Genomic DNA, 501,935 nt, shown 5'->3' on the forward strand with positions numbered 1-501,935 from the left:
ACGTGTTGCCGAAGGAGGACAACAAAGTGGTCGTGCGCCCGCGAGGCGGACTGTGCATTGCGAAGACGCCCATCGCGATCATCGAAGAGGCGATCGCAGCAGCGGCCGGCATCACCAAAGCAGAACTGGCGAAAGACACCTTTCTACCCAACAACGAGCAAAACATCGTAATTGTGAGTACCCCGGACTCTTCTAGAGAATGCAAGTACTCTACAATTAAAGAGATCATGATCGGAGGACAGAAACACGAGGTAGGGGCATACGCAACGGCCCCCGATAGCATGACGAAAGGAGTAATCCGAGGAGTACCAATACAACACACGCAAGAAGACATAATGGAAAGGATCATAACGTTAAAGAATCCAACAGTAACGGGCGCTAGACGAATTGGAACTACAACCACGGTCATCGTCACCTTCGAAGGCGACAAGGTACCGAACGTGGTGTTCTACGGATCGGGTGTAATGAAATGCAGTCTGTATCGCAAACACTTTGATTCCTGCACAATCTGTGGAGAAGTAGGCCACAGAAGAGACGTATGCCCAACTCCAAATGTACGAGTGTGTTTCGACTGCGGAATGAAGAATCCGAAAGAAGGACAAGCGGAGGTTTGCAAACCGAGGTGTAAGCTATGCAACGGCATGCACCCGACCGGAAGCAAGCCATGCAAGAACAAGTACAAGACGCCGTACGTGGTCACCAAAAGGAGATGGGCAAGAAAGGAGGGTGAGGAGGAAAGACGTAGGCAAGAACAGGAAAATCTCCCGCCAAGTAACTTTCCAGCGCTTGGGAACAACGGAAGAGCTAAAATCCAGGAACGAGCGCCCCGCTCGCTAAGCCGTAAATCGGAAAGGTTAGCAAGCGGCTAGCATTAGCCGGGACGTGAGCAGTGGACGATCCAAGTCGAAAGACAGAGTCAGCTGGAGCGAAATAGTCCAAGACAACGGGAAGAGGAAAGCAGAGCCACAGCCAAGCACGTCGAGAGGACCGCACACCCCGGCCAGCGGGAAGATCGGACAAGGCGTGGAAATCGAAGTATACAGGGCATTACAGGAAACAGTGGAGAGGCTAAGAAGGGAGAACGCGCAACAGCGCAAAACCATTGAAAATTTGGAAAGGAAGCTAACAGAGACCATAGAATTAATGAAGAGCATTAGCCAACAACGGCAAGTGCCACAGATACTGCAAGCGGCTCCAGCGACCACAGACAACAGCGAGGCAGCGGGGAAACCATCAGCAACCGCAGAGCCGGCGCCAAAGAGGAGAGCTCTCGAGCTCCTCAAGGAACGCAAGCTCGCCGACAGAATGGACAGAACGGAAGACAGTATAGAGAAGATAACAACACGCATGACACAGAACGATGCTCAACAAGCAGCACGGTTCGCAAGACTGGAACCACGGCCTCCGCGATCGGCTGCCGGCGGCGCGCCGTTGCTCCGGCCGTCCCATTCGGCGCGTCCCCCAGCAAAAATATGTAATGCGGCTCACTCCGCAACGTGCCGCGAGGTGGCGGTGTTAGCCGATGGTTCGGCCGCTCGCACCGGCTCCTCTGAATGGCTTGGCGGAGATTGCGCGGCGGGGTGTCTTCGTTGTCGTAATTCCTCTTGCCTAAACTTCGGGCGTTTTGTTTAGATGAAATAAGACTTGAAAATGATTTTATGAAGTCGGCTTGTCTCAGCAGCTTAGAGAAACTTATTTAAATGAAGCAAAGGCGTGCAAGCGATCAACGAAAGGTTGACCATGTTTCAAGCGTGGAGCGAGCGTACGGAGTGGTACGCAGTACTTTCTCGGAGGTCATAAATAGAGTTATTATAAATAGTTATTTGGGGTGATGAGAACAAGTTTGCAGTTGGCGTGCCATGTGTTGGAACGGTCACCTACCAGGCCCCATCGCGCTAGAAACTAACATCCACCTAGGGCACTGCAACGGGATTGAAATTATAAGCATATATATGAAATTTTTTACCGCACTGAAACATTTTCTGCTTGTGTCAGGCACACGCTTTGATATCCTACATTTGTGAATAAAAATACTGCGTATATATAAAAAAAAGTTTACTGCCGTTGTGTGTGAAAGCTGACCAGCGGCCAGACCAGCAGGGTGCAATCGAAGAAGTGCATGAAACAAACATTGTTTGTAATTTGTGATTGAACGTATACGGTATATTCCTTAGTTAATTTGTTTAATGAAACTGGACAACCATACAAAGCTGTTCGTTTCCTTTACGTAAATGTATTAACTGCAGACGGGAATTCCAACTTCAGCTGTGAACTACTTAGTGGTGAAAAGCAGATAAAACCTGGCGTAATGTTCGAGTCGTTTCCGCCAATAATTGTCATATTTGTTTCGCAATAGTTTTGATAAAACAAAAGTTACAGCCGTTTTTTGTATCCATACACTCTCCACAGGGCCATGTAAAGCAGACGGGATTTTTGTAACATTTATAACGTCTTTGTAATCTAATTATGACAATTAAATGAAGCACAGCGTAATGATGCAACCACCCTGGCGACCAATTTCTTTATAATTTTTTTAGGACCGAGATGAGATCGACATATACATAGCAAACGCCAGAAAGTTGGCTTTGCCGCAAGATACATGCTGTCAACGCGACTTTTTCTACGCACCCTGTCGACGTTCGCAGCTACTGATCGGAACCTAGCCTGTAACACTTCCCCTTAAAAACGTTCACAGAGACACTTTGCTTACTTGCAGGAATGCGAATGCATTTTATTTTAAGTGTAATTTTTTGTTTGTTCGCATCTTATTGCGAGCCCCCCCCCCCCCCCCCCCCCCCCCACCTCCTTCTTGTGGTCGCCGACGTTTCACAGCTCCCGCTGAGAACTGTGGACCTGAGTACCGGTCTATAAGGCCACAGCGCACTCACTGGCCATTTTGCAGGCGTATAGCTGGTTTGACAGCCGGCACTCCGTCGGCTCCGAATTTCATTTCCTGATCCAAATACACCGTGTTTTCTTCCATTTTATTTTCTTTGCGAGGCGTGCAATTTTTGGAACCATACCTCGCTCGCACTGACCCCAAACTCCATATTTTTGCGTAATTGAGTATTTAATGCTTCCGCAGTGATGATGTAAAAAAAGCCACGTGGACCCTGGACTCGCCTGTGCGCTGTGCACAGGTAACTGTTTAGGGTGAACAGAAATTACTAACATTCAAACCAAACATATAAAAGCTAAGTTACTTCTCAGATGGGACCTGAAATCAGTAACGAAAAGTTCATGTATTTTAGGTATTCATACCACTCACAGTGCTTATTGCGCTTTCCAGTAGGCACCGAGATACCTTTAAAAACGAAATAAAAACGGAGTACATCGAAGTTGAACTTATGTTCTGTTTGCTGCCGCTGAAAACGAAAACGTAATAGCATAACGCAGATGTGCCACGGAGATTACGATGTCGCTGAACATAATTCACTTCCAGCGTTTTTCAGTCTCAACCGGTATTACGACCTATAAAGATCGATTCGAATGCCAGAAAAAACAGCGGCCACCCGTTGTCTCAAGTTAATAGCCTTGGCTGTACAGAATTGAATTAAGACCGTACGCCAGCATAAGAAATAACAATATCTGTTTATTATTTGAACATCATTTAAACGCGGGAAGTTTCGCTACCGCGGTATTATCGGAAAGGCATAGTCGGGTCCGTGGAGCGTAGTGCGGGACAGCGCATGTGAAATAACCCCGTCTTGTCGCCACCGTAGCTGACATAAAGGCATCACCAGGTGCTTTAATATTACTTTCCATTCCTAAAAGCAGCTATGGCCGTTTATTTTTGCCATACGGAGCGCAAAAGCTGTCAAAAGCCATTTCGCGGACCGGCGCAGCACGGACGGCTGTTGCTTTCAACCATCGGCTCCGCGCGCCGCGGTGCGGCGGAAAGCGCCAAAACGGCCCCTTCAAAATTACGCTCTCTCCGGCCGAATGGGACGGCCGGAGCAACGGCGCGCCGCCGGCAGCCGATCGCGGAGGCCGTGCTGGAACAAGCGCTTCAAAGCCAAACGGAATCGATGCAAGAGAACATCGCAGCAGCTGTACAGCAGAGCGTGGCGGCAGCAGTACAACAGTGTGTAGCGGCGGCCGTGCAACAGAGCATGGCGGCAGCATTACAACAACTCAGAGAAGAGTTAAACATGAGCAACCCAACATGGACCGCAGCACAACCGGCACAGTAAACGCTAACAGTCTCGTGGTCTGGCAATGGAACTGCCACGGTTTCGCAAGTAAGAAGGCAGTCCTACAACAGCACATTCGACACTCAACCAGGAAGCCCGACATCATTCTGATTCAGGAGACCCTCGTAGAGGATCTCCCAGGGTACAAGACCTACGCCAGCCCGCCCAGCCGAGTTGCCAACGGCAAGGGACATGGCGTGTGCACCCTGGTGAGGAAGGGACTGAAGTACGAGGAAAGGGAAGGACTAAAGAAATCACTGATTGAACACACGATGATAGAAGTTATCACCGGACAGAAGCGGAAACAGAGCACCTTCATCATGAACATCTACAGCAGCCCGAGCCACCGCAGGCAGAAATTCAAGGCACTCCTCCATAAGGCTTGCAGAACTGCCGGCAGGGACGACAACCTCATCATATGCGGGGACTTCAACGCACACAACCAAGCATGGGGCTACATCACAAACAACGCCAAGGGAAACAGTCTTCTAACCGATGCTACGGAAGAGGGACTTACACTCATAACAGACCCAACGTACCCGACGCGGACCGGCAATTCAACGTGCCGAGACACGCCAGACCTTACCTTCGTTAGAATATCACAAGGCGGTCGAACCCCATCTTGGATCAACACGGGTCACAACCTAGGCAGCGACCACTTAATAATCGAGGTGACGATACCGCTTAAAGGAAAATCGGACGAGAAGCGCATCCACAAGCTCACAGACTGGGACCTCTACAGAACCCTATTACCGGGCGAAGAGGAAGAGATACAGGACGTGAACGAGTGGTCTAAGAAGATCATGGAAAACGTCACAGCAGCAACCAAGGAAATTGAAACGGATGTGGAAATCGTAAAGATGGACAGCCACCTAGCGCACATGCTGGAGGCAAAGACCTCCATCCACAAGAGATGGTAGAAACAACGCACCAACCGGAGACTACGAAAGAAGGTGGCCGAACTAAATCACGCCATCGAGAAACACTGCCGATCGCTCTGCCGACAGCAGTGGAACGAGATGTGCAGCGCAGCCGACGGCCCATTACACGTAGGAAAGACGTGGGCCATGCTCCGTCACCTACTGGACGAAACAAAGACGAAGTCTTACCAGAGAGACAGTCTGAACAAGACCCTAAACAAGGCGTTACGGGAACTGGGAAAGGAGGAGATGCACAAACGAATCAACGACCAGTATCTACCGGAACACCCAGAGGAAACGCATCCAGACTACTGGGACATAGTGAACGAGAACCTGGACAGAGACATCGAGATATGGGAGGTACGGACGGCGGTACACGAGTTGAACTGCCGATCCGCAGCCGGTCCAGACAATGTTACGAACAAGGCACTCAAGCATCTCAACGAGGCTGCGATCGCAAGCTTGACGGCTCTCTTCAACAAGTGTTGGAGGGAGGGCAAGCTACCCCAGGCCTGGAAGACAGCCAAGACTATCCTAATACCAAAGCCAGGGAAGCCTCCGGGTATCGAGAACCTCCGTCCCATATCTCTGACTTCGTGCGTCGGCAAAGTGCTGGAGCATGTTCTGATGAACAGATGGCAGGAATACCTCGAGGACAATGACCTGTATCCCGACTCCATGATCGGATTCAGGAACAAGCTGAGCACGCAGGACGCGATGCTCCAACTAAAGGCCGAGATCCTGGACGACGAGACCAGGACCAAGGACAACAAGGCAATACTAGGGCTGGACTTGCAAAGTGCCTTCGATAAATTGAAGCACTCGGCAATTCTAGCACAAGTCTGCGCCCTGAACATGGGAGCTCGGACGTACGACTACGTTAGGAATTTCCTAACGGGGCGCATGACAAAGATCCAAGCAGGTGACGAAACCCTCCAGGAGAAGAAGCTTGGCAGCGTCGGGACCCCACAGGGCTCGGTTATCTCGCCGTTGCTCTTCAACCTCGTCATGATTGGGGTTGCTCGCCGCCTTGAGTCGCTAGCGGGCGTACGGCACACCATATACGCCGACGATATAACGCTATGAGTTCCAGGCGGCAGCGACGGACATATCGTGTCAACACTACAGCAAGCAGTCGATACCATCGAAGACCAACTGAAAGGAACGGGACTTATCTGCTCGCCAAGCAAATCGGAGCTCCTGGTGGTTCCACCGAGATGGAAATTAAAGACGAGCGAGGACAACACGGTCAACAACCGAATCGTGGTACGGACCGGCAACGGACAAGAGATTCCTGAGGTCAGGAAGATCCGAGTGCTGGGCTTTCAAATCGAAAAGAATCGCATCAACGGGGAGACGGTCCACCGACTCCTAAATAAAGTCACAGCGGCCACTCGCCTCATAAAACGGGTGGACAACAAGAAAGCCGGCATGCGGGAGGACAGTCTGATACGGCTGATCCAATCGTTTTCCGTTAGCCATATAACGTATGTCGCTTCCTACCACAACTGGAAAGCGGCGGAAAGCAATCGTTTAAATGCAGCTATACGCAAAGCATACAGAGCAGCACTCGGTCTTCCCGACAGTGCAAGCACCGAGAAGCTCATGGACCTCGGCGTGCACAACACGCTCGAGGAAATCAGCGAAGCCCAGCGAGCCGCCCAGATGAAAAGGCTCAAGGGATCGAAGACCGGTCGAGCCATCTAAGCCAAGCTGGGACTCGAGCCCGGAACGAGCGGTAGACCACTCAACAGACAAGATGACATACCGGCTAACATCAGGAGCGGGACGCGGGTACAACCCATCCCCAAAAGCATGGACCCTGTCCACAACGGGGAGAGGAGAAAGGCGAGAGTTAAAGCCATGATCGAGCAACACGCCAACGCAACTGGCACCCGATACGTCGACGCAGCGGAGTACCGTAACCGGGAAGCCTTCACTGCAGTGGTGATCGACGCCGTAACCGGAGAGATAGTCTCTGGAACGAGCGTTAAAACATGTGAGGCGCAGAGCGCTGAAGAGGTGGCCATAGCCTTGGCCATCGCGGACCCAAACACCAAGACAGTCCTCTGTGACTCAAAGGGAGCCGTGAGGAACTTTGCCAAGGGCAGGCTGTGTCGTGGAGCAGTGCGGGTGCTCACCGCGTTGGATTTTACGGACAGAAAAGTAACAGTGAAGTGGTTCCCCGCCCACGTGGGGACAGATGTGTCTAAACTTGCGGACAACCACAACGAGACGGCGAACTCTGTTGCGCGAGAATTATCTGGCCGCGCAGCAGAAACGAGCCTGTCTGCAGAGCTGTGGGCGGAAACTAAAGATAGGATGGGCACGTCCCACGAAATGGCAAAGTATTATCGCATGAACATACGAGTAATGGCACCGCCGCACCCTGATCTTGCCAGGGAGCAGGCGGCGCTATTTATACAGCTGCAGACGGGCTCGTTATTGACTCCGGTCATAATGAAGCACATATGCCCAGAACAGTATCCGGACGACACGTGTAAGGTGTGCCGCAGGGCTCGGGCCACTATGATCCACATCCTGTGGGATTGTGCAGCAAGACCAGCAGAAGCGGAAACAGAGACTGCGATCCCGCTGTGGCTTCAAGACGCGGCGCGGAGCTATAACAAGGAAGACCAACTCCAGGCCGTCCAGCAGATCCTGGAAGCCCTCGAAAGACAGCGACCGAGTGAAAGCTGCGAGGCGTCATGCCACCCCTTGGGGTAACGGCGACTAGCCCGGGGGCGAGTAGCGAGGACGCTGACGAGTAGAGGGTCCAGACAGGACCGACGTTAGGCCGCGTCTAGGTATCCCGGGAACGGGGTGCCTACTGCAGGCGATTTAAAAGTCTTTGTCATGTCATGTCATGTACGCGCCATACGCCATGGAGGGAAGATCGGAAGGCCTGATTGGTTCATTTGGTTTCCCGCTCGCCGCCGCTCCGCCGCCGCTGACCCTGCTAGATCAGCGGCGGACGACGTTCTTTCCGCCGCCGGGCGTTGTTCATCGTCTTTTCGTCGCATATCCGCTCCATGTATTCTGGCCCTAACGCGGAACGTTTTGGTAGTACACGCTCATGAGGAACGTTAAAAAGATTAGTGCCCTTCCACTCTATGAAAACGGATGACCTGCGAAGCTTCACGCTCTTTACGGAGTGCATGAAACAAAACACGTTTGTTTGCAGTCTGCGATTGAGCATACTCCCTAGCCAATTACCTGAATGAAATTTATGAAGACGAGAGCTTTATACTGGCGACAAATGTAGAGCTGTCTCTTTCCCTCCCGCGTCATAGCCGCGTTTTCAAGCCGCGTCATAGGCCTCTTACTGTTTATGTAACACGCAAACCCAATACACTCTACCACTGAGGACACCGGACCGGTTGAATTAAGCTGTTTGATGGCCACGTCTAAACCTCACGCCAACACAACGCGTATGACATCAGTAAGGGTATGAAACCTATATCTGCGCCTGCCCGCCACCCCTTTGACACCCTCCTCTCCCAACCCGTGCACGCATAAACCGGCAACCGGTCATGAGCGGGTGCCCGGGTGCTTAGAAGCGAAAGATACTGTCGAACATGTCACTCTGAAAGCCCTTCAAGCTGAACGAGTAATATTGGCCCACGTTGGTTGCGCACAGCTGTGGGAGAGACGAACGGAGGAGAGTCGCGCATGCGCAGGTGGCGTGCAGACGGACGCCGACGACGCAGGAGGGACATGCCTCAGAGCAAGAGATGCACCGCATCTAAAAAAAAATATTCAGAAATGGATGCTTTTGGAGGGCTCAGGTGAGGTGCCAGAATAAGATGCGAATTAGGTTGTAAATCTTTTGGAATTTTCTATGAAGCACAGAAGAGCAGAACAAACATCCCGGCGGCAATATCCCGTTTCTGAAGCCCCACATGATAAAAGAGCCGGCACTGATAACGCCAACCCCAGGCGATGAAGCGGCACTTCAAGGAGCTGCAGTCTGAGGCTTGAAAATCGTCGACAGGACAAAAGGAAATGGTAGACAGACTTCTTCATTACAGTAACTGCACATGGCAGACTGCGCCAGACGAGACCTGCGGAGGTATCTATAGGCCTCCTGCGCTGGAGTTTTGGCGACATGCAGCGCCCCTAGCGGCCGACGCCTCTGGGTAGTACAAAAGCAGACGACCCTCGCGGCCCTCCATATGTTTTGAATTACAAGCCAGAGTGAAAGTTGGTTGTGGCGCTTTGTGGCGTGTTTAAATGACTGCATACTGTATGAAATAGCCCTTAAAGTAGTTGCAGAGGCTAAACAAAATAATATCCGCTAAAAGAAGCCGATTTGTCGGCTTTGTTTTGAGCGAGCTGTCGCGGTGGTCGCGGCGTGGGACAGTATCGCCAGGTCGGGTGGTTTAACTGTTTGACGACAGTTACAGTTTTTTCTTCTTGCGTGCGGTCGACAAAGGAAAGTTCACGAGTAGCATAAACACGGAACGCTGCTCATCTTATATCCTGAGGTAACTGCAAAAGGTTGCTTCATCGGGAGCATGCAAGCGAACGCAAGAATTGCGCAGCCGACTCAGCTGACACTGCTGGCCCGGCACCGCCTTTGAAACGAGTGGAAATTTTGTTTTGTACTCGCAAACTAAATGATTCTTGCGCAACGTTTTACGCCGCACGATTTACGAACGGCAGGGTACAGGTATACTAGCGAGTAGGTGGGGCAATAGCGCCAAATAAACAAATTAAGCGCTATTAAAGGACGCAAAACACGCACCAAATCACACGCCCGCTGCCTGCAGAGATGTGTACTTCTATAACATCACATAGCACAGCATAACATAACACAGCCGCATACACGGCGCGGGGCCCCGAATATTTTCATACGATCATCACTGACTGTGTTGGTTTTCTAGTGCAGGGGTAGTCGAATCTGAACGCCGACACGCCAGTTTTGACTTCGAATGGAGTTAGACAGCGAGACAAGAACAGAGAATTGGCATCCTCCAGTTGAGTTGCCCCCGCCTCCCCATCTTCACACTTCGCCAGATTATTGTCAAATATTATTAGAAATTCGCTAAATTTTTTCTCTTTGCATTCCTCCTCCCCCCCCTCGATTTGCCGTCCAGCCCTCCGCCGTGTCAGCTGCATGGAACTCGGCCGTGGCTGACCCTCATTCTAGGCTATAGGTGTGAAGTGGGAATGTATGCTGCAAGAGTGTAATTAAGTAAAGTGAGAGCAAACAAGGAAAGCGAGCGGCCTCTTCGCCCGACCACTTTGGTTTACGACCACTAGTTTTCGGAACCGCAAAACAGATTTCACGCTTCTGACGGCCGCGGCATTTTGTCACTGAGACACGCAACAAAACGGCTAGCTAACACTGCACTATGTATTCGTAATGGCGACGCAAACGAGTGTAATGAAAGTGCACGCATAGTGTGCAGGCACGCAAAAGAGCGGCGCACCGCAGCAGGCGAGCCTGCGGTCCGCCGAACTCGCTGGCTTTTTAAAGTGCGATTCGCCGATTGCGTCACTCTTCTTTTTTGATCGGCTGTTTTTGAGAAGTTTTTGTCACCTAGAGTATTAGTTTAAACTAGAAATGTTACCTAAAATTTCACTTCGTACGACCATCGATCGGTGAACCTGCGAGTAGCAGACGCCGTCACGGTCCCGGCACTTTCGTCGGCGCTGTAAACGTGTTTAGCGCTGCAAAGCTTTTTCCCCTAATGCCAAGTTGATCGCTGGAATAGATCGGACGCGTCGGGGATGAGCTGGTGACCACGTCGCAAAATAATCGGGAGCGTCGAGCTCATTTTGTTTCTGTCAACACGGAATTCTATGGGACCCGCGCAGCTTTGTACTACCCGGAAGTACTGCCCACTGATCTCCACTAGAGTTGCTGGATGGCGCTTCGAGCTCTCCGGCGCACGGCCGCCGGAAGTTCGCGCGCTCGTCCCGGAAGTCGGGCCGTTCCAGCATAGCGCATGCTACGCATGGGCTGGTTTCGCACGCATTCCGCCAAAAATGCCTGCTTGTTGCGCCGTCAACTGCACAATCAGACCAGAGTAGTCGTCTGGGAAGACGTTTCACTTGGAAGTATTGCAATATTCGGTACGACGTGCGTGATACGCAGCGAAACGCAAATGTCGTATCAGTTTCGTTTTTGAGCTGTAGCTCTTGTTACGCAGATTTCCTCGCTCTAAGCCGGATTTATACCGGCGTTGGGTGGCAAACTTATACCCTAGTTACACGGCGAAAGTAACCACAGATAAGTTTAACCGTGGTTACTAAACTTTAGCCGCGGTTATCGCTAACTGCGGTTTTGGATGTTACACGCGAAATCGCAAGTTTAGTGACCGGAGTCACTTGATTATGAGCGCAACAAATATAAATGCACACTTTTAACTTCACGATAAAAAACAAAAGAGAAGCAGTGCAGACAAAAAGAAATATCGTTAAAGCATTCGCTTCTGACACAAACGCAACGCACTCGTGCGCGGCGAGAAGAGGGGCTTCCCCAACAGCTCGCAACCCGCTTGGTTTGCTTAGGCCTGTTCGGTGTTGGGAACTTTCAGCTCAGCGCAATTTTTCACCGCACTGACATCCATTTTCGCGCATGCGGAAGTTCTTTTCCGCGATCAAATTGATTTCGAAGAGCGGCGATGCGATAAGCTGTTGCTGCCGTGGTCTGGGCCGGTTCGGGCCGCAAGCAGTGCCGTGCGGGCCGTAAGCAGTGCCGTGCGGGCAGGCGCGCCGGCCTGTTTACAGGCACGGCCGACGCGCGCGCCGATCGTTTCCGAGTGCTGAAAGCGCTTCAAGATTGCCTGCTATATCCATTTTTGGCGGACGACGCGCGGAATTTACAAATTTAGCACGGCTTTTGTCGTAGTTGATCGGGCGGATCGGGAAACGAGCCGCTGCTGACGGGCAGTCGCGCTGATTGCGAGAGCGATGCTAAGAACGCAAGCGCGTCTTGGGGACAGCTTTGGGGTGCCCGCTGTTTGAGAACCTTCGTCTCTTCCGAACGCCAGGTGATTTTTTTTTTTCGCCTCCGCTGATGCCCCGCCACTTGCGTCCGAACTGAATTGTGTGATTTTGAGCACTGCGGCTGCGGAAACTGTGGTTAGCGTGACCGAACTGGCCAAGCTCAGTTTGCGTTAACCATCGTTAGCGATGTAACCGCAGTTTCGTCTGTCGTGTAACGCAGCAAACTGCGGTTTTGTCTAACCGCGCTTTTCCTTAACCGTGGTTAACTGTGCCCGTGTAACTAGCTCTCCATTCCCAGGCTGCAGGCTCTGCAGTGACCACTTTACTGACAACTGTTTTGACAGAACGGGCGCCCGAACTCGGCTACAGCCTGACGCCGTGCCCACGTTGTTTTCTTTCTAGTATAAATCCCTAGCATAAGTCTCTAGCATAAATCCCGTTAGAGCTGCGTCGTCTCCTCTCAAACCAAGACCCAAGTGACATTTTCGTTCTCCTTTGCAATTAAATTCTGCTTCATATTAACGTCCCATATTTCGGTATAGCATAAGTTGCGATCTGAACGCGATGTGTACAGCCAAAATGCAATAAAGTGAGAACAAAATGCCAAAATGCACCGCTTATCAGCGGGTGAGAAGCGTAGCAGACGCCTGACTTCCGGGACGAGCCGTTGAACTTCCGGTGGCCGTGCGCGCGCCCGGCCGCGACTAGGGTGCCTCGATGCGCGCCCGCTCCGCTGAGGGTGAGGACAACCGCGTCGTCTGCTAGCGCGACCGCCATTTTCTTGCATCCGCTAGGCGCGGGGCGCGCGTTTGCTGCGTGACGCGCCTTGATAGTGCTGGTCTCGCTAACAGTGTGGGCTTGATTTGGCTCTACTTTTGATACACATTCTTTTTCTAGCGTAGATGAACAGAAGAGTAAGGTTTTGGTGAAGGATTCTCTATTTTGAGGTGATAAGCGAAGGTATGGTGAATGCCTTTCTTTTTTTACGATAGGTGACACGGCGGAAAACTTCACGCCGTCGTGTCATACCGGCGCCGTGAACTTGCTGTCGTTGCGTTTGTATATAAACATAGCAGAAAGTAAGCGGAGTACACGAAGGAAGGTAACTGCTGCATATTCAAGTGCGAATGTCCGGTACGCTTACAGTTACTGAAACTATTATTCGGTACTTACATATATAGGATTGCCTGGCCGCAAAGTGTGTCATGCATGCACTGTGCAATCTGAACGTGATTGATTGATTGGTGAGGTTTAAAGCGCCTACGCTACATAGGTGATGAGGCGCCGTAGTGGAGGGCTACGGATTAATTTTGACCATCTAAGAATCTTTAACATGCGCCGAAATCTCGAACAAACGGGCGTTTTGTATTTTCGTCTCTATCAGAAAAGCGGCCGCCGCGGTCGAGAAACGAACCAGCGTCCTTGGGCTGCAATCTAAACATAAAGGCTTACACGGATGTAGGAAAATCATTTAATACCTTGAAGCAAAAATACACTATGCACAAAGTGATGAACGACATCCTCCACTGCTGATACATAATACATTATGTACAAAATGATACAAACACACTTCACTGCAGTTATAATACAGGTAATGATGATTACGCTCGAATGTTTTCGAACTTGCTCTTTGAGGTTTTGAATTGCGTTCTCAGCATGTGTGTGATGTTCTTGAAGTGCGGTGTATCTTCTTTCCAGGTCTGCCAACTGCTTTTTCAACTCAGCTCAATCCCTTTGTGTCTCACTAGCTGTGAGAGTTTTATTTGTCGAGTTTGGAATTTCGACATTCAAAGCTTCGACACCTGGGCTGTTGAGTTGGAGGTTTTCCGATGACGTCTCTTGTGATACCGTCTCTTGTGATACCGATGGCGTCTCTTGTGAGTTGACTCGGGGATGATTTCCGCTGTCTGATGATGCGTGAAGTTTTTCAGCGGGGTTGTCCACCTCTTCATTGTTGGATGTGGGCTCAGGCTGCGTTCTGTCTCCGGGTGGCTTTCGCTGCTTTGGACCGATTTTAAAGTAATGTACGCACTTATATGAAAACACGCAGTGAATGAAATGGTAAATGCCGACCTCTGATTGGGAAACGCGTTAGCACAGCATTTGGCTTCAGCTCCTTCATCCATCTGCACAGATTTGTTCAAAACAGGATCCTTCAAAGTGAGCCTGCACGCTAAATTGTCAATATAGGTGCCTTTTGCTCCCGAGAAATAAGAATAAACGACGTGAAATCAAGCCAATCAAACAAACCGGCATCCACGCGTATCGGCTCACATCCCCACATGATTCACATAATAGAGGTGTAATTAACACATTTTTTTTCACCTCCATGCGCTACTTTTATGGCATGATAAGCGACAATAAATGTCTTAAATATTATAATTTTTGCGCACAACAAGATTTATAACAGACCTTAAGTTGAGACAACACGGAGAAACACGAGCATAACGCGTCGCATGCAGTTTTACGCTTTGGGATATATCATTCACACTGCCAAAAAATGGGCTTTTAGGGAAGTAAGCGTGATGCGCCGGGGTGACGCTTCGGGACTGAGAAAGGTCGCACACCTTTTTACAACGAGCGCCTTATTTCGTAATACAAAGTGAAATGACTAAAGATGCAAAGCGCCACACGTTTTATATCGGCCCCCCGCTTTAAGAGGCCACGTCCGTTTGCATGGATCAAAATATAAAAATACCGCAAAAGCATGATGAAACCTCCAACATAAACACGTAAACCCATGCGTCTGGTATCGAGAAACAGCCACACCGACAAGCTTACAATAGCCCCAAATAGATTTTGCACTGCTTGGAAGCCGGGTACTTGCACTGCATATGCAGGAATGCTTCGTCGGCTGCCACTTGTCCCGCTTGATCTTCGCCGTCCACAGAAGCCGCCTTCTTGGATCTCTAGGAAACGAAACATGCTCCAGAGATTTTTAGCGCTGCTAGAACACAAGAAAACGCAGCACCCAGACATTCTGCAAAGAGATTTTGTGAAGAGCGCCGCTTTTCGCGCGCCTAGCGCGGGAGTCGGCGGGGGCGGGATGCAAGAAAATGGCGGCGGCGCCTCCCGAGAACCGGTCTTGGCGGCGGCGACCCCTTCAAAGAGTGGCGCCACCCTCCGCAGAGCGGGCGCGCATCGAGGCACCCTAGCCGCGACAGCGGCGAAGCGCCATCCAGCAACTAAGTGGAGATCAGTGGTACTGCCCGGAAGCCGCTTGCGCAGCGCCCCCTGGGCAGCGCAGGAGGCCTATTCAACTGGGGCACACGACATCGAAGGCTCGTTCTTTACAATCACCTCCAGGTCGCGTGAGGGGCACCAATTCGGTTTCCAGGAGAATTTTAGATGACAAAAATCTCGCAACGAGAATAAGACAGATTCGTGCTGCCCTCAGCTTCAACTATCTACGGAATCTTACGGCGGCTAATAAAGGCATTGTCTCAATGACATCGACAACAGGCCCAGAGAGTGCTACTTGCTACCCTTGCCAGTGAATCTGCGGTTTCATTAAAGGTGATTCCCGCATGCCCAGGGACCCAAAGAAGGTCAACTTCAGTAATATGAGATGGCAGAAGTGATCGAAACGTCCGTAGAAGAGGCGAGTCTTTAGGAGAAGAAAGGGCTAAGCCTACGGATAGGTCTTCGTCTTCATCCTCGTCGGCCTCTGGCTCCGCTATGACACGTCATCTTTATTCCCGCGGGGGGATTGTCCCCTTCATGGAGGCCCCCTTAATCGTGACAGCAGGAAAGCCCGCTTTCAGTGCTGCGCACCGAACTCGTTTTCTAGTTGTGCGCAGGTCAGCGGCTGTGTCTTCCCTGCACAGCGACCGGCGCAACCGGCAGCACACGCACCTGCACGCACGCGCAGAATGCGCCCCACCCCTGCAGCCGGCACGGCGGCTTGGGTGGCTTTCCCGCACGACTTTGGAACTCAACCGGGCAGGTGGACGTACCCTTCCCGAGCCGGATCATTTGACTTACCGCAACCTATCCGCGAGTGTCTGAATAAAGAGGCATTGTTTGCAATGACACTTGGCAAAGTAAGCAGACAAATAAATTGTTAAAAATAGCTCCTGTAATGGCGCACACGGGGAATTAGTTCTTTGTCCTGTGGTAACACTGAGGTTGCTTGAGTTATGGTCATTCTTTGCAACCTTGGCTGATCAGGTATTGATCCGATCACAGTCAGACATAGCAATTGCGAGTGCCGCAGATGAACTTATGTCACTAAAAGCCGAGAAGCAACAGAAACTTTACTTTGGATTCACTTCGAAGGATCCACGGACTCCTGGTTGCCACCTTGTATCCCTCACATGTATCCAATATTAAGCATGAAACAAACTTCTGCTACATCTTTCCGAAGTAGTGCACCAACTTATTAAGTCATGCAACCGCATATATGAGCTCGAAAGCATACTAGTTGTGAAACCCAAAAGTTCATTTGGCCATGCCATTTCATGATAGGAAAGCCATCTGCGATCACTTCCCAGCAACTGTCACTGCCGAAATTGCTGGATTTGTGGTGCACGGCACTAGCTGCATTCGGGCATACAAACATTCGTAACCCATATACCCAGAGAGGAAGATTGGAAAATGCTGTAGATGGTCAATTAAACAATGCAATCAATCAGCCATTCACTTGTTCAAACAACCTCGTACGACACCGGAATCGGTGGTGCCTTCTGAGGAGCCGTTCATCATAATTTTTTGTATAATACATATGGCCAGGCCTTATGCTAGTGTTAGAAAAGATGAACTGAATATTCAACGGTTTGACATTAAAACATTACAAAGCTCGAAAACATTTTTCCACCAGGCAAAGCCCAAGAGTGTCATTTTGCTAACAGCCGAAAGTGCTTCGCTGGCACACAATTCATCACTGCTGACCATTGTTCGGGCACATTATGAATGTTGAAGAAATAATTGCTAGGAGCACTTACACCCACTTACGTACTTGCAATGTGAAAGCATTGCCACAATGAAAATCAGGTGAATCAGCTTACTGCAGCTGTCATCTTCTCTAACCAGTCCAGTCCCGCTGAGTGGTTGTGTGGGGATCGTAAGCGGGCACGTTGGCATAACAGCTAGCTGGTAAGGGGTGAATTGGTTGCAAGCAGCTGTTATCGTCATTGACCAATCCCCTTGAGTGGGCATGTGACCAGTCAGACGACCATTCGGAACTCCCACAAGTTAGACCTCTACCGTAGAAGCTTCATGGATCCAGCATGACACATGCAGCAGTGAAGTACTGCCAGGGGAGGCAATACTGGTATTATAACTGAAACACATACACAGAGTGAAGGATATATCTCAAAAGCCGTTTCGCATGGCCCAGGTGCCGAGTAAGGGTGAAGTCCCATGACTCTCACCCTGCATCCCTAGGTTCGATTTGGGTTCCTGCCAGTTTTTCTCCTTTTGTTGAAGGTGAAATTTTGGGTCCATCTGCTGCTCCCAACACCACGTTTCTTGCCTCATAGGGCATGTAATACTTCCTCATTAAAAAAATGACAACTTTGTTCAAGCCAGATAACCCCGCACATTGACACTACAGATGGTGCAGAGAAAACAGCAACGTGCGTGCCTGCTGGAACACAACTGGTACACAAATATGCATACAGGGCACAGTTAGGGAGACAAAAAACAAAAACAAAAAAATGTGTGATGGTCTGTTCATACCTCTGGAAGTGTATCAGCTTACTGCAGCTGTATCAGCTTTGAGACCTCCTCCTGTATTAAATGTCGCAGTACATTGTAATTGAAGCGTAATTTAAGCATTTTGCAGTCATCGAAAACATTTGAAAAGCAATTTAAAATCTGTGATCATGAACTGGCTAAAGCAACATTCTGTTACTAGATCCGACATTCAATTACAAGCTCAGCACTTCCTGTATGTGCCTAGCACCATCCACGGGTTTGTTTGGAACACTTCATTCTTATGAGTAGCTGCTAAAAAAATGCAATGTTCAGTCTCAGAAGCCTAGTAGCAGCACTGCGGGTTTAAGTGCAACCGGTGTGGGTTGCTGTCCCAGCAGTGCAAACTTTTTTCCAAGGACTGTAATTTTCACGATGCAAGACCTCAACGTGTGACTTTACGCTGAACATTTTCATAACACCAAGCCAAGCAACGTCACACTTGTAGTATTGAGCTGCGGGTTCCAGTTGACTGTTAGACCTCTAACCGCGACGGTGGGCCATCGCATGTCCAAGTTGCCCCTTTCCTCTGCTGCACATCACCCTTCACACAAGTGAGTTATACACTGGAAAATATGGGAGGCATCCCGAATATCCCACGAAACCAGCCACTATGTACTATTAGTGCTTTTGCACAAAAAAGGAATAACAGTCTAGCACGTAAGCATTCATCGGGCAACTGAAGTTGACAGCATCAGCTTACTGTGGGTAAAAGGTGGTGCAAGGACGACAGTAGTGCATTAAACCAGGTTCAAGAAAAAGGGTGTCCAACAGCAGCAGCAATTTTGTTAGCAGCAAAATTGTGGACTTTGTATTTTTGGTAGAAAAGCAAGTTTCCTCAGATGTGCTTATTTCCAATGTTTGAAATATGCTTTTCTGCAAAAAGATGCAGGGTCGTAGTAAGTTTTGTACATACCACAGTGTTGGTTGCTACACTGCTTCTATTTGTACAAAGACAGCAATGCCAAAACGGCCTGTGCCCACTATCCCCCAAATGCCACTAAGCCAGCTCTCCACTGCAATGTTTACAAGAAAAATGCACTGAGCTTTAAAAAATACTGAAGCTTGGGCCAGTCGCTCTTGCACTACCATGCACAGCAATTTCTCAATAAAGCACCGCTCATCACTGGCTGTTCAAGAAAAAGGTCAAACCCCTTTTTTTTCTCCCAAGCAGATACTTGAGCAGTGAGTTCAAAATGTGACTATCGCTGTGTTAGCCTAAAGGTATTTGAAACAAGCAAGAATCAAACCTTAAAGGCTCCCAAGCCATGGGCTAATGTCCAGGAACGTTTATTGTAAACAACACACGAAACAACAGTAGCATTCAGCTTCCAGACTTCCTAAGACAGTTCGTCATTCACCATACATCTTCAGGCAACCAACAAAGAAAACAGAATGAGGAATGTAGACTGCACACACTCCAAACAAGCATTCTTGGAAAGAAAATGTCAATGAGAATATGAGAATGCATCTTGCACTGGTAAAAAAAAATAAAAAAAACGTGCCAGTCACTCAACCAGGAATGAAGCAGACAGCACGGATCCCGTCGAAATGGTCTGCGCTGCGACGTCCACTCGCTTCGCCCGCTGCTCGTTCTGGCGCTGCTCGCTTTGGCGCTGCTCGCTTTGGCGCCGCAGTGGTCGCAGCCCAACCACCAGGAGATGGGTAGCGTCGTCAATGCTTCCGACGGCACGTGCCGCAACCATCTTTCCCACATGAAGCTCAGACCAGTCAAGACTAGAATTGGTTTCAGGATCGGCAATGAGCCTGACAGGAGTCCCTTGGATGCTAGACTTGAGCACCGCCACAGCGGGTGCCAAGAAAATCACAGTGGCAGGTACAGAGTACACTTTCTCGGGTGTTTCCCAAACATTGGCAAAGGGAAGGACTTTGTCGTGCTCCCAATAAGTACGCCCAAACGTGGCAGTTAGGTTCCCACACCGGCTGAATGGGTCCAAAGGCAGTGGGCCATCTCCGTTACCAGCAAGTCCGCCCAAGCCCTCGTATTCCTGGAGTCCCATCCAGCCCTCTGAGAGGTCGTCGTCGGTATCGAGGTCAACCTCTTCGTCGCTATAAATGTCTTGCTCGTAGTCGCACTCATCAGCCGGGCTCACGCTTCCGTCTTCACAGTCTCCTTCCATCCCTCCCTCTTCCACCTCATGGAGGAGCAGGTGGTGACCCGGCGGTGGCCCATACTCGTAGGACCTTTGGCTGTACACGAAGCTTGACGTTTTTGACGACGCAGATGGCGATCTCGATGCCGAGTACGACGGGCTCCCATCTGGCACAGGAGGAGGCAACATGGCCGCCTCGGCTGCTGGAGGTTCATCTCCGGGGCCCGGCACAAGAGGGACGACTGGCGACGTGAGCTGCTTGACGTGGTCTCCCCCCGCAGCCTCAGGAACTGGTTCGATGTCCCAAATGCCCGTCCCAGTCCAGGTGCTCAAATTTCCTTTGAGCCCTTCGTGACCTGCTGCCGTGCCCTGCACGAGCACCGGTTCAGCGTACGACTCGCGTGCTGCTGTAAGCTGCACCTCTGCAGCAGTCAGCGTGTTATGTGGCACCGAAAGGTTTTCAGCCATCACCGCGGGCTTACGTGAACTTTCTTGCTCACAGGGGGCTGTTTGTGGTGTTGGGTTAAGGGATTTGAATGCAGGTAAGGCGTAGAAGGGCACATCCATCATTCTTCGGTCATACGGTGTTTCCCACTCACCATCATCATTCAACAGGTCTTCTCCAGTCATGCCAAGGTCAGCAAAGCCTTCCTGAATGCCCCCTTCTGGCAGTGTGCCTTCTGTGTGTCCAATGACCTCGTGGGCCTCCCCTTGCACTTGGGCTGGCAGGTTCGTCGGACGCAGCAGGCCTTCCACGTAATGGCCATTCACACCGGGCCGGGCAGGAAGACCAAGCTCAGAGTCCGATGCACTCGAGTAGAATATGCAGTCATCCCCGTTGGTCGACGTGTTGTCACTTGGGACATCCGATCCGTCCAAAGGGTGGGCTGCGCATTCGCATGGGCCAAGCGGTTCCGCCAGCTCACAGCCGTCCTTGTCATTGTCAATGCACGGCGTACTTCCGGCACTCCGCAACTCCACAATGGCCCACTCAGACTCGCCGCTGTCTTTGACAGCAATGAACTCTACCTCTTGGCCCACGATGAGGTCGTTGTAGTTGGTCGAGGTGGCACTGAGGGCGTCTTTCCTGAAGGTGACCTCATTGTAATCCTCCGAGCTACCGAAGGTTGCCGCAAGCAGACCGCTCTCGCCATCAAGGCTGATGATCCAACCCATGCCACAGACTGAAGTGCACTTTGTTGGCTGCTCCACCTTGTCACCTGAAACTGGGACCTCTGGCTCGCTCGTGTCAAAGCATGGGCCAGGTGCCTGCCTTTTCCGCAGCAACAGCACGCCATCCACAATGTCAAACCTGTCCTTGCACGTGAGCACGGCCTGCACGACTGTGCTGCTTGTGAAATGGTTCTGGAATCCTTCATCCCTCACGGTAGCCAGGAGGGACACAAGGGGCAGCCTGCCCTGGGCACTCTTCAGCAGCTCCTTCTCCACCATCTGTGCAATCTCGTCCACGTCGTCCGGCATCAACAACTTGCCAAGGACGATGAAGCGGTCAGTATCCACCACAAAAAACTCATCTCTGCGATGCAAGAAGTCCACCATCGCCTTGACGTCAGGGACGAGGCACTGAAACAGCCTCTCAGTGTTGCGCCGCAGTGCCGCATGGAAGGTGGAAACTTCAGCAATGTCTTCGGTACTTAGCTTCACACAGACCTCAGCCAAGGCATCTTCAAGGACGGAAAGCAAGGAGCTCGCATACTTGAGGGGCCAGGAAAGAATGGCATTGTCCTTGACTATCTTGAACATGTCAAAGCAATTGCTGACCAGAGAGCAGAGCTTCTCGGTTTTGCTCTTGCCAGGTTGCTTGCTAAGCTCTTGGCTGTACTGGTCCTTCACAACGTTGAGATGGCCGAGAATGGTAGAAAACGGCTTGGGACTCTTGACCAGCAGGGCAGCTGCTACCACGCCCACCAGCAACCTGAAAGCACTAGGCATGTTGTCCAGAGGGCACGGTTCGGCATCAACTTCCTTCAGGTCCGCTCCGTCCAACTTTGTAAGCCACACGACATTGATCGGCTGCAGGACATAAAAGAAGTTGTCGTACTTCAGGAAAAACTTGATGAACTTGCCTTGCGGGTAGGTTTCTTCGAAGTAGTCCTTCACGTACGTGGAAGCCTTGAGGAGGTTTTCTTGCAGCATGTTAATGGGAACTGGGCATGCATTTACATGCAGAACCTTCATAAGGTCAACAAAGAACTCCAAGGCTGAAGCCTCATGGGTGTTTTCAGAGGCACTCTCGAAGTCATACTCGTCGGCATCGCTGGAGTCCCTTTTCGCGGATCCAGCACCAGCCGAGAGGTACACATTCTTGCTCTTGGACATTGCAAACTTGTTGGGTGACTTGAGGAAGAACGACTTGAAGGTGTCCTTCGTGTAGGTCTTGGACAGAGCGCCTTGCACCTTGGGCGGAGTGAGGGGTATGAAACTCCACAGAGATTCTGGTGAAATGGCCTTCACTTGGTGAGCTTCCAGAAGCTGCAATAACGCAATGTAGAAGTCTACGGCCACCACGCTTGACTGCTTTTTCGCCATTGTGTCCCCGCTGGAGTCCTTTTCCACAGCCAGGCATATGTTGCCATTCTTGCTCACCCTGAAGCGATTCTGGTAATGCTGAAAGAACTGCGCTACATTCTTGCCGTAATGTTCAGACAGGTACCCCGTGAGCCGCCGATTCAGGCACTGCGAGATCTCCAAGGCTGTCTCCGGTTTCACCACACGCACGCCATAGGTGCTGGCCAGGTGGAAGAGATCCAAGAAGAACCTCTCCAGCTGCTTTTCCAATTGAATGTTCCTAGGGTGCCACGTGCCAGCGTTTTCCTCGCCATTCCCTTCCGGCATGCTGGGCGAGCTGTGGACTTCACCATTGCTCACCACGGGCGCCTGGTTCCTCGCAGAAGCAGGCAACTCGATATTTCCCGCGCTGTCAATGCAGAACTGGTCGGCATGATCCAAGAAGAACTTCTCGAACTTGTCATACGGGTACTCGCTGCTGAAGTAGGAGAAAACAATGAGTGGTGCATCAGCCAGGCGTTCCCTCAGCTGGGAAACATGAACCGGACTACCCTGCTGATTTCGAGTTCCGATCACTTCCGAGAAAAACTTTAGCGCTGCTGCTACAGCGTTAGTAGAGCCACCTTGCACGTGCGAGGGGGGCTCCCAGGCAGCCTCCACTTGAGTATCTGTGTAGTCATTTTTGGGCAGCTGGAGTGTGGAGAAGTCCTCATTGTCCGACTGAGGCTGGTCGATTCCATCAGGCATCATCGGCGGGCTGTCTGACGAAATTGCAAAGGCCGACTTGTGCGCCCTGAAGAAGTCGAGGAAGTTCAACTCGGTGTAGTTGCTCCTCAGAAAACGCTGCACATTGTCGGGAGCTTCGCACACCTGGGCGAACAGAGAGTCCACACTGCAGCTCTGAAGCTCAATACCAGGGCTGTTGAGGACGCGGCGGAAGAAGTGGACTGCATCGGCTTCATCCTTGGACAGGTCAACGTCTATCGCGCCAGCATCGGCGCTCCAGTAATCCTGGAAACCACAGGTCTCCAAAGGCAGCTTCGGTGCCTCCCCTTGAAGGTAGACGTTCCCAGAGTTTGAAATGCCAAACACATCGGGGTGGGTCAACAAGAACCGTTTGAGATCTTTCCCGGGATAGTTCTTGTTGATGAACGACTGGACGCCAACGGGGGCGTCCCCAATGCTCTTCCTGAGGGCCATCAAGGAAACAGCCGAGTGGTGGAACGCGTTGAGAGACTTGAGCTTGTTCCGGAAGAACTCCACTGACATGTCTTCGAGGGCCTCGACGCCGTGGATCCTGATGATGTCCGACGTCAGGTGAACCTGGTTGTTCTTGTCCAGCTGGAAGGCCTCGGGGAAGCGCCTCAAGAATTCAGCGATGTCTCCATTGTAGATGCTCTTGATGTGCCTTCGTATGCTCACGTGCGCGCTGGCCAGGTAGCCGGTCAAGTCAGCAATGCACACCGGTGCCAGTTCATCTTGCTTCTCACTCTGGATGGCATTGTTGAAGTAGAGCAGGCACTGCTTCTCTATGCTGCTCATGATGGGTGGCCTGCGATTACAGCCTGAAAGACAAGAAAGGAACAAGCCAAATAAAGCACTGACGGTGAACCTTGTATAACTGCACTTGGAAGTGCCCTTGACTGCTCTTATATATTAGAACTCCGTTCGTTACCTGTTCTAGTCTGCTTTACCAGTTAGACGGGCAATAAACTGCAGCATACAAATATTATGACACAAAACATCGGTTAATTTGTTACTTCCCAGTATACACCTTCAAGTGTACACAGGGCATGCTGGCACTCAGAAAATAGAGGCCTGTGCAGATGCTGTAACAAGAAGACAAACAAAGCGACAAACAAAAAGAGGGGGCAGTGCAAATTTGATAATATTAACAGAGAGAATACAAATACACAATATGCTCAAAAAGAGAAAAAAGAAATGAGAGTACTGAAGGCAAGAGGAACATTACAACTCTCAAATGAGCCCAAAGACAGAGGTCCACATTAAAGGGGCAATAAAGGCTTAATATACTTTAGTTTCAAGGCGAATGTGTTAGACCTTCGTTTCAAGCACGTGTGTTGCAAGGTACAGAAAATCGTGAGATAAGAATAACAGAAGTGCGAGCTGGAGACCAGGAGCTGGGAAAGGGAAACAGCAGTACAGGAGGAGGGCAAGCCGCTGTAGTGCCGCACACACAAAATGAGCCACCCTGTGAAGTGAAGGTACAGATGGGGTTAGCAGGAGGCTCCTCGCAATGGCTAGCGAGCAGAACAAGCTTCGGGGGATGCTATACAAGGGTCGGTAAAGTGAAGACAGGTGCGGCCGCAAAGTTAAACAGAAAGTTTGACAGAAGATCAAGAGAATGTCCCACTAGGCTTTCACATTTACATTTTTAGAACGTTCTCAGCATTTCCCGGAATTTTTTAAAGGAGCCATGCAGACGAAACACAAGTTTGCTTCATTCGAAAGATTGCCTCGTTAGAATCATACTGACAGCAGTTTTAACCTAAACTTCGCTCAAATAAGCTACATAATTGGAAAATAGAAAGGAATGGCCGTGCGACTTACTAGCTCACTTCCTGCACTAGAACATATGATGTTATATGCAGAGCCGTGCGATTGGCTGAGGCTGGCAAAAGCAAATGCAAGTCAGAAAGGGCTTATTATAAGCTTGCAAAACGAGCTATTTTCGCTTAAGTGTAATGCATGTTCATTTTGTAGCAGTAAAAATGGCGGGGTGAAACAACGGAAGTTACGGAAGTACATGCAAACATAGTAGACCAGTGCGTACTGCTGTTGGTCCTGCACGCCCTATGCTTGTTATAGGTGCACAGCAGTCTGGCATTTTGGGGTTGTCTCAGACGACACTGGCTGAATGGCATAAGCAACATTGTCTTACATGACCCTATTTGCCAAGCATACCCCACGTTTCACGAAACGAATACTACCTACTATAGCAAAAAGAAGCCAGGTGAAAATACGGTCAAAAACAAAACAAGGATGAATAGCAGTGTCACGCAGTATAGTGGCACTATCCAGGAGGACTGACGGTAAATAAGGTTCTGCAATCCGTTGTAGATTGAAATGCGCACTTCAAGTTCGCTTGGAAGACCCGTCCACGTGATGTCATAGCAGATGTCACGAAACAAACGATTTGGCAGGAACATGAAAATTTTGAATTAAACTGATTAATTTCTGAGTACATAAAGCATTACTTGGTGCTGGAAAAGATCTGGGGGCACTATAAAACACCAAATCTTTCAAATAAAACAAGCTTGCATTTTGTCTGCATGACCCCTGTATGCAAAGCTTATAAGTTCAGGGTTCCATGTATTTTTTACCTCTGCAAACAAGAACTCCCAAAGATCTACGTTCCTCCACAGTGGAAAGTGTTTTATAATGCAAGGCGTTCGAAAATGAACAGCCCAGTGTGTGCTATTAAAACGCGATCACCCCCTAAGCCGCGTGCAGTTCGTAACATGATTTAGACCTCAAGCTTATATGCCTCAGTACTTGGATATGCATTTCGAGTAGATTAGTTAACAGGCCCCATATTCAAAATAAAAACATGACTCTAACTTTGAGCTTATACGCCAATGGTCATAGTTGTGTCCATTCTTAGAAATCGTTTTACTCCCCTGGTTTTACACCTAAATGCCAGTGGACAATCATGGCCTAAATTGAGAGGTCAATGTTAAGAGGAGGAACGCACCACAAGGTTGTTGCTTGCGTTGGAAAGCTTGGTGGTAGGCAAGTGTACGGGCAAGCTAAGACTGCAAGGGCGAGTAGCACAATTAGAAGAGGCAGGCTTTGCTAGCTGGCAAAAAAAGAAAAAAAAGACAGAAGGTGCAGATAAGCAAGCAGGCTTCAGCTATCTCCCCTCCACTAATTCACAAACTGGCAGAGATGGTACTCTATAGTACTCTATTTTGTGACACTGCATCAATGGAGGGCTTGGCACGATGGTACACTATGCAGGCAGCTAGAGCTCCAAAACAAAAAACAGCCTCAATGTTTGCACAGAGAGAGGATAGGTATAGTGCCTCTGCCAAGAGATGTATAGACATACAGGGTCTGTCCCAAAAGTACCCGCAATTTTTTTTTATAAACCATTTATTCAAAAACAATTTTCAAACTTTTAAAGTGTCCTCCCCCTGCTTTTATGGAACACTGCCAACGCTTCACCCAAACAATGAAGGTGCCCCGGAAGTTGCCAACGGCAACCTCCTTTAGCGAGGCCGTCACAGCTGCCTTTACAGCATCCAGCGTCCCATGCAGGGTTTCTTTCAGCATTCTTTTGGTTCTAGGGAACAAGAAGAAGTTCAATGACGCCAGATCAGGGCTGTACAGTGGCTGGGCGAGCACTGCCGCGCCCATTTTGGCCTACAACTCTGAGACAGTCAGCGCAGTTGGCGTTTTCATGGTGCAAGATCCAACTGTCCCGGATTTCTTCTTGGACATGTCGAACCCTGTTGCTCACCCATTTGAGCACTTCACAGTAAAACTCCTTGTTGACTGTTTGTCCCTGTGGTACAAATTCACCGTGAACCACACCTTTTCGGGGGTCCCGAGCGGTAATCGTTGTTGAAGGACTTCCCCAAACCTCTTCCTTGGGAAGTCCTTCAACAAGTCCTTCTCAAGTCCTGACCTTCCCAAAACGTCTTGTGCCACATGAAATTTTGACAGTTTCATTACGTCGTCACTGTAGGCTTCCCGAAGCATTTCAAGCATTTTCGCCCCAGGTTTACCCAGTTTCACACAACACATGACTGCATAATGCTGCTCCAAAAACTGATCATTTCTTGCTCGGCAAAAGTGCAGCAGATGCCTCTGTGCAGAGCCTGACCTGCTTCAACAACTGCCCGCAGGCAACTGAGACCAGTCTCGTTTCAAAGCTTAGATCCCCACTAACTTCTCCACCTGAAACCCCGCCCCGCCAGGCGACGTTGCCGACAAAAAATCATTCTGGCAAGTTTTGGGGCAAATTCTATAGTCCCAGTCACTCCCAAGGTTTCATACTTGGGCGTCTGTTCCCCAAACCAGAGTGATCCTGAAGAAACGAGTGTGATGCGAAGAGACAGCCAGCCAACAAAGAAAGAGCACCTTGAAAGGCTGAAATCAGGGAAGCTATAAAAGAACCACTGCTGTAGCAACTGCCATGTATAAGACTGGTGGTGAGTGTACAGGAGTGGTGTTTCTGTGGGTATGTAGGTTAGAGCGGGTAAAATCACAGGCATAGAGAAAAAGTGCCTGATGAAACAACACAGCCATCAGAGGAACTCCATCCTAAAGACAAGCAGTGCTCAGCCACATGCTTTCTGGACTGTTGTGCGCTGTCAAGGTTTTGCGTGCCAGGACGACGCAATTTACAGGGAGGGTGAGAGAGTAGAAGCAGCGATGGGAGACGGGGAGCGAGATAACTGAGGCGCTTTCGTACCGGACAAAGCCATAACTTCATGTGCTTGCCTTGGCTCGCGGGGGAAGGTCGAAGCACCCAAGTTCTTAGGAAATAGTTTCGCTTGCCCTCCGTGCCACTAACTGTCATTGTATTGAGTTGTGTTTTGTTCGTTGGTTCTTTTGGGGTGGTGAAGAGAGCTTGGGGGCTTTTGGAGGTTGCAGCGGGGAGCTGAGGGGCAGACGTCGACCAGAGAGGTCGGCTCGGCCTTCGGAGCCGAGAACCAACACGTGGCCAGAAGAGATGCGAGTGAAGTGTGCAACTTCCGCTGTGTGTTGTATGCAAACCAAGTGTGGTTTTAGAATAAACAGTGTTTTAGTCCCGTCCGCGCAGCCGCTGAAACAGCCTGCCATCCAATGAGTCCCAGTGTTCCCTCACGGATCATCACGAACACAAAGAAAAACCGTGACTTGGGTGTATGCAGAAAATTCCTAAGCCCTTCCTACATAACCTTTTTCTGCAGATGCATAAATGGTCTACATTAAAGTGTATGCCCTACAGTCGTAGCCTGAACAAAGGAGGGCGGTATATATGTGGTCTGAAGGCCTGTATGAACCCATTAAGACTAAACAGACTAATTAACAAAGTGTACACGAGCCAAGATTGGCAATTCACAATGTGCCATCGAAGCAGCTAGGGCCATGCCACCAGAGCTGATCAGCACATACATAGCCATGCTAAAATAAACATTCCTTACGACAAATAACTGTGTACAGCAAGCGAAAAATGTAACCATCAAGTGTTGTGAACATTTTAGTTGCAGGCACAAGGCAGAGAGAAGACAGCTCCTGCAAGTGAAATCGTACTGAGAGTAACGACTGCAGGGCCCCAACAGGTAGGCATACTTAAAGCATAGAACGAAGAAAAGACCACATTGTTGAGAAGGTTATCCTCTTTGAATCAATTGACAAAATGATGAAATGTGATATATGACAAAAAAGGAGCAGTTCGAAAAACAGCTTCAAGCTCCGTTTACTATTTCGTAATCAACTCGGGCATGGAGGCAGGCGTGCTCGCAAAATAAAAAGCGCAATTTACGTGCATACGATATGCATGCCAAAGCATAAACAAAAGGCCAGGTGAACTATCGCACGCTCTGGCTGCACCGGCATTTTTATTCAAAGGCGCATGAATACACTGCGTGTTTATTCTCACCATTGGTAATAGTAGTGTGGAAAAACACTTTTAGTGACTGACATCAACCAAATACGCACTTTCGTCTTCTTTTTTTAAACACCGGGCCCATGACTGCTACGCGCGAAAGTGTTCGAACACCGAACGTGCAGTTAAATGTAGGGGATCTAGAAAAGACGCACAAGATGTAACAAGTGTGCGTGGAATGCGTGTTTGACGCATTGTCGTTATGGCGAGATTTAAACGATATCTGCCAAGTATACTTGCGCAGAATCATAATAAGCACGTCATCACGAGGTAGCGTTCCTTCGAAGAACGCGACTGCACTACGTGCTAATTTTCATTGAAAACTCACTAAATTAGCAGCCCTTGAAGTTGCAACAGTGAATACGTTTCTGACCACTGACAAACCATTAGAAACGCCCAAAATGTGCAAATTTTCGCTGCATTTCTGGCATGCGTCGTCACTGCCACGGACGTCTAAATTGTCATGCGCGTGAGTGTCAAGCGTTCGAAAGCGTCTCACGCTGCGCCAAGCAGCTATACATCGACACACTTTGCCGCAAATTGCACCAGTATAAGAGAACGTTTTGCAACGTACCTTGCCATTCTTGCGTTTCATAAAAAATCCGAAACTTTGACAAAACTTTTCAAACGCGGTGACACGAATGTTCCCTCCTGATAAAGCCGTACACCACAACAACATAACCCATGCGGTGTGCCAGGTGTGCGGTGTACGAAGAACTGTTGCCTATCTTCGCCGCATAACCAGTAAGCAGCGCTAATGTCGGAAGTGACTTATTACTAGCTAGCCTAGATAATACAAAACACTATACATACCGTAATATATGGAATACGTAAAGTCGCTGTAAACTTTTTACGACTACGAATAGAAATTTTAATCCTTTTGAAACTTTATTCTCTCAGTTAGAGAGGCGTAATGATGCACAGTAGTCCAAAACTTTTAACGACGAAAGTGGCGCTAGCTTCGCTAGCGACTAAATCAAAATAATAAATACGCATGCGCCAGCCACGCTGGCCATAGAGGCAGCATGTAACGTAATCGAAACAAAGCTGTCGTTATACGATAGCAGACGACAGCTCGACTTGCGGAGACGTTGCGTCTCACTTGAGCACGCGGGTTGAGCATATATTGTTTGCTGCAACCACAGTTTCTAGGGCTGCCACGTTGCTCTGCAGATTCGATGGACCTAACAATGTAAAAGCAGGCCGTACAAATCGCGGTAAGTATATGCCGTTAAAAATACAGCTAAAAATGAAAACTAATATTTACAGTAAGGGCACCGAGTAGACCAGTTACGTCAATAGCGCAATGTTCTGCATGTTACCAAACAAAAATAAAACATCTTTTTTTTGTAATGTAGCTTGGTATATTTAATTTTCTAAACGGAATTTTACATGCCCGGCTGTAAAAAGAAAGCAATGTGTCAACAATAGCAAAACTAAGATAGCAAATTAAGTAGTTCTCTCCATTAGAAGATAGAAGACCAATGCCACAAAATTTTGATATACTTATCTTGCGTGAATATTTCACAAGACAACAGAATTTAAAACCTTGCCAGGTAAAAGACCATAGATTTTGGCAAGTAATACTTTCTGCAATTACAGGACAAGAAATATTTGCACTATGGCTGGCATTTTACAGCATAAAAAACTATTTAAAAACAATGTGCAAATTCAGAAGGACATTCTCTGCGGAAATACAACCATCAGACGCAATGGCCTTGCATATTATAACTAAATACAAAGTTTATTTAAAAAAAACAGCATTTACATCACGCAAAGGGTACTGAGCTCTTCATGGGTGGTTACCACGTGATAAAAGATATTGGCAGCCGGATCTACCTGATAAAAACCGAGTAATTCACAATATTGTCAAACACAAACTCCATTCAACAAAAAAAAATATAAAAAAATTCTTCATTTTTAAGGCACTGGAGCACTGTGCGTGTAGGCAGCGATTTATGATGGATTGACGAGCAGGTACACCACTTTTTTTGGAAGCCTTTTGTTTTGTTTCATAATAAATTTTCAAACCACAGAGAGGGCTTCAAACCATGAACCCAACAAAACACCCTACAAAACTATATTCTACGCTCGTTACAAATGCAAGGACTGTAAATGCTAAGTTGGGCCAATGTCAATTGTTCAATAAAAACATGCACACATAAAAGGCTCATTTAAACTATTTTTCAGAACAAGATGATAAATCTAACCATGCATTAAATTCCATAGCCTCATTTGACATGTCACTAACTGAGAATGTGGGTACTTGGTAGGACAGCGAAATCTGCGAAAGGGCACGTGATTGTCTAGACAATTGCACATGTGGCAGATGCTCGCAGGAGACGTGTTCGTTGCACTTGTTCATTCATCTCCTTTCAGCATTTTGTCTCAAACTTCCTTTGTACACTGAGATATTAGCTTAGTCCATGAGACCCTGGCGCCTTCAGCACTCTTTGCCCTAGTTCGCCTTGCGCCATTAAACACAAACCATCATCACCATCATCATCATCAGAGATCCTGGTGCCAAGTGCGCTCCATTTTATTGCTTTTCTCTTGACCCACACTACATGCTGTGTGAGTTTTGTGTGAAGGGCAGAAGCAATTAGGGCTATGAAAAAGTTTAAAACACGTGGGACTCTTCAACTGTGATACTGGTATCACTGAGCATACTCCCGCAAAATTACATCACATATATATGTACATGGGTGCTTCATGTCTTGCAGGCATGAATAATTGGCCAGCATTCGGCCGAACAGTACTATGTAAAGCAAGAAGAATGTGAGAAGCTACATGTGGGCAGCCTGTGTAAAATGGCACGGTTGCAATGACAGACAGACAGACACTGGAACGGCACTGGCCACAGGGTGATCGTGAAAGAAGAAAAGACTGGTATACGAGGAGATTGCTATGTAAAAGATGATGAATATGGGTCCTTGAAACCGTACAGCGAGCATAAAGAATAACGTAGATAATACATGGGGCGAGGAGCGGATGAGGAGAGTTGCTATACGGATTAAAAAAAAAAAAAAAAAGAAAGTGCCTAATGTGTTTTTTTGTGTGTGTGGGTTGATTTAATAGTGTGCTGGGATAACGAAAAAGAGCTTAGACAGATGAATTAGCCGTTACTGCCTCGTCACTTACTTACTGACCTTTGCAGCACAGCAAAAACAAAAAGAAAAGAGAGAGAGAGATAATTTAAGCCATGCAACTTCATTTGGTATAGTTTTCACACAAAGCATGTATTTGCAACAATGGCAGCCAGGCTCATAAGACCATTCTTTGCCTCGGACATAGCAAGTGGCCTACCAGTTTGAAAAATATTGCTACGCTTGCAGAAAATGCTCCGCATTTTGAATATGTAGTCGGGAGTTTGCAAACTAAAACTAGTGCAGTCGTAAATCTTTGAAGTGCGCCAGGAGCTTCCCATGCAGGCATTTATGCATTCTATATTGACTGCAATTCACCTGCCACCTACCTTTTAAATTAAGAAACAGAAATGCAAGAGATAACGGCAAGCCCTAACAGCAATGGTTACAACAGAAACAAACCAAGCTTTAGTGCTAGAAGAGGTCATACAATGTGCCTTTTATGAGTGAATTGTTGTGTTGCCAACAGCTTGAGCCCCTTATAAACGCAGTGACTATTTCACCTAACCAATGCATGTGAACTATACAATGCCCGCCATTAGGGCACCAGATTGAGCAACAGCCTGCAGCCAGGTTGGGCACCATCAGTACATCAAGGCAGCAAAGATAAGCGGAAAAAAAAACCTGCCATTTCGTGGTCACAAAAGGACTTTTTTCAACCCTGCAAAAATGGTACAAAATAACTCGGGGCAAACATGTAAGCATAAGGTTTTAAAGGCAACTGCATGACCCAGAGGACAGTGTTCAGCAAATGCAGAGGTTATTTCATAAAGTTGCTAGCTCAGCTTACTTTGTGAGGACCACAGCTTACAGAGTGTGTGCAAACACTCACACACTAAGGAACCAAGAGTTCAGCCACAAGTATTCTACAGACATATAATGCATAAAAATACAAGCACTGATCAAGGCACGTGACTTCGATTGTGACTAGCTGCTACGCAGGCTGAAGTTGGTCACACTGTGCTCAGGCGAGTGCAATACCTAGCTGACCCTAAAACGACTGTACATGAAAATACTGAGAAGCCTTTTACCACGGAATGGCACCTAAAGCTACTGGCAAGCCCCGACACAAACGACGTGAACCATTTGCAGAAACTGACACAGTGATCATAAATGCAACTTACTGAAGAACAGCAAATATAACTTGCAGCATCAGGTACATATTCAAGGCAACAAGTCAGCAATGAAGGAATCCATAGTGAAAGGCTTTCTCTAGGCATGTTGGGGCACTTTGATGTGCACCGAAGTTTTCGCACACAACAGGATTGACATGTCCTACAGCCCTGGAAAAGTCCGCCCAGTGGGCAATAACTAATTCTGGACATCAAGTAAGCTAACATTAGGGTGCTGCTGTCAAACATGGTGATATTAGGGTGCCTTTGAGTGTATCCTACCTCTCCTTATTTTTTCAGTCTTGAGATACATCTGAGTAAAATTTTCTTTTTCTCACTCACTTCCTTCTTAATGCACAGTAATGTGAGCGTAGTGTTGCCTAAATGCCATCATATTGTCAGCATAGTCTTTGATAAGCTGGCCCGCTATGGCAGTTTATAAACTACTGTTCTAAACTACAGCAGAGGGACAACTACTCTTTTGATAAAGCAACATGTCTGTCCTTGGAAGAATACAAAATTTTCAAGAAATGCCAAACATTTATAAACGATGCGTTGTAGTAAATACAAAAGCAGGCATGTTTTAAACTAAAAGCAGAATACTCTTATATATACTGCAACCATAGTACACATCAAAAATAAATTGACGGTCCTAAATGCAGAGCAATAGTAGTGTGGCTTCGTGCCACGCTTTGAGATTCATTTACTCCGTAAACGCTCGTTGAACCCACAGAAATCCCATCCCAGGACTTCAAATCTTGGGCCTACGCCTGGGCTATACGGAGTGCCCTAGTGCAAAGCACTTATTAATTTAGTTCAGACGGCGTTCTTTAACTCATAGGTTATGCACACTGATAGTTTTGTGCCTTGTTCCCACCAGAAGGGCAGCATCCACAGGCATCGAACCCAACAATGGCTTCACTCGGCTGTTATGACATCCCACAGAGTTTCTTGGAACTGAAAGGACTGAAAAGCCCAGCGCCAGTGCCCTTCATGGCATTTGAGGTCCTGAGAGCAACTAGGCTCGGAAAGGTTCAAGGACATCGCGCAGGCTTTTGAACAGGTCTTCACGGATATCCCTTTCCAGAACATCCTCCACGGTATCACAGCAAAGCCGTGTGCTTTCCTTGAACGGCAGAAACCCCACAAGACAAGCAGGGCAACCAGAGACACTGCCTCGAACCCAGCAATGCGAACTATGGCACTGGTGGCGATAGCAGCGACCGAGTTAGTAGCACTCTGACGGCGTCACCGCTAGCACTGCTGGGTCATTGCTGAGGACTTCATCGCCAGCAATAAGGTGCGCGGTCGAACCACCAAGAGGGGTGCTGGGCACGTGCGCCCAGGGCTGTACTTCAGCCGTGCCAAACACCAGAAACACCAGGGCTCCGAAGAAACAAATGCCCGCAGCAATGAAGAACACGATGTTCCAGCGCGCTATGCTTTGCTGAAAGGCAAAAGGGGAGGAGTGAGTGAGTGTGCTGACCCAGAGGTACGCAGCAGTGGTAACATGGGCAATAAAACGGGTGTCGTTGCCATGATAGGGCAGTGTTCCCTGAACCGCAAGGGGGCACACTGGTCCTAAAGGAGCCACGAAGACAAAATACAAGTTGGGTTTATTAGAAAGACTGCTTAGTCCTTATAACAATGATACCAATATCATCGCAATCTTCAAACAAATAACGGAGATATTAAAGAAAACGTGTGAAGCAGTAACGACCCCCTAGCCAATTTCCCCCAACTTTTCTATGAAGTCGCGGAACCTTGTTTGTGCGATTGGCGGCCACCTAACTGACCTGTCGCAACGACACATGACTGGACATCTGTAATGGGGCCTCTAGTTTCATTTTACCGCATCACTTGAATGCTAACGTGCAGTTAACGCACTGAAAATTATGTTTTATTGTTGGCCCGTACGACGTCATTTTTGCTCATAACACATCACTGTGGCGCAAAATTTGAAAGTTTTTAAATACTTCTTGCTTTTTTTTTTGTTAAAAAACATCTTTTGTGGCTGTAATGGAGCCGAGTGAGATACTGAATCCTAGTTCTTTTAAATTAAACGAAGTTGCATTTTCTCTTCGTCTCTCCTTTAAACCAGAAAAGTTTATTTTTACAGTTATGATGGTGAAAATTGGGGGACGTAAACAGTTACTCATTCTGACTGTAGATATAACATTTGTATTTGCATAACACAATTATATTAAATTTTATTTGTATTTTTATATTTGATTTTCTGACAGCCTTTGCAAAAAATCTGTCAGAAGGATGGAGCTGAAGAAGGTACCAGTGAACTGTGCACAAATCAAGGAGTGCAATAAACTGACATTATCATTCTATCTGGTCTGCAGCAGAAATTACGACCATTTGAGGTTTGGCCTCAAAAGGTGGGAACCCAAAAAACCAGTTTTGCCTTCCAGGTACAAACTTCAAATGGTCATAACGTCTGCTACAGACCAGATAAAATGATAATGTTTGTCTTATTGCACTTCTTGATTTGTGCACAGTTCACTGGTACCTTCTTCAGCTCCATCCCTCCGACAGATTTTTTGCAAAGGCTGTCAAAATCAGATATAAAATACAAATAATATTGAATATAATTGTTTTATGCAAAAACAAATGTTATATATCTACAGTCAGAATGAAAAACTGTTTACGTCCCCCCAATTTTCACCGTCATAACTGTAAAATAAACTTTTTGATCAAAGACCCTTGTGCCCCAGCATCGGCAAGTAAATTACGAATCGTTATGAGCATGCTTTTTTTGTTCATATTGTAACCACCATTTTAGTGCGTAATATTGTTTGGACCCACAGCCATGAATACAGTTCAAAGTCCAAAAAATAAAATAAACGTAAAAATACCAGCATACTTAGTGTACGTGAAAACTTAAATACATGTTACAGAACCAATAATACACGAAGAAAGATGTGAAATAAACAGAAGGTGCAGGTTACAAAAACAGGGGACATATAAGTACAAAAACATTGTCAGCATTCATGCAAGAAGCTTTTAAGCATGGTACAAAGTTGTGGCTAGTCGTTATGTTATTTGAGATTGCGTTTCATAGTGTAGCACCACCGAACTCCTCTATAAGCCTCAGTTCACAGTGGCACTGGCTTTGAGTAAGTGTTGTAGCTGCCTCGCATCTCTCCGCCTCTGGGCTGCCTCCAGCAAGTAAAAAATTTGACAGTGAACTCCTGTTTTCATTGTGTGGGGAGCTGATACCATTATAAGAGAGTTTTGTTGTTACCAAGGTGTTGAACATCTCCAATCCTTTTGCAGGGTAGAAACTCCGTTCTGTGAGACATTAGCCTGAGGCATTTGAATCTGGCTAGCATTTTTGGATTTTTTTTTTTTTAAGCTTTATGTGCATATTTTTCCAAGTTCATGGATGAAATGAAAATTTTGACTATGTGCCGGTTGTCCAACAGTTGTCCAATTTTGTGCAATCGCGCGTCAAATTTGCCTGCGTGCAGCCTTCAATCGAAATCTACAATCTTACAATCTAGGGGTCCTCCATGCTTTATTTTGTTTCTTGTGGCCCCTCCTACATCACCCACTAAAAAGCTCTCTAACTCTCACTTCCTCCCTCTCTCACTCGCTCACCCCATCACTCACACACCTACACCCACACTCGCTTATATACTAGGTCCATTTCTAAGTACAGTTAAACCTGGATGTAACGAAGTTGGCAAAAGTTCGCAATTTTTCGTTACATGCAAGTTTTCGTTACATGCAGGTTTCAAGTTAAGGTTCGCGGGAATGAACCAGAAACGAAGTCAAAATGCTAGACATCAGTGAGGGTGAACTCACACTTAACGAATTTATTTCAATATGAAAAACCGTCTCAGTTGCGCCTGCTGCTTTCGCACGAGCATAGGCGCTATACCGCGCTCCAAAGAGGCGAGGTCACTCAACCCTGTATTCACAAAAACGTAACACCACTATCAATTTTGCCTTTTGACACTTTTCGGTGACTTAACGCGTTTGAAGAAACAAACGGGTGCTGAAAGATGTTGATGTTGATGTTGTGTTGTTGTTGTTGTTGTTGTTTATATTGTTGTTGTTTACTTGATGTGGTTTACCATCCTCAAGATTGTTGAGAGTGTGCTAGCTGCGATACTGTACCAGTCGGAGACATTCTTCTTTCTCGCCGGTGGAGGTGTGGTTTGAAATTGTGAGGTTGTCTTGAAAAGAAAGAACTTTTCTTTTTCTAGCAGCAGAATTCATCACCGACGAAGCAATACCTCAGTTAGCAGTGGAGACGCGCGTGTCTCACGCCTTCCGCGTGCCTCGCGTGTCAACACGCCGATTGAACGGCCCAGCACCTCAAAACTTGTCTCGAACCGACAGTGCACTCACACGTGGATACGCACGGTAATTTGCTGTGTGGGCGAAAGAACGCGACATGTAGTTACTCTTGCTACGTGGTGTGGTGTGACGCTACACAAGCAAAACAAGAAGGGGGTCCTACGTTATCTACAGGATGGCGCTATCCACTCCGTTCATCATCATCTTCAGGGCGAATTTTGCTTTTAGGCCATTCTAGACGTTTTCCTTGCTGCTGGCTCCTTACAGTAATGCTAGCATCCGCTATTATTCGTGCATTTTCAGGTTTATTTTTCAGTAAAAGGGCAACAAAACAATGACTGATCAGCTGGCCGACTTCGTTACATCAAGGTTAACCGCCGTAACGTTTCGCTACATAGAGGTCGCAAACACATGGGCTTCAATGGGTCTGGCAACGGGGAATTGAAAAACTTCGCTAAATCCAGGAATTCGTTACACAGAGGTACGTTTCATCCAGGTTTAACTGTAATCTACGAATGGGTGTGACTGTTTGGACATCTTGTTAAACTTCCTATACAGACTGCTACCTCAGCTTAAAACCATTTTGTGTATGTTAAACTTTTGGTATTACTATTAGCCGACTTAAGCACTGCTGACAAATGGCCGCTATCAAATGTCAAAAGTCAGTGCTTAAGAAATGCAACAATGATCCATAAATGCTTACTCACATCTCCTTCTGTTAAATAGCCGACAACAAGTGGGGCGAAAATTCCAGCCGTGTTGGAAACACAATTTGCAAGCCCCATGACAGCACCTACAAAAAGAGATTCATGATTAAGGAGTAGTTCATTAACTTTTTGACTAAGTACACAATTTTTGCATCAATTATTTTTTGGCTGCATCTAATCTCACGGCAGCCGTGAGAATCCCCTCCGGGAAATTCTCACGGCAGTTTCCATAAAAGCTGGCTGGCCTCAAATTCGCTGAATAATATTACGCCCCAACGTGGCGTAATATAATAACTGCACCGAACCTAGCATAACCTAACTGAACGCGTCATAGCCTACCCAAATCCACCCCAACTGCAACAAACCTAATCTGACCCAGCCCAACGACCCAGAACACAATCTATATTAAATGTAATAGTAAAAATGATATAGCGAAAATCACAGTAAAAAAAGTATAAACAAAATCGCGATGACCGAAAAATTCTGAAAGCTAAAAAAAAAAAAAGAAGACATCACAATGGCGGACTCGAACGTGTGCCTTCTCATTTAAAACCAAGTACTATACCACAGCGCTACAGGGGCAGCTGCAAACATGGCTTTGTAGGGAATATTCATCCCATAGAATCTCGACGTAGCGTGCTTAGCCAATGAGAGGCGACTGCCGTGAGAAATTTCCGACGGTAATTCTCACGAATGCCGGGATAATAGACACTACCTTATTTTTCCCACTGTACCTGTGCAGCAAATGATACTGATGCCCTCCCAAAATAAATATCAGGGGTAGTGCAACTATTATCACTACTCCCGAACTAACGATTTCATTTTGTGCCCCAAGCGACTGGATGGGATCTAAACTTAGGAACAAAAAATAGTGCGGCTCGAAGTGTCTGCTGGGAACCTTGTTTAAGTAGCAGGCTAAACTCAGCCGAAACTTTAAAGAGTCCACGCACTAAACAAAAACTGGCAACAATGAAAGCCAATATTTTGTATACTGGGGTAACCGCAAGAGATTTTCGAATAAACACGCGGAAATAATTTTAATTTTGCACGGCAATTTCTGAGGTTTGAAAGGTGGCAACACGTGGCGTCTAAACGCGACAATGCCTTATGTGTCCAAACAACTCCATCGATCTCGACGCGCGATTCAAAAACCGCATGAAGAAATAGGAAAGGTTGCACATTATTGTTGTTTTAGCCGGGGACAAGTTTTTAGATACCTCTTTTAATTTCACGAGCAGTTAAAAGTGTGTTGCCGCACGGATCACTGTCATGGTCACCAACATTCCTTTTGGCGGGACACGTATGGCTGGTAGACCTAAAAATTCCGATTTCCAAAGTTCTAGGGCACCATAAGCAAAACTGTCTCGGCTTAAGGTGTTTTAAGTGATGCCCTTTCATTTGGGATAAAAAAAATGTACTCCATAAAAATCGGTTGTAGGCTCACTTCGGTGGTGCCAGTGGCAAGGAACCATTTTGAGTGCCCATTTCAAACATCAAGGCGTAAAATTAGTTAAAATTATTGGAAAGTATAAAGTTTTATGACCAACACTGTTTTGTCTATTTTTTGACCGAAAATGGCCAATTATCTCTAATTATCTTGGGAACTAATTGACCGACTGAAAAAATAATGGCCTATTTGAAATCAGTGGGAAAAAAGCAGCAAGACTGACAAGTTTCATAAATTTTACTTGAAAATTAAAAGAAGTTGTTCTAAGATCAGTGTTTCTTTCAAGCGGACTTGGTTTCTTACAAGCGGACATAGGCCAGCAAAAGGGAAAGAAGAAGATTGTGCTTGCCCGCAAAGTCTGGTGCCAGGTCAATGGGTAGAACGTTCTCCCCCCCATAGAGGATGCCAGCGCAGGTGTTGGAGAGCAGCAGCATTGTGTAGGCAATCACCCAGTTGCAGTGGGCAAAGGTCACTCCCACCAAACCCGCACCCACAGCAAGCAGACCTGCAAGGCAAGGCAAGCACGATGACAGACATCACCTGCAACAGCAACACTGCCGCTTTGGCCTTCCTACTTCACTAGCAAAAATAAAAAAATTAAAGGCGTTCCACTCAATGCGAAAGCTGTCAAAAGTGCACAGCAGTGATCGTCATAATGGGCTGTAGCGCCGTTATCCGCTCACTGCTACCACTCAATGCAGTTCAAATTTCCCACTTTCGCAGTGCTCAAAAGCCCCCTGCCTGAAACTGCGCCAGCGAGAATTCTGTTCTTTTTGTGCTTGCTTTTCCTCCCACACGTGCCGGCGTTGCACTGCCACTTTTTTTTCGCTTACTATTGTAAAAACCAACCCAACGAACATTCCCAACTAAATGAACGCAGGCGCTGCAAGCTAACTACATATATTTTGCCTCAAATGTACCTGCAGTTTTCTTTGCAATAAACAACAAGGAGATGTATGACAAGCACCAGCGGTTCACAAGTTTCAAACGCTTATGACTATATAAACCACTTGGCTTTCGAAGTCTCTGAGTTACGCTGCGACGACAGCGGCTACGATGGAACGCCAGCTCCACTTGGGTCCAACGAGCAAGTTCCAACCACAAGGCACAGCCTTAAAGAGCTTTGCACTTAAAAGAGGGCATGTTTGGTTCATAACAACTGACAAACATAAGTGCCTATGCTAGGTGCGAAAATTCGCGGAGATCCGTGGAAATCTTTTGTTTCGGCACGCCTCTCCCGAAACATTCCTATCCATTCAGTCACTTTGTCATTTTCTGCGCATGTTTGTCACACTATACAGCTTAGATTCTGCAATGAATTTTGTTTGAATGGTCAGCAGCCTTCAGCTGTTAATAAGCCGATCACCACTCGCTGATGATGATGATGGTTGGGTGTTAATGGTGCAAGGCCGACTGGGGCAAAGAGCACCAAAACAGTTGTTATATATGAGAGACAAAGAGGTGAACACTGCCACTACAATCAGTTAGCAGAACAAAAGTGAAATTCGTGAAAGACAATAAGGGTGGCTGGTGTAGAATGCCAGTTTGTGACTATGCGTGGTGCTAAATTAGGTCCAAAAATTTTACTTCCGCTAAATAGTTAAAAACATGCTTGGAAGAAAACATGGAATCGTCAGACAGAAAAAACTCTGGGTGTGGTGGGATGTGTTGTCTGTAGACTTGGGTGAAGTGTTTTTGTCGTGTTGTGTCGAGTGCTTTGCATTGAAGAAGTACATGGGTCCCGGATAGGCTGTCTCCACACCTGCTACACAGGGGTCTTGGGGATCCTGTGAGCAGGTAGGAGTGTGTTACATGGGTGTGGCCTATCCGTAACCTAGCTAAGCAAACTTCAGTGCATCTGTTGTGTCAGTGCTGTATGGTCCCAAGAGTGGCTTTATTATGTTTAGTTTGTTGTCTGTCGGTTCATTTCAGTTAGCTTGCCATGTATTTGTAAGTGCAGCAGCAGCAGCAGCAACCACTCACTGAACCACCTGGGATGGATTCCCCATCACACCAGCGTGTCATCAATGGTGGCCAACAGCAACCAGACGTACGATGACAATTATGTATTCTTACTGCAATAAGAGCAATATCCTGAAGCTTGCTTAAGTAACTGCGCTGAGAATAAACCCCCTCGCAAATTATACCTATTTACAAGTAGAGGTGGGGATTCCAGCACAAGCAAGCAAGTTCACTGCAAGCACTTCTGGAGGGGAAAGGTGCAGGCTGCCATAAACTTACCCACAGTCTCAAATGTTTTCCTGATGGTGGTTATACCAAGGACGTTCCTTTTTCGGAGCCTGTCAGCACCATAGCCGCAGGCAAGGGCAACCACTGCCTGGCCCAGGTATATGCTCGAATTTAAATATCCATTCTGGAACAGAAGGGAAAAATTTCTCACCAATTCTGCATGCGTTAGGGACTCTTTAAGCAAGTACACAAAACGTTCACCATGCACTGTTTTGTTTTACCGAGCACATATCGAAGAACAAAATGAGTACTCCCGCTGCCTAAAGAAATTGCCACGACACAGGCACAAGTACTTTGTGCAACAATGGCTCGTCACCCAGGGCTGCCAATGCATCCTCTCTTTTGTACGAAGATGACAGGGTGCAGAATGCCTGCACAAGCCCTAGTTTATCGAAGTGCCAATTTTAGTCCCCAAGCACTTTGAAGGCCGCTACTGTGGTTTGGTGGTGGTGGTGGCAACGGCAATGGTGTTGCAATCGAGATAGTGAATGAAGACAGAAAGAAAACAGTGGAGGAAAGTGTGGCGAAAGTGTGAGGGGAAGGAAGGGAAGTATGCTGAGCTCGCACAAGACAGTTGTTGGAGCGCTGGCAAAAGTGTGAGGGGGAGGGTTGCACACGCTGCTATGGCATCCTCTCTGCCAGAAAATGCTAGGCTTAGCATTGCGTCGAAAATTCGATGACCGCTTTCAATATAAAAATCCTGATGACGACTTTTATTGCGATTCCGGGATACAGGTGGTATTCATTGAAAAGTTTGGCCGTCAATTTCTTCGTTTGGCTACACTGAAATGGCCACGGTCATGGCCGAAGCACCACGGACATGGCGCAGCTTGTGCCACTGCGGCTGCACGCCGAAGAAAAATATAACACCGGCGTGCGCCGTCGGTTCCGTCTCAACCCAATTCTCAACAGTGGTGTCAACAGAGTTGTTATTAATCGCACTCACATTGGAGTCAAGGCATTACTTTGCGTTCGGCAAGCTAGAGCTTGGAATGTCCAACCCATATCATGCGCTTAGCACGGACAAGAACCGCCATCCCGCGGAGCCCGATGTAACCAGTGACGGCGCACTCACATGGTTGCCTGCATGCATGCCTTGCTACTGAATACAGGCTATATTAAAGCTTCCTTTCCCTTATGTGGAACTTTATTTTTGTCAACAGTGCCTTTCTGGGCAGCAGTTATTCCTGTACCTCTGGCTATGCGCACTCATTTGTGAATGCGACGGCACCCAGTCGCCACTCACGGGGCCGCACGCATGAAGTGACGTCACGAGTTTTTGACAAGCGCTGTCCGCGTCACTTCTTTTGGCTAGCACGGAATGATGTCACGCTGATGTCCATTTGCTGAGTGCCGCTACGTGTGCTTCGTTGGAGCGATAAATGAGATCCAATTAGAGTGTGTTCTTCGCGTCGCAGGCCGCTCATATTTCAGCCAGGGTATTCTGTTGAGTAAAAGAAGTGAACTGTGCAAAATATAAATGCCAAAAATTGGCGTCAGTACTCCTTAAGCACAAGGTTGATTTAAACTTCCACACAGAGTTCCTTTTGGCTTTCTGAGAAGAAATGTGCAATCAGTTTCTGTCCATGTGGCATAAGTTTGAAGTTATTTAGCTATTTAATACGTTATGTCATACCATTTTGACCAAATTTCCAATTAGCTATGCACTAGTCAATTTGATGTAAATTTAAGGGGTGCGTTTATTACGCTCGGTAAATTTATCGCGAAAACCTTTTGAGCACAGAAAATGCAAGCAAGTTGTGGGTCAAAATTTTTACAATAGGTCTCATTAACATAATAAAAATTATAAATAAAAACATAATAAAAACGCCGCACAGCGCTGCCAGCCACTTTGCAATGTGACGCAAAATGCAGAGTTTTCATGAATTACGAAACATGCCGGAACGAGTCTGCTGCGAGGTGATAACAGGTCGACTAATAAGTGACTCGACACTGTCACAGTGTGGGACATCAAAGCAGACATAGGGGCCGACGCAGCAAGCTGAGCACATTTTTTTCTTTGTCTTGTGGGTACATTACGTGCATTTAGTGAGAGTTTCTCCCCCATCAATATTGAACGCATGCTTGCCGATATCTCTAATATCGGCAAGTCTGCGGCAATAACATAGCCATGTCCACTTTGAAAGGGAAGGAAACAGAGGTAAGCACGATCATCATCAGCTAGACTTGGCACACAATACGACATACTGCTGCGGAAAGTTCAGGGTGCGTTCATTGTGCGGGAAATTTAAAAAATTGAATTTTGACGACGAACTTCAGGGGTGCGATCATTATGCAAGTAAATACGGTAAAGCGCAGAATATTCTGCACTTGTGCTCAGGTGTGTCATATTTCCTACGTTTTATTGCACTATCCAGTCGATAGGCTTCTAAGAGTGGCAAAGATGATCCGAATCTAAACAGTACACCCTAAGGTACTATATAGGCAACAGATGGTGGAATGACAAAAAACAATTACCCTTGAAAAAATTAAAAAAGAAAAGACTCAAAATGTAATAAAAAAATGGTCATTTAGAGGACTTTGGAGTGCGACAGCTTGGTGAATATACATCGTACAACTGTAATATATTAAAGTGTTAACATTAGAGCTTGTATGTTGTAAATACTAATATTACATAAAATCTATTTTCTGGCAATTTTTTTCTTTTTTTTAATTTGAAGACATGGTTGAGTACAGTAGCATCAAAGTATCCATATATATATCTGGCATTCCAGTCCTGGCCACAAATAAAACCCATTTTCGCAGCAAAGCACTTTGTATCGCTCTCCTATGGATCGTTTATGTCAGTCATCGTTGGCACACAAAAACAAATTTCAGCGCACTCCCTATAAATCCTGTCACTACTTTCCCGATTCGCGAAGAGTGGATGACCCTCCATTGGCCATCCTTATAGGTCGGAGGGTTGTGGTTCCTTTCCTCATTGAGGTGCTGTGAGGAATGGTGCTGGTGCGGAGTGGGATGACTTACTATCGATTTGCCGACTATGGGTCAAACAATAATCAGCTTTCCTGGACCATTATTTTAACAGAGATCAACATTCTCTCCCTCCCATTAATTTTTCCCCTCATTTGCGGCACTCTCATTTTCAGTTCACTGCATCTGGAGATACAACAGCACCTCAAACTGATGGCCTAGAAAGGTAAAGCGACAAAAGCATGCAAAATATGTTTGTTCCGGCACTATATTGGAACAAAATACAGTAAGAGCTTCTTAATTCGAACTTGGAGGGGATCATAAAATTGTTTTAGAATTAAGCGGGGTTTGAATTAGCGGGCGGGCACTAGAATGAATGGAAATCGCGCCACACTGTGCAGGCAGAACACACAAAGATGCCACCTATAGACTCGTTATTGTGAATTAGGCGCTACTACGTGTTTGTGGCAGGTAATTTCGTAAAATCATGTTTCGTAAATAATAATGGCAGCGCCGGGGCACTGGCGCCGGTGGCACGGCGCCCTCTGTAGACGTGAAATAAGCTGCTGCAGGAGTGTAGTGCGCCCGCAACGTTGTTGTTTTGCTGTTTCGTTGTTTTGCATCTCTAGTAAATTTGGTTTGGTTTGGATTTGCAACACATTGTAACCACTCTGGGCCGACTTTTTCGGCCAGGAGCGATGGAAACCAGGGGATCACAGTTAAAATTAACCGTTCTGAATACCGACGCGTTCGAATTATCGGGAGTTTTCCCCCATTGAAATATACGTGGCTGTGCCAGGACCAGAGCGTCAGTTCAAATTAACCGGGTTCGAATTAACGAGCTTTTACTGTACTAACTGTATCGGCACCGCTGATACTGCCTTTCTGCCAGCATTCCCCCAAAAAAGCAAGAAAAATGGTGGCGCCCACCTTTTGAATGTCAACGTGCAGCACATTTGACAAGTAGCTGGGGAGCTCCGTGAGCAGCGTGTAGAAACTCCAGCTACTGCAGAACTTGACTAGGGCGCAGAGCCACACAGCCGGTGACCCCAATATGCGCAGCCAGGGCACGGGCTGTAATGTAGGAAAGACATCATCACCACCTCAATTTCGAGAGCCCGTTGAAAAATTCACAGAAACTGCATCAGTATTTTCGTGCAAATGCAGGAGCACGTTTGACCGAAAGCAGCACTCCTGCACCTTTCCTTTTCTTTGCACTCGTGTGATTTCATTAAACGATAAAGTAGCAATTCACTATAAAACAGAAAAGTAGTGGAAATGTTTGCCAAACCCCACAAAAACTATCGCTCTATCCCAGCAAGCTCGATCCCACAAGCAAAAAAAAAAAAAAAAAAAAGAACATCTCTTGACAGTTAAAACTGCCCAAACTTCCCCATTCTCCAACCCGCGGGTTACTTGTCCAGAAAAACTTAAGTTGAGGCTTTTTTTTTTTCTTCCTTACGACATCCCACTCAAAGGTGAGCGCAACGTAAGCCCTTCCCTTACCCTGTGCACTCTGAACGTGGCATCTCTGGATTCAACGATAAACTTCTTTTCCTCATCGGAGATGAACCTATGCTGCTCCGGAGTTCCAGAGGCCAACAAGGCCCAGGCTATAAACCACAGAACTCCTAGAAGACCTATTGATAGAGAAGGAAGAGATACAATCACTTTCTGCATTGCAGAAACCCACAAAACAAAACAAAAAGTACAAAGCTATTATTGTTATAACGCTACGGCAGAATTACACTGATGTATTAATTATCCCCGAGTGACTGAAGATTGAAGATTCGGTAAAACTTAAAGCGTGATTGAACAAAGACAATAAATAGACGACAAAATTGTGTCTGTCGTCTTTGTTCAATCGCACTCTAAGTATTACCAAATATTCACCAACTTGCCCAACAATGTGTTCTACTGAAGATTGAAAACCTGTTGATCAAAAAACAAAGCATGTCGGCATTTGACAAGCATCAAAATCAGCAAAACACAAGAGCACTCAAGTAACACAACATGTTAAAGCATTATAATAAGCACAATACAGGTAAGCTTGAACAGCACAACCAAAGAGACTAGCAAAGAACTCTTTCAGGAAAGAAAAGGAAGTCATTTACTGCCATTTAGTTTGGGGGACCACAACTGCCAAAAATATGCAAAAACTTTTAGTATTACAGAAGCAGGCGGTACGAGCAATTGCTCGTGTTCCACCTTTATCATCTTCCAGTCCCTTGTTTTCTAAATACCGCATTATTAACGTCAATCACCTTTACGACTTCCGCCTTCTCCAACTATTCAAAACTCAGATGCAAAACAATGTTACTTTTCTGTCTGATAGCGCTAGCTTACACGAGAACTTAATTTGCCATTACACACGACACCATGAACACTGGCACATTAAACCTGCTCGCACAAATTACGGTCACCAGACTCTATCGTACACTTTGCCTTTAGCGCTAAACAAATATGATTTCGACGATTTATCCATTCGCTCTATGTCTTACACTACCGTCCGGAAAATGTTTTTATGTTTTTACAAATACAGCATGAATACCCCCATTTGACGTAATCGGTGTAAACAAATATTTTATTGCGCTGGCATTTTCTTTTTTTTGTTGTTGTTGTTTGCTTGCTTCTTGTTTGCTTGCATTTTGTATTTGCATTAGTGATTTTTTTTTCCCCTGCCTCGTCCCTGCTGATTGTGTTGTGGGGGGTGGGAGCTCCGTCAAGCCGCGAGTACAGCGGCTTTTTTTCCCGCCTCCTCAGCCATTTTACTTGACTGAAATAAAGAACTTCAACTTCAACTTCAACTTCAAGTAATGTGGGTTTTCGCAGCGACACTAAATGGCATGTAGTTACCGATAGGCTATTGTTACACAGTGTAGGTTGCCCTAGCCGCCTTGCAAGCCGCACAGCCCTTAGCTCGGCACTTCGCCTGCACCCAACTCTTACTCTGATCACCCTGCACTCCCATGGAGCACCCATTTTATGCGGTCGCAACTGGCCCAAACAGAGAAATGAAACAAACAAAAAAAGAGAAAAACTATTACCCTTATAGCACTACGGCAGAAGGTACATTGAGGTATAAATAATCCCCGAGCGACTCAAGATTGAAAACTTGCTGGTCGAAAAACAAAGCATTTCAGCATATGAAAAGCATCAAAATCAGCAGAACACAAGAGCGCTCAAGTAACACAACAGCCAACGCGTTAAAGCACGTACCCGTCAGATAAAAGACCGAGGGCCATCCCCCCGCAAAGCCGTACTTGCAGAGCACGGCAGCGACGGGCAGCGTCACCACGGTGCCCAGCAGGCTTCCCGCATTGCTGACGCCAGCCATCATGCTTCGCTCTGCCACGGGCGACCAACGGGCGAGAAGCGCATACATGGACGGGTATGTCACACCCTGCACACGCAGTGGCACACGTCAGTACACAACGAAAGGCTACGAGAGTGTATGCTCTCGAGGGTGGCATACACTCTGGTCTGAAAAAGAGGCGATTCCCCACACACGGCTCCGTCCCGGCCAAGCGGTAGTGCGAAAAGGTCAAAAACAAGCAATAGAGCAGCTGACCACACAGCTGACACTGTCTGGTGCAAATTCTGTGCTTCTTTCTTTACCTCGTTAATGTTGCCGCGAAGGGGTTAGCCCAAGAGTGAACAAGCTACCTAATAAGGAAAGAACAAGTCTGCTTTGTTGACAGGTCTGTCCCTTTGCAGACTCCCAAGTAGAGGACACGCCAAGTTTCAGCGACCCTGCACCTGTGTTTCTTGTACTCCACTCTGCTTTCTTGTCCTCACCTCAAGAGTTAATTTCTGCAATCCCAGACAGAGAAATGTAATTGCAAGTTGATTTTAAATATTAAACACGAACGGTGTAGAAAAGGATTACGGAAACACTGTGACCTTTTTTTTTTTTTTTTTCCACTGTGTGGTTCCATCTGTTTGTGCGCACAGCTTGTAAGCGTTCTTTGTCGAGATATCTCAAATGGTAGAAGCAAGCAAAAACATCTCCTTCTCTACGGTGGAGTTCCAAGCCTAGCAACATCTGTCTGCCCATTTTATGCCATTTTGCTGTACATTTGTTGAAATGCAAATGCAAAGCAGCAGACACAGGAGCCACAATCCACTATCCCTTCCCACCAAAAACATGTCTCTCCAACAGAAGTGGAGAAAAGGAAAGGAAATGGAAGGGAAGGAAAGGGATAAAAAAAAGGAAAGGCAAAGATAAAAAGGAAAGGGAGAAATAAGAAAGGAAAGGAAAAGGTGAAAGGAAATGAAAAAACAAAAATGAAACGAAATTAATCGAAATTGAGCTTGGAAAGCAAATGAAATGAAAATGAAAGAATTGAAACTTGGAAATGAAATTAAAGAAAATAAAATGAAGGAGAATGAAACGAAAGGAAATAGAATGAAGTTTGCAGTCACCTCGGAGATACCTTCCAGGACCCGGAGGACTAGAAAACCAGCGAGGCTGGCCCTCGCCATTGGTGCTGTGCAGAGTGTCAGCAAGGACGTGATGCCGATGCCCCCAGCAAAAACCCACGCTGGATCGAGGACCTCCGACAGCCACCCGCCGGGGATTTGCGTGACGATGTAGCCATAAAAGAAGGCGTTCAAAACGTAGCCTTGCGTCACTTCGTCCCAAAGAAATTCACCAGTCTAGAAGAGAGAGAAAATTAAAAGGGCATCACACTTTCGTCTTAAGGATGCATGGCTATGCACAGCAGGCACACTGGTCAAACTAACAATGCAATTATTAACTCCAAGCAATCAAATTTTGACAGAAATACAAAAGAGCAACAAATGGAAGAAAGAAAAGAAAAACAATGATATGGCGTCAAGTCTGTGATGGTTTCAATCTCAAATGAAAACTGTTGTCTAGATTAAAATGTTTCTGTGAACTCAACTATTCAGGTCCAACAACACTAAGACAGCTAGCATGTCGCTTAGTCCGTACAGCGACCCTAGAGTGAAGAAATATCTTTTTTAAAGGCAGCACTTTGCCACTAACTTCAGAAAGTATTACACAGACTGGTAAGCCATTGCGACAAATGGTGTCACAACCTGACCCATGTGCATTGCTGTTGTGTTAAGTCTCCATAACATAACCTTGTGATCAAACAAACAAAGTTTATGGGAGCCAGAAAGCTCAAATCCCAACATCTTACATATACAGTAATCCCTCATTAACTCAAAATTGTAAAATCCGCTGGAAATTTCGAGATAAGAGGCAGCATCATGTCAGTACAATCAAAAACGAATCAAAGCTGTTCAACAATGCACGCTCCTGTATCACTAGCATTGCACTGCCACCACCACCTTTTGGCAAACACACGCACAACTATGAAGAAAGCATCTTCGATATGCTGGTAAAAATACCAAGTACAACAGCACGTACAATTACAGGGGAAAAGGGAGCACACGATAAGAGTGGCTGAGATGCATAGCCTGACCACATGATGGTGAGGATAAGTGGATGGCGCCTAATTACTTTCCAATCAATGATGGGTGTTAGTATGACAGGAAGGGGAGGCAAGGCTCTACACATGATCCACAGCTAATTCTTATAGGCCAGCTGCTCTGACAATTTCCGAGCTCTTCAAAACCCTGTTTCCGTATAGTGCCCGTAAAAAGACTGCCAGATATGAAATATGACGGCTGAAATAAATGCATGTGCAGCGCAAGCAAGCAGCAAAAATCAGCGATTTTGAGAACAAACTTTTTTCCCTCTGCTCGAAACTAAAATTGAGAAGAGTGTGGCCATAACGTGCAGTCTGAAGTGGTGTTGCAGCCGGTGAGTAGGCGGTCAGTCTAAGCAAACCTGCGCACAACCACTTCATGCACACGGAAGTCATAGAAGAAGCACACCCAATGGAGATTGACCGGTTCACCTGGCTGGCTGGAATGTCACTTCTGCTTCATGGCTGTTTGCACGATATGCCAGCAGGTGCAGCGTTATCTGCTACTGAGCTATTTTATACCCGTGCCACTTGTACACGAAAAATGACATTGTCTAAGTGAGCCGTTTCTAATACCCGTACCCGTGCCACACGTACACAAAAAATGGCCTTAAGTGCTGAAGGCCTTAAGATGCCAAATGACATTAACTGGCCGGGCCGTGCTACACGTGAAACCGCAAAGGCATTAAATGTGTTAGGCATGATGGTGATCATGACCAAAACGAGGAATTCACTCATATTTTAGAAGTATTTAACGGAGAGAAAAACATCTTACAAGGGTTACAAATGTTTCTTTGTGAAAGAAAACGTTATGGGAAACAGTGTTGTCTTAAAAATGGTGTGAGCCATTTCTATAAGTGGCTTCATCAGCTGCCATCGCCTGCCGGGGGTAGCCAAATCCGAAAAATTTAGCACGACGAGTGACGCGATGTTTTGCCTTTTGCCGCTGTTTTTGTGACCTTCGTCTTCTTCAAAACTTCGGCACCAAGGGTGCACAAAAAATCGCCTTATTTCAAAGTTCAGCTACGTTTCCGCGTCAACACTCTGGTGCTGAGAGTTTCGTTGGTTTCATTTGGTGCTCATCGCGATCGAGGGTAGTCAGATTTAAGGTGTTCGTGAAGGTAAATGAGTTGTGCAGAACTCCTTAAACCAAAATGACATTAGAGCGAATGGCATTAGATTTTTGCGTGCAGCAGTGAATTAATGCCATTATGCACTTATTGTCATTTTCCGTGTACGAGTGGCACGGGTATAAAAGTGGCTTCAGCAGCTGCCGTCGCCTGCCAGCGGCAGCCAAATCCGAAAAATTTAACACGACGAGTAACAAGAAGTTCTGCCTTTTGCTGCTGTTTTAGTGAACTTCGTCTTCAAGAGTCCACAAAAAATCGTCTTATTTCGAAGTTCAGCTACGTTTCCGCATCAACACTACGGTGCTTTCATTGGTTTCATTTGGTGCTCATCACGTTTGAAAGTAGTCAGATTTAAGGCGTTCGTGAGGGTGATTGAGTTGTGCGGAACTCCTTAAACCAAAAATGACATTAGAGTGAATAGCATTAGATTTTTACGTGTAGCAGTGAATTAATGGCATTAAAACTTAAGGCATTAAGCACTTAATGTCATTTTTCGTGTACATGTGGCACGGGTATTGAACGGTTATATTTGATTAACAAGGCATTTCACAGGGCTATGGGCCATGCTGCACTTGCTTTGGTGTTACGTACTGCACGTTCAAAGTAAATTTGGCCAAGGTGAAATTTCAGTGCAGTTGGCCTTTAGACATCTTTTTCAGTTACTGCTCGCATACCAAGTGTACCGAAGAGATAAAAACTTGTGAACAAAAATTTCCTTCGCCATGCAGCTACTGGCCTTTTACACCTGTATGTAACAATAAACCATCACATACAAAATGTGCTCAATAAAAGTACAGTACAAAAAAAGCTCTTGATTTAAACATGCCATTGATCCTACAGTAGGTATGCACTACCCCAATGATGAGAGAGAGAGAGAGAGAGAGAGAGAGAGAGAGAGAGAGAGAGAGAGAGAGAGAGAGAGAGAGAGAGAGAGAGAACTTCTTTATCTCTCTCTCATCACAAACTGGCTAAGTTTAACGACCCCGGAAAGAGGATGTAATTACAACAGCAGTAGACCAAGCACGCACGCATGTATTGGGCAACCACTAGATGAAAAGGGATGACTAGCTAGATAAGAGAGGATCAAATGTGGTGCAAGCCGGTGCAGTGATGTCGGAAAGTACTAAAAAGGCCAAACAAGCAAAAACAAAATTGGCGCATGGATCACTGAGCATTGGCAGGTCACTACAAAGCCAGTCGTGCTAATGTGTTTTTGCACTACAGCATTTTTTTATTAGCAGCCAAACTCGTGCCGGAAGTCGTTCACTCTAAGCTGTGACAGTAGTGCAACAACAAAAAAAGAGATCTGGAGGATTTAAACCTGGGTCTTTTCGCTCATGAGGCAAGTGCTCTAGCACAGTACTATCGAACACAGTGCACACTGGCAGCGAGGTATCACGTGCCCTCGCCGCCCTCGCGGTATGACGGGCCAAAATCCCAGAATGCAACCATCAGACATTCTGAAGCATCTAGCCGTGGAGCCTTCCAAGAATAACCTCAAAATATGCAAGCTCATTCAGGTGCTGCGCTCATTCAGACATTGTACTGCGCAGTATTAGTCAGGGCGATCAAGTTTGCTTCAAACTTTGTCTGCACGTTAGCATTGTCATTTATTCATATTTCTTTACTTTACTCAGGTGGTTCGTAATGATGGTGCTGATGATGGCAGAGCTCGCGGGCACATGGATATGCACACACGTGCACATGACAACAAAGTGCGCACTAAAGGCCCGCACCACGAGAGTCGAGAAGTGTAATCGGTCAGGAAGAGGCTATTTACAGGAAGGTCGGTGTCGTTGCTGTGAGAGGAGCCGTTGCCTGGAGTCACTGGGCATTCGGCAACGATCACTTTGCTCTGGTTCCCATGCGTGGCCGCACTGTTGACCATGGCAATGATGGTCACGCTGAGATTCACTCGCATCGAGTAGACGAGGAAGACGCCAAGCGAGATCATGAAGAGCATCAGGTGGCGGACTTGGAACCTGCATGCTGTTACGCAACACGTAAATGAATGGGCAAAGCACGAAAGGGACGAGCTACGAAACGAAAAGCAAGCGAGACTGGCGCTCCATTCGTCCTTCCTTACGTCTGCACTTTGCAGTAATGAAGACAGCGGGAACGTCGTCGACAGGTTCCATGAACGATCGGGCAGCCCCAGTGCGCGGAGAAGGTGCTGTTGTGTATTTGCAGAAGCACAAATCACGCTTGTTCTCAGTACTGACAAACACAGTAACCACCAAAGCTGCTTGTGTTCACTTGGTTACTGCCACATCGTCTGCTCAGCGCAACGATTTATGCGCATGTAAATGAAACAAAAGTGGCGTTCAACGAAGTCGCAGTACAAGCAGCAGGCACTCCTTTTCACGTGAATACGTGTTGTCATTAGTCGTTACGTCACGGGTCCAGAATTACGTCATGCTCTGGTGGCGCTTGCATCTCGAGAGACCTAACGCGCTAATTTCGAACGTAAAAAACAGCATCTTCTTTTCGACTTGGTGCTGTCTTCGGGGAAAGGTGGGTTCGACGCCAGGTGATTGCTTCCTCCTTGGTTAGTTGAGGGTGAGGTTGAGGCAAGGTGAAATAATCATGGGGCAAGATGTCGTGGTAGCGTGATCCAAACGACAAAAAAGACAGAACAGGAAATTACAAAACATTATTTTATGTGCGCCTCCTTTTTTTAAAAATTTGAAGATAAGTGACATTTTTGTTCAAAAGTAAGTTAAGACCACGGAGCAAGATTGCTCCGTGGTTAAGACAATTGAATGGACCTGTAAATAAAGTTGCTATGTGTTTGTAGTCGAAGTCGGCACATATCCGGCAGCAAATGAAATTCTGACAGGAAAATGTGAACTTGGATGGGAAAGTTTAATTTTTTTAATGAATATCAGAAATTGGTGACTCATTTATGCAGACCGAAACGAGCCCGCTGTGTGAGCAGAGAATTATCGAAATTTGTGCGCGTTTCGATGTACATTTTTGTGTTGATGCAATGCCTCTTAATTAAATAAACTTGCACTGACGCTTACTATAATCCCTAATGCGAAATTTGTGCGCAGCGCGAACTGCGCGTGGCCAGCGGACGCACGGCAGCGCGTTGCCGTGCTGCTATCTCGCAGCGCATCGCCGCCCGCCGCCGACCAGCGTGTCGTTGCAAATCGTGTTTTAATCTCCCTCGCAAATGTCACGTGGTTCGGATGGGCCGCGTGCACGGAGTAGTAGCGTTGTTCAAGTTACATTTATTTCTCACACATGTGCATGCTGCTCCCGTACGTCCAACAGTAACAGCAGCTAAAAATTGACTAAAAAAGTATACCCATATGGAAAATAACTTTGGTTAGGCTCAACTTTCAGCTTCACTATATCAAACATCGGGTATATCATTGGGCATGCAGAGGCAAGGTTCTATACGTAGAGTGTTATGCATCAATTATTTTCCGGAGATACGTCATGCTCATTCGTGTATACGTGTAGAAAACCGGGACAAACCTTGAACCTTTCATCAAATTAAAAAAAAAAAACGTTTTGTACTTCTTTCACATAAACGTTCTCCTTTTTGCCAACTGTATATGTTGTCTGCAACCAAATGTTTTAAGATGCATGTTAATTGCATAATGCCCGCCGAACCTTGACTAGCTAGAGGGAAAAGAGTGCTGTGCTGCACCTTACACCTTGCAAATCATTGCTAATAAGTACTGCGTTGTGGAACACTAAAGTTCCACAACGCAGTACTTATTAGCAATGATTTGCAAGGTGTAAGGTGCAGCACAGCACTCTTTTCTAAAGTTCCACAACGCAGTACTTATTAGCAATGATTTGCAAGGTGTAAGGTGCAGCACAGCACTCTTTTCCCTCTAGCTCAAGCCGGCTATGAGGAAAAGAGAAAAGAATAGCTGGATGAACCTTAAAAGGTTTGTAGCTTTAGTGATCAAATCCACACAGTGGAGAGGATGTTGCCAGTGAAGGACTGTCCAGTCTCTCACACCCAAATCTGGGGTGGAATTACGAGTTGTGTTCATGCCAATTGTGCCATACTTACAGTTGCAGGGGCTTCTTGCACGCACAGTAACAAGGAACATGCACAAGAGCCCCGACTGTTTTGTGTTACACCCCGTCATTTGCTTTCAGGCAATCAGGTACTTGCTCTTAATGTACGTACATTTCGAAATGGTCCTCAAATGAAGAAAACTTTGGATTCCATATCCCAGGAGTTGTATTCCCGTAAGTACGTAGCAGTGTCCACACAATCTGCAGATAGCTGTCACGGGTTCGCCTTCCACGGTGGTCCATTTCATTTTTGTTTGTTTGAGCCGATACCGAACTGCCCGTAAATTGTGCATAGCCTCACAAATCTATATAAACACTGCTGCGCAAGTAGCGCAACACTTGACAAGAGAGTTATAGAAGAGTGGAGAGCTGGTCGCTTTGATACGGTACCCGGTAGCCGACCAGTGCCATTGCGGGTGTGCATAGGGGGCGAAACCGGTTGTGCGCAAGACCAGTTGTGGAAGGAAAACCAGGGGCCGTACCAGGACCAGTTCTCCACTCTGCTGTAACTCTCTATCTTACCTATAAATCTGCAATGCCTGCAGCTTAAGCCATAGCAAAAAATTATGGAAAATGCTGACAACTTTCCAAGAATGTGGAGGCGAAAGCCTAGCTGGATCTTCTACTGATCCGCGGTGAACTTCTGTTCGAGTTCTTACCCGTACCATCACCACTTAACTAGCCCCCTTCTGTAGCTCATTTTGCTCGCTCGCCATTGCCAGGCGCTTTCTGCTCACCCCTGTCAGTGCTTCCACCTTTAAAGGCGGCTTGTACTGCACGTGAACTTCCTCCCGTGCTACTGTTTCCCTTTATCGGTGCGCGGCTCGTGCTTGCTCCAACCAAACTTTTTTTGTGCCACCCATTTTCTGTACCTCACAACGCTTGAAAATTAGACATCTAAGGCTTTCACTTTAAAGGAGTACTGACACGAAATTTTCGTGTTACGCTTTTTTCGCTGCTATGGGTGCCTATTAGCCCACTAATCATAGAATGGCACATTAGACGGTCAATTGCAGTATAAACAATCATTTGCAGCGTCGTTTATTCGTGCCAGTTTCGGTTTTAACAAAAATTAATGCCCAGCAGCCGCCATAACAGGAGATCGCCCACGACGTCACCATTCTTGTCGCACCGCTGCCGATCTGGACGCGCGTGCGAGCGAGTGCACGCACGTGTGCCTAGACCGGCCGAGGTTTTCACCATCGCCATGCGCCCGGGCATCTTGACGTCACCCCCAAAACCATAACCATAACGTGTACACACGGCGTAGCGGCACGTGCCAACTGCAGCCAGCGTGTCGGCTACGTCACGGGAGCCCCGACGTCGGCAGTTTAGGGCAAGGTGCAGATGATTTCATGCCGGCCCGCTCTGGGTTTTCTCGTGCGGGCAAAGATTAAAATAGACTTAAAATAAGTTATACTAGACGGTTACTGTTGAAACTTGCTGGGAGATATCTCCTGATAAAAAGGAAGCATTTTACCTAGTTATCTCAGCTTTGAAATTTCATGTCACTACTCCTCTAATACAAATTGTGCATGTTAATTTTATGCAGACTCACTCAGTCAGATGATGACATGCCACTGTCAATTAATACTCTTGCGGTAATAACGAAAGCTAGAAAATCAATCAGAACACACGTAGATGATGAACCGGGCAGTTAAGTCCCACGAATACATACCACACTCAGTCGACACCAACCTAAAATTCGATTTCACCATTTATTGTAAATATGCACATCACAGTACGTCTACCCAAGCTCAATATTATATATAAAATAGCAGGCACACTTGTAGTTGAGGCAATACAAACAATTTATAATAGGTGTGCGCCTGTCCCAGAGTACTTCAAATGTATACTTTGACAAAAGAGTGGTCAATTAAAATTCTAGTTGAGCTTAAGACTGTAGAGAGTCATTCAGCGGTACTAAATCAGCAGTCACTGATCTCATTGGCAGGCTGCCGTTAGCATGAACGAAAACCACTACCTTGGAGCACAGAAGAGGAGTGATTTGGCAAGAGGCAGCATTTCAAACATGGCAAATATTTACACTGTCACTTTTATCACAGCCTATCGTCTCAAGATGTGTATTACAATCACAGAAATCTGCAAGAAACCTAGCAACACTAAAACAGCCAAATGAACATGGGCTAGACTTGTGTAAAAATACATTTTTGTTCTGCAGCTCAAGAATTTTCTTTCACCTACCGTAGCTGAATTGTGCGCTTTGGATAATACTACACCAGTCTCACGAACTTACTGTTTTGCATTACCACCTTCACCAATTGGCCGCAGCTGTTGTCAACCTTGACTGCATAAAATAGATACAAAACAAGAGAAGCACCAGTCTTTCTAAATATCAGCTGTATAACACTCGCTAATGATACAAAGTGCTGAAAGAATGTTGCACGAAAATCATAATGAGCGCAAAAGCAGAAGCATAACAGCAACTAAAAGGTGAGACTAGTAAAAAATATGCGTATTACACGTATCCAGCAATGTCATGGTCTTGCAATGCATAGCTTTCATATAGAGCATTCATGCAAGGTCTATAAGGACCACAAAAGCTGGCAAATGTGTGCTGGCCTGGAGGTTGAATTGGAATCCGACAAAATGCGTGAGAAGCGAACTCTGAAAGGCCATGACTGCCCAGGCGCAGCCTTTAGTACAATGTAAAAGAAAATTACAATAGCAGCTTTTATATAAAATAAATGTATACACTTATTAATATATCACATATAGTGTTATATATACACGAGAGATTATACAAATACAGGATTGCCAAATTAATGCAGGAAATACCTCAATCACATTATAACCAGACGAAGACAAAACACTCCACAGAATTTAATTTTCGCAGGCTGTCATGCGTGTACTTTACAAAGATATTGAAAATTGTCTCATATGAATGTCAAAGTTCCAGAATTCCAAAAAAAATTGCACAAAATTTGTATCAGCATGGATGTAGCTGCCATGGGCAGTTACCAATGCATTTAGCGTGACAATAGAAAAGCCTGTGCGAGTTGACTTCTCTAACTGTGCGAGTTGACTAATAAAGAAGTTTTTCCAGAAACCATACCTAAAATCCTAAAAACTGGGCGTGCAAAGGCAAAAATATGCATATAATCATGCATGCATATGCATATAATAATATACGCACAATATAATACTATAATAATGCATAATACAATGCATATAATATAAATATGCATACAATCATGCCAAGGCGAAAAAAGAAACAAGGAACAAAGCAATACTATTGAGTTACAGCAAACTTGGAGTTATGTCATGGCTGCTAAGGTGCCTTGACACAGTGACCTCGAGAGTTATGTAATGCAGCTAAGTGCAGAGCGAAACGCACGTTTGGGATTCGCAGTGGGGAGGAGCCAAATGGTGTAGCAGACAATAAGAAAATGTGAAAGCAGGTGAGTAAACAAATCCAACGTTTATTGGCAACGATGAACCGTGGGAATAGTGATTGGTATCAGCTGTTCTGCAAGTATTTGTGATCATCGTAAACTAGGGACGAAAAAGATTTTCTGATCATCTGCTGCCGCATTTGGTTCCTTCATACTGTGAACTGCCATTGCGCATTTCGCTCTGCATACCCCAGGTGGTGCCGTCGTTCCAAAATCAGCTTGCGCTGGCTCACACATCCAAATCGGCGGCCATTTTCCCATAGGCGAAAATCGTTTTTATTTATTTTCAGAAGAAACAGGTAAGTACTGTCGTTGTTCCTGGTGTCAAACAAAATAGACCACAAAATTCGACCTTCGTGTGAAGTTTGAGTGCGAATAGAGCGGTGGTTCGCTCAGGGCAAATTTTTAAAATGTTCCAATTATCATCGCACCACCCTGTACAAGAAAAAAAAAATAAAAATTACAACACAATCAGGCCCAGCATGCGTTGTATGACTTGGCAATGACTTTTAAGGAATGCTCGTAAGAAATTTATCACCAAACACACAGCCTATACAAAGTGCTTACACTGTGTTTTCACTCGGGAAGATTTGAGCCATACACAATTCCATAGCACATCTCAGAAAGTGGCTGACAATCCTGACACAGCCTTACAAGGGCTTATAGTCAACTGTGTTAGTCGAAAAAAGAGAAGGGGAGGGGCGAGCAGAAAACCAGGCCCAAAAGTAGCCCGGTTATAAAAATATGCATATGCAACCATATGGAACCAAACAAATTATTCATGGTCTAAACAAACTGTACAGTCATATGAAGCACCACTCTGATTGCACGTCATCTGCTGCCTTTTCTTAAAGAGACCCTGCAACACTCTTTGAGCAGTGCAATTAAACCTGCGTGACGTTTAGCTAACACTGTCAGGAATACCTGAGCCAAATATTACACATGCCCATGAAGCGGTGAGCGCACAAATCGCTGTGAAAGACGCAGAAAGACCAACCGCGCTCTCTTCAATTTTCTTCATTATGCACCCCTGGCATGGCCTAAAAGACGTCATTTGGGCCGAGGCTGTCCTATTGGCTGACGCTGGCCAACTTAACGGCTTATTTCTTGCATTTCCTGTGACGATCCGACGTTGCCGGCGCTGCGTACGAACCTCTTCCATGCCTGAACCAGTACGCACGGTTTTGCCGTTTTTTTGTGTGTTTTGAGTGTGTGCCAAGTTTGAGTGATAAGCTCAATACTTCCCTTTCAACCAGACCACTCGACAACAAACGTTTATTGCTTCAAAAACGCCCTACCAGCCCGAGCGCGCGCTTGCAAGCAGGCAGCCATGCCTCCTTTTTTGTGGCACCAGACCGGAAATAGACCCCTCCACGTTATGGAGAAAAGGAGAAAACTCCTCGGCCTGTGAAATATCAAAGGCCACCAAAGAGAACGCCGCGAGCCGCCTCCCCTCTCTGGGAGAAAGCGCGCAGCTTTCGTTGCATTGTCAGCGGTCGAGTTGAGAGAAACGCGATTTCTCATCTCACATAGTTTCGGTGATAGTGAACGGATTTTGGAGGAGATTCCTGGGACAATAGACTTTACCGCAAAATCCATTCTGAGTAGTCGTTGGTAAGTGGTGCAGGGTCCCTTTAATAAGTACAGGTGCAGTGCTGGGTTAGTGAAAACGAGGTCAGTGTGGAGTCAGCGACAGTTCATATTTTGCTCCGCACAGACTTTCCAAGACAGTCATTGTCATAAAAGAGCACTGGTCTCGGTGCTTGAAGCTGGCAGCGTGACCGATCTTGAAGAAAGCACTCGGGTGTACAAACAAAATACCCGTAGAACACATTGCGTTTAGAACCGAAAAAAAGTCCTTTTTTCACATGCAAGTAGGAAGAAAAAATGGCCTCAAGTGCAAGAAATGGCCTCAAGTGCAAGTGCACGGCATGGACAATCACTTCCTTACCCTGTGGGTTACTTCGTTCTGCCTTTTTCCAAAGGCGGTTTTTTTGTTCTCAAACTGGCGAGCCCTTATCTATATGGGCCCCTAGGACAAAAATCACAGCTACACCATAAAAAATCACTCTCTAAAACCTGGCTTTCTTTGTCACTTATTTTTTTTTCTTTGGTTCAAAGAGTAGGGCATGCCCGTGATCATGACATTCTTTGCAGCAAAGTCTGTCAGAAAGACGAGCTGGTTTGCAACTGCAATAAAGTAGGTGCTTGTCTTTTTCTTTTCTTTCTTTTTGTTTCCCGCGTGCAACGTAAGTGGGGAACGCGGAAATTTTATTGAGTACTTTTGTCTGGCGAGATGCTATTTCGTCTGCTATTATTTGCTTGGGGCAAAGAAATGTTTGCTATGACAATGACAAAGTAATCGTTGTAATGAACGAATCATGGCCTCCTTTGTTTTCATTATAACGAGATTTAACCATACAGGAAGAAAATTGTCATATCACAATCATTATAACTATTTCATTACAAATTATATCACGTCATGTCATGGGGCTTGCAGCTAGCTCTCCCCATATACCCGCATCATCACTCACTCAAAGCCAACTTCGATGTACATCTCATTCAGTTTCCAACAGAATGAGCTCCTTGGTGTTAACTGTGCAAAGGAGGGATGGCGGTAAAGGAGAGAAAGAGAGAGAGAAAACTTTTAATGAAAGCTGAAGAGGTCAGCCCCACTAATGGTAGGGCTTGCTACTCCAGATGGGGGTAAATACAGTGACATGACAGGGGAAAATAGAGAGAGAGAGAGAAAAAGAAAAGAAAAAATAAAGGGGGTGGGGAGAGGGGAGGGGAGATGTACACATATACAAAATGTATACGTTCAGAGGGTTTACAGGACGTCTTCTAGCCCTGTTTCCGCAAGAAAAGTAAGCAGAGTTTTTGTTCCCATGCCTCGTCATGATTTCACCAGGGTCCAAGGAGATGTGAAAGTTCTAGAGGACCTCCACGTTGGAGTCGCACAAGTGCCTTCGATGCCGTTGCCCGCCGACTAGCATATCGCGGGCAGTGGCTTAAGATGGGCCTAATGTTGTTGGTAGTAGAGCACAGTGTACACAATGGCGACTCTACCCAGCCCAGCTTAAAGGAGCCATGAAGACAAAATACAAGTTGGGTTTATTAGAAAGACTGCTTAGTCCCGATAACAATGATACCAATATCATCGCAATCTTCGAACAAATAATGGAGATATTAAAGAAAACGTGTGAAGCCGTGGCGACCCCCTAGGCAATTTCCCGCAACTTTTCTATGACGTCACGGAACCTTGTTTGTGCGATTGGCGGCCGCCTAACTGACCTGTCGCGACGACACATGACTGGACGTCTGTAATGGGGCCTCTAGTTCCATTTGACCGCATCACTTGAATGCTAACGTGTAGTTAACGCACTAAAAATTATATTTTATTGTTGGCCCGTATGACGTCATTCTTGCTCATAACACGTCACTGTGGCGCAAAATTTGAAAGTTTTTAAATACTTCTTGCTTTTTTTTCGTTAAAAAAACACCTTTTGTGGCTCTAATGGAGCTGAGTGAGATACTGAATCCTAGTGCTTTCAAATTAAACGAACTTGTATTTTCTCTTCATGGCTCCTTTAAACAAGAAGCTTCGAGTGTATGCAACGTCAAGTTGCAGCCGATGTAGCACGCCTTCAGTGCGCTTGGGCAGACCCCGCGGATGCCAGAAATCGCACTTAGGGTCTATCACATGGAGAAGGCACATCTTTAGGACTCCCCCAGGAACTATATACTGAAGGCCACCACACTAGTCTGTGGCCTGCAACCACTTCCCAGCCTCCTAGGGAAGCCAAATTTCGTCACGCCTTCTCCGCGATGCCCTTTGAGTCTTGTGGGCAGCTTGCTCCCGCTTCTTCATCAGCTGGGACTAGGAGGGAGCAGGAGTCGTTGATGGATCCAACAGGCGGCGGACACGCCCAGGGCTGGACTTCGGCCGTGCCCAGCAAGAGAAAGGCCACTGCCCCCAGGATACACAGGCCGGCAGCCGTGAAGAAGGCTTTGTTCCACTGCGCAATGCTCTCCTGCAGCACATTCAAACAACACCTACGCTTAGTATATGCTAGCACGGGGGTGCATGAACACAAGTATGATGCTGTATCATCACATGACCACACAAGCTGCGCTATTCAGGGGCGACCTCATTAAAGGAGCCACGAAGACAAAACACAAGTTGGTGTTATTCGAAAGATTTTGTGTTTTATAGTGCCCCCAGTGCTTGTCCGAATGCAAACGATGCTTTATTCACTGAGAAATTTTTTAATTCAGGTTAAAATTTTGATTTTCCGCTAAATCGTGCATTTTCGTCGTCTGCAATGACATCACAGGGCCTTGTTTACCGTTAGTGAACCTAGATGGCGCCCCCACACCGCGGCAAGCCGTTTTCTGCCTTCGGTGTGAGCGTATTTGTACCTGGCTTGTTTTGTTCATGGAGACAATCGTTTCTCGAAACATGGTGCTCGCTCGACAAATACAGTCACGTAAGACATCGTCGCTTGCGTCAATCGGCCAGTGTAGTCTGAAACAACCCCAAAGCCCTGCAGTCCTGTGCAGCTAAACCAAGCATAGTGCGCACAGTACCAACAGCAGCATACACATCGGTACTTCTATGCTTACATGTGATTTCGTAACTTCCACTGTTTGTCTCACCATTCTTATTGCTTTAAAAAGAATGTGCCCCAAATTTAAGCGCAAATAGCTCGTTCGGCAAGCTTATAAGCTCTGCCTAATTTGTGTTTGCTTTTGCCGCCCTCCACCAATCGCAGAGCTTTCTGGTATGACATCATAGGTTCTGTTGCAGGAAATGAGCTAGTAGTGGGTCGCATGGCCATTACCTTTTTTCCTAATTATGTAGCTTATCTGAGCGAAGTTTACGTTAAAAGTGGTGTCAGTATGATTCTAACAAGGCAATCTTTTGAATGAACCAAACTTGTGTTTTCTCTTCATGGCTGCTTTAAACTGTACCTGGCACGATTCCTATGCACAAAACAACGGCACTGTCTGGCCAGTTGCAGTAAGTTTGGTAATTGCTGATGTGGAAGCTCGACATAAGCTCCTCTTTAACCCTAACAACAGCTTGAAGAGGGTATGTACAATGTAAGAAAAACCAAAAGCTAAAGTTGTGTCGCTTCCACAGCACAACTACGTATTAGTTTGCTCGAAATTGAAATGCAAGGAAAGGAGACAATGGATGAGGGGAAAAAAAAGGCCTTGAGACACGTACGATGTCTTGTTTGTGCTACGTCTTTTACGTGAACCAGCAACAACTTAAAGTGTTTACTTAATTGGCAAGAAAGCTGCCCGCAAATAAAAAATTAGTTTTCCATTTGCTGCATCGCACATCATGCTTAAGAGTGAAATCCAAGCTTTTGCATGGTTTTCCGCCACTGTACCTTCATGAGCGAAAATGCTGCGCAGTTTTCGCAAAAGCAAACGTGAACCATAAACAATTGGAGAGTGAATTACTTAGGCCTTTCGCAGAAATAAATGTCAGGGAAACATTTTTTAACTGTTCAAGGATACTCAAGTGACACTTTCTCTCTCCCCTTACTTTTTATTTTGTGCTTACCAATGATATCTGCATGGCTTCCCAAAAAAAAAAAATGCTTATCAAAAAATGAAAAAAGAAAGAAGAAGAAAAGAGAAAGAAATCCTTACTTACATGTCACAGATCAAATGCTGTTAAACAAGCATAGCACTTATAGCAAGAAAAATCTCAGGATGAACAAAAACAAGAAGTGCAAAGGCCTACTGATGCTCACATGTAAGCTATGAAGCTAATAAAAGTACTATCTTAATGCTGACAAAAGCGAAATTGGTGAAAGAAAACACAATGAAGTGAACAACTTGACAGCAGGCCAACATTTAAATTTACTTACAAGTCAACCAAATCGTGCCAGACTGTCTCGCTATGGTGCACATGGTCAGAATGCAGCAGGACAACCCAATTCAAAACGTGAAGGAACCTCGAAAAATCCTTCAGCCACCACTTATGAAGCATGCAAAATGCCTACTTACATTGTTTTCTGTCAAATAGCCGACCACAAGGGGTGTAAAGATTCCCGCGCTGTTCGAAATGCAGTTCGTTAGGCCCATAACAGCACCTAAGGGCAAAATAAACAACACAACCAGAGCAAATTTCTCGTCATCTTCTTTTAAATGCAGAGCATTTCAGTAACTCACGATGTCACCCGCGTTGACGTCCGTAGTCCGCACCGCACCCCTCCCTACTATATAAAAAAGAAAATACTATCCGGCGCCAGGTTTCGATCCCTCCACCCTGCGGGCGGAACGCACTGTACATGATGCTCTACCCACTGCGCCACAAAGCCGACACAGAATGGGACTCTACGAACGCGCCTTATATCGTTGACTCATTCAAATTACTGCTGACGAGTGCTCTCTCGTCAGCAGTTGCCACAAGTGCAACAACATTAACGTAACGCAAACTACTTAACGTCGTGCGCCCCCGGAAATGCTCTGCATTTGATCATGCCCCTCGCGAGGGGGATGTTTCATTGCGTCTTTTCTCGGTCGCGGGACCCGTGGTGCCATCTGGCGGAGGCACGGCACAACTCGTAGCACTTTCTTTGAAAAAAAAAAGCGCCTCGAAAGCGCGGCAAATATGAAATAGGGATGACGCGCTTTCGAGGCAATCTGCCGACGCGGCTGCTTTGTGTACAGACTCGGCGGAGAGCGTCCTGGGATTCTGGTGCCGACCGAACCCCATTTCTTAGTTTTTTTTCAATCTTTTTGTGCAGTAAATATACTAGCATGCTTTTATTAAAACATGTAGGATGTACTTGAAATTGCTGTTGCCCACCAGGACAAAGCATGCCAGTCGCATTGCACTATGTTCCGTGACTGCAGTTGCCACTACACCACTTTTTCACAGCTGCAGGTCCATGCTCACATAGTTTATGATATTAGTCTATAGTGATACACAGCCACCCCTTGTTTTCCTCCAGTGCGATCGATGCATCTATCAGTGTACAAAGTGATTAAAAAAATTTTCCTTCTTTTTTTTAAGCGATTCAAAAAAGGCCAACTGCACTGAAAATTTCGACCTCTTTAAAATCCTATTTCTGTACAGCCTGCTCAAAAAGACACTGCAAGATACCATATACAGCAGCTGAAATATGTGTATGCATGGCGCAAAGATACAAAATATAGCTGCTGAAATATGTGTATGCATGGTGCAAATGACCATAAAAGATTGGCGATTTTGAAACCACTAACAAGAGCGCAGCCATTAGGCTCGGCTGAAGTGACGTTGCAGCCGGCATCCCCATGGCAGCCGGCAAGCGAGTGGCCAGACAGCCGGAGCAAACATGTGCGCAACAGCACTGTGCGTGCAACAGCTCTCGTAGAGCACACCCAGCAGTACTCGACCAGTTCTCCTGGCTATAGGCTCCGGAACGATCGCCGGGTGGCGCTGCACTCTCCCCGGAGGGGGAGTACGCCGGGGCGGCGGCCTATTCGGCACGTGCTTTTTTCGCTGCGCGCGTGCTGCATTTCTCGCGCTAGGAAGAGGGCTGGATAAAATTTTCTTTCGACTTATGAAAGCATACACATTAGCACGTGTCCAGCAAGTTCGGTTTACACGTAGAGTAGCTACTGGGTCCATTTCTGCCGGTGCATGTCTTGTCGTCTGCTAGAGACGCGTCGTCTGCTACGCGCCGCTCGAACGGCCGAGCGCCCCGGCGGTTTCACAGGATAAAGAGTGCTCTTGTGAAGGAGACGCCTCCCGGCCCGCTCCTCCGCGTCTGGCAAGTGCACGCGCAGCTCGCGCTGTCTCCCGCACCGCCTGAGGCATCCAGCCCCCTACTCACGAATGCGAAGAAAGCGACCGCCTGCTGCGGGAGCCACTTAAGCCAGCACGTACAAAGGGCGACGGGAACACTCCTCACTCGCCCGAAAGGAAAATATTAACTGAAAGTGAAGCAAACCCCCAATATTGTTGCATGGTCAGCTGCCACGACAGTAACAAGGCGAAAGAAGAGGATCCATTCGTTAAATTCTGCATATTCCCCGCGAAAGCACACCAAAAGGATAGACGGTAAGCATGGATCACTGCGGTTCGAAAGGTGAAATAAGTTGACACATTTTTGTTTGTATCTGTGTGCTTTCAGTCTACATTACCTGGCTTTGAAAATGCAAACTAGTGTTCTAACGAGTCCTCCCCTCTACACTTTTTTTAATGCATGCTGCCAATGATTGTTTTCCGCTATAATAAATGAACTTCGGATTTGTTTAGCTGGTGCCGTTAGATATCGTCCATGTCGTCCATATCTAGGTTGACATTTTGCATGGGTAAAAAAAAATAGTTTCTAGCGATTTACCTGGGTGTAGTAGCTCTGGTCCGTCTTGTCATTGTGACTTGTGTTCTGGACGGGATTGCTGCGTTGTTCGCTTTTTTGCCACATTTAGCAATACTGGTAATTAGAAGAGGTATACATCAAATTCTGTATATTATAGTAATTAAAAGTTATACGCCACAAGCTGTTCTGTTGTTTCCGCGAACTGTCACGCTAACCCATACTTGTACTCCAAGCGGGTGACAAACATTGCAAACAAAAATTTCTTCAAGGACAAGTAAAATGGAAATGCGGCGCTGTCAGCGCACCCCTTATTAGCGTGTGCCTTTCTAATGCGTTTTTATAAGATGCAGCTGATTGTTTCAAGAGTAAGAAATAACCTATTAACCATAATCAATCACGTTTATCTTACATTTCTTGCAAGCGTCAGTGTTTCTGCAGTCCAGAAAGTCCGGATGTCAGAAGCGCGAGCACGCGAAGGGAGTAACAAACAAGAGAAAAGTACGCTGTGACCAGCTGAACAGCTGTCGCCTTGCAGAAGAAAAGAGCAACCGACGACCGCCGAACAACGCGTTTCCCCCCTTAAAATCGTCGGGGCAGTCTGCCGTTCGAGCGGCGGGAAGCAGGCAGCGCGTCTGTAGCAGACAAGACAAACGTCGACAAAAATGAACTCAGTAACTACTCTACGTGTAAACTGAACTTGCTGGACACGTGCTAATGTGTATGCTTTCATAAGTCGAAAGAAAATTTTACCCAGCCCTCTTCCTAGCGCGAGAAATGCAGCACGCGCGCAGCGAAAAAAGCACGCGCCGAATAGGCCGCCGGCCCGCCGTACTCCCCCGGAGGGGAGAGGGCAGCGCTTCCCTCGCCCGGCAAACTTTAGCTTCGCCTCCCTATAGCCAAAGGACCAAGCCCCCGACTGGCCAACATGTCACTTCCGCTTCATGGATTTTTCGCGGTCCGCCGGCAGGTACAGCTTCATCTGGGATGGAGCTATTTTAAACATCTCTAACCGTTTAACAATGCATTCCATGGCACTACCAGTCACGTCCCAGTTGGTTTGGTGATATGTACTGTATGTTCAAAGTAAATTTCACCTCGACCAAATTTATTTTTAATGTACAGTAAGTGCCACCAAATCAACTGGGACACGAGTGGTAGCCCCGTGAAACGCCTCATTAATCAGTCTGAAGCGTTTAAAAAAGCTCCGCCGCAGACCACGCTGCACCTGCCGGCTGATCGCATAAACAGCCATGACACACCTGTGACGCTTTGGCCGTTCGGGGTTTTTTCCTCCGGTCAGCCACACAGCTGGAGATCTGGTCGAGCTCTGCTGCGAACGCTTCACCCATTTGTTTCCGACTGCAACGTCATTTTAATGGCTGCCTCCTCGATTTCGGTTTCAAAATCGCCGATTTTTGCTGACCACTTGTGGCATTCACACACGCATTTCAGCTGTTATATTTTGCATCTTGCTTTCTTTTTCGACAGACTATACGGAAATAGTGTTGTCAAGAGGTCAAAATTTTGAGTGCAGTTGGCCTTTAAATGTCTTGGTTTCGCAAGGCACAAGTGCTCCACCAGCTCAATCAGGGTTAGGGAACGCTTCCGGCAACGCAAGGGTCACAGCAATAGCATTGACGCCGAATAGGCAGTGGATTCCAAAGGCGTTACTTCAGTTAAGGATTCAGCTAGTCTGACTCACCAGCAAATTCTGGGGCAATGTCCAGTTGCAGCACATTGTCGCTGCCGTACAACGCACCCCCAAATGTTGAGGAAACCAGCAGCATTGCAAACGCGAAGGTCCAGTCACAGCCAGCAAAGGTGACACCCACTAAGCCGGCAGCCTGCCCGAACATGCCTGGAAGCGAGGAAGTAAAGTTGCCCACAACCCTGACTTTCACACATTTTCTTAAAACCAAAGGCAAACAGTGTCACTGAATTCCCCCATCATCATCCCGCTCACGTCCACTGCAGGACGAAGGCCGCTCCCATTGACCTCCAACTGGTCCTGTCCTGCGCTGCTTGAGTTCACAGTTTACCCCTGAAGTTTCGAATTTCATCCCTCCATCGTGTTATTGGCCTTCTCCTTCTTCGAGACCCATCTCTTGGTACCCACTACAGGAATTTTTTTTACCTGAACTGGTTACACCGGTGCAAGCAGTGCAGCATATGTTCATTTTTTTTACTAATTGAAAACCCCGGTAGCACTCGACACTGGTCTGCACGACACTGCACTAACCTGCACCAGTTCATGTAAAAAAAATGTCCCCACTGTTACCCTAATTGTCCACCGGTTGTCGGTTCGTCTCACTACATTTCTAGCCGAAGTCCATTTCTTTTTTTTTTATTTGAACTGCGATATCCTCTACACGAGTTTGTTCTCTGATCCAGGTAGCTCGTTTCCGGTCCCTGAGTTTTACTCCTCACATTATTCGTTTCATGGCCCGTTCAGCCAACCTAAGTTTGCTTTCTAGTTGTTTAGTAAAGCGCCAAGTTTCAGCTCCGTATGTCATTACCAGCAGAATGCTCTGGTTGTAGATTTTTCTTTCTAGTGACTGAGGTAGCTTACTTTTGATTATTTGGGAGTGATTGCCGAGTGATCCCCAACCCATACCTATTCTGCGCCGGATTTCTCTCTCGTGGTTGGGGTCAGCACTAACCATCTGTCCGGAGGGAGCTATATTCTGTTACTTCTTCTAGCGTTTCATTTCCTAAGCTGAAGAGGACATTTTTGGCATGCTTATTCCTCATTACTTTCGATTTATTCATATTTACTTTTAGCCCCACAGCCGTGCTATCTGATTCTTCAAGCATTGTTTGCAGGTGTTCTGCAGTCTCACTCAGCAAAACTATGTCGTCGGCAAACCTCAAATGGCTCAGAGATGGAGAGAATCAACTTTTTTAAAGGAATGTCTCGAGTATTCCTCATCTATCCTATATGTTTTCCCACTCAAGCTTTCTAAATAAAATACTAAAATACCCCCCCCCCCTCGTCCCCCATACATGCTTTAAATAGTTTTGGTGAGATGGTATCTCCCTGTCTGACTCCCTTTCAGATCGGGAATTTATCGCTTTGCTTGTGGAGGATTATCCTGGCCGCTCCTTATAAACGTATCGAGTGTTGCGATTGTCTATACCAAAGTTTCCCACTGACCTTTCTCCCATTTGCTTCTTACTGACCTTTGCGTCAAAGTCTACCATCACAATCGTGAACTGCGTTTTTGCTTTCTTCATTGCTGATTGGACGTCCTCAAAAAAGCTATTTATGGCTTCATCATCATAGCTGGTTGTTGTCACATAGGCCTGTACTATCTTCAACTCGCATCAGTTGCTTAGCTTGATCACAACAGCCGCGACTCTCTCGCTAATGCTGAAAAACTCCTCCATGTTTCCTGCTATTTTCTGTGGATTCAAAATCCCACCCCGTGTTCTCTCTTCTCTTGGGGTCCACTGTAGCTCAGAATATGCCTGCTAGTGAACTCCACGAAGCCTTCTCCTGTTCTTCTAACTTCGCTTAACCCTAGAATGTCCGAGAGTTCCTCCAGTAGTACAACTAAGCTTCCCTTGCTAGACAGAGTGTGCGCGTTGAACATTGCCAGTGTCAAGTTCCAACCAAATTCATGTTCCAATTCAAGTTACAACCAGGGTCAAGTTCCAACCAAACTCACCCAACCAAATGCACATAAAACATGCCGCAAATGGGTGATAAATTATTTTCCATGCTTCCAAGCCCCATAAAACTTCTCGACAGCAGAACAGAGTACGTCTTCCTTTGGCCATACTCAGCTGTACCCAGTTGTTTCTATGCAGATGATAAGTGTCAGGTTCCCGCTAAAGCTGATAACATAAGCACATCATAGAAGAAGACAGAGTAAAGAGATAGAAAAAAAAAATGTATTGCAGTTTAAAAGCTTTGGGGCATGTGTTTACAAGGTGCACATTGCCAGGGCTGTACACATAATCCCCAATGTGTACTGGCAGACATACCTATTGTTTCAAAGAGTTTTCGCACGTTAGTTACTCGAAGGATCTGTTTCGCACGAAGGTAATCAGCAATTCGGCTGGAACAAAGTCCAACAACTGCCTGGCTGATGTAAACTCCAGCGTTTAGAAAGCCGTTCTGAAATATAAGAAAAAAGAAAGGTCACCAAAAGTATCGTGCTCTACTTCAAGACATCAGAATGGTTGACAGTTGAGTTTGCCTGAATGGGCTAGGCTATAACATTACATCCAAGCAAGAAAAATTATGTGACTGGAACTGGGCCTCATTTCTTTGGCAACGCATACATTGATGTTATTGTATGTTATTGCCCCACCTGTGCAAATCAAGTCCTAAAATCACAAATTATAGTTCGCTATATAATTGGTGGTAACCTGTTCCTCGTAAACTTATATCGGTATAAATATTTGTTTGAATAACAGAGGTCTCCGACTTATACCAGCCTGATCGTTAGTGTACAGTAACTGAAATGTAGGAAAAATCATATGTATGCACTTAAAGACAAGCAAGGCAATGTCATCACAAACAGGGATAAAATAGTCATAGTAGCCGAGGAGTTCAATAGGGATCTGTACAGTAGCCGGGACATCCAGGATAATGCCAAACGAGAAAGTAGCTCAGAGAAGATAGACATCCCGCCAGTAACGACAGAAGAAGTAAGGAAGGCTTTGAAATAAATGCAAGGGACAAAGCACCTGGTGAAGATCAGGTAACAGCACACCTCTTGAAGGATGGCGGGTAAATTATACTAGCAAAACTGGCAAACCTGTATACGCAACCCCTAATGACCGCGAGTGTACCAGAATCTTGGAAGAACGCGAACATCATCCTAATCCATAAGAAAGGTGACATGAAGGACTTGAAAAATTATAGGCGGATCAGCTTACTGTCAGTTGTCTACAAGGTACTTACCAACATAATCACTAACAGAATCTCTGCCGCTTTAGATTCCAGTCAAACTGGTGAACAAGCAGGGTTTTGTAAAGGCTATTGAACAATGAACCATATTCACACTATCAGTCAGATGATAGAGAAGTGCGCAGAGTATACTCAACCCCTGTACATAGCCTTCATAGATTACGAGAAAGCATTTGACTCGATCGAAACCTCAGCAGTCATTCAGGCATTATGGAACCAGGGTGTAGACGAGCATTGTGTAAGAATACTAGAGGAGGATATCTACAATGGATCCACAGCTACCATCGTCCTCCATAAGGAGAGCAGTAAAATACGTATAAGGGAGGGAGTTGGACAAGGAGACACAATCTCTCCAATGTTATTCACAGCATTTTACAAGAGATATTCAGAACTATATATAACAACTATCATATGTGGCAAGAACATTAGGTCAGCAAAAGCATACCTTTTGAATGTTGAAATGCAGGATGTTAGACAGGTAGCTGGGTAGTTCGGTGAGCAACGTGTAGAAACTCCATGCAGAGCAGAACTTGATTAGGGCGCACATCCAGACGGCCCGCGAGGTCACTATGCTGGCCCATGGAACCCGCTAGACAACGGAAACATACGCTGTCACTGTTTGTCAACACACACACCTTCAAAAAATTATTTGATACAAAAGTTTACAAAAACGCAAATGTACAACTAACTGAATCATGAGTTACTGACGGTGCGCAACCACAAATTTCTGCCAGAACAGCTAGGTGAGAAAATAAAGAGATTTCGATTCCATCACATCCCTGCGAAAGCTGTTAGAGCTACTAATTTCAGAAAATTAGTAGCCAAAAGAAATCAACATTCCTTCGTGATAACAATCATACAGCATTGATTTTGTTTTCCCCAAACAAGAAGCACAATGAAAATAACACACGTACTGACCATAGGCGCAGCATTAGGTCATTTTTGTAAAGATGCAGTTTAGCAACTGACAAAAGAAGTTAAAGAATCGTGCTTTCTTTTAGTTAAGCAATTAAAGGCTGCAAGAAGCCAAGGCCTTCTGGTGAGCCGGGTCCAGGCTGGTCAGCTCAGCCTCCCAATGTTCTCGGGTCGGGAAGGCGGTGGGTTAGGGGAGTGGGGTCAGTACAGTGAAAGCTCGCTGATTCGAACTTGAATAATTCAAATTTATAGATAATTCAAACCGTGCGATTTGGTCTGGCCAAGTCTCCATAGAAACCTATGCATTTAAAAGCCCATTTAACATGGATGCGAGGGACCTCCACCATGGATAATTCGAACTACACGTCATCGTGCCAACAGCTTGTGGGCTCGCTCATAGCCAGGGAAACAGCCCCACTGCCTACACATGAGACAGTGTCGCCTCTGGAGAGAGAAGAACAACAGAGAGAGAAGTTATGGCGTAACATGGGTCTTAGATCAAAAAGTTTATTTTTACAGTAACGATGATGAAAATTGGGGGGGCTTGTGTAGTTTTTCATTCTACTTGTAGATATAAAATTTGTGTTTGTGTAAAATGACTAAATTTAAATTTATTTGGATTTTTATATTTGATTTATTTTTACAGCTTTTGTAAAAGTACTGCTGGCGTGTTGCAGCTGAACAAGGTACCAGTGAACTGTGCACAGATCAAGGAGTGCAGCAAGACTATCATCATCATTCTACCTGGTCTGTAGCAGAAGTTGCAACCATTTGAAGTTTGGGCTGGGAAGGTGGGAACCAGAAAAACCAGTTTTGCCTTTCAGGTCGTAACTTCTGCTACAGACCACGTAGAATGATGACGTCAGTCTTATTGCACTCCTTGATTCGTTCACAGTTCACTGGTACCTTGTTCAGCTGCAACACTCCAGCAGAACTTTTACAAAATCTGTTAAAAAAATCAAAAATAAAAATCGGTACAAAATTGAACGTAGTCGTTTGACATAAATACTACAACCAGAATTAAAACTACATACGGCCCCCTATTTTCATCATCATAACTCTAAAACAAACTTTTTTGGTTTAAGACCAGTGTGCACCCTTAAATCGGGTAAAAGCAATCTAAAACCCCCATAGTGCACGTTTTACAAGGAGTATGTTTGCAGACTACATAGATGTGGACACGAGTTCAGGGTGTGAGGCAAGCTGACAGACGGCATCATTTCTGAGGTCAGAAGCAGCCAGTGATCACGAGGCTGACGAAGGACCAGTCAGTGCGGCCACTGTACGGAATTAATGACCGCACGGAATGTTACCCATCTCTTCTTCAGTCTTGGAGTATGCGAAAAGGAGGCCCTTGGTTACATTCACTTGTTAGAGAAAAAGTTCTAGCTTTCACTTTCAAGTATAAGTAGCAGGTTTCAATTGTAGCCTTTTTTTTAAACATTAAATTGTTGACGTACTCTCCTGCTCCACAATCCAATTGCACGGCTTTTCTGCTTTACTTTCATTAGTTCAAACTTTCACTAATTGGAACTGAAGTGGCGTTTCCCAGAAGTTCGAATCAACAAGCATTTACTGTATCTGAACACCCCTGACTTAATGCTGTAACAGGGTTAGTCAGTTTTGTAGCGATAATTCTGGCATAAAATTTATCCCGTTAAGCTATCCAGTACATAATAACTATGACTTCGTAAAGCTCTGTGGCATGTTAGAATATTGCATGCCTCAAATTCTAGACATGCTTTTGAAACATTCAACAAGAGGCACGACAGAATAGTCAATTCTTCACCATCCAAATATAATATTTTATGCCTCTGAAACATTAGACGAAATATGACGAAGAGCAATATACACTAGCCCTCACAAAGATTAAACTCAAAAAGACTGAGAAAGTCTGGTCCATCTTATCACAAGTTCCTCTAATGTAACAAGTTTTTTGTCCTGCATCTGTCACAAGAAAGATGACATCTGTCACAAGAAAGATGACTGGCATGCATGAAATTTTTTTCTAATATAGGTCCTAAACAGTTATATACAGAGAGTGCCCCACCTTGCGAATAGCAAACTTGGCGTTACGTGACTCAACAATGTACTTCCTTTCCTCTTGCGAAATAAATTTGTGTTCTTCCGGCTTGTCAGAGGCAATGAAGATCCAAATCAGAAACCACACACAACCCAAGATACCTGCAAAAGCACATGCGTTCATTCAAAATTTAGAGGAGTTTCGAATGTGAGGCAAGAAAATAAAGCTTTCCCCAAAGTGCAGCTTCATATCAACTAAAGTATTGCACACAGTTTTTCAAAACTTTATATATTTGAAGCATATTCATCGTGGGCCACAGCTAGGGCCCAGGGCAACAACCAGTCTAGACAATTTACACCACGATACGGGTGCAAGTAAGGGCCACTTAAAGTTTAAGATGCAAGTCAACATGTACCATCCATGCACTCTTTACTTAAGAACTGTGGCAACATAAAATGGTGCATTTCACACGTACTTAAATTTTACTTCACAGCCCCTTCTGCCACAAATGCAGAAGCATTGTTCCTTGCATAGTCTGAGAACATAGGGTGGAGATGAGGCCCCGTTTTTAGCCATATCTAATGCACAGTTCACACTAGTAATTAAAAAAAACTTAAAAATGATTATATAGACAATCCGTAGGAAGTTTCTGAAAAGAGCCGCGACCTAGGTATACACCTGGAAACACAGCATGTACGCGACCAGCGACGTTAGTTGCACAAACTTATTACTGGACTCCTAGCTTCACCCAGCTCGCTCCAAAACTCTTTCAAGTCTTGTATTCCAATGCGGCACTGTGCAGCTACAAATATCACATATGGTGTAAAAACGCTACTGTATTTTTACAAAAAAAAAAAAAAAAGAGTAACGTATCTGCTTGCTTTGCTGCATGTTGTAATGTTGTTGTTGAAAGATGGTAGACTTGAATTCTGCCGCCCTTCCCCTATAACTCTCTCTCTCTCTCTCTCTCTCTCTCTCTCATCCTCCTCCCACTTTTCATACTTTTCTCTTCCCCTCTCTCTCCTACCATGACGAATGCAATAGAGGATTGCTCAATATGCAATTTCCTTTTTCCGCTTTGGTGCTCTTTGATGCTAGCTGTTGGGACAACATGCTTTCACCTATCCTCTTAGTTTTAAGGACTGGTACTCCTGGTTATGTATACTTATATTTTGTCTCAACCATGCCTAACATTTCCTTAACAATGAATAATATGGGCATGTGAGAGCTACAACACAACTAGTTTGCACTGATGTAAGCAGATACAAGACCAATCTTATGCTCGGGCAGCAACCAGTTCAATATGTGACAGACAGACAGACTGACAGACCAAAACTTTCGTGTTTAGGAAGCCCAAGCAAAGCTATCGTCTTAAAAAAAAAAGCATTAACTTTCTGTGGGTAGTAAGCCCCCTATTCAGACACTCTTGCGCAGCTGCTAAACGGCAATCGGAGATAACATTCTTCTAGATAAGAAACAAGCACTTGTCCCAAATGGTGTGAGCGTATTGTTCCCGCTGCCCCATTTCTAAGGCCAACCTTGCTCAGATAATGTGTGATGCGGGCCCAAAAGCAACATGAGCTACCCTAGCTCATAGCTGCACAATTTCTATACAGGAATTGCCACATATCAGAACCTACTTAAAACCAGGTAAAGGTTCTTGTACTTGCATGCAAAGACCTTCCTCCCCCCCCCCCCACGTTTTCTGAAAATTGTGTAAAGATATACAATTTACTTTGAGGCACCAAAAGCCCAACTCTGCCATGTAATTCCTACGATATAAAAATAAGGTGTATCAATAACACTGGAGGTACAAGATCGTTTTCTGGAAGAGTGGGGAAATGCAGGATATGACAAAATTTAAGCCTGGATTTTTAAAGGACAGCATGGAATAGCAGTTACCTGGCTTACGAGAGAGCACCGTCAAACAACGTTTGTCAAGCCAACAAGTTACAAACACGCTGCCGGTCAACTACAGTTGACACATTCGTTGTTATAATGTATGCTCGTGTCACTGACCCCTGGGGTGGCTAATCAGTTTATCTGGCCAGCAGCAGATCACTGGACTATTTCCAGCTTCACCATGCTGCCTTTAAACAATCATGCTTCAAACACTGAAGAGCAAATTTGTGATGGCACAAAAGAAGGGCTAGCTTTCTGTCCCACTTTGCGTACTAGGATACAGTATTGAGAAAATTCCACGGCAATGTTTGACAGTGTATTTTTCAAATACGGTAATATCATGGTGAAAAAAATGTGGGCTCTGATGTAAACCTATGCCCTAAGACCTGCTATCATAAAGTTGTGCAATTGAGAGTGATGCATTTTGCTGCCAATAATGACTCCCTGGCACCAAAGCCACAAGCAAAATCGCACCAGTGGTGCTCTAGGTGATTAATCTGTTTTCATGAAATTTGTTTGTCCCATAATATCGTACGTATAACCTATTATGACAACATTGATAAGTTAGTAATTTCAACTTTTAGGTTTTACACATGCTGGCTCTAGATTACAGCAAGGTTGCCTTCCCTAAAACCGTGACTACAAAAGAAAACTGTGCAAAAAGCATTCCAGCTAAACATGTAGATAAAAAATTTGCTTGGGCACTTAAGTATGCTCACATGCTTTGAAGGCGAAAGCATGGCCATACTTACCCATGACTAAAATACTAGATCAAGGTATCTTGATAGGCCATGTTCATAAACTTAAAAGGAACACTGAAGGCAACCAGCAAGTTGGTTTCAAACGAAAGTCTGACCTTCCTATAGTTATTTTAGCGTTGACTTGGTGCTGCAAGATGCCTTAATTGCTGAGATCTTGCCAATTGAACACTGATCAAATGTGATGCAAACAGTGACTGCAGCCGCTGTTTGCGTCACGATAAACCAGAAGCAAGCAAAGCAGCGGTAATGTATAGCAGTATAGAAGCAACCGAATACAACGCTACCACATACCGAGCAGTTTGGTCAGTTTCGGTCAAATCATGTCATGAACTCCATGCCCAAAACGTACTGTCTTTTTGAGATCCCACTAATGTTGGTGTCACATTAGCCACTTGTACGTAGCTTGCTTGCTTCCTCAAAAAGCGGTACGGCTGTGCGCACCAAGTATGGATGAGTAGTGCCTTCCAGTGGCAGCCAGGAAAGACGCTTTGCACGCCGTGGACGTTTTAACCACTTCCGGTGCAAGTTGTGCGTTATAGCCATGGAGTGGTGGCGGCGCCGGTCTTCCCGTTTTCGCTATTTTCTACCTTATTTTTAAAAAAAACTATGCGTAAGAGTGATATATTCGTGATCTCGATGAGCTAACCTATCTATCTAGAGAAACTTGTATTTTGACTTCAGTGCCCCTTTGACCCCATTACTCAGAAAATGTAACACAAAAAGGAATGCTTAAGGAACTTTAAACTCCTTGCACAAATAAAATGTGACTACATATGCTCCACTGCAGAATAGAGAACAATGACAATCTCCTCTTGGGTCTCCTCTTGGACTGCGGCGATGGTCTGATACAGAGGCTCGCCCATATTGCAAACTACACCTCTCACGAGACAACGCTGAGTGGCATGTAATTCTGTATTGCTTGTATTCACTGGTAAGGTGCGCACGCAGGCAACCATGTGAGTGTGCCATCACTGGTTATGTCAGACTCCGCGGGATGGCGGTACTTGTCCAAGCTAAGCACATGAATGTGTTGCAAGTTACAAACTCTACCTCACCGAACGCAAAGTATTGCCTCCAGTCCACTGTGAGTGCGATTAATAACATCTTTGTTGACAACACTGTTGAGAATCGGTTTGAAACAGAGCAGATGACGCACGCCGGTGTTTTTTTCTTCGGCGTGTGGGCACAGTGGCCCAAGCCGCGCCTGCCATGTCCGTGGCGCATCGGCCATGTCTGGCCGTTTCCAGTGTCGCCAAGCGAAGAAATTGACAGCTAAACTTTTCAACGAATACCCCCTATACCTAGCTTTGGAAATAACAGAAAGCGCTGTGAGCCTCAATACTGGCCACATGGAGCACCTAATGCTGCCTTTGGCAAGGGAAGAAATTTTTGTGCCGCATAACTGCAATAACCTAGCTAGGGCATCAAAGCTGTAGCTACACATTCATATAAAATTAAACCGAGCTCACAACGCTGCTGGCAGGCACCAGATACCCAAATGGGGCAAAGCCAGAGTAGTACGATAATCCTAAGAGTTCGTCCTGCTGCTCAGCCTACAACCTTCCAGGCCCATCAGCCACTACCATCATCATCATCGTGACACGCACCCGTGAGGTAGAAGACGGAGGGCCACCCGCCGGCAAAGCCATACTGGCAGAGCAGGGCGGACATGGGCAGCGTCACGATGGTGCCCAACAGGGTTCCCACCCCGCAGATGGTGAGCAGAAAGGTGCGCTCCTGGACCGGCGCCCAGCGCGCCATCAGGGCGTACATGGACGGGAAGGTCACCCCCTGCACACACACACACCACGTTACAGCTAGCTCTCCCGCGGTACTATATCACTGCTCCAAATAGCTAACACGGCGGCGTTATTCAAGACAGCCCGCTGTTATGCCTCTCACTTAGCAGCAACTGCCAAGAGCTGATTGTACATGCAATGTACATATGTAACTACATGGCAACGCTTGAAAATGGGCCATTATATAGTACCGCGAAAATAACGCGCATAACAGCCACTGCCTATAACAACTTGGCAAAGCTCTACTGTTTTTTGAGATGCTGTCAACATTTGTATTTACCTGTATTTTCACTATGCCATTCAGTAACTGCATATTGTTCTTCCTATCTTCGTACTGTACATGTGATGGGCACACACCACTCTCCATCACACAAACTTATTGTCGTTGCTTCAGACGGTTCATTCAGAGGCTAAGAACTCGGCAGTGCTGCGCTGTGTTCTTTCTCAGACGTGACCTGAGTGAAGTGGATGTGAGCATTTGCCCAAAGTGCCCAGTACTCTATACATAAGATAGCTTATTGGGAGCAAGAATGGCCTGCTTTGGAGAAATAAGGCATGCACTATGAACATCATTATTGTCTATCCTCACAGGCTTACTTTTCTCTAAATAATAAATCCTGGATCCACTCCTGTACAAGTAATACTGAGCAGCAATAGTGCACAAAGCTACAGTAGCTACAGCAAACGAAAGTGAAATATATATATATATATATATATATATATATATATATATTCTGATGAAGGCTTGTCTCAAGCTTAAACGTCAATAAAGTTTGCTACCCATTCGTCTTCTTGCTCTATGGTACATGTGTGTGTGTGTGTGTGTGTGCGTGTGTACATAAAATACTGTTAATAAAAATAAAAAATAATCACAAAGAAATGTAAGATTAAGAAAGTGAACGTGTACACTTTGATGAGGGTTGTGAAGGCATAAAGAATCTCCTTTAATCCCCAATATTAATAAGCTCACACCTCGTTATCATGTGTAATGAGCCTGAGTGCAGCCTTATCAGATAAGTACAGCCTTCACATTTCCCTAACCGATAACAATTCACAAGGGCCGCATATCATGTGACATTTGAGAGCCCCTGGAACAAAAGGGATGTATAAAGTCTACAGCACAGCAGAACAGGCACCCTCGTAGTTCTTTTATCTCTATGTGATCACAGCTAAACTTTATCAGACAGCCTGACACTATTCATTTCCAGGACCGTTATCAGGCTTTAGTCACACTGATACGAGGATATGGGAATACAAAGGAGCCGGAAGCATAAGGACGGGGGAGTGGTCTTCAACCACTGAAATTAAAAAAGCGGTTTAGTTGAATCCGCAAGAATGATGTAAAAATCAATAGACACCTCGCTTTTTCTTTTTTTGGAAGAGAACTAGAAATATATTTCATCTTTTTTTTTTAATTTATTGTTTTCAAATGGCATATGTCACTCCTTCCATTACTGGTTGCCCGACACTGATTTTTCCACAATGAACCTAGGGGCCCAGTATTGTCAATAAGCTCACCCTGGTAATAGCCCAAAGTTCCCATGTAGCACTTCCTTGTGAAGCAAATAAAGGATAACCAGTTCTCTCCCTGAAGCACCACAGACAGTCGCAGTGAAACACTGCACTTAATTTTGCACTCTCTTGACCCACCCATCCAGTACCCTGGCACGGTCAGTGTACTACGAAAGCTTCCACACACTTGTCACAATTCCATGCCTAAAAAATGTTCTAAATAATAGCTTCCACTGAGCACGGTTTCATTCGAATGAGCTTCTTTTGCCTTTTTAAAGGGGCCATGCAGACAAAATACGGGTTTGTTTTATTCAAAAGGTTTGGTGTTTTATAGTGCCCCCATTGCTTTCCCGGCAGTGAGTGAGGTGTTATTCACTGAGAAATTAACCTACGTAAGTTGAAATTTTGATTCCACCGCCAAATCGTGTGTTTCCTGACATCTACCATGACGTCACATGGACAGGTCTCCAAGCGAACTCCTATACTCTGGTGCAAGTTAAAAACGACCATAGCTCACGCAGTGTTGCACTCTGCCGAAGCGACGGCCCCGGAGGTCAGGGCGGGCGCGCATTTTGAAAGGAGATTGCGCTTACGCCTGCATTTTCTCACGTAGTTCGTTTGACGTCGCTGCAGTGATTTATAAGCAGATTAAGTCTGAAAAATCACTGAAACGACTCGCGTCACGTTCAAAATATTTGCAGTAAGGCGTGCTTTGCACAGCGCGGAGGAACAACCGGTTGCAGTGATACAGTGCAGTGGCAACTTCTGTTGTCGTTCTTAAGCTGCACCCGAGTAGAGTCCGCTGTTCAGTCTGCAGCGGAACCGACAGCAGTACGCACTGGTACTTACTTCGTAACTTCCATTGTTTCACCCCAGCATTCTTACTGTTATAAAATGAACATGCATTACACTTAAGCGAAAATAGCTCATTTTGCAAGCTTATAAGCCCTTCCCAACTTGCGTTTGCTTTTGCCAGTCTCAGCCAATTGCACAGCTGTGCATATGACGTCACATGTTCTAGTGCGGGAAATGAGCTAGAAAGTCACATGGCCAATCCCTTTTTTCCCAATTGCAGTAGACTCCCTTTAAGACGAACTCGAAGAGACTGTAAAAATATGTTTGTATTTTCAGAAATTCGTCTTAAGCAGAGCACTTTTGCATTGTGAACATTACAAGAGAGCAAAAATGTTGTTCGTCTTAGCCTTAGTGTTTGTCTTAACCGAGTTCGTTATAACAGGAGTCCACTGTATGTAGCTTATTTGAGCAAAGTTTGCTTTAAAAGTGGTGTCAGTATGATTCTAACGAGGCAATCTTTTGAATGAAACAAACTTGTGTTTTGTCTGCATGGCCCCTTTAAGTTTGTTCAATTCACAAACTTCAATCGAAAAACCTTATCGCGTTCTTATCAAGTAGAGCATCAACCGAACAAAGAAGTTCGTCTGACTGATGCCCTACTCTGTTTATTCACCTCGGCAATGCCCTCAAGAACCCGGAGCGCCAGGAATGCAGCGAAGTTGGCTTTGGCCACCACTGCAGTGGCAAGAGTGAGCAGCGAGGTGACGCCGATGCCTGCTGCAAAGATCCACGTTGGGCTGATCACCTCCGACAGCCAGCCAGCCGGGATTTGGGTCACAATATATCCGTAGAAGAAAGCATTCAGCACATATCCCTGCATGACCGGGTCCCACAGAAACTCGCCATCCTGCATTTCGAGATGAGTGGCTGTCTCAACGGGGTGCCAACTGCAGTACGATAAAGCGGTGCGTAGCCAACACATATGGGCAAAAAAGAGGGCCCGGGCTTGCTTAACTTTTCTACAAGCCTCCTCAGTAAGCAAAAACTCAGCCTATTCTAAGGTGACAGATTTTTCACCTAGAAATGGTAACATTCCTGTGTATTCGCAAGCAATTTTTAATGCTTAGCATCGACTGCAATGAAAACATTCTTGTTTTTTTTTGTTTTTCATGTTGTGAAACCATCAATCTATTAGAATAATTTGTGGTTTCCACAAACTTATACTTGTTTGGTTAGAGTGCTTTAACATAGTGACAGCAGCATAGCTGCAATGCCCTCCTTCTCGTTTTGAGGTAAAAACAAATTAGAAAGTGTGGTGATTCCACTATGCCCCCAGTATCAAAAAATTTTTGGCCCAGAATGACAGCAGGATTAGGTACACAGCTTACCATGAAAACGAACAGGACTCAAATTACAGCAATTGTTGGAATCGTTTTTGTATTGTAACATAGCGTGCATTCATTCTAGCCAGCATTAAGAAACAAGGTATGTGTTATAAGCATTACAGATGAGCGCTCGTCCCATTTGTTCATACACGTGCGTTTGTTTTTTTGCACTGCGCCAATAACAGGGTGCCATATTTTCCACAATACTGCATTAATGCTATGTACAGCACTGCAATGCAACTGTAATAGAATTGTAATGCAATTGTGCGCAGTGCTGGAGTGCAGTTGAAGTTCCCTCCAGTCTCAAGTAAATTTTTACGGGATGCACATGAGCTCTAAAAGAAGACTTACATATTATAGCACCTCATGATTGCTAGCTCGCCTGTGGACCATGCACACATACTTTTTGAATGAAAAATTCAGCCTCCATGTTTATTTTGTGTGCCTCATATACAAAAAGAATATTGCAGGCTGGATCACTCACAGTGAAAAAATGCACAGGTAGAATTATGAGGGCCTGTTTTTTCTAGGAAACAATGTAAAGGTTTGAGCGAACCACGGCTGCTTGAGCCTGAACTTCAGCAGCAATTACTCACAACCATAGGGAACATAAACAAACGGAACAAAATCAAAATACATAACAACGAGACAGAAAGGAAGAGGCTCAAACTGCACACGTACACCTGACTCATCGCTGCCACTCGGCGATGAGGTGTTCTGTAGAGGAGCCGGGCAGCTGGAGTTTGCCACGTGACTTGAGTTGCGGTTCATCATGGCCGTGCTGTTCACCATGGCAATAATGGTCACGCTCAGGTTCACCCTCATCGAGTACACCAGAAAAAGGCCCGTGGAAATCATGAAGCACAGGAGGTGGCGCACTTGAGGACGACATGCTGCAAAGGAGAGTGACAATGCACATGACGGAAAATGCTGACGCAGCCCCCGTTCCACCTGTACAGATTTTTTTCCACAAAGGAGAATATTTAAACAAAGTTGGTTTTGGGCTAGTTGGTAACGGTAACAACATCGTGTAGCAGAAAAAACGGACAAGGACGTAGGTGATGGCTACAAGTACTTGTGCCTGTCGCCTCCTTCTGTCTTTGTCCGTTTTTCGCGCTACACAAAGTCAAGAATATTTAACCTTACCAGGTTGTCTAGTTTGTAATGAAAGTTCAGTTCAGCCGTTATTGTTGAATTACCCAACACCACGCACCGGAATAAAAAAGGAATACAATTGGGCTCTTTACGTGTATAGCTACAGGCCCGTGAATATCAGAAACATACGTCTGATTGTTTTTAACTGTACTTGGAGGGAACACATACAACTAGAACAGAATTACTCAATATAAACGAAATCGCTTTACTTTAATGGTTGCTTTTTTTCTATTTAGGTCACGGCACTGAGTGTATCAAAATACCGCTTACAATAAATTTTTCCCACTGTTCTGGTCACGACCGGCTATATAGCCGGTCGTGGTTCTGGTGACTTTCGTTAACCTATAGATGTTAACCAGGACTATAGGGGCACATACAGGTGGTAAAACATTACCCTGACCGACAAATAAGCCAGTGTAAACAAAATTTGGTGTTTTGATTTGCGTTGCAAATTTATAAGTATGGCAGAAATATGTGGGACGAGGGTGCCCGTAAGAACACATATCGAAGTTGCAGTCCTTGTTAGGTAAGGTCAGGTTGTCTTATTTTTTTTTTTTTTTTTGGTAAAGGGAGAAAGAAATGAAAGCGGAGAAAAAATTCTCGGGTTCTGGAAGCGGGAACCGAACCCACAACGTCCCGTATGTGTATGTATAATTTATATACCGGCTGCGGCCTTTATATATATGAAAGAGCATGATCACCCGCATTTTACGGAGTATCGCCTACAGCGAATACATCTTCCTGTCCTGAGGACTTCGTTATAATGAGGATTTACTACACGCACGCGTGCACGCGACTCCAAGGAAACAAATAAAAATTATTCGCATTATCAGAACTTCGCTTTAAAGGAACGGAACGGAACAAACTTGCAAAGCAATGTTGCTCACTTAACTTATTTCACCGACTACTGGCACGCGCCAGATATTAAACGAAACATTACACGAACTATATGCACCAGTTTAAAATGTTTTTTTCTGTATAACCACTAAATCATTCACCTGATCGCCGTTCGGTCGTTGCGCCTTCGTTGGTCGCGCTCTTCTCCATAGTAAACAAACAACCAAGGCTCTGATCACAGTTTATCCTGTTGTATGCAGGGAGACCTGCTCAACGTACACCTTTCCGCGATTAATCCGGCAACTTCAGGTGGCCGAACTTCAGGTGGCCGAACGAAGCGCGACTGGCGTCGGGCGTACTTTCGGCAACGGCTGCACGCGCGTCATCACTCGCCCACAGACTCGCTCTCTTTTGCAACGACAGTCACGAGCAATGTTGCGCCGTTGCGCTAATCTACTATCAGCTGCTTTTCGCAAGCAAAGCAGCAGGTAGCGCAGGTACGCCAAGTACGCGCAGCCAATCGTTGGCGCGGGCAGCACATGTGAGCGCTCGGTTGGCTGTTCAAGCAGTTCAAGGCATCGCTGGCGACGACAGCGGCGCTCCTTGGACAGGAAGGTAACTAAAAGTTGTTTACTGTCCCAAGAGGGCCGACGAGCGGGCTCAAAGTTCAAAACCGAAGCGTACGCGGAGGAACGGTTGCCGTGGTAGTAAAATCAGTTCCGCTTCGTCAGCCCTGTGCTCGCGGCAATGACCTGGCGTTGACGGTTCTGCTGGCTGCCGACGATGAGGCGCGGCGGCGGGGAGGTCGGTGCCGCCGCGCGGTCCGTCGCGCTTTTCCTCCTGTCCACGGTGATCGGGACCTGCCACGGCCAGCAATGGCAGAACACGCCTGCCCGACGGTACCCCGATCCGGCAACGCCGGACTTCTCGCCGCGGAACAGAGCTCCGCCTGGACCCACCCTGTACCGCGCGGACCTCCGACCGTCCGGGATATACGAGCAGACGGACGAATTTCACAAGTATAACGACGCGCGCTGCTCGATCCGGTCGACGACGACTCCGACCATGTTCAAAACCGTGAAAACAGTGGCCGGAGTGTTTCAGGGAAGGATCGTGTATCTGTGCGACCTGCCCGAGTTCACGCGTAGCGACCAGCGGCCGGTGTCGCAGGGCGGCATCGATCACACCAACGACCGGCTGAGCTACCCGTCCAGCGTAGTGGCCTACCTGGGCATTCCGTACGCCCAGCCGCCGCTAGGACACAACAGGTTTAGGGTAAGAGGACGCATCACGGCGTGACCGCGGCCATCGGTCGCGCTGCTGTTGCTGGCGATCGAGCGGTCAAGCGGTGGGTTTGGCCGGTTTGGCGCCGATTCATGGCGATGACTAATCGGCGGACAGCGCCTCCGGGCTTCCGGTGAAACCGCGCCCAGACGTATCGGGTGCAGTTTTTGCGTGCTTTGCTGCAGCCGGTAGGCGTACGTATGTGAAGTTTCCGAAGCAATCTGATCTGGCCGTGGTTTCATCACGGCCGACGCCCTTGAACAAAATCAAAACTACGCGCGACAACATGACCACGTGCTTTCCGACGGGCACGAATTTTTAAATTTCGGCTCAATTTTCAGTTGCTGCGTGCAGAAAAAGAAGGCAGAACAAATGAGTCAAGTTGCGAGGTTTGGTGCACGCACTTTCGTTTATTCTTATTTTACGAATTTCTCGGTTTAACAAACGAACAGACATTGGCACTCCGGAGCTAATAGTTTTCATCGATTGCTGGAACTCTTTACAAACTTCCCAGGCTTAACAATTAGCAGCTTTTACCAATAAATCTGATAATGTCATGTTTCAACTGTTATTGCTGCACCGTACTTTACATTTAAAAATTGGGAATAGTGGAAATCACCATTGCACGCAATTAAACACAAAGTAAAAATTCGCCAAGTCAGCACAGAGCAAGAAAACTAAACCATATTCACTCTTTTCCGTATTGGTTGCAAGCGTCACCACTGGCGATGCCAGCACTTAATTGCGTCAAAAGAATAATAATGAGTACCTGTGCTGTTAAAGGGACGCTATACTGAGCTGTAAATGTTGTGTAACTAGTGCGTAAAACACGTTTTGAGCCTTCTACTGATTTGCATGTATTTTTTTAACAAGAAAAGTGCATAACTACCGTGACAGATTACAATTTATAGTGCATATAACAGGTTCAAAGCTATTGTTCACTGATTTACACATATTTTTAACGAGAAAAGGGAAAAGCTATCGTGACAGATTAAAATTTATAGTGCGTAGGATGTGTTTAGTTTTTTTTTACATTTGCACATATTTTGTAATGAGAAAAGTTCATTAGAAGACGCTTTTTCTCTCGCACAAACCTCTTTACCTATGTGCTGCCGGCTTTAGCGCCACACTGGCACATGCGCTGAGCATAAAAGCACATTGCAAGCTTGTGTGATGTCATTACGGTAGTTGGCACGGCAGCCAAGAATGGCGTACAGTGCTTTCTGTTATGCCACTCATTACGGAGAAATGAAGGCTCTAGACTTCTTCTAAGTAGTCAAGTAATCGATTACATGGGTTAGATTGCACAGTGCAGGCTCAAATAACATTTCGACAAGTTCACTTCAGTGTCCCTTTAATAAAAACTTGTGTCATGTTGGTTTTTTGTTGGCTATAGCTGGTACCGTAATAATTTACCGGTGCTTTATTACGGGAAAAGCACTCCAGTATTGAAAGTATGGTAGATGCCAAACATGACAACCAACATTTAGCGAAATGGCTTTCCGTCGAGGGTGCAAGACTCCAGGTCACAGCAAAAGTTTCTGTCCCAAAATTGACTGGTTCTTCCCCTAATAAAATTGTGCAGAGCAAAGTGAACAAAATGATGGAAGGCACTTTTTTTTTGCATGGGACACAGGTAGTTTACGGCATTATTTTTATCTCAAATTGCCATAATTTGCAAGCTATTGCTATCTTTACGTGGTTTTGGGTCGGTTAGTTGTTGGTTCCCATGCTTTTGAAATGGCCACCTTTTCCCAACCACTGATTCACCATCGAAGGTAAAGCACAAAATGTGTATGAGTAAAAAAATTGCCTGCGCTGTAGCATTTCTAACACTAGTGATTAAAATGCACAAATGGCAATCGCCTGCGATATGCATATCTCTCGTTATTCTGTAAATGAAAAGATCGCAAAATATTTTGAACTAGGCTGAAATAATGTGGCACTAAGAGGATGATAATTACAACAGTAACCTTAAAAAGACATAAGAATTAGTGGGCCAGCACAAATCAAAACGTTGAAATCTGTTCACTAAAGCCGGCGCATTTCAGGGCCTGTCCAAAGACCAGGGATTTATGCCTTCTTATTGTGTTGCATTCATAAATAAATTGCAAATATGCATGAAAATAAAACAAGGGTAGAAAACAATCATTCATGTTCCCTTTTTTTTCATCACTTTCCTTTCCCTCCTTCACAAGGGGCGTATGAAACTGCCACATCCGAAAATTGGGGAGGTCAAGATTTGGTCGACTTAGACACACGTGTAGCACAGCTTAAACTTATCTCACTTTAATTCATTCATTTTGTGAGGGCAAAAAAATCTACTGTGGGTTTCATGAGCAGATCTAAGTCGAAAGAAGGAACATGATATATAAAAAATAAATTGTTGGGGTTATGTCCACAGACTCCCGCAGCACAAGCAGGCATGGCAGCAGGTTATGAAAGCACAGTTATAGGTTAAAGTTGGACTTGTCCTCGGGCTCCTCCTCATTACTCTCCTCGAAGCATAGGTTGCTGCTCACCTTGACCTTGTCGTTCTCCTCGTTGCACTTCCCATTACCGACCTCATCGTTCCGACACTAGAAGTTTAGGATTACCTTGGAAGTTTTGAACAGTACCATGTTTTTGTTCCTTAGCATTTAAAAGTGCTGGCAGCTGTTCACTTCAGTGTCATTAATGTGGCAGAAAGGAATAAAAAAGAGGAAGCTCTCAGTGTAGTAACAGGAAAAAAAAAAAGACAATTGCCTGTTGTGCAGCCCAACTGTAGTAAAATGCAGAAGAATGGGTTTCATCGCACGAAAGCTGTGCTGGCAATTGAGGCAGCTGTTAATGCCTGTTTTTTCTGTTGTTGTTTTGGTGGTGCTGGTGGTTTTTTTATAAACGTTCAATTCCTTGTGTTGTCCTGTCTGTCCTGAAAAACATGCACGCTTTTTCACGACTTGTCTAATTGAGGCATCAGCAATTCTGTGTTAAGCATTCCTCAGGAACCAGAGCTCTTGAGAAAAAGGACGCTTTTTTTTTTTTTTTTTGAATGAATTCAGGATTCTGTGTCTTGATGACCAAAAAAAAAAGTGCACCTGACCAAAAAAAAAACGCTAATTGAAATTTCATACATTTTTGCTTTACTATGCATACTGCTTATTCTAAAACTTGCAAAAAACATTACAGTATGTGTTCTTGCCAGTCTCATAGTAAGCATTGTTATTAGCCCTCGCTTATTATGCTCCATTTCAGCCTGCTACATTACACTGTGCCACCTTGATCACATTACTAATTACTGTAATAATGCTGGATAAAATTTTTCAAAGATAATCACTCAACCAGAAATTATAGTGCAGTGGCTGAAACTATGTGTTGGCTGCTCTCTTGTTTTCTCAGCCATGACTTGTTTGCTCAGCCATCACTAACCATTTCTCAAGGGCATCTGCACCATGAACTGAAACCTTAGCTGCTTTGGTCTTGCTCTTTCTGGGGTTCTCTTTCTTTCTTTTTTCTTTTTTTTTGTAATCTGGGGATCATATTTATTGTAATGCCACCTTGTTGAGTGTCTGTGGTGCTTGGTGCTTTCATTTATATGGTGTCCTTGATGTTTTCACTGCTTTCTGTTTGATTATAGGCCTTATTTTGTTTTTACTGTTTTATTAAAGTCCTGGCTGTCTTCTTTGTTGTCAGTTTTTTTTATATATATATACACGTATTTCCCTTGTTCCTTGATGTGCCCAGTACTATGATTTGAAAGAACGGGAGAAATTTTGTTTTCCCAGGAACCCCAGGCCCACCCACCGCTGGGAAACGTGCAAGCCCTGAATTTCCGGGACTCTTGCATACAGCACATAAACTACAAGGGCCAGCACAAGGGAGTACCCTCCACGAGCGAGGACTGCCTCTACCTCAACATTTACACACCCAATGTGAGAGTTCAGTTTGTCTATGAATAGAGCGCATGGCAAAGTCGGAGTGGAGTGTGCCGTATTGCTTGTTCAAATGGTTATCAAACTGTGGTGTGGCAACAGCGTAGCATCCTATATTTGCTCCCAAAATTTGAGACTGAAGCTGTCCTGCCGCCTGACAGTAGGTCAGCCCCGACTCTGCCTTCACAAAAGGCCGTTTGAATCCACCTCTGCATCGCATGTGAGTTATCATTACCTACAAATAGCCTGCCATTTATAAAACCTTGTTTTTGTTTTTCTCCGTGTGAATTTTGCCTGGCGAGCGCCAACATTGATACTCAAGACCAGTGGTTCTCAAATGGGGTCCACGGACCCCAGGGGGTCTGCGAGAGCATTTCAGGAGTTCGCCAAGCCTCCCTCAAAACTTTTCCCCCGCCATTCTTTTCTCGGTTTTTCCAGCACTTTCTTGCAATGCAAAAAGGTGGCTTCACTGCATTACATGTATGGTTCGTTTCTCCGCGTAGCACATATTTTAACATCTACTCTTTGCACAACATGCCACCTATGAGAAGAAAAAAAAAAAAAAAACAGACCCTCAAAGGCAGCATATAGGTGTTTAGAAGACATAGATTCAAGTACAAATTGTTTCACATTATAACACCCATAACATATGCTTCATTGTGGGGTCCCCCATCACTTTTGCAAGCCCAAAAAAAATGCCCCCGGTGCAGTCATGGCAGAGAACCACTGCTCAAGACTATTGGCAGCTACTCCAGAAAAAAAAGAAGAAAAAAAATAATATCAATCATTTAGGTTGCCTCTGATGTATTCTACTGTACAAATTATCAGTAAAATTGCCTGATCAATATAAAATAGTTTGAAGCGACATACTTGCCACACACATTTCTTCAGCTCCTGTGTGTACAAGGCAGCGTATTCGCTAACCACGGCCTTGTTCTACCATTTGCAGCTGGATGACGTGAACCACCGCTTTGCGGTCATGGTGCACATCCATGGCGGAGAGTTTGACCACGGCTCCGGCAACCTGTTTCCGGGCCACATGCTGGCGGCATCGCAAGAAGTGATCGTGGTCACCTTTAATTACCGCCTGGGCGCCCTGGGTGAGTCAAGTGGCCCCCACCTTTCCTAGGGTCACCTTTATGTAACTCGGAGACATGGGCAATGCAAAACATCCAAAGGCACAAGAGCAGCGCAATGCAAACGAAACTCTTCTGTTTTTAACTGGTTGGTCAACAACTTGGCTGTTCTACGTTTTCGGACACATCGACAATTACGCTGTCATCGCGCTTACGCTATTGTTTGCACACACACTCAAACCTGATGCGCCTTCTCTGGGATTGAAATTTGTAATGAATCTCTTCGACACACAACAGAATGAGGTGGTCCCCTAACCTACGCTCCGCACGTGGTTTGATATCCCCGACCAGGGTTCCTGGCGACCGGTGACGGGGCTTCACCGGGCAACTACGGCCTGCTGGACCAAGCGGCTGCCATCCAGTGGGTGCGAGACTTCATTGAGGGCTTCTCTGGAGACCCCACTCGCATCACCCTGTTTGGCCCCGGTGCTGGGGCGGCCAGTGCGGGGCTCCATCTGGTCCACCAGATGAACAAGCGCAATCGTGAGTCCCCGTTGAGAGCTTTTGCTAGAAGGGCTGAAGAACAACAGGGATGGTTGGTTGCTTCGTTCCTGTGCGGTTAATTATAAAACCGCTGGCCTCTCTACTCATCCTCTGGTTTAAGGCAATCTAAAATAATGCTTAGGCTCGGGCGTGGTAGATGTGTATGCATGGGTGAGCCCACATGTACTTTTGTGGGGCGTGGGGCCACTTGCTTATTATGAATGGACGCATGATTTCGTCGTTGTTTTCTTTACCTTGTTTCATGAGAAGTTAAGGGAGACTTGACTTGGTGGCTGTATAACAAAAGCTTGTATGAGTATATAGCTTTGTATAAGTATATCGCTTTGTATAAGTATATAGCTACACACGCACTGTGGTGTAGAAGGAGCTTAGCATCACACTTTGTGCATACGAAATCTCGGGGGCAGTGTAATAATAAAACTGCATTTACACCTTCCTGCTCACGCCTATTCAAATCGATAGTATAGGTGGTATTCACTGAGAAGTTTAGCTGTCAATTTCTTCGCTTGGCAACGCTGGAAACAGCCATGGACATGGCCGAAGCATCACGGAAATGGTGAGGCTTGTGCCACTGCGCCCGCATGCCGAAGAAACAAAAACACCGGCGTGCGTCGTCTGCTCCGTTTCAACCCGATTCTCAACGGTGGTGTCAACAGAGATGTTATTAATGGCACTCTCATTGGAGTCGAGGCATTACTTTGGGTTCGGTTGGGTAGAGTTTGGAACGTCCAACACGCATCGTGTGCTTAGCACGGACAAGCACCGCCATCCCGCCGAGCCTGTCGTAACCAGTGACCGCGTACTCACATTGTTGTGTGCGTGCATGCCTCGCCAGTGAATACAACCTATACTATTGACGCTTTTAAGCTCAAAATTTTGATGTCTTCCTGTTCAAATTTGGCGCTTTCCGAGTGAGCTCCGAGAGCTGGCGCCATCCACTGGGCAATAAAGACACTTACATCCTCTCTGCTTCCCCCCCCCCCGGCGCGCCGCGATTTTTAAAGCCACACAGGTGTCATGTGATGGGTGCTCGGATGATACCGAGACACTGTTGACATCGCGAGCTACGGGCTGCACCGCAGTTTTAGTGATATGATGATTCTACACTCGACCTTTTGGATGCCATTAGCAGCACTGACTCTGACAACAACTTTTTGTCATCGGATTTCAGCACCAAAAGCGACAGGTCGCCAAATTGGCCCAGAACCTGATACCCCTGTTCAATGCAAGCCCCAGAAAATGCAAAAGTATTGAAACTAAATTCTGTTATGAGCAAAAGAGAGTGGAGCAGAAAGCTAATGTTTTCTGCAATGCATTGGCCAATTTATGTTGCGAGGAACAGCTTTGCACAGTGGCACGGAACCCACCAGAGCTAACATTTTTTTTTTTTTTTTTTTGTAGGTCAAGAAATTTTACAGTTAGGTATTTTATATCTGCAAGAGTTTTGCACTAACAGTATATGTACAAAATGTATATCTGAAATTATTTGCGTAGTTTTACTCTGTGGAGCAACACTGGCGTTTTTGCTGATTTTTGTGTGTTTTTCCCAAAACTTTTATGTGCATCTTTTTTCCTCTTTTTTGTCAAATGAAAATTTCTGTTTGAAAGTATATCACCACTGCAAAGGACATTTACTCTTCTACAATTTGATACCATACACCTATATGTTGCATATTCCTTGCAACCAGGAAAAAAATTGCTTGCTAGACTACCCAAAATCACTGCTTTTCCTGTGGACTGGAAGTTGTTAAAGAAATGTTGAGGTCACTTTAAGACGGGGAAAATATTAACCATAGGAAATGTTGGCACTGCCTGGCTGCAAGAAGGGGTTGTCTCCCTAGCGTACAGATGTAATGAGCCAGGTGCACAAGCATAAAGGGGATGTTTATCATTCAAGAGTTGAACAAACATATGAAGAGGAGCTAAATTTGACAGGTTTTTAACACTTTCGTAAAGTACCTATGTATAATTAAGGAAAAATAAAGTTGTTTTGATTTTGATTTTGGATTTTGAAAATGCAGAATGTACTTTCATGTTGGCCTTAAAATGGTAGATAAAGCTCATTTGCATTTCAGTTTTTGATCTAGGAATGGGACAGGTGCCGTCCCTCGTTACTCGTTACACTTGAGACCCGGATTAAACGAAGGTGGGCCGTGGGTGACCACCAACGTCCCTTCCCCGTGCCGCCCAGTGGCCTTCCAGCGGGTGATAGCCGCGGGCGGGTCGGCGGTGGCCGAGTGGGCCCTGGACCAGGACCCCGTGCGCATGCGCAACATGAGCTGGCTGTACGGGGAGAAGGTGGGCTGCTTCGGGGACAGCACCTGGCGCCTGCTCGACTGCCTGCGCAGCAAGGGCAACAGCAGCTCCGAGTTCACCCTGGCCGTCGTCGAGGTGGGTGCAGGACGCGCACATTGCTGCTGGCCTCATCCGCAGGCCAGGCAGGCTGGGATTGCTTTCCGAGTGCAGCTTGCCAAAGGAGGGCAGCGGTCTGAGGACTGCAGGTGGACAAATGCCTGGATGTGTGTTTCTTCTGCCTTATTTATCCTTCTGTGTGCTGTGCTCACACTGCAAAACCAACTTTCAGAACAGCACAGTACAAGATTACAAAGATGAATTGAATGAAGATGCAAAGATGCCTGTCCTGTGTCCTCTTTCACACCATGTTCGTCATTCTGAGTTGTGTATTCTAACCAGGAAACTGTGCCAACTCGCCGTACTGCACGGAGCAAGAATGTATAGGAGAGGAAACGCCCATTGCGGCTGGCGCGATCGAGCAACCAGATAATGTCACAATGATAACTACGGCGACCTACGGAGCTCCGCAGCTGTAGCGGTGAACAATTTGACAGCGGCACCTGGTTGAATGTATTAAGAGCAATACTGTTGTTTGCAGCATTCGCCACAAGGCGTGAATCGCTATGCGCTCGAGCTGCTGCACGACACGGGGACAGAATGTGCGTTTATCTCAAACGTAGTGCGTGCGTGCAACATTGTCCCGCAACGTCGGTGATGCTGGCACTTTTCCGTGCACTGTCGCATAACTAATAAATTGGTCGGTGCACTCAACTCGCTTCCAGCACATCGCATACGAGATAAGGCCGTGCGTTTACAGGTTTTACATTTTTTTACATTTACAGGTTTGTATTTTGGGCTTGCTGCTCGCGCAAGATTGCTTACGCATTAAAAGAAAATGCCCCTTTTATTCGCTCGTACCGGCCCGTTTAGACTAGACAGAAAATTAATTGGAAGGCGGGCCCTTCAGCCAACGGAAGCGGAGAAGAGCGCACACACTCTCGCTTCAGCCACGAAATGTTTTGGCGGCCCGGCAAAATACTGACGCGATGCCGCGGCCGGGTTGGACTGGGCAGGCGCGAACAGAGCGCGCGCCGGCCGTGGCGATGACCGCGCACTTCGTTCGCTTGCCACCAGATGCCAGAAACTTGGCGTTCGCCAAGTGCTTGGGACGTTATCGGGCTGCCCCAGGAAGCTCAGTTTCCCCTCCTATTTTATTCTTGCTCCGTGCCGTACTGTCTGTTCTATTGCAAAGACCTCCACCCCATACACAGAGACTGCTCTGGTTGCTCGCAAAATGGCTTTTGCCGGCAGCCCTCCGGCCATGTTGCAATTTAACAGACAGTCACACGCCACTTGGTGTCTTTTGGCGCAGCCAACGGTGGGGCGGCTCCCCTGGGGGCCTGTGCTGGACCTGCACACCCGTTCGGACAGCATCGTGTCCGTGGCCCCGGAAGAGTATCTCCGCAACCTTGACCCGAGAGAGGCCAGCCTGTTTCACAACCAAGTGGCCTACATGACGGGCGTTACACGAGACGAGGCATCGCACATTGTCAGTGAGTAGCGATGCCTGTCCCTTGGTGCAAGCACTGGGCTTGTATGGCACTTTTTTTTTTTTTTTTTTTTCAAAAGGCTTACTTCTCGTTCTCCTGGCTGAAGCATTGTTATCACTTTTCAGTTCGGTTTACTTTGAAAATCAAAGAATGGAAGTAATTATCCTCCTGGCTGAAAGAATATTATCGCTTTTCTATTCAATTTAGTTCAGAAATCAAGGAATGAAACTAATCCCGTTGTTTCACTCAGTTTTAACATTTAAGTGTTGTGGAACAACAGCAGGGAGGGCATCCACTTGGGATTTATGGTAGGTGTAAATGCAGCACAGCCACAAATAGCTGTTGGGGTGCAAATGCAACGCCTGTTTGTGGCTCTGCTACATTTACATCTACTGTAGGATCCTGAATGGATGCCCTTACCAAAAGGATCGTCGATACCCTCTTTTGTTTGAGCACTCGTTCCCAGGATATTCCCAAAAGATCACCCGCCCCCTTGAAAACAGTGGTGTACAGAGTCCGAATTTGGGTCCACCTGCAACTTCCGTAAATGAAGACCAACACCACGTGGGAAGCAAAGGGCAAGAAAGTAAGCGCGAAGGTAGTCCGTTAAAAGAGCAAGGCGATAAGCACTAATGAAGGTCGGGCTGGGACACACTGCTGACTTCTGATTGCTGTCAAACCTCAATATAACGAATCACGCGGGGCTGCTCAAAATCGTTCGTTATTTCGGAATATCGCTGTAATAAAAAACTTGCGGTTATAAGCCAGTGCTCATACCTAGGAGTGAAAATGACGTATATGCGTGCAGGCAAGCAAACTCAAACCAAAGCGTTGCTTTCGCTTCAAAGCCGCTTTATTTGAAGAAATCAGTTATTTTCTTCTGGAGAGGGCAGCAATTCGCGCGAACTTCCCAGCAAGATTATTCGCAACAAAGAAATACCTGCCCGCACACATGAATAGCCTGAAGAACAACCGAGTCACCGACCGGCCACCAGCTGACACCCAAAGCAATGAGAGGGAAAAGGTTCAAAGGCGGCTAGACTGGCTAGACTACTGCACATTAAACTACAGCTTTATGGCGGCGCTAGCAATTAGCACTGAACATGGTGATGATGGTAGCTACTCCACTTGGGGGGAACACAGTCAGAAACGGCAGTTTCTGTTTCACACAAGAGTTGCAGCGCTGTTACTTTACCCAAATGCGTAACACTGATGTTCCTAGACTTAAGGAAAGAATAAATTACGCGTGTTATTCTGGAATATGCGCTATACTGAAATTCATAGTTCTGAAATATTTTTACATCGATAATATGGCAACCTGGCGGGTATTTCGAAAATGTTTGTAAATGTGAGAAATTCGTTAATGGGGGGTTCGTAGTGACGAGATTTGACTGTACTACTTCTGTAGAAAGCTACACGTGCAGATACTGAGCTGCGAAGTTTGTGGCACACCTGACACAGGACACACGTGAATGCCTCAATGCTATATAAAACAGCTCATAAAGCAAACAATGCTAGTGATATCAAGCTGTGCGTCACATGGTCTGACAACACCAGAATATCAATGTCTTTCCGAGAAAGGCTCAGTGTGGTGGACGGTGAAATAATAAGTGCCCCAGCGTGTCGGCACGGCTCACCAAGAAGTGCTGTAAATTTGCAGAGCAGGACACGGGGCTGAAGGAGAGGAACTACGCCATGACGCCCGAGGACTTCCGCATCCGGCTGGTGCGCTATGCGCGCCAGTTCAACTACACGCTCAACGAGGAGGCCGTGGTCAGCGCCCTGTCCTTCATGTACATGCCCTGGGGACACCAGGACAACCGTACCCTCCTCATGCGCGGATACGTGGATGTGAGTGCTTTAATTGTGCGACACGATGGAGGCACTCTGGAATGAAGTGAACGTTGGGCATGACAGCGTAAATCAGAACCGTGACCCTGTTCCTCCAAGATAAAATGATGGTCTGAAAACATGTTACATCGTTGCTGCAAGGCATTTACTCTTTGCAAAGTGGCAGGGGTTTCCCGGGGCTGGGGGGGGTGGGGGTGGGGAGGCCAGATAAACTATACAAACTTTTTTTTTTTTAGTCCGCTAGTTAAATAATAGACGTCGATTAACCAAATGCTCATCCTTTTGACATATGTTTCCCTTTTTTCTCTATATAGGCCTGGCAGGTGGTGTTTTCTATTTAATCTGAACAAACATTTTTTTGGAAATTCAGTTTTATCGAAAATTGTCAGTATTCAGTTTTTAAATGTCTGACCAGGTTTCAATGTATAAGGACATTTTAAAACTTGTTGCCTGGGCCAATGACGAGATTTAAGTTTTTGAAACATTGTTTAGGAAGTACACGAATTATGCAGCACTTATAAAGCGGGCATCGGTTGTTTTTTGATGCTCACAATTTATTAAAATGCCAGGATTAATTTCCGTAGCCTCACCAAATTGCCAATTTTAACTGTAGACGTTGAAAGAGCTTCTTCGAAGGTCTGAGTTGTAAACAAAGAACGGCCCCAAATCTCCCAAAACGGCCCAAACGTGGTATTTCACCCCTTTTGTTGGGGCTTGACCAAACTGCCCAGGCATTTAACGAGCAAAATTTAGAGATTCAGGGGGGGGGGGGTCCAGAAAAACTAGGGGGGTCTACACACCCCTTAGGGAAATCACTGTAAAGAGGTATGGTGGGTCACGTTTCTTTCAGAGAGGCGTGTATGACATGACAAAGGCTTGCAACCTACTTGCAGCCTGACTGTTGCAATACAGGACATCATGTGCACGTTGTGCTGTGCTCTGTTGTGGCGAAAAAGGGTACTTTGCACAAAAGATACTTGTCTTTTCACCTTGCTTGACAACGCTGTAAACCTGCTGTTCTTTGAGAGCAGATGCGTTAATGATTCCACCTCATCGCAGAATAAGCGAGGAAACGTGCGTTGCACAGGACGCCACTTGCATTAAAATGCACCAATCTCTCGATGAGCAAAGCTAAGAGTTCGTTCAGTTCTCGAAGCGGCAACAGCAAAATGCACGGCAACCTTAGCAGCAGCTTGTAGGATTTCTAACTTGCCATCTTCTTGGGCAAGTGGGATGCACTTGTGGAATGGCTCAGGCGTGAAAGCCGGAGCTGCAACTTAAGTGCATTTCTGGCCATATGCTACTATTCTCCACTGTGAAAAATATCATTGAGGTAGTAATATCTGAAATTGGCCCCTAATAAATAACTCAATTCACATAGCTACATCAAAAATCAAGAACTTTTTTTTTTTTACACATTGTGCTAGTGTTAACACCGTTGAAAATTTTCTTTATGAAAACCGTTGTTGCCATCAAAGGGCTGAGTTTTGGAGGCCGTGGGTATGTGCAGATGCTGTCGGACTCTTACTTTGTGGCCCCCCACGACAAGATGATGAAGCTGCTGCTGGAGAAGGGCTTCCGCGTGTATGCCTACGTGGTGAACTACACCCTCGACAGCTACCCCAAGCAGCAGTACCTCAGGCGCACCTACCACTGGGATGGTGAGACTCCAGTGCTGTCCGCCTGTTTCTAAAATGGCCGAGGGGGAGGGGGGGATTACAATGCATCGCGATCATAGCTGTGCACCGCAACACAAACAAGGCTCGAACAGGAACAGGGTGGGTTTCAGAGCTCCCATCTTTGTGGGTTGTAGCATCAACTTGCCTGAGTGACTATAACTCTGTCGTCCCCATTTATGTAGCTCAATTTCATGCTGTTTTCACATAGAACCAGTCACACGTAATCACAGCATGCCAGGCCAGGTTGTATGTTGAATGGCTCTTTTAAAGGTCAGTAGTGCTCTGAGATTGCTATCGGAAATCGGCAACATTTATTAAAAAGACACAAAAATGAGTTTTAAACATTGCTTGCCTGCTTTATTGGATTAAAAATCTATGATGCCTGGGCCATGTTTCGAGTTTTTTCAGCCAGTTTACGTGCATATTCTTGCGAGAAAGGTACACTAAACAGTGTTGTTTCTTTTGCATCATACTTCAAACCGATTTGCTGACGTTGGTTGTGACAGTACCCTATCAAGTGTGATGGGTTAAATTTGGGTGGTTGCAAGCATGCTTGCAACCTGTGCATGAACAAACAAAATGTCAGCGTTAATGGAGAAATTGAAGAAAATCAAAATTTGGGAGGCTGAGCAGAAACCACATTGGAAAAGAAGTACGATGTCTTTACAGCTGTTGCTGGTTTGCCGGCCGCAAAAAACACATGGAGTTTTCTGTTCTGTCATGCATTGCAGATGAGCTAAAGTTTTAGACATCTGTGATGTAGTAAAACAATGAATTATATGGGCTAAACTATGCAATACAGCCACAGATAAGGCTTCAACAAATTGCTTCACTGTCCCTGAGTGAGTTACTTTTTAGTGAAAGCTGTGCAGGCATTCAGACAACTTTTATTTACACCTTTTCGAAGCTAATCTGTGGTTTCTAGGTAGGAATTTTACATGGCACCTTGGGAACAGCACTGCAAGACTTGAACCAAGACATAAACCAAAATCTTTGGTCCAAGTCTTGCCACACTCTTTCCCAAGGTGTCATGTGTACCCAACTAGCCCAACGTCAAGCTTCAGGAATTTCACAGTCTGTGAGAGCAAGAAACGCTTCACTTAGTTTTTTGTTGATACAATCACATGTTATTGTTACCTTACTCAGTTTGGTTTCCAGCAACAACAAAAAAAAGCGTATTTAGTTATTGCCTCTTTCCTACTGCTGCCTTAAACAATGTGCCTACATCTGCAACTTTAAAGAAGAATGAAAACTGAATGTTGCTGCTTACAATGCATTTCCCCCAAACCTTCTCAAATCATAAAGGAGCATGCATGCCTGGCCGCTTCTTTTTTCATTGCTGGAATGGAAGTGGCTATGAGAGATGGTAGTGATGATGTTTGCCTGGCTTGCAGCAATACCGCACAGCATGGTTGACCTGATGGTGTCTGGCGCTCCCTTTATGGACCCCAAGTTCTACCCTGAAAGCCTGGAGCTCGATGGAATACTTTGGAGCGAAGGAGATCGCAACATGAGCCAGCTCTTCATGCAGGCATGGGCAAACTTTGCAAAAAGCGGGTAAGTCCATGTTGATTGATTTATTGTAGGGTTTAACGCGCCGACGCAACGCAGGCGATGAAGCGCGCCGTAGGGGAGGGCTCCGGATTAATTTTGACCACCTGGGGATCTTTAACGTGCGCCAAAATCTCGTAGACACGGGCGTTTTTGCTTTTTGCCTCCATCAGAAAAGCGGCCGCGTAAGTCCATGTTGTAAGTCCATCTTGTTGCTCTTCAGGAGAAATTGCAGTACGAAACATGCTGATGCATCTGCCATAATTTTGGAAGTGGGAGTTGCAAACCTTCTCAAGAGTACAGGGTAGAAGTAGATGCAGGAGCACAAAACGATTGTACAAAACGTGGCAATGCCTTTGGTTGATAGTAACTGCAAAGGTCACATTAGCTGTCCTGTGTGGTTAGGTGTTAGGTAAATGCACCTGCTAGTTCAACCAATGGCTTAGACGTGAATTTTTCGGACAGGGTTAGGGCAAGTAGTTTTTGGAATTAAAACTTTGAATTATTCAGTCTGCCATTATTATATTCAAATTCAAATTTAAACGTTCATAAATCTATTAATTCCTACAAAAAAAAAAACAGGGCATAAAACCGCCCACGTACACAACATCCTACTGATGTTAAAGGAGTACTGACACGAAGTTTGAAAGCTCAGATAACTTCCTTTGTATATGGTGATACCCCTTCGGAAGTTTAAACCGTAACCATTCAGGAGAACATATTTTAGATCAATTTTAATCCTTGCGCGCACGAGAAAACTCATCTGTGCCATCAAGCAAGCTCATGATGTCATCTGCGCTTCTACTGAAGTCAGGGCTCTCGTGACGTATCGAGGCAGCCGCGTTGCTGTTGGCGCATGCTTTTCCACCTTGTGCATCACGTCACAGTTTTTGGGACTGACGTCACGTGTGACTACGCACGTGCAAGCCAAGGCATTGGCTCTGGTTTGACGAGAACAGTGACGTCAAATGTGCCTTCCTGTCATGGCGGCCGCCTTGGTGATTGCTTCTCTGAAACCGAAACTGGCACAAATAAATGGAACTGTAAGTAATTATTTATGCTGCGTTCGACAATCTAATGTTCCATTCTGTGATTACCTAATGGGCTTGTAAGGCACCTATAGCCGCAAAAAACCTCAACACAGAAATTGTGTGTCAGTACTCCTTTAAGACCTTGATGCTAAGGGGCAGTAAGACATTAAATTTGAGAATTTAGGAAACAGGTGATGGCCATCGTCGTCTTCTCCTTCCCTTCCCCCTCTTACACTACAGGGACCCCACGGCCGGTAGCTCGCTGTTTGGCAGCATCCGGTGGGAGCCCGCCACGCAGAACCTACTGCAGTACCTGTGCGTGAACGGCACGTACTACGAGGCGCTCAACGCGTCCAGCTTCCTGCTGCATGACTACCGGCAGAAGGAGAGCCAGTTCTGGAATGCCTACCTGCCTGAGCTGGCCTTGCGGCCCCCGCCCACATGGCCCCCCTGGGAGGAGCCCCTGCTCAGGGAGAACCGGCTCGTCACGGCCTCCCTGTGGGGCGTCACCGCGGCCGCCTGCCTCTTCCTCATCCTGGCCGTGGCCGCCTGCTGCTGCTACTGCAAGGCTGCCAGGTACGGCCAGGCCTGACCACCCTCCACGCAGCCCTCATCCTCCTCCTCCTCCTCCTCTTCGATGCACGAGTGATCGGCATGCCTCCTCCCTACTGCCACGATGCACTGCCGTTTATGTGTCTTGTCTTGTCTCGCCTGCCCTTGTGGTTGTCTTCTCCAGGGCCGTATCCAGGAAGTTTTTTTAGCAGGCGTTTTATAGCTTGTATTCACTGGCGAGGCACACATGCAGGCAACCATGTGAGTGCGCCGTCACTGGTTACGTCAGGCTACGCGGGATGGCGGTACTTGTCCGTGCTAAGCACATGATTTGTGTTGGACATTCCAAACTCTACCCCACCGAACACAAAGTGATGCCTCGAGTCCAATGTGAGTGCGATTAATAACATCTCTGTTGACACCATTGTTGAGAATCGGGTTGAAACGGAACATACGACCCATGCCGGTGTTCTTTTTTTCTTCGCCGCGCGGGCCAGTGGCACAAGCCGCACCATGTCTGTGGTGCAGCGGCCATATCCGTGGTCATTTCTAGTGTTGCCAACTGAAGAAATTGACAGCTAAACTTTTCAATTAATACCACCTCTTGTGATGCTCTTCAAAAAGGAAAAGGTTTGGGCATGTTGGTTCATCGTTGCACAGTACACATAGTGCAGTGACGAGAAGAAACAGGGCAAAAATGGGATCGTCTTTACCGGGTTCCTTGTCGTTACTGCACTACGTTTACTGTGTCGCTGTGACGGCTGTGATTAGGTTATAGGGGTAATTTCTATCAATGCACCGAAGAGTGGGGTTGCTGTCAGTATTGAGGCGAGTACTGTCCCCTTCTATTGACGCCTTCTAACAGTAAGCCTACGTTTGCTGCTGTTGCAGCTTCGATGCAGAGTCATGAAAACTGGCCGTACTCCTTATTTTATGTTTGGCATTTTGCATTATGTAAATCCTGCTTTGAGTGGTACTTCTGCAGTCCTCATAAACAGCTGCCTGCCGCCCTCAGTATAGGGATGAGTGAATGAAAGCACTCCAGCTACACACACATCACAAACGGGCCTTGCAGTGGTTTTCTACAGGGCAACGTAACAGGCCAACAACAGAATCTGCAACAGCTTCCCACGTAGTAATGCAATGCGTCACTACAAATGACTTGCACACGCTTCCAAACGGGTTTTCAGGGGCCAACACAAGCTGTGCAAGAGGTATCCACAAGGTAGTGTGACAGGTCCCCTCTAGGTCTCTAAGAGAGAGAGAGAGAAGGAACTTTATTTAAGCCCAAAATGGTAGAAAAAAGGGGGCGACAGGGAGGAAGTCACCTGGCCTTCCCCGTCAGATGGCGGCCATGAGCCCGTGGGCCCAAGTGGCATCCTCTGCCAGTTAGACGAGTAATTGCTGTGAGTCAGGGTGAGAGCTGATCAAGGTGGCCTCCCATTGCTCTTGAGTTCTTGCCTGTTTGGGAGGTTGTTAGAAAAGGATCTCCGACTTTGAGGGGAGCAGGCAAGGCCTCTCGGGGGGATGTAGACGTAGACTGCATCAGCAGCTTGCTGCAGCCTTTCCTCCAGGTCCCCGTCACTGCTACCAGTCGCCCAGATAGTAATATCATCTGCGTAGAGGCTATGTTGGATTGCCGGGATAGCCTCTAGGAGTGAAGGCAGCTTAATCATGGCGACGTTGAAGATGAAGAGCGACAGTACGGATCCCTGTGGTGTGCCCTGACTCCCCGTATGTATGAGCTCCGATTCCAATCGTCCCATGGTGAGATGCGCCGTGCGATGAGACAGAGTCTTTGAAGACTCAGGTACGTTGCCAGGGGCGGCCAGACAGCTGTTGCGGCTGTTGTAACAAATTTCTGCTGTCTCTGCTTACACAGGGATCGTCTTGAAACATAAAGATCTTAAAAACTTATCTGGTGCTGTATTTTAAGTGTGGAAGGGGGGTGGTGAACCTTGAAACAACTTCTCTGGATACGGCCCATCGTCCTCCTGCCTTGTGGTGTGGAAGCACCCTGCCTGTATTTTTGTATTGTTTGTATAAAGCCATCCGGGGTGATAAACCAGTTAGTCTTTGAGCACTGCAAGGCTGCACTCACCGACCGGCACAGGTGATTAGCAGGGATTGTGTTTGGAACAATCAGTAGCAAGGCCCATTGCATTTTGGCAGTCCGTAATGTGCGTTTATGATGGAGCATACAGCACCTTTTGTCAGTAGAGACTTCACTCAATGCAGTTCACATGCTATGCCGGTCTGGCTTGGCTTGGCTATCCAGCATATTCATGTGTATGGGCTACAAGCTCAGTCTACAGGCACAGTTTGCATTTAAACTTTTAAGGGCTGTAAGATCTCCTGCGTTGAAATGCATTCTCTCTATCATACATTTTGCTGTTTCTAAAAAGAACAGCAATGTTCCAAGCTTCACGCTAATCTCTGTCCTAGGCAGTGTTAAGTTTACTCTTACTTGTTGCTATTGACAGCATGTTGAAAAAACAACGCTATGGCAATTTAACAAGAATATCCCGAGGCTTACAGTATCTCTTGCTCATTCTTGTACTTGTTTTCTTTATATGTTTTGAGCTCCACTTGCTGCTTTCATTGCTGTATGTGTGTATGTGACTGTAATGGCATGTAGGCAAACATTTTGGGGGATGGTGCACCATTCTAGCCGCCTTTTTTTTTCCTGCAGTCTCTTGACCTTTTTTGCTGGTGGATGTCTCAAAAGATGGAGCTCATTTGAGCAGCTTGGCTCACAAGGTTCAGGTTGAACTAACAGTTCAAAAGAGCACAAGAATGGGGACAGGAGCACTTGCGCATGAATGGTGGGCTTGTGCCTGTCTCGTTTTCTTTTATTTTTGTGCCTGCTGCACTTGGTGTCTCTTAGAAACGTCGGCTAAAACCATAATTTGCCCGTTCATAGGTTTAGGATCTCGAACTGAACTGGTGTTGGGCCTAGAGTGTTAGTGAAGTGGCTTTTATTTTTTCTACCTCCCAATGCTCATTCACTATTGCCCGTTGCTTTCTCCTGCAGCATTTGCCTGCACGCTAAGTTTCTAGGCGAGTACACTGCGCAGGCAGTTGTCACCCAAAGCTGCTTTGCTACCCATGTGCAAGGAACGCATGTTGTGGCATTTGTACCCTAATTAGTTTGTGATGACTTTTTTTCGTAGACCACTACAAAGCCCCAAAGTGTACTTGTTTTTTGTAAGTTTTGAGTGACGTGCTAGCTAAGATTGGTCATAGGTCACAGGGTCAGCCATGAATCAATTGACCTTGCCGCTGAGACTCAAAGCAAAAGAAAGATGGTGGATAAGAGCTTTACGCCACTGTGACGTTACTTTTGAAACAGCCGCCATCTGGTCGACGAGGACGATATTCCGCATGCCTCAATGCATTCCCTGACGGAGAGCACCTCCAGGTGAGTCCATCCAGGGGTCTGAGTCGGGGCCACGGCATCATCAGCCAAATACACTGCCACACATTATGCTACGAGAACTACCACATTCGTGTTCCTTGAGGGGGGAGACCGTGTGCACTTCCATGCATGAATTGTGCGTGCATGTGTGCCATGCTCTGTGTGTCCAGGAAATTTCTGCATTCTGCACGTACTCCTTGCATTGTGGATGATGCATCGGGCCTGCTGTTGGGCTGAATGAAATGTCAGTGCAGTGTCTTGCTCGTTGAATTCACGACTTCCCTGCAAAACGGAGCATGCATATCATGTTTGAGTGTATTATGTTTGCCTGCTGCATGCAACTGTAGCAGAACGCCGTTTTGCTCTGGGAATAGTAACAGCATTGCTTTTAACGTGTTTTGTACTGACTGACCTAAAAAAGTGCAGTCACGTACAGTAAAGAATATTTGCAGCCAGGGTTGTGCCAAGTAAGCCTAAACATTCACGACGGTGCAGCGACCTGTTGTCACGTGATCTGGTGCATGTACATCCGACTGTTTTTCTGTAATTCCTGAATGCGATTGTACTGTCTAGTTGTTTGCACATATGTTTATGTGAAAACGGTGCTGCTTGGACAACAGCATTATTAGTGCTTCTTCTTCTCCTCCTCCTCCTCCTCCACCTCCTTTTCTTCTCCTTCCTCCTCCTCCTTGGCCTCCCCCTCCTCCTCTTTCTTCTCTTCTTCTCCCTCCTCCTCCTTTGCCTCCTCTTTCTCCTCATCTTCTCCTCCACTTCCTCCTACTCCTCCTCCTCTTCTTCTGCTTCTTCTTCTTCCTTTTATCTTTCTTTCTTTTTTTAATGCAACATATCACAGTGCAAGCTCACTGTGCTAGCTGCTGCAAGTGTTCGAAAGATACCCGTCTTCCAGTAGCGCATTACCTTGTTGCATGTGAAAACACCTGATGCAGCCTGGCATTTCGAGACCTATTTCACGCCTTTTGCAGCATACGAAGAATGGAGTACAAAAACAAATATGCGTCGTCGGAGGATCAAGGAGAGCTGAGGTCGCTCAAGAACACCAGTGTGTGACTGCTGTCCCATCTCGCATAGGGTAGTATGCCCCGGTGTTTGGGCGTTGTACACGCTGGCAGACTATGCCCCTCAGTGGGACACCTGTGCTTTCTTGTGGGTGGTTTCTTCGTCGAGTATTGAGGCTGACTGCCCCTTTCATCCGAACACACAGCCAGGTGAAGCTACCAAGCCAGTCGAGAGCGGGAGTCAGGAGGAATCCCTGAAGTGGGCTGCAACACTGTCTCCCCCCACCCGAGGGCAGCATTGTGTCAGGCCATGAAGGCCGCACGATTTCTGCGAGCACAGTGGACAGTGAGATAGTGTTGCCTGCAACAGTAGTCAAGCCCAGTGCCTTCCTTCGCTCACGCCGGTTCTACAGGTTGGGATTTTCTAGCTTTGTGCCCAGTTTTTGAGAAGCTGATGCGCGTGTAAGGTTGGTATCACCTGTCCGAATATGGGATGTCTGTGTATCGCAGCTGTACCTGTGACTGTAGTTAATTCCACCAACCACGATACGTCTGATAACTGCCTCCAATAGAAAGTGCGGATATCACTGCCTTTTGTGGTGAAAAGACTGTCAGAATGAAATAGGCGATCAAAATAGGTGCAGTTCCTTTTTTTTCTTTAATCGACAATTCTGTTACAGTTTTATGCGGAGTGTTGAGTTGTTACCGCAATTATGAACATTTTGAAACTCGGTCCCATCCAAACTTCCCAGCGATTCGCATTTGGATTTTGCACAAAGGTCACATTTTACAGCCTATTTTAAGACCGAGATCGACACGACTTTGCTTACAGTGTTGTTTTGAAATGAGTAAGGAGCAGCAGTCAAAGTGACCTTTCTACCATCTGTTCGAACAATTGTACCCACCATTAGCACAAAAACAGAATGCTTGGTGTTGGTCCACAAGCATAGAACAAGCTAGTGAAGCATTTTGTTTTGGCGTGATAGGTAATGCCACTGCTTTTTCCCCCGCTTTTATTTGAAACATTCAGGCAAGCGTAGCTGCCCATTGTGGTTTCAAACACAGTGCCAGCTTTGTGCAGCCTTCAGGCGGGAACAAGTGAGTGGTTTGGGCACAGTCAATGTTTGTTAGCGTTTGTAATAGTAATGCAACACCCTGTATGCCATCATTACCTGAAGATTTCAAAAACAATCTGCACAGCGTCTTTTGATGCTAGATTTGAGCTGAATGCTCAGTATGCAAAATAGGCATCATTCCGTGACTTGTTCTCATTCATACCAAATAGTCAGGTGATCAGTGAATGAATGCCTAAGAAGAGAGAGCTGGTTTTCTCTCTACAAGGTTTTTCGCTGTGTAAAATAATGCTTGCAGTGCAATTTTCAGCCGTTTACAACGAAATTCATGTTTATCGTCACACTCTGTCTTCGCACCACATCACACCAGAAAGGCCCACAGCAGTCTACATACCATCTGTGACATTTTTCGTGTGGCCGACCGTTTTCATATCTTGAGCAGTTTCAATTTTCATCTAGTGTACATATATGTCATTGTGTGCAATTACATTTTAGGAGTTTCCACAATCTAGGTCAAGGTTTCTGCGCTATTTAAAAGGTTTTTTTATATTGCCTGGGACGGGCGGCTTGACTTGGGAAAAGTAGTGGGCATAGCTTTTTACAAACTGTAAATGAAAGTGTCGAGAGAGCACAAACTTGCCAGTTTGAACAAACTTGAAAGATGGTGCGTCCGCCCACACACCACATGCTAGGAATGACAGGTCGAGTGTAAATAAGTAAGGGAAGCCTTTGCAACCAAGTTGAATTCTTTGCAGCAACACAGGAAGCTGGCTGGTTGACACGGCTTCATTATCTAATAGCGCGAACAAAGATGGAGAAAGACACGCAACAAAGGCTTACTAAGAATTGAGAGGTTTATTGAAGATAGCTCATAAATATTCAAAGCAAAAACATTTTTTCAAGGTAAAAAGGAAGCATAGTTTAGTTTAAAATAGTCAGCGTTCTGGAATGCTGAAAAGTAGTAATTCTCTCATAACACATGCTAACTAAACCGCTGTTTTGATAACAGTCGGCGACCAAACGTGGAAAAAGCAATTTGGTAGACACTGTTGGTCAGATGAGTCTATATGTCACCCACCATTAAAATTGGTTTTCAGTGTTTTTACTCTTTGAGCTGTTATTCGCTCTGGTGTAAAAGTGTAAAGGCTGTGGAATTTATAGTGGCAACTGCCGTACATAGCAGGACATTTCTCTCTCCAACGGCGAGTTTAACGCTACGTTGCATGCTTTCTGTTGTTGCTGAAATGAGAATCATCATTCCATACTTGACCTGGCAGCTTTTTTAATTTCTTACCTTTCATGATTTTGCACGTTTAGTGCCATGTTTTCACTGCTTCTGATCTCAATGTACTTTCTTGTTTATCCTTAAAATTGTGGCGTTCAAATGATGCTGCTCTCAGTTAAACAGTGTTTAAAGACTACTGAAAGTGGTCGGGCAAATTCGCAAAAAGATAACAGATCAGAGACCAGTGTTGTACTTTTCTGCGCCACGTTTTGAAAGATGGCCTCACTTAATGTTCTCTGGAACAGTGGTGATGCTGGATTGCTAGATAAACAATAAATTTCGTCCGAGACGCTTAAAAACATTTTTACAGCCTAAGTTGTACTATCTGTAGAATTTTATCGTTTGTATAGCAACCCATGGTACTCCAGAGACTGCCTACAGTACGATTTAGAACTCGAAGTAATGAATTAATTATGGCGCTTGTGAGCTTTCCTTGAGCTGGGTGTAGTAAGCCTTTTTATGCGCCTTTTAATGCACTCTCAACTGGAAGTATGTTGTGTGCATTTTGTGCATTTTCAGTCATTCTCTTTCCACATGCTTAATTGCTGTTTGAGAATTGATATTGTTTATTGCTTTGTCTTTTCATTCTTAATAATGAAATGCTGATGTCCAGTTGAAATTATAGCGAACGGTTTTACATGCCTACGAAAACCGAGGTACAGAACATTTTTGGAACATACTCCATTTGAATACAAGCCACCTCTCACAATTTTGTGGTGCTTTTTTTTACACATGTGAAGCTCATATACTGATTTTTATTTTATTTTATTTTTTGTTGGTTGCACTGTGTAGTAACATTGTGTGTTTTTTTTTTTTTTTTTTAATATTGAATGATATTTGATGCATCATATGGGGCGTACTTGGCAGTGTGCTGTTCTTATGATGCATGCTGTAGATGCTTGTCATAAAACCGGTGAGGTGACCTACAACTCCACAGAATAGCCACTTTCTTTATCTGTGTGCATTCCGTTTCTCACACTGCCATGTGTTTTGCCAATGTTATTGTTTTTTTACTGAGCTAAGCAATGGTCCACATCACAGTCATGTGTAAAGACACAGAACAAAACTCGGTCACCAAGTGCTGTGCAGTCATTTCTTCTGCTCCGATCTCCGTCCATACCAGAGTCCGTCCATGAACACAACGGTCGGGCGAGTGGTTTTCAAGTGTTCTGTGTGTATGTTAGTGCTGCCTATCTCTATGAAATCTTTGTTATGCGAATGGCATATTTACATCTTGCATATTACACAGAGGGCTGCTTACAGTATCATTTGTACAGCACACTTGAACATTTTGAACTGTTGACTTTTTAATTGAAGCTGTATTACAGCAAATAAACATTTTTTGTCTCTTTTTTTCTGTGTACAGCCATGCTTTTGCTTGATTCTTTGTGCATAGTGCTTTAGGAAAAATGACTATGCAAATGAGCCAATGTGAGGCAGCACTCTATTCGAGCATGACTGACTGTTGCAGCCCTTGTAGGATTGAACAAGTCTTCCCCCATGAACGTGCATCTTAAAAAGCACTTTCATTAGCATGAGTTCCGAGCATGTGAGGGCGTTGTCAGGTGCATTGAAGTAAGGAATCCAGGTTTCGAGACTTGCAGATAAATTTATAAATATTGACCCACGTTGTGACTTGGCTTAATTTTAAAAAGGAAACTTTGTTTTATTGACTGTAGCAAAACGAAATCTACAAGATGTCCAGTGCGTTTTTTTTTACCCATGTTTAATTTAACTTTGCATCACCTCAATTAATCAACTTTAGATACGATTTTTGAAGTTAATTTCTTGGCTCAAAGCTTGTTCTAGATTTGGTAATTCGCTTTTGGCTAACAAAAAGCAACAAATTGGAGCCTGCTGCAAAGCGATTTGTAGCCACAGCAATGTTAAGGTAAGTTTTGCATGAGAGCGAGTTGTTCTAGTTATGCATGAACACTTCCTGGAGTGTTTTGAGCGCTGCATACCCTCCTACCCCGTCATTGTAAAGGAACCCGCAGAATTTTGATGAGCTGCCGCAACCATAATTTAATTTTATTTTTACCGGTGGCGTATAACACCCCCCAGAAAAATATTTCTGGCTACACCACTGATCACCACCTTTGCTAAGCTAAACATGGCACGTTAACTGCAGTGTACACGTAGTGCATTACAAGCATACAAGTTTCACTTGAGACGAGGCCTTGGAGAGAAACTGTAGAAATGGGTTGAAGTGCACAGTATTGAACAGACTGCAGCTGCTTGACACAGATTAGAGAAGTTGTTTATAATGCTCCAAGTGCTGTGTCTGCCTTGGTACCTGCCTGGTAAATGCTACCTCTGCCTTTGTCTTAGAAGCAGCAGCCTAAATTGAAGGTGTGTCTCAATGTCAATCCTTTAGTGCCATCAAGTAAGGCTTTGAAAGGAACAAATGGCAAGTACTCCAATCACATCTTGTGTAACACACTGTTTTGTTATTTTCTTTTTGCTTTGTTCTTGTGCTATACCAACACTACCAGTAAACTTACTAAAGAAATTAAAAATCCATCTTAGGTTTGCTTGGGGGATGCGAGGTGTGGAATTGAAGGCACTTTTGAGGAGTGGTCATTGGTCTGGTTTGGCGAAACGAGCAAGTTTATTCTTACAAGCTTGAACTCGTTGAGGCATTCTTGCTACAAGGGCACGAGGACTCATGGGCAAGTAGAGTACAGTTAAACAAAGCAGTGACCATGGCTACCCAAGCTACCAAGCGGTGTGCCACATTCACCAGCAGCACTGGATGAGGCGCAGAGTCGGGGCTACGTCAGTACAGTGCCGCTCATGCAGGCAGAACAGGGATGTCTAGCTTTTCTTTGTGTGTGTGTGTGTGTGTGGGCTCCAATCTGGTGTAGTTGTCCGGATCTGCATGCCTCAAGCCATATGCAAACGCATTTATTGGTATTCATGGGCGTCTGCACCGCAGAACTATTTCCAGGGTGGGAGGGAGGAGAGGCACGAGTCTAGAAAGGTCCCTGGGGAGGTGTACTGTAAGGATGGGGCAACCACTGATTTCCTATAACAGTGAAAGCTTCCACGCGCGCGTAATTCTGGTCCTCAATTATTGATTCCAGGATCTTGACAAATTGAGCAACGTTTTAGCGGTGCATGGAAAAATAAAGATCCGAAATACCGGGGGATGGGGGAGGCAGTTGCATTCCACCCCCCCCCCCCCCCCCCTTCCCCGTCCTCAGACGCTTATGGCATTGCTCGAGCCTACAGCACGCGCGAGTACCTTCTTTTAGATGCGACTGCATCTCATTCACTCGCCTTGTCCCTGCATTCGGCGTTGTCGGCGTCCGCCCCTCCCCCATTCTCCTCGCCGCGCGAGCTGCGCTCTCCGCCGCTCACCCCCTCTCCGATAGCGAACACTCTCTCGCGAGGGGCATTGAATTGGATTAAAGTGGATTGTGTTGCGTCATTGCCGCGGCAGACGCACTAGCGCCGGCGCGTCCCCTCACCGTTACGCGCGCTATAAAACGCGGTGCCCGCGCCGCTCCGCTCCATCGTTCCAGCGCCGTTCCTCCGCTGTCCAACGCTGCAACGTGAACCCCCTATGCGTCGCATCTACACAGGGGTTCCCGCGAGGGGAGGTGGGAGTTTTAAAGACGATAGTCTTTCTTGGGTTACTTAAACCCAGAAATTTTAAGTGCGAATGCACTTCTTAAGCGACCCTGAACCTGCGTCCACCGGCGATGTCCGCGCTCGTGCGAACGCGCAGCCTGGCCGCTGACATGTACACATACCCACGTGGGGGATTGGCCAGGAATCTCCTCGTCTTCCTTGGCAACGGGGGGAGATGGGCGCGCGCTGCCTGGCCGCTGATATGCACATACCCACTTGGGGGATTGGCCAAGAATCGGGCGTGAGAAGGGCTAATGCACCTGCTTAAAGGAGTACTGACACGAAATTTCAAAGCTGAGATCCAATCTAGCAATCAAGTACAACGACAACACAAATAGGTGTCTGTGAATAAATGCATCTTTCTTTCTTTGTAGTTGTGTGTGTGTGATCTCTCTTTCGCGAACATTACCGAACCGCGCAAATTCAACTCGTGCATTCGCATTTTCACATTCTTCCCCTCGGGGAAATGCGGGGAATTTTGGTCTGTCTGTCTGTCTGTCTGTGACTCGATTCAACCACCCGGCCAAAGCAAAACAATGCCTGCGCAATAGTCTTATATAGTCACAGCTAAATCTCCCCGTTTATGTCCGGTGTAATGTTCATACTTGTCAACATTGTTGAAGAAGAACAAGACAGTACGCAAATATGAGACAACAAATCGATACAGAAGTGATATTTGCAGTGTTTCTTTATAAAAAAATCAGACATGCTTGACTTTTGCGAAATTAAATACTTCATCAACTGCAGAAAAAGAATTCACTCCGTCGTCGCCTGCTGTCGCCCGCGCCACTATGCTTCTGGCGCCATTTTAAAGGAGTACTGACACGAAATTTCAAAGCTGTGATAACTATGTAAAACGCTTCCTTTTTATCAGGAGATATCTCCCAGCAAGTTTCATCAGCAACAGTTCAGCGAAACATATTTAAAATCCATTTTAATCTTCGCCCGCACGAGAAAGCCCAGAGCGGGCCGACATGACATCATGTGCTACTTGCCCCAAACTGCCGACGTAGGGGCACCCGTGACAAAGCCGACGCGCTGGCTGTGGTTGGCGCGCGCTGCTCGGGCGTGTGTACACGTCATGGTTTTGGGACTGACGTCATGCTGCCCGGGCCTGTGGGGGCGGCGAAGACCTCGGCCGGTCTGGGCGCGCGCGTGCGCTCGCTCGCGCGCGCTTCCAGAGAGGCAGCGATGCGGCAAGAATGGTGACGTCATGTGATACATCCTGTTATGGCGGCCGCTCGGCGTTTTTCAGTCGAAACCAAAACTGGCACGAATAAACGACGCCGTAAATGAATGTTTACGCTGCGCTCGACCGTCTAATCTGTCATTCTATGATTAGTGGGCTGGTAGGCACGCACAGCAGCAAAAAAAATGTGACACGAAAATTTCGTGTCAGTACTCCTTTAAGAAATCAGCCGGCAACAGTTACGCAAGGTTCCACTAGATAGATTCCACGTTCTCAATGCAACGCACGTGGAGTAGGGAAACGCGGTTCTATAAACGTTGAAGTAGGGCGCCTCGATTAACGCGCGTCTTCGCCGTACGGCAGCGTTCGCATCGAGACACCAGTGGAACGCGGGAAATTTAAAATAATTTAAGCAAACCTTTGGCGTCTTTACCTTGGGAGGAGCGCGACGCAAGAGGAACAACATGAGAGGTGAGCGGGAAAGCAAAAAGAGGCATTTACTTCGCAAAAGCCGATAAAGACTATCGTCTTTTGACGGCATTTGCAAGAAAAGGAGCAGATACGCAGCCAATTTTTTCTTTTTGGTGCCGCTCCAGTCATTTGAGTCTTTTTCTTTGTGTTTCTCACATATCTCGACTCTTTTGGGCATCACATTTATTTTTTTGTATATCCTGTTAAGTTTTTCCGGCGTCTGTATTAAATTAAATGAGTGTTGCTGTCTTTGCAAAGACACTCAGAAGTACGTATTTGAGGCACAATTGTATGTGTATACAATTGTGCATCAAATAAATACCCTTTGCGCTAAACAATGTTGACATTTATGAGCCATGCCAGCAGTGCCAGAAGTTTGTTCATGTTCGCATCAGGGACGTAACCAGGGGGGTGTCAAAACACCCCCCGAAGTTTTCGGAGCGGTGCATTCCCCCCTCTGTCGCCTCCTCATTTCGGCCTTTTTTCGCACGCTGTTCAGATTCGGCATCGGTAAAAGAATATCTAAAAACATATAAGAAAATAATAATAATAATAATAATCTTTATTGCACAGGAGTTGGGTGAAGAGGGGTAAAGAAGTAAGAGAAAGAGGGACCGTCCCGGTTGGCGTGCTAGGCGTGGCAGAAAGGTGAAAACCCGTACGCAGAGCGCCTGCCAGCCACTTTACCAGGAGGGGGGGAGGGGGGGGGGGAGGAGGACAAACAAACAAACAACAACAAAAAAGGCGGTTAGCAATATGCATCACAGACATCTGCAAGGGCTCTGCGCAGCGCCCTAGATGCCTCACGGTCCGTGGGGAGGGGTGATCGAACACTTAGAGGAGCAGAGAGAAAATCCCGCACTGCTGCTGGGATAAGAGAGTTCTGGTGGTGGACAGCCTCGCATGAATGACTAAATGAAATTAAAATGAAATTATGTATCTTACTTTTTAGTTGTTTTTTCTTGCCGGCAGCGTATAACACCGCCTGAAAAATATTTCTGGTTACGCCACTGGTTCATATTGTCAAGGTTGAAACCAAGGGAATTGATTACTTACACGGGCGAACCTTTGCCCAGAAGTAAGTGGCTACGACTATACAACTAGCTACGAGAACAAAGGAAAGGAGAACAAAGGAGATCTCCTTTGTTCTCGCGTCTTCCCTCTTCTTCGCGCTGCGCACATTTTTCGTCGTTGCACAAGCTCGTGCCATACACTGTCCCCCGATCGGGTACGTGCGATAAAGTATTTCCGGAGTGTTACCAGGTGAAGTTCATGTGGCGTATGGGTCGTGGCATTGTTCCTGAAAACAGCTTCAAAAAAGCGACGCCAACAAATGGACGCCTAAAACCCGCCTGCGTTTCGCTAAGATATGCTTCGAATATAAGAAATTGTGTTGCTACTACTATACTACTACTAGTAATAATAATAATAAAATAATACCACTTCCTTGCCGATGAGAATCTGTGTCGTCGTCACATCAAATGCAATGTTCGCCCCGGTGGATATTCGTATATACTCTTCTGGTCGTAAAAACAATGTAGAAGTAGATATTTAAACGCACGTATGCAGAAAGACACTGGCTTTTAAATTTTCTGGCAGCATGCTTCTAAAAAGCGCGACACGCGGAAGATTACTCGAGGATCATTTAATACGCGGTGGCGAAGTGGTGCGGCATGTTGGAAATCTGCTCTGAGGAGGAATTATTATATGATAAGTTGCGTCGGTTTCAAAAATGTACATTTCGTATATATTTCGCGTCTATTTTAATTGTGACGCGAAACTTCTCAGCCTCCTGCAGGCCAAATATTTCTTCGTTATACCCGATATCGTGCGCAGCTCTCACGGTTTCAGTTTCGTTATAAAAGAAAGTGTCATTGAAATAAAGCGTGACCAACCAAAGTTCGTATTTAGTTCACTATAACCGATAATTCGCTATATCAGTCTTCGTTATAACGAGGTTCAAATGCAAAGGAAAGAAAATTAGTGGCCCGGTATTCGTACCCGCGGGGCGTTCGTGATGCGAGTTCAACACGCATCCGCAGCACCCCAGCCGACCCTAGGTCGTATCTGCAAAAGGTGGATCCAGTTGATGCGTTGTGTCCTTCGATTTAGCAACATGTGTTTGATACTTGAAGCAAATTACAACAGCGCGAGAAAAACAAAACAAAGAAAGGCTGGACAAGACAAAACAAGAAAAGACACGCCTGTCTGTGTCGCTGTTGTTGGACTTTGTTTCAAGATCATGAACTAACTCGCCCCAGAGACCTTTACTGAGTGTTTGAGGCATGTAATGAGGCCTCGAGGAAAATCATGCGCCCCTCCGTCTAACGACGACAATGGTTGAACGCGAAGCTTTCTCGTGATGGCACCTTTGGTTGGCAAATCCCACACTGCAGTACGTTCCACTCTGCAGGTACGCCCCACTTTTCTAGAATACCCACAACAACTCTCTGGTGTGCACTCCGTAGGCCTAAAGTTTGTGTTTGGGGTGTATACGGCGCGAATCGGTATACCTGCTGCTTGGCTTGCGCGTCAACCATGTCGAAATGGAGCTTTCTGCCGCTGACACCCCAAAGATCTGCCATGGACACCAGATGGAATACGTTATCTTGACACAGAGCATGATGGCATTCCATATGATGTCTTTAAATTTCCTGCTCGGCCTTCACGCCATTTGGGAAAGCAGAATGGCTGTACGAAACAACGACGTGGACGCTATGCCTGTGGCTATATATTTACTGAAAATGTATGTAAGTAGGCCGCACAGGGGTGTGATGACGATGTGGTGAAAATTATGGATTATTTAATTGTGATGAGAGTGCCCAAATGTTACCTGCCTGCTGAAAGTATGGCAGGGTGGTGATTAACATCAACCTATACGTTGAGCATGTAACTGTTGTTTCCCTTTCGTTCGCGGACACTGTGGAAAACTTCATGCTGCTCAGTGCTGTGAGTAGCCACCAGGCGAAGATCACATCCTTCATCAAATAAATAAATACGCAGGCATGTTTTGTCAAGTGAACTCCGTTCTGTTGCAATTTCACGAAGCTTGAAATGCAACAAGGAGAAAGGTAAGGGTTAACTTGTTCATAGTGGGTTCGAAGCCTAAAAAATGCATTTTTGTATCAGCTATTTTTGCGCGAGCCAGTTTGCCGAGTTCATATAGTTGATTTTTACCTCTATGTTACAACAAATATCGGATATAACGAACTAATTTGCTGGCCTGATACTACGTCATTATAACGAGGTTCGACTGTATTTTATTACTACGAAGTCAGCCACCTTTGGGACACTTTTTCGGTGACGCCGACGTAGGACGCCGGTTTTTCGGGTAGCGGGTAATGTAATGCTTCCGCATTAAAAATAAACGGAAAAAACCTCGCGGAGCGCGGCGCATGCGAGCGCACGACGTCCCGTCAGAGGCAGTCTTCACCACAGCGGGCCCCAGAAAGACCAATTGAAGTGACCAAGTGCGCGAATTCGGCAGATGGCGGAGCTCAGCATTTAAATTTAATAAAAAAGAGGGCATCTGCGCAGGTATACACTGCGCAATACAGAACGACATTCACGCCTTGCGTGTTGTCCCTGCCCACGTGCACTTTTTTGATTGATTGATTGATTGATTGATTGATTGAAGGGTTTAACGCGCCGACGCAACGCAGGCGATGAGGCGCCCCGTAGTGGAGGGCTCCGGATTAATTTTGACCACCTGGGGATCTTTATCGTGCGCCGAAATCTCGTACACACAGGCGTTTTTGCTTTTCGCCTCCATCAGAAAAGCGGCCGCCGCGGCAGGGAATCGAACCCGCGACCTCGTGCTCAGCAGCGCAACGCCTTAGCCACTGAGCCACCGCGGCGGGTGCGTGCACTTTTTTTTAAAATAAAATCATATGCTAGGCTTCGTAATTCGCCGAATTCGCTCACTTGGTCACTTCAATTGATCTTCCTGGGGCGCTGTGGCGAAGACGCCCTATTAAAGGGACTCTGCAACACTTCTGATAAACGCTTTCACCCTTTCCTTCGCGTCTGGAACCACTGCGAAAGCTATAGTTATCGCCAGCACGTAGCGGCACTGCATGACTTGCTCGTCGCACCAGGCACGCCTTCCGTTTCTGCTTTGTTTTGTGGCTTTATTTTTAAAGTTGCCATCGAAAAGCGTTCATTGCTGCAACTGAATGAAAACAGGCCAACAGCGGCTACATGGCCTTAATGACGTAATTCGAGCGGTCGAAGAACGTCAAGACTGAAAAATAGAGAAAAAATTTTGAGCCAGTTTCCAAGTTACGTGATGGGCATAAAGCAGTGATCTTTAGCTGAGGTACTTTGTGACCCCCCAATCTAAATAGAGAGAGAGAGAGAGAGAGAGAGAGAGAGAGAGAGAGAGAGAGAGAGAGAAAACTTTAATGAATACTGAAGAGGTTAGCCCCACAAACGGCGGGGCTTGCTACTTCAGATGGGGGTGAACATAGCGAGGTGAAAAAAAAAAAAATAAGAGGGGAAGAAGTGCGCACAAACAATGAATAAGAGGGAGAAGAAAATAAAATCAGTTCGGAACGTAGAAAAAAATTACAGCACCAGAAGAAAAATCTCAGGATCCCAAGTTTAAAGAACATCGGTTAGTCCCGTGTCAGACAGAAAAGTTAAGAGAGCCTTTGTCCCTCGCGCCGCGTCAGCGTGATTTTGCCACGGACCAAGAAAGTGACGCAGCTCTAAAGAGTGTCCTCGTAGCAGTCGCACTAGAGTTCTTTTAGCTGTTTCGCGTTGAGTTGTATGCTTCGGGCAGTAACACAAGACATGCTGTATGTCGTCTCTCACAGAGCACACAGAGCACAATGGCGAGTCCGCCCAGCCTATCTTAAAAAGAAAACTACCAGTGAAGGCAACGTTCAGGCGTAGTCGGTGAAGGACACCCTCAGTTTTCTTTTGCAGACCTCGCGGAAACTGGAAATTGCACTGGGGGTCAATCGCGTGCAGAGGCAAGGGTATCTTAAGAGGGTCCTGCCAAGCTGTTAACTGCAGTTTCCATCCAAGCGCATTCACGGCCGTACTTCCGTCTTGTCTGGAATACGGGATTCCAATAGACACAAGCATGCAGATTGTGCGCCTCTTTCGCTGCTGCGTCAGAGATGACGTTCCCCTTGATGCCGGAATGACCTGGTAGCCATTGAAGCGAGATGCGGTGCCCGTCTCGTAGCCCTAGTGTGTGCAATGCGTTTAGCTCACGCACAAGTTGGCCGCAGCGGTGGGATGGCTTCATCAGTGCTTGCAAGGCAGGACGCGAGTCGGTAAAAATCACCCATTGTCGAGCGGGACTATTGGTGATGTGAAGGAGTGCCGCCCTAATAGCAGTTAACTCAGTGAAGGTGGACGACGTCTTGTGACTGAGTTTCTCTTTCACAGTTAGTCCCACCGACGGAATCCAAACTCCAATGGCTGACGAGTCAGACTTCACGGATCCGTCTGTATATACCTGAATGTGGCCAAGATAACGCGAACTGATATGCTCCAGCGTGTAGTATCGCAAGGCTGGCTCAGGCAGAGATGATTTCTTGCCTATACCTGGTATGGTGAGGCCTATATCCCATGGTGCAGCTTTCCATGGCGGAAAGGCAGGCTTGCTTGGGCGTTCGAAGTTGGCCGGTAGGAGGCTCCGTACATGCGGGGAAGACGCCTGTGGGTCTGTAGGGTGACTATATATGTCTGCAAGCACTTACAACTTCAAAAAAAAAAGTTGAAAATGTGTTGCAGGGTCCCTTTAAAGTGGCTATGAAATGCATTAATTGCTGCAAATGAAGGAAAGCCGGCCAATAGCCGCTACACCGCTGTAATGACGTAATTCGAGCGGTGGAAGAACGCCGAGACCTGGAAAGAGACGAAAACGTTTTGAGAAAGTTTCTAAGTTTGTAATAACTGCGTAGAGCGGTCATTTTTGACAGGAGGTACTTCTAGAACCTCTATGTAAGGATGGATGGGTTGGTTGGCTACGTTCTGCAAGCATTTAAGGTTTATAAAAAAAATGTGACAAAAGTGTTGCAGTGTCCCTTTAAAAGTGCAGCCACGGCCGATAATGCTGTTTCTGCGTTGCATATCTGCATATCGAAGTAATCGCGCCGACGCCGTGCGTAGCTTCTCCATAGCTTCTCCAAGCCGTGCGTAGCTTCTCAGGTGTAGGTCCGACTGGACTGCGGACTAATAAGTAACCAATGCAAACGAAGAAAGGAAAGCGAAGAAAGAGTCTCAAACACCATGGCAGCACAGAAGACATTTATAATGCATCCCCCAGGAAAATTGAATACGCTTTCGCCTTCAAATCGCGTAAACAGACTTGAAGGGACCATGCAGACAAAATAGAAGTTTGTTTTATTAAAAAAGATTTCGTGTTTTAGAGTGCTCCAGCTAGCTCTTGTCCGGCAGCAAGCGATGTCGTATTCACTGAGAAATTAATCAATTTAGGTTAAAATTTTTATTCTCCCGCCAAAACGTGTGTTTTCACGACGTCAGCAATGAAGTGATGAAGGCGGGGATTCTAAAGAACTTCTACTGCGTCATTCGGCTCTGCAGCCTTGCTTACCATCAGTCCTCCCAGATGGCGCTACCATAGTCAACCGCGTACCGTTGTCCGCCGTTGCTTTGTTTTTGACCGTATTTGCTCCTGGCTTGTTTTTGTTACGGTAGAAAATAATCGTTTCGTGTATGCTCGACAAACAGGGTCACGTAAGGCAACGTGCAACGTCGCTTACGCCAATCGGCCAGTGTCGTGTAAGACAACTCCAAAGCGGCGGACTGCTGTGCAGCTGAACAAAAAGCATAGTGTGCCCAGTACCAACAGCAGTGCGCATCGGTGCTTCTATGTTTATGTGTAAAGTTTCGTAACTTTCATTGCTTGCGCCACCATTCTTACTGCTGTAAGATGAATATGCATTACATTTAAGCGCAAATAGCTTGTTCGGCAACGTTATCAGCCCTGGCTAGTTTGCGTTTGCTTTTGCCTGCCTCAGCCGATCGCAAAGCTTAGCATATGACATCATGGGTTCTATTGAGAGAAATGAGCTAGTGGGTCGCATGTTCATTCCATTTTTTTTTAATTATGTAGCTTATTTGAGCGAGGTGTGCGTTAAAAGTGGTGTCAGTATGATTCTTCTAACGAGGCAAGCTTTCGAATGAACCAAAGTTGTGTTTTGTCTGCATGGCCCCTTTAAGTGCCCGAGGAGTGTTCATGCGGAAGCATTATGTGACTCATTAGGCGAAAAACCCGGCGTTGTCAGCAGCAGATGGCCCAGAAATTTCATGCCTACAAGTAAATAATAATAAAAAGGAAAGCTGCGGCAGGAACTTAAATCAAAGCCAATTAAAGGACGCTCGGTGACAGGAAAGTGACACTGCTCTACACCGCACGAAGCGCGCATTTTTCTTTTCAAAAGTTGCGCGCAGTGCAGTGGATGCAACACGGCCCTCAACAATCCACCCAATGAGCGCGTCTAACCCAGCGTGACATACAGTAAGTGAGTGAAGAAAAGCAACAGCATGCGTCAGCTAGGCCTTTCCCCGCTGGGTAGGTAAAACCGCAATGAACCGCGTGTTGATTGGGTGGACTGCTGAGTAGCACACCCACGGTGCTGCGCGCAGCTTTAAGTATGATAACGTGCTGTGAATGCGTGCGAAATTATTGCAGTTTCCCCTGGCAGTCCTTTACTGACACATTGTGTATGTGTCATGCTATTTCCGTATGAGGCTTCCAGAATAGATTAGTGGATTCCAAGCACGGAGTTCCCAATGGTCTTTGGACTGATCACATACGCCCTCAATAAGCCCACGGCTGATTCTCCAATTTCGATTTGGCTGTGACGTCAGCATATCCACCCGGTCGGCCAGTGAAGATCACAGCTGCCGCCACAAGCTTGCTGCTGCTCTATAAATACCCCTTGCCCTAATGCTTTCGAATTCATCTTGTCAATAATCTCGTTTATTTCCTTTATTTATCTGCGCCAATAACTGTTTTTACAACAACCAGGAACGCCTGATCGTTCACTCCCCGGCTACCGAGAATTTTTCGTGCCCGTCAACACATCTGGGGCGGCAGAAGCGCCTTGCGACAAAGCTAACTTTAACGAAAATGCTCAGCAGAAAACGACTATAACCCTCCTTGTGTCAAAGCTTTCCTAAAACAATTATATAGGACAACTGGCTTAAGGTGACTCTATCGTTAGTCCCAGTTTTATTTACTTGTCGTGAAGTCGCAAATGTTACAGAATCTTCATCTGTTTTAAATACCTGCAATATACGGGAGGGAATGCGGGCAACCATATCAAATACGCATCACACACATATGGTTAGAGAATGTACACTTCAGGGGCGTAGCCGCGGGGGGGGGGGGGGGGGGGGGGGGTGATCGGTGTCAGAACACCCCCCGAAATTTTCTGAGCGCCGTATCTCCCCCTCTGTCCCCTTCTCGTTTCGGCCGTGTTTTCGCCCGCATCAGTATATTAATATGTAAAAACAAAATAAGAAAAGCAAATAAGAAATTGAAGTTGATGTTTGCGCGCAGGCTATCTTCCTTTGAGTTTTTTTTTTTTTTTTCCGGTGGCGTATAACAGCCTCGAAAAATATTTCTGGCCACGCCACTGGTACGCGTATTTATTTTTCTCACCATTTCTCAATGGTGGCGACTATATGAATGGCTTTGTGATTACTTAATGAACTTTTAGAATGACGACAGTTGCATGCTAGCAGACAAACATGGTGCGGCCCGTTTCCTTTTCGAATAGATGCCCACGTACCGACAGCCGACGGGAATTATGTAACGTTTACGACATTGCTATGAACTAATCACGACAAGTGATTGAAACTTGACGTTATTTTGTTATGCTTTTGGGGGAAAAGTTTCTATGAAACAAAAGTTTCATTCTTCTTTTGTAACCGTACTCCCGTTGCTCTGTAAGCACCCTCTGTAATCGTTGCCATGTGCGTGCGAAATACGCCGGCTACAGCCAAGTTTTGTGCATTGCGGCAAAGTTTCATGCGTGGCGGTGAAGTCAGCTCATCAGGAGCTTCCATGCTGCTGGAGCCTGGCTGTCGCGCGGCCGCTCGGAGCCTGTGAGTCACTGTTGCAGCCGCTGCGAAAACCTGTACAAACTGGCTGTTGTATTATTGTAAGGAGCTGCAGACAACGAGGGGGACGAGACCGAGGAGGCGTCGGCGCCACACGCAGACGAAGATCACACAGGCTTGCCTGCCTCCAGCGGGTCACGTAAAGCGCCTGGGCCCCGTCACTCGACACCTCGTGCGATCGCCGCAGACGCTCTTCGGGCCGACGCCGGCGCACGAGAGTTATGTCTGGGTTTGTGTGTGTGTGTGTGTGTGTGTGTTGTGCGCGCAGTGAGTGAACGCTGTGAAATGAAGACGACTCTCCCACGCCGCCCGCTCCGAGGAGAACTCTTGCGTGGCGGTGGATGCCTGCAGCCACCCTCCCCATTCTTTTCTATATGTACACTTCTTTTCCTTCTCTCTCGATTCTGCCAATAAAGTCAGTCTGGAAACGGAACTCAAAGTGGAAGCACCTTCTGTTTTAGGCTCCTGCACGCGTGGCTTCGCCACCCCGCAACGATACGTGCAGAAGAGCGGTAACTTGTTTTCGTATAGATTATGCTGCTAAGCAAGTTATCTACAAGATCGTAAGAGAGAAGAAGAACTACAACAATATTTTCTGGTGCCGAAACCCGGGAGGAGGGACTTCAAAAAAGATGGACGTCAGCCGCCTCAAACGCAAGCGGACCGTGGTGCGATCGTCGACTACAAAGCTGATCAACGACATCACCGACAAGAGGGACTCCGCATCAATCGGTGAGCTGGAATCCAATTTGGACCTTCTCTCTCTTAAAGAAAGATCTCTGAAAGAACTGGATGAAGAAATCCATACAGTCATTGAAGTGGAAGAGCTAGAAGACGATGTAGCAAGCGCTGAATCCTACGCTGAGAAAATCATCGTAGCCAAAAGCGAAGTCAGAAGCTGGATAAAAGATCTGAAGTCCGGCAATGAAAAGGCAGCAGCTACTGCAGCAACGCGGCAGACAGATCCCAGGCAGCAGGCAGAAACGAGCATGACTCCGGTTCCCCCTGTGCAAGTCGTGAGGCTTCCAAAGTTGGAAATTTCTAAATTTGGAGGAGAACTGAGAAAGTGGCAAGGATTTTGGAGCCAATTCAACTCTACTATCCACAGCAACCCCACTTTGTCAAAAATTGACAAGTTTAAATATCTGAACAGCTACATGACAGCGAAGGCAGCGGCGGCCATCGCAGGGCTTGACCTATCAGAGGCAAATTATGACGTAGCCCTTACCATCCTTCAAGAAAGATTCGGCCGAAAGGAAATGATAATCGAGGAGCACATGTCGCGCTTGCTTCATGTGAAGCCGGTTCAGGATGTACGAAACCTCGACAAACTGCGTGGGCTCGTCGACGAAGTGCAGACGGAAGTCAGAAGTTTAGCCGCATTGGGAGTGAGTGCTAGCGCATACGGCGTGCTATTGCTGACCGTACTCAAGAAGGCTGTGCCAGCTGATCTTTGCCTCGAATATTACCGAAGGCACGATGAAACAAAAGAGGGCAGCGAGGTAGAAACATTCTTGCTTTTCCTAAGAAAAGAGGTAGAAACGCGCGAAAAGATACAAGCAGCTGACTCCAGACACCGCGAGCCTACCGCTGCTCCCAACCGACACAAGAGTGGCTTCAAAGGATCGCATGCGCCTTCTGCTGCTTTGCTGAACGCCGTAACGGACAGAGACAGCATAGGATGCGTGTTCTGCCACTCTTCCAACCACGACGCTGGGAGCTGTGATTCTCGGATGTCGGTTTCGGAAAAGCGGGAACTTCTAAAGCGCGACAACCGTTGCTTTCGCTGCACAAGAAAAGGACATAGGTCTAAAGAATGCCGAACAGCCAGATGGTTGAAGTGCGCAAGTTGCGGGGGGAAACATCTCACCACGTTGTGTGATCCCATAATGTCGGGCGCTGACAACACGGCCAAAGAGAATGCAACCGTAACAACAGTGACAGAGCCAAAGACAGTGTTGCAGTCGTCACTGGATGCTCGTAATCACGGGTCACGGGTGTTTCTTCAGACAGCAAAGGCTTGGGCTGAGGGCCAACAAAAGCGTACACTGGTGAGACTTCTCCTTGATGGAGGTAGCCAACGTACATTCATACGAAGCGACCTGTCCAAGAATCTGCAGTTGAAGGTCCTAGGCGAAGAGGAGCTGAACATTTTTACGTTCGGAGGCGCGGAAGCTGCGAGGCATACCAAGTCACGTCGAGTCGAGCTCTGGCTCCGAAGCCAGCATGACAGAACAGAGGTGCGGGTTGAAGCTCTCGAGGTGCCCTGCATATGTGCAGATCTCATGCCTGTTCCCTCGGACGCAGACGTTTTGCGAATGCTAGAGGAAGGAATGAAAGTCGCAGACGTTTCACACGGTGATCACAGTGACGAGGGGATCGGTCTCTTGATTGGGGCTGATTTCTACTGGGCAGTGGTCACGGGATCGGTCAGGCGACTGGCTCCTAAGCTCATGGCAGTGGACACTGCTTTTGGGTGGACTCTGCAAGGCGAGGTTGGCACGACCCGATCTACGGCAATTTGTTCCACTGCGACAAGTGTGATGAGAGCGAGCGTCAGTGAAGAAACAGACAAAGATATAGCTTCACAACTCCGCTCTTTCTGGGAGCTTGAGCACCTTGGTATCAACGAAACCGAACGAGTTTGTCCCGAAGATGCCGTTCTTCAGCATCATAAAGAAACGGTCCGGTTTGAAGACGGTCGCTACAAGGTATCGTTCCCGTGGAAGCCAACAGCAACGGAATTGAGCGACAACCAAGAATGTGCTGCCAGGCGTCTAAAGTCTCTAACAACACGCCTAAGCAAGAGCGAGCACCTAATGCAAGAATACGATACTTCCATCCGTGACTACATTAAGAAGGGCTTCGCGGAGGAGGTGGAAGAAAACAAAGGCAGTACAAGCCCGGTGTACTATATGCCACACCAAGCTGTTGTACGTCATGACAGCCAAACAACTAAGCTAAGGGTTGTTTTCGATGCCTCGTCAAGCACCAACAATCGCCCCTCTCTGAACGACGTTTTGGAGAGTGGGCCAAATTTGAATCCTGAGCTCATTGACGTACTGACCAGATTCCGCACCCATAACATCGCTATTGTTGCGGACATCGAGAAGGCTTTCTTGCAGATATCTTTGGCCAAGACGGATAGGAGCGCGGTGCGTTTCCTGTGGTACGAAGGAACGCCAAAGATCGGGGAAGAACTTCCTCCAGTCGTGACCTACCAAATGACAAGAGTGCCCTTTGGCGTAACTTCAAGCCCATTTCTTTTGGCAGCGACGTTGCACCATCACCTAAGAAACCTGCCTGAGCAGTACGACGGAACGGCGGATATCCTACGCCGTCACCTTTACGTTGATGACCTCGTGACTGGAGTGGACAGCCGAGAACAAGCGACGAAGCTGTGCCAGGAGGCAACTACTATTATGGGACAAGCAGGAATGAAACTGCACAAGTGGATGTCCAACGATGCCGAGCTGCTAAACTCATTGGAACAGGGTGCTGTTCAGCAGCAATACAATGACTTCGGACATGCTGCGGCCGCAAAGGTGTTGGGAGTGGGCTGGAACCCCCAAAGCGACGTGTTCGAATACAGGTTGACCGCCCTCATCGATTTTCTCTCCGCCAGAGTGGACAATAAGAGATTTGTGCTCCAAGTGTCAGCGAGAATTTTCGATCCATTTGGATTCCTGTCCCCCACCACAGTGAATGTTAAGATGATGTTTCAAAGACTGTGGGAGCTGGGAGTAAAATGGGATGAACTTTTGCCAAGTAGTTTGCAAACCGAGTGGGATCAGTGGTGCAGCGAGCTTCCGCTCATTCAACAGATTACAGTGCCACGCATGATCGCCGCGGATTTCGGGGACGATCAAACAAAGAAAGTGCTGCACGTTTTCTGTGATGCAAGCCCCAAGGCCTACGGCGCCGTTGCATACATCGTAACTACATCAGCGTCGGGAGAGGTAGGCGTCAGCTTGATAATGGCTAGAACCCGAGTGGCACCTCTGAAACGACTCTCTTTGCCCCGACTCGAGTTAATGGGAGCCCTAATAGGCGCGCGGCTGTGCCAATGCCTCGTAAAGACGCTGCGAATGGAGCACGCTCGGGTACGACTCTGGACGGACTCTACAGTGGCCATGTACTGGATCAAGGGTTCCGCCAGCCGATGGAAACCATTCGTGGCTAACCGAGTTACAGAGTTGCAAACACTGACCAACCCTGAAGATTGGGGGCATTGCCCTGGAGCGGACAGCCCTGCGGATCTCTTAACACGCGGCATACTGCCCTCGGCATTGGTGCAGAGCGCACTATGGTGGAGAGGGCCCCAGTGGCTACTGAATGATGAGTCAGGCTGGCCGATGCTGGGTAATCAGGCGTCTCAACAAGCGGATTCCTACAAAGAGGAAATGAGAGTGGCTGCAATGCCAGTGATGTCTCCATCGCAAGACCCGATCCTGAATCTCAAGGATCATAGTTCGTTCAACAGGATACTTAGAGTGACTGCTTGGGTCCTCCGTTTTGTGGACAACTGCCGGAAGAAAGATGAAAAAAGGAAGGGGTCACTCACAGCTGAAGAAATAATCACCTCTGAAAAGTACTGGTTGGCGACCATCCAAAAAGAAGCCTTTGGCGACGACATCTCGAACCTGCTCACTCAAAGACCGCTTTCGAAGAAATCTCCTGTGTACCTATTTAACCCGTACATCGATGAAGACGGGCTCATGAGGGTAGGGGGGAGATTACACTTCAGCCAGAACAGCGAAAGTACGAAGCATCCAATAGTGCTCCCCGGCGACCACCCGTTCACTTCCCTGCTCATACAGAGAGAACACCTACGGCTGTTGCACTCCGGCGTGCGGGACACCCTCGCTCAATTGAGAGAGTCATACTGGATCCTCAGGGGGCGGCAGGTCGTGAAGAAAGTTGTAAATCAGTGCCTGAAATGTCGGAAACAAAGTTGTCCCCCGGCGTCCGAGCAAGTGGCACCGCTTCCTGCCGATAGAGTAACACAGGGGAACCCGTTTGACGTCGTTGGAGTGGACTTCGCTGGCCCGCTGATGTGTCGGGAGAGCGGTGGGACGAAGAAATGTTACATCGCCCTCTTCACATGTGCCGTAACGCGTGCAGTGCACCTCGAGCTTGTCAGTGATCTTTCGGCTGCCGCCTTTCTATTGGCCTTTAAGCGCTTCGTGGCACGTCGAGGAATGTGCACTACGGTCTACTCTGACAATGCGCTCACATTTAAAAGATCATCAAGAGACCTCAAGTTGATGTTCGACTCACTGCAGTCGGAAGAAACTCTATCTTACTTCGCTGACCACAGAATTAGGTGGAAATACATAGTTGAAAGGGCCGCTTGGTGGGGTGGATTTTGGGAGCGCCTGGTGAGATCGGTAAAGGTGTCGCTGCGCAGGGTGCTGGGTCGGAGCAGCCTAAACTTCGAAGAGTTGACAACAATTCTCAACGAGGTGGAGGCAGTCATCAACTCGCGTCCATTGACGTTCGTTTATTCCGAAGCTGATGAGCCTGAACCGCTGTCGCCGGGTCACTTCCTCGTGGGGCGAAAACTCACTGCTCTGCCACCGCATCGTCTTCCGGCCGCAACATCTCCAGGTGGCCAGCAACTTGTTCGGCGCTGGAGATACCGCAGCACCATCGCGGACAACTTCTGGCGAAGGTGGCGCAAAGAGTACCTGTTGGAGCTGAGATCGGCACACCTGAGCAAGCCTACCGTGTCAAGTGGCCTACAAGCTGGTGACTTGGTGCTCTTAAAGGAAGATCACCTAAAAAGGCATCTATGGAAAACCGGTCGAATCACGGAAACCTTCAAGGGAAGAGATGGCCTCGTGCGATCTTGCAAGCTCAGGCTACCCGGGGGAGCAGAGGTCAGACGGCCCATACAGTTGCTGTATCCCTTGGAACCTTAAAAAAAAAGAAAAACCATGAGCGCAAGAAAACGCTCATCCGGGGGAGATTGTTGTATTATTGTAAGGAGCTGCAGACAACGAGGGGGACGAGACCGAGGAGGCGTCGGCGCCACACGCAGACGAAGATCACACAGGCTTGCCTGCCTCCAGCGGGTCACGTAAAGCGCCTGGGCCCCGTCACTCGACACCTCGTGCGATCGCCGCAGACGCTCTTCGGGCCGACGCCGGCGCACGAGAGTTATGTCTGGGTTTGTGTGTGTGTGTGTGTGTGTTGTGCGCGCAGTGAGTGAACGCTGTGAAATGAAGACGACTCTCCCACGCCGCCCGCTCCGAGGAGAACTCTTGCGTGGCGGTGGATGCCTGCAGCCACCCTCCCCATTCTTTTCTATATGTACACTTCTTTTCCTTCTCTCTCGATTCTGCCAATAAAGTCAGTCTGGAAACGGAACTCAAAGTGGAAGCACCTTCTGTTTTAGGCTCCTGCACGCGTGGCTTCGCCACCCCGCAACGATACGTGCAGAAGAGCGGTAACTTGTTTTCGTATAGATTATGCTGCTAAGCAAGTTATCTACAAGATCGTAAGAGAGAAGAAGAACTACAACACTGGCTCCAGCACATGCGCGTTCGAGCAAGCCTTCTGCAATTGACCACATTTAGGGGAAATCCCCAAGGTGGAGTAAGTTTCTATGAAGGAAAGTTTGACATCCAGAAAAATTCGTCCTGGTCCAGGACGAATTTTTCTTCAATTGCGAAGTTTCTGAGAAAGCTTTGAAGCCGTTTGGCTGCATTCAGGGGGATGTCAAACTTTCCTTCATAAAGCCTTCTGCAAACGGCAGCCGTCCGGTGGACTCCCCCCTTCCCCCTACCTCCCTTCGGCACAGCGTGCACCAGCTCCTGGGGAAACCACCCCAGGACCAGTGGGGGGTGTTTTGTGTATTTGTGCTTGTTGGCGCCGGGCGCAACACATCATCACCAGTCTGTCTACGCCCACTGCAGTGCAAATGCCTCTCCCATTAATCTCCAATTATCCCGGTCCTGTGCTAACTCCCTGGACGCAACACGCAACACGCTGAACGCCTATTCATCATGATAGGACGAAGGCCTCTCCCATTGACCTCGAAACGCTCCTGTCGTGCGCTAATCGAGTCTACTGTTTACCCCCGAAGTTCCGTATTTCATCCCTCCATCGTATTATTGGCCTTCCCCTTCTCCTAGGCCCATCTCTTGGTATCCACTCTGTTACCCTAATTGTCCACCGGTTGTCGGTTCGTCTCATGACGGTTGGGAATTCTGGGTATTTAGCTCGCCCTTCCGCGAGACGAGACAGTGCGTTTTTGGGCTCGGCGAAGAACGTTTTAGGGGCGAAGCTCCTCTTGCTCGGGCCCTGTCCCGGCTGTGCACGGCAGATTGATGATGATTGTGGCAGGATCCGCCTAGGGATTGGCCAACCAAAGATTGGCCGAAGAGGTCAAAACGTTCAACGCGTTCGTTGCTACCCAACAAGGAGGAGAGGAAGAAGAAGAGGTTGTCGTTCGTCGCCTGCGAGCTCAAGACGCAAGACGCTCTGCAGAAGGCGACGGCCAAGGTGGCTAAAATGTCACACACCGAATTCGTTACCCGTGGAGATTCTCATCGTCCCAAACAAGCCCTACATAATCACCGCAAACATCGACGTCGTCGACGGGCTTGAGCGGTGGAAAGCTTGACGTGTCGAGTCTTTACGTGATGTGTGGGCGAATGTTTCACGGTTTCACCGATAAGCATTTTTGCTTCGCCCCTTTCATCATCATTCAGTTCGTGGAGATGGCGGGATTTTTTTCTGCCCGTTCGAGTGGTCGGTCGTGTTGTAAGCACGTCGGGGGGCTGCTACCTGTACTATCATTTTTCTCTACTCGCCATGCATTAAACAAGTTAAGTTTGGCGTTTCGCTCTTTGTCGTCGGAGCGGAGGCAGCTCTCCTGCAAGCCGCTCGACAACCACGCCACGACGGTACGGGTCGTAGTTGTACACTTTGTAACGATGCCCATGTACTGGCAGCAGAGGGGAATTACAAGTAAACGAATCTCGGAATAACGATAGAGCCGTCTTAGCGGAAGTTTGGCACAGGAAGAGTTGCAGTCGTTTTCTGCTGAGCTTCACCGCAAGGCAGTCGTTTTCTGGCTTCGCCGCAAGTCGTTTCTGCCACACCAGATTTATTGACGGACGCGAAAAACCCACGTAGCCCTTCCCGTAAGCAGTGGGAAAGGCTGACTGCGAAGATCAAGATATGCTGGTCGACCGGGCGGTGACAACAGCGTCCTCTCGCGGCCTCCTGGACATAGGATGCTTGCCCCTTTGATCTGTAACAAACGTTTATTCATCATCATCACCATAGTCATGCCATTAACACCTTCGATGTAAAATAAATACGCGTACATTTTCTTACCACGTGTGTGACGGCACTTTATACAGCTTCGCTGACCATCCACTTCCGGAGATTGGAATGACTATATACTATTTTTTCCTTCTTCGCTAGAAATGATCTGTAATGGCTTCATTCATGGAAATTGCTTATCAACAAAATTGTCTGCATGCACTTCCCTAAGCTCGAAATCTCACCGCCATATGTGTATTTATAGGGACGAAGCTTATTAAGATAGTACTTGGGCTTTCGGCGTCTCCTGTCGTCGTCGTCTTTTCATGTAGTCACGGTGCTAGAAAACACCGGGACACTCATTTTCTAACGCCTCGAAATAGAACGTAACGCGCACTAAAAGAACACACCAGAACATTTGTTTCACAACGCCTCGCGCTAGACGCTTCGTGCTTCAAAGACACGAGACTTTTACAGCGAAGCTGTGTACCTCCGCCTCGCAACGGTTTCATCTCCGTGGAAAAAAAACATTAATTTTAAGGCGCCAAGAATACACTTGTACACTACATGCTTCACTCCTCCTCAGGTTTCACGTTAGTGGAGATGGCCCGTTTTTTTTTTTTTGTATTTTGCATTTTACATTTTTTGTATTTTTTTGTTGTGTCCAACTTGCCATAATTATTTGCACTGTCACTCTTCTACCGTATACCGACAACTGAAGTTGACCGAGCGAAGTTTGTAGCCCCGGAAGCTTCTATTGTTGGACATTTTTAGCTAAACCTCGAAAAAGAATGTTGCTTTACCGGTATGAAAAATAAAAGAAGAATAAAACCGATGTACGAGCTTTTAAGACTATGCGCTTTTAAGACTGCGCGGACCAACTTGTGTATAACTTGAAGTTCAAGAAAAAGAACGAGAAAATTTCGTAGTGACAGAAAAAGTGTCCTCCGTGGCTAAGAAATTTTTGACTGCGTAAGAAGCCTTAGAGAGTTTAAATTATTCCGTAGCCCCCCCTTCGGCGCCCCCGTTCAGCCACAATTGCAATTTTTTTAGAGCCACCTTATACTATTTTCTGAACTTTTGTGCGCAACTGCAGTCACGAGGTTTGAATCATTCGTCGACTTTAAGAAAAAGAGATGCTGAAATTTTCCATAGCTTGGGACTCTGTATTCTCGAGCTTGCGTTCTGAACTCAAATCAAATCTAATATTATCAGATCGATTTTTCATTTTATTTGAAAGCTGAAACATTTTCTAAACTCTAAGCACTGTACGCGGGCTGAAATAACCCTCCATCTCCCGTTAAACAATAAAAAAAAAAAGCTTCGGCTCTCTTTTATGTATGTATATCGCCTGAGTCTAAACACCCTATAGGGTGTTATAGACTATATATAGGAAAGCGGCAACGTTTCGTGCGCAGTTAGGAAAACTAGTGAATACGGATAACAATGATGTCGTGCTGAAAAGGCTTCCAGAAATATGCCATTATTTGAAGACTCAGCGCAAATTGTGCCAACGTATACTAACAGATTTCGTTCACTTGCAGGTGGATCGAATTTGAGCAAACTTTCGAATTCAGACGTATTTCAAGTTCCGGCTCCATTCTTGTTCCTCGAAACAGGCTTCGCCGGGTAAACCATATTTTACAGTTGGTAGACAGGTGAACAGCCTTCTTTTTTGTATTCCGGTATATCAGCGAATAATAGTTAGCGGTACTGCGCAGTTTTTTCTTCCTTCTGCGTTTTTACGAAAATAAGGAGCACGAGGAGACTGCACGTGCTTTACGCTTTGCTTGACTGCATCAGAAAAACAAGGCAGTCAGGAATGCTTTAGTTGTATTTCCTTCCCAGGGATTTATATACCCCCCCCCCCTAACACACCCCCAACACACCCCCCCAGAAGGACTTCGACACCCCCCCAAAAAGATTCCACAACCACAAGCACCCTGCCTAGGGATTTATACAACACCCCCCCAAACATCCCACCGACACCCCCCCCAAAATCGAAATTCTGCATAAACCCCTGTTCCTTCCCACCCTGATCTCCCATCATCCCTTCCGTCCCAGTGTACTTCCAAACTTGGGTCCGAGTCTTCAGGCAATGGCAGAAATCCTTCCCGTGTCTTTGTTTTTTTTTTTTGTTATGTAAGGGTGTGTCCATTATTATATTCCTCCGGCTGGCGAATTTTATATGTTATGGCAGCCGCTTTGACGCGTATTTTTTTTTTTTCGTGTGAAAAATAAGGAAACCTCTACGACTTTTCTTTTATATCCTGTATATATTTGCGTACTTCAAATTTATTTGTTTCATTATTTATATTAGCTATTACATATTTATTATTTTACATTTTATTTATATATTATTATATTTTATATTTGTTGTCGAAATTTCAACCCCCCCCCCCCCCCTTTCTCCCATCCTCTTCAGACAGAAATCCTGGGTGCGCGACTGCCTCCTGGTATGGGAGCGTCAACAATCCTCAACCACTGATGATTACGCCTATTCCTAATCCTCCCTATGAGCTGCTGACAACCAGCGAAAAGGATACGGGGCACGGATGGCCAGCCAGATCCCAAGGCATCCCAGGGACGTCTCCCACCTGGCGCGAGTCCCATCACCTCGACTCAAAATAAGTTTATTTGATCAATAAAATGATTCCTCACAGCTCGATTGACGAGTTTCATTGCAGTAGTTGTGCGACAATTTTTAAGCGAAGCATATACGGATTAAGTTGCACGTATTTCTCACGTCCGAGAACAAAAACTTCATTGGCTCCGCGTACCTTTGAAGAGCGATGTGCTGGAAAACGATCGTCTGCTGTGCACGCGGTCACCACCAAAGTTGCATGCCGTGCAAGACATGATTTCGACCTCAACATTTCACGTCTCATCACATGGATACGCATCTTGATAGGTTAGTTAATTAATAGGCACCAGTTGCAAGAGCTACGGTTTCAAACTTAGACGTCTCTTCACCTGTATACGCATTTTGAGTTATCAGTTGGCGCCATTTTCAAGATCAAAGGAGTCGGAGTAAAAGCGTGGGCGTGTATTCCTTAGTGATGACCGCCGTCAAGGATGAACGGATGTAAAATTTGCTGGTACCTTTCACCTAAATCGTATGTCACCTCTATGTCGCGTGCTCCACCTTGGCAGAGAGGAATGGCTCGCAATTCTTTTAGTTGCACCTATGCCATTCCCCTGGCCCAAGTGGCAGGGTGAGGACAGTGTTTCAAGCTATATGTTACGCGCAGTCGTAACAAGGCTGTCACAGGTGCTTCACCTTTAGAGAACGAACACCGCCGTCGTAACGCTTTCGCTCCGCTAGCGGTCGCCCCTTTCTCGGGCCGTCCCGAACCAGAAGTTGGGAGAGGTGTCCGGTAGCGAGAGTGATCACGTGGGTCCGGCGTTGTTGCTTATTGCTTCTCCCCCTCTCCCGCCGCCACCAGCTCCTCCTCGTGCCCCGGCCGCGCGGCGGCGGCAGCGCAACGCAGCGCAAGTGACAGTGAACATGGTGCCGTTCCGTTCGCGACGCTTTCGGCCTGCTAGCGGTGCTTTCCGACGTGTCGCCAGCGCCTGTGTCGCTGCCGTATTCATCATGGTGGGTTCCTGATCGACGTCCGAGTCCGGGGTTACGCCAGCGGTGCCGGCGATCGGGCCAAAAAACCCCACGGGCATCATGGATGTAGTCGGCGAGGACCAAGCGCTGCAGGCGGTCTTGGGTAAGTTCGCCCCGCTGCTCCTCCTCCTCCTCTCCCCCCTCGCCCACCGCGGTTGTGCGCCGCGGCAGAGCCTACCTACCTGTTGCATGTTGTTATTGCACTCGAGGCGGGACCTCTCGATTTCCGGGGGGGAAGGAAAAGAAACGCGTGGGTCTACGCTTTGCGCTTTGCTTTTGATTCACGCCCGTGAACGTTGTTCCTGAACGCCGGCTTTGCTTGCCCAACTGCGGGTGAATCTGCGCTGTTCGGAAAGCTCCGTGCTTGAGCTGTGGAGTTCCGTCGGCGCCACGGACAAGCCGAGGCTTCCTCGCGCGCGCGCGGCCCCGAGAGCGCGGCCGTGTTTGTCAAAGGGTGGCTTCGCGCCGAGGGCAGCACGCTCCCAAGCGTTGCCGAACGCCGACGTCAGCCGGTCGGCGCGGGTGGTTAGGCCTAGCACTTGCTCGGCCAACTTTCACGGTCATTCACATTCCAACGCCGCGCGCGGAGGAGGTTCCCGCCGCTGCTGTCGGCGTCCGGCCCGCACGGTCCTCTTTAAAACGTAACGGCTCAACCACGGCCGTCAACTTGTGTTTCTCCGTCGTCTGCCAAGCACTGACTTTATTATCTTGGCGGAGACACTGAGCTATCAAATGGTTAAAGTGATCACAGTAAGAGCGAATAAAGCTGCGCTTACACCGGGTTTTGCTTTCTTCTGCCTTATTTGCCAAAACACAAGCGGTGTTCGTGCGTCATTGGTTTACACCCGGAAGTAGCACAAAATGATCGCGCGAAATCGTGAGGCGAGCGTGATGTCGCGGAGGGGAAACGGAGGACTCGTGTGGAGATCTCGAGTTGTTTACAACGTACCTCTTTTCGCCATCGCGCTGAAAGAACTTACTTTCACGCTGTTCGGTAATCGCTGAATTGTGACGCGACAAGTTTCTGTGACTTTGACATCACGGAAAGATTCTGGGTAGGAAGCAGACGGAAGTTCATTCACTTACAAACGCGTTTGCATGTAGACATGAGAACATCTTAAGAGCGGCTTCTTCCGTATTTATCAGTACTATTATCAGAATTTTACCAGTACTTTTAAGAAGGCACGCGTTGTTTCTTTGTATGCACACCGCAAACGTTGGCGTCGGACGCGTGACATGTCTTCGTCTGCAACCAGTGGAGAGGAAGAAACTACTAGAGCGCATATTCAGCCCAAGCGATTGCGTATTCTGGCACCGCGTTTAGTATAGTATAGTTTTACTATAGCGTTTTAGCTGTGGCGTTAACGTTTGCGGGCCGTAATCGCAAACGAATAGCGCCTCGTTACGCGACGGTTAGCGTGCCCGCTAACGCTATGGGTGCGCTAAATTGGTGCTTTTCGGTATACTGAAACTCTAATTATATTATATACTAATAGCGAGTCGCTCTTTGCTTCATGCCTAAACCACCTTTCTGTTCGCGTTCAAACTTCCGTCTAATATTGCACCTTATATGGATCGTTCTTTTTTTCTTTCTTTGACTACCTGATTCATCCACAGTGCGCTGCAAGGATTATTTTCTGGATAATAATACAGTCGAACCTCGTTACAACGAACATTGATATAGCGAACTGTCGGCTATAGCGAATATACAACCTTTGGTTGGTCACGATTTATTTCAATGGCACTTATTCTTTCATAACGAATGTAAAACTGTGAGAGCCGCGCGCACTATCGGCAAAAAACAAAGAAATATGTGAGCAGTAGGCTGAGAAAATACTTAGAAAAACTCTCGGCGTCCGAAACTGCAGAAAGTAAAAAAGGCCGCTTCGTTCATGAACCTTGCGGAAAACTTAATCCTGCTCAGTGCTGTGAATAGCCACCAGACAAAGATCGCATCCTTCCTCTAACAAATAGGAACGCAGGCCTGTTTTGTCATATGAACTTTGTTCTTTTGTAATTTCCCGTTTCATGTTCTGGTTCATTGAGCTTAAAATGCCACAAGGAGAAAGATAAGGGTTTATACAGTAGGTTAGGAACAATCAGTGCGTTCAAAACAATGCGTTTTTGTATCGAGGATTTGAGGATTTTTGCGGGGGCCAGATTACCGATTGGTTGGAACCGATGTACGGCTCCACTTTACAACAAATATCGGATATAACGAACTAAATTACTGTCCCTATACTACTTCATTATAACGAGGTTCGACTGTAATAATTAATGATGATGATGGTGATGATGATGATGAACCAACATACTTTACTGAAAATCATTGCCCCGCACCGCAATAAACATGGGGGGGGGGCAGAGGAATACTGTGATGGAATATTTTAATTTATTCTCGAAAAAGTAAGAGGATCATATAACTTGGTATCAGCGTTTTAAGAAAAATTACGCTCAAATTACATCGATATTTAGGCCACAAATACTGTAAGTTGCCGACGCGACTCACTCCAAGCAAGCGTAAGGCCAATTAACTTTCGCCAACGTCACATTACCGTTTGTTTTCACACCTGACAACTTTATATGCAAAAACATGCCAGTCAGTGTCGAATGATCTGAACGCGCTTATTTAAAACTGAGTTCATTGTAGCGGAAATGAAGGCAATAGCACGCACGTAAAGGCTAACTACAGTTTCAGGAATATTCATTTAAGGGGCTTGCAGTAGTGAATGGCGACGTTTGGTTGTTAAATGTAAATGATGCAGATATATGGAAACAAACTTTAACGCGTGTTTTGGGTGTGACAGCGTCAATGAGGCTTAAAAGAAATTAGGGAGCGACTTCAAGCAGTAACCGAATATGTGAACCGACGGAATAGCGTAATTCGTTCGAACTTTGTGAAAATAAGGCTGCTGTTGATTGAAAACCTGTGTTTTGTTTGCATTGATCAGGCAGGAAGACGAGAGAATGTCCGGAGTATACGTGACAGTTTAACAGGATTCAGTTGCGATTTTGCTGCAGGCGGGAACCTTGTGTTCGCACAAGATTGGATATATATATATATATATATATATATATATATATATATATATATATATATATATATATATATATATATATATATATATATATATATATATATATATATATATAGTTTTAGCGATGCAGCACGTTTCTTGAATTCTTCCGGGGTATTCTGTGCTTGTGTCAAATGTCGGGTTAGGTATTTCAGGCGTGCTTATATTGTTGCTTGCAAATAATACTAAACTACCTTGACCAATACTAAATGACCATTCGCCATATGTTAATAATGCGTCCGCGCGCGCGTGTGTGGTATGAGTGTAGTGTGTGTGCGTGTGGTGCGTGTGTGTGGTGTGTGTGCAGTGTGTTTGCGTGTGGTGTGTATGTGATGTGTGTGTGGTGTGTGTGCATGTTGTGTATGGGTGGGTGTATGTGGTGTGGTGCGTGCGTGCGTGCGTGCGTGCGTGCGTGTGTGTGTGTGTGTGTGTGTGTGTGTGTGTGTGTGTGTGTGTGTGTGTGTGGCATTTACCACGCTGGGTGTGCCGTACATATATGCGCACACATAAAAAGCGAAAACTGTCGAGGCTTCATAATTAAAGTAGTACCTCATTCAAATTTAGTTGAGTGCGGACTGATTGGTTAATCGATTGATCGATCGCAGGGCGTTTGTTGCATATAATGTCTTCCTGAGGCCATGCTTAGGGTTAAGGGAGATAATGGAAACAAAAGATGTGTTAAAGAACCATAACTGGGGACGTAGTCGATGCACTGCTCAACGAATCTTTAGATATCCACCGAGTGGGACCAGCCAATGACCGAGAACAGCTGACGTCAGAAACTCACTGCCGGTTCACCTGCATTCCCACTTTCTTCAACGTCAGCATACCCACCCATGGTGCTTTCGCACATAGCACACTCTTCGAGAAGTACTCACCCCAAAGTTCGATTTCAAAAACTGATCTGGGGCCGAATTCTCTAAAACGACGGAGCGTCGTTTTGAAACGACGGGGTAGCGCCATGCAAATGCATGTGTTCTGGGGTTGGGGCCGTCGCTTTGGGGTTCTCTGCAGGTAGAGTGAGCCGCAGAAAAGCGCTGTGGCAAGGGCGCGAAGCCACACCCACTGCCCCCCCCCCCCCTCCCCCCGTCGTTTCACTTGTCGCTTCGCGCCCTTGCCACAGCGCTTTTCTGCGGCTCACTCTACCTGCAGAGAACCCCAAAGCGACGGCCCCAACCCCAGAACACATGCATTTGCATGGCGCTACCCCGTCGTTTCAAAACGACGCCCCGTCGTTTTAGAGAATTCGGCCCGCGGGTTCGATTCCCGGCCGCGGCGGCCGCTTTTCTGATGTAGGCGAAAAGCAAAAACGTCCGTGTGTACGAGATTTCGGCGCACGTTAAAGATCCCCAGGTGGTCAAAATTAATCCGGAGCCCTCCACTACGGCGCGCCTCATCGCCTGCGTTGCATCGGCGCGTTAAACCCCCACAATCAATCAATCAATCAATCAATCAATCAATCAATCAATCAATCAATCAATCAATCAATCAAGAGAATTCGGCCCCTGGTTTGCTTTGTGAAGATGCCAAGATACTTTCCTGTGATTAAAAGGACTCTGCAACACTGTTTGAGCGGTGCAAGTAAACCTGCGCGACGTTTACATTACACTGCCAGGAATACCTGAGCCAAATATTACACGTGCGCGCGAAACGGTTAGCGCGCGAATCGCTGTGAAAGACGCGGAAAAAACCAACCGCACTCTCCAACTCTCCTCATTATGCACCCCTATAGCATGGCCTAAACGACATCATTTTGGCCATGGCTGTTCTATTGGCTATCGCTGGTCAACTTCGAGGTTTATTTCTCACTGCCTGTGACGGCCCGCCGTCGTCGGCGATGTGTACCAACCTCTTCTATGCCTGAACCTGCACGCATAGTTTTCCTGTTTCTTCCTTTGACGTTTTGAGTGCGCGCAGAGCTTGAGTTATGGTAGCCAGCATACTTGAGTGACGGACTCAATTTTCACCTTTCAACGAGACCACTCGGCAACAAACGTTTATTGCTTCGAAAACGCCCTACTAGCCTGAGCGCGCGCTTGCGAGCAGGCAGCCATGCCCGCTTTTTTGTGGCACCACACCGGAAATAGACCCCTTCACGTTGCGGAGAAGGGGGGAAAATTCTCCGGCATGTGATATATCGAAGGCCGCCGAAGAGAACGCCGTGAGCCCTCCCCCCCCCCCCTCTCCGGGAGAGGAGCGCGCAGCTTTCGTCGCGTTGTCCGCGGGAGTTGTGAGGGAACAATTATGCGCGCTTTCTCATCGCGCGTAGTTACGGTGATTGTGAACAGATTTTCATAATTTTTGAGGGAGGAGATTGCTGGGACAATAGACTTTACTGCAAAATACATTCCGTGTTTCAGATACCGGGAAATGACACGCTTCAGCCGCTCAGTGACGTCCAACAGGCTGACGGAGGTGTAGGAGATTCAATCTTCAAACTGGGAGTGGTCAGTCCCTCCCCTCTCGGCGACACCCATATTAGTCGGGAACAAAACGAACAGCTCGTGCTCAGCGAAAAGTAACAGTATACAATGTAAGTATTTTGGTGGGGTTTGTGGCGTCTTTTGTCCCGTTTCGCCCCGCTGGCTGTGCGCCGGGACTAATCTGTAATTGAGCCAGGGAGAAAGCGGGGTCGTGAAAGGTTGGTTTGGATGCTTTTGAAGCAGCCAACGACGCGGGTTTTCAACGGCGTAAATCGTAAGGGAGGGGGATAAACATCTTTATTGTGTAGCAGATTTGTATGTCGTCTTCAGGAGGCGGAGTCTTCAGTCCAGGACCCCATATGTTTTGCCAGACGGTACAGCCCGCTCCACCAGTCGAAGCTGGTCGGTCAGGCTTGAGCTGGACAGGGCGCGCCTCCAGAGCTCGGGAGAGTTGTACGGATTCGGTTTGAGGAGAGGGTGGGAGGGGCATCCACCAACCATGTGGAAAAGAGTACAGTCTGCCCCCTCAAAAAAAGGCAGCTAGGGGACATAATTTGTTCGGAGTAGTGGCAGACTCTTTTTGGGTGGGGAAAGGTGTTCGTTCAAGGCACGGCAGTGGTGTGCCTGCTCGATAGATTGGTGTCGGTGGGGTGGGGGAAGTGTGCGTCGGGCCAGGCGTAGATGTTGGGTCATTTCTGTGCATGCCAGCTGGAGAGTTATACCCTAGTTACACGGCGGAAGTAACCATAGTTACGTTTAACCGTGGTTACCAAACTTTAACCGCGGTTATGGCAAACTGCGGTTTTGGCTGTTACACGCGAAATCCCGTGTGTCGACAGTAGTAACTTGGATTAAAGCGCCATTCGTCGTATACGACGAATGGCGCTTTAATTTACAATCACCAACACTTTGGCTATAGGCTTAATTCGTGCGCCGTGGTTTACGGGCTAACAGGTACTAATAAAAAAAAGAAGCACAAAGACCCCGAGAGGCAGAAATTCGGTGTCAGTCCCCCGAAATCTCTTACGCAGAGGTGTTTCTGTAAATTTTATTTTCGTGAATATATGCACGTGCATTTCTTGGGAAGCGCAGTTTGATTGCCGACAATGAAACGGCTCGAGAATTACAGTTTAGGTGGGTGCCGCCAGCGCCGCAGTGGACTTTCGTGGGAGATACGTACACGCACAAGCGTTTTTAGCGGTAAGGCATTAGAGGGGTTCACAAGGGTTTTAGCTGCTTTGTCAGAAATGTAGCTTGGTCTGTACGATTGATGTGCTAATACTAGTATGCACCAACTAGCCCGAACCACCGTTATAACGCAATAAACTAAAAACTATTCGATTTTCTAGCCGAATACAGCTGGTTTCATACGTATCTGCAGGTCTAGGCGTGTCTTTTCACTGTGACGTTGTTGTGATTCTCATTGGTCGCTACAAGACTTCTTTTACGTGTTTTTTATTTAATTCTTCGCGTGTTTTACTTTCATTTGGAAACATAATCCGTGTTCTCGCTTGCTGCTTAATCACGCCGTACACAACGCTGGGCGTTTTCCACGGAACAACTCACGAAACTGCAGTGAGGATCGGTTGCGTCTCTATCTTCAACGATGGAAATCGTTTTACCTAGGTGGCTAGGTATTTTTCACGTGAATTTTTGGGCTCTTCTGATGGGTTTCCTGCACATTCACCGATAACCTCCCCCGCGTGGAACCTTTTCCCTTGTCCTTCGTTCCTTCCGTTCTCTTCGCCACCATTGGTATGCCAGCGGAAGCGACAGCCGCGCCCATTGAGGCTGTTCCGAAGCAAGACGACGCTCCGCCCACAATGCTCCCGCCGATGTGAGCGAACGGAATATAGAAGGAACTATGGAAAGAATTTATGACAAAACCTCGCCCAGCACGTTTTCTTCTCCGTGATGGAAAACGGTCCTCAACGAAAGGGTTTCCGTAAAAACTCCCTCTTGGAGCGAATTCGCCGTGTCTGCCGTTTATAACCGGTTTTTTGGTTGGACGGAACCCCTTCCGTTTCGGCCAGCTTTTGCAGCGCGGCAAAAAGAAAAAAAAAAAAAAAGAAGAAAAAGAGGAGTCATTACCGGGTTAAAAATGCGAAGCGGGAACGAGCGACTGCTATGAAGGAAGCTGTGCTTTGGTGATTGTGATATCACCGTAAACTCTTTATTAATCCGAGCAAGTTCCCTCGCAATAGCACAGAGAATACCTCTATTGTAACCCCCCCCCCCCCCCCCCCTCTCCCAACCCCTCCTTCTTTTGCTGCTTCGATATTTGTCGTATGCGAATCTGAATGTGGAAATATTTGGAATGTCGAATATGAACCGAATTATTTATTGTTATTCGATTAGTATTTGATTTGAGTGTTCATTGTTTCATATCTTTGAATGTGCAGTTTCATTTGGATGAGCGGATGTTCTCCAATGATCGGCCTTGCGTCGAAATGTGCGATGTCGAATCGTAGTGTAGCCTGCCGCTAACACGCTTATAGGGGCCATGCAGACAAAATACAAGTTAGTTTTATTCGAAATATTTCGTGTTTTATAGTGCCCCCGCCGCTTGTCCGGCAGCAAACGACGCCGTATTCACGGAGAAATTAATCAATTTGGTTAAAATTTTGGTTATCCCGCGATATCGAAGTCGTGTATTTTCGTTACGTCTGTCATGAAGTGATGAGGGCGGGTATACAAACGAACTTCCAGTGCGTCATTAGGTTCTGCAGCCTTGCTTACCGTCAGTCCTCCCAGACGGCGCAGTGATACTCAGCCACGGACCGCTGTCCGCCGTTGCTTTTTTTTTTTTTAACCGTATTTGCACCTGGCTTGTTTTTGTTACGGTAGAAAGTAATCTTTTCGTGAAACATGGGATATGCTTGACAAACGATTTACGTAAGACAAGGTCGCTTACGTAAATCGGCCAGTGTCGTGTCAAACAATTCCAAATCGGTGGACTGCTGTACGTGCAGCTAAATAAAGCACAGTGCTCCCAGTACCGACAGCAGTGCGCATCGGTACTTCTTTGTTTACTTGTATTTTCGCAACTTGCATTGCTTACGCCGCCGTTCTTACTACTGTAAGAGGAATATGCATTACATTTAAGGACAAATAGCTCGTTCGGCAAGCTTATAAGCGCTGCCTAATTTGCGTTTGCTTTTGCAGGCCCCAGCCAATCGTACAGCTGGGCATATGACATCATAGGTTCTGTCGCAGGAAATGAGCTGGTGGGTCGCATGGCCATTCCCTTTCTTTCCTAATTATATAGCTTATTTGAGCGAAGTGTGCGGTAAAAGTGGTGTCAGTATGATTCTAACGAGGCAATCTATCGAATGAACCAAACTTGTGTTTTGTCTGCATGGCCCCTTTAAGCCCCAAAAGTTGGCGTCCGCGGATGCATCGTACGGGTGGTGGAATTCTTATTTGTGTCCGTTTCAACAAGGTCCACTTCCCGCCCATTTCAATAGTGACGTAGCGCACTTGCGCGCAAACCGACGCCCCGCCTTGCCTGATACTACGTCATATTCGGCTCTTCTGCTGTCAGCCAGTCAAAGATCACTCGAAATAAACAAAGCTGAGAATTCCGTCCCAGTCAGGGCGCCGAACCGGAACTGAAACCGAATCGAAAACCGGAACCGGACCCTATTTTTTGCCTGGAACGGGAGCCGAACCGAACCCGCATTTTTCCCGCAATTTTGGAACTGAACCCCAACCGGAACGAATCAAAGGAACCGTTCTGAACCGGTCCCGGCAACGGTTAGTGCGTCGGACCAACCTCGATATTTTGGGAGTTTTTGGAATGTCCTGATTTTGCGGCGCCCTCCCTCTCGAATTTAGAAAATTTAGTTGTGCACGAAAAGGTCGACGGAAATTTCTTAGGTGACGAGAACATAAATGTCATAAAATGTCTCTATGCACGTACTGCACTTTTCAGTTGTTTCTGGCGTAAGGTTGATAGTTCACACTGTAGTTAATGAATAATTGCCCAATGCATACTTTGTGCTCATCCAAAGGTTTTCAAAACAAGTATTTATGTGAGGTAAGACTGTAGCAAGCTGTAGCAAGCAAAACTCAAGGCAAGAAACAAGGGGCGATCATGTATAGTTTGATGCGAAGAAAATTCGATAGCATTCTTCAGTACCTCCTTTTCTTTTGTGCTATACCTTTCTGCAGCATTGGAGTACCATGAACCCCTACCGCTGCTTGTGGCTTCACTAAGCTACTATAGTTCATTCCACAAGCTAGGTGCAGCACTGTGGAAGCTATTATTGTTGTCAACAGCCCACCCCCTCAGGGCGCCTAACTCACCGCGAAGGAAGCGACAAAAGGCGCCGGGGTCTTGCGCTGCCACTTGCCGAGAGGGGAGAAGGGAATGTCCTTTCAGGCCCCACTTCACGGAGAGTTAGGCGACCTCAGTGGGCGCTCTATTGACAACAATGTAGCCTCCACAGTGCTGCACCTATAGCTTGAGGTATGAACTATAGTATCTTTAAGGGGGACTCACCTCATTTAGTAATTCATGAGCCACGGGCTTAAAAAGCATCGGTCACCGACACAAATGTTTTTTTTTTCAAATTCATAGAAATGTTTCTAACGGCCTAGTTTGCTTTTTGTTTTTTGAGAAATATATCACTTCTTTATTGATGTAAAAAATAAACAAGAGGTGTATTTTGGTTTATTCAGTTTTCACTAGATGGCGCTAGCTCTCTGGAAAGCAAGGGAGTCTTTTTTTTTTGTTTCAGAACAGAAGTACTGAACCTCAAATAAGCAAACTAGGTCGTTATGAGCATTGACATGCATTTGTAAAGCTTTTCGTATTGGTGTACGATGGTTTTTAAGTCCGCAGGTCACGAAGTAGAAAGTCCCGTAGGAACGTTAACGAGTGAGTCCCCCTTAAAACCATATCGCCGCCCGCCGTCGGGGAAGTGTCATTAGCAAAAAGTTGCTATCGCCGCAGTGTTTCCGTATGATCAGTGCGTCATTATAGCCGGTCCTTCCTTTCTTACAGCGGGTCTGTTAGCAAATGGAAGGTGAGGAGAAACGAATTGAACAACATTTATTGAGATGGGGGAGGCCACGTGGCCGTAGTATGGGGAAGGGGAAAAGGGGAAGATGACGAGGTGGTGGCGATCAGTCAGTCACGATGGGCCTCGTTGGAGGTGATCAGTGATATCTTGGGAGGGAGAGAATGAAATCCCTGTAAGTGGCGCATGCCACGCCTGCAGCAGGTGGAGGCTGACGCCGGTCAGTTTTCGACTTGTAGCCCTGCCAATGCTCTCGCGTTAAAGCTAAAACACCGTTGAAACTATAAGTGCATGGAGAGCGTAGCAGACGAAATTATTATTATTATTTTTTTTTTGCTCATTAAACGTTTTGCCACCACCACATCAATGCGAAAGCTTTGCTTGCCTCATTGGGGGGAAGTACGCGAGTGTGTGCGCGCGCGCGCGTGCGTGTCTGCTGCGTGGGCACGGAACACGGCCCGTCACCGGCCGGCCAGAATGTTTGGGGGGAGGGGGGGGGGTCGGTAGCACCTGGGCGCTTTCCATTGGCTACATGCCTGCCTGCCAGAAGACTGCGGCGATGATGCATTATGTGGAGACAGCGAGTGACAGATGTAACACTTATTTAAAGAGCCCCCCCTTATGGGGCTGCATTATTTGGACACGAGGTGCGGCTCATCGCTGGTGGGCGATGGGAGTGGAGTACAAGGCGCCACCGCAGCGGCTACGTAGAGCCATCGTTGTTGTTTTCCTCAAGGAAGCAACTGCGGTCTATAAAATTGAGAGTTTGTGAGGCCAGAATAAATTTAATTTCTGTATTGATGAATTAGAATAAATTAATAAATATAAACTTGCTGCCATAAAGAGTAATATTTTCGCATTCACACACGTAAGCAGCCTTAAAGGAGCCATGAAGAGAAAATCCAAGTTGGTTTTATTCGAAAGATTTCGTGTTTTATAGTGCCCCCAGCGCTTGTCCGGATACAAACGGTGCTTTATTCACTGAGAAATTAAACAATTTAGGTTAAAATTTTGATTTTCCCGCTCAATCGTGCGTTTTCGTGGTCCTAAATGACATCACAGGAACCGACCGCTCTGCAGCCTAGAGTACCTTCATTCACGCATCCGCCGTACAGGGTACAGACACGTATACGCTGGCGCCGCCATTTTCGGTTGCTCGCTCGCCGCCGAAGCAAGTCATTGTGTCAAAACCGCGCTAAAATTATCGCCGCAACGCGGTTTACTGAAGAAGTTTGAATCATATTGTCTGTTTCGCGTTGCTAGGTCTCGTGGGAAACGAAAAGAATAACGCGTTGAGCCCGTTGGCCCAATTGCGGCGGCACGGGACCGTTCAAAGGTTGTCTCCACCCTGTACAGCGGTGTTGGTTTGTTCCCGCGTTTCTTTACGTTCCGTAACCTAGATGGCACCACCATACCGTGGCAAGCGTTTGGTTTGTTTTTGCCCGCATTTAAACCTGGCTTGTTTTTGTTCTGGGAGAAAATATTCGTTCCCTGAAACAGTGCTCGCTCGACAAATGGGGTCACGTAAGACACCGTTGCTTGCGTCAATCGGCCAGTGTCGTCTGAGACAACCCCAAGCCCCGTAGTGCTGTGCAGCTAAACCAAGCATGCTGTGCGCAGTACGAACAGCAGAACGCATCAGTACTTCTATGTTTACATGTGCTTTCGTAACTTCCACTGTTTGTCCCATCATTCTTATTGCTTTGTAAAGAATGTGCCCTAAATTTAAGCGCAAATCGCTCGTTCGTCTAGCTTGTAAGCTCTACCTAATTTGCGTCTGCTTCTGCCAGCCTCCGCCAATCGCAGAGCTTAGCTCATGTGACATCATAGGTTCTGTTGCGGGAAATGAGCTGGTGGGTCGCATGACCATTCCCGTTTTTCCTAATTATGTAGCTTATTTGAGCGAAGTTTACGTTAAAAGTGGTGTCAGTATGATTCTAACGAGACAATCTTTTGAATGAACCAAACTTGTGTTTTCTCTTCATGGCTCCTTTAAGTGTCCCTGCGAACCTTTGATTTCGCTTCAGTTAGTGTCGTAATCGTTGGCCTTCCATGGAAAATATTTTGCAGTGGATTGTACAGTTAAGTTGACCAAGTCACTGCATTTACAAAAAGAAACTTAGATTATGAATTTATTTTTATAGCGACGTGACAGAGAAGCGAAAACGCAGCACTAACAAGTAAAACAAAACAAACACTTATGTTTTTTTTCTTTTAGTTCTCCGAGCCCTTTTGAACCGGTTCGAACCGGTTCGAACCGGAACGGAATGGTGCCCGGGAACCGAACCCGGAACGAAACCCGAAAGGCTTGAACCCAAACCCCAACCGAACCCGAAAGAATTCCGGTTCGACCCCCTGGTCCCAGTGGTATACATTACGGCGAACAAGTAAACGCAAATACACGATCTATTTTTCTTTTCATTCGTGCAGCGCCAGAGTACCTAATCACTTGTACACAGCACAGCATTTCTTTTGGAATACCGGTAATACTCGATTTGATATTTGAAGTAAGTTTTAATTCAGTATTCGTTTTCTACTCGGTTCGATAATTTTGACATTCGAAAACCGCCACGTAAAGCCGATCAGTTATCCGAAAACGTTTCTGAAAAATGGTTCAGTTTTGGTTCTGTTCTTTTTCACAAGTTCAATAGCCGTGGTGTGTACTACACCCAAGTAAGCGTAAATAGAGCGTGAGCATACCTGCGGAGGTGAAGGACGGGATAAGCAACAACTTAAGGCCCACAACCACCGCTCAAGGGCGCATAATTTCGCATTCACCTGTTGCACGGATACGTGGATAATTCATTGGGAGGCGCTATGTGCTCAGGCTGTCCGGTGGTGGCACATTTCGAAGGACCAAGCGCGACGTGCATCAGAGCCTCCAGCGACGGAGTCATCCCAGATTAATTCCATCATCTAGCCTTACGTAAAAAAATAGGAATAAAAACACCTTTCAGAAGCTTCCGAAACTGTGCGGTTATCCAAAATTCAGCGAATTTCGGAGCGAATTTTACAGCCTTCACGTTTCCGTCTTCAAAAAGAAAAAAAAAAGAAAAAGAAAAGAACGGCTAGATGTCTGTGTTACGTCTGCTATCGTACGTAAAAAATAAGAGGAAGAAAAATACCTCCTTGTAGCGCCTTCTGTAACCGTGTGTTTATGCGAAATTTAACCGAATTTTGTGGCGAATTTTACGATCGCCGCGCTTCCCCGTTCGGAAAAATTGAGCGGCTGTTTGTGGGGGCCTCAACAGCAGGATGTGTGCGAGAGTGAGAATGATAAAAATTATAACAGGAAGAGCGGTCCGGTTCGACTCGCGTGACGTCAGCAGCTGCGGAGGTGAGGGAGGAGGTTAGGGTGGGGGAGGGTGAAAGATCTCGGAACGAAGGAAGTCGGGGGAGGGGTGAAAGTTGTAATTGGCCGCATACAGGCTGGCCAGTCCGGCTTTCGCAAGCCATTTGCAACAGCGGCGGAGAAGTAATTCATGCGCCGCGCGTACGTTCCCCGATCGCCGATGCCCGCCGCCGCAGCTTGGCCTCTTCGCCGTCTGCAACGAGTCGTGTATGCGCTTTTAGCCGTCCAAGCTGAGAATTCCGCCGAGATGGAAACGAGCCGCCCCCTGACGACTGAGTCGCGAGACGATCGCGTCGCGCATGCCTAAAATATTTCTAGGCACTATACAGGAACGGTGGACGAGGTATACTACGCATGCGCTAACTAGACATAAAAACAAAAAAAAAAAAAAGAAAGCAACTTTTTTTCGCCGGATGTGACGTCATGGTAAGAAAATCAGCAGCTGTTGTACGGGTACCTCACTGCGCTCTTCTTGCCGTGATATTTGTCTTCCGTTGCAGTGGTGCATAGGTGTTGGGCTTGCGATTGTGATAAGGGCGCTCTCGTAGTGCGTTACGACGGCGTAGTGCGTTACGACGGCGTAGTGCGTTACGACGGCGAACATGGGCGTTCTGCATCAGTTCTGCCGCCTCGATTTGCGGGAGTGATGAGTGCGCTCGCGACAAACTTCTGCTCTGCGTTTTATTAGAGCACCGTGTTGAGGCCGCTGGGCGTTTCGTCTCCGACGTGCGAGTGCGCGTATGTCTTCAACTTCAAACGGCGCTGCTATCGTTGCCAGCCGCGTACGATCGTTCGCACGAAACTCTTGTCGCACACCACACGGTCGTTGACTGAGAAATAACAAGACAAGACTATTGCGACCTACAAAGGTGATTCCTGCGCGTCGCTTTTGTTGAAGTGATACTGCTGATACTGCCTGGTTACTGAAGTGACCAGGCAGTATATTTGAAGGTGTGTGAACATTCGCAACTTAGAATACTTTGTGAATAGTTTTTGGTATTATATTTGCAGCTTTGTTTCAAATACGTATCTGAAATTTACAAATAGTAGAGCAACGAATGTTTGCTCTTTCGCAAAACTTGCAAGCTTCACTACGTGGTAAGACCTTATGGGTTGGTTTTTCTTCATGACACCGAAGCCGTGTTAAAAGCCCTATGTAGAAGCCTTGCACCCAAACAAGTGTTCGCTAACTGTGGTGTATATTAGGTCAAGTGCAGCACTACGAGAGAAAAAATTATAATCTAAAATAGGTTTCCTGTAAATATAATAGCACGAGTGAGAAATCAAGTGTCGCTGCTGGCTTGTTGGCGAGGTCTCACCGTGCAACAATTCTTGTTGCACTGCTTTGCATGTCGATTTTTTATTTTCTGTTACATTAAATTTTTTGCATGTCAAGCACAAGTACCTGAAATGTGTCTAGTACCGACTGCCTAAGCTGTCTTTTTTTATGTAGTTATGTTTTATACACTATAGAAACGCCAAAGCAAAGATAGTGTGGTTTGAAAATATTCAATTCGCTGCCAGCTTTTACTATTCGTATTCAAAAATATTTTATTCAATTCACAGCCAAGTTTAACTTCTTGGACTCAATTCACAGACGCAAAGTTGATAATCACGCACCTCTAAATATATATACAAAGGTAAGCTGTCCTCGCCTGGAGGCAGTGGAGCAGGCGCAACCACGCGACCCTTCCGGCAAGCGCAAAAAGGCAAAGAAAGAGGGCCAGGAGGAGCAGCCAGCCTTTCCTAACAATCAGTCGCAGCATCAAGAAGACATGGAAACAGGTATGCTTTCAGATCTCACCTCAGCACAGAACACAACGCAACACGATAAAAACAACTTCAAGAAGCCATCATGCGGATCTTTGAGAGCGTAGAAGCAATTCGCAAAGCCAATCAGGAGGATAAACAGAACCAAGCCGCTAGATTTTGCACGTTGCAAGCCAACATAAACGAAGCTCTGCTAACTCACCGCTCGACCCGCCGTGCCGCCTCGTACGCTAAAACCAACTCAGATGTCTGGACACCCAACCCTACTTCCTCTTAAGATGGCCTCCTGCAATAAACAAACAGGCCTGACGACAGTCCTACAATGGAACTGCCATAGGTTCAAGGCAAATATGGGAGAACTTCAGCAATATATCAGAACTTTAGACCCGCAACCAGATATAGGTAATAGCTCTGCAGGAGATCAATGGCGAAACTCACCTTATTGGCTACATTACCTACGCAGACCCTTCAGGAAAAGCAACAGCCATCTTAATCAAGAATAATATAGCAGCAACGCAACATCTCACGGCTCAGAACAGCTGTGAGCACACGTTGGTTGAAATTCACTCCCGTGCTACAAGAAAAAAAACGCAATCTGTTTATCTTGAACGTGTATTGCCGACCGTCTGCTAAACAGACCGGCCTACAAGGCACCGTCCAAGAAACCCTAAACCTAACCACGGACCAAACAGTTCTCATTCTTGGGGACTTTAATTCCCCTCATCAGACGTGGGGCTACAAGTACAATTCAAAGCGAGGACAACAGTTAGCCCATATCATGGACCAGAATGGGATTACTTCACTAAACGATCCCCAGTCCCCACCAGACTGGGCACCAGTACGGCGAGGGACACAACTCCAGACCTCTCACTACTGGCTGGGTTCCTCGACGTTACTTGGGTCAAAACAAACACCAATCTTGGCTCAGACCACGACATGCTTCAAATAACTATTGAAGGACAAAGCTACTAGACCCATATTGGCTGGGCCAGACTTGTCAACTGGGATCGATTTAGGGAAGCTCAAGCTGCAAAAGAAATTAATCCGGAGACACCCTATGACACCTGGGAAGCAATGGAAGACCTCAAACGGCATACTCAATCAATCGCAACCACATACTCCACTCCACTCTCACGAAACAGTGGTAAAAGCGACGACATAACCGAAAGCTACGCAAACGAACAGTGGAGATCAACAAGCAAACCATGTCACTGTGCAGAGAGAATTGGATTCAGCTATGCGATGGCCTGCAGGGGACCCGAAAGGCCTGGACGCGCCTTCGTCACCTCATCGGCCCCTTGACTAGCAAGATGCGTGACCAACCGCAACATGGCCCGCACTATCAACAGCCACAGAGGAAGCAGCTTCTACAAGACCTACAGACCAGATATCTCAAAACGGACTGGACCTTCCACCCTGCACCGTACACCTAACCCAACTCTAGACCAACCTATTGAACTTCATGAACTACGATTAGCGATAGCCGAAATCAAGAAAAACAGCGCATCGGGGCCGGACGGCATCACCTATAAAGTCTACTTCAGCACTTCAACGAATTTTGGGCCACAGGGAAACTCCCCGTCCAGTGGAAAACAGCGGAAGCAAGATTCATCCCGAAACCCGGCAAGTCACCTCATCGTAAACCTGCGACCAATCTCTCTCACATCCTGCGTGGGGAAGATCATAAAAGCAATAGTACTTAAGCGCCCGAAAAAAGTACCTAGACAAAACCAAACAAATTCCCGACACAATGTTTGGCTTCCGCAAACACCTCAGCACTCAAGATGTTTTTCTGCAACTCAAAGAGGAGGTTTTTAACCCAGCCATGCGATGCTCCCCTAGAGCGGTACTAGCTCTGTACTTAAAAGGAGCGTTCGACAACGTTGCCCACGAGACCATCCTCAAGAACCTCAACGACACAGGGTGTGGTCAGAGGACCAACGACTATATAACCGACTTCCTCTCAGACCGCACAGGAACACTAAAAAATTACACCGTCTTCCCGTAGGGGAACCCTGAGTAGTATGCAAAGCAGGCATGCGGTCGATTCAAGTGCCCATTAATTTTCGGTTCGCGTTTCCGTGAGGTTGAGGTACGTAGCTACCGTTATATTTACTGTTTGTTTTCCATGGTAACTACCACAATTTTCTCTTACCGGAACTACAAAATGGGAAATTGCGTTGACCCCATGGCTGTTTCGCATACTATAGGGTTCCCCTACGGGAAGATAGTGTAATTTTATTGGAGGGGGTGGGGGTGTTAGAGTGTAGAGGCATTAGAGAGAGAGAGAGAGAGAGAGAGAGAGAGAGAGAGAGAGAGAGAGAGAGAGAGAGAGAGAGAGAGAGAGAGAGAGAGAGAGAGAGACGTTGTACGTGGTATGAGTTTGTCTTTATTGAAGCAGTATCATCATCATGTTCAACGTAGGTGACGTCGAGCTGTGGTTGGCGTGCTTTGATTATGACCGTCTTACGGTCTGTGAAATGTAAAGTCAAGGGCTGCTGTAGTGAATGAACCCTAAAGTTGCTGAAGATGAGGTCGATGCACGTTTCCCGGATGGTTGTGGGCTGCTTGTAATCACGGCCCGCCGAGACTCGCCGACGCACGCCGCTGCCGACGATGATAAAACGTCGAAGGCGCGTGAAGCGTGCTCGTCTCGTGCCGGCCCAGGAAGACACCCGCAACACTGTCGCTCCAAGAGCCATAGAAGGGTAAGACACCACTGGGCGTTCAGCAAGCCGAGCATGCGCAGTGGGGGTGTGGACGGCGCAACAACGACAACGACAAGGGAGTGACATAGCCCCGACCATGAGATGCTTCACATCTAATAGCTGACGTCACCTCCAGTCCTGTCATCCTAGGGAGTTGCGGCACGCCTCAAGGATCTGTCTTATCCCCTTCTTTTATTAAATATTGCCCTAATTGGTCTTCCTCGGCCAGTATACCTAACCTAAACCATGCCCTCTATGCCGATGATATAACCCTCTGGACGGGCACGGACTCGATATGAGGGATACAGGACACACTACAACAAGCAACAGATGCCGTCAGCCAATATGCGAAGAAGTGCGGCCTCACCTGCTCGCTCGAGAAGTCTGAGCTATTGATTGCGCGGCCTTGTAGGAACAAAAGGAGCCAGAAGACATCTTGGAGGAACATACAATCAAGCCCTGCCAATGCCTCCACATTCAAGCCGATGGTCCAAGTAACGCCGCGATCCAACGCCTGACGAAAACCACTGAAAAGGTCATTCACATGATACGCAGAGTGGCAAATAGACAAGCGGGACTCAAGGAAACAGGCAGCCTTCGCCTGTTCAGGCATTTGTGCTCTCGAGAATCACCTACATCATACCATATTTGATTTTAAGCAAGAAAGACGGCGACAAAATTAACACCCTCATACAGAAAGCAACAAAGCACGCCCTAAGCATTCCCATGAGCACGTCCACCAACAGGCTGCTGAGAATGGGCTTGCATGTACAATATGCTGGACGAGTTGGTGGAAGGCCATCTCTCAAGCCAAAAGTCAATACTAGCCAAGGCTCAAGCGGTAAGAAAAGTCCTCGAGAAAATAAAATGGGCTCCCGAAACTGCAAACCAAGAATTAGAATTTTCTGACCATTGGAGAGCGCAAGCCACTTTTCATCCTCTACCCAGGAATATGCACACCGTCCACCACACAGGCCGGCTGGCCGCAAGAGCTAAAGCCTTGAACAAGGTATATGGAGCAGACCAAAACACGGTCTATACTGACGCAGCAGCTCTCCCTGGACGAAAGGCCAAGATAACAGTAGTGACGACCAAGCAAGATCTGGTCACAAGTCCTACTGCAAAAACAAGTTCAACGAAAGAAGCGGAAGAATTAGCCATCTCGCTGGCGCTCACGCAGACCACCGCCCGTACAATCATCACGGGCTCTCAAAAACCGTACCGAAGTTACCAATTGGGATGGGTGGCCCCTCTAGCACATCGAATATTATCAAGTCAATTCCCCAACCGAAAGGTGCAAATTGTGTGGACGCCTGCTTACCCCTCCATGGAGGGCAACGAATTTTCTCACCAACAGGCCCGCGTACCGACCAACCAGGCCCTGGAGAGTACGGTAAAGCCTATCCCACTCACTACATTCCAAGAGATTACTCAGCACTACAGGCTTAGTAGGAGAACGTTTCCACTCCCACATCCAAGCCTCACAAAGTATCAGAAAATAACTCTGCGCCGACTTCTTCAATTAAATACACATCCTCATCCCACCCGACTTAACCTAATGTACCCAAGCGAATATTCAGCCGGATGCAAATTCTGCCAGCAGCCAGGGGCACTCAGGCACATTATTGTAGAATGTAAAGTTACGCCAGGATTGCCGCCCCGAATATTCCCTTCCCCCCACCCCCAAGAGCAGTGGGATGACACTGCTGTCTAGCCCCTCCCTCCCGGATCAGCTCATCCTCGTCGAGAGGGCAGCCATGGTCAAGATGGCCAATGGATTCCCGTGATTAGGGACCGCATGATCATCCGATCAATGCTCCTAATAAAAGTTGTTCTCTCTCTCTCTCTCTCTCTCCTTGTACCAACAAAAAAACACTCAGCTGCCATTGTCATCACTACTGGAGAGAAAAAACTGACAAGCAAAGCCTTATCCCTGCCTAATTTCAGTTTTAAGTTGTAGTAGTACTTTTGTGCTGCTTGACAAGCAATAACTTATTTGTTGTAAGATTGCTGCAGACAAGTCCTCAGTCTTGCTAAACACAGAAGAAATGGTTTTGAAAGCATTGCACATCATAAGATCTGTTGCTAAAAGCACCAACTGAAGTACAATATTGTCCTGCGGCATGTGACAGCACACGTGAACTGTTCAGCATCTGTTGAATGCATGGCATTATACCAGCTTGAACGTGCCCTAGAAGGGATAATTTTAAAAACGGTAACTTGAGAGGGCCCTCATAAAGGAAAATGCTTGGCACCAGGGCTAAGCGCAACTAGTTAACATTTTCTCATTCACTACTTGAGGCCTGGATGTGTATTATTAAGGCTTGGTTCCTGTAGCTAGTAACAACAACAAAAAACCTTTGTCCTGTGCGCAGCCCTACCTCCCACCGGGCTGCATGCCCTATTATCAGCTGGCTTAAGGTTTCACACCAACGAAGTGATTAGCAGGCAGATTATTCAGCATGGTAGTTACTACACCTTCGCAATGGTGAACATTACCTGCCTGCCTCACGACGCCGAACACACAATTACACCTTACGTCGGACAGGTTAACTCTGTTATAAAAACACAGCCCTGTGGTCTACGTAGCAGTCCGGTGCGAAATAAGTTATGCGCGCAGAATCGTTTGCCGTGACTAGCTTGGTTACGATGGGAGTGGTCATGCGCCGTCCAAGTGCCCTCGTGTGACCGGCGTTGCTGCCTCTCGCCTCGGCACGTAGGCGACGAAACGCCCAGCGGCCTCAACATGGCGCTCTAGTAAAACACAGCGCATACGTTCGTCGGGAACGCACTCATCACTCTCGCAAATCGAGGCGGCAGAACTGATGCAGAGCGCCCGTGGTCACCGTCTCAACCTACTACGCGCAAATTAGGCAGTCGCACACACTCAGCGTCCCGATCACACGTTGCACACCACCGCAAGTACTATCCAGAAGTTCTTTGAGAGCGCCCTCATCACAATCGCAAGCCAAACACCTATGCACCGCTGCAACGGCAGACAAAAATCACGACGAGAAGAGCGTAAATAACCGCGCAACAGCTGCCATTTTTCTTGAACCATGACGTCACATCCGGCAAAAAGAAAAGGTCGCTTTCTTTGTTTTTTTTTTTTGTCTAGTTGGCGCATGCGCAGTAAGGCTCGTCCACCGTTCAGTATATTATCTCTATGTCCTGAACGTCAGGTGTGCATGTGCCGCGTGATGATAACGCGGGAGTGATGCAAGCCGCACTTGCGAATTTCATCTGGGAGAAATTAAATTTTAAAGGGACAAACAACCGATTTTTGTGGAGTACATGTCCTCTAGCTCATATGGAAGCCAGCATTTCACACAGTGGGGTAACCCCAAGGAGTTTCAAAATAAATAGGTGGAAATAATGTTCATTTGGCCCTAAACATTCTGATGATGATGCTTAGCGGCATCCCCTTCGTAACAAAGCGGATGAGGAATGCCTTTAATGATGAAGAGAAGTCAGCCTGGCAGCGAGCTTGTCTTGGTACTTCACATGAACATGAGATGTGCGAAAGTGAAGGAAACGAAGACACAAAAACTCATACAGACACTACAAGAGCAAATAAGCACACAAACTGACAGACGCAGGATCACGCACACAGCACACAAACAGAAGTTAAGGCAAACATTCAGAGTTTCGTTCAGGCCGGAGTCATGGAGAAAGTGCACCAAGGCCCGTGTACTCCGTGTTGCCGCGGCAGTTGAGTGTCATGGACCAATGGCGTCGCAAAGCTTCAATTGCTTCAATGGTGCATCAGCACGCAGTCCCAAAGTTGTTTTCAAGGTTAGCCGCGGGGTGTCATAACGGGTACACACACACAGTACATGTTCTATGACCTCACGAACACTGCATACGTGACAGAGGGGAGGCAACTCGGCGCGTCTTGTGCAAGCACTGGCTGGTAAAAGCGACGTTGAGGCGAATGCGGTGAACGACATGCTTCGTCGCGCTTTCCCAGGCCATGCGGCATTCGAAAAGTGCAGGCGGGATCAATTTTGTATAATTGCAGATAATTTTTTGTTCTGTCCGTCCATATTGAGAGTTGTAACTGCCGCGCCACGGAGTACTCAAGTGTCGCGGCGTCACGTTGAGAGAAGGGAATCGGGATGATGACACTATAGCTTGGCGTTGCACCGCGACCTCGTAACGCCACTGTACACTCACCTCTCCAAAAAAAAAAAAAAAAAAAACTTTATGGAATTTTTGTGCTAGTTTGACTTCTTTGTTCGAATGTCTTCCCAGATTCTTGTATGCTCTTTTCTCACCAACATTCTAACATTCTTCTACTAACCTCTACTGCTGTCCAATTCACTTTTCCGTTAACCTTAAAGACAAGGACTTGCGGAAGCCGTATGTCGTCCTCACTGAGTACTGACGGATGTCGTATGGTTTCTGGCTCCCTGCCGCAACCTGCGCACAGTTCTTCCTGTACCGGCTCGCGGATAAGCGTTTTTGTCAGCAAGCAACGCGCCCGGGCTTCAAAAAGCAATACACTTCCTTTGGTATTATCAAAGAACTTTTCGCTCGTGACCTCCTGTCTCCCGATCCTGTAGATATCTAAATACTTGTTTGCGTCCATCCTCTTTTGCCAGGTCGTTAATGTCTCAGATTCTTTCACTTCATTTTTAAATGCAGAGCATTTCAGTAACTCACGATGTCACCCGCGTTGACGTCCGTAGTCGTAGTCCGCACCCCTCCCCCTACACTATATATAAAAAAATACTATCCGGCGCCTGGTTTCGATCCCTCGACCCTGCGGGCCGCGGAACGCAATGTACATGGTGCTCTACCCACTGCGCCACAAAGCCGACACAGAATGGGAGGCTACGAACGCGCCTTATATCCTTGACTCATTCAAACTACGTCAAGAAGCTGCTGATACAACGCATTCACTACCACCAACTCCCCAAACACTAAACGTTAACGCAATACACCCACCCCCTATGTGACGCATTTACTCGAGTCCTCCTCGCGGGGAGATGGGCCCAATTTTTTTATTGCCTTGGTTATTTCCCCTGCGCTTCCAGGTTTCATATACTTTGTCCTTAGCCTTCTGGTACTTTTCCTCCACTGTATGTCCACTCTTTTCATGTAAAGATACCGTAACACTCTGGCCGCCTATCTCCGGTCATCAATATTTCTAATTCGTTCTTCAAAGCATATCTCGCTCTGTGCTTCACTCACTTCAAAAGAGGCCCATCCGATGTCTCCCTGCACTGCCTCATTTGTTGTTTTACTGTGCGCTCCTAATGCCAGTCGACCTACCGAAGGGGGTAGTGGTACCGGCACTACCCCCTTCCACATTCGTCTCACTACTTCATGTTTGTTATATCCCCATAGGGCTCTGTGCTTCATGATAGAGCCGTTTCTTTTTCCTTTCATTCTTAAATGCTCCTCAAGAGTTTTAAGATAGGCCTGACCTTCGTTTATCCGTATGCCCAGATATCTGTATTTCGTTACCCACGGTATTGTTGCTTGTTGGACGAATACCGATTCGTTACGGGTGGGGTGTTATTAAAAACCAGAACTCCCGACTTTGTCGTGACAAACTCTGACCCCAGTTCAGTGGCTTCTTCCCCGCATATATCTGTAAACTGTTGCAGACACTGTTCGCTTTCTGCTAGTAGTACTATGTCATGTGCATATATCAGTCGCGGGATATGTTGTTCCACTTCTTGTCCTTTGCGGCTATTCGCCGCGGGATCGACCTACAGGTGGCGACAGCGTCGCGCTGCTAGTGTGGATGGTCCGCTGAGTGGTAGTGGGCGAATGCACGCGTGTGCCTGCCGCACGTTGCGCGCGGCCGGCGGCGGCAACATGGCGTCACGCTTCAGCCACGAAGTGGTGTGGGGAGCTCGAGGGACCACTTTTAAGCAAAGGAGCTTATAATATGGGGGTAAACGGTACTATAAAACGTCATCCGCGCCGCTAGTGAAAGCACCCATGCAATATCTGCCGGGGTGGTAAGCCTAAAGATCTCTGGCGGAGCCAGCCGGCTGTGTCTCACGCGCGACACCAATCGCACGCGCAACGCCAACACGCACGAATCGCGTGCAGAAAGCTCATGCGGTTCACGCTTTAGCTGGATTTTGGAAAGCTTTGCGTTCCCTCGTCATCGTGTTTCCGCAGGCACCTCGTAGGCGCTGTGAAATCGCGGCGTTTCTTTTTCACGAACTGATGTGTTTTTTTTTTGTTTTTTTTAGAGTCGTGTTCCTTTTAAAGTTTGCTTGAAGTATGAGTTCATTAGTCAGTAATCAACTCGCCCAACTCCCCGTTTTAACTGTGCGAAGGGTTCACGAACGCGTGCGCACAGATTTTAAAGTGGGTACTGCTATAAGGGCGTTTGGTCTCCTTGTGTGGAGTCGCACCGCAGCAGGCCGTGGATGAGGCTTTGCCGTGGTACGTACAAGGAGTGACCCGGCTATGGACCCAGAGCCTTAGGCATCGCCACGCAGCTGTACACGCATACAGGTTTACGCATCAACATCCAGCTACAGGGATGAGGTCGTTGATAGTTTCTCCGAGTGTGCCGTATCAGCAATGAACCCGTGAGTTAGCTGAAGTCAACTTGGAAGGACTATTGCTTTATTAGAGAGTTTTAGCATAGCGGCTAGCGGGGGCTCACGCTACGGCGGCGGGCTACCGGGACCCGACAGCGCAGGCGCGCGTGGGGAGGGCGAGGAGGTTGCCCCAATGCGCGGGCTTGGCGAAGGCCTGTCTGCGGAACTAATCCACCATATACCGGAACGAATTTGCACCTGCCCAGTCGGGCCCCGCTACCCGTCGCCGTAGCGTTATCGGACGGCAGCCGCTATGCTAGAACTCTCTATTGTACCAGACGAACATGGGAGGTCAGATCGAGCTTGGCTCTTAAAAGGGAAAGGATGAAACTGACCAAAAGAAAGAAACCTAACTTGCAGTCAATAAGAGACGTGGAGGAAAAAAAATAGAATAGCGCTTCAGAACAGAATCGCAGTTTTGGCGGGAGAGTGGGAAGTTAGTGTAGATGCACTGAATGACAACCTCACGATTATAATCACTGAGTCAGCGCTGTCTGGAGGAGGAGGCGAACTTATGGCAGAAACTCGTGAACGGTCTCGGGGAACGAAGGCCTGAGTGTGAGCGGGCAGGTCAAGCCATGCGGGACAGCAGGTGGACCATCCGCTACTCAGGGACGACAAACGAAACAGGGGAAGACCAAAGTCCCGCTGAAGAGATGAAATACCAAAATGTGGAGGCAATGGAGGCCGGGACAGATGTGGTTGTAAATCTCTGGCAGACGGTCCTTCGCCCCGCTGTGGGCGAAAATGGGCTGAGTGTATGGTGATGTTGACGGCGATGAAGCTGTAACGGCAGATTGACGAAGCCTCTTAAAAGGTACGCGATAATAATAAAATTACGTTCGTACGTGCTATCACGGCCGTTTCTGCAGCATGCGCGTTGCTCCAGAGCGGCCGTGGCACTACACGAAGGGCCAGAGCCTTGCTAACTTCGTGTTTACGTTTACTGCTTGAAGGCGCACATGTTTCGCCCGCAAGCCACCTGCAGTTTAGAAACAGCAAGTATTTTGCGGCTTCTACCGCAAAGCTGTTCAAAAACATTGTCAACTGTGTGACACCAGATCAGATAGCTTGCACTTTCGTTATCTGCCGTTCTTATCTGGATTATCTGCTGCTCTTATCTGGATTAGTGTCGGCAAAGCTGAGGGCCGTGCAACAGAAGGGGCAGTGGTGACCTCATTTGCAAACACTGTATAAGTACGAAGTGCTTCATGAAATAACCAACGTCTTTCGCGGCAGAGATTCAGTGGCTTTCTGGCAGCGACGGCCGCGTCTACTGCGCGTCGCAGCCGGAGACTCGACTGCTTTTGCGGTGCCGTCAGCGACCAGCTCGCCTTGACCATGCCGGCGCCCGCGATCGAGATCGGCGCTTTCTGAGCTGCCTCGTTCGCTGGCTGCAGCCATATTCCCCCCTGCAGTGCCGCGGCGTCGGCTGAGTACGTGTGTTGACGCATGCGCTGACGAACGATCGTCTGCCCGAGCTTTCAGTCGACTGTGGTCTTTACGACAACAGTTGCTTCGTAGCCGGCGACGTTGAAGTGAGGAGGGATGGACGTAATTGAGTCTTTGTTGGAGGCACACGTTCCCTCAAGGCTACAGCGCATTGACACGTACACCACGAAGCAGACGCCATCGTCTGCTTCTTTTTTTTTGCAAGTCGTCTGCTGGCGGTAATTCCAATGGCAAATCGAAATACGCGCGAGGAATTTCTGTGAGCTTTCCATGCGAAAACAAAATAGAAGGAGTGAGTGTGTGGGTTTGTTTTTAAAGTTAGTGCGGCGTTGAGAAGAAACACCGAAAGCGCACGAAATAAAAAAGTTAACGAAGCGCTTTTTTTTTTTAGTATCTTTCAAAAACACCTCGACAACCCATGTACTCCCGCGTCCGTTTCCCCTTTCCTCCAAGGGCCACACAAGCGAACTTCGCGAGCGTGTAACGAAAATCCACAAATGGTGTTTTGTAAAAATAACAAAAACAACAAAAAAACCAGCTGTGGCTTCATTTTAGTTGTAAGATATGCCACTCAGACTTATTTGTTGCGTGAATAAGAAATGGGAGTATTTTAAGGCGTGAGAATTTAAGGAGTAGTACCCCAACGGGACCGAGCTGTGTAAAGTTTCGGATCTGCACTAAAATACGTCACTGGCGAAGTTAAGTCCTTTCATCGTTCTAATAGTGTAAATGAATAGCGATGTAAAAACAAGAAAAAAGTAACCAAACGGAACAAGTTTCCCAATTTGGCTATACTTGGACGCCATTCTCGGCTGCACAAATTCCCAGGGAACTGGGGAATTTGCCGGAAGTCTTTTCTGATTGGCTTTCAATTTTGGTCACGTGCTTCCGGTTGACAAAGCGGTTGCGTGTGGTTTCGTCATTTTGACGTTTCACGATGTTTACTGTCATCAGTTGTATAGTTTGCCTTATTTCTCTTTACTGAAAGTGCATAATTCTTGGCCGGCAATGACGGCAAACTAGACTAAGTGCACCGGATATGACAACGTAGTCTTTGCTATTCAAGAACAATACTGCTTGTAATACACGCCGTGTCTGTGTTTGGCCCAAAAGGCGTGACGTAATTTAAACAGTTGGCGGGAACGACGCGTCACACATTGGCAACATCAGCCAGCGTAAAAGTGACGTAATGTTGCGTAACAGCTTGAAAATGGCGGCTACTTTTTTTGCCGCGATATAGGGCAAACAATTTCCCCGACCTGATCACCATATATGGCAACCATCGTCCGTCACAAGACAAAAAGATATGTAAAAGTGAAAAACTACATGTTAAAGTAAAGAAATCGCAAATGTCTAACTAATCGATAATTCTCACGCTATTAACTAAAAAAACAAGAAAACATTAAAATGAAGCCATGGAGGTGCGTCTAATCCGCATGGTGGATTAGTGTATATAATCGGCAGATTAGATATGCACGACCCACCACATTAGATACACACAGGTGCACATTAGAACTAAGTTTTTATACATTTGTAGATGTTTATATCTCAGCAAAAACCAGTTCAATGTTTTAACAAGCCTGCGAGATAATTCGATATTTTCGAATACACGTTTTAGACATTTTCGCCCCATTAGGGGACTTGAAATTTCAGTGTCCGTGTTTCCTTCCTAAGTCATGTCGTTTTTATGTTCAAGCTGAAATTTCAAGTCGATATGGAAAACCAACTCGCCCAAACCCAAGCAATTTTCCATTAGGGGAGTCCGTTTTTTTTTAAACCAGCCCCTTAATTCTTGCTCCGTGATGGGAATGTACTCCTGAAATTTCAAGTATCTAGGTCCAGCAGCTTGGTGGACGTTGATGGCAACACCTCTTAGAACTTTTCACTCCGTCAGGAAGGTAACTCTAAAATTAATGTCCCCCTTGGCCTTTTAGAGGTTTCTTTAGTGATCCTTAAATTTGTTGTGCGTTTGTATGGGTAACGTTTGTAAGCAAACAACCTATTCGATATACCAACGGACGAAGATGATACAACGGGAACCCGTAAAACCACATTTTACCCCCGAGCCCTTATTCGCCCAGTAGTCGATTAGGGAGAAACACCGAAATAACTGGGTTGCAGAAATTACCCCTCCCCCTCCCCCACACAAAAACAGCCCGATATCTTAATGGTCTTGCGAGATAATCAGGAATTTGCGAAAACAGTACCCCGCCCCTATTACTGCGTTGGGGGTTGCAATGTCAAAATCCTGCTTAACTGAGCCCGTAATACGCCACGATAGAATGTAATTTCGCAGTTGACCTTTTTAAAGACGATAGTCTTTCTTGGGCTGCTTAAACCCAGAAATTTTGGTTTGTCTGTATGTCTGTCTGTGGCTCGATTCAGCCACCCGGCCAAAGTAAAGTAGGTATTGCGCAGTAGTCTTATATACTCCCAGCCAAATGTAAACGTCTAAGCCCGGTTTGTATGTTCATACTTGTAAACTTTGTTGAACAAGTACAAGATATTACGCAAATATAAGACAGGAAATTAGTACACAAGGCATATTTACAGTGTTCCTTTATTAAAAAATTCATGGATGCTTGGTTTTTCGATAGCAAATGATATTCTACATCTACTGCAGAAAACCGCCGCCTCCTGGCGGCATATGAAAAAAATTCCCCCGCATTTCCCCGAGGGGGAGAATGTGAAAGTGCGAATGCACGGTTGTCGGCCCGCTTGCGGCGCTTGCGCTCGGCCCCCGCAGCCCACCGCCTCGCCGCCTTCTCTTCCATCTCTTCCATCGGATTTGTAGTATCACGTGTACACCACGCAGTTATCAAGCCGCTATAACGCCGCTGAGTCGCCAACGCACGCCGCTGACGACGTAGTTTGAATGCGTTAAAGGGGCCCTGAAAGGCATTTTGAACACACTAAATGAACTAGCGCAATCGCTAGATTGGGTCGCCAACGTCACCTGTGCCAAGTATTACTCTTTTACGCGCAGCGGAAAGCTCACACTTTTGTTGCAAAGTTTGTCGCTTTTTTCTCACCCTTTCCTTCGTGTTTTTGGACGCCGCCATCTTCACATGTCTACATCATCGATTCCCAGATGTTCGTCATGAGCTAGACATCCTGCTATTGGGCGGCTTTTTCACGCACTTCCGGCAAAGAGATGAGTCGTCTGCTCAGCGTCGGCTCGCCGGCTGATCTGCCAGCGGAGTGCCGGAGTGCTTTGACATTTTACGACAAACGAAACAAGTGTAAACAAACGCTTAACCGTTTGTATTGAATGCAACACGGCCATAACACGACGTGGATTTTATCTTACGTGAGTACGTACCATAAAGAAAGTCCCGTGGCACTTCTTTGGTGCAATCGCAGAGAACGCCCTGAGCCGAATGCCCGGGTTTGACGCGTACATTTTATTCAACTTCAAAACAATCCAGAGATGCGTTTCGAACGAACGCAACGTCACAACATGCGTTGCAAGTCTGAACCGCGATTGACAGACGATGAGTTGCCTCCTCCTGCCCGTCGTAAATTCGGCACTCACCTCACACCCGGTTTGCGGGGACGAGCAGCAAGTCACAACTCTGGCGCGCGAGCCAGAAGGCTTTTAGCCAGGCACACTGCACATACCCCATGCGAGGTTGAGTGGTACGTCGTTCGAGAAAGATAATCCAGACCATGGGAAGCACTATCCACCCGCAGAAGTACAATGTCGCATTTCATCGCGAAACGAACGCGTCCACAACACACAGGAGGCGATGCACACACACACACACAGCTTCGGTCGCTGCATTGGCTTAGCTGCAAGCTTCGTTCGGACAATCAGCGATGCTACGACGATACAGAGCTGCGTGAGGACGACGTGCTAACCACTTCACGTATTTAAAAACACAGGGGCAAAGAACTAGGTTCATCGGAAGCAAAAAATCTTTCCTCCATTATAGTGCCTGAAATATACTGGCTAGTGTGCCGAGGGCGGGCTCCAGGCGAGCGCCGGGAGCGATGTACGCGGCCGTCTGCCGCTTGGGGCGCTGCCGTGCGGGAGTGTGCGCGTTCATCCGGCCCGAGCAGATCGCGCGGTTACCTCCGAGCTGCGTAGCAGACGGCAGCGGCAGAACTTTCCATTCCCGCTTGCGACGAAAGCGAGCGAAAGCGACGGGAATTCTGTCGCGCAACCAAAATTTGTCCCGACCATTCGACAAAAAGGATCGTCGCACGACAAAGCGACGGAATTCCTGCCGCTCTCACTCGCTTTCGTCGCAAGTGCGAAGGGGCCTTTATGCGCAATCTCCGCCCCACATAAAACAAGCTCTTGCTTGTCGCCTGAGCATACGGTTGATATCTAACTACGTTACACTGTGCTTGCCAGTGTATTTAAACGATGTCACTAGGTTTGAAACGTACGCGCTCGGCGTGCAGCTTTGTAAACGCAAGCGGTTTCACATACGCACGCTATTTTGCTGCTAATAGAGTTTTAGTACAGCGTTTGTGGCCTTTGCATACGCTAAACGCTAAATTTTTGCGTCCCGCTACGTGACACCGCGATGGGAGTTTTAGTAGAGCGTCTCATCAGTTTTGCGTAGCGACACACTAATGCATACGGCGCCATCTGTCAAATGTTTTCCGAAATGTCTCGCCGGCTGATCTGCTAGCGGAGTGCCGGAGTGTTTGGACATTTTACGACTATCCAAACAAGTGCAAACAAGCGCTTTCCCACAGAACAGGGAGGATTTTAGAGAAGCAAAGGTCTAGCTTTGCCTGTAGTGCCAGAAAAAGCGTAGTGGCGGCGTCGTGAACTACCCAGTACGCCCGCTTGATGGCGCTGTAAACACGGCTTTGTAAACATGGCGGATGCTTTTTGCACAGGCCGCTTGAGCTCCTTAATAACATGGCTGCCCTCGCACGGCGGCCGCCGGCTCGCTGCTCCACGGCCGGACTCGACTCTCCTCCTCCCGCGCGCGAAAGGGGCGTCGAGTCCGGCCGTGGCTGCTCCTGCTGGCTCCTGACTGGCACGCTAGTCGCGTGTTTACTTGCGCCGCGCTAGTGAAGTGATGTTACGCCAGGTGACCAGATGGCCTCGACTGGCACAGACCACAGTGAGCAGCAAGTGAGAACAAATCGTTTATTGACATCCGCAAGTTTACAGAGGCCAGGACATCATTTCATTTCGATCGCTGCAATTGTACGTCGCTTTCGTGACAACATTTTTTTTTTTTTGCCATAACAACTCGTTCACTTGCGCTAAGATTTCGAACGAAGGGCACAAATGAAGTATTGACGGCGACAACGGTTTCCTTTGCACCGTCTTTCTAGCGGAACTCACCTTCTGTTGGAAGAATCGAATATTCTGGCCTCGACAGCTGCCTTCCGATGCGGAATTTCCCACATTTGTCATTCCACAAGCACTCAATTCCCGTGTTTTGCCAGTCCTCTCAACAACTGATGGACGCAAAAGCACATAACAGCAATAACAGTCACGAAACCGGTGCTCCGCGCACATTGAAACGGTCGGCCGTTGCAGCGGTTTCAATTTGAATTGGCGGCTTTGTGGTTGCGAATTCAGAAACGAGGTGGTGCACCAGTCGGCTGTTCGTAAAAAGTTGCGTACATTTTTGCTCAACGAATGTTTGATGCGGAACTTGTTAATAGTATTTTTAAATAACACATTGTAAGCGAACTGTGTGGGCTCTTTGAGTCACGGAATGAATGTTTTGTATTCTATACCAAAAGTAACATTTTGCCTGCGCCGTCTGGTGGGCTTGATGGTCGAAAACAGCGCTTTAGGTTGGTCCAGGTTGGTCACGTGGGGCGTCGATTTTTACGCCGCCTATAGGGAAGACAGGGAACGTCCAAGCTTGAGAGGCCTGGCTTTCCCGTGAGTGTTGAATGCAACACACGGGTGCAGCTTGTCAGAACACGGGTTCTCGCTGATCGAGTGCAGCGTTGGTTTGCTCTTCGCCTTCATGCTCTTCGCCTTCACGTTCATCGCCGCTGATAAAGCGATCCGATCCGGCGCGTTTTGTGCACGGGTTCTGTGTCGGTTGAAAATGTCTTTTTTCACATGCCGCCGGTAGTAGGAATTACAACCACCGCAAAATAACACCCGGCACCAGCGAGGCCACATCTGAGACCGCGCTTTTTGGATAAACAGTGCGCGGTGCACCAAAGGGAACGAGCGCACGATTCTCCCCACGCGGCTGCGAGTTCGCCGCCGATACCAACTGCACCTACGTACACCGCGAAAGGGCAAGGCCAGGCCGCACACATGCGGCCAGGTCATTCGTTCGCTTTTCCAGCCTGTGTCCATGGTGTCTACAGAGATGAAAAAGCCGAAAGAGCTGGCCCGTTGCAGACGGCAGTCTGTGGGAGCGCAATAGCGGAAGTACGTCACCGCTGAGGAGCGGAGCATCATGGGAGGGGAGGCCAACAGCGAAGAAACAGTTGAAAGGAGGAGGAAAGACGGCGCGACGATAATTCGCGGTTTTTGATTTACGATTTCTCAGCTAATACTCATCGCTTTAACAAAATTCTTGCAGGAGGAGATTGCTAATACATTGCTTTATTTGGTTACATGTATATCCATGCATCGGCGGAAGGCATTTCAGGACCCCTTTAAAGATATAAGGCGCGTCACTAACACTGATATCACCGTCGCGTCCGTGGCTTGGTCGGTAGAGCGTCGCGCTGCGGCCGCAAAGTCCTCGGATCGAAACCTGGCGCCGGATGCTGTTTCTTTTTTAAATATAGACGAGCACTGCTGACGCCGCCGCCGCCGGCGGCGGTGGATGGTTTGGGGTCGCTTATAAAGTGCATTCGCACTTAAAAATTGGCCGCGTATCTGCTCCTTTCGTTGCAAATGCCAAGAAAATGCCCCCTTTGCTTTCCCACTCACCTCTCATGCTGTTCCTGTACCGTCGCGCTCATTCCAAGGTAAGCACACTAAAGGTTTGCGCAAGGCGATTTGAATTTACCGCGTTCCACTGCTACAGGCCGGGTTCCTCGATGCCAGCGCTGCCGTACGGCGGAGACACGCGTGAATGGAGGCTGCCGACTAGAAGGTTTATAGAGCCGCGTGTCCGTGCTCCACGTGCGTTCCAAGCAGAACGTGGAACCTAGCTAGTGGAAACTTTCGTTGCTGTTGCCGCGTGATTTTTCATATGCCGCCAGGAGGCGGCGGTTTTCTGCAGTATATCATTTGCTATCGAAAAACCAAGCATCCATGAATTTTTTAATAAAGGAACACTGTAAATATCCCTTGTGCACTAATTTCCTGTCTTATATTTGCGTAATGTCTTGTTCTTGTTCAACAAAGTTGACAAGTACGAACATATAAACCGGGCTTAGAAGTTTACATGTGGCTGTGAGTATATAAGACTATTGCTCAATATCAATTTTACTTTGACCGGGTGGCTGAATCGAGTCACAGACAGACAGACAGACGGACAGACATACAGACAGACCAAAATTTCTGGGTTTAAGTAGCCCAAGAAAGACTATCGTCTTTAAAATCACGCGTCAACAGCAACGAAAGGTTTCTCTGTGGTTTCAGGATGGAGTTGAAGATGCCCCAGAGGCGGCGGCAGCGTGGGTCGGCCTCCGAGCTGACGCAAAGCTCGGCCCAGCGCTGCCGGCTCAGGCGGTTGGCGTGGGTTCCACGTTCTGCTTGGAACGCACGTGGAGCACGGCCACGCGGTTCTATAAACCTTGTAGTCGGCTGCCTCCTTTCTCGCGCGTCTCCGCCGTACGTCAGCGCTGGCATCGAGGAACCCGCCCTGTAGCAGTGGAACGCGGTAAATTCAAATCGTCTTGAGCAAACCTTTAGTGTGTTTACCTTGGGATGAGCGCGACGGTACAGGAACAGCATGAGAGGTGAGCGGGAAAGCAAAGGGGGGCATTTCCTTGGCAAATGTCTACAAAGACTATCGTCTTTTGACGACATTTGCAACGAAAGGAGCAGGTACGCGGCCAATTTTTTTGTGTGTGCACGTACGGACCGACCACAAGCTTGTCGAAACAAAAAAATGAAAACGTGCAGCGCTAGGCAGCGCAGCCGCTTCTAGGCAGAAAGCTGAAGGGCGCCCTTTTGTTTATTTTGCCGAAGGCGCCTGCCAAGAAGGGCGGACCGGCAGCCCGCGCATGCGCAGATCGCTACTGGAAAACTGTTCATTTCAAGTATATATAATACAACTGTTTCGGCTGAATGTTGATGATTCACTCAGTAAGTCGGGCACTTCGCCTTCCCTGTCTAACAGTGTTGGTCACGACCGAATTAATTAGGATTGCAAAATCAACACACTCTTTCGTCTTTTGGCCATACACGAAGATCACCACACTTTGCTCAATAACCGAAGGCATTCCACTCGCGCAACTTTATGGTGATGTTTACACTTGTTTTTGTAACACGAAAGGCCTCAGTACTGCGCTGCATGATGCTTCTTCTGCTATTCAAATGCTGATTGAGTCGTGACCCTCTCCTCCGTCTCTGTCTGGTTTATTTTTCTTCATGCGGGCGTATGCACACGTGCATAAAAATGAGCTCATTGATCGTTATTTGTGAATGCCTTCTTAAGGCATGCGGAGTTCTTATCTTTCGTGTTACCTTTGCATTTTGAAACGGACCGTGTGTTGCTAAAGTTATCCGGGTGGCGTGCGCTACAAAATAAAAAACATTAAAGGAAAGGGCAGGCTATGGAAAAAATGTTACAAAAGACAAAAAAAAAAAAAAGTAGTTGGGAGGACGTAGGATGAAGAGAGATGTCGGGATGAGTCCGGCGTCGTGTGCACCGCGCGTCCTGGTTTTTCCATGGCCCCGCTTAAATCGCCTTTTATTCCCTCTTCGCTCATAGAAAGTGAGTAAAATGGTCTCTTCCCTTTTTTTTTCTTCCCTTTCTCCCTTCTTTCACACATTTTTCGCCAGTAGTTTAAAATGATTTGCGCTTAAATCTTCCTACGGGTCACGCCTGCCTTTTAAATCGACTATGTCGGAACACAAAATAAACGTCGGCGTGCCCTGGGCGACCACTGGACTGAGCTGATCCGGACCCCACCAGTGCCTCTCGTAAAGCACCAAATCGCGCAGAGGCGGCGAAGGAATTCAGACTATTCCCCTCTCCGAGTTCAGGAAGCTCGCACCGTACGTCCCAGCGCGTGCCGTGCAGTCTGCGTCGTCACCGGACCTATGTCCTCCTTCCCCCTCCTCTCTCTCTCTCTCTCTCTCTCTCTTTTTTTTTTTTTTTTTCGTACGCTAATTCTGTCGCCGGCGCTGCCTTTGCGTGGTTCCGGAAATCTTCCATAGAGAGATAAACCCTTTCGCTCAGGGGCGCTTCTCATGATCGGCCTGCGGGCGTCGAGAGCATCGGCGAGTCACATCTCGTGACCCTGGACCGCTTCGCTGCTCCCGCTGCTGCTGTGCGACCGGTTTCTCTCTCTCTCTCGTTCTCTCAGTCGGACGTGCTTGAGCACACTTGCGCGCTCGTTGGCGAGAGAGCAGGTCAGACTGGTCGCCGACGGGTGATGTCGAACTGTACGGGAAAGTTTATAACGATCCGTTTTGAATTTGAACCGAGCCAGGTTCACAGCGACCTCCTACTAAACTACAACCCTCGGAAACAGGGGAGGGGTCTCGTTTGATGCCGAGTTCATTTGTATGGGCGCGGTAGCCGCTATGTAGATTCGAAAGCCATCTGATTTGTTGGTTTTAACGGTCTTTACTACGTCGGCCTTGACTCGAGGTCACGAAGCGGGTGGTGATAGGGAAATGGCGAGGAGCGATGTCCGGATGCGCGTAAGCACTGTGCGTTGAGTAACCGCTGATGGACTTGGGTATGCGCAGCGTCCGAATGAACATGTATTGCCGGCATATCAAGCATACAGTGCCCTCTTGTGCGAGTACTAGTTGAGTTAAGTAAATGCTAAAACTGAGGCGCAGGTCTTTTTCGTATTGCAAAGTTTCGTTTTTATTGCCGAATTTCAACTTTTGCTAGGCTACGAGGCGCTGTGTAATGCAGGGCCCAAGGTTAATTTTGTCCACCTAGGGATCTTTAGCGAGCGCCGAAATCTCGACACACACGAGTTCTCGTTTTTCATTTCCACACACACACTCACAAAATACAGCTGCAGTGACTGGGTTCGAACCCGCGTCCTGGGCTTCAAAAGCATACAACTTAGCTTAGCCATGGGTGAAGCCAAAAAAATTTCTTAATTGCCTAATTTCTGGTTAATTGAATGCGCATACGAGTTAAAAAGGTAATTCGCATCAAACACCGTTTTATCGACTGGGCCGCTTTTAAAACCTAGGAAAGAAATCTCCAGCTTATAAGCCTAGAGCGAAGAAACTAATACGCGCCGTAAGTTCCTTCCCTGCAAACTAAAGGGGTTAGCACTATTTCCTGGTTTTGGATTATGGTTGTGGCGTAGTGCTTTTTTCAAGCATGCTTGACTTTATGAGGAGTACCCGAGCATAATAGCAAAACGGCAGTTCCTCTGCGGCCGCCAAGCCTAAGCGCCATACGCGGTGAGCAAACGTGCATACATCGCATGCGGCGAGCGGGAGAAGATTGCGTTAATCCGCCCGTTTCGTTAGAAGCCTGCTTTTGCATATGCTCAAGAGAAGTGGACAGGTTCTTTAAGAAAAAAAGATCTTGTGGGACACGTTTGTCTCGCCTTGCTGAACTTCGTGAAGAGAACATGTCGATACGGACAGCGGAAGGGAAAAGAGCCGGAAGTAGCTACTGGGTAAAAGACGTGGCTTTCTCTCTCTCTCTCTCTCTCTCTCTCTCTCTCTCTCTCTCTCTCTCTCTCTCTCTCTCTCTCTCTCTCTCTCTCTCTCTCTCTCTCTCTCTCTCTCTCTCTGTAAGGCTCTGTTTAAGCATGATGCTTTCTGCAAAGACCCGGCTACAACCGTTTTTATTCGCTCATTCAAGTGATACGTTCACAACTTGCGGAAGATGTGTCGAAAAATATGTACGGTCAAATAGAATGCGGCAAGTTCCGCGCAAGTGAGTCGTTCGGGCTTGAAGCGATCACCGTGCATCCTTGGGGCCACTTCACGTACCTGTTGATTCATCTCCGTCATAGTGTTGAAGAAATAAATGAAAAGAAGGGGAGAAGTTGGGTATAACATGCCGAAACTACATCTGGTCATTGAGGCGAGCCGAAGTTTTATACGCGCGTATTTTTTAATGCGTGGGATTCTTTGGCAATAACCTAGTGCTTGGGGGGTCCAGCTAAAATTTTCGCCCGCGTTTTTCGTGGTTCGAATAGCCACCTCGTCGCCTGTGCGTCCTCTGTGCCAGTGCGCGAATACGAAATATGAAAATCTGTGCAAACTTTAGTGCCGCTGGTGGCTCAGCTATATGTCGACATTGCTTCAGCCGGGTCTACATTAAAAGCAAAACACAACCGTGCCTTACCAGGCTCTTTTATTTAAAAGTAAGCGCTGAACACTTTCTTACGAAAATAGGCTAGAAGGGTTGGTTGAAGCGGTCATTAGCCACATGGGGAGGTTTTGAATAAAAACTAGTAAAGAACAAAATCTTTAAAAAATACCTAGCAAAACCCCAAATGTCAAAATAAACAAGTGCCTTTGCGCGATTAAGCTAAAAAAAATATTAAAGGAAAAAGGCGCCGTGTATCGACTTAAAAAACGGTGTCGAAGAGGAGTGAAAAAAAAAATCAAAACAGAAGCAAATCATAAAGAGCAGGTACTCTTCCTGGCGCTTTCGCGAAAGCGGCGAAAACAAACCGTAAAGGAACTCGCCTCAAAAACTGCGTTCGGTCGATTTAAGCAGCACAGATCCGGTCAACCCCGCCCCATCACGTAAAAATAAAGGCGATGACGACGATTGAACTACGAATGCTACGCAATATAAAACAAGCCCCCAACAGGGATAAGTTCGGCTAGAAAAGATTTTCCTTTTGTATTTCGCCTTCATCGAAAATAAAGCCGCCGCAACGGCTATGCGAACTCGCAACCGCGAGCTGGCAGAAGATAAACAAAAAAAAGAAAAAGAAAAGAGTTGCTCTAGCCGTTGGCAGCCTGTGCAATATGTCTATGCAAAGTGCATAACCGCACCGCGTGCTGCCAGTGATGACTTATGAGGAAGAAACCTTGGTGCTTACAAAACACCTCGACAGAAAATTACGTCAGCCGAACGAGCCATGGAAAGAACGATGGGAGGAACTCTCAGGAATGGGAAAGCAATGACGCGGATAGGGAGCGAATTGGAGAGAGGAGTGGAATCGGAGCGGGCACTTACCACATTCGCACGATTTAACGCGCACTTTTTTTTTATAAAAAAAAGGAGGCTTCGCTTAAAATGATGGATGCTTCGTTTAAACGAAAAATGATCATCTTGGCGGAAACAAAAGGGAACCGGGACTCCGAGTCACTAGATCCAACGCGTCAGTAGATCCAACGAGTCATATACATTCGTGAATCTACTGACTCGTTGGATAGCTGGTCACTCGGTTGGATCTCTTGACTCGTTGGATCTTCTGACTCTGGCATCACGTGACCTAGTGGTTCTCCTGACTCGTTGCATCTACTGACCCGTTGAATCTAGTGACCATAATCGGGAACCGGGAAACGTCCCGTGAATAACGGAGGGGCCACATTTTTATGTGAAAACCTTCACGGAAGGGCTTTAGCTGCGCGCAGCGTGTGCAGATTTATGTTCAATTAAATGTTTTGTACACTTTCGAGGCGTCTTTAAATGGCATTATTTCTTGTTCGCCGTAGAATCGGAGCCAAAATATTGTGGTTTTCGGGTGTTGAATTCTACTACACATTACTATCGGGGGCGCGTTAAAATCGTGCAAATACGGTAATGCGGAGAGCTCCCAAGATTTGGACCATTCGAGTATCATGGTGGCTACGGAAAGAGATAACCCGAGAAGAAAATTCTGGGGCAACGAATGAATACGGACAGCGCAGGATAGAGCGGTTTGAAGCCTACGGGAGAGGCCCTCTTCTTGCATGCAGTGGACTCATAGATCGGTGATGAGGATGAAGATGATATTGCCATAATTATTATTGTAATTATCGTGTCGCGGACCGAATGAACGTGACATTTTCCAACACCGTTGAAAGGCGTCATGCGAAACTGATGCGGAACGTGCTGCGTGAACTGATTGAGAGGGCGTGCATCAAAAATTCTGATTTTGGGGGTTTTACGCGCCATAGCTACAGATGGTTTGTAAGGCACGTAGTGTAGTGGAGGGCTACGGATTAATTTAGACGACACGAAAATCTTCGACGGGCGCCGAAATCGGCCACCGCGGCCGGGATTGACCTCGCGTCCTTTGGCTCAGCAGCTCAACGCCTCAGCCAACGGGCGTGTATCGACACCTTCATGCGATGATAAACGCCGCATTGTCGCTGCGTTGCCGGCGATGTCTCGCACCTCCTGGCACCTGCGTTGTTTGCCGCGTATTGGAACCCTCTGCCAAAACACCTGTAACAAAGTGCCTGCAGTGTCAAGCGCTTATAAACTCGGCGGTGTGTATATTTTAAGGGGCTATGCAACACTTCTTTCAACTTTTTTCGAAATCTCAAATGGTGGCAGAACGTAGTCAACCGACACATCCAGTGCTGAGATTAGAGGGTCGCAAAGAACCTTAGCCAAAAATTACTGCTTTATGCCCATCGACTAACCTAGCAAACTTGCTCAAAGATTTCTCTTTCGCGGACTTAGCGTTCTTCGACCGCTGGAATTACGTATATGCAGCGGTGTAGCAGCTGTTAGCCGGCTTTCCTTCAGTTGCAGCGATGAACGCATTCGATGGCCACTTTGAAAAGAAAGCCACGAAAGCAAAACAGAAAAGGAAGGCGTATCTGCTGCGACGAGCAAATCACGCAGTGCCGCCCAGTGCTGGCGATAACTATAACTTTCGCAGTGCTTGCTTCCAGACGCGAAGGAAGGAGTGACAGCGTTTATAGGAAGTGTTGCAGAGTCCCTTTAAAATCCTCAGATTATCCAGGCACCCTTTCCGGCACCCGGTTTTCAGTTACATTTCTAGACTGTCCCCAGACGTTCCAAATTATTGCGCACCAATCCATTACGGCGTGTAGCTTCTGTGCATAAAAACGCCGAAATCCTTCAAGAATTTCGTTTCGCATGCGCCATTCATTCGCAATCAGCCATCAACTCCTCTTCAGTTCAAGTAAAAAACGCCGTGACCTCGGGAGGATTTAATAACGACAATGGGCCCAAATTTTATTGTTTCTTCTCCGCATTCTCGCGCCCGTTCGGAGGGCGGAGTCTCGCCCTAGGGCGCGCTTGTTGGCTTTCCCGCAGAACGCCCACGCCCGGCGAGGAAGCGCCCATTGACGGCAGCTCGGGAAAGAGGTCTTCCCTGGCCAAAGTATAAATGGTTTCCATGGCGTCGGTCGCGCCCAAAGGCGGTGCCACTGAGGCCAGCTAGTGACGATTTTAGCTTTCTTTCTGTGCGTAGGTGTCTCCCCCTTTCTTTCTCTCGTCCACGGTTTCGGTGTACTTTCTTGCAGAAATCACTCGTGTATCGCCATTTTTTTTTCACCCGCCAAGCGAAGCCGGGCAGATTAACTATACATTTCGTTAATAGAGTGGGATCGTTTTTCGTTTTGTTACGCCCCATCTATCGTTCTCGCAGCGCGAGATAGAGAAAGAAAAAAGCTACACGTTGCAGCATTGACGTGCGCGTACAAACGAGCGTGCTACGCTCCGTACTTTCCACATAATGACCCAGAGGATATCGAAGTAGCAGCAGCAACGGAAGAGGTAAGGATAGGTGCGAGAGTTAGTGCAGCTTCGGCGTTGTCGACCAATACACACCGCACGTCGCCTCTGCTTTGAGGACACCGCTCGTGTCAGAATGTGCCATCCGAATATGTGGAAGCACCTCGACGTATTAACCACGGCGAAACGGCTACTTCCGGAGCCTAAGCGACAGCTGAAATCAGGGTAACGAAACTCTTTTCGTAATTATTCTTGGCATTTTGACGTTGAAAGGGGCGGTTGAAGCTCTCTGTACATGGATTGCTCTCACGGCGTATACTTGGCCGACTAGAGAGCGACGAAGGAACGGGATGAGGGGTAAGATTATTTAGTTAGCTCCAGGGGTTTGCGTGTTTGGTCAAGAGAATATGATGCGCCGTATAACAACTATGCTAGAAACTATTAAGAGTTGATAGAGCATGCATATGGCGCGCATGTTGAAGTTTGCGGTCTTGCATGGACACCGTTCTTTGTACGTATAGCCACGTGTGCGTGTCTTGTTTTTCTTTGCTTTCCGCTACCATCAGCCTCTTCCAAAGTGGTTTTTTTTTCTTTTATCCATTCCCTTTCTGTCTGCACATCTCTCTCTTTCTTAAACTCGTTCAGCCTCCTGCGTTACAATAATACATAGTAAACATAAAATAGAAATACTCTTCACTTAGCCGATGGCGGGTCAACAAGAAGCACTAAAAAGACACTTAAACCAGCTAAAGAAGAGATTGTAGGAGGGAAGGAAGAATGTAGAAGAAAGGCAGGAAAGTTAACCTGGCTAGAGCCTAGTTTGCTATCCTGCACGTGGGAAAGGGGAAATGGGCAAAAAAGAGAGAGGAAAAAAAAGAGGAAAAGTTGGACCAGACACGTATGCCCAGCACTGAGGCACTGACAGTGATTGACACTGGAGGCTCTCAGTCTATAGCCTAGTGTTCAAGTTCGTCGCCCGTAAAAAACGTAATAGTTCCTTAGTCGCCTTCTGAGCGGATGACTGAGAAGGCCAGTGGCACGGCACAGAATCTTTCCCTCCGAAAATGGCCGCCGAGAGTCCAGGTTCCTCAGCGCTGACGACAGCTTTTTTCTTTCAGCCGAGTAGCGTGGGCACTCGCATAAAACGTGGCGTATCGTCTCCGATGTGCCGCACGTTTCGCACTCCGCCCTTGCTGCCATTCCTATTAAGTACGAGTAAGCATTTGTGAATGCCACCCCCAGCCAGAGACGGCAAAGAAGAGTTGCGTCAGACCGTGGGAGGCCTAGTGGAAGGGGACGTTGCAGGTGCGGGTCAAAGGCACCAATGCGTGCGCATGTGAAATCTTCTGGAGACCATTGGGAGATAGCTGTTTCCCGGGCAAGAATGCGGAGGACCCTAGCTGCGTCCGTCCTAGACAATGGGATGAGTACAGTTGTCGCTGTTTGATGCGCCAGCCGGGCGGCAGCGTCCGCACTTTCGTTGCCGACAATGCCGCAGTGGCTAGGAAGCCACTGTAGGGTGACATCATGACCCGCCTGGGCAGCACGGTCGTATACCATTCTTATTTCTGTCAGGAGCTGTTCATGAGGTCCCCGGCACAGCGCTGACTGGAGTGACTGAAGTGCAGGCTTCGAATCACAGAAGATAGCCCATCTGCGGCACGAACTTTGCTCGATGGTGTGAAGAGCGCTACGGATGGCCGTAAGTTCTGTAGCCGTGGACGTCGTAAGATTGGCTATCTTGAATTTGCTGCACAGTGACAGTCGTGGTATAACAACAGCTCCGGCAGAACCCGACGATGTTACCAAGCCATCAGTGTATACATGGGTTCGGTCACTGTATGTCTCGTGCATGTACGTCAAAGCGAGCTGTTGCAGGGCCGGAGGTTTGCCTACAATCAGTAACCTACGTTTGCCTACGTAACAGTAACGAGTAACACACTGAGCTTCCACAAACCCATTTAAGCGGCTACAAATCGAGCGGTTTCTTACGGGGGGACCACAATCAAATTACGAAAAACCGTTTGACCCAGGAGAAACCGCTCTAGTCATAGAAGAATGGCGAAACGTGACTGCCAGTGAGGGAGTAACGAAAATAAAAAAAAAAGTTAAGAAAAAGTGGCGCTTCGACCACTGCAGATTAGTCAGGGGAACGTGCGCCTGCTACCGTGACATTCATCGCCTGACACGTTGACCCGGCTGACCCTTGACGCGGCTAAGGTCAGTCAAACGATACAACGATTCTTTCTGTAGGGCCTAACCTTGGAGCTTTAGCTTGCTAAGGGTCAAGGTTTTTTTAGTACAGTTACCTCTTGATTTTCCAATTGACGGATAGTTTCCTTTTGAGAGTGCATCTCATTATTTGATGTAACATTTTCGTCCATAATTCTTTTTTGAACTTCGTAGATAACGTAAACCAGTGTTTCTCAACCATGAGTGGGCCGGGTACCTCTTTGTAGGGCGTGCAGAATGTGATGGGGAATTCCACGATGAACTAGTGTGTTGATCTGTTTCATAACATCGAACAATTTGCACTTACAGCTAAAGTCGGCCTTTTGTAGCTGACTTAATGCTGATGCGTGTCATATTGTCAAACAATTTGCTCTTCCAGCTAAAATCTGCCGAAAAATCGATATAGTGCATTTTGTGCGCTTTTCCACATAGCTGGGGTGATGTGCAAAAAGCCAACGTTAAACCGCCTGCTGCGAGGAGAAATTAAACATGCAAGTCGTGCAGCAAAGCCCCCTGTCTGCATTGCTAGCAAGGTTTGTACGAAAAAAAAAAGAAAAGAATGGGGAAGGGTACGGAAGGGGTGCTTCGGGGAGGGCTTGGAGGACCCCTGAAGACTCCCGTTTGAGGACCACTGACATAGACAAATCAACGTATGAACAACCGCGTGGGAATCGAAAAGAGTAGGAGATTTGGTCGCGCTTGGAAGTCCAGCAAGAAGACGAGTGGATTTATATGCCCCTGTTCTTGTACAGGCCAGTGCGAAACCAGTGGCAAAAAAAAAAAAAAAAAAAAGTCCCGGGCCATCTCCACTAACGTGAAACCTGGGGAGGGGCGAAGCATGTATTGTATACTGGTATTCTTGGCGTCTTTGCCAACGGGGATGAAACCGTTGGGGGTAGAGGTATACAACTTTTCTGTAACAGTCTCGCGTCTTTGAAGCACGAAGCTCTCTATAGCGTGAGGCGTAAACGAGTGTCCCGGTGTTATTTTTTTTAGCTCGCTTTACGGTCTAGCGCGAGGCGTAAACAAGTATCATGTTTTTTAGCGCGATTATAGGACGACGACAGGAAACGCCAACAGCCCCAGCCCCTAATGGGCTCCGCCCCTAAAATTGTTCCTCTTAGCTTTCACTTCAGCAGCTACACACAATTTTTTCTTTGAATGCTAATAATGATGATACTTGTAATAATCAAGAAGTATTTACTAAATGATTGGATCCAGGGCCGTAGCCGAAAATTCTTTTCGATGAGGGGGGGGGGGGGGGGGGTTAAGGGGCGAGGGGAGTTTTGCCAAAAGGAGTACTAGCATCTACGTCCCTGTTTGAATACAACGACGCGTTGAAGAGGAAATTAAAATGACCTTCTAAGAACCAAAAAAAAAAGTTCGATGTCGTTTATGACGTGCGCATCGAGCCACACCTCAGAACTTACTTTAATCTCTCTCCTACTGTGGATTGCTTAAAATCAACTGCCCTTCTTTAATATTTATCTTGGGCAGCGGAGTTGGACATCGCTACTCGTTGGACCTTCTTACCAGTTTTCTAACTGGGTGGATATCTCGACTCGTTGGATATTCTAGCCCTTTGTTGACCTTGACTCGTACTTAACCTCTTGATTTGTATCTCTTGACCTGCCTTTCTTTGACGCACTTCCGTAAGCCAGAAAGTGGGACGATGCTCACGCCTTCTTGTCCAGTACAGCACAAGTTGCTCTTGTAACGCGAGTCCCCCTCGCTGGCGCCGGTGTCTTTTGTCATGCGTCGACGCCCGCCGGCCCGCGTCGCGGCTTGGCCGCCTCCCTCTCACTGCATTCTCGCCGCGAGTGCCATGAAGACAAAACGCAAGTTTCCTTCACCGAAAAGACTGCATTGCCCCATGAACAGGGCTACCATTTTCACTGCAAATTCCGAATAAATAGCGGAGATATTAGGAAAAACAGCAGCAGTGGTGGCGACTCCCCCGCCACTTTCCGGTGACGTCTCTATGACGTCACAGAATCTTGTTTGCGCGACTGGGAGCCCCGGACCTAACCACTGCAATGGACCCTTTTCCCGGCTCCGGTCTTTTCGGTACACAACGTTTCGGTGCACGGACCTTTCGGTGCACGGATGTTTCGGTGCACGGATGTTTCGGTGCATGGACCTTTCGGTGCACGGAACTTTCGGTGCACGGAACTTTCGGTGCACGGACCTTCCGGGACACGGTCGTTTCGGGACGCGGTCCTTTCGGGACACGGGTGGTTCGCTACAGAGACGCTTTAGGCTGCGCGCGTTGTTGATGGGGAGGTTGCTAGCACGCAATTCATACCTCTTTGTTACAGATGTTCTCTTTCGCAATTCTGCGTTATTTTAGGCCATGGGATGGCTATGCGGCCTTTCCACAAGACGTATGTGTATTTGTTGAATATTAGCTAGAATATTTGTAGCAATTAGACCCGTGTTCATTTTTTTTTTCGTGCTCGCGACCTATTATCACCAGTATTTTATATAACAAATCATTGACAGTATCAATGTTTTTTCACTCGTTTCTTTTTGTAATGACTCATTATCACAAGTTTTTTTTTTCTTTAAAGATCAGGGGCAGTAACTATTTTCTTTTTGCACTTTGCGCAACCTGAGACAACCGCTGCGTAATGGAGTGCCACTACACGGGGAAATAAACCTGTTTCTTTATAATGTGATGGCTAAAAACTTGCAATTTCTTGACATTCTTCATTTGTGTGCGTTGCTTTCTGCTGATAACTCAAGTACTTAATGCGTTATTAGCAGTGCATCACTGAAGGCACCTGTTGTACCTTGCTGCACGCTCCCGTCCGGAGTCATCGTCGTTGCACGGACTGCGGTGGTTTTTTTGTGTTTGTGAATCACAAGTTGGGAAGCCTGTGGGATAACATCCAAAGCTATCTGCGATGTTTTCTGCAGCATACATACAGATATTTACTTTTGTAAGGACTGCGTATTTGGGATTTTTGGCGTTCCGTCGCAGAGTATAATTGTCACAATATGGCAGTGGTTTTAGTCTTATCTGAGACCAATATCACCCGCAGCTCGTCATCAGCAGTACTTTTGTAAGCCGCGCAAAATCCCCCATGAAAATGATGTTCGCAGAAGCAGGTGTCGGCGCGGCATTATCAACGGTTTAAAAAAAAGAGAGAGCTTAGTGCGTAAGAGATGTTTTCCGCAGCAATCATGCAATTCAGAGCAGCGTCCCCGAATATGAGCGACGTTGCATCGCGGCTCATTAGTATCTCTGAAGCTCAGATCTTGTACTTGGGCGAAAAAGAACTTCGCTACTCAGCAAAATATTTAAAAGAATGTCTTTGTAATTGCATGATCAATTTTAAAAAAAAATTCCCCCGCATTTCCCCGAGGGGGAGAATGTGAAAGTGCGAATGCACGGTTGTCGGCCCGCTTGCGGCGCTTGCGCTCGGCCCCCGCAGCCCACCGCCTCGCCGCCTTCTCTTCCATCTCTTCCATCGGGTTTGTAGTATCACGTGTACACCACGCAGTTATCAAGCCGCTATAACGCCGCTGAGTCGCCAACGCACGCCGCTGACGACGTAGTTTGAATGCGTTAAAGATATAAGGCGCGTCACTAGCACTGATATCAGCGTCGCGTCCGTGGCTTAGTCGGTAGCGTGTCGCGCTGCGGCCGCAAAGTCCTCGGATCGAAACCTGGCGCCGGATGCTGTTTCTTTTTTAAATATAGAGGAGCACTGCGGACGCCGACGCCGCCGCCGGCGGTGGATGGTTTGGGGTCGCTTATAAAGTGCATTCGCACTTAAAAAAAACATTTATGAGAAAATAAACAAATGAAAGAAAATCGAGGAACAATCATCAACAAATATTTAAAGGGCATTTACAGTGGATTCATAAGCATGCGTTAAATAATTACAATAAGAGCACCGATGCCGTCTTCAAAAAATAGGTGCTGGAGATCCTGCCTGTAAACGAATCAAAACGAAAACAAAATCAAAAGCAGAATTGTGTCATTGTATGCCTTACGTGCCGGTAAAAAGCGCAAAGCCTCATGGGTACATTGTCTGCTCCCGCGGTACAGTGGCTGGAATACCCGCGGAGCCCCGCCACTTCCGGTTCGAGAGCTCTCAAAGTTCTCTCAAAGAGCTCTCAAACTTCTCAAAGAGCTCTCTCTCTCTCTCTCTCTCTCTCTCTCTCTCTCTCTCTCTCTCTCTCTCTCTCTCTCTCTCTCTCTCTCTCTCTCTCTCTCTCTCTCTCTCTCTCTCTCTCTCTCCTGGCCACCCGTAAGCCGGAGGCTTTCACGCGCGTGTGCCTTTTAGATGTTTTCACCGAAAAGGAAACGCTCTTGCATCGCGCATTCAATGAATAGCAACGATTAATCCTGCTAGGTGCTTCTCTGAAAGGTACGCACTCTGTGACGAATAAACACGCACACACACATGCGTGTGGAAGCCGTCGGCGACCCGCCGCGGTGGCTCAGTGGCTAAGGCGTTGCGCTGCTGAGCACGAGGTCGTACGTGTGTCATTTTCGTACGTACGTGTGTCATTTTTATATATCCCATTTTCAAATCGAGACATGAATCATCTTGTCCAGAAACGTGTTTCACTCAACATAACTAAATGGCTAATATGGTCACGTCTTAAGCTCTTAAGGTGGACCTGAGTTTAAAGATGGAGAAAAAATCGCGTAATATATGCACGTTGTTGCCCACATGTGCGAAAAGTGTGTGTCATGACTCGCTGGATTTTTTTATTTTTCCCACAATGCTCGCTTTCAATACAATTTTGAAAAAAGGCGAGCCACACTTCTTGGACAATCTCGGGCCAAAAGGGGGGTTAATCAGTTTTGCAAATACTATTGTCTACTTGTTGAAGTACTGTTTTTTCACCGATACGGAACACGACGCCTAGCTCACTTTCAATTGCAAGTAATACTGAAAACCAACGTTTGGCTTTTCGCGTTACATGCGTTCTCTTCTCGCTGCGCTTGGAACGTTGACTGAACACCCCCTCCCCTCCCCGCCTTCCCTAAAAAAAGTGAAATGCACAAAAAACTTATCCGTGCCTTTTTTAACCAATCCTCAATAATTAAATGCCAAGACAAAAACGAGGTTCAGTTTACAACCCGTTGCGCTGTTTCGTAACGAGAAATAAAAAGCAACATTATATTAAATCTGCAACAGGGCAACTTATTTGCCATCTTTACGGTTCGTAAGCGACACTACGCAAGAATGCAAACACATCTCGCTGTTGCAGGCACCTGTTAGATTTTAAAAGGAACGCAAATGGCCAACAGGGCAGCCGTAGCAGAAAATCTGTGCTCACTGTGAGGTCCCAGAAGCTTGGTTTACACACTGTAAACCTGCTTGTCACTTTGCAAGTCTAGCTGAACGAGATGTTGATTGTATTGCGCGCGTTAGCAATTTAATTTGCAAGGTCACTTGCGACGAAAGCATTAAATAAGTGACCCGACACCGTTATTCATCAAACATGCGTTCAGAGTCGCTAAAATTTTATTCAACTAAAGCTGGGCGCGAAAGACCTGTTAGAACGGTTGCAGTTATATATATCTGCGCTGGTTAAAATTCAGTAATTTTATGTTGCCTTTCGAACGCACAAGACATATCGTAAGCTCTTAGAAAAAATGTCGGGGCAGTTAAGTAGTGTTACCATTTCAGGGCATCCCACAAATGCCAGCGAAAGCGATTGAGACTGCTGTTGTAAACTGAGTTCCAGATATAGAGGCTCAGTCCTGATCTGTTTCTATTTGGGATTTTATTGAAGGCTCAAAGCCATAGGCTGCAAAGATCGAGCTTGCTACGAGCCACGGCGTGCAACATCATTGTCATCATTGCGGCCGTTCTGAGATTCCCGATGGGTCGCCGCTTTTTCGGCGTACTGTTAAAACTTTATTGCCGCGTCCATGCCATACATTGAACGTTTCGGAACCGAACTATAGCATACCACTCTTGTCTGCGCCTTTCGTGCGCACATACCGCGCGAGAAAGGCACGAAGCGCGCCCACAGTGTGCATTTTCCCGGGCCGCTCAGCGGAGCATCCACACTATAACAGCACGACGCTGCCGCCACCTACATGTCGATCTCGCGGCGAATACTGTCAAGCGCTGCACGTTGTCGTTTTTTTTTTTTTTTTCTCTCTCTTTCGACACCTCGTTTTGAGGCTGACCACGCTGCCAGCACATGGCTGCCAGTAATCAGGGTAAGAAAAGTGAACAAAAAAAAAAAACAGAAAACGGGCGCTTCGGACACTGCAGATTAGTCACGAGAACGTGCACCCGCTACCGTGACATTAGAGAGTTTTAACAGTCCGTCTGTTCCGTCCTGTACGTAGTTACCAGGTTGACCCGGGCGCGACTGCGCCTGCGCGCGCAGAAGGGTGAGGAGGAAGGGAGAGGAGGCGCCACCCACCGTGGCGAATGCGCGGACATGGCGAAGGCCGGCCCGCGGAACTAATCCCCCTACCACGACGAATGCCTAAGTGCCCAGACGGGTCCCGCTCAACACGGTAACTACGTACACGACGGATCGGACGGTCTGCTAAAACTCTCTATTCATGTGAAAGCTACGGGTGACGGGGCAGTACGGGAGGGGCTGCAGGACCAGCATATTCTGTGCACGAGTTCTCCGAAAGCCATACTTTTTAGGGGGCGTGCCTTACTGCCATTTCTAGTTCGCCGTGGCGACCGATAGAGGGACCGTTACTGGATAAAGGTCCATTATCCCGCGACAGAACGGGAGACCGGAGCTTTCGAGTATTGGCCGTTCACCCCCTGGTATTCAATGACACAAGGGTCACAACAAGGCCCCCCTTTCATTACCTGAAAAAAAAGAAAAGAAAAGAGGGGTGCGGAGATTCTGAGGAGTGCTGTGCTTAGCACGCAATTAACATTTCCTGCTGCCATCATTAACCTCACTCGCGCATTTGGAAACACTCCCCTCCCACTCTCGGTTACGCTGCCCGACCCTTAAAAAATGAACGCGTCCCTTTCTATTCTTGCAATATCATTTTTGCATTTTTTTGTACACTAGCAGTAAAACTTCGTATAAATACCGCAAAACACTGGCGGTACTCCCAAGGCTGGACTCCGGGCGGAAATACCGAATAAACTTTTTTGCTGGTTTTGTTACCGAGGGTCCTCTACATCCTGTTCGCGCCTTCGACCCCCTTGGTTACAATGGCGCTTTATATGTAAGATGTGAAATTGTCTATTAGGCAAAGTTAGCCTTATAGATTGCACCTTAGATTTACGTCACTAGAGAGAACAGGCTGGGTTTATGTATGGTTACTCCGCAGTTTGTCACATCCATTCCATCAAAGAGGTAACTAAGTCTGAAACATAACATATATCTCTGCCCATGGCTTACGAAAGCCTGTTGGATTCATTGGAAACCGCAGCAGTAAGAAACATTGGATTACCAGGGAATAGCTACTTACAGAGGGCGTTTGGAAGGCTAATACAAATGACGTATGGACACAATAATCCCTCAATAAATAGGAAAGTCGTCAGGCAGGGAGACTCCATCTTCCCGAAATTATCTGCCACATTTCTGGATGGGGGTGTTTTCGGGGCTTTGTAGGGAAAAGGCAGGGATACGAGTACATAGTCGAAATTTAAGCCACTTGAGATTTGCGAATGACATCGTCTTGCCCATTGAGTCCTGGGAGGACCTGCAAATAATGGCTCAGAAAGTCCACTCAGAAGGCGCAGTCATACGGTCAAAAATAAATATGACGAAGTCTAAAGTACTGTCACACCAAAGCACAGAAACTGCGCATTAGCATACATTATGAAATACGAAAAGACAGCATGGGAATCCAACCAGAAGGATCATTTGGATACGTGGACAATGAATATGAACTTTATTTCACTATTCATTGACTAAATATAATTGATCCCAAAACATGGCGAGACTCCGCAGCTAGAAAAGCATTTGCCCCATCTTATTGAGATCTTCTGTGGGAAAATTGTTCGAACGCCCCATCCTCTACAAATCGCTACCATATGTAGAAAAAAACAAACAAAAAAAAAACGAGGTACTCCTGTACACGATGTATGCATTCAAACCACAACTCGAAAAAAAAAAGGATAAACCGAGTACCTCCGCACAGTACCAAAGCAGTCACTGGTCTCGGCATTAAGGGAGCGTTTGACAACACCGATCATCACATCATATTCAAAACTTGAGCGCGGCCAACTTCGGCAGAACAACATAACACTGCACCAGATCTTTCCTAACGAACCGCACGGCCACGTAGGAATCGGCAGCCTTAGAACCCCGTCATCCCCGCACCAAACAAAAAAAGACGCCGCAGGGAGTGGAACTTTCGCCGACGCTGTTCTATATAGCGATAATGAAACTACCATTAAAAAAAAAAACTAAATCTAGCTAGGAGGCGCACCACATGTAATACCCAGACATCACACTGGACCACCACCGGCTCGCTGGTGGTGGTCCAGTGAATATAGCCGGGGCAAGACAACAGATGTACCGTACTGAGAGCCGGGCTAGAAGTATAGCAAGGCAGTTAACTCGACGAAGGGGTGAAGGAAGAATGAAATCTTTACTCAAGAACAGGTGCTGCTGTTAGGGCAGCCACCCGCGGTGGAGGGTATACCCTCAGTTCGAAATCCCATGGCAAAGGGGTGAAATAAAAAAAAAAAGTGGATTCGGGCATATCAAGATATGAGTTGTTAGATGCCTACAAGAGAGACCTTTGCTCTGCACGATGATGATGATATTAGTTTTATGCTTGCGAAAATTAAGGTTCATCTCTTAGAAATAACAGATGTCGACCTAGTGGTTCTGCGTTATTTCTCAAGTGGTGTTGCTCGCTGCGACAAATTTTTGTCAATTAAGGCAATCTACGAGGTCTGTCGGTGAAGACCGCCTTGCTTCTTTTACTTAGCGTCCCGCTAACGCCCAACATAGCTGCGTATCGCGCTGAAGACAAAAGACAAATGTAATTCATTCGAAAGATTCTCACGTGAGAATACGTTTTTCCACTTGTAGCTGAAGCCACTAGGCTAGATAATAAGGTAAACAGATGCGCGAGGGGTGATTCACTGGCCACTTCCTCACACTTCATCTGTGACGTCGCAGAAACTATAGTTTGGGCGACTGGCGACACCCGAGAGGCGCTGCCGCGAATAAGCACGATTGTTCGTTTGGTGGCACCCTTTGAAGGCTGGCATGGAGTTTACAGATTGATTACCCTGTTTTCACACCTCACCAATGGTGTTACCGCTGACGTTGTGTAGTGGGAAATTTGAAAGTTTGTCGGTACCGGTCCTTCTGGGAGTTGAGTTATATTTCAAATATAACGAGGATATATGTTTCCACCCCTGTTTAGGGTTGAAATATCAAATTTATTAAACGACCTCAAAGATCGCCCACCTCTAAAATCGCGCTAGCTTCGACGCCTTCGTCCCGCGGCCGCAAACACCGCCGATGTCTCGATTTTGAACAAAAGAGACACAAACTGCCACGCTTTGTTCTTCATTTCTCCGCAGTTTTGGTTGACGGTGCGGCCACTTTTGTGTAGTTTTTCGCACCTGACCCGGAAGTTCGCCCATCCCGTATTTCTCACTTGATGTCTCGGTAGTTTGGGTGGCCGTTCTTTCGGAACTTTACGGTAGTTATTCTCATTGTAAAACAACGAGCGGACAAAATTTGAGAGACGGAGAACTACTGGGGATGATGACGGGGGCGATCGACGCTTGATTCCTCTGACGAGCACTCTAGGTAATCAGATCCTCTCGATGAGATAAGATCGCCTTTTTTGTTCATTTTTCTTGCGCGCCACGTATCGACCTGCGTTCGATTTCGTCGTCCGCCAAAAGGTTAGAACGACGCGCCGCGGTGTCCAGATTGCGAGCGCCTCACATTTTCCCAAATGGGAGACGACGAAGTGCGGGTTCGTTTTGCTACAGGTGTGCAAAAAGAACACCACAAATGAGATGAAAGGAATCGACGGTTGTTTAGGAAGGGAGGGTGAGAGGGAAAGTGGGAGAATACAAAACGAAACTTGCGATTGAGGATTGGGGGGTTCGAACGTACAAATTGAACGCCTTTGTGGCACTTACGGCAGACCGTGCGCTAAAAAAAAAAAAGGAAAATAAACGTTGGTGCGGGCAGACCACCGCGAATGCACTCTGCATGGAAAGACAAGAGGCCACGTGTTTCGCTTCTCGCGGCTCATTTGCATTGCATGAAACGGCCGCGAGCGCGTCGCAAAATGCAAATTGTATCACGCATCTTTCACCCCCCCCCCCCCCCTCTCTAGCTGCCCTACACGCTAACATGAGCGGATCCCCCCCCCCCCCCCTCCCCCCCGCGTTCCCTTTTGTGTTCAGCGCGCACACATTTGTTTCCACCTATGGCGGCCTATACTCCACAAGCATCCTGTTGTATCTGTCGTCCACTGGGAAAAGAAAACACGAAAGGAAAAGTTAAAACGCGTTGCAAACGAAAACCGTCGCAAGTTAAGCTCGGCGCTATTTTCCGGGAGGGAGCTGGAAAGGTTTCGGTACATTGAAAAATCGAAGCCAATCATCGCTATAGAACAAGAATTGCTTTCGTCCGAGGCGTTGTTGGTCAACGTCGATAGTACACGCTCGCGAATAACGAACGAGGTGGCCCGAATTCGTGCTGAATCGTTGCCCGTCTGCTTGTGGGGGAGGATGTGTACTCTCCCCCTTATTTCGGACATCGGGGCCCCGCCGTATTGTGCGGAGGTGCTCTCTTGTGTGAGCGCGCGAACCATACTTTCCCCTTCTCTAATTCCACTTCATCGGCCGCTTTCTGCCAAGCGTTTTTTCGTTTTTATTTTTTTTTACCATCGAGGTGCGTGTTAAGTACGAACCGCATGCATGAGTTTGTGCATGCGATGTTCATCCCGATATGTGTTATGGGCGCTCTTCGGCCGCTTGCTGTTTCTCTTATCTAAGTTCATCACTGTATATGAATAAGAAAGGCGCCCGCTCCCGGAATCGTTGTGCTATATGTGCTGAGGAGGCCGGCCTAGATGAGACTTCTAGTGCGACTTCTTATTCTGTTGGCACCGGAAGAATAACGAAGAAGAGTATGCCGTTATCTTTTTTTCTTTATGTCAATCCACAAGATTTTCAACACAATCGCAGTGGCTTTCGTTGTGCAGTTGCGCACGGTGCAGCCTTTCAATGTTCCGCGCGAGTACACTGACGGTACTCCGAGTAAAAGCTGCCTCGCGAAGATATATATGCACATATATGCCACGTAGCGGTGGAGGCCACTTGATTCTGCATGCTTGTACGCGGTTACGAGCGGCAAGATGTGAAGGTCGAGTTTCGTTTGGTTACTTGTACTGGCGAGTAGCAGTTCCGCCATCCGTCGCGTCGCAAAAGCGATCTGGCTGTTGCGAGTGTCGCAATCTGACCTCAACTCTCCGCTGTGGCTCGGCGGCGTCCTGCTCCTGAGTGCGAGGTCACGGGTTTGAATCCCGGACGCTGGGCAAAAGGGGGATCGTTACTGTCCCTCATATTGTAACGATGCGATATTCCGTTCCAAGGTATACAAGTCAGGGGTCTCTTAGCAAGATTTGCCTCTGCTGGGGTTCGAACCCAGGCCGTTCGCGCCGAAAACTCTGGTTCTACTTACTTGTCTACTGAGGTCGAACGGCGGGGTTGTTTTAACAGTGGCTCAAAACAAATAGTAGGGGTTTTTTAAGTGAACCAGTAGGTGGCGCTAGGGGCGGGGCGTACATGAAGTGTGCAAGGGCAGGCCGTGGGGGCGGACCGATGGGAGTTTAAAATGGGGGGGGGGGGGGGGGGAAGGAGGGGGGGGGATAACCATTTAGGTTAGTGAAGGGTAGGACAAATAAGTAGAACAACACGCAAGTCGGTTGGTGACAACCGGCGTCCCGATACAAAGGGAGGGCCTCTAATCATCATCATCATCATCATCAAGTGGCAGGCTTGTACCCACAGGGAAACGGAATCTCGCTGTGACGAGGTGTTGAGCTATGTTCCAAAACGGACACGACTCAGTGTGATGATGGTTGGAGTAGTACGTTGGGCTGCGTGCCGGGAGGCGAACCTGTCGGTTTGTCTGCGTGCCATGAGGCTCATCAGAAAGGAAGAAGCAGGAGTACATACAAGAAGAGAACAACGACGAGGCTCGGATTCGGACTGGGCTAGCGTGTGGCCAGTTTTGCTTGTACCAGCAACCAACCCATCTACCGCGTACATTACGTAACGTAACAGCTATAGTTATTCCTGTTATCACTCATGCCGACATATGAAAAGGAGCGATGATGCGTCTCAACAAGGCCCTTCGCAGGACTCACTGCCCGCTAATTAAGCGCCGTGTATTCTTCATTACTCTACGCTGCCTCCAAAAGGAGACGGGGAGTAAGAGACTTTTCAGGGACCGCCGCCCCTGTTGTAACACGGGATAATGCTGCCGTCGCGTGCCAATCGAGTTAAACGCTTTCGCATTTAAAGCGCTTGGAGAGCTCTATACGTCGTTCGAATGCAGTGCTGAGTGACAGCGGAATCTCTTGTCGCAACCGCATTTCGACTCTGACAGGCTCATTTCGGCGTTGCCTGACAGATGGTCTGAGACACATGAAGGCTTTCCTGCCCGGCTCGTGACACGCGCTTCCGCTCTCGCCGCTCGCGGCAGGGTCGTCAATGTAGCGCTGCACAGCGGCATGCAGGCTGTCTCTGCAGAGCCGCGCCGGTGTCGTCGCTTTCGCATGTCAGAATCGCCAGTCATCTTTGCGGAGAAAATACTCCAGCGTGGAACGCGGGCTGAACGCATGGAACGCTGAACGCAAGCGGACTCGTGTGAGGCGGCGTTTCGGAAACAACTCAGGCCGACCTCTTCCGTAGTTTGCAAAACTAGCTTCCTGCGTCATGCCGACATAAGGTGTGTGTAGAACAGGCTCCACAGCGGAGCTTGCGCGGTTTTACGCAAACGCATCTATTCCAAGAGCTGCTGTCACGCGCTAAATGCAACTGTCGCGGAGCTACCACCTTGAGCCGCCAGGGACGGAGCCGTGAGATCCCCTGGTGGAACGCTTTTAATGGCGATGACAGACTAATGTACAATGACGATGATAGTGTGACGGTATGTTTCGGCGGCTACGTCGTTTTCTTCTACGATTCCCAACAGCAACAATTAGGCTCACAAAATGAAGTCCCGGTGTTGTGCGGGAAAGCTAACCTTGCTGGATGCAACGCGCAAATGTGGATGCCCTGAATCGGTATCGTCGAGGACTGCGCAGCCATCGTGTATGAAGACGTGATCCTTCCACCTATTACACTTTAGATACTCCCTGTCGTAATCGTAGCGAGCTAATTCGAATGAAGTGGAGGAAAGATAAAACTCGCGTGTAAACTCGGTAGTCGTTCGGGTGATTCCGTAAAGCAACGGTTCTCAAATGGGGGTCCGCGGACCCCAGGGGGTCTGTGAGGCCTGTTCAGGGGTCCGCGAAGCCTTTCTCAACCTCCCCCCCAATGCAATAGTGTGTCTTCGCTGCATGACACCTACATTGATTTCCTGCTCCGCATTGCACATCTATAACGCTGGCCTTTTGCACAACACGCCAGCAATGCAAAAAAAGCCAGACGCACGAGCAGCAGCAAATCAGTGTTTGGACAACTGTTAGCTGCAAGAGCAAATCTTTTCACAATACGGCGCGCTTCAGCATGAAAGTCAGCGCAAAAGGTGGACATTGAATATGAGCGGGAAACTATAACTGCATCTTCAAATTGCTTGATATTGTGACGTAGATCAATACAGTGTATCATGGACCCGCCGTGGTGGTTCAGTGGCTAAGGCGTTGCGCTGCTGAGCACGAGGTCGCGGGTTCGATTCCCGGCCGCGGCGGTCGCTTTTCTGATGGAGGTGAAAAGCAAAAACGCCCGTGTGTACGAGATTTCGGCGCACGTTAAAGATCCCCAGGTGGTCAAAATTAATCCGGAGCCCTCCACTACGGCGCGCCTCATCGCCTGCGTTGCGTCGGCGCGTTAAACCCGACAATCAAATCAATCACAGTGTATCATGGGGTCCTCCATCACTTTTGCAATGCCAAAAGGGGTCGCCGGCACACTCATGGTTGATAACCATTGCCGTAAAGAATGCATGAACCCCAGAGGGATGTCAGAGCCCAGGTATAGTTCGCGCAGAAGAAATTCGGCACTTTGTCGCCCTACTTATGGGTAGGGTCTCTCTCTAGTTCCTCCTTCTACGGTATATTATCTATGGTATAGGATATCGGATTACCCACTGGCCTATAGGAGCAGGATTCTCGTTATCCCTCCATTGAGTTTACGTTTACGCCCTATTGGCAGCCACTCCGTTTAGCGGATGGTCCACCTTTTGTCCCTCGTGCGCATGATGTGAACCGCCCACACCAATTTTTTTCGCTCCCATGGGACTTACTATCACTCGATCCCCGGACGTCCTCCTTTCCATAGCCCGCTTGCCCGATCTAAGTTTCCTTTCAGATCGCTTAGTGAGACCACAAGTGCCTGCCCTGTACGTGATTACTGGAAGAACGCATTGGTTATACCAGCCTTACATATATATACCAGATGCGATTGATTGATTGAATTTAATTTCACCGGAGGTTTCTGGCGTTACCTTCCTGAAGGGGTGGCGACCACGCTACGATTTTTAACCCAAATGATTATTTGTCTACTTCACCCACTTTGTGGTGTCTTAGTGGCGGGCTGCCCGCCGCGGTGGCTCAGTGGCTAAGGCGTTGTGCTGCTGAGCACGAGGTCGCGGGTTCGATTCCCGGCCGCGGTGGCCGCTTAAAAGATTAAAGATCCCCAGGTGGCACGTTAAAGATCCCCAGGTGATCAAAATTAATCGGAGCCGTCCACTACGCCTCATTGCCTGCGTTGCGTCGACGCGTTAAATGCTACAATCAATCAACCAATCAATCAATCAATCAATCAATCAATTAGTGGCGAGCTTCAATACTATCTGGCCTTTTTCGCCGACCCATGTATCACCAGTCTGCCTGTAAAGACTGCACCACGCACAAAGGGTGTTATGGCGGTGAAGCAAGCGCCTGTAATAATGGGAAGCACACTGGCACTGCTCACACTCGCAATACTCGCGCTACCCCAATTCTTTTTTGTAAGGATCCAGAGATCCTTGCTCCTATCACAAGTGCGCTTGAGTATCTCATAACGTCTGTCGTTAGCTTAAGAAGCTAGCGTCGTTAGCGTTAGCGTAGATCCTTGTGCATAAGTAATTATGCCAACCCAAAGGATGATTCGCAATTTAAATACAATCACTGCAGCTAACTCTGCCTGTAATTTTTTCAGTGTTATTTCAGCGTTTTGGTGAAGCCCAAGGTAGCTAACTTCAATAGAGAGTTTTGAACATAGCGGGTAGCGTACTCTACGCTATAGGGTATCTGGACCCGACGGTGCTTGTGCGTGCGGGCACGGCGCGAGGAAAAGCCTATCTCCTGAACGAATTCGCGCATGCTCAGTCGTGTCCTGGTACCCGCCGCGGCTAGCGTAGCGTATGCTACCCGCTATGTTCAAAACTCTCTAATGGCGCAAATTTTGCTAAACGTATACGTAATATATGCTCCGTTTTAGAGGGCTCATACTCTATGTTGCGCTCTAACGACGATTTAAGATGTCTGAAGATAAGAGTCTAATACTCCAAACTTTGTACAATGCCCTTATTAAAACCTTAATATTGCGTCCTAATTTATTAAGCCGATTACATCCGCACTAGCGTTATGTATTGTCTGCGGGTGCTGATCGTGCACCCGCAGATCGTGCACCCGCTATTTTGTCCGGTTTTCGCAGTCGAACCTGTGCACATTGCAAGGCGATGCATCCACTTGGTAGCTCGTGTACCTTTACATGTTCCATGAGTCAAGTGCGCCCAGTGAGGGATTTTTTTTGCTTGCGCATCTTAAATGGATTGGAAGTCGCGTGACTTCCTTTCGCGCCGATTTCTAGTTCCGTTATGGCCTTTCTCTTTAAAACTTCAACGTCCTTGTTTCTATGTCGTTTTTTAGTCCGGTAAACTGTGGTATAGCTAGTTCACACAGACAAAATCAAAATGCGCACAAGAAAGTGACTGCTTGCTCTAGTTACAAAGCCGCTTTCTCAGGCAAGGCAGCTACGCTGTTTGCAGCATAGCAGCCGAAAAAAACACTGGGTACTGCAAACGAGGTAGGCCTAACGGGCGAGGCACCCAGGCGTCTGCGTAGTTAATGACGCCTGAAGCAGAAGCGACAAAGAAAGGTACGCAAGTCGCCCTAAAAAAGAAAAGGTGGAAAATGAAACAACGAAAGGCACGAGCGCAGAAGTACTGGGCCATTCAGGCGGATCAGTGAAGCGGAATGAACATCATCTAAAACTTGTCCCGTTAGTGGCCGAGTTTGCCGACAGGTCGCACGCCATTCTCTCGAGCTGCCGAAGTCTCTCCTTTACGGGACAGTTGGCGTGAACTTTCTTCTTTTCCGCGATCGACTGCGTCGTTTGCTTTTTCGCCGCTTCATCCTTTCCTCCTTCTTTTTTCGTTGATCGTTGCTTCGTTTTCTTTTATGCCACTGGGCTCCGTTTCCCACTTGCTCCTACTGACATTGTCCCGTGTCTGCCCCACTCGTTTTGAGCTTCAGGCTGCGTGGACGCCGATACCGTTCGAGCTCCTTGGGAAAACTCGAAAGCGTGAAAGTGTGAGCCGAAGCGAGCCGTCGTTAACAAACAGCTGAGGCGGTGAAAATAACCAATGACTGTCCAAGGCACTTCTCGTTGAAGGAGCGAGTAGCCTTTTAGCGCCCTTGCGTCTATAGTAAAGTAAACCCCGTTATTACCAAGTCCTCGGTACAGTCATGTGGCTTCGTTGTAAGCGTTACTTCGTTAAAGCGGAGATTGACAAAACTTTGTTCTAGCGAGGGCTCACTGTATATCTCAGTCGTTTTTTTTAAACAGGGCTTGGGATTGTACTCGAACTTCGCAGAGAATCCCCGCTGTGTAGTGCGTTCCATCTAATACTTAAATTGGCGGTATTATATGCGTCTTCCGTACGGAAAAAACAAAACTCAGTGTTGGGTTCACGTTTCCACTTACCGAGAGCAACCAATAAGAAAGGGTAGTTCCAAAATTTTTTTTTCTTTTTTTTTTCGTCACCAAAGCGGGTGACCTTTATTGGCGCTAGACAACTGGGTCACGTCGGTATTGCGAGTTAGGGAGCATTCAGTTTATTTATTTATTGAATAAACTTTTATTGAGAAAAGCATATGAGAAAAGCCAATATAGGAAAAGCCAATTTTTGTTGTTAGAAAGGAAAAAGAAACGGAATTTAGATAACATCATGAAACAATGAGGCATTTATTACAGCGCGTAACTTGGGGTACTCCAGCGTACGTTCAACGCCCAAGCTTCAGAACTACGTCTGGCGCGGCGCAGTTAGCATGTACGCTCTGTGGGCGAACTTTTGTCGATAATCCGGAGTACAAAAAAATCCCGGGCCATCTCCACTAACGTGCAACCTGGGGACCGGCGAAGCACGCAGCGCATAAGTGTATTCTTGGCGAATTGGCATTTTTGCCCACGGAGATGAAAGCGTTGCGTGGTAGAGGTATAAAGCTTTGCTGTAAAGGTCTGACTCTCGTGTCTTTGAAGCACGAAGAATTCTAGCGCGAGGCGTTGGAAAACGAGGCCGAAGTGAACGCCAAGCAGCAGGTACCGAATCGCGTCGTACACCCCAAACCCAAACGTTAGGCACACGGAGCGCACCCCCGAGAGCTGCTCTACGTGGGCATTCTAGAAAAGTGGTGCGTACCTCCGGAGTAGAACGAACTCGCAGTGTGGGATTGGCAAACCAAAGAATCCATCACGAGAAAGCTTCACGGAGGGGTGCATGATTTTTTTCCCTTCCCTCTCCTTTACCCAAAGTGTTTCTTCCTTCTCGAGTGGCGCAACACCATCACGTCTGCAGGGGCGATGCATTCAGCTGCGACAAATTTCCAGCTAGCGACTTGCTATTCTGAAACCAGAGGTGGTTCCAAAAAAGCTTAAAAATACAAAGGAGTGGTTGGGGAGGTTCACTGAAGACTGGAAGACAGGAGGCTGTTGCTGAGCTGCATCTTTATATCTTGGTAACTAAAAAGCCGTTCAGGGAAGAAAGCGGGAAGGCCGCTTCCGCCACCATCTCGACTTCGTCACTACGGGAACGCTAAAGAACTCGAGAGAGTGTGGTTTAGCGGCGTTTCGTAGAGGTGCATGGAACTAGAATACCTTTTTCTTCTTCTAGAACACCCTCGAACTTCGAGAAAGCTTCTAAAACATTGTAGGAGGGGAAAGTGTTGGGCACGCGCGGTAAGAAGTGGGAGGTGAGGTGTCGCGGAAGCCGATCGGTCGGCCCGTCAGCGGTGGTCATCAGCACTCGAGCGGGAGAAGCGGTGCGGCTCTCGGTGTGGGAAAGGCGGCTATCGATGAGGGCGAGAACGAGGGCCTCTTCGGGCAGCCGCCGCGGCGCGGTCGCGCCAACGGTCCTCCCGCCGGCCGCTCGCGTCGGCCGCCGCTGCCGGGGGATCGTGTGGCATGTGCTCGGCCCAGCGACGACGCAAGCAGGGTGAGTCGCCCCGCTCGAGAAATGCTTTCGTCCGCGCCTACAAACAATGCTGCCACATGAGCCGAGGCACTGTTTCGAGACCTCACTGGACGCTGTCGGCTCGCAAAATAGGGACTGTGAGGCCTCTTGCGACTTTGCCCGAGTGTCTGGCGTAGCGGCTTAGCTGTAGCGTGGGCATCAGCAGGGGGGTGCAAAAGGGGCACTTGCACCGCCCCCCCCCCCGTAAACCCCCCAGAACAATGGCCACCCCAGAACAATGGCCAACTTCCCCCCCGGCTTCTCACTTTCCTCCGCAATTCAACGGGTTTGCCCCACTCGAGACAAAATCTGACCGACGACTATGAGCTGTAGTGACAATGGTTATTTCTACGTTACGCTGCGAACCTGTGGATGCATGCACTTAAAAAAAAGCCGCTCAAAGAAAAGCTGCGGATAGTTTTGGATCTCGTGGTACCAGGAAGGTGATGCGACGAAGGAACAACTCTGGTGGGCCACCATGGTAGCGGAGTGACTGCCGATAGGCGAACGAGGTGATTGATCCGATTGAGGGACGAATTAAGAAAATTGGGGGGGGGGGGGCAAAGAATGAACTCGGTGATTCGTCATTCGTCTTGCAGTGGTGACAATGATGATGATGATCGTAGAACCCCCGATTTCCTGTGACGTCTCACTAATGCCCGTGCTACACGGTAACTTTAGGTTGACAATTGGACTCTCGCCCACAACTTCGCCTTGCGTATTTACAGTGGAGCACTCAATAGACAGTTGGTTCAACGGCCTTCGGAAGGCCTTTGAAACAGCCGCGTAGCACAGGCATAAGCAACGGAATCTATTGGCAACAATGATCACCGCGTGTCGATAATTATGAGTCACTGGTGAGCTTTGATCACTTTGTAACGGTGTCGGGCTGCGGAGTAGTCGTCATTCCTAGAAGCTTTGCGTGGTAAGGGGGTTCCTAGGTGCGAGCAATGTATCCTCGACTATCCTAACCTGTCGCCCTGCACCGTCGCCCTGCACCCGGGCTTGCGCTGAACCTCTTGGGCTTAAACTCGAGGGAGGAACACCACCTCTTCTGCAATGTGGTATTAGGGAGAGCGATGCACGTCGCCTCGATGGCCAGGGCTGATTTGTTTGGAAATCGACGTGGTATGGCTGACTTTGGATACTGTGACGTAATGAGGCCTTTATATAGCCCGTGGACGTATGTTAAATAGAATTGTTACCCTATTAAACTAATTTTGTGGTTTATATAGTGGACCAGCCATCAGTTCCCCTTTCGGGTTTGCAAAAGTGATAGGCTGCGCCCACGATGAACTACGTTGATCCGTGTCATAGTGACAAACAATTTGCACTTTAAGCTAGTTTCCCCCCGTAATTATTCAATGCCCACCTCTTGTCTGACTTCTATTGGGATGCGGGTCATCTTGACAAACAATAAGCTCTTGCAGCTAAAAGTCCCCTAACAGTGTACGGTCGAGCCCACTTATAACGAACTCGACCGTCACTCTGTATTTGTTCGTTATATCGCTATAAGTGTAATAACCATTTTCTGCACGCATACGGTGGGCGCACTGACGCGGCCGCGGACATCGGCTGGACGGCGCGCGCCGATAACAGGCTGCAGCCATGAAGCGAAGTTTGCCGCTCGCCCACCGGAATCGAACTCCCTGCCCAAAAAGAAGTTAAACAAAGCGTAATAATAGTTCATAATATATGCATAAATGTCCTCTGAATTGTCATCGGGGCCGTTGCGTTTCCTGGTCGACGGGTCGGCATTGATCTTGGTGCTCAGGATCTTCCCTCCGTCTTTAAAAATTGTAGAGATTGTCGAATTAGACAGATCGTACTTCTCAACCCGGTCGCAGTTTTTTTTTCTGCCTGCGTAAGATCGTTCACAATATCCGAAGAGAATGCCCGATGACACATGTGGCACTCTACGTGTTTCGGCTGAAGCCGAAACACGTCGTTTCAGGTTGCTTCCGTTTCAGGTCAGATTGACACGCGTTTCAGGTTGCTTCCTGTCTTTTGTTTCACTTTTGTCTCGGCCGAACTGGAGAGCTAAGCGCGAGCAAGCATGAAAGGGTATTACCGAAATTCGTGCGTACCTAATTTTGTGTCCCTACGAAATCCGTTCGCTAAATGTCCGCCCAACGCGTGTGCTCACAGGTGTTGGCACAGTGCCACGCCAACTTTCTGCAAGTTCGCCGTCGTCTTCCTTTTTTCACCCCTATCTCGCTTCACCCCTCTTCCGTCGTCTGCTCCCTCCGTCCCGCTTATAATCAATACATCCAAGTTCCAACGAGTCAGGACATCCCCTAGGTCACGTGATGCCCGAGTCACAACATCCAACGAGTCAAGAGATCCGCCCGCCTGCAGACGAAGTTGGAGGGAGGCAACATGTAAACCACGACGACGACGTCCTTTTAGGGGCAAAGCCCCTTAGGGGCTGGGGCTGTTGGCGTCTCCTGTCGTCGTCGTCGTCGTAATCGTCATTCGTCTCATGTAGTCACTGTACTAAAACACCGGGAAACTCGTTTACGCCTCGCGCTAGAACGTAACGCGTACTAAAAAACACCGGGACACTCGTTTACGCCTCGCGCCAGAGAGCTTCGTGCTTCAAAGACAAGAGAATTTTACAGCAAAGCTGTATACCTTGACCCCCCAACGGTTTCATCTCCGTTGGCAAAAACGCGCCAAGGCGCCAAGAATACACTTATACACTGCATGTTTCGCCCCTCACCAGGTTTCACGTTAGTGGAGATGGTCCAGGCTATTTTTTGTTTGTTTACACTTTCTTTCTTTCCGGTCATCTTTTGCTGACAGCAATCAGTTCTGTAGGAAAAGCGTTATTCCCACGCAGTTGACTGGACCCTTCGCGTCGCGGAAAGCCGATCAAGTGGTGACTGCGAATGCCAGGCGCGGTCGAGCGATGGTCGATCGTTCGCTGTACTTGAGTTGCACCCACTAGCCAGTTCGTTATATCGGAAACAAAATGCCATTGCCTCAATGCATGTTGTGACTGTCGTTCCTCGTTCGTTGGTTGTAACCGAGCGTTCGTTATAGCTACGGCCGTTATAAGTTTAGCATTGCTTGGGATTGGGCGAGTTGGTTCATGATTACTGGAAACCTTCAGCTGGAACGCACGGAAACGAAGGCAGGTGCATAAATGACAGAGCCCGAGAACACGCCGGACACCTTCCATTCTTTATTGTCGCGATTGTACATGCACGAATCGACGAAATCGACATTATCGGACGGAAACACAATCGCCTGACACGGGAAATTATTGAGGCACTTGCTACCGACAAGAGGGACGACACGTGCGTTAGCAACGCTCCCGTCACATTAACCGACAAAAAAAGGACGTGCTCTGGGGGTATCCAGTGGACTGATCGTGCCAAATTTTCACTAAGTTGTGCAATGTTTCTCAGTATATATGTGTTTTTCTTCAGTAAATTTTTAATTCCTAGTCAGCATTGTGTCCGTGTTTCTCTCGGCCGTCCTTCGTTTCCGTACGTTCCAGCTAAAGGTTTCCAGCGTTATAAGTGAGCTCAACTGTACCGCGTTTTGCGTGTCTGGCTTTTCTGCATAGCTGCCGTGTTGTGCGAAAAGCCAACTTTATACCCAGTGCTATTCGAAGAAATTACACGTGCAAGTAATGCAGTGAAGCCACCTTTTTTCAGGGCAAGCAAGGTTTGGTGGAGAGGAGAAAAGAATAGATGAGGGGGGCTTCACGGACCACGGACCCCTGAAATTCCCTTGTGGTCCACCAATTAAGAATCACTGTAGTGGAGAATTATAAAAGAAAACCACATTGACGTACTAATTTTCTTTCTCCTGTCAGGTCGTCAACGTGGTGGAAGAAAAATCACTTTATTCATGTACGTTTATAAACAATTAAGCTTGTTGCTGAGCCAATACAAGACAATAGCATCGGTGTGTACTCCGATGATTTATAGTCGTTCTAGCTGCACTAATCAGACCATCGCTTGGCATTGGTGTGGCTGAAACTCGTACCATCATCACTTCTTTTTAAATGGCATAATTTCTCAGTGCAGATGGTCCGGCGCTTGCCCCGAATCATCATCGCCAATAATCACCATCTCTAATCGTCATCGGTTGCATTTACCGGGCGTAGATTACCATCCACCTGAACAGGGGCGTTTACAAATTCGCGCTTTTATCTTTTCTTGGCCCTGTACAATTGCTCTTGCTAATCTCTTGCTGGTAATGATTAGTTACATTCGCGATTTTGTACTCGTTTTCTGCACGCGTGCGGTTTTAATACTTATCGCTATCTGGCCATGCTGTTGCGACTTAAGGGCATGGTTGTGCTGTTTATCAGTCGAAAAATTAATCGCGGTTAATATACCCTTAAATGCCAACTAATATACTAATTGAACCCACCCTTCACGCCAACTGCATTCAAATGTCATTTCGGCCACATTTATTTCGAACGTACAGTACCACCAAACCAACTGGGACGTGGATGGTAGCCCCGTCTCGTTAACCAGTTTCATCATCATCATCATCACCACCTCGACCACTGCAGCGTAAAGGCCTCTCCCATTATTCTCCAATTACCCCGGTCCTGTGCAAACTGCGACCAATTTATCCCCGCAAACTTCTTGATCTCATCTGCCCATCTAACTTCCTGCCGTCCTCTGCCATGCTTGCCTATATCTAGGGATCCACTCTGTTGCACTTAATGACCAACTGTTATCTTGCCTTCGCATTACATGCCCTGCCCACGTCCAATTCTTCTTCTTAATTTCTACTAATATGTCCTTCAGCTTAGTTTAAAACATTTAAAATAGCTCCGTCGCAGATGACGCTGCACCTGCCGGCGGATAACGCAAACAACCACGAAGCGGCAGTGACATTGCGGCCGGCCGGGTGCTTGGTTCTCCGGCCGGGAAGGGCAGGGAGGGCAAGCTAAGGTTACCACAGTTTATCGACTAAAGCGCATAAAAAATAAAATGAACCGTCGCAGTGTAAACAAATGTCACGTGATGCGAACTGACCAATGATCATGGCAATGGCACAGAATAAAATGAGTAAAGAGCGCCGATACTCTGAAACCTTACCTAGTGACACTAGTCAAATCTGTCGTCAAACCTTCCCAGACGCAAATCGCAAACGAAGAAAAAAAACCATGCGACGATTTTTCGCGCACTGAGTAAACGCATCTTCGAACGATTTAAATGTATACCGATACGTTGTTTATGAGATAAAGATGTGCTATTGTACTCCTTCTTCGTTATCGATGCATGTGTTGTCTTATCTAGAACCGTTCCTTTTTCGCGATTTTCAAGTAACCGTTTTGACCCAGTGGAAGCCTCGTTTCACGCATGCGCCGTGTGTCCAGACATCTTATCAGAGCGTTTCGGTCGACCAACCGGTCTACGGGGAAATGCATGAGTTATTTGACAGGTCCCACTGAGAAAGCTTTCGCTTAAAAAAGATTACTGGTTTGCTGCCCTGCACTGGTTGCAAACTGCGTTCTGCAGCGCATGCAAAAACGGTGGCGGGAGCCACGGGACCCGTCGAGACGGTGCAGAGACAGGTGGTGCGCCGCGCCAGGGATTTATACACCCCCCCCCCCTAACACCCCCCCCCCCCCAGAAGGACTTCGACTCCCCCCCAAAAAGATTCCACAACCACAAGCACCCTGCCTAGGGATTTATACAACCCCCCCAAACATCCCACCGACCCCCCCCCCCCCCCCCCAAAATCGAAATTCTGCATAAATCCCTGCGCCGCGCTTCGACTTGACGTCACCCTGACAACGTCAGCACCGTTGCGAATATGGCTCTCTCCACTGTGCCGTTCTGTACTCATCTATTTATTGCTCGCTCTGTTGACAGATCGACACGGATCTGCGGAGCTACGTGAAAATGTTGCTGACGTACCTCATCTATCATTCACGCAATAATAACGGGAATCCGACTTTTAGGGCGATATGATGGAATGCAGACATGGCAAACTTCAAAACTGCACGAATAGTTTCTGTGGGTGTTATGGAAACAGATAAAACTGGTAGCGTCATGATGCAGTGTTGTCTTATCGGAATAAACTGATAAACTTATTCCCAACGCTTGGTGATTTGAGCTTGCATTTACACTAGTAAATTTTTCCTTGTTTGCTCGCAGGCCGAACTGACTTGAGCGGCATCGACAACGACGGCCTCGACTTCAGCCAGCTCGAAGACTACATCAACAACGAGAACAACATGTAAATAACGAGCTCGCATGTTCCGTACTATGTTTCCCTCTAGCATCGTAATTTATTTGTGTCTTAAAAGGTTGCCGAAAAAAAAGCATGAAGCAGCAATCGCGGACTGTAATAAACTAGCCAAGTCCCAGAAAATAAACATGCTTTGAGTATGTATTTTCTACTCTCTTTTTTTTTTGTCCTTTGACAAAGAAAATGCACCAGCTTTTTCTGTGAGGAGCGAAAGCAGAAGGCAGTACCTTAGGATGGCGGTTTTTCAGTTACTTGATAATGTAGAGCTCTAGGCGATATATGCTGAGCAGACCATGTAGTGGCTCCCGTCAGTGGATTCATGTGTAACAGAACCTGGGGGGAGAATTAAAATCTATACCATTATCCGGAATTCAGGTTAATAAGCACTGAGAAGCCTTCTTTGCAAAATAAAACAGATTCGAAGCTTTTCTGTCTAGGCGCTGATTCAGTTTACGCAGTTCATCGTGGACAAACAAACAAATAATAAAAATAATGAACTGGCGCTTTGCAATCTGCGTTGTGGGGAAGCTAGTCCTTTTTGTCAGATAAAGGTTCTAAAGAGGTGCTTGTGCGGCTGTCACCATATCACGCGGTCAAAGCAACATGGTTTGTAGTTGGTCAAGTTAAGGAAAGGCGTACACGAGCGCTGCACAAACGTACTCAAAAGACTTACACAAACGTACTTACACGGCGCTTGTGTACGTCTTCTCCACTTTTTTCCGTGTTTCGCGCTGTTTCGTTCGACGCTGTCAAACCATACCGCAAGCAGTTAATCTAGATTGAAACAAATCGGCCACGACGCGTTAATCTTTTGCCGAAAAGCCAGAAGGCTATACAGAAGAGGCGCTTCTCGCCATCATTATACTCCCAAGTTATCGTGGGTAATTGCAATTTTATCTTTTTCTTAGACACTGCGTCAGCCACGAGCGCTCAATCGCGCTTCTAATAGCCCGGATGTTGAAATTTCGTCTACTGCGTGTTTAGAAAGGTGGCTTATTTTTCTCGGCTTAACGCCATCGTCGTCATCTCTACGGCGCATTACTTCTGCACGTGTTGTATGCTCAGCCCATGATTGGACTGCAATGTCTGTGCGAGTATTGATAAACAAATAACCAAAACAAACAAAAAGAACGGCCCAGTAACAACAGCTTCCAGTGCAGTTGAGCGGGAGCCGGGAATGAGCCACTTATGCGCGCCAGACCCGTTCGGACGGGTGACGTCCACCAACGGGTCCGTGCTCCAATGGTGCAGCTACTTCAACGAGCAGCTGGTGAGCGGCGGGTCTCCGACGCCCGGCGGCAAGCGGCCTTGCGCCCCAGTCCCGCCCCCCTCGGGGCCACCCGGCATCGACTCGGCCTCGGTGGTCGCTCTCCTGCACAACGCGCTCTCGCAGGCCGACACCGGGGCCACCAGCGCGCCCCTGCCCACGGGCGCGGTTCACGGGTAAGACCTTACTTAGAACAGGGCTTCTCAAATGGGGGTCCGGGGAGGCATTGCAGGGATCCCCAATTCGAATTGGGGATCCCTGATCGTTTTACCTTAAGTTTCTGAGCCTAGCTGGAAATGCAAAAATGCACGACTTCTACGTTTAATTTCTCCGCGTAGCCCGTGTGTCAACGTTGGCTTTTGGCACGGCACGCTAGTTATGCGAAAAAATTTACACCGTCTTCCCGCGAGGGGAACCATGGGGTAGATGCAACGCATCGGGGGTTGCCTTTGCGTTTCCGTTATGTTAGCGATGTCAGCGTGTGGATTGCTGTTGTTGTGTATCCTATTTACGCAGCATGTTCACCCCCGTTGCGTCGCATCTACCCCATGGTTCCCCTCGCGGGAAGATGGTGTAAATTTTTAACCGAGCGCAAGCTGAGCGCTAACGCACAGCTGGCACGGCGACGGGAGCGAGCGCAGCCGAGCGCAAGCTGCGCGCTGACCGCGCTGACGCACAGATTGCGCTGCGGTGAGAGCGGCGGAGCGCGCAGCTGCCGCGGCGAGGAGAATGGGGGAGGGATGCGGACTACGCCGCGACAACGACGCGGGACAAGGCGAGTTAAAGAGATGCGTTGCATCTAAAAGCCGGGCACCCAAAAGGCTGGGTGAAATTTGGCTGCAAGAGGATAATGTTTGACAATATGACACGCGTAAACATAAAAGTCAGACATAGAAGGCGGGCATTGCATGAGTGTGTGGGCGACTTTAGCCGTAAGTGCTAATTGTTTGACATTATGATACGATTGACATAGTATATCGTAGGGTCCCCCATCACTTTTGCAAGCCCTACAAAAAAATCACGACACACTCATGGTTGAGTGTGCCGTGTGCCAGAAGCACTGTCTTGGAAGAACCGCAAACTGAGCCGGTTGGTATTGGTTCATGGTAAAAAGCTGCGCAAAACACGAACACTTTTCATGTTGTCCATTGCCTCTTGCGAACAGTTTGTGTTTTGTGCAGTTTTTTTTGTTATTATATATGTGTCGCGGGTTAAGGGGCTCGGAGGAAGTGGGAGTGAAGCGCCACCCTTTACCCACCATTGTGTGTGTACAGCCGAAAGCGCTGAACGCTTCAGCGCGCTCTTATCACTGCCGTTGTGGGCCTTACTGGGTTGTTTTCCCACTGTGACATTACCTGAGACAAGGCAAACTCTACCAGTGGGTTTCAAGAGATAGCGAACAGGAACGCGTTACTGTTTTTTTTTTCTTCTTCGTTATCGGCAAAGTCGGAGGCCGATTTCACTTTTAAGCTTAAAGAGTAAATCTCGGGAGTGAAGCATAACATTTAAATAAACTTGCGACTTGCACTATGGTGATCTGTGTACTTTTCAAAACGTTTTAGGTGCGAAGCCCTTTAGGAGCTCGGGCTGTCGGCGTCTCATGACGTCTTCATCGTAACAGTCGTATCATGCGGTCACGGTACTAAAACATCGGGACCGTCGTTTGCGCCTCGCGTCAGAACGTAACGCGTACTAAAAAAACACCGGCACACTCGTTCACGCCTCGCGCTGAAACGCTTCGGGCTTCAAAGACACATGACTTGTGCAGCAAAGCTGTATACCTCTACCCCACACAACTGTTTCACCCCCGTTGGAAAAAACGCAGAGCGTCAAGAATACACTTGAGGGTATTCTTCAAGGCACCAAGAATACACTTCGCCCCACCCCAGGTTTCACCTTAGTGGAGATGGCCCGGGATTTTTTTTCCATAGCGCCTCTTTTTTACTGAAGTTAGGCTTCGCCTCAATATTAGTATTATTGCGGCGAAACCAGCTTGCGGTTCCGGTAGAGGTGTCTTGGTGGGGTGAACATGCGTAGTTCCACTTTGCCTGTAGCGCTAGCATCATGCAAGCTAGTTAATAAAATTTAGATTTAAAAAAATAATGCGCAGGTCTTTGTTTCGTTCACCAGATTCCGTCGGGAAGGGCACGAATCCATTAAGCACGGTTTTCCCCGTTTTCAGTTCACTTTAACGCGTTCCCAGCAGCAGATAATTTTCTCCTTTGTCTTTCAAAATAACTAGCGGTTAATGCAGCCTTTTAAAGCGAAGCCTTGGTGTTCTCACTAATGGCGTCTGCAAAGCCAACTTTCTCTGACGATGATGAATGATCTTGGTTTAAGTGAAACTCAGTCCAAACTCGGACAACCAAAAAATCGGTCACGAGAAAGCTTCGCGTTCAACCATCATCGTTGTTAGACAGAAGGGTGCATAATTTTTATGCAACAAATTCCCCTACAGAGGGAGTGCAGTTAAGGGAAACTGTGAAGTACAGGCAAATAACAGGCACACAGTTTGTCACTCATGTGGGGCAAGCTATCCTCACAGCTGTATTATAAGCTTTCATCTGACTGAATCTACAGACAATTTCAGTCTTAATCGAGAAGTGCATATAATGCTGGAAACCAGACATTTCAACACAAATATATGTGTGTAAATTTTGACAGAGTGGTGGAATTGCAGATGCATTTTTTTTTGAGTAACAATTATTTCATTTCAATATCAGGAACGGCAGTCAACAGCACCAGCTTCCTGAGAGTCCGCCAGACAGCGGTTCCGAACCTCCCTTCTCCCCACCAGAAGATGGTACGTAAGGCATCTCTTCTTTTTCAAATTTTTTTCGGCGCAGCTATCACTAGCAGCAACCTTTGATGTTCTTGATGAGACTGACAGCCATGTCCGTTCCCCCGTTTATTTCCTGTCCCATGCTACTGGTTTTTCCCACTTGCTTTATGGGCATAGTAACAGCCTTCCCATCTAGGCACATCTGATTAATCTGCACCCAATGCTGTAAACAGAAGCCGATTTCTCGCTGCACGCTTCCACGTGCAGGTTTATTTGTTTGGTCTGCTTCAATGTTTTCAAATGCCAGCGAATGCACATTCAATAGCTGCAGCGTTGGGTCCAGCACAATGCAAAGAGCTATGCCTGCTTCCTAAGGAATGCTGCGCGAGGTTGTTTAGCTTGTTGGCATGGTTGCATGTTAGCAATCTGTAGTAAAAGCATGGATGTCTAAGGCAGATAGCATGTTAGTGTTGAGAAATTGATCTGTTTACAGGACCTGCAAAGATGCAGCACAATGCAGCAACTGTTATGTCTTCAAGTGCAGGTGTGTGTGTACGTATATAGGGCGTTTTACCTAACTTCAGCCAAAACTATAAAAATATATTGATGCCCTGTAAGGTGATGCAACCAACTGCATGTTGCTCACTTTGTATGTAGTTTCTCACGCTATTTTTTGTATTTTGCTAAACTAGATAGTCAGCTTTAATATTAGCCAACTTTCGAACTAACGAAGCTAGGCGAAAAATCCCAATTAGAAAGTTGCAGAGTGGTTTTTAAAACATCCGAACAAAGTTTGTGTCTTTCTAGCCATTAAGTATTAGTGCTTTTCTGGTTATTGAAGACTCCCGCGAAATACAAAAGAAAAAATACCATGTGACATGCCGGCTTGCACATCGTGGTTGCAGTGCTCCCAAATGTTCCGCGTACAAACAATGATAGGTACGCAGCCGCTTAAAAAGTCATAGGGCAGATGACGAACCTGTTGTGTCCGGCAGGGCAAGCGATAACTTCTGTGTCTGCTTATCGCTATTGACGATCTGTTGCGAGAGAAGCACATCGCTGGCGTAAACAGCACAGCCAACGCATACGTTGTTGCCCTGTTACCTTTTAAGCGGCAGTGCGCCTATCGCAGTTTGTGCGCAGAACGTTTGGGAGCACTGCAATCAAGTCGCGCATGCCAGCACGTCACGTGGTATTTTTTTGTATTTCGCGGGCATCTTCAATAAGCTGGAAAACACTAATACTTAATGGATAGAAAGACACAAACTGTTGGTTTGGATGTGTTAAAAACCAATCTGCAACTTTCAAATTGGGATTTTTTGCCTAGCTTCGTTGGTTTGAAAGTTGACTAATTAAAATTGACTAATTATCTACTTACGCAAAAAAATACAAAAAAAAGCGTGAGAAACTACATACAAAAGTGAGCAACATGCATTTGGTTGCATCACCTGAGAGTGCATCGACATATTTTTAAACTGGTTAAATTTAGGTGAAACACCCTGTTGGTACACACATAAGCAAACATTCACATACAATACCTCTTTCCCAACCATTTTCTTCCCAGCCTATCTCTTTTCTCGCGTCATTATTCCAGCACTACGTGGACCCGACAAACTGAAGACAAATCAAAACCTGGATCTAGGTCTTAGTTAACTTTGTTCCCTGTCTCTCTGCAACTTCGGGGGTTCAACTGAGGTTGGGGATGACGATTGAGAGCTGCCTACACTTGCTAATTAAATTTTTGCAGTTGCTCTAGTTCGGTTTTTTGTCAGGGGGGGGTTTCATTTGTTAAACGTTTCTTAATTGCCCAGCACTGAGGTTTCCAAAACTCGTTGTTCCAGCGGAGGCGAAGTTGACTGGTGGCCACATGATGCAGTCCTCACCCAGCCTCGGCCAGGCCCCGATGCATGGCGGCTACCCCATGGGGACACTGCCGCAGCACCAGCAACTGCAACCAGTATGTGCACTCTTTGATAGTGCTTGCCTCACTGTCTCAGAAATGGCAACTGACCCCAGGCTGGGGTGGTCAACTGACACGTTCGGCCCATGGCTCGCTAATGGTCGACTGATGGCCAGCAGGCGGGTGACTGATATGTTAAAAATTGTTTGTTAGGTGTAGGGCTTGTTAGCAGATCTGCATCTGATTCTTTTCAATGTGTCAGAGTTTGTTGGGACAGGCACACATGCCTCCTCTATTTTTTATCACTTCCTTGTGTGATGCACATTTGCTTTTTGTTTTTTGTTTTTGCTTTCTTACCCCTGTGCCTCAATAATTGGTTGACAATGTGAAAGGTTGTCACATCAAACATAGTGTGCATGTGCATGTTTGTGGTTGTGTGTGTGTGCATGTTTGTGTTTCTGTATATGTGCACGTTTGCGATGTGCACGTTTGTGTTTGCGTGCGTGTGCACGTGTGTAACGATTTTGCTGTTGGCAGAAAGCAGTGCTGTAGCACTCCAATGAACGACCTAATCGCCTCTGTGTCGAAACGTTCCCCGTCCTTGCTCCTGCGATAATGCCGCTGTCCTCCCTCGCTCCTTGCCCTTCATTAGCCTTGCGCCATTACAGAACAGCAGTGGTCACTATATTGTCCTTTCTGCACGCAGTCCCTGGCCAGCTTCCAGTCCAGGGACCCGAGTGGTCATCACAGCATACAGCTGCTGGCAGGAGACCCGAGTGACGGCGAGCAGCTGCTTGGTGGGCTGTCGGCCGGCCTGCTCAACAATCCCCCTCAGTCGTCAACACCCATGACCTCGTCTCTCTACAGCAGGTGGGCCACTGTGGCAGCTGGGTTTTCAAGAGGGCTAGGGGCTAGCTACACTGGGTGCTTCTTGGGATTACCAGAATCAGCTTGTGGAAGGCGATGTGATAGCTGAGAACCTTTGATGCCCAATTTGATGCCTTTGATGCTCAATGTTGCTCAGGAGCAACAACTCAATGTTTTAGATGCGACGCTCAGAGCATCTCTTGTCGGCGGCCCTGTCCTTCCTGCGTGCGTCCGTTGTTGTCCGTGTGCGTTCGTTGTCCGCAGCCATTCTCCCGCTCTCCTCTCCGATAGCGAACACACTCTCGCGAGGGGCATTGGATTGGATTCGATTCGATTAGCTTGGCTTGGATTGGATTGGATTGGATTTGGGTTGGATTAAAGTGGATTGTGTTGGATTGTGTTGCGTCATAGCCTCGGCAGACGTGCTGGCGCCGTCGCTTGCCCAGGTGAAAGCGTGTGCCATTTCGGGCAGGACAACCAAGCTAGCTGGCATATATGCTTCTTTTGTGAGGAGGAGGGAGGACATGTAAGGGAATCTTTCAGTGTGTTGTTTAGCTGACAGCAAAGAAAGTGCCGAAGGTGGGGGACATTTGGGGGAAACGTGTGGGAAGATATTTTTACCAGTTTTTGTGACTATAGCTTGTCAGTGGATAACTTTGAAGTCAAGAAGACTAAATGGGAATCTTTGTGTTGCAGGTTCATCATCCCACAGCACGAGTTTGAAGGCATGAGGTGAGAAGTGTAATTTCTGCTAAGTGAAAGCTGGGAGTGAAATCTTGGGAGTGAAAGCTGTTTTTCGCACTTTTGAGGCCAGGTAGTGTCTTACAGTGTTGAGGCTTTAATCTCGGCTCACCGTTTCAATTGTAGGTTCTTAATTGGGTGAAAATAGCCTGATTTTTTTTTGTATAAGTGGAAAAATGCATCTGAAGTCATTTTCTTAACTATTTCCTTATCTTAGCAAAAAAAAAACGGCAAAGAAAGTAAACAAACTACATGATTTATCTGCCTTTATAAGTGGAATGTGCCAACATTTCAGATTTGTGGCAATGAGTTCAAGTTGTTTTTGCGCAGATTGTGTATAGCTTCCTGGTGGCCACAGTTTATGCATAAAATAAATGCATACAATATGAACACAATATGGACTTAAGATATTGGCCCACATACTATATCACCCAGGCACAATTGTAGGTTCCGCCTCGCCCAAATAGTCTTTACGTGCTAAATTTTGTTAATTAAGCTAGAACATGTGAAGTGTGAGCTTAGAACGGCACCGAACTGCATGGAGGTCAGTGGGAGGTTCTTAATTCATTTATGTTTTGAAAATTACATATAACTTTTTCCTTAAAGGAGCACTGACACGAAAATTTTATGTTACATTTTTATAGCTTTTATCGGTGCTTAATGGTCTGGCGAACCTGAAACAGCACTTCAAATACTTCAGCACGCGACATTTAATTACATTGAACGTCCTGAAAATCATTTGTTTCAAATTCCCGCGCTTTCATCCCAAACGGCGCATATGACAGAATCCCGGCCTGACCTCACCGCTTTGTGCGGACGTCACCGGCGCCCGCTTGAGAGGGTGTTGCGCCCGCTTGTTGCTCGTGGGGCCGCGCGCGTGAAGTGACGTCGCGAGTTTTTGACGAGCGCTGTCGCATCACTTTTTTTGGCTTCACGGGGTGATGTCACGCTGATGTCCATTTGCTGAGTGCCGCTCCGCGCGCTGCTCCGTCGGCGCGATAAATGAGATCCAATTAAACTATGTTCTTCGCATCGCAGGCCGCTCATATTTCAGCCAGGGTATTCTGTTGAGTGAAGGAAGCGAACTGTGCAATAATATTAACGCCGAAAATTGGTGTCAGTGCTCCTTTAAGAGTTTGGTCAAAGGGAAATTAGTGAAAATTCCTTTTCATTTTTTTTTCTTCAGTCAAATGGAGGCTGGTAAAGCAACCGCTTTTATTCCTAGGAAGCTGCTGCAGCACCTTTGCTACTGGGGCCTGGAGCATGCCACAGGGCAGCCATCCTTGCCTTTCCTATTATTGTCACATGAGGTGGCAGTTGCACCAATGGCCATTGTGGTTCTCAAAAAGACATTTCTGTCATTGGGGAAGGTCGTGGATTTTGTGCGTGGCCAAAGGGGAAGACAAGGCCGTGGCAGGTACACACAGGTGCAGAGTGCAGAGGAAATATCCGCTACGTCACAATAAAGTGGTGTGGCTTTATTAGTAAGGGTAATGACTGCCCTAAGCAACTGGGTGGACTGGAGGAGGGGTTTTCGATGCATGACTGGAACGCGGGGCTACGATAACCATTTCTTCTCGTCTAAGTCTGAGCACGTTGTTGCGCATTTGTAAAAGAATGATTAAGTAGTAGTGTTTTTCACAATGTTCCCGAGTTTTATGTTTCTTTTTACTAAATTTTTATTTTTATGGCTCTCCCGTTTTTATCATGTTTCTGTTTATACAAAATTTTGCTGCCACCTTATCGGCTTCATCGATATATCAGATCAGTACAGTAAGTGTTATTTCGTGGCTCGATTTGAAGCCCAGTCCATTGCCAAGCAGAAGCACTTGTGATGTATCTAACAGACCACTTCCACCCCCTCCATTTTCATGTCCTGTGGTTTCCACTCTGTAGTTGCCAGTCACTTGCCAGCCGGGAGGACTATGTGTGTACAGAAGTGCCCCTTGAGCACCCGGCAGGCATCACTGGCCAGAAGCGACGCCGGCTGTCTGGCTCGGGCCCATCCAATGGCTTCGTCCACGTCAAGCAGGAACCAGGTATCATTGGCTGATGTGAATGTGCACATGTGAGATCGAAAGCGGTAATTATTTGCTCGCGCTCTGTATTGACGACTTTGCCAGAAGAGAGATTCATGTGACCCTAATTTTAGGAGGGCACAGGATGAAACATTTGCTCTTATGTGTTCCACATTGAACATGTAAGGGCGGTATATTCCACGTGTAATATGGCAGCACGCTTGCCAAGCACACTAATATCCGAACATTGCTGTTGTTGCATGGAGAGATGTGGAATGTTGTAGTGTTGCTTGAGCGTGTGATGTGTGGTAACATTTAGTCAATGTGGTGGTGAAATGCCTTGTTGAAATTGCATAGGGTGTTTCACGATGTACGCATGCTCATTTGATGCATCTGCTGTATGGCCTCAGCTGCCACACATGCCACTGGGCTTCAGATACTTTATATTTACTGTATCTGTACATTTGTGTCGTCATCAGCCACTTGTTGATGCTCTTAGGAGGAATAAAATGACAGGATATGCCAATGGGACCAGGAAAGGAGATGTGCAGTGTGTAGATCAGTGCTGCAATGGAATGGTGCACAGCTGCAGCGTAGTAAGCATCAGCAGTGACAGCCAGGGTGTAGGCAAAAAAAAAAAAACATTTCGACATTTTCTACAAAAGAATTTTCTACAAAAGAATTTTCTACAAAAGAATTTTCTGCGTTTAGCCTCTTATTTGGGAGGTTTCTTTGGAGTCTATTGAATCCAATTATACATGTGCATGAATTTGATTTTTTTTTTTCTGTCTGAAAGAAGGCAAAAAAACTTTCTGTGCGTGCTTGCATGCGCAGTAACAGTATAGTGTAGCACTGCAACACACAGTAAATGGCGTTTGTGGGGCAAGCCACATCCCGTTAGGCTTCACCGCCTGACAGCACAATTTCGTTTGTGTCTTTACAGCTGGCTTGGCTGTGGGGGTGGTGGCACCAGCGGCTGTCGGTTCGACAGTGGTCGGGGATGTGCCGACATCATCGCTGACCCTCGTTGATGACGACTCCAGCTACGACGGAGCCACGGGCGGTGGGTCGGGCGATGGCAGCGCCTTCATGGACTCCAGCAGCATGCAGTGCATCAAATTCGAGCCTTTCCAGCAGGTTTCTTGGAGTCCACTCCTGAATGGAGCCCTGCAAGAACTGTGCGTAACTGAGATTGCTTGTACCTATTTTGGACCCGCGAGCACTGGGATGAATTGAGATCTTTTAACGCGAAGCCTTTTATGTTTCACTGATGGTGATGTAGTTACACCAAAATTCAGTGCCGGAAAGCCAACACAGAAAAAATTGCTTCCCGTGGTCGGAATCGAACCTGGGCATTTCCGTTATGAAGTTGACGTCTGTCTGATTGCGCAATCATTGCATTCGCAGGTCGCTCAGCATTTCCTTCGGCTTCGTTGAGCAGATGTTGGCTTCGGGCTTTGGAAGTTTGGATTTGGACTTTGGTTTGATTCCGTTTGCATGGACAAAGCTTTGCGTTTTAAGCACCTTTCTATTAAGAAAGAGGCTGCGATTTTTTTTTTTTTTTTTCATGTGCTACAAAACCTTGTTGTCAAGCCATTTACCAATGAGAACCTTCTTCATCGAGTGCTTTCATTGAGATGTTCTCTCACCTGCAGTTCTTCTTATTTGAATCGCTAATTACCTCCTGAGCTTGTAGAAATGCTTCGTTTTCAGGTACTGCAGGCTGTCTCTATAGAGATGAGGCACATTCATGTTACTTATGCTTGGCCTGCTGTGAAAGGATTGTCAATTCCCTATTAAAGTGGAAGCTTTCTTGGTTGGACTGATGGCGTTCTGTCAAAGAACTGACGCATTTGACCGTAGACTGCTTGGTCGATCGAAAAGCTCTGATATCGCCTCTGGATGCACCGTGCGTGCGTGTGAAACCGGGGTTCCATTGCGTCAAAATGGTTACTTGAAAATCGCATAAAAGGAATGGTCCTGGCTAGATAAGAAAGTGCACGCATCGATCATGAAAAAGTACATAAAGTACAATAGTCTCGTAAACCATGTATTTCGTAAACCATGTATCTTGTAAACCATGTATCAGTATAAATTCGATCATTCGTAGATGTGTTCATTTGTGCACGAAAAATCGGCGCATGGGTTCATTCTTTGTTTGCGATGTGACGATCGACTGGACGCACTTTCAGCGAACGTCGGACGTAGCATTTTTAGCTTTCGTGCTTCGCTCAACTTTCTTTGGAATGGATGGTAAATTTTTTCCAATCCTTTTGAGTTTCAAAGTGCTTCAAAAATGCTTCCTTCACCACCACCCTCTCGCACTGTGACAGTATATTCAGCTACCTTTGGGTGACATGGCCTGTGAAAATTTGAGGGAATGCAACGGGCAGCTAGTTTTGGTGCCGCAATCCGCCATCTCCTCCCCCCCTTATTCAATAGTACAACCTAATGTCCTAAAGTCTTAATGCTTTCCTGGTGACAAAGCTTCTGTGCAACTCCATGGGAGAACTTCATATGTGGACCGAAGCTCTCCTATGTGGAGCCACTGCGAGTCCAGTGCAGGCAGCTTGGAAGGCTGCGGCTGTGCAGTGGGTCGCGATCATGCCGTGATATTTTTTTAGCAATATATATACCTTTGTTCACTCATTGGGAAGGGCAAGACATGTAAACTATGATGGCTCAGATGTGCTGTGTGCCTGTTTGCCACCCTGGCTATTGAAGTACCCAGGAAAAGCTTTGCTGTTCTGCTTCCGTAACGAACACAAACAGCGCAAAAGGTGGAAGCAAGCTATTCCGTGATGGGAGACAGACGCTTTCAGTTTCCAGTTGAAGCATGTGTGCATGTGCGAGAAACATTTGGACTCCATAGGTGTTATTCGAGCCGGTGGGTTTCTGATAAGTGGCCAGTCTGCGTATCCCCAGCGCGAGCAGCCCAAGCTTCGTGTGGGTGCTGTCCCACAGATATTCATATACTTGCCAGCGTATCTGACGAAGCTGAAGACATGGGCGCAGTTAGAAAGAGTAAACCCACCTGCATAACGACGTCAGTTGTTGTCATTGAACAACTATAAAGCAAGGGCTGCTATATGTATGATGTCTTCTATGATATCTGTATGATCTCTCTCATTTCCCTACATCAATCCATTTATTGCCACAAACTTATTTAAATAAACACTTGTACTACAGCGCAGCCGTGGTGAGCTTGTGTAGTCTGTTCCATGTGCTTGGCAGCTGCCCGCTATGGCCAGCCAGCAGTCAAAGCTCCCTGTCATCAGCATTGCACACCCAAAACCTGTGGTGGCCGCATTTTAATTATCTAATCAGGTCTTTTGAGTTCTGAAAATCCGGCATGGCTAGCTGTGCCTGCATGTTTTTTTTAACTTGCCCTTTGGGTGGGTGGCAGGCGCTCTTGTGTTTTTATTTTTTAGACACCCTGCCTATGTGCTCAACCTACCAGTCACACAAGGCTGCAATATCTACACACCCCCGCCCCCCCCTGGCCAAGCACACCCATTATGCTGCTTCTATTTCGTTAGCGTATTTTTTCTGTTGTTTCTGTTCACTTTTCAACTGTGGATTTCTATTATGATAATATCGTCTCTCTGTACAATCAAGCAAATGCAGCGATAAACCAGCATGCTGGGTTTGTATACCTATTTGCTCAGTGCACCAGGTCACAGGGCTGTGTACCACTTTAATATCAGCGCTAGTTAACTCGTATCATCTAGGCAGCAAATAAAAGGCTAGTCAAATACCAAAAATGCCATATGTCTGCCCTCTTAGCTTAGCTTAACAAAAGCTTAGCTGTGCCTGGCGCAACTAACCCCACAACATGCCTGTGCAACATGTGTGGTCTTGCCTCTATCTCACAGCTAAGCTACAATAACAGACACAATAATATGCATAGTTTTTACTGCTAAAAATGAAGAGCAGAAGAATGTAGGCGTGGTGCCGATGTGGAAATAGCCGGCCAGCAAGCGTCGTGGAAGGCCGGTGCAGCCTTCTCATCGACAGGGGCGATCGTAGTGGCAACTTTGGTCCCTGAATGAAGTTTCAGCTGGAGTTTTATGATACTAAAAGCATTGGAAAACCCCCAGAATAGTTGTGAAGAATGAGGGGGAAGATGGGAGGACAAGGGGTCCATTGAAGGCAGAGTAAAAACGCTTTCTTCTCTTCTATCCCCCTCTTAATGCATTTTTTCTCTCATTTCAAAACCCCCTTCTAGAGAAGCAAGCACTCTGCCATTTCTGCCAATGCTGTTGAAAATTTGGCTGCTTCATAACAGTGCCAGTGATTTATTACTGTATTTTGCATTTACTCGTTGGGCATGCACACGGGCCTTTCTGCCTGCAGGCCCCTCGTGATGTTCCGGGTGGATGCTGACAAGGGCTTCAACTTCAGCAACATCGACGACGCGTATGTGTGCCAGAAGAAGAACCACTTCCAGGTCACCGTGCATGTCCAGGTTCGCGGAGATCCCGTCTTCGTCAAGACACCCAGCAACGAGGTGGCCAGGGTAGATGCCTTCTACGTGCACTTCTACGGCGTCAAGGTAACCCTGCCGGCTGCTCTCATTTAAAGGGGCCATGAAGACAAATATTGAGTTTGGTTTGCCAAAAAGGCTGCTTTGTCCCAACAACAGTGGTGCAAATTTTATGGACCACTTAAAACAAATTGAATTATTAAAAGCCGACTGCACTCAAAATTTCGCCCTCTTGAAAACCCCGTTTCCGTATGGTCTGCCTAAAAGAAAGCAAGATGCAAAATATAACAGTTGAAATATGTGCGTAGATGCTGCAAGCGATCAGCAAAAATCGGCGATTTTGAAACCAAAACTCGGGAGAGCGCGGCCGTTGAAGTGACGTTGCAGCCAACCAGCGAGCGGCCGCATGGCCTGCAGCTCAGGAGCAAGCCTGCGCACAAGTCAGCACTGCGGAGAAGCAGTGGTAACTCTCTGGCATTTTCTCTATGATGCAACAGAATCTAGTTTGTGCATTTGGTAGCTGCTGACCTAAGCACTGCCAAGAATCGTGAATGGGCGGTAGTGGGGTTTTTAGTGGGGCCTCTAGTTCCATTTGTTCGCATCACTTGAATGCTAGCGTGCACTTAAAAGCCAACTGCACTCAAATCACCTCGACCAAATTTATTTTTAATGTGTAGTAAGTGCCACCAAATCGGCTGTGGCAAGAGTGGTAGCCCTGTGAAACGCCTCGCTAATCATCCAGAAGCGTTTAAAAAGGCTCCGCTGCAGAGTACGCTGCACCTGCTGGTGGATCGCGTAAACAAACAGCCATGACGCGCCTGCGACGCTCAGTCCATCTGGGGCTTTTTCCTCTGGCCAACCACGCAGCTGGAGAAATGGTTGAGCTCTGCTGTGAACACTTCACCCATTTGCTGCCCTGTGCGCGCGTAGGGCTAAGGGCTAAGGGCTAAGGGCTAAGGGCTAAGGGCTAAGGGCTAAGGGCTAAGGGCTAAGGGCTAAGGGCTAAGGGCTAAGGGCTAAGGGCTAAGGGCTAAGGGCTAAGGGCTAAGGGCTAAGGGCTAAGGGCTAAGGGCTAAGGGCTAAGGGCTAAGGGCTAAGGGCTAAGGGCGTAGAGCTTGCGCGCAGGCTTGCTCCCGAGCTGCTGACCATCCTTCTGCTCGCTGGACGGCTGCAACGTCACTTCAATGGCCGCGCTCTCCTCGGTTTTGGTTTCAAAATTGCCGATTTGTGCCGACTGCTTGCGGCGTCCATGGACTTATTTCAGCTGTCGTATTTTGCATCTTGCTTTCTTTTTCAGCAGACTATACAAAAATAGTGTTTTCAAGAGGTTGAAATTTGAGTACAGTTGGCCTTTAAGGGGGGACATGGCTCTTAAAACAATTTCCTTTAATTTTTAGGTAAACTCTGTGAAACTTGCCAGTCTTGCTGCTTTTTTTCCACTGATTTAAAATACGCCATTATTTTTAAGTCAATTAGGTACGAAGATAATTAGAGGTAATTAGTCATTTTTGGAGGAACAATAGATGAAACAGCATTAGCCATAAAACTAATCTTTATATTTTCTGATACCCTGGCAAGGGCAATAAGAGTATCTGTTTTTTGATGCACTGCTTGGAACTAATTTTACAGCTCATAAAACTTTGGTGTTTGAAATTGGCATTCGAAATGGTTCCTTGCCAGTGGTGCCACCAAGGTTTAATGAGCTGTAAAGTTAGTTCCAAGCGGTGCATCAAAAAACTGATTCTCTTATTGCACTCACCAGGGTTCCTAGTGTTGGAAAATATAAAAATTAGTTTTATGCCTAATGCTGTTTTGTCTATTGTTCCTCCAAAAATGACCAGTTATCTCTAATTATCTTGGCAACTAATTGTGTTACTAAAAAAAATAATGGCATATTTGAAATCAGTGGATGAAAAGCAGCAAGACTGACAAGTTTCACAGTGTTTACTTAACAATTTATTTTGAGAGCAATGTCCCTCCTTAACACCCTCGTGTTCACTCTATTGTGTCACTGCCTGTGCCAAGAAGGCTGTGGCAAAAAGTGTTAAGGAGATGCAACAAATTTTCTCCATAAAAGAATACTCTGGCATTTATTTTATAATTGCTGTAGAAGGCTTCTGCAAGTGTTTTTCTGTTTTTACTTTCAGTCAAAATGGCATTTCTTTAAGGTATAACCAACAGTTTTCTTTCAATCAGGTAACCTGTTCTCATAATCCAAAATACACATCCCTAAGTAACGCCTAAAAGCTAAAATACACACCGCCAGAACAGAAGGGTGCACCCTTCTGTTCTGGGGGTGTGTTAGCTAGCTTTTAAGCGTTACTTAGGGATGTGTATTTTGGATTATGAGAACAGGTTACCTGATTGAAAGAAAACTGTTGGTACCGCAGCGATGACTCAGAGGTACAGCACTCGCCTCGTATGCGGGAGGTCCTGGGTTCGAATCCTGGTACCGCTGGGCACCCACCAGTTTCTTTAATGGGTACAGGCGTCCTTGGTCGAGTGCGGACCCTTGAAAGGAAAATCCACGCCTGGAAAGCTGCCTTTACCCTTGCAAAGGGGCCCCTGACCCTTGTCCAGCTGGTGGGGCCCCCGGCCATCATGCTGCGTTGCGCCATTGCCGGTGGTGAAAGAGTCTGGCGGCATGTCCTGCCACAGGCGGTTGCAAGTTGAGCGTCCACCGTGGCTGTGGAAGGCACCATGTGCATTCGTGTGGCTTGGTGGCGCGGGGCACCTACCGGTAAAATAGGTAAAAGCGACTTTCGGCCTGGCGCTCGGCCCTTGTGTGGGTCTACAACGCTTGGGAAGTTCACCCGGCTTGCACGGGAAATTGCCCCTATGGAAAGGGGCGGCTGCAAAAATGCAGGAACCTTTTTTCCCTGTATTTTTCCCTGTAAGGTATCCTTGTATTTTTTAAATGTTTTTGTGGTAATTGGGCATAAGGCTTTCACATATAAAAGCTCTGTTGTATGTCTTGTTTTTATTCACCTGTTTAGATGGAGTCGCCAGCACAAACAATCAAGGTTGAACAGTCCCAGTCGGATCGCAGCAAAAAGCCTTTCTACCCTCTTGTGTGAGTACTCTTTACTATACAAGAAAAGGCAATTTCGGTTCTAAACAAATACGCAAAGTAGTAGTATGATCATTGTAGTTACATAACTGGCATCTTAAAATTTCCGCAGTACATTACCCCAAAGTGCCGTTTGTCGTAAAAAAAGTAACTGTAGGGCCATGATGAGTAACTCTTAGGAGTAACTCTTAGGAGTAACTCTTAGGAGTAACTCTTAGGAGTAACTCTTAGGAGAAAAGGCAAAGAGCATTGAGAGATTGGCAAGAAAAAGCATGTGAAGCCTGATGGGGGATGGGCAAAGAGCACAGCTTCCCTTGTCCCCTTCCTCTGTTCGAGTGCGCGTTGACGAGCGTGCAGTGACTCCTGCAGGGTGGACCTGAGCAACAACCAGTCAGTGAAGCGCACCATCGGGCGGCTGCACTTCAGCGAGACAACGTCCAACAACATGCGCAAGAAGGGCAAGCCCAACCCGGACCAGCGCTACTTCAACCTGGTGGTCAGCCTGTGCGCGCACTGCAACGACACCACCTACACCATCGCCTCACAGGCCTCCGAGCGCATCATCGTGCGGGTCAGTGTACGCACCCCCCCGCCCTTTCCCCCCCTTCTCCCCGTTGCACTCCCATCCCACTCCGATTGCTAACCACTTGCTTCTACACAGGCATCAAACCCTGGTCAGTTTGAGAACGACGTGGAGCTGTCCTGGCAAAAGGGGCTGGCAGCAGAGTCCATTTTTCATGTGGTACGTGCAACAGTCATGCGATGGGGCAGCCACTTTATGAGTTGCAGCCACTCAACGTGAGTCTGTTGGTGACGCTCCTTGCTCGTTGCAGGGCCCAGTTGGGATCAACACTGACAAGCCCGATGAAGCCCTGACTGTGCATGGGAACGTGAGGGTGACGGGCAGAGTTATGCATCCATCTGACGAAAGGGCAAAGTCTGACGTAGTCGAGGTGAGCGTCATTTAGAGGAGGCATGAGCTACTTCTGGGGAGTCCTTAATCAACTGACGAAGCAGGCATGTGCGGTTCGTCGAGAGGTTTTTTGCTGACAAATGACAACAGGGTCGTAAAAGATCCCGGGGAAAGTGACACTAGCAATTTCAACATAAAGGCATGGCAAATTGCTAAGCAGTTGAGGTGCTCATGCGAAACGTTTGCAATTCGCAACGCCATTTGCTTATCTCTTTTCCTGACATTTTCTTGCGTCGAAATGAAGACAATTCACACAAGCTTCAGTTATGATAATCGCGAGTATAGCAGATACATTTTTCCTGCTTCTGACCAACCAGCGCTGATGCCATCAGCAATCAGCCTTGAGATTCAAGGTTGCTAATAGATGGCACACACTTTAAAGGCTGAAAAGTAACCTAAGGACGTTTCAGTGTCTTTGGTCAACAGCACAGACACGGCGCAGTATGCAAAAGTTGGAGTAGTGTGTAGGAACATTTCACCTTAATTAAAAGAAAGGGGAGCAATCATTTTACAGTTTCGATTAATCAAAATTGCCCATAACACCAACTAGTCGCAGGCTTTTCAGTGCATGTATAGCTTAGATTGTGGCATATGCCTAACGGCTCTTCCCTACAGCGGGTGAATGAATACAAGTACCTGGGCGTCATCTTCACGCCTACCTTGTCTTGGTCAAGGCACATTGATTATACATGCAACAAAGCTCTAAAAAAGTTAGGCTACCTAAACCGTACATTGCAAGAAGCTCCACTCGAAACGAAATTGCTAACATATAAAACTCTCATCCGACCCATCTTAGAATACGCCTGTGCCATCTGGAACCCTTATAAAGTATCTGAAATTAACACACTTGAATCTGTTCAGAAAAAATCCATTCGTTTTATTTTCCGCCGTTTCGATTGGAGCTTTTCGCCGTCATCCCACCTTGCCACACTAGAATTACAACCACTGTCCGAGCGCCGTGAACGCGAATGTCTTAAACTTTTACATATTCTTACGAATACCTCACGCTACTCATTACAGAACAGCTATTTGTCGCCCGATAAACTTAAATCTACTAGAAATAGCCACAAACTCAACCTTGCAACTTTTCATCCACGAACTAATCTATTTAAGGGGGGACGTGGCTTTCAAAATCAACTTTTTTATTTCTTTGTGGATTTTGATGAAAATTGGCACAGCAACTGGAAATGCTTCTGTGATAACACCATAAAAATTTGAAGTTAATATTTTGATAACTTTTTTATGTATGAAATTTTCTTTCTGTTCTGCTTGTACCGAGCTTGAGCGGCTTATAAAACACGATAGAAAACTTGTTCGAAGTGCTTTGCATTCTCAAATGAATGGACGAGGTCGTGACAGTTTTAGAATTTTTTTTTTACAACACAATGTTTTTTAGTTTTCATTTTTTTAGAGGTTAATGTGCAACAGGCATGTCAACTGTGAACGATTATTTGAATAAAAAAATCACAAAAAACAAATCTGGAAAACTAAAAGTGTCACGACCTGAACAGTTCATAAAGGAATGTAATGCAAGAAACGGAATCAGAATAGACCCAGCAGTCACGAAGAAATCCCTGGGACAAGCGACACAGGTGGCAAAAAAAACTGTTTTGAGAAAACGGCTTCCGAAGTTGCAACATAGGTTTCACATATCAAAAGTCGTCACGGTTGTAGCCTTTCATGTCCTTTTGAACATGGGGCTTCTGGAAGGCCTTGCCTTGAAATTGGAGTGCCTTTTCAGCCTTTCTCTTTCCAGAAAACATCATTTTCAGCTCCTCCGTGAAGAGTACATACCCCCCTTTGCAAACCAAACGAAGGGGGAGATGGGTTTCAATGGGCTTTCAATGCAAAGTAGGTTAGTTGGTTGGCTGTATCGCACTGGACAACCTCCTTTTGCAGTGTTGTCACCATGGCAACAAGTTAAGCATTTTTTTAACTTAAATTTGAACATTTTTGGCTTTTTTTCATGTTTTATCTTGCCTGGCACTTAGTACTCATAGTGCAGGTGTTCATTGCCAAAAGTTTGCATACCACAAGGTTGAAAATGAGCTACTTTGAAGCTTGGTAGAGTATTCTGCATAACTCCCAACTTCAATGCAAGAGCATATTTTTTTTACTACTTTTGACATTCAAGGCATCCAATATTTCTCGCAGCACAGCCAGTATGCCCTGAGCAATGGTATCAATAATTTCCCTAAAAAAATCACTGTTAAATGCTGCCACAGTAACGTACATTTTTAACGCAGAGAGCATATTTTATTCCTATATTACTAACTCAAACCTGTTTGCATGAAAATTACAAGTGCACGGGAAACATTGCGCAAGAAAGGCGATATGGCTCGTGCGCATCGCAGCGCACGCTTACCGCGACATATCGAGCTTTGATTATACCTGATATGGCTGGTCAGGTCGCTTTTAAGATTAAAACTAACGTCGCAGGCATTAATTACAACTACTGGCGTTCAATCGTAACCGGTTGCCCAGTCATGTGATGCTCCAATGCGCGTCGGCTATGCCGTGCGCGCCGCAGCGTTTGACGCGTCGACCGTTTCTTTCTCAAGGCTAGCGAGCCCACAGTCAAAACACAGCACTAACTAAGCGTGTAAACATCGCAAATCCGACTAAAAGTTCACTTCACGAACCGCTATCGCAAGCGCGCACACCGCGTCACCCTCTAAGGTCTGGCGACGGTGGAGTCACGCGCACCACGAAGCGTTCGATGACCTCCGCCTTTCGAGCCACACAACTTCCCGTAATCTGGCTCATTATCTCTGGCATTCCCATCGCGATAACGTCCGTGTTGCATACCACAGATTGAACAGAAACTCGGCCGAGCGAAGCGGCGAAAAATGAACTCAATCCGCTCGCTACGCAGCTCAGGCGGCCGCCATCTTGCGTTGCGCCCGCGACATCCAACAATCAGGAGGGTCGTCGTTCTGCGCCCCGACCAGAGGACCAATAGCGCTTCAGCATTTATTTCTAGCTTCGTTTGTGCGTCGTTTCTTTTCTGCCGTTTGTGCGGTTGTGAATGAACGAAGATAAAAGAGACGAGCGGAACCGGAAAAACGATCGCTCAGCCGATCTAACCATATCAAAATGGCCGCGCCCGGTGGCACCGTTGCGGAGATAGAGCGCTCCGAAAATTGCCGTTTTTTCGCCCTTTTGCGCTGATAGTTTGTCACCGCGCCTGACAAAAGTATTTTTTAATGCCACTTTGCGACGCTTTTCAGCGTAAAAACTTTGCAGACGCACAGAATAGGAAACATAGAAGCCGAATATGCGGGTTTCAAAAAAACGATGTTTTGGTCATTTTTCCGAAGTTGAAAGCCACGTCCCCCCTTAAGTACAGCTTGTTCCCGCGAACAATTGAAAAATGGAACCTACTACCAGGTGAAATTAGGTCATTGCCTTTGGAAAAATTTTTGCAGAATTTAAATTGATTGTGTTATGTCAGTTTTGCATAATTTCAATGTTTTGCTGTACTCATTATCTATTATGTCTAAACTTTATGAATAAGTGAATTTAAATGTGTTGTGTTTTTATATGTGTTATTCTGTGCAGAAAAGTGTTTTGCATTCTGTGTACCAACCCACTCCTGCGATAGCCCAATTGGGCTGCAGTATGTACATATAAATGAAAATAAATAAATATGCCTCATTTCAGTGAGGTACAGCTGCAGATTTTATGCACTGACCGGGCTTGGCCACACACCAAGGCAAAAGTTCCCTTCCATTACTGATTTTTCCAAGCCAGCCTAGCGGAATTCTAAGTTTATGCGAATTTCCTCGCTTGCAGCTGGACACCAGGGAGCAGCTGAAGAACGTGTCCAACATGCGCATCGTGCGGTACCGCTACATTCCCGAGTTTCTGGAGCAGGCAGGCATTTCAGAGGCCACGGACACCGGAGTGCTGGCGCAGGAGGTGCAGCAGATCCTTCCCGACGCCGTGCGCGAGGGTGGCGATGTGCAGCTCGCCAACGGCGACTGCATTGAGAGCTTCCTCCTTGTCAACAAGGTCCGCCTCTTCTTCCTTCATTTTTCGAATTTCTTTCAATTCATTTCTGCATGCTTTGTCTTGCAAGTGCCCTGCTGTTAAACCCCTCCTGTTTTATAATTATGTGAAGAAGTACAGGCAGTTGTTGCTGGATGCCGGTGTTTGAGAAAGGGTACATGGCTCTTAAAAGAATTTTTTTAAATTTTTAAGTTAACTCTGTGAAACTTGTCGGTCTTGCTGCTTTTTTTACCACTGATTTCAAAAATGTCGTTATTTTTTAACAAGTCAATTAGTTCCCAAGATAATTAGATAGTCATTTTTGAAGGAACAATAGAAAACAGTCTAGTCTATTGTTTAGTCTAGTTTAGTCTATTCTGTGTAGTCTTGTCTAGTCTATTCTGTCTAGTCTAGTCTATCTTGTTTGAAATGGGCATTCGAAATGGTTCCTTGCCACTGGTGCCACAAAAGTTCAATGAGCTGTAAAATTAGTTCCAAGTGGAGCATCAAAAAACCGCTCCTCTTATGCGTTCACCAGTGTTCTTAGTAATGGAAAGATTTCATTTTGTCTAATTATCTCTAATTATCTGGGGAACTGATTGACTTGCTAAAAAATAACGACATTTTTGAATTCAGTGGTAATTAAAAAGGCGGCAAGACCGACAAGTTTCACAGTTTGCTTAGCAATTAAAAGAAGCTGTTTTAAGAGCAGCATGCCCCCTTAAGTGCAGTGGCAGTTACAGGGTCAGCCTGCCTTCAATTCTCTGTCCATCCCCAACAACCCACTCGCCGTTCCCTTCTTCTTGTGCTTCCCTTAGAGCAGGTGAAACAAGGGCTGTTGCATGTAAAAATGTGCACCTAATCTATTTTACAGGACCGCATTTTCATGGAGAATGTGGGCGCTGTGAAGGAGCTCTGCAAGGTGACAGATAACCTCGAAACCCGCATCGACGAACTGGAGAGGATAAATCTCAAGCTGAGCAAGATCAAGCGGTTCGACAGCATCAAGTCTTCTTCCAGCAGCAACAGGTGAGCTGGTAGAGATATTTGAACACTTTCCTCGCTCTCTTGTTCACTTGATGTATACATGCTCTTGTGGCTAGATATGGGCGCATTGCATGTGCGTGCATTCAAGCTAAAGGGCAAGAAAAATTAGGATTAATGCTTGCTTTGAATTAACTCTGATGTGTTAGGTTTCAAATAAGCAACTACAGTTATTCCCAAGCTAACACCTTTAAACCGCTTCTGTTTTTGGACAGCCGTGGTTCCTACCCTTCAAGGAGTGCTTCGGGGGCCAAGAAGCACAGGGAAAGGCCCTTCTGTAGCAATAAGTTTGTCCAAGGAACCATAATCGCCCTCATTCTTGTGATGGCATTTTGGTGAGTACTTGTTTTCAGTTACAAGCTTCTGTACTACAGCGTTGCCATTCAGCTTCATGAACACTGCTAGCATTCGTATAATTGCAACGTTTAGTGTAATGGGGAGAAATATAGCACTACACTGAAGGGCCAAGAGATGCTCTGAATTGCATCCCCTTGCAAACTAATGACACTGACACAAATACTGAATGTTGTGGTCAAATGCAATACCAACTAATGCTGAATGGGCCTTTTTAAGATAAGTTGTCAGAACATTCTGTAAAACAAGAAAACCTGCACCATAGTCAATCTAAGCTAGATCATGCGCTGTTCAGAATAGCAGATGAACTGGGGCGGTAGGCTTGAGGCAGTGCAGGTGTTTTCTGGTGAATTATATACCGTGAATTATATTCACCTAACTTTAGCCACAGTTTAAAAATATGTCGATGCACTCTAAGACGACACAACCAAATGCATGTTGCTCACTTTTACGCGTAGTTTCTCGGGCTACTTTTTGTGTTTTGCCTAATTTGATAATTAGTCAATTTTCATTACCCAACTTTCAAACCAACAAAGCTAGGCAAAAAATCCCAATTGTAAAGTTGCAGATTGGTTTTTAACACATCCAAACCAACAGTTTGTGTCTTTCTATCCATTAAGTATTAGTGTTTTTCTGCTTATTGAAGATGCCCGCGAAATACAAAAAAATGCCATGCGACGTGCCAGCATGCGCGACTTGATTGCAGTGCTGCCAAACGTTCCGCGCACCAACTGCGATAGGCACACTGCTGCTTAAAAGGCGACAGGGCAGCAACGTATGCGTTGGCTGTGCTGTTTACGCCAGCGATGTGCTTCTCTCGCAACAGATCGCCAATAGCAATAAGCAGATGCAGCGGTTATCGCTTGTCCTGCCGGAACCAACAGGTTCGTCATCTGCCCTGTCACTTTATAGGCGGCAGTGCGCCGATGGCAGTTTGCGGGCGCAACGTTTGGGAGCACTGCAATCACGACGTGCAAGCCGGCACATCATGCGGTGTTTTTGTATTTCGCGGGCATCTTCAACGCACTGAAAAACCTAATACTAACATCCAATGAATAGGAAGACAGAAAGTGTTTATTCTAGCGTTTTGAGTATACCGCCCTGCAACTTTGTAATTGGGATTTTTTGCCTAGCTTTGTTGGTTTGAAAGTTGGCTAACTAAAATCGACTAGTAATCTAATTAAGCAACATACAACAAATACCATGAGAAACATAGAAAAGTTAGTGACATGCATTTGGTTGCGTCATATTAGAGTGCATCGAAATATTTTTAAACTGGCTAAAGTTAGGTGAAACACCTTGTATAAGCCAATCGCAACATGTACTCTTCCTTTAACTCCCACGATGGCACACAGTTGCAGTACCAGCTTCCCATATGGCATAGTTTTTGGAAAACTTTACAAATGCACAATACCTTGTCGTTGCTTGCTTAAAGCTTGGGATTGGGCTAGTTGGTTTAACATCTCAGGGGGAAAAAACAGCGCAAAGACGGGGAATAACGGTTGTGACGTCACTTTTTCCTCGTGTATAAATTGCAGAACGCAGTAAAGCACCCCCAGTTGTTAGTCAGCGCTTGTACTGTCTTTTCGTCCGTTAGTCCCCGTCTTTGCGCTGTTTTTTCCCCCTGCGTTGCTTGCTGCTTGACTGGTCTTGGCCCTGGCTTGTCAAGCCAACCATTGTGCTGCTGACGGGAGCCTATGGTCGGAAACTCAAGCAGTCAGCCCAACTTATTGCCTTTGTCACGTTAAAGTGACCAACACTTCTTCTTGGCTGTAATGAGGGCGAAATGGAACCGATGGTTCGAGCTAGCTTTAGTACTCATATTGTGCTGCTCGTAGCACAGCCTCATTTCGTACGTTTATGAGTATTTATAGCGCTGTTCTTGGACCACTAAGGGACTTGCATTTATGTGGCTTCATTTTAACAAATGCTATGTGGTTGCATTTGACAAAACCAAAATACTACTCCATGTTTGTGGCTGAGAACACAGCATCTCCATGCACCCATTTTGAGCTAACATTCAGGGTGGTGCGACAATAATTGGAACACTTCAAAAATTTTTTCCTGAGGGAACCGCAGCTCTGTTCATGCTCAAACTTCACACAAAGGTCACATTTTGTGGTTTATTTTGTTTGACACTGGGAACAACGACGGTACTTACCTGTTTATTCCCAAAATAAAAACTATTTTTGCCTATGAGAAAATGGAGGCTGATTTGGACGTGCAAGCCAGCACAAGTGATATTGAAACAACAGCGCCACCTGGGGTATGCAGAGTGAAAAGCATGTTTGGGATTCACGGTAGGAAGGAGCCAAATGGTGTAGCAGATGGTCAGAAAATGCACCAGGGAATGAGCTAGCAGATGATCAGAAAACTGTTTCACATTTTCTGATGGCCTGCTACATCATTTGGCTCTTTCCTACCGTGAATCCCAAACATGCATTTTGCTCTGCATACCCCAGGTGGCGCCGTCGTTCCAACATCAGCTTGCGCTGGCTCTCACGTCCAAATCAGCCGCCGTTTTCCCATAGGCAAAAATCGTTTTTATTTATTTTCAGAATAAACAGGCAAGTACTGTCATTGTTCCCAGTGTCAAACAAAATAGACCACAAAATGCGACCTGGGAAGTTTGAGCATGAACAGAGTGGCGGTTCGCTCAGGAAAAATTTTTAAAGTGTTCCAATTATCGTCGCACCACCCTGTACTACGCGGCACACCAAGAAGGCGTCGAATTCCGCCAGCACATTTGCTTATTTCTTCTTTCCACAGCCTAGTTGCCATGGCGGCTTTGTACATTCTTGAATGGCATCGAAGGGCTGAGCACACTGCCAGTGCCCATCATACGTGAGTTCTGCAACACTTCTTCGCTCCCATTCGGTTTGAACATGTAGCTGGTCTATGGTTAAATTCCCAGCTGGAACCAGCTGGCTTCAGCTAAGACCAGCTGGGCCCAGCTGGGAATTTAACCATAAACCAGCTGGGACCAGCTACCATTTTCTCGTGGGTACATGTGGTGGTGGTGGTGGTGGTGAAACATTTATTCAAGTGAAAAAGGTTCGTGCTTGAAAGCGGGTGAAGCCCTCAGTCCAGGGATCCTGCGGCAGCGGCAGTCCTGCATGACCGGTCCACCAACTGCCGCTGGTCATCAGGGTCCGAACTGCACAGCGCGGCTTCCCACTGCTTGAGGGTGGTTGGGGTGAGAATAATAGGGCCTGCTGGTGTGTCTTGGCAAGCCCACGTGGTGTGGTGCAATTTTGAACTTGGCCACTGCAAAGGATGATGCACCGTAATGTGTCAGCATTACTCTCAAGATTACCTCTATGCTCCCAGGGTGCAAGTCAACAGCAGCAGCCACGCAGAGCAGGGCACGAAAGGGCACAGAAACTCGGTGGACAATGCAACCAAGTACAAGGACCCGAGCGACTCAACCAAACCTTTCCACGACGATGGTGAGACCACCCCCGCGCCTTGTGTATTAAGGAGCAAACATGCGCAGTTAAGGGGGGACATAGCTCTTAAAACATTTTAACATTAAAGTAAACTCCGTGAGGCTTGTCAGTCTAGCTGCTTTTTTCCCACTGATTTCAAATATGTCGTTATTTTTTGAGTAAGTCAATTAGTTACCAAGATTAATAATGGCATATTTGAAATCAGTGGGGGAAAAAGCAGCAAGGCCGACAAGTTTTAAGTTTCACAGTGCTTGATATTTACACATTAAGTGTACAGTTGAACCCCTTTATAAGAGACACGTACCGGGGAGCAGTTTCTGTCTCTTATACGAGATGTCTCTTATAAGCAGGGTACCATGTTTTCACTTACTAATCAGACCCTAGTTCAATGTGGGCACCCTATGACTAAAACAAGCTCAAAAGAATGCTACAGCATGTTTTAAAAGAATCATTCTAAGTTATGTTTGGCCCCCAGAATTTATGAAACAGTTCTGAATCTTTGTTTGCTTCATGACTGTATTTACACTGGATATTTTACAACCGATTCTGCAAGCTTTTTTTTCTTTCCTCGTTTGTGGAAGATGAATCGTACATATTGAGTTCACAAGCCTGATGAATAGGCGGAGCACACAGCTTCTTCCGCTGTGTGCTCAGGCTATTCATTATGCTTGCAGGACTCAATATCTGCGATGCTTTTTGATTGGGAGCTATGCCAGTAAGAGAACCCGCATGTACGATCGCGCTCCATCCAATGGATGGCAGTAAGCTTCAACCACTTCTGTAAGTTGCATTTCCTTTGGCAGGGCTTCTCATTGTCATTTCATAGCTGACTGAACCACTGTGTGTTTGCTGAAGTTATAATAAATAGCGACTGCAGGCGTCTGTCGCCCATTTGTGCTTCCAGGATGGCAGCAGCTGCAATTAGTGACTGGTGGCACTGCGTCTGAAGTTAAAATGTCTATTACAAGCGAGATTATTGATTAAAGTTCAAGGATGACTTGTCCCTTATAACCAATCTTCTATATCCGATGTCTGTTATAAAATAGGTCGATTTAATGGGAAAGATAGGGCAGCCAACCATGTGGGTCAATAGTGTCTCTTATACCCATTTGTCTCTTACATCAGTGTCTCTTATAACGAGGTTCAGCTGTATTTTAACATCCGGAGTGCAAATATGCAGTGAGTTTTCATCTGTGGTGCAAAATCAGAATAGCGCAACATGTTGTGCTGTTCCGTTTCGGGCAATTTTTTTTATTATCGATCTATGAAATACTCCAATACTTTTTATCCTGTTATGCTCTAGAAGGACCAGGCAGTGCAACTATACCACGGAAGTAATTTTAGCCTTGTTTCTGCGAACACTGTAAACTTGTTAAATGCAAGATCATGAATTACCAATGCTTTCGTAAAATGGACAGCATAAAGTCTTGTGCTAGCAAAAAGAAATTGTTTCTGTGGTTCTCTTGCACTGTGCAGTTTATAAGCTTTCAAATGTAGCAAGAATTATGCAAATCTGATCACTACATCTCAAGATATTCTACTCAACAAGGCAAAAAAATTGTTTCTTAGAAAACTAGGCACAGAGTTTGGAAGCGATAGGCAAAAATGGTCGTTTAGGCAACTTCAAATGGCGACAGCTTTGTAAATACGTATGGTACAGCTATAGTATTTTTCAGGTAAATTCTTTAATACCTAATGACTGACATAAAATTAGTACAGAAAATGGTTTTTTGGTAAATTTTCTGTCCTCAATACCAGGGTCCCCCCTTAATCATGTTGTTACCTCAGGTGCCGCTTCTGCTGTCAAATCGAGCAGTTATTTACAGCTGTGCCATGTTTCAAGAAAAGTATTCCACATTGTAATCGGTTTTACAGTCTGGTGGTGGATACATGCTTGCATGCCTGCACGGCGAATGTAAAGAAAGACCAGCCAAAGTGTGCTCGTTGAGAAAATATATCTGTGGCAGTAATGCACCTTTTCATCACTCCGTAATTTGCTTTACAGAAACATGGCTGTTTTGCAACAAGGTTGTTCAGGATGGCATAGCAATTGCAAAGCATGCTTTTTGTCAAACAAGTCTGGCGCCTATCTTCACACTTTACATTTGCTAAACTGCATATGCAGAAACACTCAGCTGTCAGAAATTGCACCATCCAATAAAAAATTTCACTTAGTCTGTTTTACCTTAACCCGCTGCAGTGGCTCAGTGGCTAAGGTGTTGTGCTGCTGAGCATGAGGACGCGGGTTCAATTACTGGCCGCGGCAGCTGCTTTTCTGATGGAGGCGAAAAGCAAAAAAATGCCCGTGTGTATGAGATTTCAGCGTACGTTAAAGATCCCCAGGTGGTCAAAATTAATCCGGAGCCCTCCACTATGGTGCGCCTCATCGCCTGCATTGCATCGGCGCGTTAAACACTACAATCAATCAATCAACCAATGTTTCCCCCTATGGTCCCCACTTTGGCTGTCCAGTTTTATTTGAGTCAGGAAGCCTTAGTGTTACCTTTGGCCCAGAATGTGTGCAGCTCGCTCTCTGTGCCATCGTCTTCATTGGGCTTCGCGTTTTCCTTCCCAAGCAGAGCTGAAAGTGCCTCCCTCCACGAGGCGGAAAGGGTCCAACTCTACGAACGCAGTGCCGGTACCGTCTGCAGCTCCGCCACCTCCGGGACCCAGGTGGCCTCAGCCGTCGACCACAGCTACTCCGCCCATGGCCACAACTGTGGCTCCTATCCTGCAACCCAAGGCGAGGGGCCTGCACCTTGTCCTTTGCTCTATTCCTGAAACACTTTTTTGCAGTTATTTGAATGTGGTTTTGAAAAAATGAGAGCTCGCTTTTCACATCTACAGCAGGCAGTGAACGTGCACACTATTGCACTGCAAGACAAAACATGGATTCTGTTTGGCGCAGCCATCGTTGCAGGCACAAACACACAGTGAACTCTGATGCAGCCAGTGCCTCCTTGTGTCATTTTCTGATGGCATGTGCCCTTACAATTTCCCCAGCCCCCTTTTCTGCACCCCTCACTTTGCAATTAATGAGCGATTGGATGGTTTAACTGCACAACTGCACAAGGTTCTGGCTTGACCTTGGCCCAGCTTGCAGGGAAGATTGATGCTATGAGCAGGCATTGTCTGAGTTTGTGCCTGAAGTAATAGTGCTGTCACTATAAAAAGATGTAAAAGTCTCTGCAGTCTACTGAAGGAAATGCATTACTCTTGAGCAACGCCTGAAATGCGACACCTGAGTGCCTTTTGAACTGGAAGCTGGAGTTGCAGGACAGGTGCCGAGGTCAATTTCAAATAAGTGCGTTACAGATAGTAGTACGATTTCTATTCATTCCTTCTTTTACTTGTTATCAGACGTACATTTGATAAGCTGGTTGAAGCTGTGATACAATAGGGTGGTAACCGCAGCAGTTGGGCTGAAGATGAGCGAACACGGGGCAAGTGCACATCTTGGATCCTCCTTATTTATGCTCCAACACAGTTGTTGCACATCGCACCTTAATGCACGTAGAAAAACACTAACTGCCTCCGCTCTCTCTCTGCACTAAATATTTATGGTGTTTCCAGTATCGGCCAGGATCTTATTTGAAAAAGGAAAGGGCAAAAAAACAGGTGCAGTGGAATCCCGCTGATACCTTGTCTAAACTGCAAAATGTGTGGGCATAATTTAAGGGGGGACGCGGCTTTCAACTTCGGAAAAATGACCAAAACATCGTTTTTTTGAAACCCGCATATTCGGCTTCTATGTTTCCTATTCTGTGCGTCTGCAAAGTTTTTACGCTGAAAAGCGTCGCAAAGTGGCATAAAAAAATACTTTTGTCAGGCGCGGTGACAAACTATCAGCGCAAAAGGGCGAAAAAACGGCAATTTTCGGAGCGCTCTATCTCCGCAACGGTGCCACCGGGCGCGGCCATTTTGATATGGTTAGATCGGCCGAGCGATCGTTTTTCCGGTTCCGCTCGTCTCTTTTATCTTCGTTCATTCACAAACGCACAAACGGCAGAAAAGAAACGACGCACAAACGAAGCTAGAAAAAAATGCTGAAGCGCTATTGGTCCTCCGGTCGGGGCGCAGAACGTCGACCCTCCTGATTGGATGTCGCGGGCGCAACGCAAGATGGCGGCCGCCTGAGCTGCGTAGCGAGCGGATTGAGTTCATTTTCGCCGCTTCGCTCGGCCGAGTTTCTGTTCAATCTGTGGTATTCAACACGGACGTTATCGCGATGGGAATGCCAGAGATAACGAGCCAGATTACGGGAAGTTGTGTGGCTCGAAAGGCGGAGGTCATCGAACGCTTCGTGGTGCGCGTGACTCTACAGTCGCCAGACCCCGGAGGGTGACGCGGTGTGCGCGCTTGCGATAGCGGTTCGTGAAGTGAACTTTTAGTCGGATTTGCGATGTTTACACGCTTAGTTAGTGCTGTGTTTTGACTGTGGGCTCGCTAGCCTTGAGAAAGAAACGGTCGACGCGTCAAACGCTGCGGCGCGCACGGCATAGCCGACGCGCATTGGAGCATCACATGACTGGGCAACCGGTTACGATTGAACGCCAGTAGTTGTAATTAATGCCTGCGACGTTAGTTTTAATCTTAAAAGCGACCTGACCAGCCATATCAGGTATAATCAAAGCTCGATATGTCGCGGTAAGCGTGCGCTGCGATGCGCGCGAGCCATATCGCCTTTCTTGCGCAATGTTTCCCGTGCACTTGTAATTTTCATGCAAACAGGTTTGAGTTAGTAATATAGGAATAAAATATGCTCTCTGCGTTAAAAATGTACGTTACTGTGGCAGCATTTAACAGTGATTTTTTTAGGGAAATTATTGATACCATTGCTCAGGGCATACTGGCTGTGCTGCGAGGAATATTGGATGCCTTGAATGTCAAAAGTAGTAAAAAAAAATATGCTCTTGCATTGAAGTTGGAAGTTATGCAGAATACTCTACCAAGCTTCAAAGTAGCTCATTTTCAACCTTGTGGTATGCAAACTTTTGGCAATGAACACCTGCACTATGAGTACTAAGTTGCTGTGCCAGGCAAGATAAAACATGAAAAAAAAAAGCCAAAAATGTTCAAATTTAAGTTAAAAAAATGCTTAACTTGTTGCCATGGTGACAACACTGCAAAAGGAGGTTGTCCAGTGCGATACAGCCAACCAACTAACCTACTTTGCATTGAAAGCCCATTGAAACCCATCTCCCCTCCGTTTGGTTTGCAAAGGGGGGTATGTACTCTTCACGGAGGAGCTGAAAATGATGTTTTCTGGAAAGAGAAAGGCTGAAAAGGCACTCCAATTTCAAGGCAAGGCCTTCCAGAAGCCCCATGTTCAAAAGGACATGAAAGGCTACAACCGTGACGACTTTTGATATGTGAAACCTATGTTGCAACTTCGGAAGCCGTTTTCTCAAAACATTTTTTTTTTGCCACCTGTGTCGCTTGTCCCAGGGATTTCTTCGTGACTGCTGGGTCTATTTTGATTCCGTTTCTTGCATTACATTCCTTGATGAACTGTTCAGGTCGTGACACTTTTAGTTTTCCAGATTTGTTTTTTGTGATTTTTTTATTCAAATAATCGTTCACAGTTGACATGCATGTTGCACATTAACCTCTAAAAAAATGAAAACTAAAAAACATTGTGTTGTAAAAAAAAAATTCTAAAACTGTCACGACCTCGTCCATTCATTTGAGAATGCAAAGCACTTCGAACAAGTTTTCTATCTTGTGTTATAAGCCGCTCAAGCTCGGTACAAGCGGAACAGAAAGAAAATTTCATACATAAAAAAGTTATCAGAATATTAACTTCAAATTTTTATGGTGTTATCACAGAAGCATTTCCAGTTGCTGTGCCAATTTTCATCAAAATCCACAAAGAAATAAAAAAGTTGATTTTGAAAGCCACGTCCCCCCTTAAAATCAAAATAAAGCAAATGGAATATTGAAAGGCAGCCTGGTAATAGGTTCTGTGAAAGTCGTGTGTAGATTTTTCAGAGATAGCAACCATCTCAAAGCAAGCAGTGCAGTTTGTGTCACGTATATGACAGCTTGTGTTTGCGTTTTATTGGGTAATAAAAATTGGCATGAGTAAACATTTCTTACTCTGCTTTGCTTTGAATGAAAAAAAACTGGGGTGCGTGCGAGTTATATGCAAAGTTTGCCCCAAGGTGCTTCACCATTACGCAGGCATTGTGCATCTTTTGCAATACCTTACAATGGCATTGCCTGAGGAGAGCCACAGCCTTCACCCACTTCCCAAAGGGTGTTTACGGGCCACTGATGTGCTCAAGCACGTGCTTTTCTCGCCACACTTTTTTTTCACTACACTCCTTCTTCATTTTTGCTCCATGCTAGGCCTAAATGCACACAAAGCACGTCGATATGCCATCAACTCACTGTAATGAAGGTAAACTTGTATGGCATTGGTACACGTACGTAGATTGGGAAGCCCGTGAGGGAGGAGATAACTCTGGCTGGTGCTGACTCTCCGCTGCAGATTGTGGGAACGCCCCCGGATTGCCTGGATGGCGTGCTCGGCTCATGCCATGCCCACTGCTGCGTCCCTTCCACTCCCGAATCTCAAGACAGCAATGCTCAACGGGTAGGCCCTCCAGCTGCCCCTGCCCAGGCCTCCAAGTCAGCGGGTAAGTCTGGCCACACCTGTGTTCGAAGAAGATTTCTTCTTCGAGTAAACTGCTGTGCAGGGCCTTGGGAACCAGCTATGTTGTAGTGGATGCAGTGGGGCAAGCTCATTGGGATGCTTTTCTATCGCAGTCTCATCTTAGCGGTGACTTTTAATGCTCCTATAACTGTAGGCGGAATACAAGTTTGGTTCATTAATGCAGGACACTGCTCTTAAAACAGCTGCTTTAATTTTTGAGTAAACTCTGTGAAAGTTACCAGCCTTGCTGCATTTTTTTCACTGATTTCAAATTTGACATTATTTTTTGAGTCAGTCAATTAGTCCCCAAGATAGAGATAATTAGCCATTTTTGGAGGCACAATAGACAAAACAATGTTTGTCATGAAAATGTAAACTGTATTTTGCAGTACTAAAACCCCTGGTGAGTGCAATAAGAGAATCTGTTTTTTGATGCACCACTTAATTGAACTAATTATATAGCTCGTAAAACTTCAATGGCACCAGTGGATGCCCATTTAAAACACCAAATTCCATCAATAAGCAACCAAGAGGTCCCAAACCTATGTCACCGACCCAGAGTTTGCTCAAGCTTCCATGGGCAGCATTGGGTGTACTTATTTGTCACGCCCTGAGCAGTGACCGGTCCCTATAAGAAAGTTACCAAAGCTAATTCTTTCAATGATGCATTTTGCCTTCACGGCCCCTTTAAAAGGTGGTGAAGGACCTGCTCATTGGAGGAGTGTAGTGTAGGAGAACAAACTTTAGCAATCTCATCAAAATGCAGGTGCAGGGCCCACTCCCAGCAATTTTGAGATAATGCGCATTTCCTGTCTGCCGAAAATCAGCAGTTCACAAGGCTGAATTTTCGCTGTGTTGTTACACGTACGTGTTTGGTTGCAACGGCATGACTGCACGATGAAGCCACTTTCCCTGCCCATCAAAATTTCTGTTGGCAACTTTACTTGCTCGCAGACAAGTCCAACAACAACAGCGTGTCGGACTCTCCAGACCTGTCCAAGGCGAGGCAGCCGCTGGATGAGCAGCCCCTGCTTGACCACCTGGCCGCAGGCAACGGTGGGCGGGTGTTTGTAGACGTGCAGGACAACAGTGCCCAGTGGGGGAGAGGAGGAGTGGCGCCCACCGCCCTCATCCCCCCAACGCAGCCCTCCCTCGAGCTGGGCTCCCTGGCCACCATCGTGGAGACCGATCGTGTGCAGGACGCCGAGGTGAAGCGTGCTGAGCACACTGACAATGGCGCCGACAGCATCGACGCTCTCGCCTCCACCCACCGGCGCTCCAAGGCCATGCACAATGGCAAGGGTATGTGTCAGGCTTCGGGGGACAATAATAACTAGAAGAATAAGCTTTATGAACGAGACTATTTTTTATAACACTCGAGACCCAAACAATATACAAGCGATGTAGTAAAGAGCAAAGCGGAACTAATAAAAAATGGGGAACAATAGAGAGACTATCGCAAAAGTGGTATAGAAAACCAAAACGGGTTCAAACAAACAAGAAAAAGTCACGGTCCGGGAATTAAAGTAAAGGACGCAGTATGGGAATACTACCGGCACCGGTCCGTGGCAGCATTGAAATGTCCACGTAGTGGGTCGATGCCGTGGCAGTGCAGCGTGCTCCTAGTTAGCGTCACCGTTGTGGCGAACGCAGCTCTCTTGGGGGCCGCTGTTTTTCACTGTTGCCCGGCAACACGACTCACTTGTGGAGAAGATGTCTTGGAGGTTGTGCTGGTGGAGGACCTCATGGGGCACGGCACGGGTCCGGTCGCCAGACCGCCACACATCCCGGTCACGCTCCACTCTTCAGTCTCTCTTCTCTCTCGTGTCCTTCTGGCTCCTTGTGGCTCTTGTTTATGAAGGCACTGTAAGGGCCATGAAGACAAAATACTTGTGTTTATCCGGGACGGATTCACAGCTACTCGATGAGCTGGAACTTGAGGCAGTAATGGCGGCAGCAGCACTTTCTGTTCTTTTGGCGCCCATTCGAGCTTTGCTTCATTACAAGGACTGCTTTTAGGGGCGAAGCCCCTTAGGGGCTAGGGCTGTTGGCGTCTCCTGTCATTGTCCTTCATCGTCGTAATCATCGTCTAATGTAGTCACAGTACTAAAACACCGGGAAAGTTGTTTATGCCTCGTGCTAGAACATAACGCGTACTAAAAAAACACCGGGAGACTCGTTTACGCCTCACGCTGGAGCGCTTCGTAACGCATACTAAAAAAACACCAAGGCACTTGTTTATGCCTCGCACTAGAGAGCTTTGTGCTTTAAAGTGACTTTTACAGTGAAGCTGTATACCTCTACCCCCCCAACGGTTTCATCTCCGTTGGCAAAAACACCAAGGCGCCAAGAATACACTTATACACTACATGCTTCGCCCCTCTCCTGGTTTCACTAGTGGAGGTGGCCCGGGATTTTTTTCCCGATAACAATAGTGGCAATTTTATTGCGAACTTCGAACAAATAAGGGAGTTAATAATCAAAATATGCAGCAGTGCCCACTCTCCAGCCACTTTTTGGTGATTTATCTTTGACATCACGGAATCTTGTTTGCATGATTGGCAGCCTCCGACCTAAGCCAGAGTAAAGGAAATTGACTGGGTAATTGTAGTGGGGTTTCTAGTTCTGCTTGGTCATGTTGCTCGAATGCTAATGCTGATGAACACTGATAACCAAGCTTGTATTGCTGGCCCATATTACGGCACTCGTGCCCACATACAGTATGTCACTGTAGCCCACAACTGTAGCGCAAAGTTTTATATATTTCTTGCACATTTTTTTCGGTTAAAAAACATCTTTTAAGGCTGAAATGTAGCTTATTGAGTTACCAAACGCTAGTCCCTCCAGACTGAAAAAAAGTTGTATTTTGTCTTCATGGCCCTTTTAAACGTTTAACCCTTTCTGGTCCGGGATTTTTTTTTACCCACTTCCGAGAAAAAAAGTGAGAAAAACCGCAAAATTTAACCTTGAATATCCTAGTCTGGCATAGCCTGACAGCGAACCGCTACAGCCGTGTCGTGCAGGGCTCGACAGTAGACCGCAAAGGATTAAGGGGGCGCATGGGTCTTTGATCAAAAATTTTATTTTTAGTTATGGTGATAAAAATTGGAGAACAGATGTAGGTTTTCACTCTGATAGTAGATATGAAATTTGTTTTTGTGTAAAATGACTGCATTCAGTTTCATATTGATGTTTATACTGAATTTTTTGACAGCTTTTGTAAAAAAAACTGCTGTAGTGGTGCAGCTGCACAAGGTACCAGTGAACTGTGCACAAATCAAGGAGCGCAATAAGATGAGCAGTATCATTTTATCTGGCCTGTAGCAGAAGTTACGACCGTTTGAAGTTTGGGCTTGGAAGGCCAAACCGGTTTTTCTGGTTCCCACCTCCGAAGCCCAAACTTCAAACGGTCGCAACTTCTGCTACAGGCCAGATAAAATGATACTGCTCGTCTTATTGCGCTCCTTGATTTGTGCACAGTACTCCAATTTTCATCATCATATCTGTAAAAATAAACATTTCTGGTTTAAGACCAGTGTGCCCCCTTAAGCTACACTGTGCTTGTAAATGCCCCCTATAAGTGTGCTTGTGCACTGAAAGCTACTTCCGTGACTGTTCTCACTGTCTCATCCATGTGCCTTGCCGCCGCTGCAGGTGCCCACTCGGTGGTGCAGTCCCTGCGGCTGCTGGAGCTGAACGTGACCCTTGGCCACGAGTACTGCAACACCCTGCAGTGCGTCCTGGGCACAGGCCCCACCTTCAGCTACCTGGTGCCCCTGTCGCGCTACATGCCCCTGCAGTACGTCACGCTGCAGTTCAGGTGGGTGTGCGCTCTTGCACTGGAGCACAGGTTGGGGCATAGCAACGGGCTCCACAGGGACGATGACCCTTAATGTCAAGTGATGCCGTGAGGCTAGCAAGTTACCCCTGAAGTGGCATTCACTGCCCATTTCACCTCTCCCACTCTGTCTATAAGCCACACTGAGCTACTTGAGTTGCAGCCATGAATAAGTTGCAAAAATGACTATTTTTTTTCTTAGGTCTGCTTACAGTGGAGAACTTTTTAAAGTGGCTTGTATGAGGCAGCAAAGATGTCGTGCACTGCACGCGAGACTTTCGGATGATTAAGTGTGCTAGCACAGCAACTGGCCTCTACTCTTTCTTGCTTGGTGAAAGTCAAAATACTGATTAAGGTTTTTTTTGTCATAACATGATTCATTGCTATCAATTTTTTTACAGCGAACCTATTAGTGGTGCACTTGTAAAAAAGATTCACGTGATTGTCGCGGTGCATGTTAACAGAAAAAAAACACGAGACCGGGTAACCCTTTCCTTCCTCCATCTGCATCTCACACTATTGTTCAGCAGGCAACATGGCATTGTTTGCGAGGATAGGTGATTTTTTTTCTTCAAGGGAGAGGAGGAATGGGGTCAGTCAGAGGCAGAATAAGTCTCCGATCTGCGCTCAGCTGATCCAACATGCGTACATTTTTGTGCAGCCTCTTGGGCCCCCACAAGATGACCAGCTGCAGTCCCCCGGAGAAGCAGCTGGCATGCCCGGCTCCCCTGCCTGGACTGGATGCCCGCCCAATGGCTTCCTCCTCAGCCCAGGGCAGGAACCACTGGTCCGAGGTGAGCACCGAGGGGGGAAAAGGAAAAAAAAAAGGAAGCAAAAAATGGCCACGTATCCGCCCCTTTTGTTGCGAATGTCGACAGAAGACGATAGTCAACAGGTGCCCCTGGCAAGTATTAAATTCCTCCCTTCTCTTTCCCGCTCACCTCTCGTGACATTCCTCTCCCGTCTCATTCTTCCCAAGATAACACGCTAGAGGTTTGCTCAAGTCAATTTAAATTTACCGCGTTCCACGGCTCCAGGCCAGTGCCTGGATGCCAGCGCTGCCGCACGGTGGAGATGCATGTGATTCAAGGCACCCTACAGTGTTTATAGAACCATGTTGCCCTGCTCCACGTGCATTCCAAGTGGAATGTGGAATGCACGTGGAACTTTTCGTTACTGTTGCCGTTTGATTCCTCCAGGAGCTATAGTGGCGCGGGCAACAGCAGGCGACAATTTTCTGCAGTTGATGTAGTATTTCACTTGATATCGCGAAAATCAAGCATTCATGAACACTGCAAATATCACTATTGAATTAATTTTCTGCCTCACATTTGCGTAATGTTTTGTTTGTGTTCAACAATGTTGACAGATATGAAGATTGCCACCGGACTTAGATGTTTAGATGAGACTGTGGGTATATGACTATTGCGCAGACTCAGTTTCACTTTGGCCAGGTGGCTGAATCGTCGCAGACAGACAGACCAAAATTTCTGCATTTAAGTAGCCCAAGAAAGACTATCGTCTTTAAAAAATAAGAGCATCACCTTACTTATGAAGGACACTTGATGTTGACATTTTTGCCATCATGTTTTGTCGTCCTTCTCCATTCCATGATATTCTTAGAGACGTTGCTGCACATTTTGTGCAAGTGACTGAAAGTTGTTGGGGTGGCTTGCATGCGAAAATGTGACACATTGTAACTCAAGAACAAGGTGGTAATGCGCGAACAGCCGAAACAGGTGGGGGTGCAACCGTTTGTTGTACTTCCGTCTGCAGGAAGCTGCTCCATGGTGGAGGCTGCCCATCGGACTCTTCCTGCAGAGCAGCTACAACTTCAGGATTCTCAAGCAGGGAGAGCACTTTGAACAGGTAAGCAAGGGCCACACTCGGCCGTTACCGCAATTGAACATTGAGTGCTACCCCAATTGAGCACTGACTTTATAAAAGCAACAGGGCCACGATAACACTAAAAGGGATCTTTCCAAGCGAAAACTGCGCAAATGCACTGTTATAGTAGGAAAAAAAATTCAAGCATCTTGCAGTAACACTCTAGTGGCATTTTGGAAAATACAGGTACCATCTGTAGTGTTAATTCTTTCATAGCACTTCACCCCAGTCTACACATGCATACATTAATGAGTGCGCGCCCACAAAGGGGGCGTTGCCACGGCTTGGAAAAACAGCCAATCAAGTGGCTAATATCAGACAACTGATGAAAACCAATCAACCATTCCAATCAACTGGTATGTTATTCTTATTTAAGAGGGGGGGGCACTGGTCTTAAAACATCTTTTAATTTTCAAGTGAACTTTGTGAAACTTGTCAGTCTTGCTGCTTTTTTCTCCATGATTTCGAATATGTTATTATTTTTTCAGTTGGTCAACTAGTTCCCAATGATAATTAGAAATAATTAGCCATTTTTGGTCAAACAGTAGACAAAACAGTGTTGTTCATAAAACTAATCTTTATATTTTCCAAAACTATGAAACCAGGTGAATGCAATAATCGAAGCAGCTTTCTGATGCATTGCTTGGAACTAATTTTACAGCTCATTAAACACCAAAGTTTTCTACCTAGCACAGTCACTACCCACTCATGCATTTGCTACTTACTACTCCTCAGCAGTAATCTACTAATTTGGTAAGCTTTTATAGAACCTCAGCTCTTCCAAGTTTTCTTTTTTTACACACTGTAAATAAAAATTTGTACCATTTCGAGTGTGGATGCATGAGCAAAGCAAGTGCAGATGCTTGCAATAACAGCCTGCTCGCAAGTTTTTGTGCCTTCCTCAAAGTTTTTTTTCTGTTCTGCTTACAGCCCTGTGGCTTGCCGAAAAGCAAGGCTGGTGAGCTGTTCTGGGACTACAGCGTCACCTTCTATAGGCACTGCGAAAAGTGAGGAGACTACCCCCCACAAGCCGTTTCCGTTTCCGCCCGTTCAGCGGTTACTGCTCCCAGCGTGCGGGGGAAACCGAGAAGCATTGGCACCCAATCACCAAGGCTGTGTACTCGTGCCACTGGCTACCACGCTGGTCTGCTCGAAAACAACTTGTGCAGCCATCACATGGACAGCTACAGAAAGCCTCCAATCACAGGCCTGCCACAAGGTCCCCCCCCCCCATCATCCAGTGCACCCCACCCCTTGCCTGCGGTGCGGTTTTATAGTGTCAACCTTGAACATTGTCGTTGTAAATAACTCCAGCCACTGTGCTGCTGAATCATCCACACGCATTCCGTCCGGACTGCTGCAAGTGTGCGACATGCCGTACCACATTCCTGTGCATATTTATCCCGACGCAGCGGCAAGTACCGACGACCCGTGCACTGTGGGCGACTGTGTGTGCGAGTGTATTGCCGTAGGCAGCATTCTGGTGTACCTGGCTGCAAGGCTGCCTTATAAGGTGCGTGTGAACTACTGCCCTTTGGCCTTTTGAGGCGTCGGGTAGAAATGTTACTCCGTCCCAGTCTTGGTACAGATTTGCAAAAGCTAGCGCAAGCATTGGCTAATATAAAGGAAGGCAGCAGACACACCAAAAACAATACTGGTCTATGCATTTTGGGCTGCCCAAAATTGCTCCATACTTTTTTTTTACCTGTTTTAATTTGTACTGCTAAATCAGTCGTGCACTGCCTAGGAACTCCCCAGAACTATTCTGGACTGGCATATCGAGGAGACTCAATAATTTCTTGTGTGTCGTCCACTCGAGAGGAACAAGCAAGTGCACATTTGCTCGATGTTCCTCAGTGCACAGTTTTTATGCTTCATATTCTAACTTCATCAGCACTGTACAAAGTGAATGCCATGTGGGAGATGTTTTATTTTCTGCTTGCGAAGTGCTACTGAAATTATCTGCTAAAGGCCAGGTGCTGCCCTTACAATGAGAAGAGATTGTTGTTTGGATTAAATACTCATTCTTATGCTGAAAACTGCTCAAGTGCTACTGAGACGTCATTTTCTAATCCATCAGGAGTCAAGTGAGCTCTGGTAGCTGTGCAAGTTCAATGTTGTATGGCTCATTAGACAAGTAGGGATTGTGGTATCCTATGACAGGACAGTCCTATGACAGGACATCCTCTGACAGGACAGGGATTGCGGCAACATATGACAGGACAGTCATGCTTTCTCTTAGCTTAGAGCATTGTTGCTCCCAAAACGCAACATTTTTAGGCTTTCAACGCGAGTCAAGCTGTCTGCACAAACTGCTTGCGTACAGGAGGATTTGCAGCCAAGTACATCACAGAGACCTGTTGCAAGCGGCATATGGTTATGATCTCTCCGCGAGTTTGCTCCGCCGACTGCGTGGTCCAGCTTGGCGCTAGTATTCACCAGGCCTTCGTCGTGTGTGTGCCATTACGAGTCACAGAAGATGCACATTCCTTTTACTTTGTTCATTTTGTAGCATAGTGCAATACGGCGCGCTGCACGAGCGTTGCAGTGTGGTGATCATATCTCGTGTAAAGCCTGTCTGCTCAGTTTGTGGACTCTGGCAGCTTTGAATGGCGGTGTACAACTTTGGTGAAAAATAACAAAAAAAAAAAAAGTGTTTTTATGTCAGCAACACGCACATTTGCACTAGTTCAAATCATTCCAGAACTGTGCTCGGGCCACTCGTTTCTATTACTGCGGAGTTTGCAGCGCTAGACACTGTTAGGGATGCACCTTGGAGTCGCAAGCATGTTTCAACCAACTTTATTTGAACCGGCAAAGAAGAAAGGACTTGCTTCTTACATAGCTGGGGGAAAAGAGAACGGGCATCACATTGAAACAGGCTTTTTTTTATGTACATAGTTTCTAAGCTGTTTCCACTCTGTCTGCTGCATTTGCAGCAGACTCATCAGTGTTTGTCCTCGTGTTTTTTGAACGACAGTGCACACCCAGTGTGTTGTGACAGCAGCTGTTGGAAATAAAAACAAGCTGACAAAAATGTGTTCTTCCTCTGAAGGTTAAAAAAAAACAAGTGGATATTACACTTTATACACAACTATTCATGATAAATATATACACACTCACATATTCCAGCTGTCCATTGGACACACCGGGGAAGCTGTTCACATACAAATGAAGCAAAGGTAAAGAGAACCAAGAAAAGTGGCACGTATTTTTACACTCTGAGCACACAAGGACTACTCTACAGGCATATATGTAAACAGGCTGGTCAGTCTTAAATAAAGCAAACAACTACTCTACAAAACAGAACGGTAGGAATTCTTTGTTGCACGTGGCTGCCTTCACTCCTCCTGGGAACGTTGTAAGTGGTCACAGCTGCCAACTGTGCTGCTTAGCTGAAATCCCTGTCGGGCAGAGCAATTGGAGCCACAAGTGTCCACAGGTAGAGAGCAGAGCAGATCCACGACGACGACATCTTCACCCACATGGAGGCATTGTTCTCGATCAGGTTCTTCGGGTCGTCGCTGGGCCTGTGAAGTTGCAATTGCGGAGGGTCAGTGTTTGTTGCGAGAAGTTGCTCTCGCACTGGCTGGAGAACGCAAGGTTCCTGGCATTCAAACATGCATCATTTTACTGTAGACTTTGCTAATGGACAATAACTTCGGCTTAGTCGACTCTATGAGACAGGGTTCACCCTAAGCGTAAAAGAATTACTATGCTTTTCACTGGACAGCTTGCAGAGGCTGTTCCTGAGGTGAAACTGGCCTACAATTAGTTACCAGTACTTGGAAACACGCTAAACTGGGCAGACGGCATAAAAACATGTGGGGGAAGTCAATCCTCCAATTCAGCATTACTAACCCTGTTATTCTAAGTCTTTCCTCCACTCGAGCCTCCGGTGGAGGAGGTCCTTGAAATCGATTTCCCCATGCATAAGCATTGCGGAATCCTCCCCTCAGCCGAGTGGAGGAGGGACTCAGAATACGGCCATAAGGGTGCAAAGCTACAAAAATCAAACTAACCGACCACAACAATTGTGTTGTATTGTTGCTTTTTGTCTCCCTTTCGACTCTCCCCGAGACTGACAGGAAATGACTGCCAGGACCATTCCAGATAGAGCAGAGAGTGAGAACTTACTGGAACCAATTGGTCAGGGTCATCATGACGTAGAGTGAGGCCAGGGCGAACATGAAGTGGAAGAAGGACCAGCTGTAGGCCACCCCGTCGTCTTCATTGTCCCACACCTTGTTCTCTACATCACCGCCAGCACTGGCATCTGGGTTGCACGTAGGAATGACAGGCTACGCGTTACAAGTATATCCACACTCAAAGTTCGCTTTATACCGTGCCGCCACAAAAACTGCAGTTGCGATCGGTATTGTCGAAGCCAATCAGGGTTACCAACTGCTAATACCGACCACAATGAGAAAGGTTCAACATGTTCTAAGTCTAGGGTTTGCTTCAAGGCCATAAAAGCGGTCCCCTGTTCAGCCTTTTGCCACTCTGTTTGCCTTTGCGAAGTGACATTTAAAATTTAACGCATGAACAACTTGCCAATGACGATCGTTTCCTTGGTGATAAGTATGCATATATGATTATAATGACGGAATAGCGTTCTCATAGGTTTTATGGAACTTAATACTCCTCAGTCATTGGAGACATTCACAATGAAGACACAGGTTTGACCCCTCGCAGAATATTTGCTTTTGTAATTAAGCCTGGAAATTGCTGGAATTCGTCACTATTTTGGAAACAATTAAGTTAACAGTGCCTTTTTCTTGTCTGTAGCAATTAATGAATACAGACGCAGGTTATCTCCTAAGGGGCCATGAACTGATTGGACAAGGTCATCGTGATCTTTTCCCATGCCTGAAACATGCTCTTTTCAGAAAAAAAAAAAAAAAAAAAAGCATGGTCCTACCTCTACACAGATTGAGGCACAAAAGTGAGATGAAGAAAGGAAGGCAGACAGCACGAACTAATTTGATTCAACAGACAAATCCCACGACAAGCAACTCTGCTTCAATAAAATTCCTGCCACAATGAAGGTGTTACAATTCTTCGTCAGCTGCTTTAATTTAAGGCAACAGACAAAGTTGCCTTGTCAACAACTTTTTCTTGACAATTTCACTTCAACGAAATTTAAAAAAAAAAGGCGCTAGTTTTTTGTACATACATAACTAACTCAAAACGATATATTTGTAACATGATACATTTGCATCGCGACCACGTGCAAAATCAGTGTTGTAGTGCCATTGCTTTTTTTTCCCTTGCAAAACAGCTTATGCTACATCACACCACTGACACTGCTTAAAGGGTGACACTGACAGCTAAGATCAACTTGTAAAGGAGCACACTTGCTGGCAAGCCACAGCCAAGCCACAGCCATTGCCACATCAAGATAAAGCTGCACCTCCACAGCTAGGGATGTTTTCACAAGTTTGTGCAAGGGTAATTTTACTAGTAAGCACACTCTCTCAAGAGTGAAAAGTGAAGTTGCCTGCATCAAGAAGGTAATTTTTTGTACATTAGTGCACCTTCTTCTAGAATAAATTTCAGTCGCACGTGTAGCCCTCCCCTTTTTCGAAATGATTTTTCCACCCCACCAAACTTTTTCGTGTGCCCCGTGAGTTTTGCTGTAGCGGGACTTGACTGTAGTAAATAAATGTGGGCTTTACCTTCACTCCCAACAAGTGCAGAGGGCTCTGTTGGTGCGCAGGAGACAAAAAGAGAGAGAAAAGAAGACGAAGGTAAAGAACAGGCCATCAGGTGAGGTCGCATGCAGGCGATTTCTTTAAGCTGAGAAAAAGACTGCCAATCTAACTGCCTTCCTTGTCCTCTTTCACTCAAATGCACCTCTGCCAGGAATGCACGGCAGCCGCATAAACACCGACACATTTAGAGGCTTAGAGATAGCCCCACGTGCATAGTGATCTGGTTCGTTCTCTCCAGCTGGACAATTTCGGATCTCCCAACTCCTCTTGCACTCCCGTAACGGCAAGCATAAAAACACTACCGAGACTGCAGAGATGATAAACCATTGCTTCACTAAATATACGTCTCAAACTTAACTTGCAAACGGCTTTCAAATGTGCACAGCAATGAATCCCCTGAAAGCAACTGCAAAGCACGCTGCTATCCTGATTTTATCAGCTTCACTGCAAATGTGAATAGAGCTTCTGGCATTGTGTGTGAAGAAAGGTACAGGCCCAGGCATTTCAAGAAAATATGCACGCATTTTACTTTCTCTGTGCACTTTGCCCTACTATCACGTGTGGCAAAAGGCACGCAATGCAGTGGTGTGGTAAAGGCAGCTGCTCCAACTTGCTTTGCAAGGGCGGCTTGCAAGGCTGCCCACAAAGCGGGGCCACCCTCCTTTTCAACTGCTGTTTCAGTTCCACTAATGACACAAATTTACCAAGGTCAAATGTTTTTGACACCGGAAAATAAATTTGACATTGGTAAGCTGCTGCCAAAAATCACACAACCGAGGCAAAGAAAGCGTGCAACTACAGGTGGCTGGCCACAAGCGCAGAATCTCTTGCTCAGAATTCAGCATCCAGGCTTTGTGACTGAGAGCAGGTGAACTGGTAGAATTTATACACTTTCAGCAACACAATCTGAAATGAGGCTTGCTACACATCAATAAGTTTAAACATGACAGCTCTACAAAGTATGCAAGTTGAATAACCCACCATCTCACTTTACTTCTGACAATCTGACTTTGCATGTGGGAGGTTCACAGCCAGTGAAAGGTATGGCAATAAGCGTGGAGCTGCGTGCCAGAACTCCAGAACTGTAAAGACTGCATTTCGAGATGCAGAAGAGGCCGATTATCTCCCTCAAGGGGGCCATGAAGACAACATACAAGTTTGGTTCATTCAACAGGCTGCATTGGCCCAATAACAATGATGACAAATTTAATGCAAACTTTCAACAACTCAGCTAAATGTTAATAGGATGGATGAACCAGTGGGGACGGAACAGCCGCATTCTCGCTGGATCCTTATGATGCCACAGGGACTTGTTTGTGCAACGGGCAGCCACCAACCAAAACCACCGCCAAGGAACGTGGCTGTACAATTGTAGTGGTTCATCTAGTTCCATTCGATTGTACCACTTGAATGCTAACATGCTGTTTGCACATTGATAACTGTGTTTTTAGCATTCCCCCTACTATGTCACTGCTGCTATTGGCGCAAAATTAGAAAATCCTCTCCCACATTTTTCGGGGGGGGGGGGGGGGGGGGTTAGGTGGGTAAAAACCTACTTCCGGGGCTTGAACTATGTTGAGTGAGTTACCAAAAGCTGGTTCCTCCAAACTGAGCAAAGCTCTATTCTGTCTTCACATCTTCTTCAGTTCTGTGGTCAAGCATTGACTTTTAGTGCAAGAAGTGAGCCACTTTGAGAAAAAGGGAGAACAGACGTACTGTTTCCGGTGTCCTTGACGAGGATCTTCTCGGACATGGTGAGCTTTCCCACCTGGGAGTTGGAGGAGGTGCGGATGCTGGAGTAGAGCACGCACGCAAACCACACCACCAGGCCCACGATGCTCTGGCTGTCAAACTTGCTCCCCTCCTGGGTGAGCCCCAGCGAGGGCTTGCACTGCTTGTCTGCAGCAGCCATGGGGGGAGGAGAACGCAATGCGGCTCTGAGCTGAACACACTCGGAATTTGTAATGCCACATTACACGGTTACACCCTCAGGCACAGCCAACCTGGGAACCCACGTCATGCGGGCCACACAAGCACAACGCTTTATTCGCAACAGAATGTGCCTTTTCTACCATCACGGGTGACAAGAAACGGCTGAGGCAGCAGAGAAAATTACTGGGTAGGTCTCCAAAGCTAGAAATTAATGCGTAGCCACGCATTAAGAAGAGTTTGCTTTACATCGGAGTTATTTCGCTCAGGCCCGGACGAAACACAGCTGGCTGCAGTCTTGGTTGACGGGTACAACAATGTAAATGGGGCGCCACAAAATGAGGGGGTCCATGTGAGAGGCAGAGCAGCCACTCACTGGTGGAGTTGTTCATGGCCGACCAGGTGAGGTACATGATGTACAGGGAGACGGCAGAGGACTGCAGCAGGCCAGACGAGGGCTGGACTGCAGGGGACAAAGGGAGGAAACAAACAAGCTTTTACAAAGTCGGACTAGTGTTCTTTAGACCAGAAATTTCACTTTACGAATTGATACTAGCGACAAGAAGGTTCAGGTAAACGCAGTGTCTGTACAGACATCAAGTGACACTTCTTTGTGCATAACTTATATCCCAAGGATCGCAAAAACAATGCATCCTTTTCGTTCAATTAGTACCTTCAACTGTACGTTTTGAACAAAGATTGAAGCCGAAACTAAAGATGGCCGAGCCACATCACTGCTAAAGCTAGAGAACCCACGATGGCAACTGGTAGCATGTCCTGGCCTATTCATTTGGCACGACAACAGAGTATTTACGGCCCAGTTTACGATGTACAATTAACAACACCTTTGATTCATTTATGCATCAGCATACAATTGCATAAACAGAACACAGCATGTAGAGGCGCAATACAACTTCAGCTGCCATCGCACAGAAGACCTGCCACTTACCTTCCTGAACTTTCGGCAGGACTGAAACCACAGACAGAATGACACAGATGATCAAGTTGAAGCTGATGAAGAACTTCTGCAGTGCACAACCTTCTCCCTGCGAGATTAAGAAATTACAGATCACACACTCAGCAACGATGAAACAAGACAGCTCTATTTCAGCAAAAAACAGTGGTAAAGTAGTAGCATCACTGTACCACAACAACAACCGTGGTGGTACAGGGCTCATGTATTGATGAGAATATAGGTTTAAAGGCATTTATATCACGTCCTCAGTCCAATACTACTGCAAACATGTCACCATACAGAAACAGCCACAAATAAATGTACAAAGAAGCATCAACATCAATTAGCATCAGTAGGGGTTCTAACAGTAAAACCATGCTTTAGTCTAAGGAACAATGTGTGAGCTCTTCAAGCACAAGCAAAAGGTGAGCTAGGGAATAAAGCAACCATGTACAGTGTCAAACCCCATTTACCAGATATCCCTGCAGTAAACAATCATTTACGTTATAGTACTTGATAGAAAAACAAAAACTTTCTGAGCGCATCATTTATGCTGGGTTCTGAGCACCATCCTTTGAACCAGGATTCAGTGTTTCCGGCCATAACACACGTGGCTCGCCCCGTGTGCACACGGAAATTCCAAAGCACCCCGCCAGCATGCCGGCACGGCAGCCCAGTGGTGCCCCACTTGCCTGGGTGTAGAAAATGTAGAACAGGACCACGGCAGCAATGGCCAGGGCGTAGTGAAGGAGGGTGAAGCTGAGCAGAGCTGAAAATGAGGCGGGGCTTTTTCACTCAAAGTAAACTACCACCACTGGGAAAAAAAAGCCAGAGCTGTGAAGGGCCTGTGCACCAAGGGAGTGACACGGAAGATGGAAAGCAAGCTCCATAAGCAAGGCTAAGGTTGCGGCAGTACATAAGGAAGGATTAATTCTGTCCCCAAAGCGAGACTGTCAGGTGACAATTGCAAGCAACTTACAATTTTCCTGCCTCACCCTTAGATGCCCAACGTTGCTCAGGAGCAACAACTCAAACAATACTTTTTTTTCTCTCGCACTTCATGGTTTTTTCGACATTTAACACCATCTGTTGACAGACAAAGGTTCCCGGACCTTCAAAAATTAAAAAAAAGAGTACCTCCGTGTGCTAAAAAAGTCTTGTTTATGCGTACCAACTCGCATTGAGCCCAGGGGCTCAATGGGATAGCAACAAGTAAGTGAAATTGTGCAATTTCCTTGTTAGTACAAATGACAGCAATACAAACTTTACGTTATTGTCTTCACTTGAGCCATAAATCATGCTGATCAGGGTAGCTCTCTTGTTCCACTGATATATGGGCAGTCAGTGCCCAGTGTTTCCCAGTGCCCAAAGGGTCATTGTGTCCGTCCTAATGAGCCGAAATTTTTTTTGACTTCATATTCATGATGTCAGAAGTTCTTTTAGATCATAAAAGTGTTTTCACAATCTGAAGCAAAAAATTAAAGTTTTGGGCATCAAAGGGCTAAACAGCATTTTAACATATCGGAGTGCCAACGAAAAAAACAGCAAAAGGACATGAATCAAGGGTCAAACATATATTCCTTTCCTTTAGCTTCAAGTTACCGTTCAATTCATTCACTGCAGCAAAAATTGCAAGCTGAAAAAATTAAAGCCATTCCGCTCAATGTGACAGCTGTCGTAAGCGCAGAGCAGTGATTCGCCATAATGGGCTGTAGCGCCATTATCCCCTCACTGCTACCACCAAATGCAATTCAAATTTCCCGCCTTTGCAGTGATTGCGCGCCCCCTGCCTGAAACTGCGCCAGCGGGAGTTCTGTTTGTTTTAGTGTTTCCTTTTCCTCCCGCACATGCCGGCGTTGCATTGCCACTTTTTTTCACTTACTATCGTAAAAAACCAAACCAACGAGCGTTCCTAACTAAACGAAGGGAGGCACTTCTGGTTAATTACCGTATTTTCCGGTGTATAAGTCGCGGTTTTTTTCTGACATTTTCGTTGGTGCGTCTTACCCACCGGTGCGACTTATGTATTGAATAAATCCGGTTCGCGGCGGCCACGCCTGGCCAGCGCACGTTGAGACACAGCTCTATGGTCTAAATCAGGGGTCTCAAACACGCGGCCCGCGGGCCGCATGCGGCCCGCGGACGTTTCTATTGCGGCACGCGGCCCTCTCTTGAGGGTCTTGGTTCATTTATTTTTATTTTTTAAGCGAATGCGTGAGTGCGCGCCCTGCTTGTGTAGCCAAGGACGCAAGTGGCCAGAGACTGCTCGACAACGCGTGCATATCGTTTTTCACGGCTTCGCGTTACCAGTGCGGACATCCCTCTTTTCCGGAGGCCCCTCGATTCGGCCGCCGTTAAGTCGGGAGCACAATGGTCACAAGCAACTCCAACTTGTGGATCGAGCACTCTGCAGTGCGCACAGGGCTGGGCAAGCACAGGCCGCGGAGAAACTGCCCGCAGCGTTTTATGACCCTGCGAACGGGGCTTCACGTCACTAATGAGAAGACGGCGGTTTGTCCGGAGTTTTCCAAGCTTCCGCGAAAACGCGAAGGTTTCCGGGCGTTGTATGGTGTTTGAGAATATTTGCTTACCTGTTCGTCTTTGTGTCAAACGCTTTTACTGCGCTGCAGCTGTAGCGAAAAGGGCGCAGCCGCAAGTCGGACTCTAGGTTCTCGCATTGAAATGCACCCACGTGCGTTTAGGGGCGTGTCGCAGCGTTATTTGTGGCATGGGAGAGAGTGGCATCTCGCTGCTGAGGAAAAGACTGCACATTGCCCTTCGAAACTGTGCACTTCCAGACATCAAACGCCACATATCTGTTCGCGTGAGCTAAATTCAGACGCCAAGCCATGGAAGCGCCTATCCTCCGACTCGCAAGCTGTTGACAGCACTGTGGATGGTAGCGGCGCCCCAAGTCAATCATGATAGAGTGCACTATGTAATTGTGCTGTGCGCAATTGTGCTCCTATACGTGCCTGTCGCCTCCGTAAATGTAACAGGTGTCTTTCTGACTTTTTTTTTGACGATCTGCAAACAGCGAAGCTTTCTGCTGTGTAAGTCTAGCCAGCCACAATGTCGTTGTCCAAGCAGTCTGCAAAACGCAAAGTGGAAGACGAGAAGAGGTGCTTTCAGGAGCGATAAGAACTTTCTTATTTCTTCCCAGAATCAAGAGACAAGGTGTTGTGCTTAGTCTGCCATCAGGCTGTGGCTGTGCCAAAGGAGTACAATGTTCGACGCCATTTCATGTCTTGTCATGACGAGAAGTATGGTGCTCTAACGTTCGCACGCACACCGTGACTCAACTGAAGGCGGCGTTGGTGAAGCAGCAAAACCTGTTCAAAAAGGCGGCCAAAGCAAGCGACGAAACGGTAAGGGCAAGCTTCGTAATTTCTGAGATTATTGCCAAATCTTCCAAGCCCTTCACTGAAGGCCTGTTCGTGAAGCAGTGCCTGCTCGGAGTCACTGATGCTACCTGTCCCAGCATGAAAAAGACATTCGAGAAAATAAGCCTCTCTCCAAACAAAGTCGCCGAGAGAATTAACGAGATCAGTGGAGACATTGAAAAAGGATTAGTCAACCGATGCCACGAGTTTGAAGCATTCTCTATTGCAGTTGACGAAAGCACTGACATTACAGACAAGGCACAATGTACTATTTTTGTAAAGGGTGTAGACATAAACCTAAACGTCACTGAGGAACTCTTGGACTTAATCCCAATAAAAAAAATGACCACAAGGGCGGATATTCTTTCTGTTCGAAAGAGTGGTCGAACACGCGGGACTACCGTTGTAAAAGTTGGTTTGTTTGGCCACAGACGGTGCGAATTGAATGGTGGGATGCAACAGCGGGCTTGTTGGTCGATTGCGGACGAAACTCGCTGCACTCGGAATCACCAATCAATTTGCAGCAGTTCACTGCATTTTGCACCAAGAAGCACTGTGCGGCAAGTCTCTGCAAATGAAGAGCGTCATGGTAATCGTGCTCAGCGCAGTGAACTTCATCCGTTCAAGAGCTCTTAAAGGCCAACTGCACCCAAATTTTCGAGAACGTAAAAATAATGTCACCAAATAGTACATATAAAAAGGGTGCGAAATGCAAAATACTGCGCTTCAAACATCAACGCGCGCGACACAAACGTCTCGTGACATTGGCGTTTTCGGAACCGAAACTGAATAGAAAAGGCGGCCATTACCGGCGGCCGGACGTGACGTACGTGGCGGAACGGAAGCGGCCGCGCCAGGACCGGCGCCCGCTGAGACCCGCCTTCAAATGCGCTTGGTAGCGCCGCGTTTCGCTCTGTTATTTCCACCGAAGAACTTCCACTAACGTATGCCCATGATAATGGAGTTAGGCGCTATTCCGGCATCCCGTTGCTATCAGTCGAGATGAAGTAGACCACCCGACAGTAATTTTTTTACATCATATTAGCTGCCGGAGTAGCAGTTTTTGGCATTGCAAGTAAAAGAGCGGACCCTGATTTACAAAGCTACTTGCCCGTACGATTTCGAAAAGCAGCTTCCGTTATAGCCGACGCCTCGGCTATCACGTCGCTCTCTTTGAAGGGAACAAACCGCACGCGGGCGGCGATCAATCACTATTTCTACTATATATACATTACGTACAAACAGTTTCGTGAATATCGGCCCAGTGTTTTTCGCCGTGCTGCACAACGAGAATCGAATTATAAAAGTGGTCTGAAACTATAAGCTACTTACACAGCCAAATGATGCACTAAAACACGAAAACATTTCCTATCTACCGCTGTTTTCTACTTTAACCACAGAGACAGGTGCTGGTGAAAACATTTTACTTTCAAATAAACTAAATCTAACGCTTCACTTGGGAATTGAACAAAAATCTAGTCTATTATTTAGGAGAGGAGCAGTTTCGTTAGTTTTCGCACTTCGCAAAGACGACGGCCGATATTTGTGCGGATGTATTTGTTACTACCAGAAAGGCTGATATTAATTGGTTCACTTAGCGAGTGAGGCAAAAGTCGCACAATTGTTTATAGCCGCGTGCACAACTCTGTTTAGGTCGTCAAACTTTTGGAAAGGTCTAAAGGATGGAGGTGGCGTTGGGCCATCCCAAATATGGCCAATATCGGACGCGGAAGTGCAAGTGGTCAAGAACCTATAAAATATCCTTTGTTTTTCTGTGGTATAAATGTAATAGGAATGACAAATGTAAGGCAAGTGCTCGTTTCGAGCTTTTTTTTTTTTTGAGTAAAAATAATATTGTCAAGTCAAAAGAGTTTTTCTTACACCAAGACGTTCGCAAGCGCGTGAAAGTTTGAAGGCTTCTAATCTCTTTTTTTTTCATTGAAAAAAAAATGGCGGATATTACTGCCTATGCGTTTAGTTTAAACATGTGATGGCGACGGCGGTACAGCGCGTTGGTATAGCGGAGAAACCACGGGCGAACGCCTCCCTGCGCCCGACGGAGCGCCCTGCGAGTCGCCGGAGAAGCGCGATCTTCGCGGGACAGGTTCCCCAACCTCCGTCACAGGCCGCTCGGAACTTGTTTCGGCGACTCTCCGCCAGGTGCAAACGTCGTCTGCTCGGAGGTACTTTGAACGGCGGTACCTAGCGCTCTCTGTGATTACGAAGCTAGGGATTTCGCCATGGTGATTTTAAGAGCATAGACTACTTATTTCGACAAAGAAAAAATTTGAGTGCAGTTGGCCTTTAACCACCACCAATTTGTATCTCTTTTAGAAGCGGTTGGCAGCGAATATAGTGAAATTTTGTACCACACAGAGGTGCGATGGCTGAGTCGTGGGAGAGTGCTGAAACGATTTTTTGATCTCCGAGAGGAAATTGACGCCTTCATGAAGAGCAAGAACAGAGCCATTGTTGAGCAGTCAGACGAAGCGTGACTTCACTCCCTTGCGTTCCTCAGTGATATCACTGATCATCTGAGCTTCCTCAACATTTAACTTCAGGGAAAAAACAAACTGATCACGAAAATGCATGACGGCATTCAAGCCTTTTAATCCAAATTCCAGCTTCGGGAGAGACAGATGATAATTCAGAAGTTTGATCCTTTCCTAACCCTGAGATCGCTGGAGAACGTGAATAAACAATCCTGTGATAACTTCACTGACCTCCTCCATGATCTCCAAAGAGAATTCGAAGGACGCTTCCAAGACATCACCAGCCTCGCCGATAAATATTCCGGATTTTTTCGTTGCCGTGTTCGGTGCCGGTGGATGACGCAGCGCCCGAGTTACAGATAGAACTTCTTGAGCTGCAAGCTAACATTCCGTTGAAGCAGACATTTCAGGACGTGGTTGTTCCGGACTTCTACAAGGTTCTTGACGATGAAAGTTTCCCGGCGCTTCGCCAACAGTCTGCAAGGATCATGGGCATGTTCGGAAGCACCTACTTGTGCGAACACCTGTTTTCCTTGCTGAAGGTGAACAAGTCAGCTCTCCGGTCGAGGATGACTGATGATCACCTGCGATCGACCATGATGATCGTTTCCGCGCAAGATGTTCATGCGGAAATTTCTTCTCTAGTCGCAGCCAAGCGTTGCCAGGCATCAAGTCAGCATGTTTAGAACAATAACAGCTACATTGAGGTTCTCAAAAAATAAAGTTTTGTGACTTTCATAAATGAAACTGGCAATATTTTCTCGTCAATTACTATCAATAACGTTTATTATAGTAAGATACAGAGGCGCAGCTGCCCTGAAGCCTCTTTTTTTTTTTTTTTTTTTGAGGCACCCAATGCAGTCACCCCATGTTGAAGCATAATCGTGGAACAAATATTTGATATTTCATAATCGGCGTCCACATTTTAGTCATTCTGGAGATTGGTATCGATATGTGTCTCGAATCCTGACGCCCAGTTCCATTCAGGAATGGCAGCGTTATCTGACATTTTCTTAATCATCCCCTTCCCTCCCTTCGTTTTAACCTTCTTCGCTCTTCCGGCCCTTGCGGGAGTAAAATTCGTGACTGCGGCCCGCTCACTGATGTGAGTTTGAGACCCCTGGTCTAAATGAATACGAAGCCCACCGCTATGGCGTTTCTCATAGCCCATATGTCGCTTCAGAACGTTAAACCAGAGAATTTGCAACTTTTCTGGTCAAAAACAATCATAATGGCCTGCAACAACTGCACGTCACTTTCTGCTATGCGCAGTAACTACATTTCAGAATAAATTGAAAGTAACATCAAACTGGGTTGCAAAAACAACATGCAGCTTATAAATTATTACAAAGTTACTCTGAAGGAGGTAAACGTGCTGCTAATTTTTAAAATGACAGCTTGCTGATAAGTTTCGAATTTCGGGCTGCTTCCGTTCGCGTCACTTCTGTTCGCCATGACACCTTTATTGCGTGGATTTACAACAGCACGCAAGACCCGCGCGACGTTTGGAGAGGTGGCCAAGTGGGTCTCCAACTCTAGGGACTCCATTTCTACAAAAACAGTTGTAGCCGGGTTGATAAAGGCCAGAGCAACCCGGTCCGCGAGTGGTGACGATGTTGGCGAAGAAGACATCAGTGAGTCGCAGGGCGATAGCGATAAGCTGGCGGAATTCCCACTTGAAGTTGCTGAATTATTTGTTAGCGAGTCTGCGGAAGAAGGCTTCGATGGTTTTGTCTAAACACCGTCTAAGTACACGCCATCTGTGTGTATCAATAAACCATTTTTGAGAAGTTAGTTCTGGCTAGACTTTGGACGGTATATGCATGTCTAGCCCTCCTTACCGAGGGGTGCATTCACAGGCGGCGGCTGCAGCAACCATGTACTTTCGCCGCACTTTCTAACGATCTGATTCACTATGAGTTTACCTAATTAACAAGTGCGTCTTGTATACCGGTGCGTCTTATACACCGGTGCGACTTATATACGTTTTTTTCGGAAAAACTGTCATTTTGAGGGGGGTGCGACTTATACAAAGGTGCGACTTATAGACCGGAAAATATGGTAGATGTATTTTGCCTCAAATGTACCTGCAGTTTTCTTTGCGCTAAACAACGGGGAGACGTATGACAAGCGCCAGCGGTTCATGAGTTTTAAATGCTTATGACTATATAAACCGCTTGGCTTTCAAGGCCTCTGGGTTCCGCCGCGACGACAGCCACTACGACGGAACGCCGGCTCTACTTGGGTCCAGCGAGCGAGCTACGACGACAAGGCGAGACCCTAAAGTGCTCTGCACTTAAAAAAAAAAAGCAGGAAACAAACGAGGGCAACTGGCAGGGGCACCCTTACCACAGTACCAGCCCTTGGACTGGCTCTCCTCATACTTCTCAACCCAGTTGTTGGCCCAGCTGTGGGCAAAGTCGATGATGAGGATCAGCTGGATGACAATGAACAAGAAGCCGCCAATCATGCCAAAGTACATCCACACTGCAGAAGGGAGAAGAAAGAGAAGAAGCGCAAATAAGGAGCACTCGCACCAACCATGCACCCGACAGAAGACAATCGTTTTTATGTCATCAGGTGACCTGCCCCCTCAAAAGTACCAATTATTGCTCACTGCTTTCATGGTCGAAAACGCACGGCATTTTGAAATGACAATGCTTTCATAGGAGCACGTCGTGAACTGGTTGTAACACCCAGTTGTCCGAAACAAGGTCCATTGAAAGTGGCACACCTTTTGCAGGGCAAAATACCCAAAATTTTTCAGACAAGTCCACAGAATCACACAATGCCACACAGCAACATCTGTATTAACCATAAAACAGCCTATTTAGTTGCTGAACTAGTCAGACTAAAGAGAGGACTGTTGCAAGCACGAAAACTACATTTCGGTGCAAATGTCAGAGCTATCAAAACAAAACTGCTATTTTACGCAGTGAAGCTACATGTCGGCTACGAGGTGTGGCGTAGTGAAGAGGCACAGGTTAATCTCAACCAGCTGCGGACCTTAGTAATGCAAGTTGACATCTACACACATGCGTTGCCACAGCCCGGAGTCGAGCACATGGCTGTCTAAGCAGCATGACCTTTTAGCCACAAAACCACCACAGTGGACAAATCAACTACGCATGCACTTCCGCAAAACAATTATCAGCAAACTGCTGATATTAGAAGAGTGATATTAAAAGAGCAATCAATTTCAAAATATGCAAGAAAAGTGAGCCAACAAACATTGCGACAAAAATTTACAGTAAAACAGCCTTGAAACAGTTTTAGCAGGCTTTGTGGTGTCATTCACAAAGCTCAAAAAGATTTTAACGAAAACTGCTAACATAGCCTTCAAGCTTTCTTCAAGTAGGATAGTGGCCTCAAATATGCACCTAGACAGAACTAGAATTTTAGAAAAAGGAAGTGGCTGTGGTACATACCTTGACCAAATGACGCACCATCCGGTATGAAGAACGCACCCACCATAGCACCAATTAGCAACAGATACTTAATTGCCCAGAACCTACAAATATACAAAAGGCAGCCATAGATCAGGCTTTTTTCATTGCAAGCGAAACACAGGTCGAATGCAATGACATTCAAGATATAGATACATGAACCACAAATTAATACCACATGCCTGGCAGATAGGTCTCGAATGTTGACCTGGCTACAAGCAGAGCAACACCTGGAAAAGCTTGAATATCATTAGAGCCAAAAGTGAGCTTTAGAGCTTTAACAATTATGAGCTTAAAATAACTGCGTTATCATTCAATGGAAGTTCAGGAAGTGCCCCAGGCTGCTATTGGTTTGCACTGTGCACAGTGCTGTTCAAATGCTCATTCAAGCTAAGAGCAACAAAGTCTGTCGTGGATGCCAATCTGAGGACCCTCGCTACACAGGGCCAGAATTCATTTTAAGCATTTTCTACACTATCTACAGCCATAAATTAACCCAGCAAGAACAATGGTTTTCGTTAAAACAAAAAAACTTCATAGCCTTGCTGCAGTGAGAGAAAAAAAACTTGTCAATGCATTGTGATGATGCCCTTTCAAGGTAAACACCAAAACTGATCACCAAATGCGGTATTTCATTATTTTGATGCGTTCTTAAATTTCTTACTCCTTCACAGCGCAAATGCAGACAAATTCATGTGCATGTACTCACTGCAAAAATACTACGGTGCTAAAGTTGCAGTGTTGCATAACACTGCTGCAACAACAGCGTTGCAATCTCACAGTTGTAAATAGCAACTACGAGCTTTTAAACAAAGCGGGCTTGTTCACAAACACAAGGAGATTTACAGGGGCCACGCAGACAACACAAGTTTGGTTCAATCGAAATATTGCCTCATTAGAATCATACTGACGCCACTATTGAACGTACACTTCGCTCAAATAAGCTATACAATTAGGAAAAAAGGGAATGGCCATGCAACCCACTAGGTCATTTTCTGCAACAGAAGCTATGATGTCATACCAGCCAGCTGTGCGATTGGCTGAGGCCAGCAAAAGCAAATGCAAATTAGGCACGGCTCGTAAGCTTGCCGAGCGAGCTATTTGCACTTAAATGTAATGCATATTCATTTTTACAGCAGTCGTAAACAATGCAAGTGGCGAAAATACACGTAAGCATAGAAGTAGCGATGCACACTGGTGTTGGGACTGGGTGCACTATGCTTGTTTTAGCTGCACAGCAGTCTGCCGCTTTGGAGTTGTCTTACACGACACTGGCCGATTGGCATAAGCGACATTGCCTTACGTGACCTGTTTGTCGAGGATGTTTCACAAAACGATTACCTTCTACCATAGCAAAAACAAGCCAGCTGCAAATACGATCAAAAACAAAGCAATCGCGGCCAACGGTCCATGGATGAGTTTGGTAGCGCCATCTGGGAAGACTGACGACAAGCAAGGCTGCAGAGCCTAATGACACAGTGGAAGTCCGTTTTACTACGTGCACTTATGACTTCATGGCAGATGTCACAGAAACACACGATTTAGCGGGAGAATAAAAATTTTAACCCAAATTGATTAATTTCTCAGTGAAGACGGACAAGTGACGGGGGCACTATAAAACACGAAATCTTTCAAATAAAACAAAATTGTAGTTTGTCTGCATGGCCCCTTTAAAGAGAAGGAAGCAGAAAGAAAGGGGGGGGGGGGGGGGGTAACACGCACCCATTTTGTATGCCGCCTCTTGGATCCTTTGACGATTTCACGCCAATCATCATCATGGAGAAGGCAATGAAGAAAAGGGTCAGGGCAAACAGCAGCCTATACACGGCCAAATATCCAACAGCGTTCTTGCAGGCATCTGTACTCTCACAAAGTTGGGGGACCTGTGGAAGGGAAAATACAGCGCCTTGTTTGCAATATGAAGTGCACTCCATATTCAAGCACGGTGAAAGATGTCCTGATGCAACATGGAGCAATTAATCCTGGTTCCAGATGTCGTGGATTTATTGAACTCTTCCCTGCTAAGTTGCATTTCCACCAAATGAAAAAATTTCTAAAGACTTTCATTTTCTACAGCAAAATGACTGTAGGTACAGTCTTTGTCAAAATTTTGTGGGCCAAGCTGGAAACGCGCAGGCTGCAAAGAATTCAATGTACAAGCTTACGTCCCGAGCGAGGCTGAAACTTTCTATGTGGGAACGCTAGAGAAAACACCTTTCTTTCTTACTGCCTTAAAATATTTTCGTCACATTTAAAGGTAAAGCCAATTCTTCGAATTCTTTGTGGTCGAGAAGGCTTAGGATTGGCCCACAAAACTTTGACAAGGGGTGTACATACTGGCCCCACCAGTTCACTAAATAATGGCAGTAGCGAAAATTCAGGGTCGATTCCTTTTTCAAAGAAATTGTAATAACTACGATCACAGGTAATGGGTGCATTAATAATCTGCCTCTCGTTCAAATATAGTACACAGACAAGGAGAGCTCCCCAATGGAGCAGATGACACAGCATTGTACCACTTAGGGCGAGTGTGGCTGATCCTGCTGCTCAAGACAGGCAATGGCGCATCATTCTACTCTAATGTCCACACATCCAGCACTGCCTTTTTTCACCAGTGGGATCCTCTCTGGCTTTTACTTTGCCCAAACAAAAGAAAATGGGGAATCCAGCACTGTTTCTTACTAGCCGTGGTATCACGATAAAACCGCCCATGCTGTGCGTGCCTCAAATGATCACAACGATGATGACAATGCGTCCTTACACACCTGCAGGTAAATCTTCACATTAAATGCACCATGTTTCATGGATGATGACAATGCATCATGACCAGGGGCGTGATCCAGGTTTTTTCTGAGAGGGGGGTCAGCTTCTACCAGTGATGATGACGATGAGGAGGAGGAGAGGGGGGGGATCTTTTATTCACCGATATTTCGGAAAAGCGAAAATTCAAGAAATAGGAAAAATCATCAACTAGACTTTTTCTACAACCTGAGGGATCTTCATCTTAGGGGTATAAATTCAAAAATTAAGGGAGGGGTCAGGACATCCCCCCCCCCTCCCCTCTTCTCTGGATCCTCCAATGATCATGACACACTTATGGACAAATCTCCGGCATGCACGCATCACGTTGCGAGCGATAGGAGCACCTTTTCCAGCAGCTGCTCCACTTTGGGGCTGAGCATGATGCAGGCCACGACGGTGGTCATCAGCAGCATCAGGGCGTACATGATGCGGGTCGACGTGGAGTTGCGGCAGCTCGGGCATGCCGAGCAGCACAGGCTGCACGCGGCCGACCCACAGCAGCACGCCAGCTGTGCCGAAACAAGAGAAAAGAGCTCATCAGTCCCCATTCCTAAAGGGTAAAGTTTCAAACAACATCAGCGGACATATTTGCGCTGTGGACCAGCCCAACACTGGCATGCATTTGTCAGCCGGTTTTCTCATGCCACTCGTAATCCTCAGCCTTTATTTTCACTGAAGGCACTTCACCGAGAAAAGGGAAAGTTGCATGTTTGAGTAGCTATGAAAGCGTGGCAAGGAACTGCATTACAGTATCCTACAGCCAAGTCTATCAGCTCATCATTGCACCACCGTTATGACTAAGTGCCGTAACTATAACAATCACACTGACCGCAAATCTTGCTGGTATTTTGACGCGTTTAGTTCGAGCCCTGTTATTGTCGGGATAGTTAAGGTGATAACCTTCACTCGGCAAGGAATTAAATTTTCAACTGTCGGGCTGGTTTGGAAAACAAGTGGTGTCGGAGCAATGTTAGTTTTTTGTCCCGAAACAACTAGTTTCACAGAGTTAAATAAGGCTGTCACACATCGTAACGTCATAATTCAATAAGTTACACGGCTCATGTTTAGTTTCGGAACATGCCTGGACAACCGTGGGAGGAACGCTTGCCACACAGATTCTGATGGCCTCTTCGAAATGTCTATCAAAGCGATTTCTTCGCAACCGAACTGTTGAAATCCCTTAAATATCGCCAGTTCGCTGTTTTGCCAACGACTTCCTCAATGCCTTCATTACGCCTGTTTCTATGCAGCTCTCTTTTTACTAATTTGAGTTTCCGCCCGCTTTACTTTGCATGTTTGCTGCAACTATCGTCATTGCGCATGTACAAATCAGTTGATCTCATTATTACAACGACTAGCTATTTAGCGCAGATTAACGACGCTTGTCATGCAATTCCGCCGTAATCGAAAACAACCCAGCGCACAAATACGACGGCCTTGATCGTCAAATCAAGTACGCATCCGTTCGAAAACAATGGGGTATGGCTAAACCGTGGTAGTAAGTCGGTTGTTGTCAAGTGCATTGCAGTTGTACGGCCCATGCCTAACATGGCCCTACGACTGTCCATAAGTTTCGCTTATAGTGAGAGAAGTTAAAAGAAGCATACTCACCGAGCCGACAGAGCAAAGGCTGAGCAGGCCACCCATGACAGAAGGCGAATTTGTTTGATGAAATCGCCAAAGAATGAAGCAAACTCCGGTTCACACGATCGCAACAGCACTCGAATGCGTCAGCTGCGGTCTGCACAAACACAAGGTCACGTGGTAGATTACGTCAATAACGTTTCTTTACGACAAGTAAAGCTACACCCAACGCCTAAAGTAAAATGTATTATCCTGTAGAGGCAGTAATTTGTTCTACTCCGTAATTTTTTTTACAAAATCGACAGGAAAGTTATGTTAGTATGGTGGCTAAGGTACATAAATGCATTTTTGCAACACAGCACTCGTGCCCGGCTAGCTCAGTCGGTAGAGCATGAGACTCTTAATCTCAGGGTCGTGGGTTCGAGCCCCACGTTGGGCGCAGTTTTTTTTTTTCTTTTTGCGACAGGAAAACGAAAAGAAATTTACTGGGGATATTTTGAGCTCAACAGGGAGCTCACTTGCATACAACAGTGCAGGGAGCTCACCTGCATACAACAGTGCAGGGGAAGGGAAGTAGAGGGGGACTGGGAGTGATAGGATAAAGTAGAGAAAGAGAGATAGAGTAAGGTATAAAGAGAGCTGTCAGTCCGGGCGCATCAGTCACATGCATGCCCACCGGGCTACAGCCGCTGCGTGAGGCCGGTCGTCTCCAGGTGATGGAGCAGATAAGCGAAGACTTCCCGTTGGGTTGCCGCAGGCCCCTTCGGGAACAGAAGGTCCTCCATGCCGGCGATGGGAAGGCGTCTTAATTGTCGCAAATGAATACATGCAAATCTTCACCGCAATCAATGCAAAACGTGATCCCACAAAGGGATGGTCACTACTAAAGGGGAAGGGGGGGGGGGGGGGGGGGAAGGTGTGAACTCTGGTAACTGTGCCATTTTTAGCGAGAAAAAGGGTGAGAGAGTTTGAGGGAAAGTTCAATCACTTCCCCAGTTAGAACTCATTTGAACTTTAGTGTATATAAGACTGCGCACACATTCACTTCCGCCCGTTTATCTGAAGAGGAAGCAATGACGTCTGCATATTCAGTAGTGGCTGCGCGCTGATTGTTTTATTTTACTTTTTTTTTTTTCTGTATTCCGGCCGTTTTGCAGCTGATGCTGAGTCGAGTATGCGTGTTCCATATCAGTTACTTTTTTTCTATCCTATTTAAACTGGTTGAGTTAGCGCAGTTGTTCGATCAATAAATGCAGGAATTCAAAATTATTTTGTTTACGCTTCAGATGAACAGTTTGGCTGCACATAAATACTCGCTATAGATTCTTGTCCCCTTTCGATTGAAGAAGATATGCGCAACTGACTAGACGGCAGAAAGACGTCAGTGGACGCATGCAGAAGGTAGGTCATTTCAATAAATAAAAAAATTGGACCCAAGACGGAACCTTGAAGAATGCCTCAATGAAAGCTTAGGACATTTATGTTTTTGCAATGCATAAGAATCATGAAGGTACAGGGAGACATGTTTTTCTCGGGTCTCAAGAAAAAGCTTGCGAATTCTATACACCACGTGCGAGACGGAAAACATTGGGGAAAGCAGGCCTTTTGGTGAGGACGTCGATGACTGGCCGGACAACGATGCTCGAATGAGCCTCTAACCGCTGGAATGACTCGCTCAAGACGCGAAACGTTGCCTTCAGTGGTCAGGGAAGTACCCAGAAAGTACCCAGGGGATGATGGCGGCAAAGTTGAAAATTTATATTGGTTTATTTTCGCATATGAATCATGCACGATGGTGACATATAGGGCAGGCACACGTTACAATCACTGGAGAGGCAATCGCGGTCGACAGAAGCCCTCACAGTATATATTTTCGGATCACCCAAAAGGTTCAAGCCAGGAAATATAATTTTTTTTGGGGGGGGGGGGTCAGAACTCCCCCTCACCCCCTTGCATGGTTACGGCCCTGCGATAAACATTCCAATGGTATGACTCATCATGACATCTCTTTCTTGTGGCAAATTTTGTACTGAGGTCATGGGAAGGATTGAAAAGAAATATGTTGCGTGTCGCCAAATGTCTGCATGGCAGTTCTTCGGAGCGCTTACATGAGAGCAGCCCTGACAAACTTTTCCGTGGTGATAAAGACATTAAGTTACTGATTTAGCAATGTGACAGTATATCCGCACCTGTCAGGAACCCAGGGATACAGGGCCCTGCACCAACCAAGTATGAAGTATTTATTTTATTTAAGAGGAAAATCAGGTTTTACTAAGCGTAAGAAAGTTGTAATATTAACCTCTTTTAGGTGTAAAACTCTCACGCGTAGTTCCCGTTCCCCCTCGTTTTTACGCCCTGACCAATATATACGCGTCCAAAATACTTCGGTGCCTTCTTTTCACAGTGGAAATATTTACGAAAGGCCAGGTTATATCGAAGAGAGATACCCCTTTCTTTTAGTAGGAAACTTAAAATTCCACGTGGCTATAAGCACGCACCGGTGCAAATAATTACTGCCACCACGCCTTTCACCATAATACCCGTCCCTCCTTCCAGATCGCGGAGCGCGCATGGGGCTTGCTTGAGTTCTACGTGGAACCGCACTCAACGAGGCCCTACACCGAGCAAAGCCAGAAACGTGACCGCAAATTTCGCCCGCGACGAAGTAGATACGAAGAAGAGCGCTTTCCGCCAGGATACCGCGACAAAACCGCCCAGGAAAGGTGTAATAATCGCGCGTCAGCGCCGGGCCCGCGCGAACCATAAGTGCGGTTGCGTCGATATAAAGTTACGGGGAAGTGGGAGACAGAAACTCATACCCGCCAATTCGTGACTCTAAACCGGCAAATAGATAACAGACATAAGGTGACCGTGAAAACGCGGGCACAGGCGCTCCCCCCTGACCGTCGGAGTCGACGACGGAATGGCGGGACGCAGGCAAGGACACGAAAGGCACGGATAAAGCATCAGCGGCGCAAAATGCAGTCCACTGGGTGCACGCAAATGTCTCTTTTCGAGTAGCGGCAGGCACACGGAATTTAGCGGGACGCATACGTGTGTGCTGTAGATGCTCCGTACTGTACAGTCTGACACACTTGGACAAGCTGCCCCGTAAAGACCACTAAGCCTGCACACGGTGCAGCAACAAGCAACCATGCAATGACCCATAAATAAACCTAAAATTATTCCTGTCATTTAAAAGCAGTAACGATGGCGACAACAATATATGGCCGAGATGATTTTTTTTAAAAACAAAACACTCGCCAGTGCGCGAAGTGTTTGTGCATATTGTATTCACATGTATGGGCGCGCACGACGCCCACACGCACGCACCCACGCGCACACGCACACTAATAACCCTCATATAAAAGGCAGAAATGAAAATCTCTGCCTTTAGTTAAACATTTGCTGAACTGTATGCGTTTTTTTGTGAAAGGCCTCCTAGTCCAGGAAGCCTTGGTCCTTGGCTGCACGGCGGGCCCTGTCCACCAGTCGTTGCTGGTTTCGAGGGCGTGAGCTGGTCAGCTGGTCCTCGCACTGCTCCAGCGTGGGAGCTGTGTTAAGAAAAAGAATACTGCGGGAACTCGCAAGTGAGAGTTGTCGGATAAACACGACAGCCGACAGCCGCTCTTCTACACACTGACTCCACGCAGAACCTGTAAAGTAGGCCCTCCACACTATACACAAACACACTGCGGGAAGACGTTCTCAAAGGGGCTAACAGCGCACGTAGACGCACGGACACTTAAGGACACACAAGTCGTCCTCGTAAACATTTCTCAAGGCGTCATATAAGCAATATTGTGCCAAGATAGGGAGGCCCGAGGGAGGGAACTTCATAAAATACCTCCCTACGATCTTGCTCCTCCCTGCGGAGCGGATCTCTGTTGGGAAGGCCGTGTTTTTAGGGGCAATATAATTAGGAGTCCGATATCAAGATACGTATAAAGGTTAAAGCCCCTTTTACTAAACATACCTCCATAAAACCCCACTCACCTTTACAAAACGCTGTGCATCGAGTCTCCTAAGAGTCGGCTTCAGTGCTACACATAAGTGCTCTGCTGGGAAGACATCTTGCAAGGGCAATATGAGCACGGTGTGAAGGCCCTAGAGACCTTTTATCAGCACCATCTATCCATGCGGTAGAAGTAGAAAGAGAACAAGCTCCGCAATAAATGCAAAAATGAAAATTAAGTGATAACGCGTTTTTCACAACGGCCTGCTTTCGGTACCCGCCTTTCAGAGGCTGAAAGTAAACAGCCTTTGGAAGGTAACAAGAGTGCTCGTCAGCTGCCATTATCGTGAAAAATGACGCATGGTCATAACCCTACCGGACAGGTTCCATTGATTTAAAGGGGCACTGACACAAAAATTTTGCATCTTGTTTTTTTTTTTTTTTTTTGCGATAAGTAGCTAGTGACCTACTTATAACCTGTAGAAACCTCATTTGCTTCAGCGTGCGACGGTTGTTTAATTAGAGACATTTTTAATGCGGCCAGTCGCAGTTTCGGTTTCAGCGAGTGCCGCGAAGCGATGGATTTTGTGGATTTTGTGTGAACAAAGCTGACCACGTGACCGTCGGAGGGATATCACAGAGCAGAGCCGCCGTAGCACTGTCGAATCCGCATCGACGGAAGTTTCTGCGAATGCCCCCACGTACTGATCTCGTGAGGCGCTTAATTAAAAAGCGACCGTGGATGTGACGCAGGCGCTGCGAGTGCAAATGCTACCGCGGCCACGGAGCAACCGCGGCTAAAGAACGACGCGCGACGCTCGAGACGGTGGGTGGCAAGACGCGCGCTGGGAGCAGCCGGCCGGTCTGCCTACAGGTCCGCCTACAGATGTGTTCGGCTTAGCACTGCGGCGGATATTCGAGTGCCGCTCTCGTAAGCGGTGCAGATGACAATTTTTAATGCAACCCGCCATCGCATCATTAACTTCTTTCTCATGTAAGCCACCATGGTCGGGACTTCGGGACAATTTCGTGCAGCGGTAACAAGCTATCACTCGAGCTACCTGCGCCGGCCTGGGCCACTGCGCGTTGACTTAGCAGCCAACAGAAATTTGGGAATCTCCCGTGAATCTATGACAGCAGTCTTCGTCGTCACTGGAATGCGAATATTTCGGTTGGTTATGCTGACGCCGCAGACGATCCAATGGGAATTAGCGAACAGGCCCCGCGCTTCTGACGGCAGCTCAATCCCACTGAGTAGGCATATGACAATTTCGGTCGGTTATTTTGACATCGCAGCCAACGAAATTTAGTAAAGTGATCGATTAGCCTAGTTGGTATTCTATGGTTCGTGCAGTTGAGCGCAAAAATGGATGGAAATGGGCTGTGAAAGGACACGCCGCAAGTGCGCTTCAGTTGGAACTTGTAGTAGCGCGCTTGAGTCGTGTCCTTTCACAGTCCCTGCCCATTTCTCGCGCTCAAATGTGCGATCCAATGGGACTTGGTTAATCCGCCACAAACCTCTGGTTACATCTGCCATCGCCAGTGGCCAATCCTCGTTCCACTGCGAGTCCTACAAGAACCCATGCGTGCTGGACTCGCGTTCCGGGGAGCGTTTGAAATACGTATACCGGTTCGGTTTCCATCCAGTTCCAAATATTCGAAATTTTTTCAGCTCTTGATTTTATTTTCCTCGCGCCGTCAACCATTGTAGGAGTGAGCCGTTTCGCTGGCATAGGCGCCGGAGGGCGGATTTTCGGCTCGCTGTATACCGATAAATGCTTTGGCATTATTAAAGATAATTTGATGTGTCCTTATACTACGTCCTCATCGCGCTAACTCTAAACGGCTTTTTTTACAGCGTTTCCCTTTTAAGCAAACCCCATTTGTGGACTAAAAATTATCATTGAATCTCTAACGGCTTTGTTCCGACAAATTATACGAGGCGAAGGCGGAGTCGCGACTATTTCCTTTATTACCACCCATACTCATTCAAAAACGTTAAATGGAGGACGCATTGAACATAAAAAATTAAAAGTAATTTCGTTTTCGACATAATAAAAACAGCCAAAACAAAAACATTGCATTTACTAAGTTTTTAGATGATGCGTGTGCGATACTGTGTGAATACAAACGAAATATGCCAGAACACAGGTACACAAGCGGCGCACACTCCCCATATATAATGGCGGAACGTCAATCAAAGAAGCCGCACTTGTTCGATTCGACTCTGTTCGGGCAGTTGAATGCACGTCTGAAAGGCTCAAAATTGGCCACCGCCCTGTTGCAGTCGAAGCGGTAACGATTGAAGCTGCCTGGACAGGGGCACATGACAAGGCAGGCCGTGATGAAAAAGACCCGCTCCTCGTTCAAATCATCCGCTGCCCGCCTTGTACCATCTTTGAGCCCCAGCGAGGCTTCGAAAACTTTGTGCGCCAACTCCATGGCGGGAACTGCGGGGAAGAACTGCGCGGTAAGCGCTCCTGTCTTCGGGTTACCAGCTGTGCTCGTTTGGGCTGCGCAAAGCGTGGAGTTTGCTGGCTCCTTCTTGGCAATCTGGTCCCTCCACGCAGCGAGAACGGACGCATTGACGAGGTCGCTCTTCGCATCGAACTTGACCGCCCCCGACGGGTCGAAAGCCCTGACCAACTCCAGGGCGTACGCCAAGCCTACGCCCGCGTGCCTCATGGCGTTGATGTCCGGCCCGCGGAAATATGGTGACAAAATGGCTGCCACCGACACGGAGACGGTGTTTAGAAGGCCGTCGTAGGCGAAATACGGCAGAGCGTAGTTTCTAGGCGGTGCTTTCGCGGACGCCAGACACGCTTCGCCTCTGCTCCCGCTGCCACCCTCGGTCAACTGGCGCTGCCTCGCGGATGCAGCCTTGAGCCATGCCTTGAAGAAAGACGTGCTCACAGTTGTCTCGTTCTCAAACCACGACGCGTAGGCTTGCATCAGCCCTTCGTCGGTGGTCAGAAGACCGTCCGGTGGCCAAATGAGTGTCTTCATACCTCGAATTTTTTCCACAGCCCATTGTTTGAAAAGGCCGTCCAGCCAAGCCAGCCTGGCTAGTTTTTCAGCCGCTGCGTTTCTTACAGACGCGAAGAGTGCGTCGGCTGCGTGTCTCTGTGTGGCAGGAAAGGCCGGCGGAACGTGCAGGGACACGATCAGCCACCCGTACATGGCTTCGACCGCTGAGGCGCAAAATATTATTCGCTCGACTTCTATCACACGTTCGTCCCATTTAGCGACCGCCAAGAGACTCCGGTCAGCCAGAGGCGCGAGGGCTCGCACGAACGTCCAAGCGATGTGCTCCAGTAGTTCCTTTGAGGAGAAATCCAGAAACAGGTCGTTGACGGCTTCTAGGAGTGCAACGTCAGACACGAAAACGACGTCTGAGGGCGTAAGTTCTTTGCGCGGCCTTGCGTTTTCATTGAGTTGTTGCCTCCAACGCGACACCGAAATGTTTGCGGTGTATTTCTGGATGTCTCGGAGAGCGAAGCGACGTGGCCTCTCGACCGTGTTATTAGCTGCCGCGATGATCCTTTGACGGATGGCACGGTCGGTGTAGGCAAAACTGCGAATCTCGGCCTCAGGACGCGATGGCGCGCCGGGAGGCCCTAGGATCTTGTAGAAGCCGTTCCAGTATGCCTTATAGCTACCGGCGCCATAGACGTCCTCGTGGACGTAGGCAAATCCGGTGTCAAGCCCGCTAGGCTGGAGAGAGAGCAACGCGTTGCTATTCACGGGGTCGACATGTCGAAGAATGTCCGCGCGAAACCAGAGGTGAACTTGCCAGTTGAGTGTTAGGTCGATCAGGACTCCCAAAGGATCGACGTCAGGCAGAGGTGCGTCCGGCCACGGTATCTTCAGTCTCCTAGCAAAATGCTTGAAGAGAGACACGTCTTGCCTTGTTTCGTTCTCGGAGATGTTCCGAGCCACGCACGAGCTGTAGACCGCCAACAGCCTGTCAGAAACTCTCGGAAAGGACGTGCTGGCGTTGCTGATAACCTTTTCGAAGCTCCGGAACCAGGCGACCATGGCTTCGTACATGAGCGCCGAGCCGCGCCGACACCCACGGGACGTCCGGAGCGAGCAGCTGTGCGCAGCGAAGTCTTCACACGGGCTCACGCTCCTGTTGACGCGGGATGCCGTGACTGCCCCTGGGTAAAATGTGTCCTGACCGAGCTGCTGGTCCCGACGCCACGAGCGGAACACATTCTGGTTGCGAGCCACGAAGAACAGCCAGATGGCAACGATGGTCAGGGAGACCAGGGCAGCGGCAAGCGGGCAGTGGGATCGCTTCCACGGGCTTCTCTCAGCAGGCGTGCCACAAACCTGCGCGGTACACGAGGACTAGGATTAGTGCGCAGCGACGAAGACACGCGACGCCAGGCCAGTGCGCTATCGTTGCGTAGTCGCCATCGGCGTCCAGCTATGGTGTCTAGTCCAGCTCTGCATGCCCCACGGATTATCATGACGGCCACTTGTGCGGAGCTTCTGGCTCTGCATTTCAACACATGGGACAACGCCACCAAGGAAAGATAGAAAGACAATCATTTGAAGCTACAAACGGCAGTGAAGCTGCGGGGCAATTGCCCCGGTAATAATGTGACAAAGCGGCCGTTTGCTCAGGCAATTATTCCGAGGCCGACCATTTCGCGAAGCGAATGATACCCCGCATGCCTTCATTTACATAATCACTTCGCGCCGGCATGTCTGCCGTTGAAGTTTGTATCGCGTGCGTCTTCGCGTTTAGCAGGGCTTTCGGTTTGGGCTATAGTTGGTGTCGGGGATTCATGGCTTCACGTAGCGCTTGTGCCCGTCTCCTCTTTCTGTGCTTGTCCTTTTTTTTTTTTTTTTGCGCTACACGAAGTCATGAATCTTCGCACCTGCCGTTGACTAGCCTTCCTACTCCTTACCCTTTTCCGCCATTATAAAAAAAATTCGCGTTGGTGTGCGACGTTCTTGGGGCGGCTTCTTGCGCAACGGGAAGGACGCGGGCAAATGCATGTAGGTTGCATCTCTTCATTTCCAACAGCGGTTTGCTGGCTTTGTTCCGCTTCACGTTTTCTACGCTCACCACAGGGTAGCACACTTAAGGTGACGTACAACCATTGCCACGTCACATGTGGCCGGGAGGTCATCGCAAACCAAACCAGTATAAGCGTGGAACAAATATAGCACTTATTTGCCGTAAATCTTGAAAAAGAAATGATATTTCAAAGTAAATTTTGATTTTTTATATACGGGCAGGTATTTCATTACAGCCAAGATTACCGCAGAGTGATGTCCTTGTCCTGACATTTGCGATGGCGTCGTGACTGCGGCCGACGGGGTGCGCTCGGCTGTGGCCATCGCGGAGTCATCTGCAGAGACATCCTCTGACAGGGGCTTCCGTGGGTCTTGCCTTTTCCCTGCGTTAACAAAAACGCTGTAAGACTATCACGCTGCTGCAATAACAATAAAAACAGGATGCATTATTTCTTGCCCAAGAACGTAAAACTTGTCGCGTGGCACTGCTGTCGTGGTGTGTAGTTTCTTCTAGCAGTTTGCAGTTTTTTTTTTCTTGCATGCGTGAAATGCAGGTGATTACAGTGCAAGTTTTCTTTGGGGTAGTGTATCTTATTACAGCAACCGTGAGAATTACCGTCAGGAATTTCTCACGGCAGTCGCCTCTGATTGGCTAAGGACGCCTCCCGGAGATTTTATGGGACAAATATTTCCGGAAAACTCGTTCCCACAGCTGCTACTGTGGCGCTGTGTTATAGCACTTGCTTTTAAATGAGAAGGCTCAAGTTCGAGTACAACATAGCCGAAGTTTTTTTTGTTTTTGTTTTTTAGCTTTCGAAAATATTTAAGTGTTCGCTCATGGTGATTTTGTTAATGCTTTTTATTTGGGTCATTATTATATCACGAGGTCGACGTACAAGACTTCTAGAACAGGTTGGATTAGGTTTATTATAGATTGTATTCTGTGTCATTGGGCTGGGTTAGGTTAGGATTGTTGCAGTTGGGCTGGATTTAGGTAGGCTATGATACGTTAGGTTAGGTTACGTTAAGTTAGGTTTCGTCAGATTACTTGGGAGATAATATTGTTCAGCGAATTTTAGGCCAGCCAACTTTCATAGAAACAGCCGTGAGAATTTCGCGGAGGTAATTCTCAAAATCACGATGATCAAAAAATTCTGAATTTCAGCTAAAAAAAATGAGACATCGCATTGTCGGATTCGAACCGAGCCTACTCGTTTAAAACCAAGTACTATACCACAGCGCTACAGATGCAGCTGCAAACACGGCTTTCATGGCATACTTATCCCATAGAATCTCCGGGTAGCGCGCTTAGCCAATGAGAGGCGACTGCTGTGAGAAATTTCTCACGGTAGTTCTCAGGGTTGCCGGGATAATAGACACTATACTAAACTACGTACACACACGAAACTGGCAGAAACTCACTTGATGAAAACCCATAACTCACCGAGGCCGTCGATACAAGGCTGTGTCGGACGATCCCTTGATGCGAGGTATTTCAGGCTCAGCCATCTGTCAGAAGGCGTCGGTCCGCGTTTCTGCGCAGGGGAGCTACCGGTGGGGCTATCCTCTCCTGAAGACGGAACCTTTCTTCCCGGTTCCTTCTGGGACATCATTAGCTTTGTCTGCGGAATCCGGGACTTTGCTGTCACCTGCGAAGACAGCGGCGGTTTTCGTTCGAGCCTCTCCGCCCTTTGACCTTTCTCTTGGAAGGACCCAGCCGCCAGATTTCGTTTCTCGGAATCCTCACGTGGCGCCACGTGCCCATCTGCCAGGCCCAGATCACCTTCTTCGTTATCTCATCTTACTTTTTGGGACGCTCCCTGGTGGTAATTTTTGGTTGGTTGGTTGGTTGGCACCAATAAATAAACGACGCGTACCCACTCATGGGGATTGGCTGAGTCAGATTTGGTAAAAAGGTTAAGAATTCAAACTATAAGGGTAAAATAGAAGGAAGGAAGGAAGCAAACTTTATTTTCCTAAGCATGCACCTTAGTCCAGGGCGCCGTCTTGGGAAGCTGTGGCCATGGCTTCCTCCGCGCCGGACGACAGGAGGAGCTGTGTCGCAGCGCTGGGGTCAGCCAGACTTGCCTTCCAGGATGCCAGAGTTGGATTCGGGATGCGGGTCAACTTTGGATTTCGATCACAGGCCCATATTGTGTGGAATATGTTTGGGTAACCTCCGCAGAACGAGCAAGTAGGGGTGCCGGGTAAATTTCGAAAGCGATGTGGGAGATGTTCAGTGGGTAATGTGTTAGTCTGAATCTGTCGGAAGAGGACGGACTGCAGCCTTGTGAGTGTACGATGTGGGGAGGGATGTACCTTGCGCTGCGCGCGAAAAGACTCGAGGTATTCGCGCGGGCTGAAAGACGGCTGTGAACTGGTCAGGTGCCCGGTAAATAGTTGCTCGGGCGAGCGTATGTGCCCGCTCATTTCCTGCCAAACCCTCGTGCCCAGGAGTCCAAATAATGTGGAACGTGTACGGTTTGTAGTCGAGCGCGTCTTTGATGAGGCGGGCTCTGCGGTGGTGCAGATCACTTCTGATCAATTGTCTGCAGGCGGCTTGCGAATTGGTGACGATGATGATGGGTGTTCGCGGACGAACTATATGGATGGTAGCGGCCAGGCGCGTAGCCAGGATTTTTTTTCGGGGAGGGGGGGGGGGGGGGGGCTAAAGTTGCTCTGTAGTGGTAGATGATGTCGGTGTATGTTTGGGAGAGGGGCGCAAGGGAGTTTGTAATACTGGCTGCATTGTTGCCCTCTTCTGGGAATGCCCGGTGAAGGAGAGCTCGGGCGGTGGCGTGTGCCACCTCGTTCCCAGGGAGGGAAGTGTGGCTGGGTGTCCACACTATGCGGGCATGAGGGAGGGTGGGGCATTGAGAAAGGATGGCCAGGGTAAGAGCCGAGACTCGTCCGAGTGCAAAACGACGACAGGCAGCTTGTGAATCAGACAGTATCGTTACGCTGGGACTCATGGCTTGGGTCATTGCGAGGGCAATGGAGAAAATTTTTTTGCTGATAAGCATTCTACACCCGATCGCGTGGTGTGAAATGGGATAACAAAAGTCACAATAACGGGCACACCATGCGACAGCCGCTACCTCACTTGGAGTTGAAGCAAATTACTAAAACTGCAGCGAGAACAAATATATTTTTACTCTTCATGTACTTTAACTGTTCACGTAATTCACGGACAGCGGTAGCTCTTCATGTACTTAATGCTGTCCCGATGCGCTTTGAGTAACCCTCGTCAACTTTGTGCATCATAGGACATTTAGGCGTTTATATGAATGGAATTTACGTTTTCCCGCTTTCTAAGTTACCTACCCACTTCATAGCTGGCGCTCCTTTCAACAACCAACTCAAACGCAAATATTGCATTAGACATACAACGAGATATAAATTTTTTGGCTCGCAAACATAAAGGTACTGTGACATCGTGTAAATATTAGGAAGCGACTATTTAAATACCAAAAGACACAGTGATCACGCAAGAATAAATCAAGGGCCAGGGGAAGAAAATGACTTACAATCGCGGCCTCTTTTGTGTGTTGCATGGCACTTCGAGTGTGAGCTTACCAAAGCCAGGCGTTTCGGCTCTTGCACCGTTCTATCATGTGGGCGTTGTTGTGACTCGGGCCCCTGAATATACACTGCTGTGGGCAGCCACCGCCCAGACAAAAAAAAGCGGCCGTGGACGCAATGGTGGGGCTTTAGTTGTGACCGAGGTCGAACATGGCCATTGGGTATTTGTTACTGTCGCGAGCGCCGTCTGCCTATGGCAGGGCTGGTGACCGCCATGCCTTCACGTGTATAGTTCATACCACAAGCTGCATGCAGCAGTGTGGAGGCTACATCGTTGTCGATACAGCGCCCACTGAGGGGGGTTTTGAAAGGACCTTTCAGTCTCCCCTCTCGGCAGGTGGAACCGCAAGACCCCGGCGCTCATTCTCACTTTCCTTCGCGGTGAGTTAGGCGCCCTCAGTGGGCGCTCTACTGTCAACAATGTAGCCTCCACACTGCTACATGCAGCTTGTGGTATGAACTATAGGATGAAGTCTGGAACTCGCTCGGCAAGCCGCAGCGTGGCCTTTTCGTCAACTCCCTGTTCCCCAGTTTCCCAGGTTAGCGAAAAATACAGCCGAACGAATCTGCCTAATCGCGGAGGAGAAAATGACAGTCTGCAACACCGCTTTCTGAAGGGGGACCGCAGGGCTCGCAAGCTGAGCCCATTCAATTATCCCACGTCAACCCTCTCCTGGGCTCCATAGAAACGTGAAAAAAATGACGGGGTGACGCCCAGAAGAGGGGCATACTTTGCTATGCGCCTCATCCACAAAGGCCCTCTGCCCAACCACGACATTCATCCAGCTATAAAGCGTGCACGTTGCGCACAATACGCAGACCAATCGCTTTCTTCAGTTAACTTGCAGGACTGTCTGCCACCGCCGCTTGCACGTGGTTCTCTTTACACATACAAAGATCGTCTTTTCCCTTTCGGTACCAGTTTTCACCCATCAGTGGCGAGCGGTCTCCCTTTTTTTCCGCCGCGAGTCAGTGCGGACCATACCGTGAGGAGTCAATCTCCTCTGCGGAGAACGACTCAGCCGGCCAATTATTCTCTGTGCGGCCACATGCCACACACAAAGGGACACAACGCACGCCTTTGGCGTCCCGTGCGCAGAGCGTACCAGGCGGCTGCCATCGCTTTTAGAGCTGCACCACTCCAAACCGATTATCCTGACCCGGGCGCTTCGTTTTGCGTAAGCTGCAATGCGTTAGGACAGGCATTGGGTCGTGAATGTTTTTAATAGTGGCACATACAAAGGATATGCGCCTTTGTTCACAGGAAACGTACCAGGTATAACAAGCAGCACGGCGCCGGCCGGAAAAATTTCGGGGAGGGGGGGGGGGGTGCTAAAGCCCGGTCAGCCCCCCCTCCCCTCCTGGCCACGCCACTGGAACTTGCGACGGCCGGATAGAGGAACCCGCATGAGGGAGGCAAACTAGACAAACCGGGAGATCACAACAGCGACTAGAACCCAAACCTTGATCGAGATCTTACCGAAAGTCGCAAGAAAATCACTGTCATTCATAATTTTCTCTTGCTACGAGCCTGGGAAGTTCGCCATATTGGTGAAAAGGAGGCACTATGCGCGGAGCTGTGGGCAGAATATGGTTCCTTAAAAACTACGGAGGGAGGAGGGGGGAGGGGTGAAGTGAAAATTTCGGGGGGGGGGGGGGATCCCCCAAACCCCCCCTCTGGATACGCCAATATGCTCGTGCAATAGATCTAGTTTCTAGGTCGTCGATAGCATGTACGTCTGGTTCGATAGTGACGAGTTCGTAGTTTAGGGGTCGGACGACAGCCGTGATGCCTCCCTCATCTTCCCCAGGATGTGCGTCAACGTAGGGTCGAGGCGCTGCAGCGTTTTCGAGAGGACGTTGGTCCGATGTGGCGCCGTTCAGCATGTCGGTCGGGGTCCATGTTCTTTGGCAGGGGAGCGATGGTGATGCGTGCTCGGTGTTCAAGGGAGAGGCATCTTCCTGCAATGCGAATGGTGGTGGGTCCGCAGAGTAGCCGAGATCGCGCAGGATGGCCCTGCCTTGATCGGTGCTACGGAGTCGGTGGAACTGTCCTGGGCGCTGCGCACTTAAAAGCTCCTCCTGTGTGTTGGTGACTCCGGTGGCCTGTAACGCTTATGTCGATCTGTATTGCGGCACTCCCAGAGCTTGCTTTAACGCCTTCCTTCGAACTACATTTATGCGTTCGAGTTCCGTATTCGTGGGATTTTCATATGGGAGGTGATACAACGTACGGGAGTCGATGAGCGCTGCGCTCAGTCGCACAAGGTCGGCCTCTCGCATTCCCCTGTGCCGACTGGCTATGCGGCATAGCATATGTATCACCTGTGCCCCTTGATCTAGCAGCTTCCGTATGGTCATAGTTGCGTTGGCATTACTCTGGATTGTGAGACCGAACCCTGATGTGAGAGTGTTGGGGAATTGGTCTGCCTTTTATGGTGATGTGCAGTTCTTGTTTCTGATGCGCCGTGTGCTTCGTGACCACCAATAATTCGGATTTCTCGGGTGAGCAAGAGAGGCCGCCCCGGGTCGCGTATCCTGCGGTTACATCAGCAGCTTCTTGTAGCGCCTGCTCTATTTCAGCCGGGGATCCTTCCTTGGTCCACATTGTGATGTCGTCCGCATAAATGGCGTTCAACGCCAGGTATGCGGGCGATATTAATGGGAGAGGCCTTTGCCCTGCAGTGGGCGTAGATAGGCTGGTGATGACGATGATGATGCGGGCGAGCATTTTGGACTGATGACGAGATTGAAAAGCGTTGGAGACAAGATGGAGCCCTGCGGTGTGCCTCTGTTTGGGGGTTGTTGGATGCTCAATTCATAAGGTCCGAGGGTGAGCGTTATGCTGCGGTCTCGAAGAAAATCTCTAAGGTAATTGCACATTTTCTGGCCACAATTAGTGCTTTCTAGATTCTGAAGGATGAGGTCATGTGTGACATTATCAAAAGCTTTACATAGGTCTAATGCCAGTATTGCCCGCATCTGCGCTGAGCTAGGGTCATCCAGGATGTCCTCTTTGAGCTGCAGGAGACAGTCTTGTGTAGATATGCATTTTCGATAACCAATTAGCGTGTGAGGGAAGGCTTTCGCGCATTCTAGATGTCTGTGGAGCCGGTCTATAGGACTATTTTCTCCATCAGTTTGCCGAGGCAAGACGAGAGGGATATTGGTCGGAGATTATCTAAGCTGAGCTTCTTCCCCGCCTTTGGGATGAGGACTACTTCCGCCAGGCGCGTAGCCAGGAATTTTTTTCGGGGGGTGGGGGGCGGTCGACCAAAAGATGGGAGGGGGAAATATGTAGGCAAGGCTCCTTGCTCATTGTTTTTCAAACGAAGCTTGAAATAACTGGCTTTAACATGCGATTTGTGTATGCTGAACGCTAACACCTTAAGCTTAGATGATGATGGTGATAATGATGATGACCTAAATTCCCGTTCGCCGGTCTACGGGTAGGCCACGGGTGATTCGCTCGTCCGTAGAGCAGGCGGTTATGCGGGCACGCGCTCGTGAGCGTGATCATGAGTGTGCTCGTGAGTGGCGCGCGGTCCCCGAAGTTCGTCAGGCGGAATCCAACACTGGGTGTTTACTATCACGATTCGCGTGTTTTAGATTTTCTTTTAGGAAAGGGACTAATAAGTTTTGTTATCAGCTATGAAGTACAGTCGAGCACGATTTGAAGGTTATCACGCCAGCATCGAGCGGTCACGCGTGTCACCGTCCTACGGTATAGTTTCGGAACCATGAAAATCAAGATTTCACTCTTCCCTCCCTTGTTGGCCGTTCCATACTTCAACAATGGCCCGCACGACTGACTTGCCACCCTTTGGGTTTCAAGCTTTACATTCGTTATCAAGCACATACTTGGTTGCCTTTTATCTACGCCGACGATAACCAAACTGGCATGGAAGATTTGCTAAAGCTGGTGTTCTGTCTGTTCATTTTAAAGAGTAGCTTTCCCGCGATAACCTTCGAATCGCAATGGACTGTACGTGCGGCACATTCGTATATTATGGCGGTGAAGCTAGCAAACGTGCGTCTTCATCCTTAAGTAATCGCCTTCTTGTTATTTTTTGTGCTAGTAACGTTAATAGTAAACTTAAGCTTAGTGGAACAATTATTGTACTGCTGTTGAATGTTGAGCTTGTTGCACGTTTCTTAAATTTCACTCTATTTTTATCCGTTAAATCAAACAGACATGGCTTCAGTAAAATTCCGTTAAGCAAATGCAGAATGCTGATTCTAACGAAGAGGGAGGTCATGGAAACAATGGAATAGTGCCAAAAAGACAAAGCTCCGCAATAAAGAGAATTGTACAGTTTTTTCGAGGTGGAGGAAATACAAGATGGGCAGAGCAAATTCTTTTCATTGCGCAGCCCTTGTTTTCAGCTTTATATCCGCGCCTGCAGGCGATTTCAGGGGGTTCTTGACTGAGATTAAAGAACACGCATAATACACGGGCTGCTATCAAGAAGCGCGGCCATGTTGTGTTTATTTTCTGGTGGCCCACCCATGGTTGCCAGAACAACTAAAACAGTGTTGCAAGTAGAGGGCGCTGCCAACTGCCACGTAACACGCCCCCCACCCCTTTTTTTCTTTACATGTTCATGAGGTTTGGGGGGGGGGGGGGCGAACTTCTTTTTTTGAACGGGTTAATTTGGCTTACAGCTGAGTCCGCAGGCAGCACCACTGGACACATCCACTGTTCGGGTGGGGACCGCTTTGTGTTGGGCAATGGGCAGAGGTCCTCCGCACTTCTTTGTACTTGATGACGGGCCTCTGGGTTACGAAGTGGCAAGTGTGCCTCTGGCAGGTGATAACGGTAACGGTTCCTGAGGTATACGTCCCTCCATCGCTGCTTTCTACAATGAAGGAATGCGGTTCCTCAGCCAATGCTGTGATGACACCCTTAGTCCATCTGTCGTTGAGCCGGAACCACACTTGTTGTCCAGGCTTCAGTGGCTTCATTGAGGCCGTGTACTGGTCACCGCACTTGTGCTGTCCCACCTGACGAGCTTGCAGCCCTTGGTGGTGAGCCTTTGTAGGATACTGTGGGCTTCATAATGCTGGGTGCATTGTTAGTAGCGAGCGAACTTTTCCGCCCATCAACATTTCCGCCGGAGATGACAATGTGATCTAGGTGTTGGCTGATAGTTGAGGTGCACAATTTCCAAGACCTCTCCACGCTCTCCTGCTTTGCGGAATGTCTTTTTGCGGAATCGCTCGCTCTGCTGGCCCGTTGGACCGGCGGTAGGACTAGGAACGACGCTGTCGCCGGAAAAAAAAATTGCGTTCACTTCGCTGTAGACACCACTTCTGACACCATGTTATGACTGGGTTCTGCTATGGGTGACTGAGGATGGGTCGGAGTAACGAACACGCATGATACATGGCCAGGCTGCCGCCAAGAAGCGTGGCCATGTTTTTAAAGACGATAGTCTTTCTTGGGCAACTTAAACCCAGAAACTTTGGTCTGTCTGTATGTCTGTCTGCCTGTGACTCGATTCAGCCACCCGGGCAAAGTAAAATGTATACTGCACAATAGTCTTATATACTCACAGCTAAATCTACCCGTCTAACTCCGGTGTAATGTTCATACTTGTCAACATTGTTGAAGGAGAACAAGACAATACGTAAATATAAGACAACAAATTAATACAGAAGTGATATTTGCAGTGTTCCTTTATAAAAAATCATACATGCTTGATTTTTGCGAAATTAAGTACTTCATCAACTGCAGAAAAAAATTCACTCCGCCGTCGCCTGCTAGTCGCCCGCGCCACTATATAGCTTCTGGCTTTTTCTTCCTCCATGGCTTCTGGTGCCATTTTAAGAAATCAGCCGGCAACAGTTACGAAAGGTTCCACTAGCTAGGTTCCACGTTCTGCATGGAACGCACGTGGAGTACGGCAATGTGGTTCTATAAACGTTAAAATAGGGTGCCTCGATTCACGCGCGTCCCCGCCGTACGGCAGCGTTGGCATCGAGACACCCGGCCTGGAGCAGTGGAACGCGGTTAATTTTAAACGATTTAAGCAAACCTTTGGCGTCTTTACCTTGGGATGAGCGCGACCCAAGAGGAACAACATGAGAGGTGAGCGGGAAAGCGAAGACATTTACTTTGCAAAAGTCGATAAAGACTATCGCCTTTTGTCGACATTTGCAACGAAAGGAGTAGATATACAGTGCAATAGAGCAATAGAGGGGCTTTAAACCCCTCTAGTGCACTGTAGCAGATACTCGGCCAATTTTTTTCTTCTTTCTGGTGGCCCACCCAGGGTTAGCAGAAAAACTAAAACAGTGTTGCACTTAGGGGGCGCTGCCAACTGCCAAAAAAAAGGGGGAGGGGGATGGGAGTTTAAAATAAGGATGAGGGGGACGGGGGGAGGAAAATATATTGGGTTAGCTAGGAGTAGGGCAAGTGAGTCCGCGTCAGCGCCGTGTAACGATGAACTACTCCAAGTTTTATTAGAGTCTTTTAAGAGTCATTTCAGTGCTATCGGAGTTCTTCAAGCATCAAATGACTCTGGTATTATGTTGTCAACATAGCACAATGCTTTAAAAAGAAAATCCCGGCGAAAGCGGGGCTTGACGGACGAAATCGACAATTTTTTTTCGAGTGTTGCTCTGAAGGCGGACTTAGCGCCTGATTAAGGTGTGTGTGCCAACGTACAGGGATTACTTGGTCGCGAAAAATCGCACATTAATGTATTTTAAGCGCTGTTTTGATTGGCGCTCGTCGCCTAGTTTCGTGTTCACGAGTTTCTTTAAATGAAGCTGTCCGGCGGCTTCAGTTTTTTTTTGTTTCTACGTACTTTTTGTTCCATCGTACGCAAGAGCGGCTGATTGACGCACGATTTATAAGTATAATGCAAGGTTTCATGTGCGTGTACCCATTACAGTGAACGAAACCACCAGCCGAATGAAACCACCAGCCGAACGAAACCACCTTTGCTACAGCAGAAAAATGACTCGGAAAATTTTTTCTATGCAGGTCTCTTCCTTATGCGCCGTCGGAAAAAAAAAAAAAAAAAAAAAGGCTTTTTTTTTTCTACCGGTGGCTTATAACACCTCCTGAAAAATACATTTCTGGCTCTGTTACTGTTTCATGGACTTGAAGCCTCCGCAAGTCTAGGAAAAAGGCACGAGGACAGATTCGCTGATTGCAAGATATGAGAGCTGTCGCAACACCCAGCCCGGAATGCCCGAGGCGCTGGAGGAGAGGGGGAGGAGGATACAGAGAGGACACCAAAAGACAGATAGAGAGAGAGAGGGGAGAAACCCGTTGTTGAAACACGAGGTCAGTTCTGTATAAAATGCTCGGCTTGCTACTTCAGGTGGTTGGTGAATGTGTAGTGAGGACCAAATGCAAACGCAAAGGCTCACGCGCGCATGCGCAGACGTAAACGCACGCACGAAGAAGGGAGCGAAGGCACTTTGAGGGTGGCTAGGGCGGATTGTTACTCGGTGATGTATCCTTGAACGACAGCAGTGATGGCGCAGAGTTAGTTCTCTACCCTTCCCCCTTCTATCCCCTCCCTCCCATGGGAGGCTTGGCTACAAAAGTGCGAAAAAGGGGTAGCGAGGTGAATGGCTCGTGAACGAACGAGCTGCACAGCCGCAATCGTATTTCAATTGAGATTGGGAATACTCCAGGTCTGATGAGCGCGGCGAAAATTGGCACGGTTAGAGCTTTTATTCTAGCGGACAATGATACCGTGATTCGGTTGAGTAAATTCGCAGCACAACACGTCTCGCCGTCAGCCGTTTATTGTGAACCCGTAAAGGCTGCAGAATGGGTGCATTAAATAGTTCATTTTAGATATACGGCGATAATTGAGTCTTCCAGTGATTGTAGCAGTCACATATTTTTAAATACACGCATTAGGACTAAATTCACATTCAAATTTGGCGATTTCGGGCCCCGCAGCTACATCTTGGCTGGACTGGCTGTAGTTAAAAAGCTACGTACGTGCCGATATCTTGACTCACGCGAGTATTTTTCTTTTATTTACCGCCGTCATGCATTAGAACGGGAGGTACTATAGTTGTAATACCTCCATAATACATTAGAACAGGGTTTCCGTTTCGTGTTTTCATCATCACCTCTCAACAAATCTGAGAGTGCACAGATTTATCGGTGCCAAATGAAGCCAGCGAACGTCCATCGGTAGAGACACTGGTTCCTGTAAAGTATGCACCCCCGCGCAACTACTGGTGCTGCCGTGAAGCATCACAACTGGAAGGCAGCTAGCTCACCTGCCATTCTAGTTGATACCAGCTGGCACAATGGATGGATGGAAAAAAACTTTATTGATAACCTGCAGATCGATAAGTAATTTTCGGGGGCTCACAGACCGACGCCCTAGAGCGCCGTGACGCGGGCCTCTACGTCATGGTGGCGGGGTCCTCTACTCGGAGTCGGCTTCTGCTACTTCCGCGGTTCGTCGCCCGTTACGGCGCCTCCCCGTCGTTTTCGCTCGAGTTCTGCCTTTCGAGAGCCCCCAGGACCTGCTGGACGGCCCAAGATTGTCTTCTTGGTTGTAGCTCGCCATCGCTGCCTCTAGCCTCGACGCAGACTTCCTCTTCTTGTTGACGTTGACGCTCGCTCCAGAAACATCAACACGTGCACGAAATCCGCCCTCCCCCGCTGGCATACCCGGCACGTGTCGGTTGCACAAGCGACTCTAGCAAAACAACCAGCGACGGAGCGGGTGTCTGAACTGAACGATTTATTTGTAATGTCATGTAACATTTCGGGCTTACGGTATACCGTGCTTCTGGGACTTCCGTGCAATGGCGTGACCCCGCGTCTCCGTTAAGAACGCACCACGGCACGACTCGCGCTGCGAAGAAATACGCGCCGAGTTTAGAGGCGAATAATCACCGAATCCTTTCCCGGTGTCGACCCTAACACTGAACCCGCGCTGCTACGAGTACGAGCAATGAAAAGAACCTCTCAGTTTTTCAAGGTAATGTGAACCGATGATTTATTGACAAGTCATCCGTTATTAGCGGCAGTTAGTTAATTTCGTCTTTGATGTGAAGCGCTCACTAACCAGGAGTGTTGATTCGGTGATAACAAGTGCTCCAGGCAGTGGAGCAACACCCTAATGAATTCTGCAGCCAGAAGCAGGAGCAAACAGAGAATGCAGTGGACGCAGTGAAAACTACAGCACCGAACAATTGGCAGAGATGTGATGTCAGTGGAGCTCTAAGATTGTCAAGGAGGAGGATGATGAGGCGAGATAAGTTTTAAAGCTAAGAAGACAGTGCGATGGAAGGCAAGCGTGCAGCTTGTCAAACAGCAAGAGAGAGACATAAATATTTATTAAAAAATGGTGGCTATAGTGCAGAGTGATCACCTGACCCTTATGAGCTTTCCTGGAGATCCAAGTTTGAGCAACCCAGAGCTGCTTCACACTAACTCGGAGGAGGTAAACTGAAGGAAATGGTCGAATGTGCAGTCCTGCATACAATGTTGTATTGTTGCCCCTCCTACACAGGGATATCAGTCTGCGGCTTCGCAAACAGCTTTGCAAGGGAGGGGTTCAGTTTGGTGTTGGCACCAAAGGTGTTCGTTCCTCTTATACCGATAGGGATGAAAAAGTTAACTAGCATCATTTGTATGAGTCGGTGACCAAATACTTCTAGAAGGCCTTTCTCAGAGCTGCCATATGAATAACCTTTTGTCGTTAACACCAGATGCGACTGCTGTTAAAGGAAGATTTCAAGAGGATTTCATGCGAAAGCCTCATTTGTCCGTCGAGGAGAAAAATCTGGCATTGCCTCCATCGGTGGCTGGCAAAATCCGCGTGCCATCATAACTGAACTGATTTATTGAATAAACATTTAATGAATGCTTGCTATCACCTAACTAATTCGGTTGCCTCATGGTTTCTGAAGGGACAGCTTTTCTGCAGGGAGGGGTTCTCCCCACACGGGAAAACTCTTCAGTAGCAGTGCGGGCCCTAGTCACCAGGATTTGGCAGCGAGAGGTGTGGGAACTTGTCAGCCAGGCTGCCCACTGCACACAACTAGGGCTTGGGCGCACTCCCGGCTATGCAAACAGGGTGTGGGGTTCATCACAGAATTACAGGTTGCTGGGTAGAGGGCAGTCTTACATACCTTGAGGGTAGAAATTCATCTGTAGCTGGTGAAAAACCGTTACTTTGGCTCTTGTACGAGGGTGATGGGTGGGGAAAAAAAAAAGTGCAGCCCTCATGAAAGTATTGTGCCACAGCATCTGTGTTCTTCATTGCATCAAGCAACTGTTCACAACTTGAATATCTAACTTGGGGAAAAAAAAGGCAGCGATGGGAATCACCCTGAAGGACGTATAAGAGACAGACAACTGACTTATGCCTTACTCGATGCCAATGCTATCAGGATCGCAGCTTCCAAGGTACTTTAAATATGGATGAAAGGGTGCCAAGAGTAGAAAAAAGTTGCAAAGGACATATTGCGTTACATATCGACCCCTTAATGGTTGCTTTAGTAAAAATTTATTAACAAAAAGTACCTGTTTCCTTATTGCCGATTTTGAATTACATTGTTCTAGAAAGCAACTATAATCATTGAAAATGTATTTACATCACATACTAGCTATGCTGCAATCGTAGTTACCCTTTTCCTCCTTCACATACACTTTACTGCCTCGGCAACGACATTAAGCAGGCTTTAGCTGATTGAGTACCACCGCCATCCATCTAATGATTCTGAATACCTTTATTTCCCATCCGCAGCCACCAATGTTGCATTTTAAAGAACTCACTTTAAAGCTTCCCATTTTAAAGAACTCACCAGTCCTCACAAAACTGCCATAAAAATAACTATTTTGCCTTACAGGCTTCTATCCCATGTGCACGTAAGTAATTGTTCACGGTGGCGAAGCAGTGGGAAACGAAAATGCTCCTTTGCACACTTGCTTGCCCTGTTGGTCCTTTACACTTATTTCACATTAAGTCTGTGGGCTTACAGCCTGGACGTCTCTTTCTGCATCGACTGCATCCATCCAATTTTGTTCTCCAAGTACTCTTTTAGTGACCCTTGCTATGGTTCCACTTCGAAATTATGCCGTTTCGCCTTTCTGATGATTTCTAAATGTAACAAAATTTTCTTCAGATGAACAAGAAAGGATATAGAAAAAGTGCTTCGTAATCTGAAGTACACACCAACCATTTTTGTGTGTGCATGGCTATAATGCAATTGGCTACAGAAAGCCAGCTTTGCATTTTTATTGGCTTGTTTAGATAGACTGTGCACGATTTTAAATTAAGTGATTTCATGAGTTAGTCTTGACAGGTACTTATGAATAAATAAGCCTTGAAATATAATTTCTGCATTTCATGTCAGCACTCCTCACAGTTTCAGCATTTAAGTTGATCACTTTGTAGAAAGTGATTAGTTGCAACCCAAAGTCCATGTAATAGGATATGAATGAGCACTAGAATTCATGTAGAAAAAAATTAAACAGGTGAAGAGCCATGTGCCAGTTTTGCAGGGGAAACGACAACCGTCAAGTGATCGCAAACAACCAAAGTGATCAGACAATCTGCTTGCACAGTCAACATATTTCCTGCAGTAGTTTCTCCTGCGCTTGCCGCTCACACTAACGTGCAAGGTGCTAACACTAGAATGAAGAACAAGACAGCTATATAAGATTTGGCTAGGGCACATTTATGTTATGCTGAGAGAAAGACCAGGCTTGAGGGAAGGCTTTGAAAACCTGCAAGAATGTCCACAGATGGGTTCAAATGTTAGTGGCAAAAAGAAAGTGCATGCTCAGACTGCCAGTGTGTGAAAAATATCTTGTTTTAGCCATCGCATAAGTTTACTGCAGCCACCTATGCTCAACTTTTGTGCATGACTTAAGGCCAACTGCACTCAAAATTTCGACCTCTCGAAAACACCATTACCGTGTGGTCTGCCTACAAAGAAAGCAAGGTGCAAAATACAACAGCGTAAATATGCGCCTGGACACCGCAAGCGGTCAGCAAAAGTCGGCGATTTTGAAACTGAAATCGAGAAGAGTGCAGCCATTGAAGTGACGTTGCAGCCGTCCAGCGAGCGGCCGGACGGTCAGCAGCTCAGGAGCAAGCCTGCGCGCACGGGGCATCAAATGGGTGAAGCGTGCGCAGCAGAGCTCGACCAATTCTCCAGCTGCGTGGCTGGCCAGAGGAAGAAGCCCCCGTTGGCCAGAGCGGCACAGGCGTGTCATGGCTGTTTACGCGATCCGCCGGCAGGTGAACCGTGGTCTGCAGAGGAGATTTTCTAAACTCTTTTGACTGATTAACGAGGCGTTTCACGGGGCTACTACTTGTGTCCCAGCTGATTTGGCGGTATTTACTGCACATTCAAAATAAATTTGCTCGAGATGAAATTTGAGTGGAGTTAGTCTTTTAGTGAATGCACCAGGGGGTGGGTCCACATCCCTGAAATTCTTTGAGGCACCCTGTTTACTTGATACCCAAGGAAACAAGACCTGGCGAGCATTCACAAAACTGTTTGCAAGCCCCTTTTACTCTACACCTGCCACCAAAAAATGAGGCAAAGTTACGTCATCTCTGCAGGCAGAAAGAGGGGCCAATGGCACCACCCCGTGCAGTCCTGCAGGGCCACTGATGTTTGCAGAGTAAGTAAATGCAGTAAACACAAACAATCAAGAGCAGACCCTCATAATGACGGGGTGTAATAACAATTTATTGCATGTACGCGCATAAAATAAACTAAGCTCTATACACTAACAGGCGCAGCACGTACAACCAACAACGCGTGCAAGAGAACAAGGACTGCAGCACGCTGTGCATGTTGCACCTCCCTGCTCGTGTTACCTAGCAGAACCTACTGTGGTTCGCAATCACTCTGTTTCTGCTCCACTCCCACAGGGCCAATGAGAGGAGAGCAGCAGCAGCCATGTTCTGGTGCCAGTGCACTCCCCCTACCACATGGCCCTCTGGACGCCCGAGAGGTAGTTGTAGTCTGCGAGGTGCCGGAACATCATCCGGGACACACGCCAAGGACGCACGAAACCCCGGGCTCGTGACGTAATCACGCAGCGGCCGTGGAAGCGGGTGTAGCAGCTGTCCAGCGGGAGATCGGCGATCTCTTTGTCTGCAATCTCCTGCAAGAGAAGAAAAGAGGGGGGATGCAATATCACGTTGGTTTATGTGTCGCCACGCACACACTCTCAATGGCGCCAGGAAGATGTCAAACCCACAAGTTACAATCAGCGGCAAGATATCTTGGCTGCCTCTGTTATCTCCATTTCCATAGAAAGAACAGCAACCTAAGAACACCGCAATGAACTCCTTCAGGCAGGTCTTATATGCAGCTGAATTTTTAATCTGCCCAGGCAGCAAGCAGAAAGCAAAGGTGCCCAAACTATAGCAGCATAACGCAAATATTTCCAGCCTTCCATTTCTTTTGCAAACATTCTGCATGGAAGAAGCAGTGGGCACAGCGAAAGGCAACTCGCAAAGTGTACCTCATGTATTACTAAGAACATGTTTCATGGTGTTGCTCAATATTTACACCCCCACGAGGGTGTGCAACAAAAATATGCCCACTTGTAAATTTCCCTTCACCAAGCGTAAACTATCGAGATTCCCTGAAGACAGACAAGGAAAGTTTCGGCCTTTTCGCCTCTAATTTTGCGAAGAAATGAATTCACTGCCAATGGCTTCAATGGCTCATCTAATGGCCAAGTTAGAATGGTTAGTAACTAACCACCCAACAAGCCAAAACTGGTGCCGGCAGGGTGAAATGTAATATCGGCTATAAGTTACAGCTCAGCTAATTTTAGCTGAACAAGACTGAAAGTAACTGGTCTCACAGACACTTTTTCCTGCCCCGTAGACGCTTCATGGTAAGAGTGATGACTGAAGGTGGGGAAAATTATAGGAGATACGCTTAAAAATAGGTGGTGCGTTAGAAAGACTCTCAGAGTTTCAGAATAGCTAAAGGAAGACGTTAAGATTCCCAATATCCTCTCCCAATCACTATCTATGCACTGTCATCCTCGCGGTGACTTTGTTGTCTCCTAGACTAGCACCATTATTATTAGCACAAGCAATGATGTGTTCAATAAAATCCCGGGTCATCCCCACTAACGTGAAACCTGGGGAGGGGCAAAGCGTGCAGTGTATAAGTGTATTCTTAGCACCTTGGAGTTTTTGCCAACAGAGATGAAACCATCGGGAGATAAAGGTACACAGCTTTGCTGTAAAAGTCTCTTGTCTTTAAAGCACGGAGCACTTTAGTGCGAGGCATAAATGAGTGTCCCAATGTTTTTTTAATACGCGTTATGCTCTAGCACAAGACGCAAACGACTTTCTCAGTATTTTAGTACCATGACTACATGAGACGACTCCAAGATACACCAACAGCCTCAACCCCTTAGGGGCTTTGCCCCCAATAGTGGTGAGAAAAAAAAAGGGTATCAGGGACAAAACCCTTTTTCCTTCACTATTTCTTCTTCGACACTGTTGTATTTTCTATGCGCATGTGTGCCCCAAGGGTGTCAGCAGATTTGCTCTACATACAGCTTGGGCGAGCATGAAGCAAATCAAGCAGGCAACTACATGCGTGGCATGGTTCTCAATGCAATGTGAAGCGATCTTTCAAGCAGGAAAAAATTTAGCGTATATGCTAATATGACCCTGGAGGGAGGGAGGTTATTGTTCAGTTTATCACAAATTTGACTTGAGTGGTTGTTTCTTTTTCTTTTTTACACTGTTCAGTGCAAGAAGGCAGGAGTATTTTTTCTCTTTAGTGCGAATTCTTATATTAAAGATATCCTTCAGCATGTAAAACTAACTATTCGGAACGCATTTTGGGGTAAAGTTGATTGTCCCAGCAATCTCTTTCCGCAAGAATTATAAAAATCTGTTTGCCATTACTAGGGCTACGTGAAATTAAAAATCGCACATGATCATTCCCTCTCCACTCGACCTCCAACTACGCAACAAAGGCTGTGCAGTCTCTCCCGGAGAAGGGGGTGGCTCATAATGTTCTCTTCGGTGGCCTTCGATATATTACAGGCCGGGGAGTTTTTTCTTTTTCTTCACGACGTGTAGTAGTCTACTTCTCCAGTGTCTTCAAGACTAAGCAGGCATTAGTGCCTCCTTGCTAGCACACTCTCACGCTGATAGGGCATTTCTCAAGCAATGGGCACTTGTTGAGTGGTCTGGTTGAAAGTGAAGTATTGAGTTTGTCAGAGCACACTCAGAGCACGAGCAAGTGTGCACGCACATGCAAACACACACACACACAAATGGCAAAACTGTACACACAGGTTCAGGCATAGAAGAGATTAACCAGTGCGTAGTGGCAGATTGTCATTGCAAACGCGAGACAAACTGTGACGTTGACCAGCAACAGCCAATGACATAATTAAAGCGGTATATAATGAGGGAAATTGAAGACAGCGCAGTTGGTTTTCCAGCATTTTTCACGAAGATTTGCGAGCATACCACTTCACGTGCAACATTTGGCTCAGGCATTCCTGGTAGTGTAACTGAAATGTCGCGGATGTTTGTTTGCACTGCTCAAAGCATGCTGCAGGGTCCCTTTAACAGGCATTGGCATCATCTAAAATTTTACATTCCGGCAAATACAGCAACGATACCCATGGTATCTTGCCCGATACAGTGATGATACCTTTCCCTATAACTGTATTTTGAAATACAATTGTATTTAATAAAGCTTCTTTTACTGATGTAGCTCAAGGCATCCAAAGAAGCAACTTATGGGATGAATAAGAACAAATAAAGTGGCAAAAATGTATCAATAAAAAGAAAGAACAGACCAAATGTTTTTTTTATTGACACAGTGTGAGATAACGGGAGTTTGGCCTCTTTACCTATCTACTTTTTCTCTACCCCATCCTATTCACCCCCTTCTATATTCCGAACCCCCCGGACTGGGTTGTATGCAGGTGAGCCCCCAGATGGGCTCAAAATTATCCCCAGTTCATTTCTTTTCCTTTTCCAAACAAAACCACCACTACTACTACTAGTGTGAGATAACATTATCGTAAAGTTCCGAGAGAATGCCCTCCCCTGAGGCATCGTACACCTCCCCTCAAAAGTGAAATATTCAATTTACCAAAACACCAGAAAGACTGCCCACCCCCTAAAATCGCACTAGCTTTGACGCCTTTGAAAGCCCGGGGAGCTCCCTTCACGAAAAGCACCGATGTTTCGATTGCAAACAAAAGAGGCACAACGTGTCTAGTTTGACTGGCAACAAAAGGAGGAAGAGGTAGTAGGTGGGCACAAAAAAAAGTGTGGGGAGAGACCGTGTCTTGGCAGCGCTTAAGCAGTGTGGCATCTAAACAAGCCATGGCGGTGCTGAAGACGACGAGTTCAATCAACGCCTGGCCTCTGCAAGCACGGAACTGGCAAGGGTTCTTGAAGTTCAGGACAGCATGGTGGGTGAAGCGATGCAGCTCGTGTTCGACTCTGACGGCGATGCATCGCTCGGTGCCTTTAGCAACCATGAGTGAACAAAATAAAGGCGAATCGTCTATTCATGTGTCGATGCAGCCCCTTATTTTGTCCTTTAAGCACTTGAGGTGAAAGTTTGCCCAGCGGTTCGGCCACTTTTAAGTTTTTTTGCACCTGACCCGAAAGTCTGCCCTCCCCGTATTTTTACGTTGATATCTCTGAAATTTGGGTGGGTGTTTTTTTTTTTAACTTTACAGTAAATGCATGCCAAGAAATAATCCTCGGGCATGTAATACCCATACCACACGTACACGAAAAATGACATTAAGTGCTTAATGCCTTATGCTTTAAATCCACTAATTCGCTGTACATGCAAAAATCTAATGCCATTTGCTCTAATGTCATTTTTGTTTCGCGCAACTCATTCCACTTCACAAACGCCTGAAATCTGCCTACTCGCTAATGCGATGAACACCAAATGAAACCAACGAAACTCTCAGCAATACAGTGTTGACGCGGAAACGTAGCTGAACTTTGAAATAAGACGACTTTTTGCGTCCTCTTGGTGGAAAAGTTCTGAAAAAGTTCCCTAAAGTGGCAGCAAAAGGCAGAACGTCATGTTAGTCGTTTTTAATTTTTCGGATTTGGGTACCGCTGGCAGGCGACGGCCGCTGCTGAAGCCACTTTTAGAAATGGCTCCCACCATTTTTTAGAAAACACTATTTTTCATAATGTTTTCTTTCACGAACAACTTTTTCAACCCTTGTAAGCAATTAAACTTAAACTTAAAAAAAAAAAAAAAAATCAGCACATTTCTCTTTTTGGTCATCACATCATGCCTAACGCATTTAATGCCTTTGCGTTTTCACTTGTAGCATGGCCCGCTTAAATAATGTCATTCGGTATCTTAAGGCCTTAAACACTTAATGCAACTTTTCATGTATGTGTAGCATGGGTATAAGACTGATTGTGTGCTTTGAAAGAGAAAGCCTCGTGATTATCAGACTTCTTTACTGCTGCGCCATGTTTGTGTCCCTTTCTTTACTTGTGTTTCTTGACCTTTCTGAGTAACAACTTCCCCAAAATGACAGCTCTCCTGTGGCTGACGTGCACCAATTCAACTCATGTGCCGCTGTGATCACCTGTCATGAGGCATGCCCCGGGCTATCTCTTGTTCCTCATTTGGCAAGGTTCCAAGCTGGCGCCCCGGCAACGCACTCGGGTCCTGTTCCGGAAACCGAGGTTCGAATCCCGCACAAACCCAAATGTATTTTTCATTATCTCTCTACACTGGCGGCCATTTTCTGTACTGGGAAATTGCGACATTCGACAGTTGTTCGTGGAATAGGGCGCTTAATCCTTAATTAAAGAGAAGATAGAAAGAGTTTGGAAAACATTTCAGTTCTGTGCAGAACAGAGTGCAATGAATTTATGAGGTTACAGTTTCCGCATTGGCATACTAGCTCGGCACAAAAGATGATTGCACAAACCTGGGTAGTTCACCAGTGTGTATTGTCTAGTGTACTCCAACAAATTGCATAAAACAAGTTACTTCATTTAAAGCACAAATGGTATTTGCTTTCTTATTTTACCGTCTTAATATGCAACACACAGACAATATGCTATTGTTGTTCGGTGAACCATCGAGTTCCCAGCTCCATTCAAATAGACCTTTTTTTAGTACTGGTCCTCCCAGTGGCTGCCAAAGCAAACTAAAAATGGTGGGCAGACACACCCAACCAAAAAGTACTCGCAGCCAAGAAACCTACGCATAAAGCATTCTCATCACTCCACCCCGTCCCGCTTACCTGTTCCACGTTTCTTGCACATAAAACCCACAGAAAAGCACATTCCCAAGACTAACATGCAGTGGACAAAACTCCCTTTTCTTTACTTTTTTTCATTTTTGCTACTCCTTGACTGGTAGCCATGCGCTCGCAACATGGCCTGCTTAAAACATGGTTGTGACTCTCCTTTGTAAGCTTTTTCTACTGCGAGCAGTCAAAAATGCCGAGATAAAAAAAGGTTCAGCGCCAGAAAGCACTAGCCATTCTCAAAGCAGCAAGCTGAGAATGCACATGTCTGTTTACACTGCCCAGGGCACCTGCCAAGAATTGCAGACTGAAAGCGTGGAGGTGCTGACCCATAAGCAGTTCAGTACTGCAGAAAGGTCTTTCGCCAGCACACCATCTAGAAAGTAGATTAGCAAGCAATAAACATGTTGGAAAGCATGACAGCAAAAAGAAAAAGAAAAGAGAGACAGAGAAAAGTGTGAAGCTGAACTCCTCAATTTTTCCCTTCTGGAAGCAGTTACTGGTCATAAGAGGATGAATTAGTAAAAATCAAGCCTTTCAAACAAGATTGACTAGCTGTCCATGCATGAGGCAATGACCAGCAGTTGCCTAAAGTGAATTGATATTGCTCCTTGATGCTCCCCCCCCAAGGTAACCCTGCAGCACATTTTTAATGGTACTTTCCAGATACTAAATGTGCACTTGGTACCATGTAGGGATGGATGCAAAAATTATGATCAAGATCAGTGCAGCAAAAAAAAAAAAAAAATGTTAAATTTAAAAATACACGCAAATGCACCTCAGACTACGCCACTCATGATGACTTCATAATGACAACACAGCGCGGTGTCCCACAAATGGCTGGGCTTGCAATATTTTGTACAAGCCATCATACTGAACAAATCAGCCTAAATAATGGCTTATTTTCTGGTTTTCCTACAAAGCAAGCATAAAAACTTATTCAAATTGACTAAGAACGAATGCGGGAAGCTGTACGCAACCTTAACGACCACCACGAAGGTTTAAGTCCACGATTGCAACTGACTTGCTTCTTTTTTGCTGCCACAACGACCTTTACTCCATCATTGTGTGAGCTTCCTTAATTTTTTTGGAAGTGATAACCATTGGAGATCACCTTGGAGGGGCGTACGCTATGACGTGTCTTTCTCGTTACGAACAAGTGTTGCCACAATTACGGCGAATGTTGCACTTTTTTTGGTCAATCTTTCTAAGTGGGTATGCTTGGCTTGCAAATGTGCACCGGGAACGCTCTGCAGTCGCCACGAAGCACGTACACTGTCGGGTGGCCGCCACAATCTTGGCCAATCTCCCTAGGTGGGTATGGTTGGCAATTTTTATTTTTTTACTCGACATGAAAAATTATGATCTGCTAAACAGCTTTGCTGTTAAGAGAAAACAAATAAATGGAAACAGGGTGAGACACTACTGCCTTGCTTGTTTTTGCACTGCTTGCTTATCCTTCCTACATGGCCCATCACGATGCATCGCTGTGAGCATTCCTTTCTGAACTTGTTTTGCTTGCCAGTGGATGTGCTTTATGCCCTTTTTACATGCTCAAGAGTCGTTGTAGCCATGGCAAACGTGTGCTGTTCCTGGCTGCTCCAGGCAGTGAGGTCCAGTGAACAATTGAAAGCTCTTGGCCTTCCCACGTGGTAAAGCAACCATGCACCATCAAGAAGCATGGAAATGGGCTTCCCAGTACAGGTAACCATGAACTTGCATCTTCCGGAGTATCACATACTTCACCATTCTCACTAGTCATCTGGCAAGGTCATCGGGGCGAGTGAGAAGACTATCAATTTTTTGAGAAGTCCTCCACGGAGGATATACACACCGTGTCGTGCAATCCCACCTAAATGACTATAAGCAAGTCATTATTATACGAAATGTAAGCTGTGTTTTTATGCCTGCTGCGTCGACAGCAACCCAAATGTTACTACCCAACCCCAGCCTCTCAATGTACTGTGTATAAGTGTAATAAATTGATTGATTGCTTGATAAAGGGAGTTCCCGGAGTGCAGAGCAGTGCCTTAGGTGCCATGTACCAAGAGCGACCCAAAACTTACCACTCCACTCCAACTAAAAAAAAAAATAAAATGTTTGGGAGTACAATAAACTGAGTGATTGCTTTAAAAATGCTCGCCATTTGAACCCTGATCATCTGTACAGAGGCTGGAGGTGTTACTTTAGTGCCATAGAGGCAAGCAGACAGTTTGGGTACATAACTGATGCTGAAGAGGGTGTGTGCTCATAGGATGCTGAACTGATGTGAGGATATACGCATTGCCCACACACTACATGATGTCATGTGTACAACCTTAGTCTATTTAAATTTGAAAAGTTTAGACCCTTTTGTTTCTGCAACAATCTATTTCTGCTTGACACTAAGAACAAATCGAGTGCTCAAAAAGCACCCCCCCCCCCCCCCCCCCAATAAGAGCATTCCAGGGATTTTTTAATAGCCCTGTCTGCTATGCTAGGCGCTGTCAATGTTTCTGCCAGGTTAAGCTATATGTGCAGCTAGAAGAACAGCAAGTGTGGGTCATGCATCAAAGATGCAAATTGAGGGAGAGGCTCAGTGATTTTCCTAACATGGCCTTATGTGAAGGCACGCATTCTGGCACAAAAATATTTAACGACAGTTATCTAGTTGGCGTACAAGGCTCACACACATTGCCACAAGGTTCAGCAATATTTGGACAGCCTGGAAGCTTCTGGCATGGCACGCAGCTTGCAGGTTTATGAGGAGCCTTGGCATCATTTTGACGGCACTCATGCCTGCTAGTCAACAAGCTTTCACGTTTCCTTTTTTTGATAAACACTATAGTGATACTGGCGTCCGCAGCAAGGGAAAACCTTTACCACCCATAACAACAACAAAAAAAGGACGTGTTCCTCTTATCGCGCCCTTCACCTTGTTAAAGAAAAACGCTTAGGTTAAAACTGCCTTTAATTTCATTAGCGCGCAGGGGTAACAAAAGCATAAATTGTCAAACGCTGACTACTGCGCCCGGAATGTCAGCCTCACGGAACCACGAGGCTTCAGGGCTTCCCGCAGTTGAAACTGACTGAAACCAGTAAAATGACACGCCGCGTCACAGCGAATTTCTCCATGCCATTAGTGAAACGCAAATGCGCGTTAATTGTAAGCAAGAGAAACAACATTCGCCTGACAGTCATGCAAGTTACCCACTCACGTGGCAAGACGCGCTTCCGGGATGAAAACTGAACACGAAAAAAGAAAAACAAAAGCGTTTTCTTGATTCTCTTTCACGTCAGCCGCGGTTATCTCAAAAATGCCGTTTTGCCAGATTCGGAGCAGCGGTCCAACAGAAAACACGAGAGTCGGTACATCTAGCCCAAAAGAACAAGTTTCGGGGCTAGACCTCAACGCGTCGAATAGCATTCACTACAGAATAAAAGAAGATTTTCTTAAGCTTCTTTCTTTTCTTAAGACGGATATAATAGTGCGCGGATATCAAGAATTACTGAGCAAGCTGCGAACCACTTGCTAACCCACACAGAAAACGAGAGGCAGTTGGCCACGTGCATGTGAAACGCTACCTGTAGGCTCTTCGGTAGGATGTCATTCTTCCGGAGAGAGTTGATGTTTAGCCTCAAACGGGCGTATTCCTTTACCACTTTTCTTCTCTTGGCGTCTCGAGCCATTCTCCAGTCCGTATACATGTCTCGACGAGGCAATAAACTCCCCATCGGCGTGGCAATCTGCAGAACGTATTAAACGGGTGTAGCTTACTTCAGCACCGAAGAAAACGCGCCTGGAACACAATGTAAGCTTAAAGAAAGGATAACCCAGGCAGTAGGTTTTATTGAATGACGCAGAAGCTCAAGAAAAGCTGCGGTAACTTCAACAGGCGTAAAGGCTTCAGTAGGCGGAGATAGAGGGACAAAATGGAACACACTTCGCGATGCGTTCGCGGTCGAAGATAAGCGCCTGAAGTGCGCCAGAGCAGCCAGAAGGCGAAAGGGAGATAGTTGAGACTTGAATTAAAGTATGAAAAACTTGCCTGGCACGGAAATCTGGCGCCTAACAAACATTTGAAGCTATTGATCACTTTATTCATTGCCATATTTGAGGCGAGTACGGTAGACGCCGAATCAATACACGAATGCCATGTAGGCCGCCATTACGTGTGAAAATGCAGGTCCGCATACGTTTAATCTATTTAAACAAATATATATACCTTTTTTTAGCTTTTAGTAAAACTAATATTAATATTTAATGTATATTTAAGTAATAAATTGTAGAATTGTTTGATTATTTGTGTAAAAATGTGACGTCATATGCCAGTCGATATATAGCACGTGACCCGCCGCCTTCATTCCTCTTCGCTCTCCGTCGGTTGTATTGGTGAGTTGCGGCTCCTCTTTATCCGTGGTATTCGGGTGTTGGCAAGTGTCATCGGTGAGAAATATCGCGTGAATTTTGCTATCTGGTCACCCCTACGGCTGTGTTCAAAAGTATTTTTCTATCAGCAATGAGTTTTTGTATCAAATTAAGGCGAAGTAGTTCGCGGGGTGGCCGGTGAATTAAGTCGATCATGGCGCACTGATATGCCTTGTGGTTTCGTGCCGGTTGCCTAGCTTCCGTGTTGTGCGGTTTTCGTTTAGCATACATAGCGTGTCGGGAAACGCATAATTACCTTGTTTAACTTTACGGTTACCAGTTCTTGTTAATTGGCTTGTTTTGACGCCTCGTGGTAATGAAACCTAGGGTCGCCATTTTGGCCGCACGCCATTCCGACGTGCTTTTGTCTAGAACCGGCAAGTGTTGCGGGGTGTGGGTTGCTCGCTTACGGCCAGTAATGATTCATTGACTACTCGTTTACACCCCTGTCGGCTGCTGCCGCCGCTCTCGTTTGTTCTTTCAGACAGGGACACGCAAAACCGCGACCATGGGAAAGGAAAAGACCCACATTAACATCGTCGTCATCGGCCACGTCGATTCCGGAAAGTCTACGACTACCGGACACCTGATCTACAAATGCGGTGGCATTGACAAGCGTACCATTGAGAAGTTCGAGAAGGAAGCCCAGGAGGTCGGTGACTCGTTCTGTTCCTTTTAATGCCCCCTAACCCTTGCACTGGCGCCGCAGTAGGCGTCTTGTGTTCGCCATATTGCTCGGAGCGCCGGCCGGCATGGCTGGGCCGGCACTTAACGCGACGCCGGTGGGGCCCTTTTTTGACTTGCGCAGATGGGCAAGGGCTCCTTCAAGTACGCCTGGGTGCTGGACAAGCTCAAGGCGGAGCGTGAGCGTGGTATCACCATCGATATCACTCTCTGGAAGTTCGAGACCCCCAAGTACTACGTGACTGTCATCGACGCTCCTGGCCATCGTGATTTCATCAAGAACATGATCACCGGAACCTCCCAGGTTGGTTTTCCCGTTGCCTCTTCTAGTTTCGCTTTGGTGTCTTGGCGCGTCTTACGCGTATCAGTGCTGACGTTTTGCTCTTCGTGCCGTGTTTGTGCAGGCTGACTGTGCTGTGCTGATTGTGGCCGCCGGTACTGGCGAGTTCGAGGCTGGTATCTCCAAGAACGGCCAGACCAGGGAGCACGCGCTGCTGGCTTACACCCTGGGTGTGAAGCAGATGATTGTCGGCGTGAACAAGATGGACACGACGGAGCCGCCATTCTCCCAGAACCGTTTCGAGGAAATCCAGAAGGAAGTGTCTGCCTACATCAAGAAGATTGGTTACAACCCGGCCACCGTTCCCTTCGTGCCCATCTCTGGCTGGAACGGCGACAACATGCTTGAGCCCAGCACGAACATGCCCTGGTACAAGGGGTGGGCCATCGAGCGCAAGTCTGGCAAGTCTGAGGGCAAGACCCTTCTGCAGGCCCTGGATGCCATGGAGCCCCCGACCCGGCCTACGGACAAGCCTCTGCGACTTCCCCTGCAGGACGTCTACAAGATTGGAGGCATTGGCACGGTGCCCGTGGGCCGAGTGGAGACTGGCGTCCTCAAGCCTGGCACTGTTGTCACCTTTGCCCCGGCCAACCTGACCACTGAGGTCAAGTCTGTGGAGATGCACCACGAGGCTCTGACCGAGGCTGTGCCTGGTGACAACGTGGGCTTCAACGTCAAGAACGTGTCTGTGAAGGAGCTGCGTCGTGGGTACGTGTGTGGAGACTCCAAGGACACCCCGCCTAAGGCCACCGAGGAGTTCACCGCCCAGGTTATTGTGCTGAACCATCCTGGCCAGATCTCCAACGGCTACACCCCTGTGCTGGACTGCCACACAGCTCACATTGCCTGCAAGTTCCGTGAGATCAAGGAGAAGTGTGACCGTCGTTCTGGCAAGAAGCTGGAAGGTAGAGTATGCCGAGCTTTCTTGCTGGTCGACTTGGAGCCTGACTGTTTTTTGCCTTCTCTTTTGCAGACAACCCTAAGTTCATCAAGTCTGGAGATGCTGCCATCATCGATCTGGTGCCCTCCAAGCCCATGTGCGTGGAGACCTTCACCGACTTCCCGCCCCTGGGTCGCTTCGCTGTCCGCGACATGAGGCAAACGGTGGCTGTGGGCGTCATCAAGTCTGTGAAGCCCAAGGAGGCGTCTGGTGGCAAGGTCACCAAGGCTGCTGAGAAGGCCCAGAAGAAGAAATAACTATGGCTGCTTGGCAGGGCCCCGGAAGAGCAGCAGCACGCATGCTGGCCCCCAGCTGGGAAACGCCTCCTGGCTCACTTTTTGGTTACCCTGTTTCTCAACCTTTGGTTGCTGTGTCAATGTCACCGCAAAGAGTTCAGGAGGAAAAAAGTCTGCCCCTACCTGTTGAGATGTTGTCATTGGGTGTTTCTATTTTAAAAGTGACGCAAATAAAGCCAAGCTGTACCACCCGGATGCAGGTCCACTTGTCTCATTCTGTTGGCAGTGAGCATTTGCTTGCTGCTAGCCTGCCATTGAATCGGCTTTTTTCTGTTTTCTTTTGAAAGTGGTTCCTGGGGTTCGAAGGGCTACTTGGAACATCAGTAGTCTTAAGCAAGCAGTGTAACTCAAACTTCTATGCAGGTGAAAGATTGACTTGCATGGTTCAAGTCCCTGATTTAGTGAATTGTTTACATACCTCCAGTGGTTCTGTTGGGGGTTTGACCCACTTCATGTAGGTGAAAGCAGCTTGGGGGCAGATTTCCCATTTTGCATACCAAGATTGCTCCAGCAGTAAATACTGGTGAGTAGGCTTTCCAAAGAAAGAGGAATGAACTCTTATGAAAAAAAAAAAAAGGGGGGCACTGGAGGCATTTTTTAAAACCTGCACTGGTGCAAGCATTGACCAGCTCAGTACCAGAGCAACAGCAAGGCCCTGGACTTTGGGAGGCTGAGCACTTCGTGGTGTGCACTAAGTTTATTCCTCCTCCACCCTGTGCAGCATGTGTTCATTTTTCTTTTCTTTTTTTTTTTTTACTAATGAATATCCCCAGTAGCACTCGGCACTGGTCTACACTAATCTGCACCAGTTCAGGTAAAAAAAAATTCCCCTACTGCTGCCGAGCCGCTTGAGGCTCTCTATGGAATGGAGTAATTGCTCCCTATGATTATCCAATGATATGGCGGGGGATCGGCCAGAAAAGGGCACAAGCGAAATAGAGAGTGGAAGAGTAGTTCAAGCAAAACAGAAAATGAGTACTAGCTGATTAAAAAGACCTTTAAAACTGCGTAACAACGAAAAAACTGTTACGTCATTTGTCGGCGACGTCACGGCACACGTGATCTCCCGTCTGCGCGCTTGTTTCACATCCGTATAGGGGGAGAAATGGCTGGGAACGCTGATTGGTCAATGTGTGTGACGTCATTAAAATATGCATGACGTCATTATTTTTTTGGCGCTAGATTTGTTTGTTTAGTTGTTGTTTCTCCCCAGAAATTTTTCCCTAGTCTTTGGTAAAGCGCTAGAATGCCTCCCTAGTCTGCCTAGTCGGCCTAGTCCCCGCGCTTGGCCAAAATGGCGGAAAGCTCTTGCTTTTCAAGCGGGTTCTTTGTGTTGAGATTGCAGAAGTTAGCTACTGAAGGGAAAATGTGTTAAAGACATGCATATACCTTAAAATTCGACCGATGCAATCATCGCTTTCACGCACAAGAAGAATCTGGTTATTCATCATGGTGTGGTGTGTTGAGTTTCAGCACACTGTAGATGCCACTGCCCGCAGTAAAAAAGGTGAGGCATCCATGTGCTCTGTTATTAGTGCTCGGTTATTTTTATTTTGGCCTTCTTGTTTACTTTAAACATTCCTTTTACGTGAACTTTTGGGTCCGGTTGTTTTTCTTTTGCAGAAGGTGCACGCTCCACGTGCGTCATTCCATGAACTCAGTGTGTTCAGGGGAAAAAAAAGGGAGATAAAACAAGTGACAGATTTGTTCGTGGAGCGATCGCATTGTATTCCATATTTTTCCTGCGTGGCGTGTGCAGGTATTGTTGCGCCTGTGCACTGAAATGACGACCGTCCCTGTGGAAATGACGATCACCCCCTTTGTCCACCCTGTTCAGAGCCTCAACCTTAGCAGCAAGGCGTACTTTCTAATAACATTTCGAGACCGCTTCCAACATTCCACAAATAATAAGCTTAAGCGCTTGCCTATCGTGAAATTCCTGATAGCAGATTGAAATGTTGTGTTGACATGGGCAGTGCATGCTTTAACGGCGGCGTGAATCACGAAAAATGGGTTTAGATTGCGATGTGGTGTGGCTACGCAGCGCAAGTGTGAAGGCCCGTTCGCACTTGCGACTGGAGCGATAGAAGCGACGCGATTGCTGTCCGCGGCGACAAAAATTGGTCGAGACCAAACGAACAAGGAAAGCGGCAGAAATCTCGTCGCTTCTACCGCTCCAGTCGTAAGTGTGAACCACTTGCGACTGGAAAGAAACATATGTAGGTCATGTAATTGTCCTGTATTTCCCATGAAATACTCTGTGTTTGATGCCTAATAAAATAAGCTGTATCCAAAAGCTGAACCTAATCGGCGGGGGCTTACAGCGAATGTATGACACGCTTCTATTTTTGTGCGCCTTCGGAAAACCCTGTTGCAGTAGACTATTACTTGTGGCTTCGCCGGAATGTTTTTTGTTGTTGTTTTACTCACAGAGCCTGCCTGACAGTACATCCGCCAGGTGGTAAGTGCGAGGCTCCTACAAAGTAAGGCAAGAGCAACTCGCAAGCCTTGCCTAATTACCTGGCATAGCACAAAATCTGATATGGCTGCGGCAATTCTCATTGCATCCGTGATAATCCCTTGTATAAATTTTTCGCGGCAGTTGTTTCTCGTTAGCCGACTGGGGTCCGCATGACAACCTGCCAGTAAATTTCTTTTGAACCCACTCTTCCGGCATCCATGAAAATTCCTTTTTAAAATTTCAGTCGGCTCCCGTTTGCTGTCTACAGAGATGTTTTTTCCACCAGCAAGACAGATAGATCTGCGCTGCTTTATGCACAAGCGATAAAACTATATGTTTCAATGGAGCCAGGCATACATCGCATTTTGTGATAATGTGCTCAGGCAGCCCGGACATGGGCCGCTTTAAATAAAGTTTGATCGCTCTCTCTCAGGCAAGCCGAACAACAAAGTGCATAGTGAAACTAGTAAGGCTTGAGCCTGGAGATTAGCTATGTTATGGCTAGCAAGAAATGAGCAACCGCGGTTAAATGTAACAAAAACGTTTTCAAGGAGGGACTTGCAATAATTTATGTGCACGCCGCCATTATTGCTGCTCACGAACTTCATGCCCCCATGGATGCAGCACTAACGTATCTGGTAATACTTCAGGGTCTTGGGCATCTTGCTATCAATCTTTACATCACGCTTTTTCACTCCTGTGATAGTTCTAGTGTCTCTCTTCCAAAGCTGCACGTGGTTTGCAGCGCGGTATGCAGACATTTTTGCCATGAGCTCATCAAATGTGGCAACCAATGGAAAGTACCTCGTGGCCAGTTTCCTTCATTCCTTGCGATGGAGCACGTTGGTTGTGGCATCAGTCCTTAATTGAGGTGGTGTGGTGGAGCACTGAACGAGTGCAGGTGGATGCGCAGCTACTGCAGAGGAGGCCTCCCCCTTTGGCGCGCTGCAGCCAGTCGATGTGGCCCAGGGCCTGCTGCTCTACCGCCATCCCAATTGTCCACACCCCCGCCTTGGCCAGCGTCTTGTGGCACTGTGAGCTCCAAAGCAGGCACGGGCGCCTTTGCGGCAGTCACCCTCCAACTGCCACCAATTTGGTTTCGGCAAGGTGACCAGCGGCAGCGCACACATCAGCAGCCCTACAGCCAAAGGCTGTCTGTTGGGAGCAGCCACAGTCTTGGGCGGCCACCTTACTCACAGCCGAGGTGGCCATCCGGTCCTGGCACGGAGCTGCTTGGCGGCCTGGCAGAAGCCATCTCGGTGGTCCAGCATGAGCACCAGGTAGCGCACCCTGGTCTTCCACCCGAGCTGCTCGCTGTCAATTTGCAGGCATGTGACCCTGCAGCAGGCCTGGGTGTCCCAGTGAACAAGCATCGCCTCCATCTCGGTGCCCGACAGCTGCAGGCTGACATTGGCGAGCTTGGCCCGCACTGCATCCGGGGGTGCCTGCAGCTGCAGAACGACGCCTCGGCAGCCCGCCATGGGGCCTAGTGCCTACAGGGCTGCGGCTGCGGCGTACACAGACAGGTACACCCTGTGCGCCCTTCTACTATGCAGGCCGTCTGATAGTGCCACTGTGACCATGTTGAAGAGTAAGGGGCTGACGACTGTGCCCTACAGGGTGCCCACATCCACTGGTTGAGGCACCGACAGGGCGTTGCCTACCTGCCTTTGTGCCATGAGGCCCGTCACGAACGCCTCGACGGAGCCCCGCAGCTTGTCCGCAATGCCGGCCTCCTTTATGGCCAGGGAGATGACAGGGTGCTGGAGGTTGTTGAAGGCACCCTTTATTCCCCCCCCCCCTGATAGAAAAAAAAAGCGTGGAAGTTTGCAAGCGCCCTTAACCCTTTGAGGGTCGAATTTTTTTTAAAGAACTTTCCCTGGTGGTCAAATTAGTTTATTGCGGATTTGGAATGTACAAAATGTCTAAAGTCATGATTAAATGGTAAAAAATTATCAGGAACAGTATTTTGGGGTCAGCATCACTTAGAACTGAAAAATGTTCAATAGTATTTCAGAGTGTGGTATTCCTTGAAACACGGGTCTATGCACAGTGCCTTATTGAAGTCTGCACACATACAGCGCATGTCCGAAAATGAGCTGTCTTCTTCCGAGGAAAGGCTGTCTTCCGATTCAGATTCGGTGAAAGGAGTAAACTCAGAGTCAGAAGAGTCATCGCGGTCGGTGTCATCAGAGCGGGCAGTTCGTTGGGCCATATCGCTGCTTTGCCGTGCGTCTGAAGAACTCGAAGGCAACCCAGTAAACGAGGAGAGCGAGAAAACGCCGGTGATAAACAAGCTGATAGCAGCGCCAATATAGATAGAAATCAACTTCCGCCGCCCCCACAATGGAGTCTCCGATTAGGTTACTTCAGTTCCAAGCAAGGAGGGCAAGAATACCTAGTGAGCGTGGGTAATAAACAAGATAAGAGCAGCGCCAATATAGATCGAAATCAACTTCCGCCGCCCCTGATAGCGAGCGTCAATCAAGTTTCGCGCGCCTCCGATGCGATCACGTGGCGAAACTGAAACCACGAAACGCGTTAACACGTACAGACGCCGTAACGCGCTGAAGCCAGAGAGTTCTGTTTTTCACCGCAAGAAGGTAGCACAATCAAATTTCAAACACTTCTTGTAAGTCCCAGGAGGTGGCAGCACCTCCCAGGGAGCATGCATCGTTAATATGGCGCGAAATTTCAAACGGATGCTCGAAATCGTACCCGTACGGCAAAGACCTTGCGGGACGGAAAACCACCGCAGTACACGTATGGCAAAAACCCTCAAAGGGTTAAAGGCTATGAAGATAAAATACATGTTTGGTTCATTAAAAAGACTTTCTTGTCTCGATAACAATGATATCAGTCTTACAGCAAACTTCGAAGGAATTATCGATATATTAAATTAAACATTTGAAGCAATGGCGAATCCCCGCCCACTTTCCGGCGGCGATTTCACTATGACAGCACAGGATCTTGTTGGATGATTGGTGCCCAACGACCTAAGTCATCGCCAAGGAATATGATTGCGTGATTTTTGAGGGGCCTTCATTGATCTTATCATTTGATCTTATCACGCGCAAGAACAGCGCTGTTAAGGGCGAAAATTACATGAACCTGGCAATATTAGTCCACACGCAAAGCGGAATAATTCAGCCATCGGCATTTGTTAAGTCATGCCAGTTTAAATTTGCGCTTCTGTTTTGTGTCTCATCGGGGCGGAGAAGCTTGTGCTTTTGTAACATAATGAATCTGGTTGACATTTCTGCACAACCCAACTTAGAGTCTGCTGTAATGAGCTTGGTGTTCTCAAGTAGTTGCATTCCTAGCGGTCACGTTTTCAATGCTTCGTGCATAAATGCCCTATAATCTGCCTGAAGGCGTGTACTATCAAGCTATACCTTTTCTGGAGCAGCCACCCCCTTTAGTTACCACTCCCAGATGAGGTAGAGCAAGTCACTGCAAAGTTCGCCATTCAATGCTGTATCGAACTTTATATTTAGCAAGAAAAAATAACGCAAATACGGCGATGTCTGACCATACTCTTGCGGGCAGGCATGTTCTGTGCAAGCTGAGCAAAATATTGCTACGTTTTGAATTTTGTCGTGAGATCTGATGAAAGAGTTATAATGCGGTCCTACCATTTTGGTTTCAAACTTTAGTGAAAGGACATACTTTTTTAGCTGACGCGTGCGCTGCCATTTTTCAGCCGAGTACACACTGCTGGTTTTAAAGCTAAACGATAAAAAAAGTATTTGCAGTTCATGAGCATGGGCGGTTCTGGAATGTATAGGGCGCACAGAAGTTTTGTAGTTTTCGTTGCAGACGCGGGAAATGGAAATTATGTTTGAAATCTTCTTTGTCCACCAGAAAACGGAGGATTGGGCAGCTGTGCAGAGCCAGCATGACCTTCGGGCATGGTGCGATGCCCGAAACAAGTCAGCATTTTGTTTCCCGGAGTGCACCAAGAAAACATGCGTATTGGCATGGCCCCGCATACAGAAAGACCAAAGACTACCATGCTTTAGCATGAAGTGGACAGTAATGACGCAGTTAAACTATTTCCTTGGTTGACAGCGACCGTTATGTTCAAACTAAAGCATGGTTTCAGGCTACAACAGGATAGATTTGTTTCCCGGAGTGCACCAAGAAAACATGCGTATTGGCATGGCCCCGCATACAGAAAGACCAAAGACTACCATGCTTTAGCATGAAGCGGACAGTAATGACGCAGTTAAACTATTTCCTTGGTTGACAGCGACCGTGATGTTCAAACTAAAGCATGGTTTCAGGCTACAACAGGATAGATTTGTTTCCCGGAGTGCACCAAGAAAACATGCGTATTGGCATGGCCCCGCATACAGAAAGACCAAAGACTACCATGCTTTAGCATGAAGCGGACAGTAATGACGCAGTTAAACTATTTCCTTGGTTGACAGCGACCGTGATGTTCAAACTAAAGCATGGTTTCAGGCTACGACAGAATAGATTGGCTAAAAATTGCAAAGTTGTTTACCGTGATAATTCCTTGGTTATTTCGGTTACTTAAGAAATACTGACGATTGCTCAAAATGTGCTTCATGCAACATTTTAGAATGTATCAGTTGTGGATCCGGGAAGAATCACATTGGCGCGCACCCGTATGTGAGTGTGTGTGTGTGTGCGCGCGCATCGAGGGGGGGGGGGGGGGTGAGGGGAGGAGGCTGGCGGAGGTGTGCTGGTGCTCTTGAGAGGGCCTGTTGTATGTGGCCGTTTATTTAATTAGGAAATTCTGTTGTCATGCACGACCGATTGAGCCTTGAAAGAACGATAGTCCTGCGCCCACAGAACATCAAAGGCCTGGAAGCATTAAAGGAAAATTCTACCAGAAAGGCACCCCCCCTACCCAGCGATGGGAGATCTTGATGTCCAGCCCCGACCTGTCGACGCAGCAAGAGCTCGCGTCCAGGGGCCAGGAGCTATTGGACTCATATGGGACTCGTGAATAGGGTTCCACCCCGTCTGACGCCTGCGAGCGTCACCTGAAATGGGCTCAGCGAAAGTTGTTTCTCTCTCTCTCTAAGCTCTTCTTTGCCACCAGTACGAAAGTCCTTCACTTGCGCTGCGCACACTGCTATGGTTTTAAAATTGGGTGTAGCAGTGGATTGCAGCCAGAACAAATATATATTTCATTCTTCATGTACTGATGCTACGCTGTCCCGATACACTCTGAGTAATCCTCTCCAACTTCGTGCATAATAAAATATTTGGGCCTTTACAGGAGTTGAATTTACATTTTCCCTCATTAAAAGTCACCTATCCGCTCCACCGTGGGTGCATTCAATTACCAATTCAAACGCAAATACTGCATTCGGAATAAAACAAGATAGACATTTTTTAGCTCGGAGACACAAGGTACTGTGGCATCGTGTAAATATTACGAAGTGAATATTTAAATATCAAAGAATGCATAATTGATCTGCACCGCACAACTTAACGTACAATGCAACCTCCATCGTCAAAAGACATCAGTGATCATGTAAGGATTAGTGACTGGAAGAAAATGACTTACTATTTGATATCGCCGTTGTGACTCCGGCCCCTGAATATACACTGCTCTGGGCAGCCGAATATGGCTATCTGATCGTTGTTACTGTCGCTGATGATTGATTGATTGATTGTACGGTTTTAACGCGCCGACGCAACGCAGGCGATGAGGCGCGCCGTAGTAGAGGGCTCCGGATTAATTTTGACCACCTGGGGATCTTTAACGTGCGCCGAAATCTCGTACACACGGGCGTTTTTGCTTTTTGCCTCCATCAGAAAAGCGGCCGCCGCGGCCGGGAATCGAACCCGCGACCTCGTGCTCAGTAGCGCAACGCCTTAGCCACTGAGCCACCGCGGCGGGTATTGTTACTGTTACTGTCGCGACGCCGTCTGCCTGTGGCAGGGCTGGTGACCGTCGTGCCTTCACATTTAGGATAAAGTCTGGAACTGGCTCGGGGAGCCGCAGCACGCCCTTTTGTCGACCCGCTGTTTTGCAGTTTCCTAGGTTAGGGGAGAATACCGCCGAACAAATCTGCCTAATCGCGGGGGGTGAAATTGACCGTCGCAACATCGCCGTCGGAAGGGGACAACACTCATTGCGCGCAATCTGAGCCCACTCCAAAAAAACCCTCCGGGCCTCCACAGAAACGTGAAAAAGGAAGAATGAAGGGCTGACGCAAGGAAGAGGGGCGTACCTTGCGGTGTGTCTCAATCGCAAAGGCCCTCTGCCCGCGCATGGCATTCATTCAGCTGGTGAAATGGGTGAAACTGCACGTTTCACCCATTACGTAGCCCATCGCATTCTTCAGTTACCTTGCACGAGTCTTGAATGTGTGCCCATGGCCACTTGATCTCCCCCTTTCTAGGAGAGGGAGCAGCCGTGATCAGCCACTGCCGCTTGCACATTGTTCTGCTTAACATACAAAGATCGTCTGTTCCCGTTCGGGCCTGCATTGTACCAGTCTTCAACCATCAATGGCCGGCGGTCCCTCTTTTTTTCCGCCGCGAGTTAGTGCGGACCGTGGTGCAGACCACTCCATGCTTCCCCGGACGAGTCAATCTCCTCTGCTGAGAACAACTCAGCCAACCAATTATTCTCGGTCTCGCCGCATGTCTCCACAAAGGGATACAACGCATGCCTTTGGCGTCCCGTGCGCTGAGCTTACCCGAAGGCACCGTCGCTTTTGGAGCTGCACCCCTCCAAAATCATCCCTCAGCGGTTCGCACCCCTCAGGCGCTTCGTTTTGTCACGGCCGGACTCGGCTCCCTTCCATGCGAAGGGTAGACATGCACTTTCGTGGCATTTTCATAGCATTTCATGGAAAGTGCCATTAGTGGCACTTTCAAAAATATGCCGCTTTGTTCACAGGCGACGTACCAGGCATACAGGCAGCATGGCGATGGCCGGAAAAATTTCGGGGGGGGGGGGGGGGGGGCCTGAAGCCCGGTCAGCCCCCCCTCCCCCCTGGCTACGGCACTGCATCAAGTAGCACGAGGGCTGCCACCTGCCTGGTAGTCTGGGTGTGCTCTAGCTCTGTCATTACGTTGGCAATGGAGTTCATCGCAGCCTGGTGCTGCCGGAAGCCTGTGAGCTGCTCTGAGATGTACATGTACTCCATTTCGTGTGCATGCTGCCAAAAACTTTTGCCCTTGCAACAGCACTACGATTGGACTCGGCTTATCCACATCAAGTTGGTTTTTATCATTCTGAGTGCTTACCGGAGTAACTTCTTGCACAAGAAGTTATTGCAGTAAATCCCACCTTGAAAGCTTTTTTATCGTATGGCTTTACGTGTGGTTGCTCATATTTTACTAGCTGTAGCATAGCCAACCGTAACATATCCAGAGGGGTGAGCTGGGCGAGTTGGTATGTGTCATCTTAACAACAGCACGAAAAAGACTGGGACGAACGAAGCAGACAAGTCGAGTGATGATTCACAACTAGTTTTTTGTGGAATGTGCACTAAACATAAACCTTGGCATCAACAGAAGAAAAGAGATGGAACACATTCCACTCGAACGTACTTCCTTGCCCTTCTCCCCCCGCCCCCTCACATGACAAACACTGGTAGAGCCTTTTACTTGACACACATGATCCTTCAGCTATGGACCACTGCCGAGCTGATAACAGAGTTTCATAAAGGAGGAACATCAAGTTCCATGCCGCACTTGTGTTTGGCGGCATGTACTGGTTAAGAAGGCGAACTCTGTCACAAAGTACTGGCGATGTAACACAATCGCCTCCCAGTTTTCAAATGTTGCACGCTTCGATTATCTCTCGGCCTGTCTGCCTGGCACGTCTGGAAAGAAGTACACAAATGGGTCCCACCGTTGGTGTGCATCGTATACACGACTATTGAGCTCTTCTTACAGAAGGTGCTCTATGGGTCCACAATAGTACTGCATGAAACCTGCCCTGTTTCAGTGCCTTTTGTAGCAAAATTCCTTAGCAACCCATGCTGTTTCCTTGTCAATGAATGATAAGCTTGTCATTACAGAACACTTGTGGGTACCCTGTATTTTGTTTCCTTTCAACATTACAGGTTTGCAGCATGACGGGAAGGAGTGCAGAGACGCCTATGCTGCGATTGCTGGCGTTGTGCAAACAAGGGTGCAATGAACTATTGCCTGCAAGACTGCAAGAGGATGGCACTGCCTAAAGTTATTCTTTGTTAGAGTATAAATAAATTTCAAGGTCTGAACCCAATACCCATGTACCCTCAATAATAAAGTGTGTCCACATCTTTTGACAGCTGTGTCTGTTTACTTTTCATGCAAACCTGCAACCACTGAATATGTAGCCATGCATGCAAGCAAAAAAGAAACTACACTGAAAATGACTGTGACTAAAAGACGCATCCCGTTCCCATCAAGTGCAATTTTCAGTGCACTACCACTTCTAAACGTGCTGACTCCTGTTAATCATTTCAGTTTGCACCATGCTATAAATGGCTGGTCATACATGTGTTTAAGCGAAGTCCTGGGAACAAATAGAATTCTTTTATTCAATTTACAATTTCCTGTTGGCCTGAGTGGGAAAAAAAATACAAACCAACTGATTGGTATCAAAAAACCTGCGGTGTCCTTGGACGTATCCAACTGAAGAATGGTGTGCCACAAATGCGAAACTTCAAACAGAATTTTTTGCTTTTGAACACTGAATAGCATTATTGACAAATGGATTAAGTGAAAGTAACCTCGGCAGCAAAAATACGAACCTATTTTAGGAAAGATCGTCAACACATGGTCAGAAGTAGAGTTCATCGAAGAGTACAATTTCCCAGCATCCACTATGGCATTCCCTGTAGCCATTTCTAGTTTCAGCGTGTAAAACTACCTTGGCTTTTTTATCCGAAGACGGCAATCACATTTTTGCACACAATGGAAGATCAGTGCAGTTCATACTTGCATATGAAATGAGTGAGTATATATACTGTTCTCTTCATGCCTGACCAGAAGAAAAGTGCAATTTGCTTCACTTCAAAGTAGGGGCTTTAGTCTGAAATATTCTGAATGAGTGGAAGCTGAATTGTCACACAATTATAGTTTTACTGCAGCGTCACAGAAGAGTTTAGGTTGTCGAGAAAAATTGAAGCTCATCACTGCTGACTGAGGGCCATCTTTCAGGGAAACTTGCACAAATATTATGAGCTTCGTATCGTCTAAAGTCACACTAGTGTTTTCCTAGTTTCGCTATGCTGCTGCATTCTTCAGAAATAACACTTCCCTGCAGAAACGTCTTACTGTCATTGAGAATACCCCCATGATGGTGGTTATGGCCATCCTAAGAAATTGTAAGAATTTTTAAAGGAAACTCTGCAGCGTACCATTTTCTTTGGGACTTTACAAGGCAAATTATAAATTATGCCTTCTATATCAAGCAAATGCGTACTCAGAATATGTACAGATGCTGTGAGTAGCCGTACTGGGAACTGTATGCAAATAAAATATAAGGCATATTTTATGACTGCAGTTTCATAGCACATTCACCATGACTGGCTTCATAGGTCATGATCTCAATGTATATTTTACATCTGTGCAAAAGGAACGTAGTGCACTGAACACACTTAAAATCAATTCTAACTCGGTTAAAGTAACTCACTTAAAATCAACTCTACAGTTTACTTATATGTTCAAGGCAGTAAACCCCTGAGTTTATGTTCGGTTGATTGATCAGTTGATGGACTAACTGAAAGAAACTGAAAGTAACTCAGCAAAAAAGTGCGAACCTATTTCAGCAAAAGCATAATGCATCATGGTCAACAGTACAGTTGTCATCCAATACTGCGATATCTCTAGCACTTTACTGTGGCATGCCTCATAGCCTGTACCTGGCTTCATCGCATAAAACTCCCTTAGTTTGATCCCAAGACTGCGGTCACATTTTCATACGCGTTACCTGATAGTGCATGTCATCATACGTGAACATGTATTCATGTATTACGTACCTCAAATAAATGGTGTCTAAATAAGTAAACCTCTAAATAAAAGCAAAATATTGCAATAACTGTAGCATTGTTTAAATGTAATCTGGTAGCTTTCGTGGCACAGAGCATCTGTATCAGTTCCCTGTGAAGAGGGAAGCAATTTATGTTATTACATGTCTTATTTTTGGTAACACAGGGGGTTTGGTGCCTCGGTTTGCCTCCCCCCTCCACACTTTTTTTACTCACATCCATAGGTGACAGTGATCGATTTGCTGTGGTGAGAGACCCAGGTGGTTCCCTCCATAGAGCAGCAGCATTTGCACATAGCTGCCCTTGTCTGTAAATTAGCTAATTGAATCGTGGTGCTTTTAATCAAACTTATCTTACAAGGATTATAATATAGTCCTCCTTGCTATAAATTATTTGCATAGTTTTTGGTATGTATAGAGAATCGCATTTTGCTGACATCAGTGGGATAAACAGGATGAGGTAACAATCAATTACACATCCACAAAGCACACAGATTGTGCCTTAAACTGAATTAGCTTATAAAATAGCTAGCGAGAAGCATATATAGCACACTTTTTAAGTTGAAACTTCCTATTTAATCCACTCATGTTCAAACATAACGCCGAATGCAAGCTATGCAGGCTATGCAAGAGCTAAGCTAGCTCTTACCGTTTAGCATTTACACTTTATTTTTATCTGAGTAGAAGATTTTGGAGCTTTCTTTTTGCTGCAATTGTATTTGGTGCACTTGAGCCCCACGATGTGCATCATGGGACAAACTCTCGTATCATGATTTTAAGGAATATATGCGCAACCATGCATGTACGTTGGTAACTGAGGTATGTTTTGAAATGCTGATGTTTTGCCATCTGGCCCTTTTATCACGTTTTAATAGCGGTCGGTAGTACGGCTCATCTTTCGCCCCAAAAATAGAAGAATTATGCAGAACTGGGGCTTATTTTGCTGAGGCAATCGAATAAAATACAAAGCAAACACGTGCGCGCTCCGTGCTTGTTGACGAAAAGTCGGAAATGCTGATGAAAAGTGTCGTGTCAGCTCATAGGAACCCCAAAACTTGGAAAGCGATGTGCAGAGCACCCTTGACGCTCCTTTGGGGTGGGATGTATGCAGAAACGGAAATGTTATTATTCATTTTTTTGCGTTAGGCTTAAAACACGTGTGTTTACTCAGCGCCCCCAGTACCAGAGGCGATAGTTTATTTTTTTCACCTAATAGCTAGGAATGAAGGCGGTATTCTGTACACTGTTTATACCTCTCGAAATTACGATGCACGGCGACGACTGAAGGTCATCAGCTTCAAAATGAGTCAAGGAAGTTTAAACTGAACAAAGCAAACTCGATCATCCTGTCCAGACGCTTTTTGAACTTGTAAAAAGCTTGCATTGCACACCGCTAAGACGAGGGAGGACGGGGGGAGGCTAGGTTGGTGAGTTACAGTGTCATTACTAATACATTATAAGCGTCGCGAGCGATGAGCGAGCGATAGCTTCCGATCGATGCATTCGTGCACGAAGCGAAGCCGACTTTCTGGAAATCGGCGGGAGCGGTGGTTGTTGTATGCTACCAACTGTCCCTGTTCTCGGTTCATTCGATGTCCAAACTATTTAGGAGTCACTGGCTCTCCTTTCATCTAAAAATGGCTCCGTCTGGGAGTCCAGGCACCAGGTCAAACAAGCATCTGAACGACGTGGGTCCAAATTGGAACTAGTTTTGTTTTATATGGTCCCAGCAGATAGGTTTTGCTGGGGGATGACACCTGGCCCCTTAATTTTACAAATATTAGCTTTAGGAATTGTCATTCTCAGACAAAGCAGCCTAACTTTTTTACCAGCATTGTTAGCATATTTGCATTTTTTATTTCCCATATTCATTAGAAGTAATTCCAAACACTAGTTGATATTACGTTCCAGCCAGTTTGAGTTCAAACAGAAGGCACCGTTGCAGCGCTTACACAATAGGCAATTGAACAGCATTTGCGCACCTTGATTGTACTGTTAAACTTGCTCCACTTTCGTCAGAGTTTTTTTTTTTTTTATTGTGAATGATGCGGTCCCACAGCTGCAACCACTTGTGAAGGACCATAGGGCCATAACAATTGTATGATGAACTAGGTAGTAAAGATAAGAAATTGTAATATACAAAGGATAAAAAAAGGCAGGAAGTTAAGAAACATCTTTAGTTGGTGTGAGGTATACTACTACTCATTAACTTGGGGATCATAATTGAAGAGCAGGATCATGATGCTACGCTCATTTGGTGAACAGTGGTGTTTAACAATGATTTATCGTGTGATGAGTGGGATTCCCTTCTCAGCATCAAATAGGAAGAATCTGAGCCAGTTAATTGTTACATGTTGAATTCTACGACAGTCAGCCTGAAGACTCAGACAAAAGGAGAAAAAACAGAGCCGTGCACGGTGTTGCATGGTGCATATCATCCCTTCATTTCCTTGCCTTTTGTTTGTTATTCGAGGCTGACCATTGAAGAGTTGAACTGCTCCTCATGATGGACTTTGCATTTTACCCAACTCCTTGCTAGTATGATCAAGGAAGGAATTGAGGAGCAGGATCTTGCTTTTTGTGGTAAACAATGGTGCTTCGTCTTGTTCCTCACTTATGTGAAGAGTGGACTTCTCTTGATATTGCTCATCGGTAGCGTGAAGAACAGAATGAGCAGAGAGATCATGACCCTTCTCTTATGAGGCACAGAAATCATTCGGTGTGGAGTGCAATACTCATGTAAAGAATGGGATGATGCCCCTTCTGATTTGGTACCAAGAGATACATGCGGATGCAGAGGCATAAATTTAACCTTTTGATAAGTACGATACCCAGAAATGCTTCAGCATCACAAGAGAAAAGAAAAAAACAGCCTAAAGTTGTGCATGCTGCATTGAGACTAGGCGTTTCAGCCTCTTCGACTGTTTCAGCTGTCGATAGCTGTGTGAGAAGGCGTTGTTTTTTTAACCGGCAAACGATTTCACGGGGGAAGTTCCAGAATCAGCTGTATTGACTTGAAAGGATGTGAAAAACAGATGGGAAGATTCCTGTCTACGTGGCCAAAACTGGATTTCCTTTCACTTCTGTACTTGTTCATCCCTATACGGTGAAAGGGAGCCAAGCAAGAAAGCCATTCATTGATGGCTTAAGGGGTGCGTGACCCTTCTCGTAGACAGCAGTCATGGACAAAGTCTCCTCACAGTTCAAGATTCAGAAAGAAAAGAAATGCACGTAAAATGCATGTTCAATAACTTGAGGAAGAAAGCATCACATACTTGTGACATGAACAAAAATTAGAAGTCAATGTGCCTTCTCGTAATTCCTGTTCCCTCACTTTCACTCCTATAAAATAAAGTTTTGATTTGATAATTGAACTCAAGAAGCTCTAGTCAAAGAGCGTATATAGGTGTTTTACAACGCATATGTTGTATGTTTTATTGTCTGAGCACACCTAGAAGCAAACATCCAGCTTCAGTACTGCTTTCACGCTTGAAGGCACAGTTGACTCCCAATAATACGAAGTCCACAGGGACCACAATTCAATCGAACAAAATGCAGCTGAACAGCATTGTCATTAGTCCGCAACTCGTTCTCTTTTTCATTTCGTTCAGAATCTTGACTTTTGTTGTGAAGTCGAGCTTATATGTCATGGGTTGTCGTGATAGTGCAGACTTATCGCTAAAATCAAAGCCTCAAATGTTCACCTAACTGCTCACAAAGTGCTGTGAGAAACAAAGAAGGTTGAGGGCCTCACAAGAGATGTGAACATTGGCGCGAGTCTCAACTAGCCTGCTGCTTTATCAGCAGTGCACTACCTTAGTTGTGATGGCACCGACATCAGTAGAGAACAATTAGGGCGCTGTTTCGACACTTGAAAATGGTTTTATATCGAGAAATGACAGTCACCTTGATGTTTCTATTCAATATAACTTCCAATTAACTAATATAATGGGTTCTAGCTTCAAATTATCAAGCAATTTCTTCCATTGAATTGCATGTAAAATTGCCGGAACCAGCACATTACTTCCAATTAAGTGACTTCAAGTTAGTGAGAGCCTACTGTACTGTCAGTGACAAGATATGTCAGCCTGGGCGTTCTGTATCACCCAAAACTCCTTTTACTTGTTCAATAATTACAGCAGAACTGGAGCATTGTGTTTCAGTATGCATCAACATTATCTTTGTTAAAAGTACCATCCAACAGCAGGCAGTGCTCAACCGTGAATGTTCAAGAAAGCCAATTTGTGATACCGCAAAAAATTTCCATTGATTTGATTGATTGAAGGGTTTAATGCGCCGACGCAACACAGGCGATGAGGCATGCCGTAGTGAAGGGCTCCGGATTAATTTTGACCACCTGGGGATTTTGAACGTGCGCCGAAATATCGTGCACACGGGCATTTTTGCTTTTTGCCTCCATCAGAAAAGCGGCGGCGGCGGCCGGGAATCGAACCCATGACCTCGTGCTCAGCTGCGCAACGCCTTAGCCACTGCGGCGGGTAAATTTCCATCGATGCTTAGCATTCACTTCTTATCGCATTTGGACAGTGGAGCCAGTGAATGTGCCAGGTTGGCCTTTTCGGAGTGTGCAAGATAACATTAATCTGCCCTTGTTGGGGCACGGTGCCTGGCAATGTGCCAGCAGGAATGAAAACACAACACATGAAGGAGGGTGTCTACTACTCAGTGTTATAAACTAATGACAACAAAAAAAGAGGTGTGAGGTTATAGGGGCAGATGCAAGCATTTTGGCTAGAAATGCTCCTCTGCAGTTATTAGCATACTCAGTCATGCATCTTTGTATCTGATGGCAGGTCATTTAATGGCAAGCTTCCCAAAAAGACTCGTTATAACACGAAGCTTGCAAATTTCATGTCAAACAGTGCTATGAAACATTGCCAATTCTGTATTCATCACAGATGGCTAAATTAACTCCAAGGATTTGTGTTTAAGTCGTCAATGCAACAACCACATGCTATGAGCTTGTGTGGCATGCGCTTTGCACGATCAGGTACGTGTTGCGACTGAAGTACCGCTAGGTTGTGTGCACCAAGATGTTTTAGGTTCGACATGTTCAATGACAACCTCTTATTAAACAAGAACAGAATTTAAATAAAAGGGGGGGGGCTTGCCAGCTACGTTTTTGTGCTCTGTTCGGCACACCACAGGGACTAGGTGAAGTTGCAAGCCACCAAGTGATTGCATTATTGCAGTGGGGCATCTGGTTTCATTTGATAGCTCTGCCATAATGCTAGCATGAAGTTCACACGATAACAGCATGCCTGCCTCCATCCTTCTGTGCCAGAATAAAGTGCAGCTGGTATTATTTTTCCCTGACATGTTTATCCCATACAGAGCTGGCCGGGGGGCTATGGGATAGAAACGGAAGCGCAATAGCTAGTTTGTTGATAAGATTAAATTAGGCAAAAAAAAAAAGCATTGCAGCAGCTCATAAGTTCTTGTGGGAGTGAACTGCCTCTTTTGATGGTCATAATTATATGTGGAACATATAAACGTCCAGTGGGGCTCATCATACCACGAAGGAAAGACCACAGATAAGCACTTGACAGATTTATTGTTCTCAAGTACACCAAACAAGCAAACACAAAAATTCATTCCGACTCTTATCATGCCAATTCTCGTGATACGCAATTATTTTTACTCGACGGACAAAAACAAAGCAAATTTTTGTTCTGTGAACGCGTCAAAAGGAGGTGCCACTTTACGTAAATCACCGGCTTTTATCTGCCTGCTACCTAGCTTGAAATTGTTGCAGATTTTCTTCAGGTTCAAATTTTGCCACGCTGGACGACGACACGGCAGAATTTTCTGTGGTCACGCCAAACAAAAGTGCCACTTTGCCTAAATCGCCAGTTTTCAGCCTGCTTTCCAGAATTTTGTTGCGCGTAATACCAGTTGCTGGGGTGATAGCCGTACTCCAGGTGGCACCTTGAAAGGGAAGGAAAGCAATAAAACAAAAACAATATTGTGTACACACAGGAGAGTTTCCAGCAGCGCGGGCTGCTGTGTGGCTTAACTTGGTTTTCGGATTTTTGCGGTCCTTTGCTGGGGCTGCTCGGGGAACGCCACGTGCTATACCTTGAAAAGAATTATCACCGCCACCAGCTCCACGCAACAAAAAAAAAAAAAAAAAAAAAAAAAAAAAACGTCGTTCACAATGCCATGGTCAGTTTGCAGCAGCATAGCGTGCCTTACCTTGGTTTTTAGATTTTTGCGGTCCCCTGAGGCCGCCGATGGAACGCCACGTGCTACACCTGGAAAAGAACAAAAGATCACCGCCACCAGGTCCACGCACAACGTCCATTTTTAAGCAGATCGTTGCTGCGCAGGCTTTACTTTACCTCCGTACTTGGTTTTTAGATTCTTGCGGTCCCCTGCAGCCGCCGATGGAACGCCACGTGCTGCACCTTGAAAAGAACAAAAGATAACGGCCACCAGCTTCACGCGCAACGTCCATTTTTTAGCAGATCGCTGCTGCGCAGGCTTTACTTTACCTCCGTCCTTGCGGCTCAGGCTCAGCGCGCGAAAACCATCACGGCGTGCCATGGCCAGGGGTGGCACGTTTTGCTGCAGCTGAAAAAAAAAAAAAGGCAAAACACATGAAAGCAAAACCCTTTCGACGGGAATATGTACTGCTTACCTGGAGATTGTTGCGTTTCCGGCAGAATCATAATTTCATTCCGATGGGCTTTCGCGCCAAAAAAGGGGCACTGGCGAGCAGCACGTCGTGCACCTGCTGCAGCTGGAAAAAATAAAAAATAAGAAAGGGGGCAAAACCCTTTTGCCGGGAATATGTACTGCTTACCTTGAGATTGTTGTGCGTTTCCTGCAGAACCACGATTTCGTTCCGACGGGCGATGACAAAGCAATTTTCGCGCCAAAAAAGTGGGCACCGGCGAGCAGCACGTCGTGCACCCGACCGCCGCAAGCACCGGAGCCGAATGAAAATGAATGAACCGGCAGGCTCGGCCGGTCGGCCGCGGCCGCAGCGCGGTGGCGCCGGTGGCGCCGCCGTACGGCCAGGGACCTTTCTGGGGACCTTTTTTGGTTCCCTAGGCACCCTGGGTCGCCTAGGGAGACGGATCGCCTTCTTGAGCGTTGATTTCTGTTAACCAATCAGCGTTTCCAGCCGTTTCTCCCCTTATACCCTAGTCTTGTTTCGCTCACTCCCTCCGACGCCGTGGGGCTGGTGGGTCGCAGCCTGAGGTGTTGTCGTCCTTCGCGGTCTCGTGATTGATACGTATCGCGATGATTTTGCGGTTAGGCAACGCTTTCGTAATTTAGGCTGTGGTGTAGGGGTTTAGCTGTAAAGAAACGGTTGTGCGGCGATCAGGTCAACTTTCATCGGGAGCCAGGCATCATGCGCTCTCTGGTCGTCTGCGCTTTGGCGGTGTTTACCTGCTGCGTAAGTTGTCTCTCCTCTTGCCATTCATTCTCAGATTCACGAGGTGCTGCTCAAACCGCTGCTTCGTTGTCACGGGTGCGTTCAGGAGGAGCGTATACAGGTCGGGGGGCGTTTGAAGTCCTGTGCTGGCTTGGAAACTTCGATAACGTATCCATTACGCTCACATTCACGCGCTTTAGTTCTGCAACCCCTAGCTTGTGAAACCTCATCTTGTGCATGCATACTTCGTAGGTGTGCAGAGATTGTCTGCGTTTGTGCAGACGGCGCGAGGCACATGATTTGCACATGCCGAGTGCGATGCGTTCATCGTATCGCCTCCAACCAGGAACAACTTTACGGCGCGCGTCAGTTGTGCTACTAGTTCCCTGACGATTAATAAGAGGAAGTTTTTGTTGCGCGCTGCTTTTGCCCAGTCACAAAAACATGTATCGCATTATCCGTGTTTTTGTAGTGTTGGGCTGCGCTACGTTACCCGCGCTTCAGGTTTCTTTTATCACCCGCTCCGACTACAGCTGTGTGAACCCTGCAGCCTTCTTGGGGGCTGTAAAGAAGCGGCTCTCTATTGTTTTTGAGAAACACCTGTCGCTCAACGTTTTTCCTCCGTGATGAAACGAGCAGACGATCAGACAAGTTTCATTCTAGATACTGCGTTTGTTTGCTAAAATTCGCGCAGCTGTCCCAAAAATTAGGGCATTCTCTCGCTGGTTTTACGTTCTACTACTACGTTGTAGATTGCAATAGAGTTTTCTGAGCTGCAGGTTTAGGTATTTTCACGTCTAAAGCTTTAAGAAGTGCTTTCTGGTTAGTCATCGCGCTGGAGTTAAAAAACAAAAAGCAGCATCCATGAAATCACTTTTACTCTCTGTGCTTTTGAACAGCTGCAGTATCCCAGCCTTGTATTTAAACGATTTCATGGTTTAGGATCTCCTAGCAAGTGTTGTATCTCAAGTAATGCATGCCAGATCGCAGGGCAGTGAAAAAAGCTCATTCCTGCATGCAACACACATTTTCGTTCCTTCATTTGGTCCAAAAAACAAAGTGCAATACACTTCTGGCATATTACATCTTGTGGCAGCCACAAGAAAATGGTGTCTTTTTAATTAATTAGCTTTCTAGGTGCTGGCCGAGCTGTGCATTGTCTTGAGGCTGAGCGGTCTGATAGGTCTGCACTATCTTTGAGCATATCTGGCATCTGTGACTGCATGCAGCGTTCGTATGATTCAGCTGCGGTGTGCGGTTACATTCTTTAATGCAGGGTAAAGTTAGAAAGGGGCGTACTCTGAGGGAGATGCTTTGGATGTATAGCAAAACAAGTGTAGCCTGTACAGTCCGTTTTTTTTTCTTGCTTGGTACTAAGGGATCGCAAGTTTCTTCAAGCACCATTCAGTGCCTTGTGCAAGCCGTCTGATTAGACGAGCCGAGTCTTTAGCGGGCACTAAAAATGACGTTCAGTTGGCAGCACAAAGCGGCGCTTCTAAGTACTAGGTAGGGGACGAGTTGCAGCAACTTTATTTTGTGTGTTTGCCTTGATTGTGTGTGTCTTCCTTCCTATACATCACTTGTCGGACAGTTTTCTCTTGGTCAAGGAAGCCAGAACCACTCAAAGAAAAATCTTGGACCTCGGACTCCCTGAGTGCTGCGCAGATGTTTCTTGAGATCCCAGTGACTGCCAAGAAGTTGTTCAAAGCAAACATGGGCATGTTACTGTTGTCTTTAAACAGCTTAGCTTTTTTGTTCAGTTCCTGTGAGCAACAGATTGTAGCCTGGAAATAGTAATTAATGGCCAAGTTGATTTTCAATCTGAAGTTATGGCACAGTGAACAAAAACGAGATGCAGGACGAGGTGCACAGGCGCTGATTCTCAACTGACGTTTATTGCTGTGACATCTGGCATATAAATGCAGTTGATGTCAAAGCAGCGTAATAAGGAAAAGGAAACGGCATGCAACAAAACGACGCTGTCATGACAACGCTGCCATCATACACTTACACGTTGTCAAAACAGCTGACTTATTTGACCAATATTGAGACAGAAGAGAAGCTTACACATTTGTAATCTTTCTTTGCCCTTTTATAAGCCTTAATAATTTCCCTCATGCCTGTGTGCTTCAGTATTGAGGCGCAATTAAAGATATGCTTGCACTCATAGTCTCAGCAATGCCTGCCGGAAAGCTGCTGGTACACTTTTTCACGTTGTAATTTTGTCCTTTTAACCTATCGTTTACACATCGTTCAATTTGTCATGTGGCGGGGAATATGTCTGACAAAAGAGGTGCTATAAACAGCGTTGGCAGTTTGTGCCAGACATCCCAGCAATAAATTTCAGTTGACAGTCAGCACCTGTGTGTCTTGTCCCTGCTTGTTGGGCTGTAAATACAAGAGGTTAGCCTGCAACCACATTTATGATGGGTACCGTACAGGTTGGGAGCTTTTCACTTGCAGTCTACGGACGGCGCGAATGTTGCCTCTTACGGGCTTCGGGCTGTAGCTGTGCGGGCATTAAACAAGTCCAGTTCTGTTTTGCTAGTGGTAAAATGCCTCTGCTATTGAGTTTTCGGGTTGTGTCCTTGTCTGCAAAGGAAATTTGTGGTCTTTGATGTCTTCTTTGACTGATGCTTCATTGTTCAGGTCTTTGCAGTCAGTTATTTTAATGAGGTAAATAGAACCTTGTGCGTTTAGTTTTTCAAAATATTTTACGCTTGGGACAGGATTCCAATAAGGTCGCTTTTGGTGCAGTCGTTTTGCAGCGGCCGGGATGGTGCAAAGGATGCAGCGCCATTGTAAATCATGGTTTATAAATTGTTCGCTACTACCCGCCGCGGTGGCTCAGTGGCTAAGGCGTTGCGCTGCTGAGCACGAGGTTGCGGGTTCGATTCCCGGCCGTGGCGGCCGCTTTTCTGATGGAGGCGAAAAGCAAAAACGCCCGTGTGTACGAGATTTCGGTGCACGTTAAAGATCCCCAGGTGGTCAAAATTAATCCGCGTTAAACTCCCACAATCGGCGTATTAAACTCCCACAATCAATCAATCAAATTGTTTGCTACTACAGTAGTTGCTGAGTCCTAACGATATTGGGGTGAAGTTCTTTAGAGGCTATGCCACAGTGCGGCACATTAGATGAGTAGAAATGCCTTGAAATGGTCACTTCACTTCTGTGCAGTTTGTTTTTCAAAATAAACTGCTTTTGGTACAAACGTTCACGTCAGAAAAGAAACGCAATGTAGTTCAGTGTTCATATTAACTTAAAAAAAAAAAGGTTCACCAAGCTTTCAGAAAATAAGAGCGGACAATTCATTTTTGCGTCCTCTTGGTGGAAAAGTTCTGAAAAAGTTCCCTAAAGTAACAGCAAAAGGCAGAACGTCATGTTAGTCGTTCACCAAGCTTTCAGAAAATAAGAGCGGACAATTCATAACCCTGAGCATCCTTTCAGAGTTTTTAAACCAAGCTGTGTCTTCCCTTGAATGAAAGCACCTTCACTTTCAAAAAGGGATGGTTGAACAGAAAATTTTATAATAAACCGTTGCTCATTGTGCTGATTGGGGCCTTTAATTTAGTCCCCGCGCATGACAGCATTGAATTTGCTTTTGTTGTAAACATTATTCATGCTCGTGGGTGTGGACATGAAAGGCATTCATATATCTGCTGATAAAAATGTGACTCATAGGTGGGAATGGACAGGTCTCTGAACCATTATGCAAGTTGCTGACTGCATAGAGCAACACAAATGACGTCACAGGATGGCGGAGTATACATCCATGACATCATTTGAGCCTTCTTCTCTGTTCCTATTGTGTTTGCACTGTTTGCTTAGATGACATATGCACCCTTACGATATTTATCGTTTTTACAAAAGAATTTTATTTTGCTCGCGTAAACGTCCCCAGTTTTCACCCAAGTGTTTAATTTCTAGTTTTTTTCGAAGCACACAAGAATTTAAGGGAAGTGGTACTCCTGAAATAACTGTGATGAGGTCGCTTGCCAACTTTGCTTTGCGAGTCTGTTCTGCTTATCTCAAAAGGGGCATTTATTGAAACTTTATCTCGTCACATTCTTTCCAGGTACCTCTTTTATCATACAGAGTACAGGCTTATCATGAAGCGATAACACACATCTTTTAATGAAGTATTTGGCATATTGGGCTTTAATTGGCAACGCTGTTATGGAAATCATCTTCCATTGACTAGCTTTCATGCCAATTATCAGATAATCTTATGGTTGACGCCGTGTCCGTGAAATGTGGATTGTTCCACGACAACTCTTTGTCACGGGTTAGATGGGGAACTGCTGCCTTGAGATATGTCAGATAGTGTTTCGGGGAAAGACCTTGATGCAACGGCACGTCCGGAGGGTGCAGCCTGGTAGGGTCGACCGCACTGCTCCTTGTCCATTACTAATTGCAGCTTGAACGTAAAGCGAAGGATGGCTGAGGAAAATGCATGGGGAACAGTGCTTCTGCGTGTCTTCTTCCCCATTTTCTAAATAATCCTTTCTGATCATCAAATAATTGTGGATGTTTGTCCATGTAGCCAGTTTGAATCCTTCTTTGGTGTCATGTGAACTGGTTACGGTTAGTTCTTTGCAAGTCAGCTATGGGGTACCTCCCTTTTTTTTTTTCCTCTTTTGTGGATGCAAATAAAGGCACAGCTTTAATTTACGGAGTCATAAAGGTTTCTCCTATTAATGGCAATGGAGCAAAGTTTGGAAGGGTATACCATTAAGTCTCAGATCTCTGCCTTTTTTGTCTTAGTGTTATTTAGAGGGTGAAAGTAAGCACACTTGGCAGCCAATGTGACCCCCCCTGTACAATGTGGCCCTGAACACACAAATTATGCTTTGGTTGTGGATATGGAGTAACCACTTAAAAACTAAGTTCTACTTACGAAGTATGAAATTAGCAATTAATAATTATACATGAGGGATACCAGGGAAGAGGGATTATATATGAGGGATACCAGTTGGTGATGTAAATCAATTTGTTTCATCAGGTTCACCATCTTCATCTCCCATTGCTAATTGTACCTTGTATGTGATTTGCTCGACACCGAAGTGGGGTTGCAAAATCAAAAGGTCTGACTGAAGTTGCATTGAATTTTCAAAGCAGCTAGGATGTTTGAAGAATTCCACCAGAAAGCCACCTGGGCAGCCTGGGTGGCCAGATGGCTTCAGCCTGGTCAGCCTAGGTGGTTTCTATATTTTGAAATTTACTCAACTGATTTTTCGATGGGTTTTGTAGATTTTTAGGTAAAAAAGTCTAGACTGCGTAGCCAAGTCTTCTGTGGAACTGTGCTTGATGGCCCAAGCAGATGCATGCACAGCCAGCCATCAGAGGATTAACTTGGCTGGGAATGAGCTGATTGGGGCCATTTCAGCTCCAATGGGTCGAGGCTTGAAGTAAACAGCTTCTAAGATAATGTCAGCGTTCAAGGTACTGTTGCGAGATAGGAGGGCACATTGGACTGAGATAATTTGCTCTGCACACTAGGCCATGTGAACAGAAAAGTGACTTGAAGATTTTCTTATCTTTCTTGGTTTACAGCTGCCTATAGCCTGTTGCTGTTTGCCGAATTGGGTTCGAAGGGGACACCCTAGCCGTTGCTAACGCGGTTGGAAGATTCACACAGTCTTTTCTGGCATGCTGAGAATAAAAATATGCAATCAGTTCGTGTGTGTGCAGCATAAGCTTGGTTCTGCCCAAATTTTTATTAGCTTTGCACTAAATACTGGCTTATTTTGTATGGCATCATGATCAATAAGGACCAGAAAGTGCACATCTATCACCTAATTTTAGCTTTCTTATTGCATAATTTATGACCATATGGCATTTCATGTTATACGGAATAATTTTTCTTTTACCGAATAAAGTGCAGGATATTTTGTATCATTCTATAAAAAATATTTATATTTCCTTTACTGAACTGATAAGCTTTTGAATGCGGTAAGGATGACGCATGCAAATATGACCAGTGCACTCTAAAGTACCATGCAAAACTGTTCACCCCATGACAAAAAAGTAATTATGAGAAAAACAGGAGAAGTAGAGAAATGTGAGCAAAAATGGTCATTTAGGGACTGTTGAGCACAACAGCTCAGCAAATATTGCTGGCAGTGTAGTGTGATATTTTGGCAGTATTTTTTGGAACTGGTATTTTTTAATTAAAAATGGTACATAAAGTTGTTTTGGGCCTGAAGATTACCCGAAGCTCTTACACTGAAGCCTGCTTGTAGAGTGACTTGGCTTTCTTAGTCTGCGTGCTTGAGATAGGAATGCAGAGATTTCTCTCAAATTGTTCCTGTAGCTTCTTTTTCTTGGCTCTCTTTTAATTGGGCATGGCTTAATCACTCTCATTGTTTTATTAGCAGAATGGTGATTATTGTATGTGATGGACATGGGTAGCAAAACTTAGGGCTTCAAGCTTTCATCTAGTACCACAGGAAGCCAATAAACGTGAGCAGAAATAAATTCTGTAAAATTCTGTGTAAACTAAGGAAGGGCTGTGTTTGACGATATCATGACCTCCTTTATACTTCCTGGGAAGTATAAAGGAGGCCATAACGATATATGCACCCGCCACGGTGGCTTGGCTTAGTGGCTAAGGCGTTGCGCTGCTGAGTACAAGGTCACGGCTTCGATTCCCGGCCGCGGAGGCCGCTTTTCTGATAGAGGCGAAAAGCAAAAACGCACGTGTGTACGAGATTTGGGTGCACGTTATAGATTGCCAGGGGGTCAAAATTAATTCGGAGCCCTCCACTACGGCGCGTTAAACCCTACAATAAAATTTAAAAAATAACGATATATGCCTCCATGATGATATATGATGGCTGCGCTGCCTGCCGCCGCTTCTCCGCGGTGTTTACGGGATGAGTGCAGGTGGCTTATATGGGCTCATGCAGTGCTTTTGCTTTTCTTTCGCTTCATTTTGCCTTTCCACACCCTAAAAAACTTGTTGTGGTCACGTCTGTAAGGAAATATAGTAAGTTTATAGCAGTTCAAAAAACAGCTGTGGCGTGGTGGAGTGCTCAGATGCCAACAAAAGCTATTGGGGGACACGGTTTTGTGCGTTTCATGGCCTCTTTTACAGCTGTTGGTGACAGCAGCAGCGTATCACTATTGTCACCTCCGAACACAGTAAACACAAATGAATTCTATTGTTGCCTCATTTAGGTATGACACTGATACAGTGAGAGGTTGTATTCGTCTTGCAGTGCATACAGTGAATGCAGCTTTGTTTCGAATTGAGTTGTAGAAAAATCTGTCCGGGGGATGTGACTATCCCAATACCTGACAACCACTTGTGCCTTTTTAAGCCATGCGAAAATGTTAAGTATATTCCAAGGCTCTGCGTCGTTAAACATGTGCCCACTGACGCCTTATAGCAAGAACCAAGTAAAGGTAATCAAACCACAGAATAATAAATGGTCTGCAAGTCAGGAAGAAACAGAATAGCTCGTACGGGAATAAAAAAACCCAGTGCAGCTTCAAAAATGCTAAAGACGTTTGTCTAAACTTAGTCCAGGTATAAGACTCACCAGACCGAGCAACTAGAAGCGAAATGCACTGCTATTTCACAGGACATGGGGGGGGGGGGGGTGCTTACGTATTGTTGTGTTCAAATGCACAAAGAAATCAAGGAATGAACGTTGTAGTTATCACACACACAAGCTGCGTGTTAACTTTCCATTTGTTTTTCGGCTTCAATGAACAGCTGACCATTTGTTGGATGCATTTTTTTTAGTATACAGGGTAGGCAGTTCACAAATGATGAGAGGTCGTTGGAAGAGTGGGGTATCTGATAAGCTCCTCTGATCTCAGTTTGTGCTAGTTTCTGCAGGCTCCCTGTGTCATCTGGGGATGTTTCGAAGAAGCGTTCAGTCACGGACGTGGCTGACCCTATAAGCGCGTGCTTATAGGGGTTGTGGGAAGTCATATCGGGACAAGACAAAGAAAATTTTTTGTTGTGTGCTGACCCCTGAGTATAATTTGATATTATCCACTGCACTTCTTTCGTGAATTGTTCGTGAAATCTATGCCATGCTGGCTTGTCCACGGTAGTGATCAATATCTGAGGTATGATATTGGCAAGCATAACTGGCGAGCTGTCAAGTTTGAGCACTTTGTATAAATTATGTGAACACACAAAACCGATTTACATCGTAGTGTATAGCTGTAGCATGACCATCTGAAAAAACACTGCTTACGACACGTTGTTAGTGAATTTCGGGGCAGCGGAATTACAATTCGCTCCATGCATATGCCGGCTTCACAACGCTGGTCTGTAACACACACCTGGCGCTCATACATACCGAACATACCACACTAAGGTCACGTCAGAAACGTTTGCACTCTCGTAAGTACACCACATTTGCGAACAGAGTGACTGCTTCGCATAGATGTGTATTTTGAACACATACAAACGGTAAATCTCACTCTTGAACGGTGGCCCAAAAGCAGCGGCAACAGTGGGACGCGGGCCGGAGCGTCCCGCAGCTGCTTTTGAAACGTGCCGCTAGGGGGATTTCAGTGGTAGCCCTGCAAGCAGTATTCGAGGCGTATAGTGACACAGTGACATTTGATATGCATGTAGCTGTTGGTTTATATCCTGACATTTTAGCCTACGTGCATGCTGTTTATTTTTGGCGTTCTTTATTCGTGTGGGCAGATGTGTGTTTATTTCATTTGGATGGCAAACCATGGCCACAGTGCAACCCCTGTAATAAAAATTGTAGAAGGGCCCAACACAATGCACAAAACAATGCACTGTGCCTTATTTTGGTGCTGATCTAAGCACTGGTAGAGCCAGCACTGCATTTACAGCGGGGCCAAGTAGCATTCCTGGCTGGTAAGGCACCATGGAGACAAGATACAACTTTGTTCAATTTGAAAGAACTAGTTCCACTCAGCTCCATTCCAACCATTTTTTAGCCAAAAAAATGCAAGAAACATTGAAAAAAAAATAACGGTGGTTGATTACTGTGTCATAGGAATCAGTAAAACCCGAAAGTGAAATGTGCAGCGAAATCTGCAGCTGAGCATCATTTGCGGGTCTGCGGCTGTCTGTCATGTGGGTGTGCTTGGCGAGCGACATCCTGCTGGTGGGTCGCTTCGGCAAAGGTGTACTGGCGTCATTTCCGTGACGGATATGACGTCAGTGAAATCTAGGTGCATCCCGGCATAGAACACTTTCGCGTTAAGTTATATATAAAACCCGAAAACTAACAACCCAAAGTGATACGTACTCTTTAGTACTAAAGGTTGCTTCCCCGCAAGAAGACCCTGAGTGCAGGGGTGCACCCTTTACAGGCCGCTTGCTTTGTTGTGTTGACGTCACTTTCGTGACGGATATGACGTCAGTGATGTCTTCGGGAATCCCGGAATAAATCACTTTCGCCTGAAAACTTCATTTCGCAGTACAGTGACACATTACTGGCAGGGACGATGTAATGTGGGCCAGTACGAAAAGCATAGTTGTCAGTGCATGTTAACATTCAATGGATATGATCAAACAGAACTAGAGGTTCCGCTGCAATCACCCAGTCGGGCTTTTTGACAGTGGCTTAGGTTGGTGGCCACCAATTGTACAAACAAGATTCTGCGACGTCTAATAGACATTGCCAAAAGTGGCTGGGGAGTCATCACTGCTTCATCGGTTTTCATTAATATCTCGATTATTTGTTTGAAGTGTACGATTAATTTGGTATGATTACTATGGGGAGAAAGCAGTCTGCTTAGTGAACAAACTTGGGTTTAGTATTCATGGCCCGTTTTAGGGGGGCACTGCTCTTAAAAAAACTTTTTTAATTTGTAAGCAAACTCTGTGAAACTTTTCAGTCTTACGGCTTTTTTCCCCACTGATTTGAAATATGCCATAATTTTTTCATTCGGTCAATTAGTTACCAACATAATTAGAGATAATTATTCATTTTTGGAGGAAAAATAGACGAAACAGCGTTAGTCATAAAACTGCAATCCTTTATATGTTCCAATACTATGAACCCTGGTGAGTGCAGAAGGAGAATCAGTTTTTTGATGCACCGCTTGGAACTAATTTCACAGCTCATTAAACCTGTTGATGTTGAACCACAGCGCAAAGGACGACAGCAAGAGGACACACAAAGCGCTGACTTACAACTGGATTTTATTTTCTCCAACGGCGCCAAATATAAACGAAATAAATATATAAAGCAGTCAGACAGACAAGTTTCATAGAGTTTACTTAAAAATTAAAAGAAATAGAGTTATGAGCCATGTCCCCCCTGAAGGTAGTTTAAAGGAGCCATGAAGACAGAATACAAGTTTGTTTTACTCAAAAGATTTCATGTTTTATAGTGCCCCCAGCATGTCTCCGGGTACAAACCATGCTTTATTCACTGAGAAATTAATCAATTTAGGTTAAAATTTTGATTTTTCCCGCTAAATCGTGTGTTTTCGTGGTCCGCAGTGACATCAGGGAAACCGACCGCTGTGCAGCCGATTCCGAAGCCTTGTTTGCCGTTAGTGAACCTAGATGGCGCCACCATACCGTTGCAAGCTGTTTTCTGCCTTTGGTTTGTTTTTGACCGTATTTGTACCTCGCTTGTTTTTGTTCTGGGAGAAAATGATCGTTTCATGAAACATAGTGCTCGCTCGACAAATATGGTCACATAAGACACCATGCTTGCGTCAATCGGCCAGTGTCACCTAAACCACCCCAAAGCCCTGCAGTCCTGAGCAGCTAATCCAAGCATAGTGCGCTTAGTACCAACAGCAGTACGCATCGGTACTTCTATGTTTACGTGTGCTTTCGTAACTTCCACTGTTTGTTCCACCATTCTTACTGATATAAAAAGAATGTGCACTAAATTTAAGTGCAAATAGCTCGTTTAGTTAGCTGATAAGCTTTGAGTAATTTTCGTTTGCTTTCGCCGGCCTCCGCCAATCGCAGAGCTGGCTGGTATGACATCAAAGGTTCTGTTGCGGGAAATGAGCTAGTGGGTCGCATGGCCATTCCGTTTTTTCCCAATTATGTAGCTTATTTGAGCGAAGTTTGCGTTAAAAGGGGTGTCAGTATGATTCTAACGAGGCAATCTTTCGAATGAACCAAACTTGTGTTTTGTCTTCATGGCTTTAAGCCCTGGCAGAGGCGTTGTGATCACGTCGCTGTATGCAGCTTGGGCACTGACATGCGTGATGAGTTTTTTAAGATGTCCAGCTTGTCAGCTGGGACTGTGCCCGAGCCCCGTTGGCTCAACTGGTGCTGTTCTGTGCTTGCAGATTGCAGCAGCCACTGGCCAGCACTGTGTCATGAGGGGCAGCTGTGGCGTGGACCCCGTGACATCGAAGCAGATGCCCTGTGTGGACCGGGGCCCACCCAAGGCTGTCAACTCAACCTCCTGGGCCAATCTCCGAGGCATCTGCCCCGACATAGTGGACGGTCAGTGTGGGCAAACTGGGTGTGACAGCAGAGTGTGCACACGCCTGTCCTCCTCTTGCCACCGATTGCATTTCGTCTCTAGTTTGTAGATGAGTGCGTGGTGCGCACAAGAGAAACGCTGTGGGCAGTCGCTACGGATTGGTTGACAAGTGCCGACGTGCATCAGGCTTCGTCTTGTGGCTTGTTCCTCGATTCAACCGCTCAAAACTCCTGGAACCTTTGGCACTTGTCATTCATGTCCCCATTATTTAGTGCAACGAAAACTGCCGATACATTTTTGAGGCAGAATGTATGTAATTGACTGGCAGGTCCTGCATCCATTTAGTAAGGAATGCGCATTGGGTTTATTTTTACGATAGTAAGCGAAAAAAAAGTGGCCGTCGAACAAAAAACGACTCGTTCAAAATGGCGCAGAAAGGCACAGCATGAGCGAGGTGAAAGCAAGCACTAAAAGAGCAGAACTCTCCCTGGTGCTGTTCTAGGCGGAACAAGAAACAAAAAAATAAAGAAAAGGATGTGAGCTGTCCCAGGAGAAGCATTGCGACGGTGGGCAAATTTAATTGCGTTGAACAAACCTCTGTTCAATTCATAAAAAGAAGGGTGAGATGAGCGTAAGGGGTGTAGCAAAAAGTGAACAGCGCCACAGCCCGTATGGCAAATCATTGCTCTGCACATTCGTCAGTTTTGATATTGATTGAAACAGCTTTAACTTTTTTCTCTAATGTAAGGTTTGGGAAAGAATGACCCAATTCATTTAAATATAGCAGAAGTCTTGTTTATTTTGCTTATTCCAAAGCACTTTAGGAGAAAGAACTTTGACGATGGGAGAATATCTTTTAAAGTTACTGTTTCTCTGTGTAAATGATCTACACTAGAGATAGTTAGAAGAGCCTGATCGTTTTGGAAATTTCTAAGTGTGTGTGTGTGTGTGTGTGTGTGTGTGTGTGTGTGTGTGTGTGTGTGTGTGTGTGTGTGTGTGTGTGTGTGTGTGTGTGTGTGTGTGTCTGTACAAAGGCCAACATTTGGCATTCGAGGTGCTAACTTTCGAAGGAGTGCAAAGCAAGAAAAAAAAAAGCATTGATGATTACTATCCTCACTAACGTGAAATTTGTGCGGAGTGCGAACTTGTCTTCTCGGTCACGACGCATGCCATATTTTTGCGCGTATAACCTGCCCCTGCATATAATCCGCACCGCCACTTTCAGCCCGCCAGAAAAGAAAAAGAAATCCTCGCGTATTGCCCGCACATTTGATACAGGAAAGGCTGCACCGAATCTCCTGCTCAAGCAACACATCACATACTATGTAGACAGAAAAAGCGTATATTTAGCAAGTAGAATACACTGACTGCAAGGTGAAAGTCACAATTCACTAATAAAATTCAGTTGTTAGAGTGCACTCGTCCTTGATTTTTCTTCCTTCTTGTATTTTTTGCACAATCGTTGCCATGGAAGGCTTAGTCAGTGTTACTGCATAGGAGCTTCACGGCACAATGCGCATTGCCGTGAAGCTGCACTAAAGGAAAAACCCCGTGTATTATCCGCACCCCTACTTTGCCACTGAAATTTTCTCATTTTTGGTGCCGGTTATACGCGCAAAAATACGGTATTTGCTGTGTCTTGGAAGGTGATTGCAGGATCAGCGTATGTGTGGCGGAACGCGCTACTCTGCTGTTGTCGTCATCCCCACCGAGCATGTCGTTGCAAATTATGTTTAAACCTCCCATGCAAATGTTACGTGGTTCAAATGAGCCACGAATGGAGGCGGGGTGTCTGGCGAAAGTGCGAGTGGAGGCAGTGAGAGAAATGACGCCGTAGCAGCGAGGGTCGCCCTCCACCTCACACTTTTGCCGAATGCTCTGACGAGTGTCTAATGCGGGCTCAGCGTACTGCCCTCCCCCTCATACTTCGCCACACTTTCCTCCGCCGTTTCCTTTCTGTCTTCGCTCACTCAGTTACGACGCCGACGCCGCTGCCAAACCACTGTAGCGGCCGCCAAAGTGCTGCACACTAAAACAGGCTTGCCTGCATTGGCAGGCTACTGGGCCATGAGTGCAAATTTACCACTCGTAGAAACAGCAGTTAAACAACGCAAAAAAATGCCAAACTGGTATTCCTGCCCCATACATTTTTCCACGCTATCTTTCTGATTTCACAAATTGGCAATGATGAAAAGGAATGGCGGCGCTTGTAAAGTGTTTTTCTGCATAAAAAGGAAATCCTCAAGGTACAGTCACGTAAACAAGCATATGGGAACTCCCACTCGGCACATGTTGTTAAAGGGAGGCAAACATTAGTTAGTAAACGCCATAAAACAGATTTTCTCACTGTCAGTGGTGGTAGGCTTTGTTTGAAGGGACAATGGGAGCTGAATGAAAGCTGTTTCAGCTTTTCTTCAATGGCAAGCGATGCTTTGCTTGTTTAGAAGCAGATAATTGAAGCTGTCACGGCTCTCTTGTTTTCCTTCAGTTTTTATGCGGACGCAAGAGATCACGTCACGTATCGTGAACAGCGAAGTCATTCAAACCATTTCCAACAAAAAAGGTGCTGCCGCCTTGGAAAAGCAGCAGAAACTATTTGTGTGATTTCCCAGCATGGTTGACAGCTGGTCACATTGTCTAGCTGACCGCGCTGTTTAATCCCAGAGTTTTGCCGGAAGTTAGCCGTATATAAACAGACGGACAGGGCAAATTGGCAATGGCTTTTGCACTCACCTACGTAAATCTGCTGACTCTACTTATGAGGGAAACGTTGAGCCAAAATAGAAAGAGAAGCAAATCTTACCAGTATTGCAGCAAAAGGACGTGTCAAATAATGTTTAAGAGCTAAAGTTAGTCTTTTTTTTTTTAAGCAGTGATCTATAGGAGTTTCTGCATACATTTAGTTTACATTTACACATGTTTGTTTCAGGAAACTCCTCAGACACTCTTCATCAATGCTCATGGTATAACTACAGCGCGAAGGACGAGACACAAACGGAAGATAAACAACACAAGCGCTGACTCTCAGCTGAAAATTTATTCGACAAGTTGGTCTAGTTATGCAATAAGCAAACATCGCTCTGCACATGTGCAAGGCAAGACAGAAACACACAAATAAACAGTCAAGGAAAATATACACAGGAATGCAAATAAAGCACTAACATGTAAAAAACATGATCGAATGGGCTCCAGAATTTTTTTTGTTTTTTTTTTCTTTTTTTTTATGTACATGGGCCAGGAGGGAAGTGCCTCAACATGAGGCCCAGAGAGCATACGGGGTTGTTAGACAAGGCGGTGCCTTCCCTTCTGGCCTGTACCACACAACACGACAGGACATGACAGGAAGGTACTATCATGCCATTGGTCGCAAAGATACAGAAAGATGGTAAAGGCCTTTCATAATCACCGAATGAAGGACACTTGTATCAGTAAGCCATCTTTAGCCCTAAGACAAGCAGAAAGTAACTTCCTGGAAAAGTCACTACAGTGATAATAAAGAAAAAATTGCTGGTGCCCGTTCAGTCATGTCTTTTATGTGTTAGTGTTTTATTTGTACTTCTGTGTATATTTTTCTTGACTGTTTCTTTGTGTATTCCTGTCTTGCCTTGCACATGTGCAAAGTGATGTTTGCTTATTGTATAACTAGACCAACTGGGCGAATAAATTTTCAGTTGAGAGTCAGTGCTTGCGTTGTTTATCTTCCGTTTGTGCCTTGTCCTTCGTGCTGTAGTTACACCATGAACCCATACTAACTTGTCCAACTAGCCACCGTACTTCATCAGTGCTGTTTCACTTTTCTCGATTTGCGACTTCACAAATCGTAGTGCAAAAAAGCGTGTCGGGAGTTGAAACCTGTTCTCGCACTTTTGGCGTTCTCTGCATTATTAGGCAAGCAATGTTGTTGCGAGTGGTTTATTTGCACTCGTAACACCGTAGCCTGCTTATAGAAGACGACTTGTTATAGAAGACGACGCTTTCGGGTTTAGTTTTCACTCCTGTTTCAGTTTCGTGAACAGAAGGGCATTCAAAAGATTTACGTCAGTTGAGAGTCGGTGCTTGTGTTGTTTATCTTCCGTTTGTGCCTTGTCCTTCGTGCTGTAGTTACACCATGAACCCATACTAACTTGCCCAACTAGCCACCGTACTTCATCAATGCTGTTTCACTTTTCTCGATTTGCGACTTCACAAATCGTAGTGCAAAAAAGCGTGTCGGGAGTTGAAACCTGTTCTCGCACTTTTGGCGTTCTCTGCATTATTAGGCAAGCAATGTTGTTGCGAGTGGTTTATTTGCACTCGTAATACCGTAGCCTGCTTATAGAAGACGAGTTGTTATAGAAGACGACGCTTTCGGGTTTAGTTTTCACTCCTGTTTCAGTTTCGTGAACAGAAGGGCATTCAAAAGATTTACGTCAGTTGAGAGTCGGTGCTTGTGTTGTTTATCTTCCGTTTGTGCCTTGTCCTTCGTGCTGTAGTTACACCATGAACCCATACTAACTTGCCCAACTAGCCACCGTACTTCATCAATGCTGTTTCACTTTTCTCGATTTGCGACTTCACAAATCGTAGTGCAAAAAAGCGTGTCGGGAGTTGAAACCTGTTCTCGCACTTTTGGCGTTCTCTGCATTATTAGGCAAGCAATGTTGTTGCGAGTGGTTTATTTGCACTCGTAACACCGTAGCCTGCTTATAGAAGACGACTTGTTATAGAAGACGACGCTTTCGGGTTTAGTTTTCACTCCTGTTTCAGTTTCGTGAACAGAAGGGCATTCAAAAGATTTACGTCAGTTGAGAGTCGGTGCTTGTGTTGTTTATCTTCCGTTTGTGCCTTGTCCTTCGTGCTGTAGTTACACCATGAACCCATACTAACTTGCCCAACTAGCCACCGTACTTCATCAATGCTGTTTCACTTTTCTCGATTTGCGACTTCACAAATCGTAGTGCAAAAAAGCGTGTCGGGAGTTGAAACCTGTTCTCGCACTTTTGGCGTTCTCTGCATTATTAGGCAAGCAATGTTGTTGCGAGTGGTTTATTTGCACTCGTAACACCGTAGCCTGCTTATAGAAGACGAGTTGTTATAGAAGACGACGCTTTCGGGTTTAGTTTTCACTCCTGTTTCAGTTTCGTGAACAGAAGGGCATTCAAAAGATTTACGTACCTAGGGCAATGCAATAGGTATTGTCCCTACTTGCTGCCAGTGTCTATGCATACATGCACACACCAACAGGCACGCGACAGCTGGCAGAAAAAGTCGGCCTGTATTAGCGCCATCTGGTTGTTCACTTCAGTGATTACCGCCTTGATGCAAGTATTTTACGCATCTGTCTCGTATGTGACAGCACCTTTTCAGAGTGCTGGGCTAGTGTGTGGCCTGCAGGGCCCACCTATTGCACTTTGTGATTTGCCGTTTGTTCTTATGTTATTGAAAATGGCTGAGGAACGGAGAGAGAGATGCCAGATTTAGTTGCTGTTGATTTCTGAACAAACAAGGCACAATTCGTTGATTGAAAGCAAAAGAGGCTACAAAAGGTGTGTGTGCCCTTCGGGTTGAAGAAAAAGAAAAGCTTCGCTTTCAGTCTGTAACAAATTTAATATGCAAGCTGAAATTTGAGGAAAGATTGTATTGTTAATCTGAGTAGTAATTTCAGTAACTTAACCTGTACTGTAAGTGCCTTTTGTATGCCACATTTGGGATGTCTGATTGTCATAGTTTTACTCAGTCAGATTTCTTTCTTTTTTTTTTCTTTCTGGTAGACGTTTTACTAACCAAGTTGATCACACTTTGCATGCAGGGCCGAACGCCTTGTGCTGTGATGATGCACAGGTCAGCGACCTCGTCGATAACTTAGCTCTCCTGCATTCGTTGCTTGAGAGTTGCCCATCCTGCTTCTTCAACTTGGCACGGGTCTTCTGTACCGTGACGTGTTCCGCTCGCCAGGAGACATTTCTTGAGGTACGCTTTGTTTCTGCTTACTGAACTCTATTTCTCTACTTGGCACAGCTGTAGTTGACCACATACTCTAATGGCTGCACTGTTTTCTTTTTGCTATGTTTCGGGCAACTTTTGGGGCATCACTTGTTAAATTTGCTGCCAAGAGAGAGAGCAGTGATGGGAATGTCCAAAAGCAGCTGGTTAGAGAAGGGCCCGAAGGTAGTGTTCAACTGGAAGAAACTAATATAGGCACAGCTGGCAGCAATCGGACATGCTTGGACATGCTGAAAGAGCTCCCTCAGTATGGGGTGTTGTTCGTGCATGAATGTTCTCATCCACCTTTCCGTTTCCCTCGCGTCTGGTTGAAGGTCACTCAGTTCAAGAGGAGCAGCATGGCTGTCAATGCAGTCAACTACTACATGAAGCATGCCTATGCCGAGGACACCTATGCGTCGTGCTTGGGGCAGGGCCACGACATCCTAACTGTGCTCTGCGGTGCCTACGGGGACGACTGTGGTCCAGAGACACTCCTCATGGGCCTGGGAACGCACGATAAGATGCACTCTCCATTCCAGATGGACTTTGTGTTCACGGGTGAGCCTGGCCACGTGGCTTTTTGTTTTTTCACAGCACAGCTGCTTAGGCCAAGCTTTGTTCATCCGTGGCAACAGAAAACTTCGAAGTGTCAAGAAAGAAATGCAGTTAGGGAGGTCCCGGGAATCGAACCCAGGACCTTTACAACATGAAACCGGCAACCGAACCACTGGGCCATCCCAAAGGCCCAAGAGATACGGAGTTAGCAGCGGCAGGGAACAATAACATGTGCAGCCTGTTGGAAAGAAAAAAATTCACGCATCCCCACGAAGTGAATCGTGACGAGTGGGCGAAGCAGTGGGGATCGTTCTTACCGTAAATCACCCGTGGCATTGCCCACTCGCACATGTAAATGAGTGACAACGCGTGTGTACAGTATATACAATTCCAATCCAATCCAATGCTCCTCATGCATGTGCAACACTGTGTACACGGACCCCAAGCCCCGGACAGAGAGAGGTCCTTTGGTGCTTCACCCCTAAAACGCTTCCTCTGGTCAGAATCGAACCTGAATCCCTTGCGTTATGAAACCAGCGTGAGCTATCATCGCATTCCAAGCGCGCAGTGTTTCCTTTGGGTTCGTAGCGCAGGCGTTGGCCTTGGATTTGGCCGCGGCTTCTAGCACGGGCTAATGCGGTCCACTTTGGGAGAAATGTGACAGCCTGCAGACAAAATGCTCCGGGCCTGCCAGTGCTGGAGAAAATTCGCTAGTGAATTCGGAAATAAATATGAGCCCGGTCTCTGACAAAGGGAGAGGGGCCGCCAGCCCTGCTGTTTCTCCAGCCTTGCACCACTAGTGCAAGCTGCGCCAGTTCTTCTTCCGTGGATGCCTGAACCAAGCTTCTGTGAGGTTGCATAAACGGGGTCGCCTCGCGTGTTTTTTTGAATTGCCATATGGACGAGGTCTGCTTTTGCTTTTTTCAGGCCTTTCGTTTACCGACTTTTGACTTGACACTGTTGCTCACCCCTCTCACCTAACAGGGAGCATGACTGAGAGCAGTGGCACGGGCAGGGCCGTCGTTTGGGGAGCTAGCAGGGGTGACCTTGGAATTGCTTTAAATAGTTGTGAGGACTCATTGCAATTACCTGTATTTACTTGGAATCGAAGGAATTTGCTTCTAAAAATTGATAGTACTAAGTAGTAATTAGGAATTTCTTGGAACTAATTTGAATTGAATTTCTAATTCTTAAGGTTACCCTAAGTTACCTCAGATTTTTTTAGGACTAATGGGTAATTGTAGTTAGGCACGCGTCCCCTTGTTAAGGAGGGTATCATGACGTTGGCTGTGATGATGTCATGTGTGTGTGTTGTGTAGACCTTTTGTTGTTGTGAGGCCAGACCTCTGTATTGCGAAATATGAGTGTGTAAGGAATTAAAAAAAGACCAGCTTGTTAATATATTCATTGCAGAGGCTACGCTCCCTCTCAGAATTATTTTTGACAGCGGAACTGTTTAAGCATGAGCTAGGTCTGGTGGCATGTGGAGAAAAAAAAAAATGCTGAGAAAAAAGTTGCACGTGGTGCCTCCTGGCAAGGGGGGGGGGGGAGAGTGCGAAAGCATTGTGCGTCAGCAAAGAGCAGAGAGCACACGCTAACCTCTTTTCTGCTTTTCTGCTGCTTTTCTGATGGAAGCGAAAAGCAAAAACACCTGTGTGTACGAGATTTCGGCGCTCACTAAAGATCCCTAGGTGGTCAAAATCAATCCAGAGCCTCCCACTACGGCGCGCCTCATCGTCTGCGTTGCGTCGGCGCGTTAAACCCTACAATCAATCAATCAACCTCTCGACCTAGCCTTCCAGCAGGGCTCAACTCTAGTCGGCCCCAGCATCTGGTAGCATCGAGAGCTAGCCTTGCAGCCAGGCTAAATTCTACTCGGGGAACGCGCGGCATAACGCCGCGTCGGCGACACATAGCGCCTCGTGACTCTGCGCCAAGCACATCGTTTAGACTCCTGCAAAACACGAGTCGCGTGAAGCAGTATGTAACTCCCAATGAAGAACAAGCGCTGTGAACGCCGTCATGTTGCTGCTCGAGAACATACGAGATGGCTACAATCCAACCCAGACAATCGCATCTAAGTCACCATACCTAAACGGCAGTGAAGAGAAGAAGATTCCGAGTATTGCGCTCGTGGTCCCCAACCCTGACAGTGGATCTCGTAGGGGAAGAAGCTATGTCGACCCCCAGCTTCGCTTTTTCTCCAGCCTTGCAGCAGCACTTGGGCAAGCCCCACCTTTTTTTGGTTCTCTTTGCATTTTAGCACTAGTGCTCAAGAAAAGATGAGCTGTTTTTCTTCTGGCTGCCACTGCTAACAAAGATGGTGATGGGCAGTTTAAACTAATAACTGGGCAAAGGATGAAATGCAAAATGAAGGGACGCAGGAGGTGCAGACTGTCAGTTGGGTTTTTATTAGACATAAACAAGTGTTTATACATCTGTATATCACTCACCAGCACTGTAGTGACGAGGCATTCTTCAAACAAAACCACAGAAAACAAGAATCTTAAAGCAAAAGCTCTGTGTATTCCTAACCTGTGTACTGTCTTTGGGGAACCCCCCACTACGCTGCCCTGAACAGGATACATTCGCTGACTTTGGTAAGTTTGGAACCTGGTGCGGGAAAGTCACCTTGGGCGCACATACTTGAGCGTGTGAATGCACTGCATCTCCCCCCCCCCCCCCCCCCCCCCTTCTGAGAGAATTGAGATTTCACTTGTCAAGTCCCTTTGAATGCCTGACCTGTTGGCCGGACCTAGTCACTGCAGTAGGTGGATAGTCACTTGTGTGCAGTCTTGATTTCGGCATGGTTGTCGGGATAGCCATTAGCCAATACAGCTGGCTCTTCCTTGCATCGAGCTTAGCTGCATTGAGGTAGCGCCCGTTTGCTCTGTAGTGTTGTCGACAATCATAGATGGATGGTGTGTTGTCCATGCTTCAACTGTCAGATGTAAGGACGTGAAGAATACTTGGCTTGTTCCGAAAACAATGAGTGAGCAGTTTCCTGGGCCTGGGAAATGGTTCTGGTGGTCCCACTGTGGTGGCTCAGTGGCTAAGGCATTGTGCTGCTGAGCACGAGGACACGGGTTCGATTCCCAGCCGTGGCGGCCGCTTTTCTGATGGAGGTGAAAAGCAAAAACGCCTGTGTGTTCGAGATTTCTGCGCACGTTAAAGATCCCCGGGTGGTCAAAATTACGGCGCACCTCATTGCCTGCATTGTGTCGGTGTGTTAAACCCTACTGTCACCTCCACGCTTGAGTCAACTTTGAAATTTGTGTTGTAACCATTGACGACCACCTTTATGAACTTGGCTCAGGTAATGGCTGCTACAGGGTGAGAGCTCGTAGCATGAACAAGCAGTGTTTATTAAACAAACCTACTCCCAGATAAAGTGCTCCCAGGAATGGAACAGGATACACAATAACTGAAGCATGGCACTGCCATTCTAAGGTAGCCATTATCCTGGCCGTTGATTTTTCCACAGGTGAAATTGGTTTTAGTCCATTTCAAAATAAACGGGTAAAAGCGCTTACAATTATCATAGCTGGATAAAACAGGCCATGAAAATGGGACCTTTGTGTAAATTTTGAGTGGGAATGAAAAAGCGGCTAGTTGTTATTGCAACACCCTGTGTGACGTACCTCAAGTATGTATAGGTAGCTCACGGCGTAATTTTTGGGTTATTAAAATGCACTATGGATGACAACGGTGTGAACTTGAACCTGACAGCAGTGTCCTCCATGTTATTTTTATAGAAAGCTTGTTACATTACCACAAATTGTTATGCATCTTTTTTTTTACACGAAAGCATTAGTTAACTGTTGCAAATCTGGCAGCGTCATCGTGGCCGAGGGACGGCACACGATAGGGCCAATGTGTTACAGAATAAATTTGGGGAAAAAAATGCTTGGGACTGATGCCAAATTTGGGAGGGAGAACCTACTGCAAAAGAATCAAGGTAACTGAGTGAAAAAATAAATAAATTTTGGTTTGGATGGGAATCAAGCCTCTGGAAGGCGAGATGAGCATGCATTTCTGCCATCACCACAGCTTGATGACTCCAGTTGACCTAGTGAGTGCATTAAAGCCTTCACCTTAAAAATGTGTGTTGAGACATGTATGGAGGCTGTGATTTGAGCATGCTTAATTGCAGAAGTAGCCATTAGGTGAGTAGAAAAATATGCTTCCACTAAATGTTCTCCTTGTCTAACAGTGCAAACAAAAGTGTGTGCAAAGTCATAGTAGCAGAAAGACGAAAAATGCAAAACGAAATAGCTGACGGTAATGAAGGCACATTCGGTGATTGGAGAATAATGTATGATACTTAGAGGAGGTGTTTCGCAATACAGCACTAATGCTTTTGCATTCACAACATCGCAACCAGTGCCAGGTGCCCTCGCAGAATTTACCTTGTTGCACCTTTTCGTGTGTATTTTCATGGCACTTAGCTGACTCGGTCACTGTTGTGTTACATGGTGGTGTTGTGAAACAGGACTACCTGCTCAAAGTTTAAGTTACATCCATTCGTGGCATTCATTGAAAAGTTTAGCTGTCACTTTCTTCGCTTGGCAACATTGGAAATGGCCACGGACATGCCGTGGCTTGTGCCACTACGCCCGTGTGCTGAAGAAAAAAAACTCACGGTCGTCTGCTCCGTTTCAGCCCAATTCTCAACTGTGGCGTCAACAGAGATGTTATTAATCGCACTCACATTGGGAGTCGAGGCATTACTTTGCATTCGGTGGGGTAGAGTTTGGAATGTCCAACCCACGTCTTGTGCTTAGCACGGACAAGTAGCGCCACCCCGTAGTTCCCGATGCAACCAGTCACTGTGCACTCACATGGTTGCCTGCATCTCTTCCTCGCCAGTGGATACAAGCTATAGGTGGCCATGTGAGTGCTCAGTGCGTCTTTCTCCCTGCTCTCTGCTCCAGACATTCCCATCGTCTCCCACAACCACACATACCTGCCTATGAATGCCAGCGCCAAGAAATGCTCCGAGCCCGGTGCCCCCGGGCAGAAACCGTGCGGCTGCGCCACGTGCCTCGAGTCGTGCAAGCCTCCCGACTACCCGCAGCCCAAGGAAACCTGGAAGCTGGGCGGCATCAACGGCTACTACCTGCTGGCCACCCTCACCTACGCCGCATTCTTCGTAGTAGTCTTGGTCTCCTACATTCTCGCACAGTACAAGCAGGGACCGAATGCTGGGCCCTCTTGCTGCGTGAATGCGAGTAAGTCCAATATGCCGCTGCTATCTTTGATATCGCGCCATCTTTTATGCTTTAGTCTTATTTATTATTTTTTTTTCCACCCGCTTTATAAACAGCATGCACAGGTCTTGAGAAGCACTAGCGCAAGCTTAAATGCACCGAAAGCCTTGAATGACTTTTTCGTTGCTGCGTGGGGACTGGCTCATTTCAATTAAGATCTTTGCTAGGCAATCGTTTATAACTGACGTGTTGGGCAAGCCTGTTGTTTGTTGACACGACATTCAGTGCTTCATCTCGTCCAGTTTGGTAGCGTCTTTTTATGTGATAAGTACACATTCATGACGTCTCATTTGAAAGTGATTTGGTTTTTTATGCTAACCTGGCAATAGTACTGATCTTTCACATAATCTCTGCTGTGCTAGTTTTAAGATAGAAATAAAAAAAATGCTTTAATGACTTTTCTTGCTCCTTGTATTTGGGAACAGTCATGCTCACACACTTGGAAAGTGTAAGCCATGAGTTAGGGAAGCGCTAAAACTTGGTGTGTCTATATTCCTTCCAAAAATAGAAGAGGCCTGTAACACTGTTTTGATGGTGCTGCCTTTTTCTATTGGGCTGAATTGGGTAGCCAACATCTTAACTGTTCCATCCCAAAGGCAGATGTGTAATGGCTGATTGCCGCACCTCTTGCAAAGTTGAGTAATATTACAGCTGCGCCAAAGGAGGTTAATTAAAGCGGACCATTTATATTTCTCTGAAAGGCAAAAGAATTCAGTTTTCTGTATCATTTTGCTGTGTCTGTGTCTTTTTTTCCTCTGACTGCATGTGTGTTCTATCAAGGGCTTAGGTAAGCAAGCAGCTTGGCTTTTTATTTCACCTCTTAAATGTCTTTTGTCCGACTTACTCTCACGTATGTAAAGCCTAATTTGACTCGAGATAACTGCTAACTGCTTTTTAAAAGGCGAAGGGGCTTCAGTGACACTGGGCCTAATTGTACGCGATGTGTGTCAAGCTGATTGGGAACGCTTCTTGGTGGTGTTAGAGATGCTTGCACCCTACTCGACCCCATATTCTGTCTTGCTTGCAGGCATGTCGACAGACACGGCCGACGACGCGCCCCTCTACGCCAAGGGACGGCTTTGCGCCCAAGGGCGGACGGCTGCAGCGGGCCCTTTGTGGCGGCCTTTGCTCGCTGGGGCGGACTGTGTGCCCGCCGGCCTGTGACGGTCCATTGTGGCCTCCCTGGTCCTTGTGGGAACCTGCTGTGCGGGCCTGACTACTTCTTCACCATCCGCACCAACCCCGTGGAGCTGTGGTCTGCCCCAAACAGCAGGGCACGCCTGGAGCGAGATCAGTTCGACAAGGAGTTCGGGTACGGGCGTTGCTTGTGATGACGCACGCAGTGACAGTTTCTCGTCACCTACGTGGGCGGGATGTTTTGCCAAGACCGTGAGGGATGTTGATTTGCGGATGCAGGCACGGGTCAGCCTGCAGATCTTCTGCGACTGCAGAAACATGCCACCGAAAAAAATGTCGCGTGTTTTGGCCAATTACGGCGCCCTTTAATGCTGCCGGCAGTGGCTGTGGTTGGGCATAACTCTGGATAAAAATGATTGGGACCTGTGTGAAGCGGACAATAGCTTTGTCTGAAACTCTAGTAGCCTATGCTCGTGGTAGTGGACAATAATAATAGTAGCGGTGAGAAATTGCTTTGCTTGAGGGACAAATGGAAACCTTGAACATAAAAAGTGAGAAATGTGATTCCACTCGATTATGAAATAGACGCAAGACCAGTCCCTTTGTGTTCACTGTGAACTTTCGAACCAGTTCTGAGGTACTGAGGGATATTGCAGTCTGCATTTAGATGTTAGGCAGCATCCAATGGCAAATACTACAAGAAGAGTGGATGCATACTTGCTCTTTTCAGAGACATGCTTTCAGCTCAACCTGCCTTGCATTTCCTGCCAGCTTCAGTCTGTTGTGAACAGTATAGATGACTTTGATTGTAAAATTGTGTAGATAGGCTGGGGCAATGTGTTTCAAGAAAGCTGGAAATTTCGGAAAATGAAGCTTAAAGTAAGAGTTTTATTGAAAACCTTTGTCATCTGCATAATGCCAGCAGCTTTACCAAATGACAAGTGTTTACATTAAACATATGCTATAACCTGAAACAGGGGAATAGCCTTGCATGTGTGCAACCAATAAGCATTTGAGGGGTTCTTGCTTTCGGGTAGCCGTGTAGTTCTTTAGTTCTTTAAATGTAGGCTGCAAGTGTAGATGCATGATCACATGTATAAGATAGTGTGGGCAAGAGGTAGCTGAAAAATGACTGGCACGGTTTGTGGCTGAATGGCTGTTTGGGTGATCTTTCTGTTTGTGCAGGCCTTTCTACAGGGTCCAGCAAGTGGTCATCACACGGAATGGTGGCCATCTGATCCCATACACACTTCACCTGAAGCGGTACAACCTGACAGTCAACTTTGGGAACGTGTTCGACAGGGAGTTTCTTCACGAGGTGAGATACACTGAGGGACACGTACCACTTTGGTTTGAATTATGACGCGTAACAAGAGTTCCCTCAAAAAGAAAAAAGAAAAAAATGTTTGGAAGCATTGATGTGTGAGGAATAGGCGTGTGGGTGTCTTACACGTGTTAGATCACGTTGCACACAAAAAAAAAAATCCAACAGGCATGCAGCATTTTTTTTTTCCTCATAGACTAATCACGAAGCAATTAGTTTTCGTTCAGTATTTTTTTTTCTTCATAGACTGCATTACAAGGCAAGTGCTGTTTGTTTAGTTTAACTTTGTTTTTATGCTGGGGAGTGTACTGCTCTGCCTTGGAGCAGATATATAAACGGGTCATGGACTTCTACACTTTGCGGGGGAGGGGGTTCAGTTCTGAAAGAAAGAAAGAAAGAAAGAAAGAAAGAGAGAAAGAGAGAGAGAGAGAGAGAGAGAGAGAGAGAGAGAGAGAGAGAGAGAGAGAGAGAGAGAGAGAGAGAGAGAGAGAGAGAGAGAGAGAGAGAGAGAGAGAGAGAGAGAGAGAGAGAGAGAGAGAGAGAGAGAGAGAGAGAGAGAGAGAGAGAGAGTGCATGCGCAAAAGGCGAACTCGTCTGCTTAGTGAGTTTTGCCTTTTCCACATTGGCCTGCAAATACTCAGCGAGGTTCTCTTTAATTCTTTTGATGAGTCAGTTCTAACCAGAAGTAAGTGGTTAAAATTGCAAAGTTAGGAACAGACTTGCTATATGCCATCTACAAGAATTGTGACTTTGGGTCGCAGTAAAGGCCACATTCCACTGCAGTCTCTGGGCCGATCAGAGGTCGCAAGAATCTTGGAATATAACGAGCACTGCTCTAATCGCTGAAACATGAGAAAGTGTGAGCACAGCGGGATAGTACAGCACAGTGGCTGCTTTCCTGCATTCATCTAAACAAGTTGGGGAAGTACTGCGGGATTTGCTTGAAGCTAAGCGTACCTTTTCTTCCGGGAAATTGGGTCTCTGAGTAGTGTGTGCATTAAAATTGAGTACATGTGTGCATTGCCCGAGGTTTTCATTGAAAGGTCTATGTATCAATCAGAGGTTATAGAATTCTTACAAATGAAAGGGGCCTTTTTGTTACTCCTACAAAATAGAAATAGCTGCCATGGTACTAGCACTGTGAAGCAGGCTCCTTTCCTGTCGGTAAAAGGATTCAGTTTTTTTTTTCTCTCTCTTTTTTTGCTCAATTTTGTATCTGGAGTAGCGGTTTGAGATGATGACATACGTGCATGTGTGCACGTTGAGGGAGCAGGACTACCGTGCCAGACAAAAGAGCTCCTCTCTTTTGGCCTTCTCTTTACGCGACTCCAGGGTGGGTTCCCCTGTCCCTCACTGGTGCGAGAGGGGCAGAACTTGCAGCAGGATAGCAGCCCTGTCCCCTTACCCGAAAATAATGCTCACGCTTATGGACACAATGCTGTGTTAAGTGACCCAATAATGCTTCCAGCTAATTCATATACCTCAACTTCATATTCTGTGTACCACCCCATCCCTCTCAAAGGCAGGGACTGCAATTTATATATTTTTCTAGCTAAGATGGTTAATTAAAGAGGCCTCTTTAGAATCATACTGACACTACTTTTAACGGAAACTTCACTCAAATAAGCTATATAATTAGGGGAATAAAGGGAATGGCCATGTGACTCACTAGCTCATTTCCCGCACTAGGAACTTATGACGTCGTATGCACAGCCGCACGATTGGCTGAGGCCGGCAAAAGCAAACACAAGTTAGGTAGGGCTTATGCTTTTTTCACTTAAATGTTATGCATATTCATTCTGCAGCAGTCAGAATGTTGGGGCGAACAATGGAAGTTACGAAAGTACACGTAAACTTAGTGGTGCCAGTGCGTACTTCTGTTGGTACGGCGCACACTATGCTTGTTATAGCTGCACCGCAGTCCGGCGCGTTGGGGTTGTCTCACTTGACACTAGCCAATTGGCGTTAACGACGGTGTCTTACGTGACCCTGTTTGTCGAACACACCCCATGTTTCACAAAATGATTACTACCAACCGTAGCAAAAACAAGCCAGGTGCAAATATGGTCAAAAACAAAACAAAAGTGAAGGACGGTGCGGAGCAGTATGGTGGTGCCATCTAGGAGGACTGACAGCAAACAAGTTGCTACGCAGTATGCTGCAGACTGAGCAGCACACTGGCATTTGTTTGAAGACCTGTCCTGGTCACGACATCGCAGGCGTCGCAAAACACACGATTTGGCAGGAGAATGAAAATTTTAACTTAAAAATTTAATTTCTCAGTGACTAAAGCATTATTTGGTGGCGGGCAAGGGCTGGGGGCACTTTAAAACGCAAATTCTCCCGAATAAAACACACTTGTATGTTTTCTGCATGGCCCCTTTAAAGGGACCCTGCAACACTCTTTGAGCAGTGCAAGTAAACCTGCGCGACGTTTAGATTACACTGCCAGGAATACCTGAGCCAAATATTACATGTGCACGTGAAGCGGTGAGCGCGCAAATCGCTGTGAAAGAAGCGGAAAAACCAACCGCTCTCTCTTCAGTTGTCCTCATTATGCAACCCCTGGCATGGCCTAAGGGACGTCACATAGGCCATGGCTGCCCGATCGGCTGTCACTGGTCAACTTCGCGGCTAGATTCTCCCATTTCCGTCGTCGTCATCGCTGTGTACGAACCTCTTCTATGTCTGAACCTGTAGGCACAGTTTTGCCGTTTCTTTGCGTTTTGAGTGCGCGCAGAGTTTGAGTGATGAGCTCAATACTTCCCTTTCAACGGGACCACTCGACTACAAACGTTTATTGCTTCAAAAACGCCCTACCAGCCCGAGCGCGCACTTGCGAGCAGGCACCAATGCCTGCTTTTTTGTGGCACCAGACCGGAAATAGGCCCCTCCGCGTTGCGGAGAAAAGGAGAAAACTACCCGGCATGTGATATATCGAAGGCCGCCGAAGAGAACGCCGCGAGCCGCCCCCCTCTCCGGGAGAGAGCGCGCAGCTTTCATCGCGTTGTTCACGGTCGAGTTGAGAGGGAACGATTATGCGCGATTTCTCATCGCGCGTAGTTTCGTTAATTGTGAATTGATTTTCATAATTCTTACGGGAGGAGTTTTCTTTGACAATAGACTTTATCCCAAAATACATTACTAGTAGTCGATGGCAAGTGTTGCAGGGTCCCTTTAACAAGACTGTATAAGTTTACTGGTGTTTGAACTTCAGATCAATTTATTTCTTCTGTAATTGTTCAAATAGGATTCTGAGCTCAAATACTCATGCTCTCCTAGCAGTAACAAATACTTATTGTTTGGAGACATTCGCTCATGCCACACTCGTCTGGCACTGTGACACGACCGGTACCAGCAAACCTCCCCCCCCCCCCCCCCCCCTTCCCCCCCCCACATTTTTTAGTATACTTTTGGTTTGCCTCACATTCGGGAAAATTTCTATATAGTATCTGAAAATTTTTCATTTTCTTTGAAAAGTGTACTCGCAATCATCAGAGGCTTTTTTTCTGCCTCCTCCTTCCCCTTCAATCTGTCCCTGATTTTTTTTTTTCTTTTTGCTTTTAAGATGCTAGGGCATCTGTTTCGCCTATGTCTATAGTGCTGAGGCTGCCCAGCTATGCCCACAAGCCTATGGGCTTATGCGAGCTGGATAATTTGTTGTATATTTGCACCCGGACAATAAAAAATTATTAATATTGTTATTATTCATCCCTGTCTTGCGTCATGTCTCTGTGCAGGTGGCGTCGCTGCAGGCGAAGCTTCTGGGGCTCACGGCTGAGTACCAGGGGCGGAAGGTCACCCTGGAGGACATCTGCTTCTCGCCCCTGAGCAACGGCAAGTGCATGGTGCAGTCGCCTCTGGGCTGGTTCCAGAACAACGCCACCCTGCTGGACCTGAGCTACAAGAACCGGACCTACCTCGAGCACCTCTTCTTCTGCTTCAGGTGGGCCCCCCCATTCCTGGGGAAGAAGCAGCAGCCTCGCACTGCGCCTGGGAACTTGCTTTTGCCTCCAACCAACAGCATGCACATACACTCTAGTGGGGCCACCGTGGAAAAATCGGTTGTTTTGGAGTAGTCCAGGATATATTTTTTTACTGCCACAGAAAATGAGGGATGCTAAAGTGTAAGGTATGAAATGATTGAGGAAGGATAGGGCTGTCCAACGGGAATAATTTCAAACAACAGATTTATTACGAATTTTATGAAAAAAATATCAAAACAAAAAAGTAAAAAAAAAAAAAAGAGAAAGAGACAAGATGAAAATGTCAATGCTACTTTGTGCACAGAGTGTACACAAAAACATTTTGAAATATACACTTTTAACACAGGTTCGCATTGAATAATACTGCAAATGCAGTGGAACCCCGATAATACGACATTCAAGGGACTGCGAGAAAGCGTCGTATGACCGGGGTGTCGTACGACCGGGGTGCGGGTAAATGCCGTCCTAGTAGACGGTCTCGCGCGACAGGTGGGCTAGGAACTTATTTAAACTACGATATTTAGCGCATTCTCGCTTGATTTGCGAACCTTTATCTGAAATTCCAAGTTCTTTAAAAAAAATAAACGCCTATGTTGCTGTACCCCTCTCCCCTCCACGGCGTCCGAGCTAGCCCGCCAGCAAAGTGCCACGCACTACGCGACACTCGTGCCATCAGGCGCTATTTACAGCCCGCCAGCCCCGCGCCTTCCGCTCGCGAGATAAGGCCGACGTGGTCGAGTGAATTGAGAGAGGTAAAAGCATGGGAAAAAGTGAGTGTGAAACTGCTAAGTTTAAGCGGACATGAACAAAAAAAACAAATGGAATTTCCCGTACAGGGTGGAGACACCCTTCGAACGCCCTATGCCCTCGCTATTGGCTCATAGTACTTGACACAAAGGTGTTTTCGCTTCCCACAAGGTCCAGCAATGCGAGATAGATAAGATGATTCAAACATCGGGAGTAAATCGCGTTGCGCCGAAAATTATAGTGCCGTCTTGCTACAGTGACTTGCTGCGGCGGCCAGCAAGTGACCCAAAATGGCCGTGCTAACGTATAGGTGTCTCCACCCTTGCGGCGGACGCGCGTGAATTTAGGCACCCTAGCAAAGAAAGAAGCGGAGTGGCAACGCCGCTTTGAAAGACACTGATCAGCAGAGAGCAGAGAGAGGGGGGGGAGAGCGTCGTAAGAGGATGAAACTTTGATCGAGCGGCGAGGAAAGCGGGTGTTAGTCCTCGCCGTGGGGTTGCATCATAGTGTTTTCGCATTCGTTGGCGTCTCGATGGGAGCTTCAAATTTACGATCCGCCAGCCCCCTAAACCATGAACCATGACTTCTTGGGGTTGGCGCGTTTGCGTACTGCTGCTGCGTAGGGCCGTCGAAAGTTAACTCCCGTTCACGAGTACCTGCCTACTTGCTTGCATCTGTTGAGCGAGTGGTCTCACCTTCATGTGGACCTTTGCACATCAAGCAGTGTCAAATGGGTGTTAAGAATAAAGTTCGGCATGAAGCGGCAAAGCGGTGTAAAATATGGGAAAAAACGCCTGTTTATCCGCGCCAGGGTCCGTCGTATGAAACGTACCGCATGCACCTGAGCGTCCTATCATTGGGATTTTTAATACTGTTTCTATGGGGAGTTTGCCGGGACTGCGGTGTTCCCTCGTAAGAAGCAGGTCGTCGTAAGTTCGGGGGACATACCAGCAGGGTTCCACTGTATGAGCTGTGTAAGTTTGAAAGTTATTTACATACATACAAAAATATAAACACTAGTGCCTGTCATGCCGCCGTGTGAAGCAGTTGCTTGATGTGTAGAAAGACAGGTTGGCTGTGCATGTTTCGCAGATATTTGTTTTTTGCTCAACCTTCCTTTCTTCGTCGCACAGTTTGCAGTTCCGGTGTTTTTCACTTTTTTGTGGTTGGTGCTGGGGACCTTGAGGTGCAGTTTAGGTGGGGCCCACGAGATCTTGCTCATCACAGCCCAGCAGCTGTTCAATGAGCTCAAGCTGAAAGCGAACTGATCGAAGCAAGTGCAAGCTCCGTCACAGCTCCGGAACTTCTGGACGCTGCCGACAAAATCTACGGCTCTGACGAGCCGCTGTGCGCTATCCAGGAGCGCTACGCCAAAGCAAACTCCGGGCCATCTTTGCTGAGAGAATCTGACTCTTTGTGCAGCCGGAGCCAAGTGGTCTTGCCCGAACGAAGCCGAGACCCCGTAGATAGGAGCTGTAACCTTTATAACAGGCAGGAGCTGTTTACATCAATGTGTGCCTGCGATAAAACGGCCGAAAGAGGACACGAAACTCAACAGCAGATACCTGTTAATGTTCCGGGGCACTTTGACGCACTTTTGCCATCCGTACTAAAGTCTGACCAATCGAAGTTGTCTTCTGTGTCTGTGCTGCTGGCATCATCCAAAGATTTCAGCTTGGATTCCTCTAAATTTGTCGAAATTTGCCGTTCGCGTGAAGCATCTGCAAGCGTTGACAACTCCATAATCGAAACCACGTGTGCCTGCTCCCCATCAGCGAAGGACATTTCAAAATCCCCCCCCCCCTCCCCTTCCACGGCACAGACAATAAACGCGAAAGTGAAATTGATGAAATACTTTCTCCTTTACCCTTTGGATGGCGATAGCTGTCTGGAAGTGCTCGGAGAGCGCCAAAATTTGAATTTGTATTCATCGATAACATATTATCGATGGGAATAGGTGCGGTAACACAAGTGTTAAATGACAGATTGCTGTCCAACAACCTCTGAGAAGTGAGCACTTTGCTAATTGCAGCTGTTCTTGACTGTCAGTGTCTAGCTGCTTTCAGTGCCTGCATTTCTTGCGAATATTTTATTCTGATAAGGAAGAGCCAAGTTGTGGTACGTGGTTCAAGTTCTCCGTGCTTGGTATCCATTCACTGAGGCTGTGTTCTGTCAGCATCTGGACGAGGGATACGGCTGCACCATCCGCTTCCTGAAGGAGACGGTCTTGACTTTTATAGAAAGGCATCTATTATAACTTTAACATGCATTGTCCTATGACTGGTGAGTTTCTCGTTGATTCTCCCAGTGACCTGCTGTGACTGGCCTCTCTCTGTTTGGTATCACATCGTCAACATAGCTGCATAGAGAGTGTGACTAGCGGCAGTGCAATAATTCACTGAAACAAAAATGTAGTGCACAACGCAAAAAAAATGTGCAACAGCATTAACAAAACAGACTTCCTGGAATGTCTTGTTTAGGATGAAAAAGCCAGTTTGGGAATAACCAGTGGGGAGGCTTGTGTTGGGTTTCTGAATTAATGAGAAGCTAGAGAACAATGCCATTCATGTCTATTGGTCTGGCGTAGGGAGGCTGTCCTCGTTGCACCTTGCAAAAGCGGCACTCGTGCTCGCCCTTGTCCCTCTTGCAGCTCTCCCCTGTCGCCCAGCGACGACGCCTTTGCCGGCGTGCCCTGCCTGGGCGAGTATGGGGGGCCAGTGCAGCCCTACGTGGGTCTGGGCAATGTTGTCAACGACCAGTACTCCTTGGCATCGGCCCTGGTCATCACTATTCTGGTGAACAACCACGTCAACACATCGCTGCTGGGACCTGCCATCGCCTGGGAGCGGGAGTGAGTCTGCTTTTCAAGGATGATTACAACCCTGTGCATGCTTGCTTTAGTAGAGAAGTACTTGATTTATCCGACGTTGCCTACTACCAGGGTGGTGGCTTCAAGGAACACTTAGGGGGTCCATGCAGACAAAACACAAGTTTGGTTCATTTGAAAGATTGCCTCGTTAGAATCATACTGACTCCACTTTTAACCGAAGCTTTGCTCAAATAAGCTATATAATTACGAGAAAAAGGGAATGGCCATGCGACCCATCAGCTCATTTTCATACCAGCCAGCTGTGTGATTGGCTGAGGCCGGCAAAAGCAAACGCAAATTAGGCACGGCTTATAAGCTTGCCGAACGAGCTATGTCGGGCAAGCAATGAAAGTTACAAAAATACATATAAACATAGAAGTGCCGATGCGCACTGCTGTTGGTACTGGGTGTACTATGCTTGTTTTAGCTGCACAGCAGTCCGCCGCGTTGGAGCTTTCTTACATGACCCTGGCCAATTGGCATAAGCAATGTCGCCTTACGTGACCTGTTTGTCGGGCATGCCCCATGTTTTACAAAACGATTACTCTCTACCGTAACAAAAACAAGCCAGGAGCAAATACAGTAAAAAAAAATGGCAGCATCTCCACTCCGTGAATGATGGCGAGGGTGCGGAGTACGGGGACTCAAAATGACATCCGATTTGCGCCCCGACCGTCATTCGATTTGCGCCCCGACCGTCATTCGATTTGAACCGTGAGTTGCACCTTGATTATTCCCTAAATGAAACTGCAACTCATGGCTCAAATCGAATTTTGCTTGATTTTCGCTTGATGGTGGTGTGCGCACGGATGGACGCGGACGGAAATTGGGAGGTCCTAAGGTACTCTGCACCGCTACGGGCGAGGGAGTAAGTCGTTTGAATCTCGGGTACTAACTCACGGTCGTAGGTAGCCTAATGAGTAAAACGACTGACAATAACTCTGTTTGGTCAACCAGACACAGGCTTGAATCCTGCCGGTGCCTGTGCGATTTTTTGCGATTGAAAATGCTATCGCACGGACGCGGACGGACACTGTGCGATCCTAAGGTACTCCGCACCTAAAAAGGCAACGGCGGACAATGATCTGCGGCTGACTATGGTAGCGCCTTCTGGGAGGGCGAACGATAAGCAAGGTCGCGGAGCATAATGACGCACTGTAACTTCGTTTGAATATCCGCCCTCATGACTTCGTGGCAGACATCACGCAAACACGATTTGGCGGGAGAATGAAAATTTTAACCTGAATTGATTAATTTTTCAGTGACTACAGCATCTTCTGCTGCCGGAGAAGGCCTGGGGCACTACAAAACACGAAATCTTCAGAATAAACCAAACTTGTATTTTGTCTGCATGACCCCTTGTTGCATATGCTGCAGGTGTGCAAAAAAAAAAAAAAAAAAGCCTGATGTGCGTAAACCGCACACAAAACGAGCGTGGACTAACCATGAGGTATGCTGGGTGAATGTGGATGGTACTTGCATGTCTAATCTAAACAAAAAGAAAAAAAAAAGAGCGAGAGAGGGTATTTTGGAAAAAGTGGCAGAAATGAGTAATGAAGAGTTGGCCCTTCTTGCAGCAAGATATATCATCCACTAATATTTAAAATGTGTTAATTAACTTGTTTCTTCATGACCATGTTGACCGAGTTTTTACGTTTTGCTGCTTTGGTGCATTTTGAAGTGCCAGCTAAAGGGGGCACTGACACAAAAATTTTGCATTTGCTTTTTTTGTTGCGATAAGTAGCTAGTGACCTACTTATAACCCGTAGAAACCTCATTTGCTTCAGTGTGCGACGGTTGTTTAATTAGAGGCATTTTTAATGCGGCCAGTCGCAGTTTCGGTTTCAGCGAGTGCCGCGAAACGATGGATTTTGTGGATTTTGTGTGAACAAAGCTGACCACGTGACCGTCGGAGGGATATCGCAGAGCAGAGCTGCCGTAGCACTGTCGAATCTGCATCGCCGGCAGTTTCTGCGAATGCCCCCCCGTACTGATCTTGTGAGCCGCTTAATTAAAAAGCGACCATGGACGTGACGCAGGCGCTGTGAGTGCAAATGCTACCGTGGCTAAAGAACAACGCGCGACGCTCGAGACAGTGGGTGGCAAGACGTGCTGGGAGCAGCCAGCCGGTCTGCCTACAGGTCCGCCTACAGATGTGTTCGGCTTAGCACTGCAGCGGATATTCGATTGCCGCTCTCGTAAGCGACGCAGATGACAATTTTTAATGCAACCCGCCATTGCATCACTAACTCCTTTCTCATATAAGCTGCCATGGTTGGGACTTGGCAGCGGTAACAAGCTATCACTCGAGCTACCTGCGCCGGCCTGGGCCACTTCGCGGCCGTGGCCGCCGCCTGCACAGCGACCGTGCGGCTCGTTCAGTGGGCTTTTTGCGTCTCCGGCGCGTTTTCGCATCCAATGTTAATAAAAAAAAATAGAAACAGAGTGCCTGGAATCGCTGTAGAACTTTGGTTGCGGCCAGCTGCGCGATGAGCCGATGAAGTCACTGCGCCTCCGCCGCCAACGATCGAATCGTTCGTTCTCGAGAGCAGAAGCTCCGCCCTCCGATTGGAGCGGCGAGCCGGGCGAGCCGGCAAAAAACGCCGGCAGTGCGGAAGCGGCAAACACAAACTCGTGACGTGTTTGGATGTTGTTTATTTACAAAATATCCACGGGATGTCGATTGCGCGTGGTCCTCTACTGGCTGCTCGGTTGCGTTTTGCACAGTTTAAAATTGACTTTAAATATGTTCTAGGCAGTATTCGCCGCTGATATTTTGCAGATGATGTATATGTGTTTACACCAATCGATCTCCGAAGTTATCTCGCCTTCAAAATTTTGTGTCAGTACCCCTTTAAGCGCCCGCTCCTGGGGTTTGGCCTCGCTGTTGTCCCTCAATGTAACCGAACGAATGAAGAAAGCGCCGAAGGTACATGAGATGTAGCGGGCAGGAAATCACAGAAGAAAAGTATGGCAAAAGTGTGAAGGGGGAGGGTAGTATCCTGAGGCTGTGCAAGACGTGTGGGAAGAAAACCAGGCATCCGTGAAGACAAGCGTCTAGGTCTTTCAAGTTCACAAAAAGCACAGATGTTAAGCACTCACTGCGTGCTGCATGTACATCAATCCTTCGTTGCGTGGCTCATCCGAACCACGTGACATTTGCACGAGAGGTTCAAACACGATTTACAACAACATGCTCAAATTTTTTTTTTCACTTTTTATGTATAATGTTTTGGGCCGTTTTATTTTTATGTAGAACTAGTAAATGAGCAAGTGAATGCGCAAAGGTCTGACTACCTGAATTTTCCATCTGCAGCGTAAGTTGCAGTGCTTCACTATCACAATCTTGCAAGTCAGAATATCTTGCTGACACGTTCTGACAGTTTTTATGTCATTGCTACGCATATCACAAATACCTGTACCTTTGTTCAGCTAGGGATGCATTGTTTCACTGCTTTCAGTACATGTTGTGGATTGGGAGAGAAATTCAAAAATGTGATCTGGGAACTCCGTACCCGCAGGTTCATCAAGACACTCAAGTCTTTCTCCAGCCCCAACATGAGCATTGCATTTCTCTCAGAGGTAAGATAGTGGATTGAACATAATTCAGGCCAGTTGAACAGCAAGGTGCTTCTGAATAAGAAGCTAGTGGGGATGTCTCGTCAAATGCAGAGACCTATGTTGCTGCCTTGTCTCTTCCATTCAAGGCACTTTATTGGCCTGCAGTGATGTTAGGAGAGACTGAAAATTTGCATAGGGTGATTTAGCGAAAGAGTGGTGTCAGGCACAGGTGGGGGCCTGTGCGCTGAGATTGCAAAAAACATTTTTTGGTGGATAGCATACCCCTGCTTGCCAAGTTCCAAGCCCATGTTCTGTCACCACTGCGGTATGCTGTACCTCAACTACCCGGTCACAGATATGCTTCTTGACGTTGAGGTGTACGTTTACAGAGGCTGCTTTTTGTAAGCATCTGCAGTTATGTATGATGCTGTCAGTATTCGCTAAAATTGGGTTTGGGGGGATAAATGGAAAGGGTTCTAATGTGAAGAAAAACAGCCTTATTGCTACCTGTGCTCTTATTTTTTTTTAATTGCTGTGGAGCTGTGAGAAAAGAACAGACTGCTACTAATTTGTGAAAGTTTTCACTTTCCTAGTTGCTAGATCAGCGTTACGGGGGATTCATAACCTCGTGCCAAGCTACCCGCTGTTTGATCGCGGCTAGGAGCTGAGGGGCATTTTGTAGTGATGGGGTTTTCGTGTTGTTTAGGAGGCACCGCTGTACTTGGTACTTGCAGATTTGGTCGGTTGATGTCCCCCCCCCCTGATTGTCTCTGTTCTCTTGTTTCTTCCCCCATGCAGAGCTCTGTGGAGGACGAGCTGGATAGGGAGAGTCAGTCTGACGTGTTTACGGTCCTAGTGAGCTACTTTGTCATGTTTGTGTACGTGACCCTTGCCCTGGGACAGTACCGCTCCCCCAAGACTGTGCTGGTGAGTGGAGCATCCTTTCTTTCTTTCTTTCTTTCTTTCTTTCTTTCTTTCTTTCTTTCTTTCTTTCTTTTTTAAATTTCTTGTTGCATGCAGCTGAATTGGATGCATACTACCTTTGTCAGGGTTAGGAAAGAAATCTCTGCAGCTGGCTTAGCATTGCTGCTAGAAGCAACATTATGCATAGCACAAGGTTATGACGTGGCATGTCCAGCTATGGAGTGTTAAAATTTTATTGCAAACATTAAAAGAAAATTAGAAATTCTATCTGAGTGGCTTGCTCGTTTGCCAGGTAACTGGGCCCGAAGATCACTCCTTAAGTACATTTTGTTTGAGACCGTTCTTGACAGCACGTACTCGGCTACTTGGCTGTCAAATTAGTTTGCATCAACCTGGGTCTTCTTTCCTGCATAGGCTGATTTTGCTGTGCTGACACAGTGATGGGAGGCGTTGTGTGCGAGGGCCTAGTGTTGCGTGTTTCAGCTTAGCTCTGATGGAGGGTGCAGCCAGGGCCCCCTTTCTTAGCATGACCTTTGCATGAGTGTCTGCAATACCTCTTCTTCCATCAACCTTGGTGGCGAGCCGTAAGCATAGTGCAGACGGCAGAGGTGGTGCATCTTGTCACTGTTGTGGGATATATGGGGTTCTTGGTGTGACCTAGCCAGTACTCCGGTGTAGGCCACCACACTAGCTCCTGGCATGTCAACCACGTGGGCCCCCTTATCCACAGCAGCCCAGCGAGGTTCGCCGGTACGAGAACACAGTAGACAGTAGTGCGAAAGCACGGCCGTTTATTTGGGAACTCCCAAGCATGTGAGCACAACGCTCAACGGCGTTCACGAATCACGCCGTCATGGTCGGGATCACGAACAGGAGGCGGGCACTCACAGCGCACGACAACAACCCGTTACCTGAGATCCTGGTCCGCCGCAGCCGCACTGTTCCGCCGAAGTCACCCAGACCGGATCTCTGATCAGACTCTCTCCACGCGCACATGTTCGTGCAGCTAGCATGCCTTTGCCGCGCATGGACCGGTGGTGCCATCTCTCGGGGGCGCTGACGAACCAGCGGAGCGGCGGGCCGGTTTCAGTGCAACGCGTCTCTCCCCGAAGTGTGCACCGGCTCGGGATTGTGGGAGGCGGTTCTCCATGATTCGCACACTGTGTAGCGTCCATTTTGGTTCTCCAGAAGGTCCACTTCCTAGCTTAATCCGAACACCACCACGTGAAAGGAGGGTGATGTGTACTCCTAACAATGAATACGGCACAGAAACTTCAGAAGTTACTAAGTACCATGGAACGCTTAGAGATAGGAAGCAAGCGTCTTGGATCAGGGAGAAAACTTTGTCAAAGACATCCTAGCTGATATTGAGAGAATGAAGTCGAGAAACCTTCACCCTGCAATGGGCATGAAATAGGTGCTGATGTTGACGATGGTGACTAAAAGAGACGATGCATCTGGTGATGTGGGGTGCAGGTGGACTCCCAGGTGACCTTGGGCCTGGCGGGCGTGGTGATCGTGCTGGCGTCGGTGGCCTCTTCCCTGGGCCTGTTCAGCTACACGGGCACCCCGGCCACCCTCATCATCATCGAGGTCATTCCCTTCCTCGTGCTGGCTGTCGGCGTCGACAACATCTTCATCCTCGTCCAGGGATTCCAGGTGATGATGAGGGGGCCAGCGAAAAAGGCTTTGGGTGTTGTGGCCAGGGGGTGTACCGTATTTTCCTGTCTATGAGTCGCACTTCTGTATAAGTCGCACCCCCCTCAAAACGACAGTTTTCCCCCCCAAAAAAATGTATACAAGTTGCACCGGTGTATAAGACGCACCGACAGTTTTCCCCCCCAAAAAACGTATACAAGTTGCACCGGTGTATAAGACGCACCGGTGTACAAAACGCACTTGTTAATCTCGCAAACTCGTAGAGCATCAGTTCCTTAGAAAGTGCGGTGAAAATGCATGGTTGCAGGGGCCGCCGCCTCTGAACGCCTCCTGCGGTAAGCAGTGCTAGACACGTACATCTGCAGTCCAAAGTCTAGACAGAACTAACTTCTCAAAAATGGTTTATTGATACACCCAGATGGCAAGTACTTACAGACGGTGTTTAGGCATAACCATCGAAGCCCTCTTCCTCCGACTCGCTAACAAATAATTCATTCATTTAGACTATAGAGCTGTGTCTCTTAACGTGTGGGGACATCACGCAGCACACAGGTGCTTTTTCGAGCGTGGACCACACACGGCCGCCACGTACCGGATTTATTCCATACATAAGCTGCACCGGCGGATAAGACGCACCAATCGAAATTTCAGAAAAAACTGTGACTTATACACCGGAAAATACGGTAGTTTTCTCCTAACGGCAGCGGGAAATGGTGAGGGAATGGAGGAGGAACAACATGCACAATGCAGTTTCGCTTACTGTTCAACTACCATTGATTGGTTTTTAGAAAGTATGGACCATTGCTTTGAATGCTGCGAAAAGAGGGAGTGTGTCTTTAGCGAACAGCTTGGCAAAACAAATTTTTCTACCTTCTTTTTTTTCTTTGTAGACTGAGATCTGCCGCAGTGGCTCTTACGGAGAATGTATTGTGCTGCGCTTTTCCCATTTCTAGTCAGTATCTTTTTGTTAATGGATTCAAAGGTCTGTTTCTTTTGTGTGTGTGCACCAAGGAAGGGAAAAGTGTTGGGCGTCATTGCGAAGGCCCTGCCACCATAACTGGCGGTGGTCTCGTGCTCCCTTTCTCTCCCCTTACTGGTGCAGCGAGACGATGGGTCGGTGGACGAGCCCATCGAGGACAAGGTGTCCCGTGTGGTGGGCAACCTGGGACCGTCCCTGCTGCTGGCCAGCCTCTCCGAGTCCACCTGCTTCTTCCTAGGTAGGCACCACTCGCGTGCATGCTGCGTCTCCCCTGTCTCACAAAGGTGGCTGAGGGCTGGGAGGAAATTATTGATAGCTTGTGAACAGACACCACTGGAGGAAGGCTCAGGGAAGCAGTCCTGTACAATTCTGAGTGGCCTTTTCAGCATAGATATTTAAAGGGAAGTGTGTGTCTGTGCATGGGGGGGTGTTTGTCTCTTGATCGTCCTTCCTAAGACTGTGAATAAAACATGACCGAAATACAGAGCAAGTTTATTTGCTTGTCGTCATCACTGGAGCTTGCTGATAGATAGCGGCCATAGTCGCTAAGCCCATCAAATGAGGAATAGCTGGTGCTGTTAAAAATTAGGGGTGTCTCCCCTTTGTAAAAGACAGCTGTAGTTCTCTGAGCGTCGTTGGTTTTTGGGCGCTACTACTTTTGTGGTAATAGCAGTGCATTGCGATATTCTTTGAAGCAGAGATTGGGACAAAAGTTTTCTGGTGGGTGATCTGGGATTTTACGGGAAGCTGGTGGTCCCTTTAAACTAGTCGGTCAATATATTTAAAATATTTGACTGTACCCGATAACATCACATGACCAGAAGACGCTGCATATATGCTTGATGCAAAACACTCAGACTTCATGTTTTTTTTTTTTTAATCATTTGGTGTACAAAACACCCACACAAAAGGGCTTCTGTGGCAAGTTTGTAAATAGCACGAGGTTTATTGCTAGATGGAGAAGCCGAAGGGTACCCAAACTTGTCTCCTTATAAATCCTTATATAATTGCTTGCCCTTGCCACTGATAGAAGTAGGAATGGCAGTTTCCTACTTATAGTATCTGGTAATCAGTTATTGCCCATTGTGTTTCAATGAGCTTTGACTCTGTGTGCGATGTCCGCTTTTAGTCGGAGCATGTTTTGTTTTTATGCCTTTTAGTGACTAACTGGAAATTTTAATTTTCTGTAAAATGTTGGGGCTCGGTAAGTTAAGGCTTGTTGCCAAGTACGTTACTTATGTTAGAATGATATTTTTATCAGGAGAGTTTGTTTTGGTTTCAAGCCTACACCAAGGCATAGTTAGTGAGTACAGTCAAACATGTTTATAGCGAACAGCAATATGCACCGGGATTAGTTCGATATATCCAATAGTTCGATATAGCCGAACCCGCCTATAACGAGCTTAATGGTACGAGTTCGCAATCCGCGGGAGCCCCCCGCCCTCTCCCCAACTCCGCCATCCGCGTATGCAGAAACGAACACAATACAGTAGCCATTAACAGACCAAAATAATGCATTTATTGCAAATATCAAAGCTACTTTCCGCCTTAACAGCCCACGTGGAAAAAAAACGGTGATTTTTGTTTTCAGTTTCGTTTTGTCGGCTTCAACTAGCATAGCATTCTCTACACGAAACATTGTTTGCACCACTTCGAGTCCGTGTCCTCAAAAATCTAAGATGCATTGGCGGAGCACATCGACTGCCGAAAGCGCTTCATTATAAGCGTCGGACGGATTTCACTGGCGATATCATCGGGAACGTTGGTGAGCTCTTATCACAGTTCACCGATGCTGCTGTCTTGGTCCGCACTCACTGACTGGGCGGGTTCCGTCGCGAGTCCCGCGCATCGGAAACAGTTCCGGAAAGTATTGGGCGTCACGTCGCTCCGTGCGAGGCGCAATGTCTCAGTCGCGGCTCTTGCTCCGTGGTCGCGGCCAATCCACATCTCAATCGCCGCTCCGAGATCATGCATTTCGGCGGCCATTCTAGGCGCCCAGAGTTCGATATATCGGATGTGAACTTCGTAATAAGGAATATGTTTCCCATGTATTTCCGTAACTGAATTATTTTTGTTCGATATATAGAATAATTCGCTCTATCCGGGCTCGTTATAGCCGGGTTTGACTGTACAAGGAACATTATAGGTCAACTTGTTGTTCAGCCTTTTGTTTGGAATCTCTTGCCTTGTGTGTGGCTTTGCGCGAGAAATAAATTCTTCAGAATGAATTAAGGCGAAATATACTAGTAATTCCAATTGACGAATAATAGTGAGTCCAGAGGGGAAAACTACAGCCTGTAGTCAGGTATGCTTTTGGTAAAAAAAATCCTCAAACGTTGCTGACAAACAAGCCCACCACTTTCTTGCCAGTTCCCATGTTCTTACTAGCCATGTGCGAATATTCGAAATTTTCGAATTTCGAAGCGAATACCCGATATTCGACTTCGGCTTCGAAACCGAATTTGGCCATTCGAAAAGTTCGAATATTTTCGAATATTTTCGAAGTTCGGCAGTTCTGCTGAGGTGAACCGCCACAATCAGAGAGAAAACGCAAATCCGCCCGCAAACGGCCGCACACAAGTCAAGAAATGGCGTGACATCTGTCATTCGTTCTGTTCACCCGTTCGTTAGCGCCAAAATATACATCAGTGCACGACCGGCTTTATAAAGCCGGTCGTGCATCAGTGAATCAACCTCCCTTGCACGTTCGCACGATTTTGATTTAATGAACGAGAGACCGTGTCTTTTGTCATGTGCTACAACGCTTACATAATGTTTTACCGACCGCCGCGCGCTAGTCCACTCCTACTGCGGGTGACGAATTCAAGCAAGGACGAGCGAATGTAAACAAACACACCCGTGATGCCATTGGCGATCGGAGGGGGGTGTAAAAATTCAGCTCGTGCAGCTATAGCAACTATCCAACAGATATATATTTAAAAAAAAAATAAGTATAGAAACATTGTGTGCGACTGGTTTGTCGAAGCAGCAACAAGAACAAATCCGAACGGCTAAGCAAGAACTGGCTACACGCAACCCGCAAAAGCGTAGCGTCCCAGTAAAAGCAACCGTCAGACTGGGGCGTGAATTGGCACGCAAACTGCCTTTGAAAACGCAAGTTGATACGTAATAAAGTAATGTAAGATAAGCAGCAGATTTTTATGACTATTTTGTGTTATTTTTTAAAGCCTTGTTCGCTACAACGTTGCTAGTCTGGCAACACGGGAAGCTTTTGGCTTTGTCCATTCTTTCCTCCGTGGTCCATCGCCTTGTCGCGTCGGTCTCGTCGCATTCGCGCATTTCGCCCATTCTTTATTCATTCCCTTCTCGGTATCAGGGCTGTGCGGCGAACTTTCATCAAATTTGATCTGTGCACACCGAAAACATGGATGGGACTCCTCAACGAAGTTCTCGCAGTGCAATATGGAACTTTTTCGAACGTTCAGTTACGACTGCGAAGTGTCGCACGTGTAAGAAGTCTTTGAAAACACCAACGGGCACCACCACAACCCTCGCGAATCACTTGCGGCTTCATCCGGGACTCTTCAAGGAGTACGAGAAGATCCGCGCTTCTGAGTGTGCTGACAGTACTAAGAGGGTCAGCAGACAAAAGGTCGAACGTGAGTTCTGCCAGCCCACCCCATTACTTCAAGCCTCTGTTAAGTAACGACAGCCAGCGGGCTAAAGTGCTCACAAAAAAGGTTGCTGAATTTATTGCAACTGGGCTGCACTCGTACTCGCTCGTTGAAGAGCCAGGGTTTTTGGCGTTAATGCATGCCGCCGTACCCGAGTACAAAGTGCCGTCAAGAACCACGTTTTCCCGAAGTGTTGTTCTAGAGCTTTGCACTAAAGGAAAGGAAAAAGTGCTGAGCGAATTGCGCGATCATTTCGAGAAGGGGATGCCGTGCTACTCCCTAACTACTGACGGATGGATGTCAAGGACAGGGGACAGTTACGTCTCCATGACGTGCCACCTGCTTGATTCTGACTTTCAACCGCACACGTACAACCTGGCGTGCAAGCATGTGCCTGAGTGCCATACTTCAGCTAACCTGAAGGACGTGCTGCTCGAGCTTGCAGAGGATTGGGGCCTGCCTCAAGGTATTCCCGTTTTTGTTGTCACAGACAACGCAAGGAATTTTCTTGGAGCAGTGTCGCGAACGGCATGGTTCAGCATTAGTTGCTTTGCGCACACACTGCAGCTGTGCATTCAGAGTGCAAAAAAGGAGACACCGAAGTTCGAGGAGCTCTGTTCTAAGGCCCGAGCTATTGTGGGCCATTACAAAAGGAGCTCGCAAGCAAGAAGCCGCCTAAGAGAAGCACAAGGGAACATGGGCCTTGAACCGCTTGAGGTGATTCAGGATGTCTGCACCCGGTGGAACAGCGAGTATGAGATGATGTGTCGTCTACTTAAGCTGCGACAAGCAATTTCAGTTGATCTCTCCGAACAAGACACGATCGAGAACTTGACTTGCAGTGAATGGCGTCTCATGGCTGCTGTCATGTCCGTTTTGAAGTGTGTCGAGGAGGCAACACGGGAATCGTGTTCTGAGAAGCATCCCACACTAGCTCAAGTGATACCACTGGTGCACTGTATGCAGATTCTTCTATCTCGTCAGTGTCAAAATGGTGGCGAAGAAGCGGCGTTTGCGGGAAACCTTCTGCGGAGCATGAAGTCGCGATTTGTGGACATCAAGACGCAGAGTGCGCATGCCTTAAGTACTCTGTTGGATCCGAGGTTCAAGGCAGTGTGCTACACAGAAGCAAACGAGAAACAGTGGCTAAAGAACCACCTCAATTCAGCCGTGGAGAAGGTCCTTCCTCCGGACAGTGGCAAGGAAGCTGATGCCAGCTGCACACCTGCACCTGTGATCAGTGATGTCTGGGACGTCTTTGGTGCACCGGCCTCTACTAGCTCCTCATCGCAGGCGAGCACCCGACAGCAGCCACAAGAAGAGGTAGAGGACTATCTCCGCATGCCCGTGAAAACTCACTCTGAGAACCCTTATCTCTGGTGGAAGAACACGGGGAAGAGCCGCTACCCAGTACTGTCGAAGATCGCTCTCATGTACCTCTCAATCCCAGCCACGCAAGTCTCAAGCGAGAGACTTTTCTCGGCATCAGAAAATGTCGTCACGTGCAGGAGGCAACTTCTCCTTCCCGAGCATGTGGAACAGCTCGTGTTCATCCACAGCAATAGCTCGCCACAAAAGTAGTGCATGCAAGCCAAGCAATGCCACCACAGAGCCAGACATAACATTTTGTCAATAAACTTGCATTAAACCCGAGTTTATTGTCACTTCCTTTGTCTTGCATTTAAACAGTAAAATAAGTGTTAATACTACTACCATTGTCTTTTATGCCGGCATAATTGCTCCATTTAATATATTTATTATGAATCACATTCAATTAGAAAATATTCGCTTCGATTCGAAAATATTGGATACTATTTGAAAAATATTCGATTAATATCACTATTCGCTTCGTATTCGATTCGAAAAAGAAAATGACTATTCGCACATGGCTAGTTCTTACCAATTCCCGTGAATGTGAAAGTGACCCTGAGTGGTTCTACTTCCATGACAGGGGGCCTGAGCACCATGCCGGCCGTGAAGACCTTTGCCCTGTACGCTGGCGTCGCCCTCCTGCTCGACTTTGTGCTCCAGATGAGCTGCTTCGTTGCCCTGCTTGCACTGGATGCCAAACGCCGGAGGGTGAGCCTCCCGTCCCTCTCTCTCCGATGGCCGGTCTTCTATGCACTGTATTGCTCACTGCTACTGGTTTCTTTGTGCGGTACTGTCCGAGAACTCTAAAGGCAAATTATAGTTCCGCTTTCAAAGCACACCAAGAATTACCAGCCCTTTCTCATATTGATACTGGTTTGGCAAACACCTGTGTAATTGGAATGACCAAGTAAAACAATTTTGTCTCCCATTTCCTCCTCCCTCTTTTTTGTTTGTTTCGTAATGCGCAATTTAAAAAGAACATGTACAGTGGCAAGATTTGTTCAACGTTCTAGCTTTTCATATTTGTTGCTCCTACTATGTGGCTCCAAGTGGTCTTCCACTGATTTCGTGGAAGCTGTATTATATATTTTGCTTTCTTTTCCCCTTTTTTTTTTTGCATGCACTTTCTAGCCTTTATTGCTCTCACCGTTCCAGGAATGCCCGCACTGGCCAACTTGGGGTCAGAGGCTCATACAGGGTTAACAGAGTATTAGCTTTTATCTCACCTTCTCTGGCCTCCGGGCATGTCCTATTCGCATAAGCAGAGGTGACCTGCGGTCCTGGCAATAAAGACTGTCATAAAAATTGTCCTGATAACAAGCAATTCTGCGTTTCCTTTGAAGTAGCGAAAACAATTCAGGGAATTAGCTAGCTGCCTTACTGCTGCTTCAAATTGTGATGGCTGTTCCATGATGCAGAGCTTGTGACTGCACTTTCATTTCTGAATTCTTGGTCCGTGAGGGTGGAGGGAATTGGGCTTTTGATCAGAAGTGTATGGTCAGGATCATTTTTTTTTTCTTCTTTTGCCCCTCTAAGCGTCCTCCTGTATTGAATGTGGGTCCGTAATTATAAGTGTGGTGCTTTTAAATGCTATTCTGTCATCACATCCGCTGTCACTAATCTTGTGTGTTGCTGTGGATTGCTGAGCACAAATGCCTATCCTCTCTATTACAGGCTTTCTAACGAGCCTAGACACTCTGCATTGAAAATTGCGGCATTGCAAGTTATCGTTCCAGAAGTAACGCAGCTTCATTTTGTGTGAATGTTTTTTGTAATTTCAAGTTACCTAATCAGGGAGCTATTTCGGTAGAGTATAGTTGTCCTTTATCTGGTTGTTTATTGGTTGCTGTGCTGTCTCTTGCTCTTTACTTCGAGTTGCTTCTCGATGTTAAGAGTTCATTTGAGCAGTGAATTACTAACTGCCCAAGTTTCTATGTAGGCCTTTGCTTATGTTAACTGAACAACAATATGTACTGTGTTGTGGTGTCTCACATTGGAGCGGATAATGTTTCTTTTGGTCTCTTCAGAACAGGTATGAGCTCGTCTAAATGCCTTGCGATTACTTGCGCAGTACACTGCTACACAGAAGCATCCCCCACTAGCCGCAAAGATCTTCAGAGTGAAAGTAGTTGCATTAAGAAAAAACAAAAACGGAAATCTAAGGAGTGGTGGAAAGGGTGTTGCAAGTTGTAGACACACAAAAGGTGGGGAGAAAGTCCAAGGTTGAAAGAACCCAAAATGCAATGCCTAACGTGTTTCTTCTCATGCAATGTACATAGTTGCACTGTAATATCTATTCATTCTGTTGAGCAATTTGTGTTATGAAGTTAATTTTGAAGAAATTTTTACTCTAGTTTTACAATGGTGACCTTTGCAAGACTTAGATAAGCACAGTGTTAACATGTCTGCAATTTTATTTGAGTAATACACACCCTCCTGTTGGTGAGAGCTCTAAGGATATGTGAGGGAAATGAATAAAACAATCTGTGGCCGAGTGCTTTTTTTTTTATTTATAGTGCAGCTGTTAGTGCAATTTCAGTTGGATTCTTTCATGTTCTGCATTCTTCAGAAAAACACTTCGAGCTCAATTCTCAGTGAAGAAATAACATTCACTCTTCTTCAATCCGCTCCTCGTATTAGTGAATAGGCGGTGGTGTGGCATTGGCCCTGTTGAAGCCTGAACCTTTGACAGCCGGAGTCAATGCAGGCAGAAAGTAGTTTCACCCCTCTCCACTCCTGAGAAGCAGTTCTTCTCCAGCTGTGATCCCGTTGTTCAAAAGGAAAGGAGAAATGCTGCTAGTGAGGACTAGAATGACTGTCGCTGTCTCTTAAGATTTGCTCATTGACTTATTGTAATTCTGCTGTCAAATGATCTTTGCTAGACCATCATTTGGTTGAGACCAGCGTGAGCCCTTTTCCCTGTTTTGACATCTTCTGTGTCCTGCCGTGACTTTTCTTCTTAACGAGTTGTTGGGCTTCGGTTCTTTTTCTCTTCCTTTTTCCTTTCCAGGGCCACCGTATAGATGTGCTCTGCTGCATTCGGGGCCCAGACGTGACGATGATGGAAGATGAGCCCTCAAGGGGCTTCCTCTACAGGTTGTTCGAGGACCACTATGCTCCCGCCCTGATGAGGGCTCCCGTCCGCCTCATTGTGGTGAGTGCCTGGCTGGGTGCTCGAGACGATTTCTTGGTCACAGGTTGTCTGAGCTTGTAGTGCAGCCATTCTAAGAGTGCTAACGGAGATACCGCAATCCGATGAAGATGGCTGTGCATTTGTCCTGTGGGGAATTTGAGCTCCAGGCCTGTTGTAATACAGTCGCCGACCGATTTTTCGGACCCTCAAAAGGCCGAGATAGCTTACGGAAAATCAGTCAGCTCGAAGAAACAAATTCACGCATAAAAAGTTACTTTATTTACCGAGCGGCTTGAAAAAATTGTCAACCTCTTTCTGCGGGGACGCTGTGTTGCGGTACCAATAGGTCAGCTTGACGTAAGCGAGGGTGACCATACGCGACTAAACGGCTACCGTGGTGACTGACGACTGAGTTCATTCATCCATGCGGCTTGCGGGATGGTGCAGCAAGTGGTGCCTGCTATCGAGGCTGTATGGGAGGTCAGCTGGCTATACACATGCAACACGACTGCTAAAAAACAAAATAGCAGCGATGTTGTTTGCATATTTGGTAGCTTTTGTTCGCGGTCAAAACAAAATGTCTGGAAAATCGAACGAGAAGGGTTTCAGACGTCCCAAGTTTCAGTTGGTATTATACATTATCTTTATGGAGTGCGTGACGGTGCCATGGCAGAGTTTGGATATTCAGGCAGGTCGAAATTAGCGGGCGTCCGAAAAATCAATCGGAGACTGTAATTTAAACTACTCTTTGAGTAACGTGGGGCACAATGTGGGGTTAAAGCTAGTGCAATCTTGCATGAGGGCGTTTTAGTGTTAAACTTGCGCTGTCCACAGCGTACCTTAGTTGGGAAATGGGCAGTGGGCCATGTGGCTTGTCGGGGACGAATTATAGTGGCCCACGGTAAGATTCAAGGTAGAGGATAGGTATTATACCCCACAATATGAAGGAGTGATGTCTGAGGTGATGTATCCTCTGCTAAAACCATTCCCATGGCTGCCAACTCTTGCTTTTTCTGGCCATCCTTGGCAGAAAAAAAGGCGCTATTGAACTTGAAGCAAGATAGGGTTACAAAAAGATGTACAATTGCACGTCATTTTGTAACCCTGCCTTCACATTCAGTAGAGCTTCATTTTCTGCCAAAGATTAAATACCAACTAATGCTGTATTCGGGTGGTCGCTCTGATACTCCGACTCGGAGTACGCCGATGCGCCGCTTCCCCCAATCCGAGCAAGAGTCACCGCTCCCCAACCGAACGCGTACCCGATCTTGGAGTAGCACGCGACTGTGGCGCCGCGGCGCGGCCAAAACGGCAACTGCAAACAGCCAGGCCGGCCAAGGTGTCTCAACAAATGGCGGCCTCCGTATCGGACGCGTTAGCTCCAAGCCAAAGTTCCCCGACATCAGCCGAGCGCCTTTTATTCGCAATGATTGAAGGTAAGAATAGGTGTGCACAACCTTGCGAACGTATTCCTGCACTTTGAACACTGGAAGTGGTTCGGCGAACAGTTCGGCGAACTTCGCAGCGTAAACGTGCGAGTCGTCGTCGTCTGAGCTGCTGTCCTCCTCGGCGTCAATTTCGAGCTGCAGAAGTAGCGGAGACGGCTCCCCCTACACTCAACAGGCGTCTCCGTTTCGACATGATGCGGAGAATAGCACGAGAAGCAAAATCGTCGAAACACTCCCACAACTAACCGCTGTCGAGGCTTCAGCACGGAAAGGGAGGATTCAGCGAACGCCACCGGCTGGGCAGGCGAGCGGGGCGAGCCAGAGGCGAGCCGCGGCTGCCGGGGTCACGTGACCCAATCGCCTCCGGATTTCGGCGGCACTCCAACTTCGGAGTCAGAGCAGTCGGAGGTGCTCGGAGTGGAGTACGACGCTCTGAGACGACCAACCGAACATACGTCGAGCGCTCGATTTCGACCACCCGAGCACGGAGTCGCTTTTCGGAGTGCTCTAGAGCGCTCTAAAACGACCACCCGAATACAGCATAAGTAACCTCCTTTGCCACATTGCTTGTGTCTGGCCAGTCATTCAGTAAAACACAAAACAAACACACCGAAACATGTATGGCTCTTGGTTACTATTGTTAACCTCACTAAATTCTTGCAAGTGCCATTTCTAACCCATTGAATCAAGCGTTGAAGTTGTTTGCCTGCGTTGCAACATTGAATACTTCCGCATCTGTAGTGTTTACTCTGGAATGAGTGAATATTCCGCACACAGGCCAGCCACTGTTGCTATTGTTCCTAGGGTAGAGCTTGCCAGTTCAGCTCTGACAGTGTGCGCACTAAGTGCACTGAACATTTTTCTTCTTTGTTTCAGCTGTTGGTGTTTGTTGGCTGGGCATGCTTTTCAGCTGCTGCCCTTACCAACATCAAGATAGGCTTGGACCAGGAGATTTCGATGCCTCTTGTGAGTGGAATTTCACCGCCTACGTCTTGTTTCGTATTTGATTCTTAGTGTGAAAGCATTAAATGGCCCATTGAGCAGAAAAGACGCCGTCCAGCGTCTGTAGCAGCTTAGTGGCTTCCAAAATGGCCAGCAGTACTAAGGGAGTAAAAGGGAAGTAGTAGAGTTACAAAAAAAAAAATCGGGGAAAATTTGGGACTCAGTGGGAATCAAATCCAGGGCCTTCATAATGCAAGTTAAGCACCCATTGCCAGCACTACTACAGCACCATAGCTCTAGCTGACTAAATGTGGGCGTAGTGAATGCGTTGTGGCCTTTGACTTCAAAACTGCCTACAGCCGGTACACATTGTCTGACGTACAATGAGTTTCATGTCGCTTGGCACGTTGTGGGGCTCAGCAATAATGTAACCCCCTGTTATGTCGATATATAGTTGTGACAACATACCCGCTAAAGCGGATTGGCCAGGGATGATGGCAGCTGTTGTCAGAAACTGCGGGTGATTCGCAGGCCTTATTTGGCTGCAATGTCTACATAAACAAACGAAATTCTCACATATCCACTTAGTGGGGTCCAGAGGCCCATGGCTGTTTCGCAAATTCTAATTGTGAGGGCCTTGTATGAAGGTCTATAATAACAACCAAACATCTTGTGTACAGGCTTGCATTCCTACAGGAAATGCACCTGGAAACTCTTGGCTGCTTGCTTACATGTTGGTAGCCCAGAGGCAAGGCTGCTTTACTTAGTTTGGGACGTTAGTCTAGAGTCACAAAAATGCAAACCAAGGGAGGGAAATGAAAGGAAGACAGAATATCGTGCGTTAATCTTTTGCAATTTATACGCAAAGAAAGGTAGCTTTATTTGGCACACGGTAATCGAAAAAGCTAAGTTTCTGTAAAAAGTCTAAACTATCCAAGAAAGGTCTGAAGTGCACAAAGTTAATGGGTGGGGGAGGGCGGCTAGTTTGGTTTTATTGCACTTCCCTACACCAACCAAATCTTTGCAGAGCTGTAGCGAACGATGCAGCAGCACAGGTTCAGAACGTCTGCTCTAGAGGGAAATAAACTATATAGCAGTCCAAGATGACAGAGACTGTAAAGAATGGCCTCTTCTCTCTCTTTATGGCCCTTGGTCTTCTGGTCACTCAGTCAACCTCTTCTCCCCTCCCACCCCCCCATTTTCTCTCTGCTGCAGGACTCGTACCTGCAGGACTACTTCCGCATGCAGAAGACGGCGCTGGCCGTGGGGCCCCCGCTCTACTTTGTGGTGCAGCCCGGCTACAACTACTCGGACTACCAAGACCAGAGCCTCCTGTGCGGCTCCTCGGGCTGCAGCTCCCACTCGCTCTACTCACAGCTCAGCCTGGCCGCCGTCTACAAGAACACGTGAGTAGTCGCCGCCCCTCCTGCCTGCTGTGACACCTGTTTCTCGCACCGAGTCTTTTGAGGCAGCAGCAGTTCATGAGGAAGACCAGTTTCATCTGCATTAAGTGTGTCTTCTGGACTGCACTCCAGCAGCAGGTCATATTCATGCTAATCTGTGGTGAAATTATGTGCAATGTAGGCCTCTCCTCCTGCCACAGTTTCGAAAGCGATTCTATAGCATTGTTTCAAGCTTGTAAGCCAGCCACTTGCTGGTTTGAAAAAACAGTACAACAGTTGCTGACCAAGTCAAAGTGGAAAAAGACGTTCCGGTAGCCGTACACATTCCATGCTCACAATGGGCGCAAAAGGACCAGCAATTAAAATTTCAATACACAGCTTATGATGTAATGATCGCATATAGATCAGTGCAAACGTCCCTTCTTTCGTGTTCGTGTTATTGGAGTTCGCTGGGATGGATGATGACTCAAGTAAAAGGTATAATGGTGGGTTGTGTTCCTTGAATAAAACAGCAACATTGTCCCAGTCAAAATCACACTGCTGCTCATGTGGGCGCTCAGCAGTTGCATTGGAAGCCACTTTTTGGTGTTTTTGCATCGCGTTGGGGCTGTTCTATTTTCCAGTGAATTTTCCTGTTTCCGTCAACGAAGACTTGGTTGCAGTGGGCACAGGGTATGCAGGGTTACACGACGACTCCGGGAAAGTGTAGTCTTGTTCAGCAGCATTCAGTACGTGCAGAAGTTGGGACAAGTCTTCTTTGCACTGACTGCAGAAACAGGGAGCTATGTAGTGGTAAGAAGCCTTGGGTTCCGGTGGGAAATAGGAGAGAACTTGTGTGTCCAGCACTTCCATGACAATATTTGTGGTCATTACCAAGGACCTGTGCCATGCATCGGCGAGTAGAATTCCGAGCAGTACATAAAATACCTGCTGCGGAGGCAGAACCGCAGTAAAGTGCATAGTTTGGGGGTGTGGAATGGCGTACGGTTGGCAAGAGCGGCAGTCTTGTTCAGGAGCTTTTTGCACATGGAGACAATCAGGTCGACTCGCACACTGGGGAACAATGACATGACATCAGAGGGCACCGTCACATTTCCAGTGTCCAGCTGCACGTGCACTTTTGCACGTGCAGCTGGACAAGAATTGCAAGAATTGACCGCATGCGTTTGCTGCCTTGCCTGCAAAAAACCTAATGCGGTGTGGTGCATGTACTTGGAGAGGCTGTGCACAGGTTTGGAGGGTGTTGATTTGAACACTTGTGTCATTGATGCCTATTGCGACGGCAAGAACTGTTTAGCAGTCTCGCAAAGCAACAGCCTGCCAATGGAAATCTTCCTGACAAGTACGGTATGCTTTCAAGCCACGTGTAGACGGCAGCATCGACATCCCGGAAGGCGCTGCGCAATCTCACTTCCGTGCTGGGTTGGTTTTATGTTCCGCCATTTGGTTTTGTATTTTTTCCTTGTCCTGAAGGAATGTCGGCATCATTGATGTGCTGATTTCAAACTCCTGTGCCACATTTTTTTCTTTCTTTCTTTCTTTTTTTTTTTCTCCCTGGCCTTCCTGCACAGCATCAGTGATCTTATCTTCTCATCGAGGGTGAATTGTAGTTGATTTGAAGTCCCTGAGTTGCCTGCACTCATTTCCAGTCCCGTACGTTGCAGCATGAAAAAACATGGTACCACCGTGAAACCACTATGCTGCAGTGGTTTGTTTTCGAGTTATGGCGGGGTGAACTTGGTCTGGCCATTTTGTTCTAGCAGCTGCGGACTGTGGGAACGTTATGGCAAGCCGGTACCAAGCAGCACCGGTGCCCCGTTTAAGCTCACAGGTCATCATCATCATCATCGCCATCATCATCACCAGCCTATCTACGCCCACTGCTGGGCAAAGGCTTCTCCCATTATTCTCCAATTACCCTGGTCCTGTGCTAACTGCGACCAATTTATCCCCGCAAACTTCTTGGTCTCATCTGCCCATCTAACTTTCTGCCGCCCCCTGCCACGCTTGCCTTCTCTAGGGATCCACTGTGTTACCCTTAATGACCAACGGTTATCTTGCCTCCGCATTACATACCCTGCCCACGTCCATTTCTTCTTCTTAATTTCTACTAATATGTCCTTAGCATGCGTTTGTTCCCTGACCCACTCTGCTCTCTTCTTGTCCCTTATTGTTACACACCTATCATCTTCGGTTCCATTCCGTTCCATAGTGAGCAATGGAACGGGAGCTCACAGGTACTTGTTACTTAAAGTCTGGCTAGGTGTATTCGCTATAAAACATTTCAGGGACTGGGAACGAATCAATTGGTTTGTTAACTCTTTCGTTGCGGTGAAAAAATGGTCGATTTTGAGTGCTTCCACAAAACTTTTTTTTTTTTTTCCGCTTGAGCAATTGGACACATTTAGCCTTGCTACGCATGAAATTGTAGCTTATAGACTGTTCTCTTAAACACATAACAGCAGTTTTGTGAAAGGTACAATTATTTACAGTTTATTGGCCAAATAAAATAGAAAAGTAGAGAAATATGATGTAGAATATATTAAAAAAAATAGAAAAGTAAGATACCTACATATTAAAGTAAGGAATGCGGTACATATTATTTTGTAGTACGAGTGTTATTTTCTGCGTACAACTGTATTGGGAAGCAGGAAGCAAGCTAGGTATGCATCTCTAAATCGGTGTGGGCTAGTTCAGAGGGAATTTTGTTTTTTCGCACTTTTATGTCTTTCAGATATATACTTAGTACAGATATATACTTAGTCCAGGCTGTGTGAAGTCTCCTCTGCATTCAAATGGCTGCTGTCCTATGCATTTTCTCTGCACTAATGAGGGGCATTTGCCCTTTCATTGCAAAAGGTTTTGGATGATTGATTGTCTTAACAAACCATAGAGAATAAAAAGTAACTGCTTTAAATTGCTTGACGGGGAACACTTGAGCTTTGTCAAGTGCGCATATCCCTTTCCTTTGTTGTGAACAAAGGCCACTCATGTCTTCCAGAAGTTGACAGGTCTTTTGAAGCCTTCTGATATGTCACCCCATTCTTCGCACAGCTGCTGTTCGTGATCCATTTCGCTGCGGTTTTTGCGAGTGTTTTGCATTGCTTCTCTAAGGGAGCCTAGTCTGTGGGCACTGCTTAATAGTATCGCGGTGTCTAGCAGTGCTTCTGACGGAAGCTGGAATAGATATTAAAGTTGCCTCCAACATGACTTGCATCTTGGTTATGTCAGATTCAACGACTTTTTACTCTGGGTGTGTCAGGTGTAACCTTAATTTCCCTGGGATATAAGATCCAAGCTATACGTTCCCCCACTTCCAAGAAACATGAGCCCCCAGCATCACGAAGGCAGAAGAACGGCCAGGGCGCTGGCCCTCGAAAGACAATACGGCGACTCGAGTACGACAGTCTTCACCGACGCAGCGGACTACGCGCGTGCAAACACTAAAACAGCGGTCGTCGCCACCCCCACTTCTCTCATTACAAGTGTCACCCTTCGTAAGTCCAGCATCCTCGAAGCAGAAGAAGTGGCACTTGCACTAGCCATAACGCAGACCCAAGCCACGACCATCATTACGGACTCACAAGCGGCGTGTCGAACGTACACGGCTGGAAGAATTTCTAAGGTAGCCGCACGAATTATAACCCAGAACCCCCCCAAGAGAACAGTCAAGATTATCTGGACACCTGCTCACTCGTCTCTTTGCGGTAATCAAGCGGCGCACGCTTACGCCCGAGAACTTGCTCGCCGGGCACCGCAAGAGGACGATGAGAGGACCCGTCACTCACTCATCACATACAGCGACATCACCCAACACTACATGCTCACACGACGCACCTTCCCGCCGCCGGCCGACCAGCTAACAAAAGAACAACAAGTCACCCTTCGACGGCTTCAAACCAACACATTTCCACACCCCACGCGGCTACACACCATCCACCCCACGTTATACTACCCCCTGTGCAAATACTGCGGCAGCCAAGCTACGCTATACCATATGGTTTGGGCCTGCCAGTCAAACCCAGACCTTGATCCAATCCCTGATGCAACTCACGAGCAGTGGGAGAGTGAGCTTGCCAGCTCAGACCTGAGTAAGCAGCTTTGGCTCGCTGAAAGGGCGAAGACGGCAGGCCGCACCAACGGAGTCCTGGAATGAGGACCCCGACCACGATCCCGCTCGACTTCACTGTTAATAAAGTTTGTTCCTCCTCCTCCTCCTTAATTTCCACATTTCGGGTTCCATCGGATGAAATGCTGGACACTGCACAATATTATTATGTGATGGTACTTTCGAAGGCCTGGCTACATGCCATGTTTTATGGCGGGATGATTTTCTTTTTTTTTTTTTTTTTTTTTTTTTTTTCCATGGGGCTTTGAGTTCCAGGCACAACCTGTAATATGCCAGCAAGTTTTTTTTGATAAATGCTCATTGCATTGCTTTTACTGCATGACACTAGTTTTTGCTTTTCAAGCTAAAACAGTGTGTGAGACGGTCATGGACAAGAATGACAAGGACTGACTGCTGATTGAATTAAATTTTATTGTTGATTCAAAGAGCTTTAAGCTCCTACTGCTTATGGCTGCACAGTCAGGCTAGCACTCTTGTTTGTGTTCCATGTACAATTGTTGTTTTTGTTTTGTTTTCAGCAGCTTTTGTATGTAGGTTTGATGTCTGAAAATAAAATTTTTTTGTAATAAGTAGTCGACACGTGGAATCAGTCGTCTGGTATATGTGGTTGTTTCCCACACTGTTCTCTTGCTGTTTGACACGTCGCCAGCTAGCCTTTAAGTGTATATGTTTACAAGCGTGGTATCATGCCAATGTCAGCTTTGCAAGGTGATATTGATGCAGTGGTAGTTTGAGAGCTGGCTTAGTGTAATGACTGCTTCATCTTCTGGTTTCAGTATAAGCACTCGATACCTCCGTAGATGCCTTTGTAGCTTGCTTTGACTCTGGCTTAAAAATTTTGCTGCACTCAACGTTTCTAGGACTGACAGGGCTTTGATTTTGGTTGTTTGCCAACCATCAAAGGATCGGCTGCAACTTATGGCGTGTGTCAATTGGACTAAAAATGGGATCCCGAGCCGTAAGGCATTCATTTTGCAATTATGAACTTTAGCACCCGTCCCTGCCAATTAATAGGTTCACCATGGTGGGTAATGAGCTGTAATTAAACTCACTCTGGAGCACATTATAACTGTTGCTTATTTGTTCTGGGGAAAGGTATTTGTATGTATATACGTATAGTTTGTTGCTTTCTTATCACATACTGTTTCAAGCTAAATGTGCGCAGTGTTTGTGGATGTTTCCCTTAGTTCTATAGTTTTTTTTTATATATACCGTAATTACCCGATTCTAACGCACACTTTTTTCCCGGAAAAATAGGCCAAAAAATCGTATGCGTGTTAGAATCGGATACGAAACTGAAACTGCCGAAACAGCGGAAATTTCGTTCCAGCCATCGCCATCGCCATCTCAAAATGGCGCCAAAGCTTTTTTTGCTTTTAGCAACGATTTTTCTGACGCAGGAAGCATAGGCACCTAGGCTTTTCTATCGGCGATCACACAAATCGTCTAATCGTTCCACTTGCGCGCTTGACAACAGCAATGGCAGCAACGGCTGTCAGGCGTTCAAAACGGGCGGTCGGCTGAAGCGTGCGCCTCTGGAGAAGCTCGCGGGATGGGCGTGCGAGGCGTGGGCCACGATCCCATCGACCCCGGTTGAACGTTCGTTCAGAAGTGTGGCATCGCGAACGCGCTTGACGGCACCGAGGACGAGATGATGTGGTCAACGGAGAGCGACGAGGAGCGAGATGAGTCAGATTACTTCGGGAAATAAATCGCCCGTTTCTCTCGCATTCGTTTTTTTTTTTTTTTTTTTTTTTTTTTTTTGCTCACAGAGTTCCGTGCGGGTTACAATCGGAGGTGCAAGTTCTTTCGTTTTTTGTTTTTTTTTGCCAGGAAAATCGGGGGCGCGTTAGAATCGGGTAATTACGGTATCTCCTGTTAACCGGGTTGCTTTCGAATGATTGGAGCGCAATGCCATTGTTGTGTCTACAGGTCGACGGTTGCCCAGCCTCCCATGTCGTGGATAGACGACTACATTGCGTGGAGCAAGACGCCAGCTTGCTGTGCCATGGACAACCGGACAATGGCGTTTTGCCCACGCAACCACACTAGTGAGCCACTTCCTTAACTGCTCTTCGGAGCTCTGTGCTTATTTCTGCTCGACAAGGGACGGGCTGGTTGGGATTGGCATTCATAATATTTGGTGTGCTGCTGCAATGACCTTTTAATGGTGGGCAAGAACAAGTAAGAAACTAAAGGTCCTAGATTTTTGTTGACGTTTCCTGTTGCACTTCTGGAAAAAATCCAGGGCCATCTTCACTAACGTGAAACCTGGGGAGGGGCGAAGCATGCAGTGTATAAGTGTATTCTTTCTGCCTTGGAGATTTTGCCAATGGAGAGGAAACCGTTGGGGGTCGAGGTTACAGCTTTGCTGTAAAAGTCTCTTGTCTCTGAAGCACGAAGCTCTCTAGCGCAAGGCATAAACGAGTGTCCCAGTGTTTTTTAAGGATGTGTTACGAAGCGCTCCAGCACGAGGTGTATATGATTGTCCTGGTGTTTTTTAGTACGCGTCATGTTCTAGCGCGAGGTGTAAATGAGTTTCCCGGTGTTTAGTACCGTGACTACATGAGACGACGATGACGACTGGAGACGCCAACAGCCACAGCCCCTAAGGGACTTCGCCCCTAAGAGTCTTGGTCAACTTTTGGTTTCGAGAATGATGCTCAAAGCCGGCGTGATGCAGCAGTAGCCATTTGAGTTTGTTGGAATTATTAGAAAGGCAAATTCGCAAAGTTTGCTGAAAGCAAAAAAAAAAAAATGACAGTTTCATCGTCAGGCATTCTAGTGTGTTCATGAGCTGCAATAATGTGGTACTAAGCAAGACTGAACTGACCCGCAGTGGATCTCTGTATAACCGATACTGTGCTTGTACGACATTGTTGTGACTTAAATTGAGAGAGCCCTAGCATGCTTCAAGGTTGCTTCAAGAATCCAGGAAACTTGATCCATGCTTATACAAGTGGAAACAACCAATTTTAGTTTGGTTGTATTTTAATAAAATTGGCATGTCAGTGAGCTCAAATAGAAAAAGAAAATATTACGTATGTCTTCTCTGTAGGGCCAAAATTTGCTTTAGTATTGATTTATGACGGTAACTTTCATCAATTATTTTTGTTCCGAGAGATGAAGTTTTAGTTCATTTTGTTCCGAGAGATGAAGTTTTAGTTCATTCAAACGTAGTCACACATTTTGCTTTTCAATGGTTGCAGCAGGCTTATTTCATTGTTCCAGTGTGCACTTGGTTCCGGAGAGGCTATTCCAATAGGCAAACTTGCTGTAGAGTGCAAGATGTGCTTTGGATTTGGTTTCTTGCTTTACGTCATGCAAAAAAAGAGCGAGAAGGGGGAGGGAGAGAAATAAGCTGTTCGTGTTTGTTTCTTCACTTTCTTTCTTTGTTCCAAGGGCCCAGAAGTTGCGTGCCCTGCCTGTCCAAGCAAAAGCAGCAAGAGCGCCCAGTTGGTGGCACATTCGAGAGGTTCCTCTTCGATTTCTTGGATGACAACCCCGATGCCAAGTGCCCCAAGGGGTAAGCTCTCTTCTGGCTCCTTATGAAAGAGATGTTACGGTTTAAAGCTTTTCAGCTTCACACAGAAAAAATGGTCTACTAGTGTTTACAATAGAGAAATCAAGTCTTACTGCTGCTTTGCATTAGGAAACAACTGTAGGTTCTAAAGTGAGCCGTGAAATTTGGTGTAAAATCGCAGTGTGAAATGTACCTACAGTTGAAACTTGATAAACGGAAATCGCTTAAAATGGAACTGCCGCTTAAACGCAACTCTAGCCTGTAAGTTGGTTGCTTTTGTACTTGGATAGAGTAAAAAAAACTTTCGTTAATGGGAATTAAACTTTCTGCCTCACCGTGTAAACGGAACAGAAAATTGAACTTCTTGTCAAACCCATGGCCAATAGCATCAGCTTTTTCCGGTTCAGGCTGCTCAGTTCTTTTTTAGCCTTGTTGGCCACATAGGCTTCGTCTCGATTTTAGTCAGCTGTGTTAGCGCGACGAATGCAACTTCGCAGCTCTTGTTGTAGTCGTTCGGTCTCGATTCAAGTCGCCGAGGTTACAGGGCTTAGCTCCTGCTGCCTTGTTCGTGCCATCGTGGTGCAATTCGTGCTTCATTACCGCATTGCCGTCTTCTAAAATGAACGGCTCGCAAGCGCTCTCGAAGTCGAGGCCTGAGGCGTGCACACCATGCGCTTACGTTAGGAAAGAAAGGACATCATTCTTGACTTTAAAAGCCCTCTTTGATGCATTTTCATGCATTTTTAAGGGCACAGTGACCAACTGTTGCCAAATAAACTTTATGAATGTTGGGCCTAAACCTGTTGTAGTTTTCTTGTTTTCTGAAGAACTATCATTCTAGTGCTTAGGGTTTTATGAAATGGTTTTAAGAGTGTGTTTGCATACAAATTTGCACTTTTGGACATCTCTCTCACTAAACGAAACTCCTGTTTAATGGAACTAGTTTTTTCACTCCCTTGAAGTTCTGTTTATCGAGAGTTTACTGTATTATAAATGTAGCTTTACAGCTCAGGTGTATATGCAGGGCCTTGTTTGTATACAGTGTAATGTCGTTAAACTGTACTCATATAAGCCGTAGTTTTTTTTTGTAAGCCAAATCCTCGACTCAGTTTCCCTTCAACCTAATGTATTCGGATAAACCGTACTGCAGGTCAGTACGTACCTTTTTCGTGTTCCCGGGAGGTACGGTTTAACGAAATTTCACTGTACATACCAAGTTTGTAAAGTAGCGCAGAGCATTGAAAGTTCGGTTTGCAGTTTATAGACCCCTGCATTTACCTGCTTATAACTAAATGCTTTTTTTAATTACAGATGGTCTTGTCTCTTGTGTGTCTATCTGTGGGCTGTCCACGTTGTTACAAGTGTTGTTCTATTTATTTTTTTAAACCAGGGGTCATGCTGCCTACGCACATGCATTAGAGATTTATAACAAGAACAAGTCGCAAATTGGAGGTGAGCTGTTTCCTTATTTTATGTTTTTTTTTCCCTTTATTAAGAAGGTTGTAGAACTGCCTGCTGAACCTGTATCTGAAAATTTTGTTTCGTGCCTGAGGGAAAAAAATAGTTGTGTGTACTTTTTAATATTTGCTTTTAAATAGATGTAAGTTATATGTTTGAGTAATCTAAGAATTTTCTTGTTACGTGTGAGAAGAAGTATCTTGCACAAAACATTTTTTGCCGTGGCAAATTTCAGAAGGGGGTAACACCTCACAGTGGCTCACAGAATTCACTATGATTGTACACAACTAATCTGTTTATGGTCACGTTTATTATGAATAACTGTGGTGTCATGTTCCATTCCTTATTCATCATGTCACAACATTGGTGCAGTTACTACAGCACTGTTACTATATGATTAGTCTAAAATTAAACTTTATTAATTGCTAATTTAACCAACCAGTTGGCTCAAACTAAATTTTTATTTAAACTAGAAAGGCAAATTAGAGTTTCTACGTCATAAATGCCACCTCTCCCGCCTTCTGAATGCCGCCGACCCCAAGCTGTGCATACGTATTAAAAGATAACGAAAAGTCCTAGGTGAGTGGACATTTATAGTGTAACAATGTCCACGAAATAAGTCATCTTTCCTTTTGAAGACCAACTTCCATATAACGAAGAAAAGGAATTTCCTGCATGTGCATTATTTTCCAGAAAATGAGTTAAAGAATAGTGCACATTGTAACGCCAGTTTAATTTAGCAGGTGGGTAAAAATCAGTCTTTCTTCACTAGGGAGGTGGTCACCTTGAATGTGTGCATTATTTATGCGCTCTTTCTGTCGCTTAATCTTGCTTTTTTTTTTCCTTGCAGCGACTCAGTTCATGACCTACCACACACCTCTGGCGGACTCGGACGACTTCACCCACGCCCTTAGGATGGCACGGTTTTTAGCCGACAATGTCACGCAGGAACTGCGCAGCGCATCGTCCGCTCATAATGCTACGGTATTTCCCTACAGGTTCGTGTCGCTTGCCTCTTCCACTGCTTTCTGGCAAGTGCTACACGAGAAGCTGTTGCAATTGAATTTACACTTCTAAAGCCTAGCTGGGCAACAGGGCAGCCCTTTGGGCCAAGTTCTGTTGACTAGACTCTCAATGCTCGAAAGCCGAATTTATGAATTGGTGCGTTCCTCTTATTGCCGCGGCTGCCGCTTTTCTGATGGAGGCGAAAAGCAAAATTGCCTGTGTGTACGAGATTTTGGTGCACGTTAAAGATCCCCAGGTGGTCAAAATTAATCCGGCGCCCTCCACTACGGTGCGCATCATCGCCTGTGTTGCGTCGGCGCGTTAAACCCTACAATCAATCAATCAAATCAATCAATCCTTTTATTGCCGCGTTGGGGCACTGGTGCAATACCAGACAGAATTAGAGAGTGAGGTCGCATATTTCAGCCTGTTTCTTGACCTCATTGAAGCCTGTTTTGTTATCACGAAACACCCAATTGCAGTACTATACCGTATTTACTCGCATAATCCTCGCTCTTTTTTTTTTTTTTTTTTTTTTTTTTTCGGAAAAGTCAATGCGAAGATAGAGGTGCGAGAATTATGCGGGGGAAAAAAAAATCCGGTGCACAGTGTTGCCAATTTACCTTCTGCCAGTCCCGCTAAATGTAGCGATCATTTTTTGTATATGTAAGCTCAGTGTTACCAACAGCAGCTATTTCTTTTTATTTTATTATTTGCAACGTAAACAGTCTCCCGTCGATCAGCGATAATGAAATTGCCGCCTTTGGTTTCTGGCGCGCGCCCTATCTCGTCGTCGTCATGTGCGTGCCCTAATCCAGTAATGCACGTTGAAGTCGGTGACGCCACAGTGCCTGCCTGCGGCGCGGTTGCCGTGTTCGATAGCGTACTGTATCGCTTTCAATTTGAAAGCGGCAGTGTAGCTGGCGTTCTTCCCCATGGCGAAGCGTCACCAAGCACAAAACAAAGAGATCAAAAAGTTCTCAAAATGGCAGCGAGCTATCCGCCACTGACTGCTGCTGCTCAACGACGGGACACGATGACGACACGACGACACGACAGCGGGCTGCGCGAACGCCGTCTAGTTGCGCGCACGCGAAACCGGCTCAAGGACAGTGTGAGTAGCGTGTTAGGGCGCCTGTTATGGAGTAGCCATGCAGGTTGTTAGGGCGCCTGCATGGCCTTGGATACACAGCGCTCTCCGCTGAACGGAGAGGCAGCAAGGGAGGGCGCGCGTTGCAGCGCGCGTGCACCATGCTTGGTTTCGCGAGCAGGCAACTTTCGCCGCTGCAAAGTTGGGGTGCGAGGATTATGCGAGTGCGAGGATTACGCGAGTGCGAGGATTACGCGAGTGCGAGGATTACGCGAGTGCGAGGATTACGCGAGTAAATACGGTATTCATTCCGTGTTGTGGTGTATTCCTCCTCCTCTTTTCGTGCGCAGCATCTTCCACGTCTTCTACGAGCAGTACCTGACCATTGTGGCCGAGTCGGCGGTGCATGTGGGCATCTCACTGGTGGGCATCTTCGGCATCACCTTCCTGCTGCTCGACCTGAACTTGTACGCGGCCTTCATTGTCTGCCTCACCATCGTCATGATCCTGATCGACCTGCTGGGCGTCATGTACTTCTGGGACATCGCACTCAACGCCGTCTCCCTGGTCAATCTAGTCATGGTGGGTCCCTCCTTGGACGCTGCCTGTGCTTGCAACCCGAAACAAAGAAGCGTTTGAGAACTGTTTCTGGGGAAGCGCTGAGCGCCTTACTGTTTTGCACTGTGCTTCAACATCTGTGATGAGAGAAGAATCACAATGGGAAAATAAAAAATTGGGAATGATTAATCAGCCAGTACGGTTGTGTTGGTGAGTTACGCTTTATATCTGGTTGCAACACCCTTCAATTTTTTGCGGTCTAGGCACTGGACTTCTGGCCTTGGGAGTCTACACTACTTTTGTATGTTGCTTACTTTACAATCATTCTAAACAAATGATGAGAAGTCAGAGCAAAAGTTAAATGTTTGTTACAAAGCATAAACTGAGGGACATAGTGTAAACACAGAGCTCCCATTAAACATGTGGGTTTGTATGCTCATACACTCCGGTGTTAGACGCAAGAACTCCTCATAGGCACAGGCACGCTGCAACACGCATGCAACATTGTTAAGAGTTGGGGAAGCCTGGCGGTGGAGCCCTGTAGGTGTTGTGCAGAACCTGTTTGTTGGCAACATATTTATGTGATGATTGCAAGTTCATTTTTTTCTTTTAGAGCACATTTTTATTGATAAAAGATAGCACCATCCAGTACTCAATCCAAAAACAGCTATTGAGTCTGCTACCGTATGCCGCCCCTTCCATTAAGTTTTGAAGGAACCTCCTTCCTGTGGGAAGGGTTCACGAGCCTGACCCCACCCGACGAAGCGACGGTGACACGCAAGAAGCAGAAATCGTCACGGGACAACAGAAAAAAGTAAAGCCGTTCCACTCAATGTGAAAGCTGTCGGAAGTGCACAGCCCAAAGTTTTACACACAGGCTCGATCACAACCTTAGAGGGCCTACATCAGTGCGGGCACTGGACAAGCAGCAGACAGACGTGGCGTTCAATTTGGAACACACCTCATACAGCAGTGGAGAGAGAGAGATGAACAAGGCAACAATGTGCCTGTGCGTTGCTTGGCAAAAAGGATGCCAGCTCTTCTTTCTTGACTTGATGCGTTTTTCGCTCATGGCGCACCTTGCGTTCTCGCACTGAAAGAGATGTTTCTTTGCCTTTCCCCTTGATGCAGGCCGTGGGCATCTCGGTGGAGTTCTGCTCCCACATTGTGCGTGCCTTCCTCGTGAGTGGGCAGCCCAGCCGTGTGATGCGGTCGCAGGAGTCCCTTGCCACCATGGGTAGCTCTGTGAGTACCACTCCCGATCGGTCACGGCGTCTACGAACCACTGTTGTCCCGAGTCATGTTTGGTCTGCTCCGTGATCCCGTGATCCCACTAGAGTTCCAACCTACTTGACCTTCATGTGATTTCGAGAAGTAGGCTACCCACCTTTAAAAATGAAGGGGCCACTATGATCTCTTCCCCTGAAGTGCACTTTAAATAAAACTTTTGAGACGTTAAATGGTGAATAAAAGAAAAGCCAGGAATGAAACATTAACTTGTGCCTTTTATTTTGGGTGCATACCTAATGTCACTTTGTAACTTTTAGTCTATTCTAGACAAATTGAGGGGGTTAGCCAGGGTTCCGGTCACAATCTATACCTATAAAAAGAAGTGCCCGACTGACTGACTGACTGACTCATCAACGCCCAGCCAAAATTGTTAGACCTAGAGACTTGAAATTTCACGAGTGTATTTGCGTCATTAAGTAGGTGCTCACTAAGGCGGGTTTTTCAGAAATTGCCCTCCTAACCGAAGAAAAGGGCGAAATTGTGGTTTCGCGAATTCGTGATTTTCTCGGTCACCCATTCACATATCGAAGCACTTTTTGCTGATATATGTAGCCCTTAAGAATACCTAAAAAGTAGTTTTTGGATTTCGCCCTAACCTACACCAGCGAGGTGATTCCACATTCTGGAACTAAAACGGTGTTCCTAAAGATTCTCAAATAAATCTTTCACCAATTCAGTAATCCAACTGATTTTTGCTAGAATATGTTACTCATACAAATGCACAGAACAGTTTTTAAGGATTTCGCTCTGCAACGCCGCTAAAAGGGTCAAATTGTTTTTTACAAATGACACGGCTGATGAGCCAAAAAGGCCTGACAGGTTATGTACACGTCTAGCCAAACTGCTCTTTCAAACGGCTACAGATTGCAAGGGCACATTCTGACTACGGTGTTGGAGGGCAATATTTCTTAAAATTTTAAAAATTCCACCATGGAGAGAGTGAAAAGTGGTAAAATAATTTTTCACATATTAATTTTTTACCGCCCGCCATCTGAGATATCGAACTGGTTTTTGTTGAGATAGGCAACTTACTCGCGTATCTCAACACTGTTATACAACATTTTTCAATGACACCCTCCCAATAGCGGCAAGCGGGATTTCGGGAAAACACTGTTTTTACACTTTCGTAAATAACCACCCAGCCAGTTGATATCTCCCATTCGTTTTTTCTTGAAAATGCTGCCCATTTAATTGCCCAAAAACTACTCAGGATTTTGTCCTAACATGCGTATAAGAAGGCCAGCGAGATTTTTTAATCTGCATCCTTTTGGACATAAAATTCAGTTGAGTTTTCCCGCGTTCGCTTAGCGGTCGCCATCTGTTGACACCTTCGGCAACTACGCGTCTCCCGTAGGAGCAGGTGTCTTATATCATAAATGTAAAAGAGAAGATGTACCAGTAAAAAGCGCAAAGGTTAGCCCTCGGCATCTGTTGGTACTTCCTGCAACCTCGCGCCTCCCGTAGGGAGCCCATGTTACTTATGATAAAACTGTACCGATGAGCATCGTTCATATCTTCTGATATAGCACTTCCTACGAGGAAGAATACCCCTCACCCAGCCGGCCTCCATCATGTGTTCCCAGCCAAATCTCCTGCCGAATTCAAGTTGTGGTTGCAACCTGGCACTCTTCTTCATTCATTAAGTGTGCAAGCAAACCAAGCTCCTCCTTCTGCCATCCACTTTTCCAAACCTTGAGCTGTGGGAGAACCTGGTGACTAACAGCGATCTAAATGTCCAGACAATACTTTCTCCAGAGCGAAGGCTGCCCACTCATCACATGGCTTTCTGAAATTGGGAACCACTCCCACTTCGTCGGCTCAATAAAACCTTTTTCACTCACTGACTCATTCGCTAAAACGCGCCATCTTTGTGCAATTTGTTTAGCGAGAGTTGGAGTAAAACACGAGTACCAGTCGTTTCACATTACCATGGCGCGCCTGCAGTAGGAGCCTATGTACTGACAGCAGGCAGGTGCTCCCGGTGTGTACCACTTCCCAATGAAGTTGCCTAATATGGCGACTAACAAATACCAATTGCTGTCCTTAATATAATGGCCCACCCGGGCACCGCCGGGTACTACCGCTAGTTTTACTCTAAAACTAAGCTCCCACCGTTCACTAGGTTTTTACATTTAATGCGTTTTCTCTTTTTTTTTTTTTACATATAACTTATTTTAGAGGGGATAAACCATGGGTCTCGGGTACCTTTGCTTTTGCACTTCAAAGCATTTGACTGCAGAAGTTTGGGCAGTGCTAAAGCTTCCATTCGGTGTTAAGGAAACCCTAAAATTTGCCATCTAAATCGGCTAGCTTTTCAGTACCATCTCACAGGTAACAGTGCGCGGGCCTTACCGGACGCCCTGGCTGCCCCCCCGCAGGTCCTGTCGGGCATCACGCTGACCAAGTTTGGCGGCGTGGTGGTGCTGGCCTTCTCCAAGTCGCAGCTGTTCCGGGTGTTCTACTTCCGCATGTACCTCACCATCGTGCTGGTGGGCGCCGCCCACGGGCTCGTCTTCCTGCCCGCCCTGCTCAGCTTTGTGGGTGGGTGTCCGCCACCGACTCTGAAACATTTGTGGGCAGCCAAGGGCTACTCAGTTTGGCTGTTTCAGAGCGGAAGAGGAATTTGTCCTGGTGCAGCCCAGGAGCACCAACCGGTATTCTAGGGCAGTTAACCCTTTGATGCCCAGTGCTGCTTAGGAGCAACAACTCAAGCAATATTTTTTTTTTTTTCTCTCGCACTTTGTGGTTGTTTCAACATTTAACACCATCTATCAACAGACAAAGGATCCCGGACCGTCAAAAATTAAATGAGAGAGGGCGGCACGTACTTCCGTTTGCTAGAAAAAATATTGTTTACGCGTGTCAGCTCGCATTCAGATCGGGTGGCTCATTGGGCTAGTGACACGCAACTGAAATTGTGAAATTGTGAAATGATAGCAATACAAAGTTTACGTTATTCTCTTCACTTGAACCGTAAATCATGGTGATCAAGGTAGCTCTCCTGTTCAAGGGATATATGGGCAGCCAGTGCCCAGTGTTTCCCAGTGCCCAGCGTGTCCTAGTGTCCGTCCCAATGAACTAAATTTTTTTCTGACTTCATATTTGTGATTTTGGAAGTCAGTTTGGATCATAAAATTTTTTCTCACATGCTTAAGCAAAATAATAAAGTTTTGGGCATCAAAGGGTTAACCAGGAGCCTAACCATTGGCAATGCCAGAGCAAACTAATTTTTATATGGGTGGCACCAATGTGCATATAATAAATAGGCATGCCCGAATAGTAATTGTGACCTTTGAAGCGAACAATGGTTTGCTTCAAATAATTTTGGCGAGAATAATTTGAACACAAATTGGCTTAGGAGAAATTCTAAATTTCTGCAAAAGTAAATTTGCCTTTAAAAAGAGTCTTTTTATCTGAAGTTAGAAATTGATTTGCTCCTCTCTGCCACAGTTTGGCTTTGCTGACCAACTGGTTATGGGAACTGGTGGGAGCCATTGCCAGTTTTTAAATTAGGCAGCCAGCTACCCTCGTACGTTCTCTCCCCTGTTGGGAAAAATTTGTGGAGCCTCATGCTGCACTGTGGCGGATGTTATCTTCCTTTTTTTCTGATTGAGCTCTCTATACTACAAAATTATTATCTCAGTGGTGCGTGGAACCCTTAGTCTGAATTGAGGGCATTTTTTTTCACTTTCGGGCTGATTCTCCTCTGTGGCAATGATGGAAGTCTACAGCGAGTGTGTAGTTCAGAAAATCAAAGCTGAGAGGTTGCAGAATTCTGGTGCTAAAGTTTTTGTCTAGGAGCTTGCACTGCTCAAAAATAATGGGAGAAGCTTGTAGTTGGTGGCACATTGGGGCCCAAAATAGTCAGCACTTCTCTCCTATTGTTGGCTTGTTTTTATCGACAGGGGTAGCAGCTCAGAGCACAATGCATCGACACAATGAGCTGATATGAACAGAGCTTTTGTGAACTCATTTTATGGACATGGCAGGTGTGGAGCCTTTCAAGTAAGGTGCCACTGAGCATTGAAATTCATTTGGGACTCTAACTACTACTCCTGTTGCAAGATCCAAGCTTCTTGCGGCATGGGTACAACCTTGCGGCCAACTGTACATGTTTGAAACACTGAATAAAAAAAATTGTAAAGGAATTAAATACTGTTGCATATTAACAGCGATCACCTTTGGCACCGAAATTTGCAGTTGAGATGCACAGGCTTCGCTTTTCCACTTGTACAGCCACAAAATGTACGACGATGTGTTGGTTGTCACTGTGTGTTAATGTCATCACTTCATATGGTTTTTGGGATTCTAGGTATTCTAAAAGTCACAGTATTTATCGTTAAAGGAACTTCAGACATTCTCCGGTAGCCGTTTTTTTTCCGCTCTCATTCTCTTTCCCACATTGAAAGCTATGGTACGAGATTATGACCTTGGTGTTTGCGGTGCCTAAGGGTGTCGCCAAGACAAAATGCAAGCTTGGTTCATGAAAAAGGCGGCTTTCTCCGTATAACAATCGTGCCAGTTTTATCACAAGTGTCAAACAAATATTCGAGATACAAATGAAAACAGGTGAAGCGGTGATGACTCCCCCAGCCAATTTCCGGCAATTTCTCCATGGCATGATGGAATCTTGTTTGTACAAGTGGCAGTCACCGACCAAACCCACCACCAAGCAACATGGCTGGGTGATTGTAGTGGGGCCTCTAGTTCCGTTTGATCACATCACCTTCCATGGCATGATGGAATCTTGTTTGTACAAGTGGCAGTCACCGACCAAACCCACCACCAAGCAACATGGCTGGGTGATTGTAGTGGGGCCTCTAGTTCCGTTTGATCACATCACCTGAACACTAACGTGCTGTGCTGTTAAGGGTCTTTGGGGCCGAAAAACGGTCAAAAAATCGTTTTCGGAAAAATGGCATTTGCGGCATCCATGGCCATTTTTCTATCCGTCTGCAAATTTATCATCGAAAGGCACGTTTTTATTGTAAATAGCATTTTAAAGTGCACTCTACAGTTCAGTTCGCGCAGAATTCGATGGTGAAACGGCACTTTTTTTTGCAATGCAAAGCTAGAATTTTGCCCTCGGATATATCACCACCTGAACAGGTACAACTGTAATTTTTTTGCTTTTGATGCCTAAATGTGTGGAGAACACATTGTTGAAAACAAATTTTTCAGATGGAGTCTTTGGAAAATTAGTGTGTTCAAATGACACCACCTGTGAGCCATTTCTAGCAGAGCACAGGAGGAGCGACGTTCAGTGTGTTGTAAAATGGCCAAAAATAGCTAAATCAAAAACGTTCTTCCAATGTTGTATTTTTTACTAGCCACATGGTAATCGCCATTCTGTAGGCGTGGTTATTTTGTAATTGTGACCCAAAATAATAGCAAGTAATCATTAATTATCTGAAAAAATAATCAACTTCCAAAAAATCTAATCTCAGGTTTGAAATCAGCACAAGAAACTCCATAATACTGTGCAGTTTCATTAAAATTGGTGTGTAAATAAAAGATACCTCTAAGACCAGTCTGCCCCCTTAATGCACTGATAACTGTTTTAGTGGCAGTCTCTGTTGTGTCGCTACTGTCATTGTGTAGTGCTAATATCTCGCATTTTTTTCCTGTTAAAAAAATTGTCTTTCTTGGCTTGCGTGGGGCTGAGTAAAGTTAAAAAGGCTAGATTTTTCGAATTGAACGAGGTTGTAGTATTTTGTTTTCATGTCCCCTTTAACTTTTTTGATTACGGGCCCAGTTCGGTTCTCCCATTACGTTGTATGCACATTGCACGTTAAGCGAATGAGACTTCACTTGTTGAACATTTTCTCCAATCTAGAATGCACCATGCACATTACATGCGGGATTTTTTTTTCTGGCAAGTGGCGTATGATATTTCTGATTGGCGCACGCAGCCGCTGATTTGCACTGTCTAACAAGGTCGAATTTCGTGGTGCAAATTAAGTGCCGCTTGTGTAAAAAAAATGTTCCCTTTTATAAAAAAATGCTGACTGGCTGACGTGAGCCGTTGAAGGGATGATTGCCAGCCCTTGAATGTTTGACCAGCATTATCAAAGGGCTGTTCTATTGTTCACAGCTACTTTTGTATGGTAAAGCTTATCTCGCATGCATCTATATAAATAATTGCTATCACTGAAAGACTTTAAGAAAAAGCAGGTTTCCTTTTAAATGCAAATTGTCTATGCAAATTGTCTCTGACGACTCTTTCGGTTCTGCCTTGTTTTCTATTTCAGGGCCCTTCAAGTCTAAGCCCACCGCATCAGCGTCGCATTGAGCGCCCAGTGCCTGATGGAGTGCCGATCTTGCCACTATGCACAGAGCGGATTTTTATTGTACAGACAATTGTTAGGCCAAAATACATATACATTCTTTTCCACTATGAAGGAAGGAGAAAGCTGACATAGTCAGAGACACTACTTTGTTAATGTTGCCAATGATAGCCTTTTTTCCGTTTTTTTTAGAAGATATGTGCGTTATGCTTACTTTTGTGTATTTTATGACGCGATTTTATTAAGATCTCAGTGGTCTATGGTGTTTTTGTACTTCAGCACGCGTGAAAGCCCTGCCTTACCACTTGCCTGAAAATGTGAGGTGTTTCGACGGTGAATGCGTGGAGGTGATTTCTGAAATCCCTTTGCATGTCTGTAGCTTTTCACTTGAAATCTGAGAGTGATAGTGTGTGCCCAGCTCAAAACCAGCTACTGAGCTACGAGTCTCCAAACTATGTCGCAGACATGCCATGTACATACATATTTTGCAATATAGTTTGTGTACTAAAAGCTATTTGGTTGTGTAATCTCAGGTTACTACTTGCGGCTTCACTCACGCGGCGTCTTAGGCAATAAAGTTATCAAACTGTTTATCTTTGTTGTGATGTCCTTTTTTTTAGGCTTTCCAACCAATTTTGATGAAACCTCATGGGCTTGTTCAGTTTTTTTTTTGCCGATTTTAAATATTCAATTAGTGTTGGTGTGAGTTAATTTGTTTGAGATAATTAGAACTTTTCCTAGATTGTTCTTGAGAACAATAAGGAAAAAGCTATTCAACAACAAATTAGCACCAAGGCATGAATAGATACCAGAAGTTGTGGAGAGTGAAATGTGGCAAGCAGTTTTTACAAGTTTACATCAAGTCTAACTTCTAAATTTGAAGTACTCCTGCTAACCAATTAAAAATAACACCAATTAAACAACTACTGAAACACAAAATGTAAAATCTGCTTTCATTCAGCTTCACAAACATTCAGCTTCACAGAGCAAAAAAAAAAAAAAAGATCTTCCTAACTGAACTGGACCTCTTCGAAAATTTCCTATCACTGGGATACCACTCGTGGCAAGAAAGGGATGATTTATGGACATATTGTTCGTTTCTTGTTGAAATTGGGCCTCTATGGCTTTTACAAGTACCTAATCCAAGTACGGAAATTTCGAAAAAAAAAAACCAGTGGAAAAAGAAAAGTGATGCTAAAAGAATGCTTTTTTGGGCAATTTTTTGGTCCCAAAGACCCAAAATCTAGCTGTTGCCAACAAGGGGAATTGTGTTCAATGCACTGAAATGTTCATTCAGCATTTAAACTACACTTCCGTTTACATAGCTTGTGATAGAGGTGTATGTTGAGGTTTAAAATTAATTTAATCCGTGAAACTAAGTGTGCATGTAAGGCCTGCTGCTGAAGGCCTGCACGATGCTGTTATACTGGAAGGGCATACTAAAAATGAAATTAGTAGCAGACAAGTACAAAACAGTCGTAGCAAACCAGGTAGCCAGAAGTACACGCAATAAAACCATTTCAAGGCATGTTGCTGTTGAGTGTTTAGTGTCAGCTGTGTTAGGTAAGACATTTTGTTTCTGGGCGTGATGGCACAGGCTTGATTTCTCCATGTGAAGGCAGTACACTCTTATGAGGAGGTGAAATAGTATAGAAATTCAAGCATGTAGCTCATTTTAGCTCATGTTTGAGAATTCCAAGATAGTCTGGCTATTAGTCCTCTACTACAGCAGATTCCATGGGCTGGGTATTTTTAGACTTAAATTTGGGCTAAACCAGTGCAATGAGGGGGTTAATTGTGTTACCTTGTATGCTTAAAGATGCGCTCTAAATGGTATTACACCGGAAACCTTGCTTTGTTGCTAGGTTGCGAACTTCAAGCATCATGTACCGCAATTATCTGTTGTGAATGTTTGTGCATAATTAGTGAGGTTAGGATGGGGGAGGGGCACAGTAGAAAATTCAGTCATTGTGCATCAAATTATGTAGATGTGTGTGCAATTTAATGATGTGCTGTCTGTCACATTATTGTCACACTAACCCTCCTACCACCCAGCCCCCATCCATTGCTTTTTTTTTTTTTCGTACAAAGAAATCCTGCTTTTCCCTCTGTCCTCTTACTTCAAACAATTATGAATTTAGGATCAATGGTGCGTTAAAGAATCACTGACACTCAACTCTGCTCAGACGAATGGACAGCAAAGCTGCTGAAATGCCACTGAAAATGGTATTGCAAAATGAACAACAAATGCACTTCGATTTGCGATTATACAAGACTTTATGCTCGACCAAATAAACAGTGAAAAAAAAAAGATTTTTTTTCTTCTAATTTGCTCACTTTTACGAATTAACTAGCTTGACGAAACTCAGGACTACAGCTTTATACTAGCAGACAACATACGGGGATAGCTACTGTCTGTTTCATGGCGGCTTTGTGATGTGCCTACAGTTGGTTAGGAAGGGCGCTTTCTGTTGTTTGTATTGTAACTGCGATTAATAGTCATCCCTCATGCCATGCTCAGATAAAACTTCCCATCCTACGGCTACAGGTAGTTGTTTCAGTAGTCCAGTGACAGTTAGTTTTGGGATAGTTCAGAGAAAACACTATCTACAGCCATCTTCTGTCTCCTCCTGCAAAATGTATTGCATTGACGCAAACGATACATAATTCCAAATTGTTTACAACTTCACAACGATTTATGATAAGTGTATGAAACTTAACGTTATGTCAATTGTCCTAGTGGCGGCCCATTATGGTACAATTTTTTACGAGATGTCTACATAACATTATTGACACAGTACACATACATCATGTGGGACTGCCCTAAATATACTGAATATCAGAAAAGAGGCTTTTGCTTCCTCCAACCAATTTTGCAGACTGGGCACTGACTGTGAGAAGCAAGCTGCCTAGGTTGTGAATGATGCCTGTTTTGAACCTAGGGCCCACACCCACATTTTGATGCTCGTAGAGTAAAGTTTATTTTCTCTTTCCACCCTAAAAATCTTTCTTAAGTCATCTGGCCTTCGTAACGTCATGTTATCCCACAATCTCCAATTCTTCCTGTCCTCTTTTTACTTTTCCCTCCCTGTACATCTTTCCCTTAAATGTACCAGTGTACAGCAAGTGCACTTTATCATCTCCACTTGCTACAGGGCATTTGGGAGAAAGTTGGCTTTGCTACAAAGTGTATTCTACTGACGGACCACGACACGAAGAAATCCCAAAAAATAAGTCGTATACTTCACTGTAGAAGGGAAAACAGTGAAAGCTCGTTAATTCAAACTTCAATAGTTTGATTTTATAGATAATTCAGACTGTGTGATTTGGTCCACCCTAGTCTCCATAGAAGCCTATGTATAAAGAAGCCCCTCAATTCAAACCCAAGTAGGTTCTGGCACAGATAACTTAGCCACTGTGCCAGCACCTTGGCTAGGTAAAATCAATATAAACCCACAAGGTTTTGGAAGACACAGTCTTTGTGAACTATGTCAATGTGGATGCGATCACGGCGGTGTGTGGTGTACAGACAGATGAGGACATCATATCTCACGTCAGAAGCGCAGAACCTGTCGCTGCAAATGACGACACGGCGGTCGAGTATGAAGCATAGCGCTGCTGTGTGCTCCGAGAGTCGTGACCGGGTGGAATGCCACTCATCTCTTCAGTTTTGAAGAAGGCGTGAAGAAGAGGCTTTCTAGAGTAGATCTGTTTGTTGGAGCAAAAAGGGTTGGCTGTCATCTTTAGGTACAAAAGGCAGGCCACAATCATGGGCTTTTTCAAGCTTTGAAGTGTTGACATGCCGTATACTGCTTTCAAATTGCAGTGTACTGTTGTTCTTCACTTTCATTAATTCAGACTTTCATTAATTCGAACTGAGATGGTGTCTAATTCTTGCAGTTCAAATTAACGAGCTTTTACTGCAAACTACAGTTGATACAGCCGGACGGACGAGTAGGTGTGAAATATGTGCAGCCCAGAGATGAGAGATGTCAATCTAAATAGGAAACGTTCAGCCATCACTTGAAAGCTTTCAAACTGTACAGGCTCAAGGAGCAAAAAAAGAAAAGTAAAAAGTCTTTTCAGTGGCCATGAAGACGAAATAAAAATTTGGTTCATTAAAGACTACTTTGTCCTGATAACAATTATACCAGTTTGATTGCATACTTCTAACAAATAATCTAGATATTTAACAATATATACCCATGAAGCAGTGGCAACCTTCAGCCAATCTCCGGCGATTTATTCTGTGACGTCATAGAATACCTATGACGTCACAGAATCTTGTTGCGCGTTGGCGACCGCGAACTAAGTCACCGCCAAGAAACATGACTGGGTGATTGTAGTGGGCTTCTAGTTCCGTTTGGCCATATCGATTGATTGCTAACGTGCTATAACACAGTCCAGTGCTGGCCCATATCGTATACTACGTTATTGTAACACGAAACCTGGAAGTTATTCAATATTTCTTGCGTGTTTTCTGTTCAAAAACGTGTGTAGTGGCAGGAATGAGGCTGAGTGAACTACCAAAAGCCATTTCTTTCAAACTGAATAAAGTTGTGTTATGTCTTTATGGTCCCTTTAAAATTTGTTCTGTTGCACATACTATGTAGTGCTTCTACTTTTTTATCGTTAACTTTTCCTCGTGTCGTTATACGCATAAATCTTCCTAAAAAAAGAAGTACCGCGGAAGAACTCGTCATGTTTTTGGCAGCGCACGGCGCACCGCGTTTCGCACGAGGCGACACTCGGCGGTTACCTTGCTAACCTGCTTGCAATGAATCCACTAAGTCCGAAGGACGCTCTCTAGTTCCACGTCGCGTATGAGGCGCCTTCTGCTACCTGTCCTCTCCGGCTGTTCGAAAGGCACGCCGTTCCCGCTCCTCTTCAAAGTTCACTGAAACCGTGAGTATTCGACGCTTCCTCCACACCTGTCTCGACTGCGGCATGCTCGGTTTCAATGACAGATCGCATGTCGCTCTCCAGCAACACCAGCCAGCGTTACAGCACGGTGCATTGGCGCAGCATCTGTTAGGCAATTCTGGCGGATGACAATGTTTGCGGCATGTTTGGGGAAACCCGGCGGATAAGGAAACCGGTCTGTGACGCCTGTGGTACCGATCGGATCGTTCAAGCGCGACCGCAGCTGGGTTTATTTTGTAGCAGAACGACTTTCGCCGGCATCGATTAGCCGGCGATAAGACGAGTTTCGTCTTGCCACTGTCGATTAGCGAAACAGATCAAGCCGACACTGGCATATTGCCCTTCGCACGGAAAAGGTAGACGCCAACCTCGAGTTTGTTGATCGCTGCCGTGCGCGTTTCAGTTTTATAAGTACAGCATCTTATAACGCGGAACCGCCGCTGTCTGTTGTAGTTGCACATAAAGCATATTACGACACGCTGCTCTCGGCGATCGCATTGTCGTCCCTTCCCACACTCCATCAAAGCTCGTCACTCATCGTTGTTACACGTGTAACTATACGGGGCAGCGTCGCGCAGCTCAGATTTGACAGGCGTTTATCGACCCCGTGACCTACTTTATTATTTTTTTGTTTTCAGGATGGCTGTGAAAGCGTACCAAGTAGTCTGCCTCCTCCTGCTTATCCTGCAAGGAGTTGTCGGCCCTCCAGTAGACAAGAGGAAAAAGGAAGACCCAGGGAAGGGTGACGGCAACAAAGTTGATGCCCCCATTGATTATGTACGTACCGTGCCATGCCCATAAATTATTCGTTTGTCTGGCTGCCTGTAACGGTGTGCAGGTGCCAATCGTTAATAATTGCATGCTTCCTAACTACTCAATCTTAATGGTTTCGTTTCGCTTCGCAGGGTCTGGAGTACAGCCGTTATCTGCAAGAGGTAGTGCAGACGCTTGAACAGGACCGAGAATTTTCTGAAAAGCTCAAGAACGTGAACTTGGATGACATCAGAGTAAATAGATCCGTCATTCTATTTTTTGTTCTTGTCAGCGTCATCGGTTGCTTCTGGGTGTTTGTCTTCGTGTCAATGTTTGAGCCACAGTTTGGCAGTGTTGCACGTTGTTGACATAAAAAGCAACGATATGACTTTTAAATTTTTTAAATCTGTTTTGTGCTTTGTTGTACTGTTTTAATGATCGTCAACAGTGATTTGTTCATGCTTTATTTTTTATCTACTATTGCATCAGCAGCTCTTCGTTCACGTGTGTTTACATTTTTTCTGCCAAAAATTTACAATTACTATGGTTCGAAGGATCCAACAAAATTCACACTTTGCCATATTCAGAAATTTAGACGTACCTGAATGCAATTTAACCATAAATTTCTAATTTCTGAGTAAATTGCTAAATAACTAGACTAAATGGTCTAATCACGTTATTTATGTCTTGTGTTTAATCTTTACGGTGCATTTTTGGTGTCCGTATTTTCAATCTGTGATAAGTGTGCGTGAAATTGGAGTCCATCGACCATGAGTAATGATTGAAAGTGTAGCCATCATTCATGAATTGCCGGAAAACCTTAAGCTATGCTTTTTGTTGGTGTCATTATGCCAGGCAGTTTGATTTACACCGTTCCTTAAATGTTGACAGCATAACATTTAGAATGAGCAATTGTCCCATATTATGGCTGCAAAGTTGACGCTTTGTTGAATGGCAATTGTTGTGTGCAAAGTTCACTCAAATGGCTGGGCTCAGCATGGGGGCCTTTACAAAGTTGGCATAACAAGGACCTTTCGCGTGTTCTGTTTGCTGTAAACATAATTTGCTTTTCTTGGTGACAGTGATGGATAGTTTATTGTACTTATTGCCACACGGAGTGATGAATGTTAAACATGGTGTAATTTCGCATTGTCTTTTCTTCTTTTTTTTTTTTGCCTCTTTGTAGTTTGATTTCTTTGTTGGTGATGGCTGCATTCTTAGAATGCTGTTCTTATGGGCAAGCAAAGCTTTACGAGCCTATTCTTCTAGCGGAAGCTGAGCAACAATTTCATGCTTCCACATTACCTGTGCTTTTAGGCAATATGCTTGAGTCCTCTCTTAAAAGTATATGCTTGAAAGCGTATACAACAGCTGAACCGAAAACATTTTTTTCCCCTTTTTTTTGTGGCTTCAAGATGTACGCACTTTTTAGCCAAGTTTTCTGGTTCACCATGTCTCAAGAATGTCACTGCCATGTGGCCATGACGGCAGGTAACATAAATTGAAGCTCCTTGAACTGTTAGAGGCACAAACCTCTAGATCACAACAAACGGTACCTTTCTCGACGAAAGTTGGCATTCCATTAATAACTCCTGTTCTGCTGGTTTGCTAGAATTTAGCTGAGTAGAAAATAGCACAAAAAAATAAGACACAAGCAAGAATAAAAATGTGTTCCTTTTTTCACCTTTTCTTTGAGGTACATACACCAAACTTGCTCAAGTCTCAAGGTCCTGTTTTTGCTAAAATTGTGAAGTACTCGCGTGCGGCCAAGCCAAGACTGCAACAGCAGACATTCCTCCTTTGTGCCTTTTTCTCTGCAGTCTGGCAACGTGGCCCACGAACTCCAGTTTGTGAACCATGATGTGCGGAACCAGCTGGATGAGCTCAAGCGCATAGAAATGGACCGGCTGCGAAAGCTCACTGTGCAGGCCATGGAGAAGCAGGAGCTGGGTGAGCTGATACGCGCATTTATTTTTTGAGTCTCTGTCCTGTCTCTGTCTTACTTCATCTACCACTGTGTGGTTTCTTTCTGGAGCTTCTCTACACTTTGTTTTTCCTTGTTGCGAGGCGCTAGCTGACATCAGCTGATCAGTGAGCCCACATCCACACCAATTGATAATGGGACCAGACGAATAAGTTGTATTTGTTCTTGACAGTTCTATGCCCTGGGACTACTTTTTTTCGATGCAGCTTCAACACCGCTACACAAAGTTAATAAAATTTAGTATTGCACTCACTCCAATATACAGGTAGTCACTTTCGCTAACTGTAAGGGACAATTCTGATAAACAGAAATTGGTTAAACAGAATAACTGCCTAAATGGGACAAATGCTTTGGGGTTGGTTGGTTTTGTATTAGGGCAATGTAGAAAAACCTCATTAATTGCAACCCTAATTCTTCAACCACCCCTTAAAAATGGGACCAAAAACAGACTCGAAAGTGCTGCTAACTGGGCAAGCACGGTATATATCGAGTATATATCAGCAATGTATATATCACCGTATATAACTGCTGCTAACTGGGCAAGGTATATATCAACCCTGTTTTCTGTCAGTGGCGGTTTCCAGTTTTCTCGTACACTCCGCAGAATGCACCCACATGGCTTGCTTGTAGTGCTTGTCATTGCGTTCAGATCAGCTTAAGCATTGGGGCTTTGTTTGGTGTGCCATATGCGACGTATCGTCGTAAGTCAACATCCGATGGCAGTGCAGAAACAACCATGCAATGCAGTTGTGTTGGAAAGGAAGATATTTCACAATTTCAAGAGTGGTTGCTTCACAAAAATGGCGCTTACATCAAAGTACGCCGTCCCCAATAACAGCCTGTTGAGAGTGAGTGGTGCCATTAAAAAAAACTGGGGAAGTAAAACAGGCAAATACGAAGCCGTTTCTCAGTAGGCAATAAATTGCAGTTTCCACTGCATTTTGCAGGCGGAATGGGTAAGTGCACTGTTGATATTTGAAAAGAAAGATGTTTAGGTACAAGTTTTTCAAAAAACAAAAAGAATATACATCCACCGCGCTCTTCTGTGCGCTGAAGATTGTGCCCATAGTGTACAGCTCTCCTTATTGCCTAGAGTTTGCATGGTGCTATTCGGAACCTATTCTCTCTGTAAACAATGAACAAAACATTTTCCCGGTCCCTTCAGGTGCCGTCTGATAAGAACCTACTGTACTTTAAACTTTTCGAATATTGATGTGTGTGCAAATTTAGGAGATGATATGTGTGCAAATTTAGGAGATGTGGCTAGTTGTGATGCAAGGACAGTGCTGAGGTTTTGCTTGATGTTTGTGATTCCCAAATCTCGTACCTTTTGTTTCCTTGGGACTTTTTTCCTAATGCAATTTTCTCTCAAACTTCACCCACGTTGCAGTAGTATGCCTGTCCTAGCCTCATCCGCCAAACAGCCAGAAAAAAAAAAAAATGTTTAGTCGAATTAGTGGCGGGAATTGAATCCATGTCTTGGATATTTGAGGTAGTCGTTGAGTAGTTGAGTAGTTGAGGTAGTCAAGGCAGATGACTGGCAGGCATTCAGAGAAATGACAGAGGATGGAGGGAATGGGTAGAGGAGTGGGAGGGCAAGAGGATTGCAGCTAGAATGATTGCTCTGAGATTACCGTGCATCGAGAGTCCTCCATGTACTGGGAGTGTGCATGTAATAACAAGTATCCCTGTTACCCCAACTTGACCACTGGGTGTAGGGAGGTGGGTACCTTCAATTGTGGTGCCATCACCAATTGCGTACCCGCCACCAGCAAAGCAATACCGTGATAATCGCAATTACAAAGACAATCGTCTCTTGAAGGATCAATTCTGTCTCGATGTTTTTAAAGGTGTCTTGTCTAGTTTAAAATATCGTCGGGAATATTAGTGGGTTGCGGCCTGGGGATACCAGACGTCCATACACATCATCTTCAATGTTTGTATGCCCTTAATCACGTGTGTTTATTTTTCTTTGCAGGGCTGGACAGAGGAAGTGTAAAGATGCCTCATCACGTCGACGTCAAAAATCCGCACAGCTTTGAAATTGAGGACCTGAAAAAATTGATTGTGACCGTAAGTGCTGGAATCTTTGGGCGTGATTCAACCACAATCATACGCTGTTGTTTGGAGAGGAAATGTTCTTATCTCTTGCACAATCCAGTAGTTTTAAGGCTCGCGTATTATTTTATAGGCTCAAGATACGTGCATATGTCTATGCTGGCGTTATATCAAAACAAGATGTGACAAAACGTTGCAGATGACAGAAGAACTGCTGTGTCCTCTGGCAACTTTCATAGCACATTGAGTGTTTAAAATCACACTTCCTAAAATTAAAGTCAGCTACACAAGTTTCCTACAGTGAAGCGCACAGACTCAGTCAGAAATATTCTCAAGTTTTTCCTGCAACTGAACATGGGAACAGTTACAAGTGATGGCTGCCACAGTTTCTGCATTGTGTCATACCATGCTGAGATGAAATGAGGTTATGTCGGGAAATTTTACAGAAGTGCTCAGGGAAAATCTGGAAAACTTTGGGAATGTGGAAATGTCATCTGGGTAGGCATTTTGCAGGACCAATTATAGGTCATTGCACATGGCCTGTTACGCATCAGTTAGTACAGTAAACATTTCCCTTTATCATGTAATGGTGTAGCTACTAAGGCATTTTGCTATCGCTTTGCCTTGCTGGTTCGCAACCAAGCTGTAGCTGTTTTCTCATCTTTTTTTTTTTTTTTAATGATTGTGAAGGGCAGACCATGTGCTTAGCACAAGGCTGCATCGAAAACACTCGGGGTTAAATTTTTCTCTTATATGGTAAGAGCAGAGAGCATGGTGCCAGTTGTGAGTGCATATCCAGCCTCTCAACCAAACTGCAACCGTGCTCACGCGTCTTAACTTCAAACTGTAAACAGGAATCTGGGTGTGGTTGAGAGCCAAAGGCTACGTTCCTACTAAAACGTTAACTTTTGAGGGTTCTTCCCTGCTTAACTTTTTTGAAAAAGGTGGTTTCCCAGGTTGTTTGCAGTGATAATGATGACAATGATTGGGATGACAATTGGGACGCTGTGAAAAAATTTACGATTCCTCCCTTATGACGTGCCTGGTATACCGGATGCAAGTGGGTGAGGCGCTCGAGGGCAAGCACTCTCTTTAGGAGACAAGATTCCAAGCATTAAGAAAGTTCCTCTACACTTCCTCTCCCTCTCTTCCAGGCCACCAAGGACCTGGAGAAGCTGGACGAGCAGCGCAAGAAAGATTTCAAGGAGTACGAGATCCGCAAGGAGCTCGAGTACCGCAAGAGCCTGGAGAACATGACCGCTGAAGAGCGGCTGAAGGCCGAGCAGCACCACAACGAGACCATCAAGAAGCACCAGCAGCACGAGCCGGTCCATGAACCGGTCAGTTGTCTCCTAAGGGTTCAAGTACCGTTTTAATCCGAGGCCTTTGAAATTGTGCATGCATCAACTTATCTTACTTCGAGAGCAGTAATTAGTTCTAGTTTTTTTTTAACAGTGGGGCTGTTTAAGCTTGAGCTTGGTTCGATGGCGTTGGCAAAAAAAAATACCAAGAAAAGGCTGCGCCACCTGTAAAGGGTACACCATCGTAGATAGGTTATACAACAGTGAAGCTGGCTTTCGCGCCTGCTCGAGTGTGAGCACAAGGGGCATATGCATATGCACACCCCTTACTATATAATTTTAAAAGTGATAGTCTTTCCCGGGCTACTAAAACGAAAAAAATTGTGGTTGATCCCTCTCTCATAGGAATCCGTAAAACCTGAAAGTGAAAGGTGCCTTCACCGGAGCAGTTGAATCTTAAAGAAAATTCCTTCGTGTGCGAAGGGTTCGCGAGCCACGAGAAACAAAAACAATAACCGGTTTATTCTGGGACAACAAAACCAAAAATGACATGCACCGAAACAGCAACTTAAAACACAACGGTCGCGGGAACAACGCCACAGCGGAGTGTGCCTCAATTCACGCGCGTCCCCCCTACGCGTGTTTCCGAACGCTTCGTTGCACCGACCTCACTGCATGCGCTATTCTTTTGAGCGCCTGGTAAAAGGAACCTGTCGTTCGGACTGTGTGGTCTCAATGTAGAGTAGTGAGTACAGTAGTGTGTTGGGTTCGAGCCCCAGCAAGTCTATCTCTTAGTTTTTTTTTCATTGCTTAGCTTCTTTTTTAAATTCAGTTTTTTTTCTAAACTCAAATCTACTTGCTGTTTTTGTTAATAAAAGTGATTTGGTATGTTTTAGGTCGCTTTAGGTTTGGGGCACAGCCAATGACGACATTTAATTACCATTCTGCATCGCGCGAATTGACGTGTCACGTGTGCGCTCTGTGCAACGAAGCGTTTGGAAGTACGCCCCCGTACACGAAGGCGCTGGCATCGAGACGCCAACTGTCGGCACTCATTAGTGGCATGATGTGCTACTTCGCTTCGTCTCTCCTGGACGTCAGCACCATCTGAATGAGTCATAGAGAAGGACATAAGGCGCTTTCATAGAGCTGCTGACGTCTCCGCTCATAGAGCAGTCCATAGTGTGCCCCACGTACCTTCCATAGCGACGAGAGGGATCGAGAGAGCATGGGCTCGAATCCGGGCGCCGCATTGTCAATTGCACTTTTTCTGGTGACGTCACTTCCGTGACGGATATGACGTAAGATCTTTGTGTACCTGGGAATAAAACACTTTCGTGTTAAAAAATTGGTACAGCTTGCACTAGTGGTGCAAGGCTTGAGAAACAGTGGAGCCAAGGGTTGACCTAGCTTTTTCCCCCCTGGGATCCACTATCAGTGTGGGGGGGCCAATCGGAGCAGCCTTGTGAAATTCGGCTCAACTTGTCCTCACCCCTCAACACTTAGCCTAGGCTAGCAAGAACATCGCAGAGCTTAACAAAACTTAGCAAATCCGGATGAAGCTAGGGCAACCACCAGCTCCTCTGTTTTTGGTGCAAGCTGCGCCAATTTTTTTAAATGTCCCCAATCTTAAAGCTACTCTTGAAAACCAAGCAGCTGCCCCATCAAACATAGAAAACCAACCAACCAATCAAACCATAGTAGAGATCAAATTGGAACAAACATTTGATAAATCGCTTGTTTAAATTTGGTTCCTACCATGTGCACACAATCGGGCTAATGCTGTCTTTTTTTTTTCTGAATTTCATTTTTTTGAGCTTCGGAACTGAAATTTGAGATGTCACCTGTTTGGTTCCTACCTTACTTAGTCGGTAGAGCTATAATCAATTATTGCTACCCAGTTAGGAATCAGCTGCATTTTCCAGTGAGATTCATCCTTGCTGAATTTTATACTCTTTTGAGCTTGGGAACGAAGTCAAACAGTCTTGTGGATAACTCTTTCACTGACATTGTTTAGGGAAAATGTGTAGGTGCAAAATATTTGTACTTGCAAAATTATCACGCTGCTATAATTCTGAGACTTTCCATCCTTAATGTCGAAAGAAGTTCCTGTGCTAGCCGTGCCACACCCAGATTACAGGTTACATTACTGTGGCGACGCCTAGTAGTTCTTGACCAATTGGTGCTTGGTGATTATGAATTACGATTAGCCTGAATTTGCCGTAAGGCGTGAAAAAAATATTTTTGCTATTGCTTTTGCTAGTCTGCTTATAAGGAAGCCGCAGAAGAACTTTTACTCGCGCTGGGGTTTTCGGAAGAAAGTCACGGCTATGGCACACAAGCAAAACAAAAGGTCATAATAGACCAGTACATGGCAAACTTCTTCAGAAACAAATTATCTACGGCAACTCTGTGTGTTTTTCAACAAAGTATCTAATGCGGCAACATTTTATTGCAACCAAATACTTACATTCCTTTAGTTAATATGGGTGTAAATGGACGTCAGAGGAACGGTGATCATTGGCATAAACCGGAGGAATGGGAGCCGTCAGCACTTCACTGAAAGTGAGGTATATGATGCCACTTGTTCCATATGTTGACATCAACGTGTAGATCCCATCTGAGCGCGGGCATTGCAGCTACCGATTCTATCTTCTGATTCCGTGGCTTACAATACGTGTGATGGGAAATCGCGACAACCAGTCATAAGAGGTGAATTAACAATTCAGCACAGATGTGCTCATTTGAGCAGAGAGACTTGGTATGGTTTAAAGTGGATGTACGCTCTCCTATTGGCCCCAAAGGATGTGTAGGAAGCTTCTGCCTTGACTTCGTGTAACTGAGTTACCAGGAAGATGATAAGCTGCGTAAAGCTAGGCTTGTCACACTTGCTTCGGGCAGTGTAAGAATTAGTGCCATGAAAGACTGATAGGGAGGTAGAAATGAATGGACATAGTGTGAAAAAAGTGTTACTTTGAGGAAAAAGGGAAGGAGCTTCTAAATAAATGTTAACCACAATCTTGGCTCATTACATGCCACTCAAGAAATTCTTGTTTACTGAACAGGTGAAAAGCATTTAGACTGTTATGCCCATCTAACCACATTGCACTCCATTTGTGCGTTTCAGGGAAGCAAACCTCAACTCCAGGAGGTGTGGGAAGAGCAAGATCACATGGAGCCCGAAGAATTCAACCCCAATACTTTCTTTGCCATGCACGGTGAGCTGTTTCACCTCGTGTGTTGCACAACTGGTTGTACTAATTGTGTATTTTTTAAAATCTAGGTTATGTCTAGATTATGTCAAAATTATGTCTACGTTATGTCTAGATTATGTCTAAAATCTAAATTTTTAAATTCTAGATTTGAAGCACGTAGAATATCGCTCAATCTCATTTATAGCTTCTAGTTTCTCGTTACAAGCTATGTTATTTTGTGTGCTTTACAAAAGCACTGATAAAGGACAAAACCTTTCAAATTATAAGTGACCGAAAAACAACATTGCTGGTGCATGCTATTGGGCTTGTGTTTCTTTTTAAAATGCTTGTCCCCTGGGTTCTTTTTAGACCTCAATGGCGATGGGTACCTTGATCCAGACGAAATCGCGGCTGTTCTAAATTTAGAGGTGAGACTTGCTTTCACTTACGCCTTGGGCACGCACACTTAACGGAGTGGGGTGGTGCTGTAACAACCATCCTGCCTTGTTATGTTCAGGTGAAGAAAATGTACAAGCCCGGTGACAATGATACCGACCTAATGGAAAGGAACGAAGAAGTGGAACGCATGCGGGAACACGTTCTCAAGGAGGTGAGCCTGGATACATCCCGTTTTGGTTAATCTTCTTTTGCTATGCTTCAATGCTTCACTAGAACATGTCTCTCTTTATGGGGCCTGTCAGCTTGGCTGAAGGTATCATCGAGGTGTCTTGGTCTGCAAGGCTGCTGTCACAGAAATTCTATCCAAACAAAGCTGGACATTTTCTTGGCAGGGGCGCCGTGCTGGCACCCATAAGCAGAGCACACTTGGTTTTGAATTGCTCCGCCTGGTACGGAAACCAGCCAGAACTGATGAGTTGTTTCCTTTTTGTTTCGGGCTTGGATTTTGTTTTTCTGGCTCCTGTTAGTTTCTGCATTTTGCTCCTTCAGGAAAAAGCTGTCATTTTTCTTTGCCTTTCGGTTGTTGTACAGCCTGAACGTTCAAATGTTTCAACCTCCCTGCCACACTCCTCAATTTCCTCGTGGAATTGGTCTAATACCTCCAGCGTTGTGCTGCTGTATTAATGCGAGTGGGTTCTTACGAACGTCAATGAGGTCTAGTAACAATAAAAGAAGCTCTCATTAGCAAAAGAAGTGCTACACACACTCACATGCATACATACAGAGGATCACAAACGTTGTGAGCCGCGAATACTCACTAAACAGGAAATGTGGGTGGCTCCAAGATAGACTCTCCAAGATAGACAAAGTAATATTGGGAGTAATTGTACCATCTCAAACAATAATTTATAGTAATCAAAAGTAAAATTCAAATACAAGCAATAATTGAAAGTAAATTTGATACACATATATAGGTGGTATTCATTGAAAAGCTTAAGTGTCAATTTCTTCGCTTGGCAACATAAGAAATGGCCACGGACATGGCCGAAGTGCCGCGCACATGGCGCGGCTTGTGCTACTGCACCCGCACGCCGAAGAAAAAAAACACCGGTGTGCGTTGTCTGCTCCGTTTCAACCCGACATCGGTGATGTCAACAGAGATGCCATTAATCGCACTCACATTAGAGTCGAGAAGTTACTTTGCGTTCGGTGGTGTAAAGTTTGGAATGTCCAACATACATCATGTGCTTAGCACGGACAAGCACCGCCGTCCCGCGGAGCCCGACATAACCAGTGACGGGGCACTCACATGGTTGCCTGCATGCGTGACTTGCCAGTGAATATAAGCTGTAGGTAGTTGCAGATAATTATTATCACTTAATTACTATTCATTGTGAGTAATCTCAACTGAGTACAAGTAATTCTGTAATTCTTGCAGGCCAGACAGTGCTTTGCATTGGGAGGAATTGGGCTTAATTTGTACTTTTTGCTTCTCTGTTATTATAACACCCTGTGGTAGGGGCCTCAATAGCAGAGCTGTATAATGCGGGTTCGTTTCCCGGCGGTGACGGCCGCTTTTCTGATGGAGGCAAAAAGCAAAAATGCCTGTGTACGAGATTTCGGTGCACGTTAAAGATCCCCAGGTGGTCAAAATTAATCCAGAACCCTCCCCTATAGCGCGCCTCATCGCCTGCGTTGCGTCGGCGCGTTAAACCCTTCAATCAAATCAAATCAATCGGAGCTGTATAATGGTTTGCAGCCAATAACCAGCACTCACTAGAGCTTTGCGTACCATTTGTTCTTTGCCCTCAGGGAGACACGGACAAGGATGGCCTGATCAGCAACCAGGAGTTCCTGGACATGACCCACCGTCGTGATTTCGAGAAGGATGAAGGCTGGAAGGTGAGAGAAAGGGGTGTAATTTGTTTGATTAAGGCTTAACACGCTCTGCCACACTAACTGCTCTGCCACAATCTATAAAGGAAAGCTGCAAAAGTGAGAGTTGCAAAAAAATCTGGATGAACACAAAAAATTAATAGCTCAAAGGGAGAGAACGAATGCCCAGTAAGAGAGCACAAAAGCTACTAGGGTTAAAAATATTGGCTCCAATCCACGCTGTGAAGGTGGTTGGAAAGCAAAGCTGTGAACGACCCCCACTACAATTCCACATCCGACGTCACTTGAATCCACACGTGGCTCTAGAAAGAGTGAAACCAAAAATTCTGCCAGCTGTTACCTGGGATTCACGAGGGTGTCGTCCCGAACGCAGCAGCGTCGGCCACGGCCGGGCTCGAGCGGCGGACACTGCCGCTGTAGCCCGGCCGGGCGTCAAAAGAAAGAAAAAAGAAGGAGCGTCTTTCGAAGGGTGAGACAGCGAAACCTAGCCATCCTGATGTGCTAGCTCGGGGCTACACCACTGTGCGACACAAGCACAGACGCCGAATCAATCCGGCATGTGAGCTTAGTGATTCCCATTTATACAGATTTAAACTAAATAGTTTCGGAAGTTTGGGAATTGCGAGAAAGCTGACAGAACTTTTATAATCGCTATTTATCAGAACCAGTTGCTCCATTCGTCTTTTGTAATGCCTGTTGAAACACAACCGAATTGGTATTCAGCAATTTGGAAAACTCGGTCCCATTCGTGACAAGCAATGCGCGAAAGGTGGCGTTTCTCTAGCGGCCAAATGTCTGTAAGTGGTCTCTACATTTTGTTTTCTCGCCCTGCAAACCAATCCTTAATGTATCTTTGCCGTATGACCACTTAATTCCATCGGGTCTGGGTTACCCAGGAGGTGCGGTCAAACAAGTTAATCAAGCTGTGCGAAGTAAGCGCGCAATGGACGCGAAGCTGCGCCAGAACAGGCCCAACAGTGTCGCTAAAGCAGACGACAAAGCCGACGGAAGGGTCCCCCCAATGTGCTCGCCGCGGTGAGCACGGGGAACGCTGGGTAATAGCGCCCTATTGCCACGCCATCTACACTGTGCTCCGTGGGTGAAAAGCTCCCTCCGCCTCCCCAGCTGCGTTGGGAGTTTTTTGTCCCGCATGCCACAAAAGAACCGTTGGCTGGTAGAGGTAGAAAGCTTTGCTTTAAAAGGTTCAGTTCCACGTGAAGGTGTCGGGGTAGGTTCTGAATGTGGAGGCAGCATCAACGCACTGCTGATGCAGTACCAAGTCTGTTGCCATGATCCTAGTGGTTTGATTGGTTGATTATGTGGTTTAACGCTCCGATGCTATGCAAGCGATAAGGTGCACCATAGTGGAGGGCTCCGGGGATTAATTTTGACGATTTGGGGATCTTTAACATATGCCGAAATCTCAAACACATGGGCGTTTTCGCTTTTCCGTGTGTTCGAGATTTCGGCACTCGTTAAAAATCTCCAGGTGGTCAAAATTAATCCGGAGCCCCCCACTTCAGCGCACCTCATCGCCTGTGTAGCATTGGTGTGTTAAACCACATAATCAAACAATAAAGCCACTAGGGTCGTGGCAACAGGCTTGATACTACATCAGCAGTGGTTTGATGCTGCCTCCACAATCAGAACCTGCCCTGACACCTTCATGTGGAACTGAAGCTTTTTAAAACACACTACAGTAAAAACTCGAATTAACGAAGTTGAGGGGAGTCGCAAATTATTTCGTTAAATCGAGACTTTGGTAAATCGAGCTAGGCATTTCTTGGTCACTTAATTTGGTACATTTGATTATATACTGTAACAGCATTCAGCAAGCATATGTGGCGTTGTGTTTGTGAAGTGTAAATGCCCCCAAAATAAAATTGCAGCCCGCACGTATGAAAAGAGACCACGAAAATTGTTACTTGAACAAAAACGGCCCCCGGGTGACTACAAATTTATTTCTCGGAATCAAAGAAGTCAGTGATGTTTACTTACGTGCACTTTGTAAGCAACAGCCGCACAGATTTCTCGTGAGCTTGTAGTGCATCTAGTGCATCTTCCGTATCCTTGTGCGTTCCGGCCAACGTCCGCAGCAGGTCAAGGGCATCCATCACTGCACCTGGTGTCGAGCTTTCTTTGAAGTTGGATACAACGCCAGTGCCATCTATGACGGGCGAATGAAACTTTTTGTAACCGCTGGTGCCATCTAATGAATTCGACTCAAACTCCCGATTTTCACCGAGCAGTTTCATAAAAGCGGGACAAAGGTGCTCCGCAATGTTATCTTTGCCTCGCCACGAATCAATTTTGAAGCGTTCTTTACAAAATAGACCAAAAATTTACGCTTTTTGAGCTGCATTTTTTTAGAAGAGGTTTGTTAAACCGGGACACACCATGATATTGGTTTCATTATTTCGAGTTAGGCAAAGCATGGGGCTCTATGGGCATCTGAGGGAGGATCGGGATATCTTCGTTAAATTGAGTTTCGTTAAATCAAGTTTTGACTGTAGTAGCTTTTGAGCTCTTGTACTGGTCATTCATTCTCTTCCTTTGAGCTTTTCATATTTTGGGTTTGTCCACATTGTTTTGCAGCTCCAACTTTTGCAGCTTTCCCTTCTGTATTGTGTGATGTATTTCCGAACAGCAATAGCCTGTCATGGCCTCTGCAGACTCTGCCCGGAATGCTCAAAAGTGTCTGGGAAACAGTGGGGAATGAACAGCACAGAAAACAGGAAGCAGAGAACGAATAAAGAGAGGGATACAGGGGGGACAGTAACGGAGCAGTCGGATCCTGAGTGTGATCCATTGTTGGGAATTGCGTTGTGGTCGATGCACCTGTGATAGACTCGCCACGTAGAGCTGGAGTGAAAGTAAACGCCACAGTTGGGTTTGACTGCTAGTGCACCCTGCCCATTCATCACTGGCTAATGCCTCTGATGCTTTGTTGAGAGGCAGCATTGTGTACCGGTGATGGTGCTTCTGTGCCCAGTCCTGTCACCAGCGCTTTACGTCTTCTTTTTCTTAGACCAGCTCTCAGAACCATGCATTTCTATCCGCTCCCGCATGGCACGTTACTGCATTCGCTGTTGAAAAGGCTGCCTTGCCTGGCGCCGTTTTTCTCGGGTGGTATGCTGAAATGCTTGTGCCTTGCCTCTAAGCAGTTGCAAGGAAAGCTAGCCTGTTGTACCTAGGCCTTTCTCCTTGCTAGTTGCTGCCAAAGAGGTAAATGATTGCACGCAGGGTTGTCTCCCCCGAACGTTTGGGAGCTGGTGTTTGCTGTTTGTCAGCGGCAGGCTGGCCAATGTCCCAGCTGTGATTGGCCACTGGGCTCATTCCCCCCTCCCCCTTTTGTTGCAGGGTCTAAACGAGCAGCAAGTGTACTCGGAGGAGGACCTGCAGCAGTACCAGCAGCAGCACCCCGACCTGCAGCTGCAGCACCCGTACCAGCAGCAGTACCCCGGCGGTCCACCCTACCAGGGCCACCCCCAGTACCAGGGGCACCCCCCGCCGCAGTACCAGGGGCACCCACCACCCCACGGGGCCCAGTACCAGGGTGAGTGTCTACCACCATGGTGGACAGGGGAGGGCAGCAGGGAGTGTGGGAGATCGGTACTGGTGAAAAGAACACCTCGCCTGGATGGCTGCTGCTCGCTTCCTGGGTTCCAGTAGACTGAAGGCAGAAATTGTGGCCAAGCTGAAGTGAGCCAGAGAATCGTTCGTGTCTTAGAAGGAAAGAAAATGAACACAATTCTAGGATAAAGTGACCATATTCCTTGGACCCCAAAGTGGGACGGGGGGTGTAAGAAAGAGCGTGGCTTGAAGGGACATTAAGGTTCAATGCAGTTTTGTTTTATTGAAAGATCATTCATTTTGTAGTTCTCTCAACCCTTGTTCTATGACCAACGATGCCCTATTTGCTGAATAAGCACATAAGTACTGAAGCACGTCCACCCACCGTTTGTCAAATGCAGAAGGGTGTACTGAACTGTTTGTTCGTAGACTGTAACCTCAAGATAGTCCTGTCGTGTGCGCTCTTTTCTTGAAATTTTTCATATGATTTCTTTTGGCTCTTTCATTCCTCCGGCTTTTCATTAGTGACACTGGGCTTGATACCTGTTTTCCATATTTCCGGCCGAAGGCGGGGCAAAACACCATCCCACAAGCAGGGTGCGGGGCAGCGGGACCACAGCTGCAAAACCAGGACATGTCCTACCGAAATAGGGACGTCTGGTCACTTTAAAAAGACACACATGTGGAAAAGTGGAAAGCACAAGGGGGCACTGACTTTCAACTGAGTGCTGACTGCGTGGATGCTGTGATTGGATACGTAAGTTGTGTGTGAGAGCAACTCTGCGTGACAAAACACTGCCAGGAAATTTGAGTAAAAGTGGACCTTTTTACCATGGATAATGGGAGCAAAAAGCAGTGTGAGTGCTCATTCAATCGGTCTCACAAAAGACAACAAAATGTGAGCAATGCTGCTGCAAAAGGCCAGGTTGGTTTGGTTACTTTCAGTAAAACCATTCAAAAGAACCATTGTTCACGCAATAAAAGATAAGCTCAAGCACTTCAGCGAGGCTGTTGTAATCTTTTGGGATTTCATCTTTGGTGGACGTCGGGAGGTTGTCAAGTTGAGTGCTCACTCAAAATTTTATGAGTGAGGGTAGGATGACGAGTGCACCAAAGATGGCCCTTATAGTTCACGAGCACAAAAACCGTCACATGGACAGTTGTTCAAGGAACAGCATATCTTGTGTGGCCGCACTGTGCTCCTGTAGCGATTGCAGACTTTGACCAAGTTTTTGCTAAACCCAGATATTCCATTTAAAATTGTTAAAATAAGTAACAGATTGAGCACTACAAATTATCATTCATATCGTGCTATTGATAAGTGGGGTGAAAAATGCCAGTGAAAGAGTTTTCTGAAAAAAAAAAAATGTTTTTTTCAAATTTATTTCTTTTTATGGCCTCCATTGAGGTCTGCACACTTAGTTTATGGAGCTTCTGACTTTTGGATTTCGTCACAGAATTAATAATTGTTGTGCGCTGCAAAACGTGCATTGGTGGCATTGTTGGCATCTTCATTGGGCTAAAATTGTTCCCCTCTAAGGAGGATTTTTCAAGTTTGTGAACATGAAGAAACCAATTGCTGACATGCTTCAACCATATTGTCACGATGAGATGGAGAGGAAGAGGACAAAGTTGTGTGTGCGGTGTGTGGCTTGGCTTTGGGCTATGATGGCCGACATCTCATAAATAGATCGCTTCACCCCCATTCCATGGTTCGTCCCATTCGTCCTGCCGCAATGCAGCAGTATGTAAGACGAAAATAATGCCTTCCTTATCTATATCTCACTTGAGCTAGATTGAGCAGTGATAGTTCTTGCCATCCATGACGTTACTGCACAACAAGTGGTTCTTTCTCATAGCAATTTACCACACCGACCAAATGACCCTTACATTTTCTGGTCTTTTTCAAGTTCGGCATGCCTGGGCTCAGTTCTGCATCTATGCTTGGTGAAAAAAAAAAAAAAAAACAGATTAATGAGACAGGCTGCTGTTTTCCTTCCGGTTTCAGTGACTTCGTGCACATGCGAGGCTGTTGTGCAATGTTAGTGCACTTGTTCACAAAGTTGCGTCCATTCACACCCGCCACTAGGTATAGCACATCCTGGGCACACTTTGAGTTGGTGTAACAATAGTTGGTGGCACAACTCGGGGTTAGGTTCAGGTGCAGCACACTTTGGGGTCCGTTTCCTGTGTGCACGGATGAGCCCTTCCAAGTGGGGCTCTGCTTGAAAGCTTGTGAAACAAAACGGGGAGTAGAAAACTGCTCAAAAACTGATTTGATACAGGAACCTATGCCGCTTGTGGGGCTAAACTGTTCCATGGTGACCGTCTTGCTTCCTGCTTCTCTCCCTCTCTCTCTCTCTCACCCAGGCGTGCCCAACCAGATGGGCCACCAGGGTGTGGTGCCGCCACCGCAGCCCGGTCAGTACCATGCACCCCAGGGGCAGCAGTACCAGCAGCCTCAGCCGCACCACGGACAGTTCCAGCAGCCACCTCACCCGGACCAGTTCCAGCAGCAGCCGCACCACCCAGCAGCAACAGGGCAGCAGTTCCAGCAGCAGCCACACCACCCAGCAGGAGGGCAGCAGTTCCAGCAGCCTGGTCACATCGACCCGCAGTTGGCTGCTCAGCACCACGCTGCCTCTCAGCAGTATGCGGCGCACCAGGCAGCTCAGCAGCAGCATTATGCCCAGCAGCAGCAGCTGCAGCATCACCTGGACCAACAGCACTTGGCCCAGCAACAGCATGTGGGCCAACAGCAAGCGGCGCATCAAGTTGTGCAGCAAGCAGCGCACGCGGTCCAGCAGCAAGTGCCACTGCAACAGCAGGTGCCAGCAGCAGCAGCACCAGGTCATCCTGTGCCAGTGGCCCCACAGCAGATTCCGCACTCACAAGTGCCACCGGCAGCGGCAGCTCCTGCGGCGACTCTGGCAGCACCGGGCATCCCCGTCCCCCAGCAGCATGTGCAGGTACGTTCTCTAATAGTTTTGGAATTTGTGGGTTCACGCAGGGGAAGGTTTCAAGCGTGCTGCCTATTTAAAGTGAACCAGAATCGCAGCCATATTGTGGTCCTGAGTGGCTGTGGCTGTCTTCACCTGCTGCCAGCCTGCTTGGCCTTAACACTGGAAACACGCAGTAGCATGACTCCTATGCAGGGCCGTACCCAGAAGGGGGGTTTGGGGGTTCGAACCTCTCCTGAAATCTTTTCCAGGCAGCACGTAAGCAATACCTACTGTTGCTTTCAGCAAAATTTATACCCCCCCCCCCCTTCCCCTTTCCCCCGAAAAAAATTTCTGGCTACGGCCCTGCTCCTACGGCATTGGCTGTAATGTCCAGGGTTGCCACATCTGTGATCTATGGCACCCGCAGACATCAGGTTGATGTATGCCTCAGTTACAGGCCATGAAGGCAAAATACAAGTTTGTTTTATTAAAAAGATTTGGTGGTTCATAGTTCTCCCATTGCATGTCTGATCGCAAATGATGCATTATTGACTGAAAAATTAAAACATTTTAAGCCGAATTTTAATTCTCTCACCACCAAATCAAGTGTTTCGGGACGTCAGCAATGGCGTGTTCAGGGAAGGTGACTAAAACGAACGTTACTACGTTGACTAAGGCTGCTGTGGGCAGTGACACATCTCTTTGTTGCCTTCGCTTTTCTGATGGAGGCGAAAAGCAAAAACGCCCGTGTGTACGAGATTTCGGCGCACGTTTAAGATCCCCAGGTGGTCAAAATTAATCCAGAGCCCTCCACTACGGCGCGCCTCATCGCCTGCGTTGCGTCGGCGCGTTAAACCCTACAATCAATCAATCAATCTCTGTTGCCTTGTTTATCGTCCGCTTTCATAAATGGCACGACAGTACCGTTCCGAACCACTGTCTGAAGACTGGATTTGTACCTGGCTTATTTTCGTTATGGTTGATAGTAATTGTTCGTAGAAATTTGGGTGCACTGAACAAACAGGGTCACGTAAGTGGCAGTGTCACTTATGCTAGTTGGACGGTGTCATGTCAGACAAGCCCAATGTGCTCAATGGCTGTGCAGCTTCAGCCGGCATAGTGCACACCGTATGCACTGGTGCTTCTAAGTTTACGGGTTGTTTGTAACTTTACTTGTTGGTCCTACCATTCTTACACCTGTAAAAGGAATGTACACTGAGTTTAAGTGCAAATAGCTTGTTCTGCAAGCTTATATAACCCCTGTTTATTTGCGGTGGGTTTTGCCGACCTTAGCCTATCGTAGTGAATTATTAATACGTCATGAGTTCAGTGTGGAAAAGTAGCTAAGGTGTCACATTCCTATTCTCTGTTTTCCTCATTATTCCGCTTATTGAAGCGAAGTTTCTGTTGAAAGCGGTGTCGGAGTAATTTCAGTGAGGCAATCTTTGGAATGGACTAAACTTTCATTTTGTTTTCATGGCCCCTTTAAGTACTCCTGAGTACTGTATTTACTCGCATAATGAACCCACTTTTCTTCTAGAAAATCTGGCGTAAATTGGGCGGGAGGGTCATTATGCGGGAAAAAATTGCAGCATATTTTTAAAAGTTGAAATTTAATACAGTAAAGTTGCTGAGAGCAGCGCTGTCAGAGCCTTGCCATTTTCGTAAAAACACGTAGGCAGTTATGCAATCAAATTTCTTTTTTATTCACAACGTGCTAGTGGCCCCCTACTCGCCATGGAGCTCTCCTCCTCACTGCAGTCGTTTGCGGCTTCACATTTGCTGTCGGCCCACAGCACACCATCTTCCGTGCCGGCACTCCAAAATTTCTTTTCGGACACCGGAAAACTTCGTTTACTTTGGGCACACAAAACACACGGCGACCCCTGTTTTCAAAAACCTCTCGTTTTCGCCCGTAGCGTGCCCGCGCTGGGTCAACACTGAAGTGCTCCCCAGCCGCACAGTTTCCATGTGCATCAACGCATGCTTCACCACCTTCAGTTTAAAACTGGCTGTGTAGCTCATTTATTGGCCCATCGTATGGTGCGCAGCAGGAGCACAAAAAAAGGCCTGAACACAGCTGAACATAACCATGGAGTGTAATGGTGCAGTCGCGGAACAGCACAGAGAGAGCAGGGAAGGAGTGTGGAGTACGTTTAGTGCTTTGTTCGCAAGCTGTCGGAACCAGCCGAAACAGCAAAGAGCAGGGAAGGAGTGCGGAGTACGTTTTGTTTCCCGTTCGCCCACCGCAGCGTTTTTATGGCACAACAAGATTTGTTTTGCGTTCAGCAGCTGGCGCTCCACGAGCGCGCAATTTTTAAATTGTGAGCGACGACATTTGTGCTCACGTCTCTGGCTACTGTTGAGGTGGTTTTTTTTTTTTTGGAATGCGTTTTTAGCGTTTCTGGCGTACTGTAGCGTGATATTAATCGTTGCGTTCATCTACGGCATCAGCAACCATGCTGAGGTAAAAACTCCCCTTCATTTTTTATTCAAAGTGACAAAAATGTAAACCCTCAAGAAGAAAAGTGGGGAAGTGTTCATTACGCGAGTAAATACGGTATACACACATGTACGGGGCAGCATGCATCTATGGAGGTGGATTTTCCAATGCTTGGTAGAACGACTGTTATAATAAGGAACTGTAATCTTGGGCCAACTTCGTTAAGTAACCACCATCTTCAGAACCATCTTCTGTGTCTTGTTGAAGCAACACTGAAAATTTAGCAGGGATAAAAAGAAACTCTTCAGCAGCATTGAGAAAAAAAAGAAATTACGGGGTCAATTAAAACTCTTGTAATGTCGTAAGAATGTGTGAGCTTCACTTCTCTCAAAGTTACGGGCATTGCCCAGTTATGTGCCTGAGTTTTGTGGTGCTGAGCTTAGTATTTCCAAGTGTACGATGTTGCAAAACATGCATGAATTTTTTGACATTTTTGCTGAGCTGCTCGGCGCAAAACTGCCATGGGTGGCCATGTTTCGGCTGCCCCCTAGATGACGTGGACACGGACAACAGTGTAGACGCTTTTTACATTGCTATTGCAGCGTTTCTATGCCTCATGTATAACGTAGCACTCTGAAGGATGCGGAGGCCCCCCCAGCTTTTGCGGTACTTTTTTTTTTTTGTTTGTTTTCACATGTCACTTTAGAACTGTAACTTCTGTTTGTTTTTTCTTGTTATAGATCTTGTAACAGTTGACATTTGCAAAGTAGATGGGCCGGTTGGTATGAAGGTAGCAAATAGTCGTTCGTTTTTTTACAAGGTGCCTCTGGCTTAATCTTTCGACTGTGCTTGATGTGCTAATATGTCCCATCCAGACATACCATACCATTGATTCATCTGCACATTTCGATTGAAATGTTTTCTAATGCACTTTGAAACAAAATACCCGACACTGGGACCAAGCGCGGCGGCTCAGTGGCTAAGGCGTTGGGCTGCTGAGCATGAGGACGCGGGTTTGATTCCCGGCCACGGCGGCTGATTTTCGGATGGAGGCGAAAAGCAAAAACGCCTGTGTACGAGATTTTGAGCACATTAAAGATCCCCAGGTGGTCAAAATAATTCGGAGCCGTCCACTACGGCGCGCCTCATCGTCTGCGCTGCGTCGGTGTGTTAAACCCTGCAATCAATCAATCAATCAATCAATCAATCAATCAATCAATCAATCAAATCTGCAATTGGGGATTCATCATTTCGCTGGAAAAAAAAAAAACACTAAAAGAGTTAACTAAGTGTGCAAGCGTGCCGAAGTGTAGGTCCATGAGCACTCATTTCTGTTCTCTTGATTGCAGGACGCAGGTCAACACCAGCAACCACAGCATGTGCCCGTGGCAGCAGCTGCTGCACCTGCAGCACCCCAAGCTGTCGCAGGGGGGCAGCAAGCTGTTCCAGTTGCGGCCGTTCACCACTGAGACCCGTGTTGTTAGAAACCCAAGGACTGCCTACTTTTCGTGTGAATACATCGCTCCCGTTGTTGTTGCTCTCCTTGTTGTACCTGCGGGTGCTCGCTGAGCCCAGAGACAGTGGTAGGACAGCAGGACTACGATTTTTCTTCTTCACCTTTTAACGATGTTGTGCGTCGGATTACAACGGTGCAACGAGGGATTGGGTTGTGAGCTTTTAAACGCAGCCAAAAAACACCCTGTGGTGGGGTTTGCGCTGCACTCAGCACCTCAGTTTGGAGGAGAGGCACTGCTGCACTTCTTATCATTGTTTGAGTTACACTCCGCTTGGGTCTACACTGTAATACGTCTGCGGTGATTTTTCGGCACTCTCATGTGACACATGTGCAGTATGGTTCGGTGGTTCCAGCCACAGCGTTCTAATAATAGTCACAGGCCAATTGCAGATTTGGTTGTTTGCTTAATGGTTGAGCATAAATGGATTGAATGAGCTTGCGTACTGAAGCTATATAAGCACTGTAAGTATTGAACTGATTTGGGCTGTGTCCAGAGGCATTACAGCCTGATTTCGTAGCTTAGTTTATTAGTGCAATGTGATTGAGAGAAAAAATTGAAAGCATCCAGACTGACTCTAAATCTATACGTTGTGCTGCTCCGTTTAGGAATAAATTGAGTTACAAAGTTGGTGATAATGCAGTGCTGCAGTTCTTAATGCAAAGTAGGGAATGGCAGATGCGTATGTCACTACTTATGTGCATTTCACGACAGGCGGAGGCTTTTTGTGCTCGAATGTGTATCATACAGTTATGGGGTGAACATGATACAGGCTGATTGAGATGCACATTGTAAATAGTTGCAAAAAAAAAAAAAGGCTTCTTTTTTCCTGTGTGGATGTGATCAAAAAATCTTCTCTGTTTCTAAAGCAGTTACTTGCTCTGAATGGTTGCATGATGTTATACACACACGAGTATTATCTGTTTACTGTGCACATGTGCAGTTCCGTCAGCATTGCATCTCCTCCCTGGATTTTACAACTGGGCTCTGTGGTGATCTGTAATATTGCAGCCTTTGCTTGCAGCATGTTTTGAACGGCTGTGAAACGTCTTCTCATTTTTCTTAGCAGATGTAGGGAATGTACTTTATAATTCTGCTGTACCTTATCACGGAAGACATTTATCTCAGTCGTAATGCCTGATGGTTTGCTGGAGTACATCTGCGTTCTTTTTTATCTGGTCGTAACACATCTGCTTGGTGCCGTAACACCTTTTAGACATTTTAGATTCTCCTTTTCTTTTTTAAGAGGGCAAGCTTTGTGTACCCAAGCCACTGAGATCAAGCTTAGGGCAGTGAAAATATGCGTTGTCACCATTGTTATTGATTTCTGGTACACAGAGGTTTTTTTTACTCTCATAATTAATGATACGAGTTGATGGTTTTGAAATTAATACATTTTAATAAACATGTTTTCTCGCGCGTCTGCTTTCATTAGCTTATCTCCAACTGGCTGTTAGATTTGCCGATCATGTCACAAAGGTGAGCTGTGGTGTTTACCAGGCGATGGTTTTCTCAAAGGGTGGTGTTTTTGCTCAGCTCGCCGAGTGGTGTTCCGTGAAAAGTGCTTTCACTGCGACAGCTGTCGAAAACCTGGGTGGACTGGCCTGTACTATATGCAGGAAAATGCAGTTTGAAGCCACGCTTTGGTTGAATGTTGCCCAGAAAGTGTGGAACTTGGGCAACAGGTATTATGCACAACTGGAATTTTTCCCGAAGGGAGTTCTGTCAGGGTTACGCCATCCAGGCTTCCTGTCTTACCAGCGGCTCGAACGCCAGCGCACTTGCCACTGAGATCAAAATCAGTATTGTGGCGTGGCTCAGTAGCACCACTGGAGTCGTCAGCTCTGCGTGTATCCATTTACAAGGAACAAGACTCGTCAATACTTGTGATCCCAATTTATTGTCAGTATGGATTGGAAGTCTGTGCGCATTAATAAAAATCTGTTCTCGTACTTGGCCTTGTTTGCTCATTGATTGGTGATTGTGCGTATTTCCTAGCCATCTTAATACCGTGGACAAGTTTGGCTTGCGTACCGTGTTTGTAGTATTTTTTTTTCTTTCCTTCTTTCGTTTTTCCTCTATCTCCCTCTCTCTTTATTTCTGTCATGACAACTGAATTCCCTTGGGTGACATGGCACAGGGCACAACAAACAATACCTTAATGAAATTTCTTGCAAAACAAAAGCAAAAAAGGGGCTGTAGCACCGTTATCCGCTCACTGCTACCCCCCAATGCAATTTAAATTTCCCGCCTTCGTAGTGCTCTCGCACCTCCAGCCTGAAACTGCACCAGCGGGAGTTGTGTTCTTTTTGTGCTTGCTTTTCCTCCCGCACATGCCGGCGTTGGACAGCCACTTTTTTTTGTTTACTATCGTAAAAACCAACCCAACGAGCGCGCTGGCGGTTAATTACGTATATCTTGCCTCAAATGTACCTGCAGTTTTCTTATTTGCGCTAAACAACGGGGAGATGTATGACACGCGCCAGCGGTTCACTAGTTTCGAGCGCTTATGACTTATAAACCGCTTGGCTTTAGATGTCTCTGGGTTATGCCACGACGACATCTGCTACGACGGAACGCCGTGTGGCTCTACTTGGGTCCTGCGAGCAAGCTACAATGACAAGGCGAGCCCCTAAAGTGCTCTGAACTTAAAATAACTGCAGAACAGGATAAGAAACCATTTCACACCAGGCAGACAGCTGCAACGATCTTTGTGGGCATGAAGTTATGTAACACAAAAATAACAATGGCAATGTAACAATGGCTACAGGGCTAATGTTACAAAACAAAAAAACATGCGTGTAGTTAAGGGCATAATATAAAAAAAGTACTGCAGATGTGAGTGGTCAAGCATGTACAGCTGTAAATTAACCTTGTGCTGCACCTTTTTCAAACAGGTGACACCTTATCGGTCTCCATTTGTGTAGAGCTGCTTTAATGTTGTGCTAAATTTGGATTTTCATTTAAACATGTCAGACATTCGAAATGGCAATTCCTGGGTATCCACAATTTGATCAGGAGCGCAGTCTGTCAATTAAATGACCTCTCAGCTGGCAGCAAGTACATTTTGTTAGCCCTCTTGTCTTGCTAAAAGTGGACATATAACGAGGCCACACGTCAGCTAGCCTAGAGTTTTGCTCCACTTTACTTCGGCATCGACACGGGGTGCAAGAAATATGGCCCTGGAAAGGAAATTCTTCTTCAGAATACTTGCCTAGCAAAGTGTGGTAATACGATATGCTATGAGTGAACCACAGGACAAACAAGATACGGTAGGAAAAGGCGATGTCGCTGTGACATTGGCGAGTGAGTATGACAGAGGCAGCTTCTCCCCATGCCCAGACTCCCTACAGCTTGTGTCGGTACCCAAGGGCTGAGCTGTGCAGTGTTGATGCACACAAGACCCATAACAGAGCTGCTCTAACAGACAATATCCTTTCCAAGGGGCCCAACTTGGGGCCACATATGTATGTCCGCAGACTAGGGAGATCTGGATGCATTGATCTGCCAGCGCAAGACCAGCGATCAAACACCTGCCATGGGACTACTACAGGATGGAGAACCTAAATCCATGTAAAGCCATAATTACGTTGGCGCTAAATCCATTAGTACCAAAGCTCCAGGAACGAGTCGTCCCTGAAACCAACAGTGCGCCCTAAAGTCTTATTGCCGGGAGTTTGGGCAATCCACTGCTATTTAGTGCCCCCAGCAACTGCCGGTTGCATTCCCTTCTGCGTACCCATATACATGGCCAATAAACATTTCTGTTTAGTGGTCCGGAAACTGGGCCTAGTTGCTTCATATTTATCATATTAAATGCGCCAGCAAACAGCCCTGAGTGCTCAGTCTGTGCTGGTTCTCGTTTGTCTATCTCTTTTTGTTGTCCTGTGTTTGATGCGATGCTTGAACGGCACCAAAGGCTAACAGAGGATCACGCATTTCGTAGCTTCCTCAGGTTTTGTTCAATGGCCAACAACGATATAAACAGTGAAACCTGATTGCTTTTCTTCCGTTACGCGTTCAAAGTATACGAAGCGATCTGGGGCCTTTATTTGATTGTAGTCACCTTTCTGAAAGCCTGTTCTGCTTGTCTCCCACTTTTGTCAAGAAAGGGGCTTTCTGATGTGGTAGCAAAGTTGAATGAGGAGAATAATTGTTTGGTAGCATATTTACTCCATGCTTTCCCGGGTTACCTTCAAGCCACTTCCTAGTCAAGCATTCCTGTGAGGTATTCATAGGTCGGCAAAACAGAAAGAACTCACTCAAACTCAATCACAATTTTTTTCATTCACACTGTACTCAATCAAACTCAGACTCAAAAAGTTCGTCTGTTCACAAAATCACTCGTACTCACTCATCAAATACTCATTTGTAATCGTACTCACTTGTACTCAAACTCATTTGTCCTCACGAGTATTCGAACTCAATCTGTACTCATGAGTACTCACTCTGTACTCATGAGTACTCAATCTGTACTCATGAGTACTCAATGAGTACTACTGCTCATGAGTACTACTCATGAGTACTATTCATTTTTCACTCACGAGTACTACTCGTTCTGCACTCATGAGTACTACTCATTCTGCACTCGAGAGTACTCAATCTGTACTCATGAGTACTCAATTTGTATTACTCGCGAATAATCTAGGTCGTAGCTCGAATGAAAGACTAAGTAGAAAAAAATAAATTGTTTATTGATTAGAAAAACACAGGTTACATATAAATCAGGACAGAGGAAGAAAACGTATGACGCGGTGCACTGTCGTTGGGTGATTTACTGCGCGAAGGCAAGTACATGTGAGAAAGCGAAACGGAACGTAAGCACTCGCGTTGCGTCTGGTGTCTCCAAGCTTGTTCTCAGGCCGGGTCGGGCTCAGGGGAGCTCGGGGGTTGTCGGTGCAGCCGCCGTTAACTGCGTTTTTCTGCGTGTCTTTGGGTGCCCATGAAACGCAAAAAGGGCTATTGTAAATCTAAAAGACATCTACACAAGACGATTCGAACTGCTTAGAGACATCTTGGCGAAGAAGTTATTTATAAAAGCCATCCTGAAGAAGTCTTGTAGCTGTGCTAACGCGACGCTTATAGCCGTCTATCTGGGTGCTTGCAAGACATCTACAGGACTTCTTGTAGGATGTCTCAGCACCTTCTTGTTGACGTCTATACAACTTCTTTTCAAGGAGTTTTAAGACCTTTTCAAGAGGTTTCAGGAATTACGTTATCCACGTTTACTCAGGGGTTCCTTCGTGGCACCCACTAAATTGTTTCTCAGTACACACAGGCTAGCCTGAAATATCGCTACGAGCGGTCCCCACAACTGACGCACCCAGCAGCTGTTTTTGGACCGACTCGACTGCCCGCTGTTCTCCGAATACATATCTTTGCTTAAACTGGCACGCAGTTTACTTAATCGGAGAAGGGCTGGTCATTGCCGAGTGTTCTGGAAGCAACCACTGGGTGTGTTAATTGTTGACAACTGGCAGCAACATCCACAACCGGCCAATGCGAACAGAGAAAGCATCAAGCGGGCAGCACAACTGAAGGTGATGTTAGCACAACATAAATTGGGGGTATTTGCATAAACTCACAAGAATAGAGGTGCTTCATATCACATGTTTTGTTTCCTGTGTACAACAAAATGATAAAATCAACCTGTAATCTTTTGAAAACCAAGCTTTATTTGTAGTGCAACATTAGGTATATGCGTTAAAGCAGAAAGAATTACAGAAAAAGGTAACCGTCAACCCGCTATATACTTGTAAACAGGGATGATAGCTTCATGTGGCAGTCATCAGCAGTCTGGCTTGTTCCCATGAAGCTGAGTGTCCTTGCTTCTTGCCACCAGCCGTGTTGCCCGTGCCAGCAGGATGCCTGGGTAGAACACAAGGCACTGTGTGTCACTTACAATGTGTACCAGTAGTGAGCAGTGAAAGGTATCAGACAGACAGCTACTTATTAAATTTCGTTGATGCGAAAGCAAGCTAGACAAATGGTTCGTTGGGGCGAGGACTGTGTTGCACTGACTTCTCTGGCTAACTGATGGGGAATTGGAAATTTTTCGTCGAAACGGAAATTTCGTTGAAGCGGAGTTCGTTGTAGTGGGGTTCGACTGTATTATTGATGGGTATAGGTGCCAGAAAGCAAGTATAAGAATTAAGGCTGCAGTAATTTTTATCCTTTACCAAAATGAATGAATTTCCAGGAAGGCAGAAAGGAATGTGCACCAGCAGCTGTAAATTGTCACACCTAGGGATGGACACCAGTATGACCACTCGTGTGGGGAGTGGGGGAGGGCATGACAGGCAGATAGAGAGGAGACAGGCACGAGGGGGTATTATGTTTTACGCGCCGACGCTACACAAGCGATGAGGTGCGCCATAGTGGAGGGCCCCAGATTAACATTTTGACCACCTGCACGGGATCTCGAGCACAAGGGCGTTTTTGCTTTCGACCTCCATCAGAAAAGCGGCCGCCACAATTGAGAAGCGAACCTGCGACCTCAGGCTCAGCTGAACGCCTTAGCCACTGACGGCGGGTTGTAGGGTATTAAAAGGACACCGAAGTGAATTTGTCAAGCTCCTGTCCTTTTTGTTTGAACTGCGTATAATGGCTCAAATAAACACACTTTTCATCGTTTATCCTGTCGATAAGGTGGTATTTATTTTATGAGGCCTGAAAAGGGAAAAACTGCCATGCGCGGTCTTAGGCAGCCACAGCAACTAAAGCAGTGACGTTCATACAAGTTACTACGTAATTGGACAATGTCCAAGATTAGAATTCAAACCAGTTTGTTTCGGTGCTGTAAAATACCGTATTTACTCGCATAATTTGCACACCCTTAAGTTTTGCTAGGTTTACAGAAACGACAAAGTTTTGCCAGATTTACAGAAACAGCGCCAAAATTGTGAATTTAGTATAGAAAATACCGCCCAAAAACAAATAAACCACTTAGTGCTATGGGATTTGAGCTTGCAAATTGCATAACAATATACCTAGTGCTCCAGATCACTCCGCCATAAGCCAGTGTTGGCAAGGGCATAAGTATAATGTATATAATGTATACCCAGTTCACATTTTTATCTAGGTTCGGCATTCCAAGCAGCCCAGACGACTATTTCTTGAATAGTGCTTCTGCAGTAAGCATCCCTCAAATTTTCACAAATACCTAACCTTTAGTGACTGCATTCCTTTAGCAGAAAAGCGTTCATAGATGTGTGATCGTGCTGGTGACTGCTGTGCTAGTTCACCCAGCACAAAAAAGCGCTTCATGCACCCTGATTTTTCCCTGTATGGTAAGTTTCAGTTGACCTTATTTTCTTAGTACCTATATTAAGTAGAATAGAATGCAAGCTTGGGCTAGTTGGTACATTCCGAAAAAGAAAACTGCGATTAAAACGAGGACACAAGAGAAGACGACTAGACACACAGGGCGCAGACTAGCAAGTGATTTTTTATTTGAGTGAAAAACACATCATGAAGGAAACTGCGATCTACACATGTGCGATAACCTAGGGCACAGGACTAAGATGAACAACCAAATGACACCCGAAAGTCCAGTCACAAAACGCAATCTCGGTGCTTAGTAGAGACACCGACAGTGAACTGACGCAATCTTCGCCTTTTTTTCAGAATCGCGTACTGCAAAAATCTCCCTCCTGCGCGCACCCCTGTAATGCTTTGTAAATTCGCGTGCTTCGAGGCATGGCGCACAGCCTTTGCAGGTCTTTACAGTGGGTGGCCAGGTTGCTGCCAGTAAAAGTGCGGAGGCTGTCGGCGTGTACCCTCAGTCGATCATTAATGCATCGGCCCGTTTAGCCAATGTGCGATCATCCACTGGACAAGGGGGTTTTGTAGACGACGCATGCTTGACAGTTAAAAAAGCACTTCTCATGTCTTTTCCAGCACCCCGCATGTCTATTTTCTTCGGTGTTTACATGCTTACACAACTTGTGTAGCTTGTTAGGTGCCGAAAAAACAACACTAACCCCCTCCTTTTCCCTAGCTTTTTTGATCCTGTGCCCAACATTATGAACGTAAGGTAAAACGGCCATCTTGTCGCCCTTGCCCCGCTCACACGTCGTCTTCTTGGTGCGTGACTCGACAAGAAGCTTCTCGCCAACTGCCAAGATAAGGTCGCAAGAAACCCTGGTTCCTTCAGTCGCTCCACCTGTGAACAGAAACTCGCCTCAGCTTGGTGTGTGCACGAGCGCTGCAGCGCATTCCCAAGAGCTGACGTGAAGTGAAGCAGTCCTTTTTGGATCGAGGGGAATAGATCCAACACACATGGTCACAGTTCACCTTGGGCTCCATATCCAAAAACTGCATCAATCCCCCGACCGGTGCTTCTATTGTTTACGAAAAGACATTGAGGGTGGAGCGAAAGAGTTCAAAACACTTCTTCAACTTGATGTGTAGTGCCCTCTGGATTGAGCTGCTACAGCACTAGGAAGTCGTCAACGAAGCGGAAAATCTTAATGACGTTAGTGCAGAGCAACGGAAGCAACTGACGAAGTTGTCGAAACGTGCGAGTACGAGGTCACTGAATATTGGGGCAAGACACGACCCTATACGTACGCTGTCCTTAGGAACGTAGGAACGACTGCACACCCCTTGAATTGGCTCAGCTGGTTGGCCGCTGGCACCGTCGCAGAGTCACAACCGCCGGTTGTGCCAAATCCTTCGGGCCTCCGTATGAAAGATTCGGCACAACCGGCGGTTGTGACTCTGCGACAGTGCCAGCGGCCCAACCAGCTGAGCCAATTCAAGGGGTGTGCAGTCGTTCCTATGTTCCTAAGGACAGCGTACGTATAGGGTCGTGTCTTGCCCCAATATTCAGTGACCTCGTACTCGCACGTTTCGACAACTTCGTCAGTTGCTTCCGTTGCTCTGCACTAACGTCATTAAGATTTTCCGCTTCGTTGACGACTTCCTAGTGCTGTAGCAGCTCAATCCAGAGGGCACTACACATCAAGTTGAAGAAGTGTTTTGAACTCTTTCGCTCCACCCTCAATGTCTTTTCGTAAACAATAGGAGCACCGGTCGGGGGATTGATGCAGTTTTTGGATATGGAGCCCAAGGTGAACTGTGACCATGTGTGTTGGATCTATTCCCCTCGATCCAAAAAGGACTGCTTCACTTCACGTCAGCTCTTGGGAATGCGCTGCAGCGCTCGTGCACACACCAAGCTGAGGCGAGTTTCTGTTCACAGGTGGAGCGACTGAAGGAACCAGGGTTTCTTGCGACCTTATCTTGGCAGTTGGCGAGAAGCTTCTTGTCGAGTCACGCACCAAGAAGACGACGTGTGAGCGGGGCAAGGGCGACAAGATGGCCGTTTTATCTTACGTCCACAATGTTGGGTACAGGATCAAGAAAGCTAAGAAAAAGGTGGGGGTTCGTGTTGTTTTTTCGGCACCTAACAAGCTACACAAGTTGTGTGAGCGTGTAAACTCTGAAGAAAATAGACATGCGGGGTGCCGGAAAAGACACGAGAAGCGCTTTGTTAACTCTTCTTGAACCGCGCGGTTTTAAAACTTAGACAAGGGAAGAGCACACAAGGACAAGACTCGCGCTTTGCCCCGTCCTTGTGTGCTCTTCCCTTGTCTAAGTTTTAGAACAGCGCGGTTCAAGATGTATAACCAACTAGCCCCCGTTTTAGCCTTGCTTTTTTAACTGTCAAGCTGCGTCGTCTACGAAACACCCTTGTCTTGTGGGTGATCGTACATTGGCCAAATGGGCCGATGCATTAATGATTTACTGAGGGTACACGCCGACAGCCTCCGCACTTTTACCGGCAGCAACCTGGCCACCAACTGTAAAGACTGCAAAGGCTGTGCGCCACGCCTCAAAGCATGCAAAGTGACAAAGCGTTACAGGGGTGCGTGCAGCAAGGAGATTTTTGAAGCGTACGCGATTCTGAAAATCAAGGCGAAGATTGCGTCAGTTCACCGTCAGTGTCCCTACTAAGCACCGAGATCGTGTATCGTAACGGGACTCTTGGGGGTGATTTTTAGTGTCCTTGGACTACCCCGGCCCTCACCTTGTTTGTTTATGTGCGAAGCGATTGCACATGCCTAGTGTAGGGTTCTTTGCACCCCGTGTTGCGCTCAGTCTTTTGGCTGTGGTTTTGGTTGTTTACCTTTGTTCTGTGCCCTAGGTTACCGCAGTTTCCTTCATGATGTGTTTTTCACTAAAATAAAAAATCACTTGCTAGTCTGCACCCTATGTGTCTATTTGTCTTCTCTTGTGTCCTTGTTTTATGTGCAGTTTTCTTTTTTGTACATTTATTAACTTTGATAAAGCTTCTCCCACCTTCAATTGGCCTTTGATTTTTTTCACTAGCGTACCAGTCAGCGGAGCGTCGCATGTGTGGAGTGAGTTAAAACAGAATACAGTCTACAAACTAACAAACTAAAGGCAGATATTTCCAGGCACAAACGGGTCATGGCTTAGTTTCAACTGAGCAAACAAATTAAGACGATCTGCTGGCGGCCAGAAGACTGTACGCTGGACCGACTGACTCTGTCGGAGGGTCGGCGAGCCGCACAGTAGTGCAGCCAAACCATCTTGTTTTGATGTCACACAAAATGTCAGGAAATCAGCAAGAAGGATGCGGAGGAAGGTCGAATTTTTTAATTGATTATTTCTACCGAATAAATTCACGTAAATGCCGCGAGTGGTGAAAATATGGCCTAGATACTCCAGACTACAATTCGCACTAGTATTCCTGCAATATTTACAAATCACTTCAGTGACGCTTAAAAAGGGGTATTAAAAAAGACGCACACACACATGCACAAGAGAAGATAACAAACAAACAAAACCTCAGTTCCTCAATGTTGTTCCAAATCAACCGGGCTGGGAGGCGAGGCGTGGGGATGACTCCTGAGGCATCCAGGTAGGAGCCCAGGGCCTTGTGGACTCTGTCCCGCTCCCTGGCACAGCCCGGCAGCAACAGCAGCTGGTCCAGCAGCCGAAGATTCCGCCGTGCGGCCAGCAGCTCGCCTCCCTGTTGTTAAATCTGGCCACTCTCCATGGCCAGCAGGCAGGGCTGTCAGCCACCTCCAGGTGGTGTTTCTCTGCTTGGAACCCACATGGGGCACAGGACGGCTGAGAGCTGCTGGAAGGGGAGGAAAACAACTAAGAGGAGCCCCAAAAGCAGCATCCTGGGCACACAGAAATGTTTAAACAAGTAAAATGCCTTCGGTACAGACGAGTTTCTGCCGCACAGACGTCTTTTAGCAGTGACTATGAAATGCCTCAGGACAAGCACCAAAAGAGTTCATGCGATGTGTACATACACCACATGAGCCAACAGATCATGAAGGAACTTGACTTTCATTTAAAAAATGACTATCGGGGTAGCATTCAATTCGGTAAGCTACAGAACGTTTCATGAAACCAGAATGAACGAAACACAGTCACTTAGTGGACAGTTTGATGTACACGAAAACAACATCCTGAAGCTAAAACGACTACATGGCAATAAAACACAATATGACTAGATTCCCTGAAAACACCTTTGAGCTTGTTTAAGTAAGCAGAAAATGTAACGAAACAAAACAGACACTTGTGCTAAACCCACGTTTCTCTGGTTAAATATGCATGAAAGTAGAACTATCGTGACAGGTCCAAAGTTGTTTTTTGTGCCATTTTGTCCAGTGCTGCCACCATTCTAGCTTTACCCTCAGGTAAAAGAGACTGCCCACTTTCGACATACCTGAAGCTCATGGACTTTATGTCGAGGCTAATTAGATGCTCCGTATTTGCCACCATGTTATTTTTGTGGTCTCCACTTCTTGCTGGAGCCTGTCTCGGGCATCATGACTAGGACCAGCCTTGGCTGGGTCAAGACACCACTGCTTAGCTGCCTTAGCTTTTCAGCCGCAATGCGCTCTTGGCAGTCTTTGCTCGATGTTTGTACTGCTCTCAAAACCTCTGGTGTCACATTGAAGCGACTTGCATCTCCGTCAAAGCGCTTGAAGAACGAAACAATGTGCCTGATGCCATGAACAGTTTGTATCGCACACTGAGCCCTTTCATTAAGGTGCCGGCAGTTCTTATTGAAGCCCATTTCCCCAACCGCTTTTTTATGTGGAATGCACAGCAATGCCTTTACTAGCCAAGCCAAGAGAGGGAATTTGGTTTTGTTGTTAGCCTCCTTCTTCTCAAAACTCTGCTGCCAATACTCGTTAATTCGTGTAGACGGATCTGATCAACATGTTCAAGCTGGACGAGCATGTATTCATCCATCAAAGTCAATTCATCGGTTAGATCACTTGCAGCACCCTAAAATGAGCTCTAGAGGACTTTTCTTTCCTCAGCTGTGGGCTTAAGAAGCGCAGGCTTTGCAAAATGAAAGGCAGTCGTTGAAAGGCAGTCGTGCAGAAGGCACTCAGCACATTTTATGTAAAAACTTCCTTCCACTTCATTTTACGTAAAAGATGCCTTCAACGCCCGTGGCGTAAAGGACTCCTCCCACCAGAGCCAACACATTGCGGAAACCCGGCGAAACAAAGCTTCGGCACAAGATTGGCGCAGATTGCTTGAAATGATGAAGGATGTAGCAGGATTTACCTTTCGGCACGGTTCGGCTCAGATATCACATCACTGGTTCGTTGCCCTTGAGCTCCCACTGCGCCAGGCGCCCCGATACAGCACTCCATGCACCACGAGTGAGCACAAGTCGCCCTCCGGATGCGCAGCAGGGCCACCCGGGAGTAGCATTGCAGGGCACAGTGCTGGGGTCAGGTCCAGGCTGACACCCACCAGCTCGGCTGTGGCTGAGGATACAGCACACTACAGCAGCGCCTGCCGGGTGACCTCCCCTAGCATGGCGCCTGCTGAGGCCGAGCCCTGTCGCTGCCGCACAGAGCCGCCCGAATAGGCCAGGGTGTGGCCCTTTAGGTCATCTCGGACGATGGCCCAGGCCAGCTGAGCTGCCCACAGTGGGGCCGTCCGTTGTTTGCTGCGCTTGCCCAGGATTTCCAGTTGCACCTCGGCCACCAGAGCAGGAGACCAACCAGGGCCCTCCCATCCAGAGGCCACCACCTGGGACATTTTATGATTACTGGACCAATAGGTGCAAATAGCAGTTCGGAAGGGGAAAACAGGCATTTACCTTAGGAAATAGGATATAACGGTGTGATAAACATTGCTAAGCCACAAGTGACAAAGCTCTGAGGTTTGCAAGCCTGTCGAATTGCCCTGCAGCTGGCTAAACAGCAACCACTTGATCTCCCAGGTACGACGCTGAAATTGAAGCCTTTGTCATCTCCTGCCCTAACATCATTTTGACACCACTTTAAGCCACTCTAGAGTACATATAACAACCTAGGACAACAAGCTCCTGCTGACGTACAGAGCGGAGGAAGCCATGGCCACGGCTTCCCAAGACGGCGCCCTGGACTAAGGGTGCTCAGGAAAATAAAGTTTACTTCCTTCCTTCCTTCCAATGAACGTAGTTATAAATATTCCTAGGTGAAACCTGAAGACAAGAGAACTAGACACAAGGGCAGCTCTATGCAAAGCGGTAACATGAAGGGCAGTGAGCACAAATTGCACAGCTTCTCTCTCATTTAGTGCACACAAATTGCATACCACATCCTGCCAAAACCTGATGCACCCAGCATAACCGGTTAATTGCACTGTAAACACATCATGGGTCTGCAAGGAAAATTCCAATTGCAACATCAGCTATACACAAAAAGTGGTTACCTTCTGTAAATGAGAAACGTCCTAATTGACCCTGTGCAAGCGCGGCTTGGCCTACTCACACATGGACAGGTTGATCAGCGACACCTCCTTGGCAGCTTTGTTGACATCCAGGGCTTGAAAAGGCGCCCTGAACGCACCGACCAGATGCCGGCAAAAATGCGAGATAATAAAGTGTACACAACTAAAGCACTGAGAATTAAAGCAGTTTGAAACTTAAGGTAAGCAAAACTTATCTCGAGGTAAACAAGGATGCAGAGGGGTTTTACTACTCTAACATGAAAGTATCCTACTGCACAAGGACAAAAAAGAAGTAAAAAGCTCATTCACCGGCCTTTGCCTGTGAATGAGCTTATCTTACTCAAAAATCTCAAACCTGCTACAGTGAAAGGCTTGGAATGAATAAAACTCTAGGGCAGTGCCTTGAACATGCACACAATATTTTGGGAAGGCCTGGTACTATTCATAACTCAAATGTGAGTTAGCAGAAGAAAACTAAAATATGTCAGACACTAGCAATACCATTGCAAACTTTCTCCATAAACACATGTTTGCAGCTAGATAATATGCCATTCTCCTTTTGTCATACTGTTTTATGTGACAGGAGACAACTTAAATGGAACAAGTAGTAAGGCAAATGTGCAGTCTATTAGCTTCATTTTTAGCGCAGACGGAAATTTACTAAATATGCCCATCATGTATATCTCAAGACAACTGATCACATCAACAATAAATGCAGCATGGAGATATGGTAACGGTCAGTGGCAATGCAAATTGTCTTAAATTGGCCCCACTCCAGCTTTATTTTTGGTCCAGATTACAAAATCGCATGACATGCATTTCATACGGGTTTTCGGAAACAGATGGTGTATTAACTACAACAATTTGTGTTTAGAATAACGACAATTCCTCCGTCATTTCCATTGTTTTCTTTGGAGTTATGAGTAGGATTATTGTATTGTTGAGTTTTAGTTTTCGGACGCACCATAATGCGCAACAACTGTCTACTATTTGTAATGTCCATACGCTAAACTGTGCTCTTAAACGCACTGATCTATGAGGATTTTATCACATCAAAGGGACCTTACAAACGATTTCTGATTCAGTCTCTGTAGTCACATGCGTTATCTACTGGCTATTTTCCGGAATCTGTGAGAAACATTGCGTACATGCGGACTTACTGCAAACTTCTTGCTTCTTTTTTTGTTAGTGTCATCTTGGTAGCAGTGACAACAGACAATGAGTGGAGCCTGGAAGAAACTACAACTCTGTCTGGTCAACGTGTTCTCAGACGCTTTCTTTTACGTTTATTTCTCGGCCACTGCGTCATATATAATCTGAGAATGTGAGCGAAAAACAAGAAAAACGGGGTTACAGCATGAACGGCGCCAACTATAAAAAAAAAGTACAGTTGCTCCCCCCCATTTTGCCTTAATAGGGTATTTACATTGCACTCCATCGTTGTGCTGTGACATCACCGAAATTTATGAAAGTTTTGTGCATCACTAGTCCATAAAGGCTCAGCGCGAGCTCGGCTGATAGCCTGTGCATTCGTTGTACTGCTTGTACCATTTCAACAGTTTTCTTTAACGAGAAAGGTAATGCCAAAAGTTTGCAAGCCCAAGCGTGTACTTCTTCACAAATTGTGGTGCTGGGCACCGGCGTGTGCTGCGCACAGAATTCGCCAAACTACGGTACTGTGCAGTGATAGCTCATTAACGACGACCGCAAGAAACTCTGCTACTACTTATCACGCTAGTAGCTCTCACCTTTGTTCGTGCCGAGTCGTTTCCGGACGCTTGGGGAACCGTGGCAGTCTTCACGCATACAAAGGCTTGAGCAAGGTATTTTGGAGATGCATTTAAAACACCATTTACCTATTTACTCTCTCAAAAGCATTTTTTTTTTTTGCGCAAACAACCTTACAAACGCAAGAGCAACTCTTAGGAACGACAAACGCGACCAACGGTTGTTGTGTTTGAAATTTGAATTGAAGCGACAGAGGAACCCCTGGTGGTGCTGAAAACTACTACCACAAACGCATAAACTAAAAAGTAAAACATTTTCGCATAATAAAAAGCAAAAAACGTTTTATAAGCCAAGTTTTTTTTAAATGCAACAAATTACTTCTTTATTGCATTGTTTAACGGCTTTTTATCTTTTTTTTTTTTGAGTGAGCACACAGCGCGCGCTTTTTGAAGTTTGCAGCGGTTCGGTTCTACAATTTTGGATAATCAATTGGAGTTGCGCCTGTCAAAATGCTTCTTTAAGTCTTCGGTACTTTGCCCATGCGTTATCGGGCACTCTGCCTATCTTCAGCACCGTGTGGAGCAAGGAAGCAACGAGTTATTTTCCAGAAAGGTGGAATAGGGTCGTCTGCTTCGCTGAACGCTAGCGAGCCTTTTTGGTAGAAAATAACTTTCGCTATCCCAAATGTTCCCAGTTGGGTGCATAGCTGTTCATTTTTTTAGCTCCGGAAGATGCTGCTTGATGTGTGCATTGTGAACGCCAGCCTAGGCCATAATCACTAGCTAATCACTAGCGCCACCTTCAGTGCTATTACGCCGACGCAGCACAGCTCCAGCCCAAGCGAGGTCTGGGACGCGCTCGTTAGTGCGCGTGGTTCAAGCAGGTTCAACTCCACAGTTGCACAAAACATTGCAGTCCGATTCGCCTCGCCATGCCTCTTCAATGCTCCAGCCTTCACGCCAGCCCTCACATCTTGCGCAGTCGATGCCCGAGCCTATGTGCAACCACGCAGCCACGCAAGTACGCCAACGCTGTAACTAAACCGGCCTTCGCCGTTGGACCAGTGCGCCATTTTGTCTTCCTCGCCCAAGCGTTTTGCACCGTTCACTCGCTTGCCTCCTTGTGCGCGTCTGCGCTTGCTTGCTGGCGGACGCTCCAGCAAGATTGTGTTTTGTGTGTGACCGCCTGCGTGTATCCGGCTCGGCGGCATATCATGCCGGAAATTGTGTGGGAGCGGCTCGTCTCAGTGACAATGTCGCGCCTATTCATCGACCTCATACGGAAAGAATTGGCACGGCGACAGCTGGACACTGCCGGTTTCAAAGAAGAGATAATTCGGCGACTGGAAGCCGACATTCGGCAGCAGCATGAAGCTAGCCCCCCGGTTGAACCGAAGGCTTCTGCCTCGTCCGCCGCGGTGCCTTTGACGCTAGACCCAGCCACGGTACTAAACCTTGCCAGACACAGTGCCAAAGACTGCCTGCAACATGATCCGTTGCCTTTGCCAGAGCAGCCGCCATTCCAAGTGTTAGTAGCCCAAACATTGCCCTCACGAAGTGCCCCTGTCGCATGACACCGTCGCATCCGACGCGGTGTTCGCGCGCCATCATCCCAATATTCCATCGTCCCGCTTCGCAGCCAGCCCACTCCCAGCCAGCGCGCAGTTATAAAATGTACATTGGCCGAACACAGAGCTGTTTTTGCTTGCCACAGCGATGATCTTGACCATATCATTGATATGAAGCTCCGTGTTTACCTGCTAGCGTGTTGCCCTACAGTCGGCGCTCATACCGGTACGATGGAGAAGGCAAGCAGTTCCTGAAAACGCAGGGGCCCTAATGAACCATGGCTTTAAAGGGGAATGTAATGAGCTACAATCAAAGCCATCATCCGTGCCTTGCTCATCGCAGCCAAGCAGCCGCTAACTCTACAGCTTCTGTGCGAATTCAAAACGAGTAAAGGCCAGGAGCTTCCATTCAAACAGTACGGCGTCTGTGGCCCCTCCGTTTCCTTCTGAGCCTCCCGGATGCCGTATGCTCGACACAGGTGGGTGGCGAAACCAAGTTCTGTCAGGCCAGTTCTCACAAAGGAAGTCAAGCACATACAGAATTCCTTCAACAGCCAGAAATAGGTCATACCGTCGGTGAACCACCTGCCAACTACTTTCAGCCCAGCCAACAGCAAGCCCAGCATGCCGAAAACTTTGTCCATGGACAGAAAAAGGGAAGAACGCTCGTGAGCCAGCCACCTACAGGTTCCAAGCCCGTCAACAGCGCCAACCAGGCGCGAGCTGTGCAGCAGCCAACGCCCAACTCGAGCCATCTGTGGTACCATAAGAGATTAAGGACAACTTGTGCCGCACCTGGCTGACCACTTCGTGAGTGGCACCGATGTACTTCAGCTGGACAAAAGCCCATGCCTGAAAGTTTTTGCAGCAGCACCGATCATTCAGCATTTGGCTGCAAGACGAGCAAGGACTTCCTGCGTAGCAATTGTGGCATACTGTGTGCCACATGCAGCTCCATGAGACTGTTTGAGAGGGTGTCGGCAACCTCCTGTCCAAGGACAACTGGCACGCCTTTCACGAACCTCGAAGCCAAGGCTAAGGCCCTTACCATGCTTCAGTGTGCATGAAACTGCCAGTGCAAGGAAGCAGGACAGTGTAGACTCACCTCTGCAGTCAGTACAGCCACAGCTTAAACGGTACAATGCGCTTATTGGCTGTCTAGCCACCTAGATGACTTGGTGCACGAGTGAAGCGTGCGGCAGTTTCCCCCGCGTGTATGAGTGTTGTGCCTGTTGTGGACAATGTGCGGATATTACTGTCCGCGAGACGTGGTCAACCATACTGGTGGGGCGGGGTGCGAGCAGCCAGCCACATGTGCTGTAGTCATTAGGGGATCACTAGCGTCACCTTCAGTGCCATCACGCCATGCAGCTCCAGGCCCATTCGAGGTCTGGGACATGCTTGCTTGTTTGTGCTTCATTTGTGCCCGCCTCCGGTGTGGTCAATCGTGTTGTATAATGTTCAAATAAATGCGGTCCTTTAAATAACTCCCATTCGCCTCGCCATGCCACCTGAATGCCCCAGCCTCCACGCCCAGCCCTCGCAGTACCGCATACGGTGCAATTCATGAATTGCGAGGAGGACCAGAGATAGCGCAAATAAAAGTAATGTGGTTTTAGCAGCACAATATTTACAACAATCGAGGCCTAAACCTAAAAAATAGCCGCAGTGATTTAATTGAATCGGCAGATTTGAAGATCCACGGCGGGTAAAATGGATCACAAAAAGAATCTGGCTTCGATGTTTTTAAAAAAGCATAGTAGAGATAAAAAATGGAGGTGATTTCTTGCTGAATGGATGTCGGGATTTTTTACTATAGAAGTGTAGAGCATGTGTGTGCTTAAATTTGTTTTGAGATGGGGCGTGTTCAGACGTATTTAAGCGCAAATGTCAAGGAAAGCATTTCTAGTAAATTTATCATGAGTGGTTTTCAAAGTGTCAAGACGCGTAACAAACAAATAGGCTCGGGTAACACTTCTTTACCATGTCTCCAGATAAACCTCTCTCAAGCGACGTTTTTAAAACCTCTTGGTGTAGCATATGCTTGTGTTGTTCTCAGCAAGACATCTTTTACACGTTTACAAATAAACTTCTCGAAACTGCTAGCGGTAAACGTTTGCAAGATGTCTTCACGTAGAGGTAGACGATTATAGCTGTTTCAGGCTGTTTCAAGACGTCTTCAAGACAACTTGTGTTTCATGGGTGGCAGCTTTTGTCGTCCGTTTTCTTGTTTGCACTACTGTATACTGTACTCAGGAGTGCATATATATATCAAGAGTGCAAGCACTCGCAAAAACAGTATTAATGAGTATTGTACTCATGAGTGCTGTGTACTCATGAGTACTGTGTACTACTCATTAGTACTCAAACTCACGAGTACTCATACTCATGAATACTGCACTCATGAGTACTCATACTCATGAGTAGTGTACTCAGGAGTACTGTACTCACGAGTAGTGAACTTACCCCTATACTCACTCGTCATCGTACTCACTGTTTTTTTCTGGGTGTGTGATCACTCATCATCGTACTCACTCGTGAGTTTGAGTACAAATGAGTGTACTCACGAGTGAGTACGCCGACCTATGGAGGTATTGCCACCTGGAAAAACGTGTAGGAAAAAAAATGGACGATCCATTGGTCGATTTTTAAAAATACGTGAGCACCCCATCCCTCACCCTCGCGTATTTAAAGCTCGGCCTGATGCGCGCATTTTGCTCCGTCTCTAGAAGCCCGCAACATATAATGTTTCTCGCACGTCGTCCCTCGCGCACCATGCCAACTGTGCTTTGCCCTCTCACCGTTACAGTGGTCAGGTTTGCTCTCTTCAGCGGAATTGGTGGCCTGTCAGTCCTTTTGTTGTCCACCGGTATTGGCATTTTGTTGTCGACATTCCCCTCCCATCCTCTTTTGGCACACTCCATTTTTTAACGCGCAAAAGCGGTGACAGGCCGCGCCGAGACGCCGTGCGACGGGCACGGTGGGTGGAGGAGCGGGCAACTAGGTCGCCAGCGGTGCGAACGCAGCGCCGCTGCAGCCAATGCCAGCGCCGGCAGAGTTGACGTCTTCCCTTTCCGCACGCGCTCTGTCGTTCTCTGTTCTGTCGCTCTGTCAGCGGATTGACGGCAATTTTTGCCCAAATGGTGCACCCATCGTTCACGCAATAATACGGGCGCAGTGGTCCATCAGCAAAGTATACAGCTGTTGAGGCAGCGTAGCCGGTTGCTTGCAGTTATATATCTCTCACTTTTCCCCACCGGGCGGGTGCCCTCAGCACCAGCGCTCGGGAAATAAACATTTATTCATCCCTGCTCCGCCGCTGGCTGTCGCATGATAAGTAGGAAGGCTCTAGCGTCCACCCGCACGTTCGTTTAAATTTGATTGTCCTCGCACTGAAAAGCGCAGCGTTCTAAAAAAAACTGAAACCGAAACAAAGCCCACCGCCTGCGGTATACGGCAATCAAATCTATGTTTGCTAGCGGAAGTTTGTGCCTTTTAAAACGCACGTAAAGGTTCACCAAGAGTTAAACCGAGCACGCGAACGGTGGCCAAACTGGACAAAGCTGCAAGCCAGCACGATATGAGTAGATGCACCGCAGACAGCGAGCGGGTGTTCATACATCGGCACTAGCAGCACATATGGTCGCAGCTATTACAGGGAAGCTACGAACGCCTCGATTTCCCCATAAAGCGCGCGCGGACAACTCTGCGTAGAACGGGAATTCTTAAAAACTATAGTCTTTTTAGGGCTAGGGTAAAGAGAATTTATTATAACCCACATATCAGGGCGCAACGACTAGTGATAACAGCGCTACCCTAAGAACAAAAAAATATATAATCAGTTTGCATGTAACATGGTCATTCTACACACTGCACAACATTTTTGGCGTGGTCAACAAGCCACTACAAATCAAGTCACACAAAGTTCACCAGTGTTCAGAAAAACAGTTCATAAACTATCCTGAACTCAGTACGGCACTAGAGAAACACTCAGGATGTTGCTCCTGACCGCTATAAAGCGCGTAGCCCAACGCAAAAGGAAGGCTTCTTCCTCTAGAGCTGCCAACTCATGCTCCAAATGACTCATCAGAATCGACCGGATACGTATACGCCACAGCAGTGGAAACATTGCCCGTTGCGGCCGGGCTCAAAGACATGCAGCACCACGATTTCTCCACAAAACAAAAGCACCAGCGCACATCAGAAGGTTGACCAACACATCTTTTGAACGAGTGTTCATTCGAAGTGTGAGTCCGAACATCCTGCTTAATACAGTCCAGAACGTTGCGGCTACACGACAGTGAAACAAGGCATGTTCTGATGTTTCAGTGTGGCCGCAGTGGGACACCGTGCGAAACGCACGACGCCGAATCTCGCCAGACGGTCACACGTCGGGAGAACTTCCCAGCCACGTAACCAGCCGAAATCCCGAACATCAGCCGGAAGTGCCGCCGAAGTCAGTTGATGCCAACGGACACCGCGTGACCTTCCTATCTGTTGGTTGTCTAATTGTGTTATTGCCAATTTTTCGCACACTTCACTTGCTGTACTTTCCCTAAAACTTAGGCTTGGCAAGGAAGACAGGAGATTTCGCAATGTTTTTATAACATACGCGTAAAATGGCGGCAACTGCTCAGCCGAAGGACCGGCGATGTGCGCGTCATAAAATAATGACCGGGAAGTTCACAGAAAGTACTGTAGCAGCGCCTTTCCTGGGTACTCGTCTGAGTCTACAAGGTCGATCACTGCACGTACCGCCAGCACGCTGCTCATGGTTTGCAAACAAGGCAGACTAAAACCACCCATTGACTTGGGCAGCCTCAGCAGCGCTCGTGACACTTGTTTCTGTTTTGCCCGCCCAAAAGAACGATCCAAACTTCGTGGCGAACTGTCGGGTGAAATGGCGCGGCGGTTTTGCTACGCGTGCTACATAAAAAAGCGCCGCCGAGACGGACGACTTAATTATGTAGCTTCGCTCTGCAAGGGAAAGCCTGAACTTTCCTGCAACTGCAAGACGCTGCTCCGCAGTCTCAAGGAGGCGCTTCCACGTACTACGCGCCACTTCACCCGAGGAATGAAAAAAATTGGGCCCATCTCCCCGCGAGGGGGACTCGAGTAAATGCCTCGCATAGGGGGTGGGTGTATTGCGTTAACGTTTAGTGTTTGGGGAGTTGGTGGTAGCGAATGCGTTGTATCAGCAGCTTCTTGGCGTAGTTTGAATGAGTCAAAGATATAAGGCGCGTTCGTAGCCTCCCATTCTGTGTCGGCTTTGTGGCGCAGTGGGCAGAGCACCATGTACATTGCGTTCCGCCCGCAGGGTCGAGGGATCGAAACCAGGCACCGGATAGTATTTTTTTTATATAGTGTAGGGGGAGGGGTGCGGACTACGACTACAGACGACTACGGACGTCAACGCGGGCGACATCGTGAGTTACTGAAATGCTCTGCATTTAAAACCACACCTAGTACTCGAACACCCGTCACCCATTCTACGTTGCCCACCAAGCCAGACGCAAATGTGCCGAAACGCACCGCCATACTTTTTCCCCTGTTCAGTCGAGCTCCAGACAGCTCACCGTACTCCTGAAATAGCCGCATAAACGCTTGGTAGCTGTCCTCGTCCAGAATGAACAGGGACACGTCGTCCGCATACGCGGACACTTTAACTTGGCCTATGCCTGGCAACGGAAAGCCGCGGATGGCAGTGCTTGCATGTACGGCGCAGCAGTGGGTCGAGACAAATGACAAAAAGCAAAGGTGACAAAGGGCATCCCTGCCTTATCTCACGGGTGACAGAGAACGGACTACTTAAAAGCCCGTTGACAAGGATTTGAACGCTCACGCCCGCGCGAGTACAACAGCTCGAGCATAGCGACAAAGTCTGCCGGAAAGCCGTATTGGCGCAAAACGCCCAGCAAGTATTGGTGCTCCACTCTATCAAAAGCTTTCGCTTGATCGAGAGAGATGAAGCACCCAGAAGCGCCAATCTTTGTCGCGTAATTGAACAAATCGCGCGTCAATGCCAGTGACAAGAAAATTGTGCGACCTGGTACGCTGCACGTTTGCGCTTGGCTTATGATATCGGGCAAAACGGTACTGGTGTGCCTGGCCAAAATGGATGCTACTATCTTGTAGTCAGTGTTCAGTGTAATTGGTCGATACGCCTGGGGCTGCGTAGGATCCCCGCCTGGTTTTGCGATCAAGATGACACGGCCTTCACGGAAGGAGTCAGGTGCTTAAATCCGAAAATTTTGGTCTGTCTGCATGTCTGTCTGCCTGTCCCCGGATTCATCCTTCAAGCCAAAACTAAGAGGTATACTTCAACGAGAGGTTTATATATTATATAGGCAAAATTTTTCAAACCACTGAATCTGGAAACACACTACATACTTCAGTCAACATCAATAGTGGCATTTGCTGTGTTCTTTTAATTAAATATGCATGGCTGCTTGACTTTTGCGATAGGAAATAAAAGAAATTGAGGCATGAAAGAGGGTGCGGTGCGAATAGGTGTTGGTTTGAAGTCTTTTGAAGGTGGCGACTTCATCCCTTGTGAGTTGCGGGTGTGGATGGGGGAACATTCGCCGTTGGTGTCGATAGTAAGCCAATATAGCCGTGCAGCGCAGGAGAGGTTGTTGATTAGATGCCAGGGGTGATGATCCTCCTGCAAGAGAAACGGCCCGGTGGATATAGGCGCGGGCAGCGGCGTGAGCCACGTCATTCCCGTCGAGAGATTCCCGACCAGGAACCTGCAAGACCTCGAGAGTATTCAGGCTTGCTTGGAGAATGTGGAGTGCCGCTTCGGAAATGCGTCCTCGTTGATAATTTCTGCAAGCGGTCTGAGAGTCCGTGATTATGGTGAGTGTGTCATGGGCAGTAGTTATTGCGTGAGCCATTGCGGCTGCTTCGGCAGTATCGATTGATGTGGTCCTAACTGTGCTGGACGTTATTTCCTGTCCCTGTCCATTCGCTACAGAGCATGAGAGGTGGGCGGGAGAGAGAGCTAGAGAGACATTTTTGTGGCGAAGGTGGCATAAGACTATCATCTTTCGTCGACATTTGCAGCGAAGTGAGCGGACACGCGGCCCATTTTTCGTCTCCAGAGCTATTGCTTTGTGTTGCCTTCTCGAAGGGCTCCTGCGTTTTGGTCGGTGCTTTTCCCGTCCAGACACGATCCCCTTGCAGTGCTTCCGGAGCGACGTTATTGGCCGGTGTCTTTCCCGAGAAGGCACATCAGGTAGACCTTTATGCGTGCATGGCATAGGGGTAGGGAGTGGCGGGATGGAAGGGGGGCGGGGAGGGGGGCACGCGCAGCTTCAAGTGCTCACGGATTAAAACCATTCTGATAGAATGGTTACAGAAAGGGGCTGTACCTCTTATATAATCAAAACTATCCCGGAACAATGTATATGACAATCAGCTGCTAAGATGGCTATAGGTGGTATTCATTGAAAAGTTTAGCTGTCAATTTCTTCACTTGGCAACACTGGAAACAGCCACGTACATGGCCGAAGCGCCACGTACATGGCGTGGCTTGTGCCACTACGCCGGCAGGCCGAAGAAAAAAAAAACACCACCGTGCGTCGTCTGCTCCGTTTCAACACGATTCTCAACGGTGGTGTCAACAGAGATGCTATTAATCGCACCTACATTGGAATCGAGGCATTACTTTGCGTTCGCTGGAGTAGAGTTTGGAATGTCCAACACACGTCCTTTCACGTGGTTAGCACGGACAACTACCGCCATTCCGCAAAGCCCGACGTAACCAGTGACGGCGCACTCACATGGTTGCCTTCATGCGTGCCTCGCCAGTGAATACAAGCTATATATAACAGTCCATTGTTGAGATTCATTTACTTTTCTCATTACGCTGTTCATAGTGAAGATGTAAATGTTGTGAAATTGCGTCTTCAATAAAGCTCTTGTCCTTCAATGTTTCATTCGGCTGATTAATTAGGAAGCATGCTCAATCGAAGACCAAAAAAAAAAAAAAAACAGGTTTTGTTCCGTCCGCTTCTTGGACAGCACCCAGCTTCGTTGGTCATCCTCCTTCAGAGAGTGTGAATACACTGATTTTTTTACTTCATATGGTCGGTACCATGATCAGCCCAGCCGACTGACCGACCTTTACGTTCTTACTCGCGACTTATCACCGGCTCGACCGAAGTCGCCTGCTACCACCACTGCTCGCCAGGGGCGCTTTCAATGTTTCGTGTAAAGATTTGTTCGCATAGAGCTAATTTTGTTTGCCCTCGCCCGGCTCGTCGAGAATAAAACTCGGTCTTCAGCAACGGAAGCTCTCGGTTTCGTTAAGAAGAGGGCGACTTTCCATTTCGTTTTGTCATATTTTTTTTAATAATTCAATTTGGCTATTTATAGGCAAATCTGGCAACCGTCATCCGTCGAAAAAAAAAGGGGATATCTTACAATAGCTGAAAATGAAGTAACGAAACCGCAAAGGTGTACAATCTAGCGCCCTGGGACGATGAACACATCAAATTAGAAGTGGCACGAATGTTCGAAACTTCTAATACTTTGTTAGCTGTGTTTGATATATTATTCGATTGGTAGTGCAGTTTTACTGCTCTCAGTATTCCAAGCTTTCTAATATTTCCCAATATTTCGAAGTTTTCTGACGAAGTTTTTTAGGAGCAAAAAAAATTGGCTCTGCCGCATGACATAAGAACTTTCAGGCTTCACCACACGACATGTCTCTTTGGGCTGGCTTTTTGCCTGCAGTTAAGTTGTGCAAGAAAGCCCAACCCATGTCAACCTTGCGCAAAACAGGTGTGGGGCAATGTGGACCGCTACGCGCGCATAACTTATTAGCCGACATGAAGTTTCCTGTCAAGGTAGTGGTATGAGTGAGGAGCAAGCAAGAGTTATTACTTGTTTACAACGCTTGCAGTAAGGTCACACCAATCACCAGCATGCCTAGACTCTTTTAAGGCGAAGCTTTCAATGGCTCATTGATGTCGTCTGTAGTCCTCCCAAAACGCACTGCAGGCAACCCAACTTTTTCTGACGACGATGATGATCGTGGGTGAAGTGAAGAAAAATTAAAACTCTTCCCGTGGTCGGAATCGAACCTGGGTCCCTCGCGTTATGAAGCCGACGTCTATAGGACAGCGCCATTCCGGCAAAGTCGAAGCAGTTTGGATTTGGAGAGGGGTGCATGGACGTGCAAAATTAGACAGAAAAATCATGCACCCCTCCGTCCAATGGCGTCGATGGTTGAACGCAAACCTTTCTTCGTGTGAAATCAAATGGCGAAGGGTCTAAGTCAAAGCCGTTGCAATCATAAGTCCAAACTGCGTGCGAGTCGAAGTCAAAGCTCAACGATTCGAAGTTCAAACCGTCTGCGAGTCAAAGTCCAGCCTCAGACGACAACCAAGGGATATACCTCACGAGAAAGCTTCGCGTTCAACCATGGTGGTCGTTAGACGGAGGGGTGCATGATCTTTTTTTTAATTACTGGAGGGACTGCATCCAGCAAAATATGCTTCCTGTATTCCAGCATGTGGAGGAACGTTCATTTCTTCGTGTCATTGCATGATGTATTTTTGTTCTGCTGCATTACCACCCTGCCTTCATTATTTTTATTTTTGTAGCATTTCTTACCAAGCACTAGCACACGAACACTCTAATGTGTTAATTCCGGAATGCCTAAGACCTTTTACAGCTAAGCTGCCTATGGCTGGGATGAGAAATTTTTTGGCGTCCGCGCGGAAAAAACGCCGTGTGGGAAAGTCAGCTTACAAATCAGAAGCTTACGTCAATAAGATCGTACGACCTTCAAAATTTGATAAAAAAACGGATTGTATCGCCCCTAAAAGAATGTGTGTAAATGTTCATCATCATCACCATTATATCTACGCCCACTGCAGGGCAAATGCCTCTCCCATTATTCTCCAATTACCCCGGTCCTGTGCCAACTGCGACCAATTTATCCCCTCAAACTTCTTGATCTCATCTGCCCATCTAACTTTCCGCCGCCCCCTGAAACGCTTGCCTTCTCTAGAGATCCACTCTGCTACCCTTAATGACCAACGGTTATCTTGCCTTCGCATTACATGCCCCACCCACGTCCATTTCTTCTTCTTAATTTCTACTAAGGTGTCCTTAACACGCATTTGTTCCCTGACCCACTCCGCTCTCTTCTTGTCCCTTAATGTTACACCTATCATTTTCCGCTCCATTGCCCGCTGAGTCGTCCTCAATTTAAGTTGAACCCTCTTAGTGAGCCTCCAAGTTTCTGCCCCGTAGGTGAGTACCGGTAAGATACAGCTGTCATACATATTCTTCTTCAGGGACAATGGTAGGCTGCCATTCATGTTTAAATGTTAAGCCGACTCTAATGAGATCGGTATAAGCTTGGTCAGTTCACAAAGATCAATCTTACATCGGTAAGGTCCTAAGGCCTTCATATTTTGATGTAAAGATGGATCATGTTGTTATGCAAAATATTTTCTCAGTATGGCATTTGTGTTTAGAAGTGAAGCAGTCCTTAAAAAAATCGCGCTGTACGCTTGGTTTTTGTAATCTGGCTTTTTCACATTGTGCGCTGCGCAGTGAAGCCTACTCACAAAGGAAAAGACGTCATCGGCCCTTACGAAACCCCGTGAAGAGGGACGAGCAGCGGAGCTGAGGTGTGTTTTACCTCAATCGACGTTTTTATGCACGAACCGAAACACGCTTGTTCATAATTTGCGATTGAGCATCCTCAGAATAATTAAACTAATGAAACTTGGAAGGACTAGAGTTGCATTTATGGGGATAAACATAGGGCTTTCCGTTTCCCTCCCACAGAAGCCCATGTATCGACAGCGGACGGGAATTCACCAATAGATGGTATTCACTGAAAAGTTTAGCGGTCAATTCCTTCGCTTGGCAACACTAGAAACGACCATGGCTGTGCCGCTTCGGCACAGACATAGCGCGGCTTGTGCCACTGCGCCCGCACCTCACAGGAAAACAAAAAAACAAACACCGGTGTGCGTCGTCTGCCCCGTTTCAACCCGATTCTTGGCGGTGGTGTCAACAGATGTATTATTAAGCACACTCACATTGGAGTCGAGGCAATACTTTGCGTTCGGTGGGGCACAGTTTGGAACATCAAACACACGTCGTGTGCTTAGCACGGACCAGTACCGCCATCTCGCGGAGCCCAACGGAACCAGTGACGGCACACGCACATGGTTGCCCGCATGCGTGCCACGCCAGTGAATACAACCTATATTTACAGCTCAATATTTAGAACCTTCTAGAGCACTGTGCGTAAACGATATTGGAAGAGAACGAGAAAAATAGACACCCGTGGATACTTGGACATCCTGACATTGCGAGTGACGCCGCGGCCCCTGATGAGTATTATTTCCTCCACCATGACATCGCAGGAAACCCCCACCATTTGGCGTCACTTCTGGTTATTACGTGACAGGTCCGTTAAAGATATGCACGATATGCGTAAGGCGCATCACCCAACAGACACGTTTTCGAGCCGGTATTGTTTTATACACGATGAACTATACAAACTATCAGCCTCTCACAATAGGGGCTCACGAAGCCAAGATAACGGGTCTGCAACTTCCAATCATACATAGAAACAAAATGCCTTTAACCGGTACAGTTTACTTTTGGTGGTGAACTATAGTGATGCAATATTTATCCGAACTGCGGGACTGCAGAGACTTCGGGACCAGCTACACCACTCAGTAGTGTCAGCGGGGAGGCTTTCCAGAATCCATAATCTGCGTGCACGTGTTTTCCGAGATTCATTTCTTCTTTTTGTGACGCGATCGACAGGCCCATCGTAACTTACCTCGGGCGCTGGCACGATTATGAGTTGTGGGGCTCGCGGCATGCAGTTTTCGAGCCGATTCGGCGTATTCATTAATCGAGAATATAATTTTATTCACTACTGCGCTCTGTGTGCATGAACAGTGGGCTCCACTGCCAGACCCAGCGGCGGCTTTATGTTTGCTGAACTGTCTCATTGGAGGTAATCCCAACGTACAACCTGCAAGAGAGCATTAAATGCAGTGAAATTAATTCTTGGCAAAACAAAACTAGACAAAAAAGGTAACCCGAATAAGACACGGAAAAAGGCCACTTTCCTGAACCCTATATGCCTCTTCCTGTGATGTACAGACCAGGATTCGGGTTGTATCATTGGATGTATCCTACTTTTTCCCCAACTCCCATTACCTAATCCCTCTCCCCTAGACACCAAAATTCGCTAAAGCGTAACATGGCGTCCTTGTATCCCTTGTACATAAAATAAATGCGTGTTACCACCTGTATGCATTTTGAAGACAACGAGGACGCAGTGCGATTTTTTGATGTTAAACAAGGATGTCAAACAGGGAAAGAACTTACCTGAGTCGGAAATGAAAAAAAAATGTTCAGGAGTATTGTCACTGGCTTCCCAATCGTAAAAACTTCTTCTTAAAGAAAGGTTAGAGAAGCGCGAAAGCTTTACCACACCAACACCGCTTCAGAAGTGCGTCGTCGTCGTCATCATCATCATCATCATCATCATCACCATCATCATCATAATCAAGAGATCCACTCTGTTACCCTTAATGACCAACGGTTAACTTGGCTTCGCATTACATGCCCAGCCCACACCCATTTCTTATTCTTAATTTCGACTAATATGTCCTTAACACGCGTTTGTTCCCTGATACACTCCACTCCCTTCTTGCACCTTAATGTTACACCTATCATCTTCCGTTCCACTGCTTGCTGAGACGTCCTCAATTTAAGTTGAACCCTCTTAGTGAGCCTTCAAGTTTCTGCCCCGTAGGTGAGTACTGGTAAGATGCAGCTGTCATTCCCTTTCTTCTTCAGGGACAATGGTCGGCTGTCATTCATTACTTGAGAATGCCTGATGAATGCACTCCACCCCATTTTTACAGAGAGAGAGAACAATCTTTAATGAAAACTGGCGATGTCAGCCCAGCTAAGATGCCTGGCTTGCTACGCCAGATGAATGCGATGACGATGATGATTATAATGATGAAGAGGAATACATATGATTTGAACTAATTACAAAGTCTGATCAAGACTTGTGTCTTTTATTTATGCCAATAAGGCTTTCGTTGCACGAGCCACACGTTTGGAAGAGTTCCAAGGACCTAATACGTCCCTCAGTTCTAGTCTTGCGGACAGCGGCCGGCCCAGGGACACTGCAAGAGACACTCTTTGTGTAGTAAAGCGCACACAGTCACTTATTAGGTGTTGGAGGTCTTCACGCACACCACACAGTGGGCAAAGAGGCGTATCCTTCTAATTATCTCTGTCTCATGGTTGGGATCCGGTGTCACAACTTGGCCTAAGTAGATATATTCGCTTAGAAGTGCGTCAAAACTTTCGCTATATATATGTGCTTCCAGCCTTCGCTAAAAGTGCGTCCAATCTATTGTCAAACCTACAAAGACCCAATCAAGGCGACGATTTATCGCGCACAAAGTAAACGCATCTGCGAACGATCTGAATGCACGCTGAATCGTTGTTTATGAGATAAAGGTATACTATTGTACTTTTTCGTCTTGATCGATGCGTGCATTGTCTTATTTAGAACAACTGCTTTTTCGCAATTTTCAAGTAACGGTATCGACACAACGAAAGCCCGGTTCCACGTACGCGCTGTGTGTCTAGAGATCTTATCAGAGCTTTTTTGTAGACCAAACGGCCTATGGGGAAACGCGTTAGTTTTTTGGCAGAATGCCGGCGGTACCACTAAAATAGCTTGCGCTTTAAAACTGGCAGTGCAAATCATGCAAGGCTAAAAGTACTGAGGGCAATCATGAAAATCTACAAGCATGGGGAAGTAAGGAAAGCATAATAAAACAACGAAACAGGGATGTTAGACACGGCGCTGACACAGACAATAGAAAAATCACAATTAACGGCACTTATTGTCAACCACTTTGAAATGTCGTAATGCGAAAAGAATAGCCCAGAGAAGTCCAGCCCATAGAATGGGAAAACAGGTATCCGAACCCACTGCCTCTCGTCGAGTGCTTAGAGTGAACCGAGCACCAGTTGTTGGGCAACTAAGTTATGATAGAAAGAGGGGAAGCAATGATGCAGCGAGAGTACCGCGTCCTAATAAGAGAGCCTCCACCTTGTCAATCAGTCCCGGATAACGTCTCATATATAAGCGGTGCGCAGTCTCGATTCCGTGATGTTAGTGGCTCATCTGTGGAGAAACCGCGAGTGTATAGCTAATTAAAAGGTACCCGCCTTCTCTTCTTGGTACTGATTGAACGACACACACACAGACACACACACATACACACACACACACACACACACACACACACACACATATATATATATATATATATATATATATATATATATATATATATATATATATATATATATATATATATATATATATATATATATATATATATAAGACAGAAACAAGGGTTGGCAGTCAAGAAAACCTCGTAAAGCAAAGGGGAGGATGTAGTTGGTCAAGATGAAGAATTTGGAAAATAAGAAAGTGGAGAGTGGCGCTGGTCCGAGTGGCGCTGGCTACCACCCCCAAGCGCAGGAAACAAAAACACCTGAACATAAATACCCCAGAAAGTGGAGGCTAAAGCAGCCCCGCCGGTAGCGTAGTGGTTATCGCACCAGACCGGTATTCTGGAGGTCGTGGGTTCGGATCCCACCTGGCGGGCATTTTTTCTCCACTTTCTTATTTTACAAATTCTTCATCTTGACCAACTACATCCTCCCCTTTGCTTTCCGAGGTTTTCTTGACTGCCAACCCTTGTTTCTGTCTTATTTTCAACGAGCCCCTCATTTCCTATTCTGATTCGCTACATGCATAGCGAGGGCCTCTGTTCTGGCAGTCTTGGTGCCATAGGGAGATTAAGAGGGTTCAACGCTGGTCGACCACTCTCGACATGCCGTAGACGCTCGAGTCACGGCCCGGGGGTTAAAAAGAAGGTCCCCTTCACCCCGAGAAGTCCGAGTGGCGCTGGCTACCACCCCCAAGCGCAGGAAACAAAAACACCTGAACATAAATACCCCAGAAAGTGGAGGCTAAAGCAGCCCCGCCGGTAGCGTAGTGGTTATCGCACCAGACCGGTATTCTGGAGGTCGTGGGTTCGGATCCCACCTGGCGGGCATTTTTTCTCCACTTTCTTATTTTCCAAATTCTTCATCTTGACCAACTACATCCTCCCCTTTGCTTTCCAAGGTTTTCTTGACTGCCAACCCTTGTTTCTGTCTTATTTTCAACGAGCCCCTCATTTCCTATATATATATATATATATATATATATATATATATATATATAATGCCGCGAACCATACATTGGGTTTGTTTATTTGTGTTTACCGCCGGCTGCGCCCGTCTGTGTTATCTCTGCGCCAAGGGAAGCGCGTGTTCCATTCTTTCTTTCTGTGCCGCATGTGTTATCTGTTGTGATAGGGAGAGCATTCCGATCTAACGTGAACAGCCCAGAATAATCTTCTTGGATCTACTATGTTCTCGATGCGAATCGACGTTTCGAGAACCACGCGCGCCAAAAGATAAAAAGCCTGCAGTGCGGACGCCGGGGCATTCGATTCTGCGACGCTCGCCGACGCACGTACGTCACTTTGTTGACCACTGCTTCGCCGCCTCTGTATTCTTTTCAGTTGTTAGGGGAGCACAAGTTCGCTCCAATAAACTTGTTTCTTTTCCAAACAACTGCTTCGTCCTTGGCTACGTGACATCTGGTGGAGGTGCGGGGTACGCACCCTTCATGCCCACTACAACCTCTGGAAGCCGCCAAGCCAGTCCAACAAGAGCCAGCCTCCGCGTGCAAGATTTACCACCCGGGTTCGGTCTACTACCGGAGAAGACGAAGAAGAAAAACGTCGCAACCAGCACCATGCTCAACCAAGCCAATCCTCCTGTCGTTCTGCAGCAGCCACGGGAACCGCCATCATTCCGAGGAGCCCCCGCAGAAGACCCAGAAGAATGGTTGGAGAAACTGGAGCGCGTCCGGAAATTCAACAGGTGGGACGACGCAGAAACGTTCCGGCACGTTTTCTTTTACTTGGAAGATTCGGCTCGCACTTGGTTCGAGAACCACGAGAGCTCCTTGACAAACTGGGCTCAGTTCAAAAGCGAGTTCACTAAGACCTTCACTACCGTCGTGCGGAAAGAAAGAGCCGCCCTTTTCTTGGAAACGCGCACGCAACACCCCAACGAAGGTGTCGTGATCTTCGTTGAGGAGATGAAGCAGCTATTTCGCCGCGCGGACCCCGAAATGACGGAAGAAAAGAAGTTGCGCTTCTTAATGCGCGGAGTGAAGGAGGAACTGTTTGCTGGACTTGTCCGAAATCCGCCCAAAACCGTCGCCGAATTCGTGACCGAAGCCAGCACCATTGAGAAAGCCCTCGAAATGCGTGCTAAGCAGTATGACCGCAACTTTGTTGGCGCGGCCAATGCGAACGACTTTGGCAGCACGCGGATCCCGGCCGACAGCCTACGCGAGACTATCCGCGCAATAGTGAGAGAGGAGCTGCGCAAACTTCTCCCAACGCCGCCGCAACCCCAAGTCGCTTCTCTCACCGACGTCATTAGAGAAGAAGTGCAACAAGCGTTGGGAACTTCTACGGCATCCGAGCTACCCCGAGAGCCACAAGCTATGACATACTCCGCGGCTGTTCGTCGACCCCGCCCTGCTCCAACACGCCGTCAAGAGGCCCCGCCGTACCGCCGCCCACTGTCACCCGCCCGACCCCCGGTAGCCCGAAACCAGACGCCGAGGAAGACGGACGTATGGCGAACTCCCGATAACCGTCCTCTGTGCTACCACTGCGGAGAGGCCGACCACATTTACCGTCGCTGCCCATACAAGAGACTCGGACTGCGTGGTTTCTCCGTCGACGCACCTCGCCCTCTCCCTGGCCAACGACCACGTGAGATCGACGAGTATCTATCTGAAACCAGCCGTGGCCCAGCGCGTTTCAACCGTTCGCCGTCGCCCTACCCATACCAATCGCCGAACCGCCGTAGCAACGCTGACTTCGCCCGTGGAAGGTCCCCCAGCCCACGCGGGGGAAACTAAAAGCAGCAACTTCTGGAGGTGAAGTTGCTCTATGGCGAAAAACCGGAAACCCTCCAACGACGCAAGGACTCGCCGAAGACAGTGATTCACGACATGCCCTCATCCCGACGACCCGACCTAACCCTGACGAGACTCCCGAACACGACGACAGCTATACGCCGCGACGCTTACCCAACCTGAACGAGACGTCCGCTGAGAAGACGTGGGCAACGACGACGCACAGTGCCCGACCGTCAACACGCACAAGCCGAGATGCGACGCCCCGACGCACCCGGAACTCGAGGATGGCGGCATCCGACGTCAAGGTGTCCATCGACGGTTTTGATGTAGTCGCCCTCGTTGACACGGGAGCCGACTACTCCGTAATGAGCGGACCATTTGCGTCTAAGCTGAAGAAAGTTATGACCAGATGGGACGGTCCGCACATACGCACAGCAGGAGGCCACCTCGTGACGCCAAGTGGAACGTGCACATCGCGCGTCACCATAGACGGCACAACGTACCCTGCGGCGTTCGTCGTTCTGCCTAACTGCTCCCGCGACGTGATTCTCGGAATGGACTTTTTGACGGACAACGGCGCAATAATTGACCTGCAGACCAAGTCGATAACATTTTCCCCCGATCACTCCACGACGCCGCAGCCGAACCCCGATCACCGTGCTGCTGTCAGGATCGCCGACGATCACATCACCCTGCCACCCCGCGCAAGCTTGATGATCGCCGTCTACTGTGAGGATGCTGCTTCTGACATCGACGCTATCGTAGAGAGTGATCGAAGGTTGCTTCTCGACCGCGGTGTCTCCGTCGCAAGAGGCATTGCGCACTTTAAGCAACGCCAATCTCACGTTTTGGTCACTAATTTCACCGAAGAGTACCAGCATTTAAACAAGGGAGCTGCAATTGCGTTCCTCGAAGAAACGCAAGAAGCAAGTGATGTGATCGCAGTCGCCGACTTTGAACGCACACCCGTAGAAACCTTCAAGCTCCCGCAGCCCTTCGACGTGAATCCGGCGCTACCGCAAGAACAACGGAAAAAATTATTGACTTTGCTGCGTCGCTATACGCCTCGAGCGCGGCCTGTAGGGGCGCCACTGAAATCCCCCTAGCGGCCCGCTTCGAAAGCAGGCGCGGGAGTCCCCGGCCCGCTCCTCACTGTCGCCGTAGCTTTTGGAGCTCGTTCAAGACAGCGATTTACCGTTTGTCCGCGTTCGAAATACCGAATAACGTGGAGCAGGCACTCTGTTTGGAAGCGTGGTATGTTCACGAGAGTATAAACGTTTATGAGGCGATCTTAGTGAGATCTATATGAGCGCCGGGCGTGTGTCACAGGCCAGCGTCCCGAAGCCAGAATTTGCATGCAGCTGATTGCAATTCCGCTGCCTTGAAATTTCGTGACTGTGTCTTCGTAAGCAGTGTTTCCTCCGATGGTCATGTAGCGGCCATACACACTATGATGCGAATCGACTTTGTGCACTTAGAAAATCTAGCGGAGCACTCATACCTGACAGCACGCAAGTTACGCCTGCCAATATCACATATCAGATATTGATCAGTACCATGAACAAGCCAATGCGGCATAAATTTCACAAACATTGTACCAAAGAAGTACGATGGATAATGCAAAATTACACTCCGGAGACAGCACACGACGACAAATTTAATGCTGGGTCGTCTTGTCCCGAGGTGAGCGCTCGCAAAGATTCATCTGTTACATTGATCCTCCACGAGAAGCGCGAAGATGGGCTTATAGAGTAATCCGCGTCTGCGACCAAACTCTTCTTCGAAACATCATCGTATGACACAGAGAGACTGCAGAATCTAGCATAAACCTAAATCAGAGACCCTTATCAGATACGACACTCTTCCAACGAGCCCGTGTGTACGAGATTTGGGTGCACGTTAAGGATCTCCAGGTGGTCAAAATTAATCCGGAGCCTCCACTACGGCGTGCCTTATCGTCTCCGTTGCGTCGGCGCGTTACACCCTGCAATCAATCAATCAACTCTTCCAACGACACCTCGTATCGCTTGTGAACTGCCTACCCTGTATTCTTCAAAAAATGAGTCCGTCGAGTGATCAGCCGTTTTTCAAGGCGAAAAACAAACGAAAAGGGAACACGCAGATTGTGTGTGTGATTGCTAAAACGATCATTTGTTGATTTCGCTCCGCATTTGTAAACAACGATAGTTGAGCGTCCTCCTCCTAATCCCCCCCCCCCCCCATGTCTAGCGAAATATCAGTGCATTTCGCATCTAGTTGGTCTGGTGAATACTACCTTGCTCAAACAAACGTCTTTAGCATTTCAGAAGCTGCACTCGTTTTTTTTTTATTCCCGTACGACTATTCTATTTATTCCTTTCTGCAGACCATTCATTTTCCCGTGGTTTCATTAACATATACCTTGGTTCTTACTATAAGGCATGAGTGGGCACATATCTGACTTAAGATTTTCTTTTCTGTACTTAACATTTTCGCGTGGCTTATATTCCCATAAAAGGCACAAGTTTTTGTCAGCTATTGGGTTATCACGTCCCCGAAACATATTTTTCTACGACGTACATATTCGAAGCAAAGCCGCATTTGTTGTCTGCGCTGCAACACGAACCAACCTCTTACAGTGCCAATATCAGGTCTAAACGAGGCGACAATAAATAGAATTCACTTGTGCTGACGTGTTCGAAGGTGACAGCGGTGATATGCTGCTGCCACCGCCGACGCCCGCAAGAGCGGACAAGAAGCGCGCAGAACCGCCTCACCGGGTAGCTCTTGTTGCCGTTAGAGCGCTCTACCAAGACGCAGCTGTTTTTTTAAGTGCCCTAAACGTGCAGTTAGCTTACAGACGTCACCATAACAAGTTGTTTAGAGCGCGGAAAGGCAAAGAGAAGCGAAAGAAAACCAAAACACTGCATGACCACATATCAACCACGCAGCGCTAATCCCGCAAACGCCGCGGAGAAGCGGCGGCAGGCGGCGCAGCGATCGCGAATCTCGAGGCGTATAGCGAATGTTTTTCGTCGAGCGCAAAACTACGTCAGACCCCTCTAGCGAAGCACCGAATAATAATCGAAGACGGAGCCCGGCCTACCCGACAGTCACCGTACCGCGTCTCTTCACACGAACGGGAAGCCATCCGGACTCAAGTCGACGACATGCTCAGCGACGACATTATACAGCCATCGAAAAGCCCCTGGGCTGCGCCCGTCGTACTCGTAAAGAAAAAAGACGGCACATTAAGGTTTTGCGTTGACTACCGGCGACTGAACAAAATCACGAAAAAGGACGTGTACCCCCTCCCCCGAATCGACGACGCCCTCGACCACCTCTGCCACGCGAAGTACTTCTCATCGATGGACCTGAAGACCGGATACTGGCAAATTGAAGTGGACGAGAGAGACCGAGAGAAGACTGCATTTATAACCCCAGACGGCCTATACGAGTTCAAGGTGATGCCGTTTGGGCTGTGCACAGCACCAGCGACGTTTCAAAGAGTCATGGACACTGTGCTAGCGGGCCTTAAATGGCACACCTGCCTCGTATACCTCGACGACGTAGTGGTATTCGCCCGGACTTTCGACGAACACCTTGCAAGGTTGGAGTCTGTACTCGAGGCCATTCGTACGTCGGGGTTGACGCTGAAGCCTGAAAAGTGCCGTTTCGCATACGGGGAACTCAAGTTCTTGGGCCACGTCGTCAACGCCGCGGGAGTCCTACCTGACCCGGCAAAAACATCAGCCATTGCGAACTTCCCAAGGCCGAAAGACAAGAAGGGCGTGCGAAGATTTCTCGGGCTGTGCGCATACTACCGGCGCTTCGTCGCAAACTTCGCACGAATTGCAGAGCCACTCACGCGCTTGACGAAAGATAGCACCCCTTTCAGCTGGGAAAACGACCAAGAAAAAGCATTCGGCGAGCTGCAAAAACTCCTGCAAAGCCCACCCGTGCTCGCTCATTTCGACGAAAATGCCGAAACGGAAATGCACACGGACGCCAGTGATATAGGCTTGGGTGCCGTCCTTGTCCAAAAGCAAAGCGGCTGCGAAAGGGTAATCGCCTATGCCAGCCGTGGTCTGTCGAAGGAGGAGAAAAACTATTCTGCCTCTGAGAAAGAGTGCCTGGCTATTATATGGGCGATTTCAAAATTTCGCCCATACGTGTATGGAAGGCCATTTAAGGTTGTAACAGACCACCATGCGCTGTGTTGGCTCGCCAATTTGAAGGACCCCTCTGGCCGTCTTGGGCGGTGGAGCTTGCGCCTGCAGGAGTTCGACGTTACAGTCGTTTATAAATCCGGCAGGAAACACTCCGACGCCGACTGCCTGTCCCGCGCCCCCGTCGAACCACCACCACAAGACTCTGATGAAGACAGCGCGTTCTTCGGGATCGTGACGGAGAGCGACCTAGCCGCCCAGCAGCGTGCCGACCCCGACTTACGCGTCATAATCGAGTACCTCGAGGGATGCAACGTTGCCGTTCCTAGGTCCTTCAAACGCAGCTTACCAGCATTCAGCCTGAGGAACTCCGTCCTTGTGAAGAAGAATTTCAGCCCCGGAACAAGAGCGAATTACCTTCTCGTCATCCCCGCGGACCTTCGTGACGAAATTTTGGAAGCGTGCCACGACGACCCGTCTTCCGGACATCTGGGCACAGCCCGCACTATTGGAAAAATCAAGGCGAGGTGCTACTGGCCCGGCCTTACCTCTGACGTCACCCACTACGTCCGGAGCTGCCGTGACTGCCAGCGACGAAAAACGCCGCCGACAAGACCCGCCGGACTTCTGCAACCGATCGCCGTCCCATCGAGACCATTTCAACAGATTGGAATGGACCTTTTAGGCCCGTTCCCTACGTCACGATCACAGAACAAGTGGATTGTCGTAGCGACAGACTACATGACGCGCTACGCAGAGACCGCCGCTCTTCCGAGGGGGACTGCACAAGAAGTGGCGAAGTTCTTTGTAAGCCAAGTTGTGCTGCGACATGGAGCCCCGGAAGTCCTAATCACAGACCGTGGAACGGCATTTACTGCGGAGCTGATGCAAGGAGTATTACGCTACAGCAACACGGATCACCGAAGAACGACGGCGTACCACCCCCAAACGAACGGACTAACAGAACGTCTGAACAAGACAATCGCAGATATGCTGTCAATGTACGTGGACGTTGAACATAAGACTTGGGACGAAGTGCTCCCGTATGTCACGTTTGCGTACAACACGGCTATCCAGGAGACGACGCAGCTGACGCCGTTCGAGCTTGTCTACGGTAGAAGGCCGACTACGATGCTCGACGCCATGCTTCCGCACGTAGAAGACGACGACCTCAACGCCGACATCCACGGATATCTTCAACGTGCGGAGGAGGCCCGCCAGCTCGCTCGAGTTCGTATAACGGACCAGCAGCTGGTGGATGCGGGCCGTTACAACCTCCGACGCCGAGACGCCGAGTACCAACCAGGGGATCGTGTGTGGGTTTGGACTCCCATCCGACGACGCGGACTCAGTGAGAAGCTCCTGCGACGGTATTTCGGACCCTACGAGATTCTACGACGTGTTGGCCAACTTACCTACGAAGTGATCCCCGATGGTGACTCCGGCACATCACGACAACGCACGCGGCCTGAAGTCGTCCACGTGGTTCGCTTAAAACCTTTCTACGGACGATGACGAACTTTTATTTTCATTTGTTCGGACTGTCGCTTATGTTAGCATCGGGTCGATGCACTCTTAGAGGGGGGGTAATGCCGCGAACCATACATTGGGTTTGTTTATTTGTGTTTACCGCCGGCTGCGCCCGTCTGTGTTATCTCTGCGCCAAGGGAAGCGCGTGTTCCATTCTTTCTTTCTGTGCCGCATGTGTTATCTGTTGTGATAGGGAGAGCATTCCGATCTAACGTGAACAGCCCAGAATAATCTTCTTGGATCTACTATGTTCTCGATGCGAATCGACGTTTCGAGAACCACGCGCGCCAAAAGATAAAAAGCCTGCAGTGCGGACGCCGGGGCATTCGATTCTGCGACGCTCGCCGACGCACGTACGTCACTTTGTTGACCACTGCTTCGCCGCCTCTGTATTCTTTTCAGTTGTTAGGGGAGCACAAGTTCGCTCCAATAAACTTGTTTCTTTTCCAAACAACTGCTTCGTCCTTGGCTACGTGACAATATATATATATATATATATATATATATATATATATATATATATATATATATATATATATATATATATTTATAGAGAGAGAGAGAGAGAGTGAGAATAAACTTTATTACGTGTATCGTAATGTGGTGTGGTGTTCTCAGTCCAGGACTCCATTGGAGACCCCTGCTGCCACGGCCGTTTCAACCAGCGTAAGCTGGGAATCGAGACCGGAGCTGGACAGCTCCTTCTCCCACTGTTCACGGAAGGGTACGCGATTCTTTGAATCTTAGAATTTGCCCAACACTCCCATACCATGTGGTACAGGTACCAGGGGCAGCGCAAAATTTGCACAACGGGAAGTACTGCGTCGGATGAAGCAAGTGGAGTTTGGTCGGATGAGGAAAGGTATTTGTTTTGAGGAGCCGGAGGCAGTGCTCCTTGGTTAGAGATTCGTGGGCGGGAGGATGGATCATTCTTTGACACGTTTGACAGTACCCCGTTATCTCTTGATACGTAAACAAAGGACACGCAGTCTCTAACCAAGACCCTCGTGTCGCCTGACGGGATAGATCTCGGGTGAGGTCGTGGGCGGTCATGTTGCCCTGGAGGGTTGAGTGGGCTGGTGTCCAAACAATCTTCATTTTCTTCCGGGTGGCTTTTGCAGAAGGATGTCCGGAGGCGTCTTGGAAATTCTACCACAAAGGAAGTTTCGGCGAGCCTGTTGCGAGTCCGTAATAACGGTATCCGCGTTCATCTGCGAGATGGCCAGAACAATGGCCGCTTCTTCAGCCTGTGTAGGGGTTGTGAACGGTAAAGTGACGCTGGTAATGTGTTTCACGGTTGAAGTAACCACGGCGGTCATGGCTTCTCTTCTCGGTGGCGGCGGCGGCGGCTGGGGAAACGTCCAGCCACTGACTCGTGTAAGTGCACCCGTGGGGCTTAACTGAGTCATCTGACTAGAGTGCAATCCGCACAGTGACATGTTTTCTCTTATTAGCGCAGCAGCACTTCTTCCCCCTCCTTGAATTTTGCGGGTGTGTGATGACGCCTTAGCAACGGTGTCAGAGGGGTTAAATCGCCAGCCGAATTGCTCAGAAGAAGGGGGAAGGGGTATGAACCGGCCTGGTATTATTAGGCCTGACGCTACGGTTTGAGGTCAAACGGTACCCGCAGCTTGGCGCATACGATGAGTTTGGCGTTGCCTGCCAGGACGTTAAGCTTAACATTTGGACTGCCAAACGTTAAGCTTAAACATACGAACAAGTGTGGTTGGCCAAGTCTCTTAGTCATAGCAACAGAAAAAAGAAGAAAAAAAACACGAAGGGAAAGGAGGCTGGTGATGCTTTCACGCCCACATAATACGTAGCACATGTGTTGATATCTTCTGCGCCCTAATCAAGCTCTCCGACCGTAGATACCCGCAGAAGTATTGGACAACGCTTATAAAAATCTAATATAATCACTCAATCGCTTCGCTACGTAAGAAAATTCGGTCAATCAATCAACCAATCAATCAATCAATCAATCAATCAATCAATCAATCAATCAATCAATCAATCAATCAATCAATCAATCAATCAATCACCCAAAGCCCAGAAAAGTTTTACATACCGACAAGGCAGCACGTATACCAGCGGCGGTATGTTGCACAACGCGATGCGTCAATTTCTTTTGTGTTACCCACATGTAGGTGGCGCAAGCATGTAAGTGATGTACATGTATGCGGCGAAGCCAAAACTATGCCTTCACATTTTTTCTATCAGCGTTGTCGTATTTTCACTTCGTTTTTGGCGGTAGTTCACTGCGCAAAGTCCTGAAGGCGCGGCGTTTGCTTGCACGCGAGTGCGTTACAACGTGTTCGCATAATGAATGCAGCTCTCATATTGGCCCTAGAATCTTCAATTTTGTCCCTCTTCACAAGGAACGCAGGAAAAATCTCTCGAGTCGGCTCACGTGATTTCAAGGCGAAAGCCTGGGATTACCGAAGCGTTCTTTATTTTTACATCGTGTTTGCGTCTCTTTCTTCGCTTTCGTCTCTTCGTCTTTTGACGCGAATTATTCCGACAGGCAAGCTGGCCTCAATTTGTACCGCAGCTTTCCCACAGGCGGCTCTCGCCCGCTCACACGCGCCTCCGCAACGAGCACCTGTCACGGCGCAAGCATTAGGCTAATTCCTGTTCCATTCACGACGGGTGCCGCCTTAGCGCTGTGGTTTGCGCGCCTGGCAACCTCACAGCATCTGATATTCACCATGACTTTATGACAGTATACGCCAGAAAACGGAATGACACCAAAGCATTCTCAACTTATACAGTTCTCCAAAACATCGCGAGCACAGATTAAACCGCCTGAAGCTCGCTGGTTTGTAAAGAAGCCTGGCCGCATGCGCTCATACTTTTAGATTTTAATGACCCACACACTGCATGGGGATACGAAAAAGTAGTGCTAAAGGGAGACACCTCCGGGATAAGATGCAACAACACCTCCCTACTATCCTGAACGACCCAAGCACTGTCACCAGAGTCGGCAATAGTGCACAGGCAGACACCTGCAGCCCCGACCTTACATTTATTTCCATTCACACATTAAACAAGACCAATGGAACAGCACAGCACATACATTAGGCAGTGACCACTACATTATAGAAACCATTATAGCGCACACTGACAGGACTAGATATGTCCCCCGACAACAAACACTCACGGAGTGGGATCACTTCCGTACGCTGCGAGAAAATAGTGCGGAAGAGACCCCCATAACAGAAATTGATAACTGGGACTCTCAGCTCCTATCTGACATCAAAACCGTAACGAAACAGATAGATAAAGAAATTTCCTCTCTAAGAGTGTACGCCAGGCTTGCCCATCTCTGGGAAGCCTTCCAAAGCATCCAAACGCGCTGGAGAAAGAATAAATTCAACAGTAAGCTCAAACTACGACTAACAGCCCTTAAGTCTGAAATCGAAAAACACGCAGCGGACCTCGCTCAAATCCAGTGGGACCAGATATGCGACCGTCTGCAGGGCAACCTACACCTTAAGAAAACGTGGCGACTACTTAGGCACATAATTGAACCAAGTATCAGTAAGGCGGAACAAAGTGGTCGCCACACCCAGCTAATACAGCAGTACCAAGGATGCAATACGCCCTACACGGCATCTACCCACCCCCGTATCGCAACTACCTACCTACAACCTACATGGGCTACTCAAGCGAGAGCTGGACCGAGATATTACAGAAGCTGAAGTCAGAGCCGCATTAGCCAAACTCCGATCCAACTCAGCCCCTGGTCCATACCAAATAACAAATCAGGCATTACGCAACCTAACCGATAAGTCAATCGCATCACTCCCACAGTATATTAATGAATGCTGGAGAGCGGGCACTACACCCAAATCATGGAAGCACGCCAAAACAATCCTACTTCCGAAGCCAAATAAAACCATAAAATTGGAACACCTCCGCCCTATTTCCCTGACATCCTGCCCAGGTAAGTTCATGGAGCATATCATTCACGCACGACTCATGCATTATATAACTGATACTAATCAATTTCCGCCCACCCTGGTGGGCTTCCGCCCAAACATGTCTACCCAAGACATCATGTTCAGGCTTTACCATCATATTATAGAACCCAGTACAAACAGTCCCGACTCTGCTGTAATTCTAATTTCGGACCTAAGAAAAGCCATTGATAATGTCACCCATGATGCAGTTCTTATAGGCCTACAGTAAGAGAATCCAGGAGATGCGTTAAGGAATTTCTAACAGACAGAACGGCCGCCCTTCACGTAGTTGGCCTTAACCCTCCCCCCCCCCCTCGCCCCGTCATCGACATAGGGGTCATGGCACGCCCAAGGGAGTGGTAATCTCACTACTTCTGTTTAATCTGGCCATTCTAACGATACCACAAAAACTTAGCCAAATCCCAGGACTTTACCATACCCTATACGCTGATGACAGCATGTTCCGGGCAAACCAAGGCAGTGACGCGCATATAGAAGTCCTCCAGCGAGGCATACAGATAGTGGTCGAAGAAGCCGCCAGAGCAGTACTCTCACGCTCACCTTCTAAGTCAGAGTTACTTATGCTATCACCACAAACCCGTAAACCGGACAAGCCAACCATTAAGCTACACATTCAAGAACACCCTATCCCAGAGGTCTCGCGCATCCGGATATACTTGGTTTACTTATTTAAAATGGCAAAAAAAAAAGGATTCTTATGGAAAGAAACGCTATCCAAACAGCCAAATTAATACGCAGAGTCACAAATCTTCATCAAGGCTTGAAAAAAAAAAGAGTAGGTCCGCATTCTTCAGGCGTTCATTTTAAGTCGACTCGTATACTCTGTCCCTTAGCTTCGCTTAACCAGGCAAGATTTAGAACAGGTCGCTTTGCTCATTAGGCGAACGTATTAACTTGCACTTCGCCTCATCCCTGGGACATCGACTGTTCGCCCCGAAGGCTTAGGCCTCCACAATACAGCCCGAGAACTTATCGAGGCCTACCTAATGAGCCAGTACGAAAGACTCGCATGATCAGCCGTACGAAGATACTCCAGGGGTTATCAGTCGGACACCCCACAACTTCACTCACCTCTACCCTATACCACCATACATTCACACAAGTTTAAATACAAAAATAGTCCCACGCAACATGCATCCCGAACATCACGTAGTCAGGAAAAAGAAACTGGCTGAAGTGCTCCACAAAATACATAGCAATAACCAAAACGCCATCTATGTGAACGCAGCAGAATCTGCAGGCACCACGATGCATACGCGGTCGCTATAACGGACCTCTCTAAAAGACGTCTGAACTCAGCGGCAGTACGAGCCACCCGCCCAGAAACGGCGGAAGAGGCGGCCATAGCCTTAGCCATAATACGGAATCCTACCCTCCGGACAATCATTTCTGATGCAAATACCGCAATTCACAATCGCCACTGGCCGATTATTACGAGCGGCACTCGAAATTCTGGAGAAAAAAATTAAAGCCGTTCCACCTAATGTGAAAGCTGTCGGAAGTGCAGAGCAGTAGAGTAGAAAATACTTTTATTCGGCCGAAGCTACAGGCCGGGCACGTCGACCACCTGGGCGACCAGACTGCGCTGTTCTTCCCCTTCAGAGCCGAGCCAGTCGGTCCAGGTGGTGATGGAAAGGGATGGGGAGGGATACGAGTCGGATCAGTGATTCGCCATAATGGGCTGCAGCGCCGTTATCCGCTCACTGCTGCCACCCAATGCATTTCAAATTTCCCGCATGCACAGTGCTCGCGCGCCCCCTGCCTAAAACTGCGACAGCGGGAGTTCTGGCCTGTAGCTGAGGCTACTGAACAAACACTCGTGCCGAACACTCGAGCCGCTGTCGCCTATGTAATGGCCCCTTTTAGATGCAAAGCATCTCTTAGTCGACCCTCCATCGTCCCTCGGCGTCCGGCGTCCGCACTTCTCCTGGTCCCCCTCTCCACGCCAGATGTGATAACGCCGCTCTCCTCCTCGCCGCTCCGCTCGTCTCGTGCCGGCTCATGAAGACACCGGCAACACTGTCGCTCCAGGAGCCCTAACCAGATGTGATAACGCTATGGTGGCTAGAGGCCACTATAATAACGCCACCAATAACGCCACCATCTAGCCACCATAATAACGCCACTCTCCTCCTCGCCGCCCCTCCTCGCCGCTCGGCTCGTCTCGTGCCGGCTCAGAAAGACACCGGCGACACTGTCGCTCCAGGAGCCATCTCATGGTCGGGGCTATGTCCCTCCCTTGTTGCGCCGTCCACACCCCCACTGCGCATGCGCGTCTCTCCTCCATTCTCCTCTCCAGCTGTATAAAAAGCGCGCGCTGCGCGGCGTTCAGTCTGCTCCGAGACACCGCCTGCGCCGGTTCTGATCCGGTGTGGAACCTACACGGAACCCCCATGCTTTGCATCACCACATAGTTCCCTTCGGGGAGATGGTGTAATTTTTTCTTTACTCTCTCTCTCTCTCTCTCTCTCTCTCTCTCTCTCTCTCTCTCTCTCTCTCTCTCTCACACACACATATTTTCTATTCCAATTCTACCCCTACCTCCTCCCTAGCCTTTTATCCCCTCTCACCCCCCCCCCCCCCCCGAGCTGGGTTGTATACAGGTGAGCTCCCTGAGCTCCCTGCAGTGCTCAATAATATCCCTAGTGCACTTTCCTTTCCTCTCTTCCACCAAATCACTTCTCCCTCTCTCTTTTTGCGCTTGCTTTAATTTCGTATGCTGCATGGAGCCTTTCTGCGTCATTTTGAACGCGCCATTTTTTTTCTTGCGCAGCTGGAGCCTTTCTACGGAATTTCGAACTTTTCATTTCTTTCTTGCGCGGCCGCTTTTTACGCTTACAATCGTAAAAAAAGAACCCAACGAGCTTTCCTAACTAAATGAACGCGGGGGCGGCCGGTTATATACACAGATTTTGCCTGAAATGTACCTTCAATTTTCTTTGCACTAAATAACGGAGAGATGTATGGCAACTGCCAGCGGATCACGAGGTTTGAACGGTTGTGACTATTTAAACCTCGTAGTTTTCGAAGCCTCAGCCTTGGCCTCAGCGTGACTCCCTGACGCCGGTACAACAGTGTCGTGTAGCGGGAACGTTTTCGCCTGTGTTAAGCAGGTTGTTTGGTCTTACGTGTTGGTGAACTTCCTGATGTGTGCTGGTGCTTTTGTATTGTGGCGAAATCGTGGTGCCGCGTGTCTTCACGCCCGACCGCACCGGGCAATGTTTTCACTGCTGTGCCGTGTGCGGTCAATCCTTATGAGTCACTTGGATATTGACTAGGCAGCTCTAGGTGAAGAAGCCATCCTGTTACGCTGGTCCACGCGCTTCACAGTGGTCAGGAACAACATCCTGAACATCACTATTATACCGTATTGACTTGAACCTTTCTGTGGACACCTATGAACTTTTGATGGATTGATTTCGGAATAGCCTGTTTCACCACCACAGACATTTATTGTGCAAAGTATTGACTGCCCGCAGTACTTAGAAACTGATTGTTTTTTTCTTCTTCTTTTTTTTAAAAGGGGGGGGGGCAGTTACCACTAGTCGCTGCGCGATGATATTTGGTTTTGTAATAAATTCTTTTTTCGTACTTGGGTTCGTTATCTCGCTGTGCCGCCTGATTCCGGCAGTCGCACCGACCGTTAGCGAGCTAAGGCGACAAGGCGAGCACATAAAGTGCTCTGCACCTAAAACGCCCACCCATATCCCCACCATACAATACACTTGGCCTGGGCACCCGCACACACCGGCCCCGAGGGAAACGAGACGGGTGCACGAACAAGTCTGAGGGCTCACGCTCTGGGCAGGGCCTAATCTCTATCCCTATCATTGAGCGCGTCCTGCGAGGGATCGCCTGGTCACATTTAATGACATCACCACACACTACCGCCTCCCCCGCTGGATCTATCCACCGGCAGACCAGCAATTAGATAACAGCAAGGCTCACATTTGGCGTTTACTACAAACGAACACTTTCTCCAATCCAGCCCGTCTTATCCACGTACACCCAATCCTCTACCAAACCGCAGCCTGCCACCTGCGCGGCGAACACGCCACCCTATCTCATAAAATATATAAGCATGCCCCCAGGATCCGCTCCCACTAATCTCCTCTGAGGAGCACTGGGAGGCCGCGCTCCGCAGCTCCGATCCGGACCTTCAGGTCCGGTTAATCGACAGGGCTGCGGAGGTCGCTGGTGAGTGGATGCAACACAAGCGCGACGTGAACGGCATTTACCAAAATAAAGTTTTTCTTTCGGTCGGTGTCTGCGCACCTCGCAGATGCTCCATGGCGACGCGGGCTCAAATCTTACACAAAACCAATTTATCTTCTCTTTACAACGGTGGCGATTTTGGTACCGTTCGTGTTGTATCACCGCCGCCGCTGACGACGACGACTACGATTACGGTCATTATTCGCGTTTGATGACACACAAGGCTTTTGTATCAAAATCGGATGCGCATATTCTTCGCAGCGAATGGTGTTGAAAGACGATAGCGTTTCTGCCGCCACTGGCATGTAACACCCCCGTTCTCCTTCCTCTCCTACTCCTTCTCCCACCATCTCATCATCGTCATCATCATCATAATCACCATTACCACCAGCCTATCTACGCCCACTGCAGGGCAAAGGCCTCCCCCATGGATTCCAATTATCCCGGTCCTGTGCTAACTGCGACCAATTTACCCCCGCAAACTTCTTGATCTCATCTGCCCATCTAACTTTCTTCCGCCCCCTGCCACGCTTGCCTTCTCTAGGGATCCACTTTGTTACCCATAATGACCAACGGTTATCTTGCCTCCGCATTACATGCCCTGCCCACGTCCATTGCTTCTTCTTAGTTTCTGCTAATATGTCCTTACCCATCTCCCTGCCCCCCAAATCCTCCCGCCTTCCCTCATGTCCTCTCCCCCTCTCTCGGCTCTCCCTCCAACCCCTTCGCCCTCCCTCTCATTTTCCTCCTCCACTTACCCCTTCTCCGCATATCATTTTCCTATTCTTCCTCCCATCTCCGTCATGTACTTGCCTCCCCCATCCACTGACCACTCCGCTCCCACTCCTCTCTCACCCTCACCCACTCTCCCTCACCACCTCACTACACGTCTTTTCCTATCATCCTCGCTCTCGCTTCTTACCCCTATAAATCATAATAATAATAATAATAATAATAATAATAATAATAATAATAATAATCATCATAACCAGCCTGTCTACGCCCACTGCAGGGCAAATGCCTCTCCCATTAATCTCCAATTACCCCTACAAATATGTGCCACTTTACTCTTCCCCATCTCCCGATACACTCATCCTCTCTCTCCTCTCCCCACACTATCCCTTCTCTCTCGTTATCTAGCTCTCCCCCAACCCAAATCACGTGATTTCTGTGTTCATTCAACGAGCCGAAGCAAAGCGAAGTGTCCATCACCAGAACAAATCAAACAAGTACGGCTCTCACCGCTGGTGGTGAGGCGGCGTGTTCGGTAATGTGTTGGCTAGCTGTACTTTGTTTCTTTTGTAGTGCGGAAGAGGTAACAGCGCTCAACAGCTCTATGCTAACTATCTCCTACCCTTGCAAGGAGATTGGCGGTTGTGCAATAACGGCAAGGAAGATGAAGCACCGGTGATCTGGACAGGCATCATATTCAGCGTGGACCGCGAAAAGAGTGCGTGAGAGCCAGCCGTGTGCCCCGCTTGCTTTGGATTGCCTTCTCTGAGCATCCTGCTGCATTTCCTTCCGCAATAAACCCATCTGTAAGGTCCACTTATGAGATTAGCAGCCGGGCGCCCGGGCTGAGCGTGAGAACCCGCCGCTCTGTCTAGCGACGTAGCACTGCCGACACTGCGCTGCAACTGCCTCTAATTCGTCGCGGCGCGCACGGGAGACGGATTGTCTGGCCCACCGCATTCCTCAAGGATAATCCCCCATTGAGGAAGCAGACACCGCCGCCGGATTCCAGGAACGCCTGCCCGACCCGCGGAGGTGGTGGGATTACCGGCGTGTCTCTATTGTTGTCGCGCCCTGGTCAGCATGACGCACGGTCGCCGTCTTTCGCTTTCACCCCGCGGGGTCGCACGAAACTGCTCGTCTGTGGGCGTGCCGTTGACCCGAATGTGGCGGCGCCTCAATGAATATTCCGTGGCATGCTGAGTGACAGCTGTCTACGTGAATTCGGGCACTCCCATACGCGTGTACGAACGCTACAGGGGCGTTCCCGAGAGAGGGTGATCTCGAGGTTATATAAGGCCGAACTTGGCCGTTGGAAAGGGGTCTTGTCTGAGCGCTGAGCTGGCAGTTCCCGGCGAGACAAGGAGTCTCGACCGTTAACGCTAGGTTGGGATTTGTGAGCCCCCTAGTCGAGGTTAAGATCGCGTCGGAGGTTTAGGGTGCAGCGCCGCACCGGGCAACTAGACGGATCTTGCGGCGAGACAGAGTCTCGGCCGTGGTTTCTCGAGCGGTTTGTGTACGCTCCGAGAGTAGGAGAGTTAGACGAAGTTGAGGAGCTCGAGTGATTTGTGCGCACTCGGAGCTAGCGTCTAGCCGAAGTTTGAAGTTTTTCTTTTTATTTCTCATGTACCCAGTTTTCATACTGTAAATATCTGTACATAAACTTCCGTTTCACTTAATCAACTTCAACGCCTCGAGTTCGTCAATTCGACCGCCATCTCCAAGAACTTCAACACCATCACCCAGCCAGCCTCCTGCCAAATCAACCGGAGCCCGGGCGATTGGGTTCCTAATCGACACCGGACTTCGGGGAAACGATCTTTACTCCATCCTACACTTTTAATAAACGTGTGTTCTGAAAAAGTTCCCTAATATGCGTATTTTAATTTTCCGTGCGAGCGCACCTCAACCGTGTGAGAACCGTACGCACGAACGGGATGAAGGAGAAAAAACAGGATACAATTCGCTGTCTTTATTTTCGTGAATGGATTTATTTCAGTTAACCCGATGCTTTATTTCCTGGACGGCTTATAAAAGCGCGCTGAATGTGGAGGAACAAACAAACAAACAAACAAACAAACGAACGAACGAACAAACAAACGAGAACATACATGCATAACTGTCTCTCCTTCTAGCGGAAGGAAAAATGGGACGCGCCGCTGTCCGGTTTTTTCCAGCGGCGTGTCCTGTTTTTTCTTGACTTTTGTTTTGCGTCAGAGTTTGAGCTTCTTTCCGCAAGGAAATTTACCAGCTATTAGAAGCATTGGAACTATTAGAACATATTAGAGCCACCCTGCTTTCTCTCCTTCGCGTCGTCCGTGTGCTGTTTCTAGAAATTTGAAATCTCGTACCAACCAGCCCGAACAATCCACTTTGTTTCCGCGTCGAGACCTCCCTGCTTTAATAAAAGCCCCTAAGCCAGCTCCGCCGTTCTCGTCTCCCTATTCGTGATTTGTCGCAAAGCGTAATTCAGAAACATGCACAGGGCAGTGACGTCTGCGTTTGCCCGCTCTTGGCATGCATTCGGAGTACCGCGACCCGGCCATACAACATTTTATCCCGGTACGTAGTGTTCCTGGAGCAAACAAGGCCAGGCAATTGTCCTATACGCTCTTTCGTCGGCAAAAAAGAAGATAAAAACCCCTTTCTAATCACATCTGCCTGCACGAGTGTTCGGAGAAAATATAGCACGTTCTTTTCCGACGGGATCGACAGGCGCCTCTCGCAAATTATCTCGGGTGTCAGCAGGGTTTCGAGTGGCCTAGACCACGACACGCTTCTTTCGGCTCTATTCGACGCGCTGATTATTACAGAATGGAATTTTGTTCAGGTGCACGTCTCCGTGGGGCTCGACAGCACAGCTGATTTGCGGGTCTTGGCAGCCTTTCGGGGTCTCTACATCGTGGGCAATGATTGCACGCTGCCTGTTGTGCTGCAGAATAAGGTGCGTTAGCGGTAATGTCAAATGTAAAAGAAAACCGGCTGCGCACGAAGCTGACTACAGAGAAAACACGAGATGTAAGGTATTTTTTAAGCGCACATCTACGGATCTCCAGATGGGCAGCCACAACGGGAATGCAGAGCTGTACAGGGCATTTCGGCGACTAGGAAGAATTGAACACAGCCTGTCTACTCTCTGTGCAATTTCGCGTTGTGGAATAAGGCCTTGGTGCAATATTTGCTGCAAGTTTATTGACGGCAGAATTGTGGTGCATTCGATACACTTGCCGTGGGTTGTCTTCAACGAAGGAGGGTACATGAGAAGAAAAAAAGGAAAGGGGAATTTCGCCGTCAGATGATCGTCCCAAGACAGGAAAAAAAAAGGCAGCTAGGGCTCCTTTTTTTCTTCATTTATTTCTCTCTTTCTTTCCTCCTTTCTCTTTATTTTAATCTTTTTCCTTCTTTATTCTTCCTTCCTCCCTCCCTTTCTTCCTTTGTTTCTTTCTTTCTTTCGCTCTTCCTTCCTTCCTTCCTTCCTTCCTTCCTTCCTTCCTTCCTTCCTTCCTTCCTTCCTTCCTTCCTTCCTTCCTTCCTTCCTTCCTTCCTTCCTTCCTTTCTTGCTCTATTTCTTTCGTTTCGAATTGAAAAGGCACAATTTAATGCCTTCAAGACATCGGTCTGTGCGATTTCTGCAGGTACAATTATGACTCCCCAACACTTTGAATGATATACCTCTCAAATTTACTTGGCGAGAATATCTCTGGGCTGAGGTTATTCCGCTCGCTGAAAACGAACACTAATCTTTCAGTGACGTACTTAGCAAGAGCGTGATTCTCTACATCTAACTCGGCATTGTGTTGCGATGGCAGCAAAGCACAAGTTGTCAGCGCCAATTTTTAAGGATGAGCAACGCGATAACTGTATGCCGAGCGAGAGTGTTGCTGCGTGGATGTGGCAAGAGGGTTGTTGTCAAAAGATTATGGTTCGGAAATTAGCGTCGTCTACATTTTCTTGGTGTGACCTCAGGAGGCATGTCCCTCCGGTGTCGATGAGTTAGAAGGGCGCATTTTTGCCACCGGCGTCGCGATGTAGAATAAGCAAGAATAAGCTACGCATGATTTTTCAAAACAAGACTGACAAGAAACGAAAGGCGGTTGCGACATTTATTTTGTTTTATGTGAAGGATATATCGCTAGGGCTCCGTGTGTTTTTCGTGTCCGAGAACGAAAACTTCCGAGGCTCCACATAGTCTTTGAATAGAGAAGTGTCCTACAGAACAAGGCGTTGGAAAACGAACGTTGTCCCGGTGTGCGTGTGGGTGTGCTATTAGCACCCATTGACTACCAAAGTAGCATGCCATTCAAAACATGATTAGGACCTCAAGCTTATACGTCTGATCTGGGTAGGCATTTTGAGTAGATTAGTTATCAATGGGCACCATTTAAAGATCAGTAGGGTCAAAATAAAAGTGTGCGTGTATATATGTGTCTTTCTTAGGAATGACCACCGTTAACGCTAAAATAAATTAAGTTTGCTCATACCTTTCTCCCAAATTCCGTGTCACCTCTATGCAGTGTGATAAAAAGCTTTGCTGGTAATCACCTTATAGAATAGAATGGCCCTTACTTTGTTGTTGTTGCTGGTGTTGTTGTAGCCCGTTATTGAAGAAAGAAAGCCAGAGGCCGAGTGGGTTAATGTAGGAGAAGTGAATAGTGGGTTGCGAACTTTTGGTTGTTAGGTGCTCTCACGAGGTGTGGGGTCATCATAGATTTTGATTACACTCTCATGGGCTGCTCATAATATCATATGGAATGTAATAGGTATTGGTCTAACAAATTTAATCAGTCGTGAGTGAGTTTGGTGGTTGTGCGTTGGCTATAGGATATGTTCGATATTCGGTGAAAAGTTGAGCACTTCTGGACGAGATGGTAGAGGCTGGCTTGTGTGGAGACTTGGAAGTATAGGCATGTTGGCGGAAGACGGAAGGAGGGCCATCAGGGAAGTGTCTCAGGAGTGGGGGCCGCGTTGGCGGTGCACTTATCAACGAAGATTTCCCCAGAGCGCGGAAGTGGATTGAGGCATGAGAGAAAGTATGAAGGAGTAACGTCTTGCTAACGCTGTTTGTCTTTTTTTTGTGCGGGACGATATTCAGGGCTGGGGTAGCGTGGGAGGAGTAGCCGCTTCGTTGAGGACCAGTGGAGGGGCAAAGTTTGAACTTCCGTCTGCCGCAGCGCGTGCAGCCTAATTTCCAGTGCAGGAATTCTCGTGTCCCGCTACCCAGTGAATGCGAACATTCCTATACCGTAAAGTATGAGAATGTCGGTATTATTCACAGTTGTCTTTATTACAGTTGCTACTAAAGAATCCAGGGCTGTTTAGACGGCAGTTACTGCCGTATAAATTGACTCAGCGCAGCATCCGCAACAGAACAAGGCTTGTTCTGTTGTGGCGTGCTGTCCTGGGTCAATCCATACGGTTACATCATCGGCGTACATAGTAAAGCAAATACCCGTGGCTGTATCGTGGAGGCAGTTTGCAAGCCCTCTCATCCCTATGTTGAATAGGGTAGGTAAGAGGGTTGCTCCTTGGGGCACGCAGGTGTAGTGACGTGGTTGTTCACGCCCGCTACAGTTGCGGTCAAAGTAGTTGCACTTGCCGAGATGTTCGGTTCTAAACGGGTAAGTATATACGGCTACATTCGTTTACAGAGAAGCCGCTCGTGTGGCAATGCACTTAGTTAAAATTTGAAGGGAATATGCGGCACATGGGAGGGGTAATGCGTGGTGAAAGTTTTAGGCAAGTAGATAAATTAGGCTTCTTAGGAACATTTGCGCGTTTTCGCCCTATTAAGAGGCGGTATATGTGCGTGGACAGTACTTTTGCATGCACTCACTGTCTTTGGAGAACCAATTGATGTGACACGAAATTTGAATTTTTAGTGAATATGCGGTAAGTTATAACTGATGAGTGATGCGGGGGAAATGTTTCAGGCGCGTGAGTTAATGATGGGTTTTAAAGGAAAAAAGTTCTAAAGGAGCTTTTAAGGGACAACACACATATCGTCCGGTGCTCTGAGAGAACTGAAAGCTTCGCGAAGTTTAAATATGGAGGCAATATAGGGAGCACGTCGGGGTTGATATATGGGAAAGCTTTGAAGTTGGGGGTTAATAACGCGTTTTATAGGGAAAAATTACTGAGGCGTTATGGGAAGCGCCTACATTGTTTGCGTCGCTGTGCTGAGATAACTAGATTCTGCAAGCACTTCAAATTTGTACGGAATGTGTGAAACGTTATTGGTGGTGTTCGGGTGAAGTTTAAATTTATTGTGGTCAGTGGCCCTGTTATCGGCGATGCCGCGATGGACAGGACGCTTGGGGGCGCTTTGAAGAGTTGGGTCCATTTGCTAGAGATCGGAAGGTCGCACAAGCCTGCGGTGATTTCTTGGCTCTCTAAACCACGCAGTGATCCCGACAAATGGGGAATGTTTCAAAGTTGTTTCCGTTGCTTTGACAACCTCCGTAGACAAATTGCTTGCATGAGTTTGTCTTGGGGTCGTAGAACCAACGGTTCAGAGATCCGAGGCAAGGACCTCTTCGTGGGGCCCGGTGACACACTGAAAGCAATAGGAGATGAACAAAAAGAGGTCATCTTGTGTTCTCTAAACGAACGCAACAGTTTACGCCAGTGATTCCCAAATGGGGCTCCGCGGACTTCAGGGGGTCCGCGAGAGCATTTGAGGGGTCCGCAAAGCCTCCCTCTAAACTTTCCCCCCGCCATTCTTTTCTCGATTTTGCCAGCACCGGCTTGCAATTCAAAAAAAGGTGGCTTCGTCGCATTACATGTACGTTTAGTTTCTCCCCGTAGCAAATATTTGAACATCTGATTTTTGCACAACTCACTAGCCATGAGAAGCAAAAATACAGACCTAGAAAAGGCAGCGTATAGGTGTTTCGAAGAATTTAAATTCAAGAGGAAATTGTTTGTTATTATGGCCCGCATAGTCATTAACGTCAAGCAGAAAAGGCGGGCATTGGATAAGTCTGCGGGCGACGTGAGCTGCAGGCGCAAATTGTTTGACATTATGACACCGATCAACGTATGCTCCATCGTAGGGTCCCCCATCACTTTCGGAAGACCGGAAGGGGTCCCCGGAGCAGTCATGGCTGAGAACCACTGGTTTACGCGATATCACGAGCAGCCACAAAATCCCCGCAAAAAAAAAAAAAAAAAAAAAAAAGTCGGAGGTAACAAGGTGTGACCGCCTCTGAAATACGCTTCCGTTAATTAATAACAAGCTTGGATCAATTTTGGTTTGTGACGCGACTGTTGCGGCTGTCGCTCTGTCCTATCTTGATTTCTTCAGCCGAGAGGGGAAAGGGGACAGTTATCATCTTTGTCAATGCCTCCACTCCGTTGTCAGACTAAACGCCGCACGCATGAGTGGAAGTAATGTTCAACTTCTACTTCAATTTCTTCAACCCATTCCAAGGTTTTTTATAGCTCGTGGAAATAACTGTACTACATGTTCTCGAAACGTAGTTACCGTACTTCTGTTTTACTCTGAACATGCGAATGAATTGCGGACCCTCCACCGAGACGATGTACGCTGTCGGAGCTTATTTGGACTGAGTGTCTGATTTCGACCTTTAGGCGGGAAAAATACACCAGTCGTTTTTATTAAGACGATAGCCTTTTTGGGGGGCTATCATAACGCGGCTATTTTGGCCTGCCTGTTTCTGTCTGTCGGTCACTTGACTCTGTAAATGATACTTGAACACGGAGCATATAAGGCAGGACCGTTCCTAACTACTGAAATGGTAGGTAGGGCTTATACATGTCCGCACTGTTCAGCGCGAAACAAACCTCAGGAATATTTCAGGTGACCTGTAAGTACATAACCGAGGACATCAACGTTCTTTTAATGAAGACTGTTCTTTTTTTTTGATAGCAAACGAAGAAATAAATCATAAAGAAACGGCTTTGAAGAAATAAAAAAAAACACTAAAACAAAAGACGTCGGCTCGTGCTGTTCCAAGCACAACCAAGAGCGCAACATGAAAGATGCGCTTTCTTAAAAGATGGCGCGCGAACAGCATGAATGCGAAGAAGATTAGAATTCTGGTGGACGAAAAGCAGAGAAGGGAATATTGCTTAGGACAGTTACCACCTGTAACAGGAAAAAAAAAGTATTTTTTCTCCTTTATTACATGGCGAAAAAGTAGGAGAGGTTGACGCCTTATAAGAGCGCCGGCTATTCCTTCTCGCGCAAGGTAATGTTCTTAGAAGACATTTCGATAAACGCAAACTCACCGCCCAGTTAGGTAAATGTGAGCTCAAAAAGTATTTTGTGCCTAATAAGTTTTTTGTACCGGCCCTAAGCAGCGCTAGTATTAAACCAAGAGTATAAAACATGAAAGATGACAAGAAAAGATGACACGTCATCACCCCGCTACAAAGGGGAAACCAGTAGCAATCATCATCATCATCACGCGGGAAAATTGAATTGAGTGGAGCAAACTTCAATTACATTCATCAAGGAGAGAGCGAGGGGAGGGGGTCTAGTGTGAAGGGCGGAAGAGGAAGAGAGAGGAGGCAGTCACGTGACGTGGAAAGCAGAAGACCATCTTTTTTTTGGCAACGTTTACAGAGAAGAAAGCAGTTATGCGGCCAATTTTTCTCGCTGTTTTCCACCCGTCTACAGCAAGCTAGTCCACTGTACTCCATCTGTGGAGTCTATTCAGAATACGGCTATTGATTCTGTTATCTTCACATTCAAAGGAAGCAGAAGTCTGCTGCCACTGTCACCCCTAAAAAGACACAAAATTAAAGACAACCTTCAGTCGACTTCTGTGTCACGGCCTTGTCGTCTCCACTCGACGCGCAGTGATCCATGCAGTTGACATAGCTTTCGTAGTTGTTGCCGTTGCTCCCGCAACCGCCGTACACGAACGGGCGGCAACGCTTCTCTTGGGCGCTGTAGAACCAGCGGTGGAAAGAGCCCTGGCACGGTCCGGGACTCGGCTCCCGAAGGCACGCTGAGGAAAAAATTAACCCCGAGGATGACGGAATATAATCGGAACAGGCACCACTGTGAGCAGCTATGGTGAGATGCTAAGGGCGCGGACGAAAAAAAAAAAAGTGGGAAGTAATGGAGGCTAGCCTTGGAATAGTTTCCTTGTAAAAACGGCAGCTAACTGGGATGGCAGTCTTAATATGTTCTGCTACCCGTGACATCACAGGTGCAAGACAGTTAGAACGTCTTCGGGATATGCCGAAATGGCAGCCAGTTTTCATTAACCCTTTTTATGTGAATGAAACCGGGACACCCGAAATCAGATTTTAATAACTTTCTATTTCTCGGTGTCAGGCTTTCACAATAGTGCCCGATTTCTATACCGACCCTCATATCACATCAAATTGAGAAATTACGAAAGTCGAGAACAAATCACGCGAGCTATAAGTCTCTATTTATGCGGAAATACCAATAGATCAAACTAGCAACAATCTACACTTTTGTCAGTTTAGAAACCAGCCTAAATTTAAGAAAGTTTACCCAAAGACATGCCATAACCAAAAATCTACTAAGCAAGCTAGAAATCTAAGTAATGTTGCAAGCCGCTTCCCTTAGCCTTAATTGACTATAAAAATGTGATGGCTGAGAGCAAATTACTGCACTGTTAGAGTTTCTGCGGAACCACGACGCATAAAGTCGTAGTACTAGCAATACTTCAGGCTCCACGGCACTTCATAAACTCCAATAAACTTTCTATTAGAAAGGGGGCCGATAGGAAAGCGCGATTTTTCAAAGTCAGTATTATCTTCCTTTAATGACGTGCCTAAAGCCGCTTCGTTGTGAAACTAGCGATACCAGTCTCCAAGGGATGTCAATGCAGCCCGAGTTCGCTGGCGACGTTATCTTTATCGAACCCGCAGGTATCCCGCCAAATTTTATGAACCTTTTGTAAAGAAAAAGGCTGATAGTATAAAAAACCCGAGGGTGCAATTATTCCTAGGAAACTAAAACCAGGCGAACAATCGGCTCTAATAAAAGGGGTGGAAGGTGGGGGAGTGAGGGCATAGACTCGAAACGCATTCGAAGCGCATTCATAATGAAAGATTGCCTGCCGATGTCACCGAACAGCAATCAGTGCGTACTTCAACTTCTAATTTGAGGAGTATATAATAGGCGCCTCGCAAAGTGCCTCGAAGGGTTCCTATAGACTGGTCCAATAATGACAAGGTCGTTAAGCGTAAGAATAAAGGATAGGAAGCGCGCATAGTGAACATCCCACTACTTCAAGATACATAAAAACAAATGAGCAGGATCGTGAAGTGCAAACTCTATGAAGTTTTCGTAGGTCGGCTCCGCTACAACGCTTAAAGGGAAGGTGAAGCGGTTTTAGAATTAAAAGAAAAGTTGACTAGCAGCAAGTACACATTGAATAGTTCATGTGTACGAAATATTTTCGCAATACATGCAATAGAAGCGGCGCAATGAGCAAACAAAAGTGGCCCGTTGCCCCGCCCCCATCTCACCGCGCGATGCCGGAAGACCGAAGAGCGCGGGCGAAAACCGGCTGAAAAACGTCATACCTGGACTTCCGGCCGGATCGGCCGCCTCGGCCATGCTCTTTTCGCCGTGTTTCCTTGTGAATGATACTTGTTGTTGTGGTTGATAGCACTCATTTGTACAATTTTCGTGTTCAAAAAGTATGCACGAACGCCAAACGAGGCATACGTTATCATGCCGTATTCCTAAGCAGAATAATGCCACGCCGGGATGCTTGATAACATACGGAAGCGACAGCCGAGGTGGCTGTGCTTGATGACAGAGAATATACTACACTACGTTAAATACTTTGTAAACCGCTCCAATGCGTTTTTTTTTTTTTGATGCGATGGACGTGAATGTTCACATTAGATTCCAGATTTAGGAAGGATGGGGAATACTGCTGTACTTTGGCCGGGGATGTTTCGTTCCATTCCAGTAACCAAGTCACATTTGTTCAGGAAATACTTGTTTCGTTAAACGCGTCGGTTTTCTTTCCCTATGGGCTCAGGACAGTGTTCAAAAAAACATTTTTTGGCGAAACTAAAACAAGGGGCCAATCCTGATAGAAGTTCTCTCCCGGCTAAGAGGAAACAGTATTCCTACAAAGTAATGGAACCAAGACAACCAGATTACTTATTTTGCAAGTATACATGTCCCGATAAGGTGATGTTTGTCTGGAATTAAAAAAAAAAACACCCCTCCGAACCACCACCGTGCCATAATTTGTGTTGACTGCGGGGGCCTAATTTTTTGCCCAAGATTCCGTGTGGCTGCATATTATAACCTGGCAAGCACTTGTTGTCACTGAACCTCAAGTGTGCTCCAGTGATAGTTGGTGATATATATAATGATGATACTAAAAAAATTAGGAGCGAAGAGTAAATATACGGCCTCTGTCCGACTAGCGCGGTAAATGCTTAAATTTAGAAATGCTGAAACAGGCCAACGATTCATTATCACAAACGTTTGGTGATTGTTACCTAAAGTAACGTAACTACAACGTAACTGCCTTGTCCGACTGGTCTGTTAATTATAACGAGGTGGCCGTAATATTGTAGCAGAATGCGCAACGCACAAGCGAAAATCAAGCCCTACTACAGCCAATAATGCTGAGCAGGCACTAGTATGCTGCAGTGTTTTCAGAATAAATGCATGTGAAGCAGTAAGACGCCACTCATCGAAGTGCAGCTAGCAATCGCGGAGGCGACGTAGCGCCGCTGCCGAAATGGCGCGCGCGTGTGGGTCTGTGTTTCATGAGTAACGGGGCTGGGGTGGGCGACAACGAACAAAGGAAATGCGGAAGCAGAGTCTGCTTGTTGGTTTATGCGTGTACCGGCAAGATGTGTCTCGCATATACGTTTACAGCGCATGAACGCTATTTTTTCGCGCAGTGCACGTACGTGCTTTTCGCTGGTAGATTGTTTACAAAACGCCCATTAATCTTCGGCATAAATGGTTTTGTGTATAATAAGAAACAGTTAAGGCAGTACCTAATATTAACATAAGGTATAAAATCCCCCTATGCTGGCTGCCTAATTCAAAAATATTTTGGTGGAACCCACTAGTCGACGTCACAGTCACTGCTTTGGGGTTCTCTGTCGTGTAAAGCAAATTTAAGCTCCAAGATAATTGAACCAACAGCACGGGAAATTATAAAACAAAACTTCCAATCATGTGCGAAAATTAAACTGCAAGCTAAATTGCCGCAAAGGCAACCATGAGATCGTTCGCAATGCTTCCGACAACCCGCGCGGCCGAAGGGTGTCCTCTTTTGACGTCATGACGGGCGCAACCAATCAGGGGCGTCATAAGACGAAAAGCGCGCGTCTTTCAAACGGGGCCGCGCTTTTTGCAAGATAAATGCCACTTGGACTCATGTACGATAAATTTCAATGTGATATTCGGAATCAGCGCGCAAGAAACTATATAACTGTTAATCTAACTCAAATTTTTGGAAAGCGCTTCAGCTTTCCTTTATGTACAACTAACCAAAGCAATCAAGTGTCCAAAATCGAACCATATCTGACTCAAATATGCAAAAATGGGATCTCCGTATAGTTTTTGTGACCTGGTGTAGGACACGGCGCCGTACAACATGCAAGGCGTGCGTGACGTTCTCGATTGCGCAATGTCATCATGATCATCATCAGCAGCAGCCTATTTAAGTCCACTGCAGGACGAAGGCCTCTCCCATTGGCCTCCAACTGCTCCTATCCTGAGCTGCCCGAGTCCAATCTTTGCCTCCGAATTTTCTTATTTCGTCTAGGCCAGTGGTTCTCAACCATTACTGCCCCGGGGACCCCTCTGGGGCTTGCGAAAGTGACGGGGGACCCCACGATGGAGCATATGTTGATCGGTGTCGTAATGTCAAACAATTTGTACTTGCAGCTTACGTCGCCCACACACTTATCCGATTCCCGCCTTTTCTGCTTGACGTCAATGACGATGCGCGTCATAATGCCGAACAATTTGCTCTTGAATCTATAAGTCTGCCTTTTCTGTGTCTGTTTCTTTTCTTCTCATAGCTGGCGTGCTGTGCAAAAAGCAGATGTTAAAATATGTGCTACGCGGAGAAACTAAGCGTACAGGTAATGTGGCGAAGCCACCTTTTTGCACTGCAAGAAAGTGCTAGTTAGCAAAATCGAGAAAAATATGGCGGGAGGGGGGGGGGGGTGTAGCTTTGAGCGAGGCTTGGCGGACCGCTCAAATGTTCTCGCGGACCCCCTGGAGTCCGCGGACCCCCATTTGAGAACCACTGGTCTATGCCATGATATCATTTCTGAGACAGGTCGTACAGTCTGGGCCTATTTCACCCTTGTGTTGGGGCATTTGCTCGCTTTGATTGGTTGAGCTGGAGCGTTGCGGCGAAACGGACTTACGGAGACTTTTTAGAGCCTAAAGGCGGAAAGCAGGCGGGTAAGAAGAGAGGCTGAGGGAGGCAGCAGACTAGGTCGAGTGATGATTTCGGAAAATTCGGGCCAAATGAATGGATTCTGCTGGCGCGTTGAAAGGGTTATAGGAAGCGACCGGGAGAGACCCATGTTCCGCACTGAACTTGACCAATGATAAGGTGATTATTAACAAAGGGTCAAATAGACTGAAAGTAGTTATGGTAAGCCAGTTTTGATTCCCCTTTCCATACTACGCAGATACATACCTGGAGGTAGGCCCTCCACCTCATGAGGGCGACTCGAGGTCCTTGGTGTTGCTGAAAATGAAGAAATAAAATTAGTATTTTTTTTGTGTGTTAGATTCTAATGACATTTTGGCGTAATGTAATTTGCGATGGGGTAACCGAGGGTAACTTTGCGTGGCTGTAGTGTCCCGGAAATAAATATCGGACACCTAAAATTAACGATAGTGTTTTCACGACACAAAACAATGAAAATTCATGGAAGCATGCCAACTAGCTGAATTTCTCCCGTCGCGATAGTCAGTGAAACAACGTTAACACCAAAATTAAATGTTAACCGCTTCTCTTCATGGTCGTGCCGAGCTCCTTTCGAGTAACTATTCGCAGTGGTGGTGCTTGAAACTTGTACTAAACAAATTTTAAATTCGACTGCCTCAAGGCGTCAGTTTCCGTAAACCACGTACACCAGACCAACATAAACGTGCCGCAAAATGTGCTGATCTTCATTTCCGGAAATATGCATCGGTTTTATTTTGACGAAGGGTACACAATCCCTATACTCGGTGACAACATAAGAACGGCACCGGAAGTTGCCGCTGTGCCTTATCACCGTAGCCGGATGTTTCTCCGCGCGGCGCAACTAGGGCGTTACTGGGAATATTTTGAACATGGCTTGAGCCGTTCCCGTGATTATTTTGACCTAATATTCTTATAAACGACTCCAGTGACGACAAACAAACTGCGTGAGACATGGCAGACGATATCAGGCATTCATAGCAAACCCCTTTCAAAACGCGCGCGCACTGACGTCACGGGTCCGGCGCTTTGGCGGAGTGATACACCACATGAGGTGGTGCCGTTCTTGAGTTGTAACCGAGTATAGTAGCATCGTACTTTGCTCTTACAAGAGTCCGTTGCACGTAAAAAGGTGTTTTATGGCAGACATTGTCACCATTACAAGGAAGGCGCACTCACGTTTTGGCGACATGCAGGTCTTTTCGCATAGTTCCATACTCCGGTAGTTGTTGGAGTTGCCTCCGCATCCGCTGTACAAGAAGGGCTCGCACTCGCCAGAGCGGACGTCGAAGAAGTACCTAAGCTCCGCACCGATACAGTCCCCAGAGTCCACATCGTGGCCGCAGTAAAGATCAAGCTTGCTCAGTTCACCTGCAAAAGAAGCATCGGGAATACGGAGGGAACTTTCTGGGGGCGTATCACGAGGTCAATTTTTAACCCAGCACGTGCTATATGCCCGACTCCCGCCGCACTTGGCTTTATTTTTTTCGGGGTCAGAAAATAAAAACAAGGCAGACACTCAGAAAATGCCATACAAGAAAATCAGCACAGGGGAAGCGTAGAATATTTACGGATTTGGATAAAAATTTAAATGTACATAAACCAAAATTTTTACGAAGCAGTGACAGGTACAACCGGTAGACTGGATGCGGCCCACATGATATACAGCGATGGCTTCTGACGCTAAGCAATGCATGGCTAGAGTTTGATGCATTTTCCAGCTCCGTCAACAAGAACAGAGTGCGCCCTATTTTTTTCCGGCATTCAATCACGTGCGCGGCTAGTTTCTTCCGGCTCCCCCAAGGTGGCGGTAGCCGTCCACGCTGGAACACGATCACGAGGCTGCACGTGTCTTTGAAGCGCGAGGCGCTCCCTAGCGCGAGGCGTTCGTGTGTGTTTTTGTTTGTTTGTTTGCTTGTTTGGACGATTGTTTGATTTTATTCGGGGCCACATTTGCTTTCACTCAAGGGGTTTCACTGTCGCCATTCCAAGCGCTGTTTCTGTGAAAGTTCAAGCTTTTCTCAACTCGCTACGGACTGCACTCACTGTTTTACATGGGGAATACCGCTTATGAACATATAGAATAGAGGTAATGCATCGAAGAATACCTTTAATGCGGAGAAATAACTTCGAACAAGGCGTAAGTCGTACATACACAACCATACAGTAACCATACACAACCTATAGACATAATAGTTACTTGCAACCAAGCACCCAGCTACGTTTACCTACAGATGTATGAAAATTTTGTGCACTGTTTTTAAACCGGGATTGAAATTATGGCATGATTTTTCTACACCCGAAGTAAAAACGGCATTAAAAGCGTCATCGCTACTTGTAGAATTGTTTTTCGATGTTTTCTTTTTCCGAGTCGTCTTGCAGAGAGCATTACTGCATTGCACTATATGCACATGGCGTTTATGCAGGCTTCGGGATCTTTAACAACTCGATCGTTAAAGCTTTTCCTACGAAAACCACGTTTTTGCCAATCGCGCACCGTAGAAAACTCACCGAATGCCGCGCCAAAGAGAAGGAACAGCCCAGGTAGCTTCATGATGGGCAGGATGGGTTCGACGCAGCGCGCCTCGTTTGGGCACGGGGTTTTAAACCGCTTAGAACAATGGGACCTTCGTGGCGTTTCTACCTGTTGCTAACCCTGGTGTGCCACGCTGCAGATGATAAGGCGGCTGCTGCATATGCTCATTTGAGCGGATTTCAGGTATCTGCCGCGTTATCAGGCCTTGCACCGACACACCTTACTCTCGCTTTTGTTCTCTAGGGGAGACCGAGAGAAATTGCGGTATTGTCGAGAAACGAACCCAGCAGACTCTCGTCAATTTAAACTCTGTTAGCTCAATATGATCCTTAATTAGATCAAAATTACGAGGTACCATCGGGTTATAAAATCATCGAACTTCGGTCATGCCTTCGTTTCTTCGACCGCATTTTAGCGGTTCCCGCAGGGTCAAATTACGACCTGAGCTCACTCTGCCTTTCTGTCAAATATGTTAAATATCTTGAAATTTTATGATAGGTATGATATACGTAAAAAGAAATATTTTTAATGCTTTCAAAAAGGCGATCACTCGGGCAAAAGAAAAAAAAAAGAAACATGAGGCTTCACGCTGCTGAAACGGGTGGCATGGCCTCAATCAGGCAACTGCTTTTCCTTTAGCCATGTCCCCCAAGGTAATGTTCTGAAAAACATGTAAAGAAAGAAAGAATGGTCTTATTAATACTAGCCCTCCATATACAGAAGGGTAGCATTAGTACCCATCTGTAATGAAGAGCTGTGTATTAATTTAGGTTTGTTAGGTATATCCAAGTTGCTATTTTCATGTCTCAAAAATGAGTACCTTGCGCAAATAGATGGAACTTGACTTTGTCAATTTCAAGCCCAGTGTCATATGTTCCTTTACTGCTTCGTCTGTGTTATGACCTTGAAAATTGCCAAAACAAGTGTTATGCTCAAGTGTTGCCTTGCCTCTGTTAAAACACATTTTGTGTCCATTGTTAGGCTGATTGGAACTCTTTAATGAAAAAATGTATTGCTTGCCTTGTATAGGTAAATCTTCTGGGTTTTTTGTTTGTTTACTGATCCTATGTATATTAACCGTTTTTAAGTTTTGCTTTTCTGATCCCCCCCTATGTAATGACCTTCGGGGCCTTTAGGGTATTTAAATAAATAAATAAATAAATAAATAAATAAATAAATAAATAAATAAATAAATAAATAAATAAATAAATAAATAAATAAATAAATAAATAAATAAATAAATAAATAAATAAATAAATAAATAAATAAAATGGTTGTATCATTGCAACCATGAATCATTGCAAGAACTCTCCCGCAAGAGCTGCCTTCGCCGAACTGGCCAGTGAGTTTGAGAATCTTGAAATGTCTATTACGAACAGTAACTTTCGCGAGAAGGAGTAGCCGGCGCTTCTATAAAGCGTCAACCTCTCCTATTTTTCGATCAGGTATTAAAGAAGAAGAAGAAGAAAATGGTATTGTTCCCGTGCAGCAGCCATGGCGAAAAAAGCGAAAAAAACAGTTGTTTATGAACGGAGTCTCCGATCACACGGCGGCCATATTGAAGCAAGATAAACCGCAAGCACCAAACAGGATAAATGTTCCATGGAGAGGGTGGAGGACGGTGGTCCCGGACGTCGCATTTTCTTTTGCTTATATAGATTTATTACCTAATTACTGTCTTTTGACAGGACTGGGTATGTGTTGCCGCGCAAGAAGAAACTCTTACTGACCGGCAAAAGGAGGAGGAGGAGGAACAAACGTTTATTTTACATATTTAGAGCAGATGGGCGGCCGCCTTAGTCCAGGTAGCCGCGTGCTGTCGCTGCTCGGGTGGCCCGCTGGATCAGGCTTTGCTGGTCCTGCAGGTCCGAGCTGGTCAGCGCGCATTCCCACTGCTCGAGAGTAGGTGTGGGGAGTGGGGAGGGGTGGTGTGGGCAGAAGAATACGAGGTGGGGGGTTGTGTCTGGGGTGTGGCAGTCACGGCAGTTATAGGTGAAACGGCTGGGGGAGATATGGGAGAGGATGGTGCCGTTGTAGAATGTATTTGTTTGGAGACGTCGCCAGATGCGGGATTCTTCGTTGGTGAGTGCAGGGTGTGGGGGAGGGTATTCTCGGCGGGTGTGTCGATAGTGCGCTAAGATGTCGGAGTAGGTGGCTGGTAGTGGGTGTAGCGTGTCAGTCAGGGTGTCCAAGTCGCCCGGCCTCGTCGGGAGTGCCCGGAAGTGAAGTTCGCGGGCCGCAGCATGGGCTGCTTCGTTCCCGGGGAGGGAGGCATGACCTGGGGTCCAAACGATGGTCACGTTAGGAGGTGATACTACGGCTTGTAGAAGCTTGAGGGCAGGTGGAGGGATTCTTCCAAGGAGGTATCTTCGACAGGCTTGCTGCGAGTCCGTGATAATTGTGAGGTAGTCGCACGTTGCTGTATGCATTGCTAGGGCTATTGCAGTAGCTTCCGCTGCAGATGGAGAGAGATGGTGGTATGTGGCCGCAGTGTATGAGGTGCCGTTGGTGTCGGTGACCACTAGGGTTGAGTGGGAAGTTGAGTGAGCGATGTCGGTGTAGCGGGTGTCCTTGTCCGATGAGTACTTCTTATGTAGGTAGTGAACACGAGCGTTGCGACGTCCTTTGTTGTACTCGGGATGCATATGTCGTGGAATGGGGGTGACTTTGATGGTGGCCCTAATAGGAGGTGGTATCGGCTGTAGTGCTTTGTGGGGTTCTGGTGTAGGACGGCCTAAATTCTGGAGGACTGTGCGGCGATGGATCTGGAAGAGCACTACTACCGGCAAAAGGAGAAAACATATTTTCAACGTTGCTGTCTGAAACTCTTCCCGCCTGCAGAGATACGATAATGTTGCAAGACCGGGTGATAAAACGCAGCATTGCACTTCGGAGAGTTGCACGTTGGTTGCCTTTCGTGCACGATTATTCACAGCCGTAGCAATATAGTCGAAACACAATGAAAGATAGCATTTGGCTGAGTCGGGAGACTTCTGCTTTGACATTTGAGCGAGCGAGATTTTTCTTTCGCGCGCATATTCGATTAATAAAACCCGGTGGAAAAGACCCGGATGAATGACAGGCGTCAGAAATAATTTGAAGCATACGTATACGTACACATAGTGCGGAAACCACTTCTGTAGGGGAATCCTGCGAGCAGCAGGCCGGATCTTAATGTCAGGAGTGTCGCTTTTGGAAATGTCGCTGTTATGGACTTTCGCCTCTCTAAACCTCTGTAGTGATCCGGGCAGTGTGAAAATGTAAAACTGTTTCCGCTGCTTTGACAACGCCCGCAGACGAGTGTCGCGCACGAGTTTGTCTTGATGTCGCAGCACCAACGATCCAGATGTTTGAGGCAAGGACCACTCGGTGGGGTCCGGTGAGGAGAACAACTACGAGAGGTTCATATGATGTACCGCAACCGAACGCAACAGTCTAGGCGATATCACGAGCAGCCGCAAAATTAGCTGGTTCGGTTCCTGTAAAAGAAATATTCACAGGTGAAAGGCAGTAGCACCTTCCGAAAAAGGACACGAATGTGTGCAGCCGCATCCTTATGACATCACTAACTGCACATATTGCCGCGAACCATGCATTGGGTTTGCTTATTTATGTTTTGCTTTTACTGTCCGGCTGCGCCGGTCTGTGTTATCTGTGTACCAAGGGAAGCGCGTGTTCCATTCTTTCTTTCTATGCCGCCTGTGTTATCTCTTCTGATAGGGAGAGCATTCCGAACTAATGTGAACAGCCTAGAATAATCTTCTTCGTTATAAATGTAGATCGATGGTTCGAGAAACACTCGCGCCGAAAGATAAAAGCCTGTAGAGCAGACGCCGCGTCTTTAATTAGACTCACTGACGCTCGCCGACGCACGTCACTTTGTTGACTGCTGCTTCGTCGCCTGTGTACTTTTTGAGTTGTTAAGGGAGCACAAGTTCGCTCCAATAAACGTGTTTTTCCTTCAAGACGACTGCCTCATCTTTGGCTACGTGACAATATACGTGTCCCTTTTTGGAAGAGGCTACTGCCTTTCACCTACGATTTTTTTTTTTCATTTACAATGTCATGAGGATGCGGCTAAAAAAAATATCAACTACCCCTCTGTCGAAATGACAACGATGGGGGAAGGCGGAGCTTTTCGAAATCAAGTCCACCACCAAACAAACCAGCCAACCCAGAAGCGAGCGGACCCTATTTATTTATAATGGTTAGTGTGGTGGTAGTCGTCGTTAGACTGAGGGGTGCATGATTTTCTGCCTAATTTTGCGCGTCCATGCACCCCTCTCCAAATCCATACTGCTTCGACTGTGCCGCAATGGCGCGAACGGTACATCGCACAGGATACATAGCAATTGAGCACTGCTTCATAAATTCTTAGGCTGCCATACAATATTGAAATGTCCTCAAAATAACTCTTGAGAAGGACTTTGATAGTGTAAGGTATCTTGTATCACCCGAAGACATGTAACGTGTCATATGATTGTTTTTTTCCCTAATCGCTTTGCATAGCTTATGGAAAACGCGTATGCTGGACAGACACGCTAACCCTGTGCTTCTTGAAGACCCCACTTTTGCCGGAACATCATTAATCTCTATCATTAGGTGATCGAAGCTATTCCCGCCATGACTGGCCCTGCTGATTAGTTGTTCACTGTCGCTCCCGTTTTAAACCAAATGTACATACGTGTTCGTTATGCTTTTTTTCTCTTTTAGTGCGCAGCACCCTGGCGCCCGCTACTGTAGTTAGATTTCAGTCAACCTAAAGAGCGAGCAGGGTTTCGTAAAGGCTATTCAACAATGGACCATATTCACACGATCAATCAGGTGATAGAGAAGTGCGCAGAGTATTCTGAACCCCTATATATAGCCTTCATAGACTATGAGAAAGCATTTGACTCGGTCGAAACCCTAGCAGTCATTCAGGCATTACGGAACCAGGGGGTAGATGAGCATTATGTAAGAATACTAGAGGATATCTATAATGGGTCCACAGCTACCATCATCCTCCATAAGGAGAGCAGTAAAATACCTATAAGGAAGGGTGTCAGACAAGGAGACACAATCTCCCCAATGTTGTCCACAGAACGTTTACAAGAAGTATGCAGAGCGTTGGATTGGGAACTGGTGGGAGTAAGGCCTAATGGAGAATACTTCAGTAACCTCAGATTTGCTGATGACGTTGCCTTGCTAAGTAACTCGGGGGACGAATTTCAAAGCATGCTTTCCGCACTGGACAAACAGAGTAGAACCGTGGGACTGAAAATGAATATGCAGAAAACCAAAGGAATGATCAATAACCTCGGGACAGCACAGCGGTTTGAGATAGGAGGCGAGGCCATGGAAGTGGTAAGCGAATATATCTACTTAGGCCAAGTTGTGACCCCGGAACTTACGCGCTGGGAGATAACGGTGGAGTAGCGCGCGCTCCCGTTCGCTCGCTCATCACGCGATCACTTCCTTAGGCGCGCAGCAGCCATGCGCCGTGACCGAGAAGACTGCAGTTCGCGTCGCGCACACATTTCGCGTTTTGGGAAGTATAGTAATCGCCGGCTATTTTTTTTTAAATGCAGAGCATTTCTTTAACTCACGATGTCACCCGTTCTAGTTGTCCATCGTAGTCCCCACCCCTCCCCCTACACTATATAAAAAAAATAATACTTACCGGCGCCTGGTTTTGATCCCACGACCCTGCGGGCGGAACGCAAGGTACATGGCGCTCTACCCACTGCGCCACAAAGCCGACACAGAATGGAGGGCTACGAACACGCCTTATATTCTTGACTCATTCAAACTACGTCAAGAAGCTGCTGATACAACGCATTCACTACTTGTGGGCGGAACGCGAGGTACATGGTGCTCTTCCCACTGCGCCACAATAATCATACCCACCTGCTAATAAATGATGTCACATGACCACATAATTACGTCTCCTCATTTAATTACAATACAACAACCAACAGCAACAAGTGCAACAACATTAACGTAACGCAAACTACTTAACGTCGTGCGCCCCCGGAAATGCTCTGCATTTGATCGTGCCCCTCGCGAGGGGGATGTTTAGTTTCCTGCCGCAGCAAGAACCAGGCGGCCTCCTGCGCAGTTTGTGGCGCATACCCACTTGGGGGATTGGCCAGGATGTTTCATTTTTCATCTCGTATTCAACTAATCTGTATGTATACGTAGTTGTAAATATGTGTTGTAAATATCATTTCCGACGTTGACTTGTAGCGCAATAAATACCACTTGGAAAAAAAAGAAAAACAAAACAAAACAAAAAAAAATTCCTTCAGTCAGATAGACGTTGGCTTCATTACGCGAGGGACCCAGGTTCAATCCCGACCATACATAGCGTTTTAATTTTTCTGAACTTCGCTCATGATCATCATCATCTTCAAGGAAAGTTGGCTTTCCTGCAGTGCGTTCTGGGGGGACTACAGAGCACGCTCGAAATCAGTGAAATCAGAGGCTGAAAGCTTCGCTCCGCTTTAAAATATGACGCGCGACCATAACACATGGATTTTGGTAGCGTTGTTTCTCTTGCAGACGTCAGGAAAGGAGCGGGGTCGGTCGACTTTGAGGTACCGTAAAGGGTAAATCATAGTAAAATCACTCTGCTTGGCGCCAACCAAGCAGAGTTTCTTTTAAGTGCAATGCACTTCTTAAGCGACCCTGAACCTGCGTCCACCGGCGATGTCCGCATCACATACCCACGTGGGGGATTGGCCAGGAATCTCCTCGTCTTCCTTGGCAACGGGGGAGATGGGCGCGCGCTGCCTGGCCGCTGACATGGCACATACCCACGTGGGGGATTGGCCAGGAATCGGGCGTGAGAAGGGCTAATGCACCCGCTTAAAGGAGTACTGACACGAAATTTCAAAGCTGAGATCCGCTCTAGCAATCAAGTACAACGACAACACAAATAGGTGTCTGTGAATAAATGCATCTTTCTTTCTTTGTAGTTGTGTGTGTGTGTGTGTGTGTGATCTCTCTTTCGCGAACATTACCGAACCGCGCAAATTCAACTCGTGCATTCGCACTTTCACATTCTTCCCCTCGGGGAAATGCGGGGAATTTTTATATCGAAGCTGTGTATGGCTGGGATCCAACAGACCGTCTCCGGCGACAGACCGAGGTAGCCCAGAAATTCTCAGCGTATGAAAAAAAAAATCACAAAAGAAAAAGTCCTGGGCCTTCATGTTTTGTTATAAGATCGCGTAATATAAGAAACATGATCACGTTGGGATCATGTCCACAAGGTTGCCATTCCTATGAGTCACAGGCGTTCGTACGCATGTTCGTTCAGTCCACGAGCATCACGTGACTGGAACGGCCTTCCGGCAGCCACTGCGACTATCGTAAACAATGATGCTTTCCGATTGGTTATGAGTAATCAAAACCACTGCAATAACCATGACCGAATACCAATTTCCGCTTGTGTTGGGTTTATCTTTCGCGTGAAAGCAATGTTGGCTGCTCCTTGTAGTCATTGAGCCTTTGTGCGCAGAATTTGTGAACTTTTCTATGATGTGTTCTCGCGCAATTCCTCCTTGTTGTATCATTGCTTGATATGCACTTCAAACTGTACTTGTTCAAGAATCTTCAAACCCACTACCCTCTATAATGCTTCGGCCCTGAGGGTACCTGTAAATAAATAAATAAATAAATAAATAAATAAATAAATAAGATGGCTTATATTGCCCCTGAAGATATGTTTTTGTAGCAATGCAGCTGGGTTTAAAGGTGAAGCCAACTTTAAAAGGATCGGTGTAAGCTTGGTCTTTGTAAGCTGGCTTTCCCACTTTATGTGTTGCACAGTGAAGCATGACTATACTCGGGAACAAGTTAAGAACGGCACCCGCTCATGTACGGTATCACTCCGCCTAAGTGATGGACCCGGATTTCAACGGGCGCGCGCGTTTTGAAAGGAGGTTGCTATGAATGCATGATATCACCTGCCTTTTCTCACGTAGTTTGTTTGTCATCGCTGCAGTAATTTACAATCATAATGAGTCCAAAAAATCACGGGAAAAGCTCGTGTCATGTTCAAAATATTCCCAGTAACGCACTACTTGCGGCGCGCGGAGTAACATCCGGCTGCGGTGATGAGGCACAGCGGCAATTTCAGGGAAAAGAACAGGGAAAAGAAAGTAACAGGGAAAAGAAAGTATTTCGGGCCTAATAAGCTTTAGGGCCTGCCCTAAGCAGCGCTAGTATTAAACCAAGAGTGTAAAACACGGCTATATTAGTCCTTTTTGGTAAGATGACATGTCATCACCCCGCTTCAAAGGGGAAACTAATAGGAATCATCATCATCATCATCATCATCATCATCATCATCAGATGTTCTATCAGGCCTTGAAGTAAACCAGAGAACGGTAGGACGTTTGGCCTTAGGCGCGCATGGAAAAACAACTAACGAAGCAGTTCAGGGAGATATGGGCTGGGCGTCGTTTGAAGTGAGAGAAGCTCAGAGTAAAATATGCTTTGAGATGAGGTTGAGGGCAATAGATCAACGAAGGTGGGCAGCTAAGGTTTTTAGGTACCTATACCTGAAAAGCGTGGACACGCAGTGGTTAATAAAAACTAGAAGGCTAGCGATGAAATACGGAAAGAACAGTGGGGAATCCAAAACAGCCAAGGTAACCAAAAAAGAGGCAAGGCAGATTGAAACGAATAAATGGAGGGAAAAAATGGAAGCTAAAACGTCGTTAGAGATGTACAGGGCTGAGAAGATGAACATCAGAAAGGAAAATTTCTACGATAATTCCCAGGGCAGTGCTTTGCTTTTTGAGGCTAGAGCAGGTTGCCTGCGAACTAAGAGTTTTGTGGGGAAGTATTCACAAAATGATGGGGTATGTGTGGTCTGCGGAGAAGAAACAGAAACTATGCGGCACATAGTGTTAGAATGCGAGGGTATCCACCCAAATCTACATGGCGGAAATATTGGGCTTTCAGAAGCCCTAGGATTTAAGGGTATCAGAGAGGAAGTTAACTTCAAGGCTGTCGAGGGGACGAAAAGAAGATTAGAATGCTGGTGGACGAAAAGCAGAGAGGGGAATATTGCCTAGGACAGTTACCACCTGAAACAGGGAAAAGAAAGTATTTCGGTCCTAATAAGCTTTAGAGCCTGCCCTAAGCAGCGCTAGTATTAAACCAAGAGTGTAAAACATGGCTATATTAGTCCTTTTTGGTAAGATGACATGTCATCACCCCGCTTCAAAGGGGAAACCAATAGGTATCATCATCATCATCATCATCGTTGCCGTTCTTAAGTTGTAACCGAGTATATCTACGGTGAGAGTATCGTTGTATCGTTACAATCCCACTTTATGGTCTTCTCTATCACCGCCGAGAACCCTCCCCCCTCGGCACTGCGCCAAGCCACGCGCTCTTCGGCGGCCACCTGTGCGGCGCACCAGGGCCTGCTCCGTCACTGGCGTAGCCACGCTATAATAAAATGTCCTTGTCCCTACCAACAAATCTCGCGTCTCCTTAGTCTGTGTCGTAGAAATCGCACCACTGTCCTGATAATTCAACATAGCAAATCTTCAATATAGCTAAACATCATCCTAGCAAACCCTACCAGAGTGGCAGCTTCGCAGGACTTTTCTCTGCACACGGTGGAAGGGATCTGATTTTATGCTTTGTTTTCGTCGTGTATGGCTCCGCTCGCGACAGCGCGAGGCTTAGCCTTTTTAAAGACGATAGTTCCTCTTAGGCTACTTTAACCCGAAGAACGACCATTAGGCATATTAGAAGCAGAACACAAATCAGAACCAACAGTGTTCCTTTAATTAAAAGTAAACGTATGTTCAGTTTTACCGACTGGAAATTAAAAAAAAAATGCCCCGAAAACAATGGTTTGACCTAAAAGATACAAAAAGGACTCGCGCCCGAGTCTAGACCACGAGGCGGCGTTCCAAATCCGACAGTAACAAAGGTTCCAATGATAGCGCCCGAGCAGTGCGAATGCGAGAAAACTGAATTGACCTGAGCAAACCCCCCCCCCCCCCCCCCCCCCCCCCGTGTTTACATAAAAAAAGTGAGACGGGATGGGAAAAGCGTGAGAGGTGAGCGGGAAAGAGAAGAGAGCCGTTTACGTGTGAGGGACGGCACACGAATACCGTCATTCAGCGACATTTACGCCGAAGTGGGAAGATACGTGGCCAGTTTTTAAAGGCGATTGGGCTACTTGAACGGGAAAATTTTCGTCTATCAATAGTCTGTATGTCTGTCCGTCTGTCACTCGATTCAGCCAGCCGGCCAAAGTGAAGTATTATCTGCGCAACAGTCTTATATACTCCCAGCCAATACTAAACGTCCACGTCCGGGGTTAATGTTCATACTTGTCAACATTGTTGAACAAGAACAAGACATTAAGCAAATATAAGCCAGAAAATCAATACATGAGTGATATTTGCAGTGTTACTTTATTAAAAAAATTACGGATGCTTGCTTTTTGCGATATCAAATAAAATACATCAACGGCAGAAACGTTCGCCTGCTGTTGCTCGCGTTACCTGGCGGAATCCTAAAAAACCAAACGGCAACAGCAACGAAAGGTTCCACTAAATACGTTCCGCATTCCGCTTGGAACGCTCGGGGAGTGGGGCAACGTGGTTCTTTAAACGTTGTAGACGGCTGCCTCGATTGACGCGCGTCTCTGCCGTACGGCGGCGCTGGCATCGAGGCACCCGACTGGGGGCAGTGGAACGCGGTAAATTTAAATTGACTGAGCAAACCTCTAGCGTGTTATTTTGGAAGGAATGAGACGGGAGAGGAGGAACAGCATGAGAGGTGAGCGGGAAAGAGAAGGGATGCATTTACTTGCCAGGGGCGCCAGTCGACTATCGTCGTGCGTCGACATTTGCAATGAAAGCAGCAGATACGCGGCCAATTAATTTTTATCTATTGCCTTTGTCCTGCTGTGATCACGCCCCTCTTCGACGCCGTTTTCTGATTTTTTAGTACAAACCAATTCAATGCGAATTTTTAAAGTACGCTTTCATTTCTGTTCACGTAGTATTTTGGCTTGTCTACCCAAGGCTAGCTGAGCGCTAAGCAATGCAGGCACGTATGAAACATACCACCGGTATAATTCAGAAAGGTGTTGTCTGTATGTATACTTCGCCTTCAGGCTCGCTACTACGGTAGGCACCTAGACTGCGCTAGCTGTCTTTCAGGCCACGCACACAAAAGAAAACCCTGCAGCATAAAAAGCTGAGATGAAAACTTGGTCCGATCCCCATTAAACCTGGTTTTACCCGCCAAGAAATGCTTTGCGTATAAAAGCTGATGACGAACAAAAATGGGCACTGGTAAAACATTTTAAACCCACCATTACAATCTTCCCTTCTTGCAAGTGCACTTCGCTAGGTACGAACTCATTTTAAACCGTTTTTTACCAGCCTTACTGAGCAGGACAAATACAATAAAAGAAGATTCATGATCCTTATAGCTGATGGATACCTCAAACTGTCTTGGTGAGCGGGAGAAAAAAAGGACTTTCGGAAGACGAACTTCAATGAGGGTATGAGTGATCTTTGGCTTCCTTAGCGTCGCAGTTTTTTTTCTCTCTATCTACCGTGTGTATTAGCGCTCAAAGTCGAGTATTGTGTCTTCCCCTTTCCGTTCCTTGCCCTTTGCAGTCTTCAGCGTTCGTGAGTCGTTATTGTCCCTTAACCGTCCCTTTTGGACCTCTTGCTCTGCCGATGTTTCCTTTTCTGTTTATTCAAAATAAATTCATTGTGAAGAGGCTAGCACTCCTGTCAGCGTTCTCCAACCACCGTAAATAAATCCATGCACCCACCCACATAAGTTTTCAATAAGCATTTTACCAGTAAGCAATTCGCCTTCGACCTTTTCGTAAATTATAGAGATTATTAGTAACAACAATTAAACAGAAACGATGCTATCTATGATGTGAGATATAGCCTCTTTTTATATAATTGACTCCAGCGTCGGATGCTGCAGTTGGAGGCGAGAAAAACTGTTTCCGGAACTATTCCTTCAGCACGCATTCTGCAGTCTGCGGTGTTCGACACGTGCTCGCGTTTTTTGTAACGCGAGAGTGTTTGCATGACCGTTTTAGGTGGCATATGGTCTCATGACATTGCAAGTTTTGGAAGAATACAAAGGATCAAAGCCTCTTCCTTAAGGAAAAGATGGTTAAAACGCAAAGCTTTCCCTCGTGCAACCTGAGTCAGTCCAAAATCTAAACTGCTTCGACCGTATTGTAATGGCGCAATAGGATAGACGTCGGATCTATAACACGAGTGAACAAGGTTCGACTCCTACAACGCAGGGCGTCCTTTTCTTTGGGGCGCTTGATGTGCCTTCGCTTATCAGCGTCATTGTTTTGTGAAACCCATACTGTAAGGTTGGCTTTCCTGCAGTAAGTTTTGGCTCAATATCGAACCCCACCAGTGAGACACAGAGAGCTTCGCTTTAAAAGAACGAAGCATGCATGCGGCTAGCACGCGCGTTGGTGTCTTCGCCTTCTGTTGCTGCAAAGTTCACGCTGTCAAGGGAACCTGTGCCCACTGAACTAAACTGACAGGCATATGTGAAGAGAGTAAGGGAAATAGGAAGGAAGGATGTGGGCAAGGTACCTCCCTTGCGGCCAGTAGAGCCAGTCCTGAAAGCATTTAATGCTATTCGTCATGTAACGGTTGCCTTCTGCTTGGAGTCCAGGACATGCCCAGAGAATGCTGCCAATTTTGGTTGTGGCTCCCGCATAGTGTAAGTAACGCACGTTGGCGGTTGCGTGGGAGATGGTGACGATTGCGGCGGTGCAGATGGGCGTTCGCCCTTTCTTATAGGTTCCACATTTTTTTCCGTGACCGCGACCACAAATCGAGATTTGTGGTTGAAAATCTGAAGCCCGAGTGGTATCCGTGGAGGTAAAAAAAGTCGCTAGCGTGTATGAGACTCTATCCACTACTGTATAGGCAAAAAGGCTCCTGTCCCGCGACGGCGGAAGAGACTGCAATTGCTCTGGCCTTAACACAACAGCCAGCCCCAACCATCGTAATCTCTGATTCGAAGGCGACCATTCAAAATTTTGCCCCGGGACTAATAACCCGGCAGGCCCTCCAAATTCTCGCCAAAAATCCACCCACCATCCCTATAGAACTGATCTGGACCCCAGCCCACACCGGTGTGGGGGTAACGTGGCGGCCCACGCTACTGCTCGAGGACTCACTAACCGAGCGGGCCCAAGCCTTGTCCACTCACACGGTGCCAGATTGGCTTGAGATAACCTCCTCTGCTATCACGACTTGGTCGTACACTACCGTGTCTCCCGCTGCACGTTTCGCCCCGCTCATGTCAGCCTCAATAACTCTCAGGAACGCACGTGGCGGCTCTTGCAGACCGGCTCTCTTCTGTGTCGGGCAGCACTGCATCATATCCACCCCACACTGTTTTCCTCCTTCAACCGCCCTTCGTGCGGTGTTCTACCCACCGTGTCCCACTACATGTGGCCACGTCTAATGATCCCTTCCCCTCCATAGGGTGTGACGAGCAGTGGGAGGTGGGGGCTGGGTAGCTCGGATCCGGGGATCCGGATCTCCCTGGTAAACTGAGCCACCGTTGTCGCTGTCAGTCTCATGCCACCGGCCACCCCGCCCTCTTAACTGCATTTTAGAATAAAGTTTTTTAAGTGCGAATGCACTTTATAAGCGACCCCAAACCATCCACCGCCGGCGGCGGCGGCGGCGTCCGCAGTGCTCCTCTATATTTAAAAAAGAAACAGCATCCGGCGCCAGGTTTCGATCCGAGGACTTTGCGGCCGCAGCGCGACGCTCTACCGACCAAGCCACGGACGCGACGCTGATATCAGTGTTAGTGACGCGCCTTATATCTTTAACGCATTCAAACTACGTCGTCAGCGGCGTGCGTTGGCGACTCAGCGGCGTTATAGCGGCTTGATAGCTGCGTGGTGTACACGTGATACTACAAACCCGATGGAAGAGATGGAAGAGAAGGCGGCGAGGCGGTGGGCTGCGGGGGCCGAGCGCAAGCGCCGCAAGCGGGCCGACAACCGTGCATTCGCACTTTCACATTCTCCCCCTCGGGGAAATGCGGGGGAATTTTTTCTCTCCCTTTCTCCTGAATTTTTTGTGTGTGTTTACTACGAGCGAAACAAAAGGCGCAACCTCTCCATTGCCGCTTTTAAAAGCGAAGCTTTGTGTGGCGAAGCGAGAGAAAAATACGGCGGTTCGGTGTACGCAGACAATTCCTCCAGAGCAACATGCGCTAACGCCGTCCCGTGTCTTTCTACACCCATCCAACCCATCCTGTGTTCATGTGCGGAATAAATATTTCCGCCCAGCCTCCAGGGCGGACATTGCAGTGCGCTCGCGTTGACCCCTGCCACTACCCCAAACTGGGGCAGATGGGGCATGTGAATTGCTTAAATGCGGTTCAACCCAGGAGAGGGTGCCATGACCTTAAGCAAGCGCGCGATTCCTTGTCTCACCGGCGCTTCTCTGGCGCCCAATCAGCGCGCGCCGTGTTGCAAGCGAGAGACTTGCAATCTTTTAATACACTGATACACTGCATGCATGCTTCGCCCCTCCCCAGTTTCACGTTAGTGGAGATGGCTCGGGATTTTTTCCCGCGATTCCTTCCCAATGGGCATTGGTTGGAAACACAGCTCAGCTGTTATATGCTAGAGAAGGATTAGTACAAATAAGTATTTTCGACGTCATTATGCAACATTGCAGTAATCGTAGGGCTAGCATGCCCGGCAAACGTAATGCTGCGACAAAAAGCAAAAAAAAAAAGTAGAAATTCATGTTGAGAGTACGAGTCCTGGCCACGGCGGTGATTTCGACCATGCGAATTTACAACGAAGCTGCTCACCACTGGCCCTAGGGATGGTACCAGAGCCTGGAAATGTCCGTGGGCAAAAAACCGGGTAGGGAGAGAAAGGACGTGTTAAGTGCGAAGGGCGTGTTAAAGTTTGAGGAAGATGGAATGTTACGTCGGCACTCCGCGCTGCATAAGAGCCGCGGAGAGGGAGAGGGGGAACGGCGTGGTAGCCGCAGCGACAACGTGGAGAGGGCGACAGAGCGCGGCGTCGAACGCAACACAGCCGTTGCCGCCGCCGAGCACGTGGGTAGCGCCGGCCGTCAAGACGCCGCGGTTTCATGCTCTCCTTGGGATTGCGCCCGGTCAGTCGCGCTTAGCTTCGTGAATTTATACAACCCGATGAAACCGAAACTTGGCGGAGTTACCCGCCACCTGATGAATGGTTTGGCCCAACAAAGTTTTTAAATAACTTGGAACAATGCGAATTTTGCGTCATATCTAGCTATTCCTAGCGTCTATTACGTAAAATTTTCAAGTTAAGGGGCCTTTTTCTAATGCTGATCCTGAGCAGTTTCAATACGCTTGGAAGTTATCTATACGTCAACTGAGGGTGCACCGATTTAACGTTTCAGAGCCTTTCACTTTGTCTGAACATTTGGTGTGCTCAAATTCAAAGAGATAGCACAGATGGCTGGAAGCTCATCCCTACAACGAGAATATTTGCGGCGTTATGTTATAAACGAGTCAGCAAGCGTTGCGACTTAACCAGGTATGTGCTGCACAGCTAAAACTACCTTTCGCAATACCGGTATGAGATGAGAACGCGAATACGTTTCTTTTGGCTAGGTTCGTCGATGCGTCTTCTGCCCATGTCAACACAAATCCTGAAACTTAACATCGAATCAACATCCATACTGCTGCGATACTGCCTCCTT

The 501,935-nt window shown here is 46.9% G+C and overlaps 13 protein-coding genes, 2 long non-coding RNA genes and 1 other non-coding gene across 32 annotated transcripts; 7 read left to right on the forward strand and 9 right to left on the reverse strand.

The window, feature by feature from the left end:
- Window positions 1-19,008: 19,008 nt before the first annotated feature.
- LOC144174502 (uncharacterized) lies at window positions 19,009-29,749 on the reverse strand. Of its 3 annotated transcripts, none has more exons than XM_077703230.1 (3): window positions 29,601-29,736; window positions 26,123-26,227; window positions 19,009-23,972 (listed from the first exon to the last, which is right to left on the reverse strand). In XM_077703230.1, exon 3 carries the CDS (start codon window positions 23,947-23,949, stop codon window positions 19,273-19,275), a length of 4,677 nt encoding a protein of 1,558 aa, XP_077559356.1. In that variant the 5' UTR covers window positions 23,950-23,972; window positions 26,123-26,227; window positions 29,601-29,736; the 3' UTR covers window positions 19,009-19,272. The 3 variants fall into 3 exon arrangements, with proteins under 3 accessions (XP_077559356.1, XP_077559357.1, XP_077559355.1); XM_077703231.1 differs by having other exon boundaries at window positions 26,123-26,183; window positions 29,601-29,731; XM_077703229.1 differs by lacking the exon at window positions 26,123-26,227 and having other exon boundaries at window positions 19,010-23,972; window positions 29,601-29,749.
- A 1,665-nt stretch (window positions 29,750-31,414) lies between these two features.
- LOC144174503 (sialin-like) lies at window positions 31,415-53,941 on the reverse strand. The gene is made up of 10 exons (XM_077703232.1): window positions 53,612-53,941; window positions 53,306-53,514; window positions 49,362-49,595; window positions 48,156-48,339; window positions 46,443-46,576; window positions 45,867-46,010; window positions 41,994-42,126; window positions 40,102-40,257; window positions 38,306-38,391; window positions 31,415-34,731 (listed from the first exon to the last, which is right to left on the reverse strand). The coding sequence occupies exons 1-10, from the start codon at window positions 53,661-53,663 to the stop codon at window positions 34,513-34,515; spliced, it is 1,551 nt and encodes a 516-aa protein (XP_077559358.1). The 5' UTR covers window positions 53,664-53,941; the 3' UTR covers window positions 31,415-34,512.
- A 6,615-nt stretch (window positions 53,942-60,556) lies between these two features.
- On the reverse strand, window positions 60,557-85,851 carry LOC144174505 (sialin-like). Of its 2 annotated transcripts, none has more exons than XM_077703239.1 (10): window positions 85,599-85,851; window positions 84,007-84,218; window positions 82,614-82,847; window positions 79,442-79,625; window positions 75,199-75,332; window positions 72,679-72,822; window positions 71,303-71,435; window positions 69,018-69,173; window positions 65,013-65,098; window positions 60,557-63,019 (listed from the first exon to the last, which is right to left on the reverse strand). In XM_077703239.1, exons 2-10 carry the CDS (start codon window positions 84,181-84,183, stop codon window positions 62,798-62,800), a joined length of 1,470 nt encoding a protein of 489 aa, XP_077559365.1. In that variant the 5' UTR covers window positions 84,184-84,218; window positions 85,599-85,851; the 3' UTR covers window positions 60,557-62,797. The 2 variants fall into 2 exon arrangements, with proteins under 2 accessions (XP_077559365.1, XP_077559364.1); XM_077703238.1 differs by having other exon boundaries at window positions 85,479-85,850.
- A 92-nt stretch (window positions 85,852-85,943) lies between these two features.
- Window positions 85,944-134,656, forward strand: Gli (carboxyl ester lipase-like protein Gli). Of its 5 annotated transcripts, none has more exons than XM_077703233.1 (12): window positions 85,944-86,592; window positions 90,366-90,512; window positions 91,462-91,612; window positions 91,940-92,131; window positions 94,344-94,543; window positions 95,820-96,000; window positions 97,658-97,848; window positions 99,359-99,509; window positions 100,922-101,084; window positions 102,350-102,685; window positions 106,014-106,082; window positions 107,063-110,806. In XM_077703233.1, exons 1-12 carry the CDS (start codon window positions 86,101-86,103, stop codon window positions 107,145-107,147), a joined length of 2,358 nt encoding a protein of 785 aa, XP_077559359.1. In that variant the 5' UTR covers window positions 85,944-86,100; the 3' UTR covers window positions 107,148-110,806. The 5 variants fall into 5 exon arrangements, with proteins under 5 accessions (XP_077559359.1, XP_077559360.1, XP_077559362.1 ...); XM_077703234.1 differs by having other exon boundaries at window positions 107,302-110,806; XM_077703236.1 differs by lacking the exons at window positions 106,014-106,082; window positions 107,063-110,806 and adding an exon at window positions 134,560-134,656.
- Window positions 134,657-135,582: 926 nt separating this feature from the next.
- Window positions 135,583-246,332, forward strand: LOC144174506 (uncharacterized). Of its 3 annotated transcripts, none has more exons than XM_077703240.1 (26): window positions 135,583-135,853; window positions 203,818-203,899; window positions 205,067-205,354; window positions 207,902-207,981; window positions 209,802-209,917; window positions 210,567-210,730; window positions 211,424-211,459; window positions 213,365-213,507; window positions 214,430-214,664; window positions 217,843-218,041; window positions 220,969-221,045; window positions 221,400-221,613; window positions 221,704-221,784; window positions 221,876-221,995; window positions 225,811-226,029; window positions 226,880-227,034; window positions 227,265-227,384; window positions 230,173-230,247; window positions 230,734-230,852; window positions 233,432-233,595; window positions 237,346-237,493; window positions 238,465-238,812; window positions 241,165-241,330; window positions 242,010-242,142; window positions 243,125-243,217; window positions 244,166-246,332. In XM_077703240.1, exons 1-26 carry the CDS (start codon window positions 135,811-135,813, stop codon window positions 244,244-244,246), a joined length of 3,699 nt encoding a protein of 1,232 aa, XP_077559366.1. In that variant the 5' UTR covers window positions 135,583-135,810; the 3' UTR covers window positions 244,247-246,332. The 3 variants fall into 3 exon arrangements, with proteins under 3 accessions (XP_077559366.1, XP_077559367.1, XP_077559368.1); XM_077703241.1 differs by having other exon boundaries at window positions 221,412-221,613; XM_077703242.1 differs by having other exon boundaries at window positions 205,163-205,354.
- On the reverse strand, window positions 246,022-265,718 carry Serinc (serine incorporator TMS1). 2 transcript variants are annotated; one of them, XM_077703243.1, is made up of 12 exons: window positions 265,568-265,718; window positions 264,301-264,465; window positions 262,877-263,037; window positions 261,137-261,219; window positions 260,058-260,195; window positions 252,526-252,602; window positions 251,828-251,924; window positions 251,255-251,341; window positions 250,666-250,848; window positions 248,914-248,940; window positions 247,373-247,511; window positions 246,022-246,765 (listed from the first exon to the last, which is right to left on the reverse strand). In XM_077703243.1, exons 1-12 carry the CDS (start codon window positions 265,601-265,603, stop codon window positions 246,627-246,629), a joined length of 1,332 nt encoding a protein of 443 aa, XP_077559369.1. In that variant the 5' UTR covers window positions 265,604-265,718; the 3' UTR covers window positions 246,022-246,626. The 2 variants fall into 2 exon arrangements, with proteins under 2 accessions (XP_077559369.1, XP_077559370.1); XM_077703244.1 differs by lacking the exon at window positions 248,914-248,940.
- Window positions 265,719-265,906: 188 nt separating this feature from the next.
- Trnak-cuu (transfer RNA lysine (anticodon CUU)) lies at window positions 265,907-265,979 on the forward strand. Its single transcript has one exon. It is a non-coding gene; the product is annotated as a tRNA-Lys (tRNA).
- Window positions 265,980-271,509: 5,530 nt separating this feature from the next.
- Window positions 271,510-461,760, reverse strand: LOC144174516 (phosphate-regulating neutral endopeptidase PHEX-like). Its single transcript, XM_077703256.1, has 4 exons — window positions 461,182-461,760; window positions 275,971-276,175; window positions 274,773-274,909; window positions 271,510-273,830 (listed from the first exon to the last, which is right to left on the reverse strand). The coding sequence occupies exons 2-4, from the start codon at window positions 276,137-276,139 to the stop codon at window positions 271,689-271,691; spliced, it is 2,448 nt and encodes an 815-aa protein (XP_077559382.1). The 5' UTR covers window positions 276,140-276,175; window positions 461,182-461,760; the 3' UTR covers window positions 271,510-271,688.
- Window positions 290,787-300,553, reverse strand: Mrps14 (mitochondrial ribosomal protein S14). Of its 2 annotated transcripts, none has more exons than XM_077703247.1 (3): window positions 300,396-300,553; window positions 299,932-300,093; window positions 290,787-291,228 (listed from the first exon to the last, which is right to left on the reverse strand). In XM_077703247.1, the coding sequence occupies exons 1-3, from the start codon at window positions 300,456-300,458 to the stop codon at window positions 291,046-291,048; spliced, it is 408 nt and encodes a 135-aa protein (XP_077559373.1). In that variant the 5' UTR covers window positions 300,459-300,553; the 3' UTR covers window positions 290,787-291,045. The 2 variants fall into 2 exon arrangements, with proteins under 2 accessions (XP_077559373.1, XP_077559372.1); XM_077703246.1 differs by having other exon boundaries at window positions 290,904-291,228; window positions 300,291-300,519.
- On the forward strand, window positions 301,228-303,230 carry LOC144174508 (elongation factor 1-alpha). Its single transcript, XM_077703245.1, has 4 exons — window positions 301,228-301,427; window positions 301,584-301,763; window positions 301,864-302,704; window positions 302,773-303,230. The coding sequence occupies exons 1-4, from the start codon at window positions 301,284-301,286 to the stop codon at window positions 302,994-302,996; spliced, it is 1,389 nt and encodes a 462-aa protein (XP_077559371.1). The 5' UTR covers window positions 301,228-301,283; the 3' UTR covers window positions 302,997-303,230.
- On the forward strand, window positions 305,226-313,768 carry LOC144174511 (uncharacterized). The gene is made up of 2 exons (XR_013323489.1): window positions 305,226-307,022; window positions 313,560-313,768. It is a non-coding gene; the product is annotated as an uncharacterized LOC144174511 (long non-coding RNA).
- Window positions 320,415-322,430, reverse strand: LOC144174512 (uncharacterized). Of its 5 annotated transcripts, none has more exons than XM_077703248.1 (6): window positions 322,299-322,430; window positions 322,134-322,235; window positions 321,988-322,066; window positions 321,843-321,900; window positions 321,689-321,747; window positions 320,429-321,571 (listed from the first exon to the last, which is right to left on the reverse strand). In XM_077703248.1, the coding sequence occupies exons 3-6, from the start codon at window positions 322,037-322,039 to the stop codon at window positions 321,225-321,227; spliced, it is 516 nt and encodes a 171-aa protein (XP_077559374.1). In that variant the 5' UTR covers window positions 322,040-322,066; window positions 322,134-322,235; window positions 322,299-322,430; the 3' UTR covers window positions 320,429-321,224. The 5 variants fall into 5 exon arrangements, with proteins under 5 accessions (XP_077559375.1, XP_077559376.1, XP_077559374.1 ...); XM_077703252.1 differs by having other exon boundaries at window positions 321,835-321,900; XM_077703249.1 differs by having other exon boundaries at window positions 320,415-321,421; window positions 321,835-322,066.
- LOC144174513 (NPC intracellular cholesterol transporter 1-like) lies at window positions 322,653-395,125 on the forward strand. The gene is given in 29 exon segments (XM_077703253.1): window positions 322,653-322,898; window positions 334,146-334,305; window positions 340,074-340,234; window positions 340,582-340,807; window positions 345,739-346,035; window positions 347,102-347,145; window positions 347,147-347,188; window positions 347,190-347,243; window positions 347,245-347,292; window positions 347,295-347,386; window positions 348,397-348,529; window positions 352,276-352,481; window positions 355,919-356,119; window positions 359,659-359,719; window positions 360,497-360,625; window positions 362,099-362,281; window positions 363,384-363,498; window positions 368,847-368,974; window positions 371,277-371,420; window positions 373,724-373,813; window positions 375,005-375,195; window positions 381,254-381,372; window positions 382,724-382,847; window positions 384,235-384,296; window positions 385,153-385,300; window positions 386,748-386,979; window positions 388,087-388,200; window positions 390,624-390,786; window positions 394,497-395,125. Coding segments are annotated over 29 exon segments (3,753 nt in total). The 5' UTR covers window positions 322,653-322,853; the 3' UTR covers window positions 394,538-395,125.
- On the forward strand, window positions 399,279-423,464 carry Nucb1 (Nucleobindin 1). 2 transcript variants are annotated; one of them, XM_077703254.1, is made up of 13 exons: window positions 399,279-399,437; window positions 400,094-400,232; window positions 400,361-400,462; window positions 402,029-402,158; window positions 404,171-404,265; window positions 405,405-405,590; window positions 408,679-408,769; window positions 409,115-409,173; window positions 409,263-409,355; window positions 410,957-411,046; window positions 414,401-414,596; window positions 416,984-417,582; window positions 421,348-423,464. In XM_077703254.1, the coding sequence occupies exons 2-13, from the start codon at window positions 400,095-400,097 to the stop codon at window positions 421,465-421,467; spliced, it is 1,899 nt and encodes a 632-aa protein (XP_077559380.1). In that variant the 5' UTR covers window positions 399,279-399,437; window position 400,094; the 3' UTR covers window positions 421,468-423,464. The 2 variants fall into 2 exon arrangements, with proteins under 2 accessions (XP_077559380.1, XP_077559381.1); XM_077703255.1 differs by lacking the exon at window positions 399,279-399,437 and adding an exon at window positions 399,692-399,811.
- On the reverse strand, window positions 434,133-437,389 carry LOC144174515 (uncharacterized). The gene is made up of 3 exons (XR_013323490.1): window positions 436,989-437,389; window positions 435,282-435,349; window positions 434,133-434,556 (listed from the first exon to the last, which is right to left on the reverse strand). It is a non-coding gene; the product is annotated as an uncharacterized LOC144174515 (long non-coding RNA).
- Window positions 461,761-476,466: 14,706 nt separating the features above from the next.
- LOC144174517 (thrombin inhibitor hemalin-like) lies at window positions 476,467-486,318 on the reverse strand. Its single transcript, XM_077703257.1, has 5 exons — window positions 486,159-486,318; window positions 484,827-485,018; window positions 483,876-483,926; window positions 479,001-479,201; window positions 476,467-476,779 (listed from the first exon to the last, which is right to left on the reverse strand). Exons 1-5 carry the CDS (start codon window positions 486,199-486,201, stop codon window positions 476,616-476,618), a joined length of 651 nt encoding a protein of 216 aa, XP_077559383.1. The 5' UTR covers window positions 486,202-486,318; the 3' UTR covers window positions 476,467-476,615.
- Between the last annotated feature and the right edge of the window lie 15,617 nt (window positions 486,319-501,935).

The sequence above is a fragment of the Haemaphysalis longicornis genome, unplaced genomic scaffold (assembly GCF_048455015.1).
Source record: "Haemaphysalis longicornis isolate Haplotype H1 unplaced genomic scaffold, Haemaphysalis longicornis Haplotype H1 scaffold_3, whole genome shotgun sequence".
NCBI lineage: Eukaryota > Metazoa > Arthropoda > Arachnida > Ixodida > Ixodidae > Haemaphysalis > Haemaphysalis longicornis.

What these genes read in the sequence shown, in the direction of transcription:
- LOC144174502 (XM_077703230.1), bottom strand. Translation starts at nt 23,949, where the DNA reads ATGAGCAGCATAGAGAAGCAGTGCCTGCTCTACTTCAACAATGCCATC.
- LOC144174503 (XM_077703232.1), bottom strand. Translation starts at nt 53,663, where the DNA reads ATGGAACCTGTCGACGACGTTCCCGCTGTCTTCATTACTGCAAAGTGC. An exon ending in TCCTGGAAGGTATCTCCGAG is followed by an intron (nt 48,340 to 49,361) that starts GTGACTGCAAAC and finishes CTGCGTGTGCAG; the next exon opens with GGTGTGACATACCCGTCCAT. An exon ending in CCACGTTCAGAGTGCACAGG is followed by an intron (nt 46,011 to 46,442) that starts GTAAGGGAAGGG and finishes CCTACATTACAG; the next exon opens with CCCGTGCCCTGGCTGCGCAT.
- LOC144174505 (XM_077703238.1), bottom strand. Translation starts at nt 85,527, where the DNA reads ATGGAGAAGAGCGCGACCAACGAAGGCGCAACGACCGAACGGCGATCA. An exon ending in GTGGCAGCGATGAGTCAGGT is followed by an intron (nt 82,848 to 84,006) that starts GTACGTGTGCAG and finishes CTCGAAATGCAG; the next exon opens with GATGGCGAGTTTCTGTGGGA. An exon ending in AAAACTCTTTGAAACAATAG is followed by an intron (nt 69,174 to 71,302) that starts GTATGTCTGCCA and finishes CCTCGCTTCCAG; the next exon opens with GCATGTTCGGGCAGGCTGCC.
- Gli (XM_077703233.1), top strand. Translation starts at nt 86,101, where the DNA reads ATGAGGCGCGGCGGCGGGGAGGTCGGTGCCGCCGCGCGGTCCGTCGCG. An exon ending in CGAGGCATCGCACATTGTCA is followed by an intron (nt 96,001 to 97,657) that starts GTGAGTAGCGAT and finishes GTAAATTTGCAG; the next exon opens with AGCAGGACACGGGGCTGAAG. An exon ending in TGCTACTGCAAGGCTGCCAG is followed by an intron (nt 102,686 to 106,013) that starts GTACGGCCAGGC and finishes CTTTTGAAACAG; the next exon opens with CCGCCATCTGGTCGACGAGG.
- LOC144174506 (XM_077703240.1), top strand. Translation starts at nt 135,811, where the DNA reads ATGGATGTAGTCGGCGAGGACCAAGCGCTGCAGGCGGTCTTGG. An exon ending in AATGGAGCCCTGCAAGAACT is followed by an intron (nt 214,665 to 217,842) that starts GTGCGTAACTGA and finishes TTCTGCCTGCAG; the next exon opens with GCCCCTCGTGATGTTCCGGG. An exon ending in CAGAGTCCATTTTTCATGTG is followed by an intron (nt 221,785 to 221,875) that starts GTACGTGCAACA and finishes TGCTCGTTGCAG; the next exon opens with GGCCCAGTTGGGATCAACAC.
- Serinc (XM_077703243.1), bottom strand. Translation starts at nt 265,603, where the DNA reads ATGGGTGGCCTGCTCAGCCTTTGCTCTGTCGGCTCG. An exon ending in GCCTTTGCTCTGTCGGCTCG is followed by an intron (nt 264,466 to 265,567) that starts GTGAGTATGCTT and finishes GTTTCGGCACAG; the next exon opens with CTGGCGTGCTGCTGTGGGTC. An exon ending in TGGTGCGTCATTTGGTCAAG is followed by an intron (nt 260,196 to 261,136) that starts GTATGTACCACA and finishes TCCCTTCTGCAG; the next exon opens with TGTGGATGTACTTTGGCATG.
- LOC144174516 (XM_077703256.1), bottom strand. Translation starts at nt 276,139, where the DNA reads ATGATGTCCCAGAAGGAACCGGGAAGAAAGGTTCCGTCTTCAGGAGAG. An exon ending in GCCTTGTATCGACGGCCTCG is followed by an intron (nt 274,910 to 275,970) that starts GTGAGTTATGGG and finishes TTGTTAACGCAG; the next exon opens with GGAAAAGGCAAGACCCACGG. An exon ending in GACAAGGACATCACTCTGCG is followed by an intron (nt 273,831 to 274,772) that starts GTAATCTTGGCT and finishes TGTACCGCGCAG; the next exon opens with GTTTGTGGCACGCCTGCTGA.
- Mrps14 (XM_077703246.1), bottom strand. Translation starts at nt 300,458, where the DNA reads ATGGCAATGAATAAAGTGATCAATAGCTTCAAATGTTTGTTAGGCGCC. An exon ending in GACCGCGAACGCATCGCGAA is followed by an intron (nt 300,094 to 300,290) that starts GTGTGTTCCATT and finishes TACGTTCTGCAG; the next exon opens with ATTGCCACGCCGATGGGGAG. An exon ending in TCCTACCGAAGAGCCTACAG is followed by an intron (nt 291,229 to 299,931) that starts GTAGCGTTTCAC and finishes CTTCTCTTGCAG; the next exon opens with GAGATTGCAGACAAAGAGAT.
- LOC144174508 (XM_077703245.1), top strand. Translation starts at nt 301,284, where the DNA reads ATGGGAAAGGAAAAGACCCACATTAACATCGTCGTCATCGGCCACGTC. An exon ending in TCGAGAAGGAAGCCCAGGAG is followed by an intron (nt 301,428 to 301,583) that starts GTCGGTGACTCG and finishes TGACTTGCGCAG; the next exon opens with ATGGGCAAGGGCTCCTTCAA. An exon ending in TGATCACCGGAACCTCCCAG is followed by an intron (nt 301,764 to 301,863) that starts GTTGGTTTTCCC and finishes GTGTTTGTGCAG; the next exon opens with GCTGACTGTGCTGTGCTGAT.
- LOC144174512 (XM_077703248.1), bottom strand. Translation starts at nt 322,039, where the DNA reads ATGGCACGCCGTGATGGTTTTCGCGCGCTGAGCCTGAGCCGCAAGGAC. An exon ending in CCTGAGCCGCAAGGACGGAG is followed by an intron (nt 321,901 to 321,987) that starts GTAAAGTAAAGC and finishes GTTCTTTTCAAG; the next exon opens with GTGCAGCACGTGGCGTTCCA. An exon ending in CGCAAGAATCTAAAAACCAA is followed by an intron (nt 321,748 to 321,842) that starts GTACGGAGGTAA and finishes GTTCTTTTCCAG; the next exon opens with GTGTAGCACGTGGCGTTCCA.
- Nucb1 (XM_077703254.1), top strand. Translation starts at nt 400,095, where the DNA reads ATGGCTGTGAAAGCGTACCAAGTAGTCTGCCTCCTCCTGCTTATCCTG. An exon ending in CATGGAGAAGCAGGAGCTGG is followed by an intron (nt 402,159 to 404,170) that starts GTGAGCTGATAC and finishes TTTTCTTTGCAG; the next exon opens with GGCTGGACAGAGGAAGTGTA. An exon ending in TGAAAAAATTGATTGTGACC is followed by an intron (nt 404,266 to 405,404) that starts GTAAGTGCTGGA and finishes CCTCTCTTCCAG; the next exon opens with GCCACCAAGGACCTGGAGAA.
- LOC144174517 (XM_077703257.1), bottom strand. Translation starts at nt 486,201, where the DNA reads ATGAAGCTACCTGGGCTGTTCCTTCTCTTTGGCGCGGCATTCG. An exon ending in GACCTGCATGTCGCCAAAAC is followed by an intron (nt 483,927 to 484,826) that starts GTGAGTGCGCCT and finishes CTTCATTTTCAG; the next exon opens with CAACACCAAGGACCTCGAGT. An exon ending in GACACAGAAGTCGACTGAAG is followed by an intron (nt 476,780 to 479,000) that starts GTTGTCTTTAAT and finishes TATTGCTTTCAG; the next exon opens with TGTGTCACCGGGCCCCACGA.